The sequence below is a fragment of the Cydia pomonella genome, chromosome 13 (genome assembly GCF_033807575.1).
Source record: "Cydia pomonella isolate Wapato2018A chromosome 13, ilCydPomo1, whole genome shotgun sequence".
In the NCBI taxonomy this organism is placed as follows: Eukaryota; Metazoa; Arthropoda; class Insecta; order Lepidoptera; family Tortricidae; genus Cydia; species Cydia pomonella.
The window spans coordinates 5027074-5514088 of record NC_084715.1 but is presented as its reverse complement, the minus strand read 5'-3'; the positions used below and the strand labels follow the sequence as shown (position 1 = coordinate 5514088).

General features: G+C 36.4%; 6 protein-coding genes and 1 non-coding gene across 12 annotated transcripts in view; 2 read left to right on the top strand and 5 right to left on the bottom strand.

The window, feature by feature from the left end:
- Positions 1-10291: 10291 nt before the first annotated feature.
- LOC133524022 (tyrosine-protein phosphatase non-receptor type 4) lies at positions 10292-57859 on the bottom strand. Its single transcript, XM_061859790.1, has 16 exons — positions 57209-57859; positions 55285-55413; positions 50435-50648; positions 44460-44668; positions 42920-43072; positions 41575-41813; positions 39395-39538; positions 36413-36638; positions 34752-34857; positions 29352-29594; positions 26582-26698; positions 25186-25310; positions 24625-24723; positions 15824-15956; positions 15171-15382; positions 10292-13450 (listed from the first exon to the last, which is right to left on the bottom strand). Exons 1-16 carry the CDS (start codon positions 57377-57379, stop codon positions 13364-13366), a joined length of 2607 nt encoding a protein of 868 aa, XP_061715774.1. The 5' UTR covers positions 57380-57859; the 3' UTR covers positions 10292-13363.
- Positions 30172-31954, top strand: LOC133524021 (uncharacterized). The gene is made up of 2 exons (XM_061859789.1): positions 30172-30663; positions 31178-31954. The coding sequence occupies exons 1-2, from the start codon at positions 30427-30429 to the stop codon at positions 31274-31276; spliced, it is 336 nt and encodes a 111-aa protein (XP_061715773.1). The 5' UTR covers positions 30172-30426; the 3' UTR covers positions 31277-31954.
- A 1719-nt stretch (positions 57860-59578) lies between the features above and the next one.
- On the bottom strand, positions 59579-298957 carry LOC133524027 (POU domain, class 6, transcription factor 2). Of its 6 annotated transcripts, none has more exons than XM_061859797.1 (13): positions 298587-298957; positions 286118-286224; positions 246514-246611; positions 122116-122227; positions 121104-121292; positions 118375-118515; positions 117633-118110; positions 91476-91639; positions 73337-73517; positions 70936-70989; positions 70038-70121; positions 64047-64183; positions 59579-62619 (listed from the first exon to the last, which is right to left on the bottom strand). In XM_061859797.1, the coding sequence occupies exons 3-13, from the start codon at positions 246586-246588 to the stop codon at positions 62495-62497; spliced, it is 1740 nt and encodes a 579-aa protein (XP_061715781.1). In that variant the 5' UTR covers positions 246589-246611; positions 286118-286224; positions 298587-298957; the 3' UTR covers positions 59579-62494. The 6 variants fall into 6 exon arrangements, with proteins under 6 accessions (XP_061715781.1, XP_061715780.1, XP_061715782.1 ...); XM_061859796.1 differs by having other exon boundaries at positions 286130-286224; XM_061859798.1 differs by lacking the exon at positions 70936-70989 and having other exon boundaries at positions 286130-286224; positions 298587-298956.
- A 117238-nt stretch (positions 298958-416195) lies between these two features.
- LOC133524020 (centromere protein S-like) lies at positions 416196-423921 on the bottom strand. The gene is made up of 4 exons (XM_061859788.1): positions 423749-423921; positions 423255-423412; positions 420234-420300; positions 416196-416529 (listed from the first exon to the last, which is right to left on the bottom strand). Exons 1-4 carry the CDS (start codon positions 423779-423781, stop codon positions 416239-416241), a joined length of 549 nt encoding a protein of 182 aa, XP_061715772.1. The 5' UTR covers positions 423782-423921; the 3' UTR covers positions 416196-416238.
- A 9501-nt stretch (positions 423922-433422) lies between these two features.
- Positions 433423-441571, bottom strand: LOC133524015 (GTP-binding protein 128up). Its single transcript, XM_061859783.1, has 8 exons — positions 441348-441571; positions 441060-441180; positions 439866-440041; positions 438974-439213; positions 438105-438273; positions 437168-437294; positions 435963-436088; positions 433423-434183 (listed from the first exon to the last, which is right to left on the bottom strand). The coding sequence occupies exons 1-8, from the start codon at positions 441387-441389 to the stop codon at positions 434081-434083; spliced, it is 1104 nt and encodes a 367-aa protein (XP_061715767.1). The 5' UTR covers positions 441390-441571; the 3' UTR covers positions 433423-434080.
- Positions 441572-441693: 122 nt separating this feature from the next.
- Positions 441694-487015, top strand: part of LOC133524011 (uncharacterized) — a 348694-nt gene continuing 303372 nt past the window's right edge. Inside the window, exons 1-2 of the mRNA XM_061859777.1 lie at positions 441694-442201; positions 461410-461692. Of these exons, the coding sequence (XP_061715761.1) occupies positions 461464-461692 (229 nt within the window). The 5' untranslated portion in view covers positions 441694-442201; positions 461410-461463. The remainder of the gene's footprint in view (positions 442202-461409; positions 461693-487015) is intronic.
- Trnaq-cug (transfer RNA glutamine (anticodon CUG)) lies at positions 459808-459879 on the bottom strand. The gene has a single exon. It is a non-coding gene; the product is annotated as a tRNA-Gln (tRNA).

The following is a 487015-nucleotide window of genomic DNA, read 5'->3' as shown; positions in this document are numbered from 1 at the left end:
TCTAATACATCAAGTTCTCATTTGTAAATAAAAGCAGAATACTTGTACACTGAACAACACGGGCTCGTAAAATGTATACAATACCCTACGTGTATGTTTATTTTTAAAATATTCGTTGTTCTAAAGAAAGCGATAACGTACACAACAATTCACTAATAGGTAGGTACTAAGTAGGGTGTTTTCGCGTGAACAATGGGAAAAAACGGTTGTAAAAATTCAAATTTAAATATCTTATATTTGAATGTTTACAAACTAATAGAGTTCGGAGGATTTTTTCATAATCTATACAATAACGGTTTCCAATTCGTTCATAGGTAATAACGGACGGGACGAGGAAAAGTACTGGAAATATTTTACCCACAGTATTTAGAAACATTATTTTGTACTAAATTCCGATGACTTCCTAATTTTATTTAAACCCTAGTAACTAAAACTTGTAAATAGTAAATAACATAATACATAATAATTAGTACAGGTACATTAGAATTAATTAAACATTTAATTAATTTATTAATTTAATTAAATGAATTAATTTCTGGCTAACTTTGATTTTTTAATAATTAAGTATAGCCATAAATAAATAGTTTTAAAAATCCAAGGTAGACAATTTTGGACAGAACAAACCGCAGCTCGATGCCGAGCGATATTGTTTGAACATTTAATTTTCAGTACGGAAACACCTACGTTTAGAAACTTCATCGTGGAATACATCACGTCAGTTACGTTAGTGTTTTACCGAGAGTTGCATTATCCAGATACGCCATATTTCTGGTTTTAAAAACGCTTTTTAGAGTTGCGTAGTCACCTAGAAACCCTTATGGTTTCACCATGTCCGTCTGTCCGAGGCTTTGCTCAGTGATCGTTAGTGCTAGAAAACTGCAATTTCACATGGATACATAAATCATGCATTGCGACAGAACAGTAAAATTAAAAAATAAAATTCTTTTTTAGGATAAGGTCACCCAAGGCGATTGCAACCATGGGACCAATGCAACTATTTACTCTAAAAATACAAGAAGTAATGAGCTAGCCTCTTATATTCATGACATACTTTCATGAGTCATTATCATTCTCATTATTACTCACTTCTTAAGAGTTGAATTTGTCCCATAGTTGCAATAGCCCTGGCTGACCTTACCTCCCATACAAAATGAGTAGTTTTTTTTTGCTTTGGCCCAATAGTGTGGGGTATTGTTGGATAGGTCTAAAACGAATACGGGGAATGTAATTTTCGGAAATAATCAGTCCGAACGAAAAATAATATGTGTCCCCCTCTAACTTTTGAACCATGGGTCCAAAAAATATGGGAAAAATCGTGAAATAAAAGCTTAATAAATACTTTTAACGAAAACTATAGCAAACATGATCAGTCCAGTCGTTTTTGAGTTATTGCAAATATCTTCACTTGAAGATAAAGATATTTTATTATTCAAGTAGGCATATTACAATACGCTTACGCTTATGAACATCAAATAAAGCTACACCGCCTCTAACCCTACACCTCTGACCCGAGAAGATTTGAATCCACCCTCAATTGGAGGAGGGTATCCCAATAAGGATCGGCAAGAAATTCGGCGGGACACATCTTTAAAAACATTACATCTTATAAATCTTATAATTAACATGCATTAAATAAGAAAAAATGCAATTTTGATTACTATAGAAATCATGCAATTACATACACTAGCTACTTTTCTTTATAGAAATTTGATTATAAATAAATATATGTATATCAAATCATACAAATACTCTTAGTAGCCTTTTCAGAAAACATATCGACCGGCCAACCAGATTGCAAGCCAACTTGTGCTGAACGGTAAGCCGCCTTACCGCATACCTAGACCCCCATCCACCCCGGCTCTTCAGGATGACACCAATCGCAGCCTGAGCAGACCATTTACTTTATGTGAACTCGAAATTGCCATAAAAAACCTGCGGGAAGGCGTCTGGTATGGACGACCTCACAGTGGAACAAATTAAGCACTTCGGACCAGTGGCGACGTGTTGGCTTCTGGCTCTCTTTAACGATTGCCTACTGTCGCTCAGCATACCAAAATTGTGTCTAAGCTAAGTTTGCAACGACTTGAACAGGACAAAGCGAGGGAGTGTAAATTATAAACGTCATAATTTTCATAGATATTTGATAGTATGAAAACAAAACTTAAATAACACTACATTAGCCACCATTAGCTTGGTTCGTAGTCATTCATTCTACTTTTTACTGCAGGTATTTTTGTCCCCAGAAGGTATTTGAGTTTTATATTTGTACATTATGTATTTTTTAAATTGTAGGTGTATCAATATAAAGCACATTTTAATGCCGCACTAAAGATACCTTGTAACCAAAGTAAAAACGATTGTATCTAAATAAAATATATATATTGTATATATTTTTTTATCAGTAACAAAGTTGTTATAAGTAAAAGAGCGGGAACGGTAACAAAGTTGTATATTTACATACTCCAGGATATAAATACAAAAAAAAACAAGAATCATTTTTAAGAGCCCATCAACGTGCTCGCTACGCTAGCGCCACTGGTAAATAATTATGATTATTTAAATTTAACGATAGATATTTAAAATCTTCCTTACCATTTAAGTACCTTTTGAATACACCATAATAGTTTTTACGATGCTGCATTCGTCAATTTAGGCGTCCAAAGTTATGACGGCCGTTTGGCCGTTTTTGTTTTGAGCTCATAGATAGACGATTCCAGCAACATAAAAACTAGTTTGATGTATTCAAAATGTATTCACATACGAAATACAGTACGTAGCGGTCCCCTTTTTAGGGTTCCGTACCCAAAGAGTCAAACGGGACCCTATTACTGAGACTTCGCTGTCCGTCCGTCCGTCCGTCTGTCTGTCACCAGGCTATATCTCATGAACCGAGATATTTCTGTTGCCGCTATAACAATAAATACTAAAAACAGAACAAAATAAATATATAAGTTAGGCTCCCATACACCAAACATATTTTTTTGCGGTTTTTTTGGTACGGAACCCTTAAGTTTAAACGCATTACGAATATTCAAATTTCAAGATTCTTTGAAACTGTAAAGACGTGAAGTAAAAGTATCACTTATTTACATTTTAATCCCTATTGTAAAACACTAACATGATTGATAATTATATTTGTTACACTACGATTATACATTTATTTACCGCCATCAAAAAGCTTCACATATCAAAACCATACTTTAATATAACTTAAAAACAAGTTGAGAACTAGTCAGATACTTATTTGATTTTACGATAATTATTCCATAAAACAATAAGACACCTTATTTAGAAATAAGTTTTTTAAATTTACCGCCATCAAAAGGCTTCACTTATCAAAACCATACTTTAATAAAACTTAAAAACAAGTTGAGAACTAGTCAGATACTTATTTGATTTTACGATAATTATTCCATAAAACAATAAGACACCTTATTTAGAAATAAGTGATAAAAAGTTACACGTATTCAAAGCCGTTGAGTTTAACCGCGAAAGTTTGGGCGTCGGCGAGGGCGGGCCGCCCAAACGGATGCCGCGAATAGACTGAGACCCTGAAACCTTGGGTGGCGTTACGACGGGTCTTGAACTCGCATGGAAGACGAATTACCAGTGAGTTGGGGACTTTCTACTTTATCATGATATATGTATGTACTTTATAATGATAACAATACATAATAAAGTTATATTTATATTATGAAAAAAAAATTAAAAATATTTATTTTGTAACTTATAAGTAACCTTCTTTACATCTGTACCGATGCCTCTTTTTAAGTAATGAAGATACTTGTATTAAGAAGAAATTATAATTATATATCTTTACTTCGGAATGGTGTCAATTTGATACCTTAAATGAATTTGCTATCCCCCGATTTATAGGTACGAGAACAATACCAAACTTGCAGCCCGATTAAAAATTTAAGATACGTCAAATATTAGGTCAAAAGTGACGTTTCTTCAAACAAAAACGTCACTTTTGACTTAAGGTAACACATTGACACCATTCCGAAGTAAAAATATATATGAAATATAAAAAAATATTTTTAGTTTTTTTCTCTTCACGTTTTAACCGCTGAATCGATTGAATTGAAATTTGGGATCTTTAGAGATAGTTTGAGCTTTTTTATGACGTGTACTAAACGCAAGTAGCCTAAAATTTTCCAGTAAAGTAGGCAGGGTCAAGACGGAATCAGTGGCTTAGCTCGAACAGTGGCTCAGTCACCCAATCTCACGTGTTGAAATTAGGTTGAGTGAGCCACTGTACCCATTTTTCTACAGAGCCACTGTTCCCTCCTTGACCCTACATATCAAGTGACAAATAAGTGAGTTTCAGCGGTACGGTTATACGGCTCATAAATCATGATTTACGATGTTTGATGTGTATTCCAATACTTTGCGAGTTTGACAACCTTGTTTACCTATATGTTTTTATTTATCTTATTGACCGAAGCGTAGCGTAGGTCTACGTTTTGACTCGACAATCTGCTTTCGTATGTCCGGATGTTCTCCTCTACGGCTTGCAATACTTAACCAAGATTTAAGTGGTGGACCAGGCCGAGGGTATGTATCATGTACTCTGTCACAGCCTGCCCCGAGGCAACTGGGACTGTCGCCCGGTGCGCGGCTGCGTGTGTCGCCGCGGCTTCATCAGCGACAGCTGCGACACGCACGTCTCGAACACCATAATGGTGGACCAAGCCGAGGGCATGTACTCTGTCGCAGCCTGCCCCGAGGCAACTGGGACTGCCGCCCGGTGCGCGGCTGCGTGTGCCACCGCGGCTTCATCGGCGACAGCTGCGTCACGCACGCCTCGGACACCATAATGGTGGACCAAGCCGAGGGCATGTACTCTGTCACATCAGACCAGCCCCCCCGCCCCCCACACACTCGGAGACATACTGTGGTGGTATTTTGGCCACGAATAAAACAAACAAATACAATCAATAAACTTTTTTAATCGTCACAGAACAAAATGCACAGCACGTTCGAAAACTGTAGCGGAGTGACGTTTGTGAACGCACTCCTTAAAATATGTTATCTATGACTGTCACTTTGACAGCTCTCTCTGACTCAGCCCTTGCATATATGGACGGATATGCTGTACATCAATTTAATTATAATTAATATTAAGAAGCCACTTACAACTAAAATAAATACAACAAGAAGTGAATCAAGTGTTTTATTGAAGATACTACATGGCGCAGCCGCAACGAAGACGAACTTGCGAAGATTAAAGTAGATTAATAAGGTACACGTTTTACCGGTTCCCCATTTACTGGTACATCGGACATCATGGGAGAAAAAGATAAGGTTGTAGAAGAAGAACTTATACAATTAAAAGTGGACAACATGTGTGCGGTAGAGTATAAAATGCCACCGAGTTTAAATCTTGACAATATCGAAAATTGTTGGTCTCAATGGCAAAGATTCAAATTATCGTTCAGGAACTTTGTGCTAGCAGCGGGCTTTGACAAGTTGTCGGAGGCCAGGAAAGCAGCTATTTTAATAAATTGCATAGGACAACAAGCTCAGGAGCTGTATTTCAACGTGTTAAAAAAAGAAGATAAGGACAAGTTGGAAGACGTCATTACAATCTTCGATGATTACTTTAGGCCAAAGCAGAATGAAGTCATTAACACATACAATTTGAATAAACGGAACCAAGAAGAGGGCGAATCTTTCGACGCGTACTATACGGCAATAAGAAAATTAGCAGAGAACTGCAACTTTGAAGACAAGAAGGACAGGATGCTAAGGGACAAGATTGTCATCGGAGTGCGGGACCAAAGGGTACAACAGAAGCTGTTGGAAGTTAAGGACCTCACACTGGACAAGGCGGTGGATATCTGTCGGTCTACAGAGCTGTCTAGGGAGTTTGTCAAGACTCTCAACAACCCGGAGGTGAATGCGGTCCAGTCTAGCAGGCCTGTGTTCCACGAGCAACAACACAATAAAGCTAAGTATTTTAATAATAACAATAGCACTTGGTCTCAATCAGCAAATGTTAAACATAATAGTAACACTAACTATAACAAGTTTTTCTATAAATGTAGAAAGTGCAATACTGAACATGGGCCACGGCAGTGCCCAGCTTTTGGCAAAATTTGCTCTAAATGTAACAGACTAAATCACTTTAGTGTTGGTTGTACCTATATTAAACGAAAGGTTCATTATGTAACTCAGGATGGAGGCGATGTTGCCTGCAATGATGTTCAGAATTTGTGACTAGTATATAAAGTATACTCAATCAATCTTGACGATAATATTGAGTGGTCAGAATCTTTTAGAGTAGAAAATAAGAGAGTTTCCTTTAAATGTGACACAGGTGCCCAAATTAATGTGATGAGCTTAAACACACTTAAGAAAATTGTCAATGATGATACTAATATTAAAATGTCTGAGACAAGAGCTTTACTTGAGGTGTACGGAGGTGGCAAGTTAGTACCATTAGGCAAAGTCACACTGAAATTATATTCTAAAAATGAAGAAAATTATTTTGAAACTAAATTTATAATTATTAACAAAAACGTACGCCCTATTTTGGGTTTACCCTCCATGGTCCAACTTGAATTAATAAATATTGAGGCGATTAATAGTAAAAAAGTAAATGATTTAAGTGTCAGTGCTAAAACTAATATTAATAATAAAGAACATGTAATTAATAAACATATCGAACTTTTCCAGGGTGTTGGAGAGTTTAAAAAAGAGCTGCAGCTACGCATTCGACCGGGAGTGGAGCCTGTGGTGAGACCCCCGCGCAGAGTGCCTAAAGCGCTCCTATCACGTCTTGCGGAGAAGCTGGAGGCGCTGGTGAGGCACAAAGTCATTGCTAAGGTGGATCATCCGAAAAGTTTTGTTAGTAATTTAGTTGTAATTGAGAAAAAGAACGGCTCACTCAGAATTTGTCTTGACCCAAAAGACTTAAATCAAGTACTTATAAGAGATCACCATCTAATACCAACTTTGGAGGATATTGTTTCAAGATTAAGTAATAAAAAAATATTTTCTGTATTAGACTTATCGGATGGCTTCTACAATATTAAATTAACAGAGAGTTCGAGTGATTTATGTACATTTAACAGTCCATTTGGTTGTTACAAGTTTCTAAGGTGCCCTTTTGGCATTTCAGTAGCCCCGGAAGTCTTCCAAAGATACAGCGAGACTGCATTTGGTGACATTCCTGGTGTTATTGTTTATTGCGATGACCTCTTAATATGTGCGGACACAGAGCAGGAACATGATGCAATATTAGACAAGGTATTTAGCAGAGCTAGAGAACATAATGTTCGTTTTAACAAGGAGAAATTCCAGTATAAACTGAAACAAGTCAAATATTTTGGCCATATTTTCTCAGATAAAGGCATGCAAATTGATCCGGATAGAGTCACTGCCATAATTAATATGAAAAGTCCTAATAATAAAAAAGAATTACAAGTATTTCTTGGCATGGTTAATTACTTAAGAAAATTCATACCACACTTGGCTGATATTGCATCTCCACTGCAGTTGTTATTAAAAAAAGATGTGGAATGGATCTGGACGGAGGTTCATGAAAATGTATATGCTAACATTAAAAGAAAAATTAGTAAAGCCCCAGTATTACAAAATTTTGATGATAAGCTCCCAATTACTATCCAATGTGATTCATCAAAAGATGGCCTTGGATGCTGCTTATTGCAGCAAGGCAAACCTGTTTGCTTTGCTTCAAGAAGCTTGACACCAGCCGAACGTAATTTTTCACAAATAGAAAAGGAATTACTGAGCGTGGTATGGAGCACACATAAGTATCATTACTTTATCTATGGTCGTAAAGTCACAGTCTTAAATGATCACAAACCTCTTGAAAGCCTATTAAAAAAACATATTCATGAAGTCCCTTCACCCAGACTGCAAAGGTTAAAACTTAAACTCTTAAAATATGACTTGGATTTCAAATATTTGCAAGGAAAATTAATGTTTATAGCTGATCTTTTATCACGCTCGTATTTGACTTCCAATGACGACACAGATGAATCTTACATGTATGAGGTTATTCATAGTGTCGGCCTAGCACAAAATTTAGAATGTACTGAAGAACAAAAAACAATGTTAATGAATGAAAGCTCTGCTGATAGTGAATTAGATATGTTAAGGAACTTTATAAAAAATGGTTGGCCTACTAATAATAAAAATATCCCTAATGGGTTGCATGACTATCATAAATTAAGAGGTGAACTTTCAGCAGATAACAGTTTAGTATTCTTTAATGACAGATTAATTGTTCCAAAGAATTTAAGATTATCATTTATTAAAACATTACATGATGGCCACATTGGTATGACAAAAATGAAACAACTTGCTAGGAAATTGTATTACTGGCCACATATCGATTCACACATAGAGGAGTTTGTGAAACGATGTTTCCCTTGTCAGACACATCAGAATAATAATATAAAGGAGCCTTTACTCCCACATAAAATACCTTCATTGCCTTTTGCAAAGATAGCCACAGACATTATGGATTATAAAACCAAAAGTTACCTCGTAGTTTATGATTATTACTCTAAATGGCTGGACATTAAATACATACGTAGTAAAAGCGCGAAGAACATTATTGAGGCCTTAACAGACATATTTTCCAACTTTGGTTTTCCTAAGGAAATAGTTTCCGATCATGTACCTTTTGACTCCAAAGAATGTAGAGACTTCGCTCGTGATAATGGATTTGTTTTCACGTATGCCAGCCCCAGGTATCCCCAATCGAACGGTATGGCGGAAAAAGGGGTACAAATAGCAAAAAAGATTTTAACTAAGTGTCATGAAGATAACACGGATTATAGATTAGCACTACTTAATTACCGGGCCTCACCTGTATCTGGTACAAACTTGTCCCCATCGGAGCTAATGTTAAATAGAAATTTAAAGACAAAGTTAATAGTAAATACCCAATATTTACAGCCAAAAATGAATACTGATGTACAGCAAGAGTTTGACAGGATTAGGATTAGGAATATTAATAATTATAATAAAACAAGTAGGTTTAAAAGCCCATTTGTAGTTGGCCAATCCATTTGGTTTAAGAAAGATCCTAATAAGAATGTTTGGCTTGAAGGAAAAATTGTTTCCTGTAATGGTAATAGAGCATATAGTGTAGCTGATAAGAACAATGTAATCTATCACCGAACCTCATTTCATATTAGACCGCCTTAGCTGGGCTGGGTGCCTCACCGGACTCTAACAGTTGGGACCACCATCGGTCGAATGTGGAGTTTGTGCATTCATTCTATGAATACTTTGTGATAATTTTGTATTATGTGGAGATGCATTCCTTTAAAAAGGGGATGAAGAGAGTTTAGTAATGTAAGTGAAATAAGTGCAAATATATAATGTGGATCTCAGTGCCTTGGGCCTTGTTATAAATATTTAGTTTAGGAAATTGTACTTCTGTGTTAAGCTAAGATGATCTTGTAGTTCTGTATAACTTTTAACTTTCTTTGAAAAAGGGGATGATGTAGCGGAGTGACGTTTGTGAACGCACTCCTTAAAATATGTTATCTATGACTGTCACTTTGACAGCTCTCTCTGACTCAGCCCTTGCATATATGGACGGATATGCTGTACATCAATTTAATTATAATTAATATTAAGAAGCCACTTACAACTAAAATAAATACAACAAGAAGTGAATCAAGTGTTTTATTGAAGATCACAAGATCGGTACCCCTAGTGTAAATAAATTCGATTTCGAAACGTGACGTACGCGTTTGCGTTTAGTCTCATTTTGTATTGGATTTAGAAAGCGCGCCAAGCGGGACGTTTTGGAAACTCAAATTCCTATACAAAATGAGACTTAACGCAAACGCGTTCGTCACGTTATGATGTCGATTAAATTTACACTAGGGGTACCGTATAGGAAAAGTACGAGTACTAGTTTTTCATTGACAGATTTAATCTTACACATTCGACCTTACGACGATCAACAGAAAGTCGATTTTTAAAAAAACCCTATAGCTTGGTAATTATTATGATAAGGTAGAATATGTATAAATACCACCTGTCAATCACAAACTAGACATATGCAAGATGTATCTCGGAGCAAATTGGTGTGTCAAATAATTTGACATTTTCCAATTTTGCTCTAAGAGTTCAAAGTTGAAAGTACACATCCTCTCTAATACTACGAAAACAAGACGTACTAAAACACTTATTTTACGTCAGTCATTCACACATATCTAAATAACCAAATATAAATAAGTGCCTCGATATACTTATTTCTAGCAAACACAGTTTTACACACCTTCCCTTTTTTCCTTCATCATCTTTTAACACACATTTATCGAGACACTTATTTATTTGGTAGGTACTCCTATTATTCCGTTCTTTGTACCATGATTAGCAAGAACTAAAACGATTTTTCCGCTCTCTTTCGCCCCATTTTGAAAAATGGTCAAATATTGACAGTGACGACGCTCGCGTCAATGGGGCGACACTCCTCCTTTCGGCCATTCTCGGCTCCGTTCGGCTAAGCATTGCTCCGAGCAATTATTAGGGTTGGCACAACTTGACGTCAGATAAAATAATGACTTAAATTTAGACAACCCTAAATAGCCGAAAGCGATAGTGTATGGACATTAAAAAGGGATAGCATGATTCGACTGAATCTCTGTCAAACTTCGGTTTTGTACGAAGTGTCATTTCTGTACGGTAGTACTATTATTTATTCTGTGGTAATGCAGTTGCCATCTGAATGTCAACTTAAAGAGTGCCTATTTTTCATCATATGTTAAAATGGGGCAAAAGAGACCTGGGGTGAAAAGGAACAGTTTATTTTATATGTCACATTAAGTAAACTGTTCTTTTTAACCCGAGACTAAATAAAACAGTATACATATAAGTATCTTATTTCACCCTATTTTATAAATACTAATCAAGTACAAAGAACGAAATATTTACTACTTCTAATGTTTATACGTAAGGCCAATTCTAACTCCCAATTGATTGCAATGAAAAGAACACATTTGGAGATAAATGCAGGTTTCTTTTAGTTTTGGCCGAATTTATTATTAAGTTACTAATATTAATTTAAATTAAATAAATTAAAAACAAAATATAGGCGTTAATTTCAAATGTTACAGCAGGGGACTGGGATATATAGCTTAAATAATACATTAATGTTATTGGTATAAAATTAGATTTATGGCATTTTCGCTTAATCTATAGGCATACAGCTAGCTAATAAAAATTATAACTTTCTTGCAAAAATGTAAAAATAAATGTTTTGTTAATATATAAAAAAAAGTATTAGGTTCTTAAGTGTAAAGTAGTTTTTGATATGTTGTTTTTATACATACTTTAAATTCATGATTTCATATCGTATGGAAATTCAGTCGCCTTTATATTTTGAAATCTTTAAGTAGTTGTTTAAGATGTATTAATTTGACCCTATATAATGAGAAAACCCTAGCACAAAAATGATATCACTTATATTTTACACAATTTATGCTATTAGGGTCCCTCTTGTTTTAGTATAAAATAATATTCTGAATGGCTTAATACTGGTTTGAAATTAACCTTTTTACCGACGAAGTTAATCGGTAAATTAATTATCAATATCAACCGTCGCGTGAGGCTTATTTTACGAAATTATGGTTATCTGTACATGTTATACCGCTATTATCGGTGAAAATCCAATATATTTATATGAAATAAAATACTTGTTCAATCTCTTACGTATCCATATTCAAAGTCATAAAAGTTCCTTAGATTATAATAACCCTATTGGTTCCAAATAGCCCCACGTAACGGCATCTAAAGTTTTTAGTTGCCTAAAAGGTTAAAGAAATAATTATACGGTAAAATCGCCTTAATTAAATAATATATTATCTGTGAATGGCACAAGAAATGAAACTTATAATAATAATAAATATTAAAACTAGTTATTTAATTTAGTTTTTGTATAAATTCGTTACGAAGGCAAGATATAACTATAGTGAAGACCACAGAAAGTATAGATAGAGAAAAATAAGCACAAATATACATTAAGCAGGATTATTTAACTACTTTGATATGTGTTCATTCGAGATGACTTTCGAATTTGTAGATAATGGGAGCCGATCTCATACAAAAATACCTTGTTGCATTTTTTTCATTGACAACCGACACGGCACCATTTATCTGACATTGTCACAAATAAGCAGTTCTCGGATTGAACTAACAGGCAAATTCGAACCTACACTGATATCAGAAGAACATCTCACTGATGTCATTCCGTTATCGTCCATTTTGCTCGTACTTGTTCGTGCATGTATTGACGCAGGCGAGAAGCATGGTCACTAAATAACATGATTCAAACATCACTTTGATGTCAGTGTACGTTCGAATAGGCCGGTAAGTTTTATATTTTGAACACAAAAATTACGCTTCTGTTTCAATTCCTTTGAAAAAGCTGCTCTTTATTTGCACGTTAGCAATAGAAATCTATTAAGGAAATCCTTAAGTGTGTAGTAGAAAAAACACACCTAAGTCACCTAATTAGGGAGTTAAATAAACATGATAATCATCGTACGTATTCATATAATTTCTAGACTGGTCCGAAACATCGACTGAACCGTTCCGAGTTTAATGTTTAAAACGCTATCATACAGGCAGTAAAGTTCAAATTTCCTTCGCATTTTTATACTTCATTGAGGTCCCTCGTTCGGTTTCCTACTTTACAAGGCCACTTCGCCGTTCAGTCTTAGCAAACATTTTCATTGCATTTTTACTTGAATTTGGATAATCTTAAAGCGGGATTCCACCAGTATGCAGCACAAGCATAATTCAGTTCTAAAATGCTTGTGCCGCACACTAGTAGAATCCTGCCTTTACAGACTGACAATGTTTATATAAACGCTTATATTTCTAATACCCATGAAACTATAGAGTACACGCGAAAAATTAGTGTCTTTTGAACTGTTCGGGTCAAAAGGTTAAACAACCTGAGGTTTGAATCCAATAAAATGGTGTGACTTTAGAAACAACAGGGCTACTTATATAAAAAGACAGTAACCTCAATTACTGTAATTTATTTTTTATTCTCATCACATGACGTTGTATGTAAATTTTAAAGACGGAAGCCATTAAAAAGATCCAACTAAGAAACATTGTAAATGTATCGTTGATTGCTGGCTACAGACTCGTAGTATGTATAAAAATGGTAGATATGCTTCGGTAGTAAAACATAATATTATATTGCATTTTTTTATTTTACCCCATTATTTCAAAGTCACCCCACTTTACGGTTTACAAACTCAATTTAAAGAATCAAATAACCAATATGGTCCGCGTTTTAGTCGTTGTTATAATAAGTTCGCTTACATGATAACTATTAAATTGGCAAGGTGAGGCTTCAGGTGGAGCCGCTTTCTGGGGACTCGTTGATGAGGCCCTGGTTGTACGCCGATAGTATGCTCTCGCATACAAACTTGTACTGGCTCTGTGAAGAAAAATGAAACGTTCATTAAATACTATAAACCACTAGCTAAAATAATAGCAATATGAACGGAGTGTATTTATTGAGTAAAATTGGGACTCTATCGTAAGAGGAGAGAGGTTGGATACTTATGTTATGACGTGATTTAATATTCATAAATATTACTGCGGTAGCTTTAGTTCGCTGAAGCTAATTTTACTCGCATATTAGAACTACTTCAAAGCGGTTTTGTTTTCATTTGTTTCCTTTTATATTCTTAACATCACCAATACAGTAGTCCAACGAATTATTCCATGTCTGATGAAAGAACATTGTTATGAGGGTTGGATTTCAATTGTATTCCAATTTGGGGACAACACGACCATGCTCCACATGACCGCCACCTTACATGAGGCGGTGACAGATAGAAATGATTCGTATGAGTACACCTATTGCAATATGTGTCCCGGCGGGGACAAAAAGAAACATACCGGGTTTCGCACTCTCATATATAAAATAAATAGATAAAAACCGGCATCAACCTGATAATTCCTTAAAAACTATCCTCACAATTGTATTACGCAAAATTTACTATAATTTTCCATTGTATGATGCTATTTGTGTGGGTAGTTTTTAAGAAATTATCACGTAATTGTCAATCCTGGTTTTTATCCCACATTTATTGGTTTCTGTACACGTATTGTAAACTGTGTGAGGTGTGCAATAAAGAGTATAGAATTGTATTGTATCCCTATTCACCCCGCCATCCTTGTTCACCTCGGTTGTTTGTGACGGTAGGCATCGGAGAGTGCGCATCAAGAAGGGATGATGGCAGCGTACAACCGGTCGGTGTGAGCAACCTATTCGGTCGGTGGTCTACATCCAGCAGTGGACGTAATTCGGCTGACTGTGTTGATTCTCACCGCGTTCTGTATGCACATGGGCCGCTGAGCGCGCATGGCCCGGGTGAGCTCGAGCGGGTAGAAGGGCTGCCGCCGCTGCAGCAGCTCGATGGCGGTCTCGGCCAGGATGAGCGCTCCTGTATGTGTACAGCACTCACCGCGTTCTGTATGCACATGGGCCGTGAGCGCGCATGGCCCGGGTGAGCTCGAGCGGGTAGAAGGGCTGCCGCCGCTGCAGCAGCTCGATGGCGGTCTCGGCCAGGATGAGCGCTCCTGTATGTGTACAACACTCACCGCGTTCTGTATGCACATGGGCCGCTGAGCGCGCATGGCCCGGGTGAGCTCGAGCGGGTAGAAGGGCTGCCGCCGCTGCAGCAGCTCGATGGCGGTCTCGGCCAGGATGAGCGCTCCTGTATGTGTACAACACTCACCGCGTTCTGTATGCACATGGGCCGCTGAGCGCGCATGGCCCGGGTGAGCTCGAGCGGGTAGAAGGGCTGCCGCCGCTGCAGCAGCTCGATCGCGGTCTCGGCCAGGATGAGCGCTCCTGCATGTGTACAACACTCACCGCGTTCTGTATGCACATGGGCCGCTGAGCGCGCATGGCCCGGGTGAGCTCCAGCGGGTAGAAGGGCTGCCGCCGCTGCAGCAGCTCGATCGCGGTCTCGGCCAGGATGAGCGCTCCTGTATGTGTACAACACTCACCGCGTTCTGTATGCACATGGGCCGCTGAGCGCGCATGGCCCGGGTGAGCTCGAGCGGGTAGAAGGGCTGCCGCCGCTGCAGCAGCTCGATCGCGGTCTCGGCCAGGATGAGCGCTCCTGTATGTGTACAACACTCACCGCGTTCTGTATGCACATGGGCCGCTGAGCGCGCATGGCCCGGGTGAGCTCGAGCGGGTAGAAGGGCTGCCGCCGCTGCAGCAGCTCGATGGCGGTCTCGGCCAGGATGAGCGCTCCGGTGCGGCCCACGCCGGCCGAGCAGTGCACGATGATCGGCGGGTCTAATACTCGCTCGGCTTCGCCTTCGAGTTCTTCGATTACGGTTGGTATCACTGCAAATAAAAAAAGTTGTTAAAAATTTGAAACCAAGGCAATTAGGGAACAAATAATTTAGTTTAATAAATATTTTTAGATTTGTATTTTTAAAATAGTCACACATGTCATATATTAAAGAAAAAGTGACAGGCCGGAATCGAGCAGCTCTAGCAACTAGACCGTGAATGTGGTCTAGTGGTTAAGACGTTAGCCATGTAAGCTGAAGACGCTGTTCGATTTCGGCCTCGGCCATCGGAGGGTTTTGTCACTTTTCCTTAGTATTATGACATCTAACCAGGGTTTTCGACATAGCTCAGAAGGTAGCCCAACTTGATGAAAAGGGCACATTGAACATAGAACATAGCCTCTGAGTAGTCGGGCTATACCGTGTATTGAAGTTATGTGCCTAATAACCCCTCTTAACTCCTGTAATGTTACTGTCTATCTGTAATACGCACCCGCACGATGGTTTCTCAGCTGCGAACATAACCGGGTGAAGTTTATAAAGGCGGCGGCGTCTTCTGGTACGCCGTGGTCGGGCCATGCGGTATATTGAAGTTGGGTTATGTTCCTTGTCGCCCCGTTTGACTCCTGTAATATAACCAATTATTAATAAGCGCACATTACTTAGGACGCAGTTCCCTTTAAACTCACGCATATTGTCGGAATGCACTAAGGTTGAATTTGGGCCATAGCCAAAAAAAATTAAACGTTTATTTCTAAATTAACTGTTTATTTTAAATTTTTTTCACTACATGTTCCAAATTTTTAGCTTAATATAGATTTTAGATTATTAATTTATTAGCCAAGACGAGCAGGCTATAATTTAAATTTATTAAATACATGCTTAATATGTATTTACTATATTATAGAGTTGTAATGACTTAAATTCTAACAAAGCTTTCTCAGTTATACCGTTAATCTTATGGGGCTTAGCATCTATATTATCAATGACATATCAAGTCGCACGCGTCAGCCGACGTCTTTGGCGGTCGGTCTCCTCCCTCTTTTTGCATTTTTTTTCCTAACCACATTCATTACGACAATCGAGCGTCAAGGAGGCTTGAACCCACTTCCTCGCATATAAGTATATTGCGCTTTATTAGGACTAAATAAGTTACTGTAAAAAAAAAATCTTTTATACTGCTGATTGTACAGTCGACGTCACCAACATCTTTACAAGCCAACATGCCAATAATATATTTACACGCCTCTATGACACTGACTTTAAGGTCGCGTTGACATATATTTGAAATGTTGGGTTGTAAAGATATCTGTGTACTCGACTGTACATTCGTAAAGAGCCTAAACTCTTATATGTATGTGTTTTTCCGTCTCGAAACACTTTGGGCTACCATCCGACTGCATCACCATAGCGTCGCAAGAAATCAATAATACTGTAAACCCGCACATATACAAACCGCACTATTTTTTTTTGCATATTCTTGCTACAATTTTTTTTTCTGCATTGATTGGTATACTTATGGCTAGTGATTATGTGGGTAGTGATGAAAAATAAAATTCTTACAGCGTAAGTAGTTTTTAACATTCAAATTACAGATGAAAACAAAAATGTTGTAGCCCACAAAAAACCGCTGTTTTCATCGGCATGTGATTTACAGCAGTTTTTGTCCCTATTTTAGATGTATGTTATTAACAGAATTTCTTTGGGGTTTAATGTCTACGACACTCTGGAAAGGTACGGTGTGTGTAGACACGACAATTTAAATGTTATCTTTTTGGCAACTACCAATAATTATGAGGTATTTTCAAAGGAAAATTGTGTAAGCGCTTGATGTTTTTTACGTTTGTTTGCCTTGTCTGGCACCAGGGCTGCAGAGTTTTCGGGTACATGTTTATTATACCCACGGATAATAGTAACTACTACTTCAATATTTTTGAAGGATTGCTTATAAATTATTTAAGAAAATGTGTTTTTTTTCCTTTAGAAATAGTCATGAAGAAGTAAAATAATTAGGAACATACTTTCTAAGCAAGTCCAATGCAGGGGAGTTAGGAAGAGGGAGCAAAATAAGTTTGTAAACGGTAACCTTTTTCTCATGCTTCTCTTCACCAACTCGTACATAATACTCAAAAAGTAAAAAAAATACTTAACCTAATCAATGATTATAAGTTAAGATTTAGGTAAACAAAGAAAATCAATCAATTACGTTTACGTGAATACAAATACGTGGGTACTTACATAACCTTCAAAAACTGCTATTTGACATAGGATAGATAAATAATAGTTTTGTATCCATACATAACAGAAAATAAAAATAATAGTTCATGGTACACTGACATAATGTGCAACAAAGCGCCAGGCTCTTAAAGTAGACGATGATAAAAACATTATAGTAAAAAAAAACTAAGCAATTTCATTAAAAAAAAATGCGAGTTTAAACTTCAAGCCTCGTTTGCGCCCGGTACAGTCAAGTGCAAAAATATGTATCGAAAGAATCTTCTCATAAATATGGTACTACGCTCTTATTACACTGGAATAAGATGCTATGGGACATATTTCTGAGTAAGATGTGTACATCGATATTTTTACACTTGACTGTACATAAATAAAAATCAAGTTATTTTAAACTACAAAATGTTCTTTACTATTATACGCACCACAGCACCCACACCACATTAAAAAAAATACCAACTATACTTGCAGGCAATCAAATTCCTTTCTATCGTTGAGAAGTTGTTTTTTTTTTGTTTCTGCTCGAAGTTTTTTCGCTCTGGTGTAAAGTTTAGATTTTGCGGGTTACGGCACTATTGATTTCTTTCGACAATATCAGCTCCATGGGAACATAATGAATTGTTATCGGAATAGGCTAAATTATAACTCAATAGGCGGTACAAGTGATACAACGAGGAGAGGAACAAATGAAATGCTCATTAAAAAAAAAAAAAACTCCGCATATTAAAACAACAATATGACTAAATAAAAATGATTAATTGTTAATAAACATTCAAGTTTCTACCTGTTATTCCAAGAACTATATTTAATTAGAGTCTGTGCGGAAAGAGAAGAGTCGTGGAATGTATGAGGCCCAAACCATCCCACGACTCTTCTCTTTCTGAACAGACTATATCCGTATTTACGAAACAAACTGAATTTACATTAGAAAAAGTTTAGGGTTGAAGAAATGAACATATGAGTAATTTTGTTTACTGATATTTTTAGCTGATGTAATTTGGAATATATATGAAATACATGTGGTAATTCTATACAGTCATAAAATTTGTCATCAGTATAATATGTTTCTTTGTAAGTCTAAAGGTGGTATTCCACCTGTCCAATTTCTTGATTCAATGTATATTTACGTCTCACATTTTGCTTAATGAGAAAGTGAGACACAATGCACATTGGACCAAAAAATTTGACAGATGGAATAACACCCTAACCTAACTTTGGATCGAAGTGAACAGGATAAAGTGAGGGAGTGTCATTTTAAACGTCATATTTTCATAGTTTGATATTCATGATGACATCCCACACTTTGTTATTGAAAATACCATGTAGAGTTAGACTGGTCGGATATTTTACGTTTGCAGCCAATTCCCGTTCTAGGAGCGTATTCAACAATGAGTACCTAACTATATAGGCATCACATTTATACCGTGGAAAGAGATGTTCCTGCATTAGCAATCTAGTACATCAAATTTCTATAAGAAAATACCTACTGTATGTTAATTTATGTTTTTTTTCCATATTAATATATTGTACAGTTTTGACGTTTGACGATTTTGACGTTTGAAATGTAAACACTGCGTCTTACCTCTGTACTTAAAATCGTGGAAAAATGGGAAAATTGCGATAAAATTGTGCACAGCCGCCAGTGAAACTTATGTGCATCCACTCTGAACACAGACAATTACTTGTGACGATTTTGGTGAGGTGATTATAGGTGTTATAGTGCAAAAATCAGTGAAGATGGAACAACCTTGTAACGGTAAATACACACACACTTAAACTTTTTGGATTTAACGGTGAAATTTTGAAGAAAAGTGTTAGAAATTAAGCGGTATCCAACTCTGTGTTACATTGGCACTGACACTAGTGACAGGACTGACATTTGACGTGTCGGTCAGCTGTCACATAAGTTGCGTTCAAAAACTCACTCGATGACATCGTCGTTTACGTTAGACGCTTTACACTGCTGTTTTAAGGTAGATTGCTGCATCGACTAGTCATCATCATCGAAACTTTTATTTCGTTTCATTCGACGAAATGTACTGACTTTGGAATACAGAAAAAATTATAGAGTTGAAATTATAAATTAAGAGATAAGATGCCACCAAAAGTGTCTTCACAACCAGCCTGCGCACGCTGTAAAAAGAAAATTTTGGAAAAACACTTCTTGACATGTTCGCACTGTGGGCGATCATATGACCTTGATTGCTGTAATTATAATAAAATGTACGATTTAATGAACAAAAAACAAAAACAGTCATGGGCTTGCACCAAATGCCGTCAAATGAAAATTCCGCTAAGAAAAGCAAGTACACCAATTGCGGCTAAAATAAACGCTACCAGCGCTACAAACTCAAAACAAAGTGCAATAGCTCACGACGATAAACTGAATAAAACATCACTTTTACTCTCTCCTGAGCTACAAAAAGAAGATCAACAACAGCAGCAAGAATTGGATTTTTCGGTTGATAATGTCACAAAAAGAAAATATAATGTCCATGTGCAAAACTCCTTTGACTCGCTATCGGACGAGGAGTTCGATAGTTCTTTACTTCGCAACGAAACGCTTAATAGAAGCTGCCCAGACATGACTGTGAATTATAAAGACGAAGTTGAAGTACTAAAGAGTAAGATAGCACATCTGGAAGACAAACTTAAGCTCTCTGATAGTTATAGTACTACACTTTTAATAGAGAACGAAAAGCTTAAAAAACAGTTATCCGAATGCTCCCGTCAAATTGAACAGCTAAAGGTGATATGTAAATCAACGGCGATCACAGTAAAACCTTCAAAGAACCCAACTACGGTCAAAGATCAGTCGACTCAAACTGATAAAAACGATGAAAACATAATGGAGAAGGAAATGGAAACAACAACTGAAAGCTCAAACATTACCCTGGCAAGCAATGAACCCGCACCTACCACCGACACTGACCACAGCCAAGCAACGACACTTAAGCGGAACAACTTATTGAAAAAAATATACGTCCTCGGTGGACAACAAAGCTATGGAATGGCAGCCGCATTGATAAAGTCAAGACGGAATACGGAGTTTGAAAAATATGTGGTAACAGCTACAATCAAACCCAACGCTCGCTGTGAAGATATATTAAATTCATCAGAGACTTTAAATACTAGTGATGATGATGTAATCATTTTGAGTATAGGTGAAAACGATAATAATCCAACAAAATTACTTGCAGACCTCAGTGTCTTTCTAAATATGCGTCCTAAAGCATTTGTTATTGTCACTGGTATAAAAATGTGTCAACATCTTAATGAATATAGGTTAAATAGAGCCATTAAATTATTTTGCGAAAACTTTGACAATTGTACGTTTTTAGATCTAGATGATTTGGTTTATAGAAAAGAAAATTTTATGCACAAATTATGTAATAGAATTAATTTAATTCTTGATTCAAGATTTTATGATAAAGAATACCTCAGCTACTACAAATTCAAGTCAAAATTGTACAACATACAGAACCAATTAAGTAAATCTAGTAAACCAGTTAATATATACCGTAAAGGTACCATACCCTACTACTTCAAAAAACTTGAGAATGTAACTGCTAAATACGCTAGATCATTGAGCCAAAAGTCGATTACTGACTATTTCCCGAAACTCTGTAGAACCACACCGTTAAATGATACACAACAAAACAAAGAGTTTTTTCGCAACCAAAAGTAACTTTTTTACAATACTCCATCAAAATATAGCTGGCTTTACTAGCAAAAAAGAATTACTGGAAGTAACACTTGACGAGCTTTCTGAAAATGACAAATGCTTCGATGTTTTATGTTTTACCGAAACGTTTATTAAAAGGGGAAATGAAAGGAATCTACATACGAAAGGTTACCAGCTTAGATCATCATACTCCCGCACGCATCAAAAAAGAGGGGGTGTATGCATCTTTTGTGCAAATCAAATTCAAACGCGAGATGTAGTTTTCCTAAATGAGTTCTCTGAGGATTATGTGTTTGAATGTTGTGGCATCGAAATACCGCTGATAAAATGTATTATAATTTGCGTCTACAGAACACCATCAGCTAATCCATCACAATTTCTTCACAAATTAGAAAGGCTTATTCACAAAGTAAAACAAAAAACAAAATATAAAGTAGTGCTTGCCGGAGACTTCAACATAGACTTGCTTCAGACTACAGAATCCTCAAACGAATTGAGGAGAATTATTGCTAATAGTAATTTTAATGTGCATATTCTTTGCCCCACACGCAAAGAATCATGTCTAGATCAGATTGTATCAAATATTCCGGAAGCTCAAGGTAATATTTTAAAATTAGGTTTATCCGATCATGAAACTGCACAGAGTCTAACTTTTACTGTTGAACGTAATGAAACGCCACGCTTGTACTTTTACCGTTATAAAAGAGATTATAGTACTGAGAACATTAACAAATTCCGCAACTGCCTTGCAAGTTTATTGTGGTCTGACATATACAACAACAATGATGCATCGGAGGCTTACAAACTATTTCATGCTACTTTCATACTATTTTACAAATTGTGTTTCCCTCTTAATAGAATAAAAACAACTATTAATACAAAATCTGCATGGTTCACAAGAGGGATCAAGAAATCCGTTGTGACAAAGCGGCGATTACGTTTTAATTATTATTTTAAATCTAAACACAATCCTGGTTACACGCATAGTAAAACTAAGTACAATAATTACTCTAAGATTCTGAAGCGATGCATAGACCAAGCTCAAAAAAATGCAAATATAAACTATGTAAGACGTTCCAAAAATATAGGTAAGGCGACTTGGGATGTTATTAAAAACGTAACTAATAAAACTAAGGTCATTGATGGTAATATTGAAAAACTAGTCATTAATAATAATATAATCAATAATCCTCTCGACATTGCCAATTCGTTTAATGACTTTTATATAAATATAAATAATTCTAATAATAACAACTTTAAACCTGATTTCTCTCTAGTAAACACAAATAACGCCAATATGTTCTTAACGCCAACAGATGAAAATGAAATATGTAAAATCATCACTCATCTTAATTCTACTAACTCTGCTGGTTATGATGAAATACAAACTAAAATAGTCAAAGCCTGTAAAAAAGAAATTGCTGGAGTTATAAGTTATCTAGTAAATTTATCTTTCTCAGGAGGTATTTTCCCGGAGCCTTTGAAAGTATCTCTAATTAAACCTTTGTACAAAAAAGGTAACAAGGAAGGTGTTGAAAACTACAGGCCAATTTCACTCCTCCCAGTAATATCTAAGATATTCGAAAAGGCGTTCCATATACGTTTAACATCTTTTCTAAATAGATTTAATATTATTAAAACGGAACAGTTTGGTTTTCAGAAAGAGAAATCGACTACATTGGCTGCCTTCACCTTATCAAATAACATTCTGAGCTTTATGAACGCAAGCATACCTGTAACTGCCCTTTTCTTTGACGTGAGCCGAGCCTTCGATTCTGTCTGCCATGAAACCCTTCTAGCTAAGTGTGAGCTGTACGGTATAAGAGGTGTACCTAAAGAATGGCTCAAGAGCTACTTATATAATAGAACACAATTCGTGGAAGTAACCCAAATTGATTCTGCCAACACCATGGTTCAATACAAATCGACCACAAAGGTCAATAATGTAGGTGTTCCACAGGGTAGTATCATGGGACCCCTTCTTTTTTTATTATACGTCAATGACCTACCAAATGTAACCGTTTTTGACTGTACACTTTTTGCTGACGATCTATCCATCGTCATACCGTGTCATGAGGCTAGGACATATAATAACTATATTAATAATACAATTGCTGATGTTGTAGTATGGTTACGTAGAAATAATTTGAATATAAATATTGATAAAACTACTTTTGTACAATTTGTAAATAAAAATGCAAATAAACATTCATTAACTGTGTTGCATGAAAATCAAAACCTGGCAGAATCATGTTGCACAAAATTTTTAGGTATCTGGTTGGACGATGAATTTTCCTGGAGAGAACACATTATTAATGTATGCAGTAAAATTAACTCTTTTGCATACGCTCTATGGAAACTGACCAAGATAAGCACGAAAGAAACCGCAATACAGGCATATCATGGATACGTTTGTTCTCTGCTCAGGTACGGAATTCTTCTGTGGGGTAACTCGAGCCATGTCGAACGTGTATTAATAGCTCAAAAACAGTGCATAAGGGCTATATGTAATGTAAACATGTTAACATCATGTAAGCCCCTATTTAAGGACTTGAAACTTTTGACTGTACCTAGTATATATATTTATGAAGTTTGTCTATTTGTGAGACTTCATCCGGAATTCTTCAGTAAAAAAAAAGATGTATGTAAGTTCAACACAAGGTACCCTGAAAGACTTATTATCCCGCCTAAAAAAACAAAATTGTATGGAAAGAATGCGCTATGTATGTCAATTAGTATTTATAATAGTTTACATGATGATATCAAAAAATTACCATTTAATTCATTTAAATCAAGGTTAAAAAAATGGTTAGTAGATAAATGTTTCTATAGTGTCAATGATTATTTTGATTATTACGAGAATATTCTTAACTGATAGGTATAATTATGTATTTTTAAGCTCTTTTATTTTATTGACATTGCTAATCTCCTAATTATTTTAATTAATAATATCAATGTGTTGTAAAATTACTAATGTATTTTAATATTGTTATGTTTTCTTGCTTGTTTTAATTATATTGATCTGTTATGACCTTGTAAATATGGAATGAATACCTACGTGTAATTTAGTAATTTAATTTTGCATGCCAGCTGCTGGTGAAATGTGTGTTTCTCTAATATATTGACCATCTTTTGTACCATGTTTCAAGCAAAATAAATGATTTATGATTTATGATTTATGTATTTTTTTAATTTGATGCATGTTAGTTATAAGATGTAATGTTTTGAAAACATGTGTCCATATTGGGAAAGCCAACAACCCAATAATTTAGGAGGGATTTAAATCTTCTCGGGTCAGAGGTGTAAGGTTAGAGCTGGCGTAGCTTTATTTGACGTTCTGGAAAATAAACTATCTTTATATTCATATCAATTCTTACCTTTATAGTCATTTCTCTTCTTACATAATGTCCCAAGTTCTGCTCACTATTTGTCTGGACAGTCAGTGTGTTGGTCGCTTTAAGCGGGGTGTTGCCAACCTGAAATAAATGAAATTAGTGACCATGATAATTTAAGGGTGCCTTAAGTCCGGCGCAAGTCCGGTTTTCGCATTTTATGACTGTCATTTCAGACTATATCTTTATTTCCATTTACCCAGGTAAGGGATCAAAATTAGGCCAATATTGGTGGCGAGACTGCTTTCTGCTTCCCACACCATTTGCCAGAATTAAGATACAATGCAACATCTCACCTTCGGCCAATATTGGTGGCACTTGGTCCGTCCTCTCTACCAGAACAGTCAACGTCACTACAAGACTGCTTTTTGACTCCCAATATGGCCAATCCCAATATGATATAATATATAATCCCAATATGACTCCAATTCGGCCAATATTGGTGGCACTTGGTCCGTCCTCTACCAGAACAGTCAACATCACTACGAGACTGCTTTTTGACTCCAACACCATTTGCCAGAAGTAAGATACAATAAACCAACTCACCTTGGGCCAATATTGGTGGCACTTGGTCCGTCCTCTCTCTACCAGAACAGTCAACATCACTACGAGACTGCTTTCCGACTCCCACACCATTTGCCAGAAGTCACCCACGGTTGATGGTAAGGGACCTGGTTAAAAATATTCGAATTAGAAACAGGTTTATCAGCACCTAAGAAATCGGAGATAATCTCTTCATTTACCCAAGATTTACTGCTACCTAGAAAGGTCGGATATGCTCCATAGGTTCTAACATCAGCAATTGTGTGAAAAGTCGCAACGCAAACACTAATTCAAAAATTTCACTTTAATGTAGGGGCTGATTTTGTTATATCTGACCATACTCTAAGGGGTAAATATGTATGTGTTCACACTGAACAACTTTTACTATGAGGCCAACTCCTAAAAAGCAAAATAAATCTGATTTCTCGTAGATTTCCTCGAATCACATGTCAATGTTTTCTATGGAACAGAAGATTTTTTTTTTTCAGTTTTCGTGGTTGGCTCCATAGTAAAAGATGTTCAGTATGACCTACATATTCACCCCACAGAGTTTGGTTCGACGACAAAATCACCGTGTCAGACATTTTGTTGTGAGCGTGAAATCAAATCTAGTGATACTTCAAAGTTCAATGATATTTAAACAATTTTGAACTGGAAAAGTTTCATTTATTTTCTTTCATTTGAGTTTAAAGCAAAATAAATTCAATTATGCCTCTCGCGAATATGAATGTTCATTTTTATATGGAGTAGCTGTCACTTTAAATGTTTATACACGTTTTTTGGAAGTTTAGCACATTAATATATTTAGAAAAAGCGGCCAAGTGCGAGTCGGACTCGCCCATGAAGGGTTCCGTACCATTTATGACGTATTAAAAAAACTATTTACTAGATCTGGTTCAAACCAATTTTCGGTGGAAGTTTGCATGGTAATGTATATCATATATTTTTTTTGATTTTTCATTCTGTTATTTTAGAAGTTACAGGGGGGGGGGGACACATTTTTTCACTTTGGAAATGAAAATATGTTTTACCGTATTTTGATAGCTTTATCTTTCTTTTTAGGGTTACGGAACGAAAGTTCAACCAAAAGAAACTTAAAGGAACTATGATAGGGACCATCATTCAACGCGCGGGATATACAAGCTGTTAATTCAGGCACCAAAAAAAAATGACTCTCCAATACAAAATATCAATATCTGCCAGCCAAAATGTATAGGAGCGTCAATTTTTTTTCGCGATTTAGGGTTGATCTCATAGTAAATGTTGCTCAATATTGAGTTCGTAAATGACCGCTGGTGACTAAATTAATACCCTGTATATTTCCTACACTACACTATTGACATGCTACCAAATTCAACCAACAAAAGCCATTTTTTCTTGACAAAAAAATGAAACAAACCTTGTGTAGCAATGTATGTAAGGACGAGCTCAGAGCTGGGTATTTCCATATTAATGTACGAAGCATTAATGTAGTCACCCGTTGAACAATTCTTCATTATAACACGCGTAGAATCATCTGCAAATAAGACTAAAATTAGCAGGAAAATATTTAAGGGTTTCACTATTATATAAAAGGAATCCGGTTTAAAATTCTTCACGCACTTCATTTATTTGAAATAATAAATAGTTGTATGAAACAGCTAATTTCTTCATGATTTCGGGGTTCTTCTTATCGTGTGAAGGTATCATGACTAAATAATATTTTGCCAATATCTTGCCACCTCTAACCCCCGGGGGGTAGCTTTTATGAGGTCTTCTACAGTGCACGTAGTTGGACACAGGGAACACTCCATCATATGTTGCGTAGTTTGTAGGTCGCTACATTCGCATAGTACATCACTTGGTCCCGAGTTGATTCCCCATTTCAGAAGGTTGTCTTTAGATCGGCCAACGCCCGATCTTAATCTATTTTCGATTTCGGGGTTGGTCCCATAATAAAAGTTGCTCAGTATGACCTATGTACTTCGACGACCGGTCTGGCCTAGTGGGTAGTGACCCTGCCTACGAAGCTGATGGTCCCAGGTTTAAATCCTGGTAAGGGCATGTATTCGTGTGATGAGCATGGGTGTTTTCTATGTATTTAAGTATTTATAAATATTTATATATTATATATATCGTTGTCTAAGTACTCTCAACACAAGCCTTATTGAGCTTACTGTGGGACTTAGTCAATTTGTGTAATAATGTCCTATAATATTTATTTATTATTTATTATATTCACACCGTAAATTACTCCAGGTGACTAATTTTACACCTGTATACAAAGAGTCTTTAAACTTTGTTTTTATATTCCGAAGACTAAAACAAAGACGCTAAGCGCGAAGAATTTCGCACGTTGCCTCGCCTGCTCCTATTTTTATCGCATGCGCGTTATTACGAGTATATTGCTGTTCCGCCCATGATGTCGGTAATGCTCTCGTGCGAGGTCAATGTACGATTTTCTTCGTCCTCACTTTAAAATAATATTATTTTCATTAATTTTTATCGAACTTTCAATTTTGTATTTGGGATAGAAAAACAAATGCTAATGCAAATTCATATGCCGGTTATTGGCGATGTATGTAACCTAGAAAGAAATCTTATACTTGAAATTGACATTTAATATTAGATACGAAGTGTTTCCTCGTTGCATTTAAGTATTGCGTATATGTATACATAGAATCTAAATTAGGATCCAATGAAAAGGAAAACATAAAATGGTTTTTACTGTGACATATTCCTGTTTCATTAATTTAATATGTTGATTTGGGTTTTCTGTAGTTTATCCTTACTTTTTGTTATTCAAGTTTATGTATAAATCATAAAATTTCTAGTGCCGTCACTTGTTTTCGTTGCAAAAGATTTGCAAATAACCTTACATTTTACTTCACGTCACCTCGAAAACCTAGAAAATGACTACTACGAAGAAATCTTAACAATTACAATTTTCAGGTTAGTTTACACTCACAAGGGGTAATATCCGCTGGCTAGGCCACCTCCTAACAAGAGCACGGACTGATCTATAGTCTGTATCTTTAGGTATTTTAAAAAATGTAAACAAACCACAACTAGGTATTCTATCAGACAAGAAAATTCTTCAAGGCAATTAATTTAATTCGATGTGTTTGCGTCCATACTTCCGTTAAGTTCTTTAATATAAACTGTTACCAAATATCCCGTGAGATGGCGCTGTACCAGGAGCGGTGATTTCTACATCACGCTATCGAAATATTTATGGGGATTGTATTATAAGGGTTTGGGATTATTTTTAATAGAGTTGTGCCCGCTCGGTCTTTAAAAAGAGCGCTCCGATCTCGGTCAATCGGTCAAACGAACTAGTTCGCTCTTTTAGGTCCTTTAGTTCCTTTAGTTCAGGAGCAAATCTCGAGATCTGAATGAGGATGACTAGGTTATATCTTGCTCTCGCTCGCAAATAAACAGAGCGAGAGCGTGAGAGAGCGACTTTTTTGACCTTGACTCATTCCGATCATTCGCTCCCGACCGATTTGTTACTTGGTACTGACATACCGACTACTGAACTAAAGGACCGAGACCGATTAAGAGCGCTTAAGATGAACTAGTTCCTTTCGGTCTGTGGTGGGATTTCATTCCTTTTAGTTCTTCGGTCCTGACCGACTCAAGCCTAATTTTTAATATATTGGCTTTATTTGTGACTGGTTGTTTATTTTCATAGTCAATCCTCCTAAAGTATAGATCGCCCTTTCTGAGAGAGTTAAGAGTACATACAGATGTGTTCAAAGCTTACACAAGTTTTACTACGGTATAATACTTACTGAACAACGAAGCTGGTGTAATTTTGTTAATAGGAATATATCGGGATGATTTGATTAATCAATAGTAATTTAGTTTTGTAATATTTGCTATTATTTCGCCCTAGTAAAGTACCTAAAACGAGGTTGAATATAAGGCCATTTGAGGGTAGATGAAAACATTACACGATTAAATGAAATAGGTTAAGATCAGAACTATGAAGGAACAGATCCAGGCAGTTTTCTATTTAGTTGGTTAACTGAGAAAATGTAAAAACACATTGTTTAGATTTATTTAACTACCTAAAGATACAGACTTATAGTGCGTCTCCCTCTATTTGTTTCGGTTATAAAAAAAGAATTGGCCCGAAAACCTAAAAAATGACTTCTACTTACTATGAAATAATAGTTTTTACTTACAAGGGGCAATATCCCTGTATCTGTTCTTATTGACGTTGTTCACATGTCTCGACGCCGCACAAGGCTCTTCGACTATCCTCCTCAGTAAAGTCTCATATTGTTTCAACGCGGCGCCGCTAGCTAGGCCATCTCCGAGTAAAAGCATGGATTGTTCTAGTGCGTCTCCCTCTAGTTGCCCGGAGCAGAGAGGGACGAAGCATACTGCTGGTTCTTCGGGGCCGGTTTCTTCAGGTTCGTATACGGCTGGAAAAAATATATTTTCGATCTCTTAAAGCAACACTAGTTGAAAAATATTTATTGCTGTTAAGCCATATAGGACGTCTAATGATAAGTCGTTGAGAACTGATAAAGGCGAGTTCCTATACTGAGTCGTAACGACAGATAGTTAGATATGCATGTGCCCTGTAAGTATGGAGGTGTTCACACGACGGACGACTTGATAACGGTAATCGTCCTGTCGTGGCTTGTATATTTATACCGAGGTGTTCACATATAGGACGGTACGATTAGCGTCGTTACGACTTAGTTTTTTTTTATACCACGTCGGTGGCAAACAAGCATACGGCCCGCCTGATGGTAAGCAGTCTCCGTAGCCTATGTACGCCGGCAACTCCAGAGGAGAAGTCAGAGAGGAGTTTACGGAGTTACATAGTGGGAACGCGGCCTAAAGCAACTTAAAAGCCCTCGTTAGAACTCGTGTGTATGCACAGTGAATAGTGGTTTCTGAGTTATTCATGATTTTGAGTAGGTGTAGTAAAAAGTTCTGTTAAAATAATTAACCGCAACCTGGCAACACTTTTTAAAAAATAAATTTCTTGTCTATGTCTTACATCCGATGGTTTCATTGTGCTTTTCCCTAAGCCCTTAAATAATAATTAAAACATTAATCCGATTTACATTAGAGGATTCTAAGAGGTCATGGGCCATTTGTTCCTCAAATAATTAAAATTAGTGTTTTACCGATAAGTTTCGCGGCTCAGTTGTCAAAAAAAGTTAACTTAACCTAAAAGTGCCCACGCGCTGCGTGGCAAGTTTTTATCTTTTCAGCCATTTCAGCCTAAATTATCATTAAATCATGGCCTCGCAAATATCAATGGGCACAATTGAGAAGTTGATTGGCAGGGAAAACTATCCGACATGGAAATTTGCGGTCAAGAACTACTTGGAACACGAAGACTTGTGGGATACTATCGAACCAAGTGCCGATTATGTAGCAGACAACAAGAAGGATATAAAGGCGAAGTCGAAAATAATACTTCTGATTGATCCAATTAACTACGTTCATGTACAGGAGGCGACCACGGCGAAACAGGTATGGTCAAAATTGGAACAAGTGTTTGACGACTCCGGGCTCAGTAGAAAAGTAGGTTTGTTACGAGATCTGATTTCAACAACTTTGGATGACAGCTCTGGTGTTGAAGAGTATGTAAATAAAGTAATGACAACAGCTCATAAGCTTAGGAATATTAATTTTGTAGTCGGAGACGAGTGGCTTGGTACTTTGCTTCTCGCTGGCCTCCCTGATGTCTACAAACCGATGATAATGGCTATTGAGAGCTCAGGTGTGTCTATTACAGCTGATTTTGTCAAAACAAAGCTGCTCCAGGAGGTGAAAGCGTCAGATTCTGCAGCATTATATGTAAACCATAATAAAGCTAAAAATATACCTAAGTCTCAGAAAAGTTCACATGGTAATCAACAAAAGAAGGGGCCAAGATGTTATAATTGCAATAAATACGGCCATTTCAGTAGTTTCTGTCACTTCCAGAAGAAAAATAAAACAAATACCCAAAATAATGGTTATTTTGCCGCTTTTTCTGTTGCAGACACTTTGGATGAGAATCGCTGGTATATCGACTCTGGCTGTTCTTACCACATGTGTAGGGACAGAAACTGGATGTACAATGTTACTCCGGCAACAATAAGTAGCATTAAAGTGGCAGATAAGAAGACTTTAAAAGTGGAAGGATGTGGCAATGTTAACTTGCAAATAAAAGACTCCGAAGGCAAACCTCAGACAATTCAGGTTAGAAATGTGTTATATGTACCTACTCTGGCAACCAATTTACTTTCTGTAAGTGAGATGACAAATAATGGCTGTGTGCTTCAATTTGAAAAAGATGTCTGTACAGTCTACCAAAATAAAAGACTGATTTTGACAGCTTTTAAGTGCAATAACATGTATCTTTTGAAAGAAATTTCTGTAGCACCGGCATTTTTATCAACTGTTGAAGAACAAGATATAAATATTTGGCACCTTCGAATGGCTCATCTGAACTTCACTGATTTACAAAAAATAGTTGATTGTACAGAGGGTGTTAAATTATCAAAGAAAGGCAGCCAAGTCTGTACAACCTGTATGGCAGGTAAAATGAAACGACAACCATTTAAAAATGTTGGAACCAGGGCTACCGAACCTTTGCAACTAATTCACACCGATGTTTGTGGACCGATGGAAACTAGCTCTATAGGAGGTTCCAAATATTATGTCAATTTTATCGACGATTATAGTAGGAAAGTTTATGTGTATTTTATGAAAAATAAATCTGAAACTTTACAGAGCTTTAAGGATTTTAAAAACCTAGTAGAGAATGAGACTGGAAAAAAAATAAAAATGATCCGTTCTGACAATGGAACAGAATATATTAATAAGGAATTTAAATTTTTTTTGAATAAATTTGGCATACAACATCAAACAACTAATCCTTACTGCAGTGAACAGAATGGGATGGCTGAAAGAATGCATCAAAATCTGGTGCAAAAAGCTAAATGTTTGATTCTAAATTCCAGGTTAGAAAAGGCATTTTGGGCCGAAGCAGTATCTGCGGCTGCTTACATAATTAATCGGTCACCAACGAAAGCTCTGGACTACAAAACACCATATGAAATGTGGTCTGGTAAGAAGCCTAATATTGAAAATTTAAGAATATTTGGTTGTCAAGCCATGGTTCATGTGCCTAAAGAGAAAAGACAAAAATGGGACCCCAAGTCAGTCAAAATGTTATTTGTCGGATATTGTGAATACACAAAGGGGTACAGATTTTATGATTTAAAGCAGAGAAGAATATACAAAAGCAGGGATGCCGTTTTTCTTGAGCACACAGTTCAAAATAATAGCGTTATTGTACCATTATCAGAATTACAAGAAAAGGAGACAGAAGACTTGTCCCAAACAGCTGATACTTCCAGTGAATCTCCTGACACATCTGAGCCTCAAAGTCCAGCAGATATAACTCTAAATGGGAGCCTTAAGAAAGAAATATCTGAGGATGAGGATACTTACTTCACTGATAATGCCGATGAGGAGTACATACCAGATGAAAAAGTAAGTGATGAATTATCTCGTAAAATGACGCTAAGGCCAAGAAATAACAAGCCTGTCACCTACTTATGTCAAGAAAGCATGAATGGTTCAAACCAAGCAGTAGCTTTTCTCGCAAAAGAGCCAGAAACCCTACAAGAAGCTCTTTCAGGCCCGAATGCAAAAGAATGGAAAGATGCCATGAGTAATGAATATGAGTCACTCCTGCAAAATAATACATGGACGTTAGTACCCTTACCAGAAGGCAAGAGAGCCATTCCGTGAAAATGGGTCTTTAAAATAAAGACTGATGCTAAGGGCGAGATTGTACGATACAAAGCAAGACTTGTCATTAAAGGTTTTATTCAGAGAAAAGGAATGGAATATAATGAAATATTTGCTCCAGTTGTTCGTCATACTTCAATCAGATATTTATTAGCATTGGCTGTTAAGTACAATTTATTCATTGAACAAATGGATGCAGTTACGGCTTTCTTACAAGGGGATATAGATACCGAAATATACATGTACCAACCACCGACTTATGAACATGGAGAAGAAGTATGTAAGTTGAATAAATCTATTTATGGCCTGAAGCAGGCGAGTCGTCAATGGAACTTGAAACTTACATCTGTTTTAAAGGAATTGGGGCTGAAAAGTTCATCAGTGGACCCCTGTATATTTTACAAAACATTTGAAACAAACATTTTAATTGTACTCATTTATGTTGATGATATATTGATATTTTATAACAATGAACACATGGGTCAAGAAATAAAAAAAAAATTAAAAAGTAAATTCGACATGAAGGAGCTTGGTTACATACATCATTTTGTCGGTTGGAGAATTGAACAAAACTCGTCAAGAAGCGAAATTTATATTGATCAGACCGCTTATATAGAAAAAATTCTACAAAGATTCAAGATGACAGATTGTAATCCTGTGCATTCACCATGTGACCCTAGCATTAAATTGATCAGCACAGAAGATGAGAAAAATATACTAACAGACATACCTTACCAAGAAGCAATTGGAAGCCTGTTATATTTATCCCAAGGGACCAGGCCGGATATATGTTTTATAGTAAACAAATTAAGTAGCTTTAATAACAAGCCAGAACAGCAGCACTGGCTAGCTTTGAAAAGAGTGCTGCGATATATTAAAGGTACTAAGGAAATGAAATTAATATATAGCCAAAATACTGAAGAAAAAAGAACATCTGGCTACTGTGACTCTGACTGGGCTTCAGACATTAACAGCCGAAGATCTTGCTCCGGCTACACTTTTTTGTTTCAGGGTGCAGCAATATCATGGTGCTCTAAACGACAAAACACCATTGCCCTTTCGACTATGGAAGCAGAATTTATGTCGCTTGCTGCTGCTGTACAAGAAGCAATGTGGCTCCGACACTTGGAGTCAGAATTACATCATGATGTTGGGACATCATCGACTGTTATATATTGTGATAATCAAAGTGCCATTAAATTTGCAGGTACAGAATCCTATTGTGCCCGCAGCAAACATATAGACATCAGGTACCACTTTGTTCGAGAGAAAGTAGCCAAAAAGGAAATAGAAGTCATCTACCTTGGAACCGAGGACATGGTGGCTGATATCCTGACCAAATCCACTTCACAAGTGAAGATTCACAAATGCTCCAGTGCCATGGGTTTGCGCTTAAAGGGAGGATGTTAAAATAATTAACCGCAACCTGGCAACACTTTTTAAAAAATAAATTTCTTGTCTATGTCTTACATCCGATGGTTTCATTGTGCTTTTCCCTAAGCCCTTAAATAATAATTAAAACATTAATCCGATTTACATTAGAGGATTCTAAGAAGTTCAAATGATAAAAAATCTAAGATTTGGTCCAAATAATACGGGTGTTAAATACTAAATTTGTCAAAGTTGAATCAGTTTAAACCGGTCAGAAAAAAGACAAACTTCATGTCTTAAGAACGACAAAAGCGTTTTTTTTCTCGAAAAAAAACAAAGATTTTTTAAAATTTTGAAATTGGCAGACGGCGATTTGATGTCGATAAATGCGGTATAGCCTTATAATTTGTTAAACAAAGTAAGTAATGACACGAGATACATACCATTTTGTTTAAGGACGAGCGTTAGCACGCCGCGTGTGTTTCTAATGATTTGTACGACTTGCTCGTGGGTCAGGTCGTCCACGTCTGTGTTGTTTATTGATATCACCTGCAAACAAAGTTAATGTACTAATAAGTTATTAGAAAAGTTAGAATATTGATCTTCACTGTTTATTTAAATTAAAACGGGACGTTATAGTGTGTACTTCCTTTTATTGTTCATCCTGACGTTTCGTACGTGGCTAAATATTCTTGGTCGGTCATTGTAGCGCAGAGAACGTGGAGACCTGATTGGCACATACAAAATACTAACCCGACACTGACCTCAAAGAATCTCTGACCTCAAAGAACCTCTAGCATCTTATGAAAATTCATAAGATGCTAGAGTGCAATAACAACAACCGTCTGAGAGGTCATCAGCATGGTGTCTTGCAGGCCTACAATAATCCTCATAGACACTTCTTTAGCAACAGAGAGGTCAAAGCTTGGAACAAACTCCCAGAGGAAATAATCGGCCCAAAGAGTTCAAGAATAAATTAGATAAGCACAATGCAAATTCTACTCAACACTGAAAAATTTATTGATGACTCTGGATTATCAGTTATAAACTGAAATAAATGTCATATATTAAGAAAAGGTGACCAAGGCCTCCAGTGCCCCAGGCTGGAGTCGAACCAGCGTCCTCTGCTATCGCGGCAGGTGCCTGAGCCACTCGGCCACCGGGTTCACGGCAGCATTGGTCGAATTTTTCCAAGTATATGCATCTCTTACTGAACTGATGCATAGACGCTGGTTCGATTCCAGCCTGTGGCACTGGAGGCCTTGGTCACTTTTTCTTAGTATATGACATTTATTTCAGTTTATAATTTATATAGTAGTGTTTCTACTTGAAATAAAAAACAAATTAAAATATTTTCTAAACATAATTTAATTTGTTCTAATGGAAGCGCTGGTGGCCTAGCGGTAAGAGCGTGCGACTTGCAATCCGGAGGTCGCGGGTTCAAACCCCGGCTCGTACCAATGAGTTTTTCGGAACTTATGTACGAAATATCATTTGATATTTACCAGTCGCTTTTCGGTGAAGGAAAACATCGTGAGGAAACCGGACTAATCCCAACAAGGCCTAGTTTACCCTCTGGGTTGGAAGGGCAGATGGCAGTCGCTTTCGTAAAAACTAGTGCCTACGCCAAATCTTGGGATTAGTTGTCAAGCGGACCCCAGGCTCCCATGAGCCGTGGCAAAATGCCGGGACAACGCGAGGAAGAAGAGAGAGAATTTAATTTGTTCTAATACTTCTAATATTATCAGTTATTTTAATTACCTCCCGGCTTTGCAAATAATATATAAATATCTACTACCTGCGAGGGATTTTAAAATGTCTCCTTTCAGATACGGATGGCTTCTCGCAGATACCCTGGTACTAGCACAGGCGTTCCATTCCAGCCCCTCACTCCGTCAGCTCTGAGAGAACCCTGACGATTAGATCTTAACTTCTGTTGTAGCCTATTTAGAAAAGGACATATTACCTGGTTATCCTCTATTGAATCCAAAAATTCTATCGGCTCTAAGAGGTCAACCTATTCTTGATCAGCTTCTTCCGGTGTATTCTTAAGGTTAGACAAGGATAACTTCTGCTATCGAAGCCTATGTTAGACAAGGATTACCTGGTCCCCTTCTTGCAGCTGCGGATGGCTTCTCGGTGCGACTCGTGACACAAGGACAGGCGCTCCGCCTCCGCCTCTAACATTGAACCCGAATCTTCCGTCGGCTCCGGCCGAGAGTCGAACCCGGACCGTTTGGTCGGCTACTTCTGATGCTGTATCTGAGTCGTCGGCGTAGGAAAGAGGAACGCGAAGGGCGAGGGAGCGCTCAAGGAAGCCGCCTTCGTCTCTGAAAGATAATTTAATAGTTGGGATTGAGTCTCATTTAATAATAATGGACTGCTTGACTTCATCAAATTAAAACTAAGAATGATATAAAAAATAAAAATTATAGGATATTATTACACAAATTGACTAAATCCCACAGTAAGCTCTATAAGGCTTCTGTTGTGGGTACTTAGACAATGATATATATTATATATATGACTTAGGCACAAATATCTGTGCTCATCACACAAATAAATACCTTTACCAGGATTTGAACCCGGGAACATTGGCTTCATAGGCAGGGTTACCCACTAGGCCAAACAGGTCGTCAGACAGCAGGAGAGTTGAGGTGAATGATTACACACACAGTTACATAGAGTACTAATTCCAAAAACAATAATGAATGAGGATTCACTCAGAATGTTATTACAAAATTAATATTAGGCTAAAAAAAACTTAAATAAACTTTTTGGTCCGTCTTGCAGTTGGCGGTTCAACTTGTTATTGATATGAAAAAAGGATACTAATTTTAAAATTTTATTGTCATTACATGATTTTGTTGTTGTGTCCGGGACTTCAATTCTATTATCTACCTATACAGAGACCATCGACCGAGTGAAATATTACTGTTTTGATTCCTCACAACGGCCATCCTTTCTTCAGAAACTTTTAACAATATGCCATCACTTGTATGATCGTTGGTAAAGACCGTACAATTGATGGTATACTGATTTTAAGAAGATATTTTTATACAAGCTGAAACTGATACGCTTAGCTCGTGCTACATATTCGCTTAGTTAATCAAAACGATGAAAATCAAGTGCAAAAAAAAATAGTAACAAATATCTGTATACATGTCCGGGGATCGAACCCGGATCGTCGCTGTTACCACGTGTTTTTAAGCGGCTGTTTTTAAGCAACTGCGCCACGATATACGTAAGTCGGTGACATTAGGTTAATACTTATTCTCAAGAAAGAATTTAAAGAATAGAGGGCTGTGACGGAAATATCTTACACTTTTTTTCGCCTAGCCTTTATCCGCCAACCGTCCAACTTCTTCAACTTCAACTTCGATATTTATTTAGCAAATAGGCCACAAGGGCACGTTTACACGTCAACATGGAATTTACATACAAGCAAAAACAAGCACATCAACAATTATAAAATACAATTCACTGAAAATATTAATGCAAACTACTTAAAGTATTATTGTTTAAAGAAAAAGTAAGTGAATTATTATTATTACTTAGAGATGTATAAAGTCACTAAATGTCGAATTACAAGAAAGAACTAAAATAATAATAACAATAATAACAAACAGATACAGAGATAAAGTCTAAAATTATTTAGAGGTGTAAATATCTCTAAATGTCAGAACTAAATCACTTTTATCAAATTATCCTTAGAGATGTATAGAGTCTCTAAGAGTTAAAATTCCGTCCGATAAGGAACTTCATTTAAAAAAATACTAAAATTACTACTGGTAATAATAGTTGGAGAGTTCCCACGACTTTTCTAGGACCCTATCATGTCCCGAGTCTTGACATGCTGTCAATGGCACCAACTGTGGACTCTTTAAAATATTCCAAAGCGGCCCAGGCGCCCTCGAGAAAAATATTCGACGGATTGATCTTCCTTCTTTTTTTTTTTAATAGCCTGTTTGAGTGTCCCACTGCTGGGCAAAGGCCTCTCCCCTTGATTTCCACGATTCCCGATTTGGTGTTTCCTCCGGCCAGTTGTTCAGGAAGCTGTCCAGGTCATCCCGCCATCTCCGCCTGGGCCTGCCCCGTCCACGTCCCTCTACCGGCATCCACTCGGTGGCTATGCTAGCCCACCTCTCTGGGTGCATGCGGTAGACGTGACCGGCCCAGTCCCATTTTAGCCTAGCGGTTTTCTCGCCTACGTCGGCAATGCGGGTTTTTGAACGCAGCGTGGTGTTTCTTATCCGATCTTTTTAAGGCTTAGCACGCACTGCGGTTTTTAAAAAGCGGTTCCGCTACCGCAAAAAATGTAACGTACGGCATTATTTATAAGCGCACGCACTTGCGATTTATTTCAGTGATTGATTTTAAAAACGCAACTTGTTACATTTTGATTCGCGGTTTGCAACCGCGCGTTTTTATGTATCTCATACTTCATGTACGGCAGCGCCCCCACTGCGGTTCGTAAAAAGCGGTTTTTTCGTCAGTTCGGCTCAGAGACCGGAGCAGTGAGGTGTGTGTTGTGCGCTGCATTATGTCGTCGGAGTCCGAAAGTTCGTTGCCGGTCGAAAGTGAAGCGTTGCCGGTATGCCTTCAAATATCTTTGATCTGTTAGAGGATGCACCCAGTACTTATGTTGGCGAAGACGTTTTCTATTTTTTTTATTTCTTAAAACTAAGGCCACAACACATACCGCTCTGAGGAAATCCATTGTCATACTGAACGTGAAGACCGCGGAAACGCAACCGCAGTGCGAGTTCCTCCGCGGTTCGGCGTTTTCGGCCAGACCGCAACCGCAAGAAAAAAACCGCAGGGCGTGCTAAGCCTAAGTGAGCCTAATGGCACGTCAAATCTCACTAGATTATAGGTATGTTACTATGCTCATACTTCTACTTACTGTATTACTCAATGTTTAGTGTACCTATTTAGTTTAAGATTATTTTACAGCGCACCGCCAACTGTTTCACAGTTTGGCGAAAAATTAGATTAAGGTACTTAAAATATTGTATTTTTTTTGGCAAATAAATAAAAAAAATAAAAAAAGTAAAAAAAAAGTAACGAGTAAGTCGGAACTTACACGTTATCAGTCACGGGCGCAGTCCAAGCGGGCCGCGGCGGCGGCTCGTCGTGGGCCGTGACGCGCGCGCCCCGCGCCGCGCCCGGCGCCGCGCCCGGCGGCGGCGCGCCCGGCGAGCGCGAGCGCGTGCGGGAGCTGCTGCGTCTGGAAGGGAGGCTTTATTGGTAATTTAATTTAATTTATTTATTTAAGAAACAAACAGTCTTTTATAGTTATATATAGCACAGGAACTTTTCTTAAAACTAGACTTACAGTTTCCTTAATGAGAATATTTTAACATCATGCTTATTAAGTAGTTTCTACATAGTAAAACAGAGCTATTTGTGCGCGCAAAAACAAAAAACAAACAAAAGAAAAGAAAAATTATGAGAATAAAAACATAAGAGCATTATAACAACCTTATGGTATTGTTTACAAACTGAAATCTCAAGGATTTATTATCTATTAATAAAGAAATACTACAGGAAATAACTTTTTGGCAAAAAATTTTGGTACAAGCTTTTATCGCTGACTGTACTTTTCTTTCCAGACAGAGACAATTCTAAAAACCCCAAACACAATTAGGTTGCGTTGTTTTATCACAGAGTTCCTATGGCCACCTCCTGTCTCCATCAGATCCAGGGATCGGAAACCGGTATTTTTTGTATGGGAACGAAAACGGTATTTTTTCGTTTTTTGTTAATTACTTCATTTCTAATTAGGCAATCTAATAATACGAAGTCGTTATCTGAAAACACAACTGAGTCCTACATTTAGAGTATAAAATAAACCGAAATATATGGTTATTTCGATGTTTTTTGCAAAAAACCGGTTCCGATCCCTGATCAGATCAGCTCGATGGTACCATAATATTGCATTGTCACCCGACTTACATATGTATGCAAATTTGCAGCTTCATCGGAAACCGGGAAATGGTCAAACTTTGATTACAAACACAATGGTCAGGTGAAAGTAAATAAAAGCTTGTAAAAATAGCATATTTTGGCGGCAAAATATGTACATCCATGAAACTTTATTTTTTATCTTTATTTTGGTACTAGAAATGAGGATCTGCCGAGTTCTATCAAAATTTAGGGGTCCGACCCCCTTTTCGGTATGTGCTGGCTGGGGGTTCATTTTAAAATATGCACTTTTACAAACTAGGCGAGTGAGGTGTCATTTTCGTGTAATTTTTTGCGCTGAATCGAATGAGACCATATTCATACTTATGGGGTCAGTATTTTGTGAAATATGTATGGCTTTTGTTGAAAAAAATTAGAAAATAAAATATTTCAAGTCAAAAGTAGGTTTTAATCGGCAAAAACAATGGGAAAACTTTTATTTAATTAATTATAATTCATAAAAGAGGACATCTGTTCCTAGCCCTTGAAATCCTTATAGAACCTCATATGATTGATATTTTTCAGTGACTTCTATTATTATAAAAAAATAAGGTTGACAGCTGGTAGCTACAGATACCAAAAGCATAATAGGGTCAGTACTTTGTGAAATATGTATGGTTTTTGTTGGAAAAAATTATAAAATAAAATATTTCAAGTCAAAAGTAGGTTTTAATCGGCAAAAACAATGGGAAAACTTTTATTTATTTAATTATAATTAATAAAAGAGGACATCTGTTCCTAGCCCTTGAAATCCTTATAGAACCTCATATGATTGATATTTTTCAGTGACTTCTATTATTATAAAAAAATAAGGTTGACAGCTGGTAGCTACAGATACCAAAAGCATAGTGGATAATCGACGCCACAGATCTACAATGGCGCTTACACTTAAAGAAAACTGAAGTGTGCAAAGAGTAATTCCACGAGACTGTAACATCAGTTACCAATTCTTTCGTGTTCTAACATTAATTAAGCAAATTGAAGTATCCAGATATCTACCTGTAGGGCTACGCCAGACATACAGACATTTAAATTTGCTTAATGAATGTAAGAACACACGAAAGAATTGGTAACTGACGTTACAGTCTCGTGGAATTACCCCAAAGGGAAAGCCATCGTGTATCACAATTTATGAGTGCGAGAGAATAGGTTACTTCACTGCAACCTTCAGGCAAATTCTAACAATGCTTGCGTCTTAATTCTAGGCACTGTGGGGTCGTAGTACCGACCAGGGCCCTGACCCCGCAGAAAAAAAGTTATGTCCTAAACTGCAGTATTTTGTAAAAAAATAAATCATACCTGACAAAAGTTCTATTACTCGACCGTGATCTTCTAGCATCTTCCAACGCTTGTGTCTCGGTCCTAGGCACAGTAGGGGCTGTAATACCAGCAAGGGCCCCTAGGGCTCCCAAAAGGGGCCGTCTCCGCGGGGCCCGGAGGCGGAAGAAGCCGTGGCGTTCCACGCTGCAACGCCAGAGGGCTTTAGCTGCGCGCCCTGAACGCATGTTGAAACCGAGGACTGTGTCGTATGATTCGGACTGAAAGTAAAAAAAAGTTACTTTTACTTGTTTTTCTTATGCTAATGCTGGCTTATCAACTTAGCATCTTTATTAGATTTAATTATTTTCTGCATAATTAAATATTCCAACGGCAGCTTGACCCAAGGAAAAGTGTCCTTCAGTCTTTGCGACTAATATCAAAAATTGTTAGCCTCTCAATCACGGTGCACCTAAATTTCCGTGATCGGACCCGGGCCGAGGCGTCCGACACTTCAGTTTTCTATATTAAGCATCACGTGACCACCGATCACCTGTCATAGAAAAAGAAGTGTCGGGCCCGGTCCGTTCTAGGGTGAGTCTTCTAAAGGCTAGCTTTGTGCTATAAGAAAAAGAACAGCCTCTCTGCTTGGAAGAGTGCGCGGAAGCAGCAACAGCATGCTAAGGACGTTGGCCGAACGCTTCGACTACCCTGGGTAGGTATCCTTCATACTGGGTTGATGTGGTTATTGGGAGGGACAAATAGGGTAAGACTATTTGTCGCTCCCCATACCTACTAGGTTAAGTTTCCTGTAGATAAATAGTTCATAAGACTAACATAGATTTTTAAGAACCTAAATTACTAACCAATTTTTATGCGGATGCGGAGGGAGCGATGATGAACTATAAAGGGCATTATAAAAGCCCCTGGTTCGTGGCACAAAGGGTAAATGTTAAATATAAATTTTCAAATTCAGGAAGCCTATTTAGCCAATACGACAATCGTACATCGACAACCGTCATACGAAAATTTAAAAAAAATGTATCGTGTTAACAGATGCTACGGCAAATCTCATGACTATTTCCATACATTAAGATTCGATTAACATTTTTTTATCAACAGTTGTCATCTTGACTAGGCCCCCAGGTTACAGATCTACAGATTATTCGCCACTAACAGGTCCAAACTTTTGAATTATTGTTTTTTGAGTTCTCTCTTCTTCTTCTTCTTCCTAGCATTTGTCCCGGCTTATTGCCACGGCTCATGAGAGCCTGAGGTCCGCTTGGCGACTAATCGCAAGAATTGGCGTAGGCAACCACCCAGAGGGGAATAGTTTCCCCTAAATTGCCTTCTTGAGAGAATATTAAAAAATAACTTGAATACTTACGGGTTCCCGCTTAAGTTGAATAAAGAACTGTTTCCTCTTGAAGGAAATCTTGACGATTTTACTCCAAGAAAACGTGTTCACTCGAATGTTGTTCTGGAAGACGACTATACCTATTGAGGTCACGCCAATAAATATGTCCTTTCCGTTGTAATCCTGAAAAAAAAATATCTTAAAAATATTTGTATTTAATTTTACAATATTAATTCAACGTGAAAAACTAACTACAGGACTGGCTGATACACATACTGAAAACTGATACCTTTTGTAAGATACTACCACTACTATGTTAGACCGTAACGTATGGGTATAAGTCTATTTAAGTTAAATAATTTTTCACCTTAATTAGGCGAAACTAGACAAAACGAGTTCCCTCGGGAAACTGCTACACGAACCAACTCGGTCTTTAAAGACGTATGAAGGTTTTTCTTAATGAAAGCATCATTGTTTTTATTAGAATTCTTCTGGGCCATATTTAGGCACTGTGCTTTGACAGATCTATTCAGCCGGATGAGATACGACGCCATAACAGTCCAATTTTTTCGCATGTTCTAGAAAGTCAGCTTCAGCATCAGAAGGGGCCTGACCACTATGTAACTTATGTAGTTCACATATCCTTCTCTGGTCTTCAGTGGACTGTTTAAGCACAAAGTGCTCAGACGGATAGTTTCATAGATTACACACTTATCAGTTATTATAGTACTTACCTTAGCAGGATGAGATTCAACGCCATAACAGTCCAATCTTTTCGCATGTTCTAGAAAGATCGCTTCGGCATCAGAAGGGGCCTGACCATTGTGTAACTTATGTAGTTTACGTATCCTTCTCTCGTCTTCGGCAGACTGTTTAAGCACAAATTTGTGCTCCGACTGATAATTTGATAGATTACATACTTATCTGTTATTGTAGTACTTACCTTAGCAGGATGAGATTCAACGCCATAACAGTCCAATCTTTTCGCATGTTCTAGAAAATTCACTTCAGCATAAGAAGGGGCCTGATCACTATATAACTTATGTAGTTCACGTATCCTTCTCTGGTCTTCGGGGGACTGTTTAAGCACAAATTTGTGCTCAGACGGATAGTTTGATAGATTACACAGTTATCTGTTATTATAGTACTTACCTTAGCAGGATGAGATTCAACGCCATAACAGTCCAATCTTTTCGCATGTTCTAGAAAGTTCACTTTATCATTTGAAGGGGCCTGACCACTATGTAACTTATGTAGTTCACGTATTCTTCTCCCATCTTCAGCGAACTGTTTAAGCACAAATTTGTGGAAAGACGGATAGTTTGATAGATTACACACTTATCTGTTATTATAGTACTTACCTTAGCAGGATGAGATTCAACGCCATAACAGTCCAATCTTTTCGCATGTTCTAGAAAGTTCGCTTCGGCATCAGAAGGGGCCTGACCACTATGTAACTTATGTAGTTCACGTATCCTTCTCTCGTCTTCGGCAGACTGTTTAAGCACAAATTTGTGCTCCGACTGATAATTTGATAGATTACATACTTATCTGTTATTGTAGTACTTACCTTAGCAGGATGAGATTCAACGCCATAACAGTCCAATCTTTTCGCATGTTCTAGAAAGTTCGCTTCGGCATCAGAAGGGGCCTGGCCACTATGTAACTTATGTAGTTCACGTATCCTTCTCTCGTCTTCAGCGGACTGTTTTGGCACTAATCTGTGTTCGGACAAATAGTCCGGCGGATGCTCTGATACATTGTAATCGCCGAGTTCCGCTGAAATAAACGTTTATGTGTTTTTATAAGTTCTAGTGTTAAAATTTTATTGAACTTTTGTCTGTGTTTGTTGCATCTTTCAGTCATCTTTTTGCATTTTAGAACGATTTTTTTCCGCTCTAAACGCCAAAACCGAGGTTAGCTCACGATTATTGACCGGACACACGACAGACTTAAAGTTAATTAGGTCAATTAGTATGCATAAGTTAAACTTATATAAAAAACACATTCGATTTAAAAGCAGAAAAGTATAACCGCCTAGTTTAAGAAATTATGTTATTATTACCTATTTTGTAAAACATCGGTTTTGTGTGATGAGATCATTACAATAGGTAATATTCAGTGTGGTTGCAGATTAAGTACATGTTCTCATTGTGGTGAAAAATTAGTTCACAGCAACACGTGACATAAGTGAATTATATTATATTTTACAATTAATTAAGATTACACGAACAAAGCGGTATTTTCTATAACGTCATTATTATAAATTATAAGCGTCTTTCAAGTTACGTTTTTGACATTTTCGTAAAAAAAATGTACTTAAACTATACTACCATTTTCATTGTTTTCGTTTCATAAGTAATATTTACTATTTTTTAATAGCGTTTTTCAATAAAAAGACATATCAAGATTGTCTACACTTTCTCTAATGCTAAAAATGTAACCGAAACCGGCAAAACTTTGTCGCTTACCATAAGGACGCCTTGACAGGTTATTCGTCCTCCTTCGGACGTTTTGCCGTTTTCTGTCACAAATAACGAAGTTGTCTAGTACCAGACATAGTGTGTCTAGTACGACATAGTTATGTGTTACGCAAATGTTCATGCCAACTTTCATATAATATAAGCATGTCGTTTTAAAATAAAAAGCGTAACTTCGATTGTATGGGAGCGGTGTTTTAGCGGTACAGAATAACTGTTTAATGCTAAACAATGTTAGATATAGTAAAATCATAATAAGATTTATAATTGTGCTGCGTAAATACGATCATGTATCGGCCTTCCGCCGCAAACTGAACTGGCTTCCCATCCGTGAACTGTCACCTTTGGGCAGGAGCACCTGCATGCCAGCTTGGACCATTCGACTCAGTCCAAAGGCGCGCTGTACGAATCGTCGACGATCCCAAACTCACAAGCGGTATTGAACCTTTAAGTCTAAGGAGAGACTTTGCCTCCTTGTGTGTGTTCTACCGCTTGTACAATGGGCTGTGCTCTGAAGAATTGTTTGACATGATGCCAACGGCCGCTTTCTATCACCGCACCGCTCGCCGTCGGCAGGGTGTTCATCCTCACACCCTAGAACCTAAATGGTCGCGTACTGTGCGGTTTAAGAGGAATTTCCTCCCGCGAACGCTTCGGCTGTGGAATGAGCTTCCTGCCGAGGTTTTCCCGAGGGGTTACAGTATGGGGTTCTTCAAATAACCGGCCAAGAGCATGTCGGGCCACGCTCAGTGTAGGGTTCCGTAGTTACTCTTCCGTCACAATAAGCTAAACTGGAGCTTATTAAAGTATAGTAAATTGTTAACCAAGGGATGAAACGGTACTTTTCACCTGAGTTAAACAAATAGGCAAATTTGCATAATCAGTACCTAATTAAAATAAGTCTTTTTACTATGAAGGGAAAACTTTTTGCGATAACTCAAAAACAGCTAAACTGATCATGTCCGCTATAGTTTTCATTTAATGTCTTTCTTAAGCTCTACTTCCACGATTTTTTTCATATTTTTTGGACCTATGGTTCAAAAGTTAGAGGGGGGGGGGGGGGACACATTTTTTTTTTATTTCGGAGCGATTATCTCCGAATATATTCACTTTATCAAAAAATGTTTCTTGAAAACCCCTATTAGTTTTGAAAGACCTTTCCAACGATACCCCACACTCTAGGGTTGAAGCGAAAAAAAAATTTTACCCCCACTTTACCTGTAGGGGAGGTACCCCAAAAAAAATTAAATTTTTAGATTTTATTGTACGACTTTCTCGGCTTTATTGATTTATATATCCATGCCAAATTTCAGCTTTCTAGCACTAACGACCACGGAGCAAAGCCTCGGACAGACAGACAGACAGACAGACAGACAGACAGACAGACAGACAGACGGACATGGCGAAACTATAAGGGTTCCGTTTTATGCCATTTGGCTACGGAACCCTAAAAAGGAGTGTACAGGTTTTTAAAGGGTCGGCAACGCGCATGTAATGCCTCTGGTGTTGCAGGCGTCCATAGGCTACGGTGACTGCTTACCATCAGGCGGGCCGTATGCTTGTTTGCCACCGTCGTGGTATTTAAAAAAAAAAATATTTGCACCCTTTATTCTATATTATTTGATCCAGCTGCTCCCGAGTACTTAAGTCTAGTGTATAAATAGAATATAGTTATAAGTATTTTTTAGAAAAACTTTATTTGTGTTTCATATTCCTTCTCCTTGTGTACAATCCTGCACTAACTACAAGTTTCTGTTTGACCCAATGGTTGACTTAAGTCATTAAGAGGCTGTCAATACCTAAAGCGCGCACACTGTCTATTTGTATCGGAGTAAATGAGATAGCACTGTCGCATGTTACTGGGCCTGGGCAAGGGAATAATAAGAAAAATATTTAAATAAAAAAAGTGGATTATTAGTGTAATATTTTACTCAACAGCGGTTTAGATATAAATGTTTTGAAATTGTGATTTTAATTGCAGACTCATAAGCAGTGCCGGATTAAGACATTTTGGTGCCCTAAGCATTTCTAGACCATGGTGCCCCCTCATCAAGATTACATTTAATTTTCTTGGTAAATTGAGTGACGTTTATTGCCGCATTGCTCCTGAGAATAGAATTTTCAATCCGTCACATCATTTTATCACGGAAATTGACAGTACTGCAGCAGTAATGTTCCAAGAGTAGGTAAGGTGAAGTGTAAGCAAATTCGAAGACCGTGCTTCGCATAAGTCCGGAGGCCGAGCCAATCACTGTCCAAGTGTAAGCGAAGACGTAAGACATAGGCCGTTCTCCGCACAGGGTTTTGCAACCTCTAGAGCTTTCCTGCGAAGCTCATTCATGTGAGGGCAAAGGCCGAGCTTCAGTAGGGGCTTAGCCATTGGCCATTGGTTCTTATCAGAACAAGTACCAATGGCCACAAATGTCTTAAATAGCAAATTATTGTTTACGAAAACGGGACTTAATAGGGTAAGTTTTAAAATGACCTCTGACCAGACGTTTCAAGGACGGCGTTGTCCCCACGGTTTCGGAGAAGACTGTGTAAAGTCGACATCATTATTTTGACGTTGGAGGTAATTTTGGAACTTAATCAAACGCGATTAAGTCCCGTTTTCTTAAATAATAATGTGTCACAATTAGGCCAATACAATTAGATTTTTTCCACCTAAAAATACGTATAATCCGAGTTTGCTCCATTCCAGGAGATTTTCATTGTTACCCAAATAAACATTTTCATTTTCAAATCGAAAACGGTACGGCCGACGGAAAAATTGTTTTAATTACGAGTATTATTAAAATTGATATCAGAGGATCCAAAATGTAATTTAACTATGTTCTTGCAATAAAATATATTGATTGATTGATTGACTATTCAGTTTAGAAAAAAAATGATATTAGAAACCTACATATCATTTTTGAAGACCTATCCATAGATACCCCACACGTACGGGTTTGATGAAAAAAAAATTTTTTTTTTAATTTTATGACGTATTAAAAAAAAACTACTTACTAGATCTCGTTCAAACCAATTTTCGGTGGAAGTTTGCATGGTAATGTATATCATATATTTTTTTTAGATTTTTCATTCTGTTATTTTAGAAGTTAGAGGGGGGGGGGGACACAAATTTTTTCACTTGGGAAGTCTCTCGCGCAAATTATTCAGTTTAGAAAAAGATGATATTAGAAACCTAAATATCATTTTTGAAGGCCTATCCATAGATACCCCACACGAATGGGTTTGATGAAAAAAAAATTTTTATTTTTTATTTTATAACGTATTAAAAAAAACTACTTACTAGATCTCGTTCAAACCAATTTTCGGTGGAAGTTTGCATGGCAATATATATCATATATTTTTTTTTCGATTTTTCATTCTGTTATTTTAGAAGTTACGGGACACACACACACACACACACACACACACACACACACACACACACACACACACACACACATTTTACCACTTTGGAAGTGTCTCTCGCGCAAACTATTCGGTTTAGAAAAAAATGATATTAGAAACCTCAATATCATTTTTAAAGACCTATCCATAGATACCCCACACGTATGGGTTTGATGAAAAAAGATTTTTCGAGTTTCAGTTCTATGTATGGGGAAAATTTATTGTTTTTTTTCTATGTTTGTGTAAAAATCCAAATGCGGTTCATAGAATACATCTATTTACCAAGTTTGAACAGTATAGCTCTTATAGTTTCGGAAAAAAGTGGCGGTGACATAATCGGACAGACAGACGGACATGACGAATCTATAAGGGTTCCGTTTTTTGCCATTTGGCTACGGAACCCTAAAAAAGGTCGACATTTTTTATTTTTGGTAAAATCATGTTAATAATCCGAAAACGCTTTCTTACCAGTGTCGGATTCACCATAATTTATAGGGAATTCCTTCTACATGGAGTGGTTTGGCAATCCAAAGGAAAAAATTATCTCCTAAGGATCCCAAAATGTATGCACACCTCCTGGGATAGAGTAAACTTGAATTATACGCATTTAGGACCAAATAAATGTATTAAAACTTCCAGCTTGCTGGGAATTAATTCCTCTAAACGCTATTTTTGGATCTAATTTGATTGGCCTAAATCGTGATGGTTTAAATCAGTGTATTTAAAGGCAAAGTCTAAGGCTGAATGCGATGAGCGTTCGATCGGCGCTTACGGATGAGGCCAAAGGTCGAGCTGGAAGAAAGCAAGGCTTGAATTTGACCAATGGCGAGGTATGACTAGCTGGACTTCCGCAGCGTCCGATTGCGGCGCGTTATCATATAATACAATCAATGGCGAGGTGTGAGCAAGGCAGCCCAGCTGCGAAAGAGGACAGCATGGATTTGGATCCATGGCCAAGCGAAAGTGAGGCAGTTTGCATAAAGTAAAAGGCCTGTGGCGTCGCATAAGACCTAACGCCGAACTGCAAAAGAGTGGCTTGAAATTGAACCTATGTAATCACGGTCCTCCTACTGCTCGGCCTTTGCCTTAACTCGAAAGCGCAACTTGATAAAGATGCTTTTATTGCCATGAGCTTTGATGGCCTCCGCGTAAGGTTGGGGATGTGCTTACGTGTCCTCACTCACTTTACGACCCTTCGTTGTTAGATGGGTACACACGTATCAAAAAGTTTCGTGTACATAAGTACTACACTTTGAGTGCGACGCTGATGCAGCCTGCGCGTTTTTTTTTTTTCTACGATTTTGGTGCCCCCCTACACGTGGTGCCCTAAGCAAGTGCTTATTTTGCTTAATGGTTAATCCGGCACTGCTCATAAGTCAAAACAATAAAGACATAGAACCGTTTAATTGTGATTTTAAGACCAATCTTTGCAATTATTTTCTATCGAGCCGATTTCGTTCAATCATGTATCGAGTACAACCACGGTCTTTGAAATATAATTAATATGAACATATATTTTTCTTATTGGACTAAATCAAATAGTCTTTCTTAAAAAACTGTTTAAGTAACATCAATTTCAAGGACATTGGGTGTTGACAGCCTCTTAAGTCCGCGATTTGTACAATTTTATATCGTGCAATATAGTTTTAAATAAATAAGGCCTTACCTTGCACCGTGAATGACGCCAGTAACAGCAAAGTATTCTTAGGCGCAGACATCCTTCCATCCAGCAGTAACTTCCTCAGCTGCAGACAGAGCAGGTATCTGGTGAACTCCTCAGCGAGTCTGGAAGGTTCTGGAGGGTAGAACCTGACCGCTAGCCAGAACTGCGCGTTGCCGCCGACTTGTTTCTTGACTGACTTGCTTGGGTCTAGCCAACGCTGTAAGATGAAAGTTCCACCATTAAGACTTAGATTAGAACGCACGCCGATTAATTCCAGAACCGCAAAAAGTGTAACGAACGGCATGCTTCATAAGCGCCCGCATCAGTTGGAACCGCAAAAAATTCTTGCGGCTTCAGTCTTGCAAATGCGTGCACTTATGAATTATGGTGTACGTTACACTTATTGCAGTTCTGGAATTAATCGGAGTGCGTTCTAAGTTTTAATGAGGTTATACGCAGTAAACAAAGATGGTATTGCAATCATTTAAGTTCCAAATGTGCCAGGTTTCGAGAGTTCGGTGAGGTTTTTCAATTTAGAAAATAAAGAAAGTATTTTTTTTAAGGATTTAACTAACAGATACATTCTTAATAATCTCTTCTTTTAAAAATGTCAAAAAATATATCACATAAACAACATACTACTATACCTAAACAAAAAAGTTAATTCAGGAACGTATTAAGTAGGTATGTAAATGGTACCTACTATATTTAGATGGGTAAATAACACCTTATCCATACGACTATATATGTAAGGCTAAGTATTTCCCTATATTTACGTCACGTACACAACGCGATAATGTAATAATAATTAATTACATAGTCGCCCAAAACGGAAATAACGGGTAAATTTTCCCTAAATTCATTTCACTATATGTAGAAATAGGTATTTGGGTAACAAGTTAAAACAACTTCTTTTTAGGGTTCCGTAGCCAAATGGCAAAAAACGGAACCCTTATAGATTCGTCATGTCCGTCTGTCTGTCCGATTCTGTCACAGCCACTTTTTTCCGAAACTATAAGAGCTATACTGTTCAAACTTAGTAAGTAGATGTATTCTATAAGCCGCATTAAGATGTTCACACAAAAATAGAAAAAAAAACAATAAATTTTGGGGGTTCTCCATACTTAGAACTGAAACTCAAAAAATCTTTTTTCATCAAACCCATACGTGTGGGATATCTATGGATAGGTTTTCAAATGTGGGTCCCCCCCCCCCCCCCCGTAACTTCTAAAATAAGAGAATGAAAAAACTAAAAAAAATATATGACATACATTGTCATGCAAACTTCCACCGAAAATTGGTTTGAACGAGATCTAGTAAGTAGTTTTTTTTTTAATACGTCATAAAATTTAAAAAAAAAATTTTTTTTGATCAAACCCATACGTGTGGGGTATCTATGGATAGGTCTTCAAAAGTGATATTTAGGTTCCAAACATCATTTTTTTCTAAACTTAATAGTTTGCGCGAAAGACACTTCTAAAGTGAAAAAATGTGCCCCCCCCCCCCCCCCTGTAACTTCTAAAATAACAGAATGAAAAATCTAAAAAAAATTGTATGATATACATTACCATGCAAACTTCCACCGAAAATTGGTTTCAACGAGATCTAGTGAGTAGTTTTTTTTTTTAATACGTCATAGAATTAAAAAAAAAAATTATCAAACCCATACGTGTGGGGTATCTATGGATAGGTCTTCAAAAATGATATTTAGGTTTCTAATATCATTTTTTTCCAAACTGAATAGTTTGCGCGAGAGACACTTCCATAGTGGTAAAATGTGTGTCCAAAGTGGTAAAATGTTGAACAAGATCTAGTAAGTAGTTTTTTTTTAATACGTCATAAATGGTAGGGAACCCTTCATGCGCGAGTCTGACTCGCACTTGGCCGCTTTTTGAATTTTAAATACAATTAGCTACTATTTCCGATTTATTAAACAGAGATTCTTCTTCCTCGTGTTGTCCCGGCATTTTGTCACGGCTCATGGGAGCCTGGGGTCCACTTGGCAACTAATCCCGAGAATTGGCGTAGGCACTAGTTTTTACGAAAGCCACTGCCATCTGACCTTCCAACTCAGAGGGTTAACAAGGCCTATTGGAATTAATCCGGTTTCCTCACGATGTTTTGCTTAACCGAAAAGCGACATGTAAATGTCAAACGATATTTCGTACAAGTTCTTAAAAACTCATTGGTACAAGCCGGGGTTTGAACCCGTTACCTCCAGATTGCAAGTAGCACGCTCTTCCATCTAGGTGCACCATCCCACTAACCCGGGTTAACCGGTTATACCTGGAGTTACAATGGTTACCAGTACAAATTGAGACTGAGTTAACAGTTTAATCGGTTAAACCCGGGTTATTGGGAAGGCGCTAAGGGCCACTTGCTTATCACCACCACCAACCATTAAAACTCAGAGTTAACAGCACATTTTAACCCTGTATAACCTTTTAACTCCGAGTTAGTTGGCTAACCCTGGAACGCACAAGTGGTGGGTTATTATTATTCTTTAAATATTAATTTGTTGTACAGATATCAAATTCAATAATAAGACGCGACGCTCCGAAGGGCGCCTGGCCATCGTGGCAGGGAGATGGGACAGTGCATTAATTAGGCACTGGACCACCCAGCGTCTTAGTTTAGGTACTAACATAGTAATTTAAGTATATTTGTAACTAACAAAATATAGATTGTGTCGTCCGAAATAAATTATTTTTATTTTATTAACCAATTCTATAAAAAAATACAAGTCTAGAATGTTTCTAGAATACAATCTAAATCTCAAAACAACACAACACAACAAATCAAATTGAAATAGTGCATGGTGTGAAACAATTTATTTTAAATATAATCAATAACTGTATTTTCTGTTTTATCAACATCCACTACGTGAATATATCTCATTGAGAAAATACAAATACGTCAGACAGGCATAACCCATTTATATTTATTAATTGAACATGGGAAGTGGGAAATCCCATGATAACTACGTATTGTTTCTGAGGAAAATAGATAAATTATATGAAATGCGTAGTGAGATTTTTCCTTAGTGCTGGTGTTTCCTGACCCATTTGTGACTAAGCAATTCCAGATATATTAATTTAATTCAAGGAAGCTGGAATACCTATGTAATTTTGTACAATCCAAAGTCAGGGATTTTATTTCCCTTGAATAGTCAGAGTTTGGTTTCATATAGAATTGTATAGTCTAGCGTTAAAAAACCCGGAAACATACGAGAAAATTTCCAAACGGAACGTTTTTTTTTCTAGTTTCTTTCAAAAAAAGAAATGCAAATTTCACTTACAATACTTCCGAAAAAAATTAAAAAGGGGGAAAAAAATTACATTTATATTAAAATGCATTTTATTTTTTCCGGAATTTTCATCCCTAGTTCTAGTAAGCAAGTTTCAGTATGTGGTTCATGTAGTAAATGATTTTCAATATAAAAGTTATTGAGGTATTAACTTGGTAATTCGCTTTGATCTTGATCCCCGTGATACAGGCTATACCTAGTGTTCACTGAATTATGATAAATACAGATATTCTTATTTATTAACCAATCATATGTGGTGGAAAGAAATTGTTCAAACATCGTTGTGAATGTATATAGAGCAAAAATAATACTTCTCGATAAAATGAAAAAAGATGACTAAAAATCCGGTCACAATCCTTATCATGAGGTTAAAAATCTAGAAAAAAAAGCACGATTGATTCTGTGCTATACAGCACACGATTTTTGATCACCATATCCATGAAAGGTTAAATAAATATGCCTGAATCATTTCTTTTAACTGCTTTCAGTTAACTCTTCCTAATTCTGAATATCAATATTATCAATATATTCTACCAACATACCTAAACAAAAGGTGTGACACATAAAACAATCAAAACTAACATAAATACTAACTGGTACTTAAACATATGTAGGTCAAATCATTGGTCTCTGTAATTTGAAGTTGCATGGCCGTGTGACATACAAATTGAAGTTAATTAACCTACTGTACTGAGCATGTCTCAGGTATGGCCGTAAGATGTGGTCTTAAAAGTCATTACCGATGCTCTAAACCGGTTAAAGTGGCACTTTTCAAGGCATATTGCCAATCTTTTTACGCGAGCAGTCTGTGGGTGACATACACTCGTAAGGCTGCCAGTGTTCTGCGCGTCCAATATAAAAACATTTTCAGGATGCTGATGCAGCTGCCCCGATTCGGTAGCGCGTCAAGTATGTTCGCGGAGGCGCACACAGATAGGTTCCACGCAATTATCCGCAAGAAAGTGGCCTCCCTACTCAGTCGCGTTCGAAGCAGCATCCTGAGCCTGTTTGATTATAGGTTTGACTGCCCCATTTATGACAAATGGAGGCAAATAATGCTCGGCCTTGTGTAAAAATTTAATATTTTGAATTATTAATTTGATTATTTTTATTTATTTGGTTATTGTGGAATATTATTATTATTGTTATGTATTATCTATTCTAATTTTTAATTATTAATAATTTCATTGTAATTACTTTTTGTATACGAGTAGGTGCTAACATAAACTAAGGAATTGTAACTATTAACATTTTTCTTTATGGGCCCCGGCCTGAAATAAACGTTTATATATTTAAATAAACGTTTATATTAACATTTCCCGATTTTTGAATTACCAGTAGACGGGATTAATGCTTGGTGGTGAAGTTTCAAGTTAATGTAAACACTATTTGCTCTTCCTGATACACGTTTGTATGAAGATATTAAGGAATAACCTTTTTTTTCACTTGAACTAAAGCCAGACGTTTTTACTATTGCTGGCACAATGCAACTTTGTTAAATGGATATTTCACAATATGCCTTACCAAAATACAAAAAAAAACATACCGTAATTTCTGTGTTAGTAGCATTTGGTGCTGCACCATTCTCCGTAAATTGTAGTCCAAAATAGTCCTTCTCAATGAGTTCTATGTGTTGGAATACTTGCTCTAACAGTGCACTGCCTTTTGCTTTTTTCTGGAATCAAATAATGTTGAAATTTTAATGAAGAAAGAAAAGAAATAGCTAAAGAATGATTTAGTTAAATAAAAATCAAATTTTAATGGGATAACCTAGGATCTTATTTTATTGAATGTGCTTAGTAACTATTTCAGATCAAAATCTTGATACATCATACATATTAGGGCTTCTATGTGTGCAAGCAGGTTTTTAAAAACACTTGAGTAAACCCCAGACATTTAGGGTCACAAACAACTTTACTTTGTAAGTAAAAATTGATAGGAGGAAAAACGCGTTTTTTTAAAAAAAGCGGGTTTTTGATATTTTTGTCTGATATCAGTAACATTGGTAATGACAGCCCTATTTGTACAAAATATTTTTAACACAACACTTAGCAACAACTTGAATTACTTGAATAATTAAATATTGTATACTTAATTTGTAAGTATACATTTTCCGACAAGAAATTCATGCAACACTTAACAAGATAGTTAATAAAGTTAAATTAAATTGTACTTAATTCGTATATAAATTACACATTTACCCTATATTACCATAAGTAGGGCAATCAAGCAATACAATATAATAAATTGCAGTAATGCAGATAACATTTGTTCCTACATTAATTCACTCAAAATTCATATCTTATCAGTATTTTGTTCATTGTAAATTAATCGCAAATAGTGTAAATCTTACATGACATGCTATAATTTTACTTTATGTGCCTACTTCATATTTGATCATATTAGAAATGTTTTAAAGGAAAGCTTGTTTTTTTTTTTAAGTATCATTTACAAAAGGCTGACATTACCCACAGTTTTTGAATCAAACTTAAGCTGCATCATCTAGCTGCTCACTAACCATATAAACCTATTAAGATGTAAGTGGATGACTGCCCCGAAACTGCCTTTCCATAGAAAGATCCCTGATGAGTGTCCCTGTTTTCCTATCTGGATATTATCCTTTTTGATGCTGTGTCAAGCAAAAAAGCTGTCATTCAGAAGTCACGTCACCGAAGAGTCAAAACTGGAATTGAGGTATATGCATATGCAGGTCTAAGCTGCTCTGTGGTCTGTGACAGATTAATCAGTCTTTGGTGTTCGACCTACAGTGCTGATATATCTGTCATTGGCGTCCAAGAGGTTAACATTATTGAAAGTATTTTTACACAATTTGATGTATCTCAATCACAGCTATACCCTGTTAGCATTTAAAAATTGTGAAATCTACTGAGGCTGTTCTTTACAAAGTTTGCCAATCCCAGCTTTATCACATTAGACAGGTCAAAAGTATAGTGCAGCGAGGGTAAACCAATGCAATGAACCAAGATAACTTAAGTTTAAGTAAGTATACTAATTTAACTTCTGCTCACTTCAGCTGTTATTTTTATATATATTTTTTTATAAAGATTACCAAATAAGGTTGGTGATAACTAATCTAACATTTCCAGTGAGTAAAAATGTTGACTGAGCCTACACAGACTCTAAACATACTTCTTTAACAAGTAGGTAATATAACAAACAGCAATAAAATACCTTTTACACCCAGGGAAAAACTTCTACTCTACTTACCTAGTCTAATTTTTAATCCCTTGCAAATAAATAAAAATTGGAACACTGGTAGAATAATTCTAACAATATATGGTTATCAGTGTTTTATAACCAGACCTGATTTAGTTCTAGTACTTATTAAAGAGGTTAATTACTTGGCCCTTGGTCTTTGGTCCAAATTTAGAATACTGGTTGATAAACTACTACATGACAGAACTTGTGAAAAAAAACTTGTCAAACAAATGACGAACAGCTGTTCTTACCTCAATTTGAAAAGAGTGTTGGGTATCGTCCAAGAACTGCACGGTAACATTTAATATGTTAAGTTTTCGCTCTCTCTGCAGCTCCAACGCTCGGACATTGTAAGTGCCACTGGAACTACTGAAGGCACGCCGCGAAACGCTTTCGATCATCTCATCTAATCGATTACTCATCAAAACCGGAATAAATTCTTAAGTTATAAGTCAGACACTTCGCGATACAAATCGGCCGCAGATGGTTTGCGACCGTCGACACCACCACACACGCTCACAGACACAGCACAATTACGTATTATCGTTGTAAACTTAGTTAACCCCGTGAATCATTTGACCTCACTCATGTATTTTCCTTCCTTCGTTAAGCGGCAGCTACAAGCTATTATTGTAACGTATTGCATAAGTCACATAGGCGTAATAAGGCAATTTCTCCTTAATAAACGACTATTAGCTGTAAAGTTTGTATAATTCAGTTCGAAAAGCCATTAAAATGGCCAGTATCTACGCAATACATTCATTTAACATCTTGCTACTGTTTATTTTTTTTTAGAAATTGTCGCCATATTGAATTTCCACAGATAAACGTCAATGGGAGGACGTTACGTTCTATTACTGCTTGTCGTACGCTCATGGTAGAACCGACGGAATTCCTTCACTGTATTTTCTTCCGGATGAAAGCATCGTTTCAGAATCTTTTATTCTGTTAGAGGGACCTCATTGCTAAAGTACAAATGGGCGCTGTTAAGGGTGCATAATGTAATTTGAGGTTGTTTCCATCTACAAATCTTAGGGCAGAATTGTATCCCAATAAATTCTTTTGGATTATAAGAACATGTTAAACTACTTTTAGGAGACCTGTAATGACCATATTTTTGTAAATATTGAATTTAAAATATCTTTTGGCACACGTCACGTGACCAAACTCGAAACGTCATTGAAGATTCTGATGACGTCACAACTCTCGGATTGACACTGTTGACAGTTAGGCGATAAACAACAAATGAGAAAAAAATGTCAGTTGACAGTTCGTATCTTCTACGTGTATGTATGTAGTTATGTGTCAAACCGTAAACTGTGACGTCACACAATTTTCAAACAGCGTTTTGGGCGCGAAAGCATCTGTCAAAATATATTTTGTTAATTTAACATATTTCAAGCCGTTTTTAGTATAAAAGTTGAATTTTAGGGCAACTTTTAGTTAATATAGAACGTAATACAAGCGTTTCAAAAAATTGGAAACAACCCTATTGTGTTTCTCTCCTCTACCTAAGTATATCCATCTAATACTATTGTAATTTGTAAGTGTTTGTTAAGTAACTAAGTAAAATAATCACAAATGGTTGTTAAAGTAGTACCCACACAGGATGAATATCCCTTAAATAATAACCGGTAATGTTATGCATACCTATTAATATCGGTGTAACAAGGTTTCTTTCTACCTTTTCAGGCGAAGGTCCATTACGTGAAAATATTATCCATTATATAATGAACAGTTGGCGTATTGCCTATAATAGGAAGCAACCATTCATGCCGTTATGGGGGTAATAATTTTTATTATTATTATGATTATTCCAGCTAATTACTGTTAATTAACTAATAAAGCATGTTAGGATAAGTGTCGGAAATTCAGTTATCTATAAAAATAAGCGTGATCTTTTTATTGAAACTTGAAAGCCTTCACACACACACTTTCAAACAAATTACATTGAGGTATACGAGGTATAACATTTCACTGGACCAAACATGGAAACGAACCTGGGGGCCTACCGCAAAAATCGGCATCAACGTAAGTTTCCAATTAAATATTGACTCAAGTGTTATCGATATCGATAACAAGCAATTCATCACCAACGTTCTAATTCATAATAATCATAATTCATAATAATAAATGTGAAGTTTACTTAAGACGTATAGGTATTAATTAAGAATGTTAGTTCCTTCACTGCGTGTTTGCAAACCTCTTTGATTTATTCTTATTCCAACTGTATATAATAATTAAAATTACATTGAATAATAATTAAGTTAATTTTATTGTAAAGGACTATAATATTTGAATGAAAATTACATACCGGTACAGTCTTACGTCATAATTTTATCGAGAATGAGTTATAGTTTAACTTCGTCAAACGTCAAATCAAACTGCACACGTCTACCCGGTGCATAGATCGTGTCATTCACGAAGACGTGTGCCTTGACTCATGTTATTAAAGGTAGGTTTTGACAAGTTTTCTCGTCATCGTGGATGACACGAACTAAGTATATTATGGTCAGTACCTACTTATTAAATATGAATGTGTATAATGCCTGTTTTTCGCTAGAGTGGCAACTTTCTGTCCGTTACAGTTGAGATGAGAGAGGAAAATAATAAAACAAATATTTCAAACAGTTATCTGCCTTTATTCTGCTTTTCTTCATAAACCAGCAGCCATAGTCATTCGTTCGGTACCATTACAGGAAGAAAAAATTAATACACTATTACATATTGTTACAGTTTGGTTTGAATATGTGTTACAGCTGAGTTATGTGTAGATTTTATGTATTTAGACTATTATATTGTTTACAAGTTACATGCGAATTATGAAAACCGGTGCGATGCGAATTTGCCCAGTAACAATTAAGATTTAATTATTTTATTCATAACGGGACTAGCAGTTTAATAGTTAAATTATCCTTTGTACTTAGCATCCTAAATGCCTTCTCTATTACACTAATGTTTGATGGGAATCAGGCTTTTCGTTGCGTTGTACATCTACTTTCTTCGTTAGCACGTTTACTAAACTGTTTTCCGATTAGGTATTTAAATTACTACTAAAGTCATCTAGAGCATTGTATTATATTATTTGTGGTGACGAAAAACCTGATTCCGGCTTAAGTAGATAAGGTTCAAAGTCGCACCGCACAATTTTGAGTCACTGTGTACCTTACTGCTTGTGTGTGTGGAGTGTTGTGCTAAAGTCGATAAAAAATCCGTTCCATGTAAAATTTTGATTATGGCCAAACATCCCTTTTTAAATACACTTTTTGCACTTGTAATAATTTTTGAAAATATAAATTTTGATAATATTTTTCCCTTTGTTCCTAAATATTAATCCAAATAGTTTTTATTATCCTTAATATTGTATTTACAATTTTTCAACAGCCGAAAAATATGTTCAATTTTATTATAATATTATTTTTTAACGACTCTTGTTTAAAGTAGTAGGTAACAGTACAAATATTAATGATCACAAGTTGGTTTTCATTGGTCATTAACATACGTTAAATTACATCTTATTCTATCGGTAATACAATTAACAGTAGGTCTTAGTTGAAAACTTTCTAACTAAATTATTTACACTTGCCACTCTAAGTAATACGATTTTTCTTGAAAATTATCCTTATGGACCAAATTAAGATGTCACTAAAACATAAACTAATCTGTAAGTATATGGCTTTATGAGATGGTAACAGTTTTCTGTACGTATACTTTATATAGTAACCCCATTTTATCAAGGATTGTATACTAATTAAATCACTAGAATTTTGAAATACCTCAAATAGTAACCGCAGTTTATGTTATTTTTATCTAATTATGGAGTCGATTAAAAAGAGTCGCAAGTTACCAAAATGAAAAGCTTGACCAGACTATAATCATTTGTGCATACTTTTCGGGCACAAAACACTTATAAAACATTGTAATAACGACCATTTTTTGAAAATCTTTGAATATAATAATGTACTTCAAAATCTACATTTCCAAATGCGAGGCAATTTTATAGTTTTTTTTGTAAATAATATCTACCCAAAATAATATGCACATAACATATAGATATTGAGAGACCCCCTGTTACGTGTATTTATAATGAAACATGCACGATAAAGTGATCAATTAAAATATTTTAATATGTGAAACAATCAATTGTTAATGTGGCCACAAAAATCCAACTTGTCAATTCATACAAATTATCGTTCAAAGCTAAATTACTCTTTAACTTAAAATTAATAATACACTATACGAAACAAAAACACAAACGATATTTACATTTACGCTGACGTATTTATTAACTACAATGTACTTACATATCGTTTTATATCCTATCTATCAACAAAAACCTACTAGATAAAAAAATCTGAGTAGGCCACTAAGACAGACGACATAATTATTTAAATCTACGTACTTTCATAATATCGATTATTACTAAAACTTGTAAAGTGCAACATTCGCTAAGTAGAACGGAACAACTCAGAGTATTTCAATAAATTAATTTATCATCTACTTTATCAAGTATCGTGAATTTAATATTGTACTTATTTACAAAATGCAATATTTTGCTACATAAAACTGCTGCCCTGTTCTTGAACATCAAATTAAGACGCACGTGAGAAGTTCAAGCGCTTACAGAACATTTTTTTACTGGATTTAGGGACATGCACCCGATTGCATCCTCATAGTTCTAGTACGCAAGCTTTGTATAATTTAGCAAAAAATGGCTTTATCAGGAACCCGATATTAGGTAATGATTTTGTACTAGACACCTATGCCTATTCTACAATACTCCATTTACGGTTAAAACTACGCCGAGACAAATATTTCAGTCGAAATTTCTTTTAATTTTACATTTTATCAAAAATCTTATCCGTATTGAATTTTTATATTAAGAGCGAAATTCCTGTGAGTTTTCGTACAAACATTTTTTTGTTTGAAATGTAAGATGGTGCGGTAAAATTATTATTTCTAGAAATCTATTTTGTTTTAATAAAGATTTAGGACAGTTTAGAATATCTAGTAAAGGAACATAGTATAGGTGGGTTGGAATGACGTTGTGTAATGAAACAACTGAGTAAGAAAACTCTTCTCATCTTATAAGCTGTCTTTAGTTTAAATCAGAGTAAGGAAAAATATGTCGTTTATATAAATGCAACATGTCTGTCACCATAATGTACTTTTTTAAACAAATCAAAAACGAAACGCAGTAAAATTGTAACAAAATCATCGATAATCTGTATCCCATCACTAAGTTCTCTAGCATCTGTGGTTCATGGAAATGGACTAATCGCGCCATGTTACAAGTTGTAACTCAAAAATTTTACGGTAGTCTATGTCGTTTTCCAGTCAGTTATAGTACGTCCACACTGAACTAATTATTAAAACTGTCTTATTCTTGGCTGCCGGTGAGTCAATCGTAACAAGGAGTTGCGTTTCAGACACACAATATATTATAATAACAGGTGTTTAAATTGGCTTTGGCGGGAAAAATTAGCTCGGTTTGGACGCACCGTGAGTAGATCTTAAAATGGGTGTTGTAATTAGATTTAGACCATTCCTTTCGACATCATTCTGACGGTGTTTTTGAGAGCTTGGCGTTTATTGCAGAACCATATTCTAATGACTTCGCGTTCGTAGCCCAGTTGGTGTGCCAGGCCGGTTATTTCTGTACCTGAAATAAAAAGTGAAAATGAGACAAATTAAAACGTCTTCCTTCCTTCATGGGTTCTGAATCATATATCAATTATATCATTTTCTAGAGCCGGCATTTCTTAACGCCACCGTAGACATAACTGAATTCAGATCTGATTATATTAAGTATGCCTTTTAATTCTAACCGAATAAACTTAGATTTTCGTAACCACAGATTTAAATTCAGTTGTTTCTGTAGTGGTATGCTGCAAAACGATTCGCTACTACAGGTACGTAAAATATAGTTACAAGGTGTGTACCTATTATTTAGGTATATTTCTGTTTGAGATTTGGGAGACTCGGGGAAAATCAGGATACACGATAAACAGGGGCTAAGAAATAGCGTAGGTCCAAAGCGGGTTTATTTTAGAATAAAACTTGCACCAGACCGGACTGATATATGCATGTTCCTCTCGTCTCGAAGTGCGTGTTCAAAAGCTTGCGGCGTAAACGTCGACTTGTTCATGACGTTGCAGGAATCAAACAAACGGTTTTTTAGAGCTCCGTACAAAACTTTGTTCACGGAGTTCTATGGAATCATTTTGGTCTTGGAAATCGGCTAAATGCGTTTTTTTTATTGGTTGTAATCCAGCGGCGCGGAGAAGACATGTGGATACCAGCCAATAGTTAATTCCTCTTATATCTGCTCGTCTCCCCCTCAGTTAAAAGGCAAAAAAAAATCCCATCTTTTACCAGTGGTAACTACTGGGAAGAAAATCCCAGTAGTTACCACCAATCCGAGTTGATGGTAACTAGTGGGAATAACCCGATCACTCCCAAGTCAGTCAGACTCCAAGCCGATGAAGTTGGTGAGATAGTTCAGTCCATTTGCTTAAGTTCGATCTGTGGCCCTTTCAGGACAGCGCCTGTCACGTTAGAGGGAGCAAATCCGATTTTACACGTAAATAGGTGAAAAGTAAAAAAAATAAAAAATTACCAGATGTATGCGTGTTCCTCTGAAAATGCGCTATCAGTAGCTCCGAAGCTCGGCTTGGCTCGCAAGTCAGCCAGATTATTATACCTACCCATCCTGCTTACGTCCGTCTGTGGGTCACTTAGGGCTACACATCATCGTAGAAGGAGCAAAATTCTGCTTCCTTGGAGAACATAGTCAGGAAAATGCACCTATGAATGAAAAATAACCTACCACACGGATGTGTATTCCTCTCAAAGTGCACGTTCAGCAGCTCCAAAGCTTGCGGTGTGAACAAAGACCGCCGATAACGCTTCTTGTTTGGCTCCACACCGAAGAAGTCAATCAGATTGTTATGCAATGTTGCATGTATTTAGTCCGTGATTCTCCAAGAGCGTCGTCCGTCACATTAGAGAGAGCAGAAGCCAACTTTGCTCATTTGCTATCTTTATACAGGGCTGAAACGGGGTTTAGCTCGAATGTAATGAACGTACCAGACGGATGCGTGTTCCTCTCAAAGTGCGCGTTGAGCAGCTCCAAAGCTTGCGGTGTGAACGAAGTCCGCCGCTTACGCTTCTTGCTTGGCTCCATACCGATGAAGTCTGTCAGATGGTTCTGCCCAGTTGCATACCTGAAATTGTCATACATAATAGTTTAGTTGGAATCCAAAATATGGAGTATGCAACATTTGTATCAAGGATACCCACTTTTTGTTATGGTTATCAAAGCATAAATATCTCCCGCACTCCAAGGTACGTTAATATTAATGAATGAACTTAGTTTTGCTGACTTGTTCTATCAAATCATAGTCAGCTACTAGGTGGTTGGATTAAGCCATCGGTAAAAATTTGACTAAGTGCCGTTACATAGTGGCACTAAGCAAGTAACATATGTAACATACATATACTATATTTGAATATGTTAAACCACCGCATTTACTTAGGATGTATTTAAATAATTGTTCCCATTATCGCGATGATCTAAAACATTTTGCTGACAAATGTATTGTAAGTATCTCCCATAGATCATAGCCCTACTAGAGGGCATGGGTAACAGTCACAGACTTTTTTAAACACACCGAGTGGCCCCAAAATACGTCAACCAAAATTTTTAAAGGAATACGTTTCTTAATTACACGTCTTTAACAAAATGTCCTTGATAATTAAAAATAAAATCATTCAATTAAAACAAAACCTATTATCTTCCAAATATTCTCGTTTAACTTTTGTTACAAAAATACAAACGATTGTTAAACTTTATCAAAAATATGCCGCAGTAATAACACTTATTAACTTATTTTTGGGCCCCTCTCTAATGATTTGCATATACTTAATCCTATTTATTATAATAACACCTATACACACACACAACACTATACTTACAATTAGCTAATTTAAGTAGAATGACATGCGTGCTACAAAACATGCAGTTAATATTAAATATCAACCAATCACCACAATAACTGACAAGAAAGAAATTCCCATTTAATTCAATATAATAAACCGTCTATTACATCCATAAAGAATTCATACAATCCTTCACCTTACTACTTAATAGACATCTCATTATTTATGTAGCAGCATTCAAATAGCGGGGCATTATGAAACCAGACCAAGGTTCATTATTACCATTCGTTCCTTATGATTCTCGATTCGGAAAATTATCTATCATCAGCTCTGTATAGCTATGTATGTAAGTATAGAAGGTGGGCCAAATGAACAGTAATATACTCGTAACATTACTATAGAGGCCGGGAAACGAAGGGTTGTAGGCCAAGTAGATAGACCCGGATAGGGATAAGCAGATGGCAACGCCGTTTCTCACCGAGATTTGTACAGTGCTTTTTCTCAAATTTGTGATGAAATAAAAAAAATAGTCAATTTGTTTTATTCGTAGGTTTACACAGCTAAAAACAAATAACGAATCTAATATTTTATGGTTGAATGCCAAGACGTTGTGTCACAATTTGACGTTTTAAAAACAATAAATAAATAAATAAATAAACGTTTATTCACATTTCATGCCTTATAAATATTTACAATATACTTCTGCCAAACCACAGAGTGGTTTGTTGGCAGACGAAGCTCCTATAATATGCAAGCTAGGTAGTCTATATGTTGCTTATATTTTTATCTATTTAACCTCTTACCGCATGCGCAGCCCTATATGGCAGTTATAATATTCAATTCTATTGATAGCTATTAAAGTTTATTTTTAAACAGATATAATACTTTTGTTTACGACATGAAGTAAGGGGTTAACGCTACAATCTGATCATACAGTATAAAAATGCAGTGCATGTATACAATTTATAGCGGTTGTATTTTACCTTTTATTTAATTTAATAGATTAAGAAAGAAGGTTACTTTACAGGCATAGTATTATTTATTACATAGTATTTCCGGACCTAATTTGAAGTCATGTCAACATTTCATTGCAAGATTTGCAAGTTTGAGAAAACGTGCGTGCGTCCGTACTTGCTTTTCCATACGAATCTAAAGGTATCCGAAGGCTTGTCCATTTCAATTTATAAGTTATATAAATTTGTGACTACTTACAAAACAACAGTCAAAATATTTAATAAAATAAGTAGATATTTCCATAAAATCTACATGGGCCAGCTAGTCTCTTTCACTAATAGGCAAGACACGGAAATTGAGCGCCGTGTTCAAAATGCCTGGAAGAGCTACTGGTCCATGAAAGAGCTAATGAAGGGAAACTGAAGCGCAAACTCGTTGACATGTGTATTTTGCCTGTCCTAACCTACGGTCCTCAAACCTGATCACTCACGGAGATTCAGAAGTCCAAACTGAAGGTTTGCCAACGCGCTATGGAGCGCAGCATTTTAGGAGTTCAAAGAACCGATCGCGTAAGAAACACCACGTTGACGAAAACTCTCATTGTTGACGTAGGCTAAAAAAAACCGCTAGGCTCAAATGGGATTGGGCCGGTTACAGGCAGGCACACGGGCCCAGGCGGAGCTGGCGGGATGACCTGGACAGCTTCCTTGATAACTGGTCGTAGGAAACACGAAATCGGGAGTCGTGGAAATTAAGGAAGAGCCTTTGCCCTGAGTTTGCCCAGCAGTGGGACACTCAAATCGGTTAAGAAAAAAAAGATAATAAAATCTCTAGACAAATGTTAAATTTATCCTAACCGATAAAATTTAATAGGTATCGCTGTTATTATCACTTAGAATAAATTATAAGAGACATAAGTTCTTCGCGGACAGGTTCGACGTGTTGAAATTGTCCAAAACTTTTTTTTTTAATAAACTGTACCGTACCAGAGAGAGGAGAGAAACGGTATCAATTCAACGTCCAATTATTTTACAGTATATTATTATAGAAACTGTGGTCTTAATTTCTCCTTGGAAGTTTATTTTTATATCTCATGAGCGTTCTTCTCCATTCTCTCAAAGAGATTGGATCTTGGCCTAGATTTTCAGGCTTTTTAGGTAAAGCCTCGTGAAACTTGAATTATTTTACGGAACTAATGAAACCGTGTTGTTTTTGTTTTCTTTCTTTCAATTTGACCGTGATATGTAGTTTTTATAGTTAGGTAACATAAGAATGTTATAATAAAAGGAAATAAAAATAACAAGTGACTATCGTTGTCTACACGCGAGCGTTACTTGTTTGACAAGAAAAGTGTGCACGAATATGGATACTGCATTTAGTAAACGTAAATAGTTCTAAAAATATTTTATTGTAAGATTGACTGGTAGAGAATGCATCATGGCATTACGTTCGCCTTTTGTACATTAAGCAATTCGCAAAAGCTGAATGAAATCGCGAATAACTGACAGGCCGATATCGTCCGGTAAACTGGTAATCAGTGGGCCCCTTTCAGTTTTTCTTACAGTTTAATTAATTACAGTTACAATTTGATATACGGAGCGGCTGAATTGCTCAGAAATATCTGAACACGCCTTTATGATCAACGCATTAGAGTGCATTTTTTCAATATTTTTTAGGAGGTTACAAGTTGTGGGTATCCGGTTCGAAGGACCATTTTCATGTTCAATGAAATTATAGGTTCAAAGACATGAATAAATGTTTATTATTGCAATTCCTCAATACAAGGTACTTACAGGTCACATAGTAAACCGAGAAAGCGGCCCGAGCTGGGCAGCTGCGGGGTTGCCATATTAAACTAAAACGTTTCGTTTTACATATTTATGTGCTTTACATGGTACAGGAGCTGATGATAAAGAGAATGCTTCGAGCTGGGAAAGTGCCGGCAAAACATATTTTGAATATTTTTGATAGATTTATATCATAAATCTGCGAAAATGTTTCTAAAAAGACCTTTCTAACTACTGTTTGGAGGTACTGAAGGACCCGCAAATAAATTAAAATGAAATCGGGAACACGGCAGTAATATTTTGACGACCTGTCTGGCCTAGTGGGTGACCCTGCCTATGAAGCCGATGGTCCCGAGTTCAAATCCTGGTAAGGGCATTTATTCGTGTGATGAGCATGGATATTTGTTCCTGAGTCATTGATGTTTTCTATGTATTTAAGTATTTATAAATATTTATATATTATATATATATCGTTGTCTAAGTACCCTTAACCTTAGCTTTATTGAGCTTACTGTCGAACTTATCCAATTTGTGTAATAATGTCCTATAATATTTATTTATATTAAATGTTAAAAACGGGTTACTCATTTTAAGTCGAAAACGCTCGACATGTTTCACTCCGTATCGAAGAGGGATTTTAAAACGACAGTACTTGTCTTATGTATGACAGAGACATTCGAATAGTTTTTGCCTCCCGTTTCCATCGTTATCCATCAACAATAGATTCTTAAAAATAATGAGCCAACCCAATATTAAGTCAAGGATCGTTAAAGGTGTCTCTCGTTAAAAATTACCACCAAGCGACGGACGATTGTGAATTCATCGCAAGATTTGCAATGTAAACCTGTCCCGTTGGATGGGGATAATGCATTTTAATGGATAAATGTTAAGTTGCTGAAGAAATAAAAAATGGCGAAGGCTCTGGCAGGAAGGCTGAGTTGTGTTTGTGTCTGACTTTTTACTGAATTGAGGATTCGTAGTTTGATCACGTTTGAAGTGCCAGTAAACGATTTTATTGTTTTGTCTTGATGTACCAATTATTTTATACACTGTTTTTTAAAGTCCATTAATTTCAAGGGTGCATCTTTCTCAAAGAAACCGGTACTCTAATAAACTCCACTTTGGGGATAATCAATGATTTATTTATATCTGTTAGAACCCCTACGAGCGTGTACACTTGCCTTAGGGCCTGGTTTACAAATTGACTAGTGTTTAGTATAAGTAACATATTGGACGATCGATATTTGAAATGTGACACTTTTCAATTGTTTGGTGGTTTTCAGTTTCCTTAAATGTACTTAACCATACCTCGAAGTCAACGGAGTTAAAAAAAACACCGTGTACAGTCAGCGTCAAATACTTTGTAGCAGTCAAAGTGGCCAAATAGTTCGGTACACCATACTAAATATATGGTGTACCGAACTATTTGGCTACTTTGGTTGCTACAAAGTATTTGACGCTGACTGTACAATCACTACTTAAGTTTAACATTTTGAATCTTGATAGAAAGGAAATATGAAAGGTGACAACGAAGACTTAAAAAAAGTCGATAAAAAAATGAAGGATCTGTATTTTACCCATGAGTATAACTCGTAATGGCCAAAAACAAAGGACGGTTTGGATTCTTGATATATTTGACTTTCAAAATTAAAATGTTGAAACGATTAGTTCATTCTGCATTCATAATTTTACTGCCAGAGTGAAGCGAAGGTCTCTGTATATTATCGAGAAATTTTCGAGTAATTTCAATAATAAAATTAAATTGATTGTTATTGTCGATCCAGTTTTTGGAGCCATGGGAGTTCGTGAGGTTTCAGGTCATAATGTAGTAATTAGCAAAACAAGAACAACTGATACTTATATAATATGAGATATTTATATGTTTAGATTACGTGCAAAAAGCAAGAAAAGTGCTGAAATAACTACAGCTACAAAATTGAATAGTCAAAAATATAAACACAAACGATAATGAAGTAAACATATTTATATTGATTTCCATTAATGCTTAATATTCATAAGGACCATTCCAAATCGCAAAGTGAAAATCAACTTTATACTGATAGACTTAAAGTTGAAACTCATCTTACAACAAAGTCGCCGAAATCAGAAACATAAATATAAGTAGCTACTGCCTAACACCAGTCATTGAAAACTCAACCTATAATGTACATTTAATAACCAAACATCTAGCTGTTCTCTTTGAGTACTTAATGGCTTATACTATGTTCCTAATTTCGGTTAGTAAAACAAAAACAAAACTTATTAGTAAGAACGAAAAGAAGCCTAGCCGGTAAAGCGGTAGTTAGTCCAGATTTGAGAAATGTCTTTCACAATTTGCTAAGCGTTACGGGCCAAATATCACGTTCACGGCACACCATTTATCTCAAACAATATTTACCTCTCTTCAGCTTCCTTCATCCAACGTTCGAGCACCGGTTTGATTTTCTGCGCACTTTTTGGTGTTATATCCAATTTCTCAAATCTGTATCGAACATAAATTTAATGTTAGATTTTTACTCGAACCCGCACGGAAAACTAATGGCGGAAAGCGACTCCAGGACTACCTCTAACTAACATCGCGAATAGGACATTGACATCGTTAACTAGTATAGAGAGAAACAAAAGACAATAGCCAATTTGGGCCCGGGGTAATCAGTTTGATTAATACAGAACTCGGCAACAATAAAACAACGAATTCAATTAGAAACGAAAGGTAACGTATGCCAATGCCCTGGCTTTGAATTGCGCAAAATGAATATTAAAAAAAATAAGAGTAATGAAATAATACATCATGCTAGATTAGAACTGATGAGATGAACTATAATAGAAGTGTTAAATTTTTCATAGCTATTAGTCATGTAGGAATCGGGCCGACATGGTCTGGTAGCCAGTTCCTAATGTACAACGCGTTTGTCTTAACATCAAAATGAAAGAGTCGGGCGTATGATGCATGGCGCCTTTCTGTAATTACTCGTATGCAAATACTGTACGTGTGAAAAGGAAAAAGAAAAACGTCCAAACGAGACCGGTAATTACATATAATTATATGCGGCATACATTCACGAATGCACGGATCGACGATCGAGATAAGATTACATTAAACAGCGTTGAAACATTTTGATTTTAAGACATTCTACATGTGGACTGGTCCGTACTCGAAGCGTGCTTAATGCATGTAAGTAAGTATCTCCGAAATTATCTACACCAAACATCGGGAAGTAAGCGTAATGATAATAAAGTTCTGATGAGGATGATTTTGGAGATACGAGTGTAGGGGTAAAAAACAAAACACATACATGTTTTGTTGCTGTGACGACAGCTGAGCTGCTAGCATCTGCGAAGCCAGGGCACTGGGGACGGTAACAAATATTATGTTAGATTTGTCATATCCAGTGAAACATCTCCCAGAGCTGGGAAACAACAGTTTATGATGTGACAAGAGTAAAACCGCACGCTTGTTCTCCTGACAAAATATTGATGCTTCTAAAATATGTTCCATTGTCGGACTACATCAATAGCCCTAAAAATTTAACGTAATTCTGCGAAAGGGAACCAAAATCTCCATCAAACTTTTTACTTCGTATTTTGACACTATGGTACGATTTTTTTTCGTGGGGCTGTTCCCCGTTTGCACAACTACGTCCTATTTATATTATAAACGCGTAGTCCTAATATTGGATAAATATTGATTGGGAAAAAAACTTAAGGTTGGTAAGTATCCTCGAAACATCCATTGAAGAACTTTTGAACACATATAATACCTCAATACTGAAGACGTTGAATACATCAGCATAATGTTTATTATAAACATAATCACGTCTCTTCTCTTTATCAGGCTAACGTCTGCCTATATGAAAGTGTAATCGCTTCCGACCTGCCCAAGTTTTAAATTCATGTTTATCATTCAAATACGGCCGTACAGGCGCCGGGGACATGATCTTATAAATAACTTAAGGTAAAAAAGAGTAAATGTTACAGTAGGGAGACAATTGTATCGATTATCACGTGATGAAAGAAAGATAGAGCATTCGACTTGTTCTGTCAAAAGCGTCAGCAAGATATATTGTATGCTTTATTTGCGTTTCTAATGTAATTATTATTGTAACTTGTTAAACTTTCGAACAGCAAACTAATTAAATAAAGTAACTAGTCTATGAGTATTCTCGTCTAAGACTAACTAGTTTCGATTATATGCTTTCTTAAAGTTCGCGTTATTTAACAAAACCTTTAGTATTTCTTGTAAAAGTGTAATAAAAGCTTTTGTTAAGGCAATAGGGTTGTTTCCATCTACAAATCTTAGGGCAGAATTGTATCCCAATAAATTCTTTTGGATTATAAGAACATGGTAAACTACTTTTAGGGGACCTGTAATGACCATATTTTTGTAAATATTGAATTTAAAATATCTTTTGGCACACGTTACGTGACCAAACTCGAAACGTCATTGAAGATTCTGATGACGTCACAACTCTCGGATTGACACTGTTGACAGGCGATAAACAACAAATGACAAATGTCAGTTGACAGTTCGTATCTTCTACGTGTGTATGTAGTTATGTGTCAAACCGTAAACTGTGACGTCACACAATTTTCAAAGAGCGTTTTGGGCGCGAAAGCTTCTGTCAAAATATATTTTATTAATTTAACATATTTAAAGCCGTTTTTAGTATAAAAGTTGAATTTTAGGGCAACTTTTAATTAATATAGAACGTAATACAAGCGTATCAAAAAATTGGAAACAACCCTATTGTAAGGATTTCGTTATTTCTGTTCATTAGGTTGGTACATAGGGCCAGTGTAATCAAAAGGGGTAATAACTACCATGTAACGCGTCACGACGCAAATTGGAGGGAGTCGAAAGAAAAATTAATGGAAAATGAAATCACGACGGGACAAAGACAGGAGAATTCTACTCTTTTAATTACACGAAAAAAGTAATTACGGCAAGATAATTAATTAACTGGAACAGAAGTAACGATTAATGATTTTATTATACGAAGGAGGTCGTTGAGGGTGGCTGAATTGAAATTTCCTTCGGCCTGTGCTGGTTGCGTTCCGTTTTGCATCGAAATTCGATTTGTCCGCAGAAAACGACGTTTCGAGCGATTTGATTTGATTCAATTAAACATTATGAGCATGTAATTCAGCGTTCAGAGGTGAATTAACTTTCAATTTACATGTAGCCGGGTCTTATTTATTTGAACTTAACCAAGTTGAAATGATTACGTAGCAATAACAGAACGATTTCTTATAACAAGACGATTTAAGTGCGACAATAGATCAAAAAATTAAAAAGACGCCGAAAATAATAATTAGAACGCACCCGTGCCAAGCGGAGTAAAAAATGGTGTAAACCACGTCATAGTGAGCGCGCCGGAAGCCGTCCGAATGGTAATTAATTAAAAGAATTGTAAGCAATGAAAGGAAGTCATGCTGTTTTACAAATCACTTCAATTAACGATATTAAAAAGTTGGAGTGATAACTGAGCGACTTGGCCCGCGTGACGGCGTTCCCCTAAAAAACGGCGATGAATATTTAAACCTTTTTTGTCTGTCCCTTAGGGTTGCCTGTTGTGAAAATGTTGACAAGCGTGCGACTTTATCTTGCCGATTACAATTTATTTTCGACACTCGTCCACTTGGCTGTCTTAAGGTGATATATCAGTTTAATTAAGGGGAGATAGAATTGGAAATTACCTGCAAATGGCGCTTTGGCTGTAGGCCGGGCCTTCGGTGACGGATAAGGCCTGGCCGACCTGTGTTTGGGTGAGGCCTAGGCCAAGCCGCCGTAACTTGAAGGCTTTTGCGAATTCCTTAATGTCTTCTAGGTTGATTCCGTCCACGACGTTACTGGACGACTGGCTTATTGTTGGTTGATCTGTTAAATAAACATAAATGTTATTGAACTTCATTGAAGTTTTTAAACAATTACATGATGAGAGAGGTCTTTAAAGTTTAGGGTTTAGGAGTCTTTAAAGTTTAATGTCTTTTAAACTGAACTTAACAACTACATAACAGAATTTTAATTCAAGAAAAATATTAGTGTTAAATTTAATTGATTTTAAAGGGTCTACGTCTGTAGCAATAGTTCTGAAGTTACAAAGGCTGGGAGACTCAAATATTTTCTGAATTACAACTTATTACAAATTAACACCTAAAAAGACAACAAAGATAATTCTAGACAAACACATGTTTATTTTATTAATTAAACTATTAAGAATTGTCTATGATGGAAGGTTCTATCGGCGTAGCTTACTAGAGTACTCCCCAACACTTAAGTGTAACTCATAAAAGGGTTATCCTGTTAAATAAAACGTCTTTCTAATCATCCAATCCCTTAGCAAAACTGGGGCATTTAGTCGTTAAGGCAGCATCAAAATTATAGCCAAGTTTAGTGGGCAATTTGGAGTAATTAGCCGATGGTGGTGGTTCCTAATTATGCGTGCTAACGTCATTAAAGACGAACCGCGGATTCCTGCCACTGAACACACGAATGTTAGAGTTGTATGCTTGAGCGCTTTGATTTCTGTGAAGCTAAAGCATCGCGTAGCCCTTTAACGGACAAGACTGAATAAAATCCTCAAATCAAGCCTCATTGAATCGCCCTAAAAATTCTGTACAAGAAAAAAATACAAAAAGATTATGTTAAAGGCTGGTTTCTGAGACATTTGGCCTATAACGGGTTAGACCAGATCTTTAGAACAGTGTCGTATGTTAATTTGTGAAAAAGGTGTGCATTTTTCGATGGCGAATGAACGAGAATTGTAAGGGGGAAATTCAAGAGCTTAGTGGGGGTAACGGAACCACTTTTCAGCCTGGCAACGATTCGTGTGACTCTAAATACAGATAAGATAAAATTGTTGATTGCCAAAACATCAGCGCGATGTCGCCTCCAGGGGTGCCACACTCTAGGTCCCTTGCTTAGCTAACCGATGACAAATTACTTTCCCTATCTCCCCCGCTAGTTTAAGTAGTAGTCTGCATCAATTAAGACAAGGTAGGGTTGCTAAATTGGCAATCGTTCCTCCATTTACCGGCACAAAATGCTCAGACGATTTCTAATTTAGTTGTATCGATATTGTTTGTATGCGTCTTATGAGAGTAATCAGTTTAGGGGGGCTTAATGAATGGATAATGTAATAAGTGCTTATTGATAGATAGGTGTGCTCATAATTTGTTACATGTCGTAAATTTGGATATGTGGTTGAAAAGCAGAAAAGGGAGCGATTACTGTAATGTAATATTAGGACAAGGGTACGCAAGAGTAAAAGTAGTTTATGACGTAATTAAAAATCAAGGCCAATATTATTTCTGGTTTTCCCTGAGAATTTTCTGCCGTTTGTAAAAATATTGCGCCTCAGAACTGCGACATTTAAATAATAGAAGAAGATATTTAAGTTAGTTTTGGATCAAAGTTAAGAGGTTTTGGTCAGTCGGGTGTTTTTACAGTACATAAGATTATTTAAAGCCGTGTACCGGGAGTTTTTAGTTTCTAAGATAATTGCTCTGTTGTAAAAAGAAGCTCTCATTATATGACATTGCATTTTGCTCGAAGAGGTCATTCCACTAGTAATTGAGGTAATAAATGATTCTAGTAAGTTATAATAACATTTGAAAAGTATACGATTACGATGTAGACTGTACTTATACATATGTATTTAAGAAACAACAGTTTGTCAAAATATTATTCATGGCCTTCAGTTACATACCGTAATGAATACTAACCCATGAATTTGTTAACTCCTTAAACTTCCAAAGTCCATTCCCATCTAAAATGTATTCGTTTTTAAATTCGGAGCACCCAAAGTATCACGAATTCATTGAACAACTGATCTCGCATTTCGTTACCATAATTTGAAATTGCTAAGGCTTTTTCAGTCAATTACAGACGTTGCGTGATAACAACTCACCATTAATTAAACTCCAAAGATAAAGTCAATTGGCTAAGCGTAGACGAAATTCAATAACAATAATGCATCAAGATACCGCTGTGTTAATTGTTTAATACATGTAGTAAATTAATTAGGAGCGATTATACTTCGCGTGTCTATCAGTCTGCGTTCGGCCGCCATTTTGTAGTAATGCGTAAAACCAATTATTCCAAATGCTTTCTTTCAACATTAAAAGGTTACTTACCTCTGACTGACCGAGCGCGTGATTCTAATACATTTCCTATTAGTTTCATTCGAAATTTCTCCCTCAATACTTGAAAATTATCCTCTAATATCGGATTTGCGTTTAGAAGCGTCTAATGCCGAATTCACATGCCAACTCCATGCATATTTAAAACCGAAAAATTCGACATAATAATCGAACGGGGCCATTATTTCGACATTTTATATTCAACGCTTGATTATTCTTAATTAAAGTTTTCGAGTGATTAGGGTGAAACATACACTTTTACCAATTTAAATGTGCGTACTAGTTGAGCTTACTTTTGTGTTTCGGCTCCTTGAGTCGTAGAGGCAAAGAACAAATTCGTTCAGGAATGAATTTTCGGGTGGAGTGTCTGAACGCATAATGGATAAAATTACGCGAGCCGAATCAACTCGACTCGAGCTACGATTACGATGTAGAATCGAAAACGATATCGATTATAATTAACGCGTATTATTATCGTAACTGTTGTAAGTGCTTTTGAACAAGTTTCTTTAAAGAATGGAAGCCGTTTGATAAAAGTTTGACCTTTTCTTTGTAGAAATTATCGAGGGCTTTTCATTTGCTTGTCTAGTAATTAATATCGATTTTAATTATACAAAAGATACGATATTGAATTTAAATTTACCTACTAAATAATAACCTATAATGAATGCCATAACTTGAAATTGTCAATTCATATCGTGTTAGTTTCCTTTCAAGTATTATGTTTATATGTTGATTCTTTCTATCGTTCTATTTGAAGAGTGACGAAAACTTATATAGAAATAAAATTGTATCCTTTCATGGCTAGACCTGATTACTTAAACAAATTTAGATTCTACATAATTTTTCTGTGCCCGAAACAAATGTTAAACACTACAATGAGGTAGTTTTTTTAGCTGTCAAATATGTTACACGCAGAAATTAGGTTCCAGTAGGTAATTATAAGTTTTATTTGGCGCTACTTTGTTAATTTTCATATTTTTGTGTATATTCTCAATTTGGTCGCGTTAAGTTCTTTAAAAAGTCTATTTCGCAAAAAAATATTTTAGTACTAATTAAATAATTATAGGATAATCTTACTGAAATCGTGTCCCACATTACGCTCAATAAGGCTTTATTTTTAGTGATAATATATACTTATACATATAGAAAATATCCATAACTCAGAAACAAATATGTGGTACTCGTAAATACACAACTAAATGCCCTTATCAGGATTTGAGCCTCCTGCTTCCTAGGCAGGTCCACTACCGACTATATACGCTAAGAGGCCGTTATGACTCAGACTTAAATTAAATATACATCTCCGAGTCACCTAGTCATAGGGTAAGGGCACCAGTGCTCAGCCATGCACCAGTGGTCAGCCTTTCTTGCTTATTTTTGGTTGTAATTATCAAAGTTTTTCAGATTTTCTTGCTAAAAGTAGGTGATATTATAGATTGATAAACTATGAATTGAAGAAAAACTTAAGTTTTAAAAGAATTGTCTATTATGAACCACAATACTACTTCAAAGAAGTGCTGTCTTCTGACATGAAGGGATATGTGAACGCGCCATTGTTTTGGAGCGTCACATGATATTTTGATCAGACGCTAGAAGCCGAATTGTGATATTTTGTGGAAGGAATGTGCACTGCTTCTCATAATTAATACTTAATCTATCTGGAAAACGCAAAAAATATATATAAATCCATATTAAAGTAACATTTTTAAAGGGGCTGCCTATTGGGAACTGCGTTTTGTACAAAATCCAATAGTCAGCCTCCCCTGGCCGACTACTGGGTTTGAGGCAGTAATTTTAAAAAGGTCGTAAACCCAGAAGTCAGCCGAGGGAGGCTGACCATAGGTTTCAAGATATTTTTAATTTTCAAATGCAATGTAAGTCGTTAAATCAAGCACCTTTAAATATTTCCATTATTATGACTTTTTTTGATTGAAATACATCAAATACCCAGTAGTCAACCTGTGGCTGACCACTGGGCACTGAGATCACGGGACTCAGAACCCACAAGTCAGCCATTAAAATGGGATGGCTGGACACTGGGTACTTAAAGGCTGTCTATTGGTATACACAGGGGGCTGAATACTGGCAAAAATGCCCTTTCATTATATTTAATGAAATATTTCCAAAAGCTTAATTAAATATCGTTTTATTCTTTATAATAATTATAATTTATTAAATTATTGAAGAGAAAAAACATTATTAATTATTATTGGTCAATTAGCGGGAAAATGAGACGATCCTTAACATAGAAATTTCGTAAAAAGGCTGACTACTGGTGCCTTTACCCTACATAGTGTTGGTTATAACTCGAGTCCTGTGAGTTCTCTGCTTTGAAATTCGACTCAGTTTTTCAGACTCACATATTAAGTCTAAACTCGAGTTCTTTTCAACTTGTTAGAGACTCGAGTCTTTTGTAGGGACTTGAGACCTTTTCAGAGAGCTCTCAATTTTTTGTTTCCAAAATTTCGAAATGCATTATCTTTAAGTAATACCTATTCGTGGATTAGGCACACAAATTGTACAATAACGCATAATTTCTTTACTTTTATTTAGGTTAAACCTATGAAATTGTTAACGGAGTCTTTATTTGGAGACGAGTCCGAGTCCTTATGAGTTCTTTTTTTACTCAATAAATGACTCGCCTCGGGACTTAAAAGACTCGGAAGTTTTTTAAGCGCCGAGTTTCGAAAAAACGAGTCATGTTCTTCAGATTCAGACTCAAAAGACTCGAGTTCCTACCTACCAACACTAGTCATACAATGTAACCACTAGAGTCCAGACTAACCAGTTTGTTGTAGTACCAAGACTGTAAATCGAGAACTAATTGTTACAAAAGTACCGACCTAGGTAATTAAGTATTAGTAGAAAGTGGGTAACAAATTGTAGCGACAGCAATTTACGTATTACGTCGATTAAATGCAATTAAAGCCTACGTTTGTCCTAAAAACGGTTAGTTAGTCAAGATCGTATCTTGTATATTGGATGATGGTTATATAGGTATAATATGTGATGTGAGGAATAAAGTTAAGAATTGCAATACAAGACGTGAGATGGACATGTTTTGTCTTTGCACAGTTGGAATTGGAACCTCAAACTTACAAAATTCGGACTTGAATAACAGAAGTTTGACATTTCATGTCGACTTTACATTGATTAAAATGAGCAGGAAGTCAATTTGAACATTTAAATGATCTTCTTCTTCTTCCTAGCCTTATCCCATTTACTTGGAGTCTGCTCTCCTTATACAGTGTTGCCAAAGCGTATGTCCTGGGTCTTCTCTGGTGGTATTCTTTTTTTCTTCAAGGTTCTTTTTTACAACATCTATCCATGTTATCTTAGGCTTCCCGCGACTTCTAGCTTTCTCACTCATCTTTAGTACTTTTCTCGTCATGTGGTCTGGTGGGCATCTAAATGACGGCATTTGGCTATCCTTCGCGCGTGCAGTTGTCTTATAATTGTCTGTACATGACATGTATTAGCGCAAGCGAGACGCACGGGCAAATAATAACAAAATAACATCGTTGAGTCAAAATATTTGACGTTGATGTCAAAATATAACGGCCCGATTCGATTTTAAGATACGTCAAAAATTTCCTAAAGATACGATATGGATAAGATATCTCAGTGTCAAAGTTTCCTCAAACAAAAACGTCATACTTGACTCTGATATATCCAATCCATATCGTATTTTTAAGACATTTTTGTCGTATCTTAAAGTCCCAAATAGGGTCGTCAGTTCGAATTGGTCTCCTGGCGCGAGTATTGTATTGAACTGTACATTTTTCATTCAACATAAGGGCAAGCTTCTTTAAATCCCATAATATCTCTAGTGTATATTGTAGGCAAAATAGCCTTATGTCTTAAGATAGGTACCTATCTTGCATAGCAAAAGTAAAAGGGTATGTTTGTCCATTCACTGTTTCGACATAAATCTCTCAACTACAACTACCTTGTTTGCCAATTAGCATTCGACAGCCAACTCTTTCTTTCTTATCGCTGTCTTTATCGATCCTAATTATTTGTAATTGACTTTAATCAGTTGATTAACTATATTGCCCTCCATCGGTCCCTTTGATCGCTAAAAGCCTTTGTTTATTGTTTATAAATACATCAAATTATAGTCATTAATGTTATTATGTTTTATAGTCTGATGAATATTTAAATTATTTTTGAAACTGTGATCTAAAGAATCTACAATAAGCCGCTTAGAATTGAATTTCTGTAGTTATCATAATAACTGTACCTACTTATATATTTTTCTTTTTAGAAGCTGCTATTCGACTTTACATTTTATCTATTTTGCAAGTTGATTCAGATCTCGATGAATAATTTCAATGACTTCAAATTGAAAATGTGTGGTTTTTAAATGAGATACAAATTAAAAAGCGTTTTTTATTAATTATGATTCGGAATCAAAATCTTATCCAGCCATATTTTAGGTGCCAAAACGATATGTAACAAAATAAAGTCAGATCCTCAAAGAAGGTTTTTTTTAGGGTTCCGTACCTCGAAAGGAAAAACGGAACCCTTATAGGATCACTTTGTTGTCTGTCCGTCCGTCTGCCTGTCTGTCAAGACCCTTCTTAAGAACGCGTGGACCGTGGAGGTATCAAGCTGAAATTTATATTAAATACTCAGGTCTACTGTCCCTTGGAGCTGTGACAAAATCAAACTTCTAAGCCAACGCATTCAAAAGATACAGCCGTTTATGCCGCAAATTTCGGCAAATTTTCGACACTCCCAAGGGAATCAAAACCTACAGGGTTCCCGTGAATTCAGAATCTTGAAATTTGGTACGAAGCAACGTCAAGCGAAAACCGTAATTTTTTAGTTACATCATATAATAATATATACCTAAAGCTTTGTACGGAACCCTCGGTGCGCGAGTCCGACTCGCATTTGGCCGGGTTTTTTTTTAATAAGTATAAAGCCATATAACAAAAAACTTTATAGAAATTCTTAAAATTTACTTATTACTCTGTAACCGATAAAACTAAAACGATTACGATTAATCGATAACGCAATCGTGTTCCCAAGCATTCCCAAACATATCGAATCGGTCAATCGATGTATTTATATAAATTTGTGTCAACAGGAGAAGAGAGGAACTCGGTAATTTAGTAATTGTTTCCACTAACAACGAATTAAATAGTAATCAATAGAACTGGGGCCCGGGGACACGATGTCGCCGGTTTATATGTCACGGGACGGATTCGGGACGATTTGGTGAAATTTTGATTGATCTAGTAGTGAGCAGAAATAGCTAGTTAAGTACCTAGCTAGACTATCACGAGCAAAAAAGAAATATGGGGATACTTGCAGATAACCGCAGTATCTACTTAGATGGGAAATAGCACGAATCTAACTGCCTGTCGCCTGACTTAATTTTTTATGGCTAGTAGTATAGCTACGCAACGGAAGCCAGGGTGAAGTTGCAATTACTATTACATATTATAGTATTTACTTGTTCTTTTATTTCTCATTACTCATTCAGTCGTCAGCTTTCTCTAACTTGAATGATTTGTGTGAAATTGTCCAATATATAATATTGGTTATTTTTATTAACATTTCATCTGCCCTTAGCAATCACTGGGCAATTTATAAATGTATCCGGGGCGTTTCACCGTCTCCGTCGTTCAACGTCTATTAGGGTAATCTTTATAAAGTCGCATTCCAAGATTTTCCAAGCCTCATTTGATGTTTACATTATCCACTTGATAACACTGAATTGACATTATTGCCTATATTGGTACTCGAAGTTACTTCGCTAAGTTACTTTTGTTACGGTCATATAAGGTTGTATTGAAAACCGTAACCAAATGGACCAAAAATTTTGGAGATACTTGCCTTTTTTCGTAGTTAAAATAGAACAATCTCGTGATTCTGAGTAGAAATAATATAAAAATTCACAATTGTAACAAAAAACATTTTAGGTCCAAATTGAAATAAAAATGCCTAAATCGAGTTTAAAATTTACACATTCGAATGTAGTTCTGGTTACATATATCGATAACGAAATGTAAAATCGCACAGACTAAAAACCCCTAACGGAATTGCGAGCTATTGTTTTTAATGGTAGTAGGGCTCAAAGTTCGAAAAGCTGATCACATTTAGCCGCTGCCGTTGTCCTGTTAATCTATTGGTCCGGTTAAAGTAGCACACAGAATAAGAACTTCGGAAAACTAAAGAACCCTATATCTAACAAGATATATTATGTATGCCCTGACAAGATTTTATTTTGCCTTCGCCATGTTACTATACTATAATATATGGTCATTGTCAAGAGGGCGATGTTTTTCGTACATAAGTTGGCATTTAATGAGGAGGCATGAATGCCATATAGGCAAAAGAATGTTAGGAATGAATGTTGATGAACGGAGAGCGGATGTAGAGTAGACTCAAAAAACGATGGATGGATTGTGTGAAAGAGGATATGAGAAAGAAAGGAGTGAGTGCTGAGGTGACGAAAGATAGAGGAGAATGGAAGAGAACATGATGTGGCGACCCCACATAACGTGGGATAAGGGCAGGAGGAAGAAGAAGTTCCGAAAAACTCATTGGTACGAGCCTGGGTTTCAACCCGCGACCTCCGGCCTTTGCATACCTACCTATTTCTTTTAAATAGGACCAACACAGCATTTTTTGTAACAGCTTACACACTAGTCCATCACGAGAAGTCATTAAAAAGTTTCAAGTCTATTTTCACTTCCTACGAAGTATCAAATAACACTTTTTCAGTTGAGTTTTATGCCTTCGTCAAAACCCATTTTCATTCCTTTTGAACGTCGAAGTTGAATTTCCAAAATAGTAGATTCTTAAACAAGGGATAAAAGGCACCATTTCAGTTTCAGACTATAAACTAGCTCGACAAAAATGGGCGTCTTTCATCCGAGCCGAGCTAAACATTCTACTTTTCATTTCAATTACGCGGAATGTAAAATATACGTGCATTAAAAAACACGGCTAAGTATAAACTTCATTTCTTGAGGGTACTTTCAATTAATAATTTAGGTAAAAATATCGATATTTAAGAAATGGGGAGTTAATTATCAGAATGGAAATTGTACAACAAATCCATTTAATAATAAAATATTGATTGCTTACCGTAAAAAAAAAACAGAAAAAAGCTTACTTAGAAAGTTCAGTGCTCTAGAGCAGAACGTGTCATTTTCTACTCACTTTTTAGAACAATAACGACCCACAACAGAGCATTAGAAATGAAAATATTTATTTACGATACAAGTGCGAAAAATAGGAAATTCGTAACGAGTGGCGATAAATTAATTTTAAATCGACACGAGTTGCGAATTACCTATTCGCACGTGTATTGTACAACGTTTTTCAGTACATATGACCACAGCATATGACCCTTTAAATTTTCGACATAGTTACGTAATGTCCTAATTTACGCACTAGTACGGAAAAGTATCACCATATGTACTGAAAATTCTTTTTCAGTGTAGTTCTACGACATTTGAAGAATATGCTTTAAATTTCAAGGCCCTAACTTCAATAGAGGATGTGTCAGTCAATATGTAAATATCGAAACTTACATGTTTTAGAAGATTATCAATATATCTAGTTCGTGTCATACACGATGACGCACAGATTTGTCAAATCTAACCTAACATGACAATATGAGTCAAGGCACTCGTCCTGAATGACACGATATAATACCTATCGAAATAAAAAATCCCTTATGCACACGTATAAAAAACTCGCCTATAAATACCAAAGAGCTGAACGGCAAGGGACCGACTAGGCTAATTGTCCATAATGACTCTATCGATTCAGTGCTATTCCTGCATTAAGTAATGCCAAGCGCTAATTAATGCTTTTACAAGGCATACAACACGGAATAAAAACGCTGTGCTTGTTTATTCAATCTATAGCTGCATTAATCTACGAGTATGACCTTATTTAGAAAAGTTAAAGCAAAGGTAAGATTTATACAGATCTACAATTTGTAACTGCAGACAAAAGATTTAATTTGTGAACTATTTCATACATTGTCATAGTGACAAACAACATGAAAGTTACGAAATTGATCACAAATCTTTTGAATGTACTTGACTCATGTAAGACCCAGTGCCTAATATAAGTGCTAGTTTTGAATTAAGTAAAGCCAAGCTAATGAATGCTTTTACGAGGCTTTTTTTATACTACGTCGATGGCAAACAAGCACACGGCCCGCCTGATGGTAAGCAGTCTCCGTAGCCTATGTACGTCTGCAACTTCAAAGGAGTTACATGCGCGTTGCCGACCCTTACACTCCGCACCCTCGTTGAGCTCTCTGGCAACCTTACTCACCGGCAGGAACACAACACTATGAGTAGGGTCTAGTGTTATTTGGCTGCGGTTTTCTGTAAGGTGGAGGTACTTCCCCAGTTGGGCTCTGCTCTAGATCTGGAATGACATCCGCTGCGCTGTGCCCTACCACACAAAGCGAGATGACATTGACAAAGCCCATACCTCTCTTTTGGACGTAGTTTAAGGACATACCCGGGTCCAAGCTGATAAAAACATGGTTAAAACGCTATTCTTGTATGTTGAATTTGTAGTTGCATATCGAGCTGTTTGCTCATGAAAATATTTACTAATTAAAAATACATTCACATTAAGGATTGTCTCCTACGGAGCAACCCAAAAAATATTAATTGTCAAGTGCAATGCGACAAAACGACTCTACAAACTAAAAGTCGTAGGTTCAAATCCAGTTCGTAACAGTTACATTCTTTGCCTATAAGTATTTTCTTTCACTCATATCGAAATAGATATCCCGTAAACTCAGGTAACTATCTAAAAGCCTCTAACAATCTAAAAGTATCTAGTCAAAACCAAGCCCATTCACAGATATTTTCTGCTGTAGCGCTCTGCATACAGAAATAGAGATACATTCTACTAATATCTCATTCAATAATCAATCTGACAGGCCAATTCGAACGGACGTTTGAATCATATCGATATCATATCAGTTAGCTGTCATTCACGCGGGCGTCTCGCTCGCACTACATGTACGGACACGGACACACAGCGAAATGAACGCCGAATGTCAGGTACCTGATGGCCCGATTCGAACAATGCTTCTAAGAAGTCACAGCGATACGATACCGATCTGTCAGTGTCAAAAGTGACATTTCTTCAAGCAAAGACATCACTTTTGACACTGACAGATCGGTATCATATCGCTGTGACTTATTAAAAACATTGTTCGGTCTCAGCCTCGTGATTAATTCCTGTTTTTTGCTCATTAATATTGTTTATAGTGCAATATCGATAGCTTATTATACAGTAAACTCTGTATCTTTAGGTATTTAAATAAGAGCAAACAAACCATTTGTAAATTTTCGGATAGTTATAATATTATTGGTTAACCAACCAAATACAATACCGCCTGGATCTGCCACTGAATGGCCTGACTTTAACCTACATTATTTGATCAAGTAATGTTTTCGTCTACCATCAAATACCTTAAGGAGCCTAGATTTTGTTTACTTTTATTTAAATACCTAAAGATACAGAGTATAATGTGGTAGTGTGCAGTGAACGGAAATTTAATCTTTAACCGCGTTTAACCACCATTTTGGAGTCAACGGCCGGTAGTCCACGTGCTACTTGTAAAGTTCACAACTTTACAAGAGCTGATAAAATCACCGTACACTGTCTTGTACTAACCGTACAATTTTATTCGTATTTAAAGCTCCTAATACGTTGATACCTACTAGCGAAATAGTTCCACTGGACTGAAGCCATCATTTTAAAAGAATGAATGAATGAATGACTTCTTAGAAGCATTGTTCGAATCGGGCCGTTATATGATTCTAATATCGGTTTGGTATCAAACACATGTTCGAATTGGCTTGTGAGCCGCAAATATTACGTCTAGACGGAATAGGTCAAAGGCTAAGCTGCTTAGCCGTTATAGTTAAAAATCGGCGTTCTAAAAATGAAATGGGCCACAATGAGAGAATGGTCGACGATTTATATATTAGGTCGTCTATTTTTTGCTGCATAGATAAACGTTTTTTTGCTGTAAAATGTTGATGGAAAACAAGCGTACGTTCCGTCTGATGGTAAGCAGTTCCTAACGCGGGATGCAATTCCAGAGACGTCACTTGCGCGTTGCTGTTTAGCGACAATTCCTAATTCATTCCTGGATGACCGGCCTAGTCAGCAGTGGTCCTGCCTGTGAAGCCGATGGTCCTGGGTTCAAAGTTCAAATCCCGGTAAGGGCATTTACTTGTGTAAAGATATGTAAACATTTATTATTTATTCCTGAGTCATGCGTGTTTCTATGTATTTAAGTATTTATTTTTATTATATGTATACCGTGTAACAGATGTATGGGCGTTGTGAATGTCATCTCGCTTTGTGTGGTAGGGCACAGCACAGCGGATGCCAGATCTAGAGCAGAGCCCAACTGGGGAAGTACCTCCTACTTACAGAAAACCGCAGCCAAATAACACTAGACCGGTGCCGGTGAGTAAGTTTGCCAGACCTCAACGAGGGTGCGAGGTGTTAGGGTCGGCAACGCGCATGTAACTCCACTGGAGTTGCGGGCGTACTTAGGCTACGGAGACTGCTTACCATCCGGCGGGCCGTATGCTTGTTTGAGCTTACAATGAGGCTTAGTCAATTTGTGTGATAATGTCATATAATATTTATTTATTTAAGAGGAATTCCTAGTTGCGATTTTTCCATACAAACGCTCTCGACTGATTCCTCCCTGGATTTTTAACCTAGAGCAGTGATTTTTTCAAATAAGATCAATATCATCAATATCTGTGCCGCTATGTTTTGCTTTTTTGGATTATTTTATTTTGAAGAAAGATACAGCGCCTCGAAAATCGCAAAAACGGCTAAATTGAATTGGCTGTAAAAAAAGGCACAGTATACAAATATGACAAAAAATATCCAAAAAATCAAAACATAGCGGCATAGATTATTTCTTCCTCTTGCAATTTCCAAAATTTCATAATGATTAGTTGCGTTTTGGAGGAGGAAACAGTCGAGAGCGAAACCTCGATTTTTGAGTTTTTTGCGAGTGAATTTCGGTCCGAGCTGCAGTTGTCCTTATCGCACGAATTGGAGGCGGAGACAGTTTCTAAATATACGTACACAGAAGGAATAGTGATGGGCATAACATCCTTATTAGGGATTGCAGAACCGGTACTGTTTTAAAGAACCGGGATTTCCCGGTACTTTCGGAACTGGTCTAATTATTTCATTATTTTAAATAAAACGACAGCATTTTGCGATTTGACCACCTTTCGTATTATAATTTAATAATCACATTTTCTTTTATTACGTAGTAGGTAATTTTTTTTAGAAATATAGTATTTTACATTGCTCACACCTGTGCGTCACAAGTAAAAGATAACTACTTTGATGTTTGCCACTAGATAGCAAATTTAATGAAATTACATTGACGAGGGGATTTATATATAAGTATCGCAGTCGTATTGTATAATCCGCCGTATTACATTACGGCTAGCCGATATCAAAATAAGGGCCATTTTGAAATGCGGCGGTTCAACGATTAAGGTATGTTGGGTAAATACCGGATGCGGGTGAAGAACGTAGGACATTCATTTCCCCCTAATTTGGCTTTATTTTTTAATGTTGGCAACATTGTGTAAGACGCCATTTCATTGCGCCTCGACTGTCAGTGTCCCCGCGTCGCTCAGGGAGTCGGGCTTGTGCTATGTGCAATCACAGAGAGCAAGGTAAATTTCGCGAATTCTTCCTTCTATCCGATCTTCGCTCTGTAATTTATTTTGCGTATTGTGATGAAACTGTGTTTGTTTTTGTAATTGTGTTAACAGATCTAGCACTGCTGTAGACTGATATCCGATCTTGACCCTTCCAGGTAAAGATCGGACCAGAAACAATCAGATCTTTACCTATTTAAAAAACAGCAGTGATTATCAAACTTTAAATTTTCTTCAATTTACCTACTGACCTTAATTATCACATTTATTGTTTTTTTGATCACACTTTCGGACTATTATTTTTAGCCAGTACCACTACCAGCGCGACGGTTACTGACAATGTAATTTTTTTAATTTCCGCAACCCAAAGGTGTCTTGTGCCTTTTAGCGATAAGACCGCATGTTGTTTACCTGTGCTTAGTGTATGTTTTCTTTTGTATTGTTTTCTTTTATTGAGGTGTGCAATAAAGAGTATTTATATTGTATAGGGATGATGATACATGTTGAAAATAACAAAATCGAGTAAATTAGATAGCAAATGAGCAATTTTTCGCAATAAAGTACCTACGCATACGGATGCATATGTAGATGTGCACGCATACATACATTGCTAGTTTCGGATACAAAATAGAGATAGGGCTTCGAAATTAGTTTCCTTAAAATGCTTCAAGAGGGCTCTCTTTTCCTATATATTTACTTTACTCTTTACATACGATCCTTACATTTTATCAAAAAAAAAGATTGTATTAGACTATATATATATACATAATTGCAAAATTAAACCAACAAAATCGCAATTTTAATTATTTTCCATACTTCAAGATGGGCTCTCAGTGACCTTGACCTTTTTAAAGAACTACTTAGTCTTTTTGATTTCTAAGTTTGATTCTTATTTTTTTGGCGACCTTCATTAAAAATGACTGGGCACGATTATTTTTTATTTTGATTTTAGTCCCTCCTACTTAAGTACTTAATATCTTCCAGTACATTCCATTCAATAAACAATACATTTACACTTTCCCTAAACCTGTACAGTTCATGAAATCTTAAATTGTCAAAACTACGCAACGTATCTATTATTTTAGTGGTTTTTTTTTTATTACTTCGGGTAAAGTTTACAATAAGAGGTTTCTTAGCACATTGTTTACTTATCAAATTGCCTTATGACATAGGTATCAAAGTTTGAGAGCCACAATTTTACCAATTTTTGTATCCGGGTTAAGATCGGATACAAAAGGGTAGACACCGGACCTATTTCTTTGTGATACCTTATTCTCTTTCCATTAGAAGCAACTTTTTTTCACCATCCAATGTTCTCCCTTGATGGCAAAACACTCGTTACCCTAAAAAAAAGTATGTCTCATCTTTACACAGGTACAAAACTAAAACCGTTCTATATTGAAGATTACCAAAATTCAGGCCGAATCTACGGTTATTATTTAACGATTCGCTACGCAAGAATCTGTCACGTGTTGAGATCTCGAAAAAACATTTTTTCACGAGTTCTCTCAATTGGTCCCAAAATTGTCCGGCATTATCCCAACATACTTTACCCAGATTGTCATTGCGATACGTTCTTCAATAAGGCGGCCCAAGTTTAGCCCCATCGTACTACAAGTTAAATAGATTGTAGTTTAACCATAGGTATATTTATACCTACGTACAAAATTTCACAACACACCATGATCACTCCCAACTTACTGATACGGATAGGTACAGTCAAGTGTAAAAATATGGGTGTACACATCTTACTCAAAAATATGTCCCATAGCATCTTATTCCAGTGTAATAAGAGCGTAGTACCATATTTATGAGACGATTCTTTCGATACATATTTTTGCACTTGACTGTACGACGACAACCGAAGCTGAGACATCATTCTTTTTTGCAGTTTTTACCTATATGGTAATTAATATCAATCAATCAATCAATCATTTATTATTTCGTCATCATAGGTGTAAAATACATTTAGTACAGGTGATAGGGTGTTTGGTATTAGGGTGTAATAGATACAGTATAATATAAAAATGAAAAACAATATTACGTGGTAACAACAAAAACAACTTGCGTCGGGCAGCGCAGAATAAATTCCGTCTGGCTCGCGGGCGATGTCGACGGAACGGCGCGCAATGAGCGAGCGCACGAGTCTCGCGTCTGTGTGCGCGCACTCACACTTAGATAGCTCCGGCTCCCGCCCACCGCAGCGCGACAGAAACATAGCTTCAAAAATTCGAGATTTGAAAAGTTGCTCAGCTAGGAATTGCTCTTAAGTATTCCTATTTGAACATCAATGACGCTTTTAATCTTTTGTCTCTGTTCCAGCACCTACAAGTATAGACGTAAAAAAACAATGACTATCATATAGAAATAAATATTTACAGTTATACCTTAGTATACATTATGGCAAGTCTAATGTATTTAACCGTATTATAAACTCGGAAGTTTCACAAACATGCGATAAAACACGAAGCATCAAACACAGCCCCTAACTTCGTTCTCCACAACGTAGTTACCAAACTAGGCATCTAACAATAAATCGGAAATGACCAAGAAATTTCCCTAACCAGATCAAAGTACCATCACAGTTACCTGGCCAAACCTAAACCTTATAGCAAGGGAATAAGGTATATAAATGATCAGTTGAAATACCTGAGCGCAGCCTACTAAGTCCCTAACTATACGCAACTTTCCTCTAACTCTTATAGCATTAGGCGAAACAGTTCCTAGAACACTAGACTCCCCTAATGGATCTGTGCTATGCTTAGACAGAAACTTTTATGGATAAGTAGAGTTGCGAGTCCAAAATAGCGTTTAGGTAGTTTTGCTAAGTTAATTCTGTTTAAGTAACTGATGAAGCTAACTTTCTACTGTATGTAGAACGGGGTAATAAATTGATAAATGGTTATAAGTTTGTGATAGCTTTATTTGGTGATTTGAAATATCCTTAGGTGCTCGATGAACATATAGGAAATTGACTTAGAAAATACGTACGTAAGGTACATTTCAGTAGGTTTTTTTTATATGCATGTATTCGGGTCCAGTCCCCGCGAAGTTTACTGGCGGCTGGATCCGTTAAGTTTACGGGGACAGAAGAACCTTCCGCGGAAGCGTGTCGTTAGTTTTTTAAGATCTTTCTATCCGGTAAATTCTGGAACTGGTCAGGGATAAGAGCGTGGGTCAACTGTCAGAATGATGCTTGATTAATGATTAAGAAAAGTGTCTGCCAATAATCAGCAATGCGAACGCAATGAAGAAAAGAAAAATGAATTGAATGAAATGAGATGAATGAAATTAATGGAATGGTGATGAGAGGAAGTCTGGTTGTAGGGGAGTCGGGTCACGAGTTTGCTTTTTCTATTGTAGGTATATAGTTTTGTTCTTCGCACCCTAACTAACATCGCTCGAGCTTTGAGGAGTTGTACGGGAATCCCGGCCGCCTATTGCACCAAATTGACAATTCATATCTGAGACTGACAATTTCCTTTACATTTCTAGGTCGGTACTCGGTAAGAAACAACCTAGCATCAATGTTTACTTGTTGGACTAGCGATGTATGGTAAATTGTCAATGTCAGGTAATAATTGTGAGCGTGGTGAAACAGAAGTTAGCTTGCATCTTATACTCCTGCGCTCGATGCACAGTATAGAAATCTCGCCGAAATGAGAACGGAATGGCGTCACAACATTAAAATCGGAACATCAAAGCATTACTAGCTGGAGAACCTTAAGCAGAAAAGTCTTCGTCATGCTCTACCACCTCCTGCGGACTCGCGATTTGTGTGCGATCGATGTGGGAAAAAATGTCGCATTGCTATAGGACTTTATAGCCATCAACGGCGATACGGGACCCCATCAACCCACAAGCGCCGTAACAAGCATCTACAACCGATGATGTGGCCAATGGAGCTCTTTTGCAGCTTATTATCGAACTGTAGGCGAGTCCAAGGCAAGTAACGCATCAGTTAAATGGGTTCTACTTACTTGGCGAGTCAGCCAGCAGGTCGTCGTCGTGCGAGCTCTTGACGGAGCCGGGCGACATCTTGACGGGCGCATGGGGTGATGGAGCTGGTGCAGAGCCCGCGGAGCTGCCGGTGCCGGAGTGTGCTGATGTCGTGATCGTGATCTCGCCGTTGGAAGCTGCGAGCCTGTGGGATGATAGGAATTTTAGATGACTTTATTATGATGATTAAAGCTAACTTTCCACAGACTTGCATTGCAGAGATAAATTGTAAAAACGCTAAAATTTTGATAACATGACCATAATTTAGGATCTATTTATTGAAAATGTTCATTCACAGTCTACGGCATATTTATAATATTTATAATCTTTGACATTGGTAAATATAAGAAAGGCTCTGTTGAACAGTGAAGGGTTATCTTTTCAAAATGACGGCCGTTTTTCCGAGCCCTAATTATCACTAATGCCACTATTAAGAAGTTTTTTGTCAGAAAAATCATTTTTGATACAAGCTTTTATCGCGAACTGTATTTTTCCTTCAACAGGCAAATCATACATATCGATATAATTTTAACAAAACCAAACACAATTAAGTTGCATTGGCTTCATTGGCCAACTCCTGTGTCCAGATTCCAGAACAGATGAGCTCGATGGTACATAAATAGATAGATAGAATACTCTTTATTGGCCCACCTCAGTAAAAAGATACAAGAAAAATAAACAATTGATTAAATGTAGCGGCAGACAACAGGCGGTCTTATCGCTAAAAAGCGATCTCTTCCAGACAACCTTTGGCGGAAATAAAGAAGTTAATCGAAAAAGTAGGTGTTGCTAACCCGTTATGAAGCCTACATTCACACACACAATTACAGTGAATAAACATACACATATAAGGAATACAAATAGACATACATAAACATACATATAAATATATATATAATTAACCGAAACATAGCTAGATATGACAGCAGCATGTCAGACACAGAGTAAAAATAACTATGTAAGGTCACTGTGGGCAAGACCGTCTACAAGGCAAGTCCGTCAACACATTATAACTCTTGAATTAGAAAGCGTTTGCCGCTTTGGCGTCGAGTTTATAAGCCAGTTTTTCGCGCTAGTTCCCTCACTCTAAAACAGATGGCGCTGTGACAACGAACTTCAGAGCAATCCGCGTAAACAAGTCATTACGTGTATGGAACTCGAAGTGATAGTGCGACAGTCTTTGCAAATAAAATTGTTAAAAATAGTTTGTGATCAGATTTTGCACCAGAACTCGACTACGTAAGTAATATAAGACCCGGCAATCTTTATTATGTGTTTAAATTATAAGATATTGGCTTAGTTTTGTAATTATACGTTCCATCATTCATCACATTAAAATTTTGCTAAGTTGGAAAGTCCGTCTACTATGCACAAGGCAAGTCCGTCATATGCCGGACTTTCCTTGAATCAGAGGTTACCAACTGTTAAATGGCTTCAATATTATTTATTGCGATTTTATAAGGTTACTACAGATACGCATTTTTACGACATTGCGTATGATGTTTGTGTTTTGTATTTATTAACAATTTTAATCTCGAAACTAGTAAAGAAATGTGTTCTTTATCCTCAGCACTATGTAACCGAAAATACAAATAAGAAAATACCTATTAAGTAAATAAATGAATAAATATTGGCCGCAAGCTAAGCATAGCTTAGCTTTTACTATTGATGCTAGGCGACGACATATAGAAACTCATATAGATAAATATATAAAAAACAAACATGACTGAAGGAACAAATATCTGTGTAGATTATACAAGCAAATGCCCCTACCGGGATTCGGGCCTTCATATGTTATATTATTATACCTATGACACATATTATTACCCTTTTTACTCCTCTTGAATTTTAGAATACGGTTGTACAGTCATATTTTCTTGATAGTTTTGAAGATTAAAATCACTGCAGCCATACGAGTCCATACGTATTTTTTATTTCGGAACATTTATTGTACTTATCGTGATTTAGGCGATTTGCCTAGACCGTGATACAAGGTTACGCGCCACGCCAACGCTGTACCGCGTGTGCCACGCCGCTATGTGACGTGGGTTCTTCGCCTTACTTATCCTGAAAATTTACGTATGTAGGGTACCTACTTGTGTTATGGAATTTGATTTGACAATCACTATTTGATTTAAACTTGCTACTCCTATGAGCTTATTTATGTAACCCTCTTTGATCTCCGTAAATTTAAAACAACGAGTAAATTTAAAATGACTATTGGTATTTTATTTGAGAAGAAAAAAAATAAGTACGTATAATTATTTTCCAAAAAAGGTTTACCACCCCATTTACGTAGTATATGCCGGACTTACCTTTTAATAAGAAAAATTGTGTTTATTTCGAATCTAAACCCTATATTAACAAGTTTAGAGTACACTTTTCATTGTCTGGTTTCATTCTTTGTAAGGATTCTAATACGAACACATAAGCACCCATAGTATGGCTGATAACGTTACTAGACGGACTTACCTTAAACTACACGGGAAGTCCGTCTACTCGCCAAATTTTTAAAAATACTATTGTTTTTGCTTAATTAATGATTAAAATGATCTGTCACTATAGCTTAATTATTATATATGAAATTCTTCATCGTATGTGATTACAAGCGGTCACGTAAGTGAATAATTAACGGAGCTAGAATACTCCAATGTAAAAAATAAATAAAGTATGCCGGTCTTGCCCACAGTCACCTTACTATATAAACACTAAGGGAGAGATAAATAATGTTTTTGAGTGATTTTTTAAACACAGCAAGAGATTGAGCGCATCTAATGCCAACGGGTAAGGAGTTCCAGAGTCGGACAGCTTGAAAAGTAAATGAAGTGTTGTACATAATATTGCATAGTCACTCAATTTATATATGTATGCAATTTAGCTTGCAAGATTTGAGCCGTTCATACATAAATTAGTTAAATTACCTATACATACAATCATTTCAAATGGAATACGAGTGAAAGCTTTTAAAAATGTGCAATAACTCTTTGCGCTGCGTCTGTGCTCTCTGCGGCTAAGCTCAATCAGTCGTGTTATTCACGGTGACGTGCAGATTTGTCAAATCTAACCTTTAATATTATGACATTATGAGTCAAAGCACACGTCTTCGTGAATGACACAATCTATCAGACTTTGACACGACAAAGCCACTATAAACGTCAGATTTTCATATGATTTCGACCGTGTGGTGGCACTGCCACACTCAATGATCACTTGGTATTGGGGTTGGTATTACTGCAGTTTGAGTTAGGCCAAGCTAAGTTGGCAGCGATTTTGATAGCCATACAAATTCACAGTCTGGGCTGTCAAAATTGCTGCTAACTTATCTTGGTCTACCTCTACACAGTCTCCAAGAACATACAAACATCAACGATTTGCAACCTTATTACATCGTGATAAGGCAAAGAATGTGCACGTATTTATCAGGTCACATGTACGAAGTGTAACACGCTTGCTTGTTTTCATTGAAACTCGGTATAACTGTCACTAGTGATGCCCATTACTGTGAACATAAAAATTGTCGGCAAGTTTTGGTCAGTAGGGCTAAGATGGTCGGCTCTTTATCATTTGTCACCATGCCTGTCACGTTCTATCAAGTATGTAAGCGCGAAAGTGACGGGCATAGTGACAAGTGATAAAAATGGAACCATGATGCCACCGCTGGTATTGATAAGCGACTGTGAATAAATGCGAAAGTAACTCTGTCCGCCTGTCTGTCTGTTACGTTTTCACGCTTTAACCGCTGAACCGATTTAGATGAAATTTAGTATGGTAATAGTTTGAAGCCAGAGGAAAAATATGGGATAGTTTTTATCAATCATCATCATCTTCCCACGCAGGGCGGAAGCTAGTTCTTTATATTCCGGCTTCCTAGCTCAAACTACAGTCCCAATTGGAAGAAAGCATGGATTTGGCTGCACGTATCTTACGTAGGTAAGTAAGAAAAATACCCCGCTCTTTGATTACTCTTCTTCTTCTTCCTCGCTTTATGGGAGCCTGGGGTCCTGCAATCTGACCTTCCACCGCAGAGGGTAAACTAGGCCTTATTGGGATTAGTCCGATTTCCACACGATCCTTCCTTTACTGAAAAGCAACTGGCAAATAGCAAATTTAATGATATTTCGTAAGTACATAAGTTCCGAAAAACTCATTGGTAAAAGACGGGGTTAAGCCCGCGACCTACGGATTGAAAGTCGCACGCTCTTACTTAATTTGATGACTCATTCTAGCTTTTCATTGTTTTTTTAAAAACGATGGAAGTTACTGCCAATGAACAAAACATTTTCCATTGAATTCCCTAAAATAGTGTCTTTAAAATATGTTGCTTTTGATTGTTAAGAATTTTTATTCTTTAATCATACATATTTCGATTTTTGTTGTACCTATATTTCTGGCACAATCTTGCTTAGATCAACCTAGCCTCAAATAGTTAACTAAGCAAAGCTTATAAGTATTATGGGTACTATGCGACAATATAGATAAATACTTTAGTTACTTGTACATAGATAACATCCATAACTCAGGAACAGATCTTCTTAAAGAAGACGCAGATAAATGCTCTTACCGGGATCCGAACCCAGGACCTCCTGCTTGTAAGCAGGGTTACTATAGACTAGGCTATGAGGCCGTTCCAGAATTATTCCCTAGATCATGATGAATGAATGAATGGATGATTTATTTGCATATGAATATTGCGTTGCATACGTTTTTTTATGCTAGAGGAGGCAAACGAGCAGACAGATCACCTCACCTCACCTGCAACACCAGAAAGAAGGGTTGTCAGTGCGTTGCCGGCCTTTAAGATGAGAGTACGCTCTTTTCTTGAAGGTCGCATCGGTCCGGAAATACCGCTGGCGACAGTTTATTCCATAGTTTAGCTGTGCTAGGCAGAAAGTTTCTAGAGAAACGCACAGTTGAGGACTACCAACCATCTAAGTGGTGAGGATGGAAATGTTGGAAGTAGGTGTTGGGTACAATGTTTTAAATTAGTTTCTCCATTTTACCTATACAGGTGTACATGCACTGTATATTGGCTCGATTCGCTACTAACAGTAGTAGAATTTTGCCACATTACAAAAAAAAAAAACTTAATTCCTAATTGATGGCACAACACTAGCCCGTAGTGACGCGACACTTCTTCAACAATACACTCATGAGCTTCATTACACGCATTAGCGGTAATTGGGGCTTAATTAGGGCCCATCCGGCGCAGTGCTAAATGCAAGAGGCAATTATAAAAATACACGTTGCAGTCGGGAAAGGCGACAACATAATATATGTAACGGGAAAATGATGGCTTGTTTTACCCTGTGGTAACTTAAATTTAGTTGTCTAATTTAGGAAAGTGTGGTGGGCATTTAGTTTTTTTTTATACTACGTCTGTGACAAACAAGCATACGGCCCGCCTGATGGTAAGCGGTGGCCGTAGCCTGTAGACGCTTGTAAGTCCAGAGGTGTTACATGCGCGTTGCCGACCATAACACCCGGCAGAAACACAACATCATGAGTAGGGTCTAGTGTCATTTGGCTGCGGTTTTCTGTACGGTGGAGGTACTTCCCCAGTTGGGCTCTGCTCTAGATCTGGAATGACACCCGCTGTGCTGTGCCCTACCACACAAGGCGAGATGACATTCACAGTGCCCATACCTCTCTTTTGGACGTAGTTTAAGGACATACCCGGGTCCAACCGGGCATTTAGTGTCATAATATAGTTTGCTTAGTGCGGTTATTCTTTGTTAAAAAAAGTTGACTGTGTCATTTAGGAGTGCTAGATTAAGGATTTTGCTGGATAATATGCACTTATCGATGTAGATTTTTTTTTCCAAAAAAAATATATGTACAGACAGTTGGTAAGTACCTTCTTTTTGGCACAAAATATATTTTTAGCATGTGTACTCGTACATATATATATACGCAATAGTTAAAAGTGACGAAAGTGATTGTAGACGGTCTTTCCTGAGAGACCAAAAGAAAGGACCAAAATTGGCAAAACATGTTCTAAATGAAAGAGTTTATTTAAAAAAATGTTGGTTCTATAACCACCCTAGCATGGCACCTTTACTAAGATGGCAATCGGTCTTGTCACTAATTGATAAACAGACGGTTGAATTATCAATAATTGGTTTAGTTTGCATATAAATTGGAAGACAATAAAAATTAAAGTTAAAATGCTACAATTTTACGAGGCGACGCGACCTTACCTCAAAGGAGAGTATCACAACACTGTTTCATCGACAGTGGTTCCACATACCACGATTGAAATTTTATAAACTGATTTAGCAATTGAGAGCTTATCTTATGATTATGAACAATGGCATAGTTCACTTTTGGTTAAGGCTACTGCTAATAACAAAGAATAGCAAGTAACAAAAAAATCATACAAATAGCTACCATCTTCTATATCATAAGGTTGACATTGCAATAGAACTCATTAAGAAAGCATTTCGATTTCGCCACTGAAAGCGACACAACGCGACGACTTAGTACGGCGTTCAATATCCAAGTGCCTTTATCGAATGTGCTATGATTGCAATTTCAACCTTGTAACTTAGAGAAGATGGTTGCCATTTCTTACGTGCGTTACGTATTTGCTGTTAGCGGGAGCCTTAACAAAAGAGTACAATTGAGGAGTACAAAACGTTGTTCTCAAGATAAACTCTCAAGTGTAAAACCGTCAGTTTTAAAAATTTCAACTACAGGTACTTACTGTTTACGGTACGTCATATCATGTAACAACATTTCTACTAACAACTAGAAATTTAGTATAAGAGCGCATTTTATACTACGTACGTTTTATAGTCGCATTTGGGGACGTCACAAATTAAAATTACAATGAGTTGATTTTAGAATAATTGAAAGCGTAAAATTAAATAAATAATAATAATAAATAAATATTATAGGACATTATTACACAAATTGACTAAGTCCCACAGTAAGCTCAATAAAGCTCAAAAATTATGTATCTTGTTTTTGACTGTACTGTATAATTATTAGTATGTGTGACTGTATAATTGTATACGTCCCACTGCGGAGCACATGTCTCTTTTCACACTTATTAAAATCTTATTTTAATCTAAGACTATTATTTGAAAAGATTAGTTTACAGTCGATGTTTTAATAAAACTCGAAACTTCGCTACGTAATCGTCAAGAGACAATCACCTCTTCTTCTCTTTTCTCTCTCTCTCTCTCTCTCTTCTATAGCGGAAGCACGCATAAAGTAGACGAGCATTGTGTTTATACACTGTACAAGCGCATTAATTGTTCCTTCAATTTATCAAACATAGCACACGCCTTTTTGAGATAATTATTTTTTTAATTTAATGCAGGCTTTAACCAGCCGGCCGGCAAATGACATTGTTTGTTTTATAATTTTTTTAAAGTTGTGTTTAATTTGTGTTTCTTTCGTTGGGTTAATGTCAAACTTTGTGTTTGAAACGTAAGATAGTGATCAAAACGTTGTTTATAATTTTTGTTGGAAATTTGCATGATAATTTATTAATAACGAGGTCAGTTTTAAATGTTCTTGGGTGCACAATTGAAAGAACTTTAATGTGAGTAACGTGAAATATTTTAAAAAATTAAATTTAATAATTTGTGACTGTGTTATACTACTATAGTCTGTCAAATAACTTTGTCAGTAGAAAGAGGCGCGAAATTCAAATTTTCTACTGACGGAAATGGCTTGACAGACTATATAATATAGTACTATGTTTTAACTTGTTTTTTTTTCGCGTTATATGACGACGGTAAATAAATAAAATAAAAGGACCGACAAAATTCACAATATTACTAAGACTCCGCTGTCCGTCCATCCGTCTGTCAACTAATGAACAGTTAAAATTTTCACTGATGATGTAATTTCTGTTGCCGCTATAACAGCAATTACTAAAAATTACGGAATCCTCGGTGGGCGAATCCGACTCGCACTTGCCCGGTTTTTTTTTATATCTTTTTACCCGTTTAGACATAAAAGCGCTTGAAAAATCGTTGCACAATATATGTTGTATAGTAAAATAATGTTTTTATACAAAATAATGTGAAATCAATTGAACACTTTGAAACCCTGCGCGCACAGCTAGGGTTAAAAATCGAAAGTCCGCATTAGTCAGCCATTTAATTGCCAGCTAATTTCGCTGTCAATCCAATATGACCTTTATAACATTAATAATGATATGTGCATAAAAAGCCATTTACTGTGAATATTTTGACGAACGCATAATGTCGCCCTCTGGCGATGATTAACTTCGTACTATACAGACTGACTTGCATGTACTTTTGGCATATCTTAAATTTTTCAGTACCTCGAAATGCTACTTTAAGTAGTAGTAGACAAGTTTATTTTTCCAATGACATAAGATTTTTAGATATGAGATTGCATAAATTACAAGGCGGTACATATAATTTTTATTGACCACAATAATTGTATTTTAATAAAGTTAATGCTCATGAAAATGTTTTGGGAGCGATCTTGGCCGCAGTTTTACAACTGTTATTTGCGATTTTTTAATGGTTTTATTATTTTATTATGATTTCGACTGGTGTACGGTTTGTAAGCTTTAATTTTTTTAATGTTGAAAGCTATTAAAATTTCACATAAACTGTGATTACGATATGTTTAATTGACGTAGGGGACGAGCTAAATGCTCAAATGTATCAAAAAGAGTCAACGAAGATTTTTATCTTTGAAAAATTCTTATTTTGCGTTTATTTGCGTAAAAAACGTATTTCCTCTAAGAGTTTTATTAGGTGATTATGTATATCAAGTTAAAATAAATAAATATGAATAGCTAACCATATTAGCTTGAAATCACTCACTAACTTCAGTACATTTGGTTTTCAGAAAAATTGGTACCATTTACTTTTTTTCTTAAAACGAACATATTTTGAGTTATCTCGACCCAGAATCACGAGAACTATTTGATCGAAACAAAAAAGTGTTCCCAGTTTTTTATAAAAATTTTGGGCGTCAGTTCTGTGACGGTCTGTACAAAATGTATGTGAAAATGTGTCACAAATTTGTCATTTTTATGGGACACCAATTTTTAACAGTCTGAGACTGAAATAGTGCCTTTTACCCAAGCTGAAAATTCTAATTTTCATTCCGAATACGAGGAGAGTAAAATACCCGACACATGTATTTAAAAAAAAACATGACTAAGTATAAACTTACATAGTATTTCGTGAAGGTACTGTCAATTAACAATTTAGGTAAAGTAGAGCTGAAACTTATCACTTTCTGGACACTTCATAGACCAACACTTTCAGGGCTCACTTTCAGAACATGTGAGAAATGAAAAAAAAGCTGCACCGACTCCAAGTAATGGGAAAAGGGCAAGCAAATGATGAACTGGGTGCGTAGACAAGATGCTAATCTTTAACGCTCCGTAGGGAACGAAACGCAACTGTCTCTGTCGCACTAATATAGAAGTGATAGAGAGAGATGACTACGCTACGATACGGAGCATGAACGATTGACATTTTGTCTACGCATCCGGATAGGTAACCTAAACGTCTCAAGTGCTCGATACGCTAATGCCATATAATTGACACCCTGTTGTCACCTCTATTTCTAATGACATAAGTCAAGAATACTTATACATGGAATACTTAAAACTACGAGTAAAAACGCTTGTGAGGCACAAAAAATATAATGACATAAAAACAAAGCATTAGAATTGGTATTCTAATATCAACTTAATTGATGTCAAATGACATACAATATTTATCGAGATTGTAGGCCAACAGTGCCGCGTATTAAACTAAATTATGGATGCGAGAATTAATGCCTCGACTAGTAATTATGAGGTCGCATTAAGTTAATGTCTTTGAGCTGACGCACACATGCGAGGCGTTATTACTTATATTTGAAGCCAAATTCGAACGTAGATTTTGGTGTTAAAATGATATCATTTTGTTATCAATACATGTATAGCCTGTCCGATTTCCGCGTCCGCGTCCGTGGGACGAAATTCCTCTTGAACCACACAGTACGCGACTATTTACATTTATTCAATTGTTCAGTGAAAGTTACCTCAATAAATAGTATAAATACGAACCCCCTTATTCATAAACATGTACTAAAGTTACGATGCCGCTAATAATCGTTTGTCCCTTTCGGACGTACTTGTATGATGGAAAGGGACAAACGATTATTAGCGGCATCGTAACTTTAGTGCACGTTTATGAATAAGGGGGTAAAAGTTTATACTTAAGTAATATTTAAGCGATGGTGGCCGAGTGAATATGACGTCCCGACTTTCAATCCTGAGGTCGCGGGTTCAAATCCTGGTCGTACCAATGAGTTTATCGGAACTTATGTACGAAATATCATTCACTACTAGCTTTTCGGTGAAGAAAAACGTGAGGAAACCTGCATCTGCGAAGAAATTCAAAGGGGTATGTGAAGTCTCCACCTCCAGTTCGCATTGGGCTAGCGTGGGGACTATAGCCCAAGCACTCCCGTACATGAGAGGAGGCCTGTGCCCAGCAGTGAGACGTATATAGGATTATTAATGTTTAGTAAAATATATATAGTATTTTATTATCCTCGTATTCGGAATGAAAAATAGGTTTTTTATTATGAGATGTGAAAGCAATCCTTTTCTCCTCATTTCTGACTCGAACTATTGGCGCTCTCACTCCATTCGGCAATGGTTGGCACATATCTCTTGGTTCAATATGTAAGTACTAGTATTTATACCTATATGTATTTGTGATTGTTTTATATATTAATAAGTATGTGACAGCTTTGATTTATACCACAAAAATAATTACTCATTAATAATGTTAATTAACACAAAACAAAATAGATATTTATAATTATGTTTTGTTTACTAGTTTACTAAAGTATTGCTAGTTATACCTTGTATTAATTTGAATTTAATTATATGTTTCCTTATTATATTAATAACTGCAATAAAATTGGCCCTTCAGATTATTTAAATATTGCGCAATAATGACTTAGTTAATTGTATAAGTTGATATCTTATTATCTCAATTATAATTAATTTATACCAATGTAAGATACAGGGTGATTTTTCAATGTTTATATTTCTCTGTGAGATGAATTTGTAGATCATAGTGGACAAATTATAATTCGGGTGAGAATACGTGTGTGCTATACGCACTGTAGTGGTTCGCTATACTGAGAGGAAAAAAAGCTAAAAAAAAAAAGTTACATTAATAGTTTTATATTTAGGAAATAGGTATTCAACACTATACTTACTGAGAGGAAAAAAAAGCAAAAAAAAAAGTTACATTAATAGTTTTATATTTAGGAAATAGGTATTCAACACTATACTGAGAGGAAAAAAAAGCAAAAAAAAAGTTATATTAATAGTTTTATATTTAGGAAATAGGTATTCAACATATTTATCATTTAGGAACATGTTTACTAGTATAGAACCATACAAATATGTGGAATATAGTGGTAATCATGAAATAAAAGCATTTTTAGTATTGCCATATCTTTTTTTGACGAGTTCACGTTTAACATTTAAACGTGTTAAATGTAAAAGTTATATGTTAATTTTCTTTAAACAGAGTATCTTATCCGATATTAAAATGCGGATATGGCACAACCTTTTTGAAAAAAAAAAAATTAACCGATGAATTTCAAATCATACCATATTTTTTGTAATTATAGGAATAATCAGCTCAAAAATGGATATGGTACAAAAGTATTTTAGCCGACGAAGCACCAATGGAAACATATGATAAAAAGGATCGGCATACTGAGCTTGCACCGCGCGTAAAATACCTAAACTTGCTCAACGCCAAAACGTTAGAGCACTCTTAAAAATTAGTCGTACCATCTAATGTTACTTTCAAGGTATTGCCAGCTATAATATAGGGTAAAATATCCAATTGAGATTTAAACTTTCCGAAAAATGGTTTATCCATATGTTACAATTATAGTGCACAGTTATGTGACTTTGAAAGCGAAAATCGCAGGATGTAATCCTGTCTATCAATAACTTTTGGTAAAAGAAAACAACGCGTTTAATTCAGATAAATAGTTAAGTACAAAGAACCAAGTTAACGCTTCAAATATAAACTATTATCATCAGACAGAGTTGACCTTGTTTATCTTGAGCTTTGAAAGCTGCAGTATTGGCGGTTAGCAATTAACATAAACAGTCAATTATCTCGTTTACTTATTAAGGCATGTGCAGTAACTGGAGAAGTATTGTTGTTATAATTGGGAGTACTATTAGACACTAGGTACAGGAAATCTGTAAACAACCCTTGGACCGCCAAAGATATTAACCATCGTATAAGTCGACAAAGTTCACGTTCACAATGACGCACCGCACATGATAGGGTTAAGTAGAACAAATTCAAAGGGTTAAGTAGGAAAAAATAGACAAGAGGCATTCTTCATTCATTTTATGATCAGTACCCCTAGTGTAAATTTGATCGACATCATAACGTGACGAACGCGTTTGCGTTAAGTCTCATTTTGTATAGGATTTTGAGTTACCAAAACGTCCCGCTTGGCGCGCTCTTTCTAAATCCAATACAAAATGAGACTAAACGCAAACGCGTACGTCACGTTTCGAAATCGAATTTATTTACACTAGGGGTACAGTATCCGAAAAGTAACAATCAACTCGTCACAACTAGGGAACAAATTAAACTTCTTTATTAAATATATTAATTTAATTTGTTTCTTTTAAGTTGTCTTGATTATAAGTAACTTTTAGGTTTTTAATCAATTCGACGATGAATAGATCATCATACCTGTTGAGGTTGGAACGACTTTGTTTTTAGGTACAGTTTAAAAGTAGTTAGGAACTTGAAGACCATGAATAAATAAAATACCAATACCATATCCATCACTTTTTTCCTGTAAATCATAAAATAAGTGCTAAACCTAAATAATCCCGATCCGCGGCAAATATCCTCATCCTGTTTCAAAGTATATGATATTTATAGCTCTAAAACTGCGCAAACTGGAACAAATCCTTAGCTCGGCAGGTAATGCAAAGCAATTAGCCATTAATGACTGCTTAACATTATCTGGCGGCTGTTTGTGTGTGTGACACTAATAGGACTACAGCACTGTTAGAAGAATCTAGATTGTACTGGTTTATTTAAAGTGCATTTTATAATATAACATTTTGACGACCGGCCTGGCCTAGTTGGTAGTGAATTAGTGACCCTGCCTATGAAACTCATGGTCCTGGGTGCAAAAGCCGGTAAATGCATTTATTTGTGTGATGAACACATGCATTATTTGTTCCTATTATACATATTTCCGTGTGTGAGTCGTGGGTATTTTCTAGAAATTTAAGTATTTATAATTTATATATATCGACGTTGTCTGAGTACTCACAACACAAGCCTTCTTGGCTTACCGTTTTTTTAAATACCACGACGGTGGCAAACAAGCATACGGCTCGCCTGATGTTAAGCAGTCACCGTAGCCTATGGACGCCTGCAACACCAGAGGGATTACATGCGCGTTGCCGACCCTTAACCGACTTGGACAACTAGGTGGTCACTTTAATCACGTGATAAAATCAATCCCTTGAAACCCGCGTGATATAAGTTGATAAACTCAATCTTGAGAATAATGCTGTCCGACAGTGTCTTGCTCAGTATATTAATAAAATTATTTCCTTTTTTCTTCTTCACACTTTAACAAAGTTATAGTAGCCATGGTTTAAAATTATTTACTAAGACTGTATTTATTGAAAAACAACATAGAGCGTCGTGACGTTATACATTTTGTGTAATAACCACACTTACTTACTTAAAATATTGAATTTCTAAGCTATAAAATTGATTAAAAGTTTACTGCCGATTTTTCTTGTATGGTGGGCTACTAGATGTTAATAATTTTAATTGCTGATCTTAAAAAAAAGAACCGTACTTAGAAAGTGTAGTGCTCTAGTGCAGAAACGTATCATTTTCTGCACAATTTTCCGAGCATGAGAAAAGAAAAAGACATTGCTGGACAATGGCCTCTTGCAAGTACTTCCACAGGGACCAATCATTGGTCCTCACCAACTATTTATGCGCGAAACATATCGTTTTTATACCAAACCCAAATCAAACCTAAAGTTCTATTCTAATTCCAAGGAACGGCGCTAAGTAAAATCGGTCGTTATCAAACTAATGCGCCCATATAATTACGTCGGGCATTAAGTATTCCAACGTATAATTACCTTAGCCGTGACGCGCCTAATCCGCGGGTAATGGTGATAAATAGATCGGGATATCGCTAAGGAATATATTAGTGTAGCTAGATGGAAGTCGGTCTATGGGATGAATTTTTAATTGAAACAAAGCAAGTAGTAGGTGGTAGTAGATATAAGTACTAATAACTGAATGGTAATTTGATATTTAACTGTTGAAATTTCCAAAGCTTCACCCTGTATGTTTAAATATAAGAGCTAAAAAAAAAGAATTGACTTTCGTTTTTAAAATACAATATCTATTTATTTATTTATTTATACTTTATTGCACATAAAATATTAAGTACAAATGGTGGACTTAATGCCTTAAGGCATTCTCTACCAGTCAACTACTGGGTCAAAAAGAGACTTTTATTAGGTGCAGGCTTTGTACTTGAGAATAAGATATCACTACCTACTATTGACACTACTATGTATGTAATGATGATTGAATAGATCAGGTCACCGCCTTGGATTATTTTAGTGTAGTTAGAGAAAGGGATGACTTTTTGATTATCTAATACAAAGCAGAACGGAGATAGTTAGCTGAATATGTTGTTTTAAACTTTGGCTAAGTTACCCATTCAGATTTTTCGTTCTGTATAATAGCTAAAAGGAAATAATTTGTATTAAAATAAAATATGCAATGGCTTTGGAATATAAACAAATAACTAGCGTGACTACTTAAAAAAAACACAAATCACAATATTTAGTAGAACAGTAACTGAAGATTTATATACTCATGTGATTGAAAGACTTATAGAAATATATCTAATATATTTGTACGGTGTAAATCCGTATACGAGGTAATTATTAAAAGACACCATCGTATAATTCTATTACTATTGGGACCGTGCGAAGTGCATGGTGGGGGTAAGTAAAGCGATCCCAGCGCATAAGGTGGTAAAAATTTGAACTAACTGCGGATAGCGTCTTTAACATTTCGTACAATTATATGGCTCGAAATGAAACTTTGATTTACGATTACTCCTGAAATATTCATTTAAATTGTATGCTGTAAGGGACCATTCTAATCTGTATGAAATGCTTAATATAACTAACGTATTTATTTTGATAATAGTTAATAATGTATCCATGTAAATAGCTTTGCAAATGCCACATATTACGTGATCTTTTTCTAGAAGTTAAGAATGGATATAGTAAGTTATCCTTAAAAGATAGACATTTAACATCGCGGACTTTTTTGTAGACCTATGAATGAGAAACAACCCCACCATACATTGTGTTGTTATAGCTCAAACGGATTAGGCAGCGTTTTCGATTAAAGCTCCTAGCCAGCGTGTTTTTTTCCGAAAACATCGTTATATTTCAAACAATTTACACAAAACCTTAATAAGTTACATACTTAAGCCTTCCTCAAGAATCACTCTATTGATAGATGAAAGTCGTATGAAAATCCGTTCAGTAGTTTTTAGTTTTGGAGTAGTTTTATAAGATGTAGTGAATTGACGTTTTCCCCTAGACTTGCGGACACTAGGTTGCGTGACAGTCGTGCAAGCTCCCAATACGCTATTGCTGACTCTATCCAAAAATCACTGGTAGTATTTAGTACCAACTATCAACAACAGATCGCTCTGTAGTCGACGGAAGGAAGAATACCCACGCTTGCGTACGGAATTTCCCGCGGAAAAAATTGTCATCACTATCATCCGTTTGTACCCCCGTTACTATGTATAGTACCTACTTATTTCCTAATAATATAGGCTCGTGCTTTTTCTGGGTGAGAAAACACATGCTGTCGAGTTTTATCACCAGGAAAATATTGTAATAGGATTATTTATGTTTTTACAGTACATATGGGGCTACTTTATAGCACTAGTGCGAGAAGTAGCATATTACGTTACTGTGTCGAACATTTAAAGGGCCATATGTACTGTAAAACGTTGTACGATACATGTGCGAATAGGTAATTCGCAACTCGTGTCGATTTAAAACACTCCCTTCGGTCGTGTTTTAATTTATCGCCACTCGTTTCGAATTTCCTATTTTTCGCACTTGTATCGTAATGTACTATATTTAAATTTAAATTTTATTTATATTTTAATTTAAATTTATTAATTTATTGATAGTCATCATTGTTTACTAACCATTTTTCTACATGTGTAACTACAAACAAAAATATGGATTTGAAAAATTGTGAAATAAAAAAAATTCATTCATTCATAGTACTCCGGGGAAAGCCGAGAAAATATAAAAAACGAAATAAAAATAATAATAATTCAGCCTATATGAATTGTGTGTTTATGAATAAAACAAATTCTATTCTATTCTATATACGTCCACTGCTGGGGGCCTCCTCTCATGCGCGAGAAGGCTTGGGCTATAGTCCCCACTCTAGCCCAATGCGTATTGGGGACTTCACCGACACCTTTGAATTTCTTCGCAGATGTATGCAGGTTTGTACCATGTTTTCTTTCACCGAAAAGCTAGTGGTGAATATCAAATGACATTTCGTACATAAGTTTCGAAAAAGTAATAGGCACGAGCCAGAAAAACGGTGGTGGCCGAGTGGATATGACGTCATATATTCAATCCAGAGGTCGTGGGTTTGAATCCACGAGGATCGAATCCTGGTGTCGAGGATAATCCTGGCTCGTAGTTATTCCTTACTTCTTTTATTTTTAAATAGATTATCATCTACCAAAAACGTTGATTTCTTAATAATTTAATGATAAAAAACAAAGCCATAACCCTTTACTAAAGCTCACGGACCAGAAAATTATAAACGCGACCATACATTATTTAATGTAATTATATCGTAGTATACATTATTTACGTAATTATCTACGCATTACATCCGCCGTGATTAGCATAGCTCATTACGTCTATTACGGACAGTTTTCCTTGTAATGTTGGACTATGTTAAACATACACATGGGTTAAAATTAGAATTTAAGAATCCATCATTAATATTATGTTAAGAATTAAGATTTAAGTAAGATATTTTTTTAATGAGCAGGTTACTAATGACTATTTTCCTGGTTTCTGCTATCATACATTTGTTTGTACCTAATTTGTTCATAATAAAGTATTTTATCAGTATTATAAAATTGAAAACATATCTAATTTTCATATTATTTCAATTATATATTAATCTGCATACTATAACAGTATAATTCTAGTATAAAATTGCTAGTGCTATAACCCAGGGACGTGACGAGCAGAATTTTAATAAGAAAGGAAAGAAGGAAGAACTGGTATAGTTGGTCAAACCAATTTGTCAGTAAATAAGAACAAAAAAATCTATACTCATCCTTTTCTTTTGGATGCTAGTACTAGTGTAAGACAAAGATAGTATGACTCCCTCTGTCTATGTTTGAAATGAGATAGTCCTTTGACAAACTATATACGTCGATACAAAAAGAGAAAACGTTTTCCACTTCTAAATATTTTCCATTCTCCATGATTTTATAGTATGTTATTGACACAATGAAAAACTAGGTTTATAGGTTTTCCTTTTTTTCAATGTTTGTAAAACAAAAACATTGTTTTTTTCCAAAATGCGAAACCTATAAACCTAGAATATTATGTTGAAGCGATCGACATCAAAATCAAAGTGATTTGTTAACATTTAGTTAGTGGAAACCGTTTTCTCCCGAAATGGAATTTCCGTTACTTCGTTCGTTACATTCAAAAAGCTATTGTTCCCTCTTAACCAGAAGTATATTTTTAGAGTTATTGAAGTAAAACGTTAAAACCCGCGCGATAGCCATATCTTGTTCCTTTTCAAATTTGAAATTAATTTAACGTACCTAACTCAAACTTTTCCAATGGTTTAACCCATAAAACAATAAGTAGGTACACTTCGAGTCGTGGCGTACAGTACACCTAATTACGTATAGATAATGACTGAGACAAGACTGATCGGTATCAGCTTGGATACTAAGCACTAAGCAGCTATAGCCAACTAATCTCAGGGCCATACTAAGTAGCTTGGATCATAAGGGCACTTTTACACTGGATAACAGGGCCATACATTTATTGGCTGGCGCCTCGCGAATATAGGACATATCGGGTGTGTAATGTTTTTAATAATAACAATTTGCGAAATTTCATTTTTCATAATTTGAATTGCATAATTTTGATATGCAGAAATTATGATTTGGTATAAAAACAAATACAATATAAACGAATTGCATAATTTCGAAAGTAATTATAGTTTAGTAGCATAGTAATGTATTTGCATAACAGGCAACCAGTATAATGTTCACTCTGTATACTATTTTATACTCAGAACGTTTTTTATTCATGAAAACCAACAGCATAATGTTGAAGGTGTGGTTTCACAATCAAACCACGGGAAATCGTTCATAAATTTTATTTGATTGAGTTTGCTGAAAGTTTAACAACACTGAATTACTAATTAATAAAAAAACATAAAACATTATATTTGCATGGAACATAATCGATTTTTCTAAGCGTCAAACTTACCTACATCCGTACTTTACGTCTGTCGACATATATTTTACCGCAAAGCAGCGGCCAGTGTGAGTTGGAACCTTTGTGGTTCCTAAAGGATTCAGATAAACTTCATATAAACGCCTAGTGAAAATGAACAAGCAAAAATACAATTTCCAAGACATATGGTTTTCCCCATATGGTCGCAGTTCTACCTAACACTCCTCCTCGCTTCGCTCGTCGTCGTACCTAACGGCGACCAACTTTAAAGTTGAATAGGTAGATTGTTGTATAATTTAATAGTTTGATTGACTACAAGTATATTTATCATAGAACACTATGTCACCATTCGTTAAAATTTAGTACTATATTTTAATTATTATACGAAATGTATGTTATAACAAGAAAAATTATTCCTAAGGATTGTTATGAAGAATGTTTTTATGATGATAGAGCATTCTGTCATTAAATTAGTATGACTAACAACTTTATATGTTTTGTTTTTATACATAATGTTTATTATGAGGTTCAATAGTAGTTAAATGAAATTATGCTAAAAGTTTGTATTAAAATTGAACGGCACCCAGGACATATCAACTCGTTTGACATTTGTGACCAAACTCGAGTGTTATGATACCGGCTGTACACACTGAGAGTCTCGGCACCGCTCCGATCCAATCGGAGAAGCGCGAGACGAGACGAGAAGCGAGCACTCGTTCTCGGCATGTCTTGAGTTGAGCCAACGAGACATCACTATACTTCTCGCCTCGAATGATGGTCTCCATGACAGTTCCTTCAAGTCTCGTTTGGTTGGGCTTAATTAAAGAAAATATATTGAAGAAATATGTTTTTACCGATTTTTTTTCTACTTAAAAGATTAATATGTAAATAAATTAATGAGCTAAACTTCCAAAAAATGACTACAAACATTTTTCTTGACAGCTACTGCGTATAAAAATGAACGGTGTCGCATTTCTTAACCGATTTCCGTGAAATTACGTGAGCAGGTTCGGTATCTATATATAAAAGTTTTCTGTCCTTTTGTTATTGGAAAAAGTTTAAAATCACGAAAATTGGTATAAAGGACTTAAGCGCCAGGAGGCACTTATGACCATTATCAGTTTATTGTGTTAATGACTCAACGAAGTATTTTTAAGCTTATCGCGAGGTCTACTTACAGCTACCTCTACCTACCTCTACCTCCTACCTCCTCCTAGCTGCCTCTGTGACCTGTAAGTAGACCTCGCGATAAGCTTAAAAATTAAAATGAATTAATTATTTAATTTTTAGATTAGTCTTAGTTTTAATTTAAAACGATAGCCTTCTGACCTACGATTGAAATGTAAATAATATACAGTATGTTTATTGACTAAGACCATTTACTCAAACCTGTTAATATTTAGGTCACACTGAGTAACTTTTATTATGGGGCCAAGCCCGAAATCACGAAAAAAAAAATTTACCCTCCCATAGAAAATTTCAACGCCAGACCAGCTAAAATGTAGGAAATAGCAAAATTTTATTTCGTGATTTCGGGGTTGGTTCTAAAGCTAAAGTAAAAGTTACTCAGAATGACCTAACCATTTACGGGTTTGAGTGAATGGTTTTAGTTAATAAACATACAGTATATTGATAAAGAAATTACGATGTAAATAAAAACAGTACATCAACACCATTACTTACATCAAATGCCAAGCGTAAAATTAATAAAAAAAACGGGTGTGTCGATATCATCATTTTCATCACCTGTCAAGCTTGACATGTTGCAAATGACGTGTTGAATAGGGAGTAGACTCTGACCACGCTAACTCTGCACAAATTGGTAGAAAGAATGCTTAGATATTCATATAAGATAAAACTTAGCGTGGTCCGACTAACATGCTCATAATACCTGCATAACGTAACTCTAATATTTGAGATTTTAGGCAGTTTCGAAAATATATACTGGGGATCCTAGTAAACCGACAATCTTAACACCAAATTAACAGAAATGTGCCGACACACGGAAGGCGAAAAATGGAGCCGAGAATGCAACGAAACAACAAAATAAGGCAAACACGCTGGGTCAGATAGACGGCGGACGTTTGATAAATAGGTAGGCAATTGTTAAAAAAGACACTTCATAAGCAACAAAGTGGGGTGAGGCTTGAAACAAGCTTCCAGAGGACATAGTATCGTATCGGCCCAAAGAGTCAATTTAATATTTAAGAATAAATTAGACATGGACATTGCAAATTCTACACAACGCTGTTAAGGGGCGCTGGCGCCAATGACCTTCGATCTGAATACCTTAGTTTTGTAATGGTTGTTGTAGCTTATCATATTAACACAAACGGCTTTAAGCAATATAGTATCCCATATTTATGTACTTCAAAGTTCATTGTCTTGGAGATATTTGACATCAAAATTGAACAATTTTACAGACGTCAGTTTTTAGAGACGTCAAAGACGAACCCAAATATTTCGTATATGTAAGATCCTTCACAGCAATCGGGTTATGAAAAATGTGATTTTTTTTAGACAGTGTTTAAGAAAAATCATAAAAAATAAGTATTCATTTCTTTCAGAATCCGACAGACAAGAATGGAGATAAAAGATCTGATAGCCGTTTATCTTATAATTCTATCTGTAGTGCAAATGTAAGAGTAACGGCTCAAAACTTGTCAAAAATGGTTGAAAACCGCGGGAAGCCCCTTAAAATTACTCTGCTGGATACAAACATTGTCAGGTAATCAGGTATAAACAGGCAGTTTTAATACCTGACAATATTTGTGCTTTATATACAAAGTATGTCTGCTTATGTTTCCTGCGTTTCAAAAAAGCTGTTCATTTTAACAAAATGTGCCAGGCAAATTCTCTTGTTTGCGGCTTTTGAGATCCAGCTTTCCTGCCATCGTCCCACGGATCTCTAAAACTCTGCCACTAATGACGGTCCTTCGCACGCTACTTACGCTTTGATGCAACGGTGCAATTACACTTAATTATTTAATTAAAACCATTTGTAATTAATAAATTTAGAAGGAAGTGACTCGAAGCGGGTAATTCCAGTGTTCAGATGTAATGATTAATTGCTTGCGGTGTATATTATTGCAATGGTAAGAATTTACGATAAAGATGAAGAAAATATTGATTGAATCGAATTTAAATTCTTATGTTAATCCCTGATGCGCAGAGTACGAGAGAGTACTAACAGCCTCCTGAGTGCTGTTTTTGAAAAATATGATTGCCCTGTTAGGATGCATTGGAATTATGTCCATACAAGCGACAGACCTCTCATTTTTAATAATAAATAATATGATTTAATGGAATTTAATGTAATTTACTTATTATTATTTATTTATTTTATGTTTTGGTTATTATTTATTATTTGAATATATCTGTAGCATGTAGGCACTAACTCCTAGATTTAAGTACTTACTTGTAATACTAACAATTTTATAGACCCAGAGTCTGAAATAAATACATTGAATTGAATTGAATATACAAAGCGGTTTCGTTAAAGTCCATGTGGAGAAGACCATCTACAAGATGTTTATTTAGTCACCTGCAATAATTTACGGGGTGAATATATACGTCATACTCAGCAACTTTTACTATGGGGCCAAATGCGAAATCGCGAAAAAAAACTGGCCTTTTCATACATTTTGACTCCCTACGTATTCTTGCAAATAAACGCTTCTATTCTATTCTATATTCCTGACCTTGACATTTTCTATGGAAGAGTAATTTTTTTCGCGAAGAGTAATTTGCAAAAAAATAAACAAGTAACAAAAATATAACACTTTAAACTGTCGAGTTTTATAAATCCCGTTGATATCATTAAGTAACAAAAATGTAAAAGAATATAAACCACCACCGACATTACATTTTTAAAACACGTATTGTAGCCCGCCTATTAGTCTATTTTGAGGTTCAGATTTCATTTTTATTATTAAAACAGTTTCTGACGCTCAATGTCTTAAACTGATTGATGTCAAAACCGATTTCTAAACATATTTGCCGATTGTCCCCTCGATGATCTTGACGTTGAAGGGTAGCTTCATCCTTGTTTTTGCTATTGGCGAGCGCTTTATTTTTAAATTACCGATAACAAGTCCTGCAAAGGTGACTGCACTGTGATACTGTGGTCATAGCCCACACGGGTTCAAAGGACCCGTATCGCACTAGAGAGCAATTGTTCCCTGGTCGGTACGGGGTTTCTTGGACCCCGTATATGTTTAATATATCACATGATAATACTTCTAATGAGAAATACAAATGTATATTTGTCTTTATCGTACGTAAAAAATAACAAAGATACAGCTTCCGCACCAGCGAGTAAACGCGATTTTTATACCTCGCACTGAGTGATGACATCGCACGGGGTTCGTAAGCCCCCGTAACGCAGTAAACGTGTTAAGATTGCCTTCATTCTTATAGAAAATGTAAACAGTGGTCTGGTACCATTAAAAGTTACCTTTTAATGGCATACAAAATTAACAAAAAAAAAAGAATTTTCCGCTTCTTTATTGGGGAAACAACACAAATCGTTAAAAAACTAATTCTAATTTCAAAAACGCTTCCTTTGTTGTCTTAACACCGATCGACCCGACCAACAAAATTAGCTTTTTAAATTAATCTATTCTAACCCTTAATCATCTAATCATAGAAGCTATGTGAAGTGCATACAGTGGCGTGGGTGCAATGACAAATGTTGGTAGTAATTATGTGACAATGAGTGTAATTGCGGGTGTGTGTATGTGTGTGTAAGTTACTAATCAACGTTTGTTGTCAGGAGGATAATTCTCGTCTCACAGACTGTGTGAAACTGTATTGAAAGTGTATTGATTTGCTTTCTAGGTGTTGTGCTTTCTTGGTCGGCGATCACATTATAGAAGCGGGCGCGATGCGTTTAGTCCCATATACCTAAACGTGTAGAATATTTGAAACAAGAATAAAAACATTTTCCCTAGTTCGGGACAGGTTCCACCGTTGACAAATACAAAAAAAAATTGGCGGAAAGCATTTTACAATTTTTGACACTAGGCTGAGCCTGTGCTGCCGAGTCGCTTACAATAGTTTATATAAAAAACGAGACGCATGCAACCCTGTATATTTAGCGAAATGAAGAAGAGGATTAATACATTTTAAATATCACAAATAATAATCTAAATAAATTCTAAATTACGGCCCGATTCGAAGAATGAGATACTATAACGTTAAGTAAGTACTGGTTTAGATAAGTTCTCATTTAGATATCGTTTGCACAATAGCAGAAGTGATTGACAGAAGCAGCTCGATTCGGGCAACCAATGTCACCTTGACGTTAGAAATATCGTAGATAGATCTTATTGCGATCACAGCGGAATCGAAATAAACGCCAATTTTGACATGTCGTTTAGTTATCATCTTTTAAAGAGAAGAGGGAGAGTAAGAACTTCGTGTCTTAATCATTCTTCGAATCGGGCCGTTATTAGTTATTTAATAGGTCTTGCATATTATTGTTCAAAATACTGAAAATAAAATAAGGAACCGTTTTTTCACGATTTTTGTACAAAACAAGATTTTTCTATCAATTTAGCGAAAACAAGTATTCGAAAGTAAATAGATGCGCATACGCGTACTATATAGTAATAGTGTGTAATAAAATAACTTAATAAAACGCACTTGTTTTTGCATGGAATTCGAACCACCTTAAGGTCGTCGTAACTACAGAAAAGACGTCGGTATTCCTGAACGTTTTTGAACCTTTTAGAAGATAAATAAGTTCCGAGAGATGGTGGCCGACGTCAGATGATGACATGGCACAACAAGAAGAAGAAGATAAACGGCTATAATTTGCAAAAAAAAAAACAATATCTGATAACTGCTTAATTGATGTTACATCAGCATTAGTTTCCGTTTCCGAATGCGCCCCCTGGACGGGAGTATGCAATAAAGCGTGGTGTTTAAGTGCCAAGTGCTGATTAGATCTTTTCGTCATTAGGCTATTCTGTTTCGGTATTGTAAATGTTGTTTTGACAGTTATAAAGTAGCCATTTTGCTATTTAACATCTGTATAAAATTGTATGTGTTCAAGTAATTCCCCCATCAGTATTTTAAAGTATGCTGTTACATGTTTTCAGCTGCTAAAGGGTGCTATTGCAAGTATGCTATCGCATGCTAAAATTGCGTACTTATTTTGCAAATACTTACGGTTACAGGACATAAAATTTTGCTATATCTACCTGTAGCCGCCGTGCAGGTCAGGATCTCGAGCACTCTATGTAGTTCTTTTTTCTCTATGGCTGTGGTCTTGGATTTTGGAAGTCGCCATACAAATTTTGCTATCACTACGGTATTTGTTAAATCCCGTATACGGCATACGGGAAAAATAAACGCCAAAAAAAATGAAGACAATTTTTTTTAGAGACCAAGGTAAGTATGTAATAACTTTGCAGTGCCATAGTGTGGAAATGTCACAATAAATGTCAAATAAATATGAAAAGAATGACATACTTTGTTCCGTCAAGTTACGAGCAATCTGTTCAATGAGATCTCATTTAATTATCTCATTAACAGGGTGTTTTACGTAACAAATTTGTTTTCCAATTTTCGCCGAAAAACACCATGAAACCTGTTTCATACGTAAATATAGTCCAGGAGCCAAGTGCTATCAGCTGTAAAAATGGTACCTAATTTGTAAATCAATGACGAAATCCAAGGTATTAAAATTGCGGAATTTTTATATTTTTTTTATATTTTTAAATGAAGATTGTAACTTTCAATTTCCAGAATATCAGTTTCCATGAAATATTATAAACTTTTCTGAGAACATTTCTAAACTTTAAGACAATTTGCACAGCTTGCACATCTGTATGTACAAATATCTTTGGCTAGTACACCGCATGCTGATTTAATACGTTTGTTTGCGGGCAATCCCCGGCGATTATCCTTCATTAGTTGTTATGAACAAGATTAATTTCAAGTCAGAATCGCCGTGACTCATACATTAGGTATACATAAAGTACTTAGAAAACTGAGATCTTACAATTATTATATTAAAATAACTGTGCTTTTGGTGGTTTTACTATAACAGAACTACTTTGGGTACGAAACTCACTCCAAATACCTGCACAAATATGGTTGGTCGATCGTAGTATTTTACAAATGACGCCAGCATAGGATTTACTTCTTCGCTAAATATACAACATTATTGAATCGGAAGGAATGATTAAAGGGCGTGTTAACAACGATACAAATTTAAACTACGCTTTTATCTTCCTTGTCGTATCCATCATGACTGAGGGACATGACAACTGTGGACACTCTTTACCAGTGCTCTCCAAGCCGCTCTATCTTGGGCCCGGTGTACGATACCTTGTAATGTGGCTTTATTCTCTGACGTTATTCTGTCCGTCGAACGCGTAGCCATACGTCCATTCCTACGCTTCCTTGCCACGCGGCCAGGGATAATAAGCTTCTCCAGACTATCTGGTCATGTTCTGCTCATATAGCCGAAGAAATTAAGTACGCGTTGGATGCATACAGCTATACTACGATTTATAGTCTATGTACTCACCTGTTAATACTGTTAATCGCCGCACTCCCTTGGTTCTCTCTCTCACTCCTTTCCCTCGAACTGCTCGCGTATCTCTCAAAGTTCTCCCGCTCCTTATAATGCCTATCAGGCCTTGGGGACGACGACCGCCGTCCTTGCATCTGCTGATTCAGATTGTTCTGCTGCACAGTTTGAAGGAGATTATGATTAGGTTGAGGCTGCTGGAAGGCTTGAAGCAGCTCTTGAGCGCTTGAAGCTCCGTTGGACAAGAAGTTCGGTAACCCTGGATTCAATAGTGCATTGCTCAGTGTAGGGTTGAGCATGTTGGGTCTTGGTTGTTGAGGGTTGGAGTTGAGGAGCTGGTGTGGTTGAGCCATGGCTTGCAGGTTCGCTAGTGATGTTGAGACGACCTGCCCGTTATTGAGGGCCAGGTTCACCATCTGGTCGTTGGAGTTGACGTGATTAACTGGTATTGTGAGAATGGTTTGCATGGCGATACCTGGATAGAAAAAAATTATGTTGATATAAAGATGAATAATTGTTCATGGTCTACAGTAAAGTTGCTAAATATCTTTTGGAATCAAAATTAATTCAAAATTTTAGACAACGGGCATTTCAAATTCCGGAGGGCATCCTGCCGACTCCCGTATACCTACAATGCTAGATAAATCACAGACAACTGTGGAATATAGTAAGGTAAAGAAGAATGAAGAGTTGCTATCAAAGACACGTATTGCGTTGGGAGTTCCATTTCTCCACTTACCCTGTGAGGTCGGTATTAGCAGCTGAGCTCCCTGTATGCCCTGTACAAGCTGCCCTGAAGCCAGGATGAGCTGCGGCATGGGCGACGGCATGGCCGGCGGCAGCATGTTGCTGTTGCCAACGGGGTTGGGGGATCCCATGCCTAATAACATACAAAACCGGTAAGTATAGACTAATCACCCATTAAAAAACGTGTTGGACAAAAGTGTGGTAGGTAGACAAATGTAACGACAAGCAAGATTATGCTAGAAGCGTGCTATGTTATCAATTCCGTAAAGTCTTGTCACGTAAGTCTTGTTTCGTAAAAATTGTCGAACAATCCTCTAAAAGATATTTGGATGAAAATCGAACCCAGTTCCTCTGCATCGTATACAAGCATTCTTTAGGCATGTAAAGGACTACAAATCGCGACAATGTATTGATAGACATTTGTATCAACTGCATAATGCACACATTCTATTCTATCTAGCTTGTAAATTTAAACGGTTGGGTCAATGTCATTTAACGCCGGTCATTGTATCGAACCCGGCCAAGTCATAAATTCAATTATCAATTTTATTTCATCTTTGTACATCATCTTCAAAACTAACAGTTCTCATACACATCGGCCACGGCAATCAACAGCTTAATTAACCAACCCTCCACTTTCTACTTATGCAATTAAACAATAAAATAATATTGCACTTAGAAATGGCCGCTCCTACACTAAGCAATTGCTCTAAGAAATTACACGATCGGCATCCAACCAAGACTAATTTACCGCGAACAAAATCTAAAACATCATCTGCATGCCTTACAAGCCCGTTAAAATCGACATTAACATAACGTATTCATTTAAACCATGACATTTCACATTTTGTAATAAATGCTCTTTCTTACAACGCATCAATTAAGCACCGAAAAAAATGTATAATTAGGCCTATTAAGACAATAAAACTGTTAATGATCCCGCAACAGTAATATCCGTGAGTTCGTGAAAAAATATGTAATTATACTCATTATTTAAATAGGTTTTTTCGTCCATTACGGCATAGCATTAATGGGGCTAGAGTGGAGCCGCTATCTTGAATTCATTAAATCGATTGGTTTCGGTAATTACCTGATTACCTTGCCACGTGATTTCCAAGTTTTTTAAGAGTCTAATGCGCGAACCATGTCTCTGGCTAGCCCCCTAATTAGTGGCCCTCGAGTCTGGCCAGAGGGTATTTGAAATGCTAATGTGCCGAAAAAGTTAGTTCAAGTGTAAATAAGCGAAATCAATCAGTGTGTGGAGAGTATGATTTAAATACGTTAAATGTGGTTCACACCATCGTAGTTTAATGTAAATTTGTTTATTGAGTTCTAATGTGGAGATTGATGATTAAGAAATCATTGATATGGCGTCAGGCCGAAGAATGGTGACAGAGATAACTTTGAAAATATTACGAGTAGGTATACATTATTTGGCTCAAAATGTGTGATCCGTGCTGTGATAATGTCTAAATATACAGTGATGATATAGTATAATATTAGTGAAGTGAAGATACTTAACAAGTAAGTACGTTAAGTTAATAATTATGAGATGTAATTTAAAATAATAATTGCTTTGGCTAGTGGAAACCTTGGATATTTTAACAATAGCTTGGTTCGTAAGTAATTTTAATAAGAAATGATCATACATTATCAACTTCGATATTAGATGTATCGAAGTTGATATAATAATGATAAGAATAATGTAGGTAATTGAAACATGTATGTGATTTATAAATTGAATCCAGTAGGATAATATTAAATATTAATTGATTATAAATCCCTTTTTTAATTGATTGCATTTTGCATTATACAGTGTGTCCCTAGCCATTGGACAAAGCCTAAATGTACATATGCATTAGAGTATTTAGAATCAGTGTACAAAGTATCATAACAACCGGTGTAGCGGTTACAAAGAAATTAAAAAATTACGATTTTGTACTTTGGAGCAGCCTGTATGTGTTAGTAGCTCCTAAGGTAATATCCTCAAAGAATAGTATGGAACCTACTTCAACCTTTTTAATTATCTTTTTTATTTATGACACTAATAAGATACTGGCCTTTGAAGGCTTTGAAAAATGTCATCATTATCAAATATTTCGAACAAATTGTCAAAAACACTGCCAATGATTAATAGAGTGTGTTTCTTTTTGTTGTCAATTATTGCAAATAACTGTTGTTTGAATTTTTTTTTTAATCTTTTGTTCTAATTAAAAAAATATTAACGTTAGAGCATTCATGAGAGTAACCCTACGTGGGATTTCAAGGTTTGTCCAATGGCTAAGGACACACTGTATAATAACATTTGTGATAATCCATGGCCTTTACGTACTATAGACAGACCAAGATCACTAGGCAGCGATTTTGATAGCTTAGACTGTGCAAGTGTTATTTTAAATGTCATCAACGTATAATTTATAGAAGTATGACGTTTAAAATAACACTTACGCAGACTGTGCTGTCAAAATCGCTACCAAGTTAGCTTGGTCTGACTCTAACTTACATGTCAAACAAAATAAATATTTATCCCGCAAACCTTTTTTTCGCTGGAGGCCAGAAGGCAGTGCTCTACATATATCATCTGGTTCAGGTTCAAAGGAGAGTTAATGACAAAACGTGGTGTGAACGTTAGGTCTTGCAGGTTCGTAGTCTGCAACTTCTGGAACTGCTGCATAAGGTTTGGCAGGTATAAGTATGTTTGAAGTTGTACATATTTCTCACCTGGCGCGCTGACGCTCAGGTTCAAAGGCGAGTTGATGACGGAGGACGGCATGGACGTCAGCCCCTGCAGGTTGGCAGCTAACTGCGACATCTGCTGCGACATCTGCTGCTGCAGCTGCTGGGACATCTGCTGCGGCATGTTCTGCTGCATGCTGGCCAGGTTCTGCAGATTTTGGAACATGGACGCCACTGTGGGAGAGAACAAAAAGTTTAGACGTTGGAAAGTCATACTTGAGTTTATGGAAAAAAAATCTGGATCCCTCGGCTATCGCTTCTATGATAATACTATTTTATAATTTTGGAAGCTAGAAAAGCTAGCTGAAAGCAGTTGATGGCCTGCTGGCTCAGTGACTGGCTGAACCTTCAACTGGATGATCCTAGCTGGATTTCTGGCGAGATATCTACTCTATTACTAAAACTTTAGCATTAATATGGGAGGTTCTGCTAGCTGACCCCCTTTCAGGCTTGCTCTAAAGATAGACACATTTCAGCACTAAGTATGGGTTAGGTATCCATTACGAACTGGATCCATTTAGCTGGTCCGCATTTCGCTAGGAGATTGCTTCTGGTGAGCTCTCACGGTAAACCTGCCTTAAAGAGATACAATCTTAGCACTAGTATAGGCGATGCATTACGAACTTACTGGAGCCATTCAGCCGTTGCATTTAGCGGGGATCAGAGCTCTGCTAGCTGACTGGTCAACTTTGTTCTAAAGATAGACAAATAGAAGATAGACTTAGCACTAGTATGGGCGATGCATTACGAACTCACTGGAGCCATTCAGCCGGTGCATGTAGCGGGGATCAGAGCTCTGCTAGCTGACTGGTCAACTTTGTTCTAAAAATACACAAATAGAAGATAGACTTAGCACTAGTATGGGCGATGCATTACGAACTCACTGGAGCCATTCAGCCGGTTCATGTAGCGGGGATCAGAGCTCTGCTAGCTGACTGGTCAACTTTGTTCTAAAGATAGACTTAGCACTAGTATGGGCGATGCATTACGAACTCACTGGAGCCATTCAGCTGGTGCGGGGTGCGGCGCGGGGAGGGGGTCCGCGGCTCTGCTAGCTGACGGGCCGCCTCCGGCGAGCTCGCGCCGCTCTCCCGGTCAGACTCCGCCTGCTGACAAAAGAAAATCCTGTTAAAATAGAGAATCCTCATTTTTTATGACGTACGAGGAAAACCAGCAGACAAATCGCCTGATGGGAAGAGATTACCATGGTTCAGGGACTGAAATAGACCGAGATCTCTCATGATCAATTACCATTTTTCGAGGTTAGCTTATAACTGTAGCTCAAACTACGGAGTTCCACAAGGCTCCATTTTAGGTCCTATGTTATTTAAAACCTACAATAAAGATCTAAAACTTGTACAATAGTAATGGGTCACGAATATCGGGCGTGGTTCCTGTGGATAATGAAATTGACCATTACATTTTAGTATAAGTATAGGTCTAGGCGAGTGGTAAGCAAAGGCTTCCGAGCCGGTTTTAAAAATAGCAGTAAATACCGGTTTATTTCGGTTTTACTCCGAAATTTCATAAGATCTTTATATGTTCACGAACATTTAAAGATCTTTATTGTAATCTTTATATGTTCACGAACATTTAAAGATCTTTAAGGTTCTGACGGAAGATCAGCGCTGTGGTCTCCGCAGCATTTATGCTGAGTCAGCGCCTATTCTTTACCACAACACATGACCCTCTACTAATATCTCTATTAATCTAAAAATAAGACACGTAATACATTTGATTGTTGACGTAATTATTGATATTAGTGTCAAACTGTATGTTACTTTTTCTTTATCTCTTGTCAATTTTCTTTCTCTCTTGTTATTTGTTTGTGTCACAAAGCATGTAAGTTGTGGTTGAATAAAGATTTTATCTATCTATCTATCTATCTAACCTAAATAAACCGGTTTATCCAACAAGCGACCAGCCGGTGGTGTGCCGCGAAAACTAAGACATAGGAAGAAACCAGTTTTTATTGTTCTTCCCCGCATAATATGACAAGAGCTCTATCGAAATGTTCTCCCAAAAACCGGTTTAATAATAAGGGTTTTACGAACGAAACCGAAATTAAAAGGTTTTCGCCAACTACATGATAATGATTAGGAAATTTAACCGGTTTTATAGCCTTGGTAGGCCTAGCACATAATTGGCGCGATAGAATCTCGCGGCGAGATAGACTACCCGTCTTTTTCTATGTTAATTAAATAGAAACGGACAACATTTTTCGTAGTATATTTCCAATAATTGTTTATTTAAATCCTTAAATACAGTTTAGTGGTCTGCTGCGTCTGGAATAATTTATTTTCCAATTATTTCTGTATTCAAAAATGCCAGATGAAAAAATGAAAAATATTTATTAAGCAAAAAGTTATTACTATCAAAGTATGTAAGCTTTTAACCGCACTAGGAATGCGTCGGACTTTAGGGTTCTTCGCACTGAATGTGTTAATAATGAATAAATTATTCCTATTTCTTTTTCCTTTGATTGCACTGATTATTACCCGATATGTTAACCTGGAATGTCAATTTTAAAATATTAAGAGTTAGAAAGGATCATAATATAATTACTAATAAGTGTATAAATAAACGAAATTACAAAGTAGAGCTCCATTTAATTTGAATTATAACGAGATACCTGTTGTACACTGTTAGACGTCGACGTTAAGTTATAGGCAAGCAAAAGCCTTTAAAATGATGCATTTTTCGCAAGCAGATATTTAAAAGTAAGTTATAAATTAATTGAAATATTTTGTAATCGTATTCAATTTTAGATGTTTTTACAACAAATGTATATTGTAATTTAATGACCTATAATATTTTAGTTATAAATAACATTCTTCTGAAGAACATTTACGTATATAATAAAAAACGAATAAAACAAAAAAGTTTACAAAATTTTTGAGTGTTTCTTTTTGAAATCGAAAGCGATCTGGGAGAGATCGCTGTTTAGCGATAAGTCTGCCTGTTGTTAGCTACATATGTTGTTATACCTTTCATACTTTGTACCATTTTTTGTAGTGTGCAATAAAGCAGTCGTTAACAAAATGTCAAATGTAAAAAATATAGATTTGTTACAATCGAAAGTTTGGCGCTAATACTAATAGTACTCTTGTTTTTTATCTAACCTTAGTAGAGGCATTGTAAAGAAAGAAAGAAAATACATTTATTGACATCATAGGTAATTTGTACAAACATTTGACAAAACTGTAAAATAACACACAACACAAATTACTTAAATGTTAAAAGGATTCCCACTCATCATATTGCCACGGCAAGCCATGGCGCATTGTAATAAAACAATATGAAAACGCAAAAACAAATATGTTTAGTATTAACCTAATAACAAATTAATATGAAATCAATATAACAAACCAACCTTATTGATTAATCAACATTTTTAAAGAAGTGTCGCAGGCAAATACGGCAGGTCGATTTTCTGTTATTATGTTTTCACTCATAATTACACTTAGGAAGAAACGCATATAAATAAAAGTAATTTTAATTTATCAACAGTTTAGAATACGAAAATTCAGAATCAGTTTAGTTATATACGAAATTAATAAGTATTATTACTATTCCACGCTACAGCTAATAATAAAAAAATGGGCTAAAACAATGCACAAATCATTATAAAATCGATATCCATATAATTACGCAACCCTTCCTTGACTCCAGCTCAAACTATTTTGAGTAATCAGCATTTTTAAATGAGCCTATGTAGGGAGTCACGACTTTGTGCCATTGTGTTTCGTGCTATTCTGCTGTGGCGTTTCAACGGAGGGTGCTAAGGGCAGTTCGCACCCCCATTCTGCATTAGAGCTACCCTAATAAGGGTTTAGAAGCGTCTCTATGAACAATGGACGAATGTCGGTCTTCTTTTGGAAGTTTTAATTTTAATTGGTAATTATGTTGAGTTTTAGATCGAATTATATTGTGTTGAATTTAAAAGAGTGTGCTTTGTATTGAGTTTTTAATTTTTATTTGCAATTTAAATATTTCTAAAATTGAATAAATATGAAGGTATTTCAATTTAAGTAATGTATAAGATTTTGTCTGAAACTCTAGGTCCATGGGGTTCCAACACGCACAAGTTTTTTGCAGAAATCGCGAAGCGTCTGGTCGACGTAACTGGTGACCGAAGAGCTAGCGGCATTTCCTCGTTGTATCGCAATACTGATACGTTGTGCGAGGAAGCCGCCAGCTCTTCGGTCACCAGTCCATCCTTGGTACAATGCCTCTAGGGCCTATTTTAGATTTAAGTGTGTAACATATAGTGTTAGTAGTAAAACAAATTAAATGCGCTTGATACATCTTACTTATTTCAGAATCCTAAATAAGTTACTCACTATGTGTAACCGCGTTTAGCAAGTAAGTATTGTAGTCTGAATGCACTAACTAGGAGCATTTTCTTTAGGATCCTAGTTAGGATGACTGAACTACGGTGTGTGAAGCGCTTAACCTGGTAATTATTATTTTATTATATCTGATTTTTCTGATGTCTTTATACCGGACACTTGGGAGACACTTTAATAAGATGTAAAGGGTACACGGAGCGGATGCTGCCGTTGCCCGTGTCATGGGACGCACGCCGAGGCAGCACCCACCAGGGTGTAAGGATTATTGAGAGTTGATGGAATCTAAAATGAACTACGCTACTGTGGGAGAAGGCAATAGACTAAATGGCTCTCTTTTGTTTCCCATAAAGTTATAATGTATTTTTTGTCCGCATTTTCGTTAGTCAAAATTTGTTTTTTTCTCAGAAACGCGTAACTTTTCAGGATTGCCATAAAACAAACCTAACCTAACCTATCTATAGGATAACCTAACGAAAATCCTGAGATGTAAACGGTTTCAGAATTACGACTAATGATAATCTGACAATCAATACATTATGAATTTCAATAATTATGTCAAACAAAGGGATCCGAGACTAAATATTGGGGATAAGAAAACCGGACGCCTGGATAAAAAAACGGTATGCAATTTAATTTCCGGCAGATTATTTTAATGGCTTAAATATGATTCGGTGTTTATATATATACACACAATACACAAAATAATTTGTTGAAAAACGTTATAAAACGTTTTGCACGCCTCAGTAAAATATACAGCTTCTGGTAAAATATTTGATTAAAGAATGATGCAGACAATAGGCGGTGTTATCACTAGTAGTAGCGGGAACTCATAAAATAAATTATAATTTCACTCAATAAGCGGTTTCATCGAATACGAAAATTGGACGATTTTTTATTTGAAAACTGGCAAATTCATTTTCGGCCGAAAAGTACGAGCTTTCCGAGTTAGAGTAAATAAGTAGTTAAATCAAATAAGAGTCATATTAGATCATTTCTTATTCGACCCGGCAAGGTTTTTTAAAGTTTACTATTTACATTACCTAACGTAAACTAATTAATATTATCGCTTTATAGATAAAATTCAAAATTCAAAATTTTATTCTGCAAGTAGGCCTCAAGGGCTCTTTTACAAGTCAATACAACATTTACAGTAACATCATATAGTGACATGAAAAATACATAACAACATTTTATAAATACAACAGCCAATACCTGGGTAAACATTACATTATAATAATCTTAAAATAAATAATTACTACAATACAATAGAGATGTATAGTCTCTATGGTTAAAATATACTCTCTGGTATAAATCTCGTCTTCTATTTCGTTTCGTACATTTATGAAAATGAGGATTTATTAAGATTATTCTGGAAAATTCAAAGCTTTTAGTAAAAATATTCTAAGCCGCGTTAAACGGTCTAGGTTGCAACCGGTAAAAATCACAATAAAAAAGAAAATTATACTTTATTATATGAAAAATTAAGTCAATACATTAATAAATATTTTAATTTTATGTATTTTAACGTAATAATATATTAATTATAACCGCGAATATATGAAATTAAAACACTTATTCGTTATTTAATTCATAATTTAAATTAAATAAATATTAATTTTAAAAACACTCATAATAACAAAATTATTTTAGTGTACTTACAAAAGACAATGTCATTCTCTCCTCGTCCACGGCTGTGTCTTCTTCACGCGAAAAACTTAACACTCTACCGCATTCTTACAAAATTATACTTTTCACACAAACACGTCGCAAAACTTTCTTGAAAGTTGTCCAAAGTTCGCGGCGCGACTAACACCGAACTAAACCGTGTTTATCACGTTCAAAAAGTTGTATTGTTCGTCAAAACTTTTTTACGCTTTACATCAGCTGCATAGATACCGGGAAAAAGGCACGGGCACTATCGACAAAGCGTTCATATTTTTTTTCTTTTTTTTATCTATCAGCCGGTACATACATCCGCGCTCCAAAGTTGTACGGAGTGGAATGGAAGCGCGTCATCAGTTTAAAAAATCAACCCCTTTAGTGGTGGCTGGAAAAAAATGCGGCGTGGGGCGGTGGGTGGCCCCGCCGAATCCTTGCCAAGCGATCGCCATCGGGACGACTTGTCACTTGCCGAATGAGCATAATAATAAGTTTTAATTTAGTTTTTAATTATAATTTCGACGCGATGGTCTATGATTTGGGGAGCTGTGGAGGCGTGTTGGGAAAGAAAACTTCGTGAGTTTTGAAATGAGTTTTATTATTTTAATTCGTCACGAATACTTCCGTTACAAAACACGTAAAAATGGTTTTGTATATATTACAGTTAGAGATTTGTATTTTTTTCTCTAATAAAAATCAATTTGATTTTTTTTTGTGTCATAATCATCTTTTTGATTCGTGAATACTAATATTGGTTAAAAATTCTACTAATATTTTTAATCAATATGAATATATTTATTTATATATAGTTCTGAGTATCCACAAGACAAGCCTTCTTGAGCTTACCGTGGGACTTAGTCAATTTGTGTAAGAATATTCCTATAATATTTATTTATTTGTTTATTTAATTTATACTGTTTTGATTTATTTTACATTTATTGCACTAAATCTTAACATACAAAAGCCGTAAAGTATTTTTACCCGTCACACTTTTCATGTCAAATAAACTAAAAGTTAACCCGACTAGGTATTAACAAATCTAATTATTTTAGTACTATAATGTAATGATTTGTGCACTTTCCAACCAAAAGGGTACTTAGGTCCCTTATCAATAAGTCGCTATTTCCATATAGCTTCAATATGAAATACACCTTATCGACAACCGATAATGTGGTACCTTTTGGTTGAAAACGTCACAATTTTTTTAAGCCGGCCGTTTTTTTTAGGCCGATATCGGCTCCTGGTAGACTTGGTCACTTTTTCTTAGTACCAATGACATATTTATTTATTTTATTTATTTAAGGTTTACCAACAGATACAACACTAGAAAAAATACTTACAGATAAAAAGCCAAAAATACATGAGTAAATGCGTAAGTACATATTTATATTTCAGTTTACAAGTATTTTTTATGATATAGAAGGCAAACGAGTAGGCTAATCCCCCGATGTTAAGCAACTATCGTAGCTTATGGACACCTGCAGAGGGTTAGAAATGTGTTGTCGGAATACGCTCTTTTCTTGAAGTTAATTATTTATTTATAAACAAAACACCGTATTAGTATCCTGTTTACTGCTAATTAATAAATAATTATCCATCTAATGATGCATGATTGACCATTTGTCGTGTTAATTAATGTAAGGCCGGTAATCCTACGGAATGCCGTGCGTAATCAAAATCAATGCCTAATCCATACATCATAATCCATAGATCACTATCGAGGCTTACAAGACCAAATGTTAAACTTATAATTAATATCAATGCTTAATATATGTACTAACTACGACAAAATAGTAGGATTAAATACAAGATATAACACACTTAAACAAACACATTTATAATACGGGTACAACAGATAGGGAATCAGAAGAAACAGCAAGACATTCTCCTAGACTGCAAACAGATACCTAGGGACTCCGTGCACGCACTGTGCGGTTTAAGAGGAACTTCCTCCCGCGCACGCTCCGGTTGTGGAATGAGCTACCTGCCGAGGTTTTCCCGAGGGTCTACAGTATGAGGTTCTTCAAAAAAGGAGTGTACAGATTTTTAAAGGGTCTGCAACGCGCATGTAACACCTCTGGAGTTGCAGGCGTCCATAGGCTACGGTGACTGCTTACCATCAGGCGGGCCGTATGCTTGCTTGCCACCGACGTGGTATAAAAAAAAAATCTAAAGAAGGAAGTCAATAATATTATGTAATTATATAAATTATAATCAATTATACAATAATTGAACATGATAAAAGTGCGAAAGTAAACGGTTTAGATTAATTTAAAGGAGGTACTTTTGAAATTAATGAATTAAAAAGAAAAAAATATCAATAACAGGTTCCTTCAAGAAAAAAATGGAAAAATAATACATTATTTTCATTTATTTATTTCTTTAACAATAATATATTGTGTTAGAAAACTATTAATCACTACTTGTGACGAAGTCAGTATATTACCTGTATGTAATTTGAATGTAATAGTAAATATTATTACTGCGTAAAAGCGCTGGTGGCCTAGCGGTAAGAGCGTGCGACTTGCAATCCGGAGGTTGCGGGTTCAAACCCCGGCTCGTACCAATGAGTTTTTCAGAACTTATATACGAAATATCATTCGATATTTACCAGTCGCTTTTCGGTGAAGGAAAACATCGTGAGGAAACCGGACTAATCCCAACAAGGCCTAGTTTACCCTCTGGGTTGGAAGGTCAGATGGCAGTCGCTTTCGTAAAAACTAGTGCCTACGCTAAATCTTGGGATTAGTTGTCAAGCGGACCCCAGGTTCCCATGAGCCGTGGCAAAATGCCGGGACAACGCGAGGAAGAAGAAGAAGAGTAAATATTATTACTAAGGTAATGTCGTATCCGAGATAACTACAAATGAAACCTCTCAGATCCAAGTATCCAAACTTTTATTATTTTATTTTATCAAAACGGATCACACATATTTAAAGTCTAAGATTTCTCGTCATGTTTTGCTCCACAACGAGTAGCTTCAACGGGACATGTGTTTGCGTGCGTGAGTGATATATGTATGTGTCTCGCGGAAGTTTTGTTAGTTTCGGACCCCGTATCTTATCTTATCCTTTAAACGAGCAATTCTTGTATATATATATTTATATATATTTCTGTGATCTCGGAAATGGCTCTAACGATTTCGCTGAAATTTGGTATATGGGGGTTTTTGGGGGTATACAATCTATCTAGATTAGTCTTATGTTTGGAAAAACGCGTGTTTTCGAGTTTTCATGCGTTTTTCTTTCGACGCAGAATATGGTCGCTAATTTCGTATTGCCGGCCACTGTCCGTCTGGTCCAGCGGGTTAAGACGCGGACTGCTCAACGAGTGTTACGGGTTCGAATCTCGCTCGGTGATTAACTTTTGTTTTTTTTTATATGTTCAAGCTTATATATAATTTTTTAATTTTTATTGTTTTAGACAAGTTTAATTTAGTAAAAAAATGTAGTTAAGATTATCACCTATAGTTATAAACGAGCAAAGCTCGGTCGCCCAGGTACTATATCCTTAAACTACGTCCAAAAAAGAGGTATGGGCACTGTGAATGTCATCTCGCATGTCATTCCAGATCTAGAGCAGAGCCCAACTTGGGAATTACCTACAACTTACAGAAAACCGAAGGTAAATAACACTGGACCCTACTCAGTGTTGTGTTCCTGCCGGTGAGTAAGGTTGCCAGAGCTCAACGAGGGTGCGGAGTGTTAGGATCGACAACGCGCATGTAACTCCTCTGGAGCTGCAGGCGTACGTAGGCTACGGAGACTGCTTACCATCAGCGCCGTATCCTTGTTTGCCACCAACGTAGTAGTAAAAAAGTTTCGTATGGGCCGTCCCATACAAAATGTCAAGGTCAGTCAATTTTTTTTTTTGCGATTTCGGGGTTTGTCCCATTGTAAATGATGCTCAGTATGACCTATATATTCACCCCGTAAATTATTGCAGGTAACTTAAACATTCTGTATAAGGTTGTTTCTTGAAATAAAACGTCACTTTTGACACTGACATATCCGATCCATATCGTATCTAGACCTAATATTTGAAGTATCTTAAAGTTCGAATCGGACCGTTTGTTATAGTTATACGAGTTAGAACCAAAAAACAAATTTCATACAAAATTTCAAAAGCTCTTAATTTCATAATAATAGAGAACATGCGATCATGATACTTATGTACATTTTGTAACTAAAAGGCTAAAAAATACTAAAGAGAGACCACTGCGCCATTCTTAGAATAATTATAATTAATTTAATTTAATTTGGGATTATTTAGGACGAAAGTAAAAATAAAAATACTGCGATTGCTATACTGCTAAGGAATGTGCATAACCATGGCATAACGATGAAATGAACGTCAAATTGTGTAAACCTAATAATGTGAAGAACATCTAATGTTATTCGGACCGTATCTTACAGTTTTTTTTTTACAAAAAACAAGTTGTCGTTTGAACTGTCAATTGATGTTCCTTAATTCATTATTTTCGTATTATTTTATTGAAATGTCTTTCCTTTTGTTTTATTGCGGTAATTATAGTTCATTGTTAGAATACCTTCAGAAAACATGAGTGAAATAGTGATGAAGACGGATTCAATTTTTTCAGGTTGTAGTTTTTGATGGCTGACTGACGTGAAAAATTTTGTGCACTACACGAGATCAAAGTTATTTACATCTCGTGCGCTTTTCCCTTACTACGCTCAAGATCCTAAATTAGATTCATGAGCGTAGCGAGTGAATCTATTATAGAATCTTTCGTTTGCACGGGACTCAAAACAAGCACTCGAAGAAATATCAAACTTTGCTCTCTTGTTGTACAAATAACTATTACCTACACTTTTACATCTGGCAATATTTGAATGCTGCTATTAATCATTTCGACTCTATTATTATGCGTAAGAGGGTTCATAATTTAAATACGTTTCGCTTCGGAATAAGGACGGTTTGGTTTCACTTTCTTTAGGTCCATGATGTTATAAGTAGTTTTTAAAGAACAGCAGAGACAGATCGTTCTGGAGCTGGTGTTGTATGGCAGTCTCTACGAGCTTGTTGACGGCGCCGGAGGTCTTCACGTTTCAGTCCTTCACAACTGTAGTACCTATGTTGTGCCGTCCGTTGTTTTAACGTGTCATGTACACACGCACACGCACGGTTTGACCACGGTGCCGCTAACACGCCGTGCCGTGGTCAAACAGTGCCGTGGACAAAATGCCTTAGGGGCGATATGTGTCCAATAGTAGTAGTCTTTGTCAAATTCTTCAATAATAAATTATAGTTATGAAGTTTCTGGTTAACCGAGAGAAGTGAAAATCTGTTTCGGCTAGGGCAAAACGGCTTTCGTATGTTCAGGTTGTTCTCGCCATACAAACTCAGTACTGGGGGCATTCCCTAGGTTCGCGAGGTCTACAACTCGAAAAATAAATAATAAGTACTTTACCGGAGTTCAACATAAGTATAAGGTCGTCAGTCGGATACTGAAATAAAGCTAATGCCAGTCACACATTACTAAACCCATAAATGAGATTTATGCTAAGTAAATCTTAGACTTTAGTCGGATAGCGAATAACCAAATAAAGCTTATTTCTAGCTGAAAAATACAGCCTAATGAACACAGCGAAATTATCGTCAACAAGTAACACTGGGATAATCAGCAGTACACGAAAAAAAATCAGTAATTATTCAGATGAAGTTGGACGAGCGAAGGGGGTAGGGGGGCAAGGGCCGGCCAAAATAAAAACGGTGCGTAGGGGACACCCCACCCCTACAAATGTTATCTAACAGCGTTCGTTTCGCGCCGCGGCGTCGCTCGGCTCGAATTAGCGGACGTCGAATTTTTAATTTGTACTCCATTTTTTCCGGATAGTTGGGCCCAAAAATGTAAGTCTGACGTTTCGTCATTATCGGTTTGCGCGGTCATTATCGCACACATGTGTGGTATTGTCCGCGCGGGTGTGTGTGTAGATTTTTACTCATTAATTTTAAAACGCTCCGGATTTTTTTCAGGGCGGGTGCGAGGGGGTAGGCGGAGGGTGGGAATTGGCGATGGCCGGCGGGCGGGGTGACACCGGGGGTTATTTAATAGATTGGTCCGCGGCCGAACGGAGCCGTCGATCTGCACTTGTACTCGCGTCATTAACGGGTTGAGAACCGATTTTAGATCGTGAAATAACAGCCTGTTACAGGAAAAGTTGGAGGGCTTATCCGGGCCCGGACCTTAATTGCATTCAAATGCTTAAGTATTTTTATACGACAACTCATTCATTATTCGCGAACTTTAATTGTCTTTCGTCGCTGAGAGCAAACAATTAATGAGAGTTTAAAGAGTTGTTAAAAATTTGAATGATTTTTTTTTGAAAGGGTGCAGCGTTGTCACAACAATGCTTTAACCAGCGCAGTCGTGTGGGTTTGCTCGGCAGTATTTTTTGTACAAAAGAAACATTATCGCATTTACATCTCATCTTTATAATATCTACCCATACCGAGCATCATTATTATCTAACTGAAATTTGATTATTAAAAAAGTATTCAATAGATATAACATACGTACCTATATTTTATCACAAGGGGTTTAAGGTAAGTAATTTAATGAAAGGGAATTGCCAAAGATATGCTTAGTTATTGTTGTATTAATATCAAACAAATTAGTGACAAGTCTCAAAAAATTGTAAATTTTTGGTTGTCAGTATTTTATTTTCTACCGAAATTACATTTTACTTTTCTGATAAGCCAGTAATGTAACTCAAATCATTACTTATCAACATCACATACGTACAGTCGCCATCAGATATATCGGAACGAACGAGGTGCTCAAAATATCTCAACACGCACTCTAGCACCATGGCAATCCAGACGTGTTCAGATATTTGTGACCACCTAGGCCGCTCCGATATATCTGATGACTACAAATATGTATTTAACTGTGTTATGATATAGAGATTCAACAAAAACAGTACAAGAGCAAACCTGCACACACTTTACCTCGCTCAAGCACGTATAAGGTGTCCCGAAAAACTATCCCGAAATTCTCGTCCCGCCCGAAAACGTTGTCACAACAACGCAGTGTCCACACATACGCATTTTAAAGAGTTTTTTTTCTGCGGCCGTTCGGCAATGGGGTGGGGAGGGGGGCAAAATGTGAAAAATACTCGAAAAAAGGCGAAATTGTACCAGATATATAATTAAAGTCCGGCTACAGCAAGCGCGCGAATGTATTATGCAGAAGGACGCGCGTTGAGGGTACGGTCAGCATTGACAGGGTTTGGTTTTGTTTTTTGGTTTTCTATTTTGTTATATGTAAACTATTTAGAGTGTACAAAAGCATTGTTTCAGTACTTGTGCAGCCCAGTGTGCATTACAATGTACAATCCGCTTTAATCTACTTAATTCTAATTAATTAATTAAATAAATACCTATTATAGGGACATTCTTACACAAATTGACCAAGTCTCACGGTAAGCCAAGAAGGTGTGTGTTGTGGGTACTCAGACAACGATATATACAGGGTTTTTATTAAGTCACCTGCAATAATTAACGGGGTGAATTATAGGTCATACTGAGCAACTTTTACTATGGGACCAACCCAGAAATCGCCCGAAATCCAAATACAAAATCATGGAGAATGAGAAGTTAGAAGTGGAAAAACGTTTTCTCTTTTTGTACGGACGTTCGCGTGGTATATAATTCCCTCAATCCTTGTCTTCAAATCCCAAAGATAAAGATCATCAAGATCAATATTTCAATTCCTTAATAACCAGTTCGTCCATTTGTTAAATGACCATGTGCTTTAGCACATGCTTGTTGCCATATATTTTTATAAGTTAACTTATAAAAATATATAAGTTACCTTATAAAAATATATAAGTTACCTTATAAAAATATATAACGTAACTTATAAAAATATATGGCTACAAGCATGTGTCACTTATAAAGTTTCAAGCACCCATTGAATACCAGGTTATTTTACCAGCAGGTGAACAGTACGCTTGTCTACCACCATTGCTTTTTTAAAAATACTTAAATAACCCGTTCCCGATTTCGTCGACAGTACCGGGCGGGACGAAATGGACGAGAAAAATTAATTGAACTGATACATATTTGTATGTTTGTAGCGTGACATATCACTTTTCGCGTTTAGTCGATCGAGTCTGAGAATAGCCCCTCGTTGGAAACCCTGGGGAGTGGGGCTAAAGGTCTTGGGGTCTTATTCTGAAAACATTTATGATTTGGTATGTAAATTTATTTATTTTTTAGGAATGATAATAAAACAATGTATTAGCTAACGAGATTAGATTAAAATGTAGGTACTTTCCTACGTAATATGATGCTTAATGTCCAACATGAAGAGGAGGCAACATTTCAAAGTCTAGTGACTAAGTCAAGGGAATAACATATACAATTTTATAGACAAGTTAATAAAAATAGACTATAAATAAACTTAAAATTAATGGTAAAAGTAAACTTATAGAGGTTTAGTTATTGAATATAAGATTTTGGCAAAAAAAATTGTATTACAAACTTTTATGAGTAGCTGAATGTACTAGTTTCTTTTTCACAGGAAAAAAATAACAATAAAAAAAATTGTTTCTTTAAAAGAAAAAAACTTTAAAAGATATCTTGCGGCCCCACACTAGGCTATGCCTGTCATAATACTCATCGAGTTGCACAGTTTTATCACAGAGTTCCTAGGGCCGGGTTCTCTGTACCATATTTGCATTGTCATTTGTCACCCGACTTACATATGTATGCAAATTTTCAGCTTCCTCGGAAACCGGGAAGTGGGTCAAATTTAACTTGCAAGATTTGACCCGTACATACATAGTTACATACATACATTGCAAGTTAAATGAGAGCTTAGATAAACATATTTTTTATTTAATCGGTGGGTTATCACAAGTATTTGACAAATAATACAAATGTTTAAGAACATACCCAGTCAACTTTAACAATACAAAATCGCGTGGTTAATATTTTAATTTTTCAATAAGTCGTACCAAGTCTAACTAGTCCACTTGAGAAAATTATATGAAAAAATTGTGTATACATTTGTTAACTTAATGCTTTATTGATTGTATCTATATCTTAGTCCTTGAGTATACACGAAACGTAAACAATAACCTTTCTGTGATAGTCCGGTATGTAAGCAAGATACAAGTATACGGTGTTCTGCCTTTCCGCCGAGGTTTTATTGACTCAATTTCATTTGCCAACCAACTTTTCAGAGATGATTTACTTTGGCAACCAACATTCGGCAAACTTTTATGATGAAAACGTTTTACTTGGTAGAATTATTTATGACAAAAAATTTCTTTCGCCATATCATTCATTTGGCTAATATAATTAATATGATAAAGTCTATTCATTTAACAGCGACTAGATAGGTGCGACGACGAGCGAAGCGAGAAGGAGCGTGTTAGGTGAACTGTGACCTAACAACGCGCGAAGTATAGCGTGGTAGCGTTTTAAAAAGCGTATTTTTAAGTTGTTGTCCAAACATACAGTTGCTAACTATTAGGTTGGGAAATAATACGAATTAACAAGTTAAGTTGCCACTTGATCATTCCGCGAAATGAAATTATGCAAAAAATTGGTTGGGAAATGACATTCGGCAATGAATTAGAGAACCAAGATATACCCTACATATTAAATAGACTGACGTCTGCGCCGATCCGGCATGGTTTGCGATGTTAATTTGTATTCTATGTCTATGTCTAAGATATGTTACATTTTGTATTGTATCTTATTGATAAAGCATGATGCATACTAGAAAACTTGTTTGCATTTCAGACACTAAAAAAACCGTTTCACTTTTCAAGAAAGAATAGCCATGAAATTAATTACAATTACCGCAATATTTCCAGTCTAGACATTATTACACTAATTAATATCCGTCTGCCTGGTGTCAAATGTCTAACGAACTCGCCATCGGCTCGTGCGTGGCAATTTAGACTCCATTTAAATCTAGATTTCGTCTGAGACCTACTTTGAGACTAATTAGTAGAGAATTGATAGACTTTTTTGTTGATTTCAATTTGTGTTGGTATAAAAACGGTTTTAGTGCAAAAGACTTGACTAATCTGGGTATTAACAATAGATATTAGGTACCGTCTTTGACTCAATATCTGACTAAACCTGACTCTTATTGCAAGGAGATAAGGTCTATTATTGAGCGTTTCTGTTAGAATAATAAGCGGTCATATCTTTTACAAGTTATAAACTTATCATCATCTAGAATCAATCAACTACCGATTTATGTAGTATATTTTGTTTTACATGTCAGTCTAGTTAGGATATGGTGTAGCCACACAGTTAGGCTATCAGTTACAGTTATAAAATAGTGTAGGATTCAACTACGTGATGTGATTCATGGCATAGTAGAAAAGTGTGTTTCTTAGTGTAAGGCCTGAGTGGACGCTCGAAGCGGAGCGTTCAGCGGGGCGTGCAGCGTGGCGTCGGGCTCACGAGTGATTTGAGCAGCGTGTATTAAGGCCGCTCCTTTAAGTTTGCATGTGTTTAACATGCACGCCGCACGCCTCGCCCCGCTGCACGCCGAACTCGAGCGTTCACTCAGGCCTTACACTTAAAGCGTAGGTAATATTTTGGTGGTAACTTAGTGTGATCTGAAGCCTGAGAAAAAAATGGTAACTGGACGTCACAGTAATTTTAAGTGTTTGATGTTGTACGATACTTGCCATATTGACTGATTTTCATAACAATGATTTATTTATATTAACCTTTTTTTTATATAGAACATTATTACACAAATTGACTAAGTCCCACAGTAAAAGAGAAATGTCATAAAATTGAAGGAAGTGAAAGAGGTATGTCAGGATCGTAGCAAGTGGAAATCCGAGGTCTCTGCCTACCCCTCCGGGAAATAGGCGTGATTATATGTATGTATGTTATTTATTAATATTTGGTGATTTTTAAAGCCAACTTTACTATACAGTGCCAACATTAGCTAGACCATTATTTATATGCTACACTATGCTACAGATTACCTAGCGACAATTTACGTCTAAATACTAAGAAATTTTACATTTTTGTCACCGCGTACACTATAACCTCCCCCGCACTTCGCACATAGCCAATTCTAAATCATCGACGCAAAATTGAACTCATTACAAAACCTCCTCAAAACCACTCATAGAAAATTACAAATGGCGTAATGTAATTGTCAAGCTACGACAGATGGTAGGGGCGATTAATTTAATATAAATTCAATAATAACACCCATTTATGGCTTAATTTCCTTTCAATTACTATTCATTTATCGCTCAGTGATGTGATTAAGAGTACGATTGAGCGGGGCTATGTTTATGTCTAATTCGCGAACAGAATTTACCCTTATTTCTGTGACTTAGTGTGGAAAGCAATTTATGCAAGATTTGTAATTCTATTGTAATCTACAATTCCATTGTTAAAAAAAAATACAGGGTGGACCAAAAACAAAATACATTCACAAAAATTTTTTTTGGATTATTTATCTTAACTACTCGTTTTAATTCTTTTTAAATGTGTACTTCGAATACTGCAATCTTTTAACTGTAAAATTTGTATTAGGTATATTCAACTTTATCATACACAAACGCAAACATTTCACACTCCGCGCCAATAAATAGAGGGCATGCCGCGAAAATCGAAATTTCCTTATCTGCCTCTCTATAACTCTTGCATATTAAAGCAATACAGAGACAGAAATTTCGATTTTAGATTTATGCGAGACCCTCAAAATTTATGACAGCTAAACCAACTGTCAAACAAAGAAATAATTTCCCAAGTTAGTCCAGTCGTCTTCGAACTATCGGGGAAATTGTAAAAACAAATATACCGACCGACAAATTTAAAGCTTCCCCCTTTTTGAAGTAGGTAAAAAGAACAAAATAAAAAGTACCCGTACTTAGATACCATGCGGCGATAACATATATCTCAATAAAACAAACGTATGTTGACTTAACATAACGACGGAATAATTAAACTTAAAATATACGTTGATAGGCATATTTTTCAATTTCCAACTAATTTATTGCATATTATTATGTATTATTATTTCGTTTTACGACGATTCGTAATTATACAGTACGCTACGATTAGTCATGATTTACGTTAATGATTAGGTGGCCAGTCGCCGTTAGATTTCAACGTTCCTTATTTAAATGACGATTTCGATCTTAGTATAATTATAGAGAAAATACACGAAGTTATGTTATTACTATTAGTTTGCAGAAATTAATCAAAATTATTTACTAATGCATGTTGATTTGAAAAATCCCAGTCTGAAAGCTTTCTAATTATAAGGATGTCACGAAACTCACGAATGTCGCATTCTTCCTATTCATAGTGTTGTTCCTGCCGGTGAGTAAGGTTGCCAGAGCTTAACGAGGGGTGGGAGGGGGTTAGGGTCGGAAACGCGCATGTAACTCCTCTGGAGTTGCATGCGTACATAGGCTACAGATACTGCTTACCGTCAGGCGGGCCGTATGGTTGTTTGCCACCGACGTAGTATAAAAAAAAACTTCACATTCGCGAATGCGAATCCGAATGCTCAGGATGCGAATGTCCGAATGCGAATACGAATGTTACGGAAAATGTAGTTGTTATTATTTTATTTTGTTTTTTGTTAATTTGTTAGTCTGATGTGTCCCACTGCTGGGCAAAGACCTCCCTCTCTTTCGTCCACGCGTCTCGGTCTATGGCAATATTAGGCCAATCTATCCGAAAGACGTCAAGATTGTGTCGTCATCTCCTTCGAGGTCTGCCGTGATGCCGCACTATGTTTGGTGTCCAGTCGGTAGTTGTTATTATCATTCCTAATTAGAAAATATCTGTTAGTAATCTGGTAGGTAGTAAAATATAATATTAGTTACAAGTACCTTAGAACGGGATGTTATAAAGCGTTGAAAAATGGTGTCTACTTTAGCATTTATAAAATAACGACAAAATGCATTCCTTTTAAACAGTTTGCGCGCACTGCCCACACGTGAGTCGACGAGACATGACACGATATTGCGCACTGCGCACATTCGCATTCGCAAAACATTCGCTTAAAATGATGCGAAGAATCGGATATACGAGTGCGAATATTCGTGACAATATTATTCACGTGTATTTACCTCGTACATGCAAAGTGCACAAAACTGTCACCATTTCAATAACATTAGAAATTAAGATGTAATTAAGAAATAAACCAGAAAGCAATATTTGAGTAAAACCAATCAAATATAACTTTCTTTTCTTTGTCAGAAAAATTGCAAAAAGATAAGTAGGTACGAGTATGTAAATTATAGTTTATGCTATTTAATAAAAGTTTATTAAAAAAAAAAGTTTATTTCACGTCTTCCCAGAAAAATTGTAGTATGTACGTATATATACATACTACCGTCTCTATATTAAAACGTCAAAGAATTTGAACATTAACATTTGTGTTGGTTATAGAAAGAGCCACAATTTGACACGTTAGCTAAATTTAGTGTTAAGTTGGTTAGATTTGTTAACTTATTCACATATTTAGCATAAATTATTAGCACCAAAATACCAAATGAATCAAATTTGCCACTACCGGGTGTTTACCCAGCATGCCACTCTTTCATATTAGTGCGACATTGACAGTCGCATTTCGTTCGCTACGGAGCTGAAACGATTGGCATGTTGGCTACGCACACTGAACGAAATTTCGCTGGACTTGGACTCTGCATAATTATTCCAAATTAAACTATTTAACGATCCAATAATAATTCCCTATTCATAAAGTTCTCAACAACAGTTACTTTGAAATAACAGTGCAGTGTTCAATGAGAATTTGAGTTACTCTTGTACTTACCTACAAACCCTTTGAACGGCGCCTATCGTGCGCGGTGCGTCATTGTGAACCTTATCGGGATGCACGAAGGTTCATATTGGACTGTAACCGCGCACGTCAGTTCACATCTTTGTCAATCATAGGATTAAATCTTATACCTTTAAACGAGCAATTCTTGTATATAATTATATTTCTGTGATCTCGGAAACGGCTCTTTATATATATATTAACGGATTTGGTATATGGGGGTTTTTGGGGGTATACAATCTATCTAGATTAGTCTTATGTTTGGGAAAAAGCGTTTATTCGAGTTTTCATGCGTTTTTCTTTCGACGCAGAGTATGGTCGCTAATTTCGTGTTGCCGTCTGGTCCAGCGAGTTACTTAAGACGCGGACTGCTAAACGAGTGTTACGGGTTCGAATCTCGCCCGGTGACTAACTTTTGTTTTTTTTTATATGTTCAAGTTTATATATAATTTTTTAATTTTTATTTGTTTTAGACAAGTTTAATTTAGTAAAAAAATTACCTATGTAATAAGAGAAATTGACAATAGATGGCGTTACTCTGTGACAAGTGCTGTAAGGTTAAAATCGATTGTAAATAATAATAATTGTCAGTTCACATTTTACTTTTTAAGTTTATGTAGATTATCACCTATACACCACCATATTACAATAAATAGTTATAACCGAGCAAAGCTCGGTCGCCCAGGTACTATAATTAAAATAAAGTAACATTTAGATTATAAGATGGCCTATAGTTTACTTCTTCTTGAGTAGCTGACGGATCCTTCCTAAGGCATCTACATAAAAGATCACTATGGATTGAAGTGTATCCCCGAGGGCCCCCAAAAATCATAAGATTAGATAAGATTACCTATACTTCAATATTTTATATTTCTGTATTGTTATATTTTTGATGTGTGTAATATACTAAATATACCTACTCGTAAAACTTGTAGGTAAGTATAAGTAAGTAAGTAGATATTATTTATTGCACCAACAATTATACACTTTTTACATACATGTAAAACTACAAATACATTTTAATGGTTAATAATTTTTTTTAATAGAACCAGGAAACAACATACCTACATATTTAAAAATATAAAGGAGGTCTAATACCTAAAGGGACATTAAAACTTCAAAATGTTTCGAACGAGTGAGGTGCACCTCATATTGCAAGTCATTATCAAAACAAGAACAGATTTTTAATGTTGAATGCTCCTGGTCAAGATTGTTACGAATATTGCGCACGATAAATACGAGTGGCAATCCTAAATATCAACTGAAATTGTTAAGAAAAAGTAACCAATCCCTCCAGTGATCGAGGCCACTAAATGTAAAGTATACACCATTGGCTCGCATTCCTGAGGTCATTATTAGCAAAACATTTATATGAGTTTTGCTCAAATTCGGCAAAAAAGAAACACTTTCTTTGTCTGTGTGTGTTTACTACACACGACACGTTATTTCTTTTTTACACCTTAGCGAAGAAAAAACATTACTAAAAATAAGTAAAAAAATGTTATGTCTATATTATAAAACTTGCAAGTTTCCTTTAAAACTTTAATGTCTGTCAGTAGATATGTCTCCAAGTCACATAGTGGTAGCGTCGCAGCCAAAAATGCGTTTTTCGCTGGGTTATTACAGAAACAAATTTTCACAAGAATTGTCTTCTCTAAAACAAGACCGATTTCAAAAAAGAATTTACCAAGTTAACTAATTTTTACGAGTTAACTAATTGCGGTCAAGAATACACCTTTAAAATCTGTCGGCTTATTCGAGCACAAGGTGTATAGACGATACACTAAATAATAGACGGCGACGTAAAATCTATTACATCCTTTACGTAGTAATGCCACATTACCACTACACCAGTGGCCATTCACTTTGTCCAAATGACGTACTAAGCCGATTGCATTCACTACATGAATACCGACATGCAAGAACACAATTTCGACCTCATTAAACTCTAGTAATACTCGAGAAAATTCGTTAATTGCGTTCAATTCAAATTCAACAAAGCGTTCGATATTTGAAATTGGAACGATTATAAACGTACAATCGATCGTAAGTGCCCACGCGCCTTAAAGGGGTGCTATTGTGACGTCACTTTACCCCCTGCTCGTGTGATGGTAATGTGTTAAAACTATTGTTATTACATGTACTTGATGACAACTGTTTGCTATTTAATGTTGGGCGTTTGTATTATTTGCGACTTTCTTTCTAAACGGACATATTGAATTAAAGCTGAATTGTGGAATGAACTGTCGTCCGCGGTTTTTCCAGACCGATACGACTTTCAAACCTTCAAGGAATCCCATCCTCTGATGTTACTAGTAAGTAACTGATAGTAATCAGGCGTTAAGTCTTCGTGTTTGCCCCCATACCATAAAAAACAACAAAAAAATAATTTATTTAATATATATACTATTATTTATTTAGTATTAATACTTAACCTTTTGACCACCAAAGACGTCATATCATAAGACGTCTTTGGTGGACAAAAAGTTAAGTATGACTCACATGACGCGCGCGGCTTCCACCCAATATCAACGTTAATGCGTACCGACAAGGTTCCCGATTACGCGCCGCGTACGATACGCGTGGCGTTCAAAGGGTTAAACACATTTTTTACGGCGCGAATAACGAAAAACTTATTTTTCATGATTCTTTTGCGATATTACAGATCGCGCGCTTTTTGTAATGGGCGTTATTGGTAATATTCGGCTCTATCAAGAAGCTTACTACACGTCATAGGTACGCAACTGACATATAGCTCGGGCCCAATTCTCGAAAGGTATTAGTCTAATATTATTAGTGTGTTGCCATGGTAACTCATGCAATTTGACAGTTCGTGGACTAACAATATTAGTCTAATATCGTTCGAGAAATGGGCCCGATATGGCCCTCATATTATTATTGAAATAGGCCTATGCGTCAGATAAATATTTGGTGGTTGGTGGTGGAAGACTGAATCCTGAAGTTTTGTGAGTGATGAATGTAATGATAGTGACAATTAATGTTATTAGTTCTTAAACTTAAGACGAAAGAGCCCCTGTACGTAGACTACGTAGTATGGCATACCAAATTTTGGCGGAAATTTAAAAAATAAGTTGGCTGGTTGGTTAAGTTGGACTAAAAATGTGATTGGTGAAATCAATTTTTAACCAAGGAATGAAAGGCACTCATTTCCGCCGAGGTCATTTGGCGCTCGAACGAAGTGAGATTTCACCCGAGTTAAACACTCTACTTTTAATTTTGTCTTTTTCTTTTTGCTAATGACCTGAAAGGGACAAAGACAATAGAATCCAAATATTTACAACTTGTATTACGCCCCGCACGTTGAAATGACATTCGAATATAAAGGTCACTTGAATGTTATTTTGTGTCACTCAAAATCACATTTTGCTCACTGTTTTTAAGCAGGAAATTACCCTTGTTCCCGCTGCTGACGTGAAAAAAATATTGCTAACCTGGAGTGTGAAGTACAATTATTGCAGATGGCGAAATTGATTGTTTACTGGTCTAAAAGCTTTCGAGATATATCTGATGTTACAGTGAGCCTTTTTAATTCCCCTTTTTGATAAAACTATATGTTTTTTTTGCGATAAATTTTTTTCAATGAAGGCAGTTACGGTATTTATACCGGTATTGTGGGAAGTCCGGTATTTGGAAGCCCTAGTAAATGGGCCCTATTATCGTATAAAATAGTGTAAAATACAAGTCAATTGTGCTGCTCGAATCGTACCATTTTACAAGTAAAGTTGCACCCATGTATGCTGACTTCATAATGCGGTGTCTGTGTAGTCTGTGATCATCAGGATGCGTAGCCAACGTGCCAATCGTTAGCGCTCCGTACTGAACAAAACGCAACTGTCACTGTCGGCCCGATTCGAAGAATGATTAAGACACGCTTAAGATCTTGGAAAGATCTTTAAAAGATCAATGACTAAATGACATTTCAAAATTGACGTTTATTTCGATTACGCTGTGATCCCAATAAGATCTGTCTACGATATTTCGAACGTCAAAGTGACATTGATTGCCCGAAGCTGCTTCTGTCAATTATACGACATACAAACGATATCTAAATGAGAACTTATCTAAACCAGAACTTATCGTTAACGTATCTCATTCTTAGAATCGGGTTAGTGTGAAGAAAGATAGAGATGACTACACTACGGAGCGTTAACGACTGGCACATTGGCTAAGCATCCTGTTCTACTCCCATTGCGCGTGAGTTAGCAAAATTGAAACCAATACATTTCTCACTCAATTTTACTTCGTTTTTACCGTTTTTATAATAGAGCTCCAGAGCTAAGGTTTCGTATTGAAGTTATGAGACAAAGACTTTCGAGTTGCGATACTTTGGAATACCTACAATAAATTAAAGAGTTTTAATTACTTTTATAAGGTTTCGTAATTAGATGCAACCTTATAATATTTTATCATAACTTTTGAAAGCATTCTAAAGATTGTTTTCTTTGTTTTTTTTTTGTAAAGAAATAAATAAAACGTGACTTATTTCTTAAACTAAGCTAAACTGTTGGTGTTTTGAATAGCTTTAATTCTGAATTCGACATTGCAAAACAAGAATCCGAGATAAATTCACGTGTAATCAGTAAAGTAAGTTGCTAAGCAGGCGAGGGAATTCATCAGCTTCGAGATGCCGTCATTGAGGAGTGGGAAGCTATTCCTCAAGAGCACATCGTAACGCTCGTGAAGTCCATGAGGGCTCGCATGGTGGCAGTAATTAAGGCCAAAGGAGGGAACACTAGGTTTTAAGTTTAGTTTTAGCCATTTGTGTTCCAAATTTTGTTGATTTTATTGTGTTTTAATTTGTTGATTTTTTTTGCATGAATATACGATTTTTGTTTCTGATTGAAAAGTATTTTTTTTGTATTCTTTAATAACTTTGTTTTTTTTTTAAATGAAGGGTTAAATTATCTTTAAAATGAACCCACACACTCATACTTTACCTTCAACAACATAAGGTCTATAACGGCTTGAATCAAAAACCCGTGGGTGTGCGATTTCCGTGACGCCGAGTGTAGTTATTTGTTTTATAAGGAAGTAAAGGTGTTGTTTTACCGCTCGTACTAATCCCATTGTTTTTTACCCCAATTGGTGGGTATAAACTATTTAGAGTGCTAAAAGGGGCATATAATTTTTAAAATGTAGGTGTATTTTGTAAGCCACTACTGGATTAAGTACTCAAAATTGTAAGAAATATTTTTAAGGTGCTCCCCCGCCGTGCATGTAACTTGTTGTCACAAAAAAAATCAGAAACTACCAATGTGTTACACATCATTAAAGGGGTCTTTAAAAATAACTAGAATGTTTCTTAATTTTTTTTTGGGTAAATTTAATACTTTTGGAAAAAAACGGTTTCTAAAGGCAAAAAATCAGAAGAAGGGAAATCATGTTACTCTCTTTAGCCTTTTACCAAAGTTTTTGAATACTAAAAAAATACTTCGAACAAGATCGGTTGAGACATTTTAGAGTTTTCTTTAAAAAAAAAACCCTTAATAAAAGGTCGTAAGTGCAAAGTAAACACGCACTTTTGCGCGACATGCAGTTATCTAGAAAATCGATAAAACTTAAGCCCCATATTTTTAAATACCTTATTCAAAACAAAATTGTTAACTACACATTATCACAAATTGCCTCTCACTGATGATCACCCTTATTTTTCAAAAATTAACTAAAAAACAATTTACAGGCTCAGCCTAGTTTGGGGTCCGCCAGTATACCAATTATGTTTTTCTTTGTTCTGTATAGAAATAAATAATTTTAATTTTTTTTTTTATTTATTTATTTGTAATCTCACTTTTTTATATTTTATTAGCAATCGTTTTACTCACCTAAATGAGTAAATACGGGTATTTAACGGGTACTATGAGTAAATACTGAGTAAATACTCAGTATATACTCACCCCTACCCATCTCTATAGACACCGCCTTAGTTTTATTTATTTATCTGTAAACTCACTTTTTTATATTTTATTAGCAATCGTTTTATTCACCTAAATGAGTAAATACGGGTATTTAACGGGTACTTTGAGTAAATACTGAGTAAATACTCAGTATTTACTCACCCCTACCCATCTCTATAGACACCGCCTTAGTTTTTATGATTAGTTACAAAAATGGCCTTGTGGCGCTAGAAGTACGATGGTGGACGTTTGGTCGTATGTTGATTTCGACAATATATGTATTTTATGCGTTGTATGTTTATTATTTACGCCCAGCACGCTTCCACTGCGCTTGAATATAAATATTTCTGCTGTAGACCGTATCTCTACCAACTCTGCTACCGAGATTTAGGCTGCTGACTGGACGAACGCGGCCCGTGGCGGGGCGAGCTGAGCGGCAAGCGGCCGCCGCTGTCGACCAAAACAGATTCATTCAATTCTATACATTTAGATAGTGCCGCGCGAATAGGGATTGCAAACCGGATTGATTTTCAATCCGGCCGGATCCGGCCGGATTTGGACCATAACCCGGCCGGATCCGGCCGGACCGGATCCGGTTTGGTATAGGGATATCAAAGTTAATTAAATGACATATTTTTCTAGTTTTTTTGCGTAATACGTATTCCTAAATATATAATTTGAAGTTAATAAATAACTTCTTCACAATAAAATAACCCTTAGTAGTAAAAAGTGTGACATTGTCAATATCACTTAAAAACCAAAATATGAAATTGGTCATTTATTATATATAACCATTCACAAGTGCTCAAATTTTCGTTTACAATTATAAATTTGATTAGTTTCCAACGCCCGGTAATGGGATGTGAGGTGGGAATTGAACTCCTTGAAAAGACAAGTTTTCGTAACTTTCCTTGATTGAATTCTTTGTAACGTTGACGTCCATTCTAGTAAGAAATTAAGATATTTTACTATTAACCAAAATGATATTAAATTTTCCCTCATTTTTTGCCCAAGAAAATAGTGGTAGACTGTATGATTTAAAAAAAAATACTTTTTTTTTAATTTGCAGAAAATTATATTGGTCAAATTATAGGGAATGGAACACGACATGACGATCTCATGCGAAAAATAATAGAGTGTAGGATTGAAATCCATCGCGGAAAGGGACTCCCTAAGAAAAGTTACATGGATCAAATAAAGAATTGGCTAGACGTAGAGTAGCATGTACCATGAAGGAAATTGCATAAGATTGGATGAAATTGTAAATACAAAAGATCCTCTCTCAAATTTGAATAGAAAATAAACAATATTTTATCATATATATATAAAATCGAAGTAAACTAAAGATTATCAATGCTATCATTTCATTTCATACATTCATTTTCAATACAAACTTACAATCATATATTCATTCACACATGTAACACATATTGATTAGCCCAACTCTAGTCGGTTGAGTACCGCCGACTTAATCCTGCTCATTTGTTTACTTTTAATGTCCTATCACAACATTATGACACGCTTTTCTTCTCTTTAGCATAAATTACACATGCCTTCCATGGCATCTCCATCGTTTAATTTTTCCTTCTATTACAGTATTTATGTAATCGTCATATCGTGCCACCAACATGAAAGGCAACTTCTGTTCCCAGTCATCGTCATAATAAATATATTTTTATTTAACTAAATTTAAACTTTTTCATTCGTTTTATACTCTGTTCAACTTCATACCTCTCATCCGTCGCCTTTTCCTCATCTAAACCGCACAGTGCGGGCTGTATTTAGGCGTTTTTTTTATTTGACCGGATCCGGTCCGGATCCGGTGATTTTTACCGGATCCGGTGGCTCCTGAAAAGTGCCGGATCCGGCCGGATTACCGGATCCGCCGGACCGGATTGCAATCCCTACGCGCGAACCACCGCTCTCGCGTCGCCCGGCTTCCAGCGGCACGATCAAAATGTATAGAATGTATGAATACTATGAATCTGTTTTGGACGACAGCGGCGGCATTTGCCACGCCGCGCGCCGCGTGTGTCCGTTGACAGCGAATATTTCCACCAAATACCTACCTATCTACCACCTAGCCACATGTTTAAAATATTGCTAGTTGTATGATTAGTTTAACATAAAACAAGAAGATGCTTTCGATTATCTTGCAAGTCTTAATGGATTTTGAAAAATTACTTCATTAACATTACTTTTCACTTCATTTGCTCATGATAAATGGTTATATGATAAAATATAAATAATGAAGATAGCATTAATGTAAACGAGTTGCAAAAACCTGCATAGAGTTATCACGCAAGGAAATTTAAGAGCTCAAACTAGTATGGTCATTGTTTATATTTGAGTTAAGAACCAAATATATTTGAGCTCTGATTCTTTAAAATAATAAATTTTAGTTTAATTATGATAATTGTTATTTTACAGGCTGGTGAATTTATGTACTAACAGTAACACTCCTGGATTACTACACTTTTTTCGAATTGCCATTAATGTTGTTGTCGGTACTTAGACTTGATAATTTTTTGCTAATACTTATAAAAAGGGGGTTCTCTTCTATCTAGCGATATCCCGGCCTTTGGTCCGCTTTCCCGCTTGCTTTCCTCCACTTTGCGCGATCCTGGGCGTCCTCTCGTGTGAGCCCGTTTACGCTCATATCCACTTTCACGACATCCTGCCATCGGTTTTTTGGTCTGCCGTGGGGTCGGGGGCCGTCAAGGGCTAGGTGAAGGCATATGTTTCCTACGTAGTCAGCTGGCCTGCGAGGACGACATTCTAGGAGCTTCTCCGCTGTTCGTCACGGACAGCGAGGCTGCCACGGATGTACTCGTTGCGAATGCAGTCAGCGCGCGTAACGCCGCACATCCATCGCAGCATCATCATCTCTGTTACGCGAAGCTCCTGAACGTGCCTTCCAAGAACCGGCCACGTCTCGGCGCCATAAAGTAAGACTGGTCGGATAATGCACTTATACACTAGCCCTTTGAGTCTAAGCGGTATTCTGCGATCGCAGATGACTCCTGTGACCTCCCGCCATTTAGACCAAGCCGCGTTGATTCGGGCGCGGATGTCGTGATCAATTTTTTTATCAATACCGATATATATATATATACGTTAAAAAACAGCTATTACTGAGAAACAAATATCTGTGTTCATCATCACGCAAACAAATGCCCTTACCGGTATTCGAACCCAGGACTATCGGCCTCATAGGCAGGGCCACCACCCACTAGGTCCGACCGGTCGTCAAATAATGAATGAGTGTAATGAATTTTAATATGACTTTTACTAATTAATGCCTGTACCGAAACTAGTCACTCCCAAAGCCTAGCTATCCCGAACAGCAAAGACAACCTATAACCCAAGCTGCAACCCCTTTTACCCCCTTTTCATTCTTAAAAAAACACATTTTAAAACAAACAGGGTACATCTGTTCGATCGCCGCGCCGCAGTAGTTTTTCAAATATGCAATTTACTGATTTAAAAAAAAAGAATCCCCCCCTATCGTGGGGTGGAGACGGGTGTAAAAAAGAAACGAAACTACGAAAAAATAGGCCCGCGTATGGTAAACAGAATCGACTGACCCCCGCCTTCATTTGTTAGGTTATTTTAGTGAGACGATATAATTGTTTTTTTAATCGTTTGAAGCTTTTTCTGTCACACAGTGAGTTTGTGGATTTGAATGTCTTAGTTTTAAGTTTATTAAGAGAAATGTTATCAAAATTGATCAAGTTATTATTTAACTCTCTTTGATAACTGATTGTGGGCCTAGCCAAGTACTATAGTACATCGACAAATACCGCATCGCGATGAATTATTTAAGTTTCGATTATCATTTCACAACGATTGACATCTTGGTTAGGCCATTTTATCTGCCTTTCAGTAAATTAATAAAATGTTTTTGGAATGTCAAATCTAATGTTATTTTAACGGTGGTGGTGGCCGAGTGGATCTGACATCCGACTTTCCGAAGGAATTCAAAGGTGTATGTGAAGTCTCCAACCCGCATTGGGCCAGCGTGGGGACTATAGCCCAAAAAACCCCCTCGCGCATGAGAGGAGGCCCGTGCCTAGAAGTGGGACGTATATGGACTGAATTACTCATATTATTTTACCAGCTGTATCGGTCAAACACATATTAAGAATACATTTAATTTGTCTTTTCTGTTCCAGCAAATTTACAACATTCACGGACAGAAGCTTATGCGAATATAGATTAACACAATAGAACCATTTAACGGCAACTGAAATATGTAAAAAGAACCATAATTTCTACAAATGGCGACCGCTTTTCAAATAAACTGGCGTGTGTTACTCATTTGACTCAAAAACGCGTCAATACGCCACCCCACTGAAAACTAAAAGCCACCACGTAATTAGAGCTTCATTACCGTACACGGATCACACAGACTAGATAGAGCAAATAAGAAAATTAGATGTCACCAGGCCTATTTCACTAACTTGACAATTGACATTGACACCTGACACTAACAATTTTTTGTACATTTTTGAGTAGTGAGTATATAGTCCTTAACTTTTGGGTATCTCAATAGGAAAGACGTGAACATAGTTTTGTTTGACTCAGCCAAGTAGAAGACCGTTTACGCCAAATAAAACTTAAATAATCTATTGTAATGACATTAAACATCACTTCGATGCATTTGTCATATCGATCAATTTTTACTTTGGTGTTTGTTGATATCTCTTCCTTCTTCCTTGTCGTATCCTTATGGCTGAGGGACGTGACGACTGTGGAGACTCTTCACTAGTGCTTTCCAACCCGCTCTATCTAGGACCCGGTGCATACTAGCCTGAAATGTGGTTTTTGTCTCTGAAGTTAATCTGTCCGCCCAACGCATGGCCATACGTCCATCCTTACGCTTCCTTTGCATGCGGCCAGTGATTATGAGCTTTCTGGACCTGTCCTGCTCAGATGGCCGAAGAAACCAAGTACACGTTGGGTGCAAACAGTGGAGAGCCTCGTTTTAATGTTAAGTTCAACGAGAATAGATGCATTTGTACGGCGTTCAGTCCACGAGATCCGGAGCATTATCTGCCAGCACCACATCTCGAACGCATCTATCCTACGACGGGTTTCGATTTTAATTGTTGATACTTATGTTACGGGTAATCTTAGAAGGTTATTTAAACTCAAGTTCACCCTGGTATACCTAGTTGGGTAAAGTCTGAAAATTTAAACAACATTAAACTTTATTCGGTTTTAACCCATACACATCTAGGTCTACCCAAAACTGGCTGAGTAATGTTAGGTGTTGCAACACCACTTCTGACATTACCCTCCCAGTGTTCAGGTTAAAGTTATTTAAATTTTCGAACTTCACCCAAAAGGCTTGGGTAATACTAGTTATACCAGGGTAAACTTGAGTTTAATTAACCTTCTAACATTACCCGTAACATAAATAAGTTTGACATCTTGGCTAGCCCCCAATCATTGCAAAGCTCACGGAGGAAAGGAAAGTATGAGAGCGCAACCGCTCAGTTGAGCTCACCCGATATTAAGGCCTATTTGAACATTTAAAAATCTCAATATGCTGTTTGGTGCACGTGAGATGCGCTTATATAATGTTAAATATCTGAATAGTCATGTAAATTCTAATAAGAATAATATAGTAATAATATATTTTATGACCGGTCTGGCCTAGTAGGTAGTGACCCTGCCTATGAAGCCAATGGTCCTGGATTCGAATCCCGGTACGGCCATTTACTTTTGTGATGAGCACAGATCTTTGTTTCTGAGTCATGGATGTTTTCTATGTATATAAGTATTTGTATATTATATATATCGTTGTCCGAGTACCCACAACACAAGCCTTCTTGAGCTTACCGTGGGACTTAGTCAATGTAAGAATGTCCTTATAATATTTATTTATTTACTTTATTTGAGGTTTTGTAGCTGTTGTACGATATGGAATTAAACTGATTCATGTGTTTCACGACGCGACGTAATACTTAAGAAAATGTAAAAGAGGCAAAGAATGACGACTGTCAGCTTTCATAATTATACCTTACAATGTGGAATCTATTGCAGGTAGTCCATGTTACGGCATCAGCCACATTAAATCCACGGGGTTATTACCTACCATTACTAAAAATTAAGTTTTTTTTTGATTAGCGCTAATCAACACTACAGTCGTCTACCAAAACATAGAATTTATTCCAACCTAATTGTCTTATAGGTGTGACAGCCATTATTTTAATTGCACACAACTTTAATTATGCGTTCCGTTTCTTTGTTAATGCTACTGTATAATGTAATGTCGTTTTTTTAATTCGTGGTTTGGTAGGAATCGCTTGGTTATTATGAATGGTCGATATTTACGTTTAGAAATTTTAATTGGTTTAATTGTCGCTTTGTAAGAATTCAGCGACCCTGATGTAAGTAACTTGCATAGGTATTTTTTTTTCTTTACGAACACAGGTGTTGGAAATTATAGTTGCCGGCGGGTTGAAAGGAGCCACTCCTGTCATAATAAATTATGAATACTGTTTTGTCGTTAGTCCAAGTTCATTGATGTTATCCGACGTTTCGAACACTTAAAATAGGCCTTCTGAAGATGTATTTGCTATAGATTTGAGTCTAGAAAGAACTGGTCGCATAATTAATTCCTAATTTTACCTTAATCAAAAACATTAATTCTGGTTACCTGTAACAAAAAAGACAGGATTAATGCAATTATAGTATTTCGATATAATAATAAAAATACGTACAACCAGGAACAATAAGAATAGTCAGGGCACTTCACACTTTAATAACATTATAATAAAATAAAAAAATCAATCAAGAGTAATTTACAGATAACATATAGTATTTAGTACCTCTTTTTAAGTGAATTACCTATGTTAAGAGATACTGCTGTTTTCTTAGTTTAACTAAAACTCTTCATTGTAATATAAGAAACAATTACGTGACCTTTCGTTCGCATCAGTCATCTCGATACATTTTTATTTTACTTTTGACTGGCGATTTTCAAATAACAGTTTACTATCTCGGCTACCAAGGGCCTACGGCCTCTTTATTGCAATATGCAAAAAAAATAAAGAAATTTAGATTTCCGTTTTTCGCGGTAGGTCTGCGATTTGCTCAGTTTGAGGAATATAACGTGCTATTGCAAGAAAATCGGATCTAAACTCAAGTCTACCGGTAAAAATCACAGAAAAGATAGATGTTACTTTTGGAAGATAATGTACGCAGGGACGCACACATCATTCAGGTTGGCCGTGTCAGTAAACAACTGAATCATGCCATCTATCGCATAAGAGACTAATGATTACGTCAAATGATTCGTTGTTTATGCCTAGAACATTTTGACAGATCAGTGTCCCACGGCGCACAAAAATGGCCTGCTTATTATGTCAGCTGACATTAAAAGATGTTGAAATAGCTTTTTACATCATATACGAGCTACAAAGTGCTACTGAAAATGCAGCGTTAAAGTGCCAGGCTCATTTACTCTGTTTACTTTTTTAGCTAATTTAACACAGCCAACGCCTAATGGACATAAGTAATAACGCCGTGATCATTAACTGCTAATTGCCAGAGTGTAGATTCAACTCTTTCATGGTGGCTCATTAGGCTCACGTTCCAAGTTTTATTATAGTTTTGATGTTAATATCAAGGTTCGGAAACCGGTAAAATCTCCAAACCGTTATCATGTAGTTGACGCAAAACTTATTAACTTCGGCTTAGTTTGTTATTTTTAACCGGTTTTTAGGAGAGTATTTATATAAATTTCTTGTCACACCGACCGGTTTAGAACAATAAAAATCGGTTTCTTCCTACTTGGGTGTCTCTGTTTACGCGAAACACCACCAGGCCGGACGGCAGTCTCGTCGTTCGTCGAATCTTGGCGTATTAAAACGTTCGCGTTCTTATGAAAGTTCGGAGTAAAATCGGTATTTACCGCTATTTTTAAAATCGGTTCCGATCCTTGGTTAATATGTAGTTTATTGTACATTTTGTACATTAGCAAAAAGCTATAGCACTACTCTATAATATACTACTCGTATTATCTTTTCCTATAGATTACCTATAATATATTATTTTAAAATTTTCTACCCTTCATTTTCACTCATAAAAAAACTAGTTCTTTAATTTGTAATAGTTTTATCAAAAATACCAGGTCTATATAAAACGTCTCAAAAGCTGTGAGTTTCTCCTATATAAACATATTGAGCTACCGATGTACTCATGTTCGAACATTTTTCGCAGGTGTATGGTTATCTTCATAATAGATCGAACGTGTCGAAGAGCTGTAGTTGGACTCATGTACGAGCATCTTTCGCAGGTGTATGGTTCTCCTTACAATACCTCGACGGTCATATTTCACGTCGGAAACGAATAAAATCCTTATAAATTGTACTTATCGCGTTATCGTGTAGCCAACTATAAAAAATACACGTAAGTGGCACCCTCAATTATTCCGCCATTAGCTCGAAAGAGGCTATTTGGTTTATTAAAAACGTAACGAGCAAGCCACCATTGAATTATGTATAACTATCGCACTGCCTAAGAAAAGTCGGTGAAGTATAAGTCGTATTTGTATATGTTTATTAGTTTAACTTGTATTCTCAAAGCTAGGCCCAATCAGAGACATAAGGCCATACGTCGTCTTAACATGTGAGGTTGTTGGTCCCTTTGTCAGGATTGCGGGGGGACTTGGCTTTACGAGAGGTTCGTATAGATCTGGGTTTTATAGAAACTTTAACTAAACATTAGAAGCTAGCTTTGCGTTAGAGATTATCCATTAAAGTATCCATTGAAAGTAAATAGTGAGGTATCAAACAACTTTCACGAGTCCCCTAGAAAAGGGACATAACATACATGTGCGTGAATTCACTCTGGATTCAGATGTATTTCTGACCATATTATTAAAGGAATAATGGAAAAATTCACCGCTTGCAACCTTTTGAAACATCGGTCCAATCGGTCATAATCAACTGATCCACCGAAGCTTACCATAAGTGTGCGAAAGAAAGAAAACTAATCCTTCCATTTGTTTACACGCCTTAGGCACCAGGCAACACGCGTTACTTGCAAATAACCAACTCGCCAATCTACAAAAGTAGAAGTTACTGCCAAAACACGAACAACCCATAACTCGGTTATTGCATTACGTACTTGCATCGTAATAGTGTCTGAGTAGACCGGACCGAGCCATTAAGGAGGGGAAATTAGTGCATTATTGACTGATTTCCCTCCAACTAGCTCGGATAGGCAGGTCGTGTCGGGTGTTCCATTTAAAACACCTGCTAGTGATGTGAGGATTATCGATGTTTCTGTCGCTGAGCAGGTACTAATAAGCCACTTATTTTTGATCTTACAAAATGAGGTCTCCAGTTCACAACATAGGAATCAAACCTGCGGTGCTTCTGCGTATATAAGTACCCTTGGGCCACCCGGATCACGAAACCCAACAATTTGGCCATGCTGATGATAAGTCTGTCCATGATTAGCAGAGTTTACATTTTGAAGAACGAAAGATAATATATTTATTCAAAGCCACAACATAGAAAAATAAGATATGCAGACACAATTGAATTGAAAATATTGACATATCAATATCATTTCGAATATCGATTGTCTGAGATAGTACTTGCGTTTAGCAAATGCATAAACTCGTATAAAACACTACCTAATCCAGGGGTTCCCAAAGTGTGCGCCGCGGCGCCCTGGTGCGCCGTAGAAAGTAAAGAGGGGCGCCGTGAGTTCTATCATTATCCGAAACCACAAATATTCGCGGGTACCTATTTGAGCGCTCGCATCGGTAAATAATATAGCGTCGTGTCACTCTTTTTCGACCGTGATTTTAAATTTACAAGGGCGCCGTTGCAAAATACTAAACTTGTAACTGCGCCGCATGTTGAAAAAGATTGGGAACCCCCTAATCAATCAATATGTAACAAGCCTTACTAGATAAAAATATTTTTTTATTATCTCCGAAATGGAGTAATTTCGAATACTGATGTCTTTGAGAAAGTAACTTAGTTTGAGTTTAAGAATGCACCCTTAAATTAAAGAAGTTTACGATAAACACCGTGTATTAGGAAATAAGAAAACTATTTTACTCAATTAGGCACCGAAATCTATAAACAAATTTGAAAATTTTATGAGACCTTGAATATTAAATTTACAACACAACTTTATAGAGTTTTTAATTTTAGTCTTATTTTAATAAATGACATCTATGATCAATTAATTAATCAACAACTAATTTGATATACATTTTTAATTTCTAGTCATGATAAATGATAAATATTCATTTGTATTTGTACCTTATTTTAATTTTAATTGTAAATGTTATATATCGATCAATATTATCTGCATTTTTTTTATTACCTTATTCTGTATTTTTTTTAACTTAATTACACAAATTTATAAAGAAGAGTACAAATGGCGAACTTAACGCTTTGAGGCATTCTCTACCAGTCAACCATTGGGCTAAACAGAAATAGTTTGGCGCAGGATTGTAAAGAGTTGATATGGAAATAGACACAAGTCGAGACTACTATGACACTATACTTACGCAAATATACATTTTAAATATACTACATATATATACAAATTCAATATATATATATAAATAAACATACATATATATAATAATTATGTGCCTAGTGTGATAAATCACGCAGACATCTAGTGGCGAATGTTTAAAAAAAAATATTTTGTCGATTGTAAAAATTATTAGCCAGTAAGTACTTAAGGCACAGCTCTAGCAAAACGTCTATTTACACCATTAGCTTGGTACTGGCTGTTTTCAACTTGCCGATTATGCTTTATTCATGCTAATGTTAAGTTATTATTGACAGTTAATTGCTGGATTAACGTATAATTTTAGTTATAAAATGCTAATCAAGTTTCCCATAAACTCGGTTCTGAGAAAAACAAATTAAGATTTTTTTATTAACTACGAAATTAACAAAGCATTTTTATCTATCGATATATTTGAATTGCTTGTGTGCATGTACGTGGATGAAAAATAACTTATCATAGTAAAAATTGATGCAAGTCCCCGGCTTCTAATAGGCGCATTTAATCGAGTTTCAATATGTAATTTGAGGATTTTTTGTAAATTTGCTATATAGACATTTGTGGTAAGTATTCATATTAACGCTTATGGTGTATTAACAAGATGAATGCTTTACATATTGATGAAACTGTAGTAAAAAAATATAACAGTTTAATAAAAAAAATATTATGTCGTGTTCTCATGTTTGTCACACGATGTAGACAAAGCATCGCCTCTGTTAAAAATTGTCTGTTATATAATTTATCACAGAAATAAGTAACTTTATTCATGTCTACGATTCACACGAAACAAATGAAGTCGGGACGCGTAGCCAAAGGAATTTAAACGTTGTATACAGTAGTTAATGTCCTTATTCAAATGACAGCTTCTTACCGCGCCACGTGATCGCGATTGCTAAGAAGACTCCTTAGAGACGACCACAGTTATCCACGTGATAAAGCAAATGCCACTTTTTAACACTGGGCGACTGAAAAAGGCAATCTATTACAATATTCGTATTGTTTCATGTGGATCGTAATATCAGATAATATAATTATTATAAGGATTCTAATGATACCATAAAATGTGCCTACTTGGCTCAAAAACGTGCTTCAAGATTGTAAATATAATTTCAATTTTAAAATTAGTATATTGTGGTAGGTATGTCGATATATGCCGATTTTAAAGTAGAGCATCACTACCATGTTGTAACTTAAATGAGGTTGTGATATTATATAGTTTTCATTTATAAAAACTGTTCCAGCACAATTATCCAGTGGGGAGCAAAGTAGGCATATTTTACGGTATCTCTTCCCTCAATAGTTATTTGCGTCCCAAGGGAGGAAAAGTAGGAAATTGCGTGCCGCGTGTAAAATTGTGGCAAACACGCGGGATGAAATGTCCTAAGTTTCCTCCCGTAGTGCGCATACTATTTTTCTGCTCGACGGAGGCGGAAAGCGGCAACTTCGTTTACCGCAGCGGGAGCAAAGTAGACGCTTTCCGGCCGGGGGCAGAAAAATAAATTAAGGCATTCAGAAGTTATGGTGGAATAAAAAACTCACATACAAAAACTCTGAAAACATTGCACTCCATTTTCTGAGTCGTGTAAAAAGACAAATTCACACCTCAAAGAGAAAAAAGTAGCAGTCAAACTTCTCACTAGATTTATCTTCAGACCCTTATCTCATACACCCAAGGCCCATTTTCCAGTAATTAGCAAGCTAAGTTCGAAGTCGATCGATTGAATTGGAATCAAACCGGTCCGCGCGGCTTACCCCGCGATTGTAGGGTCTCCAATTAGTTTTTATGGTACGCTTCATTACAGCCAGTGTTAATTATTATTGTGCTGACGAACGCTTGTTCTGTCGACGACCTAATTAGACCGGCAGCCGTTTTTTTTTTGTTTTCTTGTCAGCAAATATGGGGGTGTTGGCGTTTGCTAGTGCCGCGCGTTCGAATTCGATTTTTAAATCGAATTCCTTTTAATTAACGGTCGTTTGCTCGGTTTCAGCCTGTATTAGGAGTTTAAATTTTACGCAATTGTTATTATTATTATCTAGACGTTTTATACGGTTTTTCGGTTTATGGTAATCTAATGTTATCAAACCACGTAAAACTAAAATTTTAGTTAAAAAAAATACACGATCTCACTTCATCAAGAAGTTCAGCAGAAATAGGTAATATTTTTTTCGTTAAATACGGGTAATAAGTAGTATAGTCTGGCGAGTCAAATTTGACACTAAAAAAAAAACGAAATTTAAAATGTAGGTATGGGAGATTGATCATTCGCGCATACACTTTTCAAATTGGCCGTCTTTTTACAAGCTTTTAATTAACTTGCCCTGTTAATATGAATGTTAGTGTAGGTATAAATCTTGTAAGCTAAATTTGACCCACTTTCCGATTCCCGAATTTTGCGATTGAGCTAAAATTTTGCATATTATGATGACATGGAGCTGATCTAATGATGGAAACAGGAGGTGGTCATGAGAACTATGTGATAAAATAACGCAAACTTGTGTTTAGGGTTGTTAGAATTGTCTCGATTAGTATTAGTTGCTTGTGGAAAGAAAACTACAATAATTAAATAAATATGAATAAATATTATAGGACATTATTACAGAAATTGACTAAGTCCCACAGTAAGCTCAATAAGGCTTGTGTTGAGGGTACTTAGACAACGATATATATAATATATAAATATTTATAAATACTTAAATACATAGAAAACTTAGGAACATATATCCATGCTCATCACACGAATAAATGCCCTTACCAGGATTTGAACCCGGGACCATCAGCTTCATAGGCAGGGTCACTATACCCACTAGGCCAAACCGGTCGTCAACTACAGTCAGCGTTAAAAGCTTTTACCAAAAATGATATTCTACTGAGAGAGAGTATAAATTAAATATTTGTAGCAAGTTTACTATTATGATGAAAAAAAAAATAATGAGCCGAACTTGAAAAACTTGTTCATAGACTCATTGTGATCATTCTACTTGTTTTTACGCGTGAAAACTACTTATAGGGAAGTTAATCTATGATTAGTGATTCCTTATTGTTCTAAATAACACCTCATTATTATTGTGGAGGCTTCACAACTTCTTGTCGTCGACTCGTCGCCTCTTTTGATATTTTTTAGGGTTCCGTAACCAAAGGGTAACAACGGGACCCTATTACTAAGACTCCACTGTCTGTCTATCTGTCTGTATGTCTGTCTGTCCGTTTGCCTGTCTGCCTGTCTGTCCGTCACAAGGCTGTATCTCATGAACCGTGATAGACACTTAAAATTTTCACAGGTGATGGATTTCTGTTGCCTCTATTACAATAAATACTAAAAACAGAATAAAATTAATATTTAAGTGGGGACAAACTCCATACAACAAACATTTTTTTTTGTTAGTTTTTAAAGAGGTACGAAACCCTTCGTGCGCGAGTCCTACTCGCACTTGGCTGTTTTTTTATGGGCAACGTGAACAACAACTTAATTGTTACATTGTGTATGAGTTATTACCTATAGGTGCGTAGTAGTTTAAGTTACAAAGGCATTGTTTGTGATATTTGCACTTTTATAACTTATTAAGTACTTTTAGCATGTTTTAGAATACATATAGCGCTAGTTTATCGCATTATTGTCGAAAATTTAAAGGGCCATATGGTAAAACGTTGTACAATACACGTGCGAATAGGTAATTTCCAATTGCATTTGAAGCTGCGAATTACTTTCCGCACTTGTATCGTAAATAACTACATATAAAACTTGTGGCCAGTTTATAGATGGGGGTTTTCAGAAATAAATGTACCCGTTTTGCCTTAATTATCCTTAATTTTCTATACAAAATGTATTAGTCAGTTTTGTAACGGTCCATACAACATTTATGGTTAACTGCATTGCAAAGCTGACAATTAAAAGTGGGACACTTTTTTTTATTGCTTAAATCGATAGTGCTCGTGATTCTGAAAGCCCAAAATTAGGTTTAAAAAAAAGTACAGGTAAAAAAAATGTTGATGAAATGATGTTGCTTATGTCCATGGGCGGCGATGACTGCTTCCCATCAGGTGGCTCGTCTGCTCCTTTGCGGTAAAGCCTTATTCAAAAAATTCCGCCGGTTCAAAAAATTGCATACAATTTTCATTACTGCGGTATTTGCTCGATCCATTGAATCCATTGTAATCAGTACAAACATTTATTATCTTATATATTGTATCATATTTTCAAATCACAGTAATACACACTTTTACAAATTGAAACTAAATGTGCATGTCGTTTTCCAAGATATGCGTCGCTTAATGATATAATCCGTCGGTCTCTTTCCACCATCAACGTGCCTGCTATTCTTGAGCCGACTGGCATTATCAGAGATGATGGCAGCAGGCCTGATGGGTTGTCTTTGGTTCCTTGGAGCTTGGAACGGATGTTAGTGTGGGATGCTACCTGCGTAGACACACTGGCACCGTCCCACCTCCAACGGACTAATGTAAAAGCGCGCGCCGCGGCGGAAAGCGCCGTTTTGAAACGTAATAAATATAAGAGCCCCGGTACCATTTTTGTACCATTTGGCGTTGAAACTCCATGTCCATGGGGTCCCAGCGCGCACAAGTTTTTTGCAGAAATCGCGAAGCGTCTATTTAACGTAACTGGTGACCGAAGACCTGGCGGCTTCCTCGCACAACGTATCAGTAATGCGGTACAACGAAATCAAATGTTTAGAGTTTATTAAGCTAACTACTCGTAGAGAACACTACTTTCAACTCGCCGGCTTTTCTTTTAGGTATATACCAAATAGGGTGTAACATATTAGAAATTCGCGTCTCTTGCGTCTTATAGCGACTAGGCATTATAACTTCGGTCTTAATAAGCGCAACCATAAATTCACTCTAATTGGAACGATTAGAAAATTTAATTATTTTATTGATTTCTTTGTAATACCCCTTTTTAGTAAACGACGTAAACGCCACGTTAATCTTAACTAACTTGCTTTCGGAAAAAGAACTTTAATACAGAACTCCTAAGGTGCATTTTCTATTACAGTGGCACAAATTAACATAGGTCTTTTAGATTTACTATAGTATTGTAATGTTATCGACTCCTTTACGACCCGATTAGTTCCTATTCAATCGTTAGTCGGAATTGATTGTTAACACATTTTTTCGATTAGAGCAATTAAGGTTTTTTAAGAGTAAAATAATATTAATAATTATTGGCAATAATTATTAATTGACGATAATTGCGAGCTAAGTCATCGTCTGGAGCTATATTATTGGTATTATTTGAGTGATTATGTTTTTGTAAGTTTTGTAACTTATTACTGAATCTTTGAAAGTTCTGAATAAAACTTTGTTAAGAGAATATAGGAGCACCACTCATGGATGTAAGGCATTTTCCGAATGAATATTAAGCACTAGCTTCTGACTGTGATTTTCTTGCGTGGCATGATGATGATGAATAAAAACTATGCTATGTCTTTCCTCGGGCCTCAAACTATTTCCTATATCTTAGTCTTAATCGATTTTAACTATATCTTAATCGGTTTAGCGGTTTAAGCGTGAAGAGGTAACATAGTTTATCGCATTTATAATACCTATTAGTAGAACTGAAGTGATACGTCATAACTTCATAGAAGTTTGACATTTGAAATAAAACTTGCACTGCGTGTGCTATAAAAATCGTTGCAGACTTGTCGTGGTCTAACTGAATCGTTATTTTGTGTAGGTCATACTGGAATAATATAGATTATTGAAAATGGTTTTGGGCATTTATTACTGATTTATTAAGTATTCAGATTGCTATGTCGGCAAGACCATCGGTCGTGAATAAAAAATGAATTGCAGTAGAATTATTCGGTCGTCTTTGGCGGACATTGATTGAACTGATTTATATGGATATGAAAAATATAGATAGGTAAATGGTTCTAAACTTATGGTATATAAATGAATCATACGCCTATTATATTTTCTTCAATTAAAACTTAGGAGTCAGTTGCAAGTTTTCATTTTATTCACGTTAAAAGAGTTGTACATGAGTGATCATACATCATAAGTTTGAATTTAGATAAAGTTTCATAAATATTTTTATTATACTTAATCGATATTTTTAATACATCGTGGTAATAAAGTTTCGATGGAAATGCTGATAAACTGTATTTTAGAATACATATGGTAAAAAACATGCATTATTACTTTTTACTATAAATGAATTTAGAACTAGGTCAAAATTATGTATGATTGTTACTGTAAGTACTTATCATGGGCAATTTTTGACTTTACGTACTAAATTACTTGAGCAATATAATTATACGAGTATTACGTACAAAATTTGTAAAATAATAACTTTAAAAGTGAGTTATTTCATCCATAATAACATTACATTTATCGGAGACACATAATATGCGCCTAAATATTATTTAAGTGACCAAATTGCGTCTAACTTTTATCTAAAGCATTTCTGTCTAATGTTTCATTAACTACATTAGCTATTAGAGCAACCATTTAAATACTTATAATACTTAATTGGTAATTTCAATCACGATTAGGTACAATGTGGCAATTTAATGATCTTAAAATAAATGTAATGACGTCGTCGGCCTTTGGTCGTATAACAGCTTTATAAAAACACTTATACGACTGAAATACGACTTTATGGAAACGTAATAAGCGCGTGGCGGAGTGTACAAGTTAAATGATCAGTATTAAACATGAGATCATGGTTTGTGTACTTGATTTATTCCTTTTAACCGTCTTGACCCACATTCGTGGATTGCTTTTAATTGTTGACTTGCTTTTTCCACTGGTTATGCCTATAAGTAGAACATATTTGTGTGTTAACTGTACTTTTTATAGTACCTATAACAATACGATGTGTTGTTGCATATTAATATGAATAAATTAAGTAGTAACTAAGTAGGTATATGTAATGTGTGTAATTTGTGTTTATATTTGCAATAAACAAATCAAGTAGGTACTCATGAAATTCGCTACTCAAACGCTGTGCAGATAAGATCGTTTATTAGCAATAGGACCATTTGTTGGCTATTACCAGTAGGTATGTTTTATCGGACGTTTTATTCTCTTCCATCTTATGTTACACTTAAAGGACTATTAGTATTTTTTCAGAAAATAAATTATATAATCTCCATCATTTTATAAATAAACAAACAGTTCATAGGATCTATGATATAGGAATAAGTTGAAGTAATTATCAAGAATAAATAAGGTAATTAAAATACAAGTGGAACAATTATCGTGTCCACGTATATAACTTGATAGTTACATTAATGATATAATGAACTCCTTATAAAACGTATTTTAAATGGCGTTTACGCCCTTTTTTACCCAGTTTACATATAAACATGATGAAGTTTGAATTAAGCGCCACCTGCGCTAAGGACTTTTTTGCAAGTAACAGCCTGATAATTAACATAAATTAAACATGACTATGAAATCAATATGCTTAGATAATTGAAATTAATTTACAGCCTTGGCTTAATACATTAAGTATTTATTGCTAGGTAATGGAGCTAAAAGGTTAAGTTTAGGAAGTCTATAATAATCATTAATTATGTAATAATAATAATTCGGCTTGCCTTAGCCGGCCGGCCAGAGTGGAATCGTTAGAGCTGTAAGCTCCAGGGGTGAAAGTGAAAAATTGCATAAGACGCGACTCGTGGCTACTCGCAGCCACTGGGTAGAAAGCGGCGTACATCTCTCAACAACCCTGAGCCGCTCACACCGGTGTTGCCCTTGAGCCATCCTAGATGTTGCTTTTTGTGGGGGCCCATCTTGTGGGGGCGAGTCACCGTCTGCCGAAAAATATAATTGAATACCGTTTTATTAGGCAGGCGTCCGGTTTTTTTTATCCCATAGCTCAGTATTTAGTTCATCGCTTTCACCCGATAGCCCAGTTCATTTTAGATTCCATCAACTCTCAAATAGTCCTTACACCTTGGCGGGTGCTGCCTCTGAGTGCGTCCCATGATACGGGCAAAGGCAACATCCGCTCGGTGTACCTCTTACATTTCATTAAAGTGTCAAAAGGGACTCTACGTGTAGGCTTCGGTTCTGCGCACGCCTCCCAAAGGTCCGGAACACCATTGTTCCGTGATGGGAAAGACATACAAATAATAATAATAATTCAGCGTATACATATACGTCCCACTGCTGGGCACAGGCCTCCTCTCATGCGCGAGAGGGCTCGGGCTATAGTCCCCACGCTAGCCCAATGCGGATTGGGGACTTCACATACACCTTTGAATTTCTTCGCAGATGTGTGCAGGTTTCCTCACGATTTTTTCCTTCACCGAAAAGTTAGTGGTAAATATCAAATGATATTTCGTACATAAGTTCCGAAAAACTCATTGCCCAGAATTTGAACCCGCGACGCGACCTCCGGATTGAAAGTCGGACGTCATATCCACTCGGCCACCACCGCTTCTAATTAAATATGTACTGTATTAATTAATTATGTACTGTATGAAAATATGTAGGCAAAATTATATGATATTATGAAACAAACTTTATCAAAATTTAAAGATATTGTTTGAAAATTTTGAGCCTTCTGTAAAAGAGAGCTTTGCAGTATACCCAAGTGTTAATACATCTTTAAAATAACATAGGCTCTCTTATGTTTATATTTTTAAACAAAAAAAAAGTTCATACCTGAATGAATTTGGCATTAAAATTAAAATTAATTGGAATAAATAATTTTCTATTGTTATTTTGCTGTCAAAAATATGTAGCAAAAATATAAATATGTATACGATACCTCACTTATTTTCAAAGTCAAACGACAGCAACAAGCTTGCAGTGATGTAAACAATGCTATTTCTAAAGTAGTAAATTGGTTTAATGTTAATAATTTATTGTTAAATGAGAAAAAGACTAAGTGCATTAAGTTTGTTACAAGTCACATAAGGAATGAGCAAACAGGTGTCATTGTCAAGGATGAGGAATTGGAACTAGTAGATAGCACAGTTTTTCTTGGTATAACTTTAGATTCTAAACTACAATGGGGTCCCCATATTGCTAATCTCTCGAATAGACTGAGTTCTGCAGCTTTTGCAATGAGCAAGATCCGTCAGTTAACAGACGTGAAAACAGCTCGATTAGTTTACTTTAGTTACTTTCATAGCATTATGTCATATGGTATTTTACTATGGGGTAGTGCTTCAGAGATAAATACCATTTTTGTTCTGCAGAAGAGGGCTATTCGTGCAATATATAAAATGTACCATAGATACACACTTAGAGATAAGTTTAAGGACATTAACATAATGACAGTGCACTGTCAATATATTTATGAGAATATTCTGTATGTACATAAAAACATTGCCAGTTTTAAGAAAAACTGTGAAATACATAATATTAATACTAGAAATAAGCATAAGCTCGCAGTGCCCTTCACTAGGCTCCATAAAATTAAGAAATCATTCATGGGTAATTGTGTAAGATTTTACAATAAACTTCCTAATATTATAACTGAATTGTCTGTTAGTAAATTTAAAAATTATGTAAAAAGTAAGCTTATCTCTAAAGCTTATTATAGCACACAAGACTACATGAATGATGAAACACCGTGGGATTAAGTGTGATTGTAAAGAATGAATTATTTATTGTTATGTTATTAATGATGAAATTGATAATTCAATGTATATATATACCGTATTTTTTGACATTTAGATTTTATTCTAGAAAGGTTCTAGACTAGTATTTTTATACAATTTTGATGTTTGACGATCTTTTTGTGAAATTCTTATTATTAAGTTTACCATATCTATAATAGTTCAATGTTTTTTTTAGAACAATAATAACTGCATCAAGAAATTGCTCTGATATTTAGATTAAGATGATATTTGTAAAATTTGACGATTTAAAAGTAGCTAAATAGTCGTATAATAGTCGCACGCGTACGATAAAATTCCGTCAACTATAGCTCTTGTTGCGCCATTCCAACTATATTTCAATTTGATTTGATATTTCTCGCAGTACATTGCGCGCACACCAATACACTGATACTGAAAAAACAAGCGAGATGCACTATAGTGTCAAATCAAGTAAACATTTTTAGATCTCGAATGCCGCTGGTAATAAATTCCATCGCGCCACCGCATACATTATTAGCTAATTACGTTTCGATTATGATCGCGCCGCGACGCTGCATATTTTAGCGCGGCATTGTCCGCGGCACCGGCTTTATGCCTTCGCTACAATGTGTTTTATTCAAGAAATTTTCAGCGATTTTAGGTTTGTACGCAAAATTTGTTTATGTGGTCGAGCAAACGCTAGTCAATTTTTTTATATTTTTACTAAACGTTAAAACTATAAGTTTCCGCTGTCACATCCTGCTACACATGTCATGTGTAGCTTTCGCCAGCCTAATGCCTTCACTGTAATCTGCTTTATTCAAGAACTTGCCTGTGGTTTTGGGTGGCTTTCATACATACAAATTCAAAAAGTTAATTTAATATTGTGGAGTTCAATTAATTTTGATCCACATTTCATCCACAGCAAAATGTACTACTGTTTCCAGTTTCGCTTTCGCGGATATACGTTGTTGCTGTATAGACTTTCAATCAAGAAATTAACAGTGATTTTGGTTAGCATTTAAAATTTGTTTATTACGTATGGTGTGATTAAACGATAAGTCTTATTACAAGGAATTATTATTGATTTTGAACAATAATTACCTTTCCCGAGAGTTTATAACACCCGTCCTCACCCTAAAACAATGATTATTCTATACATAGTCGGCATGGTAAAAATTGTAAATTTTTCTCTAATTTGATGCAGCAGTTTATCCACTCCGCAATGTTTCACTACATCACAAACCACACTAATGAATCGTCGTCCCGTATTAGCACCCACACTTTGACAAATAGCACCAATACATTACACACATCATACACACTTCTAATTATACATCATTACTACTAATTGTACAATGCTGCTAAGAATTCGCCACTATTAATGACAAAAGCAATTAGGGCTCACGCACACAACTACTATACGACCGTTATACAACTTTAAGCGGAAATGGACTCTATTCTATTGTGTTAAAGATGTCGATTAAGTGTGATTCGATTTTTTAATGTGTTAGTTCTTCTATTCAGATCGAGTAGCTAATGTAGGGTCGTAAATTAAGGCACACAATTGAGTTCTTTCTGTTTTGAGTGAAGGTTCATTTTTGTTTGATTTAATCGCATGGTTATTCTGGTATTTGTAATTATACTGCAGTATATTATCTAACATTTGTATAAGTGTGTTTTGAACGAATCGATCGTTGTTTCAAACTAAGTATACCATTAAAAATGGGAAAATTAAAGCGGTTTCCAATAAGTCTAGTATAGTCAAACTACAGGTGTTTTTATAACACACATTTATAAGCGAGTTACAAATTTTAAAAATATTCTTTAATAATATTATATTTATATTACCTACTATTTTAGTATGTGGTATGTCGATACCCTAGAGCTGCGAGTTCATATCTGGCCCGAGACAGCACGCTTCTACATTACCTATACCTTTTTCTTAATTGTTATTTCGTTAGCAAATGGGTATAAAAAGTACAAAAGTATACCTTTCCTCGGTACGTAGGAAATAAGTATACATTTCGAGAAACTTATTCAAATAATAGGAACGTAGAACGCAAATATCGACGATTACTCGTAGTTGTACGTTAGTATCGCTAGACAGACGGTCAAGTCATGAGCACTCATTAGGCGAATGCCTAATGGTTCTAAGCATGCGGGCGCCGCATACGATCGTGAGTGTTTCCACTGTCACCCGACACCCCTGCCGATTTCACACGGGGGCCGAACAGTGAAGCAGAATAATAGGGCAGAGCAATTAGGAAGACAGTGGGTGTTCAAACTTAGGTTACTCAACTAGTATAAACGGACAGCGTAGGCTGACGACGTCCATATTATCATTCTCACTCCAACAAAATATCCATCAAAAACTACATATATTATCTTGCTCACCGCCGCACTGTACTACCCTTGCGTTCACATGAGGGCTGCCGCAGGGCAGTCGATAAAAAATGTGGAGGGGGAAGGCAACTGTCCCGAAATAAAGACGGGCTGGCTATTAACTATCCTAGCCTTCATTCCTGTCCTAATAGTACTATTCTGCTTCGGCCAGCGCGTTGAAATTGTATTAGTACTGTGCTGTCCACTTAACCACCCCACTCTTAGGAGAGTGGGGTATGCCGCCGTATGAAACCAGCATTATGATGGTTGATAGTCGTGCACTGTGCATTTTAATTTTAATTACACTGACGCTGAGGCTTCCTGCCAAGGCCGATGGTTGCTTACGAAAAGTACCTATGGGGGTTTTCAAAAAACGACTTCAGATGTTTTAAATGATAGTTCAGTAAAACAATGCCAATGATACAGACTACCAGTCCGCCGCTTCAAAAAATACAATATTAACGGAAGACCAAGATCTAAGACAGAGGTCAGTAAACGGTTCGCAAGCCACATGCGGCTTGAGGATCAGGGCTCTTCGAATCATCAAAAAATATAACACTTACTGTTCTTAGTACTGCGGCTCTTTAATTGGCGATTTCTACTCCAGCATAAGGCTTTATCTTGTCATAAAGTGGTCTACAAATTGGTGGTCTTCTATGTGCGAATTTACATCATTGTGATAACCGCTTAAACCAGCCGATCCTTGACATAAGGAGCGTGAATATCGTGCCGTGCAATGGAAACGAGCCCCAATTCGGAGGTGGCGGCATTGCCGGCGTTACATTAATGACAATAACTTGCAACGTGAATGTGTGTGTGTACATGATGCCGGCACATTTGCCGTATTTGCCGAAGTATTAGTGTGGCATCCCTTCTAACTTGCACATTTTGTCATATTTAGTCGTGTTGCATCTCATAAGTCTGCCGATCCTTGGAATAAGACTGTGAAAATCGTACGTCTAATGGAAAGGAGCCCCATTTCGAAGGTCGCGGCATTGCCGGCGTTACGTTATGACAATAACTTGCGATTGCAATGTGTGTGTGTACATGATGCCGGCACATTTCACCGTATTTGCTGTCGCATCTTTTCTAACTTGTACATTTTGTCGTCAACCCAAATAACTGTTAAGAGGAAAGAGGACGACCGGATCTCCATACAAACATAGTCCTCATTTTCCTCTCTGGATATTGACATCCAAACAATCCATTGAACTTAAGATAACAACGAATTTCTTTAAGTCGGCGAATCACTACCATTCGTAAATTATGAATTCGTAGTGCCTATATGAATATTATAACAATATAAAAATAAGCAAACGGTACCTAACGGCCCGATTCGAAAAATTGATTAAGACCAGATTAAGATCTTGGAAAGATCTTTAAAAGATCGATAACTAAACGACATGTCAAAATTGACGTTTATTTCGATTCCGCTGTGATCCCAATAAGATCTATCTACGATATTTCTAACGTCAAAGTGACATTGGTTGCCCGAACCGAGCTGCTTCTGTCAATTATACGACATACAAAGGATTTATAGATGAGAACTTAGAACTTATCCTGTAAGCCTGTCTAAAAATTGCAAACGGGTCAAAACTTATTTGTACGAGTTAAGATTTTGCGTTTTTCGTACCTTATCCTTATTTTTTATTTACTTACTTATTTCTTAAAATTTGTATGGTGAAAGTTAAAAAAAGTTTTCCAAATTATTAATTTTTGTGATATCCACAGAAAAAACTTTAGCAAAATAATTCATTCCGTGTTTTCGAACGTTTTTAACCCTTTTTTGCTTTGTCGCGTATTATACATGTATGTATATGTCAACGCACTTGCCTAAGCACACACACAATCGCAGTTAAAAAGCCTAATCAACATCGGATTCCGTATCGCAATCACCGGACCGCCGGCAATCGGAAAAATATAATTACCAACATAATCCTCAGCAAATTGGATTAAAAATGGAAAAAAAGTGTTTTAGGGTCGTCATTATTTTTCCCGGGAAGGGATTGGGCTAATTACGACAGATGGGTGGTGCTGTATGTAATAGGACTAATTAATCGATCGGTCTGACATGTTTTTTCAAACGAGCACGTGTGTATGTGCTTATGGATATGTAACAGTGTATTCCCTCGACTTCGTCAGTTAAAAATTTGGATCAGATTAGTGAATATATATTTTTATACATTTTAGTAATGTTATGTAAAGCAGGAAACGATATTGATTATATAACAAATATCCCATTTGCCTAATTGAATTTTAGTATACCTTTGCACGTCTGCTGGTAAGCAGTCTCGGTAACATATGTACGCATGCAACTCCAGAGGTGTTATATGCGCGGTGCCGACCCTAACACTCCGCACCCTCGTTGAGCTCTGGCAATCTTACTCGCCGGCAGGAACACAACACTATGAGTAGGGTCTAGAGTTATTTGGCTGAAGGTTTTTTTGTAAGGTTCCCCAGTAGGGCTCTGCTCTAGATCTGGAATGACATCGGCTGTACTGTGCCCTACCAGTGTGTGAGATGACATTCACTGTGCACATACCTCTCTTTAGCCATACACCACTGTATATTATAACTATAACCAGCTTAAATCTAAAATAGGCCCTTGAGGGATTGTATCAAGGATGCTGGTGGCATTTTCTCGTTATGCGAGGGAGCCGCCAGCTCTTCGATCACAGTTACGTCAACCCCAAACGCTTCGCGATGTATGCAGAAAACTTGTGCGCGCTGGGATCCCCGTGGACTTACTTTCAAAAAGTTACTATTTTTTTAAGCGTTTACAATAAAAAGATACGTCAAGATTGTTTACTTTCTAATGCTAAAAAACGAGGTAATAGTCAAGCGAAGACTGCATGGGCTAAATTGTGTTCCTATTTCTATGTTAGGAGAATTACAAAATTTATAAACTTTTTTACTTAAATTCTATTGTCCGATATTATCCGTATTTATACCACTCTCTCGGCTTCAAATCTCCCATTCAGACTCATTATCATTATTTTTAATCGATCTCACCTCTACTAGAATAATGACACAGACTGCGTAGGCGTCTATAGCTTATTAACGACTGCATCCGGCACCAAACGGTTAATTAAGAAAAAACCTATAAATCATCACCTCATTATGAGGTAAACTAGCCGATGTACTGGTTAGAGCTGCGCATAAGCAATCGGAGATCATTTGCTTAATAGATGAAACAAATAAGACATTTAACGGCCAACACACATACCCACGATACGACGTCGTGTCATGTTGCGGCGTCGTGCAACGTTACCGTTTTGATTTTTTAATCTTTTCAACTCAGCCTATACTAATCGATAATAGTGACCCTACCAACAAAGCAGGAGCAGGTCCGGGGTTCTAATCCCAGTAAGGGCATTTAGAAATGTGTATATTGTCGCCTAGTACCCATAGTACAAGCGTTGCTTAATTTAGGCCTAGGTTGATCCGTCTGAGGCTGTCCCCAAATATATTTTTTATTTGAATAGGTAATAATTATACGAACCTACAGGTGTATTATGATTTTAATAATAGGATTTTAATCAGATCTGCATTAGTTATAGATCTGATCTATCAGTATCAAAAGACATTTCTTCAACCAAAAACGATGTTTCGACGACCGGTTTGGCCTAGTGGGTAGTGACCCTGCCTACGAAGCTGATGGTCCCGGGTTCAAATCCTGGTAAGGGCATTTATTCGTGTGATGAGCATGGATATTTGTTCCTAAGTCATGGGTGTTTTCTATGTATTTAAGTATTTATACATATTTATATGTTATACAGGGTGGCTCATTCAAATCGGTCAGTATGGGAATATCTGAAACTATAAGATATACGAGGATTTGTTCTTAGGAACCATGTCACCGATTTTGATAAAAAGAAAAACTGCATTCATACATTTAAAAAAAATTGTACCCAGCTCGGGAATCGAACCCGGTTGTTTTGAAAAGATAAACTTACACTTTTTCTATTTAAATATCGATCGTGTAGGTCTTAAGCTGTAAATGCCTCTAAGAAACATGATGTCTAAAATGAATAAAATGCATTGTTTTGACATACTTTAATTTATCATAGTAGGTGTTCGAAGTGACCACCGTTACAATATTCAACGAGTTCAGGCATGTAAAATTGTCTCTATGGCTGTTTGTATGTACCTCTCTACTTGTTACATACACCTTATCATGTGGCATTAGCATTGCATTAAATCTTTAAGGAAGTTTTGTTATCTACAGTAAACAAACACTAACAATCAATTGAAAAGCCCACTTAAAGTAAGTATGTAGATATTGTAGATAGAGAGACGTGTTAAACCTCATTTGAAAATGGAACGTCTCGGTGTGACTGGCCGAATAGCAATAAAAATAAAGAAAAAAAAAGAAAACTCGAGCCATAGAGTCAATTTTAACGCAAATTCACCACATGAAGATACAAAATGCAATAGTAAGATCGTTACCTAAACGTGTTGAATATTGTATTGAAAAAAACGGTGGTCACTTCGAACACCTACTATGATAAATTAAAGTATATCAAAACAATGCATTTTATTCATTTTAGACATCATGTTTCTTAGAGACATTTACAGCTTAAGACCTACACAATCGATATTTAAATAGAAAAAGAGTAAGTTTATTTTTTCAAAACAACCGGGTTCGATTCCCGAGCTGGGTACAGTTTTTTTTTCAAATGTATGAATGCAGTTTTTCTTTTTATCAAAATCGGTGACATGGTTCCTAAGAACAAATCTTCGTATGTCTTATAGTTTCAGACATTCCCATACTGACCGATTTGAATGAGCCACCCTGTATATATCGTTGTCTAAGTACCCTCAATACAAGCCTTATTGAGCTTACTGTGGGACTTAGTCAATTTGTGTAATAATGTCCTATAATATTTATTTATTTATAAAAACGTAACTTTTAACACTGACAGATTAGATCCACAACTAATCCAGATCGAATTCATATCCTATTAATAAAATCAGAATGCACCTGTTAATTTTTCCACCATTCGCTGCCCGTATTGACCAAATAACCAGCGAATCAAATATGTAAGCATCGAAATTATCGGTTATAACCTCGGAGTAAAGGCATGACTACACACCAAGTAGTGGCGAGGGTACACGAATAGACCCACTTAATTTCACCCTTCTACCCCTTCATTATAATCACCACACACACACAGACACTATCGATCCGCTCTATTCGTACACGGTAAGTTTGTATTAGTGATTAGTGTATTTAATTTGAAAACGCTAAGTAGTTGCCTTGTTTTATCGCTGTGAGTGTGAGGGTGGGTATAATTATGCTAGGGGGTAAGTTAACCCTTTGGTGTGGTGTTTTTTCGTTTAAAATTACAGATGGTATTGGGTTGATTATTGGAGCGTTTTAGAATTGAGTTTGACAAGATTTATGGGTGCAATTATGGTTGAGTGCAGGCGAGTTGAGCATGAGATGCGTCTATTCGGCTACTACGGCGGCGCGGCAGTCATGCGGCAATGTTATATGACGGGTATAGTTAGTGTCGTCCACGATGACGCGCAGATTTGTCAAATCTAACCTTTAATAACATGGCAATACGAGTCAAGGCACGCGTCTTCGTGAATGACACGATATCGATGTATGTGTCCTTAAACTCCGTCCGTCGGTATGGGCACTATGAATGTCATCTCGCTTTTTGTGGTAGGGCACAACACAGTGGATGTCATTCCAGATCTAGATCAGAGGGAAGTACCTCCACCTTACAGAAAACCGCAACCAAATAACACTAGACTCATAGTGTTGTGTTAATGCCGGTGAGTAAGGTTGCCAAAGAGGGTGCGGAGTGTTAGGGTCGGCATCGCGGATGTAACACCTCTGGAGTTGCAGGTGTCTGTAGGCTGCGGAGACTGCTTACCATCAGGCGGGCCGTATGCTTATTTGACACCGACGTAGTATTAAAAGAAGAGCTGATTGATGTATCAGGGTAAGACTTCCGGGTAACTAGAGGCCTGGGGGCCTAGCCAAGATGGCAATTGTTGATAGAAGACGCTTATTGAAACTTAAATAATGTATGGCAAAATTTCTTCTTCCTCGCGTTGTCCCGGGATTTTCCTCACGATGTTATCCTTCCCCGGAAAGCTCCTGGTAAATATCAAATGATATTTCGTACATAAAGTCCGAAAAACTCAATGGTACGAGCCGGGGTTTGACTCTGCGACCTCCGGATTGCAAGTCGCACGCTCGTACCGCTAGGTCACCAGCGCTTAATGTATGGAAAGAGTCACATGATTTTTCGAAGCATTTGCCATCTTGATACATTTTTAGGGTTCCGTAGCCAAATGACAAAAAACGGAACCCTTATGGATTCATCATGTCCGTCTGTCTGTCCGTCTATGTCACACACAGCCACTTTTTTCCGAAACTATAAGAACTATAGTGTTCAAACTTGGTAAGTAGATGTATTCTAAGAATCGCATTAAGATTTTCACACAAAAATAGAAAAAAAAAACAATAAATTTTCGGGGTTCCCCATACTTAGAACTAGAACTTAAAATTTAATTTTTCATCAAAGCTATGAGTGTGGAGTATTTATGGATAGGTCTTCAAAAATAATATTGAGGTTTCCAATATCATTTTTTTCTAAACTGAATAGTTTGCGCGAGAGACACTTCCAAAGTGGTAAAATATGTGCCCCCCCCCATGTAACTTCTAAAATAACAAAATGATAAAACTGAAAAAAATATAAGATATACGAAAATATACGAAAATTGGTTTGAACGAGATCTAGTAAGTAGTTTTTTTTTAATACGTCATTAATAGTACGGATCCTTCATGGGCGAGTCCGACTCGCACTTGGCCGCTTTTTTCTATTCCTTTGGAGTTTGTCCATGTTGAAATTTGAATTGCATACAATTCTAGGTACCTACATTGCTGGCTACCTAGGTTCAACGAATCCAATTGATCAATCCAAAGTAGCATTGTATTAAAAATCACATGCGATTTGTTCCAAGGTGAGTAGAGACCTTAAGAGGTGTCTGACCGACAGCGATCAGCGAGAAGCGAGTAGCCATGAGCAAGTGTGTCTTATTAAAAAAAAATCTTAGAAAATGTAAATAGTTGGTAATGTATAGTCAACGTTCAACGATAAAAAACTAAGTGGTTCTGTGGTTGGTTGTGTCAGCCTTATTAAGCTTACTGTGGGACTTAGTCAATTTGTGTAATAATGTCCCATAATATTTATTTATTTATATAGACCCTACGAATTTTTATGGCCCCGCCGCTTTAAAATGATTCCAAGTACTTCAAGAAAAAACACAGAATTATTAAACATACTCACAAAATATTTACCCCCTTATTCATAAACGTCTACTCAAGTTGACAAGCCGCTAATAATCGTTTGTCCCTTTCCGACGTATTGGTATGATGGAGAGGGACAAACGATTATTAGCGGCTTGTCAACTTAAGTAAACGTTTATGAATCATCAGGGTTAGATAATATCAATATATTAATAAAATACGACCGGTAGAGGAGTAGGTACAGTCGCACATACTCATACTAAAATATGTTTTGTACAAACTGTAACGGAGACGCTTTCCTCTCGCTTTGCGCTATGTTGGCCTAAATCAATTTATTTTATCGATATCGTCTGTTTTCTCCCAAGAAATCAGTCGCTTGTTAGTCCCTTTCTCGACGCCTGTACGACAGAGGCTTTAAACCTATTAAATTAAAGCTAACGTATATTTAATTTAATTAAACATTAAGGCGGCTATCACACCGGTGCCACATTACGATATCATTGTAGGTATAAGTAGAAAAATTCAACTACACCTTATAAAACATAGTCCTTCGCCGCGTCTGTATGTTCGCGATAAACTCAAAAACTACTGAACGAATTTTCATGCGACCTATCAATAGAGTGATTATTGAGGAAGGTTTAAGTATAAAATTGGTTAAGTTATTATAATAAAACAACAGAACCGTACTTAATGACGATGTAATAATGTCCCATTATATTTTTTTATTTATAAAAATCAAGATATAAAACTTAGTCAAGAATGTCTCGATCCAAATATTTTTAACTCTAACCATCCAGGGTTAGAGTTAAAAAATAGTTACGTATTTAGTTAGTTAGTGCTTCAGGGCATTTACCGCAAATCGACAACCATTGTGCCTATTTTGCGTTAAACGAGGTAGCTACTCTAAGCGTTAACCTTTAACTCAGGGTTAACTTGTAATGGTATCTCCGGGTTTAACCAGTTAACCCTGAGTGTCTAACCCTAGATGGCGCAAGTGGTCCCTGTTCTTTCCTGAACACATCAAGTATGTAGAGGCAGTGTATATAAATATAGATAATAATAATAACAATTCAACCTATATACGTCCCACTGCTACGTCTTTAAATTTCTTCGCAGATGTATGCAGGTTTCCTCACGATGTTTTCCTTCACCGAAAAGCTAGTGGTAAATATCAAATGATATTTCGTACATAAGTTCCGAAAACCTCATTGGTACGAGCCAGGATTTGAACCCGCGACCTCCGGATTGAAAGTCGGACGCCATATCCACTTGTAACTATAGATAATTAGCCATTAAAACACTCGTGTAATGTTTTTATGAAACTCCTTACATATAATGTCTTACATTATATGCCCAACAATGTCCTTTCCCACTCCACTTTCCTCTAAATTTAGATTTACTCCGACTGAGAACTTAGTTTACATAAGCAACCGCGACAATGGCAGCGACGAATATAAAAGACATAGTACTGTTGCGTTGTCTACTTGTCTCGGAGTGTCTTAAAATTAATAGTTAAACTTAGAAATAGGAGAACGCTTATAATTTAAAATTAAAGGAAAAACGACCTTTAATAGTACATTACTATAGGCCGGGAAACGAAGGCTTGCAGGTTTAGTAGATATAGTAGGTTATGGATACGCCGCCGGTAACCCCGTTTCTCGCCCCGTTCTTGGCGTTGTGTCAGAATTTGACGTTTAATAAGTTTTTGGCAAAAATTTCATTTTTGGTACAAGCTTTTATCGCTGACTGTACTTTTCTTTCCACAGGCAACTAATACTCATCGAGCAAATTCTAAAAACCCCAAACACAATTAGGTTGCGTTGTTTTATCACAGAGTTCCTATGTCCACCTCTTGTCTCCATCATCAGATCAGCTCGATGGTACCATAATATTGCATTGTCACCCGACTTACATATGTATGCAAATTTTTAGCTCAATCGGAAACCGGAAAGTGGATCAAATTTGACTTGCAAGATTTGATTACAAACAGACAACGGTCAGGTGAAAGTAAATAAAAGCTTGTAAAAACAAAAGAAGGTTGCCTTACAGGCCTAGGTGTGTAAGGCTGTATGAAATTCCTTTACATATCATCTTCACTCATCTCAACACTAAGTCATGTCAACATTTAATTGCGAGTTTGAGAAAAAAAAACTTTACTTCTGAGGAATATGCCAGGCAAGAGAGAAACTTCGGCCCAATTCGAACAATGCTTATAATTAAGATGTGTCAAAAGTGACGTTTTTGATAAAGAAATGTCACTTTTGACATTAACAGATGGGTACCTTATCGCTGTGACATTTTATAAAAGTCCAGCTATCTCTTTACTAAAAGCAATTACCGAACAACGTCATACTCTACGAGCACATTTAAAAGTTACTACTGAACAACGACACTTGACATTGGCAAAATAATCATAGATTTGATGGAGGCCATATTTTAAAATATGCTTGTAAATAAACTTGAGCCACTGAACTTCTGCCATGATTTTTTTATTTATTTATACCACGTCGGTGGCAAACAAGCATACGGCCTGCCTGATGCGCGTTGCCGACCCTTTAAAAACCTGTACACTCCTTTTTTGAAGAACCCCATACTGTGGCCCCTCGGGAAAACCTCGGCAGCTCATTCCACAGCCGAAGCGTCCGCGGGAGGAAATTCCTCTTAAACCGCACAGTACGCGATCATTTAGGTGCTAAGGTGTGAGGGTGAACACCCTGCCGGCGAACGGTGTGGTGATAGAAAGCGGTCGTTGGTATTATGTCAAACAATTCTTCAGAGCACAGCTCATTGTACAAGTGGTAGAACACACACAAAGAGGCAAAGTCTCTCCTTAGATTTAAAGGTTCAATACCGGGTGTGAGTTTGAGATCGTCGTTGGGATAGTTTTTTCGCTTGAAACGATCAGCCCATGAGGTGCTCGGTCCTTCAAGGCCTTATAAAAAAGGCTGAAGAATGTGACACGGGACAGTAGAGCTGGCAGCTTCCTCAAAGCGCATTAGTATCGCATTTCAACATGGTAATGGTGCCAGCGTCCACCGCGGATGAATTTTATTTTAGTTTACAGGCCAATTCGAACATGCACTGACATGACCGCTATTAGAGTGATATTGTAATCATGTCAGTTAGCTGACATTCGCGCGGGCGTATCATTCTTACTAATATTTATGCGGACAAGTACCGTCTAAGCGAAATGAACGCGCAAATGACAGATAATTAACATTATTCCAATATCATAATTCCCATGATGAAGCTGAAAAGTAAAATAAGGACCAGGAACAACATAATCCAAAAACTTATTGGAACCTCTTGGGCAGCCACTGTGTCCTGTCTGCGTACCACGGCACTGGCCCTGGTTTATTCTACGGCCGAGTACTGTGCTCCAGTATTGATGAACAGCGCACATGCTGGTTCCGTGGATGTCCAGCTGAGCGAAACCATGCGGCTCATTACTGGTTGCCTCAAACCCACCCCAACATTCTGGCTCCCAGCTCTTAGCGCCATAGAACCACCACACCTGCGACGAAAAAAGTGTCATCTCCGAGAGGCAATAAAAATCAAATGCGAACCCACGCTGCCTAATCATAAAGACCTCAGTGATTTTGGGGAGAAACGACTCAAGTCCCGTAACCCGCCAGCTCTTGGTATGTTGCATATTGACTTATTGACAACCAGTGGTATATACGCGACTCATGGATAGCTGAGTGGAATGCCCAACAATTTAAGGAAAAACAACTTTTCACACTCAACCCAAATAGACGTCTAGCTGGCTTCGACAAACCGCGCCGGGTATGGATGGAGTCAACTGAACCACATACAGGTGTTGGAAACTGTGCCTACCATTGGCATAAAAGGGACTGGTGTGACTCCCCTCAGTGTGTGTGTGGTGACCCTGAGCAGACGGTCGAACACATTGTTATGGAATGCCCTCTCACCAAATTCAAGGGACGGATTGAAGACCTCGCGAACCTTAGTGAAAGGGCCATCGAGTATGTGAAGTGCAAACATTAATCTTAATATTTAGTTTAACTTAAATCCAGTAAAAAAAATGCCATACGATAAATAAATAAATAACTCATTCCCATCCCATCATATCCCTTCATACCCAATTCGAACATGCATTGAAATCAAACCATATATATCGGTTTGATTTCAATGCATGTTCGAATGGGCATGTAAGGTTCTTTAGATCACTTTAGATTATTGTTATTTTAATTGAATAGGTAGTTTATTTGTTCTAGTATTTCTTGTTATTAAGGTCGTTCAGTGACAGATCCAGGCAGTTTAGTATTTGGTTGGTTAGTTAATAAGTAAATAAATAAATTTATAAATAAACAAATAAATGTTATAACTATCCGAAAATTTACAAATTATTTTGTTTACTTTTATTTTAATATCTATAGATACAGAGTTATAGGTTTTTGTTTTTAAAGATATTGAAATGGGTCATTCACGTATTTTACATCGAAGATTGCTCGACATGTTTCGCACCATAACGGGGAGCTTCTTCAACGTGTGCTGGCGGTTGGTTTTTTTATTAGCATTTAATCTTTGTTTTAAAGTAATCTACATATTTAACATTTATGGTCAATCAACTTTGTACTCAGCTCAAGTCTAGGACTGTGAAGATGTGTTGCTCAGTTCGACATTAGCAAGTCGCTCCAGCACTTACACAGGAGTAATGACTCGTCTGTCCATATAATCATAGAGCGGCCATTACCGCCTCCTTGTAGGGCGACCACGCGAAGGGGAGGCGGGACAAGTAGAAACTCTAACCCTTAGATGTGTCAAATATCTTGAAGTATCAATATTGATACAGCATTGAAATAAATAATAAATACATATTATAGGGACATTTTTACACAAATTTACTAAGTCCCACGGTAAGCTCAAGAAGGCTTGTGTTGTGGGTACTCAGACAACGATATATATACAAATACTTAAATAAATAATACAAGTGCCAACTAAGTTATCCTGAAATGATGACTTGTGACGATATAAATTCTTAATTTAAAAGTAATTTGGTTGTTTTAGTATAAGAATTGATACTTCATGCATCTAAGGGTTAAGATAAAGGCGTGTAGAACATTAATACATACATTTACATACATCTACATATATTTGGTACATTTGAGTCTCTTTCTAGTAGCAATATATTACATAAGGTACGTAAGTCTGACTTTCCATGTGTGACAATATATTTACTGACAAATTGACAATACGTAGAAATGTACTAACCGAACCAACTGGTAGAATCTACCAGTTGGTTCGGTTAATATTGTGTAATAACGGTAAGCTACTTGAAAAGTAAAACACAAATGTTAATCAAAACTGAGATTAAATACTATACCTACATTTTTGTTATTTCATTAGGTTTAGTTATCGAAGTAAAAATACTATTTATAGGATTTAAAAAAAAAAAGGGAATATATGATCAAAAGCAAAATGTATATTGTAACTATAAATACGAACATGCTCAGTTTCATATTAAAATGAAAACCAAGTCAAACACTAAAACATGATATCGTGTACAGCATATAAACTTTCTTAATCATTAGTTATTTATTATACAAAAGAGAATTCAAGGAAGTGTCAAAAACACACAACGGCAAAGTCGATTACACGTCCATAAAAATCGAACATCCAATAATTATTCAGGGCAATAAAACGACATTAAATCTGACACAATAATAAAACGTAACGTTCAGGACTCGTCCTAAAAAGGGCATGAATACTGGCCACCGTAGCGGGGGAGGGCCTCCACGACATTAATTTCGTGAAATGAACCTAATTTGCATTTAAATAAGGCTTGCCTTAGCCGGGATAAGTTGCGAAACTAGCGGCCGGAGGCGTCCTGCCCAAAGCAAGGGGTATTACATTACTATAATTGAATTGGAACGCTTATACATAATTATAGATCGAAGGAATAATTTATTAAGTACGCCGATGGTTGATTGTTTTCGATGGGTATCGGTGTAATGAGAAAGCGAGTTCATCGTCGATTTATTAATGTGGAATATTTCATGCTCCTATTTTCAGAGTTTGGTTTAAGCCGTCATAAATCTACGGTTCAAGATAATTTGGTTATCAATACGAACGGTGTGACATCTCCAATGTAAAGTAAACCCTAAATGGCTCAAGCATTAAAGTCCGTGACTGTACAGTCAAGTGTAAAAATATGGGTGTACACATCTTACTCAAAAATATGTCCCATAGTATCTTATTCCAGTCTAATAAGATCGTAATATAATACCATATTTATGAGACGATTTTTTCGATACATATTTTTGAACTTGACTGTACCTAAAAACTGTCAGTTGATTGAAATACAAGTACAATAAGCATTGGCATAAGTCCGCCATTTGTACAATTTTATATCGTGCAATAAAGTAATAAATTAATAAATAAGTACATCATATAAATTCAACATCGTATTTTACAAAATTGAGCAAGTATGAAGCGAAAGAACAGGAAGAAATGGGTTAGCCGTTGCATTTTCATCGGTTAACTTATTCCATCGTTCGCTTTTAAACTGAAAGAGTGGCAATATTTTACGCGAACTTCATTTTATTATGATTGACATTCAATTATGTTTACTATTTTTAGGTTTAGGAAGGAACTTGGTCGACTAAATCGACATTTCTGATTTTTGCTCCATAAAGTTCAGTAAAATTGATTAGTTTTGGTTAAGTATTTGAACTACGAAATCATATGTAGGTAAACAGTATGTATTTTTAACTGAACGAAAAGCAATTACTCAAACCCGTGAATGTTTAGGTCAACCTGAGCGGCTTTTACTATGGGACCAATCCCAAAATCGCCAAAAAATTGACTCTCTTATAGGAAATTTCAACATCAAACCAGCAAAATGTATGAAACAGCTTGCATAGTTGCTCAGTATGACTTAAACATGAACGGGTTTGAGTAATTACTGTATGTAACAACATACTGAATAACAATTCCAGTAGGGCTAAGATGGTCGTCTCTTTATCATTTGTCACCATGCCTGACACGTTCTAACAAGTATGTAAGCACGAAAGTGACGGGCATAGTGACAAGTGATAAAAACTAAACCATGATACCGCTGTATTTGAGAAACTTACGATTTTTTTTTCTTTTTGTCTCAGTGTAAGCCGTTTGATTTGATATTAAAATGCGCTGAACTTTTATAGAACAGAATTAGAACTCTGAGATTAAAATATCGAAAGCGCGTTTTAATTTGGAAATAAAATGATTGAGCGAATCACATCGCGTATAAACAAGCAAAATCCGTTCCGAAAGCACAACTCTAACTTCCACGGAACTTTTAACAACCGACAACCGTCCGCGAAAGAGGGTCATCAATAACAAAATTAAAAATTCCCCAATTTGAATTTTAATTGCGACCGATTATAATCAAGCGAACGAATTACAGCCCTCTCGAACTTTTTAACTCAAAGAATCATCTCCTAAATAATTCATTCGATAAAGTTCCTCCAACTAGTCCGGATTTGAGGGGAGGCGGGGGTAAGTTTAATCCTTATAAATTTCCTTTTTACACAAAGCAATATAAGTAATTAGCATAATTTCGTTGAGTAAATGAAATATGGTAATGAGGGGGTGTTAACCCCTTCTTGGGGTGGTGGGGGTGGGAGGGCTCTAGTCGCATCCGTCGTGATGCTCGTCACCGCTCGATGTAGTGATGATTACAATTAAATTATACGCCGTTCGGGACACGGCCATTTTGTTTTGATTTCCTTTTGGTGATAAACTGGGTTGGCGTCTTGAGATTATTTTACTGTATTCTTGATTGATAGCTGAAATGTTGCAGACAATTTTAAGTTGTAACGTGATGAATATGTAATAAAAAATCATTTTAAATTTGAAGTTTTAGTTAACGATAAATATTATGACATTTTACTCACAATTTCGTAAATACGTTTACACAGTTATATCTACGCAGAATTGTATCTGATTTAATATAACCTTTCTAAGGTTTCTTAAGACATGAGAAGGTGAGAGAAAGTACTTTAACGAAAATACAAAATGTATTTCATGTAAACCGGGTATTAAATAGGTTATGTATATTCTAAATATCGCATTTAAGCCGTTATTGCCGACATAGTTTAGAGACCCTTTACTATAATTGTTTTAAGGGTAGGTAGGAACCTATTCCTAAAACAATTGCTTGAAGATTCGATGTTTGACTTACTCTTAACCCCAGCGTTTGTAGTCGAGGACAAAACCTAGATCTAAATGAAAACCCGGCAAGTTTTCGACTTAAATCGCGATAAAATTAGAAAACCCTCAAGCCTTCATATTCAAAGGAGCAAATTAAAAAAAATCGGCCGCGTAATAGAATGCCAATTAAATACGAATTGCTAATAAAACTGGAATCGAACTGAGCAGCGTTTCGTGAAATGCGTGATAAAAGGTCTTCGAAAACACAATACCCCGCTCTACCCTTCGCCGGCACAATGGAGCGAGACGAACTTATACAAGATTATGCGCGCTAGAAAGGCACGCTTACCAATTGGAATTAATTAATTATAATTAAGTTTTAAGTTGACGCGCGTTACGGTAACGTAGACTTTTAGGTTTGCGCTTGTGTGGGTTTGTGTGTGTGTGTGTATCGATTTGAAACTATGGGCAGAGATAATGAGGTGGGTGTTGGGTACGTTTTTAGGGTCCGTGTAGTTTAGAAATGTTATCCAGAGATGGAATTACCTTTGGTTAGGCTTACAGGAGGGTTTTATGTACGGTACGTTATAATAAACTACTTCGTTGAGGATTTACAAGCGGGTATTAACATTTATATTTTGGGTATTTTATTGTAATGTTTGAAGTATTATGGCTGTGGTGCCGTATTGTTAGACTATTTTGTTTTAGGTGATGGGTGACTTAATTGTTTTCAAGTTTAATATAGAATAAATAACTAGACTCTAGTATATTTGACGTTGTTTTTCGATTGAGAACGACGAAATTCGCGAGAGACATATTTGTTTCGCGATTCTGTTGAATGTAGGTGTGTTTATAAATGATACGATATTACAAGCTTTTATTACAAGCTTTTATTTAACTTGCGCTGTTAGTATGTATGGGAAAAATCTTGCAAGTTACATTTGACCCACTTCCCGGTTTCCGATGAAGCTATACATATGTAGGTAAGTCGGGTGACAATGCAATATTATGGTACCATCAAGCTGATCTGATGATGGAGACAGGAGGTAGCCATAGGAACTCTGTGATAAAACAACGCAACCTAATTGAGTTTGGGGTTTTTAAAATTGTTTCGATGGGTATTAGTTCCTATGGAAAAAAAGTACAGTCAGCGATAAAAGCTTGTACCAAAAATGACATTTAAAAAAAAAACTTATTTTTAACATCTACTAACGTTAAAAGGAGAATTCCGGCATCATAATAAAAGACAAGGAAAAAACGGAACCCTTACGGTCTTGACACGTATCTGACACATTATCCATTCTCCAAAAATACATTTACCCCGCACGCAGCTTTTATTATTACCCAATACACAATATTCCGCTATAAAAAACTTGTGATTGTCAATAAAGGTTTTGATTGGTTAAAATAAATCTGTCAAACATCTTGCACGGCAATACAATATTTGACGATGTCATAGAGAAATAAGCAAGCATAGAGTGCTCACTCCATACATCAGTTTTCTTACCTCAACGCTTATTATTTTCGTAGTTGACATCTGCTACATCTAGCGTCAAGTAGCGGATTTTTCAGTACTGCTAATTGACATATTAATACAGAGTTTTTTAGTCACCTGCAATAATTTACGGGGTTAATACCATGAATACGAGTATATAGGACATATTGAACAATTTTTACTATGGGACAAACCCCAAAAACGCGAAAAACAATTGGCTGTTTGCTACATTTTGGCTGGTTTGATGATGAGATTTTGTGTGAGGGAGTCCATTTTTTTTCGTGATTTCTTGGTTGGTCCCATAGTAAAAGTTGCTCAGTATGAGCAATATATTCACACCGTAAAATATTGCAGGTGACTAAATAAACAGCATGTATAAGTTTTAAGGTAAAAATTAAAAATAAAGAATATATTTATTTCAAGAATTTAGGATTACAAAAGAAGCAGTATATATATATATATATATATAATATTGGTAACATTTTATTGCCTTTTATAAGCATTGTATATATTAATATTTGGAAGAATATTAAGCATATCAGCCCCTATAAAATACTACTTACTTAGGCAACTAAGTAAATTGACTGGAATAATTTAATAAATATATAATTCCGGAATCGATACGGATTATACATTATTATCAGAACTAAACACGCAAGGCTAAATTAAAGTCAATTGGATAAGTAATGATAAGTTAAAATCGATAGGACATTACGAGGGGTGACGTAAATTATCTATTTAATATAATTATATGGGCTTATTTCTCTATTCTCTATTAAGTAAAAACTTACGGTGGCCATATTGGTTTACTTTTAAAATTATTAAAATTTCGTACTAGCCTTTGACCGCGACTTTCCCTGCGTAGAATAATGATTTTTGTGATGAAAACTATATTATATCCTTCCTCGGGAATCAAATTATAACTTTGTATCTTTAGGTATGTAAATAAAAGTAAACAAAATCTACCCTCAAATCGCTCCTTAAGCCAGTTCAGGGCAGATGAAAATATTACATGATCAAATATTGTAGGTTTAAGTCAGGTCGTTCAGTCACAGATCCAGGCGGTTTTGTATTTGGTTGGTTAACCAATAAATGTTATAACTACCCGAAAATGGAAAAATTGTTTGGTTTACTTTTATTTAAATACCAAAAGATTCAGAGAATACCATACCAAACTTCATCTAGTTGTCGTCGTGGAACAAATATTCTAATAAGGTTCTTTTTGGCACTAAATTCTCATGAGTCTAATTTGTAAGAATTGTAAGACACAAAAATACTCAAAATAAAAAAAACGGATTAGGTCGAGTCGGACTTGCTCACCTACGGTTCCGTATACATTTTACTTATTATTTTTTTTACTCTGGAGTTTTTAGATTTTTCCCTGTACTTTTATTGAAAGACGATATTATTTGCCAAATTTCATAGTTCTAGGTCAATGAGAAATACCCTATAAATTTTGATTCTTTTGAGTGTCGAAATATACGCTTTTAGCGGCATAAACGTCCGTATCTTATTTTACGTTAACTTTGAAGTTTGAATTATTTCACAGCTTAAAGGGACTGTAGATCTGAGTTTATGGTTAAAATTTAAACTTGATATCTCGACGCGTTCCCTATTTCGGGAAGGGTCTTGACACACAGCCAGACGGACGGACAGACAACAAAGTGATCCTATAAGGAGACCGTTTTTTTTTTCTTTTCAGGTACGTAACTCTAAAAATTTGCACTTTTCCAATCTCATCACTGTGGCAATCTAGGAGCGGGTCAACTACCTGGAGGCCTATTCAGATACTTATAACTTTTTTTTCCTACATGGCTGTTACTCCTCGCCGATTTTAGCAAGATGGATTCTGCCAATGTCAAGGTGTAGACTTTTGACTACTTATTACTTGTTATAAATTTGTCATGGGTAAGAGCTGTCACTGATATTTCTGGTTGAAGAAATGTCAGTTTTTAGAGCTGACAAGATCATATCAATAATAAATTACTAACAAGAAACTATAGGGAGCGTGCATGAACTGTAGGAGGCAGCACAGGAGCCGTCAGATTTTTGGCGCGAGGCGTAAATGTGATGTTTATTGTTCCGATGTAGCCCACAAGATGGCAGAACCTACTATGCACAAGAAAACACGTGACGTGTAAATGTACATGTTTATGGTTCCGATTCAGGCCACAAGAGGCAGACCCTCCAACGCGCAAGGTCCCTATAGGTCTCGGGTAGAATGATGGTCCCTATGACAGATCATTTTTAATTGGAGTATCAATCACGTAACAATTGTAACATATTTGAAGACATTTTTTGGAAGTTGATCATTATCACATTCGTTTATTTAGAAATGTAACATATAAGTAAATAAGTTAGCTGGAAGAGATCCCTTTTAGGGAAGTTCGCCTTTGTTCATAATTTTTTTTTTTGTTTTGTTTTGTCTGTTTTATGTTAACCTGTTTATGTGCAATAAAGTGACATACATACATATAAGTAATAAAAACCAGAGGTATATTGTCGAGGTAAAAACCTATTTCATCAATTATTTTACAAGATTTTTTTCAATGTGTAATGTATGTCTGTACATACATTACACATTGAAAAAAATCTTGTAAAATAAGAGAGATTGTCTGTACATACATACATATGTTCGGGTCAAATCTTGCTTTACATACATATGTGAGTTGGGTGACAATGCAACATTATGGTACTCGAGCTTATCTGATGATAAACACAGGAGATGATTATAAAAACTAATAATGCGAAGCAACTTAATTATGTTTGGGGTTTTGTTACTTATTTATCTCGATGAGTATGTATTTGCCTGTTGGAAGAAAAGTACAGGAAGTGATGAAAGCTTTTTTTTTTAATTAAGCCCAACCAGAATAAACTTGAAGGAACAAGAGATACTATCAGAATAGGTCCCCTGCAGACGACAAAGATCGGCACACGTGGGGTCGAATTGGCCCCCACCCCCCGGCGCTATCGATTGGGGATGAGAACTGGACTGAGACAGCTTAAATATCTATTGAGGTAGCCAGTATACGACACTTTCGTTAGTGGGCTGAAAGGTTAAAGATTAATAGTAGTTTATGTGACTGCTAATAATGAAAGGCATTAATACACGAGTGTGGGTTTAAGAAACGAACGAAGTGAGTTTCTTAAAAGGACTATACGAGTGTTTTAATGCCTAATTATGTACAGGTACATACACTATTTTATCAACACATATATTATAAACTGTATTAATAGTTTAATTTTCAAGTAGGCATATTACAAATATTACAATGCGCTTATGAACGTCAAAGCTACGCCGGCCTTAACCCTACACCGCTGACCAGAAAAGATTTAAATTCCTCCTAAATTGTAGGAGGGTGGTCCCAATATGGGACCGACAAGAAACTCGGCGGAACACATCTTTTCAAAAACATCTTATAACTAACATGCATTAAACAAAAATATATAATTTAAATTAATATGGAATTTAAGGAAATCATAAAATAAGATACAGTAGGTACTTTCTTATATACATTTGATGCACTAGATGGCTAATGCAGGACGTTATCATGATATAATCGCTTATTTTATAGTATGCTTGCGAAATGAGTTTTTACTTAACAATAGTTTTGAATTTAGAATATGTACGGTTTTAGTGTACTGTTAAATATTAGGATATTATAAAGTATAGTGTTGAGTATATTAACCTTTTCGATGCCGTAACATACAAAAAAAGCTGTCACTCAGACGCCACGTCAGAGAAGTGTCAAAACTGAAATGGAACTTTATGCATATGCACGTTGGTCTATGTTGCTCTGTGGTTTGTGACGGATTCATCCGTCTTCAGCGTTGGACCTACGGTACGGATATATCCGTCATTAGCGTCGAAAAGGTTAAGAGGAATGGGGACGACCGCTTTCTCATGCAAACGTTTCCTCCCTGGATATTGACATAAAGAATTTATTTTTATATAATTCAGTGTATATTAACCATAGCTGTGCCCCTTCGTTTGAGTTTAGATTTTTTGATTATAATAATTATGAGTGAAAAACAAATTCCGTATTTAAAATGTTAAATGCTAATAACTCTTATAATACCGGGGTGAATAGGGACGGCTGGGGCGAATAACGACGAAACTTAAATTGTTTTACCTGTCCAATTCTCAAAAATACTTACACAAATTATATGATTCGATTGAAAATAATAGTAGATATTGTAATCAAAAGTTCGGTAAATATAAAACAAAGGAGCATTGCTGTGGTTGATGCAAATTGTTTCAAAATATAATAAAAAAGGTCTGTTTCGTCTTAAACTATATTAATATGTTAAGATATGTTCGAGATAAAATGTACGTAATGGGCCCACCTGCACTTAGGTATTCCATAAATCAATTATATTTAGAACCAATAAGCAATAATATTTTAGATTTTTCAGCAAACGTATTATGGATGGCTTTATCTATGTGATAAAATAACCGTCCCTTTTTAACACCCCGGGACAGAAAGTGACGGACACTGTTTTATCACGCTGTCACGTAGACAAGAACGTCCATCATCGTATAGCTGGTTAGCATGCGATCCGAAGATTTGTTTCATTTGTTAGCCTGTAATGTCCCAATATTGGGCAAAGGCATCCCTCTTTTTCCGCGTATCTCTATCTATTCTTTCTATGACATTATTAGACCAATCTTTGCTCTATGGCAATATTAGACCAACCTCTGTGAAAGTAAATTATCAACAAATACACTACAAAATTTGATTTGTAGGCCTTTGCCTCGGCTAGGGTTGTCGACGGCTAATTATGGAGATTTGATTATTCAAGTTTATTTTAGAATCAACGAGGGGGGTGGGGTTAGGGTCGGCAACGCGCATGTAACGCCTCTGGAGTTGCAGGTGTACATAGGCTACGGAGACTGCTTACCATCCGGCAGGCCGTATGCTTGTTTGCCACCGACGTAGTATAAAAAAAAAAGAATGCTCTGGTTGCCCAAAAACGCGTAAAATCCACTTAAATTTAAAAAGTCGACCCAAAGCCGTTAGAACGGCCACTCAGCATTCAAATAAAGAACACGAAGTGCCGGAGGCGTCTAGCGAATAAAAGTAAATAAAAATAAAAAAGAAAACATGGGAGTTGAAAAGTGCAGAGGGATGGCTAGATTCATTCAGGGTCCCGGGCCGGTTGCACAGTTCCAGTAAAACATTGATTAGAGAAATGTTTGAGTGCAATGAAATATTTATTTATTTATGATTTATTAGAGTGATTATTGTGAAATAAAATATTAATTTATTAATATAAATCAAACGACGAAAAGTAGGTTCCTATGCTCAACTCGAATTGAAAACGTATCTCAAGCTTACATAGGTAAGTAGATATATTACAAATAATGCATAATACTTAAGTAAGTAAAGCTTAAGCGCTTGAAATGCTTCCTTTGCTCAGTCAACAATATATAAAATAAATACCTATTGTTTTAGTTACACAATTTAATACATGTATTTTGGAATTTTAAAAGTTGCTACGTGTCCATGTTTAATAATTACGCATTATTTTATGTGAGTTCAATATACTTGTTTCTATCATGAGTATTATTTATGTCCATATATACTTTCTTTATGTTTTTTCTTAGATATGCATGAATGCTGATCAGTATATTTTCATTACAAAACAAATAATACACTCCATCTAATAGGTAAGAGCTAAAAACACAACCTTGAACAGAGCACGTTAATACTTATAATTATTAGAAAATTCATTCTTTGTAAAAGAAAACATTATCGCATTAAATAGGTATAATATGCAAACAAAGAAAACCATATCCCTGCAAGATGTGCAAAAATTCAAAACAAGACTCTTCTGACTAACCGCGGTTTAAGCCCTGTGCCGCCGGCCCGGCGCAAAGCACATATTTGTTCGCGCCCGACGTTTTTGACATTCCTACCTCGCCTCAACTTTTCTAAGGGTTGTTACGCTTGTACTGCGTTCAGCTTTGCCTCGGCTAGGGTTGTCGACGGCTAATTATGGAGTGACATAATCAGATTTAAGGTAGAATTTCACTTTATTATCTTATTTACGAAGCTTGGATTAAAACTTATTTGATTTTTTTAATTAAGAAGAATCAGTAAGAAGATTGTTTGCTTTTTTGCTTTTATAATTAGTTCTGACACTGTATCTTTTTAGATATCTATGAAAAAGAGAAATTGAAATCAACGCTTGACAAAAATTACTACATAATAAAGATATTATTTTTTAAACAAATGACCCATATACGAAAGCTACTGAAATATATATATCATATATTTTTTAAATAGTTATTACTTACTTCATTCGCAAGCGTTACTAATACGAGAACTTAATATGGCTATAAAGCACCATTACGAAAATTACTAGGTTACACAATAAATTAACCTTTAAAAACGCAAAACTCTAAATTTTACTTAATTATCTATATAACCACCAAACTACAAGAAAAACTTCGGCTATAAAGAAGCAAGTAGCAATAAAACGATAAACTCCGGCGACAGCCCTAGCGGAGGCAATGAAAAGTCGGTTAAGCTAATGTTATCGAGAAATAAAAATGTATAATAAAATACAAACACGCCGGGCGAGGAAACAATTTGCCGCAGGAGACTGGAAGATTTCACACTCAACATGATCCAATTTCAACCCTAACACGACCGAACACGACTCAAATTGAAGTGGGCGACGCGACTAGAAAATTCCTTAAATTTTCTCGCTGCGTTCCAACCGAAAGTGAACCGTGTTGCTTTAATGATAAAGTTGAGATTTCAATGGAGGGTTTGAAGTGTAATTCAGGAAGAAAGAGAGTTTTCCGCCTCGGCAGGGCGCCGTGACATTTGTGTTAAGCTGAGCTGGCGCCATTCATAACCAATCTCTTGCTTGATATTTTTCAGTGAACTCTATTCCAAGGTAATAAGGGTGAGTCGATAAAGGACTACTTTGAAAGTAAACTTGTTGTGGAGGTTTTCGGTTATACGCTTGCTAGATTAACACTTTGTTTTACATTCTAGAGCTGATTTACGACTTTTGTTAATTAATACGTGAAGTTTACGAGTTTTGCGCGAGTTTAAATTGGTCAGTCACAGTGCTTCCTTAGTTATTGCTTAAAATAGTAGGTAAGTACTTTGATTTCATAATGTGCACTATCGACATGGCTTGGCAAGGGATCCTTCCAGGCATCCTGAGGCGTTCTCAGGCATGTCAAGGCATCCCCAGGCATGCCGAAGTATCCTCAGGCATGTTGAGGAGGCATCCTCAAGCATGCCGAGGTGTGCTTAGGAAATCCGCAGCATCCCTCAGGCGTTCGTAGGCATACCAAGGCGTCTTAGACGCCCAGGCATGGCTAAGAAGCCTCGGCATGTCTAAGACGCCTTGGTATGCCTAAGAACGCCTGAGGGATGCCTCGGCATTCTTAAGCATACCTCGGCATGCCTGGAGAGGCCTCGGCAAAATGCCGAAGGATCCCTTGCCGTGTCATGCCGAGAGTGTGTGCTGAGTCTAATATAGTACTGAACCACAGGTCTACCTACATAAGTAGAATGTACAAGATTGCCTGTGAAATATGAAAAGTGCAACGAAAATCGGAATAATTTCAAGTCTCATTGGAAGCATTTAATACAGAAATAATATGTGAATGAGTTTTTATTTTTTTGTTTTTGTAACAGTCTATTTCAAGATATAACTATCCACCATACATACCATGATATATTAATGTTTGACTCGTACGCACTCATGAAATGTTTACACATATACGTGATGTTTCCTTTTGCAGAGTTCGAAAACCGAGTCACAAAAAATACGAAAGCAAAAGACAAGTCATACTTATGTAATCAAATTAAAACATGAGTAAGACAAGGTAACTAGAAATGGGAAGAAAGGGTTCAAACAAAGAAAGCAGTTTAATTTATTAACGAAATTCACTGTCACAAAACGCCGAAGCTCCCGTCTCAATATATAGAGTATAGACGAAAACAAAAGACAATACTTTATAAAGTTTAAATGAACCTAACTTAACCCATGTTCAAATTTAGAAAGCAATTTAAATTTCGAATGCAACTAGCAATCGAAAAACGCCTAAGACACGGTCACATAAATCAAAAGACAACACGTACCTAATATCACAGACTATAATTATGAAGAAAACTAGTATAATAGAAAAGAAATGTTCAAACTTCGAACTAATTTTAAATTCCGAACGCTCTCAAGCGAACGCGGCGCCGCAAAATCCGAATCTCGAATGCGTTTTTCTAAGCCGGCAAGGACACACTCACGAAGCCACCTGTTGAACTGGGTCACGTGACTTTTTTGCCTCAAGGACGTGCCTCCTTCGTTCATTCACGGGCGGCCCCCTTCTGCCCTCCCCCTATTTTTTGTTCCCTTACGTGAACCCGGGGGCTTTCACCTACGTGCATTTTCGAGGTCACGGCGTGTTTTGAGGTTTTGCCTTTCGTTCGCGCGTCAACTTTTGTTTAGACGGTGTTACTTTGAGTTTAGTGATGTGGGTCGGGTGCCGGGAATTCGTGATGTTTTTATTTCTGAATTGTTTTACGCATTGTTTTGGAATGCTTGATCCTTTTTATTTGACGGATAACTTTATCGAACTTACTGTGTTAAGATTTTTGTTTGAATTTAGTAACTATATAATATTATAAGGTAAGGTGTAGTAATGTGATGTTTGTTTTAAGCCACAAGAGATTATAATCTTCATGATACCTTTTAGTCCTAATCTTTACCGAACTAACGCAATTCTGCACGGTTTTTATCGATTATAGTCGCGGAAAACACATTTGACGCGCTTTTCCGAATAATTGCAAGACAAGAGTGACGGATGTTTCAACTCAATAGATGAAAGTGATAAAAGGTCGGTCATAACATGCTTGCCTTCGACGCGCGGTGTAAAAAAGTAGCGTAAATAGTATTATGTTATTACTTACGTGATTATAATACGCCTGCTGATTTCATTAAGGCTTACTAGCTTTCATATACTGAATACAATTTAAGATTCTTTTGAAGTACGCGTTCTATCTCAACACTTGCATCCAAATACAATTTCGCAATTTCGAATAACGGCAAATAAACATAACCTCAAAAACCTACAAACTTTAACCCTATAATCTTCCACTGAAGACTGAATTTTCTTTACACTTAAATGATCTTAACCGGATACTAATTAAGCCCTGTCCCCGATAGTGCACAGTGGCTGTAGACTGCGTAATTTACATTAATCCAATAATTGCATGGAGGTTGCCTGGTTAGAAATTCAAATGAGATGATGTAGGGGGAGTCTTGTACGGGCGATGCACCTGGCTTAGATTCCAGCGTTGTGTTATCTGTGTTTGTGACGGACTGGGCTCCCGACGGTATTCAGTCATAGTTAGGAATTATTTTTCATTATATTGACTGGATATGGTAAGCTAGGAAAAAAATTGACGTGAAAAAATATTTATGCTCGATTTTTGAACAATTGAATTGGAAAAACACTTCGGATCAAAATCAATCAATTTATTTTGACGATCGGTCTGGCCTAGTGGGTAGTGACCCTGCCTATGAAGCCGATGGTCCTGGGTTCGAATCCCGGTAAGGACATTTATTTGCGTGATGACTTGATGAGCATGGATATTTGTTCCTGAGTCATGGGTGTTTTCTACTTATTTAAGTATTTATAAATATTAATATATTATATATTATCGTTGTCTAAGTACACTCAACACAAGAATAAATGTCCTTGCCAGGATTTGAACCCGGGACCATCAGCTTCGTAGGCAGGGTCACTACCCACTAGGCCAAACCGGTCGTGAAAAGTTATACTAATTAAATAATATGAGGTATTTAATGAAAAAAATCTACTAGAAAATCAAATAGTAACTAACTAAAACTATATACTAACCCAACGTCTATACGGACAGACAAACAATGGCGGCAAAGACTTGATTAATTAAATTGCTATGTTAATGAGAGGCGAAAATTTGCGATGCCAGTTACTTGACTACTAGTGCGAGTAGTGTGCGAGTTACTCGACCAAAATTAAATTAGAAGATAGTGTCAGAAGTGTGAATAATAAAATCATGTCATATTTGTCTTTGTGTATTAAAGTTTATTTAAAAAACATATATATTAAAGGTAAAACGGAAAATAAACCGCTTCTGTCAGGACTTGAATCTGCGAACTTTGCAATCCGTGCATCGTTCATAAGTTAAAGTTTATTTTATATATTTTTATGAATATTTTAGTTATTCTAAGGCGTATGCAAATACCCAATATTTTTATTGGTCCACTATGATTTTATTTATCTGTTTTATACATACTTAAACAATTTGAGTTCAGAAAAATTGCCGAAGTAATCGTTAAGAATGCCTGCAGTTTTTTTTATATATTTTCATTTATTGAATTTTGCAACAAAAAGTCAACTTATCCCCTCTTTCTTCATCCTCGCGTTGTACCGGCATTTTTGCCACGGCCCATGGGAGCCTGGGGTCTGCTTGGCAACTAATCTTGAAAAAGTCAAGTTATCTACCTAAAAATCATACAGACCTCAGTTACTTCTAAAAACATTTTCATATATTTTTGTCGAAATCGAATCATAAAACATATCCAAACAACAGCACAGATACCTCATCCAACAACAAATTAACCAACCCTCATAAAACATCTAAATCAAAGTCTACTAAAATTTATACAGGGTGATCTCAGATTGACCGACGCTGCCCCCCTTACGTCCACGCCTTAGTAATTTCCGAAATCGCTTGTCGACAGTCAGAATAGTGCCTGGGCAGAATAATTAGATCTCGATCTTGCATCTAATTGGAACGGCGCAATTTGTTTTAGGTCGATATTGTCTGGAGCCGTTTTGAATTGTGGAGCATGCTGTATGTTAGATTTTGAGTTGTCTTTTAAGGAGAATGCATAATGTGAATTTTATAGATTCTTTATATCTTAAAAAAAAAAAACCCTTCATTAATATTTCAGATATAGAAACAAATGGCGTTCGAAAAAATAAACGGATTTCTACAATTATATTAGAGTATTCCATTAGAATAAGGAAAATAATCCATTAGCTTTGTGTCTTGTTAGTGTAGGTATACATAAAGTTTAGTAACTATATATTTTTAATCTTAAAATTTTGATGAACATATTATTTTTAGCGACGTGTATTAAAACTTGGCATAATATTCGTAAATTTAAATATTACACTCGCATTTTAATAAAGGTATATGTTAATGTTATCTATCGACATTAGATATCCAGTTAATTTTTAATGACGTCACATACAAATCCCAGTTGGGTCCGTAAATCAGAAATATAATTAGATACGGAACCCTAATTGTGGCGGTCTCAAGTTGCGCCCCCCTGTGGGGTCGCGGGTCGAATCGATAGTTGACCCGCAAGCCTTAGGTTCCGTGTTGATCGGACCCAGTATAGTTAGGTCCTTTAGGTTTTGGGTCGGTCTGGGCCTTGGCACAAAGCAAAGGTAAAGGCACTGAAGGCTGCAATGAAACAGCGGTGTACGGCGTCGTAGTGCTTTGAGGCAGTTAGCGCGTTTTGGGATGGAGAGTGAGGCACTGGTCTAAAATGGGTGTTAGAATCATTTCCGTGCTTTCGATTAATATTGGTGTTGTAGAATAACATGGATAGAGAATAGAATTGAATACTCGTAATATACGCATACTGTAGGTTTACCTAACAAGTAGAAAGGGTAGTAAGATATCTAAATAAGATGATCGAAGGAAGAGCATATTTAATTCTAAATTTAAAATACTTGTTTCAGTACCCCTAGTGTAAATTTAATGGACATCATAACGTGACGAACGCGTTTGCGTTAAGTCTCGTTTTGTATAGGATTTTGAGTTTCCAAAACGTCCCGCTTGGCGCGCTCTTTCTAAATCCAATACAAAATGAGACTAAACGCAAACGCGTACGTCACGTTTCGAAATCGAATTTATTTACACTAGGGGTACTGACAACAAAAATGTCGATACAAAAGTGTATTCTGTGTAAGAACTCCACAAAAGTAATCGTGTAGTTTTTATCAGGCTCTTTAATAGGGTTGTTTCCAATTTTTTGAAACGCTTGTATTACGTTCTATATTAACTAAAAGTTGCCCCAAAATTCAACTTTTATACTAAAAACGGCTTTGACAGATGCTTTCGCGCCCAAAACGCTCTTTGAAAATTGTGTGACGTCACAGTGTACGGTTTGACACATAACTACATACACACGTAGAAGATACGAACTGTCAACTGACATTTGTCATTTGTTGTTTATCGCCTAACTGTCAACAGTGTCAATCCGAGAGTTGTGACGTCATCAGAATCTTCAATGACGTTTCGAGTTTGGTCACGTGACGTATGCCAAAAGATATTTTAAATTCAATATTTACAAAAATATGGTCATTAAACGGCTTTGACAGATGCTTTCGCGCCCAAAACGCTCTTTGAAAATTGTGTGACGTCACAGTGTACGGTTTGACACATAACTACATACACACGTAGAAGATACGAACTGTCAACTGACATTTGTCATTTGTTGTTTATCGCCTAACTGTCAACAGTGTCAATCCGAGAGTTGTGACGTCATCAGAATCTTCAATGACGTTTCGAGTTTGGTCACGTGACGTATGCCAAAAGATATTTTAAATTCAATATTTACAAAAATATGGTCATTACAGGTCCCCTAAAAGTAGTTTAATATGTTCTTTTAATCCAAAAGAATTTATTGGGATACAATTCTGCCCTAAGATTTGTAGATGGAAACAACCCTATTGTTAATAATAATGTAATTATCTAATGAAGCATAGTCAATACTTATAATTTACTTCAAAAGCAACACAAGCTTACTTCTGCGAAGTTCTTTCTTCCGCTAAAAAACGAAGTATAACTGTATTCTGTTTTGTATTAAAACTAATACTACAGTAAACTACTTTAACTAGATACTTGAGTACGAACTCAGATAAAACACAGTTAAGATTTAAGTGTTAAAGAGTTTGAGTTTGTCTTTAATCAATACGTAATTGGACATTTTCGATAACCAATTTTCAATATGCACACTTCTAATCTTGCCCATTACCTTAAGTTACCACCGTTATCAAAGTTCCAAGATAACCAATAATATATCCCCATAAAAGTCACCGTTATTAAATTTTAAACCGTTCAAAGCTATTACGAAAAGAACGCTCTGTAAATCGCCATTTTCTTAGATCGGTCACTCGACGCTCCGAAAGTAATACCATCAACTTAGTGTTAACTTAATTTGAGTCACTTTAACAAGTCCAATTAAAGGAATTTGTGTTTCTCTTATCTTCAATATAACATTGAGCATAATTTCAAATTATATTTCAAACTTTCCGATAATGAAGGGGTGGCTGTCCGGGGGTAGGGGGCGTTCGCTTATTTCATTAGTTACATAAATTCTCCTATTGAGGATGGCTGGCAGAAAGGGGACGGTTTACCCTTATTACAGAGAGCCTCCTTATCAATACAATTATTAATATAATAATATTATTATTGTAATAATTTCAGGACGAAATGGAAGAGTCGTGGCTTAACTTTGCTAGCAATAAAGGGTGGGAGATAATGGAATGGAAAACAGTTTGAAGTTTTATTGGAAAATTGGTACAGACTAATTGGCAGCATTATCGATCTGTTGCCGCCTTCGATAACAAAACTTCATTGCTGTAACTCGCTTACTAACTTCACTAGGAAACCATTGGGGCCCGATAGTACATGACTTCGTATAGGTACTTGTCGAGATATGTATTAACACAAAAATATGAGTTTGACATTACGTACATTGTATTTGTTTACACGATTGTAACAGCTGTAAACTCAATCAGTACCCCTAGTGTAAATTTATTCGATAGCGAAACGTGACGTACGCGTTTGCGTTAAGTCTCATTTTGTATGGGATTTAGAAACAGCGCGCCAAGCGGGACGTTTTGGAAACTTAAAATCCCATACAAAATGAGACTTAACGCAAACGCATACGTCACGTTTCGTAATCGAATAAATTTACATTAGGGGTACTGATGCGGTAAGGATAAATATACACATAACTAGATGTCGCTTTTGAAATGCTTTTATGACAACTATCTCAATCAAATGCATAAAGCTCGAGAATATACTACTAATTTGTAAGCCAAGTCATGAAATCCAGACCAAATATCGCTTTCTCAGTATTTTCAGAAGTATTAGGCGTCGTCCTAATACAACGCGACTATCGCATATTCGCGCGAATTTTACTCGCGATCAAACATATTGAACTCGATTGTCAATTACGACACCTATTTGAGTTCAATATGTTTGATCGCGCGTTCGAGCGAGTAAAATTCGCGCGAATTTGCGATTATCGCGTAGCGCTGTATTACTACGACGTCATAGAATAATGGCATTTCGTAAGCGACATTCTTGTGGAATGCCTTATAAATATGGAGCGATAGCCTGCTTAATACTTATACTTATGTACCGTGAATATATGATTCATCTGATGATTCTCGCAACCAAAGGATACGCAAACCTAATCCGCTCTAACACAAACTAACTAACCTAATTCGTACAAGATAACCTCACAAATGCCCCGATGTTTCGATACGATCTACCTCCACTATACATTCGGATAGAAATTGAAACTAGGTTAGGGATAATACCGACCCAAGTATAGCCATAATTCCTAAGGGCCACGTCTCATTATGATACTAATACAAGTCTCATCCCGAAGTTGCCGTGAATACATTAAAGGGCCCAATCCTTACTGATGAGAGGGGTGGTGGGCGGTGGGGGCATAAGGCATTACACCAGAGCCTTCATTTACATTGTCCAATAACTTCAAGTAGTGTCCAAGCGAATATTAGTTTATGGCATGCGTACATACCCCCCAACCAGGGGGGCAAAAGGGGTGGAATAATTTACTTTTTGCCAAATTAATTCGATTTCGGTTTAATTAACGAACGCCATTTTTTCTTTAGAAAAAAAATATTAAAATCTCCAAAGGATTCTGATTACTGGAAAGGCGGCAAATTAAAGATGTCTTGCAAATTTGACGAGTAAATTAAAATGTGGCCGGGCCCATTGTCCCTATTAATCTAGAATAATGAAATAATAAATCACGTTTCCTTTTATTTCAAGATTACAAATTGAATTAATTGAATATTGGTTAAACTTTGGATTGGTTTTACATTTACTTATAGGCTGCTTTTTAAATCAACCCTTTAACTATCGTTAATACTAAAATTATACAATCGTTGCTGGTTATTAAAAGGTTTGCATTAAAAAATAAACTAAACATATATTTCCTCAGTACTGTAATAAATATTATGTTGCAGTCGAATTCATATGTATACATTTTTTCACCTTATCGCAATGGATTAAGGTGAAAAAATGTATACATATTTATGAACTCGATTGTACGTAGGTATTTTGCACTAAAAAAATAACATTGTTCATTCATTTCTAATTTAATATTTTATCATCACCGGATACTTCCAGAAAATAGCGATGGATTACAACGGTTTTCATCCCGATGAGGTGATTTTATGGAGATCGAATGTTTTTAAGAAATCCTACGACACATGCGAACCCTGTACGAAATACGGCCCGATTGATACGTAAAAAATGACAAAAGTGACGTTTTTGATTGAAGAGACGTCACTTTTGACATTAACATATCTAATCCATATCATATCTTTAGCAAATGTTTGACGTATCTTAAAGTTCGAATCGGGCTATAAATCAAGAAAATCTGAATATACGAAAACCATAACAAATCAAATCTTATTCCACATTAATCTTAAACCTTAAAAGTGCCTCTACCGCTTCTTGTCTACACTGATCCCCATCAAAGTCTCGTCCACTATAAAACGCACACAAACGTATGCACCCCCTCACACACACACACGCCCCACCCAGACAAAGACGTAGGCTTTATTCTCATTCGGTAAACGGAGATGCACTATCGTTCTAAGTTCAAAATGCACTATCTATGTATGAAAAGCGTTGCGTTATAGGCGTTTGTAGGTGGATGGGCACTATCCTAATTATCGGAGGGCGCTATGGGTAGATATGACCGCTCCGTAAGATTTGCTCACGTTGGGAATGGATTTGAGTGTCTATATTGTGCAGCTTAGTTATCGGAGGTTAGATGTGAATACTATAATGTTTGTTTGGATTACTGACTTAGGTTTTAAGTGGGATTTTGTGCAGTTCCCTAACAATTTACTTGAATGGATTAAATATCTTTTACTCGAATGGATTAAATATCAGGAGCTCTCGCAATCGATAAGGAGGGCTATCTGTTTGGGTTAACCAGTAACTTTTTTGAATTACCATAACGAGTTTATATGAATTACCAAATCAATAACCATACTAAATTCTTATTTTTTATGGTAAAAAATGTGAAAGTCGAAAGTTAAGAATAAGTCTATTTTGTTCTGTATATTTTGATTACTCTCATTTCTATATTTCTAAAGTAACTACTTAGTGCCTGAATCCAAAAATTTTAACAATTCGTTCGATTGGTTTATCGTCTTAAAATTTGGGAAAAAAGTTTGGTAAAAAAACTGGTTTTGTTCAAAATGGTGAATAAAGAAAACCTTTTATCATCTATTTTACTGGTAAAAAAACTTGTTTTGTTCAAAATGTTGAATAAAGAGAACCTTTTCTCATCTACTTTACTGTCAAACAAACTCGTAACTTTTTAGATAACTATCTTCAATTCACCTATGACGTTATTACTGGCACAGTAATTTTAGGAGCCAACATGGTCTGTCAAAGAACAAGAGATCTTGCCTGGATACACGTCAATCCCATTTTCTTCCCCAAACAATCTGTCGGAAATTTCTAGAAGCGGCCCAGTGTTAGTCCGGATGGGATTTCAATATTATTGACTTACGTCGAAACAGCCCCGAGCTTAGCTGACGAGTATTAGAAACGTCGCTTTTGAGCTGAATCTGCTGGACTTAGAGGCAGATTTACGGTGATCCAGTCGCTGGTGCCAGTACTGGTACTGTCCACTAATATACATATTTTATCTTAGCTTTGGGTTTTCAGTCAAGTGCACGCCACGCCATAATGTAACAGTATGTCCTCGTAAGACCCATGCCAGTGTTTGCGGCTGTTGAATTTGGAACTTTATTTTATTTCTTTATGAGTTCAAAACTCGAATTTAATTAGAACTAGTTTAAGAAGAATAAAATTACAATTTTACGCGTCATGATAATTACAATAGATACATTACATAGTTTAAGATGTACTTCGGGACTTACGAGGATATAGTAGAGCTAATATAAAGCGAGTTTTTCGGCTTTAACTGACCTAATATTAAAGTAACTAATGGCATAGAATGACGAAGTGCGAAAAGAATCCAATATTATGTATTATCTCTAATGGCTTGTTTATTTACTACTTTTTAGACGATAATCTCTATCTACAACTATAATGTACGATTCCAACCGTCCGGCTGGAGTCGGGCCGCGCCGGAGCGCATTTTCAATGTGCCTATACTTGATGTATTTCAGAAGCGATGGAGTCTGTCCGAAGCAGTCAGCGTCCCCAAGGAGCCGACCGGCATGCGGCCGTGAAATGTGCTCCGACTCTGAGAATGTTTCACCAATATGAAGAATATTAAGAAAACAGATTCACTTGAGTTGAGAATTAAATAATTGTGTTAAAAAATATTACCGTTTTCTGCAAAACTACAGTCAGTTTATCATTATCTTGTAGGAAGTACTCGAAAGTGCACTATTGCCAGTAACTAGACCAAAGTGAATGTGCCTTAATGGCCGACTTGGTTATTCTGCGGCCTGACGCATAGCGCCAAGCCTATCGACTTTGTATCCATGTTGATCATCTTTCCCTAAATGACATCTGCTTTATACTCCCCTTCAAGATATACCTAAAGTTTTGAATGTGAGAATTAAAAAATAAACACGCAGTGATGCAAATGTTATAAAAACGACATTAGAAAGTATTACTTAGAGGATTTCTTACGATTTATGACTATAGTGTTTATGACAATGAATACGTCAAACACGGCTATGATACACTGTTTGTGTATGTTGCGTTCGAATTTATCTTTACAAAATTTGAGAAGTCCCTTTAATGTCTTATGGATCCTATAATCAGAACTGACTTTTAACAAATTAAATGGGATACATCAGGAAGTGTCTATATTTTTTGGACGATATTCCGATTGATTTTCTGGGATACAAATTCGGTCAACAAAAGGACCAAATTTAGCAGTTTCTTCTAGGCAAGTACTTGATGATTCTAAGTTGCTTCTGTTTGTTTTTACCGAATTTGATTCTTGATGTAAAAGCATTCTGAAATACTTGAATTTTCTTATCTGAAAATGCGGTGGTTCCGGAGTACAAGTTCATCTATCAAGTCACTCTACATGGTTGTAAGGCTTCATCGCACTATAGAAAAGTCCACGTCGCAATTTTAGACCAAGTTACGTCCTGTTATACCAATTAATGGAACAACAGCCCAGCGAGACTGCAAAATCTTCACACCGAATGTCGTCTAAGCATAAATTCATACGTGGCCGAACGCACGCATCGTACCGTCAAATAAACTGCCAGTTTAATCAAACCCATTAGACAAGTGAGCCAAACATCTAAAACCAAAATAACAAGGCCCGTGAGTTCGCTACAGCCTCCCCTTCATTAAAGTAACCATAGTAAGGCAGCGGGGGCAAGGGGAGATCAGTATTTGCTGGTGGGAGGTATAGCTGATGCCTTTAACGCCTGGATGGTGACCAACGGTAGGAGGAGGGGGTATGCGTATTTAATAAAGATGACGAAACAACATGGCCGGACCGCTGGGAGAAATCGGGAAGTGCAGATTTTCAAGTTTGATTAGTAATTAATCGGGTGTATAAGCTTAGTTATAAGAACTTACTTGATTTAAATGAAAGATTTTATTATTTTAAAGAAAATCTTTGGATCCATAAGTAAAATTATTGACAAATGTTTCATCAAGAACAGAATAGCGACGTGCTCAAAATGGTTTTTTTTTTCTCTTTATTTTAATTTTCTTTAATATGGTGGTACTCTCATAATTTGTACAATGTTAGTTTTAAGCTCAAATTTGAAGGTACATAATATATACGTGTGACGCAGCGACAAGGTTCCAACGGTTTTGTTTTTTGACCACGCGTCAGTCGGCTTGTCTATCCGCGCGCGACACACGTACATATCGCTCTCATATAAAATTCACGTGGTGTCTGTAACTTTTGGAAATTAAACTGTTTTTCGTATCCCGTATTTCGAGTTTGTATTGTGGAACACCTACAGCATCAACAGTCACATTGAATATTTAAGCAGAAAAAATAAAATAAAAATGTAAAGAAATATGACTGACGGCTTAATTTAAAATTATGCCAAACTTAATGTTTATTAATAACTGCTAATAATACCCTAGGCTGTAGACGGGTTATCACACACCTACATAATGAGCGTCCACCGTACCTGGTCCCTACATTATTCAGGAGAGTAATCTTATTACATTTACATATTAATCAACGGATTTTAATTGCCCCCACTTCCCCTTCATATTTGTAAGTGATTGAAGACGTGTCAGTGGTTGTAATTTACTTACAATTACTGGTACATACCTGAAACAGGACAAAATTATATTAGTGACAAATAGTAAGTATAGTCTATGGGGCGACACTGATCCTTTCGGGCATTCTCGGCTCTGTTGGCCACAGTATAATATTGCTACAAGCAATTATTAGGGCTGGCACAACTTGACGCCACTTTGCGTGCACGACCACAGATAAGATTATGACTTGAATTTTGACAACCCTAAATATACGAAAGGGATAATGCCATACAATAGAATGGGACAGCATGATTCGTCCCTGAATCGCTGTCAAACTTCGGTGTATATTAACTCTGTGGTAACTTTACAAAAATATGTTCGTCGAGTGGGATGGGAAGTACCAAGTATGCAGAGACGTACATAATTATCGCAATTCGATATTAAAAACCTATAAAACAAAAGGTTCTTCAAAAAATATATTTGCTCCAATACTCCAAACAAATCTCCTTATTCAAAAAACTTAGAAACCTCTTACAAACTTCTTTTTGTCACTTTCTAACAAAGAAATACCATTTCGTATGTATCTCTCACTTACTTAAAGGTTAGCTGGAAGAGATCCCTTAAGGGGATAAGTTCGCCTTTGTACACATTTACTGTATTCTTTCTGTGTTATGTACAGTCAACCAATTTGAATCCTAGGCCACTATAGAACCTTGTCGCTTTAACTACTCTATACATGACATGCATCTCTCAATAAGCACTGTCGTAGAAGTCATTATGACATGGTTCTATAGTGGCCTAGGAATCAAATTGGTTAACCGTACTTGTGCAATAATGTGTTTACTACTACTACAAATATGTCAAAATGACGGATAGGGACAAACGATTGTCAACGGTTTGTTAAATTTGACAGACGTTTATAAATAACGCCATAAGAATATAATTAGGAGGTAGTAATTCTTGCTTCCCACCTACCTACACAAATTAATGAAGCAAACTTATACTTTGGCCTAAAGGTTGACTGGTAGAGAATGCCGCATGGCATTAAGTCCGCCTTTTGTCAATGTATTTTTTCTGTGCAATAAAGTTTAAATAAATAAATAAATACTTCATTAAGAGGGAAGTATGGGGTATACTTCCCTCTTAATGAAATATTTATTTACTCGTCTAAAGAAAAAGAAAAAATATTTTTCCACTTCTAAATATTTTCCACACTCCACGTTTTTTAGTATATTATTGACACAATGAAAAACTAAGTTCTCCTTTTTTCAAAATTTGCAATACAAACAAATAAGTCCATGTCCGTTTCATAGAAAAAGTACCGTTATTTCGTTAGGATCGCAAATCAATTCTTCCCTGTTAAACGAGTCATTCCAAAAGACAAGAGCTATAAAGCTATATTATATCCTCAATAAATCGGATGTAATGACACGGTTTCAAACCAATATTACAGTATCGTAAAAGTATTCAAAGTTATACACAACCAACCCAATCAACGGAACAGTAAAATCAAAATCTTTAATCAGCATACTGATTTGTCCACACCGGCGCGGGCGCTGGGCGGGGTCGCACCTAAAGCGTACGATAAATTTAAGACTATCCTTAAGTTTACGTAGTTTTAGGTTCTTTTATCACTCTCAGTGAGCGTAAGCGCGAGCGAGACGGCTACTGCTGTGCGTGCCTGGGATCGCCATGTTTTTGAATTGCTTTTTTAGTAATTTCTAACAAAAAACCCGGCCAAGTGCGAGTCGGACTCGCACAGGAAGGGTTCCGTACCATATCTATAAAAACGGTCACCCATCCAAGTACTGACCACGCCCGACGTTGCTTAGCTTCGGTGATTGGATGAGAACCTCGATATTGGAAAGAAGTATTTATTTTATTCTGTTTTTAGTATTTGTTGTTATAGCCGCAATAGAAATACATAATCTGTTCAATAGTTAGCCAGCTATCACGGTTCATGAAATACAGCCTGGTGACGGACGGACGGACAGCGGAGTCTCAGTAATAGGGTCCCGTTTGACCCTTTGGGTACGGAACCCTAAAAAAGTAATCGATGAATTCCATCAAGAATAAAATTACGCATTACTAAAAGCAATTTTCATATTTTATGCAAAAATTGTTACAAAAATTTTAAGATGTGTGTTTTGAAGTCTAAAACATATTGGAGTTTTTTTTCTATCGAACAAAGGACGAGAAATCATGTTTCTGCTAATGTTTTCTTTTTTTGCAACCATCTTGTGATCGAAAAAAGCGCTACGATTTTTAAAAACTGCTGGCTGTATCCAATGCACCTTAATCAGCATACTGATTTGTCCACACCGGCGCGGGCGCTGGGCGGGGTCGAACCTAAAGTATGCGATAAATATAAGACTACCTTAAGCCCAGGGGCGCAATTAATTCCAAAGTATGTTAATATTAAGAATGCTTATTACTTCGGGTAGTCGTGTGAAGACGCTCTTACTGTTAATTATAAGGTTTTGGTTATAAATCTGCTTCGGATATATGTAGTTTATTTAAATTTTATTTGCACGGGTGTATAAAAAAACTGATAGTTATAATTTAAAGGGCATCTGACGAAATTAAATTTGTATTAAAATATTTATTGACACAATCATATTTTGAGGTCTGCTTTAATGTTGAAAGTTATTCACACTAGTAATCATTGGTGTACCGTAAAATAGTATTATATACCTACTGTACAGCTATCTACTTACTTAATTTTTAATAATTTTGACCCTTTAAGTGATCCTTCTTCCTCATGTTATTAAGTGTCGAATAAAGACATTTAATTTTACAATACAAAAATACATATCAAATTACGTGAAAATAATACAAAAAATACATACTCAATAAAAAAACAACATCAGAAAGACAATATATGAGAATCAAAGATGCTTAAATATGATCCAAATTTTTTTTTGTTATTTATTTAAATATACCTCCTACACAAGTATTAATACTTAATGGGAGATTCCAGCCCTTTATGTTATGTGTATTATAAGTTAAATCAATAAACTATTTTGTATTTTGTATTTGTATATGAGAATCAAAGATGCTTAAATATGATCCAAATTTTTTTTTGTTATTTATTTAAATATACCTCCTTGGGTTATATAAAAAGGTAAGTATTATATAAATGAAGGGCCTAAGATTAAATCAACTGCTATTATTAACTTCGATATTATTTACGACCAGCACAATTATATTTTGATGTCTGCTTCAATTGGTGGTTTTAATATACAAATACATTCATTATCACCATTTTCAATCGTTAAAGGGATATGTAGACAATTATTTTATGCATTAAAACGATTCATTTTTCTTCTCAAGTATTATTTGGCAACCATCTTAACCCTTGTACTAATTGGAAGCTTGTAGAAAAGAAAAAAAATGTAATAATTATGTTCGCTTAACGCCAACTGATTAATTAAAACTTACTTTTTGAGAAAAGCATTAATTATATCCATTGTGAAAGTTCTAGTTTTTATACAATCCTTTGAATTTTAACACCTTTTTTCACGCAGGCTTAATTAGCAGACGATTTGAAATTAAAATAAATGTCAATGAATAAAAATACAATCTAGAAAAGATTAAATTCCATACAATTACATAATAATGATTTTCGGAAATTGCTTAAGTTACTGTAACAACTTTTTAAAATATTAAACATAATAATTAACTCCAACCAACCTACCTCATGATAAATAAGTTTTATTTTTTAAAATATGGAAATTCAAAAAGGAACAAAAATTAAGCCATAACATGTATTTACTTTTCCTGATATTTTATATATAAAAGCTTGTACGAAGAATAAATATTAAAATACATTCAAATCACCCCCGTCTCCTCAAACGCAATCTCATAATGGCGGGCCTTATTAAGCGTCCACATCACGCAAGGAAGATAAATGCATCGCGAAATTAATTAATAAAATTGCATACATAAGTACGACCCTGACTGTCTGCATACCTACTGTATGAGCTGAAAGGAAGAATATAAATTATAGGTTTTGTATCAACTGCGATTTCGATTGGAAGTCGTTTTTTATATGTCCGTCTGTCACCAGGCTGTATCTCGTGAACCGTGATAGCTAGACAGTTGACATTTTCACAGGTGATGAATTTCTGTTGCTATAACAACAAATACAAAAAATACGGAACCCTCGGTGGGTCAGTCCGACTCACACTTGTCCGATTTTTTTATGATTAGCAATTAAAATTTTGGTTTTAAATGGATTTGTTGTACTATTTCCATTCTGATAATTAACTCCCCATTCCATAAATAACGATATTTTTACCTCAAGAAATACTACTGAAGTGTATGTGTATGTGTATGTGTTAGCCGTATTTTTTTAATGCAAGTGTATTTTACTTTCCTCATGTTCGAAATGAAAAGTAGAGTGTTTAACTCGGGTGAAAGACACCATTTCAGTCTCGGACTATTGGAAACTTCCTCGACAGAAATGGGTGCCTTTCCCTTGGTTAATAATCTACTATTTTAACACACGGTTTATTTTTCTTAATTGGTATTTAACCTTTAAAATCGCTTATTTGGTTGCCCTTTTTTACGATAAGGAAAAATAGATCTGTACCCCTAGTGTAAATTTAATCGACATCATAACGTGACGAACGCGTTTGCGTTAAGTGTCATTTTGTATAGGATTTTGAGTTTCCAAAACGTCCCGCTTGGCGCGCTCTTTCTAAATCACATACAAAATGAGACTAAACGCAAACGCGTACGTCACGTTTCGAAATTGAATTTATTTACACTAGGGGTACTGATAAAAATGAAGCAGCCTGTAAGTTTTTAACTTATTCAGCAGCGGTATCATTGTCGCATTTCTATCATCTGTCATGTCATGCGTCACTTTCGCACTTACATACTTGTTAGAACATGACAGGCATGGTGACAAATGATAAAGAGCCGACCATCTTAGCCCCACTGGTTTAAAAAAGGGTCTTACTAAACCAAACTATTAAATAAGGTTTGCGCTGCTTTTTTTGTGAGTATAATAGTAGTTAACTATAGTAGGTGAGTATAATTTGTATATACTTATTTAATTGAGCTAAAACTCTTGCCTTCTGCCTCGAAGACAAACAGTAAAAACACCAACATTCACAAAAACTAACAAAATCACAGTAACACGATCAATTAAACGCCATCCTAAAAATAATGAACTCCACAATCAATAAATAATTGCGATTGCATTAAAAAGTCGATCGTCGATCGGTTATCGCCCGCGATATCGCCGCGATAAGATCACATGACAGCGGACAGCTTCCTCACTTTAAGGCGTACCTTTAAACATTATAAAAGCTGATGTTGTGAATATCAATGTGGAGAAGACCGGCCTTAAAGTGAATATGAAATGTTTGGTTGGAAGGACCGTCATAAGGCAAGAATTTAAGTACGTATTTGTATTTGTATACGTACTTCGCTCAGAAATAGTCCAGAAAGGAAAAGCATCGCTCCTTCTGCTCTACAGAGCCATCGAGCCATCGAGTATTCGACCGACCTTCTGTAAGGAGTCTGTGAGCGCAAGAGAACAGAAAGAACTTGTAGACGGTCTTTCCACATTTTAAGTTCAAACAGTTTTTATTGTAGACACCTACGGGCTCTTCTTAAATGAGTCGGAGTTCCTATGGCATTCTTTAGAGTAGTTTACGAGTCACACAAATACCTGGCGCCATACAATCGAATGCCTCTCATTTTAAAACATTCTGAAATAATATTAAATTTTATTTTGACTTTTTAAGGACAAAGCAGTCGAGTCCGTACCCTCCAAAATTAAGTGCTTCTGTAGACGGAATATTGCCCCACGTTTTTATATTTATAAAAAGAGCAGCATTTTACAACAACAAGATGAATCTATCAAGATAATCTTTAATCTATACCGTATCGTCACCAATACGAATATTTAATTTTGTGCTTTTCAAACCGTCATAGATGAATAAATCACTCACTCATTGGTTGTCACAAAATATAAGCAGATTTAGCAGAGTTACGTAACTCACGGAGATGGTGAGATGACCTGGACATCTTTGACAAAGACTGGCTGGAAACTGCAACAATCTAGGCCCGTAAATAAAAATAAATAAACACGAGCATACTAATTAATACCCCATATGAAAACAGCCCTATACCGTCTTTAATTAAAAAAAGTGCAGAAGCCGCGACGATCTGCGGCCCGGCTACCGAATGCACAAATTGCCCTACCTTCAAAAAGTCTTATTTCACCCAAGTTTCATGCTGACATACGACCTTTACGAGCTTTTACGGCAAGAAACCGGTCGCTGTAAGCTGCTCGTATAAAACATTGGCTCACTGAGATCTGTCGCTAGCTAATATAACTTGGGCTCTACTTTGGTAGCAATTGTTTGCAATCTGATGATATATTTATACTGGTTCTTGAGACGAAGCGTTTTGTGAGCATTTATGATTACGAACATTGGTGTTTAGTTCGCGATGTAGTGAATACCTTACATACTTCAATTATGTGCCATGTGTACCTTTGTAACATTGTAGCGATCTGTGAACCTTATTTAATTGAAAAAAGGGTCAACAGAATAGATCTGTTAAGTTTTGTAGCAATGAAGTTAAATGTGGAATGTGAGAAATATGTATTTATTACTAGACATAAATCGACCAGGATATAAACCGTGATTACCTTTTAAGTGTATTGTTTTTGAGCTTCCGATATTTCGACGCAGTTACATGCATCTTGCAAATAACCGTGAATCATTCAAAACGTTATGTATTTATTACTGTTTTACTTGATGATGGTAGATGATTAACGTTGGTAAGTATAATGTCTCCCCACGTTTGTCGCAGGCTAGCTGACTACGTAAGAAACATGCCTTCACCTAGCTCCTGACGGCCCCCGACCCCACGGCAGACCAAAAAAGCGATGGCTCGATGTCGTCAAAGCGGATATGAGAGTAAACGGAGAGACGTCCAGGATCGCGCTAAGTGGGGGGAAGACAAGTAGGAATGCGGACCCTGGCAAAGACCGGGATAACGCTAGGTAGAAGAAGAAGAGGTAAGTCTGATGTGTGATCAAGAAGCTTTATTCTAGATATGGTCTTAACAGCCCCCGCGACGAAATACTACTATTTTTGTAGGTATAAACACTTAGAAAGGATACTTAGTAATCAGGCAAAAGTAATTCATTATTATCATTAAATGTCGCAAGGCTAATATAATGAGGTTAACCGCAGGAAGCCTAGAATTATACTAGCAAGACTGGCTCATAAATAAGCTTTTTGTATTAATTTAAAACCTGATAAGTAAGAGAATGTGCTATAAAGTCTAGAAGCGTTTAATGGCCTACATTTACATATTAAGAGATGATTGTCAAATTATAATAGAAAAAAGAAATAGATTAGGGGAATATTAACGTAGTTTTTATACTTTAATGAATGAATTTTCTCAAACGTGCAATGAAATGTCATCATTACGTGCGTTATAAAAGGAATTCCATACGAAATAGAAGGCCTAGGCCGGGAAGTATTGTATTTTTATTTTAATATAATCATGGCGTCTGTGCTCATAAACACGCTAAACAGCTGAATTATATATTTTTTCTTTTTTGTGTTTTTTATTATAATTTGGAGGCTACGAAAAGGGGAACAAAAATTAGACTATTATTGCGCTACGACGCACGGTTTAGGAGATAAAGCCCTACCTGGTAAAAAAAAACTTTATAGGGCCGTCTATACCTACTCATCCGGCAAGCGCATCTTTCCTGGCATCTGCAGTAATGTACAATTTTACACGTTTTATTAAACCGCAAATGCCATAATAAAATTCATACGGAAACTAGGCTATATTTGTAAAGAGTTAAAGTTAGCTCGGTAGGAAAAAATCACGAAAAATGACTAATTTTCATTTTGTTGACAGGTCCTGATCTGAGCCCCTAGTGTAAATTAATTCGATTTCGTAACGCAACGTACGCGTTTGCGTTACGTCTCATTTAGTATGGGATTTAGAAACAGCGCATCAAGCGGGACGTTTCGGAAACTCAAAATCCCATACAAAATGAAACTTCACGCAAACGCGAACTTTTGACATAAGAGATTTCACTCCTTTTAATTCCACACTTCATAGTATCTTAATCAAATTTTTGACGTATCTTAAAGTACGAATCGGGTGTTTGTTAACATATTATTAGCGTTTACATTATCTATCTATTAACGCGTTCACTGTCAACGTTTTCGTAGCGCTACACGCGTGGCAGATTCTAGCGTTTTCCCGCTTTGTACAGGAAAAGGACTAAGAACTGAGCGCCCGCTGAGCGGGTTCCCGGCATTCAATGTGATAAATCTTAGAAAAGATAACAGGTGGTGTCAAAAAGTTCAAAAATCCTCCTAAAGGTTACCTACATTCGGATACCGACTGCCGCAGCGTTGCTTACGCGGGTTGCTGTCAATGACATTAATAAAATGAGTGACGGATTAAACGTTCTAATGGCGACAGCAAGGCGACAACATCGCTCGCATCTACACTGCTGTATTCCCCGAGATCTTTAAATATTCAGTACTACCTAACGGCACGATTCGAAGAATGAGATACGATAACGATAAGTTCTGGTTTAGATAAGTTCTCATTTAGATATCGTTTATATGTCGTATAATTGACAGAAGCAGCTCGATTGAAGCATGTCGTTTAGTTATCGATCTTTTAAAAATCTTTCTAAGATCTTAAAAGTGTCTTAATCATTCTTCGAATCGGGCCGTAAGTGGTAAAATACGTTTTTCATTACCAGTTGTTTTTCAATGAAGGAAAACATCGTAAAGCAATTGAACTAAAACAATACGGCCCAGTTTTCATTCTGGGCTATATTTTACTAATCTAAAGTAGAATTTGACCCCTGTGGTCCTTCGATACTCGGTAGAATTGGATCGCGCGAACGGTAGCCATCGACAGTTACATGGCCAGGCAATATTACTACAGAACAGTTACCGCCGACAGACGTTTCACAATAAAGTTGACTTTGACCATGGTTAGGACCATATTAGCACGTATAGAATATTGGAATTATTAGAACCACGTGACTGGAATTGTTAGAACTACGACAATTACAGGCCATTAACAGCCAGTTGGCATTTAAAATTTACATTAGCGACTGCGTGAACTCGTTCGCTTTCCCTCTCTGTCGCACCAATACATCAGTACGAGATATGGACTGCGATCGAGTGTACGCAATTCCTAACGTAAACGTTAAGTGTTAAGTGTCGACTCGTCAACTGTCAGTAGATAAATATTCATTTTAAATTTCTCTGTCTCGCTCGCTCTTATCTTAGATACATCCTCAGCTACTTATTCCGAGATCAGAGGCCTCAAAATGATAACCGTATTTCCACAAATCACTAAACGAAAAGAAAAAATGCATTGCGATGAAAGATGCTACGAAAAGTCACGTGATTATTTCCATACATTATTTCAATTTCGATTGGCGTTTTCTATCAACGATTGTTATCTTGGCTAGGCCCCAGGGGTCTGTTTTCCGAGTTCTTCCCAGATATTTATCTAAGTAAGTATCTTCTATAATTGAGTCATGAAGTCCTATGATATTGGAGCGAATAGTCAACAAAAACCGCTGTTTAGCCGCGTAGCCGCTTTTGGGTGTTGAGGACCACAGGAGCTTTTGACAATTTACATATAGCGTTGCTAAGATTACTATAGCCCAACTACTTGAAACAGAAGTTTCACTATAGTTTCCGAATTTGATTTTATGGTCCTAGAAAACTATAGAAAAATACATGCTCAGGCAATATTGCTATAGCTCTGCTACTTACTCCAGATGATTCACCTGTCTATTCTTAAAGGGTACGGTGACTTTCAGATAGTACCTTTAGGTATTTAACGCTGTGGTCCCAAGATTAGCTGAGTTATTTAGATACATTCGCTGGGAGAATATGCCGATATGTTAACTCATGAAAATAAACTACTGTTTCTATTTATTTTATAATATGTAGTAAATTACAGTATAATTTATGTTAAGCTGTATATGAATTTAAAAAATAATCGTCAACTATTTATTATATAATAATGTAAAAGCAAATAAAGATCATCACTACATAACAATATATAATAAACTCATTCTTTACAACGTTAAATATGACATCCGAAAATAAAACAAAGGTTTTCTACGACTAAGATACGAATGATCCAATGAAAGTATTTTTTTAATGAGTATATGCATCTAATCAAAGTATGTACCCCTTGTATAATCATATAAGTCTTATATCTTGACTATGACAATGCTTACTTTCCATACATGTAAATCAACCACCGTCGCACTGACAGATTTAATTACGCTGCGATAGTTCGCAATAACATTATCAAAATGCAAAACAACGGCGCAGACTCCCGCGCTATCGCTGCGGTCCGCAGTCTACTGTTTTAAACAGTATTAAAGCGCTTTAACATTCCTATCCTGCCTTTCTGCCTGACATCCGTTAGGTCGTTGGATGGACGACATTTGAAAGAGCGGGGCGCTTCTGAATGACTCACCCAGGACCGGGATAAGTGGCGTACAGGAAGAGAGACCTATGCTCAGCAGTGCGTGACAGGAGGATAAAATGATGATGATGATGAACATTCCTATAGGTGTAGGCAAGAGAGTTCAGGGGAATAATTACACACACACGCAAATACATACAGTAAAAAAGTTAGTCAATTAACGAATGATTGAAGAAAATCTTTGGCCAATCTGACAGTTGACTGAACAACATAATATCGGTACAAAACAACATTAGTTCTGTCATATACCTGCTTATGTCATTTTACAGGACATGTTGCTGTGTATAGAGTTGTGCCTTTTTCGAGAACGTTCTTGCTAGAAAATATTTCCCGTAAGAAACGGAGAACGTGTTCGAGAACGGCACATCTCTAATTGTGTACATAGCCATAGTCCGGTGCCAAGACCAAAACAATAGTGTCTCGGATATTTGGCAGGCGTGTGTGGAAGCGGAACCGATGCGTAGAGGCTCGACAACTTAATAAAACATTGGGAATACTCCAAACGGACGCAGAAACAGCATTCGCTAAGGCTTAGGACTATTGAGAGCTAACGGATTTTAAAATGTATTAAGTTTATTTATTATGATATCAATATAACGTCTGATGCTAAAATAAGACTACACCAATGCATACGTAGCCGAATTGAAACATGGTAAAGAAAAGTATGTATCCTTAAGCGTGAAAGAACAACCACAGACAGAGAAAGTAAGAGGAGAAGATACACACTACACCACACCAATCCCACTAGCAAATCAAGAGTCGCGTGCGATATAAACTACCTGTCTAATATACGAAAAAGATTAAAAACACTATCTCACGCGAATTGCGACAAAAAAGTCACACTCAAAAGCCCTGCGATGCTTCTGCTGTTGTTGCCACTCAATGCTGGTGGCACGTACAGGGAAACTACACACAGAACACTGGATAAACCAGACTGGAAAAACATAGAGACCATGCCTGGCATCAGCAGAAAGCTCACAAGGGCGCTCTTTCCACTAGGGAAGGTCCGACTGAGTATGATACCCAGTGTCATAACAGGTCATGGACTATTTAACAAACATCTTTCTATAACAGGTGTCACAGACAGTCCCCCTATGCCGAGGATGCATGGAGACAGAAGAATGCAGCGGAGTGGCTCCATACGGGGATAAACATCTCGGATCACCGAGAGACCTCCCCGAGATCCTACTCAACATCAAAGGTTTGATAGGATTCCTCGAGTTCAGCTGGCAAAATAGGCGCCAGCCGTCGAGTTGCGGAAAATCGCCCGAATTACATTACACACCCTGCGATACACAGCCGACTTTCAAACATTGCCGTACTGCCGTCAAGACTAGCACCTGTACACTGCCGCCGCAACAATCTTACTTTAATAGCGTGCAACATAAATTACTGGGACTTATTACAATCCGCTCCCGATACCGGCCAGAGGTATTACGCGCGTTAATGTAATGCACCGTGGAGTTTATATGCCATTTAATGAGGCTAGCATTGTATTTATCTAGTTCGGAGCTATTGAGAATCGACACCGCTGTGTGAACTTTTGTGTTCCTGGGTTCTAGGGTTGTATTGCGAATTCTTTATACAGTGGAGTTTTTAGTTTATAGTTCTAGGAACATAGCCATGTTCCTAGATCGTAAAGACTGTGTTATGAATTCCTTATAAACACATAGCTGTGTGAACTTTTGTGTTACTGGTGGTGTTCCTAGATTCTTAGGTTGTATTGCAAACAATTTCTAGGGAAACACGTATAATAATGCAGCGTGTTGTTAATATGCCATTGAATAAGGTTAGCTTCGTATTTATCTATTTCGGAGCTACTGAGAATGGACATATGTAGCTGTGTGAACTTTTGTGTTGCCTAGGTTCTAAGGTTGTATTGCGAATTCTTTATACAGTAAAGTTTTCAGTTTGTGTTTCTGGCTGTTCCTAGATCCTGAGGTTGTGTAATGACTTCCTTATAAACAATTTATAGAGAAACACTTATAATAATGCAGCGTGTAGTTTATACGCCATTTAATGAGGCTAGCTTTGTATTTATCTAGTTCGGAGCTACTGAGAATCGACATAGCTGCGTGAACGGCTTTGTGTTTCTCGAAGGTTGTTTTACGATTTTTTTATTAACAATAGCTAAGGAAACACTGTATTGTATGTTCAGATAGGTTTGACGAATTTTTCTGGCAGATGCGCTTGGCGAAAAAAACTATCAATGTGTGCGGACAAATCTCTGGCAGAAATACCTGTGCCTAATTCCCGACATAATCGCTCCTTGAGGACCATATTGGCGCTAAACTAAATTAATAATCGGACAGACAGACGGACATGACGAATCTATAAGGGTTCCATTTTTTGCCATTTGGCTACGGAACCCTAAAAACCGTCTAAATAGTCACGTAGTTCGATTATTATAAAGGTAAAATTTTGAAACACAATTGACTTTGGAAAGTGCCATTATATTTTTCAAAAAACGATACAGTGACTGGTTTGTCCACCCGCCCCTGCAAGACAGGCCTGATGGATTAGTATTGTATTAGCTACTTCACCAAAAAAAAAGATCCATCGAGCACACATTAAACTGCTTTATACAATATCAACAAATGTTTGAAAAACAGAAAAATACAAAATAGTAAAGTTAACTGTTTGAACATTTCGAAGTATTCAAAAAACGATAGAAATAAACGAACAGTCACTACAGGTACTCAAAACAGTAAAATTTGCTGCCTTTTCGGAACAGTAAAATTTACTGTTTTGTTTCATAAGCTCATATGGAACTGTTTAAAACATTAAACGTTAATGCAATATCAATTGTTTTGTCAAAGTGTAACTAGGTACATTATTAATTGCTTTATAACACAAAATAAGCAAAGAAATCACTGAACTTAACTTTCTTTTCATTTAGACTTAGGATAATCTTTAGTTTACATATATATTTTTTTCATAAACTAAAGTAGAACTAAAGTGTCCTCTCAGAATACTGCAGTTGCGCAGCGGCTCATTATCATGAAATTAACCGGTTATAAATCATGGACGCACCTCTATTAACTGACTAGGAGGAAAAAACCTCTCAGTAGAAATAAGACTGCTTTGAAATGAAACCTATGTAAAATTATCTTCTAGTGTTTTTGCTATAGAATCTTAAATATTATTAGTCTAATAAAAAGTGACCTTGGGCCCATTTCTCAAATGGTATTAGACTAATATTCTTAGTCCACGAACTGTCAAGTCGTATGGGTAACCATAGCAACACACCAATAATATAGACTAATACCGTTCGAGAAATAGGCCCCTGTCAAGTCGAATGGGTTTCCATGGCAAAATATTAATAATATTAGACTAATAGCGTTCGAGAAATGGGCCTCTTGAGTATGTAGCTCACTAGTTTTGTAATTTAAGTAGATACTCGTAAAACAGTAGTTCACATTAGAAAGGATAGAGCAAGTGGTCAATTGCTACTTTGTCGCTGTGATAACTTGATGAAAAACTTGTATTTAGACATACATAAGATCAATTCAAAACAATATGTGGTCAATGAGTTTTTTTTTCAAATTAGGTACGTACCTCACCAATCAAATTAATAAATATGTTCAGAAAAGAATGGGAGAGACAATTACAAATTGTTCTTAGTGGTACTCTTGCTGGTACAGTTTCAAAGTTTCCTTTTTAATGCAAGTCCCGTTAATTCCTGAAACCTGGTACAACATTACGCCGATCTCTCTTATTTGATGTCTACCCCTTTTTACAAGCTTTTATTTAGTTTGCCTTGTTAGCATGTATGGGACAAATCTTGCAAGTTAAATTTGACCCACTTTCCGGTTTCCGATGAAGCTGAAAATTTGCATACATATGCAAGTCGGGTGACAATGCAATATTATGGTACCATCAAGCTGATCTGATGATGGAGACATGAGGTAGCCATAGGAACTCTGTCATAAAACAACGCAACCTAATTGTGTTTGGGGTTTTTAGAATTATCTCGATGAGTATTAGTTGCCTATGGAAAAAAAAGTACAGTCAGCGATAAAAGCTTGTACCAAAAGTGAAATTTTTGCCAATAACTTATTTAGTTCATGCAAGTCGTAACCCTTTTAGTTGTACCAATACAACTCACTTCTCTCGCATCAAGTTCTTGCACACCATATTGCTATTCTTTAAAAATATTGCAACTAACTCTTCGAGTAAAATATTAATTTCCAGCACGACACTATATACTTAGAGATGTAGATATATCCTTTATTAGATTTAAGTACTTTTTGGCCTTTCTCATATTAAGAAGAAAATGTCTAATTGTTACAAGTTACAACATGGTACTTGTAAAACATTCTTCTTCTTGGAAGCTTGCACACAACATTGCTATTCTTGAAAAACTGCAACTCCTCGGATAAAAACTCATTCGCCGGCCACCCGATCGCGGCTAATGACCTAATTACGAGGATTAATGGGCTCATTAATATCCAGTAAACGAACTCCAGAGACATCTGACGCGGAGCGTTCTGGGTTAGGTAGGAAGTAGGAGGAGCGGTCAGAAATATACTTTATACTTCTAATGCTCGTAAAGTTGATGTTCTAGTTTTTTTTTTCTTTGATAATATTGGTCAAGCAGACTGAAAAGGAGGTGGCGGGACGAATTGGACGCATTCTACCCGAAATGGTGGGAAAATGCCAATGACAGGGTCGAGTGGAGAAAACAAGGAGAGGCCATTGCCCAGCAGTGGGATACTAACGTAGGCTCATTAAAATATATATACAGGAGGCAAACCAGCAGACAAATCGCCTAATAGTACGCGGTAGGTACCAGAGAGTAAGTGTGTTGCCGGCCTTTGAGATGGGAGTAGGCTGTATTCTTGAAGATTTGAAGTCTTATTAACTTAGTAATAAAGTTTAAAATCTGCCATATGAACTGGCACTGATGCAACTGGGGCTCGGCGTGACCCACGCGGCCGTTCGCGACGCGGGTTCGAATACTCACTTCTTTAGTCTTTTATGATATATACGGTAAAATAACCTAAAATAAGCATTCGTAGTAATTCAAGTGAAAAGCAGAGTATATAAATCGGGTATAAATGCCCTAAACGCGGGTAAATTTGTCTAAACTAAACGTTTCTGCAGAAACTGATGCATTTTGTCTTCAGTATAATAGTGAAAAACTAATCTATATGAAATCAGCCGTGAGGATTTATCTCTAGAGGAAAAAGTAAAATACATAACTTAATTTACGTACGCACAGTATATTGACTAGTCGGAATTTAAGTATAAGGTAGCTACTAGTAGGTACCGTCAAGTAGGGTTCCTGGGGACAGTAGGGGTAAAATTAGACAAGGATATATTACCCAATGACATATATGAACATGACTGACAGCAGTGTACTTTTTACAATCTTTGAATCGGGATACAATTTCAATTTTGCACCCCAGCTAATTAGATTAGGTCATAGTCAATAAATATTGGGCAAAGTTACCCCATATGTATCCAGTTATCCCAATTGACGGTACTGATTATAATACAGCAAGATTATAATATAGTAAATAAGAGAGAAAGCTAAGGAAAATCTTAAAGAAGGCTAAAGGTAAATGTAAATAAACAATAAGCTATTTAAACCGCCTTAAACGGAAACACTTTAGATTGTACAATCCTATTATTACAAATATTACGACATTACCAATCAAATTAAGCCCGACACAGATGGAGCGACAAGATATTAATATACCGAAAGATATCGACAGATATTTTAGAGTATTACTAAGCACCACACACGCCAACGATACCAAAATATATATCGCTGTCTGTCTACATTGTGAGAGACAAAATATACCAAAATATATAGTAATGTACCGAGCTATATACCGCAAGGTATCTTACTCGTACGATGCCTTGCGATAAGATATCGTAAAATAGCAAAATATATAATTAATCCAGTTTCGTGTGTGGACTCTGTCAAATAGACGTAAAAGATATCGTATGATGCCGTATCTTATATTATCACTCCGTCCGTGACGGGCTTTATAGACTAGTGGCTCTGTGAGCTGTAAACCTCGCGATTGGCTTAAAAATGTAAAAATATTTACATCAATGGGTCATTTTCACAGTCTTTTATACCTATTTTCACTATAATCAACTTTTTTCAAAAAATGAAAAGACAGAAAAATACTATCTAACTACTGATCCTGCTCACGAAATTTCACGAGAATCGATCGAGAAATGCGATCTGTAGAGGAAAACATCCGGACATGCGAAAGAATTTTTCCCAAGTTAAAATGGTGAGTTTCGTTAACACTTCGGTCAATAATAAAAACCATGGTGATGTGAGCATTGTAATAAAGCCAACAAGAGAAGAATTTACTTAAACAAAGGAAATTATCTCTGCATTTAATTCACGTAATACACTTACAGTAACTCGATAGTGATCTGACATACACACGAAATATTTCCAAATGCATTAGTGGTAATTACAGAAACACTTACATACCAATTAATAGCTTATTATAGAACATGTAGGCCATTTCATGCTTTGCCTAATGCGATATTATCAGCCGCAATGATTTCTCCTTAATTACACCATTTTAAATAAACCTTCTTTGTTATTAAGTCAAATCCAGAGGGCTGGTATTTCAAAGGAGGGGAGTTCGTTAGTCCCAATGGCATGTGATGAAATTGATAATGACCATTAAAGGTACAAAAAGTATTTGTAAATGCGTTTTGATACGGGATACTCCCGGTACTGGTTTATACGAGGAGAACTGGCAATTCCCGGTTTAGGGACTTTTTTGTATGAAAAGTTTCTGGAGGGAAACCATAGTACTTTTATTTAGTACCTGCGTCAGTAGTACATTTTGTTTGATGGTGTGTATGACCAACAACCCCAAAACCATCAAAAGTTTACTAACTGTCTCAGTTACCTATAAATGAGACCTAACTCAAGCATTTTAAAATCAAATTTATATAAAGAAGAGTATCTCCTATAAGTATGTGATTGCATGAACTCTAGAGTAATTTAAATTATATTATAAGATGTGATGTTTTGAAAAGATGTGTCCCGCCGAGTTTCTTGCCGGTCCTATATTGAGATACCCTCCTCCAATTGAGGGAGGGAATTCAATCTTCACGAAGCTGAGGTGTAGGGTTAGAGCCGGTGTAGCTTCATTTGACGTTCATAAGCGCATTGTAATATGCCTACTTGAATAAACCATCTTTATCAATTGCAATTTTTAAAAAGGAAAGTTCGTCCACCTACACAATATCATTGATCCCCAGTGACACAATCGCTTTAGTTACACAATGGGGTAATTAGAGCTACTTATGCACGATGGTATCGCCCGGTGATTTCTTTGTCCACTAATTACGGGCGAGTTAATTATATAGGAGTTGGCTGCTGCATTATAAGATGTACTGCGTTTTGTAGTAGTTGAATGGATATTTTTATTTTTAAAAATAATAAAATAAATAAAAATAATTGTATAAGAAAAATACATGGTTATGCACAAAAAGCAAGGAATAGAAAAATTTGGTCACCCTACCCGGGGGCCTAAAGTTCTAGAATTGGCACAAATTATCATTCACTCTTTAAATAAGTGAATCGTTCATATGATCAGTATTTCAACCAGTCCCATATTTTTATAAAAGTATATTATTAATTTGCTTTCTTCAACAATAAACACTAACGTTTCCTTTTCATGCACTTTAACACAAATAATGGAAATAATTACAGCAGTGCCTTCATTCCTAGTGATTGGGCACCGCATAATAATCATCTTGGGGATATTTATTGCTCCAGCGAACTAATTATCAGGGATTTTGATACTTGAGTTATATCTAGTGATGAGCTCCTTGAATATTCCCGGAAATGTTCCTCAAATTAGGGAGCTTTCAGTATTTTTTTTACCCACGAGGAAAATGATACGGTAATGGATATTAAAGCGACGTATGAATTTAACAATGTGTGATTTTATTTATCTCATTTCAATTTTTAAGAATGCGTTTTTTTATACTACGTCGGTGGCAAACAAGCATACGGCCCGCCTGATGGTAAGCAGTCCCCTCGCCCGTCGTCGTCGTCGTAATCGTCGTTAATCGCCCTACTCAATATAAAATAAATATCGTGAAAAAATGTTCCGGGTGAAATAGGACATATAGGACATATAACACGTTGTAACACCTTGTACCTACGTATTCTTGCAAGAAGTTATATTCTATACTTATCAAGGTGGTATCTTTAAATATATAAATATTTATTTTGTATATCATACATACAATAGCGGTTTCAGACAAAAAGTTAGGACACAACCTTGTCAGATCTCGATACGAAGTTAACATGTTGCAGGAGCTAGTGAAAAATCACACATTGCAAGGAAACTCGTATTAAAAGAGATTGAGATCATTGCATCCTTATGCCACTAGCGGCTTATTGAGAACCGAAAACCAGTTATCTTTTAAATGTTACTTAAACATAGCACATATTTTCTTTAGTCAGGAACATTCCCGTGACTTGCACATCCCTAGTTGTGTCCCTGTTTATTTATTTGTAATTATATCGTGGCACCCGGCAGTTATGCGAAGACCTAATAAATGGGTAATAATGTTATAAATTATTGAGTCTTGCGGTTTTCCAGTAACATCGACCTAAAGCATATTTTATGTTTTTATTTTTATTTTATCGCGGTGTTTTAAAGTTTGATGAGATAGGTATATCAGAAAGCGATATTGAAAATCATATTGTCCTGGTTGAGTTAATGATTGAGATTTAGGTGTACGTACCTAAATACCTAGTAAATCGTTACCTAGTAATACGTACGCATACTATTTACAAGATTTGCTTAGTTTAACACTACCATCTGTATAAAATTATACCTTTTCTTAAAAATCTTTATCATATTAGCATCAAAGGTTTAAAAAAGGTTTTTTTTTCTTTATAAATTATGAAAAATATTAATCTTATGGTTACACATTTTCGTTTTTAATATAATTTATTTTTTGTTTGCGGACTTCACGTTAGACATAACCAGTTTTCGGAAACGCATAAGCGCTTTTCAAAGAGTAGATATAAAATTAAATCCCACACAGAAATACGGGCGCGTTCTTGGGACGCGCGCAATTTTCGCGTAAAGCCCTGCGAGATTTTTATTTTACAGAGAATTTAATTTCCGCCGTTGACGTGTCACGAGCCTCAAAAACTATTGCGCATCGCTCAACCGGTAATACAAAGCAATCTAAATTGGAAAATAGGCAACGCGCAGTGTGTGCTTACCAAAAACGACCATGCTGAATGCAACGCGATTAAAAAAAGAAGGCCGATGCCGATCGCGCCGCGGGAGGGTGTGGGAACCCCTCCCCCCTTTTTTTCCTGCTTTTTTTCTTTTTTTCGGGAGGTGGGCGAGGCACGGGTGCATGCAGGCAGCACCCACCTTTGTTTCGCATAAACAAATTAATTTCGGGCCTCCGTTTTTCGACGTCTAATATGTTCGAATTTTAAAACGCCCGCGCGGACGCACCCGTGTTTGAAATTAGAACGACGAGCGAAACAAGTGACTCTCGCGGTGCGAGCGTCAACTGAGGATGAATTGCGTAGAAAAGATCCACGATCTATCCTTGGAAGTCTATAAAAGTCGTAGTCTTTCAGGATTTCCTCCAGCTAGTTTAGAATTCATAATCGCGGTCAAACTCTTAGATTTGTTGGTTAACAATAAACATCAACATACTTAATATACATTTTTTTTTTATATCGGAACAAATTAGTCCTTGTGTTTATTTAGTCTTAGTCTTCAGATATCAAACTGCCAGTCGCGCATCTCTTAGACTTTTAAGTGGAATTTTAACAGACACCGCTTTCAACATTGCGATTAGCCCAGCGGACACCGCCCGATCACAGATGGAATCAGGTGATAATCAGCCACTTCAGTACCACGCGTGCGACCCCCGCCCCACACCCTCTCATTAAGGGGGGAGCCAGGACAATGCATGTTTGTACTGCTTTTTGCCCATTTTTTTCATTATTTCATTTCATTTCGCCCACCTCCCACACGTCCGCGCTCGCGATTGTGCCTCCGCTTTTTTATAATTCGTTACCTTTTTTATCGGCCGTCCCATTTTCCTCATCGCAGCCGAGCGTGATAACCCTAAGATCGGGAAATATTTGCGAACTAACGCGTAACAGCCCTAGCGTAGCTAAAACAGCCGAATGGAATGAAGGTCAATGTCTGAAGGGCGGCCGCATACTCGCTTCTTTTGAGCGTCGGTGTCTAGTCAGCGCTATGGAAAATGGCGTCGCTGCGCAGTTTTGCCAACGTTGCGTTGAGCAGCAGCCATAGAGTTGACTAGACGCCGACGCTTGGGAGACGCTAGTGTGGGGTGGTTCTTAAACGCTGCTTAAACGCCCGTCTGTATTGTTATGGGTATTTGAGATACATTTCAAGTGTTAAGTAACTAAATCGCTTTCTTAAGACGCACTAGTCAAGTCGCATCAAATGTATCTATCATAAATTAATTTGTAACAAGCAGAAACGTCTGCGAACGACGCTATGAAGCTTACAAGGAAAGGGACCCAACTGTCTGGTTCCGATTTGATTTATATTTATTTATGTTATAGAGTAGTCTAAAAAAACAGACACGTATATTTTTTAGCTGCCCAAACTCAAAATATATTGGGAGAAATTGTCCTCCAAACTACTTACTAAAATTATACTACTTATATTCTAACTCCTATAGAAAGTGATGCTCAAGCAACTTGCTAGTTACTGGCTAGTTTGAGTATATGTTTGAGAGCAGGAAAAAATAATGAGCACGTGTTTTGTTATATCGGATTACACTCATTTTTTCCCAAAAAAAAATCGTCATTTGAAGTTTTATAACATCTTATCGCTAAAGATACACATAAAGACGGGTGTTTTTTTAGGAAAACTTGAGTTTAAGCAGATATAACAAAACACGCACTCATTATTTTTTCCTGCTCTCAAATATATACTCAAACAAGCCTCTAACTTGCAAGTTGCTTGAGCATCACTTTCTATAGGAGTTAGAAAATTCAGTGTACAATTTCATGCGCTAAATATATCAATTTGATATTTTTGCGACTAAAATCGATACCGGCTTCTTATAATACCGCATTATTCAATCTATATACTATAATAATGTGACTACTTGGCATTATTTGGCATGACCAAGATCGTTCGTTGATAGAAAACGCCAGTTGAAACTTAAATAATATATGGAAATCGTGACGTTTCATAGCACCTGTCATCTTGATACATTTTTACTTTCAGTTTAGCATTTGTCGACGTACGTACAAGTGTCATCTTGGCTAAGCCCCCTGGAATATTACGTCTCGTCAATTAAACTAGTTAAAAGCGAAAACTAATAAGCTTTTAGGCAAAAAAACCTTTTTGACTGTACTTTTCTTTCCAATGGCAACTAATACTCGTCGAGATAATTCTAATACACAATTCGGTTTTGCTGTTTTGTCACAGAGTTCCTATTGTCTTCTCCTGTCTCCATCAGATCAGCTTGTTGGTACCATAATATTGCATTGTCATCCGATTATGTATGCAAATTTTCAGCTTCATCAGAAACCGGGAAGTGGGTCAAAATTACCTTGCAAGATTTGACCCTTACAAACATACATTGCAAGTTAAATAAAAGCTTGAAAACAGTAAAAGACGTCTGAAAATACCTGATCTTATATCAAAACACAATCAGTGCATTTAAAGTACATATCCACATAAGGTGTTCTAATACGTTTTCCTATCAAAAGATGTAGACAAAGCACTGGGTGCATCCCGGCGCACCCAGCTGCAGAAAGCATTTGTTGCATTCACCCCTTGCACTGTATTCTGATTGCAAACTACCTGCAGGAAGAGTCGAGCCTTTGCAGCTAATTTTGAAAATAGAAAAAAGTTCTAAAATGTCAAGCATTTTTATTATATATATATATATTACTTCGGTGGTAAACAAGCATACGGCCCGCCTGATGGTAAGCAGCCTATGGACGCTTGCAATTATTGCAATTATTTAATCGTATAGCATTATACGGAATACTGAGAAATCATAAATCTAACTCCAGAGAACTAATCCACTTGATAGCTGCGTCGTTGAGTTTTATCAGGTCTTCCGGGGGCCTCCAGTATATCAAGTAGGTGGGCACCCTTGGAAAATATGCCGTATACTCTGCTCCTCGGCACCACAGTGACAGACAGGAGATTGATTGTATTGTAGTATATTTTTATAACTTTTAGCAGAAAATAAATAACAACAACCTTTAATACTTAGTTTAAACACCATCATTTTATAATGTCCATCAGTACTTTACCAAAGTGTTTAATATACAAAGAATTAATATAAAAACAAATATCATTTGTAGTGGATAACCAGGAGAAGGTGGATAAATTATCAGTGATCATGGGTGGACAACTATCTTCGTTAAATGGTAAACCTCCGTAGGTAGAATCGATCACTATATCTAATATATGTATATTATTTATAGTTTATAAGTAAGTTAATTCAAGAGTGATAGATTCAATACTTAGATCCATCTTCTTCTTCTCTCGGGTCGAGGTTCCCCTAAACAGTGAATGCCCAGAAAGCAGCGGTGCTGACAGCCCGGACCGTGGCATCTCTCAGGTCAGATTCAAAGCACGAGTGCGGGCACGCGGGGCAATTCAGCAGGTGCGCCATGGTTTTTGGTGCAGTGTCGCAAGCACATTGGATAGAGTGGCCACGAAGCAATCCCCATTCGGCCGCCAAAGTTTTACCAGGTGTATCAACCCTCTGATGGGCGTACACTCCGATGCACGCTGCTCACTTTGGCGGAGGCGGTGCCCACCACCAGACATATATGTACCAGTGTCGGAGCATTTACCACCCGGCCACAAATAACCATGGCCCATCTGGAAGGCGATGAACACACTTAGATCCATAATATTAAATTAATTTAGTATCAAGCAGGAATGTCTGGGAAAGATGCTATTAAGCTTAGAAACAAATTAAACGTGGATATACAGTCTTGGATGGGACTTAAACCCACGACCATCGGATCGCTAGCCCGGTGCTCTGCCTTCTGAGCTACGAAGACCTTGCCCAATACAGCGAATATTTTCACCATATATGAGCCTTAGGGAGACCCTACCGATACCGTAAGATTTCCACCCGAGACTGAATTTTTCCAACTTTTATTTGTTATTTGTTGACGACCTTATTTGTTATTTGTTGTCGTTGTTGTGTGTGTTTTGTTTGTTTGACGACCGGTTTGGCCTAGTGGGTAGTGACCCTGCCTACGAAGCTGATGGTCCCGGGTTCAAATCATTTATTCGTGTGATGAGCATGGATATTTGTTCCTGAGTCATGGGTGTTTTCTATGTATTTAAGTATTTATAGATATTTATATATTATATATATCGTTGTTTAAGTACCCTCAAAACAAGCCTTATTGAGCTTACTGTGGGACTTAGTCAATTTGTGTAATAATGTCCTAGAATATTTATTTATTTATTTATCTGTAATATTGTTAATAAATCGCTCGTACCGACAAGCGGGCGAGATGCACTGTGATTTATCTCAAAATATGATCATAATATACAATTTTAAAAGTTAGAAGTTAGAGTCAGTGCGTTCGCCTCGAGCTCCGTTAGGGTTGGGAATAATATCCCTTATACCCGATGTGATTACCTGATGAAAGATCGATCGATTAATGCATTTAAAAGGACAATGGGTTTTATCAAGTCACATCGCTGACAAAAGGTGTTTATTTGATGACACTTTGTTTAGAATTGAAAGTGAAATAAATGATAAAAACTGCTAATTTCCATAGAAAATTGGTATACTTGGAAATACAGTACAATCTCACTAATCCGGCACTAATGCTGACACAAAAGAGCCGGATTACTGGAAAGTCCGGATTTGTGGAGGTAAGAGCAAATCTGTGCACAGCATTACAGCGAACTAATACACTGTGAAATTTATAATAGACAGTATTATACAACCTTGGTACATGATACAGTCTAGTAAGGAAAAACAGAACAAATGTAAGAAAGAAGACTAATACAAGACAGAAGATTCTCGCTTATCCATCGTCTCACAGAACTTCATACATTCTTTACACAGATCCATCCAACTACTTGCAAATACATCACATTCCGGTGCTGATGCGAGGAGCGCGTTAATATATTATGTCGAAGCAATACACTATACTAATACACTGAACGGTGAAATTTTCCATTTATGTATACATAACTTTATTGCCCACTTTTCGTACCAATATTTTCAGATGTGACTGTACAGTTGCGAACTTTAATTGTTAAGGGTTCAGGCTGATTTGATTGTTAGTAGTAACGGTATGAACGCCTAAATATTAAGGTCCATGACTGTATCTCCTCAGAGACATTTAACAATTTAAACCTTAACCCAAGGAAATAAGGTCGATGGATACAAATTATAACATTACGAGTAACATCTGCCTCAAAAAATTGCCCGTATTATTTGCTCGACTGTTTTTCCTTTTAATGCCCGAAGGAAAGCTGAGGTGTGTAAATAAACAGCGAATTAGAATCCGCCATTTAACCGAATTTCCATTAATTTTAATGTTGCAAACCAACTCTGTGGACAGGGAGAGTCGTGGAGACTACCGAGTAGAATTTTTGGAGATAACTTAGTCAAACCAAGCAGACTCTGCATGGCATTTTCATTGACAAAGTGTGGGAATGTCAAATGTCTATATGAGCTCAACGAGGGGGAGCGGGTTTAGGGTCGGCAACGCCGTACATAGGCTACAGAGACCGCTTACCATCAGCCGGGCCCTATGCTTGTTTGCCACCGACGTAGTATAAACAAAAAAAAAAGATGTATATAGGGTGTCTATGTATAGTCACCTGCAATAATGTACGTGATTATATAGATCATACTGAGCAACTTTTACCATGGGACCAACCGCAAAATCGCGAAAAAAAATTGGTTGTTTCATAAATTTTGGCTGTCTGACCTTGACATTTTCTATGGTAGTTGTGACGTCTTGACTCTGTTGTATGACAAGGTGGTAAATGAAATACAGATTGTGATCGTGTGCATGCGACCAACCATCCGCCATGACACTTTCCAACGGAGTGTCGACTTGCAAGTAGTTGGCAAACCACACATTTATTGTGTAAACGACACAGGAGTGTAAAATTTATTTCGCGATATCGGGGTTGATCCCACAGTAAAAGTTGCACACACTGCTCTCTTTGATATATTCATATCGGTGCAAAGTTAGTTTCGACTTTATCAATGAGTTATTGATAGTAAAAAGATAGCATGCTTAAGAAAAAAATATGCTCCCTAGTTGGACAGCTGAAATAAATGACGTTGTACTACGCCAATCTTACACTGTAGGATTATTATGAAATGAAGATCAAAAATTAAAAGTGTGATCGCCGCACATGGTGGCTTCTGATATTTTTTTTTTTTGTAAATGCATGAAAATAATTATGCTGAAACAAAAATCTATCACTTTATTAATTTTCAAGTATACTATACAATTTTGCATCTAGTTACTTAAATCAAAGAAAATAAACATTTGTCAAATTATTCTCTTTTCTCTCTTATGTCATATTTGCATTTTTATTTTCATACGCTTAATATATGTAATTTTATTGATAAAATAAGGGTACTATTTGAACGATCAGCAGAAAACTACTATCCTAACCTAACTTTAAAAGTCAATTGCTCATTTAAAAAAAAAAAAACTAATAGCACAGCAAAACAGTATTCAGTATTTTTTGAAGGACGTTAAAAAATAATTCATAAAATAATACCACTCCTAAGCTTGTCGACTCCACGCACTCCCCTGTCCGCATTTGTAAGTGTATTGAACAAAAAAGATCCGAACGAGCAGTAATGTACGTGATTCCGCATTTTAATTCTGTAATGTCCCGCCCTTTTTTTAATGTTTATGTCCGCCATTTTTCTATGAACGTATTTATCCAGCGGTTCTCAAACATTTTTCGAGGAAGCCTCTATACTGTACAGTGTAGACTCTACACTGTACGTTCTCCCAAAAATGCTACCGCGAATTTGATAATCAATGTTGATGCTCGTTTTGACATTTGCGGCAGCAATGCTGCAATATTGCAGCGCGAAATTACTGCGCTGCAATATTGCAGCAGTAATGCTGGTGTAGTCTCTCTGAACGGTACATTAACAGAGTTATTCATGTTTACAGATCTGTAAACATGACACCTGTATAAACACATGAGTACAATAAAAAATATTGAATACTTGAAAGACTGAAACTTCTAAACTAATACGGTCCGGTCGGTACGGTACGGTCGGTCGGTGCGGGTATTTCCGGATCAATACGACCTTCCAACCTTTAAAACAAACCCTGCAACGCACCTACAAACCCTCTGGTGTTGCAGGTGTCCATGGGCGGCGGTAATCGATTACCATCAGGCCATCCGTCTGCTCGTTTGCCTCCTCTATCATAAAAAAACTAAGAGAAACTATAGAGATTCCATGGAAGAAATAAGAGTCCAGTACCATTTATCATTTCTGTAACTTGAGACGCGTATTTTTTTAGATTTAAGATTTGGTTATTTATCGTCATAATATAAAATTACAAGACACATTAACTATTCTACACGAATTGATATAATTATCGTCAATATTATTTACATTACATTATCTAATAAATTACTAAAGGTCAAGATGAAATTTGTCATCAAAATCAATAAATCATCTATTTACGACACTGTTTAAAGATTTTACATAGAGAAAGGGTATACTAGCGACAGAATTTAACACAAAAAATTACTTGGTAAGGGTCTGTGTAGCAAAGCAAGTTACTTTAGACTTTTGTAAGGTCCTCGCGGACCCTAAGGCTGCCTTTCCAATAAAGCGGAGACGAGCGGAGATGACAGGAATCAACAGCATTGTGATTTACAACCAATGCTATTGGTTAATTCTTCTCATCTCCGCACGTCACCGCTTCAGTGAAAAGGCATTCTTAAGCTCTATTGCAACACAGTTTGAGAATAGCAGATTTATTAAGTGCCAAGCACACCCGAGACGAATAGGATTAAAAAATATACATATTGATGGTATTTTTATATGATTGTTATCTTTTTGTATTTGATTATGTATTATGAGTAGATTATCATACATTTATGCGAATGATTAAACAAGTGTCAGTCGTTTATAGAAAACGTCAAAACTTGCGAGTCACACTAACTTAGCCGCTACCATACAATCAAAGATATGCTCTCAATTTAAAAGGGTCATTCTTCAGATTTGTCTGCGTCTAAACTCCGTCAACCATACCAAATGTATGAAAAGTTTGCCGGAGTTGAGTCTGACCCCAGTCATATAAATTGAGAATGACCCAAAACAATAATCAGCAATAACATGAAAGACATGAACATTCAAGTAACATACAGGTATCTATGTCTGGTACTATTTTATATCATCTACTCCGATAATGAAAATCAATATTATCTAGTCCTCATCGGTAGTGACATATAAAATATCAACTAAAACTCAAAAATCCTCTACTGAATTGAACTTATAAATGATCAACGATTTACATAAAACAATAACATTCGCACGACTCACAAACTTGCAAACTACATACTTTTACCACCGCAAATATCACTAGAAACTCTATTTCAATGGGATAAGATCAAAAATCGCTCAAAAAATCCGTTCTCACTCGCAAATCCCCGTATAACTTTCAGAAGCCCGTATCACATCCAATCAGGTAACTTGAAAATCAGCCTTAAGCAATGCGGATAAAGTTTATTTTCGGGTGAGCGTTGATAAATTATTATACGGTTGCGACACTGATTCATGGCCATGCCGTCGCCTAAGGCTAGGGCACAAATAAATGTGACGTCGCCGGCCAAATGTCTTATTGCAAACGCTCACAGAGTACTGGCGAGTACAACGCTTAAATCAACCAGTATAAGAGCTCTTTTAATACGCACAGTTTATAACGGGTAGTATTACGCTGGTTAGCTTGAGATCCTCGGCTCGCGAGTACTCGCTAATCAAATAGGAATAAAACAGCCAGGGTTGCCCGTGATTGATCAAAGTCATTTGTCAAGCTCGCGTCGCGGCAGCCCTACAATTAGCACATGATTCTGGAGGTCTAATATGTTTAGTTTTAATTACAAGGTTTTTTTACTAGTTTAAGGACTGGCCATTTATTTCGGTCTGTAATTAGCTAGGGTTGACAAGCCTAATTGGTTGGTAAGAAACTTGTTAAAGACTTGAATACGTTATGAAACTAATTTAGTATATGAAGACTGAAATTTAACGTGTCTGGTATATAAAACAAAGACAATTTAAAGTTTAAAGTTGCTTGATACGGTTTAAACATAAAAAATCGCAATACAGTTCGTCTTAGAATAAACTTCAAAGTATACTAAAAGTCAAACTTTTTTTTTAATACACCACGGTACACCACGGTGTCCACGGCTTTGGACAGAGAAGCATGGCGGTCTTTGGTGTCGGAGGCCAAGATCCACTTCGGGTCGCTGCGCCACAGCAGTAAGTAAGTAAGTAAGTACCACGACAGTGGCAAACAATACGGCCCGCCTGATTGTAAGCAGTCACCGTAGCCTATGGACGCCTGCAACTCCAGAGGTGTTACATGCGCGTTGCCGACCCTTTAAAATCTGTACACTCCTTTTTGAAGAAACCTCATTTATTTTGTTACTTTTAAAAGGTGTTGAACATATGTTGGTCAGTTTAAGGAGTACAGACTATTCTTTATTTTTTGCTCCTCTTACCACACCCCGTCATATAATTATTCTTACTAAATTGATACAGTTTCTTAATCCAGAGGTCAGCAAACCCAAGCTTGCGAGTCGTATGCGGCTTTCTAGATCTAATTGCAGTAACTGCACAATTAACACTTGAAGGACTTAGATCAGTTAAACAAACTTTTGTGTCTTTTTGACTTTCTTAAACCTGATTTCTAGTGTGGTTGATTTTTTTGTTAATTTTTTTGCCTTGAACCATTGAGCGCTGACCACGACAAACTATTGTTTTTTATACCATGTCGGTGGCAATCAAGCATACGGCCCGCCTGATGGTAAGCAGTCACCGTAGCCTATGGATTATGTTACACCTCTGCAAAGCATTTTTAAATACATATCGGGAAAACTATGCTTATTGGCTACGGCGTAGCGCTACGAAGCTTAGCAGTAAGTAAATAAGATGACAGTAAGGGAAGACTAGATATGTCTTATTAAAGTGAGAGTAAAAAGCGTTGGTGGCCTAGCGGTAAGAGCTTGCGACTTGCAATCCAGAGGTCGCGGGTTCAAACCAATGAGTTTTTCGGAGCTTATGTTCGAAATATCATTTGATATTTACCAGTCGCTTTTCGGTAAAGGAAAACATCGTGAGGAAACCGGACTAATCCCAACTAGGCCTAGTTTACTCTCTGGGTTGGAAGATCAGATGGCAGTCGCTTTCGTAAAAACTAGTGCGTACGCCAAATCTTGGGATTAGTTGTCGAGTGGACCCCAGGCTCCCATGAGCCGTGGCAAAATGCCGGGACAACGCGAGGAAGAAGAAGACCCATTTATACTTTTGACACGAACGAAGTCTATAAAAACTTTAAAATGAACGTATACATAACTATGATAACTAATAATTAAAGCAGATTACACCAAAAACAGATGTAAAAATTTACAAAAACATCAGAAAACAACAGAAACCGCATAATGTCGCCACCACCCGCGTACACTACAACTTACGAAATTTACAAGCCAATTAAAATAAAAAATGGGATGCACCCTCCGCCACCCCTTTAATTATGATTTTTTGCATTTTTTAATGATAATAAATTCTGGTGGGCGTGCATTACACCTTTTATTCTGTCGTTGGGGAAAATTGTGCGGAAAATCGTGTTGCAGGCGAGAGGGTATTGAGTCATTTTATACGATTTATCGCGTAAGAAGTTATAATGGATTTATTGTATACGAAGTTGGTAGCCGACTATGTAAATAACCCTATAATTTATAATTGAACCGAATATAATAGGTGAGAAAAGCACATCGTCTCCGTTGGCGGGGCCACCTCGAAATAATGGATGAACACGTGCTGTAAAGAAGGCATATTTGGGTCGACCGACTGGACGCCGTCGTGTGGGTCCTAAGTATCAGTGGGCGCATAGAGTGGAGGTAGATCTTCGTGCGCTCGACATCTGTGAAAACTGGCGTGAAGCCGCGCAGGCCGGGTAAAATGGCATGCTCTTGTGTTGGAGGCCAAGACTCATTTTGGGTCATTGCGCCAAATAAGTATAAATTATAATTGAAACTGACTATGGACTACCGCAGAAGAACGCCAAATTCAATTAATTTAAATAACGGCCCGATTTGAAGAAGAGTTCTGGTTTAGATAAGTTCTCAATTTAGATATCGTTTGTATGTCGTATAATTGACAGAAGCAGCTCGATTCGGGAAACCAATGTCACTTTGACGTTAGAAATAGCGTAGATAGATCTTATTGAGATCACAGCGGAATCGAAATAAATGACAATTTTGACATGTCGTTTAGATCGATCTTCTAAAGGCCGTAAATACTTATGGCGTTCTTCATGAACGCATTACAAACCACAAGTATCTATAGTGAAACTCCGCCATGAAGTCAATTCTGACAGTTATGAATTGACCCTTATATTTACGACGCTAAGACCTACTGTTAAACCGATAGCGTTAGTGTCATATATATAAGAGTCAATTTAACTGTCAGGATTGACTTTTTAACTGCATTTCACTATATTAATCATTTATTGTCTTTGACTTAACTGTGTATTTGTAACACGGACTTATAAGATTAACAATTAACAAAGTTTCTACAATATCTACCATATTAAAATTATGTTTTTTTTTTTATTGTGCACATGCTTGGTTTTATCAGTTAATAATATTGACATCATAATTATTTACAAATTACTTAAAATATTTGAGAACCGCACTCTGTATTTAGCACTAAAATAGTATAAGAAAGTATTTAATTTCAGTAGTATACTACCACCATGGTATGTTTTTAACATTGACAACATGTGCGAGTGAGACACCGCGCCCCACTTTTGCTATCTCAAGTGGACCGTTTTCTCTAGTCTGGTAAGAACACCTTTCTGCCTCAGTGATAAGGTTCAATTTACTATAAAAAAAATGTTAGCGTGTGGTCCACTTTATATCTCCATGATTTGTAAGCGAAGGATATGTTTTTTAAATAAATTAACTAATGTAGGATTGTAAAATTTATTAATTAGCGAGTTAAACTATTTTTAGACCCAAACAAAGCTACGAGTACTTTAAGTTAAACAACATTGTTAGTACTGAAACACTTATTTAGGTGTACATGAGGTATAAGTAATTAACAAAACTCATAATCATCTTCTTCGCGTTGTCCATGGCTCATGAGAACCTGGGGGGCGCTTGACAACGAATCCCAAGAATTGGCGTAGGCACTAACTTTTACGAAAGCGACTGCCATCCGACCTTCTAACCCAGAGGGTAAACTAAGCCTTATTGCGATTAGCCCGGTTTCCTCACGATGTTTTCCTTCACCGAAAAGCAACTCGTAAATATCAAATGATATTTCATACCTACATACTTACATAAGTTCCAAAAAACTCATTGGTAAGAGCCGGGGTTTGACCCATTCATAAATATGTATACATTTTTTCACCTTATTGCAATGGACTAAGGTGAAGAAATGTACACATATTTATGAACTCGACTGTACTTTTGTAAATAAACCTTCGCCTCATTAGCACAGTATTGACACAAAAACACTCAGAAAACAAAAAAACTGTACAATACATGACATTACGAATTCACAAAACATCTCTACTTACTTCTAGCATAACTTGATCTGAAAACTCGTAAAAATTGTTAAAATTGGAGATCAAGTTTTATTAGTTGAGAATAGCGTAGTAAAATTGTCAGCAATCCCTCTCAAAAGGGTGTACAATCTACACCTTTCGCTAACTTTCACCCCGACTGGCGTGTCAAGTGCTCGCGCGAGCGCTTGACTACTTGACTCGCTTACACGTCTACTCGACGGGTTACTTGCGTCGCTTCACGCGCTTATTTTAACTTTTAGGGGATGTTTTGCTAGATTCGTTTAATATCTTTTAGTGGGAAAGTTTGTTAAAGTATTGGCTATATATGCATTAAGCATAAATAATGAAATCCAATTACACTTAATATATTTCAATGAGATTGTCTTCAACTATAATGGAAAATACTGACAGGAACTAATTAACTATGTGCAATTTTGATTTGTCAAAATTATAAAAAAAACGGAATTAGAGACCTTTTTGTGGGCCTCTGGATGACTACAAAATAAATAGGGTGCTACATGAGATAAATTAAATTATATGCGAACCATAATATGCAAATTGCATTAATCATGTATACAAAAAAAAATGATTAAGCCACTGACCATTATTTATGAGAGGCTTTCAAAAACTATATTTTTGAAAAGGATCCAAAATACTTTCATATGTCGGCGAAACATTGAATCTAAAGTATCAATGAAGAATCCACGGTATTGAATAAAATATGAATGAAAAGAGTTATTAATTAGAACCGTTCGTGGTCCGTCCACAAGAGCCAGTTCAAATGCTGTATCCAACGTAATGGAAGCACAAAAAGTCGCCGGGTTAATGAAAAAACTACACGCAATCAATATTTGATGAGAGCCAATTTAAATGTTCGTCCACTTGTAATCGTAGACATCGCATAGTTCGGTAGCGGGCTTATAGCACACCTCCGTGTGGTGGCCTGGTGGCGCCACCCCCCGATTCCCCGAAAAAACGAAGACAAAAATGCGAAGCGCGAGTGTGTGCGTGAAAAAAATGCAGATATAATGCAAGTAATAATAATAATAATGGACGATCGGCCCGCCGCCCGATTTTCATTCAAACGCTCACGGTTTTTTAACGCTTTTTTGCTTGGATATTTTTGGGGCTTATATTAGAGATGCGCGAAAAGCAATTTTTGTTGAATGTAGCGAATCGGATGGTAGTTTTAGCAAAAGATTGAGGCATGACTTTGGTTGTATGGTATGGATTGAATACTTATTTTCTGTCTACTTTAGTATTTTACACTTCTTGTAATGCTTACGAAATAAATTCAGAACTTTCTTTTATTTACTAGTTATATCAGACTTCTTACTCTACTTGTCAATAGCATTAAATATTTTGGTTATATTTAAATATAACGTTAATTCTCATGTAAAAGCAGTCACATTTTTTTGTGACAATATGACTCTCAATGTTTTAAGTGTTATTGTTTGAATATGAGATTGGAATGCTGGTTTATTTGTGTGGTCCGATTTGACCCCGCTAACTAACATGAAAGTCGCCTCGTGTTTCCAAAATTAAAATTGTACAAAACTCGACACCGTCGGACATAAAAAAGCGTACGTTTCCACGACACAATGCGACATGACATTCAATTTAAACTCCGACGACGGACCTGGCTCAATAATTAACATAATATACTTTTTCTCCTTTTTCCACTTCCCGTTTGACACTCCATCACTCATGGAAATTCCATTTTCAATGCTGCTATATCAGAGGTGGGGTGCGGGGTGGTCTTTGCATCCGCGCGATGGACATGGCGGTTTTGGGGGAGTCGGGTGGTCGAAAAAAAGATTGTTAAAAAGGCTGCCCCCCACGCGGCAGTGTGTGAGTGCGTACGGGGTAAAAAAGCTCACACTAATCGATACTATAGATTCTGAGGCAAGTAGGTTGCGCCACGTCCATTGGTCGGCGGGAAATCGTTTCGCATTTTTCCGTGAGACTAACGAACCGGCGATGCTTAGTCTTTGGGGCCTTTGAGCGGTTTTTTTGCGGAGTTCAACGGTCAACACTTGAGCGTAGAGGCGTAGGCCCGTAGCTGCTACGTCGCGTCGTAGCGTTGTTTTTTGTTGGCAAGGAATGTTCGAGAGCTTTGGAGTTTTACTTTCTACGAGAAAGGAGGTCAGATCTGAATTTAAATTAGGAGCAAGAGGAAAGAGGATTAGTTTTTTACAACAGAAGACTTATTTCGACTGATAAGAGTATTTGCTTAGGAATTGTATCGGTTCTTCTGTAGCAATCATTGAGAAGCCATAAAAGTGAGGTAATGCTATGGTAGTCATATCTCGACCTGTAACTCTGGTGAGTCGAATTAGGGACCAATTTAAATAAGCAGCTATATCAACAATATGTTCGCTAATGTTCTCCGGGCCTTGTTTGCACTGTTTGCAGGTGTAGCTTGTCGAAAAATATTCGATCTAAATTATCAGTTTTAAAATATATTTAATATTTTAAAACTGATAGTTTGTATTTATTTTAGTGTATTCATGAAGAAACGAAAGTTTTTGAACAATAAAATGCTAAAGCAAGTGCAAAAACCGAGTCCACTTAGCGAGAGCGGCAAGGGCGCTATTCGGGATTGTTTCTGTCATGTCATCATAATGCCTATGTCGTGTTAAACTCAATGACAATAACATGATTTTGCATAATTATAATGCGTGTCAATAATTTAATACAGTTAGTAGTAATTAACAAAGTTGGACATTAGAATTAATTATTACAATTATTTGACTATCGAGTATGATAGCGAGATTTTAAAATTACGACACAGCATTGCTGAACAGTCAACTATACTAATAAATAAAAAATACAGTCTTAAATATCGTGCACTTAAATCATATTCATTAGGTACCGTTTTGGCAATTAGAGGGTAACTACATATGTAGCTGTATAATCATTCACGTCAACTCCCCTGCCGATATCTATATGTGCCTATTATATGGCTACTGGTCATTGACTGAGGCAAAGTTCAGGTTCAAGGGCACGATTTGGCAAAGGGCAATATAATGTAGTTAGTACAGACTGTGCGAATATACGATAGGCTGATGAAGGACAAAGAGCTTCGTTCCAAACCTCGAATCATCTATCTCGCATATTACGGAAGTATGGTTTGTATGTAGAGATGGGTAGGGGTGAGCAAATTCTCAATATTTACTCAAAGCACCTGATAAATACTCGTATTTACTCATTTAGGTGAGTAAAAACGTTTGGTAATAAAATATTTTATAAAGTGAGATTTAAGAACTAAATTGGTTTTTTATTGAAGTGTATTAACAATATTTACATAATAAAAAGCTTAATTTAAAAAAACGGGTTTTCATGAATGAGAGGCAAATTGTTATACGCAGTTAACAATTTTATTTCTAATAAGAAGGTATTTCATTTTAAAATATGGGAGTTAAGTTCTATCGATGTTCTAGATAACTGCATGTCGTGCAAACTTGAATGTTTACGCTGCAGCTTTTTATTAAGGGTTTTTTAAAGAAAACTCAAAAATGGCTCAATCGCTTTAAAGTATTTTTTTAGTACTCTATTCTACGGCTTGTCTCCCGATATTATTTTTTTTAACTTTGGTCTGAAAGTTAAAGAGTGATAAACATTATTTCGGCCCGAAAACCCGAAACTTGAATACTTTTGGAAACCCGTTTTTTCCAAAAGTATTCAATTTAACTAAAAAAGTTTTTAGAAACATTCAAGTTATTTTTAAAGACCCATTTAAAGATGTGTAACACGTTGGTGGTTTCTGATTTTTGAAGTGCAAATTTCTTTAGCGGCGCTGTGCACTTTTTGTGATGGGGAAAAAATGTTAAACACGCGGCAGGTGTCACGTGACCGTCAGATTGAAAATACGTAAGACGGACATGTGACATCATGGTGACGTGCAAATTGAATGTCATCGAAGCCTGGTTACTTTTGAAAAATCGTATCTCATTCAAGTGTGACATTTTATTTTCTTCATAATCAAAGTGCTGTCATAACGGTTAAAGAGGTTTAATCTTTGTTAATTGTGTTGTTGGGTGTCCACGATTGTAGATACTCAAATTTTTCCTTACCAAAAAGTTAAATAACAGAAAAGAAGAAAGAAGCGTGATTGTTTTACTTAATATGGTGGTGAACGATTCATTAAAATGTACTGATTGTGTATAGGCTGTAGTCCTGCTCACGTCTCATGAATTACTCTGAATATATTATGTTATATATTAACTGGATCTGGAGGACGTAGAAAGGCAAAGGCGAGCCACTGCGGTACGCGCGAATATGTTGGCTAGAAGATTCGCCAAATGTAGCGACACCGTAAAAAGGCAGCTGTTCCTCAGTTTTTGCACAAGCGTCTATACAGTGGAGCTATGGTCCGACTACACCTGCGCGGCGGTCAGAGACTTGCGTGTGCAGTATAACAACGCGTGGCGGGCGCTGTTCCGCCTGCCGCGCTGGTGCAGCGCGAGTGCCATGTTCGCGGAAGGGCGCGCGCCGGGCCGGGACGCGCTGCTGCGCGCGAGAAGCGCCACCGCCAGAAAGGCAATATACGGCTCCTCCAACACGCTACTGTCGGCGGTGAGAGAGTGGGACGCCAGCCCGCTGCACGAGCGCTGGAGGGGCTACCACAAGCCTATCGTGACGGGCTCAGGGTAACCCGGGACGCAGGTCCTTATTTGAATTTTATTGTTATTTAAATTTTAGGATGTTATTTAATTTTATTTTAATTTAATTTAATTCTTTTTGTAATGTGTAAATGTATAATGTATATGGAAATAATTTTCTGGAATAAATTTCATTCATTCATTCATTCATTAACACTAAAATTCGCATTTCAAAATATCTTCTACATTCAAATTTATTTACGTAGGTATAATAGAGAATTATCTCTTTTTATAAATCTGCTACTCAATTTCTCCAAAATATCAAAAATGCACAACGTTAATATACAAGTTTTCACTTCTGCCGGCACTCCCGGGGTGCAACCCGTTGTTTTTTTTTGTGACAATTAGTTACATGTATGGACTTATGGAGTGCCCCCCTTGAAAAATATTTCTTACAATTTTGAGTACTTACTCCAGTAGCGGCTTACAAAATAAACCTATATTTTAATTTATATGCCCCTTTTGGCGTTTTGGCCTTTGGGTTCAGACTCTCATAATTAAGATGAAACTCTAGCTCTTTTCAACTTATTAGAGAGTCGAGTCTTTTGTAGCGACTTGAGTCCTTTTCGGAGAACTTGTATTTTTTTTCCGAATAACTTCGAAATGCGTTGTCTTTATGTAACATCCATGTATGTACAGTCGAGGAAATTGATTCTTTAGCATTATACGGTTCACTTTACATTGGACAGCTCTTAGCATAAGTATGTACAGCAAAATTTACTTGAACCGAAAATTGCTAAAGAATCAATTTCCTCGACCGTACATAACATAAATCAAACAATAACTTTACTTTTATTTCAGTAAAACTTATAAAATTGTTGACTGAGTCTTTATCCGGAGACTTGAGGCCTTTTGAGTTACGCTCAAAAAGACTCGACTAGGGACTTGAAAGACTTTTTTAAGCTCTGACTCTCGGAAAAACAAGTCGAGTTCTTCAATTTAGACTCAAAAGACTCGAGTTGCTACCAACTCTAGAACGTAAAGCAATGACTTAAACCCGTTAATGTGTTGGTCATACTGAGCAACTTTAACTATAGGACGAACCCTGTAATCGCGAAAAAATATTTGTCTGTTACATACATTTTGCTGGTGTGATGTTGATCATATGAGAGAGTAAACATTATAAATAAATAAATAAATATTATAGGACATTATTACACAAATTGACCAAGTCCCACAGTAAGCCGGGTACGTCCTTAAACGGACCCGGGTACGTCCTTAAACTACGTCCAAAAGAGAGGTATGGGCATTGTGAATTTCATCTCGCTTTGTGTGGTAGGGCATAGCCAGTGGATGTCATTCCAGATCTAGAGCAGAGCCCAACTGGGGAAGTACCTCCACCTTACAGAAAACCGCAGCCAAATAACACTAGATCCTACTCATAGTGTTGTGTTCCTGCCGGTGAGTAAGGTTGCCAGAGCTCAACGAGGGAAGGCGGGTTTAGGGTCGGCAACGCGCATGTAACTCCTCTGGAGTTGCAGGCGTACGTAGGCTACGGAGACTGCTTACCATCAGGCGGGCCGTATGTTTGTTTGCCACCGACGTAGTATTAAAAAAAAAGGCTTGTGTTGAGGTTACTTAGACAACGGTATATATAATATATAAATACATAGAAAACACCCATTATTATTTATGGCGTTTTCGGTGTTGGTCCCATAGTATTAGTATTTCATTTATTTGCATAATCAGGTACATTACAATACACAGGTGTTATTTGTAAAGTAGGAGGTACAAGATGCATTGTCAGGGCATTGCAACATTCTTAAATACTAAGTTTTAAGTGAGTAACAGTATTATGGACTCTGATGGGGCTGCCGCGTTCCTGCAGTGCCTCCACCATGTTCGCGGAAGCCAGAATCCCTGACTTCTTCGCAGTGGTACGCGCGCGCATTGCTTCTTTCTGGGAGGGGATGCGCCGCTCGCATAATACCATCCTCATGTCGGTGTACCGCAATATTAATTGTAATATGTTTAGGCACTGGCTCTCAGTGCATGAAAACGAGAACAAAAAATAGTATTCATTTATTATTTTACTTGTTTTACTTTCATTTTAGTTTTAAGCAATTATTTTTAGTGTGATATGGGTGTACTAATGTACGTGATGCCTGAAAATAAAACTTTATTTATTTTATTTATTTATTTTATTTTATTATATTATATCATGCTTGAAGGATTTTTTTCTAAACAATCTTATTATTGTATAGGGTCATAGTAGTAGTTGCTCAGTATGAGCTAAACGTTAACGGCTTTGAGTAATTGCTTTACGTTAAGATACATACTGTATATTATGTAAATGTTATGGTTAAAGTTCATAACACAACAATTTGTGAAAATGCCTAGGAATGCTAACTTAGCAAATGTGCAATATTCCCAATTGTGCCATAACAACTAAATACATAGTATCTCCAACGTGCGTCATATAAACCCAATAATGAAATTGACGTCGCCTGTCACGCAATAAATACTGTAGATTCTACAATGCTGCTCAAACAAATTGTGATACTAACAAATATCACAAATCAAGTTGTTTCTATGCGAATTAATTAAATGCTTATGCATGAGTGGAATCCGTTTATTATGAATGCTTTTACTGACCAGCCGCTTAATATGACGTAATTACTGTGCGAAGTTTAGTTTTGATATAAAATTCTTTATAACTAAGGCAATAAGGCCTAGTTTACCCTGGGTTGGGATGTCAGATGGCCGTCGCTTTCGTAAAACTAGTGCCTACGCCAATTCTTGGGATTAGTTGCCAAGCGGACCCCAGGCTCCTATGAGTCGCAGCAAAAACGCGAGAAAGATGAAGATGATGATAATATTAAACCAACTGAAGTATTAGAGAGTCCCTGAATTAAGTCTAACCAACCATATAGGTACTTATAAAGATTTGCTCTTTAAAGTCCCACCCAGTAAAAAAACCTTGTATTAAAAAAGTAAGACGTTTGCATAAAGAAGCCTCTTTCTTAAACACGTGCTATTCTTAGCGTATACAATAGGGTCTCACCTCATTCTTAAGGTTGATGGGCCCTTCATAAAGTCTGAGCGAAGGCGAGTGGTTCTGCTTACGTGTGAGCTGTAGCACTTGCTTGTGCAAGTAAGTTTCGCGGTAACAAGGTATAACTAAATTTAAATTATACTTTGTAATTGACAGATGGATTGATAAATTTGAATTTATACAGTAACATAGGTACGTTAACCTTATATGTATACAAATAGTGTACCATATGGTAAGTGTATAATTATTGTATCATGTGGTAATGGTTCCCACATCTTTCTTAAGGTTCGCAAGTGGTGGCTCACAACATATGAGATAGTATACGGGGTACCTAATAGTAAATTGTCATGTCAACATATGGTAGTGAAAGGTAGGTCAAGGAAGGATATACTTAGGGTAAGACTAACCCACCACATTCTAAAGGTTGATGGGCTCTTGCTGCGGCCGGGCCAGCAAGTGGCGCCCCACACAGGCGCCCTCCGACATATCAGCCTTTATGTGTACAGTTTGTATACAGAGTGTGTGTATAAGATAAGGTATAGGCTAAGGGTAACCCCCCTCATTCTTAAGGTTGATGGGCTCCTGATGCGGCCGGGGCGGTGAGTGGCGTCCCACGTCCGCGCCCACCGACATTTCAGCCTGTATGTTTATAGTGTGTATACAGAGTGTGTGTATAGGGTAGGGTATAGGGTAAGGGTAACCCACCTCATTCTTAAGGTTGATGGGCTCTTGCTGCGGCCGGGGCGGCGAGTGGCGCCCCACATCCGCGCCCTCCGACATATCAGCCTCGCATCCCGACTCGTCTGCGGACAAACAAACATAATTCAGTTATATTTATGTAATTAAAGACTTATTGAATTACGTCTACATATGTAAAGGTTGCAGAATGTTTGGAAAGCTATTGAACATTTTTCGCAAATTTAGGTACAAACAAAAAAAAAACGATTTTGTAAATGAACATTTTTGTTGTTCATATATTATGCATTATAATGATAATAGGTGTCTCCAATGGCACATTGGTATCGAATAGTATATCCAAGAGTTGATTGTAACTATTATAATTAAAAATAAGTTATAAATAATAACAGACTTCACACAAATTATAATTATAATTTATTGTAATTTATCAGCAGTTCCAGCAAATAAAAATGAATTACTGTATACAATTCCTAAATAACTGTTCTTATAACTCAAATCATTATATTTTACCTGAATGACAATGGGACCAACTTACTGTAAAACAAATAACAAAATATTCCAAACTGTTCCTCATACATAACAAAACAAAGAAGTCCGTTAAAACACTAGTGCCATATTAATATCATATCAAAGTTTTCATTTAACAAGGTTGAGTACTTTTTACTTGTCAAAATGAAAAAAGCAACGCAAAGGCAATAATATGCCAATAACTCCATATCAAGTGAACGAATGATTCTCACATTCCATTCACCTACACGTATTTGTAGTCTCGGAGGCCCCGCACTTGACCTTGCGTCGTAAGCTTGTTGGGACAGGTCGCGAGAAAAACCGTTACGATTTTCCTCTTACCCGCCTTTTTCTTTAGAAAGGGAATTCGAAGCTAGTTGTAAAGGCGATAGCGCTGAAACTCGTTTGTTAAGGTGATATATGTTCCGAGGGTTTTACTTTTGGAATATGATCTTTTTTTGTAAGGAAATTTATTATGATGCTTTATCTAAGGGGTTTATGTCAGGTTGAATAAACGTATAAACGTCTCGTAATAAGGATAACACAGCTTTGTCGTGTTCAATATATTTAATGTTAATAGCCATTAAGAAATGAGTTCTTTTAAATTCGTTTGACACCTGAGTTGTTTGTAGAATCTTGTATCCTCTCTAGAGAAACAACCACATTCTTGTAGCAAAATAATATGCGTGATTTAGATAAATAAAGTACATAAGATGTTAGAGTTTTACTCCAGTTTTTTAACACGTTCTCATGACACTCGAGAAAGGATATGAGTTTAGTACTCAAAAAACTAAGGTTTTTAATTAATTTACTCAATAAACCTGCCTCTTGAAGAACCCAATGTTGTAGCGCAAAGGACAAATCTCAGCGAGTATTTTTACATTGCGAGTATTTTTGTCGTACACCTTAGTTCACAGAACTAAGACGAAGAACAAATAACTCTACATCATATAACAGTATCACTTAGTTAGCTCGGACTGAAAGACACGATACATAACCCAATTAAGGGGGTGAGGGGGTGATCCTTAACGACTTGTTAAGACACAACCAATCATTGTCTCGAAAACGGCCGACGCAACGTGCCAAAATTCAAGCCGGTTTTACCGAGATGCTCGAATATCGATTGGCCGGACAAGTACAGGTATATTAAGAAATTTAGAATATATATATTTTGTAACTTTTATTTTTAAATCGAGTTGAAAAGAAAAACAAAATATATATTGTGCGTTAATGAAGTAAATACGAGTATATATTTTTTACTATATTTAAGGTTTTTAATTGCCTATTTATTATTTTTATAAGCCATACGTTATAATACGAAATAGCACAATTTTTTTAATTGTAAATAATGTCAATTGTCAAGCTATTGTTAGACAAGTATTTGAGGTCACGTGGGATAAGAGAAACATTTAGTTTATATTGCTCGGGATAGGTAAAATCGTACGAGGATTCCCTACAAGATTTATAAGTACTTAATGTTTTGCCCCAGTGTTTATCTTACCTCATATAACCTTGATAGACGTAAAACCAAAAGATGAAATAAAATAATCATAGTATTATGACTAATGTTAGTTCCTGAAAAATTGACATTGTTTTTCTTTTTCAATTATTCTTATTCATTGCATTGATTATAAATATTTGGGAGACAATCTTACATGCATCGACCTAACCCCAAAACTAAGCAAAGCTTGTACTATGGCTACTAGGCGACGATTTGTATAAATACATACTTAGATACAGAGAAAACACCCATGCCTCAGAAACAAATATCTGTGTCCATCGCAAAAATAAATGCCCTTATCAGGATTCGAACCCGGGACCATCGGTTTCATAGGCAGTAGGTCAGACCGGTCGCCATTGCATCGATGCATTGTATTGTATTTAGAGTTATCTTGATAAACGTATAATCTTTAACTCGCCTACCACATACAACAGCACTATAAGTTAGTCGATCATAAAGCCAACGCAGACGGCCTGTAAATTTTCGTAGCCCGATCCGGGCGGTCTTTGTCCTATTAATTTGTAATGTCCCCCTCCTAGATGCATGGGGTGGTTCCCACTGCAAGTAAGGGGTAGTGTAGAATGGCTGAATTTGCGTTTAGGAAGTTGATGCGTTTTGCTATCTGTGGAATGATGCTGGAGTGCGTTTATTGATATTGTATATTGTATCGTAGATAGTCGAGACATGTTTTTAGTTATTAGGGCTCATAAGCGTGAATTTAGGAACTAATAGGATCATGGGACAGTACTAACTTCATATAATTATAGTAAAGATAGCAGATTCAGACGACACCAGCATTACTGATGCAGTAATACGGCGATATTACTGCGAACGAAAGTATCATTTTATTCATTTTACAAACTTGGAGCCACAGGGGAACAAAGTAGGACCATTCACGGTGTTGACGAAAAACGCTTGTCTCCCATTATGAGGAATTTGAATATGAGAACTGATTCGTCGAGACTCGAGAATCACTGGTTAGTTTATATTTGAAAGCCTACAGTAAAGAGAATCAATTGCACTGACGTAAATTATGAGGTAGGTACCCCAATACTCAAAATGAAGTAGGTAATGTAAGTTATATAATGCAAACGATATTTCAGTAAAATTTAGGTAATACTAGACTAGACTAGACCGTTTCGCAAGCCTAGATGAAGGGGAGCTCAGACTCCATCTAAGGGTTAGATCACAATGTTGTTACTGTAAATCCCTACTTAATCCATATCCATATTAATACTAACATACTAATAATATTATAAAATGCGAAAGTGTGTCTGTATGTCTATAACCTCTTCACGGTCAAACGGCGAAACCTATTTTGAAGAAATTGAATATAATGAATAAATTGATATGGAGATATAGAATAGAATAGAATAGTTTTTATCGATCATCATCATACGCAGACTTAAAAATATATATCATAAAACTAATAGCATCAAAAATACGGACTTTAGCTAAAAACTATCCTATATGTAGGTATGGTAAAGTAAAAGTAGAAAAATAGAGTGGGAGCTTAATAGCATCGTTCGCAGACGTTTACTGATTGATAAAAAAATATTTTATATGTGTGATATTTCTATATTCAATAGCATACGTTTTTTTGTCGAAAACGAAGTGAAATTAGAGTACCCATATAAAAGATTACTGGGTGAAAAATAAATTTAGAACATAGCTTTTCGGACAGACTGTTTTCAGTAGCAAAGTAAGCAAATATAGCATGTAAATATTTAGCTCGTCATATACAATTTCCAAAACTATTTACCTGTAACAAATGTACCTGATTACCTATCTATTTGATTACAACCATGTACTTGGTGACCTACAGTATTTTTGAATTTATATATATATATATGTATATACAGGATGATTCAGGAGACGTGAGCAGGATCAAGCCTGCATATTCGGTAAATTATCAGCAACTGTTTCGTACCAGTATTTGTGAGATTAACGTTAATTTAATTTTTACTGTTCAAAAAAAAGAGTTTTATTTTATTTACGATATTTATGGTCACCCTCTTTGTTTTATCCATAATAAGTGACAAATTGAATGTCATCGGAGTGTGGTTACTTTTATAAAATCGTATCTCACTCAAGTGTGACATTTTATTTTCTTCATAATCAAAGTGCTGTCATAACGGTTAAAGAGGTTTTATCTTTGTTAATTAATTGTTGTAGGGTGTCCATGATGGTAGATAATCAAATTTGTCCTTAAGAAAAAGTTAAATAACAGATAAAAAGCGTGATTGTTTTACTTAAATATGATGGTGAACGATTCATTAACATTTACTGATTGTGTAGTCTTAGTCCAGCTCACGTCTCATGAATCACCCTGTATGTATATATATATATATATATATATACGTATGGATAAAAATAATACCTTCTTTTCTAATCTTACAAAAGTTATCAATTTGGATATTTCTTCTGAAACTTTCACCATACGAATTGTAAGAAGTAGAAGATTTTAACATGTCTATAAGGATAATTTACAACAGTTTTGAAGTCAGTTTATGATATCCACAGGAAAGTCGCAAAAGCATTTACAAAATTTATGACCCTTAAATGATTTCATTCATATTTTGTTTCATTAACATCTAGATTGCAAGATCACAATGCAATTCATCTTGTTATCGGTAAACCCATTCAAAAACGTTATCTCAAGACAAACCGTGCGCCGGTCGATCTGCGTGGGGGCTCGTTTCCGATAGGATTAGGCCAGACTTACTGTTTGGCCAGACCCCCCTACTGTAGGGGGGCACATCATACCCGACGGCTATAGTCTAAGATGCGTTTTAGACCTAAAATACAAGCGTGGATATTGTTTTTAAATTTAGGGTTCGGGTAACCCTTCTTCGCAATTGGGCACTAAGACAATTGAATCATTTAATTGAAAAAAAAGTGTGAATTAATACATCGTTTATATCTAATTTAGCAACGAATTAAGTAAGATAGAATTAAAAATAAATAGGTTATAATGCCCTTTAGAACTCAATCATAATTTTATGAAGAAAAAAAAGTGTGTTTTTAGTTGGATTTACTATTCAGTCGAACCCCTACGGCACATGGCACACTGCATTCGATTCGCAATCGCTCCGACATGCGAGCAGGATGTCGCTATAATACAACTTTTGTCTTGCTCTAAAATCGGAGTGACGTGCGAATCGGACACAATGTGTCATGCGCCTAGCTAACAAAAATACAACCTGCATGGTTATTCTATTTTAACATCTAGGATTAGGTAACCCTACTTTTTGTTGGCATTGCAGTCGGTAATAAGACAGTTTACCCGTGAAACATAATAATAAGACAGTCTCGGTTGAGTCTAATAAAGCAACTATTTTTTTTTTTCGAAAATACAAAAAAGAACATGAAAATTTATTTAACTTGTGAGATACATCAACAAGAAAGGGGTTAGGTAAAGGTGCAATGGTTTCGAATTTCAAAACGGTCTGGAATAAGCAACCTACGCACGAAGTAGCCAACGGGTACGGGTGCGAATTAAGAGGGGGGAGGGGGGCACGTCGAATATCGCACTCGGTGCACTGACTTTGCAGTCCTGTTTAGGCAATGTTACTTTAGCTCGCAGACGAAATACTAAGATGTGTGAAGAAGAGGAAATAGTTATTTGTGCAATAAGAGAGCAACGTTTGATATTACTTCGTGTAATTATTTTGGGTCCCGTGCAATTTCATTTTGTATGGGATTTTGAGTTTCCAAAACGTCCCGCTTGGCGGCACAAAATGAGACTTAACGCAAACGCGTACGTCACGTCACGCTATCGAATAAATGTACACTAGAGGTTCTGGGCACCAAGCGTCACGTAAGCGTAGTCGTTTTATAAATGAAATCTCATTAGTTGAAATCATAGCGTCATTGTGCTCAACGATGGGGTTTAGGGTCGGCAACGCGCATGTAACTCCTCTGGAGTTGCAGGCTTACATAGGCTACGGAAACTGCTTACCATCAGGCGGGCCGTATGCTTGTTTGCCAACGACGTAGTATAAAAAAAATTGACGTCAGATGTCTTCGGCAGACGTACCAACGATCTTATTTTCTCGTCAGATGATAAATCTTTTGAGAATTCAATTAGTTTTTTTTGTCTTACTATGTTCTTAATTAATTTAACTGAAACATTAAGAACCAAATAACTATAAATATTGTATCAATCAAAACTAATAAACTATACTAAATTATAATAACATAATTAAAAAAAAAAGTGGGGTCTTGTCAAAAACGCTGGTGGATCCGACTGGGGACCGTACGGCTGGCAGCTTCATCGCACAGCGTATTGTATTGTAACTCAGCTGGGTAATGCTGCATCTACGGCACCTATGCTCAGGGGTCAACTGTGATTCATATATCCAATATGAATTTCAACATCATTTTATGTGTATCTGCATAAATAATAACAACCTAGTGAAATCCTACTATATGGCTAAACAATCATTAATTTCTAAGTAAAGATGAATTGAGAAATGCATCCATTATACACAGAATTTTCTGCTCGAAAATCGACCTTATTCTTTTTAAATATAGTTGAATTTACAAGTTCTGATAGTAGTTAATGCTCTATTGAGTGAGCATGAATAATCGTATGTATTTCCTAGTATCGATGGTATGGAGATCCTGCTATGGGTTGATTTAAACTAATGATTCTATAGTTCTGAGTAATCTTTTTTTTAATTTCAAGCTATGAAATTGCAGTTATTTCGGGTTCAACGGGGCTTTACGGACTTTTTTGCAAACTTACTTTTCCTTTTATAATTATTTCGATACCTATGTGTTTGTATGAAAACAACTTTCTCGTGTTGTAAAGAAAAGGGTTTAGGAGATCTGAATAAATTATTTTTTCACACTCTTTATCCCTAATTGGTATTTATTTGTACGGTTTTACTCAGGAGAATCATTTTTAGGAAGAGCTTTTGTTTTAGAAAAATGAAATAGAATGCGTTTACCTTTGAATAGGGTTGTTTCCAATTTTTTTAAACGCTTGTATTACGTTCTATATTAACTAAAAGTTGCCCTAAAATTCAACTTTTATACTAAAAACGGCTTCAAATATGTTAAATTAACAAAATATATTTTGACAGATCCTTTCGCGCCCAAAACGCTCTTTGATAATTGTGTGACGTCACAGTTTACGGTTTGACACATAACTTCAGACACACGTAGAAGATACGAACTGTCAACTGACATTTGTCATTTGTTGTTTATCGCCTAACTGTCAACAGTGTCAATCCGAGAGTTGTGACGTCATCAGAATCTTCAATGAGGTTACGAGTTTGGTCACGTGACGTGTGCCAAAAGATATATTTTAAATTCAATATTTACAAAAATATGGTCATTACAGGTCCCCTAAAAGTAGTTTAACATGTTCTTATAATCCAAAAGAATTTATTGGAATACAATTCTGCCCTAAGATTTGTAGATGGAAAAAACCCTATTGTGACGGAAAAATGATTTAGGTATAGACATTTGATTTTCTATCTTGTTTTAATTTTAACAACAATAAATCTAATAGTAATATTCGTAATGCTTTTTGTAAACTTTGTAAAAGCATCATACGATTAAAACGTGAAAGAGTAGGGCTAAGATGGTCGGCTCTTTATCATTTGTCACCATGCCTGTCACGTTCTAACAAGTATGTAACTGCGAAAGTGACGGGCATAGTGACAGGTGATAAAAATGGAACCATGCTGCCACCGCAGGTAAATCATGAGGATAAAACCAAAACACATTTTTCAATCACAAACTAGCTTTTTTAGGGTTCCGTAGCCAAATGGCAATGATAAAGTCAATATATTCGGAGATAATCGCTCCGAAAGAAAAAAAAATGTGTCCCCCCCCTCTAACTTTTGAACCATAGGTCCAAAAAATATGAAAAAAATCGTGGAAGTAGAGCTTAAGAAAGACATTAAATGAAAACTATAGCGGACATGATCAGTTTAGCTGTTTTTGAGTTATCGCAAAAAGTTTTCCCTTCATAGTAAAAAGACTTACTTTAATTAGGTACTGATTATGCAAATTTGCCTATTTGTTTAACTCGGGTGAAAGGTACCGTTTCATCCCTTGGTTAACAATTTACTATACTTTAAGCTCCAGTTTAGCTTATTGTGACGGAAGAGTAACTACGGAACCCTACACTGAGCGTGGCCCGACATGCTCTTGGCCGGTTTTTTTTATTATAATACCTATGTGTCGTCTAAAATGACTAGAAACTAGACGAAGCATATAAGACTATCGAAGGTCACAACACAAAAGCTCCCGTAGGTACGAATTTATAGTGCGTGTCATTCACGAAGACGCGCAGATTTGTCAAATCTAACCTTTAATAATAGGACATTACGAGTCAACACGCGTCTTCGTGAATGACACGATCTATAGTACGCGAGCACTACCGCTGTTTCAGTTGCGCTCTCAATTACGACGAGCCCGTGTAGCAAACGTCGTGTCGTCGTTGGAATGTTGGCTACGCGAGCTAGGGGCCTAGCCAAGATGACAATCGTATGCAGAACGTAAATAATGTATGGAAATGATAGCGTTTCGTTTCGTTTCCCGCAAACGATTGTCATATTGGCTAGGCCACCAAAATAATAGCATTTTACTAAGAAAATAGCAGCTTTGTGTATTGACCTCGCACTTTTTGAAAACGCTTCGTAATGCAGTGTCTGTGTAGTCAGTGTTGTTAAATAAGGAATTTATTCAGTTATTTTTAAGTAGACTGACATTTGATTTCACTTGAGATTGGCATTTGTAATTTCTAGTAAGTGATTGTTAAATTGGAGGTGTGCTGTGAATTTTTATTCTAATAATTTTGTTATTCTGTTGACATTGTAATTGTAATTATTTATAATTATCTTCAATATTTATTTTGATTTTTAATAGGTACAGTCAGCATCAATAGTAGCGGATGAAACAACGCGCCAAAAGTCTAAAATTTACATTCAAAAGTATATCTGTTATCGTCTTCATTGTTCTACATATAGAACCATCACATTTTGTTAAGCTGTTTCAGAATGGTAGATACTTTTGAAACCTTGTTTGATCCGCTACTTTTGATGCTGACTGTACAATGTAGATATGTTTAATTATTAAGTAATTATGTTCGACACAATAATTATTGTTGAGAATTAATTAAAAAAAAAAATAATAAAAAAAAAGTCATAGAGAAGTAAGTAAGCATAGAGTGCTCACTCCATACCAAAACGCTTATTATTTTCGTCGTCAACATCTAGCGTCAAGTAGCGGATTTATAAGTACCGCTACTTGACACTAGATGTCACAAGTGTCGCGACTGTCGAAAAGTGTATTTCTCAACAATTTAAACCTAATATTACAAGCAGGAGTTGAAAATAGAGCTCCAGTTAATCAGTAATAAGTACTGATGAGTCCCCTACTTGTCGCTAGATGTCGACTACGAAAATAATAAGCGTATTGTTTTGAAAACTGATGTATGAAGTGAACACTCTATGCTTTACTTATATCATTACGATAATATCCACATTATCGTGGCCGTCACTTTCTAACAAATACACATGACACAACAAACAATAAGTGTAACCACCATAGCTCAACCTCACAGCACGTCACATCATAATGTGACACATATAAAGGTATTATCTAGGGGGGCGTGCAACGCAAGTGCCTCTTACTGGGGGGTTAGGGGCAGGCCACATTATGGGACGGCTACTGTTGGGTACTGTCGATGTCACGAATGTTATCTAAATTGTAATATTGTCTATTTGTTAGTGATTGTTATTTTTGGTTTTTAACTCAAAAATCTGTTTATTAAATGACAGATAACAGTATGTATTCAAACATACTTTTTGGTTCACGAAAAAACATTTATGATTAATGTTAGCAGTTTCACAATACCACATTATGCAACTGTTTTTTTTTTAATTTGTGAGAGTATTCGGCTACACATTTTCATTTTTTAAAAATAAATAACATGATTGAATTATCCTTCAAAACTCATTAGGTGTATCTAAATGTCAAAATTAGAGAGTAGGATTTACACCAGGAGGGCCATCAGCCTTATTATTGGTAACAATATATATATATAAATATAAATAAATAATAAATATTATAGGACATTATTACACAAATTGACTAAGTCACACAGTAAGCTCAATAAGGCTTGTGTTGAGGGTACTTAGACAACGATATATATAATATATAAATATTTATAAATACTTAAATACATAGAAAACACCCATGACTCAGGAACAAATATCCTCATCACACGAATAAATGCCCTTACCAGGATTTGAACCCGGGACCATCAGCTTCGTAGGCAGGATCACTACCCACTAGGCCAAACCGGTCGTCAAAATATATATTCCTATTTGTCCCCGCCTCCTGTATAGCGGCAGCTCACGTGTGACGGGGACAAATGGGAATACACCGTAATAAAAATATTCAATATGTAACTCTTATTACGTAACTATTGCATAAAAAGCTATTTGAACATTATTGTATTTGTTTTGATTGAGCGCATCTCTGGCCGCATAGATTACCGAAGTAAAGCGTGTAGGGTTCCACGATACATTACCTTCGCGTTTCACCACCCTACGACATAGAGTAAGTAGCAGAAGCGACAAATTACAATAGTCAAGCTATATTATACTATTTATATCCAGTCAAGGGATTTGATTGGCGTTTTCTTTTATGATATAGGACAAGCAAACAAACAAGCAGACAAATCGCCTGATGATAAGCAATTACCGTCGCCCATAGACACTTGCAACACCAGAGGAGTTGCAAGTGCGTTGCCGGAATTTATCTTAGGTACTGTGACAAAGTTCACTAGTGGGTCTGTGAGCTGTAGATCTCCCGGACCTTTAATACACCCATGGCTTCGCCATTTTGTAAAAATTTCCAAAATCTGAATCAACAAAAAAATCTGACTGCGGCCGGCAAAACGTCCCAATTTTTCGCTTGCTATAAGGACGAGAATTGCTTGTCTCTTTATACGAATAACCTGTCAAGGTGTCCTTATGACAAGCAACAAAGTGGGACGTTTTACTGGCCGCAGTCTGATACTGGCGAAATAGCACTGAACTAAAGCCATAATTTAAAAGAATGAATGAATGAATGAATGAACTAAAGATAAAGACAGATAGTTTATTATTCAAGTAGGCATATTACAATGCGCTTATGGACGGCAAGTAAAGCTACACCGGCTCCTGTGAAAAACCCTACTACCCTACCTACCTCTGACCCGGGAAGATTTAAATCCCCCCTCAATTGGAGGAGAGTATCCCAATATGGCCCGGCAAGAAACTCGGCGAGACACATCTTTTCAAAACATTACATCTTATAGTTAACATGCATTAAATAAGAAAAATAAAATACAATTTAGATTACTATAGAAACCATGCAATTACATTACTAATATTTTACGTATCTTAAAGTTGAAATCGAGCCAAACGAAACAGATACGCAGTGAAGTTCCTATATAGAACCTATACCTAATACCTAGGTAGTAATGGCATTGCGGCCCTCAGCATTCACCGGAGTCACCTATCAATTCTAGCAGCTAGGCTGGCTAGGTCTTTCGGCCGGCTGGCCTGAGCAGGGCCATAGATTAATGAGTTAATGTGTCTACGCGTCGCCTGTGTCATAGAATACAGCGCAGAGTGGCCACATTTGTATTTTGCCTATTTCATGGGGAATAATTGTAACGGGTGTTTAAGCTGGAATTTGAAATGTCTAATTTTATGTCAGTGTCTTGATAAAAATACCTTCTTGACATTGCCTGCGTTCGAGGATTTTTAAAAGTCAAGGCTCGTATTTATAATTTTGCAATGCATTGCCTCAAAGGGTTTTTTAATACTAGTACCAGTGATTTAATGAGCCATTATAATATTGGAGCATGAAATAAATAATATGTAGTACAGTTAGCGTAAAAAGTAGCGGATCGGACTAAGCTTCAAAAGTATCTACGATTCTCTAATAGCTTAACCCATTCAGCGCTTATCACGAGTCACGACACGTTGTCGTTTTGCCTACACATTTTCGTTACAAACCAGGAAACTCATGTTATCGGCTACGACGTAGTGCTACGACTGTAACTCAGCGGTGAATGTGTTAACAAAATATGTATCTATATATTCAAAAATCAGATTGTGACAGACACTTTTGAATGCGAACTAGATATATCGCTTGGTGCGTTGTTTGATCCGCTACTAGGCGCTACTAGTGTGTGCGGAAAGAGAAGAGTCGTGGAATATATGGGGCCCAATACATTCCCCGACTCTTCTTTTTCCGAACAGACTCTATACGGACAGAATTCTCAATCTCTTCTGTTTGACGTTGTCCAACACTAGCACATAGGTTTCTCTTTCGCGTACACTGTACTGTCTACCGTGGCTGTCTGTCGCGCGCCGAGCGTGCCCGAATAATTGAGTCGAATACCACTGAATAGAGATAAAAAAATACGAAAAAAACGTTAGTGTTGTAATTTGCGGGTCTATTAACAGCAGATGAAATCGCCCCTCACACTACATATTCCAGTGCTTTCGTTCTAAAATTAAAAATCACGCATCACGTAATAGAAAAATGTACTCAGAGATTATAGAGGATTAAAATAAAATTACTCCATAAATAATAAATTGTAACATATATTTTAGACTGGTCAGACTTTGGATAAAACTAAACTCAATGGAATATTTCGTACAGGTTCTGAGAATTTTAACCTACAGTTATGTTTGTAACTTAATTTAGGTTGGCGACTGCTTTGTCGATCGAACCGTGGCCTGAGCAGCGCCATAGATTAATGAGTTAATGTGTCCACCACGGGTTTCGCACCCCTGCCTCACAGAATAATTACGCAGACAGGACATTTTTGAAATACCTAAAGTTGTACTAGCGTAATCGTTTAGTTCTTGTATTATTTTATCCATCGCATTGTATTGTTTAGATAAAATATGAAACCAAATTGATATCTATGATTCCAAAGTTAGTAATTTTAGAAATTAAATATTGTTGCGGAATGTTGAATACAATATAAGGTTTAGGTAAAGCAAAACACAACCCACAGACTCCGTTGGTTGGTCCACCTTGAGAGAATGAATTGAGATTGGAAAGTATAAAGAGCGTACCTGGGTCGCTTAGCAGGAGGACGTCTTATCGGACGCCCCGAGTGTCGCTGGGGCGACATGGTAGAGGCGGATCGGTGCGAACTTCAAGTCAACAATTGACGAGAAGTCGCACAGGACCGAGAAAAGTGGCGCTGTCTTGTGTCGACGGCCAAGTCTCATTATGGGTCGCTGAGCCAACTGAGTAAGTAAGACATGGCGTTTAGGCTGTTTAGTTACTAAATCATGCTGGTTGGAAATTGATTTTATTATAACGTCAAAAGAAAAAATCCTTGGCACCCCTTTTGTCTAGTTTCGTTTCGAATGTCATTCGCGATTCTAACGAAACAAAAATAAGCGTACAAATTGCTTCTAAAACAACAAAAGTCGACCGGAAAAATTCACAATCGCAGCGAATCATTAATCTCAGAAACAAATGGAAATCGGCCGACATCTGCTATACTCTGAAAAAAATGGCGGCCTATAGTCGACAGTTGTCACGTTATATTCCAGGATTAATTAGAAATGCGATTAAAAGCAAACAAAACAGGGAATGGTGAACTTAAATTAATGAAAAATTACCACCCTCTGCGAGCGCTCGTCAACTCTTTTTTTTTAACGGTCGCTCCCGCGCATTAAGCGGCTTTAATTTGAATTCGAAATAAGAATTACGCGCGCTTATAATTATTTTTTTTCGACCAGTGACGGTTGATTTCTAACGAGGGTTGCGAGCTTTGTGAATATGTTGATTTTTTAATCAGCTCGGTATGTTTATAAATACATGGACTTTTGAATAATTTCAGACTTGATTTCGGAAATGTTGCTAAAATATGTTTTGTTTTAGTGTCCGACTGAAACCAGATTATTTGCCAAAACCGAAATTTCGAATGGATACCTACTACCGAAAATACATTTTCGGCGCCGCTGTATGGTTCAGCACTTTTTCGCCGAAACCGAAGCTTCAGCCGAAACATATATGATTTCTATACTGAAATCCACCGAAACCAAAACTTCGGTTGGACACTAAGTTTTCATAAAGTAAATAGTGTAGAATCAAACCAAGATAAGTGTGCAGCGATTTTGATAGCCCAGACTGTGAACAGGTACCTAATTTTAAATGTCAAACTTCTATGGAATTATGACGTTTGACACTTGACTAGACACCGTCTGGGCAAAATCGCTGCCAACTTATCTTGGTCTGACTCTAAGTACTTAAATTAGATTTCACATCACAATCAATTTAACGAAAGTACATCTCATTGTTTATTTTTGAATGACTATATCTTCCTATATTCAATTTTAACAACGTAAATTTTAATTACCAAACCTCACGGTCTCCTAGCCTCGTTGGTAGTCACCCGCCGCGCGCCGGGCCTACGAAGCAGGAAAGTCTCGTATCTCAGGTTCGTATCCCCGAAACTGTATTTATTCGTGTGTTGGTCAAGAATATTTTTCCTGAGTTATGTATATTATCAAACGTAGCTAAGAATATAATTATGTATAGGTATCGTTACTTTCCGTCCATAGTACTCGAACCTGGCTCTGGCCTTCTTTATTGTGAAATTTAATCATCAACAAAAAGTTTCAATGATCAAATCGTCATCACAGATAAGAAAAAATGAACTAACCTACTTAGATATTCGCCGCTACATCGTTCCACACAAAATCCATACGTGCTTGAGAAAATTCCAAATAATTAAAAAAAAACTCGAGCCAAAGCTCGAGTGTGACTCGAGCCGCACTCGTGTAGTACCCTCATTGCCCTCCCAAGTGTCCCGATCACTTCTTATTTCCCCCTTATTGTTCCAAATTTGAATTTTCTTCCTTCTTTATTTCACTTTTTAAATAGGAGCTTTGGAGAATGCTGTTGGCTGTTTGTAAAAATAAAAATAGAATAGGTTTAATTCCTATAGATTTAAATATTTCGCCACAATTTATTTAGAGGAAAAAAGTTCAACTTATTTTTATAAGTTGTTTACTTTACTCTTATAATGAATTTGAATTGGTTGTAGAGATACCAGGCAGTGACGACACAGCTTATGCTTTTTTATTTATTTATTTTAAGGAGTACCAACAGCTATAAAAACATTATGCAGATTTAGGTAACAATATAAAGCCAATTACAGGTACTCACAGATAGAAATGGATTATAATGATATAGAAGACAAACGAGCAATCGATCGGCTGATAGTAAGCGATTACCGTCGCCGATGGATACCAGAGGGGTTGTAAATGCGTTGCCGGCATTTTTTCCATTTGATTCATTAGGACAGTACACACTGTTATTCTTGTGAATAGCCTAAATTCATATACCTACAGGTTATACTTATACTTTTGTTACGTCAATACGTCAATACTCAAATAGATTTTGAGAAATATTGTGTAGGGACAATTTTATCCTGCTTAGGTAAAATTAGATCTTATGCCAAAGTAACAAGATTGATGTAATGCCCAGCTTTAGTTTAAACTAGAAATACTTTTCAACTTTAAAGTTTGACTGCGTTTAAGTGGTTAATCAAAGTATGAATTTTTATGTTTTTTTTTCCGGTTATGTTTCATATAGATCCTCTTTATTCGTTTTTGAGATTTGAGAGAAGATTGAAGAACATGTAAGTAAGTAAACACTGTGTTGTACGAGAAAAAAATAAATATTGATTACATCAGATATATCGTAAATGTAAGTAAGTAATAAGTAAATATTCTTTATTGTACACCATACGGTTAAAAATAGACAGGAAATGAAAAGGCACATTTAGTGTAGTACAAAGGTGAACTTATCCCATAGAGGGATCTCTTCCAGTTAACCTATACCTACCTAAAATAGTAATTACAATCTATACCTAAAGTAATGCTATATTATTGCATACTATGAACTATATATAAATAAATATATTAATATACATCTATGAATAAATATAAATACAATGATAGTCATTCATGTTTTTTTAACACTTTAATTATTGATATCCACATGAGCAGTGATGACGAAGTCTATCGTAAGTAAGACTAATTAGAATCTTATTGAAGCACGTTATATAATTATAAACTTCCAAAAGGACGACCGGTTTGGCCTAGTGGGTAGTGACCCTTCCTACGAAGCTGATGGTCCCGGGTTCAAGTCCTGGTAAGGGCATTTATTCGTGTGATGAGTATGGATATTTGTTCCTGAGTCATGGGCGTTTTCTATGTATTTAAGTATTTATAAATATTTATATATTATATATATCGTTGTCTAAGTACCCTCAACACAAGCCTTATTGAGCTTACTGTGGGACTTAGTCAATTTGTGTAATAATGTCCTATAATATTTATTATTTATTAAAAGGACTCCACAATTCAAGAATGTATAGAACCAATATAATCACTTCTTTTACCTATTCAGCGGCAATTTTCTATTGGTTGGTTCTCATTAAACACACATCTCTGGTATAAAATAAAATTCTGTCACATATAGATCGTGTCATTCACGAAGACGCGTGCCTTTACTCGTAGTGTCATGTTATTATAGGTTAGATTTGACAAATCTGCGCGTCATCGTGGATGACACGAACTACTTAGGTCCTTCCTAACTCTATTTTAAACCACAATTCAGCATCAGGCGATAACTCATATCTCTCATAAGCATAACAATGACAGTATTTATACATAATTCATCTTACCGAGTCATTAAATCACACATCAACAGATCGCTATAAACTTTAGGACTATTAATACACTAGTTCAAAGACTTGAAGACGCTTTATAATGGTCATAATGTGGTGACAAAGAGTGTTTTATTGGTGCAAAAAGATGGTGTAATGTATGTGTGCGCGTGAGCATAGTTAATGTGGAGATATTACAGGATTTTAAAGGTACTTGAGGTCAAATACTCAATTTCACACTGTCTTGGGATGCTGTCCCATCTAAATTACTTTGGATATTTTTAAATCGAGAGTGAATAGACATCTTTTAGGTAAGCATGTTCCATTCTTGACTGCATCGGAACTTACCATCAGGTGAGATTGTGATCAAATGCTTACCTTTTTAAAATAGACAAAAAAAAATAGAAATGCCGCTAGACTACACTTTTGGAGGTAAGTATATTAAAAAAAATCGGCCAGGAGCAGGTCAGGCCATGCTCAGTGTAGGGTTTCGTGGTTACCATTCTGTCAGAACAGGTCAAACGGAGGCTAGTATTAAGTATCATCTACATTACAAGCATAAGGGACTAAGGGTACTCCCGAAGGTACTCCTTCGGGCTTTGTACGTCGTTTTGCTAAGACGAGAAGATTTTTTACAATAACTCAAAAACGGCCGGACCGATGATGTTCGCTATAGTTTTCATTGAAAGTATTTATTAAGTTTTTTGTTAACGATTTTCTTCATATTTTTTGGACCCATGGTTTTTTCCAGAAAGATTTTTTCCGAAAATATTAACTTTATCAAAAAAGGTTTTTGGAGACCCTTATTCGTTTTGAAAGACCTAACTAACGATACCCCACACCGTAAACATTTTTTTTTCTTATTTTTATTTCACTGTTCTGTCGCCATGCATGATTCACGTGTCCCTGCCAAATTGCAGCTTTCTAGCACTAACGATCACGGAGCAGAGCCGCAGACGGACGGACAGACGGACATGGCGAAACTACATATAAGGGTTTCTAGGTGACTACGAAACTAAAAAGAAGTGCATTATGGGGCGATCTTTCATTTAGATATATTTAGATTTTTTTTTTCTCCTTTATCTACTGACAGTATATCATGGTGTTTGATAGAACGTAAGTCCGCCTAAGTCACTTTACTTAAAACCAGCTAACATTGCGTTCACCGATACTAACCCCGCAATTTTAACGTCCGTCAAACTAATTTACCGGCACCAAATGCAATCGAAATACGCACTGCAATCCGGGAAGGTAAATACGTATATTAAAACCGTCGCTGAAACCGAAAGTGGAAGCGTCCAGCTGTATTGTTGGCGCGAACGCAGGCAAATGTTCGGAGGACCAACGTAACGAGACCTCAAGTAATTGGCTCGAGTATAGGTATATTAAATAATTTCACAGCAAGTAGGTATGGCAAAAAATATCATAAGGACAGTTATTTGACAACTTTACGACCAACTTAAACACATGGATCACACTTTGTTCCATACATTACAACAGACGTCTCATATATTATACTAAAGAAAAAGAAAAAGTAATCAAGCTCTTCAGTAACGGAGCTTATACGGCTAGAGTCAGACCAAACTAAGTCGGCAGCGAATTTGATAGCCCAGCCTGTGCAAGTGTTAAGTAAGCGTCATAACTTCATAGAAGTTTGACTTTTAAAATAACACTTGCCAGTGCAAGTGCGATTTTGAAAGCCCAGACAGTCCTAGCTGTCAAAATCGCTGCCAACTTATCTTAGTCTGACTTACAGCATTGGATCTCCAAGCTACTCCGTTACGATGGTACCGGCCCCAATTTCTCGAATATTTGCAATATTAGAAACACTAGGCACCTTTGACCAGTTGGTCACCAGTGGTTGGTTGGTTGGTGGTTAGAGTTCTAAGTCCAAGCAGTTCGTGATTACACCTCCTGATACAAGTCCACGGGATTACGATATGGGTAGAGAGAGTAGAGAGACTTTTTATGATTTAGGAGGCAAACGCGCAGACGAATCGCCTGATGGTAATTACCGTCGCCCAAGGACACCCACAACACCAGAGAGATTGTAAGTGCAAGGTGACGCACTAAAGGCGGGTACTCGTAGGACGCACAATACACGCATGTGTTATTGACTTTATTGTGTAGGGCTAAGATGGTTGGCTCTTTATCATTTGCCACCATGCCTGTCCCGTTCTAACAAGTATGTAAGCGCGAAAGTGACGGGCATAGTGACAGCTGCTAAAAATGGAACCATTCTTCCACCGCTGGATGTTCGGACTACTCGCCAAGCATTCGGAACGTCCCAGTGATATGTATCCGTTGATCTATTATTATATTTAGCGGGTTAAGCGCAGTGAAAGTGAAACGATTGTGATCGGCCGATATTTGTGTCGGTAAGTTAATTTGTGTCCGCGCGGTTTTGCGGGGTGTAATCGTGTTCGAAATTGGGGGCATTTCGAGCCCAATAGTGGGTCTTTATATGAGTGCACATGATTATTATAGTATTCCTTTTTATTATACTATACTACGATCCTGACATACCTCTTTTGCTTCCTTCACTTTCATGATATTCCACATACACGCTCGTCGGTTTAGAGTGCTCTTGGCCTGGCCTTTCTTCAGGATTTCCCCGATTTGAAATCCGTGGTCTCTGCCTACCCCTCCGGGAAATAGGCGTGATTATATGTATGTATACTATACTCTACTCCTCCTATATCATATAGTGGCGCAGTTGGCAAAAAGTCGCTTAGAAACTGGTGGTAACAGCGACGATCCGGATTCGATCCCCAGACATGCATGCAAATATTACTTCATTGAGAGCATACACTCACTATAGGTTTGGACATCTGGTCTATTTAGTCAGGTTAGTTCTTTGCAAAGGACTCGGGTCTCTAAGAAGTTAAAAAGAACTCGAGTTTAGACATAATTATGTGAATCTGAAAAACTGAGTCGAGTCGAATGCAGAGGACTCAAAGGACTCGAGTCTTAACCAACACTAATGGGATCACTTCGATTTTACAATCGGTTAAAAGCGTTTTCTCAGGGACCGTATGAAGTAGATACCTACCTAAAATTTGAAACAGTTATATTTAATTTCAGTTATTTACTTTAGGAGGTAGCTGCCTTCAGCAATTTCAGGATTGTAAAACACTATTAGTTAACCAACAAAATAAACAGAATACTTTTCAAAGTATTAAAACCTTGTTAAGTCTGTGTTGACCATTGCAATAAATGATTAAATCCCTACTTTTGACAAGAAACACTGAAATCGCTATTTTAGAAATTGTTCGGGTAAAATTCACGTGAAAATTACGAACATTGCGCGACATAGTATTGGAAATGGAAAGTGATCATCCATTGATAGTTCATTTATTATTAGTACCTATGTTTGTTGCATTTAACTGTTATTTAAACTGGAGTTAGGTACTTAATGTATTTTCATAGCAGGAATTGGCAACCATTTTTTAGTCGTTGAAAAAAAGGTCTTGGTAAGAATGGCTTCTTACCAAGAACAATATAGTGTATCAAATACTAGTTTATAGCATTGGAAATGGAAAGTGATCATTCATTGATAGTTCATGTATTATTAGTACCTATGTTTGTTGCATTTAACTGTTATTTAAACTGGAGTTAGGTACTTAATGTATTTTCATAGCAGGAATTGGCAACCATTTTAGTCGTTGAAAAAAAGGTCTTGGTAAGAGTGGCTTCTTACCAAGAACAATATAGTGTATCAAATACTAGTTTATCTAATTATAGAATGGCTTTACCCATTCCTTGTAATTATTTTTAATATTTTAACTACAAAGTGTGTAGCACATAAAACAATAAACCTAAAGAGTTTTTTTTTTCAATTTATTCACAATGTTTAGTTTCTTGATTAAATGTATGTAAGATGCGAAGGAACAGATGGACGGACCAACAAAATTACGTAAGGGTTCTATTTATTTTCACTTTAGAAAACATGTTTAGAAAAAGACGGCGTCTGTTTATTTGGCTAATTTCTTTTCGGTAATTATCGCAAAGAAACGAAAACTTTTCTCATTTATTTTTAAATCAAAACTGTGAAATTAATTCTTAATTCACTATAATACACTTAACTTTGTAAACATATCGATGTGTTAAGTAAATAAGTACGAAAGCCGATCATGCGAGCCAATGAGTTAACAATAGAACAAACTGAATGATACGGTCACTCGCGACCGAACTAGTGAGTGAGTGAGTGAATGGAAACTACACGGATTTTAATAATAAATCGCCTGTCCGACTTTAATGGTTTTCTGTGCAGATAGTTGTTACTCTGTTTTATTTTATGAATGGGATAGACATTGGGTTTTTAGCGAGATAATATAGTTTTTTGTTGTTTTGTCCAATTAGATAATGTTGTCAAATAAAGTTAAAATAAAGGCTTTTTGTGATTTATATTGGTTTTGTTTTTAAAATATTTTACCTACTTACCACACGACTTCTCTTTGTCATTTTTTTTTACTTCAATTAAGTGTTTAAAATATAATATTATTTTACTAAGATGGCACATAATTATGACATTACAAAATGGGTGGTATACAAATGATTATATAAAATATTAACCTAATAACCTGCCATAAAAACGAATTGCACCAAAATATTGCACAGATAAACAGCGTTCTGTGCAAAAGAGATTTTTTATAAATACTTTTTTGAGGGACGCACAAAAATATTTCGAACAAAATTCAAGGAAAAATGGGAAACTTCGCCGCTTCTGCCAAGAGTTTTCATGGTATTACGATCTGTTTAATCATCATGTTCTTTCTGCCCTTGACCAGCTGTCCTGATTTTGACAAAATCGTTCCATCTGATTGGGGGCCTTCCTTTGCTATATTTTGGTACGTACCAGCCACTTAAAATCCTGTGAGCATCAGCTAGTACATTTCAAATATAAACTCAAAATATAACATGTCATATCTCCCCGATCTTTACAATTAGAAATACATTCAAACAAATTTTGATAATCAAACATCTGTTCGTCATACTCATAAAATTATACCTACCATTAAAACTCTCTTAACATACATTAACTTTTATTATTTAAATTTAAACCTTACTCATACTTCGTAAAGTCTAAAATACCTTGAAGGTATGGATTCATTTAAAAGGGTTGGCAAATCTAAGTCCTATTGTGAGTAGTCACGCGCTCCTTATATTATAATGTTTAATGCTTCCGTTGCTATAGGAATAGTTTCAATAGATTCTATCATTAACAGAGAATAGAGTTTTTAATACGTAGTAAAATATGTACTTTACATAAACTTGTATTAGTCTAATGCTGTCAAACGGTAAGAAACTAACTATTTTGGCTCAGTGATCTAAAAAGAATCTTCGCCTCCGAAACGAGAGCGTGCCACCTGTCCCGATCCTGCGCAACTTCGTGCCAGTTACTGACGCGAAGCTGAGCCAGATCCGCCACACTGTCATCCCAGCGATACCTGGGCCAACCCCCCGGACGGCTACCAATCGGTCGTCCCAAGAACGCCCTCTTGACAGCCCGATCTCCCCCTGGAGGACTGGTAGACTGAACAACCTGTATGCTTTGAATATTCTATTCATCATCTCGAAATCCCCACTAACATTATAAATGCGACAAAAGTGTCTGTGTTGTTCAGTCTGTAACCTCTTCACGCATAAACCGCTGAACCGATTTAGATGAAATTTGGTATGGAGACAGTTTGATCAATCATCATCATGCCACGCAGACGAAGTCGGGGGTAGAAGTTAGTCGTCTATATAAATAAATAAATATTATAGGACATTATTACACAAATTGACTAAGTCCCATATAAAGCTTGTGTTGTTGGTAGGTACTTAGACAACACAAGCCTTATTTAGCTTACAATATAAATATATCAATATTTGTAAAAACTTTAATACATAGGAAACATCCATGACTCAGGAACAAATATCTGTACTCATCACAAAAATACATGCTCTTACAAGGATTTGAACCCGGGACCATCAGCTTCATAGACAAGGTCATTACCCACTAGGCCAGACCGGTCGTCAATTTTAAATTTTAAATGGTGAAATATTTGTTATATTTTATTATACTATTCGTTGTAAATTTTATATAAAGTTTATGAATCTTATTGTCAGGATTTAATTTGATAGCATGTACCCATACGATACAATACAGACCGCTTGTCAATGTCACAGTAAAATCCATTGAAAACGGGTTATATTGTTTTCATTTTTCTATCCACGATCCAGCTATTAAAAACCACTGCACTAATCGACTGAAATAATAAGTAGGTACATATTATCTCACGCTAACCTCACATTAGTAGTTTTAATTAGCTCGACGTGTTATTCGACACGCACCCAAGGCATATCACATCACACCGACTTTGATATTCTTTTCTTGAACCTGGTTGTTCAGTTGTATTAAAAGTCCGCAGGAAACTAGGCCGAATTTCACCTCATACAAACGGAATTTCATTCTCATTTTTAAAACTACGGGTTAGATTGTAATGAAACTTGGCAAATACAATGAGGTATACCTATGCCTGTAATTAGTTTATATAGTTGCAGCTTTGTCTGACCGCTTACATTGCCGCCTCACAAATTACTGGGTAGAGGTGGCGATAGGCTGAGTTAAATAACCCATTTTGTGTGTAAGTTTCTCCAGTTTTCTAACAAAAATATGAATCACCTAGTTTAATTTTTTAAATCATTAATGGCCTCTCCAAACGTTACCGATGCTTGCAATTTGCAATACATTGCGGCATTTTATAGTCCGTTTGAATTCTTTGCTCCTACTTTTAACCTTATAAGGCATAAGGGTCACCCTTAAAGGGTGTCAGGAATTATGCAACTTTGAACCCTATCACTTTGGAATAAAGTTCAAAATCAGGTGGTAAATATATACTCTTTGCCTATAAAGGCTTAAGCAATTAACTAAAATCACTAATGGCCATTTGTTGCAAGGTTGCAGGAAGCCTTTAATAGTTATGTTGTTTCAGATTCTCTCTGTCGTTCTAGTTTATAGGAGAGGCGTACGTCCACGTGAGGTCTAAGGCTGAGCTGTGGGAGGTTAGTGCTCAAACACAGAACATTAGTACAAGAGTCTTAATAAAATAAAATAAAATTAATACGAAGGCCGAAGGCCGAGATCCGCGAAAGGCTGAAGACGCGGAGCGTCTGACAAGTGTGCGCTTCCTGTTAATCAACTGCGAAGGCCGACCTCTGCGAGAGGCCGAAAACCCGAAGGGCCCGAGAGAGCTTCGCTTCCACGCCAGGGAAAAGGACTAGCTGGGAGGTTTGTTTTATTATTAATACTTCGAAGCCACTTGCGACTCCTCCAAGCAGAGGACCTACTGTGAATATTTCTTTATCTACCTTTCTATCGCTCTTGACTATTCCAGCGACACAAAGATTATTAGACTAACCAACAAAAGTAATGTGGTTCGCGGTAGGGCATCAGTAACTGGAGACACAGTATAGAGAGTGAAAAAGAGACCGTCATCTAGTGAGTCTCGTAAGATATTGGTCGAGATTTTGCCGCTGAATAATAACACTTGTTATAATATTAATACGGTTTAAACTGACTTTGGAACGGTTTTTACGCGCCCATAATGCAGCCCCGCTGTCGAAGGCCCGATACCAACAATTCCATCAAAAAACAAGCGGTGACATCTCATAATTTTGATACTTATTACGTTTAATGTCCAGTTATTTTTCGTGTTTTTATGCACGCCGCTATAAAAAGATAATTACAAAAATAATTGAAACGAAATAATAAAGGGAAGACGGGGGTTAATGACACGCGGGGAGGCGCGGGACAGTGGGCATTACGACCTAAATAATCAACATAATTATACTTTTTACCCCGGTCTCCCCTTTTTACCCCTAAGTGGTGGCGATAAGATTCACTATTTAGATCGCTTGAATGTAGAATGATATTTAATGTGTGGTTTTAGCCTTGTAATTTAGTTGGCGATCTATCGATCTATAATGTTGATTTAGTGGTAGCGTATAAAGTAAACTTTTCATTAATAATTGTTGGTTATTACACTTTTAGGGTATATTGTGAAGGAAATATGTGTTTTAATAATACTGAAAATTTTACGAGGACAATTAGTTGCACAAATGTGCATTTAAGCGATTTACGGCGGTTCAAAGAAAGCTTTTTATAATTTTGTAAGAAGAAGACGTTAAACTTTTATTAACAATATGACTCGGTGTACTAAAATATTATATCCATTGTAATACAACTAAAATAAAATGGGTATCAAAATGTAAATGACATGAGAGTTGTCGAAAATGACGACCGGATATTTAAAATTGCAAATTAGAATTACTCTGTGTAAAATATAAAATAAATATATAACTTATAATGTCAATACGGTCACAACACAACAGACGCTTTTAAACACATCACTATTATTATTCTATGATGCATATTTTTTCACTTTGTTATTTAAGAAAATATCTCTGACAAGAGAGAGGTATGGGCATTGTGAATGTCATCTCGCTTTGTGTGGTAGGGCACAGCACAGCGGATGTCATTCCAGATCTAGCGCAGAGCCCGACTGGGGAAGTACCTCCACCTTATAGAAAACCGCAGCCAAATAACATAGACCCTACTCATAGTGTTGTGTTCCTGCCGGTGAGTAAGGTTGCCACTTGCCAGAGCTGAACGAGGGTGCGGAGTGTTAGGGTCGGCAACGCGCTGTAACTCCTCTGGAATTGCAAGCGTACATAGGCTACGGAGACTGCTTACTATCAGGCGGGCCATATGCTTGTTTGCCACCGACGTAGTGTTAAAAAAAAGATCACCCGAGGCAGCGGCATGCCAAAAACGAGATGGCGAGACGACCTGGACTCATTTTGTGACGACTGGTTTGTCCGCCATATGTTTTGTCCCCTTCTCATTTCCTGGCTTTACGCAATCTTTTCACTCTCCTAATAAACTGTATACTTAAGAGGGAAGAATATCTTTGCGATCCTAGCGAAATAACGGTACTTTTTCTATGAAATTCCATTTCGGGGGAAAACATTTTGCAATGACTAAATCTTAACAAATAACTTTGAGTTTCTTGTCGATAGCTTCAGTATAATATATTCTAGGTTAATAGGTTTCGCATTTAAAAAAAAAGGATTGCAAATTTTGAAAAAAAAAGGACAACCTAGTTTTTCATTGTGTCAATAACAAACTAAAAATTCATAGAGATGGAAAATATTTAGAAGTGGAAAAACGTTTTCTAATTTTGTATGGACGGTATACTTCCCTCCTAAGATAAAAACAGATTATTACTTACTTTCAGATCCATTTTATTTTGGACCACCGAATAAACTCTTTAGCTCAAACACTCCAAAAAACAAAACTTCGATTCCCGAGTTAAATTTAGCTCAATTAAGGTGTTTTGCGCCAATAAACATAGTATAGCACAATGAGCGAGCGAAGATGTATAATTAAAGATAATGAGTCGCCATTCAAATGTCCGTCTGCGTCTGACGAATTACATTGCCGTTTTACCTTCATTTACGTAGACCAGTTTAAAATGATCTCTGATTACGCATAATTTCTATCACCAGATAAAAAATGACGCTTACGCTGAAAGCCCCGTGGATTTAGGGTGCGTAGACTACATGCCAATCGTAGCGTAGCGAACGAAACGCAACTGTCAATGTTGCATTAATATGGGAGAGTGATAGAGAGAAAGCGTTTCGTTGTCGTGGCACAAGCGATTGTCACCTTGCATCCTGGTTCTCTCACTTTTACGGAGCGTTAGCAAGATCAAGATGGCTGTGCGTGCCCAGGATCAGTCGCACAGTCAATTTTAGTCGCACTTTGGACATTTGACATTGTAGATCTGGTCATAGCATTTCTAATCAAACTCAGATCCTGTCAATCTGAAGCCAATCTGTCGTCGCGGGGTGAGGTAACTCGATTCGGGGCGAGGTGGTGTGTAGTCATTGTGTATTCAATATTTTATTTTTGTCTTACAGATCTTGAAGTCAAAATTACATTGGTTGTCCATTTATCTCCGTTTAGTCTTATAAGAAAACTAGTATAAATTGGTCTCCGATTTAATATAGTTTTTACGGATCTTAGAGTTATGGTTGTGCTGGTCGGGTTAAGCGGCAATACAGAAGAAGAGATGTGGAAAGAGTAGAGGCGGCGAATTAACTGATGATTTTTTTTACTAATTTAGATTTCAATTCAATTGATGATTTTTCTTACTATTTTAGATATGACTAGACACTGACAATTGTAATTAGAATAAGTATGACATGTTTTTTAACATTGAAATTATAAGAAGTGATACGTATACGAGTAATATCAGATTTATTAATAGTTAATGTATGGGTGTTTGTTGTGTTTTTGCATGGCAGTTGCTGGTGAAATATGTATGTGATTCTTACTAGCTAATTTAAATTCATCTTATATAGAATTTGTGCGGAAAGAGAGAACCAATACATTCTAAGACTCTTTTACGAGATATCTGAACTAAAATTGCCGTTTTAAAAACCAATCATATTAAAAAGTAATACCAATAAAAATGTGCTTCTGTCAAAGAATATTTACATAATTACCTACTAGTATTTTTATTTACTGTATGTAGGTACTAAGAATTTATTATCAGTGAAACTACATACTAATATAAGACTATATCAAATAAAGCTACACCGGCTCTAACCCTACACCTCTGACCCGAGAAGATTTAAATCCCCCCTCAATTGGAGGAGGGTATCCCAATATGGACCGGCAAGAAACTCAGCGGGACACATCTTTTCAAAACATTACATCTTACAATGAACATGCATTTAATAAGAAAAAAAAATACAATTTAGAGTACTATAGAAATCATGCAATTACATACAGTAGCTATCATCTTTGTGTATCAAGACCAAAGGAGCATATTTTGAAAGATGATACGTTTTGTTTCAGTTAAATAATTGTAGTTCAAATTATATTTTGTAAAATATGTGTAAATAAGAAAATTTATTAAAATATATTCCATGCCGCCTCTATTCGTTCGTAACTCCCAGTACCCTTCACTTCGAGCAGCCATTTCTGTGCAAATTGTAACTCTTCATTGGCCAGGATTCGTCACAAGTTTCGCTTAAATGCTTCATTAGAACTTATTGATAAAATTCTTAGGCACTGTGAATTCGATTAGTACCCGTCTAATATTTAGATTAGGGGCCCATTTCTCGAACGTTATTAGTCTAATATTATTAGTGTGTTGCCATGGTAACCCATACGACTTGACAGTTCGTGGACTAATATTATTAGTCTAATACCGTTCGAGAAATGGGCCCTAGGATTCAAAAGGAGCTTCGCAATAAATTGAAAGTATTTTATTGCTGTAATGTTGATATATTATGTCATTACCTATGAAATTGGCGTTTTGTATGGAGAACTTTAACGAAATTCGATTTTTCATACAATGAATTTTGCGGATTATTTTGTGATGGCATTTTCAAACCAAACATATTTTTGCCAGAAATCTGAGACATTTTAAGGCACATTTTCTATCTCATTTTTTTTTATCTGTCCCGTCAGAAAAATATACTTAAGTCATTTAAATACTCAAGCCGGCAGCACGTGAAAAGAGCTGTTTTCAGGGCGGTATTCTGAATAAATAACAATAAAAGTAGCAAATAATTGTATGTAAAATCGTTGTTATGTAGCGCACTAATGAAACTAAAAAATACATCGAAGTTACTATTAAAATAAATAAACTATGACATGACTAATACTTATGAACAAAAACGCCAATTTCATAGGTAATGACCCAATATTTAGAATTAGTTTGTTTTTTAAACAAAACTTATGTTAATTGCTTTTCAGTGTATATAAACTAGTATACTGGGCGGTTTTAGGGTCGTGATCTCGAATGCTAAAAACGTATTTAGAGAGAAGAATACCTTTGCGATCCTAACGGTACTTTTTCTATGAAATTCCATTTCGGTAAAAAACGGTTTCCACTAACTAAATAAATCTTAACAAATCAATTTGATATTGATGTATATCGCTTCAGCATAATATATTCCAGGTTTATAAGTTTCACTTCATTTATTTTCCTATAAATCTAGTTTTTCATTGTGTCAATAATATACTAAAAATCACGGAGAACGGATAATATAATGGAACGGATATTTAACTTGATTTAATTTAATTTTAATTCTTTATGTAATGTAATTATGTGTAAATGTATAATGTATATGGAAATAATTTTTTGGATTAAATTTCATTCATTCATTCATTCATAATATTTAGAAGTGGAAAAACAATTTCTCTTTTTGTATGGACGAATTGGTACGAGAGTTCCTTCTTAAGATGGTTATACTGAGCAAACTTTCCCATAACATGGGACCGTCTACTTCGGACTTACAGCATAAGATATTTTTTCGCGAATATGTGGTTCTTATGATCATCTTAACACGTTTTCAACATTCAGGATCACGACCTCAAAATTTCCAGTATTTAACAATGTTTTAAATTTTCATTAGTACATTTTTCTAGAGCCTCTAAATATACAGTGTTTAATTAGTCACCTGCAATAATTTACGGGCTGAATATATAGGTCATACTGAGCCACTTTTACTATGGGACCAACTTTGAAATCGCGAAAAATTTTTTACCCTCCCATACAAATTGTCAAGGTCAGACCGCCAAAATAAATAAATAAATAAATATTATTATAGGACATTATTACACAAATTCACTAAGTCCCACGGTAAGCTCAATAAGACCTGTGTTGAGGGTACTTAGACAACGATATATATAATATAAAAATATAAAATAAATAAATAAATATTATAGGACATTATTACACAAATTGACTAAGTCCCACAGTAAGCTCAATAAGGCTTGTGTTGAGGGTAATATATAAATATTTAAATACATAGAAAACACCCATGACTCGGGAACAAATATCCATGCTCATCACACGAATACATGCCCTTACCAGGATTTGAACCCGGGACCATCAGCTTCGTAGGCAGGGTCACTACCCACTAGGCCAAACCGGTCGTCAAAATGTATGGAACAGCTATTTTTTTGCTATTTCGGGGTTGGTTCCATAGTAAAAGTTGCTCAGTATGACCTATATATTCACCTGTAAATTATTGCAGATGACTAAATAAATATCCTATATAAAGCTTGATACATGCAATACGAAACTAGTACAATCAGTTAAATTTCCTTCACTTTGGTCACTCATAATTACCTTCCCATACTTTTAGATTCATTAGTGTCAAAAAATATTTAAATAATTCTGTGCAATATTTGTACACCCAAAAAGCGTAATGACTTAAGTCAATTTTCTTTTATCTCATGTAATGCTTATCCTGAAATGAATAAGTACTAAAGTCGCTTAAACATGTACACAGACTTCGGCTGCTTTGTAAGCCCGTGTTCAATTTGTTAACGTATCAAAAACAAACGAATTCATTATTTAGTTCCCGCGTATCGAGTAGCACAATCGTGAAAGGGTTATACTTAAAGAAAAATATAAAATAAACAAATAACAATGGCAATTGAACGCATTACGATCGCTCGTAAAACGCTCAGAAACGCAGTACCAATCGTAAAAAGTGCCCAAGTTATAATTTCAACGGACGAAAAAATAGACGATTCAAAATTAAAATGGCTAATGACTAAGACCATTAAGTTAATCATTTTAATTAGAACTTGGCATTCGTTCGCGTTTGTGTTTTGTTTTTTCGCTTGCCGCGATAATTTTCCGCTTCGCGTGTACAATGCGTTTTGTACTAAGAGCACATTTTGAATATTCTTCTATACCGTTCAGTGTATAGTAAGTAGTTTTGGTTTATAGTTTAGGCAGCTGATTGTGTCGGTAATTATGTGCCTTGAGTGTTGTACTATTCGTAGATCAATAAAAGCTATGAGGGCGAGTGTTGGAAATAAATTGACTTGTATTAACCTACCGTATTAGATACAATTTTATTGTTTATTTAAAACTACCTAAACCATGTGGCTATGAAACCCAGTTGAGCTTTCTTTATTATGTCCAACATTGCACTTATGATTAGTGTGAAATAAAGTTTAAGCAAAGAAAATACATTAATAAATAAATGTAATTAGGAATCGGCTAAAAAATTTATTCACCTGACCAACAAAATCAGATATTATGAAGTACACATTATATTGTACTTTTTTTCATAAGTATGGGGACAATCTTACAAATCGACCTAGCCCCAAAGCCTGAGTAAGGGCTGATTTAGACGGCACGCGAACTCGCATGCGATTTTAGTTACATTGCGGACTATTGAGGTTACAACAAATTCGGCCAACCGGTCAAATGCCGCAATGTAATGAAACTCGCATGCAAGTTCTCGTACCGTCTAGGCGACGATATACATACGTTTATAGATAAATACATACCTATATACAAAGAAAACTTAATAATATGTGACAGTCCACATCAAAAAGGACCTTATGGCGGTTGGCGCTTACGCCGTTATTAACGGCGCGCCAATACTAATGCACGACGTAAGCGCCGACCGCCATAAGGTCCCTTTTGATATAGACTCTCACATATTGAAGACTGCCAATACTCCATAACCAATATCACACAAATAAACTAATTTTAGGTAGGTACAAGAAAATAACAAAGCCTAGTATATTCTCCATACAAAGTCTCATTAGATGTCGTCACATTACTGAGAAATCAGTCCCTCATTTGAATTGTGCTTTGATCTCCGCTCATAATTACAACAACGCCATCTATTCTTAAAGCTAATACACGAGCGAGAGGCAGATATCTTGAAGAGTGAGATGGTAATACTAAATCGTATAAGACTCTAAGAGCGTCCGCTGGTTGGTGCGTTTTCACGGAGCGGGTGAGCGGTTTAAGCGGCAACAGGAGTGGTCATTACTCCATACAAACGTACTCGACTGTTTCCTCCGTGGTTTTTGGGTTTAGAGCAATGATTTTTCCAACACAAATTATTATTATTTTTATGAAATACAGGATTAACTAACAATTTCTGTGCACTTTGATCATCATTGTGCAAAGGAATTTTGTAAATTTTCTTTATGATTTCATATTATAAGTTTCTTAAATTTACCGGCTCCTTACAGGCCTCTGAAACACTAACATATTCAGCTTCGGTACTTGAAAGCGATATACATTTTTGTTTACTAGCTCCAAGATATGACCGCTCCGGACATTGTGACATGAAACCCTGTGTATGATTTTCTATCATTAATATCACTACACCTATCTGAATATACAAAGCCCTGTATATTGACATTACCATCTTTACAATATCTTAAACTTATACTTTTAGTTTTCTTTAAATATCTTAGAACTCTTTTTGCATAATATCTGTGTCGGTCTAATTTACTAGGCCCCGATGAGAAGCATGGTATTCTAAACTGAAATCAATTAGCCTTAAAAGCAAAAAACTCGAGATGATTTCATTATCATTTAGATCTCAAACTGTCGTTACATTTGGTTAAGTTTTGGAGGAGAAAACAGTCGAGTACGAAACATCGTTATTTGAGATTTTTCGCCTAATACAGTGTTGTCCTTATCGCACTAGTTTTAGGAGCCGCTTCCGTTAGCGAGACGGATATATACACCTAAAATATTTAAATCTCAGCTCTCGTATCCTCCTAACGAAAAGTAGTAAGAGCAAACGCTATCGCGGACACGTGCCACGGGTTTTACCTACAATGCGTGCGTGCGCCGCGGGTTGCACCAAGTGTAATTAACGAACTGATCAACGTTAAACATGGCGGCGCGGCGGTTGCTGTCATCAGTAGGAACCATAGATAACTGTCAAACACAGCAACACTTGTCACACAAGAAAACTTTGTTTTGATGCAACCGGCCCTAGATTATATTAGAGACGGGTTTAAAAGGTACGAAAAGAAATTGTCAAAATGACGATGTTGTGAGATGAATTGAAATATATTGTCACGCAAAAACTAGTGCCTACGCCAATTTTAGGGATTAGTGACACCAGGCTCCCATGAGCCGTGGCAAAATGCCGGGACAACGCGAGGAAGATGATGATGACACAAGACACAAAAAAAATTGCAAATTACAAGGAGAGAGTAACTATAAATCAAATGAACACAGCAATTGTGTACGATATAATAATTCAAGAACCCGTTTGCCAGACTAATTATACGTAATTCTCAATTATCTCGCAAATTAGCTATTAATTTGTACATAATTAGCTTGTGTTACCGTGTAAACACGCCTAATTAGGCACGGTATAGACTAAAAACGCGATTTATGTTCACGCTCCATGTTGTAATATCGAAGGTTTCAAAGGATAGGATTTTGGAATACTCCGCGCATCCCAATAATCGGAATTTATTATAATATCGGGTGATTTGGGGTCGTGTCGTCGGTCGAATGTCAAAAATGTGATAAGATGGTAATACTGAACAAGGTTCCCCGTGGGACCGATACGAAAATAGTGAATAAAATATACTCTTGGCGGTCCTCAATCAATCAAATATACATATATTTATTTGTAAAAATACAGTAAGGAAAAATGTTAAAATAACCATTTACAATACAATTTGCTTGCAAGCAAACGTGAAAATGATTATGTAGAATTTAAGGCATGCAAAAAATAACAAAAGAGAAATGAAGAAATATTAATAATAATTAGAAAAAAGCCAGTCAGTACTTAGCAAAATAAAATAATTAGAACAAATCAGATTTTTTTTTAAGTTATCTTTCCAACTCAAGGTGTCTATTTGATAAAATTTTGTGGTTATTCCGTTGAGGAAATTTGTTTAGTTCATGATCATCTCAACACAATTTTGACATTCACGATCACGACTACAAAATCGCTCAATATATAATGTTATCGGCCTATCGTCAAATCCGGCGGATCATGAAATATATATAGGCATATTATGAAACGCCGCTATTGCATGATATGCCTAAGATTTTGCCAGCAAAGTGAGTTTGACTAAGATAGGACACAGGATAAGATCGTATGCATACCTATGCAATAATCTATTATTGCATATGCATTAATATTTATCGCAAGGATTGTCTCAAAGCCCATCAGAGGGAGTTACAAAGTCGCGCCTATAATCGACAAGGTCAAAGAACGTCGCCTAAAATGGTATGGACATGTACTCCGCCGCGCTGAAGACCATATGGTATGAGATGCCCTGAGCATACCCACGACAGCACGAGGCGCCGGAAAACGGCCCGCCACCTGTTTGACGACGGTCCAGAAGGACCTGAAAGAGATAGGAGTAGATAACACCGTAGCCCAGAACCGGGAATAGTGGAAAAGGTAGACAAGGAGAGCCGACCCCAGATAATGGGATAAGGCCAAGAAGAAGCAAGGATTTTTTCAAACTTTGGCAAGGTGACGCGATGTGCCATTTTGTGCGACACAACCTCACCAACAAGCTCACCTTGCCAGTACTAATTTAGGTACAGAAATAGAGGTACAAAGTACCGTTGATTAGGTAAATTAATTAGTAATTTAATTATTCTGCAATAATGCTTTTTATAATGTAAGTTTAATTAAAAGAGATCCGGTTTGGCACATGATACCTTAATAGTCTTCGGCCTTTGACCATACCACAGAATGAATCGGGCCGATTTATATTTTTCCATATGCATACGAAAATTCCATAAGTTTTTGTATCTGAGTGGAATTTTTTATAGGACATATGGTAAAATTGCACTTATGTTGTACAAAAAAGGAATAGTTTATCTATCCACCAAATTTCATCAAAATTGGATTAAAAAAAAGACGCTAAGTGTGCATCAACTTGACACGCTTGACATTCTAAATATCTTTTTTTCTCTAATCAGAAAACGACTAACTATAGTTTTTATCATATCACAGCCACATCCGGTCGTCAGCAGTCGGGAACAGCTATCATATCCATACAATTTATGTCCTTAAAAAGCAAAATAGCAATGCAATTTATGTAAAATATGACAGCTTTCACCGAACCCAATCTATGTGAAAAATACTATCACATCAAAAATATTTTCATGTAAATGTTGCCAAGACGAAACCATAAGCTCGCACTGTCAAAAAGTTATCAGCCAAGCTTCTAACTCTACAAGCCCTAACTTCACAAACTACACCTTCGTTAAAATGTTATTTAATTTTTAAAAATAAAGACTATTAATTAACTGAACTATTATGTGGCTTAGCCGTTCAAAAGCCTAATGTGAATCATTCCCACGATTCCAGTACAAATTGGACCCAAAATATCTTGATTACACTCGAGTATTAGCCAAACGATTGATCGAGTACATTCAAATTAGAAAAGGAAAACGCTACTTAAGCCTGTTTCAATATAAACTCTAACCTGGAAGCTACAATGTCATATGTGACAGTTATACATTGATAAACTGGAAACTGATTTGTTATATTTTGGTGTAGGTCGAAGGGGAAGACCGGCGGCATAAAAAATTTTTGGTTGAAAACACCGTCATAGGGACAATAACTCACGTATTTGAATACCAACGTAGTACGTTCATCGCTCAGACACAAAGAAAAAGCTACTCCTTCTGTTCTGCCGACCTTTGTATGTAGAGTATGTGTGCAAACGCAAGAGTTAGAAGCGAAGATAAAACTTGTAGACGGAGTTACCTGATAGTCGGTCTTCGCCACATTGACCTAACAAAATATAAAGCAACGAGCCGAACCTGTACATTGTTGTATTTTGTGCAATCACGTATAAATAAATAAAAGTGTTTTGAACAAAATTTTCACTTTCTCTATCAGCATGTGATATTTAGTGCACATATGTCGTTTTTGTTTTGGCTTGTGAACTAGCAAATTGATAGCGTAATGAGTATTAAACGAACTGCTGTCTTCCGAGTGGACAGGGAGCTATTTAGGACAATATGGGACAAATTAAACTTTGTTAATATAATAATACGGTGCAAATTGGAATGCAAACTGAACTTAAGTAATTTTGTTTTTTAAATGATTGAATATTTTACATTGTTTGTTTTGGTTTTGTTCTTATTATTTAACAATGATGTACTTAAAGTAAAAAATAATTAAAATAAGTATTAATTTATGGTACAGTCTGCATCAATAGTAGCAGATGAAACAACGCGCCAAAAGTATCTGATATTCCGGATAACATTTCCAATTATAGACCTATCCTTTTACAATTATCACAAATCAATGTCAATTTAAACAAATAATACTTAAAAAACGAAGAATAAGAAAATAATAACCCAGATAGGTATGTAATTACTATAATATTGTTTAGCTAGTTTTACATTAAAACTAGACACGTATATATAGTGCTAAAATTTAGTTATCAAATCACGTCTCTGAAAATTAGGAGGACTGTATTCTTCTTAGCTTAACTCAATGCATAAGTCGGGAAGCAGTATTTAATTTAAACATTAGTTGAATATGAATTTTATTATTTGCTGGCGAATAGTGGCCAGGGGCAAAGCACTCAACACCTTCAAATACAGTGCAACGTACAGAAAGTCTGATAAAGTTTAATTACCTAATTTCTACGTGATACTGAGCTCTGTGGAAATAATCTCTTATTTACGATGCATTTTGGTCCTTGTCCTTTCAATTTGGTCCATAGATAATTCACAATAGTTCGATATATGAGGTAGGCTAGTTTACCCTCTGGGTTGGAAGGTTAGATCGCAGTCGCTTTCGTCAAAAGTAGTGCCTATGTCAATTCCCGGGATTAGTTGGCAAGTGGACCCCAGGCTCCCATGAGCCGTGGAAAAAAGGCGGGACAACGATGTATGTTGTCAACTACAATTAATACTTTCTTATGATTGGCAACAGAAGAAATAAAATATAAAATAAAATGTTTATTTCTGAAAATTATTTACATGTATACCTACTGGTTTTACTGACATCTACACTAGGCAATGCCGTCCCGTGGTCCTCAACGTGAAGATTGAAAATTTCAAATAATTAGAAAACAATCATGGTAATGTAACAAGTCTAAATAAACTTATTACATTGTATTATTAAAGAACTGAACAATGTCGTAATAGTTACTGCAGTGAGATTGTTATATTATAAAGCTACAGCCTTTGCACCTTAGAGAGAAGTTCAAATTCGTTTCAAGTAAGTGCATGCTTCTAGAGTTTTAAATAAGTATATGCTTTCTTTAGGAATTGTGTTCCTTATATTCATATTTTAAACGCAATGGTTCTAACCAACTAAATAACTATGTTATTTGTAGAGCAGTGGTAAAAGAGCAAAAACAACTTTATTTTGTCTGAGTTTTGGGGCTTTACTCCAGCGATTTGTAGTTATTAAAGTTATTCTTGACATGTTGGTGGTCAAAAGGAAAAAAAAATAGTATGAAAAACATTTGAACTGCCAAATGTCAATATTCAACTATTTATAGAAATACATACTATAAACTAAACAGCCCTAAATCTTTGGGTCTAATAGTTCCATACCCCAAAGCAGTGTTTTAACCATACCCCAAAGCTTAATGAAAAGAATTTAGCAAACGCATAACGGTTTAAAAGCGGACGTTTTTAAATCAAAATATAATTAATGACAGCTCAAAACCTGAATATTAGGTAAAAACGCCAGCGAAACTTTTTTGCAATTACGCTCTGAAAGCATACATTTTCGAATTAAAACCTAATCAAGGGCCCAGTTATAAATCGAAATTTTGCAAGCTAACATAATTATGCTCAAGTATAAGCATTTAATCGATGTAATACATCAACGTAAAATGCTATAACCCGAAAAAATCCGCTTTTTAGCCGTTTCGGTTTCGCAGTCTAATCGCCGGGCCAAATAAAGGGTTGCGCGTTTGGAAATTTAATGAAATATTTGATTTATAACCACCGAGAACATCAGGTAGCTTATTATAAGAATATATCATTAAACATTACATATATAATTAAAGGCGCGCTTAGCCTGAAGCTACCCCAATTTAAACCGGGCATTATAATTTTAATAAAATTGCCGGCCGGCCGCAAACAATAAAAAAGAAGAAAATTATAACACATCTGATTGATGTATTATTTGGTAATTTATTGGTTGTAATTACATCGTGTAATAATGGTAGATAATGCGAGCGGAGCGGTAGATTTATTAGTATTTATTAAAGTATGAATTATTGTATAATTACTGGGATAGAGCGTCCAAACTAAACAGAGTGGTTGTTTTAGGTTCGGATTTATGGGCCGCTTCTCGAAACGTCTAATCGGGCTCCGTTCGGCGCCAGCCACTGTATCGACTATAAAATGCATAGTTAATGTCTTATACGATATGCAAATTGTTTTATGAAATGTTTAAGTCATAGAGGAGATGGTTAGATATACGGACGAACAATAAGGTCGGAAATAATATCTGATATAACATAAAAGGACAGTTTATAACCGAACACGCAACAGAACATTATATGTGTTTTTTTTTGTAACCACATTTTTTTGGTTTGCAAACTTAACTTTCATTATTATGACCATGAATTCGACTGTTCAAGTTTTTAGTTGTCTCACTTTTGTGAGACAGGATAGTTCTGCTTTTTTTAGGGTTCCGTAGCCAAATGGCAAAAAACGGAACCCTTATAGATTCGTCATGTCCGTCTGTCTGTCCGTTTATTTTCAATGCTGTTCCCCATAACAGTATTTTTCATCAATATGATAACCGAACTCATTATGATATTTTAAGTGAGTGAATAACATCGTCATATCTTACAGTGAGTTAACTTACGGTTATTGAAATAATAATACCATTTCGAAAATACACAAACATACGTTTCTATCCAATTAATCCTATTCCTACTAATTTAGTGTCTCGTTACTATGACCAAGTACCTTTTTCATTCACTATAATACCAAGTTAACGGCACCCAACTCCTATGATAATCCCTTAATAGTCAATGAACATTTACACTAAATCGTAACGAGCTAAAAATTACTAAAACAACAAAAACATTTCATTATTAATAGTTTTATAACCCTTAAGTACCATAGAGATTATACCACAGATATATAAAGATATAAGTATCTTCAGATAATTCACAGATGCGGGGCCGTAATTATGATTCTCATAATTTATGCATCGAAGTTATTATTATGTTAAACATGTGTGTGGTGTGGCTTTCTCGGTTTCTAGTTTTAAAGGCATTTAATACGGTTTTCTTTTTTGTTGCTTTAGGGTAGAATTGTTAATAATTATACAGCAATTATTATAAATAAATTAGCAGCGATCGGAGAAAAATGCGTCATTTGAAGTCCTAATTGGGTGGTATGTGTGCGCGCGGTTCCTCAATGACATCAGGGCTATAACCGCGAAAATCGAAGTTCGTCAATTGCGGGCATATTTCTCTGTCACTCTCATTACGTTTTAGTGAGAGTAAAAGAGAAAGATCCCCGCAATTTGCGAATTTCGGTTTTCGCGGTAGGCCCCCAGAGCCTCCATCTGCGTAACCAAGAACACAATCCTTTGCAGAACGCAAAACGCTATTGCCTCGCTAAGACTCTTCAATATTAGTCTCTCTCTCTCTCTCTCTGCGAACGATTGTCATCGAACAGAACGACTACGACTCATTTTTCAACACTGGCTATTATATACGACAATAATATATTTGCATTAAATTAAATATTGTTAGTAATAAAAAGCGGTGTATTTATCGGAACTACAGTGATGTAACATTTTGAAGAGAAATATTGGTAACATTTTTGCATCCTTAAAACATTATTCAATACGTTATTAGTAAAAAAAACATTCTATGAGCCAAATGAAATGAGTGATGAAAAGCATTGTATCTATTCTTGGCACTTACCAGAGACAACCAAATATGCTGAGAATAGTAACAGTTTTAAACATTGTTGGCCTTGTCTTTACGATAAGGTTTAGAATTGTCCACGATTGTGAAAAGCAAATTATCATTTTATTATTAATAAAAAGCGTTCTACCTTGGCACTTACCGGAGCCACTGGCGAAGAGGAAGTCCCTGTGGAGGGAGGACGTCTTCAGATAGGGGTAAAACAGCTTGCTGGCCTGCTCCGGACTGCCGCACCAACTGTTGACAAGTTACAGAGTTGTATTATTATTATTTTTTTCAAATAAAAAACACTCTTGATAAAACATTTTATTGCTGACTGTACTTTTCTTTCAAGGCAACTAACTAACACTCATCGAGACAATAGGGTTGTTTCCAATTTTTTGAAACGCTTGTATTACGTTCTACATTAACTAAAAGTTGCCCTAAAATTCGACTTTTATACTAAAACGGCTTTAAATATGTTAAATTAAAAAAATATATTTTGACGGATGCTTCCGCACCCAAAACGCTCTTTGAAAATTGTGTGACGTCACAGTTTACGGTTTGACACATAACTACATACACACGTAGAAGATACGAGCTGTCAACTGACATTTGTCATTTGTTGTTTATCGCCTAACTGTCAACAGTGTCAATCCGAGAGTTGTGACGTCATCAGAATCTTCAAAGTCGTTTCGAGTTTGGTCACGTGACGTGTGCTAAAAGATATTTTAAAATCAATATTTACAAAAATATGGTCATTACAGGTCCCCCTAAAAGTAGTTTAACATGTTCTTATAATCCAAAAGAATTTATTGGGATACAATTCTGCCCTAAGATTTGTAGATGGAAACAACCCTATTGGACTGACTCGGTACCGCATACTCCTCGGTTTTACGTTTGTGAATATTAGAACGAGACAAAATGTTTTCTAAGTTTTATGACTAAGGTGGTATCTAACTACTATTCTCAGCATATTTGAGTGTCTCTGGTAAGTGCCAAGAATAGATACAATGCTTTTCATCACTCATTTATCTACATAACATGATTATATTTCATCGCTTCATTCTTCTGATATAATAAATAACCAGGTTTCTTCTTGCTAGGCAACGTAACACGATTTCCAGAGTAAAAGAAAGATAAATAAATAAAGAAATAAATATTATAGGACATTATTACACAAATTGACTAAGTCCCACAGTAAGCTCAATAAGGCTTGTGTTGAGGGTACTTAGACAACGATATATATAATATATAAATATTTATAAATACTTAAATACATAGAAAACACCCATGACTCAGGAACAAATATCCATGCTCATCACACGAATAAATGCCCTTACCAGGATTTGAACCCGGGACCATCAGCTTCGTAGGCAGGGTCACTACCCACTAGGCCAAACCGGTCGTCGGCCAAGATCTATATTTTAAAAAGTAAGTGTATCGACTTTTTTCAATCCCACACTCCTAACCGACCCAACAAGCTCCAACCGCCATATTCTGTCCTCGTTCCTTTTTCGAGCGTGGCAACGAGCAGACCTTCAAAATGCCGAAGCCTAAGCGGTGTACTCGCGTAAAAATCGAACGTTATAAAAGAAAACTCCAAGATTTGGAAGTCTCTTACGTTAAAAAGAAACGTAGAATTCAATCTGTGAGATCTTCTAGTGATTCGGATGCCAGTGAGCTATGACGAAGGTGGTACGGTACCTACATAATATGATAATACATGATATTAATGAATTGTTAACGGAAGTAGATTGTAAAAAGAAAAAGAAGTTAAGGACACGTCTACAAGCATGTAACTAACTAAATGTATTTATCAAATTTCTTTCAAATTGTGCCACATCATTCAATAGGTATTTCAAAGTAACCATGATACATTATTATTATGATACTAAACCTATCTTAAGAATAAAAAACCCAAAGTAGTGTGAGTACTGAGTAGTGTGACCGAGCGTTAGCAAAGGTCTCAGTTTCAGTTTGGGTAAAAATGCTTTCTTACGTCCAGATGTTTTCCTCTGCACGTGAAATTTTGTGAGCAATTATTAATATTTACATAGAATTTTTCTATCGTTTCGGGTTTTGAAAAATGTTAAAATTGGCATAAAGGACTTAAGCGCCAGTAAAGTTCGCTGTGTTATCGCGAGATCTAATATATTAAGTAAAAAATACCGAATCCGAGCTCATTCGTGGAAAAGCCTCTTTGATGTTTTTGCACTAATAGTTTGGCTTTTGGTTGAAACTGAGAGTAAATACCTAAATAGGTATAATACAATTCGATAAATTACTGTGGGGAATATTGAGTATTGCCTGGTTCACATACAAATACATATTTAAACCTTGGTATTATTGAAACCATTGAAAATACCTGTTGCATTTTTTAGTTACCAAATTGTAGCAACCGAATATTTGTACCTATAAGTCATACTATAGAGTCAAATAAGACAATTTAATAACATAAAATACTAATATGTCATTCCTCCTAAGCCACTGAATAATAACCTAACTTTAAAATAATCTTCTAAAAATATAGACAAATAGTAAGTATACTTAACATAAAAGTAATAGTAAACTTTCTTAGCTTATAAATAGAGAAAAAAAAAGTATTTCATTAATTGTTGTTAAAATATATTTATTCCCTGTTAGTAAGAAACCTAACGCAATGAAGTAGGTATGCTACAGACTTCGCAACCTCTTATTCACAGCTTAAATGCAGAATGAAACGTAAAACGGAACGTCAGATATCTTTCCCCGTTCAGAAAGGCGGGGTTTTTCCACGTGACCACCACGTGCGTGGAACGAACCGGCGAACTTTTCTTCCGTGTGCCAACTTACCAGTGCCGTAAGATCAAGCGAATGTAGACTCTTTGCCCGTGCAGTAAGGCTCTTTGGCATGTTATTTATTATTTTGTGTTTTCGTAAGATGTTCCTTTTTCAAATATGTTCCGATGCGTTTTGCTTGCTTGCTTTTGGTTTTGTAAATGAAGATGATTTTATGTAGAATATTGTGTAAAAAGTGGCGCAAACGAGTTAAAGTGAGAATTCATTGTAAAGTAAGAGATATCACAACTTAATTCAGATACGTAGTTATTTAAGTTACATATTTTCTTACTTCACCCGAGTCAATATCATAAATTCCCTTCTTTTGTTCATGTTGGACGAAAAAACGAAACCTTCACGTTTTTATGAATTTTATGATATAAAGACAAGAAATAAATAAAAACTAACCGAACTTCCTCGAACTTGAATGAAAGCTGTTCCTTTTTCAAATCTGTTTCGGCTTGCGTTATGTTTCTCATTTTGTTGTGGGTGTTCTTTTTTCCGACAAAATATATCTATTCAGATGATTGGTACTCAATGTACAATACCCCCCAAGAGTAAATTTATTCGATGGCGTAACGTGACGTACGCGTTTGCGTTAAGTCTTATTTTGTATGAGATTTTGAGTTTCCAAAAAGTCCCGCTTGGCGCGCTGTGTCTAAATCTAAATCCCATACTAAATAAGACTTAACGCAAACTCGTATGTCACGTTTCAAAATCGGATAAATTTACACTAGGGGCTCTGAAGTTCTTCCAGTTTTATCTTTAATTATACAGGAGAGTTTTTGGTTTAGTAATAAAAATACTGAAGTTTGTTGAAATTTGTAATTTACCACCTTATTCACCTCCTGAGACCCAGAAGCAATTGTTTTGTTTTTGAATTTGGAACCCTTAGTTACATAATAAAAGTTCAAAATAGATTTTGGAATATGTACAAAAATTTGTACTCAGGGTCTTAGGAGGTTAAAACTTAGGTAGCAACCCGTCATAAAATATAATGTAGTATCTTTTTATTATGGAGTGTGGATTTAAGAGGAGAGAAATCTCTTATGATAGAACTGTTGCAAAAGTGTCCAGCTGTCAGCTATAAATAATAGTTCCAAATTTCTCCAGAGTAGCGCTAGAGTAGCTAAGAACCTAGGCGTTATCGACGAAGTGAAGTGCGTTGTCTATCATTTGATTTTTTTGTTCAAGTACTCTATGTATTGTAGCGCCACCTATTTAAGGTTTTTTGATGACAGTTTTTGGTATATGGAGATTTCTTTCCTTACCTCCACCTTCCATACTTTATATCAAACAGAAATGTCAAAATGACAAACGATAAACAAGTTTGTTAGTTTTGACGGACGAATATGAATAACGCCAATAATTACTTTAGTTTTCGAGTCGGAATCTTTTAGAGATCAAAAGGCATGTGAAAGGGTATTGCACACCACAGACATAAACATTATAACTGTATTTAAGCAACTTAAGATTCATCATTTTAATTACAAATTTCGTTACGAACATCAAATTTAAACTTTTACGAGGCGTAGCTGATCAGCGATCATAAAAATTGATTATTGAATTTCACCCATTTCGAAGATATCAATAAAAATGTGCTTTCACGAAACAATGCCTTTGTAGCGCAATCAACATATCAACTAACACCGTATCTAGAAAATTCTTAATTGAACTAATGAGAAGTAATTACAATTTTTATTGCCGCCATAATGATTACGATGCCTTAAAATAATAAAAGCAATTAGACATTGATGGGCGAAGCTAAGTCTGTACACTTCTCTCTTTCGCGCTCGTTTAGATAGATCGTGAGTGAACGGTGCGGGAGATAAAGCCTGATTAGATGTAATTGTTTGGACGGTTATAAAAGTTGTCAGATCCCGTGTATGTCGTAAAATAGCGAGATGTTCAATTTGAATCTCGAGCAATGGAACACTTCAATTATTCCTTTGTATTCGTTGAGGTGACATCAGTGGCAATGTTTAGATGTTTAATTTTGAGTAATTAATGGCGCGATTAAGATGGAATGTAGCATTTAATAAGCCTGGCGCGTCTTTATTACATGGACAACTTGCTTCTATGATTAAACGTAGCAGTTCTTCACGTACCTAAGACTATACTCACCCTCGTAAGACCCAGGTCGTTTTATGTGCTTTTGAATTTGGAACTTTCATTTATTTCTATATCAGTTCAAAACTAGAGTTAGATTTTTACTTAAATACAGGTACATGGGGACTTAGGATATAACACTTAGAGCCACTTGCACCATCCCACTAACCCGGGATTAACCTGTTAAACCATTAACCCAGTGTCAAATTGTACTGGTAACCATGGTAACTCCAAGTTTAACCGGTTAACCCCGGGTTAGTGATTGGTGCAAGTGGCCCTTAGAGGATTTGTAATTAAAGCATTTTTAAGTAGATGTTATAGTATCTACTCGTGTAAAGTATACATACATAGCTTACAAAACAGCAAAATGTCATGGCGTTAAGTATTAGAGTGTGTAACTAAATAGTTTACATACAATATAGCTTTAGGTGAATATTGACATTTTAAACATAAACAGGAAATATACTGCAATACTATTACACACACATTTAGTTCGTCTCTCGAAGGAAACATATTAATTGGTCAATAATTAAATTGATGATTCACTTCGTCAGTCTAAGATCTTATGTACCTATCTCTATCGAAGACAGATATCTTCACATTGTTTGAGCGTTTGTTAAAAAAAATGCCACTATCATTCATTTTATATTTGTTCATAAATTTGTACTGGAAAGTTCGAAAAATGTATGGAAATTTAGGGACACTTTTTTTCTCCTATAAGGATGAAAAGGGCTCGAGATCCTAGCTAGAAATAACACAAAAGTGGCAAAAAGGTCACATTAAAAATTTCAAAAAAAAAAGAAACACTCGTTTAACCTCTAGCTGCTAAGAGGCCAATAAAAAGGTCTTCCGATCCATTATAATTTGAATCTTTATTTTGGCAAATTAAAATTCAATGCACAATTTTCTTCTTCAATAAAACTATATTTAAAATATTGTTAATTTATACAAATAAATTACAAGTTAAACAATAAATGTTAAAGATACTTAAATATAGATATTATTAAAACTAAATTAAAAATAATACTAAGCATAAAACGAATGCAAAGTTTATATTGTTGTTTACTAGGTTTTACTACGGTTTTCCAATAATATTTATATAATAAAGTAAAAGCATATTTAGGTATTTTTGCATATTTTGATGTACATAAAAATCAGTCTGATTAATCATTAACTATGTCATAATGATTGTCATCAGTTGAAATGACTGATTCACAGCAATGAGTCGAGAGATCAGTGAGTCACGAGGTACCTACATATTTTGAACATAAGATTATTGGGTTATAGTTATTTAGATTATAATGATGTAAGTTGGGGAAACTTCGAATGTGGGCTGATATTGAAAACCAGAAGCACTTCACAGTTTCTCAATACTTAAATATAAATATTATTATAAGGACATTTTTACACAAATTGACTAAGTCCCACGGTAAGCTCAAGAAGGTGTGTGTTGTGGGTACTCAGACAACAATATATATATATAAAAGTCACAGCAAAGACTACAAGCAAAAAATGTGACCTATACATAGCGTTTCTCATTTTCGTCGTGTGAAAAAACAGTAATTTTCTATTTAGTCTCAAATTAATTGGTAATGACGCGTGGCGCTAAATGCGTGATATTTTTAATTGATAATTGCAGATGGTTAAGATAAAATTGTTTAGAGTTCCAGTTTTTGGGAAACCTTTGGCAATTGTTTAATTGTGTAATGATTTTGTTTATTAGCTCGCTTTAATTCAAAACTACAGTCCCTGGCCGGTAAGAAGTAAATTTTGACAGTTATGTTATGAATTGACCCTTCTATGTATATGACACTACTATTGTTAGTGTGGTTTGATTGCCACGTCGACCAAGCAGTGATCTGTTGTGACGGTATTTTCGGAGGAAGTTCCAGATTCTTTGGGCTTAATGTTCTGTGCCTGATAGGGTTAATACATGACACTAAGGGCCACCTGCACCAATCACTAACCCGAAGTTAACCGGTTAAACCTGGAGTTACCATGGTTACCAATACAATTTGACACTGGGTTAACGGTTTAACCGGTTAACCCCGGGTTAGTGGGATGGAGCAAGTGGCCTTAAGGCTATTAGTTAACAGTCTGTCTTAGCTTCGGAAATACAAGGGTCAATTCATAGCTATCAAAATGGACTTCTTAACTCTCACCAACTTATACATTTGCTGTGGCAAATTATTATATCTAGTACTCAACGTCACTACCAGGCCCCGTTAGCGATGTTGCCGTACATTGAAAATAAGGTATTGGCAAAAATACATGGCCTAAATTCGCCGTAACTAAGTAGCATTTAATCAGAATTCCATTATATTTTGGTCAAGCAAATTTTGTCAGTAGCAAAAGGAGGCAAGTTTGAAACATCGCGGGTTAGCAACACTGTTTTCGAATAATTTCAAAATCGTCTGTGTTTTATCTGTGGAATGTGGATAGTGTATGACAACCATCATGTTTGTTTACATTCTGAATCGTTGCTATTTCAAGAGAAGTTTCTGCTGTCACCATTAAATACCAATATATTAAATAAGCTTGTGCATGAACTTAAGCAAAGTCAAGGTGCGTACAATATACAATCACGCTCGTTGATCGTAAATATTTGTAAAATTTGAGGTTATGATCATTAGGTACATGTTTTGGTTCACATTGCTGCTTTTCTTAGCGCAATACCAACGCAATACTGCTTTTTGAGTGAAATGAAATGAAATGAGTGTTGCCCTACTTCATTTTGCTGTACATTGCTACTGACATATTTTTCTTGACAGACTATAAATTATATCGTAGGCGCGTTTAGTAATTAATTATTTAATTTAAGTTTAAAAAAATACGAGTATATTACACGACGTTGGGGACTTTTTATGACATAGGAGGCAAACGAGCAGACGGATCGTCTGATGATAAGCGATTACCGTCGCCCATGGACACCCGCAACACCAGAGGGGTTGCAAGAGCATCACCGGCCTTTAAGATGGGATGGTCGGCGAAGTTAGATTATTCGAGATTTTTTTTACTATTAAGCATTTTTTACGCAGCTCCAGGTATTGTAAATTCAATGGAAACCTATACGTTTCTTAATAAAATAATTATTTTATTATTTTCGTGGGAGAAATTGGCCACCAACGGGTAAGTTTCATTAAAATATCGTAATTAATGAATTTTCTTACGCTTGCGCAGGCGCACTTTCCTTTGAAAATATATTAATAATTTAATAATAAATCAATAAATATACTTAGTCTTATCGGTGGTTTTATATGAATCGACTGTTATAATGCTCAAAGCTTTTTATAATTAATACGTCAACACAACATTATAAATGTGGATACTTTATATAAAATAATTATTTCTATCTTAACTAAATTAAAATATAGTGTTATAACTTATAACAGGAAGGTTTGTCTCAATACTCCATACATGTTGGAGTATATTGTATTGTTGATTATCATTTCTATTACGGTGGAGTAGGTTCAGAAAACAGATTTTAAAAAGTCGTACTGTTTTTTTTTATCAATTTTGAGGCTTTTCTGACCACTAGGGACTTCAGCAATTCGAATCCTAAGTTTTAACTTTCGCACGATAGAAAAACAACTATAAAAAATTATACACAAAAACTAAAAATATGAAACTTATTTCTAAAAATGAGCAATATCATCCTTGAGGGAACTCAGCTATTACTTTTTTTATTATTAAAACACAAATATTTTAAATGAAAAAATATGATATCTGCGCTCCCAGGCACGCACTTCCATCTCCTTCACGCATATGCTCAGTGAGAGAGAGAGAAGAACACGAACTTACTGCCTTACGCTTATTAGGTATTTAAATGGAAAACCATTGATGTTATAGTCGTTAGATTCGTAGCTGGCCCCCAACGGCTTACCCTTTGTCCATTGTTAACTAAAACGGTGCGTGCCACTACCTGCAAAAAAAGGGCCCGGTCACTTTAACCGGTTATTTAATTACAACTCCTATGGTAATTGAAATAAGATTCAAAATGAACAAATGGAAAATAATTTGCGATTTCTTGTGTGGTCCCTATACGGTTACGGAATGCCGGCGAGTCGAACGCCACCCAACCAGTCTAAAAAGTGTCCTCGATATGCGTAACAAACGTGCGTTATCGGAGAGCACACCTACACTGGTTTTTTGAGCGTTGGACTAGCCCGCGCTCAAGTGCCAATTAGAAATATTCGACCCTTTTTTTGCAGGTAGTGGGCACGCGCCGTTTTAGTTAACAATAGACAAAAGATTAGCCGCTTCGGGCCAGCTTCAAATCGAACGTTACCGTACGTAATCGTAGGGCAAACTGAAAGTTTCGGGAATAGAAAAAAAGTATGTTAAAATTATTTTTCATAGTTTTCGCCTTCATATTCAATACATTTTTTAAATGGTACTTATAATAATTATCAATAATAATTTCCTGAAGTATTGTATTTTCCAAAGCAGCCTACGTATTCCCTTTCCTCTTACCTATACCGGAAGCACGTATAGCTATTATATCTATCCTATATGCACCCTCGAGGGCATTGGGCTACTGGGGGTGCACTGGGGAGACAGAGTGTGCCTTTTGCCCAACAATGATCTAAAGGTTTGGAACTAACCCTAAACCGAATTAGAGGTTGACGGATTATTTTATTTTATTAAGTTGTTTAACTTTAGTATACTTTTATAAATTATAGTGTTCTTACTCATTGCTCATATCCAAACATAGGAATCCGTGGGGCAAAATTGTTTGACAGGTAGGGAGTTCCTGTATCGATAAACTCGACTATCGATGATATAAAATTGTCTTGTCTTGTCTTAAAAACGAAGAAGAGTATATTGAATTATTATTTAATCGTTTTTTTACTCAACTATCCATGCTAGTATATAGAACTAGCATGGATAGTTGAGTTTATCGATACAGGAACTCCCTACTTGTCAAACAATTTTGCCCCACGGATTCCTATGTCTGCTCATATCTTTTTATTTCTCTTTTATTTAATCTTTGATATATTCCATATTGTAATATCTTGTATCACATATGTTTTTATATCTATGAACTGTGTAATTTAATATCCAGTTTTTATTTGAGAGTTCCTATAATTGGCTCTGTATTACTATCTAAACAGATGAATGTATCTTTTATAGCTGTTGGGATTCCTTATTATTGCTGTATTTTTTCATAAATTTTGGGTTATTTCTATTTGGAATCAGTTCTTTCGATCCTAATAGGGGAAAAATATCCCAGAGTTTTTTCCTATTGTGTTACCATTTCCCCATATACTTTGTATGGCGGTAACAAAACGGAAAGTTTGAAAAATGTATGGAAATTTAGGGACTTTTTTGTTCTCCTATAACGATGAAAGGTGTTCTCGGTCCTGACTAGAAAAGTGGCAATACAGATTACATAAAAAAGTGGCAAAAAAAAGAAACGTAAATAATGTATGGAAATTGTCACGTGTCGTTTCGTAGCATCTGTCTTCTCGATACATTTTTAATTTCGTTTAGCGTTTGTTAATGTATGATTGTCATCATTGTCATTTTGGCTAGACCGTTGTATCGATAAACTCATTAGGGGATATTACACTAAACCCTGCGTAGAGGGCGCCACTAGCCCACCGTGAAACCCGAGAATAGAAGTTATCTGCCTCTCTATAACTCTTGCATATCAATCGATAACGAAAATGCGATTTTCGCGTTTCGCCACACCACTTTGATGCATCAATGTCATTGAGAAAACTTCTCAAGAAACTTTAGGGCATAGTATGTATAAGTTACTCTATGGTTTACAATATGTGGTAGTGCTGCTCTCTGGCGGCAGAACATTGCAGTAATACTCCCTATTAATGGTTCTTTTCTATTTTCCGGTGCACTAGTTATCGCGCCCAGTTTTTTTTTTTGTAAAAATATTTTTTTGTTTAATTTATAAGACTAATTTCGTATTTATAAGTAGGGATAATGCTCGCCTCTACTATGAAACAAAAATATAGTATGCATCATTTTGTATGAAATTTAATTACAGGAGGAAAAAAAAGTGCAGTTAATAGTAGAAATTCAATTATAATAAAACGAAGTAACTAGTTAGTTTCACGAGGTCCGTAAATGAATTATTCATCAACATTAATCGATTATCACATAATTGCTAAATTAATTAACTATTAATTAAATACAGTTAGGGCATAAATAACTATTCTTATTAAATGTTTCGAGATAGTAACCTTCATAATTTTAGAAATTTATCCTGATGCCCACGGTCCTGCCCGTAGACTATAGACTTCAATATGATTGAAAGTAGACATTTTACAGATGGCGTCAGCCCTGTCAAAGGCTAGAATTGAGCCCAATTTTTTTTATACATGCCAAAAAGATTAAGCCAAATCTCATAGAACTAAACTAAAGACGGGAAAGCTATGATGGCGCCATCTATGCAAACGTTTGAAAGTTGCCTACCCTATTGGAACATCGCATTTCTTTCGTTTCGTTAGATTTCTAAACTTAGCCAACGTTTCCTACACTGTTGATTTCAAATTTGAATGCCATTTTTTAGGCCTTAGGATATACTAAGGATAAATGACAAAGGCCTATGGTGACTAAGGTTGGATTCGAACCAATGTGGGATCGAGTGGTCTAGGGGTTGTGGCATTAGACACGAAAACTGAATACGTTAGTTTAATTCCGATATCCATCGGGCGTTTGATAGATTTTTACTTAGTTATTTTGATCTTCTTAATCTACGTATAAAGTATTTTTTTTATTTGAATCATTTGATCATACATAATTTTATAAATTTCAATCCATCAAAGTAAGTACGATACACGTATACTACTAAGACCTACTATGGTCCAAAAAAACGTTGACAAAAATCAAAAGATTTTTTACTTACTTATAATCGTCTTTTATAATTTTTTTTTTGGCTGGGCGGAGCTGGGAGGCCGCGCTGGACATAGGAGGGATAGGTAACAGGATCACCATCATCATCATGATAGTCTTTTACAAAATATCATTAAAAATGTAAACTACTTACAATCATATAACTAAAGAAAACAAATTATCTTCTAAATATCCACCTTTAATTGATATACAAACGCACACATTTTTGAAAATTATAAATATCAACGAATTTGAGCCACCTGTATATACACATACACATGCACATTCTTAAAAGTACACGTGCTCATTCGATATATCCGAATTCCCTCACATCGAAAGAAAATTGATACGCAAACAAAAAAAGTTCAGCAAAAAGTTTTCCCGCGTGCAAAAAGTAAAAAAAATACCTACAGAAAATGCAACACAAGTATTTGAACCAATCAGCTGGTTGTTGGGATCGACGCTCCGCCCAACGGCTACTTTCCTGTTTCGCACCTCAAAAATATAATAAACCATTTCGCGAAAGTTAATACATTATTTTCGTCATATATTAATTCGACGAATTATCAGGATACTCCTCTCATTACACAAGCGTTTTCTCGGAATAATTCCACCAATCAGCACACATTCGATTTTCGAATTTACATACAATTTCCTACTGCCGTATTTTGACCGTGTGGGTGTTTTATATGAGGCATTCCGTTAAAACAATCGTTAAGGGGTTTTCATGCTCTCTTTTCATGAAAGTAAACGTCTAAAAAGTTTTGAAAGTTTTCTACTTCAAAAAAGTTGTACATTACTAAAGCTTAGCTTAGTTTTGATAATATTACACTTACAATATTCCAAGAGTCTGCAGTTTAGGCGAAAGGCTTTGTTTACGAAGCAATCGCTAATTGCCCGGCGGTCGCTGATACATCACTTTATAGCGTCTCAACGGCCAATACCACCGACTATGACTTCACTGCAATACTTCCAATTTGTCTTCAAAGGAAACAAATCAATCCATGCACTGTGGCGCACCAATAAAAAACCCAGTCAGTTTTAAAAAGTTTAAATTCAGAAGACGCGCGGAATGTTTTTTTTAACGGATGTCAAACGCGCGAACGCAAACACGGCCGGCCACGTCAGTCGGCTGACGTTCACTACGCGAGTCGGCGTAAGTCGAGGAGAAGAAGGCAGCGGTCTCTCGGCCGACCCGCCTTTTGTTCGTCTCGCTCTCGCGCCATGCCCGCCCGCACAGTTTTTACGGTTTAACCAACTCAATTCAATTCAACTCAACTCAATTGTCGTGGCGCAAATGCCTTCGTAGTGGACGCTAGAGTGAGACGTACGGTTCGGTTTAAACAACTTTTTAATAACGCTAATCAGTCGTTTCCTTTGCGTAGTTTGTTACGCATGTTACATTTTCTTGGGTGAGTGCGGTCAATATTTACGTTTGGATGCGTTTTGATCAAGAATATGCGTCCGGGAAAGCGGAATAGAGCCTTAATCTTGCTTGAAGACGCAGCAGTGGGCACGAGTGGGGCGTCTCGCTCGCGCCACTATCGTCCGGTGGCGTTTTTGCGTGCGCGCGAGCGAGAAATCCGTGCTTCGAGAGGCGTTACCGTTTTCGTCGGCTCTGCCGCTGGGTGTGTAAAGTTTTAGACCGAAACATGTAAAAATGCATCTTGAAAAAAAGTTATGTATTAAAAAAAAGAAGCTTAGTGCGCGGTGGGGGGACATTACTGGGAGGTGGCGTTTTTTCGCGGCTGTATTTTCGGGGGTGCACGGCACGGACAATGCATTACTCCGTCCTTGCCCGGCCGAATCAAACGGAATCGACTATCGGTGCACTTACCTTATTGTTTTATGAGATTCGGAGGTCATTGGCCATGAATAGTTATCGTATAAGGAATATTTTTTATACATTCTGAAACAAATTACAATGTGAATCCTAAAAATATGTGAGTTTATTTGCTTAGAAAATAAGTACTTTGTTAGAATAAAAGTAAACTTGCAAACTTCTAAAAATAATTTTACAATCAAAACCTACATAAAAACAGATCTGTTATCATGTCATGACGGCTTGGCTCCAGGCCATTATTATTTTTTTAAATCATGACAGCAACAAATTTTCTTTTTTCCAGAAACCAGGATTTAAAAAAAATCTAATAAATCGAATGGGGGTTAAATATAGTATAAAAAGAAAAGAATGTGGTCTCACTCTCAATGTTACTGGATATTCTACTATTTTTATGAGTACTCTCTATTATTTGAAAAATGATAAAAATACATTTATTCGTGACGATCACAAAACATGTAGAGTCAACAAAATCATTAAGTATGCAGCACGAAATTGACACAAACTCATTATATAAGCAAAAGCCAGCACCGGGGGTCAATTTTTTAATTTCCAGTGCTCGATTTCATCGATAAATAATCTGTGGAAAATGGCGAATCGATCATATTTGAAATGCAAGCAATAGAAATTGGGAACCTAGTGGCATTGACCAGTCGTTTTCAATTCTATTAAGTAGTAGAATTTGGTTTCATGTCGGTGGCAAACAAGCATACGGCCCGTCTGATGGTATGCAGTCATCGTAGCCCATGGACGCCTGCAACACCAGAGGTATTGCAGGCGTTGCCGAGCCTTTAAAAACCTGTACACTCCTTTTTTGAAGAACTCCATACTGTAGCCCCTCTGGAAAACCTAGTAGTACACGAAATCGAGCGCTCGAAATTCAAAAATCGGCCGTTGGTCTTCCATAGAGTATGTGTATGCGTGTAGTATTTTAATTTTTAAACTAATTTTTGTTGTCAAGTATTTTCGTTATTTACAAAATAATTTCAACCCGCAAGAACTATTAGATTACCTACGCGAATTGTGGACTTTAAGCAGTGAAAATAAAAAAGTGGACATTCTCCAAATAAATCTGAAATCTGAACTTCTCCTTTTTTCAGTTACTTCCTACTTCCTACTCGTTGAACTTGTACGTAATTGAAATCATATTTAGGTATAACGTTTCGAGGAAAACAAACTTAGTAGACTGAAAACTGATAGCCGAACTCATTGTGTAGGTAATTCAAAAAATAACTGAACTTAAGTAATATAAATAAAGAATTTTATCAATTTCCTGTAACCGATTTTGTTGTAACAAACCGACCTGTTGGCTAGTTTAGTGCGTAGTTCGCAAGTCCCATATAAATAGGTATTATGATAATAATAAATAAATATTATATAGGATATTGTTACACAAATTGACTAAGCTCAATAAAGCTTGTGTTGTGGGTACCTAGACAACGATATATGGTAGCTTCACAATTGTTACACAAATTAGTTAAGAAAAATCATATTTTAGATATAAGTAGCCTTATGTAAATATAGTTTTAAGGAAATTGCCATACCCCCCGGGGTGCCATGTGAACTCTTTTATCACCTGTAACAACCTGTATTGTACCATTACTTACATACTTACTTAGGAAAATAGGTAAATATAAAGTCGGTACTTCAGCTATACAAAAAGTTTTGACTTCTGTGACCGAAAACTACGAATAAATAAATTATTATTAGGGGACATCTCACACAGATCAACTTAGCCCCAAACTAAGCAAAGCTTGTACTATGGGTACTAGGCGACGATATACATACTTGACTAAAACACCCACTCAGGGACACCCGGGATTCGAACCCGGGACCATCGGCTTCATAGGCAGGGTCACTACCCACTAGGCCAGCCCGGTCGTCTTATACTTAGTAGAGAATACATACTGGAGCTTATATTCTACTACTTCATAGTCTAATTAGTCTTAACCGGTTCGACTTAAAAAAAAAAAGAAACACACGCGTGTTTGTGTGGTCCAAATTAACACAACGAAAATAATTTCGATCCAGCTACTCCATATAAAAATAAACTTTTCGTATAGTCAAATTATAACCTAAAACAATTTATTTATGGCCCTGTGTACTGGTAAAACCCGACAAATTTTAACCACAAGCATTTTTGAAAAGGAGCAAAAAAAGTTATGTAAGTTTTGGTAAATTTCGATAAAAAACATTTGCTTTTGCCGAACAATTTTATTTTGTGTTTTCTATACACGACGCGTTATTTCTTTTTACATCTTTGCGAAAAAAAAAACATTACAACGAATAAGTTCAACGAGTGTTGAGTAGAGCTCAACGAGGGTTGGGAGGGGGCTAGGGTCGACAACGCGCATGTAACTCCTCTGGAGTTGCAGGCGTACATAGGCTACGGATACTGCTTACCATCAGGCGGGCCGTATGCATGTTTGCCACCGACGTAGTATAAAAAAAAAGTACGTAAAGTTTTTATTCTTATGTGAAAACAAAAAATTTGAGTTTCCTTTAAAAATATTTATGTCTGTCAATAGATATGTCTAAACCAAGTCATAGAGGCAGCGTCGCAGCTAAAAAAGGCTTTTATCACTAAGTTATTACAAAACCAATTATTCACAAGAATTGTTACTATCTGAAATTTTAGTCTCTAAATGCGGTCAAGAATACGCCTTTAACCTGTCGAGTTTTAACAGCCGGTGTATAATAATGTTATTATGATGCAAGGAAAATGACCCGTATATAATTAATGTTAGTAGGATGCAAGGAAAATACCAGGCAGTAGGGCAATGCCTTTATGAATCTCATCAGTGGCCAATAATTAGCTTAAAGCTGGACGCTCGTTATTAGGGAACGGCCGATCTCAAAGCGATGGTAAACGAATTACGGCGTGTTTGTGGTAACCCTAATTTAAGGAGTTTCGTTTTAGGCTTACCTACACGGTGATGTACATAAAGATGCTAAGAAATTTGTTACCAATAATTTTACAGCTGGTATAATATACTGGGCTCCTGCAGTGGCAGCACGGTTCCATTTTTATCGCTTGTCACTATGCCTGTCACTTTCGCCCTACAGTAGGGCTAAGATGGTCGGCTCTTTATCATTTGTCACCATACCTGTCACGTTCTAACAAGTATGTAAGTGCGAAAGTGACGGGAATAGTGACAGGTGATAAAAATGCGACCATGATACCGTTGCAGGAGTATATTTAAGACGTGATCGTCCATACAAAAAGAGAAAACGTTTTTCCACTTCTAAATATTTTCCATTCTCCATGATTTTTTAGTATGTTATTGACACGATGAAAAACTAGGTTAAGGTTTTCCTATTTTCAAATGCAAAAAAAAAAAAATTTAAAGCCAAAACTATAAACCTAGAATATATTTTCCGGAAGCGATCGACATCAAAATCAAAGTGATTTGTTAAGATTTAATATGTGGAAAACGTTTTCTCCCGAAATGGAATTTCATAGAAAATATACTATTATTTCGCTAGGATCGCAAAGATATTCCTCCCTGTTAAGTATAAGACATTATAGGTTTCATGATGTTTCTTTGGAGAAAATTGGAATCCCAACAAAAACTTTTTCATGTAAAATCTTGTAGAGATACGGCGTGCAAAGTTAGAAGCTTGGCTCTACATGAGATCTGATAACTTGTTGACAATGCGAGCCTTATGGTTTCGTCTTGGGTACATCAATTTTTCATACAAATCATTCAATGCTCCTAACTCTTTAATTAATCTAACTCTTAAAAAAATTTAAAATTAAAGACCTAAAGATCTACCGCGAAAATCGAAAATTCGTTATCTCCCTTGTTATCACTCCAAAATGCAAGAGTAATTAAGAGGCAGATAACGAAATTTTCGATTTTCGAAGCCCTCAGTGCTTATGCTTATCTGTTATTTAAAACGGAAGGTTTACTCTGATTATAATAACTATATGACTGACAGCTGACAGGTCATACCTATCCATTCCATACTAAATCCAAACACCAAGAACAAATTCAAATCAAAATCTCAACCAGTTATTACTACGGAATAAGCCTCCCGGACATTTTTTCTGACATTTCTGCAAAGTTTCATATGCCATCTTCATTGAGCAGGTCAGTTAGGACCTGCTGCGATAACCTACCATATTCGCCGTGTGGTGCCGGCGTTTAGAATAGCACCACCCCATCTCGTCCCGTGGGTGTCGTAAAAGGCGACTAAGGGAAAACCGACGGACGGGCAGCAGCGTCCGTTGAGAGATTCTATTTATTTCTACTGCGGTCCCTCCAACCTAGACCAATTGTGCCAACTCAAAAATCAAAAAAACTAAAATTTCAAACCATATTTACATCTCAAACCAACATTTAACGTTTCTCAAACAACAAGAAAATCATAACTTAATCACACATCACCACTACCCTACCCTACGCGGGGACCATGAATCCATATTAGCTCAATCAAAACAGCAACGCCGGGTCTTCAATTCGTGCATCAGCATTGCTCTTAGCCTGATGATGATGCCGGACCCGGCATCGTATAAACAATTATAACCTTCGAAAATGTCACCTCGGACACAGGGTCGCCCGTATCAGTAGCGAGGGCCCTGTGTCTTCAACTGACACAGCAAACGTTTAAAAAAAAAAAAACCTACCATATTTCGGATCTGAATCTACGCTTAAGTACTATTTAATTATTTTGACCGTTTTCACGTTCGTATAACCTGTACTTATTCGATCCAATTTTAAGAATACCCGACCTAGACACAAATCAGAGCTAAAAACTTGGAACACTGTAACATCCATCGGAGTTGTCCGAGAATACACGATCAGATTGAGTTGTTCCGATCCCTGTGCAAGCATTAGCGAGTCGAGCGCTCTAGTTTCTTCAGTAACTCGTCTGGTGCCCATCTACACGATGGCCCAGCGCTGGACCATGCGTGATCTCAACCATGGCCATGCGATGGTTGAGATCACGCATTATGGAATGGGCCACGTGTATAGATGCGTACGCATACGCACCATCGCTGGCCCACTACCTTTGATGTGCGGACGAAAAACCGACACCGAGGCCATCCCATCGCCTCCCGCGGCGCCATAAGCCATCCGACACCACTACCCCATCATGCTGACCCATCACTCCATGATCCATCTTGACCCAGCTTGTTAAACGGCAAAATTTTGTCGTGTGGTATAATACAAATACAACATACAAATGTTGCATTATAACAAAAAAATAATATAACCTTATTTGTTAAGAATTGATAAGGATTATTTCTTGCATTGTCACTTTTTTCCTAACTCTATAATACTTTTCTCAAAAATGAAAATAAACCGTCAACCGGGACATTTTCATGCTAAAGGGGGGGGGGGGGGTTGCGTCAGGGGGAGGGGATGGGACGCTAGTGTGCGTAAAGCACCACATCAAGTTTCAAGCTGGATATAATTTGTTTGTGTTTCTCATACATTAGAACATAAATTGACCGAATCATGTACACACTCGTCGAGACACCCCGAGACAGGCCGAGAACCAGTGTGTACTTGCTGCTCCCTTCTCGTCTGTTTCTTCCTCGTCTCGTCGCTTCTCCGATTGGATCGGAGCGGTGCCGAGACTCTCGACGAGTGTGTACAGCATTACGTAAATACAAAAATACGAGTATATGTGAATGGGTATAGACCTATGACTATAAGTAACTTTTGTTATTAGAGAAACCCTGAAAAATAGCAAAACAAGTATTAGATGTTTCATATATTATACTAAAGTTCAATTCCACGCAATTTATTGAGTCCCGCCTTGCCCCGAGCCCTCCTACACCAGTAGCAGAGCATCAGCAAGCACAACACACACTCCGACACAGCTAAGCTACCGGTCGCCTACACCGCCGCCTCCATTTTTTGCTATTTCGTTTGCTAGTTCGTCAATTGCGGGCATTTTTCTCTGTCACTCTAATTATGTCTTAGTGTGAGTAAAAGAGAAAGATCACCGCAATTTGCGAATTTCGGTTTCCGCGGTAGGCCCCCAGAAATGCTTGGTTATCAATCTTAAGGCTATGGTTACACTGGCCCGACTCGCCCGCGTAAAGCGATGGATAGATCAGACGATCCGGTAACCAGTTGTAAATAGCTAAATGACGTCACAACTTTATATCCGTCCAACTTGAATCAGCCGAAAGTTGCCTTTTCTGTTAATATTTAACAATGGGCTCCATTGCGTGTTCCGTTTTAAACGCTTTGGGAAACTCTTTAAGGTAAACTATGATACTTAATTCATTTTTAATTGTCATTATATTTAGTCTGTCTAGCTAGAATGAGGTTACAGGGTAAAGTGCATGGTATTATGCCTCGAACATAGAATTATATGTAGTACTTAGTGTACTTGCATACACATGAGATAATCCATACTGGAGAATTCCACCGTTACGTAATCGACAATTGCAATTTTTTTTTTTTACTTTCAAAGCCTCGTACTTTTAATATGGCTTGTATTTTTATCGTGTATTATTATTGTCATCTTAAAGACGCTTGTGTTCTTAAAAAAACTTTATGACCTACTTTTACTATGATACGTAAGTTGACAAAGAAATTAGACATTAAAGCAAATGTTACGTAAGTGATTCGTACTTTAAATTAGAGATTCCCCAAATTTTTTATGGCCAAAGCGCCGAATTTTCGGCATAACATTTGTACATATTGACTCATATTTATTATGAAAAAACCCATGATAAAAATAAAATTATTAGTAACCAAAAATATAAAATTATTAGTAACCAGAAATGCTCAAAAAACAGTCTTCAGTTAACAACTTTCCAAGAAAACATTTTAAACATTAAATGAAGTGCTTGGTTGCGGTTGTTTTTATTGTTCAATTTATCTTTTTATGTAGGTGTAAGAGATATTTGGTATTCGGCCTATTCGGCGAAGTGGCCGAAAAGGCCGAATACCGAATAGTTGCCGAATATTCGTGGCATCTCTACTCATAATTACGCCAATACTTTGAGGCATTGCTTTAATAATAGATTTTGTTAAAAAGACTAGAAGAAAAAAAAACCGTTTTCATGGAATGCTCCTACTATAACTAGTATTATAGATGCGAAAGCAATTATGTCGGTCTGTCTGTCTATTACCTCTTTACGCTTAAACCACTAAACCGAATTCTGAAATTTAGTATGGAGATATTTTGAGTACCGGGATAAGGACATAGGATAGTTTTGATCAATCATTATTATCATCGAAATGAGACAAAATCGCAGGCAAAAGCTACTAAGCACATAGTATGTAATTATAAAAGGTCAGTCTGGCTAAACTAACTCTGCACCGTGTTTGATAACAGAGAGTGGAAATGTTTTCATAAACGTCAAAATTCTATGAAATTAGGGGTCGTCTATTAATTACATCACACGTTTAGGGGGACGGAGGGGATCAGGAAAATGTGACATGTTGTGACATGGGGGAGGGGGGGAGTCACAAACTTTATGATGTCACTTCAACTTCATCTGTAACCGAAAATTGTTTTGTTTTTATTTATTCACTGTACCGTTAAATAACTAGTTTTAGCAATGATAATCGTTTATATTCGTGTAATTTTTATACCTTTTATAAAAAAAATAGTAATAACTAATTCATTTATCAATTTCTATAAAAACAAAATTGTGACATTTGTGACGTTACACCAGGGGGGAGGGGTTTGCCACATGTGACCAGATAATTAATAGAATCAGGCGTTACTTTGCGGAAATCCTGAACTTTCAGATTTTTCAGTTGTCGGGTGTTAGACCGTTAAGAGGAATTCCTAGTTGCGATTTTTCCATACAAACGCTCTCGACTGATTCCTCCCTGGATTTTTAACCTAGAGCAGTGATTTTTTCAAATAAGATCAATATCATCAATATCTGTGCCGCTATGTTTTGCTTTTTTGGATTATTTTATTTTGAAGAAAGATACAGCGCCTCGAAAATCGCAAAAACGGCTAAATTGAATTGGCTGTAAAAAAAGGCACAGTATACAAATATGACAAAAAATATCCAAAAAATCAAAACATAGCGGCATAGATTATTTCTTCCTCTTGCAATTTCCAAAATTTCATAATGATTAGTTGCGTTTTGGAGGAGGAAACAGTCGAGAGCGAAACCTCGATTTTTGAGTTTTTTGCGAGTGAATTTCGGTCCGAGCTGCAGTTGTCCTTATCGCACGAATTGGAGGCGGAGACAGTTTCTAAATATACGTACACAGAAGGAATAGTGATGGGCATAACATCCTTATTAGGGATTGCAGAACCGGTACTGTTTTAAAGAACCGGGATTTCCCGGTACTTTCGGAACTGGTCTAATTATTTCATTATTTTAAATAAAACGACAGCATTTTGCGATTTGACCACCTTTCGTATTATAATTTAATAATCACATTTTCTTTTATTACGTAGTAGGCAATTTTTTTTAGAAACATAATATTTTACATTGCTCACACTTGTGCGTCACAAGTAAAAGATAACTACTTTGATGTTTGCCACTAATCTACTACTACTATAGCAAATTTAATGAAATTACATTGACGAGGGGATTTATATATAAGTATCGCAGTCGTATTGTATAATCCGCCGTATTACATTACGGCTAGCCGATATCAAAATAAGGGCCATTTTGAAATGCGGCGGTTCAACGATTAAGGTATGTTGGGTAAATACCGGATGCGGGTGAAGAACGTAGGACATTCATTTCCCCCTAATTTGGCTTTATTTTTTAATGTTGACAACATTGTGTAAGACGCCATTTCATTGCGCCTCGACTGTCAGTGTCCCCGCGTCGCTCAGGGAGTCGGGCTTGTGCTATGTGCAATCACAGAGAGCAAGGTAAATTTCGCGAATTCTTCCTTCTATCCGATCTTCGCTCTGTAATTTATTTTGCGTATTGTGATGAAACTGTGTTTGTTTTTGTAATTGTGTTAACAGACCTAGCACTGCTGTAGACCGATATCCGATCTTGACCCTTCCAGGTAAAGATCGGACCAGAAACAATCAGATCTTTACCTATTTAAAAAACAGCAGTGATTATCAAACTTTAAATTTTCTTCAATTTACCTACTGACCTTAATTATCACATTTATTGTTTTCTTGATCACACTTTCGTACCATTATTTTTATCCAGTACCACTACCAGCGCGACGGTTACTGACAATGTAATTTTTTTAATTTCCGCAACCCAAGGGTTGCCTTTTAGCGATAAGACCGCATGTTGTTTACCTGTGCTTATGTGTATGTTTTCTTTTGTATTGTTTTCTTTTATTGAGGTGTGCAATAAAGAGTATTTATATTGTATAGGGATGATGATACATGTTGAAATTTATAACAAAATCGAGTAAAATAGATAGCAAATGAGCAATTTTTCGCAATAAAGTACCTACACATACGGATGCATATGTAGATGTGCACGCATACATACATTGCTAGTTTCGGATACAAAATAGAGATAGGGCTTCGAAATTAGTTTCCTTAAAATGCTTCAAGAGGGCTCTCTTTTCCTATATATTTAATTATTTACTTTACTCTTTACATACGATCCTTACATTGTATCAAAAAAAAAAGATTGTATATCAACTATATATTGCAAAATTAAACCAACAAAATCGCAATGTTAATTATTTTCCATACTTCAAGATGGGCTTTCAGTGACCTTGACCTTTTTAAATAACTACTTAGTCTTTTTGATTTCTAAGTTTGATTCTTATTTTTTTGGCGACCTTCATTAAAAATGACTGGGCACGATTATTTTTTATTTTGATTTTTGTCCCTCCTACTTAAGTACTTAATATCTTCCAGTACATTCCATTCAATAAACAATACATTTACACTTTCCCTAAACCTGTACAGTTCACGAAATCTTAAATTGTCAAAACTTCGCAACGTATCTATTATTTTAGTGGTTTTTTTCTATTACTTCGGGTAAACCTTACAATAAGTAGTTTCTTAGCACATTATTTACTTATCAAATTGCCTTATGACATAGGTATCAAAGTTTGAGAGCCACAATTTTACCAATTTTTGTATCAAGGTTAAGATCGGATACAAAAGGGTAGACACCGGACCTATTTCTTTGTGATACCTTATTCTCTTTCCATTAGAAGCAACTTTTTTTCACCATCCAATGTTCTCCCTTGATGGCAAAACACTCGTTACCCTAAAAAAAAGTATGTCTCATCTTTACACAGGTACAAAACTAAAACCGTTCTATATTGAAGATTACCAAAATTCAGGCCGAATCTACGGTTATTATTTAACGATTCGCTACGTACTTCAAGAATCTTTCACGTGTTGAGATCTCGAAAAAACATTTTTTCACGAGTTCTCTCAATTGGTCCCAAAATTGTCCGGCATTATCCCAACATACTTTACCCAGATTGTCATTGCGATACGTTCTTCAATAAGGCGGCCTAAGTTTAGCCCCATCGTACTACAAGTTAAATAGATTGTAGTTTAACCATAGGTATATTTATACCTACTTACAAAATTTCACAACACACCATGATCACTCCCAACTTACTGATACGGATAGGTACAGTCAAGTGTAAAAATCTTACTCAAAAATATGTCCCATAGCATCTTATTCCAGTGTAATAAGAGCGTAGTAGGTACCATATTTATGAGACGATTCTTTCGATACATATTTTTGCACTTGACTGTACAACGACAACCGAAGCTGAGGCATCATTATTTTTTGCAGTTTTTACCTATATGGTAATTAATATCAATCAATCAATCAATCATTTATTATTTCGTCATCATAGGTGTAAAATACATTTAGTACAGGTGATAGGGTGTTTGGTATTAGGGTGTAATAGATACAGTATAATATAATAATGAAAAACAATATTACGTGGTAACAACAAAAACAACTTGCGTCGGGCAGCGCAGAATAAATTCCGTCTGGCTCGCGGGCGATGTCGACGGAACGGCGCGCAATGAGCGAGCGCACGAGTCTCGCGTCTGTGTGCGCGCACTCACACTTAGATAGCTCCGGCTCCCGCCCACCGCAGCGCGACAGAAACATAGCTTCAAAAATTCGAGATTTGAAAAGTTGCTCAGCTAGGAATTGCTCTTAACATCTCCAGCATCTCCTGAGGATGCCTCGTAGAGAGGCGAAACACGTGTCGAGTTTTTTTACTTTTAGTGGTGGGTTGTTATATTTATTTGCGTATTTATTTTTGCGGTGGGAGGGTGGGAACATTAATTGCATGTAAAAATACGCAAGTAAGTATAACGGTTTAGCACTGATTGACTAACACGTTATTTTCTCGCGGATTAGAAAAGTAATATTTCTTGATTTAATTTTTTTTTAACATGTGACCAGATGTGATAAGGAGGGGGGGAAGTTAAAAAAACCATGAAATTAGTGTGACGTCATTTATGGATGACCCCATTATGAGGTTTAAAATAACACTTGCACACAACGGTCAAACATGCTGCAGTTACCTTAGCCTGACCCTAGCTGAGCTACCATACTATGGCGATATCCATGGAGTTATCGCTATGACACGTAATACAGCTATATGAGATCGCTCGGTGTATCTCGCCTGTCTCGAACGGAATCACTACTGAAGGTAATAGATTGCCGTTTCGTTCCTCTATTATTAGAATTAGACAAGACTTTACGAACTAGCTTTGTTATGAGAATCAATGTATACTTAATGGCACTTGACTCGAAACTAGGTATAGTAATTAGTAGGTACCTATATTGTATAGGGCTAATATACACCGTGTTTTTATTGAATTCCGTTGACATCAGCGTATCGGTAAGTACGTTTAAGGAAACAAAATGGCATAGTTAATTTAAAAAAAAAAAAATTGGTTTTTTTATTTTTATAAAAAGTAACTAAATGTTGCATATAGCGTTGTTGTAACTCGGACATTACATTTAACTCAACCAAATAATTGAAAACTATGACATATCAATGTCATTTCGAACATCGATCGTCCGAGATAGTACTTACCTACGTTTAGTAGCAAATCTATGAATTCGCACTAAACACTAATCAATATGTAAACAGGCCTTAAGGCAAGTGCACACGCTCGTAAGGGCCTTATAAGATAAAAATGAATGATTGATTATCTCCGAAATGGAGTCAATTAGAATACCGGTGTCTTTGAGAAAGTTACTTAATTTAAGCTCAGGGATGCACCCTCGAAATTAACGGAAATCAAAATAGACACGGTGATAGCTATCCATGCCGTGATCGGCACGGCGAACCTAGCTAATTACGAACGTGTGAGCTCTAATATGGCTTGCAAAGCCGAACTTATTTTTAAAAACTCTATCGCAGGTGGGGCAGTACAGTTGGCCAAATATATTATACTTAAGTATAATTATAGGAGGGTTTCGGTCGGGATTTATGTATCTGACGTTTCACATTAAGGTTAATGTTCAATAGTACATTGTGCAACGAGGGGGGGTAAGTGAAATAATGTACGAAAGTCTATACGGGTGATTTCTGGATTTTCTGGGTCGTGATCCAGAACCACTTGTACTGAATCTATAAATGATTTACATTATCATACGGTAGTATTTGATTGAAAGATAATTATTTTGATTTTTATTATTTTTCAAGTAAAATGAATCTTATACGAAGTAATCATGGTCACCCTATGACTAATTAATAGAATCAGGCGTTACTTTGCGGAAATCCATGCTAATTAAAACAAGTAATATTACTTTGCTAATCCGCGAGAAAATAACGTGTTAGTCAATCAGTGCTAACCCGTTATACTTACTTGCGTATTTTTACATGCAATTAATGTTCCCACCCTCCCACCGCAAAAATAAATACGCAAATAAATATAACAACCCACCACCAAAAGTACAAAACTCGACACGTGTTTCGCCTCTCTACGAGGCATCCTCAGGAGATGCTAGAGATGTTGACGGTATGACACCCGACAACTGACTGAGCTGTCTAGAACGGTCGGCCATATTTATACCTTGACCAGCCCCCCTACTGTGCAAGTGTGAGTGAGATGGAAAAATTCGTAATAACGGCGATGACGCAACATTCAACTGTTCGTTAAGAATCATCCCCCTATTGTTGTACCTAATTATTTCCAACTGTTCCAGAACACTCAAACGCAATCCTTTCTCGCAAACATGTAAAATATCAAAAGAATGATTCTCAGGTAAAGCATGGCCACTGTCTATCAAGTGCTTCGCAAAATTTGACTTTTCTGGATGGTTGTGTCTGTATGACGCAACATGCTCCTTATACCTGGTAGTGAAATTACGGCCTGTTTGCCCCACATACACTTTATTACAATTATCACAAGTAAGCTTATAAACTCCAGATTTTTTTCCCTTCTCGATCTTATCTTTCCCATTGCAAAGTTTAGAGTGCAAAGTGTTGTTTGTCCTAAAAGCCACAGGAATGTCGTTAGATTTTAAAATTTTGTAAATTGCATCTGACAATTTGCCAACATAAATTATGCTCGCTTTGTATTTCTTAATCGGCTCAGAGGATCGTGCAGCATACAACATATTGTTGACTATACTATTTCGCTTTTTTCTGATGATTCCATCCACAACAGACTTATCATAGCCATTCGAAACTGCTAAATGATAAATATTATTTAGTTCAGCTCGATAGTGTTCATCAGAAAGAGGCACAGTCAACATCCGATGCACATAACAATGAAAAGCAGCCAACTTATGCTGCCATGGATGCGTCGAAGAAGCCGGGATAACCGAATCAGTATGTGTAGGCTTACGGTAAATTTGGAAAAGATGCCTATTATTCACTCTTGAAATTGTTAAATCCAGAAAATTCAATGAGTTGTCTTGCTCCAGTTCCTTTTTAAACTTGATTTTCGGATGCTTACTATTAAGTTCAGCAATAAAAGCATCCAGTTGGCCCATGCTCCCCATCCAACAAATAATCAAATCATCTACGTATCTAAAATAATATAAAATATTATTATTGCTTACAATGTGCTGGTTCTCAAAATGGTCCATAAAAATATCCGCCATTAAAGGACTCAGCGGAGAACCCATAGCCAAACCATCACTTTGCAAATAATACTGTCCCCCAAATCTGAAATAATTTTGTTTCATACAAATCGCAGTAAGATCTATCAACTCATCTACCTCCCCTGGATGCAACCGTTGCTTTTCAAAAAGACCCCTAAGAATATCCAAAGTATCCCCATATGGCACATTCGTAAACAAACTGTCTACATCTAATGAAAGAAGGACAGCATTCTCTGGTATGTTAATATCTTTTATTTTCTCTATTAACTGCAAGCTATTCTTCAAACAATATTTCGGCTGGAACTGTGACTTCTGTCTAATAATACAATTCAACCTCTTAGCTAGATTATAAGTTGGAGCACCCAAGTAAGAGACCACTGGACGAACCGGAATATTATCCTTATGGATTTTTGGAAGTCCGTAAAGAAAAGGAGCTCGTGGATTCATAGGCACAACCATGTTCTTTTGATGCTCGGTTTCAAAAACAAACATAGAATTTCTTATTGCATGTCTGAGATCTTTCTGGAACCCTGGAGTTGGGTCCCTATGCAAGCTCGAAAAACCATCACCTTGAATAAGATCTAATACTTTCTGATTATATTGTCCCTTCCCCATGATCACAATGCAATTGCCTTTGTCCGCTTTTGTAACCACCAGATCATTGTCTTGCACTTTCTGTTGTATAGATCTCAGCACCAAAACATCAGAAACAGCACCCTCAGCCTGTGCTGGACTAGAACTCTTAATAACATTAGCTACCATGGTCTTCGTATCTACATCACCACGGCCCCGCACTATTGCAACCTCTGAATCCACTGCTAAATTCTCTAGAGTTCCCTGAGTTATTTTTGGCCGGAAATTATATTTTAATCCTTTTCCTAAAAGCCCAATAATAACTAATGTAGACTTTGCTGAGAATGAAATTGGGCTTTTAGGAAAAGGATTAAAATATAATTTCCGGCCAAAAATAACTCAGGGAACTCTAGAGAATTTAGCAGTGGATTCAGAGGTTGCAATAGTGCGGGGCCGTGGTGATGTAGATACGAAGACCATGGTAGCTAATGTTATTAAGAGTTCTAGTCCAGCACAGGCTGAGGGTGCTGTTTCTGATGTTTTGGTGCTGAGATCTATACAACAGAAAGTGCAAGACAATGATCTGGTGGTTACAAAAGCGGACAAAGGCAATTGCATTGTGATCATGGGGAAGGGACAATATAATCAGAAAGTATTAGATCTTATTCAAGGTGATGGTTTTTCGAGCTTGCATAGGGACCCAACTCCAGGGTTCCAGAAAGATCTCAGACATGCAATAAGAAATTCTATGTTTGTTTTTGAAACCGAGCATCAAAAGAACATGGTTGTGCCTATGAATCCACGAGCTCCTTTTCTTTACGGACTTCCAAAAATCCATAAGGATAATATTCCGGTTCGTCCAGTGGTCTCTTACTTGGGTGCTCCAACTTATAATCTAGCTAAGAGGTTGAATTGTATTATTAGACAGAAGTCTCAGTTCCAGCCGAAATATTGTTTGAAGAATAGCTTGCAGTTAATAGAGAAAATAAAAGATATTAACATACCAGAGAATGCTGTCCTTCTTTCATTAGATGTAGACAGTTTGTTTACGAATGTGCCATATGGGGATACTTTGGATATTCTTAGGGGTCTTTTTGAAAAGCAACGGTTGCATCCAGGGGAGGTAGATGAGTTGATAGATCTTACTGCGATTTGTATGAAACAAAATTATTTCAGATTTGGGGGACAGTATTATTTGCAAAGTGATGGTTTGGCTATGGGTTCTCCGCTGAGTCCTTTAATGGCGGATATTTTTATGGACCATTTTGAGAACCAGCACATTGTAAGCAATAATAATATTTTATATTATTTTAGATACGTAGATGATTTGATTATTTGTTGGATGGGGAGCATGGGCCAACTGGATGCTTTTATTGCTGAACTTAATAGTAAGCATCCGAAAATCAAGTTTAAAAAGGAACTGGAGCAAGACAACTCATTGAATTTTCTGGATTTAACAATTTCAAGAGTGAATAATAGGCATCTTTTCCAAATTTACCGTAAGCCTACACATACTGATTCGGTTATCCCGGCTTCTTCGACGCATCCATGGCAGCATAAGTTGGCTGCTTTTCATTGTTATGTGCATCGGATGTTGACTGTGCCTCTTTCTGATGAACACTATCGAGCTGAACTAAATAATATTTATCATTTAGCAGTTTCGAATGGCTATGATAAGTCTGTTGTGGATGGAATCATCAGAAAAAAGCGAAATAGTATAGTCAACAATATGTTGTATGCTGCACGATCCTCTGAGCCGATTAAGAAATACAAAGCGAGCATAACTTATGTTGGCAAATTGTCAGATGCAATTTACAAAATTTTAAAATCTAACGACATTCCTGTGGCTTTTAGGACAAACAACACTTTGCACTCTAAACTTTGCAATGGGAAAGATAAGATCGAGAAGGGAAAAAAATCTGGAGTTTATAAGCTTACTTGTGATAATTGTAATAAAGTGTATGTGGGGCAAACAGGCCGTAATTTCACTACCAGGTATAAGGAGCATGTTGCGTCATACAGACACAACCATCCAGAAAAGTCAAATTTTGCGAAGCACTTGATAGACAGTGGCCATGCTTTACCTGAGAATCATTCTTTTGATATTTTACATGTTTGCGAGAAAGGATTGCGTTTGAGTGTTCTGGAACAGTTGGAAATAATTAGGTACAACAATAGGGGGATGATTCTTAACGAACAGTTGAATGTTGCGTCATCGCCGTTATTACGAATTTTTCCATCTCACTCACACTTGCACAGTAGGGGGGCTGGTCAAGGTATAAATATGGCCGACCGTTCTAGACAGCTCAGTCAGTTGTCGGGTGTCATACCGTCAACATCTCTAGCATCTCCTGAGGATGCCTCGTAGAGAGGCGAAACACGTGTCGAGTTTTGTACTTTTGGTGGTGGGTTGTTATATTTATTTGCGTATTTATTTTTGCGGTGGGAGGGTGGGAACATTAATTGCATGTAAAAATACGCAAGTAAGTATAACGGGTTAGCACTGATTGACTAACACGTTATTTTCTCGCGGATTAGCAAAGTAATATTACTTGTTTTAATCACCCTATGACTTTTGACATACGCTGTATGGAAAGCGACAAGACGTCACATTGAGTAGGGTGACCAAACTGTATGCAAATATGTTTTTTTCTACTTGCCATCTGAAAAATAATCATAATTATTGGTGATAATAAATAATGAGCAACATCATTAGACTCATCTTTGAATTCTGTGTGATGTCTTGTTCTCTTGCTCCACGACCCCGAAATCACCCTGTATATTTAATTAAGTTAATTAAAGACTCGAGTAACAATATTATTACCCCCGGAGTTACACACAATGTTTTCAAGAAAAAACTAAATTTTAAGCGAAATAATTCTTAAATACGGTGACATTTCAAAGATTGGTCCGCCGTATTGTCATGTTTTGACAGGTTACGCATCGAAGGCACAGACCTATCCGACATTCAGCCACAATTTAAAATTGTATAAAACTAAAAGACTATTAAATTAATCAAATTAAATAATTTTAAACATGAACAAAAATATCATATTATAAACGTTAATATTTTAAAAGTAAAACACATTTATGCTACTTGGTTTGTGTGGAAAAATTATAACTCCCTAGGGAGTTATAACTTTTTTTTCACCATCCATAACTCCCGCGGGAACAAAATATGCCTTTGTCCTTCAGTACACCTGCATGAAATAAGATCTTTTTCGAGCAAGTGTGATGAAAAGTTCTTTACGCTCGTTTTGACACGGCAACGCCATTCTGGCCGCAGAGAAGCTCACTCCTCCCGTTTGTCAGGTGGTACCGCAGGCAGTTAGGTGGCGCTTAAGCACGTCCTTGTATATGCTCTTGACGGTTTTCGACCACGGCGACTGCTTCAACTCCTTTGTTGGCGGTCATGTGCTCTCGTGTAGCTGACGTAGCCGATCTTATATTATAGCTGATCACCGCTGGTGGTCGGGCTTTCAGCTCGTCTCTCTTGTCGTCCAGTTCTGTTCAACGACGGGATTCAAAAATATCAGCTTGTTTCTTGAAAAAAGATCTCCAGCCACGGCGGTTGGAGGCCTGCTTGTCCCACTGTAGGGGCTCAATGTTGCAGTTCTTCATTTGGCGTTTAAGCAAATTGTTAAACTCGAGCGATTTTGCGATACGAGTACTGAAGGCCTACCGCGAACCACGTTCCACGTGTTGCCTCTCTGTCGCACTTGTAAATTAGTACGTAAGTGTGACAGGGAGGCAACACGTCGAACGTGGTTCGCGGAAGGCCTTCTGATATCGTTTCGGATTGTAATTGTGTCCTTATTATTGCATAGATACTTTACTCGTTAGATAGGTACGTTGTTTTTAATACAGTTGCTCAAAAAGTGCTACTTTACGTAGGTAGCTGTTTAGCGTGCGGAAACTTGGATTTCGCGAACTAGTGCTTTTTACTTTTCCACTTGTTCCAATTCATGACTACTTATTGATGAGTGTTAATGTTAGTTTCCTTTAAAAGTCGTAATCAACATAAAAACCTACTGTTAATGTAAAAATAATAAATATAAGCATATTTCATATTTTATTACTTACCTCTTCATCATTATAACGTTTATTTTTTAATATTTATTATTGAAAAACCGTTATTAATAAGTTGTCTGAATGGAACGGAAAGCTGCCGAAACGCTTGTTAAAGCAGAGGCGTTTTTTCTTACCGCAAGAATGTTTTAAATTTCCAAAGGCAACATTCGATATCGTTTTCATAGAATTTAAATATATTATAAACAAATAATGGTAAATAACGATACTTACGTAATAATAGTATAATATTTTATATTTACTAATTTGCATAAAAAAAATGCTTGTTGTTTTTCTTATTTTTTCGCAACTGTATTAAAAGTCGTCGTCTCTTTCATCATCCTCCATACTATAAACACCTACTTTCTACATTGAACCGTTTTGGCAAGAACCCTTGTAAACCAGTACCTTTGGGATGATTATACTTCACTTCATTATAAATCGAAGTTTTATTTAAGTCGTCGAGGCCCTGACCTGCACGGCGGCTACATACACACACACACACGGAACACACACACGCACGTGCACACACGAAACACACGCGTGGAAATGCCATTTTTTCCGCACTAGCATCGAAATGTACTATTTCCATTTTTCCTTTTAATATAAAAATGTGGTATTGCTCAGAGACGTATCTGCTTGATCAACATTTGCTTATAGCCTAGAGTTTCAGAATCGAGAATCTTTACACGGGTAAATATTAATTCAGATACATTTTAAAAGGTTTACTCCGTAGTTTAAAAAATAAAGTTTTATTTTGTTTTGTTCTGAGGTAAATAAAAAACTATATAAATCCCATTTTAAAAATAAAATATTTCATTCATTTATTACGTGTATACTTGACGTTTCAGGAGTTTTTATTATATATACTTATTAGGCAAGAACCTCACCAAATATCACCAAGGGGGAGAGGGGGTCAAAAAAGAAGCCAAAAAAATTCGCGTGATTTGTGCACAAGCCCTAACCTGGAGTTGCAGGCGTCCATAGACTACTATGACCGCTTACTATCAGGAAGCCGTATGCTCGTATGTTTGTATTATAAAAAAATCGGCCAAGTGCGAGTCGGACTCGCGTACGAAGGGTTCCGTACCATTTTCTTAAAATTATTTTTTTGGTATCGGAGCCCCGTTAAATATTTATTTCATTCTGTTTTTAGTATTTCTTGTTATAGCGGCAACAGAAATACATAATTTGTAGAAATTTCAACTGGCTAACTATCACGGTTCATGAGATACAGCCTGGTGACAGACGGACGGACGGACGGACGGACAGCGGAGTCTCAATAATTGGGTCCCGTTTGAGTGCCTTTGGGTACGGAACCCTAAAAATGATTAAGGAGCTAATAATTAGGTATAGTTTTTTTTTAAGACGTCAGCACTTCAAATGTATTTTTGTTGGTTAAGCAACCAAAGTCAAAGGAAGTTAGATAAGACGTAACAAAAGCTCGTTTAAAATTCAATACCCAAACGTCCACAAACTTCCAAAATATCGAACAAAAACTTCCAAAATATCCGGCAACTCTGCAAATATTCGAGATTCGGTTAAATATTTAAAGCAACGACCATCAGATAAATTTGATTAATCCAACGAAGTTTCCTTCTTATTATAATAAACTAATTAATGATGAAGCGGACAATTCATTATCGAGCAAAACTGCCTTCCAAACAATAATGATAATAAGTGTAATTAATTATAGGAAGTTGGTTGAAGACGAACTGAGGAGGCGCGGTGGGTTGCTGGCTGGTTGGAGCGAAATTTGGAGGAGGCATCTGTTACAAACTGTTTTCGCTTTTCAACAGAATGTCGTTTGTAAATGCTACACTTTTAATGCTTTTCAATGCCTTTTTTAATGCATTAAAAATACCGCATCTACACGCGCTAAATATAATAACCGGCCAAGAGCATGTCGGGCCACGCTCAGTGTAGGGTTCCGTAGTTACTCTTCCGTCACAATAAGCTAAACTGGAGCTTAAAGTATAGTAAATTGTTAACCAAGGGATGAAACGGTACCTTTCACCCTAGTTAAACAAATAGGCTTTGCATAATCAGTACCTAATTAAAGTAAGTCTTTTTACTATGAAGGGAAAACTTTTTGCGATAACTCAAAAACAGCTAAACTGATCATGTCCGCTATAGTTTTCATTTAATTTCTTTCTTAAGCTCTACTTCCACGATTTTTTTCATATTTTTTGGACCTATGGTTCAAAAGTTAGAGGAGGGGGGGACACATTTTTTTTTTCTTTCGGAGCGATTATCTCCGAATATATTCACTTTATCAAAAAATGGTTCTTGAAAACCCCTATTAGTTTTGAAAGACCTTTCCAACGATACTCCACACTCTAGGGTTGAAGCGAAAAAAAAATTCACCCCCACTTTACGTGTAGGGGAGGTACCCTAAAAAAATTAAATTTTTAGATTTTTTTGTACGACTTTGTCGGGTTAATTGATTTATATATCCATGCCAAATTTCAGCTTTCTAGCACTAACGACCACGGAGCAAAGCCTCGGACAGACAGACAGACAGACAGACAGACAGACAGACAGACAGACGGACATGGCGAAACTATAAGGGTTCCGTTTTATGCCATTTGGCTACGGAACCCTAAAAATGGCGTGAGTGGCGGGATCAGCCGTTTTTGGTCTAATAATAAAAAAAAGAAATATTGCTATGATCATCAACAGTATTAAGCAAAAAATACTACGAAAGAGATTTTCATGTCCAATTTTATATTTTAGACAATTTTATATTTTTAGACAACGAAGTTGCCTACGAAGGAATGATTACTAATGATGGCTTTACTCATAAAAGTTTTGAATGATTCACGTTTAGTTTCACTAGACTTATATTGACCAAACAAACCAATACTAAAGGTAATCACGGTCCATAATGTCCATATCCCGGTCAATATAAGGCTTTAATCATTATTACGCATAATTAAACGTTATAATATTATACCTAGGTACATTAGGTTATCAATGTTAATACGATCACTAATACCTGCGCAAAACAGGATAAGAACGAGATTTTTACGTTTATTATTTTCCGTATAAGTATAACGAAGTATGGCTACGAATAATTGATTATAACCACTTCTTCGTCACAAAATGCTGCATCTAAAGTCGCTGAATGGCGCAGAAGGGTGTGAGTGGTCGTCTACTGATGGGTGTAATTATTATTACTTATAATTAAACATTCTATTACTTATACCTTACTACTACTACCTTAGGTTATCAATGTTAAAACAAACACTAACTACGAACAAAGGCTAAGAATAAGATTTTACTTCTATTGTTTTCGTATAACGAAGTGTGACTACGAAGAATTAATTATAATTATTTCTTCGTCATAAAATATCGCATCTAAAGTCGCTGAATGGCACAGAAAGATGTGAGCGACGGGACCAGCTTTTATCGTCTACTGACGGCTTTAATCATTATTACATATTATTAAACATTATATTATACCTACTTTAGGTTATCAATGTTAATACGAACACTAACTATGAAAAAAGGCTAAGAATAATATTTTACTTCAATTTTTTTCGTATAACGAAGTATGGCTACGAAGAATTGATTAAGCATAATCCCTTCTTCGTCATTTTATGCCGCATCTAAAGTCGCTGAATGGCACAGAAAGATGTGAGCGACGGGGCCAGCCTTTATCGTCTACTGATGGTGTTAGGGTCCTACTGGACGTAGAAATGAAAATGCGGACTGTATTAAAATAGGCTGGTTTATTCCGCCTTAATCACAAAGAATCCCGGCCAAACAATTATAAAAAAACTATTACGGTATTCGTCCGTTGCCGGTGGAGTATGTGAAGCCGAGTGTGTGCCGCGCGGCGCTTGCGGCTTGCCGCGATGACGTCGCGCTCTGTCCGCCGCCCGCGCGTCTCCTCCCGTGCGTATGTCCAGTACTTAACAGATGGCTTTAATCATTATTACATATGTATTATTAAACATTATATTATACCTACTTTAGGTTATCAATGTTAATACGAACACTAACTATGAAAAAAGACTAAGAATAATATTTTACTTCATTTTTTTCGTATAACGAAGTATGGCTACGAAGAATTGATTAAGTATAATCCCTTCTTCGTTATTTTATGCCACATCTAAAGTCGCTGAATGGCACAGAAAGATGTGAGCGACGGGGCCAGCCTTTATCGTCTACTGATGGCTTTAATCATTATTACAGATGTATTATTAAACATTATATTATACCTACTTTAGGTTATCAATGTTAATACTAACACTAACTATGAAAAAAGGCTAAGAATAAGATTTTACTTCAATGTTTTTTGTATAACGAAGTATGGCTACGAAGAATTGATTAAGTATAATCCCGTCTTCCTCATTTTATGCTGCATCTAAAATTGCTGAATGGCACAGAAGGATGTGAGTGGCGGGGTAAGCCGTTGTCGTCTACTCATGACTTTAATCATCATTACATAATTCTTTTAATTTCGTATAACAAAGTATGGCTACGAAGAATTGATTTTAATCACTTCTTCATAAAATACCGCATCTAAAGTCGCTGAATGGCACAGAAGGGTGTGAGTGGCGGGGTCAGCCGTTGTCGTCTACTGATGGCTTTAATCATTATTACTTATAATTAAAATTTAGATGGAATATCCTATTGTCTGCAGTCGTCTGTGTGCGTGGACATTTGTTTAAGTCTTTCGTTAATAATGTTACTGGGTTGGTTAGTAGGTCGGAAAGCGATATGTGCAATATCAATCTTTATAACGCGGATTATTCTGATGAATAATAAATGAGGATATCTGCTTTGGACGAGCAACCGTTCTTTTTTTAATTTTAAAATAAATTTAAGTGTTGGGAGCATTTAAATATTTGTATGAAATATGTGTTTCGGTCCTAATTTGTACAATAATCAAAAAATATAAAACAATCAAATAAAAACATAAAAATATAATGTCAATATTCAGAAAGGAAAATGGGGACTACGTTTCTATGGAGAAACAGGCGTCCCCATTTCACTTAAATGTCGCTCCGATGTTGCCAGTGCCGCGAACCTACTACTTTTTCTGTGGTTAAATTTAGGGTTTCAGTATTTGAAAATACCCTATTTTAAAACACATCAGAGCCATCATTACATATGTATTTAGTGGTGAGTCAACGGTCCCTAGATGTCGCTCCGATGTTGTCAATACCGCGATAAGTGCTATCATGAATATATACCTACTACTTTTTCTGTGGTTAAATTTAGGGTTTCAGTATTTGAAAATACCCTATTTTAAAACACATTACAGCCATCATTACATATGTATTTAGTGGTGAGTCAACGGTCCCTAGATGTCGCTCCGATGTTGTCAGTGCCGCGATTAGGTGCCGCCATAAAAGTATTAATTGCACACCAAGACGACGCCCGTGTGGAATACAGTATATGTTGACAGATAACATAACACAGAGTAAATAATATAAATAAATAAATATTTGGTAACAATCTGATGGACCTAGCCCCAAACTAAGCATAGCTATGGGTACTAGGGGAGGATATACATACGTATATAGATAAATACATACTTATATACTTACATAGAAAACACTAATGAGTCAGGAACAGATATTTGGGCACATCACACAAATAAATTTTTATTTTATTTTTATAATGTCACTTACAGTATACACCAGACATGACACATAGGAATATAAGAATTGAATTATAACATAACTATAATAAATTACTACCAAAAACAGTTAGTCAGAATTTAAATATAAGTACATATTATCTAATTATTGCTAATGGTGCTCGGGGCGACTATAGCCTCGAGGTAGCGCCCGGCTGTGGCTAAGAATCTCGGTTCAGGAGTCGAAAATAGGTCTAATGAATCGTCCTGGGTCAATATACCGTTAATAAGCTTTAGAGCTCGGTAGAGAGGTGAGTGGGAATTCGAAATGCCCTTACCGGGATTTGAACCCGGGACTAACATAGCATATTACGAAGTCCGATATTTTGGGAACAACCAGTGCTAATGATTAATTTAATGTCGACCCAAGTGTTATCTAAATTTAAATAATGTTAAAACTTTTTAATTACTAAATTATAATAACAAATGTGGGTTGGCTCATCCTTGAGGTATAACAATATTGATTTATTGTGTTATTTCCTTTATCATATATTTGCAAACCTCTTTGACTTACTATTATTGCAACTGTAATAAGAACATCTGACATTGACTCTAGTCATTCTGAAAATAATTAAAATCACGCGCATAATAATTATTTCAGTTCATTATTAAAGTAACAAAACTAGTGGGGATCCGTTTAAGGGCATATTCGGATTATTCGGTATCATGGTCTAATTAGGAAAAAGTAGAAGTCAATTGTTTCTCTTCTATTTTTCTCCTACTTAGAACACGATACAGAATAGGAATGCCCTTAAACAGATCCCCACTATTTTTGTTACACCTTTTTTTAAAACCTTTAATGCTATCGTCTTCCATTATAATTTTATCGACTTCGACTTCGACTATAGTTTTGTATGTACATAGTCAAAACGGGGTTAGGAAAATCGACCAAACGAATGTGCGAAGTTTCATCTGCTGTCCTCCCTTGTCCTCAAATAAGCAACCATAACAATTAATTGATATAAGTACTAAGAGGCGCGGCGATGATAATTGTGGTATAATGCCAGCGGGTGACTCATCGTGCCGCAGATTAGGCCATACACGAACATCTAATCACATGTTCTGGCAGTTTAGAATAATGTTGTTGCGAATCTGATTAGTGTATGACGCTGACGGTTTTGATTTGGTTCTTACTTGTATCCTGCCTTAAACTCTAGCCCTCTTATTCATAAACGTGTACTAAAGTTACGATGCCGCTGATCATCGTTTGTCCCTTTCCGACGTATTGGTATGATGGAAAGGGACAAACGATGATCAGCGGCATCGTATAACTTTAGTACATGTTTATGAATAAGGGGGTAAGCCAATATTGACAATAGGTGACTGTCAAACTCCGTATCGTAGCAAACTTGCAGTTCACTGGAAATAAGGTTATAGCAAAAATACGTACCCTAGATTCTTCTTTAGTTATAACTTCGCCTTAACTAGCTTTGAATCATAATTCTACTATAAATTGTTTCATATGATTCATGGGTGTATTCAACATTTTGTTATTATTTTGGTAAAATTATCATGATAAAAAAAATTAGGTACGGCAAAGTTGGCGTCGAGTCAGTTCGGTGATTTTAGATTTTTTTTTAACTATTTTTACGCAGCTTTATTTATTGTGAATTCAATGAATATACATTTCATGCGTATTCAACATTATAATATGGTTTTTGTATAATTTTCATGATAAAAAAAAATTATAAGGCAAAGTTGGCGACGGGTGGCCAGTTCGGTGCAGGGATCGGAAACCGGTATTTTTTGTATGGGAACGAAAACGGTATTTTTTCGTTCTTTGTTATACTTCATTTCTAATTAGGCAATTTAATAATACGAAGTCGTTATCTGAAAACACAACTGCGTCCTACATTTAGAGTATAAAATAAACCTAAATATATGGTTATTTCGATGTTTTTGCAAAAAACCGGTTCCGATCCCTGGTTCGGTGATTTCAGAATTTTTTTATTTTTTTACTTCAATGTATTTAAGTATTTATTCATAATTATATGTCATATATATCGTTGTCTAAGTACCCTCAACACAAGCCTCATGGAGCTTACTGCTAAGTCCCATTAGTCAATTTGTGCAATAATGTCCTATAATATTTATTTACTTTAAAACTATTTTTACGCAGCATTATTTATTATGAATTCAATGAATATACGTTTCTTGGTAAATTTGTTGTTTTAATATTGTACTTAGGCGAAGTTGGGCACCAACGGTGAAGTTAGGGTACTCTACGCTAAGTTTTACCACGCCTAATTTTAAATTGATTGCGAGATTGATAACGGAGTTTGTATTATATATAGATAGATATAGGTTTTACAAGTTTTATTAAAAATCTCACTTTAATTAACAATCTGTCTCGATCTTCAGCACGCCGGGTGCATCCTTAACTTCCAGCATCAATATTCAACCAGAGCGTTTATTATCATATCTCATTATACGAGTTAGTGCTTGTAGCGGCTGCCCCCTTCTTAGGTTATGGGCCTTACAAGTAATCACTAAATTTCGCTCTTAAAACAACAACGAAAAACAACCTTAGGTTAGTACATTACGTTTCAAAATTGATTGCCGTTTCACAGTTGTAAAGTCGAGATTCAGTTTTGGAATGCAATTTGGAAATGAGATCTGGAGGGTACCCTTAGGGTGGAGGGTGGGCGCTATTATTTATAAGGGGGGTCAGCGAACGGGTAGTTGGCCGGTAGGTTTTGTCTTGCGGTGTGACGGCAAGTGCGTTGGCATAAGTAGATTTGGATTAGACACTGGGGGAAAGTTGGATTGGTGTGTGAGATTTTGTCTTCGGTCTGACGTTGTTCAACATAAAAATGTTTATATTAAATATTATTTGATGTTTAGCAAATTTAGCAATTGCTTTTGGGCGAAGGACATCATCGTGAGGAAACCTGTAGGTATACATACTATAATTGTTATCTATGTTATCTGATTGATTGATATGCTTTTTTTTAGGGTTCCGTGACACCGGAACTCTTATAAGATGACTTTGTTGTCCGTCCGTCCGTTCATCCATCCGTCTGTCTGTCAAGATTCTTTATCTCGGGAACGCGTGCAGGTAACGAGTACAAATTAAAACTTAAGCCTTTAGTCTCTTGTAGTTGTGAAAAAATTAAACTTCTCAGTTAACATAAAAAAAGATACGGACATTTATGCCGCAAAAACGTATATTTCGACATTCTCAAGAAAATCAAAATGAATCCGTCCCGTTGACATAGAACTATGAAATTTTACTAGTAATACAATACAAGTACAGAGAATTTTTTTAAAAACTATACATTTGTAAAAAATGAAATACCTTAAATTTGTGCAGAACCCTCGATGGGCGAGTCCGACTTGCACTTGTCCGTATTTTTCTATTTTATAGTTACTTCATTTAGTATACATACATATACAACTTATAAGTACGTAATCTATAGTTCTATTTCTACTATTTCCGTTGGCGATTCCGGTAAAACCGATCTCTTGTAAGAGCTGTCATTGTAAATTGAGTCCTATGACTCATACGAATAAGATCGCTATTTATTTGAAAATACTGTGTAGTTACAATCACAGTCCAGACAAGAAAATAGAATAGGTTAATCATAAGTGTAAACAAAACGGATTGGACTGCGCCATCTTGCCACCTAGTACATCAAACCTCAGGGTTTTCACATATGAAATAGACTATAAAATTAATAGCTGAGTAAATAAATAAAAAGTCGGTTAACAGCATGTCGAGCCATGCTCAGTGTGGGGTTCCGTAGTTACCATTATATCAGAATATGCTAAACGGGGGCTATTAGTAAGTATCATGTAGGCCCGGTCGGTGCCCCAACTTACCAACCAAGTAGCCATACAAGTTGGATAGAAAAGTGGATACTTATGTTAGGGAACCGATTACGTACGAGCCGGGGCTTGAACCCGTGACCTTCGGATCGCACGCTCTTACCGCTAGGCCACTGGCGCTTGAAAATGGTAAATTTGGATTCCCATAGAAAAAATATGTTTTATTTCCGAAATTTTATCATATGGGACATTCCATCCATCCATTCCACCCATTCCATCCATCCAGCTATGGTTCATTTATGGGACACTGGTTGTCATTGCATGCACCAGTGTCCAATAACTGGGCTAAACGACGTGCATATTTGAGTAAGATTGTTTTTGTTTTTTTTTTTTTCATTATTGTTGATATGTACTTTAATTTTGCTTTTATTTCAATGTATATAGTATGCCATTGTGTCGTTTATGTGTTTTTCTCAGTGTTATGGGCTAGAAGCCTGAAATAAATTATATATTATTTTTTATATGGAAATTTCGCAGTTTGAAAATTTCCCGACATCAGTAGTTTTATATTTTTTTTGCATAAGTACTAAGTATTTTTCCAGTTTATAGTATGAAACTGACGTACACTGGACCCGGGTACGTACTTAAACTACGTCCAAAAGATAGGTATGGGCATTGTGAATGTCATCTCGCTTTGTGTGGTAGGGCACAGCACAGCGGATATCATTCCAGATCTAGAGCGGAGCCCAACTGGGGAAGTACCTCCACCTTACAGAAAGCAGCAGCCAAATAACACTAGACCCTACTCAGTGTTGTGTTCCTGCCGGTGAGTAAGGTTGCCAGAGCTCAACGAGGGGGGCGGGTTTAGGGTCGGCAACGCGCAAGTAACTCCTCTGGAGTCGCAGTCGCACATAGGCTACGGAGACTGCTTACCATCAGGCGGGCCGTATGCTTGTTTTCCACCGAAGTAGTAAAAAAAAACCACTATCTATACTAATTAACTGAAGTATTTGTTGAACCTGTGATAAGGAAACTAATTAAAAACCTGTTTAATGAGAGCACTCAACACGATATTAATTTCATGGCTATTTTATTCCGGAAGTTTGGTGTCTCATTAACGTGTTCCCATTACACGATTACTATCGGCGCCGACAAGAGCTAGAGATTTAAAAAGGCCGGAAACTAGGGGATTCTCGGCCTAGTATAAAATAAATGAGTTTTTTACTACGTCAGTGGCATACAAGCATACGGCCCGCCTGATGGTAAGTAGTCTCCGTAGCCTATGTACGCCTGCAACTCCAGAAAGTCCAGAGGTGTTAAATGCGCGGTGCCGACTCTATATAAACCTTTTCACTCATTTTTTGAAGAACCCCATACTGTACCATTCCACAGCCTGAGCGTCCGCGGGAGGAAATCAGTGCTCGACAAGCAGGTAGTCGCGAGGTATGTCTCAAGTACTTAGTTTAAACAGAAATGCGTTCCCAATTCATTTTAGAGTAAAATGAAAATGTAAATATTAAATAAATATTAAATTTTTTTATATTCATTTTATTTTTATTTTTTTTTTTTTTATTTTTATTCATGTAAATAATTACAAATTGCAATATCTGTCCAAAACCAAAGCCATGAACTTACTTCGTGAATAATTATCACTTAGGCAGTAATTAGACTATCATAGAAATACGAGTACGATCATAGATATAAAAGGCATTTTAATATGGAGAACCTATGATGTTGTAAGACCAACAATTTTAACTTTGTAGTATATGATCACCAGACATAGGAATCCGTGGGGCAAAATTGTTTGACAAGTAGGAAGTTCCTGTATCGATAAACTCAATTATCGATGCTAGTTCTATATACTAGTGATCACTGAAGGGTTTGCTTGTAAAAATATGTTATAAATAACAGTAAAAAAATAATTAAATAATAACTCAATGTACACTTCTTCGTTTTTAAGACAAGACAAGACAATTTTATAATTTGACTCATCCCGATTTTTTTCTTCGTGAATGTCCCATTTACTATTGTTAAAGTAAACGACCAGAATTTGTTCCATATTTTCGGGCATTAAGCATCTCCGTCTTGGCTGATAAATCCATTTCAGGTGGCTAAATGATTTTTCAATTTCTGTGGAGGTTATAGGGGCATTTGAAATGGATTTATCAGCCAAGACGGAGACGCTTAACGCCCGAAAATATGGAACAAATTCTGGTCGTTTACTTTAACAATAGTAAATGGGACATTCACGAAGAAAAATATTGGGATGAGTAAAATTATAAAATTGTCTTGTCTTAAAAACGAAGAAGAGTATATTGAGTTATTATTTAATTATGTTTTTACTCTTAATAAAAACATATTTTTACAAGCAAACCCTTGAGTGATCACTAGTATATAGAACTAGCATCGATAGTTGAGTTTATCGATACAGGAACTCCCTACATCTCAAACAATTTTACAAATTTGTCAAAGAAGATCACAATTGTAGGTTTACTGTCAATTTTTTTTAATAGCCTACATTGTGTCCCATTGCTGGGCAAAGGCCTCCTCTGTCTTCCGCCACTCGTCACGGCTCTGTGCATGCTCCCGCCAGTCGCCACGAAATGAGTCCAGGTCGTCTCGCCATCACGTTTTTGGCCTGCCTCTGCCTCGGGTGATCTGTGGTGTCCATTCGGTCGCTATTTTGGCCCATCTGTCCGGGTGCATCCTACAGATGTGTCCCGCCCAATCTCATTTGATACTGTCAAATAGGATCCCTTAAATATATATGATCATTTCTATGATAGTCTAATTGCGTCTTGCGGCCTTAGCAGAATTGCGTCACGAGGTCGAATATTTGGGCATTTTGGGCAACTACACTACGGCTTTGGTTCGGCTGTGTTTGTGGCACACATTTTACACTGCAATGGAAACGCACGCCACGCAACAAGCCCCACATAACTTGTAGTACAATAAACATGTAAAAGTGTTAATATGTTCATTAACATAAATTAAAGTAGGACTGGTTCTTAAACAATTCACCATTACTTTGTTTTAACATGAAATTGTTTAAGTCAAGTTGTTTATAACAATGTACGTCGCTTACTTATTTTTATCGTAATATGTTTACAAAATTTAAGCATGGGAAATGTGTAATATCGTCAATGAGCGGAATTCTTCATAGCAAAAATCAAACTGTCAGATGGATTGACCTAACTGTTTTATCGACTTATCGATGTTACGGAATAATATCGCATTAGGTATCCATAATCAACTTAAAAGATTATTCTGTAACATTTGACCTCTTTGATAAGCAACTTGCATCTCCGTATTAAAGTAAATCATGTCAGCGTCACATATGTCATTTATGTCACTTGAGTTTTCATGAGTGATTTCCGTGCCGTGTTACTAAAATGGTTAATCCTAAAAGAAAACAATAAAAAAATGGATACAGAAAGATTCTTATTTCAGTTTCAAAGAAGATTCTTCCACAATATATTGCTCTGAATGTTACGTTCTTTTACATCATAAAAGTATTTTCTGTTTTATTCTTTACTATTATACCAAAATACAGTGGCGGTCAGCTAATTAGGGACACCGTTAATTTGTTTGTATGTATATCCAAAAGCCTGATTTCATTACTTTAACTTTGTTTCGTTAAGTGACAAATATTTATCGATAAGTCGATAAAACAGTTAGGTCAATCCCTCTGACAGTTTGATTTTTGCTATAAAGAATTCCGCTCATTGAATATCGTACAAGCTAGAGTCAGATCAAGATAAGTTGGTTGCGATTTTAATAGCCCAGGCAGCGCAAGTGTTATTTTAAACGTCAAACATCTATGAAGTAATGATGTTTACTTAACACTTGCACAGTCAAAATCGCTGCCGACTTAGCTTGGTCTGACTCTATTTTAGTGTCATATTTTAGTTGTCCGAAATGGAACCTTCCGTTTTACGCGGCGTCATTCATTTATTACGTAAGACTATTTAGGGGGCAGGGGGTCGAACATTAGTATTATTATTATTATATATCTATGTCTGGTACCAGTATTCGTTACTAAAAATTGTTACATAGAAAATAGAGCGAGTAGATTTTTTGTATGTAAAACTACTACTCGCTCAAATTTCTAATTTCTCACATATGAATTTTGATGTCGAATTTCATATTATTTTTGTATGTCGTTTTAAAATGAAAGCGTACTGACTCCTAAGTGGACACTATTTTATGTTCCAGGTCACAAAAAAACTTGTATTTCAAGCTTTAGACTATACTTAATTGGCATTGTTAACTTTATAGTTTCATAAGTTACCAAAAATTGGTTACTGGGTCAAAATTCGTAACGTTGTCTTTTTTGTTCCCAAAAATGTGACGGAGTATAACTTTTTGTATGGGATGATTTTTAGTTTTTAATTTTTATCAAGTAAATAAAATGTACCTACAGCTATTAAGACATGTAATAGCAATCAACTATTATTTATTTGATAGAAGCCACCGATACAAGCAAAACAAGACAACGAAAAGCCCAGAAACAAGACAACGAAAAGCCCAGAAACAAGACAACGAAAAGCCCAGAAACAAGATAACGAAAAGCCCAGAAACAAGACAACGGAAAGCCCAGAATCAAAACAACGAAAAGTATTTTGACCCACCTATAAACAATATGTTTCCACATTACATTAGACTTGTAGGTACCAACTATTTTGATACAACTGAATCCGATAAAACGAACGTAGTAAATACCTGAATAGTTCAATAATACAGATTCATTATGCATACCCTGTCAAAACAAATTAAATATTAGTGTACCTTCGCCCTGCGCCTGGGCCGGTGAAGGCATAAAGAGGTGTATGAAGGCTCATTAGGTCGCGGTATCGTCCATAAATACATTATCGCGGGCAAGGGGGGCACTGCTATTCCTATAGATTACACTAAAAACCAGTACAAAGGTCGTTTAACCTTATACCTACACTAAGTCTTAAACTTTTTTTATTTGGGATTGTTAACGTTATTTCTATTCGAAATCACGAATTCTTTCGATCCTAATAGGATAAAAAATGACCCAAAATTTCCATACAATTTTTGTTTTTTCCATCCCGTTAATATCATAGTGTTAAAAAAATATTTATAACTTTAAATTAAATACTTACCCCCTTATTCATAAACGTCTACTAAAGTTGACAAGCCGCTAATAATCGTTTGTCCCTTTCCATCATACCAATACGTCGAAAACGGACAAACGATTATTAGCGGCTTGTCAACTTTAGTAGACGTTTATGAATAAGGGGTTAGCCCATATAAACAATACTAAATTTATCAGTTTAAACTTTGAGGACACCAGTAGGGTTAAAATGGTCGGCTCTTTATCATTTGTCACCATACCTGTCACGTTCTAACAAGTATGTAAGCGCGAAAGTGACGGGTATAGTGACAAGTGATAAAAATGGAACAATGCTGCCACCGCTGAGGTCGGAATTTTAGCAGGATACCCGAGTGTTAGGCTCGGGAAGTGATAGGAATACGGGGGCAGAAGGCGGTGGGTTATCGAATTAAAACTTCACAAGCAATAGTGAACGCCGTATTAGGACGCCAAGTATGATTTGCTTGGAATAACGTTCCGATATACGTAACGAAAATAAGAATTTGTTAGATAATATTAAATAAGTAGGTATACTCTGGCACATCGACCTTGTCACTAGAAAAATACAGCATATTCAAAAAATGTAGGCGCGAAGAGCTGAAATTCCATAGAAAAATTAAATTTCGCGCCTTTTTCTGAGAAGTTGTATCTGTTTCAGTTTAAAGATGACTTAGGTTAGACCGGCCCGCGGTCGGGCCGGGGCGTCCGATACTTCGGTTTCAAAAGAAAGCATCACGTGATCACTGATCTATGTCATAGAAAACGAAGTGTCTGACGCCCCGGCCCAGCCCCGGGCCGGTCTAAAGTAAGTCATCCTTTATGCGCGTGCTCTTTGTCAATCTGGATAACGTTATTTGAGATCTTACCTCGATACAATAAGATATGAAAACTAACTTACAAAATTGCAGCTAATGACACGTTGATACAATCATACATACATTTGTTTATATTATATGTACACACAAACAAACAAAAATATATTACTAATAAGACGTCTCCGTTCTCCAGGTGTTAAAAATAATCACAAAAGTTTAATTTCTACGCAAAATAAAACCAAAAAGTATGAATGTATAATCATTTTAAGTTATCATACCATTTACCTACAAAACACGCAAAACACATAATGCGTTCCTTTTGAACTAACACGATAATATTGTAGCGTGGAACGGAACGCGCGGGGGGAGGGGATCGAGGTAAGGGTAGTGGCTACGTAATTAGATTTCCAAAGTCCGAATACACTGCTCGTACTTGTCTTCATAATAATGTGGGGGGCGAGAGAGGGTTTGATACTTGGCTAATGCTTTTCTATTGGGTAATAAATAATATCAGTAGTTATACTTTCGCAAACTGACATTGCGAGCATTGCTATCGAGTTGCATCAAACACTACACCATTACCTCCTAAGACCCTGAGTACAAATTTTTGTACATATTCCAAAATCTATTTTGAACTTTTATTATGTAGCTAAGGGTTCCAAATTCAAAAACAAAATAATTGCTTCTCGGTCTCAGGAGGTTAACATGTCCTCATAAAAGTATACGTTGTTTCTATACATGTCGCAAAAACATGAACGAAACTGGGGGCCTAATAGCAAACTTGACAATCGTAGAAAACACCAATAGAAACTTAAAAAATATATGGATATAGTCATGTGACTTTAAAAGCATTGGTCATCCCGATATCTATTTTCTTTTCATTTGGCGTTTGTAAGACTTTTCGATGTACGATTGTCGTCTTGGCTAGACTTTTGAAATGAATAGTCTAGCTTCGTATACAGGAGTATGGAGTAATGGCGAGTTGTATCAAATGCTCCATCTGGTAGTTGAGTTGATCGGTGGTAGAAAACGGAGCATTTATTCTTTAAGTCAGAGAGACAGAGATGCGCTGTACGAATAGGGCCAAACTTGGCAGAGAAACGGGACCCTGTCGTTTGTACTTTGACATCAATCCAAACAGAATGCATCCAAGTCATCCCGCCATCTCCTTTTTTGGTCTGCCTGCATCCCGACCTGCACTATCTGTGGTGTTCAGGTGGTCCTAGGGTATACTCCCGGTACTTATTTATTTATTTATTAAATTAAGATATTTTGTTTGTTATTGAGACAGTTTGTTGGCGAATAGTCCGCTCTCAATTTTTATTATAAGTACATTGTGCCTTATCTTAGGTACTGCATATAGGTAATATACTTAGGTTAAGTTTAAACGAAATTAGCGTGAATACATAACTTGTTGAACAAGATCGGTTTTTGATACTGCGGTAGCAGCATGGTCCCATTTTTATCGGCTGTCGTTATTCCCGTCACTTTCGCACTTACATACTTGTTAGAATGTGACAGGCATGGTGACAAAAGATAAAAAGCCGACCATCTTAGCCCTACGGAACAACTAGCATGAGTACCTACTTCATATCATGCCGGCATTGACCATGAACCTTATTATTATGATAATACGTTTTATAATTCTATCAGGCCGCTCTTTTGTGATGAAATATCTACGCATGCCTACCCCTACGATTGATACAATAATACTGAGTTTACTATGACTACGATTGATACAATAATACTGAATTTGTATGGCGAGGACCGAGAATCTACATCTACAACTCGGATTCTGGAGCGTACTTCTTTATTCTGAGGGAAAATTATAATCAGCCAAAGTACCAAGACCACCCGACCCGCACTCAACATCGAGGTATCGGATATTTAGTTTGCTTTGGGCCGGCGGGGCGCGCTTAAGTCCAACTATAAATTAGGAAGGGGTACCGTTTCATTAATCACCCATACGCTGTTATTATTAATTAACCCCCTTCGAACTAGTATTAGCTATCGATCGATGTCGCCTTTTTGAGGGCTGTAATACGGTCAGTGAGTTTGTTAATGAGTTATTGAAATTATGTTGGAAATTACATTGAGCACGTAAAGGTGTAGGTAATGTGTTGTCGTATCAGGCTGTAAGGCTAAGATGGTCGGCTCTTTGTCATTTGTCACCATGCCTGTCACGTTCTAACAAGTATGTAAGTGCGAAAGTGACGGGAATAGTGACAAGCGATAAAATTGGAACCATGCTGCCACTGCTGATATAGATAAAGCACAGTATAGAGATAAAGAGATACATGAAAAAGCTGCACTGGCGGCCTAGCCAAAAGTACATTCGTTGATATATTAGAATAAGTCAATCAAAACTTCATTTTTTTTTCTTCCTAGCGTTGTCCCGGCATATTGCCACGGCTCAAGGGAGCCTGGGGTCCGCTTTGACAACTAATCCCAAGATTTGGCGTAGGCACTAGTTTTTACGAAAGCGACTGCCATCTGACCTTCCAACCCAGAGGGTAAAACTAGGCCTTGTTGGGATTAGTCCGATTTCCTCACGATGTTTTCCTTCACCGAAAAGCGACTGGTAAATATCAAATAACATTTCGTACATAAGTTCCGAAAAACTCATTGGTACGAGCCGGGGTTTGAACCCGCGACCTCCGGATTGCAAGTCGCACGCTCTTACCGCTAGGCCACCAGCGCTTTTTGTCAATCAAAACTTCAATAATGTACGGAAATAGACACTAGACACGTGACTTTTCGTAGAATTGAGATCTTAGCTAGGCCCCCTGACAAGAGCCCAGCTTATTAAATACATGGTAATGATAATGGAATACATGTCCGTGTGTATATACTCGTGTTAGAGCATAATATACAACTTTGCCATTAAGCCATTATGTTCTTGAAAGTTTCTGAGTTTCTTCAATGTTTTACTAAAATAATAATGACAGTTATATACCTAATAGGAATGCGTTATTTGCATTCAGATACATGTCTTATTAATTACATTCCTTGATCGTTATCGTCAAAATTAAATAACAGATCTCTTCTTCTTCTCAGCATATTCGTGTCCACTCTCCGCGCCTCTCGCCTCTTTCATGGATTTCCATGCGGCGGTTCAATGCCAAGTCGGTCCTACCGTCTTCCTAATGTCGTCCGACCATCTGGCTCATGGTTTTCCGTCACCTCGGCTTCCCAGTCTAGTTCTCCAGTACAGTACTCGCTGGCCTCCATTCCCACTTCAGCTGCGCAAATCTTTTAGCGATGTCTAGCAACATATCTATAAAGGTAAACAGGTCTATGAGCATTAACAATTAACCTCAGATCATCTTTCAATGGTTTGGCATTAACTCTTGCCCGCTGCTTATATTAAATGCTGCGGAGCGGTCAAGGTGTTCACAACAAACAAAGTAGTGTTATTATGTTAAGAGCAATTCCTAGCTGAGCAACTTTTCAAATCTCGAATTTTTGAAGCTATGTTTCTGTCGCGCTGCGGTGGGCGGGAGCCGGAGCTATCTAAGTGTGAGTGCGCGCACACAGACGCGAGACTCGAACGCTCGCTCATTGCGCGCCGTTCCGTCGACATCGCCCGCGAGCCGGACGGAATTTATCCTGCGCTGCCCGACCGACGGAAGTTGTTTTTGTTGTTATCACAATCACATATTATTGTTTTTCATTTTTATATTATACTGTATCTATTAATTACTATAAAGGTAAAAACTGCAAAAAAGAATGATGTCCCTGCTTCGGTCGTCGTCGTACAGTCAAGTGCAAAAATATGTATCGAAAGAATCGTCTCATAAATATGGTACTACGCTCTTATTACACTGGAATAAGATGCTATGGGACATATTTTTGAGTAAGATGTGTACACCCATATTTTTACACTTGACTGTACCTATCCGTATCAGTAAGTTGGGAGTGATCATGGTGTGTTGTGAAATTTTGTAAGTAGGTATAAATATATGTTTAAACTACAATCTATCATAAAGAAATAGATCCGGTGTCTGCCCTTGTCCATTGTATATAAATTACCAATAATTACAAACTTAAAAGTTGTCAACGAAAGTTTTTTTTTCGTATTTTTGTATCCGATCTTAACCCTAATACAAAAATTGGTAAAATTGTGGATCTCAAACTTTGATACCTATGTCATACCTCATAAGGCAATTTAAGTAAACAATGTGCTAAGAAACCTCTTATTGTAAGGTTTACTCGAAGTAATAAAATAAGAAAAACCACTAAAATAATAGATAGGTTTCGAAGTTTTGACAATTTAAGTTCTCGTGAACTGTACAGGTTTAGTGAAAGTGTAAATGTATTGTTTATTGAAAGGAATGTATAACTTATACTGGAATATATTAAGTACTTAAGTAGGAGGGACAAAAATAAAAATTAAAAATAATCGTGCCAAATCATTTTTAATGAAGGTCGCCAAAAAAATAAGAATCAAACTTAAAAATCAATAAGACTAAATAGTTCTTTAAAAAGGTCAAGGTCACTGCGAGCCCATCTTGAAGTATGGAAAATAAGTAAAATTGCGATTTTATTGGTTTAATTTTGCAATGATGTATATAATATATAGTTGATATATAATCTTTTTTTTATATAAAATGTAAGAATCGTATGTAAAGAGTAAACTAAATATATAGGAAAAGAGAGCCCTCTTGAAGCATTTTAAGGAAACTAATTTCGAAGCCCTATCTCTATTTTGTATCCGAAACTAGCAATGTATGTATGCGTGCACATCTACATATGCATCCGTATGTTCGTATCCGAAAAATTGCTCATTTTCATTTGCTATCTATTTTACTCGATTTTGTAATAAAATTCAACATGTATCATCATCCCTATACAATATAAATACTCTTTATTGCACACCTCAATAAAAGAAAACAATACAAAAGAAAACAGAAACATAAGCACAGGTAAACAACATGCGGTCTTATCGCTAAAAAGCGATCTTTTCCAGGCAACCTTTGGGTTGCGGAAATTAAAAAAATTACATTGTAAGTAAGTAAGTGTACATATACATACAACTGGATGGTACTGGATAAATATAATGGTACGAAAGTGTGATCATTGATCAAGAAAACAATAAATGTGATAATTAAGTAGGTCAGTAGGTAAATTGAATAAAATTTAAAGTTTGACAATCACTGCTATTTTAAATAGGTAAAGATCGGATTGTTTCTTTCCGACCTTTACCTGGATGGGTCACGATCGGATATCGGTCTACAGCAGTGCTAGGTCTGTTAACACAATTACAAAAACAAACACAGTTTCATCACAATACGCAAAATAAATTATAGGGCGAATTCAAATTCGCGAAATTTACCTTGCTCTCTGTGATTGCGCATAGCACAAGCCCGACTCCCTGAGCAACGCGGGGACACTGGCAGTCGAGGCGCAATGAAATGGCGTCTTACACAATGTTGCCAACATTAAAAAATAAAGCCAAATTAGGGAGAAACGAATGTCCTACGTTCTTCACCCGCATCCGGTATTTACCCAACATACCTTAATCGTTGAACCGCCGCATTTCAAAATGGCCCTTATTTTGATATCGGCTAGCCGTAATGTAATACGGCGGATTATACAATACGACTGCGATACTTATAAGTATATAAATCCCCTCGTCAATATAATTGCATTAAATTTGCCATCTAGTGGCAAACATCAAAGTAGTTATCTTTTACTTGTGACGCACAAGTGTGAGCAATGTAAAATACTAAGTATATTTCTAAAAAAATTGCCTTGTTTATTGTGATTATACGTAGTAAAAGAACATGTGATTATTAAATTATAATACGAAAAGTGGTCAAATCGCAAAATGCTGTCGTTTTATTTAAAATAATGAAATAATTAGACCAGTTACGAAAGTACCGGGAAATCCTGGTTCTTTAAAACAGTACCGGTTCTGCAATCCCTAATAAGGATGTTATGCCCATCACTATTCCTTCTATGTACGTATATTTAGAAACTGTCTCCGCCTCCAATTCGTGCGATAAGGACAACTGCAGCCCGGACTGAAATTCACACGCAAAAAACTCAAAAATCGAGGTTTCGCTCTCGACTGTTTCCTCCTCCAAAACGCAATCAATCTTTATGAAATTTTGGAAACTGCAAGAGGAAGAAATAATCTATGCCGCTATGTTTTGATTTTTTGGATATTTTTTGTCATATTTGTATACTGTGCCTTTTTTTACAACCAATTCAATTAAGCCTTTTTTGCGATTTTCGAGGGGCTGTATCTTTCTTCAAAATAAAATAATCCAAAAAAGCAAAACATAGCGGCACAGATATTGATGATATTGATCTTATTTGAAAAAATCACTGCTCTAGGTTAAAAATCCAGGGAGGAATCAGTCGAGAGCGTTTGTATGGGAAAATCGCAACTAGGAATTCCTCTTAAAGTGCATGTTCAGATATTTTTGAGCACCTTGGCCGCTCCGATATATCTGATGGCAACAAAGCATTCTCCTCTACTGCTTACTTGTATATTCACATAATTAAAACTGCAGCTGCATAATGCGGTCATTATCCGTTAATATTGCCTATTTGATGGCGATATTATTGCTGCCAAAAGCCGTCGCGGACAATTAAACAATCGGGATGGCTATGGAACAAGGCAAGAAGCAATTGAGATGGCTGTGGAAGGCAAGAAGCTGGATGTTGCCATGCTGGGGCGGTCTACAGTGGCCACAGATTTTTCATTGTATATTTTTTACTTTTTTCGGCCAGTGCTTAAAGGGAATCACTTTGAAAACTTCGCCTTTTTTTCTTGTGTGTGGGCTGATGAGCCAATTTTGTTAATAGAAAAAGGCGCAAAGTTCAAAATTTGGATGAGAGATAGATCCTTCGCGTCTACATTTTTCAAATTCGCCGTCTTTTTCTACTTACAAAGCTGTGCTAGAGTAAGTATAGCTATATTTATCTACTCTCGTGTCCTTTACGTTTTTTTCGTGGTATTTATTTATACTTACTTGTGATATTTATATCGACAAAAATATTTTTTCTCACAACTCTAGTAAATCAAATACAAATCAGTGAATCCTCATATATTATTTATGTCAACGTTTCAACTATTGAAAACCCATTGACAAAATTGAAATTACTCGGAAAGTAAAACCAAATGAGATATTGGAGGACACTTTTTCTTTAGTATATGACATCTATGATTTAAAAATAGGTACAAATCAAAAAATAATTCGGTACACGGCCGGAAGAATTTGATAATTCGAAATATAAGATTGAAGAAATTTGAACTGAAAGTAGAATTACATAAGGTTCAAATTTCTTCAATTTTATATCTCGAGTTGTCAAGTTCTTCCCGCCGCGCCGCCGTGTACGGATTAATTAAAACAATTTGGTTTCTTCCCTAGTTGTATAGATGGCGCTGATGGCGGCACCTTTTCTCTCACTATACCGTCGTCCCGTAAGGATGTCTGTGAAGTTGGCATATCAAAGTCTAGCAGATCACGTTTTTATTGGAGTTCTATTAGCATGCACCATAGTTCTAGAGTTCCTGATACTTTATATCAATAGTTCATATCAGTATCATTCAAGACCAAATTCAAGCCTATATCTCCTGAAAAACTTTCAGCAGATCACACCTGAATATTGCCGAAATCGACATTTCAAACTTAATTTTTTATTATCTCTTGAAAATGTTTCAGCAGATCACACCTGAATATTGCCGAAATCGAAATTTCAAACTTAATTTTTTATTTTACTTTTATAGTGTATCGATTGCCTAGAACTCCGCTGTTTTATATACTACTGACTAACAGCTATCGTTGAAGTCCAAATTCAAGCCTATATCTCCTAAGAATCTTTCAGCAGATCACACCTGAATATTGACGAAATCGAAATTTCTAACTAAATTTTTTATATCACTTTTATAGTGTATCGATTGCCTAGATTTCCGCTTTTTTACATATTACTGACTAACAGCTATCATTCAAGACCAAATTCAAGCCTAAATCTCCTGAAAATGCTTCAGCAGATCACACTTGAATATTGACGAAATCGAAATTTCAAACTTAATTTTTTATATCACTTTTATAGTGGATCGATTGCCTAGAACTCCGCTGTTTTATATACTACTGACTAACAGCTATCATTCAAGACCAAATTCAAGCCTAAATCTCCTGAAAATGTTTCGGCAGATCATACTCAATATTGACGAAATCGAAATTTCAAACTATTTTATTTATTTAATATTTAAACTTTATCAATTGCCTAGAACTCCTCTGTTTTATACAATTCAGACGCACGTTTATCAATGGAGACCAAAATCAAGCCTAATGCTGCTAAAAATGTTTCAGCATATCATGTCTCTATTTTGAAAAAATCCAAATTTCAAAGATAATATTTTTTTAACCATAAATGTGAGACAGGGGCCGGGTAATCCTTTTGTTTTTTTAATTAGACTCTCAGCTATAAATAAATATGCAAATAATACCTAGAACTTTTAAAAATATTTTTCTATATTTCATTAGAATTTTGTTAAAATTGAATATTATTAAAGTTAAGTTTGTTCTGGCTCGCTCGCTTGATTTAGGACCGAGAACTCCGAGAACTCCTGAGTTCTACGAACAATAGAGCAAGAGCTATCGTTTGAAACCAAAAATATGTCTGTGCCTTGTTAAATTACATCAGCATAACACGTGTGAAGTTAGCATATCATTGTATTTAAAAATAATTAATAATTGTAATGAATGGTCTCAGAGATGTCTTTTTTGTATCAGGAACTCTTTGTTATCACGTGACAAGGCAATACAAATTTTTTCATTCCATTTGTAACTAAATGATATGCTAGTGTGTGAAGTTAGCATATCATTTGGTAAAAATCCATAGTATTGGTTTTTATGATAAAAACGCCAGAACTATTGATATAAAGTATCAGGAACTCTAGAACTATGGTGCATGCTAATAGAACTCCAATAAAAACGTGATCTGCTAGACTTTGATATGCCAACTTCACAGACATCCCGTAAGGGGCGTAAGGGACTCGTATAGGCAATCACATACTGCTCACCCTTTAGAATTGGTCAAAGGCGCCTAGCCTTTCGAAGATACTTAGCAAATTCTGAAGTATATACTTACTCGAGAATTTGAGATAGATACCGCCGCCGCCGTGGTCGGGTAGCCTAGGTCAAGACCTTAACCACGTAAGCTAATGATGCCGGTTTGATTCCGGCCTCGACCACGGGAGGGCTTGGTCACTTTTATATGACATCTATTTCAGTTTATAAAATTAGACCTATTTAAAAATACACGACCACTGCGGCACGGCCCGTCTCTCTGGCTCATTACTGAAGTTCGGATCATTGTTTCGGCGCACACAATGGCGAGTTCGCGCCCTGTCTTCGACGTTCGCCAGTGTTGCCGACACGACTGTGTCGAACTGCCAGTTTATATGAAATGTGTTGAGAAATGGCCCCTGAGCCATTGAAGGTTTTAAAAATAAGCATGAGAATGTTAAAGATATTAATATTAACACAGAATAGTGGTCAAATTATCTTAATTGCGAAGGCCGAAGGCTAAGCATCGCGTAGGGCCCAAGGCCAGAAACGTCCAAGAGAGGCGCTCCTTTTTAAAAAAATGCGACTAGGCTACAGCCTAGATACATCTGGCGCACAGCTGCAATGGTACTTGTACTATTGATTAGGTAGTTATACCATTATTACACAGTTTAAGCACTACATTCATGCAGCTCTCTCTTTGGCCTTCACTATTGAAATACTTGAGGAAGTTGCGGGAAGCGCGCACCCGTCGGACCCTCCGAGCTTTCGGCCCTACGCAGAGCCTTCACATTTCGGCACGTGTACTATTGTTCTGTATTTGATTTTGCTAACCAAGCTACTTTGCATCAGTTTCCTACATTAATTTTTCCACACAGTAGCCTGAAACAAGAGCAATGGTAAACTATCTGTAAATAAACCAACACTAAACTTTACTCGAGCGTTTTAAGCAGAGTGTAACGGGAATAGTTTCTGTGAAACTCAGGCCACAGAACGTGTCGACACCATAGGAAAAGCACAAACTATTCGAGATGTGCTATTTGGCGACAGTGCGTAATTTACAGCCGTACTTGTGCGCGTAATGTGTTTTATTACGCATTGCCATGTAATGAGGCGTTGATATGTACAGTTCATTCATATTTCAACTTTATATTTAAGGGGGTAAAGTGGTGATTACTTTGAGCAGTTCGCTGGTAAGAGATGACATTGTTGCTAATGAGGAATGAGTTAAATTCAGTAAGTACATCTTTAATTATATTGTGTTGTTCCATTCAGCTTTATTACCGATTGGAGAAAAAGGAAGATGATGTTTTTCGTGTGTGTTTTTTACAAGCTTTTATTTAACTTGAAAAGTAACTATGTATATATATATATATATATATATATATATATATTATGTTTGTACGGGTCAAATCTCGGAAGACAAATTTGACCCACTTCCCGGTTTCCGATGAAGCTGAAGATTTGCATACATATGTAAGTCTGGTGACAATGCAATATTATGGTACCATCGAGCTGATCTAATGATGGAGACAGGAGATGGCCATAGGAACTTAGTGATAAAACAACGCAACCGAATTGTTTGGGGTTTTTAGATTTGGATCGATGAGTATTAGTTGCCTGAAGAAAGAAAAGTACAGTCAGCGATAAAGGCTTATACCAAGCATTTAATGTATGCCAAAAACTTATTTATAGCTTTTGTAGGCTTTGGTAACGTAATGAGTTTTTTATTATATTAGTCTCACAGGACAATTCGAAAGTGCACCTGACAACCGATATATGAGTGATATTGGAATAATATCAGTAAGCTGCTATTCCCGCGGGCGTCTCGCTCGGACTTTTAATAATACGGACAAGTCCGACCGAAATGAACGCGCGAATAACAGCTAACTGATATGATTCCAATAAACCGTACAATTATCTTAATGTTAGAATGCCTCGACCGAAATTAATGAAACGTCAAACTAAAGCAGCTCTATGATATGAATATATAACTGGAGCAGGCATCAGCGGTGGGAGAAGTGACCGAACGGGATAGTCTTATGTATATTTCACTAGGAGTAGCAGAGAAAGAGTTATTATTATTTGTCCTTGTCACAGTCTCATTGTTTTATTCCCCACCGTAGATTTTAGTATGGTTTTTGGTAGGCAATTAATAACATGACCAAATTACGTAGGTTGTTTTTGGTGTGTGGTCAGAAATGTAAAACGTGTTCTTAATTTTGTCGCATCGCATTGAGTATGTTATGTTCCTCACGGGCACATGTATATAGCACATCTATAGTATCCTACGATCTATGATCTATGACTACTTTTTACGGTATAATTTGTCATTTTCCGCGTCTGTAGCGTAGTATAACATGTTAAAGGCCAGAAAAAGATGTAGATACCTCTTCTAAAATAAAATACCTACAAATGATTGTGTAATCACGATTCATTTGAGGAAATAAGTTGATAGTTTGTTGAATTATCTCGCTGGGAAAAATCCACTTAGCAAGGGGAAAACCTAACCGGTAAATTTAGTATTTAAATCACGTCACTAATATGTATCATTAAGTATATACAGTCAGCAACAGATGTATATACTATGATATATATTTACTTACTTCGATGGCGCTACAACTCTTTGTGGGTCTTGGCCTCCTCCACTGTCTTCCTTCAGCTGTCGCGATCCTTGGTATACCTCCTCCTCCAGTTTCCTCCAGTTGGTATACTTCCTCATCTTCCGAAGATCTTCTTCCATACAGTCCAGCCACATTTTCTTAGGCTTACCATTAGACCTTTTCTATTGTGGCGTCCACCTAGTCATAATTTTTGGATCTCTCATATTGGGCATCCTTTCCACGTGACCCGCCCATCTCAGCCGCTGGGATTTGCAAAACCTAAAATATATAATTATCAATACTTAAATACATAGAAAACACCCATGACTCAGAACCAAATATTGTCTTCATCACACAAATAAATGCTCTTACCAGGATTTGAACCCGGGACCATCGGCTTCTTAGGCCGGGTCACTACCACTAGGCCAGACTGGTCGTCAAAATGGTATATATTTTACTATGAACTATTCCCGCAGCTTTTCTCGCGATAGAACAAATTAATCAATATAATATACAAAAGTATACGACATTACTGGAACTGGAACTTACCTTTGTAAATGTGTTTTTTTTTTTTAATAATATACCTAGGAGGCAAACTAGCGGACAAATCGCCTGATGGTAAGCGTTAACCGTCGCCCATGGACACCCGCAACACCAGAGGGGTTGTAAGTGCGTTGTCGACCTTTGAGATCGGAATAGATACGCTCTTTTCTTGAGTATTGAAGGTCGTAATGGTCCGAAATTACCGCAGGCGACCGTTTATTCCACAGTTTCCATAAACACATAGTTATACAAAGCGAAAATGTCTTTTTAAGGTTTCTTAGTCACTTAGAAACCCTTATAAATAATAATAATAAATAAAGAAATAAATAAATAACAAGTCCGTCTGTCCGTCCGTCTGGTGTGTCGTTCGTCGCTGCTTTACTCCGTGATCTTTAGTGCTAGAAAGTTGCAATTTGGCATGAATACTAAATAAGACGGTAAAATAAAAACAAAACAAAAATTTTAGGGTACCTCCCATAAAAATGTTTTTTTATTTTATTAATTTTGCTTTGAACCAATAAATAGTGTGGGGTATCGTTGGATAGAGCTTTAAAACGAATTCAGGTCTCCATAAAACATTTTTTGATAAAGTTAATATTTTCGGAAATAATCGCTTCGAAAGAAAAAAATATGTATTTGTGCATCACGCCCCTTAACTTTAACTTAACTTTAACTTTTGAACCATGGGTCCAAAAAATATGAAAAAAATCGTGAAATAAAAGCTTAGTAAATATTTTCGATGAAAATTATAGCGAACCTGATCAGTCCAGCCGTTTTTCAGTTATTGCAAAAAATCTTCTCTTCTTAGTAAAAAGACGTACAAAGCGCTGCTAATGTACTCCCTTAGTCCCTTATGCTTGTAATGTACAATTGTACATGATACTTAATAATAGCCCCCGTTTGGCCCATTCTGACAGAATGGTAACTAAGAAACCCTACACTGAGCATGGCACGACATGCTCTTGGCCGTTTTTTGTGATAATTTCTCTGCCAAGCTGTCATTACCTAAAACAAACAAATATATCCTTTAGTACACGCTAACTTATCGCAATCCTTTAAAACCACAACCAACGAATTGCAACTTTATAAAATGTACGTAAAAAATATACACGCCATTTTACACTTTATTCTCCCGTAATAAGGCGAAGAATGTAGATATGTTTTTCGTCGACTGTGTGAGTACCTTAAAGAGTGGAGAAGACGGTACAAATGCAGCTGACGTGAAATATGGGACCACACCGCGGTTGATGTAAGCTGGAGTGGAAATTGGTGTGACAAGGAAGCATTTGGTGTGACAGTAAAGTCAGGTATGTCATTTATAGTACAGTGAGCTGGAGAGATAACTGACCCCCATGCTAAACAATATACTACTACTACTACAACAAAAAAATAAATTTGTTTGCATAATCAAATATCAGCTGAGAATTGCCGTTACTAGGAAAGATTCCTCACTAGTGATAAAACTGCAAATGTTGTTTCTTTTTGTACGTAGGCGTACTTATTGGTCATGACTTAACACTTTCAAAATGCTTTCACATGATAGAGATTTCGAAAGTAAGTGGCATTTCAATTTCAATTATTTATTTATTTCAAATCTGGAAGATCCTTATAGTGTCCAGTGTGTGTAGTGAAGATGCATTGGGTATCTCTTAAAATTACGATTCTTTAAAATTCTAAATATGACCTGACCTGTGGGCCTAAGATCGCTTTTCTAGTCGGTCATCATAGTTATCACTTTCTAACAAACACATACTTACCCTAAATGCGGGAGTGACACATGACACGGTAGATGGTATAGTATAAATAACCCTGCACATACACTGAAACACAAATATTTTGTTACTACTTGCATAAAAATGAAGACTTGCGAACTTTGTATTATTACACCTTTGTGTTTGTAACAACAAAATCGGTTTTAACCCTTTACCGTATATGCAACTAATACATAGGTATGTGGCAGTTACAGTATTGAACTCTATCGACAGCTATTAAAGTTTAAATTTCGACAAAATATTTTTTATAACAGGCGTTAAGGGGTTAGGATATTGATCAAAATGTATTTCTATATCACCTAAATTCAAACATTTTTTTAAATTACCTATTACACAACGAGTTCGGCTAATTATTTTTTTCAGTGACAAAATTTTCAAAGGTTATTAGCAACTCTATATAAGCCCATATCCTTTTTCCAAGTAGCTATCTGCACCCGTAACGTAAGCACGACCTTGACCGCATCATTTCGGAAACGTTCCTGTTGCCTTCGCTTGGCGACCTTAAACGAGCTCATGGGCCATTTTGTTTTAAAACACTGATTTAAACTTTCACGACTGGACGGGCCTTACGGACAATAAGAATGGGGCCAGTACAGCGGTGTCACGCACACGAATTCGAGCCAATCCTGCAGTCTAACGCCGCAACGCGATTGGTTGATGAGTTCGCACAACGCGCGCTGTTGTGATTAAAGAAATTTATTTTCTCAAAAGAAATTTAACATTTCACTTAAGTAGAGAAACTACAAGATTATACAAAATATAAGTGAGCATGCAGGTAATTAACAAATTAAAATAACTAAAACTAGAACATGTCATTTATGAGCATTACATGTAAAAATAGGCACACGAACATGCTCAATAAAGTAAAGCTGTATACTCGTATGTACTGCATATAAAATAAACATGTGGGTATGTCTAAATTAAATACAAGCTGCTTATTTTTCACTAACTAAAATGGCTTGGCTCGAATTCGAGAGTGACACCACTGAACTAGCGCCATTGTTAGTGCCCGTAAGGCCCGTGCTTACATATACAAGTCAATGACTTATATATATTATTTTACCAAGTGCGGGTAGTTCGAAAAAGTCGCGCGACTAGAAGATGTTGATGTCAACTTTGAGCCAGTCTTCTCGGAGACCACGGGGACAACGCCGTCCTAGAAAATTCGGAGGTAAATTTAAAACTTAATACGCGATTAAGTCTCATTTTGTTTTAAGTTGTATACTACACTCTATTTTTTTATTTTATTGTGTCTAAAGAGGGAAGTATACCGTCCATACAAAAGCAGAAAAGGTTTTTTCACTTCTAAACATTTCTCCATGAATTTTCAGTATGTTATTGAAACAATGAAAAATTAGGTTTACCATTTTTCATAATTTACAAAACAAAAAAAACCTAGAATATATTATGCTGAAGCGATCGACATCAAAGTGGAAACCGTTTTCGCCCGAAATGGAATTTCATAATATATTCTCAATAGTAAATATATCAATACCCTGTACTACAGTTTACGGTTCAATTTATAATTAAATTAAATTAAATTATCATTTATTTCGACCATCTGGGATCATACAACAAACAAACAAACATAATACATTACAATAAATTAAATAAATAAATAAGTTAATTAATAAAATTTAACAATATTCCGATTACATTAAAATTAAATATAACAAATTGCCAAAATTACATAACCATGTTAGTACCTACTTATCTTACGTCTAGTGTTAGTATACAATATTATTATTACATATTGTCGAATACATGGAGCGCACTGCAGTGGTTCAGATACGATTTCATAGAAATATTGCCGAACCGTTACTTCATTAGATTCAAAAAGCTATTCTTCCCTCTTAACACATTGAGTACCGGGAACCCGCTCGGCGGGTTTTCTATTCGTAGGCGCTTTCCTCTACAAAGCGGGAAAACGCTGGGATCGGCTACGAGCGTTGCGCTACGAAAACGTTGGTAGCGATAATGTGTTACCTAATAGCTGGGAGAATCTTGCAAAGGCTTGTATTGTGGGTATAGTCGATAGATTTGTAGCTGGCTCTCAACGGCTTATCAATTGTCTATTGTTAACTAAAACGGCGCGTGCCACTACCGGCAAAAAAAAGGGTCGTATAATTCTAATTGGCACCTGAGCGCGGGCTAGTCTAACGCTCAAAAAACCAATGTAGGTGTGCTCTCCGATAACGCGCCTTTGTTACGCATATCGAGGACACATTTTAGGCTGGTTCGGTAGCGTTCGACTCGCCGGCACTCAGTAACCGTATAGGGACCACACAAGCACTCGCAAGTTATTTTTCCATTTGTTAATATTGAATCTTATTTCAATTACCATAGGAGTTGTAATTAAATAACCGGTTAAAGTGACCGGGCTCTTTTTTTGCAGGTAGTGGCACGCGCCGTTTTAGTTAACAATAGACAATGGATAAGCCGTTGAGGGCCAGCTACAAATCTAACGACTATAATAGCAACGATAAATATAATACATAGGTATATACACCGTGTGCCAATTAAAACCAACTAATTTTAACCACGCAGGAGCAAAAAATTTTATGAGTTTTGGTCAAATTCTTGTTGAACGTTGAAAAAACATATTTTTTTTGCATTTTCTGGACATAACAAATTATTTATTTTTAAATCTTGGTGAAAAGAAAACATTACAACGAATATGTTAAGTCTAAGATAAAAGTTGTGAGCTTCTTTTAAAACTTTAATTTGTCAGTAGGTACGTCAAATTCTAAACCAAGTATATAAATATTTATGTATATATATATATATATGTACATAGATAACATCCTTAACAAAACATTTATGATTAACACACAAATAAATGCCCTAACTAGAACAAGCATACGGCCCGCCTGATGGTAAGCAGTCACCGTAGCCTATAGACGCCTGCAACTCATGCGCGTTGCCGACCCTTTAAAAACTTGTACACTCCTTTTTTGAAGAACCCCATACTGTATACCCTCGGGAACACCCTCCTGGTTCGTTTGTACCTACTTCGTAGGCAGGGTCACTGTTAGGCTAGGAAGCTCTTTGTTTTTAACTTTGTATATGTTTAATGTTATTAAAACCATAAAAAACTGACCCCTTGCTTTTAAAAATACTCTAAAGGATCAAAAGACCAAAGGATCAAAGACCAAAGGTCAAGGATCTAAAGACCAAATTATACTAGCTACCATAAATCTGTTTGGAATTAGGCAGCATCGGCCCGACCTCCTTCCGCAAAGGAATTTTGTTTGTTTTTCGTTGAGACCCGGGTGGGAAGTGGGAAGGTTTGGCCGAACTTGTGAATGAGAAGTGTGTGGCTTTTTGTTTGAAGCAGATGTAGTACGATATATCGCCACTCGTTGCGAATTTCCTATTTTTCGCACTTTTATCGTAAAGTAAATGGGTTTTAATTTTTAAAAAGCTAAAAATGGATATCCTAACGTGAAGTTTTTCTCAGATAACAACTGAACCCCTAGTGTACATTTATTCAATAGCGTGACGTGGCGTACGCGTTTGCGTTAAGTCTCATTTTGTATGGGATTAAAAACAGCGCGCCAAGCGTTTTGGAAACTCACAATCCCATACAAAATGAGACTTAACACAAACGCGTACGTCACGTTTCGTTATCGAATAAATGTACACTAGGGGTACAGGTATATTTTACAGTTTCTTATGTTGCATGTATTTAATTGGCCGGGTACAGCGTAAAAGTACACAATACAGTAAAAGCCCCTGTACATTGAGAACGTAGACCATTAATCTATTTTTAGATATTGAACTGTAAATTCATTACAATACGGCTTATAATTGCCAGCTCAAGTCTCACAGGAACTTATAGAAAGTTAGCAAGTTACGATCAAACACAGCATATTTACATACAGATAGTTAAACACAGATCACTTACGTCTCGACAGAGCACGGTGGGTAGATAAGACATTTCACGATTGGCGATTAGTAAAAAATCCAATACGAAATGACGGCGTTCTGAGGTATCGAACGTGGAGAATACAAAATGCGCTTTTTGAGTTTAAATGAACTTTTATTCACTTTAAATTAAATATAAATTTACAAAGGTGATCGCGGGACGTTGTCGTCGGTTCGGATCGAGAAAGAAGAAGGAGAGTTGCCACATGCAAATTATAGGGCAACTACAAAATATGTTGCTATATAGAAAAATAACTTAAGCTAAGCTTACACGCTATATGTTTTGTATTAAACAGAACGTAAAAACACAACATAAAATTGAATACTTATTATTATTTCAACGAATGTATCGTGTTGTATTTTAAGTTACTTGTATTTGCTGTTGAATAAATTGAAATGAACCCTCTTTTGAAATTTTGAAGTCGGTTAAAAATAAATAATTGGACCATATTCGGTACGAGTATCTTTCTGATTAAGAAAAAGTAGAAGAAAAATTTTTTTGACACGAAAATTTTTTGGCTTTTGTATGGAGGGTTGACCGTTGAAAAATGTTTTTATTCTACTTTTCCCTAATCAGAACATGATACAACTGTTTTTTAAACGGATCCAACAATTTTTGTTACACCTTGTATGCTACCCATTCCCACTTCAGCAGTAGCTCATACTCTTAGCTATGTCGGTTACTTGAGTTTTCTGTGAATATTATCATATCTTTCTTTAATTCGATTCTGTATTAACTAGATACGTTTTATAACCGACTTCAAAAAGCAGGAGGTACTCAAATTAATTCCTTTAGGACGCAAGCGGAAAAGTTTTAAAATGAAGATTATTTCAAAATGAAAGATCTAGTGGGTGAAATCCAAAGCTTGCTTCCAGCCCATAAAAAGGGATCTATAAAATTATTTGCATATTAAAAGTCAAACATCATTCTTTGACGACCTCGTATCTCTCAAAAATTGACTTTTATACTAAACTCTTTGTATACAGTCATAAGGTTGCTTTTCAAATAAAATGTTATAGTTACGAAAAGCAACGCTGTTGTCTGCCAAATAGCTAATTACTGTAGACCATTTCTCAGATACAATTGCTTGTGAGACGCGATAAAATAACTCAGAGCTAGTTAACAATAAAATAAAGTGCACATATATAAGAAAGTGGAGTTTTCAGTTATGCTTTCTTAGACTAGTTTAAAAGGAAGCGCTGGTGACCTAGGACTTGCAATCCGGAGGTCGCGGGTTCAAACCACGGCTCGTGTCAATGAGTTTTTCGGAACTTATGTACGAAATATCATTTGATATTTACCAGTCGCTTTTCGGTGAAGGAAAACATCGTGAGGAAACCGGACTAATCCCAACAAGGCCTAGTTTACCCTCTGGGTTGGAACGTCAGATGGCAGGCGCTTTCGTAAAAACTAATGCCAACGCCAAATCTTGGGATTAGTTGTCAAGCGGACCCCAGGCTCCCATAAGCCGTGGCAAAATGCCGGTACAACGCGAGGAAGAAGAAGAGACTAGTTTAAAAGGTATAAAAGAGATTCTGTATACTAAGTACTTGTGTAAGACTTGAACTCAACACACACAAGGCAGTAATTCTTCGGAGCGATACTCCAGCGCTCTGCCAACTGAGCCACCAAGACCTCATTCATAGCCAGCGAATCTTCCCACCGTATGGGTCTAGGGGACCCTAGCGACATCTACCGGAAGAGCGCTTATTCTGTATTCTGTTCCAAATTTTGCACGACAGAAGTCTCAGCTATAGCACAAGCTATTTTATAATTAAATTATACTGTTATGGAGTGCAGAATGCAGATTAACGATATACAGGTAACAACATGAACATTAGATATAAACTAAATTAATGACATATATAAAGGAAAAATCACCAATACCTCCAATGCGCCATCGCCGGATCAAATCAAACCAGCGTCCAACGTTTAGGCGACAGATGAGTGAATCGCCCGGCCACCTGGGCGCAGTAACATGGGTCGAAATCACATCGAAATTTCCAAGTAAATGATAATTTCCGAAGACTTGTGACGCCCCACAACAAATGAACCCCAAAAACACAAATTAAAATATTTTTATATTGATTAATTTAATTTGTTCTTACGAGTAAAATGAGTCATGGTTTCGAGTTTTTTATATATTGAGCCAACTTTAACCTTTTCTGGATTTGGTTGGAGTGTGCCCCTGTAAATATTATCTAGCTTCCATGTGATTTTTATCTTCTTCATCTTCTTCTTAGCCTTTTTCTATCTTAGAGATGTAGGCCTCCTTAAACGTTTGGCATTCTGGTCTATTTTGCGCTCTATGTACCCATTTCGATCCTCATATCAAGTAAATTTTGCGTTAGACCCATTATTTTTTTTTTACTGAGAAGTTAAATTAAACGTTGGTAGCCTAGCAGCCTTTTAAAAAAAAAAAATATTGAAGACGACATTCTCACAGATCCTGGTGTTTTTGGGTTCTTTCAACTCAGAATCACTAGCATATTCAATCATGATGCTAGAAAGAAATGTCCCAAAAAATTGTATGGAAATTTTAGTTTCCACTACGTCACGCTCATACAAGTGAAAAAAATTCTCACTGAATCGTGGCGTAATGGGACGGACATTTTGGGACATTTCTTTAATGGTAGGATGAAGAATGCTAACGGTTCTGAGTAGAAATGTCCAGATTTGTAACAATCAGGTTTTAAATATTTTTTTAGATAACGCCTCATGCGAATTTTAATTCGGAGGTCGCGGGTTCAAACTCCGGCTCGAACCAATGAATTTTTCGAAACTTTTGACGACCGGTTTGGCTTAGTGGGTAGTGACCCTGCCTACGAAGCTGATGGTCCCGGGTTCAAATCCTGGTAAGGGCATTTATTCGTGTGATGAGCATGGATATTTGTTCCTGAGTCATGGGGGTTTTCTATGTATTTAAGTATTTATAAATATTTATATATTATATATATCGTTGTCTAAGTACCCTCAACACAAGCCTTATTGAGCTTACTGTGGGACTTGTCAATTTGTGTAATAATGTCCTATAATATTTATTATTTATTTATTTATATATCATTTGATATTTACCAGTCGCTTTTTGGTGAAGGAAAACATCGTGAGGAAACCGGACTAATGCCACTAAGGCCTAGCTGCCCTCTGGATTGGTAGGTCAGATGACAGTCGCTTTCGTAAAAACTAGTGCCGACGCCAATTCTTGGGATTAGTTGCCACATATGCCGTGGCAAGAAGCCGGGACAAAGGCTAGGGAGAAAAAAAAAATTTTTTTTTTACTAAGTTGTTAATTAACTTTCCTTGTAAATCTTGTCGTCAAAAGAATAAAAAGTACAAAATCGAAAGAATGAATCTGTCGACTGCTAGTAGCACTCGTAACTCACAATTGTTCTTACGTTACAATTTGCACTAAATTTATCATACAATAAGGTTTGTATCTGAGATTATTATTCAAATCAAGCTGCATTAATCAAAGCGTCGATAAAAGAAAATGAGTACGGCGAAGCTCCTGCGCAAGTAGTGTTGGTTTAATGTTGAGCATCGATATCGATATAGAAAGGATTTTCGGGGCCGTATTCTAAATATAAATCTTTTATCGATAAACTCTCCAAAAGTAAATATTAAGTATATCGAAATAGGAGATGCGAATTAAACGATACGTGATCATTGGTGATGGCCCCGCGGGTGGCGTTTCTGCTGTATGTTGTTGTTTTGTTGACCTTCAGCTCTACGTTGACCGCAGCCTTCGGTCTTCGCTTGGTTTCAAAGCTCACCTTCGGGCCTTCGGCCAACTCGCTTTCAGCTCGTTTCGTACTCCCATACTCGTATTTTAATGCCTTTCATTACGTAGCAACCACAAAAACTACTATTATTGGTTTCATTCCCGACTCGAACTTACTCGTATGGTGTGAAATATACGACAAGAACAAGGTGATAATGATAATCCCTTACGTACCTTGAATGAACTAAGGGACCCTTAGTTCAAGACAACCATTAAAATAAAAGATAGAATGAGACCAGCAATAACAAATGTGGAATTTCATCATAAACATTAAACGTTAGCTCAGACGGACTCTAAACATGATAATTTTATTAATCCTCAAGGATAATATTTTGATAATATTTCGTAAAAGCAAACTGATGCAAGTGTCACGTTTTCAATTCATGAGATCACCTTATCTATCGATATGTGTATGAAGTTATATCATCGATGTGTGTCGATAACTCCGTGTGACATCACTAAACGCATCTCGCGTGAATCGTAGTGTGCGTGCGAGATAATGAAGTATCTGCACTAATATATTATAAAGTTCATTATAAACAATTATTTATTGTTAGCGCATGTTTATTAATAAGGAGAGCTGATAGCTACTGTGCATGTGTTTGTGATACTAGGGTTGACAGCGATACACAGTTTCGATCAAGTTTTGTTTTATAATTACATACATGCATACATACGAATATGAAATTATTTAGATTATTTACAATTAAAATGTGACATTGCAATGCCTTACGAGGGCCCATACCTATGATTTTGAGTAAACCTAGTTATTATAATCTATACGGTCACCTCTAATAATGTACACAATGAAAGCCGCAAAAAAATCTGACGTGATCTTATTTAGAGAGCCATAAGAGCGTGTCACATAGTTTTTCGGCCTTCGAAGAGTAAAATATTATTGCAGGAGCCTGTACTACTATGGTTGCAATAAATAAATGACTAATCCATATCGTTGTGCTAACAAACAAACGGAAGTAGCCATTGCCAATTAAAAGGGCCACTTCTGACAATCATGTAATAACGGCTACCGGAGTTCCAAGTCATATTATAAGGAACCAATGTCCCTTAGACCTATATGGTGGGAAAATTTGCTGGCTATGGATGAGGTCTTAGTGAAACAGTTGGTAGAGCGCTGGAGTATCGATCCAGTGTCCGTGAGTTCAAGTCTCACCCGATGAAGTAATTTTTCCACTTTTAATTTTATTCTAAGTTTAATTCTAATAATTTTATTCTAAGTTTATTAAACGCAGACGTTTCTGCTTGTTAAAAATTAATTTATCATGAAATTTTCTGCGAATAATTTTAGCGCCATGTTATGTATATTTAATCAAAATACACCAATAGTCATCAAACAAAGTATTTAAAACATTTAAGAGGGAAGAATAGCATTGTGATCCTAACGTAATAACGGTACTTTTTCTATGAAATGAAATTTCTAATTCGGGAGAAAACGGTTTCCACTAACTAAATCTTAACAAATCACTTTCATTTTGATGTCGACCGCTTTGCTATAATATATTCTAGGTTTTTGGATTTCGCTTTATTTATTTTTATGTTGCAAATTTTGAAAAAAAAAGTAAAACTTCATTGTGTCAATAACACACAAAAAAATCATGAAGAATGAAAATATGTATTTAGAAGTGGAAAGACATTTTCTCTTTTTTTATGGACGAATACGTGGTATACTTCCCACAACAAAACATACCTGGGTAACTCCACTTAACTACGACGCCGACCAAAGTGTGATGCTCATCTGTCAGTCCAGTAGGTATTCTATAGTTCCGCGGACATGCAGTTGTGACAACCCTGGTCTGCGCTTTAACTGTCAATGCGAACATGAAAGCACAAGCAGTCTGGTTAGGTCGTGTTGCGATTGGATACAGAGGAAACGGTTGCGTAAATCTCATTATACTATGATTCGAAGAATGAGATACGATAACGATAAGTTCCTGGTTTAGATAAGTTCTCATTTAGATTTCGTTTGTATGTCGTGTAATTGATAGTAGCAGCTCGATTCGGGCAACCAATGTCACTTTGACGTTAGAAATATCGTAGATAGATTTTGTTGGGATCACAGCGGAATCGAAATAAACGTCAATTTTGACATGTCGTTTAGTTATCGATTTTTTAAAGATCTTTCCAAGATCTTAAACGTGTTTTAATCAATCGGGCCGTATGTTGGTTGTACACCTACAAACGTTAAACAATTGTGTAAAACTGTTCTCCTTAGCAATAGGTAAGAAACGACCATTATAAAAATAGAAGTATTTTATAGAAAGTTCTGCAGACATGCAGTTGTGTCAACCCTGGTTTGCTCTTTAACTGTCAATGCGAACATGAAAGCACAAGCAGTCTGGTTAGGTCGTGGTGTTTTGATTGGACATATAGAAAACATTAGCGTAAATCGTGTATTACTATCGGCCTGATTCGAAGAATGATTAAGACACGTTTAAGACCTTGGAAATATTTTTAAAAGATCGATAACTAAACGACATGTCAAAATTGACGTTTATTTCGATTCCGCTGTGATCCCAATAAGATCTATCTACGATATTTCTAACGACAAAGTGACATTGGTTGCCCGAATCGAGTTGCTTCTGTCAATTATACAACATACAAACGATATCTAAATGAGAACTTATCGTTATCGTATCTCATTCTTCGAATTGGGCCGTACGTGGTGTTGCTTATGATACGATAACGGCTTACTCAAGTTATTTGTGAAAAGCGGACAATAAAACCACACCAAAATTTGATCCCCTGGATAAAAATGTTGTAAAAGTAAAAACGCGCGTACAAAAAAAGTAAAGTGACAACCTGACAACCCTGCCCGGCTCTTTGACTGTCAATGCGCACAAGCAATCTGTACCCCTAGTGTAAATTTGATCGACATCATAACGTGACGAACGCGTTTGCGTTAAGTCTCATTTTGTATGGGAATTTGAGTTTCCAAAACGTCCCGCTTGGCGCGCTCTTTCTAAATCCAATACAAAATGAGACTAAACGCAAACGCGTACGTCACGTTTCGAAATCGAATTTATTTACACTAGGGGTACTGGTTATGTCGTGTTGTGATTGGATACAGAGGAAACTGTTGCGTAAATCTTGTAATAGGTTCTATTGAGTCGACTTGAGACGACCGGTCTGGCCTAGTGGGTAGTGACCCTGCCTATGAAGCCGATGGTCCCGGGTTCAAATCCTGGTAAGGGCATTTATTCGTGTGATGAGCATGGATATTTGTTCCTGAGTCATGGGTGTTTTCTATGTATTTAAGTATTTATAAATATTTATATATTATATATATATCGTTGTCTAAGTACCCTCAACACAAGCCTTATTGAGCTTACTGTGGGACTTCGTCAATTTGTGTAATAATGTTCTATAATATTTACTTATTTATGTTGCGTTGTACACCTACTTTCGTAAAATAAATAAATAAATATTATAGGACATAATTACACAAATTGACTAAAGTCCCTCAGTAAGCTCAATAAGGCTTGTGTTGTGGGTACTTAGACAACGATACGAGTATATAGTTAATATATAAATATTTATAAATACTTAAATACTTAGAGTCAGACTAAGCTATGTTATAAGATATGTTATGTAAACGTCATAATTTTATAGAAATTTGACGTTTAAAATAACACTTTCACGGTGTGAGCTGTCAAAATCGCTGTCAACTGATCTTAATCTGACTCTAGAAAACACCTATGACTCAGGAATATATAGACTAAATGCCCTTACCGGGATTCGAACCCATGGACCGTCGGCTTCATAGGCAGAGTCACTACCACTACCCACTAGGCCAGACCGGTCTTCACTTATGTTGCCTTCTTTCGTGAAGAGTTATTCCTTTTAACATGTTTTTAAATTATTACAGGTTTTTATTTAACTTATCCTGTTAGTGTGTTAGTGAAGCGGGTCAAATTTAGCTTTTAAAATTTGACCCGCTTCCTGATTTGCGATAGAGCTGAAATTTTGCATACATATGTAAATCGGACGACAATGCAATATTATGATGAAATGGAGCTGATCTGACGAGGCCACTCTGTAAGATAATGATAATTGTGTTTGGGGTTTTTTAGAACTGACTCGATGAGTATTAGTTGCCTGTGGGAAAAAAAAGTACAGTCAGCGATAAAAGCTTGTACAAAAATGAAATTTTTGCCAAAAATTTATTACAGATAGTGAAGACAGGATCATTAAGACGAAAGTGGAGCCCGCAGAAAATCGCCTTTTCATACAAATGTAGCCCTCATTTTCCTCTATGGATAGGTATTAACATTATTGAAAATATTTTGACACAATTAGTAATATATCAATTGATTTTTTCGAATTTTTATTTATTATAAGAGTTAGGAGCATTAAACATTTTGTATGAAATCTGTTTTTCGCTCCTAATTTTCACATAAATCAAAAAATTTAAAAAAGTCAAACGAAGGGGCATAGCTATGGTTAATGTACATCAAATTATGCAAAAATATTTTCCATAATGTCAATATCGAGAGAGGAAAATGAGGACTAGGTTTGTATGAAGTAGCGGCCGTCCCCTTTCCTCTTGATGCATAATCTATTAGAAATTCTTTACTATCCAGAAAACACACAATGATTACACGACGAGGTGCACAAAAACATTTGACACCTCTGGTGGCTCTACCATACTGACCTGACACGGACATATTCGTTAGCATGTAACTTACTTATGCATCTCACTCGTACTAGTATATCAGTGCGAGCGAGACATATAGAAAGTAAGTTGCGCAAACAGCGAATATGTCAGTGTCAAACTCGTGGTAAGGCTACGTCTGTCAGATATTTGTTGTGCACTCCGTTCTGAAAACTCTTGCAGGAAACTCTACCTCGGACTTTATAAATAAGATTTAAGACCGAGATAGACCGAGACCGGATAGCTACGTCACAAGTGTCACAACCTCTCCTTTTTCAAGTCGAATAGCCTTTCCGATCTATGGGCATGCTAGTGTGGAAGAGTTTTACGAGCGGGGTCTTCACTTTGGTTTACGGCGATCTATTCTAAGCATGACGTTGCACGTTGTCGCGTGCGAATTCATATGTAACGTCCCACGGGTAAAGGTACAGGTAGGTGATTCTGAGTAGAAGTAACATAAACATTTCTAAATCTGGAAAAAGTGTAGTGACAAGTAAAGTCGCCCAGCCGGGCTAGCACATGATCGGCCCGTCCCTCTTTAATTAATACAGTTAGAAAAAGACCAGTAGTCCCCAAGTCATGGGTCCTCAAGGTCAAGTCAGTTCTCAAGTCAAGGTAGTCATGAAAGTTCCCAAATATGCGAAAAATTATAGTGTATAATTTGAAATCAAATAGCTAACTTACTTCTAAAATTTTACTTCTTAGTAAATAGTTTTCTCTTTTTATATAGATCAGCTGATTTAATCTTAGGCCAAATGAAAGCCTGTTGAGCATACCTTGCCTTACACACCCAATCCCAACTATCTCAAAGCGATAGTTATAAACGAACCCACCATCACCCGTTTAACCCCACTGAAGTGTGGTCCATTCGGAGCGCTCGATAAAAGATAAGTCAAAAAAAACCGTGCGCCACCCCTGGCCGGTGGAAAAAAACCGGATAAAAAATAGGCCCCGCTCGTAATTTAAACGTCGTACCAGTTGTCGATAACCGGTGGCACGGATATGTTTTTTTGGTATCTAAAAGATTTTGGCGCCTCTTTGTCTGTGAATACGATAAACATGGCATTATCACAATTAAATGTGTAATATTTATCTTAAATTTTGTAATGGTGACGAAATTTGAATTACGAAATTTGACAATTGTTTTGAAACCTCTATTTTCTAATACCTATTCCAGTTCTCGAACTAGTTTTTGTTTAATCTTTTTTAAACGTTTTCTTTTTCAGGAAATTACTCTTGTTTAGGCGCATCTTTTGTTTTACCTATAATTTAAAGTTTTCCGTTCACATTTCTTTCTTTAAACTTTAAATTTTCTTAATTTTGTGTGAAAAAAAAATGCATTCATTATAATTATCTCTTAGTTCAATCGGCAGTTTCTGGTCGTATTACTTCGTTTTGCTTCTAAAAATTAGTTTTTCCAACTTTGACAAAAGGAATTCAAGAACACTTCAGTGCTTTGTAAATAAACTTGCAAAACTAGTTAGCCCAGTTTTTTTTAAATGATGTATTTCATTATTCAAGACCGTAGTGTTCCACAAAATATTTGTATTCTTACAAGTGATAATTAACCACTTCTTCCTAATACTTCAGTAAGTACATGTTGACACGATTAAATATAAAAGCTTATGCTAAATGTCATTGTCAGCACAATAAGTTCCAAGAAATTCAAGGAACTGAGCCGAGAATCGTACCTACAACCTCCGGTTAAAAGTAACACTCCTGAACCACTAAACTTGTCGTTTAAAAATCCGCAATTCTAACTTTTCTAGGTACATGGCACATCACAAACGAACATGGCAGACAGACTGGGCCGTAGTTTATTTAAAAAAAAAAGAATTAAAAAAAAGGTTGCGGAACGCAGTGCCGGGGTCAATATAATCCACATGTTTAATAGAGTAGCTTCGTGCTGTTGGTGAAATGATAGTGGTCAGTTGGATATATCGTATTTGAAGGGGATAGAGATGATTTTAGTTTGTATTTGTGAGTGAAAGAATCGATTTGCGCGCATTTGCTGTTGTATAATTTTGCGTTTCAAAAACGATTGTTCTAGTTAATAGATAAACAGTTAGTTAAAGGAATGACATTGATTTAATATTTCTGAAGGTTCAAAGCTGGTGGTTGTCGTTGAAATTCAAGATGGCGAAGACGTCGCGATATATTTTTTTGTGTGTTTGCTAATTAATGTTGCTTAAAGTGTAATATTGATAGCTTATTATGCAGTGAACTATCGTGGTAATGTGCAGCTAATGAAAAACGAATCTTGAAACGCTTAACCACGTTCAATCAGCAACCGGCAATCCATCGTTGCTTTTAGTAAAGCTATCTCTTTTCTTAAAGCAACTACCGAGCGAGATGCTCGCTTATTCTTGGTGTGCCATGCATCTAAGAAGTAAGGATGAGCTTTGCTCCTTTAGCAGGAGGTGCGGTGATAAAAACGTGACGATGGCACCAATTCAAAAAGTTCTTCGGAGCATTCCCCATTGTCCAGACGGTAGAACGTGCAAAGAGAGCCAACGTCTCTCCGAAGGCTAAGATGTTCTAAGCCGTCAGTAAGTTCGGGATCGCCGACAATACGATCTGCCAACCGTTGGATGGAGTCAAGAGGAAGGAGCTGGTATTGTGGAGCGCCAGACCAGAGATGAGAGCAGTACTCCATATGAGGTCGAACCTGCGCTTTATAAAATAAAAGACGGTGACCCGGTGTGAAGTACTGTTTGGCTCAGTTAAGCACCCCAAGCTTCTTGGAGCCCAGTTTGGCCTAATGTTCCAGATGACTGTAGGTCATGTAGGTGGGAGAATCAACTTTTTTTGTCACTCGATACCATGGTAACAGTCGCCTGGGTCACTTTTAAAATCCTTTTAAAAGGTTTGTATTTAAAATAAATAAATAAATATTATAGGACATTATTACACAAATTGACTAAGTCCCACAGTAAGCTCAATAAGGCTTGTGTTGAAGGTACTTAGACAACGATATATATAATATATAAATAATTATAAATACTTAAATACATAGAAAACGCCCATGACTCAGGAACAAATATCCATGCTCATCACACGAATAAATGCCCTTACCAGGATTTGAACCCGGGACCATCAGCTTCGTAGGCAGGGTCACTACCCACTAAGCCAAACCGGTCGTTTAAAATAACAAAACATACATTTTTATGGCAGTTATCAGTCATTTCCATAATGAGTCATCAACTTATCATCCGCTTCCATTTCCGTAAACTCTATGGGTACTTACTAGCCACATATGTCCTTCATAAAGTTTTTCTTTAGTTTTCTCAATCTCTCCATATATTTGGACAGCGACAGCAAACTGGATACATTTTACAGCATTGAATCGCAATTTATTTCGATTAGCAGCCGTTACTTGGAGTCTATCGCGACTTCAAGTTCCATTCACTAGTGATATTATGTTACCACTGCTCTAGATATAAGTACCTTATGTTAACACTAACAGACAGGCTGTACAAGAGGGTATACCTCTTGTACAGCCTGTCTGTTAGTGTTAATTTAAAGAATTAATAATAAAATAAAATAAAATCATACTAGTAGAAAGTAGTATAACAATACTTCTACTAAACTTTGCTGCTATTGTCGCCTGGCTGACGGGAAAAATAATAACAAAAAAAGTTGATCCACCCAGGTACAGCAGTCGATTTTTTCACAGATGAAAAAATAAAGATAGTATCAGAAAAAGTGCACAATTTAAGTGATATAACCCATATATCACTTAAATGCACACTCCGGTTTGACGGGGGCGAAAATTAAAGAATGCTTTTGATTAATTAATTATCAACACAAGTTTCATCGATATCGATATGAAGCAAATTTCAAATCATAATAACAAATGTGACTCTACGAACTGTACCCCTAGTGTAACTAAATTCGATTTTGAAACGTGACGTACGCGTTTGCGTTTAGTCTCATTTTGTATTGGATTTAGAAAGAGCGCGCCAAGCGGGACGTTTTGGAAACTCAAAATCCTATACAAAATGAGACTTAACGCAAACGCGTTCGTCACGTTATGATGTCGATAAAAGTTACACTAGGGGTACTGAACGTTATTAATTAAATAAATAGAAAAACATATAGAAATCGTTTATTTCCAAAAAATATTCACTTGGATACAATTTTTACTGACTGAATTAAAAGCATTTTTTTATTTATTCTTATGGAAACTATAAGTATCCAACATCTGACATTGATTTGAGTCACTCTAACAAAAGTTTAAAATGACATTAAATATTAAAACAGTTCACATTATTGTAATTACATATGATATGATAATTATGTCTGTCAAACTTCATCGCTGTCGACTTAAAAAGCAAACCCTAGGACTATTCAACGTCAAACTAAAATTATTGCCTCCTTCATACCAGGGCATGATCAGACCGTATGGTTTTAGATACAAAAAATATCTCCGTAAAGATTAGCAATTTTAATAACAAAAACTTCCGTAAGACACAGATATAGATGCTCCCGTTGAAGAAGCTCCCCGTTATAGATCGAAACATGTCGAGCAATGTTTATCTTAAGTACGTGAGTGACCTATTTAGTATATTTAAACAATATCCCCAAAAGTGTTTTTTCCAAGTAGGTACATATTTATAAATTACATACTATATATTCGTCCATGTCAACAGGTTATTCAATGAGAGCAGAGGACGCGCGGCGACCTTCGCGGTAACTCGGGATGCAGCTAATATTGGCCATCCCTGTCTTGCAGTGGGTCCGGTCTCTTCTCGTTTCGCACTTATATTATTATTATCAATTACTTTTTTAGTTTCGTAGTCACCTAGAAACCCTCATAGTTTCGCAATGTCCGTATGTCCGTCCGTCCGCGGCTTTGCTCCGTGATCGTTAGTGCTAGAAAGATACAATTAGGCATGAGTTCATTAATCATGCATGGCAACAGAACGGTACAATTAAAACTACACAAAATGTTTTTTTATGGTATCTCCCATAAAATAGGATTTTTATTTATTTTTTGCTTTGACCCAATAGTGTGGTATATCGTTGGATAGGTCTTAGACCCTTATTAGTTTTCGGAAATAATCGCACCGATGAAAAAAAAATGTGTTCCCCCTCTAACTTTTGAAACATGGGTCCAAAAAATATGAAATAAAACATGAAACCTTACCCTACCCTGAGCATGGCCCGTCATGCTCTTGGGCCTCTTGGTCGATTTTTTATAATATAAGGCAAACGAGCAGACGAATCACCTTATGGTAAGATATTACCTTCGCCCATGGACACCAACAAGGTCGTAGCACCGATCTTAGATTTCGACTTCAAACATATTTGAGGTTATTTCTAACAAATAAACTGATTTCAAATACGTATAGAGCTGTAGATAGTATTGTTCTTATTACATATTATACATATTATTCTTCGGCAGTTGGGATATAATCTAATGTAGTAAGTAAAGGCTAATCGTCAGGTGAACAACTGACAACCAAAATTTACTAATTGCATAAAAATTATTAAACAACAATGAACCTTGTTTTGATACTAGTAGGTACAATATGTAGCACTGTGTAGCACTATGCTCTGAATTTGTGGTTGTAATTACTGAGTTTTGGTTGTCAGTTGTCACCTGACTAAATATTTATGTACTGTAGCTTTTTCTAACAGTATTAATTAGAGAGAAACGGGTAGCCTATGTCGGCTATATCGCGACTAACTCACAATCCATCTCCGTCGTACTGACATTGGTGCAAGCCAGATGCACTGCGTTTGACAGTGTTGGCCGAACGTTAATTACAATTAACAATTTACCATTATAAACTGAACCGTAAACCATTCACGGACGGTTACAGTTTACGGTTCAATTTATAATGGTCAATGGCCAAAAATGTTTAGTTGCATTAACGTTTCGATCAACGCTGGCTTTTGATTTACCGCAGTAGCTAGCGTTTAAGGCTGCGGAAAGCTCTTGCGATGGTATGGGTAAAGGTCTTGCGACCCTCCACAACACAGCGCGTTTGCGCCACTCCGTCCGTTGTTCTGCGAGGCACTCCCAGTCTTGGTAGTGGATATGATATGATAATGTTTAAAGCCAAGCATTGTCTCCCAACGTTGTTATAATTGGAGTATAGTTGGGTGATTTTCCGTTACACAACGAATATGCCCCGCCCACTTGAAAAAAAAAATGAAAAATATCTTTATTATCTATTTACAGACATATATAGTAAGCACTTGCTGGGGCCTCTATTTAGGCTTAAAGAGCCTGTGTTGAGACGTCCCGTTCTTCCACAACCGTAATTACTTGTAGTTACATTATATTACAAAATTACAGTTTTTTTTTGTATTTATATATATTTATTACATATATTTTTAATGTTTAGTATTAGGAGTGTGTTCATGTGTGTGTGTGTGTGTGTGTGTGTGTGTGTGTGTGTGCGTACGCGTGTGTGTGAGTGTGTGTGTGTGTGTGTGTGTGTGTGTGTGTGTGTGTGTGTGTGTGTGTGTGTGTGTGTGTGTGTGTGTGTGTGTGTGTGTATGAGTGTGTAAGCGTGCGTGCGCTTGGGAATACACTCTTTACAGTTGGAGTAGTCGCTCCGTCTCATGATAAGTTTTTGCCTGAAGCCATTTTAGACTTCACACAAAACAAAACAGCCAAACCGGCAGCACACCAAACCATACATAATGTATGAACTTAAAGAAATGCAATGAAATAAAATCATCTCCCTATTGTAGATAAACGGACCATTTCCACCCACAATTGGATGATTGTGACTATTGTGACTATGTTTAGAGATCCTGCGACTAATGCCAGGATAGGTGCTCTAGGTCTATTGCCCACTTATATGTATTATGGGTCACTTGCGAGATATTAGATGTATGCAATTTTGTTCTTATTATGGCGTTGCAAAGGCGAATGGAACGGATCAATACTCATATTATAAAATGCGAATGTATCTATCTGTTCACGCTTAAATTGCTAAACAGATTTAGATGAAATTTGGTATGGTTAAAGTTTGAGTCCCGGAATAAACATAGGACAGTTTTTATACCGAAAATCATCTCTTAAGCGATTAAGAAAATCATCATCTCGCGATAATGCGTAAAAAAATCACGTCGCTAATGGCGTAAGGGAAAGTGAAACAGCATTCAAGCAACTACGTTTCTCTTACCCAACATGTCTTATGGAAATTAGAAATCTAAATATCTGGGGAGTACGAGTCGTCTAAGTCGAATCCCGGTAAGAGCATTAATTTACACGTATATGATAAATACGATATTTTTGTTTTCAATATATGTTTGTAGGTATGCTTTTCTTAATTTGGGACAATTATTCATTTATATTTATGTTATTAAGGTAGTCATGTAATCCGACAAGCAAGAGTAATAAATTAAACAAAAAGGAACTAAAATAACTTATACTTACCTTTTTTTTTAAGTTATACTTACCTAACCAGACCAAACTTTTACCAGACCTTTACCAGTCCTTTTCTGGACCAGCCTGAGGTGTCGGGTTTCCGTGTTAACAGTCACCTGAGTCACTCTTACAACCCTATTTTTATGGCAGGTAATTAAAAAAACCAAACACATTTTCATGACAATTGTACTTTCCATAACGGGGCATCTGCTTAGGATACCTACTAGTAGAAGAACTTAGTAATACCTTTAACATTTCTTTTGTCGCCTGGCTGATGGGACATAATAACAACCAAAAAAAATTGATCCACCCATGTATGACCTTTTGCTGTTTGCAACCATCCATGAAAACGTGACATACCTAATATGTACATAATGTTGCCTGCTCAGTGTGTAAAGTTATATTTTTTTATTGCTGTTATTTTACGTGTTTTCTAACATTTTTCGAAACAAATTGTCTGTAAACACGACAAATGTCATGTTTGTCTTGAGACAATGGTCGAGTACCAAAAGCTTTGCAAAGGCTTAAGAAGAAACGCCGCAAGCGATCGCTTGTCTATGCTCTGCCGCTGTGACCTACTTTCATACTTAATATGCAAACTACTAGGTACGACATCCTTGGATAAAACTAGACATTTTCATGTCATAGCCAAGATGATAATGGAACGCAGGCTTCGTCAGGTGAACACAAACTCATAATCAGCTACAGGCTTCGTCACAATACAATACAGCGGTAAAATCTGCAACAGCTGCTTCGTCAACCTACCAATGGCGGCGCGTCACAAACATTCATAGGGAACCCGGAGCTAATTTTGCTTTCCTTTTCTCCATGAACCGATTGTGACAGTACTCAACGGGCTGAAATTAGACAAGCCGGTGGGAATCGAGTTCTTTGAACGATCCGCCACTGCAACCTACTCTAAAAGTATACAAGTAGTGTAGTTGACAATGGTAAATCGACAAACGCCAAACGAGAAAAATCTATCGGGATGACAGACGTTACGAAAAGTCATGTGACTATTTATATACATTATTGAAGTTTCGATTGGAGTTTTCTGTCAACGAAATGTGAAATTATTTTTTGTAATGTTTCGTTTTTCAAACCTTCTGTGAGGTGAATATGTCGGTCAAACAGATAGAAAATTGCGAAAAATATTTGATTGTTCTGAAATATTGTAATGTAAATATCAATGTCTCAGTCGAAATGTATGAAATAGCCTCATTTTTAGGGTTCTGTACCTTGAAAGGAAAAAACGGAACCCAGGATCACTTTGTTGTCCGTCTGTCCATCCGTCTGTCTGTCTGTCAAGACCCTTTTTCTCAGGAACGCGTGGAGGTATTAAGCTGGAATTTATATCAAATACTCAAGTCTACTGTCCCTTGGAGCTGTCAAAAAATCAAACTTCTAAGCCAACGCAATCAAAAGATACAGCCGTTTATGCCGCAAATTTTCGACACTCGCAAGGGTACTTCCTACAGGGTACTTCCCGTGAACTCAGAATCTTGAAATTTGGTACGAAGCAACGTTTTATAGCACAGATAAAGGAAAAATTACGAAAACGGTACATTTTTGTACGGAACCCTCGGTGCGCGAGTCCGACTCGCACTTGGCCGGTTTTTTATTGTTGTGTGGTTGGTCTTGTAGTAAAAGTTGTTCATTATGAGATTATGACCCATTATAATATACTTAACATAACTATTAGAGTGTATAGCGAAATTTCAATTAGGTAAGTATCGTTTTTCGCGGTAAGGCCTTTGGCTTTAGTAGTGGAGAGGAAAAATTTACTCGTGTTTTCTTTGGAGTACTTACATAATAATAGTAGCAATTATTGTCTACCTACGTACATAATTACGTAGTATTTAAAGTAATATTATGCTACACTAAAAAAACTTCAATATTTTCCACCAAAGTTACGTTTTTTAAAGGACAATTTTAGAGCAAAACAACATTTTCTAATGCCATGGACTCTGTTTGTAATACACTTCTTATCGTGCATTTCATCGCGACGGCACAACCACTTAACTCTACACGAAGACAACAAAGAAAAATAAAAAATAATGACGCACAAAGCTCTTTATTTCACACAATTACTACAATATGTGGAAGAGACTACTCTCTGGACACATTCATATTAAGCCACTAGGTTTTTAATACAACCCTAGAGTAAAATTACACGCGTTTTAAAGTTTAAGAACTGGCAGTTAACAAAAATAATAAGTATTTATTTTTTTAATCTGTGGCGTCGTTAAAAATAGGTGAGCGCAGTGTAGACGGGTTCCGAGTGAAGCGCAGTAGAAAAGTAGTGAAAAACAGGCGCCTAGTGTCAAGTGTAAATCGCCTTGTTAATTTCGCCGGCCCTGCGGCGAATTTCGCAGAGGACGCATTGTGTAGCCGGCTTTATGTCGCGTCTTCCCGTTGTCTGACTTGTCTGTACACGGCTTTAATTGCGCGCGTCATTGGCGCGCTTTTTGAAAAAAGAATGACGTGTAATTAACGCGCGAATATGGAACGTGACAACGCGTTCTGAGGGAGCGCTTTTTTTTTAATTTTTTAATTAGGAAAGGGTTTGGGTGTTGTTTTGTTCGGCTGAATTGTAAGTAGGTTAGAATGAGTGACGACCGGTTTGTTATTACAAGTGCAGAAATGGAGCGCTTAGGTTTAAAACATGAGCTTATTTTAATTGATTGCGTCCAGTGAGTAGAACTATTCTGATAATAAACTACAAACATATTTAGAATGTAATACTTTATACTCGTAATTTGTCAAAATCTTATTATTAATAGCAAACAAAACAGATTTGGGATACCTACTACAGACTGACTACAGTAAGTAATCAATGAATGTGTAAAATTTGGCGCGTATCCCGATGACCCAATAGGAAATAATAATTTTAAAAGTAATAATTAGGACTTTTTAGGGACTTTGGATTACTGTTTCTTATTATTTAAAAATGCTGTCAGCACAATATTTTTAATATTTGCCAGCCAAGCAGCCATAATAAGCCACAAAAACACATCTACTATTCACACGCCATTAAAAACATAATTATAACAACACTTCCTACCGAAAAATCCAGAATCCAGGACAATCACTGGCCGAAAAAAACGATGATACATGATCCTCGCCTCGCGCGCTTTTTTTTATTAAAAAATCACATTAACGACTGGCTGGTGATAAATAATACGTTCCTTATTCAAATTTTTGTTTTTGTTCTACCCCCGGTTATAAATGAGCTTATTTGAAACGATAGGGTGAGATAAAACGGCCGATTATGAACATGGAATACCTATATACGTGTACCGGGTGATTTATAAGCGTTAAAAATGATGCGATGTTTTTAATTTGCACATCACGCGAGCTAGAGCGAGTTAGATTTATGTTTAGGTCTACGTTATCAGATGGTGAATTATAAGGTAATATTATAATTAATTATATTTTAGCAACTTGTGTTAATTTCTAACTATAGTCTTGACAAACCCAATTTGTCAGTAAATAAGAAAAAACTTTTCACCACACCAGCTGGTAAGAGCTCTCTTGATTGTTCATAAACTAATGAGAAAGTTGCGTTTTATCCACATGCGAGGCAAAGTAATCGAATGCAAATGTTGAGTGGTTTTCTTATGTTGGCTGGTAGAATTGACTTTTAGAATTGATTGGATTTAATTTGATTTTGTTTGATATTTTGCAGTAAATATTTTCCACGCGTTGGTGTTGTGAAATTTTTTGTGTTTCACTCGGTGCCAAAATTTGTTTAACCCTTGAAACCCTCGCAACGCTCAAGATTCCTCTTTTCGAACCACTTGCTGCCCTCGTGGTTCTATTTTGCAATCTTTCACTTAGTCAGGTATCAATTTTAGCACCACCGGTTAAAAAACAACTTTGCCCACTTGTAAAACAAATAACTAATACGGACCCTTTCTTTTGGGTACTAAATACTAGCGTAAGACAAAGACAGTATGATTATATCAGTCTATGTTTAAAATTAGATAAAACTATTAATTTTATTAAAACTGTGTAAAATCATGAAAATTTGTTTTCTGTTTCATACAGTTTCAATGGGTGTCACGGATCGCCCAGATAATGCATAATGGTGGTTTATTTTCTCTGACCTTAATATTTGACCTTATAGGTACGAAATAAGTATGTAATAATAATTTAGATTAGGTAATAAATTATATGTCCGAAACCTATGCCATTTTATTAGTCATTTCATTAACTCAATAACATCTTATCTGAGTATAAATTCGTTGATGGTTTGTCTAAAACTAGTTACGCAAAATGTGGTACCATTCAGCATAAAAAACTTCCAAATTCGAATATCTTTACTTAACCCTCTCACCGCCAAAGACGTGAACTGACGCACGCAGCAACAGAGCAATATAAACTCTCATACATTGCACCAAAGAGAAATAAGTAAGTACAAAGTGATAACTCCATACATCAGGGGGCCTACCGCGAAAACCGGAATTTGCAAATTGCGGGGATGATATATAATAACTCAATTAACAATACGACAAATTGTTTATAGACAATACAAGTATAAACTAACTAAATTAAACCTAATAAAATAAGAAAACATAAACATAAGAATATAAAAACCCCCCTCCTATGAAAAGTCCCCCAGGTCTGTACCCTGCAGAAGGGTGCCCATAAGGCTGGCTACATTCCCTCGTTGAATGGCAATGCCTATTCTTTGGCCTAGGAATGAGCCAGCCCTAGGGTCACCCGTGGTCTCAAGCATTTTTTTTTTAATTCTTGTAAAGAATATGGGCGGTGTTGCTCCACGGCCCCAAGGTCTCTACTGCAAACGCCGCAAATATGTGGTTGTTGGAGAGACCAGCATATTTTGCGGCGCTTGAGAGCTTTTTGACGACCGGTCTGGCCTAGTGGGTAATGACCCTGCCTACGAAGCCGATGGTCCCGGGTTCAAATCCTGGTAAGGGCATTTATTCATGTGATGAGCATTGATATTTGTTCCTGAGTCATGGGTGTTTTCTATGTATTTAAGTATTTATAAATATTTATATATTATATATATCGTTGTCTAAGTACCCTCAACACAAGCCTTATTGAACTTACTGTGGGACTTAGTCAATTTGTGTAATAATGTCCTATAATATTTATTTATTTATTTATAAATTAACAATTCAATGTATACAATAATATCAAAATATTTCAAAAGAACAAATGTCAAAATAGTTATTAGTTATTACACAAAAATTTAATTCTTGGTCAAAACAATAATATTAAATCGGAACCATTAATGACAGATTTTTTAGTTAATGGGGATCTTTGCGGATATTTGATATATATATATATATATATATATATATATATATATATATATATATATGCTAAATAATCCTCTACTGAGCAAAAGCATTTGTCTATTAACCATTCATTGGACTTACGGCCATGGTTCGCGATGACGCGTCGCGCACGATAGTCGAGGCATTGAAAGGGTTATAGTGGCTAAAGGTGCGATCAGCATAATGTTATGACATCTTTTCTTAAGTACCCAGCATACGGCGCGTAAGCGTAAGAGACGCGTCAGCGTATCGCAATACGCGCGTAGAACGAGAGCGCTACGAACACGTACAAGTTCTAATAAGACCACACACGAAGCGTCCTCGTACCATAGCGTATGAGATTTCTGTCATCATTACGACAGGCGTAGCGTAATACAGGCGTAAAAAACAAAACTTCTGACATAATTGAACAATAAAAAATCTTACGAGAAAGTAAAATCGTCGATACATCGAAGACAAATGACGCCATAATGCCATGATTTCAACTAATATGATTTCACTTATAACACCATTACGCTTACGGGACGCTTGGTGCCCAGAACCCCTAGTGTAAATTTATTCGATTTCGAAACGTGACGTACGCGTTTGCGTTAAGTCTCATCTAGTATGGGATCTAGACACAGCGCGCCAAGCGGAACGTTTTGTTTTAGAAACTCAAAATCCCATACAAAATGAGACTCAACACAAACGCATACGTCAAGTCTCGCTATCGAATAAATTTACACTAGGGGTACAGAACTCTACGCGTCTCATACTTGTAACGTTTTTACGATACGCTGACGCGACGCTTGCGTTTACGCTCCGACGGAGCTGAGGACCTTAAAAAGCCGTTTCCTTATAGACATTTTAGATAAGACACCGTCTAAGGATCAACAAGCAATACAATCACTGAAACCAATGGCTTCCTCAGATAAATTCCATTGTCAAAACATAAACACCACTGAACTTGCACAATTATGCAAATTTTATGTTACCCCTAATTGCTAACTTATTTAAAGAGGTTTCTGTTAATTTCCTCCCCTTGGCGCACCCTTTGTGAAGAAAAAGATTTTCTTTTTCAAATTGCATATAAATGTTGTTACGGAGGAATTATCGATGGCGGAGGAATTCTAATTAACCTCATTTTTGCGACTACATTTTAGAAACAACAATACAAAATATTCTATCTATTGATTAAGGACAAAGATACATTGATTGAGTAAGATAAGTAAAAACTAAGACAATTTAGTACTTCGAATTTGACAGGTAAACGAGATGGCGCTCTACAGTTCCATACATTTTGCGACTGAAAACGTCAACTAAGGTACACGTTTTTTCTTAGACTTTACTCCTCTATTACATTCAATTCTCTATGGTAATTAACATAGTTTGAAAATGTAGACTTGATAATACAAAATAAAATAATACACAATAAAATTAGAAATAAAACATAAATTCAAATACCGAACCCACCTCCGAACCAACATTCCAAATTCAAAATCGCAAACTATCGAATTAACCGAAAGGAGGCGTTCTAAGGTCAGGGGTAGACAACCACCCGCCTCCCTTGATCATTTATAATGCCAAAATGTTTTAATTAAGATGCTGTAAAATGTAATTTACATGCAAATTCGGTTTATGTTAATGCGCCGCGTATATCTGTTTGGGTGCGTGCTATCTAATTTTGCGACAGTGTGTACCGTCATTATCTTGCTTCTAATGAGAAATCTGGCAACGGCTTGATGTTTGCATAATTAAACTTGCGGTTGGGAACGTTCGTTTTGATTGTTTCCATGATAAAGTACACGCTGAAGGGGGTTACGCGTGCACTGCCATTTTGTGGGGAAGCTTTTGATAAAAGTTCAATAGTTTTAAAGCCACCTCGTGGTTTGTTCTCAATTTGCAGGAACGCGTCACTTCGCGATCTTAAGGAAAGAGATGCATACTACTAAATATATGCATCTTTTCCTTATTGTGTTATACAACAATAAGATAAAACTCTTTTTCGTTGCATAATATCTTTCTAACAATATTAAGCTTTGTGTTATTTAATAAACACGATCATTACATTTATCTATATTTGAGGTCAAACTCCGCGTATGATCTTACATCTGTAACTAAGCCTTCATGCTACATCCACCTCAATTTACAAATAGATTGTACATCAATTGTCAATTTCATGTTATTTTGATTTACAAATAAACAATGTAACTATTTAGTTAGGTCAGAAGTTCTGTCACAAACTGATAAAATGTAATACAAAGCTTTTAATAATAAAATATAGCCCTGATTTAAAAGCTTGTTTTGTACTTAGCAAAACGTAATACAATATGTTTTTAGTTTAGGTCGCGATTTTACTTACAATTTATTTACTTTAGGATTGTTGTTAGTTGATAGTTTATAAAAGGGATTAAAAATCAGTGTCACGTTAATAAAATAGTTAAATTTTTTTGGAAACTACTTTATTTGTCCGACAAGTACGTACCAGTTTTAGTTCATGGACAAGTCGTTACTTTAGATAATACGCTTCAAACCCTTAGTTAACTTTCCAGTAACGCGCTTAGATTTGACTCCCATACAAAAAGTAGATTTAGTAAAACATGTACAGTGACAATAATCTCAGTCCAATTTACATGACATATATATCAAAATAAAGATAAAAGACTTCGCGTGTTCTTTATGCAATATTCAAGTATGATAAAGAGAAAAAAAATAGAGATTAAAATCATAAACAAGGAGCGTATTTTTTGACGTGTTTTTTGTGAGTTTTTCCGAGTGTTACCTACAGTTATTCAAAACTGCGGTAAATTATTTACAATTAGATAAGCTTTAAAACAATATGGATAAATAATAAGGAATCTGTACCCATAACTTTTTGATCAATAAAAACTTTTGTGACAAAACTTATGACCTGACTATAAGTATTCCACATCGAGCGCAACGTGGCAAAAATATGTACTTAAGTACATATTTTTCACCCATCATCTTCATCTATTTTCCACCCTTATATCTAATTTTGTATGTAAACAAAACCAATATACTAACCTAACCTAACCTGGACTGTGTATCTCGGTGAGGACTGTCGTGGAGGAAAATGCATGTTTTACGTGTAAGTTACTTTTAATAGAACCTTATGTACATTTTACTCTGTTTGTTCTCCTAATAAAAAAAAAAAAAAAAATTAATTTTCCTTGCCATTTTACCATAAATCTAAGATTTAAAAACACTCACTTCAACTCTAAAATAACGTAATAAACAAGCACTTTAATTAAACGAAAACCTAAACAATCCCGCTAATTTATACCAATAAAGCGTAATAACTTATACAAATGTATAAATATAGCCGTTTTTTCCGGCAACCCTTCCAGATTGAATTCAGCTAAATAAACTGAATTATATGCTACTTAAATGAGTGTCAAGCCCCACCCAAGGGCCACTCGCTTCTTCTCACCCCTCTTCTAAGATTGGGCAAGGGGACAAAAGTATAAAAGTCATTTTTAGAAAAAAAAAACATAAGGAAAGGCTCTCTTTATCCTTGAATGTCTACATTTCGTCCTCTAGAGTGACATACTACCTATACAATATATATATATATATATATATATATATATATATATATATATATATATGTAATAGTTTCAATTTGAATTGAATTTGTAATGTTTTACACCTAGTATTTTCCTCATGTTGGTGTGGTTAAAATGTTGTGTTTAAGTCACTAGGAAAATGTATTCACCCTTCGTGCCTTGAAATCCTAGCAACGCTCAAGATTCCAGTTTATGAACCACTTGCTATTCTTGTTGTTCAATTTTGGGAACTTTCTCTTACCCGATTCTCAATATTATCACGTGGGGTGAACAACAACTTTGATCCATCAGTACCTAAACAATTTTTTGTTTGGAACCAGCACTTGATTAAACGTTTTTACTCACTAATTTCACTATACTATGACGTGACACTTGTAACATGTGGAATCCATTGCTGACAGTTAATTCACGATGAAACCAATTCATACATACATTGTGACAGCAAAATGATATGTGAATGATATCAGTCGCGCGTGCATTACACTCGTACTTCGCCGTACATGTATTGGCGCGAGAGAAACTCATGGGTGAATATGACATCATTTAGATATCATTTTATTTAAATTTGGATAGGCCTCCGTGAATCGAAACTAACCTTACAAATCGTTAGGTTAGGTTAGTTGTTGTTTAGTGTGTTGTTTTTAAAATTGGATTTCAGAATAAAACCATAATTGTCAATCTCAAAAAATATAAACTAATCCATGAGAATATGAAAAGGTTTCTTAGCCCTGAATAGAACAGAGTTACGTATTCCATGGCTCTTAAAATAATGTAAACCGTAACGCAGTCATTCGGCCAATATGTTTCAACAATTTCTTTTTTTTATAAAATAGTTTAGTTATTACCGTATAGAATAATTTCCTTTATCATCCCTGTTAGTTACCAAACACCACATTGGTTATATTCTCAGTTCGGCTAGAAGGTTAAAAGAAGCTGTAAGTCCGCCTCTTGATAATTTTTTTTGCAACAAACTTAGATAAATATTAAACTCTCGCTAAAACCAGCCAGTGCCGTCGAAAACTGCAAAAAGCTAAAAAGTGAGTTGGGCGGTTATTCCACCCGGCGTAAGACAAAAGTAGGCGGGCGCCCTCCGCGGAACGAATAGGCCGGGCGAGCTTTTCTCACTCTCTTAAATGCTCTCGGCTACTCTACTGCGAACTAGCAGTCTTGATATTTGATTTCTTTATTTTCATTATGTGTAGGTCAATACCATAACCTCGTCCCTCTGTTCTCTTAAACGAATTACGTATAATGAAATGTAAATCATTATTAAAGGGAACAGGGGATTTGCTTATGTTTTATTTCGTCGCTAATTTTCTTGTATGGTGAGTCGCTAGAGGCCAAGAAAAAATACCAGCTAAGCCCCCTTTCAAATTTGTGATTTTTAGGTAGGTAAATATCACCGTCGCGCTGACGGGGACGGCTCCTAAAATTTGTGCTATAAAAAAACCTGAAAATCAAGGATTTGTTAGTACCTTCGTAACTATCGTTAGTAAAAAAAACTTAATCGATAGTAACGAAATCTTGTGTACAGAATGAAAAAGAAATTATCGGTTTCTGACCGTTTTGTATCGTTGTCTGTGTCAGATCATCTTGGTAAGCATTCTGCTACCCATTTTCTTATTTATTACTGTGCTTGCCAGCTCACAGTAGTTAGTATTTTATCTGCATGTAAACTTATTCTTATAGAGAAATCCTGTGGATGTATGTAATGATATGAGTTTATTTGATTTGATTTGAACAGAAACGAATATCGACAGTCGAAAAACCGAATACGATCAAGTTGGCAAAAAAGACCAGACCAAGTGAGAGTAGCTCGAAAAACTCGCGCGGCTAGACGATGCTGATGTCAACAGCCTGTCTTCTCCAAGACCGCGGGGAAAACGCCGTCCTCGAAACGTCGGAGATAAAATTTAAAACGCGATTAAGTCCCGTTCTATAATTTAATAACGTCTTGTGACATTTCCATACATTATTAAAATTTCGAATAACGTTTTCTATTAACGATTATGATCTTTGTTAGTCCCCCTGAAACATTTGTCTCACTGCAACCAATTCAGAAAAACACTTTTTCCCTCAATGTAGTAGAATAATAATAAATTAATAAATTTTACACGACATTATTACACAAATTGACTAAGTCCCATAGTAATCTTATTAAGGCTTGTCTTATGAGTACTTAGACAACAATATATATAATATATAAATACTTAAATACATAGAAAACACCCATGACTCAGGAACAAATATTCGTGCTCATCACACAAATAAATGCACGTCCAAGGATTTGAAACCGGGACCATCAGCTTCATAGGCAGGATCACTACCCACTAGGCCAGACCGGTCATTAAACTAGAAACTAGTAAAAATTTGTAGAGAAAGCCTTAATACATTGGATCCATCATTTGCATTTTTTTAAATTTAGCAATAAAGTTAAAATAAATAATAAAGTCAAATGATCAAGATGACTCGGTCGTCCCGCACGCCACAAGTGTGGTTGTAGTGTCGCCGCGAGTCTTTGTCGCTAGTATCGCTAATAATGCTTTACACTATTATTATGTTGGTACCTAACCTACTGCATTGTCATTAGGAAGTGCTTGAGACAACACTAGTTTATACGTTCATTAGGGATGTACTTAAGAATTGGCGAAGTCTTATAGGGTTAAACACTTTTTATGACTCATAGGTAAGTTTGATTCGCCTTTAACGTTACGTCAGCTTTCCTGCCGATACCTATAGTGTTCGTGCTACGTAGTAGGTGATCTTTTACATGTCCAGCAGGCGTATTATAGATGGCTTTATCGACGTAATAAAATAACTGTCACTCTTTAACACCCCGGGATAGAAAGTGACGGACACAGTATGTCACGTAGAAAAGAACAACTTTAATATCCGTACGTAGCCATAAAACATTTTGAGTGTCTTGGAGAGCCCCAATTGAGACTCAAAAGAGGCACATGCAGCTCGCGAGCCGCGGATTGTCGACCTTAGCTACAAAAGGAAGAAAGGTCTATGTTCACTCAGTGAAGGCGTTAGCACTAACCCTTATAGGCAAATAATTCACAATTACATCGGAAAAAACATAAAGCTCGGACTCCATTAGAAACAAAAATAAATTGAATTACAACTCGATCGACATTTTCGATTTGGAAGCCTAACTCAATTAGATGGGCAGGCTGATGGAAAAATAAAATAAATACGGGAACAAAAAAAAAATTAAAACAAAAAAAGCCCAGATATAATTTGAAATATCTCCGTAAATGCAAAGTACGAGTGCTGTTATTTTATTCAAATGAGGGAACTTTTTTCAACCCCTTTCGCGTCGCCATCAAAGTGGCCTGATATTCAATTAAAAAAAGAAGAGCGGGCCGCGACTGAAAATTAATCAGAAAAAATGCTTTTAACTAGATCTACATTTTAATGAAATTATTATTGACGAGTGTTGTATAAATGGTGTCCTTTGCTCTGATTGCGTCTGTAACGGATACTGAAGCTTTTAAGAGCTTTCTATTTATTTAATGTCACTTCTTTTTAAATTAACTGCTCCATAAAGCTTCTTCATGTCATACTATTTCTGTACAAAGGTTCTCCAATGCAAAATCGAATCCCTTAATATGCTGTTCCTTGTTACATTTAATACGTTATAGTACCTGGGCGACCGAGCTTTGCTCGGTTATAACTATTTATTGTAATATGGTGGTCTATAGGTGATAATCTTAACTACATTTTTTTACTATATTAAACTTGTCTAAAACAATAAAAATTAAAAAAATATATATAAACTTGAACATATAAAAAAAAACAAAAGTTAGTCACCGGGCGAGATTCGAACCCGTAACACTCGTTTAGCAGTCCGCATCTTAACCCGCTGGATCAGACGGACAGTGGCCGGCAACACGAAATTAGCGACCATATTCTGCGTCGAAAGAAAAACGCACGAAAACTCGAAAACACGCGTTTTCCCAAACATAAGACTAATCTAGATAGATTGTATACCCCCAAAAACCCCCATATACCAAATTGCAGCGAAATCGTTAGAGCCGTTTCCGAGATCACAGAAATATATATATTTATATATATACAAGAATTGCTCGTTTAAAGGTATAAGATAATAGTTATATTTATATTCCGTCGCTGTAGTTATAGAAAAATCTTGTTATTTGTACTTATGTGTAGGTATCTGCGTTGATGTTATTATATTATACCATAATAATAATAGTACATCGTCAGCTTTTTATTTAGGCTGTAAACAAACACAGTCCGACTGGATTGCGTTGTAAACTTTTAGGGCCCGATCCTCAGGGGAAATGACACGTATCATTAAAAATGTTTATCATTTTGACCTAATTATAGTAATAATGAGTCAGCGGTAGCATTGGTGGAGCTTTTCAACAGTGGTACGATTCGTATGATAATTAGTCATTTGGAAATTACGTGAGACAAGGGACTGAACACTTTTTATGACAATATCACACAAATTGACTACTTAGGGGAAAGGGGACGGTCGCTTTTCCATACAAACGTAGTCCCCATTTTCCTCTTTGGAAAATATCACATTATGGAAAATATTTTTAAATAATTTGATATAAATTAATAATAGCTATGCCCCTACGTTTGACTTTTTTCGATTTTTTGATTATTGTATAAATTAGGAGCGAAAAACAGTTTTCATACAAATTTTAAAATGCTCATAATTCTTATAATCATTAAAAATTCGAAAAAATAAAACATAGGGGCATGGCCGTGGTCAATATATAGCAAATTGTATCAAAATATTTTCAATAATGTTAATATCCAGAGAGGAAAATGGGACTACGTTTGTATGAAAAGGGGATTTCGCGCGGGTCCTCTACTTTCGTTTTAAGTCCCACAGTAAGCTATATACAGTTTGTGTTGTGGGTATTTAGACAACAATATATATAATATATAAATATTTCAATACAATGTAAACACCCATGACTCAGGAGTATCTGTGCTGATCACCCAAAAAATGCCCTTAGGCAGTGTCTTACCTGAGCGAATAACTCGCGAACGCGAAGCGGCGCGGGTGAATTCAATCCTTTGATACCTATGGAAGTACTACGTGGGCGATCTCCGAATGCCGTTGGGCCGCCGCGCCACGCCGCGCCATATCTTAATATCATTTTTACAGCTTATTTTTATTTACTGCATTGATACATTACGGTGCTACTTTACCGCACTAGTTCGATAATTAGCACATTACATTACGTACCTATATGTCGAAAATTTTAATGGCCATATGTACTGTAAAACGTTGTACGATATATGTTCGAATACCTTAGGTAATTCGCAACTCGTGTCGATTTAAAACACTCCCTTCGATCGATGTTTTAATTTATCGCCACTCGTTGCGAATTTCCTATTTCTCGCACTTGTATCGTAAATAACTATTACTACATTTATACACACACACATTTATACTACATTTTTACATATTGTGCTTCTTTCCCGCACTAGTTCGATAATTAGCACATTACGTAACTATGTCGAAAATTTAAAGGTTTCCTATTTTTCGCACTTGTATCTTAAAGTACTATTACCTCATTTAAGTCTTTAAATAACGTGCGAAAATCGTCAATGTTTAACTCAACATACCCATCGTCACTTGGCTATTACTCTCCATAAATCGGAAGACCCTAATAGCCAAGCTCCTAAGCCAGAGAGCTCCGGATTCTACCTAATGCACTTAAAACCGGCCAGCTTAAATCATCGTCATCGTTTGTTGAACAAGACCCCGGTCACATATCAGTTCGGGGACACCCCCCTACCCACCCCCCTATAATTTTGGGCCTAGACTGGGCATAGATTTCTAGTCTCAACGTGCAAGGGGTTTTGTGGAGCTAAATGATGAATCTACGTATAGTCTTGACGCGCGTGTGTGTGTGAGGCTTTACGTGACTTTGGGCAGGAATTCTGATGCATTTCTTAGCTCTGTAATTAGTAGCTTAGCCCCTAGTGTAAATAAATTCGATTTCGAAACGTGACGTACGCGTTTGCGTTTAGTCTCATTTTGTATGTGATTTAGAAAGAGCGCGCCAAGCGGGACGTTTTGGAAACTCAAAATACTATACAAAATGAGACTTAACGCAAACGCGTTCGTCACGTTTCGCTGTCGAAAATATTTACACTAGGGGTACGGGTCAATTCACTTGAACACACGACACACAACACACACGAAAAAACAAACGAATATTGTCTAGATGAGAGATTTTATCAGCATTTAGTAATGTGGGATATGACTAAGTTTAATTTATAAAACATTTTTTAAAGATATTGAATTGAATGCGGTTTAGGCTTTTCTAACCCATAGTTCATGTCATCCACGATGACGCGCAGATTTGCCAAATCTAACCTTTAATATCATGACATAACGAGTCAAGGCGCGCGTCTTCGTGAATGGCACGATCTATATTATCATTTGAATTTTTTTTTCTCTTGGTAAAATCACTACACCTTATAAAACAAAGCCCCGCTTCTGTCTATGTGTATGTATGTTCGCGATAAACTCAGAAACTACTGAACGGAATTTCATGCAGTTTTCACATATCGATAGAGTAATTCTTGAAGAAGGTTTAAGTGTATAATTTGATAATTCGTGCGAAGCCGGGACGGGTCGCTAGTCAAAGTCGTTAATATTTCGAGTTTAATTTTGCATTAAGTAATAAGCTTATATACTTAATAAATAGGTTTTATTAAGTCCAGTAAGTATAGTAAATACAGCTGAAAATGAAAGCCTTCTTCTTACTCTAACGAACGTGAAATATTATGGATAGAAGAGAGACTGGCGACGCTTATCATTCTTTTCAATCTTATCATCATGCCATCGAAAAAAAACAAGAAGAAAGTAATGGGATGGTATAGACAAATCCTGTAAAACAAGTACTTACCATCACTTTTTAATCACTGGCAATATTTTACCAGAAACAAGAGCCATAGAGCTGTTTAAGTTTAATTTTTCATGCATAATTATTTGTTACTTTGAAAATTAATGGCGCCATACAACCCATGACTGGAGCAAAAAACTTTAGGTTTTAATTGGTTAATAACATGGAAACCAATTGCAGTAGCTTTCATTAAATACATAGCAAACATAAAGGACGAATTATTGGACATTCAACTTTTAAAGCATAAAGCGGTAGAAATTTTATAGATGTCGGTGAAATATAAAAAATACTCCATATTTTCGCTTAAATGTCCCATGACTGGTGCCGTTAACATAATGAAATTTTTCTATTCGTCGACTTAATGATCGAATTAAGATTTCGTATTAGACTATTTGCGTACTTTTCGTATATGGGTTCAACTATAAAAAAAAAAATACCAATCACGTGACACCGCGCTCCCATTGAAAATACTAAACGGGCGCGGGGGATAGGGCGCGGGCGCGCGTTTATGTCTACATTTTTGTCTATTGAGATACCAATTTCCGTTCATTATTTAGGTTTTATAGTAAGAAAAGTATTATTTTAGAAGACTCATAGAAAAAGTCTTTTATACAATAGTGATATAATCAAGCTTTTCAATCTCGTACCTTACTTAGGCAACTCAGCAAGCTTCGTTACCTAAACACGGTACTGAAAAGCTCTTTATTTTATCACGATTATATAAAATACTATTTGAACATCCATGAATATATACGCTTATTTAATGCAAACAAACGATCATTCATTCATTCAATCAAATAAGGATTGGGTTGTTTAACGCGAAATCTAGAAATGGTTCGTTACAACTAAGAATAATCAAGTACGCTTGTTTCTCACCTTGTTATAAAAAGATACAAAAACCCCGAAAGCTGAGTAAATTTGAGTAATTTAATTATTTCTCTGCGAGCCTAACTCTATCTCGAATCAGAGCTGGAAACAAAAGGATCGACATTGAATTTTTCTCGACTTAATCTTGTATTCAAATTTTAATTATATCATTCCGGCGTTTGAATAAAAACGAATTCATTTCGTCCCGTCGGTGAATAATAATGTACGAGGTTCGAGTCAAATGGCTGTCTTACACACCGTAAATTGAAAATTGTAATAATCATTATTTGTTGGCATATTTTGTACGAATATCATCAAATAATGGCATTTCTTGATATGACTGGGAATTTCATAATCTGGCGGATTTTAGATGATCTCTATAATAATAATAGTTCCCCCAATTTCACCAGAACTGCATCATTAGATCCTATGATTCACGGGTACAGGGAGTGAAGTGTACCATTTCCTTTTTTATTTTACACTTTCGTCTGTAAAATTAAAAAAAAGGAAATGTTCTTAACAGCATGATGGAAAGTGATTAAGGATGTAGCTATTAATTAAGTAGCGGTATCTTGTCATCCACGATGACGCGCTGATTTGTCAAATCAAACCCTTAATAAGATGACAATACGAATCAAGTCACACGTCTTCGTGAATGACACGATCTATATTACAGCACGAATATAGGCCCCGTAGTGTCATAGTTCCATAAAGACCCCTACCAGCAAATACCAGGGATACCTAAGTAGGAAAATATTTGAGCCGATTTTTTCCTTTCAAACTTTTGTTTTTTGTTAGATTTGAATAAAATTTAGTTGGTTTGAAAAGCTGCTCATTCTTGACGGAATAAATAGATCTTTTCGCAACTCAGAGAAAAACAATTAAGAACATAGTGATTAGTGGTAAAATTGCGCTTATAGTACAGAACATTAAAGTCATATCTATCCACCAAATTTCATCGAAATATGACCTCTTTCAAACCTACCTAGGACCGATACCTTCAAATCTTCAGCCTTTAAGAATAGAGCTTACTCCTATATCAAAAGCCGGCAAAGCACTTTAAACCCCTGTGGTGTTCCAGATCAGATGGGCGATGGTAATTTCTTACCATCAGGGGATACGTCTATTTCGTCTGTTCCTTTGCCTCCCATATCATAGAAAAAAGAACGATGAAAAAGCAAGGCTCGGAAAAAACGCCCATCCAGGGACCGGTCCGGTATCCCCTTCGAGGGTTTTTGAAGGGGTATTTCGTAAGGCTTTGTTTACCAAAGTTGCTAACTATAAAACCCTTTCATTTGGCTTTTTAAGCGCTTTATAATACGGGTAAAATGATACCCGTTCCTAAGCGCTAACCCCTTGAAGCGATATCGATTATAAATTGTAACGCTCAATACATATATGATACATATGTGATTATATATTGTATTGTAATTTTCAATTTTCTCTTGTATAAAGTAGAATCAAATATTCCTTATTTATGTTTAAAGAGAAGGATTGGGTGTCTAGCGCGTTGACAACACAGGTGTCTTGATTTTTTGAATTAGGAAGGGGATACCCTTTTATGTACCGGTATCTCTGAAAGGGAAACCCCTTCCCAGAGCTAAGTCAAACGAACGGGTAAGCCATTCAAAGGGAAAGCCAATTGTTGGGGCTATTCGATGAACGGCTAAGCCATTTAAAGGCTTTTTCTGGAAAGGGGTGGACGGGTCCCTGCGCCCATCATTTTGAAAAGATACCACTGTTCCGAACAACAGAACCTTCCCTATACCAATTTCAGCGATCAAAAGTGCCCCATTGACGTCCGTACAGACTGCACTGTGCACGAACATTTTCGACTCATAAATTATAGTTACGAGTATGTTTTCAAATGATGGGCGTTTTTCCGAGCTTTGATGAAGAGACGGTGTAACATGCAGCCAGGGTTATGGAGATCAACAACTAATACCTATAGGTACATCGTATCCGGAAAAGCACTTTTCATATTTCCGTATGCATATTGAAATTATGGAATTATGCTTAGAATATTTTTGTGACGTCATTATTTATGCAAAAGCAAGTTAATGTTTCAAATGCAATGTGATTTCCATGCAGTTTATTTATAACTTCTAAATAAATCTGTGCATTTTGTATTGCTGCTCACTAAGTACTAAGGTACATTACAGTAGAATATTTTATATGACAGTTATTTTCATAGAGTTATAAATCATAGAAGTTTATACAATTTTACGAGCCTGAATTAGTTAAATTATGTTTTATCCCTTTCTTACAAATACACAAGTCAAAATGACAGATAAAGACAAATGATTAATAGGTCCATAGCTAATTTCGGCTTGAAATGCGTTTATGAATAACACCATTAGTAGATAACTGTTAGGTACTTATAAATAATAAATAAATAAATAAATATTATAGGATATTATTACACAAATTGACTAAGTCCCACATTAAGCTCAATAAGGGAATCCCTCAGGGAAGCGTACTGGGATGCCTGCTTTTCTTGCTATATATAAACGACCTTCCGAAAGAGATTGACGTTAAATGTACCCTATTTGCAGACGATGTATCCCTCCTCTTTGAATTCAATGGCAATGACGATTTTAACACAACATTAGCCCAAACCTTAAATAAAATAAACCTTTGGATGAATGACCACAATCTTAGCATAAATCCTGATAAAACAAAATTAATCCAATTTTATCCTTACCAAAGAACGCCTTTACAACTAAAACTAATGCTAAACAAAAAACAAATAGAAGAAGTAAACAATTTTAAACTCTTAGGTGTTACTATCGATAGCAATTTGAATTGGAAAGAACATATTTTAGATATTAAAACAAAATTATCCCGATTCCAGTATGCATTATTCACACTTCGTAAAAATTCGAACTTTGCTGCAGCACTTTGTGCGTACCATGCTTATGCACATTCTTGGCTGCGATATGGTGTCGTGTTGTGGGGTAATAGTACCGATGCACACGACTTGTTTGTAATGCAGAAAAGGTGTATACGCATATTACTGAATAAACATAACAGAGAAAGTTGCGAGCCTTATTTCTCAAAGCATGGTATACTCACGTTACCATGCATTTACATTTACGAACTGACCATGTTTGTAAGGAAAAATATGCACCTATTTCAAAAGCAGCAAAATGAAAGATTAATAAATAAACTGCACCTACCTGCACCAAGGTTAGAATTATTCCGAAATAGCCCTCAATATGCTGCTGCAAAATACTATAACAAACTTCCAAATTACATTAGGTCAGAGGAGAACGACAAAACTTACGCAAAAATGTTGAAGACATTTCTTATCCATAAAAACTATTATACCGTTGAGGATTTCATAAATGATAATGACATGTAAATTAATCAGTGTTATTATGTTCCTATTCAAATACTTATTGATAAATTTAAATGTAAATACCTATGTATGTATTAGCACTTAAGTTAGTTTTAAGGATAAAATTGCCATACCCATTCTGGGTCCATGAGATACTTACTCTTTCGCATGTAAATACCATTTTGTGATTACCATGGTGCAATAAAGGAAGAATAAAGAATAAAGAATAAGGCTTGTGTTGAGGGTACTTAGACAACGATAATATATAATATATAAATATTTATAAATACTTAAATACATAGAAAACACCCATGACTCAGGAACAAATATCCATGCTCATCACACAAATACATGCCCTTACCAGGATTTGAACCCGGGACCATCAGCTTCGTAGGCAGGGTCACTACCCACTAGGCCAAACCGGTCGTCATATACCCACTAGGCCAACATGCGTCGCACTTAATTTAGAACATAGCAAATGTCTGTTATAGATGAGTTACATACATAGGTTAAAGGTACTAATTATTCTTTTTTATTCCCGAAAGTTAAGAACATTCTTGAAATAAATTGTAATAATTATGTTTTATAATTAACAAGACAAAAAACAAAGTTAATTTGCATCAAACTCAAGGCAAACACAAATCTAACTGCAACAAGCAGTTATTGAATGTAACACACTGGACATCCTGCATTGTTTGCCGACGCCGAGACGACAAATACGACAGAATGAAGATATAGGGCAGACTATTTCTAGATTATTCGCTAAGTCTTCTCCCCAGACCATTTTAGACCAAACAGGACTTGTATTGTATGGAAAACTACTAAACTCAAGGTAAAATATACAAGTTTATACCGATCAGTAGTTATTGAACATTCGACATTGTTTGTGGCGCCAAGAATGATTGTATACCTCTGATCATAAAAAAATCTTGAAATTTTTGCAAAATTCTCAACAGAAAACTGGTAGATTTGACCTCTACTTAAACATAAAGTAAAGTTTTCTAGAATTGAGAAATGGCCTTTTTCTAGAAGTCCCATATTCCCTATACAAGGGGTCATTTCGGAGATGACTTCAAGTCTTATCCTATACTGTTCTGTCCTATTTGATAACTTTGCAAGATCCACTTCAGGTCGCTGAGCCAGTGAAAGAAGAAGAAGACTTTAAGTCGGTAAAAACCCTCGTCAATTTGTTTTTAAGCGAGTTTTAGACTAGCAAGAACTTGCTGATCAAACTTTTGTATGCAGTTTAACTTAGTAGTTGGCAATGTAACGTAAATTGCATGCAAGTTCTTGCTAGTCTAGGCCTCGCTTTACAAAACTAGGGGTCAACTTATAACAGTTACCAGTTTGTAGACAAGTCAAAACGGATTTAAGAATAGATAGTAGACCGTCGCGCACTACTCGGTTCTGTTTGCTAAATATTTGCTGCATCTACCATTCAAGTATGAAACAAAAGATATACACCTAGTATCGAGTAGGACCAAACTTTGACTATGATTTTGGAACGCTTCAAATTTGGGGAATCAGTACATGCAGAGTTATGCTATTCTCGAGAATGTTCTCCGTTTTCCATGAGAAATATTTCTCAAGCCAGAACATTTCCCATTATAAACATCATATTTCCAAGGGAAATTCGACATTAATGACGATATTGGTGGATGTTGACTGAGTTAAGTAATAGTTATTGGTTTTACAAGGGGGCAAAGTTGTTGTTTAACCCCTCGTTCTAAGTTCTAATATTGATAACCCAGAAATCGAAAGCTTTCAAAATTGAACCTCAAACGTAGCGAGTTTCATTTCAAGGCACGAGGGATAAACAAACTTTGCTCCCGAGTGAAACACAACAACACGAAGAAAATTCAAACTGTAAAACATTACAAATCTAATTCAAATTAACATTCATCAAATATTTATTATTCATAGTCATCACTTAAAAGTCAATTCTATTAGCCACCAACTCAAAATTTTCATCAGACTACTTTGCCACACATGTGCGCAAATGCGCATGTGAGCCTTTCCGAGCTGGTGTAGTGAAAAATAACTTATTTCATACCATGCACGAAATAAATCACAAAAAGTTAATCAAAAAATCATAGACCGCAGTCAATTTTTTACACTTTATGGGTTGAAAATGTTGATCCTTTTACCATCAACGTAATAGTTGCAACGTATTACCAAGTTATACCTACAGCTTAAACTTTAGCATTTCTAATTCCCAATAATTGCAGCCAGCATTCTATATTATTTAATTCCCTATAATGACTATCTCGCTCGCGGCATATCTCGGCGGAATTAAGTCGCGATTAGCATACGTAATGACCGCCTTATCGCACCCTTAATTGCGCCCTAATGAATCAAGTACTTATTGACGGTGCCGCACACAAAGCTAACTATATTTATACTTATAAACATACATAAATCTAATTATAGGAAACTTGTAAGTGTAGGGGTAGCACAGCCATATATTTATTGCTGTGAAGTGGGATCTAGTTCAAGTTTAAGATTTAGGCCTCTTTTAGCTTTCCCTCAATCAAGGGAAGCTAGAGCTCTGTTCAGTATGGTGATGGTGGGCATCCGAAGACGAAAATAATGATCTGTTTAGCTTTTAAATGTTTTAGTGTAAGAACACTTCTCGATGTGTAATTGAGCGGCATCGTCTTTTAGACTAAGCTCGTCAAATAAAGATTTAAAAAAAAAGATTTAGGCCTCAAGATGACAATCTCCAACGCGCAAGGAAGAGTGCATGGATGGTGAATATTTAGTTAAAGTTCCTGATCCCTGTTTTTATATCCCACATACTATTATAACACTGTACGTAATACCATTAATGTATTAAGTACTTATTAACGGTGCCGCACACAAAGGTATCTACATTTTATACTTGTACCTACATCAATCTAATTACACATGTCATGTAGCAGGGGCGGCGCGTCCAAAATCAAAGGTTTAACTTTTCTTTAGTTCATGAGAACTACACACACAAAACACACATACAGCTCACACATACATACATCATACAGCTCATGCTGTAAAAGTACATAACTCGCAGAAAAAATAGTACATTACGATACAAGTGCGAAAAATAGGAAATTCGAAACGAGTGGCGATAAATTAAAACACGACCGAAGGGAGTGTTTTAAATCGACACGAGTTGCGAATTACCTATTCGCACATGTATCGTACAACGTTTTACAGTACATATGGCCCTTTAAATGTTCGACACAGTAACGTAATATGCTACTTCTCGCACTAGTGCTATAAAGTAGCCCCATATGTACTGTAAAAGAGTTTTCTATAGCACCTTTGACGATTTTTTATTGGGTCACAATTCATAGGTATTTACTTTTGTATCAACTATAATGGAATAGAAATCAATATCAATGTTACAATTCATTGAAACTCAGGACTGGCAAAAGTATTAACCATAGGGAACCTTAGCTTCGCCGTTGACGCCTAACTTCGCCCAACTAAAATATTAAAAAAATAATTTTACCATGAAGTAAAACACCATTTAATTCACAATAAAAAGAGCTGCGCAAAAATATTTTAATAGTAAAAAAGTATTGTAAAATAACCTATCTTCGCCACCCGTCCCATGAATCCCATGACCCATGATACCGATATTGTGTGCGTCACAACACACGGACGTGTCCCTATAACCGTCCGTCACTTTTTATCAAACCACGCGCTAAATTTAATCGCGATAATTATGGCTCTGCCAAATAAAGATGTGTTGAAGAAATTAACGCTACTCACTGATAAAATCAGTGCTCTAACTACAAGCATCGAAGCACAAAATCGAAAAATCGATCACCAAGAACAGATCATACAAGAACTCAAGAGGGTAGTTGGGGAATACACGCAAAGAATTTCAACAAACACCCCAAAAAAATTGGATACTTGCGAGAAGGATAACACGTCGACTCACACGGGTAAGAAGAGTACCGACATAACTCCAACACCGGCCACCTCGGCAACGACGTCATCATCCGACCGGGCCCGACGAGCTACGGTGAGAAGCGCTAAGCTATCGACAATGATCAAGCCCCAAGATGAGTCATCGAGCAAGAAAAGGACGTCTATAGCACCAACTATGTCATCGCAAATGAAGACGATTTCGGCTTCAGAGCAGACGGAGACAGATACGATGAACGCCGATGTAGGGCCACAAAACCAGCAAGTTGCAACACCGCAAGGGGTAGGTGAGTGTAAAGCGACTGGTGAGCAGGCAGACGACAAGGAATGGAAAGTTGCTGGAAGTAAGAAAAATAAACCACGCAAGTCTAAGCAGTCCATTATTGTTGGAACCGGCAACGAGAACTCGGACCTCCAGTCTGTTGAACAAATTAAATATATACAAGCGTGGCTATTTAAACCAGAAACGACAGAAGAACAAATACTTCAGTTTCTGTGTAAAATAGAGCAATCGAATGAATACGTTGTCGAAAAACGCAGTATTAAAACAAATAGACACGCAGCATTTGTGATTGGCATGCCCGCAAGTTTGTACGACCAACTAACAACGCCGACTGTGTGGCCACCGGGCATACGATTCACAGACTGGTTTCTCGCTCGCCCCCGCCAGTGGCGGGGACTCGCTCCCAGTCCGCGCTCCGCCGCCACACGATGAGGACGCGCGCACGCTACCTGCTACCACTTGCAATGTAACGAATGACGCACCGTTAACACGTAAGATTGTGATTTGTCAACAAAACGTCCAATCTCTTAACAATAAAACGGAGAGGTTGGAAGTGCTATTGAAGACTGACCTAAAGTGTAGTGACATATTGGCTTTTACGGAGCATTGGCTGACGGACGATAAAATTGCATGCATCCATTTAGATGGTTATTGTTTAATATCGCATTTTTGTAGAAAACAGGCCATTCACGGTGGTTCGTGCATTTTTGTTAAAAATTCCGTCAAGGCGGTCGAAATAAGAGACATACAGCAACTGTCAAACGAACTTTATTGCGAAATATCCGCGATAGAATTACTAGACTTAAATTTAATTGTTGTGTGTATTTATAGAACAAATATTATAACCGCTAATGAATTTATGACTCGCTTAGAAAGTGTGCTCGCTAAGATCGCGGACTACGATAAAGATTGCATTATTGTAGGTGACATGAATATTGATTTTTTGAATGATTACTCTACAAAAAATAATTTGACTGATTTACTAGCTGTATATAACTTTCGATGTATCGTAGATTTTTATACTAGGATTAGCAACCAATCGGCCACGTGTTTAGACCATGTATATACTAACTGCCAGCCCGGTGTAACGCATGCGTCTCCTGTGACCACAAACATTGGTGACCATCTCGCGGTGCGCTGTGAGGTGGTGTACCAGGCTCGCCCGCCACCGGCACCGGCGCGGCTGGCGCGCGCATTTACTCATGCCAACCGAGCTGCCTTCATAGAAGCATTATACAGTATAAACTGGAATGATTTGTGGAATCGCCGTGGACGCACGGCTGCGCAGATGGCGTCATCCACTATAAATATTATTAAATATCACTTTGACATTTGTTTTCCATTTAAATTGTATAGTCGTAAGAATCACTCCTGGGTATCAGATGACATTTTTAATTTAAAACTATTTTTATTTGACATTATTAAAATTGGCAATGTATTTCCAAATAATGAAAGCCTTAAACAAATAATCGATAATACACATAAGAAGTATAACGAGCTCGTTAGGCAGACTAAATACGACCATTATAAAAATACTATAAAAAAGAGCCAAAGTGCCTCCAAATCCATGTGGCAAATTGTAAATAAAGAACGAGGCAGAACCTCACGGCCTCTGGCAGATTTTTTTGATGTTGTCGTAGACTCAGACGGGACCAGGTTCGCGTCGAAACAGGATGCTGCGAGTGCCGTGAACCGACGTTTTGCGTCCGCGGCGGCGGCATGTGGTGCGCCGAGCGCAGACCTGCCGCAGGTGCGCGCCGCGCTGAGCCTTGCCAGCGCGCCAGCCGATTGTGGCCTGCTCCTCCGTCCATTCTCCGCAGATGAGGTATATCGAATAATCACCAAAAACATCCCACACAAAGCTACTAAAGATCTATACGGCATTTCTATGGACCTCATATATACCGCTGCCGCTCCCCTGTCATCTGTGCTGGCGGATCTGTATAATCAATGCATTTCCGAAGGAGTTTATCCCTCCTCCCTTAAAACTAGTAAAATTTCTCCTGTGTTTAAGGGAAAAGGGAAAAGAGAGGACATTGATGGATACAGACCCGTCTCCATAATACCAGCGGTGGCTAAGGTGTTCGAAAATGGCCTCAGCTCGCGATTAACAGAGTTTCTTACGGCTACCGAGGCTCTGTCTGCACGACAGTATGCCTACCGCGCGGGCCACTCGACTTGCGCGATGACGCGCGAGCTGGTGCGATGTATTGTGGGCGCTCGCGAACAGAGCCAACAGGTCGCTTTGTTGTGCTGCGACCTGTCGAAGGCGTTTGATGTTGCCGACCACAGCGTGCTCTCTATCAAACTGCGACACTATGGCATAAGAGGTAAAGCTCACGCACTCCTAACAGATATGCTTCATGGTAGGTCCCAGGCAGTGGTTGCTGACGGAGGTACAGTGAGATCGGAGCCGATATCGACGGCAATGGGAGTTCCGCAAGGGTCGTCGGTATCGAATATACTTTTCTCGCTGCTTCTGAATGACCTCCCGAAAGCAATAACAGCAGGAGAAGCTTATATGTATGCCGATGACGTCGCTGTTGTAGTATCGGCAGCTAATATAGATGAACTCGAGCAGCGCCTAAATGAAGTTGCTAGTCAGGTGTCGCAGTATTTTAGTGTAAACGGCTTAGTACTAAACCTAAAAAAGACCCATTTCCTGCATTTCCAACTTGGGGGAAAAGATCCTAGGGAGTTAATCGTACTCGTGGACCGTGTCAAAGTAGGTCAGGTCCAAAACACCGCATTTCTGGGTATTGAACTTGATAGGGGCCTCCAGTGGGGAGCACACACTATTAAAGTTTGTAACAAACTGGCAAGTGCTTGCTTCGCATTGCGACGCCTGGCAAGGGTGGTGTCCAGGGATGTGGTAAGGTCTTGCTATTTTGCCACTGTGCACTCGATCCTCCAATACGGCGTGGAGCTGTGGGGCCGCGCTGCCGAATGGGAGCGGGTCTTCCGAGTGCAAAAAAGAGCCATCCGAGCGATTGTGCAGGTAGGACAAAGTACATCTGCAAAACCGCTCTTCAAGGACCTCCAGATACTCACGCTGCCCTCCATGGTGATATACCAAGTGGCCGTCTATGTGCGATGTCACCTTAATGAATACGCGAGAGGAGCTGACGTCCACGGTCGTAACTTGCGGAACGCCCACAAACTCTTGGGTGTTCAGCATAGGTTGGCTAAGTCAGCGAAACTAACGCACGTGATGGGGCCGACTGTGTACAACCGACTGCCGGGTCATGTCACGAATGCGCCGTCATTAATGAATTTTAAAATGCAACTGAAAAAATGGCTTATCGAGCACACTTTTTATAGCTTTAATGAGTTTTTAGAGTACAAAACAAGTACCTAAAAACTTAGATTTAATATTAATTTTATTTTTTTATTATTATGTAAAATGTTACAAATCATGTTTTGTAAATAATTAATTTTAAATAATATTGTGACATATAATATGAATTATTATGAATAAATATATGAATATGAATATGAATATGAATACCTACAGTTTATAATGATAGTTAAGGTTAAAGGGGCTCCACTCACTATTCGAAATTGTCAACTTTTGTGAATAACTGGAAGGCCGATATCGTCCGGCGAACTGGTAATCAGTGGGCCCCTGTAGTTATGTACTAATAAAAGACGAATTTAGGGTACGTATTTTTGCCCACCTACATTTTTAGTGAACTGCAACATTTATAACGGTGTTCGCTAATATCCAAGATACTAAAACATTTCGATTCCACAATATACTTGAAGTTACTATATTATTTCAACTACCACAATACCAAAATCATTTAGAAGTGCAACCAAACGCCATTTTGATTATTAAACTTTAAATTAAGCGCTTAAATCAACCGCACAATCACATAAACATGTAAATTGACATCCAACGGTAGCACGTCACTATTGCACGCGCAATAACTTTGTAGCAGCGTCGATTGGATATTTATTTAATTTTCTATTTGGATCGTTTACTATTCTACAAGGATTACAGCTTATTATTATACTTACTTTTAACGAGCAATTCTCGTATATACCTGTATAAATTTATAATTGTGGATTTCGATGAATTTTGTTATATGACAGGGCGAAAAACTGATCTAGCTAGGCCTTATCTCTGGAAAAACGCAGATTTTTAAGTTTTCCTATGTTCTCGCTTGACATTATATAACTACTAATACTAATACTAAGATTTTTTTATTTAATATTTGATTATTCTTGACTATTGTTTCCCTGACCAAATTTCGACCACAATTGAATTACTTTTAAAATGTCATGTAATATATACAATTTAATTTTTGATGTTTTTAATTTAATCAGTAATAATATTCTTAATATATTAGCGGAAAATCGTTGAGCATTAGACTTTTTGTTTGCCGCGATATCTATTGTCGAGTAGCAGTACTGAGAGTTCCGCGTATATAATAAGCATTTTGGTACCAAAACTGATGTATGGAGTGAGCACTTTATTACTTCTTATTTCTCTATGGTATAACTCAGATGCAACGTAAAAATTTAAAAGTTATTTTTTGCGCCACCAGAGGGCCTCGCTAAATATACCTTGCTCACACCAAATTTTTATCTTGCTCCGCCACTGGGTATGCGCACGCGGCCATAAACCAGTAAGCGACGCTACCGTTCGCGGCGCAGTAACTTTGTCGCGGCGGCTATCCGCTCATTTATTTAATTTCCAGACTGGTTGTAAGACTTGTAAGTGTCGTAGAGTAGTTTAATATTAGAATCATTGATATTTTAAATGGTGAAATAAAACGTTCCGATTGCTTTTAATTGTTTAACTAAAATTCTGGGAAATAAATCTCGTTTTTATAAAAACCTTTTTGTTTATCTAAATTCTCAGGTCCAAGCTTTATAAGAGCTAATTACAAAAGTTTGGTTGATACATGTTTGCATGGCGGAATTAAACTTTGCATCAGCACCTTAAATATTGATATCCAACAATAAAAATACAACAAAAAATTATTTCAACATTTTAAATATTTTTTTAACTTTAAAAAATGGGCAAAAGTCTAATCCATTGTCGGAACTTTTTTTCGTGATGTTAACGTGATGCATTTTGCAAAACTGTGAGTAATTACTATCAGTAATGAATGAGTAATTAATACGGCCTCCTAGTTATCCTGCTTACGAAGCTGTAGGTCCTAGGTTTGAATCCTGGTACGGTCCCTGAGTTATTGGTGTTTTCTATTTAAGTATATGTTAAGTGAGTGAATCAACTTTTTTTGTTTTGTTATCCTGTCCCGTTGTCCAAGGGACAACAGTGGCACAGTTTGTTTGAAGAGACGTTGTATGCCGTTCTATTAACATGCTTAGTAGGGGGCCCATTATGGACATTGGTTATAACGACCACAAAAAAGCAAGTTTAATACATTTAAGTACCATAAAATCAGTATTTCTATGAACTTTTGTCCCCTGGACAACTAATCTAAAAATTAATTATACTCTGGTAGTTAAGACTAAATAAAAAAAAAAATAGTTTTATAGAACTAAAAACCAGTGTTGACCATTACAAATTGAACCGTTAAGAGGCTGTCAATACCTAAAGCGCGCACACTGTCTATTTGTATCGGAGTAAATGAGATAGCACTGTCGCATGTTACTGGGCCTGGGCAAGGGAATAATAAGAAAAATATTTAAATAAAAAAAAGTGGATTATTTGTGTAATATTTTACTCAATAGCGGTTTAGATATAAATGTTTTGAAATTGTGATTTTAATTGCAGACCCATAAGTCAAAACAATAAAGACATAAAACCGTTTAATTGTGATTTTAAGACCAATCTTTGCAATTATTTTCTATCGAGCCGATTTCGTTCAATCTTGTATCGAGTACAACCACGGTCTTTGAAATATAATTAATATGAACATATATTTCTCTTACTTGACTAAAACAAATAGTCTTTCTTAAAAAACTGTTTAAGTAACATCAATTTCAAGGACATTGGGTGTTGACAGCCTCTTAATCGTAACGGACGGTTACACTTTACGGTTCAATTGTTAATTTTCAATATGGTCAATTCTAATTGACGTTCGGCCTACACTGCTAAAAACTACGTCTAGTTTAAGTTTGCGGTTGTATAAAAAATACACATCAGTGCAAAGCCTGCGCCTGCGCAGTAAGCTGTGCGCGTTCTAATTGCCGGGTGCCGTTCGACCACTTATCATAATGTCTCGCAAATCACGCGCAGGATAAGTCGCCGGAGAAATTGCATTAACAATTTAACACTAGTCATTACGCCGATGATTGTCTTTCATGCTACTGTCTTAGATCTTAGACATGTACGTAGAGTCGGACCAAGATAAGTTAGCAGCGATTGTGATAGCCTAGCCTGTGCAAGTGTTAAGTAAACGTCATGATTTCATTGAGTCAAAATCGCAGCCAACTTATCTTGGTCTGACTGTAATAAGAACTGGGGAACGCAGTTTGTTAAAGAAAAATGGATAGCCAGTGTAATTTTAGTCTAAAACGGCGACATAGGTTTAAGACGAATGAGGACCCGCGCGAAACAGCCTTCTCATAAATAAATAAATAAATATTATAGGACATTATTACACAAATTGACTAAGTCCCACAGTAAGCTCAATAAGGCTTGTGTTGAGAGTACTTAGACAACGATATATATAATGTATCAATATTTATAAATACTTAAATACATAGAAAACACCCATGACTCAGGAACAAATATCCATGCTCATCACACGAATAAATGCCCTTACCTTACCAGGATTTGAACCCGGGACCATCAGCTTCGTAGGCAGGGTCACTACCCACTAGGCCAAACCGGTCTCATAAAGATAAAGATAGTTTATTTTTCATATTACAATGTGCTTATGAACGTCAAATAAAGCTACGCCGACTCTAACCCTACACCTCCGAGAAAATTTAAATCCCTCCGATATTGTAGGAAGGTATCCCAGTATGGGACCGGCAAGAAACTCGGCGGCAATGCAACGGCATACAAACGTAGTCCTAATTTTTCCCTCTGGATATTAACATTATTAAACATATTTAAATAATTTGTTGTAAATCAACCACAGCTATGCTCGTACTTTTGAATTTTTTTCCAATTTTTACTTATTATAAAAGTTAGGAGCATTTGAAAAAAAAATGAAATTAGTTTATCATTCCTAATTTTACAATAATTAAAAAGGAAAAAAAACGTAGCGTAGCATAATATATTTACATAGTAAATTTTCGTAGGTATCACAATGGAATCAATTAATTAACTTAAAAGTAATTACGGGACATTAACGATGCTTAACTACGTTTTTTTTTTTTTTTGCATTTCACCCATCGGTGCTTCAATTTTAAATTGTATTGCAAAGAAATTAGAGCGTGTGAAATTTTACATACAAAAGTACTACTCGCTCTATTTTATTTCTATATACTAGTACCAGACATATGTAAATATATGTTACATAAATAAATGTTCACGCCAAGTTTCATGTAATATAAGCATGTCGTTTTAAGATGAGAGTGTAACTTCTATTGTATAGGAGCGGCTTTTTGCAGCGGGTTCGTGTGAATCTTAAGCGGAAACGGGACGGCTGCATCTCCATACAAAAGTAGTTCCCATTTTCCTCTCTGGATATGGATATTATAGAAAATATTATTACATAATTTGGTGTGTATTAACCATAGGTGCTATAACCCTACGTTTTTAGTAACATTTTACATTTCGGTTTTGGTTACGTTACGGTATTATGTTATGGGGTCATAGCAGTAACGCTCATGATCTCCTTATAGCCCAAAAGAAATGTGTCCGCATACTAACTAATATAAAACAAACCGATAGTTGCAAGAAACATTTCACCAACCTCCAAATTTTGACTCCACATTCTAGAAATTTCAACTTTTGTACGAAAGAACATAAAATTATTTGAATATTGTAAAGTGCACGTCGAAATAATAAACTTTCACCCCCGGAACCAATTTTAGACATCTACAAAAAAGGCCCTTATTTCAGGGCCATCCTGATTTACAATAAACTGCCCCACAATATTAGAAACAGAAAATTTTAAGTCATGCATATCAAATTTAAAATTATTTTTAATGGAGAAGGCATACTATTCCGTCCAAGAGTTCATGGAAGATAACTTTTTTTGTAACTACTAATGATATTACTATTATATATCCTTAATTAACGCCTTGTGTACTTAAATGTTAAGTTAGGTACAACTATTTAATTCTTAGTAGAAATAAGTTTAGAGAATGTTGTTTATATTTAATTAAGAATATTACATAATATATACTAGTCCTACCGTTCAGAAACTACCTAAATGTAAGATTATTTGCATTGCCCTAACAGGGTGCCAAGTGTTTTCACACCGTTTAATGTAACAAGTATTATGTACCATGATTTCGCAATAAAGATTTCTATTCTATTATATTCTATTCATCAATATTTGTTAGTTTCAAAATGAATGGCGCCATACATCCCATGTCTGGAGCAAAAAAAAACACAGTTTAAATTTGTTAATAATATTGAATCCAATTGCAGCAACTTTCATTGATGCATAGAAAACATAAAGGGTGAAATGGACATTCAACTATTAACGCATAAAGCGGTAGAAATTTTACCGATGTCGGTGATAATATCAAAAATACTCCAAATTTTCTCTTAAATGTCCCATGATTGGTGCCGTTAACATATTTACGTAAGTATGTATTCATGCAATGCGGAGTGCGATCAATTGTATCCCGATCAGGCCGGCGCCGAATGCGTATGACATTTTTTGGTTTAAACTTAATCATTTACAAAATAGTGAAAAAGTTCGCCGGCGGTGCGGTGGTGAATGTGGATAAGGGTGGAGATTCGATTCTATCGTAAAAGAGTTCGAATACAATAAAAAAACTCTGTATTGCAAACCTCAACACAGAAAACAATACAATGAATGCAGCAACTCTGGAAGATGTAATGAACAGGCGGTCTTTTCATTGAAAAGCGATCTCTTCCAGATAAACTTTAGGTAGCGCAAATAGGAATCGTCGGAATAGGAATCAGAACGTAGGTTTTCTTAGTTTATTACTAAATTTAGTTTACTTTTCATTAATTGCTCTTATTTATATTTCTTATGAAATACAAGGTGTAACAAAGGGATCCATTTTGGGCATATTCGTTTTTATTTTCTACAGGGCAGGTCGTTATATGCGCTTAAACGCATTCCCACTATAATCATAACCCATAACAAAAATAAATTGATTCATTGAGTCATCAGCTCAGCACTGTTGACGATGACACTTTTGCTACAGAGTCATAAAAAATGCAACACAAATATAAATAAATAAATAAATAAAATGACTTATCATAACTTCAAGCATACCTAGGTATATCTATTCATAACCTTGAATAAACATACCACTACTTTTGAATCAACTCCAAGGTACCGCGATATTTTCATTGGTGTTATTTACCTTTGATTACTTTGTTGTGGTGTCACTTATTTACCTCTGTCCCTTCGATTGTTCAAAGCTTTGAACTCACGCAAAACAAAGTAATTATCCCGAGTGAAGCTACCCCCCAATCGGAATATAAGCACGGAAATGAATGATAGTTATTTTATTTTTCGATTCGGCTGCGGCGGACGACCGCCCAAGAATTAATAACAGAGGTGTTATTGCCATCCCTGAGCAATCCCCCCTGTCGCAAACCAGTGTAAACGTTGATCTCTCATAATGCATTATTAAAGTACCGTCAATTTTTTTTGGGTCGGAAGACCGTTAAATTATGGAAAGAACCCTCGTATTTGTACTTATATTTCGCTCAGGCACAGTCAGAAAGGAACAGTTTTACTCCTGCTTTATCGACGTGTTGCCAGATGAGCGGAAGAGAATAGTATTTGAATATCAAAATTATCGTACCGATGAAAAAATTATTGTACGCCTATCAAAAAGGTCTATTTTTTTGCTCAAAATAAGCTTACATGTCCGGAATTTTCCTCTATATTGCGCAAATTATTATACTCTGTAAGTGGCGTAAGTTTTACACACGCAACAGTTAGAAGTAAAAAAAAAAACACCTACCTGATAGATGATCTTCCCCACAACGACAATAGTTCTTTATCCAGGGGACACCGCCAAGGTGATAGTCGAAAATCGTAAAGAAAATGACTGAAATTGACCATGTGACTTTCACAGGAAACAAGGAAAACTTTCACTATGGAAATGGATAATTTCCATTGTCATAAAAAATTAGGGAAGTTTCCGAAATTTACCATGTGGAAATGTTGCAATTTTCAAAACTTTGTCACTTTATTTCGACATGAGATACACAGTAGGTATTCGTCAGTACCGGTACATTTCAAACGTTTCTACACAGTGCATACGAGTACTAAGGAATAATATAGTGAATACCTATAGGGAGCGTGCATGAACTGTAGGAGGCAGCACAGGAGCCGTCAGATTTTTGGCGCGAGGCGTAAATGTGATGTTTACTGTTCCGATGCAGCCCACAAGATGGCAGAACCTACTATGCACAAGAAAACACGTGACGTGTGAATGTACATGTTTATTGTTCCGATTCAGGTCACAAGATGGCAGATCGTCCAACGCGCACGGTCCCTATAGATGAGAAAAAAAGATGGAGGCCAAAGGAAACGGTGGCGAGACATTTTCACCCAACGGATTGGGCCAGGCTGGATGCAGAAGGCCAGAGAAAGCCATTGTGGAAAGAAATAGGGGAGGCCTACGCCGCTGAGGCGACTTTTACCGAATTGTAATATGTCTGTTCAGTGTGCACTATTTTTTATTTGAGAAAGGTTTGACCAATCTCACCTGATGGTAAGTGCCGATGCAGTCTATTAGGGTGGAACAAGCTTGACTAAAATAAGTATATTCATTTTCGATTAAAAAAAAAATTACTGTAAAGTTTAAGTTTCTGGTATTAGAAATATTATTTAAGTGTAATGGCGCGGTGGGCCCACAGAGCGTTTGGTGCATTCCCGTTTCCTAAGCTCAAAAAACTGTACCTTTTCGCTCATGGCTATCCAAAGGGTCTCGTCTATAGGTGGCCTTTACACTGGTTCCGTAAATAAATAGCCCACGTAGTGACGGGAATAAAGCCAGGGGGGCCTAACCGCGACAATCTACAGCTCTTTTGAGAGCGCGGATATTTTTGTGAGTTTTTTTCTATTCAGTGTCGATAGTTTTTTGCGGTCGATGACCGCTTTTATGAATACACAGGATTTTTTTAATGGCTCGCTCTGTTCCAGTCAGGCGGTACGGCGAGGATTGGAGGGTTAATTGGGATTTTCTGATAAGATAGGTAGATAGAATGCTATTGATGCAAACACAATACAAAAATGAAGAAAACAAAAAAAAAATACAGAACATCAAATAGTTATATCTACTAATATTATAAGTGCGAAAGTAACTTTATCTGTTCACGATTAAACCGCTGAACCGTTTGAGTCAGGACTGTACCAGGGGAAGGGACATTTCATTACCTGTCCCGTAATACAAACGCATCTTATTTCGTATACTTAAGACCTAAATTTTTTCATCGTTTTAAGTCGATGATTATTTTATCTACCTGCAAATCTTTCGAAAATTGACGTTTGTATGTACAACATATATGTATGTATGTATACTATGTATAACAAGTCGACAATTGGCGAGAGGTCGCACAGGACCGAGAAAAGTGGCGCTGTCTTGTGTCGGAGGCCAAGTCTCATTTTGGGTCGCTGAGCCAACGGAGTAAGTAAGTAAGTATGTACAACATATGGTAGACGAGTCATTTAGCATGGAAGCAAAATTATGAAGTATAAAATGAGTGACGGTTTGGACGATTTAATCGCGGTAGTAATGAAGCAACGACATTAATGCAATTTTTAAGTAGAAGTACCTACCAAATTTCAAGAAATAGCATTGGGATTTACCTCTTTCCAAACACTGGAGACTTTTGAGTCGATTAGGTTAAATATGAAATATTATATTTTGCTTCAAGTATTTTTTTACTCACAAACATTATTATACTCTGCAAAAGTGCATGATGATTTTTATCGGGCATTCATCGCAAGGCAAAGGTACTAAATTTAGTTTCATTTTAATCCTAATTTTATTACTCGTGAAATACTTTAAAACTTTACGCATCACGTTCACGATTTAAAATCGCGTGTTTACTTCTATTGAGTTACTTCTAATCCTGAATAAACAAAGTATAGATACGCACCGAACATTATATTCGCTCTATCACCTGTTGCCCACACTATTCTAGCATTACTCCACATGTACGACCAATTAACCGATTTATCCACTATCCCCCCAAATTAAACGTTCGCTAAACAAAACACTCGGCCAATCGCGGGCCGGATCCGCAAACAATCCGGATCCATTCACTCATTCATCCATTCGTTCAATAGAGGCCGGAAAATTATCACTTTCGGAGCACTTAAAGGCAAATGTGTCGAAAATCACAGCGCGGTGATACGGCGCAGTGCTGCGGGGCACAGTACGCTGGAATTGCATTTCTGGCGTGTTCGACGATAATGGTTTAAATCAAATTGTATGGCAATTCTCGAAAGAATACTCAAAAGGTTTTTAACTTACTTGCAACAGCTCTGAAGTTGCAAATGTCTGTACTTACGCATTTACGGCATTTAAACCCCAAACATACGGACGTAGTGGCTCCGTGACCGACAGGAAACCAGTAACCGACATTTCCAGTAGCTTCACAGTGTTGCCGTATTGGGTTTGGGAGACCAGTTTCCTACCTTTATTTTCTTGGAAATAGAGGTGTCGGTTACTGGTTCCCTGTCGGTCACTGGTGCCACTACGTCAGATCTGCCTATTTAAAACATATAGGAGTTTTTAAAACCCTAGTGTTAAAAAAAACCGGGGTTTAGACGGGTTACAGTACCTAAGTGGAATAAATAGATATGGTCCTAATTTAGTGAGAGATTTAAATCAATTTTTCTACTTACTTTTACTGTTGTATCTTTTCACATGTTGTATGTATGTATGTATATACTTTATTGTACATAGAAATAAAAACACGAAAAACACAGTTACAGAGTAAATTAAATACAACAAAGGCGAACTTATCCCTGTATGGGATCTCTTCCAGTTAACCTTGTTGTCTTTATCACATGACAAATACAACGCGACTTCTTTATCCCTTACCAGCCCGCGTAGCCATCCTGCGTGCCTATCGTTCACGCTCCCTAGCGAACGAAACGCAACTGTCACAGTCGCACTAATAAAGAAGAGTGATACAGAGAGATGACTACGCTACGCTACGGAGCGTTAAAGATTGTGTAACGTTGGCTACGCGGCCAGAAGGCCTACTGCGAACCACGGTCGACGTGTTGCCGCTCTGTCGCACTTGTAAATTCGTACGGAAGTGTGACAGGGAGGCAACACGTCGAACGTGGTTCGCGGTTGGCCTTCTGGTACGCCGGCCGGCCGGGCGGTATGAATTTACACTGCTGTATGTTTTATCTTATCACGCGATAAACGCAACGCACCTTCTGTATCCCTTATCCGGTATACTCCACTCCGGTAATAGTGCGATAATCAATTCTTTGAGCCGCCGTCAATGAGCGGGATGCATTTCCGCTGTTTTGTCATTTAGCGGACTGTACTTGCGTCAAATATTATGATCAAATTGATCAGGTTATTAACAGAATGCAGGGCTGGCGGTGCACAATTGCACAAATGCACTTTTTATAACATAAATAACATTGCTGTGCCATCCCACCGTTAAATGGGTCCATTCCTTTTTGACTGGTAACATATTTTTTGTTCCAAAGTTACAACCCTCACACCTCATTTAAAAACAAATAGACGAGTTTGATTGCACAGACGTTGCACGGGTTATCTTAGACGTCAAATTATGACGTTTACTTGACACTTGCACCGTCTGGGCTAACTCGCTGCTAACTTATCTTGGTCTGACTCTAGATTTTTTGAAAATCTCTTTAAAAAAAACATGGTTTATAACTGAATTTAAACATGTAATTCTAGATTTAAAAGGGGGTTGTTGTGTGTATACTGCGAAGCCTATTTTGTTACAGGTGTTAATAAAATCGAAAAAACTATCAAAATTATGTAAAGAATTCGGCAAACGTATTATCCACGAAAGCAATGCTTAGGAAACTTATTAAAAATAACCCTTTTTTTCTCCACTAATAACAGACCCGTTAAAACATCAGGTAGTCCACAAAAAAAAAGTATTATTTTTGTTCGCCGTCCATAGCTTTCGAATCACAAAAATCCTCGGAGGTGCGCAGCCTTCGTTAGACTAGACTGCATAATAAAAAATATTAATATTTCTTATTTACAATACAAATTCAACTTGTCACTTTTTGACATCTATCAATAAGTATATTTGGCCTAGGTCCCAACATCGCCATCAAAAAGCAATGTTGTGGAAGCTTTGCAAAAATAACTCTTTTTTTTCTCCGAAAGTAACAGACCAGTTAAAACATCAGGTGGTCCAATAAAAAACTAAAGTACTATTTTTGTTCACCGTCCATAGATTTCAAAAGTTTCAAATCACAAAAATCTTCGGTGGTGTGCAGCCTTCGTTAGATCAGACTGTATAAATTAAATTAAATTGAACTTGCATTTTTAGCGATGCAGCTAATACCGGATAGGAACAAACAGGCCGTTCGTTTCAGTTAGTCAAGTCTGTTTTCATTTACGGTTTTCCGGCAGCTTACAGTATTTCAGAGTCAGTTGTCTACCTATATATAACTCTATTTATTCAGTCGAATCAGTTGTGTTAATGATAGTCAGGCCAATTCGAACACACACTGGCATAAGAATGATATCTAAATTATGCTTACGGTTTGCTCCTTATTCTATAATAATAAGCTGTTGAAATGTGCCAGCTTTGTTATTGACTTAACTTTTTTTATTAAAGCCCGACCAGAAATATATTAGTAGAATTTAAATGCCTAGTGGTGAAGATATTATTCAAGGCAGAACACGAAAACGAGCGATCGAAATTAAAAAATTGGCTCCCTGTCCGTAGTGTCCGCACATATGGTTGTGCTTTCCAAAGTTGATATGTGCTCAATTTTTGATTGACAAATAGTTACCTAGCAACAAATTAACACATAAGGTATAATTCATATAATAATCTCGCGCGTGTTTGTACAGGTTGTAATTGTAACAAAAATAATAAGGATCCGTTTAAGGTCATATTCGGTATCGTATTCTGATTAGGAAAAAATAGAAGATTTTTTTATTGGAAACATTTTTTTTAAAGTAAAGGGCATAGAAATGGAACATTGCTGCCACTGCAGGAAGGTTTGGTTTTCCTCTAGTTTTGTCCAAATATTTATGATTTTTATGCCGAACCTCCCAAAACTGAAGCCGGACAACTCGGACACTGTCGAAAATACAGTTTCGGCGCGGCGAATGACTCGGTTTCGGCCAAAAAACTGCCAAACGCCGTTGCTGGGCTACTGACGAATGGGCTGGGTTGCTAGGCTGGGATTTCTTAAACCCGCCTCAACTGCTTTAGATTTATGATGTAAGAAGAAGCTCCCGATTCCCATAACAAACGTCTAAAAGACATCTATTCGTAGTTAAAATTCCTAGCATCACAATATTCACAATCCCATGCTCTAAAACTCTAAACGAACAAAAAACCAATCGTGACTTATTCATATCCTACAAACAAGCTTTGGTTGTCAAGCAAATCTGTCACTTATTGGTACCAGGACCGCTTTCGCCGCATTAACATTTTATTAACATTTCCCGTGCGTCATTAGGGTTGAAATTTGAATATCTTTGGATCGGAAATGCACAAATTAAGCGAGTGATCTGCCCGTAATGAGGTACGTAATGATGAGTTGAGCAAAACAAAGTCTTGCTTACCTCAGGCGAGTGGAGGAGGCTCGCTACTGAGGAGACAGATTCTTTTAAAACAGATTTGTGGTAGGTTATGGCACTCAGCAGAACATTTTATATTCAAGTTTTTTGGCAAAAAAAATTTGGTACAAGCTTTTATCGCTGACTGTACTTTTCTTTCCACAAGCAACTAGTACTCATCGAGACAATTCTAACAACCCCAATCACAATTAGGTTGTGTTGTTTTATCACAGAGTTCCTATGGCCAGTGAGTATGGCCACCTCCTGTCTTCATCATCAGATCAGCTCGATGGTACCATTGCATACATATTTTCAGGTTCATAGGAAACCGGGAAGTAGGTAAAATTTAACTTGCAAGGTTTGATTACAGACAGACAAAGGGACAGGAGAAACTAAATAAAAGCTTGTAAAATGGAAAAAATCGCAGCTTCGGTAGTTGATTAACGAATTCACTGCCAACGTTTTCGTAGCGCTACACGCGTAGCCGATTCTAGCGTTTTCCCACTTAGTAGAGGAAAGCGACTATGAACAGAGCGCCCGCCGAGCGGGTTCCCGGCACTCAATGTGTCCAGAGCAATCGGACCGGTGTTCGGTCGCAAGTGCGTTGCGGATATCTTACATATAAACTGGATTATTTTTAAAGTTTTTTGTTGGTTTAGGCCTCTAGTTAAAATCTGTATCGCTGCGTTTCGGACAAAAATCTAAAATTAAATGAATACAAAGACATTCTCCACACTGCAGTGTTGGGACACTTATTAATAAGGAGCGGACAGACGGACGGACATGTGTAATGATGCTAAATAGCGGCGCGCGGTAGGTGCGCCCGCGCATCAGTCTGCAACGGGGACGGCATTATGCAATATCGCATAAGAAGCCTACATTGAAGTAAAAGTTAAATACGAAGACACGTGTGGTACCCATAGTATTATATATGTGTGGTACGCGCATATTTGCAAAATATTGCGCTACGAGTTACTCCACTTATTTGCGTAACATCCATTGTTCACAATAATTTTGTTGATCGGTTTAATTTTAAGCGGAGTAGTTCTCATAACCATATCACTAGGTAAACTTCTTTTTATTTCCTGAAAGATCTAGAAAACCTAGTTTTAGTTTGATACTGTATTTGTTAAGCTGCTTAAGGAATATCATAAATCTGACGTCATTATACTAAAATTCTACTTTTTCATCTCATTCATTTCATTCTTCTTATATCTACTTTGTGTCAAGTATTTTTTAACTCTTTTTTTTGTAATCTCTTGTTTCCACTTAGTTATTGCACATTAGTTGTACTTTTGTGGACATCTGTTATTGACTATGTTTTCTGTTCACTATGCTGTATGCTGTGTATTACTTTTGTATTGCTGTGGATGCCCCAAATAAATAAAATAAAATATTAGCGAGAGGAGACTCGGAACTGAAGGTGGCCGGACCTGAGCCAATTCTACCTCTGCCTTATACTTGGCTCTGGAACATGCTGCGACATAACATCAAGGTAAACCACCAACAGTACTAGTCTATTAACAAAGGCACGTTGCAGAAACCAAGTCCAGCCAAGCCCGACTACCTATGTAAAAGTTTCCTATGTTTCCCGTGAATTTTTCCAGAATTTTCCGAAAACATATTCAACACTTAGGAAATGCTCCAAAATGGTTGCATCTCGCATGTCGCGGTCCAGTCAATAAGTCAGAAGCACCTATCTGCGTAATGTCTCGGTACATTTACATATTTTAATGAGCGCGCGCTATCTCAGAGTCTAGCTCAGTTCTGGACCTGGGTTAGCCTAGACTGATCACTGCTATTATGTACATACTGTATTTCTAATACAGGAAAATATTTAAGAAATTTATTTGTTTCTAGACTTGGAACTTTAAATTTTACGACTCATTGCCCCAAATGTTTTTGATTCAATAATAATGTGACATATAAACAACAGGAAGGTAATAATGTTGCGAACCAGATATTTTAAATTTTAACCGTTTTTTTTACTTAGGCCAAAACTAAGTAAAGGGTATGTACTAAAGCGACGATTGACATACTTAGGTAACATCCATTTACTCAGGAACAAATCACTACCCAACTAGACTGATAAAATGTCGAAGTTAACGGGTTTATCCATTTTGTAGCAAATTTTAATTGTACGGGGTTTTGTACTTTCGGTATTAGTTACATAATAAAAGTTGATCAATATGATATATAAATTCTTACATATTATGACATAACACCCTTAATATTATTATATAAATCGTGTCATTCACGAAGACGCGCGCCTTGACTTGTTATGTCATGTTATTAAAGGTTAGATTTGACAAAACTGCGCGTCATCGTGGGTGACACGAACGAAATATACTTACCTAAGAAAAAAATTGGTGAAGAATATACAGTTCCAATTACGATGGTAAATAAGCTTACCGCCTAATAGTTCTTAAGTCTACAAATCGTATTGAGTAACATCGAAAAAACTAATAATATTATTGTCCTCTCTATCGCTCTTGCATGTTCGAGCGATAAAAGGCAGATAAGGGAATTTCGAATTTCGTTTTCCGCGGTAGGGCCTCTGCGGAACTTACAGGTAACACTTATAATTGGAACTAAAAAGCGAGTCTTTGATGAGCCCCTAAACTTTTTTATAACTTTGGTACAACTTTTTCACGTTATAATTACTTTTCATGTAAATGAGTAATTTGAAACCAACAAAATTTGAATTTAAATTGCCACTAATCACCATCATAGTGACATGTTAAGTACTCTGTGTTAATTTAGGTTTTGGAATATTAGTTGTGCTGACGAAAATACCATTTTGCGACTTTATGCTAAAAATGGTTATTTTGAACGAGATATTTTGACTAAAATTACTCTTATTCATTGTTTTCAAGTAGTATCCGTATTTCCGCCGGTTTATTTATCCTATCTATCAGAAAATTAAATTATTTTAATAAGTATATTTATTGGAGTTGAAAAAATATTGATAACAATGTATGAACTGATTTTTAGAGACCAATTTGGGCGGTACTAACTTTTTTGCTTTAAATTGTGTTTTATAAAATACAGTTAACAAATTGAATAAGTAATGGTATTCAGATATTAAAACAAAACTGAAATATAAACACTATCCTCTTCGTTTCCAGGATGCCATGAATAAAAGTTTTTATTTTCAATACCCCGTTTGTAATAAATATCATTAAGATTTATATACTAAAAAGATTCTGTCTGACCGAAGTTTAAGTTTCGATTTTGGCATGAAAATCATGTTTTAGCCGAAGGTTTGATTTTGCTGAAACTACCTAAGTTTCCCGCTGCGCCGAAACTAGAGAAAAACCGAAGCTTTGGCTTCAGTTTCAGTCGTACAGTATATTTTTAGTACAAAATGTGCAAACATAAAATACGCGTAAAGCAGACCGATTGCACAGAATAGCCACCCGGCACCACAGGCGCGTGTAAGTCACGAACTATATTATAATTTACCTTATTGATAATTTCCTGCCGTTGTCTTTATAATGCATAAAACATTCGCCTCGCCCGCCATTTCGCTGCCGACCTGATTGTGCCACATATTTACAAGTTAAAAGCCATGTTATTACATACATTGTTGCTAATACGCATTCCGATAGTTGTTATTTAATGTTCCTGTCATAAAAATTAAAAAGGTTAATAAAAAATCTGTTTTTTTCCTGGATCGCTAGTTCCTCGTCTTAATTGCATTTACATTAAACGAAAGGCACTTAACTTCTAACTCAAGAACCCTGGCAACACTACAATCTAATCACACGCACGTAGAGTCTGTTCAGAAAGAGAAGGAGTGAGGAATGTATTGGGCCCCATACATTCCACGACTCTTTCCGCACAGACTCTAATAGGGTTGTTTCCATCTACAAATCTTAGGGCAAAATTTTATCCCAGTAAATTCTTATGGATTATAAGAACACGAAAAAAACATGGAAGACTAACCTCAAATAAAATATCAGCGTAAAAGTGGCCCCACTATTAAAATATGCAATACCCATCATATTACTACTATGTACATAGCAGGGGATCATAATGTAGACATGTCTCATTTACTATTGATAATCGCAATTGATCAACTCTGGGAGGTATTAATTTATGTACATTTTCCTAGTTTTCAAACGGATAGGAATGTGCTACTTTTAACTACTCGTGATTGCATTACTATGTAGTAAGTAGCGTGTCAACTTGTCACAAGTTTGACCCACGGCCGTAAGTGTAAATCAATAGTTAATTACAATATCAATAACTTCCAGTTGGAGCTGTCAGGGTGTGGGACCACTTTTCATAGATGTCGTGATTTAATCAACTGTTATTTATTATGTGAGGAATTAATATATATAAGTCAGTCATCTAATCTCGAGTTTATTAATATCTCAAGGAGAAAGGATAAAGCTATAGTAGCCAATAACTGAGTACCTAAGGGTCAAAACATAATCCCACGATGCGAACGTCGTTTTTAGGGTTCCGTACCCCTAAAAACAGGACCCTATTACTAAGACTCCGCTGTCCGTCCGTCTGTCCATCTGCCACCAGGCTGCATCTCATGAACCGTGATAGTTAGACAGTTGAAATTTTCACAGATGAGAGTCAATAGGTAAATACTTAGGGCATATTGTTACCGACGATTTATAGGACGATTGTATAACTCTCGAAATAAAGTCAAAAATTGCACGTATACAAACCTGACCAAAACCACGACTTGATATGTGGCGTGTGGGGCACGCAATGTTCTGACTTTATATCAAGTCAATGGCGGCGAAAACGTTAAATGAGTTTGAATACTTCAATCACTCCCGAATGTCAATTATACTAAATGAATCATATTTTAATAGAAAATGGCTCCCAGAGGACAGTAACAAAGCAAGACAATTTCTTACATGTCTTTGAGCAATTGTACAGTTGCATATTCAGCGAGCGGCCATTACGGTACTAATTGATGGACGGTCTTCACACAGGGGGGAAGGGGGGTAGTTCAATAGGCGACGGTAAGGCGTGTAGTGTGAATGTTTGTTTTCAGGTCTAGGCCGAGAAAACGTTTTAATGGCTCGCTTAGCAAATAAAAAATAATAAACCGTTACCTAGTGTTTGAAGGCGTCGTAATTCCAAATTTTTGATGAAGAAAGAAGAATGAAGACTTTAAACATTCTTCGTTCACACCAACGATTTTTTATACATCCGCACCCTTTTCTCCCCCGACAAGAAAATGAGGTGTGTTAGAGTCAGACCAAGATAAGTCGGCTGCAATTCTGATAGCCCAGACGGCGCAAGTGTCAAGTAAACGTAATAATTTCATAGAAGTTTGACGTTTGAAATAACCTGTGCACCGTCTGGACTGCCAAAATGGCTGCCAACTTATCTTGGTTTCACTCTATATGTTTGACGCCAATGTCTCTCTGTGGCATCGTAATTCTCAAACGGATGGACCAATTTCGATGCGGTTTTTAAATGTGAAATCGCTTTCCATGCACATTCTTAGCTATGTTTGATGAAAATCGATCCAACAGGGAATTTATTTGTGTGTTCATCACTAAAACCTATTTGTTCCTGAGTTATATGGATGTTATCTAAGTATGTAGTGTGTAAATTCAATACGGGCAAACTTTCAAATAGTGGTTAGCATAACAATGGCTTACAAATACAATGGAAATATTTACCATACAAAATAATTCGGCCCGCAATGTAAAGGACCCACACGTGAAGAGGAGGGAACCTAGAGACTCTGCAGGAACCAGGAGATTGAAGATCTGGTGTCCGAGCCGAACATTGGAGAAACGAAAGCCGCCGGACTCCGATGGCTCGGGCACGTAGTCCACAGAGGATCGTGCAGTCTGGAAGGGCGTACTCTGGAGATGCAAATGGCCGAAGACCGTCTGGGCGCCCTACGTACCGAGGGACAAAGTGCAAAAAGCGAACTCGGCGCCGTCGACTGGTCACAAACGGTTTTGGACCTCTGTGCGACGGTGCTTCTCTAAGCATGGCGGTCTTTGGTGTCGGAGGCCAAAATCGACTTCTGGTCGTTGCGCCACAGCAGTAAGAAAGCATATCGTCGCCTAGTACTCATAGTACAAGCTTTGTTTAGTTTGGGGCTAGGTTGATCTATTATGTAAGTTTTTCCCCATATATAATTTACTAGTAGTCTATTACATCATAAATTATTAATCATATGCTGTCTGTCTTTTAACCGTAGTCGAGTAAAAACTAAACATCCATGTCACAACTCATTACCGCACTTGCACTAGTTTTTCCCGCAAGTTGATGCAGTCGTATGCAGATATAGTATGAATAATGCAAGGAGCATATCGAGAGCGTGGGTTCTAGCTTTATGCACTTATCTAGCCACTAATTACTACGTGGTCTTGAAAGTTATATTAAATTAGAAATACTAAAAATATTTTACCTGCTTTTGTTTATTGACTAAATTCTATGCCGATCGCTTAACTTCAAACTCAGATATATCCATCTGTCAGATTATGCGATTTTTGTATTAAGAAAAGTTAGTAGGGTAGATATTTCCTAAGAGTTTGAAGTTAAGCGACACATATTTTTACTCAGAATGGCGATGTCTTTCGCAAAAAATGTTAAAAATTCAATATTTTTATATTTTCCATGACGTTACAGTTACTCAACTTATGGTTATACAACGTTGGAATAGACATTAGACTTTTTTTTAGAAATACCATTTTTTTTATATACTACGTCGGTGGCAAACAAGCATACGGCCCGCCTGATGGTAAGCAGTCTCCGTAGCCTATGTTCGCCTGCAACTCCAGAGGAGTTACATGCGCGTTCCTGACCCAAACACTCCGCAACCTCGTTGAGCTCCGGCAACCTTACTCACCGGCAGGAACACAACACTATGACTACTATGACCAACCAATTAGTGCTCGCCCTTAAATTGACACAAAACACGGAAGATGGTGCGATCATATCTCTTCGGCGCGCAATGGCGGTGCGTGAACCTTGTCGGAATTCCTCAAGGATGACAATGAAAAGCCATGCAATTATATATTGTTCTCTTTGAATAAGTTCTTTATTTAAACAATGTTTTCATGTACAGTCAACCAATTTGAATCCTAGGCCACTATAGAACCTTGTCGCTTTAACTACTCTATACAGTCATGACATGCATCACTCAATAAGCACTGTCGTAGAAGTCATTATGACATGGTTCTATAGTGGCCTAGGAATCAAATTGGTTGACCGTACCTACCTATATTAAGTACTGCACTTACGATAAGCAGGGCAGTTTGGAAGTCAAGGGTTGAGACGTTTTACTAACGCTCTTACTATTATATCATCAGTCGTCGCCAGTCAATTTTTGTGCCACTACTGAGCACATGACTCACAAGCTAATCGACTTTAAGACCTAATTTCCTCGCTGGACCCTTTCAGACATACTTACTTATTCAAATTAAAATGTATCCAAAACGTTATATTAGATAGACCACAGAAAAGAAGCCAGTTTTTCGAAAAGTTAGGTACAGGTATGAAAAAATAAACAATCTTTTTCGGACGAAAAACTCGCCTCCGTCACAAAGCAAGGTCATGAGAACGAAAAGCATTTTTGACCCAGGAAAGTTAGTCTATGATTTCATACGAAAACAATACAATACAACTACTACAAATAGCCACAGCCGAACACGCTAACAGGGAATTCATTAACAGAGCTGCCTAATAACTCCCCCCTGCGGTCAGCGGAGGAGGGGTAACAAACAGCGCCCTGTAATGTGGACTGTTGAATTGCAAAAATCTCATTATCCTCTAACTGTCGTTTATAGAAGTAATTAACTACTGGGAATATGGGAGCGATGGAGTCGCTCTATCACGCTTTTGTATAAAAATTTAAACCTTTTGACCGCCAAAGACGTCAACTGACGTGCTCGGTTACAATGTAATATCAACCTTCGTGCATCCTGATAAGATTTATAATGACGCGTTGTATGTAATAGGTGTGGCGTTAAAAAAGTTAATTTATAGTTGCCGTACCCGTGCGGTAACTTACGAGTACCCCAGAGGGTGGGTTTTTAAACACAAAGTAGCTTATGTCAATCCTCAAAACTCAAGCTACCTAATACAATATTCGAATTCCGATATTTGTGGTATATCCCCAGGTAGTTTGAATAACGATAACAAACAAAAACTGACAGTCGGGCGTAGGCGTAGGTAGGTACAGGCAAACTTGCCTACTTTCGTAAAACAATGGTCAAGGAATTTGATTTCTGTATCATTTGGTAACTTGTCATAGTGACAATAATATGAGATACCTAGCAACTTTCATATATTGATTCTCACTGGGACAAGATACCAAAACGTACAGAAATCAAATTTCTAGACATAATGCGCCGTTCGTTTCATAATGACTTGCTTGTCGAACACTAGCGTTGTGTGCTATTAACCTCATTTGTCAGCAGCTGAAATATTTTGCACTAAGTACTTAACGCGTCTTAACACCTTTTTCTTTTTCTAGCAGTCTCTCTCTCCTATGGTTATTTATCTTGACTATTATAGTGAAAAATTTGTCACATATTATTACGTTGCATAGCGACTCCACAGTTTTCCTTGTGCGCCAGTAATTGTGTTTCGTTATAACGAGTTTTTTGGCCCGCGGACAGGAGAGGACCGCGCCTGCTTCTCATTTTAATGCATATCTGTGTACGTACTTTTGCTTTCATATTCTTTCAAATATAAATACTTACCTTACTTACCGATTTATTGTGTCAGCCATTTTTATTCGACTACTGTAACGCCAAAAGGAAGGGTTCGCTACATTATGCAGGTGTCTTGATCGATATATATATATTTATGTCATATTTCTCACAACGTCAAAAGTATAGCGCCAATTTATATAAGTTTTTTAAGATTGTGAACAAAGATATGGAGCAATGATCTGAAATAAAAGACGTTTTTTTAAAGAACCGTTTATATATTTCAATCAAAAGTAAGATCAACGACGTCATCCACCGACATCTGTTCCACTTCACTTGCCATCCTCTTCTCAATCGAATCATCCTTCGAAGTGTTCGAACTCACATCTTTTATCTCACTCTCTTTCACTTCATTTGTCTCTATATCCTCTGTTTTATCACTTCTACCTTCAGTGTTCGGTCTGGTTTCTTTGGGTTTAGATGATGGTGTAGTGAGTTTGGGGGTTGCTATGGTTTTTCGACGTTTTTCTTTGAGTAGAGGATTTGATGGTTGGATTTTGTTTAGGTGTGTTTTCTGTAACAAATGTGATTTAATTGAATTAAAAAAGCCGGCTTTGAATTACATAATATTAAGTATTAAAAATAATGGCTCACGATTAATTCTTTTATAGGTGGCTGGTGTAATAGGTATTTAGCCAAAAGAAATCGTCAATGGAAAATACAAACGTATTGAGTTAAGACTTATTTTACAACGGACTCTAGAAGTAATTTATAGATAAGTAAAGGAAAGGAAATACAGTCAGCGATAACAGTGTGTAAAATAAAATTTTACTGGACGTCATCAACTTCTTCGCGTTGTATTTTTGCCAACGCTCATGGGAGCCTGGTGTCCGCTTGGCAACTAATCCCAAGAATTGGTGTAGGCGCTAGTTTTTAAGAAAGCGACTGCCATCTGACCATTCTGACCTTTCAACCCACAGGGTATACCTAAACTAGGCCTTATTGGGATTAGTCCAGTTTCCTCACGATGTTTTCCTTTACCAAAAAGCGACTGGTAAATATCAAATGATATTTCGTACATAAGTCCCGAAAACTCATTGGTACGAGCCGGGGTTTGAACCCGCAACCTCTGGATTGCAAGTCGAACGCTCTTACCGCTAGGCCACCAGTGCTGTTTATACTGAACGTGGAATAATTAAATTCAAAAACAAACAGCACCTAAAATACTCATGTCAAAACACTGAATGTCAAATTGTCAACCATATACATCAACAGCAAAACGCTTTCAAACTAATGTTAGAAATATGTCATACTTTATGCATAAATCACACAATCGTATTCATTAGCCTTGTTCAACCATTCAGATGGCATTTACATTAAAATTGGCGTTAAAATAACTCGTTACCAATCCACCTGACGGAATGAAAGCCATAAATAAAATATATTTGAACGTCAGTTACATTAATACAAATACACAAATTCGTATATTGCTCAAACGCGCATTTGCAAAATTGATCTTTAGTCCATTATAATACAGTTGAAATTACAAGCGCCGTTAAATGATGAATAGGAGGTTGTGGGAGTTATAGGTCAGAGTTCGGTTTGATTCTATGATTGCAAATGAAGCACTTATTTCAAAATTTTAAATTTTAACGTTCGAACGTAGATGTAGCTAATAATATTCATTGAAGTGCCTTTCAATATGTCAGTTTCAATGGTTGATTACTTTTTTGCCTTTTGTAATTTTTTGCTCCCGGCTACGGAAGGGGATATTGTTTTGTAAAGTGAAGTTCAATCGAAATAAATAATGTTAACAAACCCATTTACCTATATTACTTCATGGTCTTACACTTTTTAAGGACAATCATGGCATTATCAAAATTCCACGATTGTCTCTTTCCACACAGACTATAAATAAAATTGCTACCCATTCAAGCATTTTAAAAAATCTACGTTTCACTTTTCAATAATTACGAAGAGGTTTTATTATGTGTGGTGTTCATAAGAGCAAAAAAAAAACAATACAATAATCGGGAGTCTAAATCGGAAGTTGTGGAAGACAAGGGAAGAGGCGCCCAATAATGGGACACCATAGGGCTTGTGCACAAATCACGCGAGGTTTTCTCGGCTACTTTTTTGACCCCCCTCCTTTTGGTGACATTTGGTGAGATTCTTGGCTAACCCCCCCTCCCCCACGTAACCTCACGTGTATTTTTATTTTATTTTTTCATTCGACCTAATTTTAAGATAAATAGTATTGTATAAAGCAAATCTTGTTTTTACTCGCTATTTTGAAGTGACAAGTGAAGATTTCTTCTTCTTCCTCGCGTTGTCCCGGCATTTTGCCACGGCTCATAGGAGCCTGGGACCTTGACAACTAATCCCAAGATTTGGCGTACTCACTAGTTTTTACGAAAGCGACTGCCATCTGACCTTCCAACCCAGAGGATAAACTAGACCTGGTTGGAATTAGTCCGGTTTCCTCACGATGTTTTCCTTCACCAAAAAGCGACTGGTAAATGTCAAATGATATTTCGTACATAAGCTTCAATGATTTGAGATTTATGTCTAACGAAACCGAGAAAAAGTATGTAGGTAGTAGATATTTTTTCTTACTTTGGTTCACTATAGAAAAATACACGTGAGGTCTCTTTATGCGCAGTCCACACCAAAATCGCCATTTGTATGGAGATCTTAATAAGATTAGCGTTTCTTCTCTTCTTCCTCGCGTTGTCCCGGCATTTTGCCACGGCTCATGGGAGCCTGGGGTCCGCTTGACAACTTATTCTTTTTCTCTCTCTCTCTCTCTGGCACAAATAATTTGAAATGCGATTTTATAGACCATTTTTTCGCTACCGATTATAATTGCTCAGTCGTCAGAATTTAGAAAAAAAGTGGCCAAGTGCGAGTTGGACTCGCCCATGAAGGGTTCCTTTATGACGTATTAAAAAAAACTACTTAAACTACTAGATCTCGTTCAACATTTTACCACTTTGGACACACATTTTACCACTTTGGTAGTGTCTCTCGCGCAAACTATTCACTTTAGAAAAAAATTATATTAGGAACCTAAATATCATTTTTGAAGACCTATCCATAGATACCCCACACGTATGGGATTGACGAAAAAAAATTTTTTTTTAATTTTATGACGTATTAAAAAAAACTACTCACTACATCTCGTTCAAACCAATTTTCGTTAGAAGTTTGCATCGTAATGTATATCATATATTTTTTTTAGATTTTTCATTCTGTTATTTTAGAAGTTACAGGGGGGGGGACACACTTTTTTTCACTTTGGGAGGTTCTCTCGCGCAAACTATTCAGTTTAGAAAAAAATGATATTAGAAACCTTAATATCATTTTTGAAGACCTATCCATAGATACCCCACATGTATGGGTATGTTGAAAAAATTTTTTATTTTTTTATTTCATGACGTATTAAAAAAAAATACTCACTAGATCTCGTTCAAACCAATTTTCGGTGGAAGTTTACATGACAATGTATATCATATATTTTTTTTAGATTTTTCATTCTGTTATTTTAGAAGTTACGGGGGGGGGGGACACACATTTTACCACTTTGGAAGTGTCTCTCGCGCAAACTATTCATTTTAGAAAAAAATGATATTAGAAACCTCAATATCATTTTTGAAGACCTATCCATAGATACCCCACACGTATGGGTTTGATGAAAAAAGATTTTTTGAGTTTCAGTTCTAAGTATGGGGAACCCCCAAAATTTATTGTTTTTTTTCTATTTTTGTGTGAAAATCTTAATGCGGTTCATAGAATACATCCACTTACTAAGTTTGAACAGTACAGCTCTTATAGTTTCGGAAAAAAGTGGCTGTGACAGAATCGGACAGACAGACGGACATGACGAATCTATAAGGGTTCCGTTTTTTGCCATTTGGCTACGGAACCCTAAAAAGGGGCAAAGTTACACTCTATCTATACTAGTTCATCTATTAGCATCATGTCGTTCAATATTAGGGTACTTGATTTTGGTTTTATACTGGTTCATCTTTTGGGGTCAGACCGTTCAGAGATAGGGCACCATGTTCATCTTCTGGGCATTTTGCCCTATTTCATAATATAATATTTTTTATAAAAATACTGAATTACAATATGAGCATTTGGAATAATCAATTAATTAATATATGCTGAATCATATTAAAAAATTAAAGTTGTTAAAAATAAGTTACAACATACGTAAAAACAATCTAAAGTTGGGGTAGTCGAAGTGATGAAGTGTCAGGTTTAGGATATACATACCAGTGAAGGATTTCTTCTAACCAGAAGCTTCACATCTTCAGAATTAATTGTGTTCCGTTTGGCATGTCTGAAATTTTAATATAATTATTAGTTAAATTGTTATTAGTTATCCAAAACTGCTTACAGTTGTTATGTTTTCCGAATTATTTCTTCCACTGCAGTTCACTGCACCCACATTCGAGAATTTCTGTTTTGCCCTATTGTTGACTGGCAGAGAATGCCTAAAGGCATTAAGTCCACCATTTGTACTTTTTTTTTTGTGTACTAAAGTTCAAATAAATAATAAGGGAAGTACATATCTAATCTCATAAAAATAAATGAATATTATAGGACAGTCTTACATAAATACGCCGCTCAATACGGCCGCTGATATATGTGAGGCTTTCTCTAACTATTTCTATACAACATTTTCTGCGCCTAGTATTGATCAAGCGGTGCCGGTTGACTCTGTAGGTGGTTCTATCTCACATATAAGTAATATAGAAGTTAACTCAGATGCTCTTATAAAGTTACTGTTAAAATTGGATCCGTCCAAATCAGCTGGACCTGATGATATGCCGGCCCTCTTTCTGATTAATTGCGCGAATACAATTGTGATTCCAATATCTCTACTATTCAAGCGCTCATTTGCTGAATGTAACGTCCCTTCCATATGGAAATCAGCCTACATTACACCCGTTCATAAGAAAGGCCCAAAAACGGAAGTAACTAATTATAGGCCAATCTCAAAACTCTGTATACTTGCTAAAGTACTTGAAAAACTAGTTTATACTCAAGTATATGCGGCAATTAAGAATTATTTTAGTCCTTTCCAACATGGTTTCCTGCGATGTAAGTCTACCGTTTCAAATTTGATACTCCTTAATGATTATGTAACTAAAGTCATGTCTGAAGGTAGTCAAGTAGATGTAGTTTACACAGACTATAGTAAAGCGTTCGATAAAATTGACCATAAATTGCTAATCCTCAAGTTAAGTAATATGGGTATTCATGGTGATCTGTTGCGCTGGTTCACGTCTTATATTGACAATAGGTCGCAAGCTGTTGTCATTAACAACTATGTGTCTAGCTGGGTAACTGTTCCCAGTGGCGTTCCTCAAGGATCGTTGCTGGGGCCTTTGCTTTTCAATATATTTGTCAATGACATCAGTGATTGTTTCCACACTTCCAAATTGCTATGTTTCGCTGACGACATGAAAATTTTTACCAAAATTAATTCATTGGATGACTCTGCTCTTTTACAAGATGACCTTACACGTCTTGTTGCATATTGCCAGACCAATAAATTAGATCTAAATGTATCTAAATGCTTTACTTTGACCTTCACTAGACAACAAAGTTCAATTCCAACTTCATACAAGCTAAATGATCATGTGCTTAAATCTGTGTCATGTATGAAGGACCTGGGAGTCACCCATGATTCAAAGCTTTTATTTGATACTCATATAGATAATATAGTAACTGGTGCTACCAAGACTTTGGGATTCATAATGCGTAGTTCTTTACATTTTACCCAAATTAAAACTATAAAAGTTCTTTATTGTACATATGTCAGAAGTAAACTTGAATATGCGTCTCAGATTTGGAGCCCCAGTTATAATATTTACATTAACAGAATAGAACGTATACAGAAAAAGTTTGTAAAATACCTCTGCTTTAAAATGAAAACTCCTTATAATTCATTCAATTATGAGAATATTTGTAAAAAACATCACCTTATCCCACTACATAAACGTCGACAGATTGCAGATATTACTTATATACTTAATATTTTAAATGGTAACATTGATTGTCCTGAATTGCTCGCTAAGCTCTCCTTCAATACTCCATCTAGGTCTAAAAGATACTTCCCTCCCCTCTCAATTCCTTTTTCATCACGTAATTACAGAAAGAATAGCTTTCTACTACGAGCTGGTAAAAGTCTAAATGAACTAACGAAGGAGCGGGATATAGACGTTTTTAATAGCAACATCACAACTATAAGACGGATTCTAACAGACAAATTACTTGAGTGAGCGAGTCGTATGTGTTGGCATATTATTGTATCGATTAACGTATTAAGATTACTAATAAGTTTTGGTTTCTTTGTTCAGTATATAATATAATAAGTATTAATATTTAAAAATATTAGTGGTAACACGTTGTAAAAAAAAAAAAAACTAGTGCTAACCACCAATTATCTGTTAACCTGTTGCTACCGGTGGGAACCTATAATTGGCTCTTTGTTATCTATATATATAACTATTGTACAATTTATAGCTGTTGGTTCTCCGAACAATAAATAATAAAATAATAATAAAATAAATGGACTACTCCCACAGTAAGCCCAAAAAGGCTTGTATTATGTGTCCTAGATAGCAATATATATAATAGATAGATATAGATAAATACTTTTAAAAACATCCATTTAGGATAAAATATCTGTGATAAACATAAACAAACAAAGAAATGCCCTTACCAGGATTTGAACCCGGGATGCCCTGCTTCATGAGGCTGGGATACCAACTAGGCTATGAGGCCTTTAAAATAAGAATACTGATAAGCATGTGCTCCTGGTACTGGTTTTCTATACAACATGAAATCCCAGAGTCCTTTTCCATACAAATTATTCATGGGAGCACTCTCTATCTGAGATGGAAAAGAAAACCAGGTAAAAACCATTTAAAAATAAGACCAGGTAAAACCCATTTAAAAAGAAGACCAGGTAAAAACCATTTAAAAAGAAGACCAGGTAAAAACCATTCAAAAAAGAAGACCAGGTAAAAACCATTTAAAAAGAAGACCAGGTAAAAACCATTTAAAAATTACTGGTTGTTTTATTGGTTTTCTGTTCACATCAAGATTTTTTTGTTAAATAATGTTTATAAGGCAGTAGTATATGTGATTCATATGAAAAAAAAATAATGAAAAAAATATATATTGGTAATTTTCAGGCATGGTTTACTGCATTGCGGGTTATTGATTTATTTGGGATAAAAGAAACTGATTTAGGGGTAAAATAAGGGACACCCTAATATGTACTTTGCAAAGGCTTCCAAATCTCTTCCATATATTTTCAGTTTCTTGTAAACTAGCTCTGCTACTATCGCCATGGCGGGCTTTGTTATATCCATTCCAAGTAGATGTAAGGCTTCTGTGCATATCCCTCTGACATCGCGATGGAGTGATGCTCGAACTTTCTATAAACATTTAAATAATATTTTAAAATATTGCGAATGAATTAAAATCGGAACTAAGTTTGTCAAACGCGTTATCGTAAAATAACTAAGAAGAACCTTCCTTCTATTGTTTTTCTGACAATGCCAACTCTTGAACCTGATTTACAAAATTTTATACAGAAACACAGAAGGCATTGTATTTTATTAACTAATACTTATAATATTTCTATTATATTGTACTGATAGTGAATTAAATAGTCATTAAATATATATAGAATGTTAATAAAGTTACTTTCTGCAATATTTGCGAAATAAGACCCATATAAGCACTTAATAAAATTGAGGGCGTAAAATTACCTGAGAAGGAGATAAATTTTCGAATGCAGTCATCACTATTAGCTTATATTCTCTGGGTAACTAATTTTACATCCAAAATCAGTATTAGCACCTGAATTTCTACGAGAATACAATAATTAAGAATTAATTTAACTTTGAGCAAAACGAAAACAATACAAACGCTGGTAAATTCAATTTTGACATTGACACATGCATATATGACACGTGCGTTACGTTTTGTTATTGCTAAATATAAAGCTGGCAAGCTAGAAATGGCAGACGATAATCACCAAAATAATCATACGTTTCTCCGATTATAATTTGCCTTTTATTTCTTCCGTTGTATAAAGGATAATTTCTCTAATGGTTAAGTCTTCAAGTGCGTTTGGCATACATAATAATCATACACATTCGAGATGAACTTTTAAAGGGTTCTCAGCTAGTCTGGCAAACAAAATTTATCAGTCAGTAAGAAAGAAAAAACTATTCTTACCCATTTCTTTTGGGTGCTAGTAGTACCGTAATATAAAGACAGTATGATTCTCTGATCTCTCTGTCTATGTTTGAAATGTGACAGTTCTAGGCCAAACTACAAATTGAATTGAAAGATTTCGAATTTACTTTTGTCTTGAGGGGTATTTACTTCAGAATATCGCGCTCGCAACCGCTCTCGCAGACTGCCAAGATACAGGCTCAGCCTAGTTTGGAGTCTGATGGATATATCTCTTACATATATTATATACAACCCTTATGATAATAAATTATTTGTATTTGTAATATGGATATGTATTAGCTTCTTTCTTATTCAAATCCAGATCGCTTTGGACGATGGATTCCACAGAAAATTTAGAGATCTCAAATATTATACGCATACTTACTAGCGGTTTATGTTTACTTATCACGAGCTACATACAAAAATCTAAATGTCGATAATAGGTTATAATATATTATCACTCTAATGACTACCTAAGCACTTGCAAAAAACACCATCTAATTCCTTTACAAAAACGTCGCGAAATCGCTGATATAACTTATATACTTAATATCACCACCGGCAATATTGATCACGATCGACAAATCACAGACGACATCCGCTCAGGAATGGATAAAGGGATGCTTACGGTACTGACATTACTCGACTTTACTAACGCTTTCAATACTGTAGACTTTGATATATTGATAGGGGTACTAAGTAGCCTTAACATATCTCCTTCTGCAATTAGGTGGTTTCGTAGTTACTTGGAAGGTCGTCGGCAACGGATTAAAATTGAGGACACTCGTTCATCGTGGTGCAACACACTGGCTGGCGTCCCGCAAGGTGGCGTGTTGTCTCCCCTCCTTTTCTCTATCTTTATTAATTCTATTTCTCGTGACCTCCTTTCCTCTTATCATTTGTATGCCGACGATCTCCAAATTTACTCACAGTGCCCGATTGCTAACTTATCTTCTCTGATTCAATCCACCAACTCTGATTTAGAACGCATTCTGCACTGGAGCTCCTGTTATGGAATTAAAGTTAATCCTGCGAAGACTCAAGTCATTATTATTGGTAGCCCTATGAATATAGCAAAGGTGAATTTTGAGAGTCTGCCTCCTATCTTATTCGATGGGGTCCAGATCCCGTACTCGTCCCAAGTTAAGAATCTGGGAGTGATTTTGGATCGTACTCTTTCTTGGGGTCCGCAACTTAATGAGGTTGGACGAAAAATTTTTGCTGCCGTGGGATCGCTTAGGCGTCTCCGCAACTTTTTACCGCTTGCCACTAAAATTGCGCTGGCGCAATCACTTCTTCTTCCTATTCTAGACTATGCTGACATATCTTATCTCGATCTTACAGAAGAGCAATTAAACAAGCTTGAACGTCTTCAAAATGTGTGCATTCGTTTCATTTTTGGGCTACGGAAATTTGACCATGTCTCCAGCTTTCGGTCACAGCTCAAGTGGTTACCGATACGTTTTCGACGTAATACGCATATCCTTTCTCTTCTCTACAGTACCTTATTTATTCCTAATACTCCTGGTTACCTTAAAAAGCGGTTTAGTTTTCTTTCGTCTGTTAGGTGTTCTCAAAATCTTCTTCTTGCTCCCCCTCGGTCATCTAGTAAGTTCTACATCAAATCCTTCACTTTCCAGTCTGTAAGAATGTGGAATGCTTTGCCCATTGATATAAAACGAGCTCAATCCTTAACCATTTTTAAAAAAACGTCTTAAAGAGCATTATTTATCACTTTCTTAGTCTTGGTCATTTTATTCATGTAATTAAATTCTCCTTTATTTTCTCTACCTGGTTGTTACTTCACTCCCTAGAATGCTTAATATTTATTTATGTAGGTTTATGTAGTGTATTATTGTAATTTAAATAATTTGTGTAGTTTATGTAGTGTATGTTTTATTGTTTGTAGTTTATAATTTAAAATTAACATATTATAAGTATACTTGTTTTATTGTTGTTTTGCACTGCCCAATAGCCTATTTCTTGCCACCGGTTCGCTATCTGAAGGTTGTCTGGAAGAGATCGCTTTATAGCGATAAGTCCGCCTGTTGTTACCTACTAATTTAAGTCCTGTCTTTGTTTGTAATATGAGTATTTCTTTAGTAGTGCACAATAAAGAATTTTATTATTATTATTGATTGTCCACAACTTCTTTCTAAACTTTCGTTCAATACCCCCACTCGGTCTAAAAGATTTTATCCCCCCCTTTCAGTTAAACGCACTTTATCTAATTATAGGCAAAATAGTTTCCTGTGTCGCGCAGCTCGTAACTTGAATAATTTGTCGAAGGATCTAGATATTGACGTTTTTAATTGCTCAATCCCTAGTGTAAGGCGCAATCTAGTCAATCATGCTTCTAAATAACATGTTGCAGGTAGTGATATGCTATGGAATATGATCTGTAACTTTAATGTATTTGAGCCCGGTCCATGTTGTTCATCTAAATGCGAATATAAGTTGTTTATCTTAGTGTAATTTAATAAGTTATAAGTGTTCTTGCTTATTGCTCATATCTATTTCTTGGTCTCTCTTTTTTTATTAATTGTAACCTTGATATATTTCATATTGTAATATCTTGTGTCACATGTGCTTTTGTATCTAGTGTGTATTTTGTTATTATATATACAGTTTCTATTTGCGAGTTCCTGTAATTGGCTCTGTACTACTATCTAAAAAGTTTTATGTATTTTTTATAGCTGTTGGAATTCCTTGTATAAATAAATAAATAAAAATAATTCAAATAAACACACATACACTAGGACAAATTTAATGTCCCGACATGCGTCGGCGACAAGTTAGCGATTTCGCTTGACATATCTGGCGACATCAGGCGTCAGGCGAAGTCGTGTACTTCGCGAAACTTCGCCCTGAGATACTGGCGACATCACACGACTTATTAGACACACTGGCGACTTGTGTAGCGCGCTGTTGCCAGACATGTCGAGCGAAGACCGACAACGTTGCGCCGCTTCACCCGACGTCGCTGGTAGTGTATCCCTGGCTATATAGTCATATGATGCGAATGTTTGAAAAAAAAAAAACAACATTTTTATTTACACTTTACTGAGCATTCCGTAGATACATGTATGATATCCCACATTGTTATGATTCATTCTAGTATGCAGCGCGCTAAGCTAAACAATCTTACTATTAACTTACGATATTTTTTTATAATATAAATAAATGTTTTCACATTCAATAGTAACATCCAATCTTTGTTTTTCTAGCTTTCTAATTTCTTTGCAACGGCTCCAATCGTAGTACGTCCAATATGTAAGTAGATTATAAAATAATTTATTTTTCTTAAATATAAACTAGGCGTCATAAAGAACCCAAATTGATTTATTATTTATTTTAATTGTTTAGCTAGCGTGCTACATAGTAAAATCGGTTTTGTAAATAAAATGTAAATCAAAATACATAGTAAAATTAAAACATGTTGTGCATAAGTTTGGTGATAAGAATGACTAAATATACAACTATGTAGGTCGTGTCCTTCACGAAGACGCGTGCCTTGACTCGTATTGCCATGTAATTAAAGGTTAGATTAGACAAATCTGCGCGTCATCGTGGATGACACGAACTATGTTATAAATAATGAACACAGAGTTACAACAAATAACTTATCGGCAGATGTAGGTACTTTTAGAACTATTATCTATAGTAAGGACGCCAAGTACGAAGAATTTCATAGATTGCCCCGCCATTTTCTATCTCTATTTCACACGCATAATGATATTGCTGTTCCGCTCGCACAATGGCATTGCCCACCGACATCATCGGCGGGATAGAGCGAGACCAAGTTGGCAGAGCAAGCCCAGACCAGTGGGGCGACACTCCTCCTTTCGGGCATTCCCGGCTCCGTTCGGCTCAGCATTTATTAGGGTTGGCACCACTTGACGTCCCTATGCGTGCACGACCACAGATAAGATGACTTGCATTATAAGTATGAAAGGGATACTGCCATACATTAGAAAGGGACAGCATGATTCGTTATTGAATCGCTGTCAAACTTCGGTTTTGTAGGAAGTGTCATTTCTGTACGGTAGTACTAATATTTATTCTGTGCCTAGACGGTGCAAGTGTTAAGTAAACGTCATAATTTCATAGAATATTGACGTTTAAAATAACCCGTGCACCGTCTGGGCTATCAAAATCGCTGCAAACTTGGTTTGACTCTAGCAATATAATTATGCCCGTGCAATAGAGATAGGTAATGACGGGTCAGTGTAGGAAATTCTTCGTGTTAAGCGTCCTTACTTTAGTAATCACGTTGCTGTAAGAGCGGGACGTCTTCTCCGCTAGAGTGAGATGGTAATACATTGTGACTGTATTGTACTTCTTAGTCATTCTCGGGGGCGTAAAATATATGTTTTTCCTTATTGCATACTTATTATAGGGAATATTACGCGAAACTCTGCGTAGGGGGCGTCACTACCACAATCCATCACAATCTAAAGGTCTACCGCGGAACAAGAAATTCGAAAATTCGTTATCTAACCTCTCTATCACTCGTGCATTCGAGCGATGAAGACGCAGATAACTTAATTTCGATTTTCGCGTTTCCCGATAGGCCATTTGTAAACAAACCGCCTTCATGCATCAATGTCAAACTTATTGTGATATATTTTGTCAAAAAACAGTTAAAGGGGCAGTATGTACCAAAGAGCATATAATCACTACGTTTTAAGAGACGGGACTTCCATACTAGCGAGTGGACTCAGTTTGTTCCGCAAATCATTACCAAAATCTACGACAAAGAACTGTCAAGGACCCATAATACCAACATAACCGATTCAAATAGTGTAGTACGCTACACGCTTGCGATTCTTATCGATATCGATAAAATGGGGAGGGTTGAAACATAGGCTCCTGTGTACAGATTTGTACTCGAAATCAGGTTAGCATCGAGTCCACATTTAGGTTGTATGTTATATAGTGAATAGTTCTTTGAGTGGACTAATATCTGGTCGGGCTTAATGTGGACCCGAATTAATACAGTTTTTAAGTCATGTTTTTTTATTTAAAGCTTTATTTTCAAAATGTTCTGCACATACATGTTTCAATAAATATTACTTTTCTATGGGAAGATGTATCGTCAGGTCTTCGTTCCCAACAAATTTGACCCACTGCCTGCATCTGAAAACATACAGCCTTGGACAAACATGACTTTATCTACAGTTTATATTCCAAGTATATGCTAATGAGATGATCAACTGATTATTTAGCGCTAATATGCATCTATAAATCATGTTTTTCGGCATCCAGTTATCAACAACCCTTTATCAATGCTCTAACTTTTTATGTATTTATGTCTGTTAATCATGAAAACCGGTCTGACCTACTGGGCAGTAACCCTGACTATGAAGCCGATGGTCCCAGGTTCAAATCCTGGTACGGGCATTTATTTGTGTGATGCGTATTTGTTCCTGAGTCATGTGTGTTTTCTATGTATTTATATGTATATATCGTTGTCTAAGTACCCACAACACATGTCTTACTGAGCTTCCTATGGGATTAAGTCAATTTGTGTAATAATGTCGTATAATATTTTTTATTGATCACAAAAAGAGTGATTAATTTACTTACCTACATTTCAGATTAATATACTAAATAATTACTAGATTAAAAAAAATATGTCAAATAATGACCATTAATGCATAGATGATAGATAATTTTCCAATGAAAATTTCGACGAATTAATTTTGTGTCATATTGCATGCAAGTTCTCAGGAAATTTCACATATTTTATTTAATTACTTACACTGATATACAAATAAACACAATTATCGATAGTTTTAGTACATCCCTAGTTCACAACTAAAAATAATATAAAATATCAAATTTTCGATGTGTTTAAAGCCTGCTGCACCAAAATAAGGTCAAAAGTATCTAAAGCAATACGTACCGGTCTTTATCCAAGGGAAATTTCGCCATAAAATCCCTTTTTTCGTGATTTTCTCGAGTGGCTCGCTTGCCACATATTTCACACTTAGTAAACCATTTTCTCGGTGGCATTGTAACAAAGTCGCTCTTTACTCTGATCACGGTTCACTATTTTCGATATTTTCAATAAATAATAAAGAAATTGCACGAAATACCCGAACAAAACATTGAAGCCTTCCTAACAAATAAAACAATTAGGCTGACAGTTGACTTGATGTAAACTTGACAGAATAAATAGCACTGACGTTTTATTTTTCTTCGTTGGCAAAGATTTGCGAAACAAGTTCCATACAAAACTTATTTTGTTCCTAGTTGCGTCAGCCTGGTATGTACAAGTTACTCTATGGTTTAGGAAAGGTGCTAGTGCTGCACTCTGGCGGCAGAACATTGCAGTAATACTCCCTATTGGCAGGAAACTTAGAAGAAACGAAGAAAATTATTACATTAGTAAATGCGCCGTTTCAAAAAAAGTACAAAAATCAATACAAACATCGCTACATAGAATTTCATAGTCAAACAATAACAATGATGAGTGTCTCAAAGATATTTATTCATTTATTTATTATTAAATCATTACTATACTCTTTTTCACACCCCAAATAATTTGAATAAATGTTGAAGTCGCCATCAGATATATCGGAGCGGCCGGATGTTCAAAAATATCTGAACACGCGCTCTAACGCCTTGACAATAGAGGCGTGTTCAGATATTTGCGAGCACCTTTGCCGCACCGATATATTTGACGGCGACTGTACGGTCGAGTCAGAAATATCTTTACGAGCCAACGTTCCAAAAATATATTGTGTCAATACACGACCTTATTGTCACTGGCTTAGAAGCGCATATATTTTTCGAACATTGCCTCGTATACACCGTGTTTTTTTTTATTTGCGTTAATTTCGAGGGTGCATTCCTGAGCTTAAATTAAGTAACTTTCTCAAAGATACCGATATTCTAACTAACTCCATTTCGGGGATAATCAATCATAAATTTTTATATTATAAGGCCCTTACGAGCGTGTACACTCGCCTTAGGGCCTGTTTACTTATTGATTAGTGTTTAGTGCGAGTTCATACATTTGCTACTAAATGTACGTACTATCTCGGACGATCGATGTTAGAAATGACATTGATATATCACAGTTTTCAATTGTTTGCTTAAATTAAATGTAATGCCCGTGTTACAACAACGCAATATGCAACATTTAGTTACTTTTTATAAAAATAAAAATAGTAAAAAAACAACAAAAAAAAATTTTTTTTTTTGAAAATTAACTATGCCATTTAGTTTCCTTAAACGTACTTACCGAAACCCCGGAGTTAACGCAATTCAATAAAAACACGGTGTAGATATTTATGAACTCAACTGTACTAAATTGATAGATCAGTAAGATAAATTGGGGTAGTCAAATTGTCATTTCAATACTTATAATGTTTGACAATCCAATTATTTACAAAATGTATGGCGCCATGCAGCGCCATCTACTGTCGTATCGGTATACGACGGGAAGTTGATAACTCGAGATATATAATTGAAGAAATTTGAACTTAGAATTACATATCAAGCTTCTTTTTTTTCTCTCGAGTTCCCTTAACTTCTTCCCGCGGTATACGGATATTTTGGATTTTTGGATTCAACAATAATTTTTAGACACTCAAAATCCCAACCTTGCGTTTCTGGTCTCAAAAATATATAACTCTGTCCGTCCAAAATAAAACCAGACCAATAATATACTTTATTCCGTTACAATAAGGTCCACTATTGGCCAGTTAACTACGTCGACGATAGTACTATACTCCTATACTTAAATGACTTTAATATCTTGCATGAAGGTTTATTAAGTCAGTTACGTTTATAGATCGTGCCATTCACGAAGACGTGTGCCTTGACTCCTATTGTCATCTTATTAACGGTTAGATTTGCCAAATCCGCGCGTCATCGTGGATGACGCGAACTATATCACAATGATGCGGTTGCAAGCTCCTGTGTGAGCGAGACAGCGCTATGTACCAGATGAGTACGGGTGAATAATTTTTTTAATATCACACGTTGCGAGGGTTACGTTATCTTCGACCACTTTGAAAACTTCGACTTTATAGTATTTTAAATTCACCAAAACTGCATTTTTAAGGTTATTCTCCAGATTTGTGTCTACGTCCACAGAGAATTTGAAATAGAGGTGGATTGTCAAAGATAACTTGATTAAAACTTTTAACGCCATTTGACTTTGATCCTGGTTCTTTAATGATATGTGTCAAATTTGTCGATGTCGCCATATCTTTGGCCTTTGATCGGTTAGATGGCGACACATTTTGATATTTAACTAATTTAACACTTTAATCATGTTTTAATCATGTGCCGAAAGATGGCAGTAAATTTCCGTGGCTACAAAGTTTTCTTTGACAATACACCTCTATTTCAAATTCTCTTTGCTGCGTCTAAACTCCGTCAAAGCATACTAAATGTATGAAAAGTTTGACGGAGTTGGGTTTGACCGCAGTCATATAATTTGATAATGAGCCTTTTGTGGTAGTTATAAGCTATTTTCATAATGGGCTATTTACTAAACATGTTAGTATCTGATTACCTGATACAATATTTCTTCTAATAACTTGTAGTGGGCACGGACAGTGGGACAAAGGGCCTTTCCACTTTGGCGGAGATGTGAGGAATCATAAATTTCCTACCCGTCGACTGTAATTGCGTTCTTTTCATGAATGTACTCCCAACTCAACTATAATATTCATAAGCGAACGCCGTAGTCAACTATAATGAAATTCGTGGCGCCGCAGTGCAGTGGAAAAGACACGAACGCGCGACTATTTCATGAGTAACATTCATATTCGCGTTGATGTCTTTTCTACTACTGAAATAATTACCTTATTTTCTTTAATTAGGTATTTAGGTTTTATAGTAGAAAAAATATTATTTTAGATGACTCGTTTGTATACAAGAGTGATATCATTTTGATAGCTTTTCAATTTCGTACCTTCATTAGGCTACTCAGCAAGCGTCGTGGTCTCCAAATCGTCTGAAAAGCTCTCTATTATATCACGATTGTATAATAGTACATTACTATAGAGGCCGGGAAACGTAGGGTTGCAGGTCAAGTAGATATATACGACTGAGCGTAGCGAAGCCGGATAGAGATACGCGGCCGGCAACCCCATTTCTCGCCGAGATATGTATAGTGCTTTTCTCAAACATGCAATTAAAACAAAAAATTGTAGTCAATTTGTTTTGTGGCGACCTACTCGGCTCGCCCCTCTACCAGCGGTGTACAACCTTACGCGCGTAAGTCCGCGCGCCTGCGCGATGCGCCACCGCCGTTGCTTAGCAACGAATATGCACAACAAATCACCGTACCAAGCTAACTGAAGCTAGTTGATGGTTGGATGCCAAGACAAAAAAGGTTGCTTTACAGTCCTAGGTGTGTAAGGCAGTATGAAATTCCTTTACATATCATCTTCACTCATCGCACCTGATATGTAGTATTTCCGGACCTAATTTGACGTAAGTCATGTCATAATTTCATAGCAAGTTTGAGAAAAATACTATTATTTTCCAAGTAGGCATATTACAATGCGTCTATGAACGAAAAATAAAATTACGCCGGCTCTAACCCTACACTTCTGACCAGAGAAGATTTAATTCCCTCTGAAATGGTAGTAATCACGTCTTTTTAAATTTTTATTATATATTCTGAGACATTATTGAAAATGTTATTCAATATTTTTTTCTGACGATGAAAAAAAAAAATACTATAGTTGATTCCTCTCATCTCCGCTCGCTTCCGCCTCAATGGGAAGGCAACCTAACTACACAGAAAGTTGATCCACCCGTATAGCGACGTCCCGTCCGCACACCGCAGCGGCATGCGGTTGCGCATCCAATGTAAACGGGTATGGTACAGTCTATACTTTCTTAACGATTTGTACGACGTCCTCGTCGGCTAGGATGTGCTCGATGCCGACCTTTTGCGGCTGATGTTTTACTGATGAACCCCATACTAGGGCGCTGGAATAAAAAGTTTTTGTTAGTTTTTGTAGCCGCCGTGCAGGTCAGGGTCTCGACGACTCAAATAACACTTCGATTGATAATAAAGTGAAGTATAATCTTCCAAAAGGTACTGGTTTAGAAGGGTTCTTGCCAAAACGGTTCAATGTAGAAAAGAGATGATGAAAGAGTGATTTGCAATATATGATCAGTACAAAAAGGTAAATTTAGATGCTTCTAATTGACCGCGATACAGAATATGTGGAGCGCTCCTATTGGTGCGTTTAAAAAGCCTCCGAATACTAGCCGAGCCCGACGGCTGCGTTTAGCTACTGCATTGATTTTGATACAATAATAAGTTGCATTCGCAACAGTTTTAAATATGGAAGGTAGAGGTAAGGAATACAATCTCCATTTACCAAAAGTGTCCGTCATAAAACCTTAAATTTGTACTAAAATACCTAGAAAATTTGAAGGTAAAATTCAAATCATAGACAGCGCACTTCACTCCGTCAATATCGCCTAGGTTCTAAGCTACTCTAGCGCTACTCTGGAGAGATTTGGAACTATTATTTATAGCTGACAGTTGGACACTATTGCAACAGTTCTATCATAAGAGATTTCTCTCCTTACCTCCTTCCATAGTTTCAAATAATAATTATTTACATTTAAAAAATTACAGAACCTTTATGGATGGTATTGCACCTGTCAAATTTCTTGGTTCAATGTGTATTTGCTTATCACATTTTGCTTAAGAGGATTCAGTATTTTAAATTTTTCCGTACCAACGTTCTCGACATTTTCCATTCTGGACAAAATCGAGATCAAAGGCCTAGATTTTTTTTTTATATATGAGTTCAATATTACCAGTATCTGTTTGTACGTTTTGATATTCTTGTTTTTATAAGAACTAGGCCGCTAGGTTACTTCAAACAACGCTAAAAACGGCCAAAAAATGCACCCTATACGTCTGTATACAAAATCGGCAACATTAAACGCAAAAATCAAAACGGTTACACACAGATAATTTCTTTCTCATTCTGTTTCCAAAATTTCGTTACGATTAGTTAAGTTTTGGAGGAGGAAATTGTCGATTTCTGAGATTTTTCGCCTGAGCTGCAGTTGTCCTTATCGCACTAATTTTAGGAGCCGTCCTCGTCAGCGCGACGGAGATATTTAACTAAAATTCTCAAATCTGAGCTCAGCTGATATATCCTCTTAATGAGAGAGTGAGACGCAATACACATTGGACAAAGAAATAGGACAGGTGGAATACTTTCTTTAGGTCATTCGTTAGGTTAGTATAGACACAAAAATATAATGTAAGACAGTAGTGATCGCTTTAACCACCAACGGAGCGGCAGCTGACGTCAACGAGGGTTCATCATGTTCATCAAGTATGGCCCGGGTCATGTAAATCTGTTCCTGGCTTGCGGTCTAATACGATCCCGCCATATTTTCCCGACACTCTTAGAATTCTTCCGAACCGCTCCGAAACATCGTCTCACTCGTTTGTCTCGGCTGGCTCATTCGAATCATGATTGGGAGAGAGCGAGCAAGTAACACTGAGATAGATGAATTACTGATCGAGTTAAAGCTTCAGTGAGTTGAAGAGTGACTGAGTTCAATCAAAATATATACTCATTTAAATCAATCGTGAATGGCACACGTCTGCCCGAAACGATTAAACGGGAGACCGACACGATCCAAAAGCACATCGTCATCTGGAAGTCTTTGGTAATATAGACTTTGTTATTATCACGATAAGGTGCAAAATACATGTAACCAAATAGTACTTACTATTTAAATTCCTTCACGATGGACCGATGCAGCTTGTTGCAGAAGTCCTCCACGGACGTCCGGTCGGCGTGCAGCACCACGGGCGCGTTGTAGTCTGGCAGCTGTCCTTTGGGCTTGGTGTATATTCTGGTGGATACATAATAATTAATAATTACATAGTAAATAATAAATCAACTGGAGGCCTACCGCGTAAACCGAAATTCGCAAATTGCGGGGATCTTTCTCTTTTACTCTAATGAAGGCGTAATTGGAGTAACAGAGAAAGCATCTTGCAGCAAGCATTCAGACAATGTATATTGTTATATTGAATAAATAATGTACCTTATTACACAAATACATTTCGTCTTAGAATAAACTTTCAAGTGTGCTAAAATCAAAACACAAGTAAAAAAAAACATAAGAAACTTAATACTAGATTACAGGACGATATTATAACAATTACTAATTACACAATTAAAAAAAAATTAAATTAAGACTTTAACAACGAAACATTTTTAAGCTAACAATTGAGACTAAACTAAAACTAGAAATTTAACTACTAAAGAGTACATGACATCAGGTCTTGACTACTAACCTAACCTAAATAACTTGAATAAATTGAATTTCTCTATGAAATAGAACTTTTACGCCCACGCAGGGTAGGAAGTGAACTAGGCCAACCTGAACAATAGTTTTTTGTTAAACCGCTCGTCCTAATATTGATACACGAGCAATTGAACCACGAGTATAGCGAGTGATTCGGAAAGTGAAATCTTGAGCGTTGCGAGGGTTTGACAAGGCTCAAGGGTTTAAACAAATTTTGCCATCGAGTGAAACACAAAAATTTTCACCACACTAACGCAAAAAAAAAGTAACTGTACTGTAAAAACAAAGCCAAATCAAAATAGATTATAAGCCCAATAATAGAGAAAGTGACTTCACCTTTCTACATGACCTTTCTCAGGTAGTCAAGTACAAGCATAAAGAAATTATTCCAAATGAATGAATAAATCCAAATGAACGTTATTAAATGTTTATCATTGAAAATTTTCATTTTAAAGTATTTTCCACCAACTAACAAAAGGAAACAACTCAAAATTTACATCAGATTACTTTGCCACACATGTGGATAAAATGTTACTTTCTCATTCGTTTTTGAACTATCAAGAGAGCCTTTGCCAGCTGGTGTGGTAAAAAAAATATTTTAATATCTAATGAAGGCGAACCTGATGAGCTTGAGGTACTCCCACATCTTCTCGAGCAGGTCGTCGAAGTTCCACCGGTGGTGCGCCGAGATGGGCACGCAGTGGGGGATTTTGTAGATCACGTCCAGCTCTTCTATGCTGATCTGATCTGGAAACACAGAAAAAGGTAAGATAAGGCGTTTAACGTCCAACCTCCTGTTGGAGGTTGTCAGGGTTAGGACTCAAGCCAATGAGTTAATAAATAATAATAATAATCATATTTTTCTTCATATTTACTCTATATCTATGTAAAAAAAGATAATAATAAAAAAATCGGCCAAGTGCGAGTCGGCCTCGCACAGGAAGGGTTCCGTAGGGGTTATCTATAAAAACGGTCACCCATCCAAGTACTGACCCCGCCCGACGTTGCTTAACTTCGGTGATTGGAAGAGATATAGCGGCAACAGAAATACATAATCTGTAGAAATTTCAACTGGCTAACTATCACGGTTCATCAGATACAGCCTGGTGGACTACAGGGACTTCACCTTTCTGAATTACCATTCTCAGTAGGCCTAGCACGTGATTGGCGCGACAGTATCTCGCGGAGAGAATGGCGAGATAGACTACCCGTTTTTTTCTAACTACGTTAATTACGCTAGCCCGGCAGGTAGTCAAGTACAAGCATAAATAAATAATTACGTAAAAGTGGCATGTGTGGATTGTGCATTTAAGGTTATGTGGTCTTCAAAACCAATATTTGTTTTGATTTGCCACGCATTGTAAATGTAAACGCCATTAATGTTCATAATTTTTTTAACCCTTAAATAAATTCTTGCCCAGTATTATGCAAAGGCTATATGTATGCTGTGTGGGGATTCTGTTTTAGCAACTAATTTGTGTTGTACAAATTGTAAACATAAAAGTATTTTCTTTAATTTTATATTAAATAATACTGTAAGTATACGTAGATACTAACCGATCTTATTGAGCAGATAGATGCAGGGCACATATATCCTATTGCCCTCGATGACGTCTATGAAGTCGTCGCTGGTGGCGTCGTAGCGGAGTGTTATGTCCGCGTTGTGGATCTTGTACTCGGAGAGGATGCTCTTCACTGCCTCTATGTCGAGCTCGGATTGCGGGCACTGTAACATTGAAATTAAAAATCTTTATAATAAAACCGGCCAAGTGCGAGTCGGACTCGCACAGGAAGGGTTCCGTACCATTATCTATAAAAACGGTCACCCATCCAAGTACCGACCCCGCCCGACGTTGCTTAACTTCGTTGATTGGATGTGAACCTCGAGATTGGAAAGAAATATTTATTTTATTCTGTTTTTAGTATTCGTTGTAGCGGCAACAGAAATACATAATATAAATTTCAACTGGCTAACTATCATGGTTCATGAGATACAGTCTGGTGACAGACGGACGGACGGACGTACAGCGGAGTCTCAGTAATAGGGTCCCGTTTGACCCTTTGGGTACGGAACCCTAAAAAACTGGCATACAAATCATAACATATACCTTAACAGTAAAACATTATTTAGATTTAGATGAGAGAACCGTTGAGTCGTTGTCGTGACAATGGTACAATGTGGTTAACAAGCCCCAATTATTAAATTATAAACCCTGCTTAAAAAAAAAATAACTGAAAAGGAAAACAAAGTTTTTGGTGTTAATTACAGTACTATGAACACTAGACTAAGATATGTAACTATTGCCCTTTAGGCATAGATGGCATAGTTTCCCTCTCTATCCTACCCTATCTGCCTCTCTCTCCCTCTTCACATTACTCTCACTGTCACTCCACTACCACGAGAAGTTACAAACAAACAAACTTACTGTAGTATTCAAATTGATCCCTCCTTTATCTTTCTTCCTAAAGTATATATTCGGCGGCTGCTTGTTGAGCCGCAGCCCGAAGCCCTCCAGCTCGTGCTCCAGCAGCTTCTTGTGTTGCAGCGGCTTGAGTACGTCCAGCACGATGAACACCAGGCTGCACGTGCGAGCGACGGCGATGACCTGGCGACCGCGACCTTTGCCGTCTTTCGCGCCTTCGATGATACCGGGGAGATCGAGAAGCTGGAAAGTAAACGAGAACTCTGGAACTTTTTTGTCATTACTTTGACATTTTGTGATCGTTACAAATAGACAAAATGAACAGAGGCACTTTAGGATTTACGAGAAATGCATTTTGATTTATGCGAAAGGGTATACGAGTACCGGGCATGGCACACTGTGCCCGATTCGCACGTCGCTTCGAAGTATAAGCGAGACAACGCTATGCGCGTATTATAGCGACATCCCGGTCGCAGGTCAGAGCCACGTGCGAATCGGACAAAGTGTGCCATGCCCCTAAGGAGCTAAGGAAGTTTTATCTATGCTAAATATCAAGGCTAAACAGGTCTTTTGGACCCAAGCTTATTGATATTGATGTGAATCAGCATACAATATTTCATTTTTCAATTGATAATGATAATGTTGATTTTTGGGCTGAACTGAACTAGGAGATTATAGAACAGAATATACTACCAAGAATCAGACCCTTGGCAAGGAACAGTGTGGAAAAATCATCACCACACTCACCGGGTTAGCAAAAAATCTGTCCATGCCAAACACAGGTCAGTAGAAAGGGCCTGACTACTTTGCCAAAAATGTATATCCAAGCAGAAGAAGCCATCAACTTTACTTCCTTCATGACTTGGTTTATACTTTGAGTTTGGCTGTATCGTACCTGTATCTTAGCCCCCTTGTATTTAATACAGCCGGGCACCGTAGTAAGTGTGGTGAACTCGTACGCTGCCACCTCGGAGTATACTCCTGCAAGATTGGACAGCAATGTGGATTTACCCACTGATGGGAAGCCCACAAATCCGATACGAGCGTCACCGGTTTTAGCGACGTCGAAACCTGGAATTTAGGAAATGTTTAAATGAATTAAATATTCTTCATTTGTCACCAAAAGGGACAAAAACATTGATAACTATTAAATAAAAAAATTAAAATCCCCTACGCTAACTTTAATGTCTGTCAGTATAGTCCGTTTTTAGGGTTCCATAGCCAAATGGCAAAAAACGGAACCCTTATAGATTCGTCATGTCCGTCTGTCTGTCCGATTATGTCACAGCCACTTTTTTTAGCATTAAAAAGAAGGTAAGCGATCTTGACATGTCTTTTTACGAAAAATCACTTGAAAAATAAGTCACAGCAAATATATAACAATTATAAATCATATACGATTATTTGCATTCCTTTGCTTTCAGTAATATAAACTAATTTTTTAAAGGTGTTTTTCATTAATCTGCAATAAAAAGACACTTCAAGATTTATTACCTTATTTCTAATGCTAAATGCTAAAAACAACGTATAGATATGTCTGAAAGCTTGCAGCTAAAAAGGCATTTTTCACTAAGTTATTACTTATTACACAGACAATTTTTTGCAAGAACGGTGATTATCTTTGATTGGGCCTTTACCCACTGGGACACAGTGGGCGCTGAATGAGTGAATGAATGTCATTATCTTTAAAACAAAAACTATTTCAAAAAACTTTGTATGACATTTTAGTCTCTAAATGCGGTCAAGATTACACGTTTTAAAATCTGTTGGGTTTTATCAGCCCATGGTGTATAAATATTTATAATTACTTAACTACACGGAAAACACTAATGATACCAGAACAAATATGTGCATATAAATGCTCATGACACAAATAAATGCCCTTACTAGGACTTGCCCTACTTCCTAAGTATTATTTCTATAGTAATGATCAACTATTATTTTTGGTTTGCATTAATCAGAGCTGAATCGACTTTTTTCGTAGGATTAAATAAATGAATAATATGAATGCCTTATGCTTTAGAAAGCTTTTAAGCCAGCTGCTTTGCTTCTATGAGAGGATAAGTAAATATTGACAACAAAACCTTACCTTCACCGGTAGCACCGCCGCCACCCTTGGGAGTGATCAGTTCACGTCTTAATTTAGCGAGCCGGGCCTTGAGTAAGCCCAAATGCAACGCTGTTGCTTTATTTTTTTGCGTTCGAGCCATCTGTAACACATCGCATAGGGTTTAGCTTTTCACACTAGTTTATATTATTTCACGGTTTGTCACTAGATTTTTAACTCCGAATAGTCGATTAAAGACTGTAGTTGCAACGGCTTATTCACAATAATTGCAGAAATACGAAAATTTAACTCATAACCTCTGTTACCAACCTCGGACTCTATAGCCGCAATTTTCTCCAATATAGTACTCATTTTTGTAGTTTCTACTTAAACTTTAGGGCTACTTAATACAAAAATATAAATAAAATTAATTGTTTCCTTATGAAAAGGTAACAAATTAAAATAAAAGGAAAGCGTGACAATCTTCGTGGACGGGACGTACACCTTTCCAGAAAATTTGAAAGAACCGGCAGTATTGCCAGTGAAAATAAAATTTCCCGCTTTTATAAACTGTCAAACAAAAATAAGATATAAACTTTATTATAAAATTAATCGATTTACTTTGAAATAATTATTAAATTATAGTCAATGTACTTTAATTTGTATAAAATATATTTTTTTTTCTAAAAGCTTGTCAAGACAAGAGATTTTTAGCGCCATCTGTAGTTTTATGCTTAAACTACTGTAATGCGAATGACAGTACCATGCTATACTTGCAAAAAGACAGGCTAGGTGGCGCTGTTAACAAACCGCTGACTAGTTACATCAACCACCCACAAGATGGCGTTAAATGCAATGTAAATAAATAAATCAAACCACGTGGAAAGTTCTCCGCAGGTTTGCGCAGGGAACTAACAGAAGGAAAGGAACAGTGGGAAAATCGTGTGCAGGGCCGAAACCGCTATGCCTCAGTGCTACCTTGAGCGTCGGAACGAAGCGGTCCGGCGCGCGGTCGCCCCGTTTTCGAATTTTCGGTCAAGTTTCGTATGTGTAATTAATAACTAAATCAGTTTTGTTCCCTGTGACTTGTTAATAGTGTTTGAAATAGTGATCATTATGGATGATTGGAAGTTTAAAAAAGTTTAGCTTATATTTGACTCAGATGTTGTGTGTTTAATGCTTAGGTTGGTATTAAAATTTAAGTAGGTAAACGTGATTTTAATTTTTGATGGAATGCCGACTTGCTAAACCTAGTATAGTAGGAGATTCCCCGTTAGTATCTAGTTAGTAGTATAGTTTACCTACTTAGGTAAGGGAATTATTTTAACATTTATGTAATTAATGATATTAAATGATTAATCAAACAATAATATAAGTACTAACTCCTATGCAGTGACATGGAAATAAGTCTTAGGCGACCAATTAGCCACTAAAATGTAGACCTTTTTTATGTGTATGCTTAGATGTTGGTTGTTCAATCATTCAAACGCCGGAACAAATTTGGATGAAATTTGACACCGGTAGATTGTCAATCAATTTTTGCCATAAAGTTCGATTAAAGGTCTATTGATATTTTCCCTACAAAATGCTTAACATTGTGTCTACTTGATTTTAAAAGTTATTTAGGGTCTAGAATCAACCAACTTACTTATGGTAGATGGGCATTTCTATTTAAGGATGTACCTCCAATTTTTGTGTTAGAATTGGTAATTTTTATATTATTTCTACTCAGGATCACTCAGCCGTTTTATTTTTACTGAGACAAAAAATGTCCCAATATTTTTGGCCCCGGAACCCTTTGTTTGACATAATTATTGAAAGTCATTAAGTAATGATTGTCAGATTATCATTAGTCATCATTCTAAAACCATTGACTTTTCAGAATTTTTCAGGATTCAGAAAAAAATAATGAAATGTTGGGGACATTTTTTTTCTCATATTAGGATAAAATGAAAGGAACTCGTGATTCTGAGCGGAAATAATATAAAAAATCCAAACTTAAAATGCAAGTCGGGAATACAACTTTAAATAGAAATACCCATACATATAACAAAATATTAATATGAACATATTAATATGAAAATTCGAAATGCCTTCTACAGACTTAAAGTATTATATAATATCCGTAAATATCTATCAATTAAGGTGAGAGAGATACTAGTGGAGTCGCTGGTACTCTCTCAATTTAACTATGCGGACGTGGTGTATGGACCAAGACTCTTAGCAGTGACGAAAAAAGCTGTTCAACGAGTACAAAACGCATGTGTTCGTTTCTGTTATGCGGTTCCTAAACGAGCACACATTACTCCATTTCTTAACGATAAAAACGTGTTAAACATGGAAAACCGAAGGCAGCAACATCTAGCGTATACAGTTAGGAAGATTTTAGATTTACAGAGGCCCTACTATCTATATGAAAAGCTAAAATGGGTCAAGGACTCACGCATCAGGTCACTGAGAAGCTGCACCAAACTGGTTGTGCCTAAGCATAAAACGGCGTTCTTTAGAGGGAGTTTTAAATTCGCTGCTGCTAAAGTGTGGAATGACCTGCCACCACCTCTCCGGGACCCTATACAGCTCCCACAATACAAAAGGTTATTACAGGCTCATTTATTAGCCAAGCAGAGCGAAGGATACACTCCCTCCAAACGCTGATTTATGTAGCACTCGCATACACACACACACACACACACACACACACACACATTTTGAATAATGTCATGTATTTTTTATGAATGTTAAGTAAAGTACTCATTGTTGCAATATACTTACTGTTACTACTATCCTTAATAATATCTTACTGTCGCTATAATTAACTAAGCCGTTATGATTTGTTTCTTTTGTAATTTAATTTGTTATTATTATGTTTTTAATTGTTTACCTAACTACGAGCACGAATGTTAACCTATATAATTGTAATTGGTAATTATGTTATCCTCCCACCGACCGTCCTAGTCTGGGACCGGTCTGAAAACCAGCGCCGGGCATCTCGGCCCAGCACACGCTGAGACTGGAACCCTTTGCCCAATTTTTTGCGTTATTCGTATGTATAAATTATTAAAATTCTTTTTCTCCTTCTTTATTATGTAATGTTTTATTTTTACTTTTGTTTTATAGTGAACTTGTAATATGTGGCAATAAAAAAAAATCTTAATCTTAATCTTAAAATATTATTAGGTAGGTATCAAATTTTCAAAGAATCGATGGAAAATTCCTTTAAAGTAATTAAGTATAGCAATGTAGAAGTTTTCAGCAAAGGCATGTATTATGAATTTATGAATTTGCATGCATTAAGCATTTATTTTGTGGATTGGGCCTGTATGAAATCGTATGTTATACGTGAAACATGGTCTTTCGTATTCGTATTCGTATTAGCGGGCTGGGTTTCCGCAACTCGACGTCGCAATTCGCGCCTATTTTGCGTGATTGAAACATGGTCTTATCTCTCTGCAATAAAATTTTACATCTTCGTGGAACTTTTGTACGAAATTTCATTTAATATTCACACATTTTTTTTCGATGAAGGGAAAACATTGTGGAGAAACCGGACTAGTCCCACTAACAGTTTGCAGCAAGCTCGGCCGATTCTCACCTTCCCATACAAACGGAGTTTTGTTCTCATTTTAAAACTACGTATTGGATTGTAATGAAACTGCACATACAATGACATGAAGGAATTGAAGGATATGCCTGTAGTTACTATATAAACTAACTATAAGTATATCGAAGCTATATAAACCTTCGTCTTAACACTTAGTTCGGGTTGAACTAAGTGTTTCCGAACCTAGGGTCTATTTTAATGGCTTCTATGTATTTTCATTTTCAATTGTGTTTTTGTTTTTTTCTCACTTTGTACGCATGTGTGTGTGTGCGCAGTGTTAGCATTTTTTTTTATATACTTTGTTATTACTTGTGAGTTCCTGTAATTGGCTCTCTGTATTAATCTTGTTGTCCTATTGTAAGTTTAAAGCTGTTGGTTCTCCTGAACATAAATAAATAAAACAAGCCAAGTAAAGCAAAAACAAGTTTTGTATGAAAAACTTAAATTCGCTGTATTTTATGTGATCTGAAGCTACATTACACAAGCTACACTAATTACAGATATACCTTATAGGAATTGAACTACAGTAGGTGCTCTAGTGAAATAGATACGAACGAACTACGAGTTAATTTGGATAGACTACAAAGTGATTTATAAAACATTATAAATAAATATGATGTCACAAAAACAAATCAATCAACATATGATGTGGATGAACTGTTGAAGCTGTGCCGGGAACAAGAGAATAGCTTAGATACCCTCAAGCAGATTTCGTGTAACTGCGAAGGCCAGTCCCATCAGACTCATCTGCTGCCTAATGATGTGACCCATTCACCTGTAATTACAACGTATACTAATGTAAATAAAATTTTAAATTTCTGACAAAATAGGACGGGGATTGGGGAAAATCTTATCTCATACTAAAGATTCAAAGATTTAAAGAATTTATTTGCGCAGCATACACGTATATACATGCAGCTCATATTGGTACAAAAAAAAAACAAAGTTCCAGTGTATACAGTGTGCGTGCAGACATGCAAAGATTATGGATTATAGAGGAGCACATTCTAACATCAAATCATAAATCAATACAAACATGAATAAAGAATAATATAATAATTAGTAAAAAATATGAAAATGTCAATGAAAAATAATTGCAAAGTCAGTTATTCAAATAATCCTTAATACTACAAAAAGCATCTGTCCAAAAGCCAGCTAGACAACTTGCGCTTGAATATGTTGCCTCTGAGTATCTTTAAGTCATCAGGTAGTCTATTATAAATTAATATACACATGTTATATAAAAAAATTTCATAAATCATTTTACGTCCACGTGGTTTAAAAAGTAGATTTACAAATTTCTGCCTTTTCTGCCTATGCATAACATCACTACGTTTAGAAAAAAGTGCACGGTGGTTATTAACTAATAAAGATATTTCTCTTATATATAAGCAGGGTAAGGGAAGAATATGCAGCTTTTCAAATAAGGGAACACAAGGATCACCAGGACTAGCGTGACAAATAGCCCTTACACATTTTTTCTGTATTTTAAAAACTCTCTCTACACTGACAGACCTATACCTAGAACTATACCGTACATCTAGTTCCCCCCTAGGCTGAAAGGTCAGATGGCAGTTGCTTTGATAAAGATGCCTGCACCAATCCTTCGGATTAGTTTGCCAAAGCGGACCTTGAGGCTCTTATTGTAGGTCTGGTATGCAAGAAAAACAAAATAAGTAAGAGGTGGACGGCGCCATTTTAAAAATACTTGTAGTTAAGTTAAAGCTAGGTTTAACTTTTCTTCACAAGCTGTAGGAAAAAATATTAACGGCTATTTATTACCTTAGTTGTTAGTGATCCTGCCTACGAAGCAGGAGGTCCCTGGTTCGAATCCTGATAAGGGCATTTATTTGTGTGTTCATCACATTTTTTTGAGTTAAAAACAATGAATCGAAGCTTGGGTCATAAATTTCCCAGATAAAATACTTAAATTCACATTGTGAAGTTGTATAATCGCATCTATAGCAGTCCACTGTTAAATCCGACCGCATGCATCATACTAGACTGTGGCAGAATTTTCGGGTTTACCTCGTATCGTATTACGTGCATACTGCGGATTTCATACCCCTATTTACATAGAATTTTGGAGTCATGAAACAAGGAATTATACTTTAACATTGTTAGTTTTAATATAAGCTTTAACCACTGGCTGCGCTGAAATATATTTTGACTCTTCACATCCAGGCAGAGGTCTCAAAGCATCTATTTATGTGGTACAGCATCTAATAAATCCAGAGGTCGCGGGTTAAAACCCCGGCTCGTACCTATGAGTTTTTCTAAAAACTAGTGCCTACGCCAAATCTTGGGATTAGTTGTCAAGCGGACCCCAGGCTCCCATGAGCCGTGGCAAAATGCCGAGACAACGTGAGGAGGAAGAGGAGCATCTAATAAAACAAAACTGAAATATATATCATATAAGAAAAGAAAGAAACCTTGATGGTTTCCAGTTTCCATGCCCGGTGCTAGGACCACCCGTGCCCAGGCAACCCTCATGGGCACTGAAGGCCTTGGTCACTTTTCTTTCTTGTTCTTTCGTATAAAACATATAAGTATTTCAGTTAATAATGTAGTAGTATTTAAGTATAAGTATTTGATTTGTTTCCTACTCATCTACACATACCCCATACTAGTAAATTTTGTTTGTTCAGGGGTTTAGCAATATTTCCATTTAATGTGTGTTTGGGGTGGGGCAGGTAAAACCTTACTTTTGAAAGTGGAGCGGGCTCAACGTGCTGTATTAAAGGTTATGACAAAAAAACCCTTTTTATATCCTACTTCTAAACTATATCAGGAATGCAAACTATTAACAGTAAGAGGTTTATTTATTAGACAGGTCATTATAAGGAAACATAAAACCCTTGAATTTATAGAGGATGGTACTTCGAAAAGGCGTCGTAGAGACCATGTTTGTGAGGTTCATAGTTTCCGCCTGGTACTAGCAGGACGGCTTTTTCACTATCTGAGCCCAAAATTATATAACAAAATAAATAGGTTACTTGGAATTTATAAATTGACATTTAGAGAATGCAAATTGAAAGTAACAAACTGGCTGGTCACTTTGACATATGAAGAAATTGAGGATCTCCTTTCAGCTCATACATACACACACACATACACACACACACTCACATAACACACGCATTATAAACTAAATTAGGCATGCACACTACCCTATTTTTTCATCATTTTTTCTTTTTTACTTTTATGTACCTCATAAATTATCATTGTCAGTCACTTTTTTAGTGTAACTCTATAATTGCAACTTGTATTTCCGGGGTGAGGGCCTGGAGATCTGTAATACAGGTCTAACCTAGTTCAGACTCCAGTCCCTCGCAAAGGTAAAAAATAAATAAAAATAAAAAATACTTAAGTTTATTTTGTAAATTATCTTTTGTGAGGTTAAATAAAAACATTTTATTATTTATTTATTATTATTAATGAGTGCCATGTACGTTCACAAGGTTCTCTGGAAGGACTTGCCCCAGTTTCCCACCTCATGGATTACCTTAGGTACCGGTAAAAGCCACGGGTCTAGGTACAACCCTGCCTGTTAACGACATGACAAAAATGGGAATTATGCCAATTAAGTATCATTGGAAAACCTATTTTATTCAGAATTAAATCTATGATTGCGTAAATTATTTGCGTTCGAAAAAGTATATTCTAAGGTCATCATCATCATCATCATATCAGCCTTTTATCGCCCACGCCCACCGCTGAGCATAATAGGCCTCTCTTCTAGTATGCCACTCATCCCGGCCCTGAGCCAATCTCATCCAGAAATCTTCTTCTTATTCGTGAAAAGGGTCCAACTTTTTAAATAATTTTTTTGTCTGCCAATGTTTTGCCACTTCTAGCCCTCTGGGTGTGGCCCTCAGGAGATCTTCCTCAGTGCACATCGTTGAGCACAAGGAACATTCGGTCATGTGTTTTATTGTTTGGAGGAGTCCACACGCGCAGAAAGTATCACCTTGTCGGTCAATACCCTATCTCAGAAGATTATCTTTTGACCGACCAACTCCCGTTCTAAGTCTGTTAAGGGATTCCATACTGCCCAGTTCTTTCCCCCTGGAGGCAGGAGTTCCGCAGCTGGTATGCGTAACGATGTGTCGCGTAACATCCAGAAATAACCCATCATCATGATGATGATGATATTCTAAGGTACCTATATAGATCATGTCATTCAAGAAGACGCGTGCCTTGACTCTCAATGACATGTTATTAAAAGTTTGATTTGATAAATCTTTGCGTCATCGTGGATGACACGAACATCTCCTGCAGCTTTCACATTTTCCACCCGCTTGCCTTACGTTTATTAACATTCAAGCGGCTGTTAGTGGCCGCTATGTCTTAAAAGTGGTCACATTTTTTAATTATTCATAATCGTATACATGACGGCTTCCCATTTGCACACTTCAATTCTACTCAGCTACTCATTCGAATTTTGCTGCCCCATTTCCCATTTCGTTTCGATAGTTTCTTCTATAAGACCATTTTGTGGCGTACATATCGTCTCTCATAACATCAAACCAGCATACTTTCCTTTATTGTGTTATAAATAATAAACGTGATATATATGATATATAGCTCAGCAGTAGAAACACAATTCTTATTTTTTTATCAAATATTCGGTAGCCAGCCCTATCTATTATGAAATGATACTGATTCGTCTAGGATATCCTTTCATTAATATTGAGTTCCTGTATTGTGTGATGAATAATAAATAAACTTGATATAGAAATAGCTCAGCAGTAGAAACACAATCCTTTTTTTTATCAAATATGAGGTATCAATACAGCCCTATCCATTACAAAATGATAGTGAATCATCTAGGATCTCCTTTTATTGATATTGAGGTATCTAATTAAGTTATTTCTCAGCACAAACTAAACTTATCTTCGCTGCTTATTTTAGTCTTCTCGTGAAAGGTATAAATTTCTTCAAAGTCAAGTAATCTTAGGAGTAAAGAGAGGTAGTATTATTGTGATCAATGGTCTTCTGTATTAAGATGAACGCACTTCCTCCGTTACAACCGAGCTAAATCATGTGAACTTTTTTTATTCCACCGGCCCAATCCGAAAACTTCACCTTATATTTAGATAGATTTCTCGATTCTGGCCTGGAATGTCCAATTCTCAAACGTCCAGTCCCCGGTATGTTTAATTACCCGAATTTTCAGTCTCAGTACCTATGTCCAATTTCCCGAATATTCATTCTCCGTAAGTCTAATTCCCCGAACGTCTAATCCCTGTATTTCCAGCTACTCAAATGTCCAATGTCCAATACCTATACGTCCAATCCGTGTACATCCAGTTCTTCAAACATCCCAGTTAGGGCAACATTTCAGTCACTTTGTACTGCTTAAGACCCCTTTGATGACATAAAAATTAATGAAAAGAGTGCTTATTCTATGAAAAACTGTTTCGTTATAAAGCAGCCCCTTAAAACTGAAATGCTGGATCTCTAGCCTTGTTAGAGCTTCTAGCTAATTAACCCAGAGTTTCAGCCCATTGCTTTTAAAAACTTTGCGGTTTCGCCATTACTTTTGTGAGCCGTAATTACTTCGTTATTCATTAAAATTACGTCTACAGGCTGCAATTTTTCACTAATTTTGATAATAATTTAAAAACAAAATTGTAAGTAGAATGTTAGAACTTATTATTTAATCTTTATTAGGTCTTGCAGTTTTTAGTTAAATAATAAATTTATTTGACATTAAAAAAAAATATATTTATATTATAAGCAATGGGCTAAAGGAGTAATAACTTATTCACTATTGACTTAAGAGGATAGTGGACGACCTCTTCTCCATACAAAATAGTCCCCATTTTCCTCTGTGGACATTAAGATTAAAAAAAAAACATTTTTACAATATTTGATATACTCGTACATATAATCATCTATGGCTATGCCTCTTTTGCCTTTTTTGCGCTTCCAAAAATTTGTTCTTTGCTTCTAACTCTTAGCTGTAATTATTAAAGAAGTGTCCTTTCTTTAATGAATATAAAACCCGTGTTATTTTCACCCATATGGGCTAAAACACCCAACTTCATGCAAACAAGTGGTTAAAGCTTATATCTGGGCAATAAAGGGGTTCTGCGTATAGTAGTTGCGGTGTTTAATCCATTTAAAGCGGTATTCGGATTGTAAAAAATCTGTTATGGATTTGATATTTATAACATTATTTGACGACCTGCCTGGCCTAGTGGGTAGTGACCCTGAAATGTGTGAATTCTGGTAAATTTATTCGTGCGATGAGCGCGGATATTTGTTCCTGAGTCATGGATGTTTTTATGTATTTAAGTATTTATATATATCCTTGTCTAAGAACCCACAACACAAGCCTTATTGATCTTACTGGGACTTAGTCAATTTGTGTAATAATGTTCTATAATATTTATTATTATTATTTATTTACATTTTAGCTATTGTAGCAAAAAAGCAAAGAAACTAGCGTGAGCAATAGATAATATATTCTCTGAGAGTAATCTACCTAATATACTCGTTGGCGTTGAAACTCTAGGTCCATGGGGTCCCAGCGCGCACAAGATCTTTTGCAGAAATCGTGAAGCGTCTGGTTGACGTAACCGGTGACCGAAGAGCGGGAGTTTCCTCGCACAACGTATCAGTATTGCGATACAACGAGGAAATGCCGCCAGCATCCTTGGTACTCTTGGTAATCTATCTATCTATCTATAGTAATCCTCTGTATATATCCATTATGTATCCATTATACAAGATGTTTATTTAGTCACCTGCAATAATTTACGGGGTGAATATATGGGTCATACTGAGCAATTTATACTATGGGACCAACCCCGAAACCGCGAAAAAAATTGTCTGTTTCATACATTTTGGCTCTCTGACCAAGGTCAGACGTTTTGTATGGGAGAGTAAATATTTTTTCGCGATTTCGGAGTTCGTCCCATAGGAAAAGTTGCGCAGTATGACCTATATATATTCACCCTGTAAATTATTGCAGGTGACTAAATATAAAAAACCTGTATTGTTATTGTAAATAAAACTTTTAGTAGCCATTAATATACTCGTATTACATCGGGTGGGGCCTGTAACACGAGCAAAAAATTATACTGTAGGGTGTACTCCTCAAACTAAACTACATTTGCTCAGCAACTTCAAAAATAACTTGTATATTAATTTTTAGAACGTTTTAAAGTTTATTCTAAGACGCAATGTATTGTGAATTTTGTTATGTTACAAGCAACGACAATTACACTGATGGCAGTGTACATTTAAGATAATATTTATTTTGTATGAAAAATAGGAAGTCTAAACACTTCATCATTTTTAAAAGTCGCTGAACAAATGTTGGTTAGTTTGAGAGTACAGCCTACATTTAATTTTTTTGCTCATGTTATAGGCCACACCCGGTATAAATAAATAAATATTATAGGACATTATTACACAAATTGACTAAGTCCCACAGTAAGCTCAATAAGGCTTGTATTGAGGGTACTTAGACAACGATATATATAATATATAAATATTTATAAATACTTAAATACATAGAAAACACCCATGACTCAGGAACAAATATCCATGCTCATCACACGAGTAAATGCCCTTACCAGGATTTGAACCCGGGACCATCAGCTTCGTAGGCAGGGTCACTACCCACTAGGCCAAACCGGTCGTCAAAATCAGAAGAATATCAAATCAGATACAGTTTTAGAAATTAGAATGTTGGTCTAAGTGTTGGTTATAGCCGACTTAGCGGCAACATCGCTATGTGATGTTGGCACGCAATCTATTATGATAGTAACACATGTCCCGATTTACTCAACTTGGACATAGGATAGTAATGATATTTTAGCGTGTATGTAATTTTTGTTTTGATTTTAGATATTTGGTGTCGTTAGGTTTATTTATTTACCTGAATTTTCTAAATGTGCCAAAAACAGTTTGTTGTTGATAGGCATTTAGCGTCACTGAACTCGGACAGTGTGACAGACAGACATACAACACACACATATAGGCAGGCGGAACTTTAGGGTTTCTCCTTAACTACGGTACCCTAAAAACTATTAGAACGCACAACATCCATCTATAAACGGAAATAGCTGTGCAATGCCCCTGTCAACGTTTTCCACGCATCATTTACGCGACCCGTACCCTCATATTGGACCCAATAGTACCATCCATCCTTTTCCCTTTAACGTAAAAAGAGCAAGACCGTCCGGCCCCGTCCGGTCCAAATTGGACCGACATGTACGTCACGGATCAAAATGAAATGAAAGTAAAATACAAATAGTTGCTATCTCATTCCACTCAATTTCCTCGTCTTAGGTGATATTTTTGGGCGCTTTTACTTAAAGAAACCAGTCTAAATATGGCCTTCAGAGCAGTAAAAGTTACGTTTAAACAAATGTCACGGCATACTGGTTTCTATACATAACAGCTATGGACAATTCGGACCACATTCGGACCCCTTGAAAGCCCTGTCGAGTTTGAAATAAGTAAGAGGCCATTTTAAGTAGTTTCCTGACATTTTTGGCCTAATGGGATTTAAATGTTAGTTGGGATCACCGTTCAAAGTTGATTATAAAGTGTCAAGCAGTTTTGTTTTTTGGTACCTTTATTATAGTTTCAATGGCGGATTTGAGAAGGATTGTTGATCGCTTCAGCATAAGATATTCTAGGTTTATCAGTTTCGTATTTAAGCAGCTTTTTGGTTCTTGTTTCTTGTAAAATGTTGTCAGCGTTTAAAAACTGATGGTAAATACTTGTTGTATAGGATTTGTCTATACCATCCCATTACTGGTGCCTGTTCCATTATAGGGGTGTTTACTATATACTGGATTTTTCGTAAAAATATGAACGAGAAGAACAAATTAAAATAAAATAAACTATTGATTACTACTTATTACTTTTGTGAAAAAGATCCATCCTCAAAAAATGTTCATTCAGTTGAACGACTTTTCTTTTTGACAGGATATTCAAATTTTATTGACAAGATTTCTTGCTTTTCCATGAATTATGTGATATGTCCGATGAATATTTTTCTAGATCGAAACCACAATTCTTGCTAATTTCTCGAAATGGTTTCGAAGGTTATGATTCATGAGAATGACCAAATGGCTTTGAAAAGGATTCTTCTGCTGTTAATAAAATTATCTATCAATTTTTTCATAATTTTTTTTAATGTATTTCTTTTGTACCTTATACATAGACAAAGAGAAGTGAATATTAATTAAATATTTCCTAAAATCTAGGATCCAAATCCTATTATCTAATTTCAAATTTACAGTAACCTTACAGATTACCTACTTCTAAACCAAGTTCATTGACGTTTAGGCTTCAATCGATCTAACTTCATTTATTTTGGAAACAGTCTTTGTTACTATTTCTTTCTTTGTTAAACTTATGTTTGAAAACTTTGCCGGGCGTTCAAATGATTGTTTTGTGAATTATTTAGGAGATCGAATTTTAATTCAAGCAAGAAGGCACGCAAGGTTACATTTACGTTTGTTATTTTTCTTTCTAAAATATTAGATATGTGACCGCGGCCGGCAAAACGTCCCACTTTGTCGCTTGCCATAAGGACGCCTTGTCAGGTTATTTGTATAAAGATACAAGCAAATCTCGTCCTTAATGGCAAGTGACGAAGTGGGACGTTTTGCCGGCCGCCGTCACATATAGTGAAACACACCGAACTTCTCAGTAAAAAAAGGCGCGAAATTAAAATTTTCTGTGTGAAGTCAACTATTCAATCAATCAATCAATCAAATCATTTATTTGTTAGAATACAGTCAAGTGGATGTTATCAAATACATTTCAAAGAACAGTGTATTTAGCCAGCTAACGGGCGTACAAATCTTATATTCATAAATAAAATTAATCTAATGTATACTACATTATACTAAATTTAATAACTATGCGGAATATGGTTAAAATATTCATTTTAAGAGTAAAAAGCATTTTGTACTAAAAAGTCCATTAAATGTTTCCTAAATACAGGCATTTCAGATTCTCTTATTGAATTGGGTAATTTATTATACAATTTGGGTGCCATACCTTAAACACTTTTTGCACGCAGGGCTGTTTTTAATTGCTGATATGAGATTTTTCTGATATTATTCGCGCCTACATTTTTTAAATTTGCCGCCTTTTTCTACTGACAAGGTCGCTGTTCCAGAGTATAAAACAGATACATGAGCTTGTGCGTCTGCAAATTTCTTTAATAAAGTAATGTAAACACAGTTAATAAATATTGTTTTCTGCTCCTAACTTAACGCAGCAGTTTTGTTTCAAACACATACATAAGACACCGAAAAATCGAAAATATACGGCCCAATTCGAAGAATAAGATACGATAACGATAAGTCCTGGTTTAGAAAAGTTCGCATTTAGATATCGACTGTATGTCGTATAATTGACAGAAGCAGCCCAATCCGGACAACCAATGACAATTTGACGTTAGAAATATCGTAGATAGATCTTATTGGGATCACAGCGGAATCGAAATAAACGTCAATTTTGACATATCGTTTAGTTATCGATTTTTTTAAGATCTTAAACGTGTCTTAATCATTCTTCGAATCGGGCCGTTAGTCTGTCAAGCTATTTCCGTCAGTAGAAAAAAGCGGCAAGTTTAAAAAATGTAGGCGCAAAGGGTTATCGTCCCATAGAAAATGTGAAATTCGCGTCTTTTTCTATTGAAAAACTTGTTTCACCGATTATAAATACTATATAGTATGTTCTCGCAAAATTGATGAAGAGATTGAGATCTTCGAATAATACATTGAGTTTTAAGGTGACACAATTTTGTACCTACATTGGGAGCGAGAACCTTCACCTTTTTTTTCAAAACACTTGTGAAGATAATTCATCAACCTCCAACTTACATTCTTGTATGTGACCATCCTACAGCTTTAGCGGCCATTTTTTTATCACCCGTGCACCCACCGGCAGATCATTTATTATCACTGATTTCGGCTGACACAGACCTGACTGGCGGTCACCCTATTTCACGTTTAGTCGGTGTCACATCGGATGAGATTTCATCCGCACGTCGCTCCGGTGTGCGAGCGGGATCTCTATACGGGATGTTTTTTATTTGTAACCTGTATTCATTATTTGCGTGATATATGTAGGTTATACTGAGGAACTTCTACGAGTACATACTATGGGACCTACCCCGAAATTGCGAAAAAATGGCAGTCCCATAGGTAGGTAATGTTTTTCAGAACCCTTTCGGGGCTGATCCCATGCCTAGTAAAAGTAGCTCAGTAGATATGACTTATATCGGGTGGGGCCTGTAACAGGAGCAAAAAACTAAATATGTAGGTTGTTCTCAATCACAATGAGGATAGCGTCCATCATTGAAGATAATATTTAAATATCTGGGCGACCGAACGAGCTTTGCTTGGAAAAACGATAAAAACTCAAAAATGCGCGTTTTCCCAGAGGTAAGACTCGACTGATCGACTTTTCGCCTCCGAAAACCCCCATTAAATAGCAAATTTCATAGACATCGTCAGAGTGGTTTCCGTAATTCCCGAAATAATATAAATATACAAGAACGCACGTTTAAAGGTGTAAGATTAGTATGAAAATAGGAAGTCTAGGACTTCATAATTTATAAAAGTGTGGAAAAAAAAGGGTCATCGTTTGAGGAATACAATACCTATAATATAATATGTTTTAAAAATCAAGGCGCGGAAATCGGTTAAATTTCCAAACCGTTATCATGTACTTGGTGCAAAACCTTTTCGGTTTTACTCGAAAACCCGGTTTTTTAAACCGGTTTTATGAGAACAGGTTTAGAGCAATAAAACCCGGTATCTTCCTATGTAAGGGTCTGTGTTTACGTGGTACGCCTGGTCGGCCGTTTCGTCGCTCGTCGAATAAACCGTTTTTTGGGTTACAATAAAGTCCTTAATACGTTCGCTTCCTTATACTCGTAAAAGTTCGGAGGAAATCCGAAATAAACCGGTATAAACTATAAACCGGTTCAGATCCTTGTTAATAATTTTCTCTTGTTACAGTCCCACCCGATATTAACCTTGTAAAAATCTAAAGGTTGAAAAATACCCCTTATACGTGCATAGCAATGTCTCGCTCATACACCGGACCGACATGCGTATCAACTTCAGTGTGAAAACCGCGTTACGGATTTTTCGTCGCGACGTCGCTTACGGAAGACAATTAAATGGGTAGGGACTTTTAGTTGTGGTTTAGTTTTAGCCCGGCTTAGATGTTAGCGAAGTTTTGTATTTTGATGGAGTTGGTTTGAGCTGGTGGGTAATATATTTTCATTTCATTTCACACATGCTTGTAGAAGGCATAAATTATGTGCCTTTTACGTGGATTCCACGTACACGTAATATGCTGAGGGCCTTATTGTTTTTGAAATACTATTTTACCCCACACCATGGTAAAATACATACTCCCGCACGACCGTATAGTTCGTGTCATTTACGATGTCGCGCATATTTGTCAAATCTAACTTTTAATAACACGACAATACAAGTCAAGGCACGCGTCTACATGAATGATACAATTGATAGTTGGGACCATATTTCTTACCACTTTTTGTATATTTTGATTACTATCGAAGATTTGTATATTTGATTCGTTTTAATTTTCTCGATTTTTTTATTATTAAGTATAAGAATTGGGAGCAAATAAAAATTCCATATACCTATATATTTTTAAGCTCTATAAAAAAAATAAAAACATTCTTGGTTACTCATTAAATTCCGTAATAAATTTTTCTATAATATCAATATCCAGAGTAGCCACGTATTTGCGGTGTTTGGGGTTGAAACCCTGGGGTCGTGGGGGCCTAGCGCACCCCTCTGTGAGGAGTTGTCAAAGCGCCTTAAAGAGGCTTCTGGTGACCAGAAAGCTGCCCTATATTTCGCTCAGCGGATCAGCGTTGCTATCTAGCGGGGCAATGCGGCCAGCTGTCTGGGCACCCTACCTAACGACAAGGATTTAGGCCAAATATTCTTTACAGTACATATGGTGCTACTTTACCGCACTAGTGCGAAAATTAGCATATTACGTTACTGTGTCGAACATTTAAAGGGCCATATGTACTGTATAACGTTGTACGATTCATGTGCGAATAGGTAATTCGCAACTCGTGTCGACTTAAAACACTCCCTTCGGTCGTGTTTTAATTTATCGCCACTCGTTTCGAATTTCCTATTTTTCGCACTTGTATCGTAAAGTACTATTATTGCACCAACAATACATTTTACATAATGTAAAACTACAAATGAATTTTAAAGGAAAATAGACCCAGGTAACAACAGGCGGTCTTATCGCTAAAAAGCGATCTCTTCCAGACAACCTTTAGGTAGCAGGAAATATAGAAATCATACAAAAGTCAACAGGCAGTGCAAGGAGCTAAATATGGAGACTATTAAACACAAACACACATACTACTATAATTTAAGTGTCTTTAATATGTTTTACAGTACATATGGTGCTACTTTATAGCACTAGTGCGAAAGTTAGCATATTACGTTACTGTGTCGAACATTTAAAGGGCCATATGTACTGTAAAACGTTGTACGATACATGTGCGAATAGGTAATTCGCAACTCGTGTCGATTAAAACACTCCCTTCGGTCGTGTTTTAATTTATCGCCACTCGTTTCGAATTTCCTATTTTTCGCACTTGTATCGTAATGTACTATTATATGCTTATCCAGAGAGGAAAATGGGGATTACGATGGTATGGAGAAGTGGGCGTCCCCTTTCGTCTTTAGGGGACGAAAGTAGTTATATACGGAAGCCGAAAAAATAAACTTCCTTCTTCCATTAGAATGCTAAAAGGGGGCCATATAACATTACAGTACTTTAGCTATTTACGTATGTAACTCCAGGTTTAGGACACATTTATTTGACATTATCTTTTATTGTCAGTATATCGAGCCGAGGGTCGTATTTCTATTCCCTTTATCGCAATCGATTATGGCCCCGTTTTAACCCTTTTAGGTTCCTGAAAAGGAGAGGTATGTAGGTTGTCGAGTGTGTACATTGAATTGATACAAGGTTTTGTACGTGACGAAGTTTGTGATGACATGTTTTCGAGGTGTTTTGGGACATTTCTATACTATAAACATTCACTACACACATAGACTAGACATAGACAGAGATAGAGAGAGTGAGAGAGAGGGTGGGGACACCTTTTGTTTATAATTTTAATGAGTAAAGTTTTGGTAATTATATAGTTAATTTAAATTGAGATATATTTGAGTTTTTTTGAGAAACGTGGTCGCTCACAATGGGCCTCAATGGAGCGAGCTATGCTCGGAGATTCCCTGTGTGATCAAATCAGAATTGAGGAGATCCGCAGGAGAACCACCGATGTCGACATAGATCAGAGAATTGCCAGACTTAAGTGGTTGTGGCTGGGCCACATTGCTCGCAGAACTGAGGGCCGATGGGGCAGAAAGGTTCTCGAGTGGCAACCACGTACCGGAGGACACAGTGTGGGAAGGCCCCAGACTAGATGGACCGACGATGGACGATGAAACCGTTGGTTGAGGACAGCGAATAACCGTTAGTTGTAGAGATTCTTTGTCCAGCAGTAAATGTCTTTCGGCTGAGATGATGATGATGAGATATTTTAATCGTCCCTAAAAAAAACTCGTTAAACGTCATACCACACATTCAATATAAGTAAAATAATTGATAGCCAGGTTACATATCCAGCAGTTGCATTTTAATACGTCATAACCTATCAGAATTCCTCGCTATTATCCTAATATCCTCCGGGAACGAGTCCTAGTTCCATATATCAAACTGTCACATGTTGCGACCTATATTGGCATTACTCGTACGTGAAGGTCCACTTTAAACAATAGACGACTCGCACAGTAAGGCGGCAGCGCCATCTCTCGGTGCTGCTCATTCCGTGGGATCACAGTCAAATGAATCTACGTAATCTTAATAAGTTATTAAAAAAAAAATGTGCGGAAGAAGTGAAACATCGTAATGTGGAGATGAAAATAATGCTCTAAAATACATATGGTTTATGTTAAGAGGTAAGTGATACGAAGTTCACCGAGTCATCTAGTAATGAATATTATACTCGTAAATTAAAATAGAACAACAACTTGAACAATAGATTTAATAATAGATATATTTAAATATATATATTATAAAATTCCTAAATAATAGAAAATATAAAAAGAAATAATACAAAAAGTCAGGTTCCACCGAGATTTGAACTCGGATCGTTGGATTCAGAGTCCAGAGTGCTAACCATTACACCATGGAACCGGCTGAGCTAATCGACGAATTTACTCATCACAAACTCTTACTACTTTATGTTACCGATTATAGCGTTAAACGTTTAACGCAACCTTGTTGGAAGTCGCATAAGAAGTTTCACTTAGTTTCAATATTTAAAGACAAACTCTTTACTTCAACTTTTAAACTATTATAAAAATTAAATAAAAGCTAAGTAAATAAATTAAGCTTATACCCACTTATCTTAAGAGGAAAGTATACAACGTCATCGTCCATATAAAACAAGAAAACGTTTTTCCACTTATAAATATTTTCCATTCTCCATGATTTTCGGGTATGTTTTTGACACAATGAAAAAATAGGTTTTCCATCTTTTCGAAATTTGTTTTTTGAAAGCGACTCCTATAAACCTAGAATATATTATGCTAAAGCGATCGACATCAAAATTAAAGTGATTTTTTAAGATTTAGTGGAAAACGATTTCTCCCGAAATTGAATTTCATACAAAAAGTATACTGTTATTTCGCTAGGATCGCAAAATTCCTCCCTCTTAATTCCCCTAGATCTGCCCCCTGCGGAAGGGTGCCCATAAGGCTGGCTATTACATTCTCACGCTGAATAGCTATCTATATGTCTTATTTTAAAACGATTGAAAACGCAAAATCATGTTTGATCTTGTTTTTTCAGGGTATTTTCGTAAATTACGAGTAAATTACTTGTCCGTTGTAAAATAAATTGATTTATTCATATGAAACAATCTAATTCAGAGGGACTGAGAAAAGGGACAACAGTGTGACCCAGGAGACACTCACCACAATGACAAAAAAGTGGATTGATCCAATTACATTGATTGGTTAATTTATACAGTGGCCGCATGAAATTGGAGTAAAATGTATAAAAACAACTGCATTTACTATTTTTTTTTATTACTAATGACTTGTTTTACTCAAATAAACCTACGCAAGTACTAGAGCGTTATTTAAATGTATGAAACACTTGATTTAATTTTAATTTAAAAAAGAAAAGGTTACGATCATATTTCAGATCGGTAAATATTAATTAAAGGCTTATAAAATGTAGGTACAGTCGCCATCAGATGTATCGGAGCGGCCTAGGCGCTCACAAATATCTGAACACGCCTCTATTGTCAAGGCGCTAGAGTGCGTGTTCCGATATTTGTGAGCACCTCGGCCGCTACGATATATCTAATGGCGACTGTACAAAGGTCACTGTGGGGAAGACCGTCATAGAGCAAGAACTCTCGCATGTATAGAGTATAAAGATAGTTGACCCCCCCCTGCAAATAAATTTAAATGCTGCAGCTGACTGTACATCGTTCAGTAAGAAAGAGCTTCACTCCTGCTCTACCGAGCTTCTGTCAGTGGGCAAACACAAGAGTAAAATACGATGAAAAGTACGAATAGACGGACTTCTCTTATGGAAGGTATTCTCCACATTGACCTTACCCAAGTAATCTATTACCATTCTAGAAGCGAATAATATTATTATTGTCTAGATAAGTAAACTAGTGCACCTACATACTTACTCTTTTTATTACAGGAACCAACCAGTGAAAAGATGTTGTTACACATGGAACGTTTTTAAACTCCAACCATGTCGGAAGCGTCGCTCGACGGCCGCTCGCGCAGCCTCGCGCGGCGCGCGATGTCTGGCTGCGCGCGCGCCGCGTGTTCGCAGCTGGGGCTGGTGGTGCTGGTGGCACTGTACGTGGTGCTGGGCGCGCTGCTGTTCGAGTACCTGGAGTCGGGCCCGGAGGTGCAGCCACGGTCCGCTATACAGCGCTCGAGGGAGGAATGCCTGAAGGAGCTCTGGGCTATCACAGGTCAGTACTAAATCATAAAGAGGCAAGACCAGCTGCAGCTGAGATGAGGTGAATATCTCCGTTGCGCGGAGGCGGCTCCTAAAATTAGTGCGATAAGGACAACTGCAGCTTAAGCGAAAAATCCTGCTTAAAAAACTCAAAAATTGAGATTTGGTACTCAACTGTTTCCTCCTCTAAAACTTAACCAATCGTAACGAAATATTGAAATCTAAATGGTATTGAAATGATCTGTGTCAGACTGTTTTGCTTTTTGGCTAATTGGTATCAGTTTTGAATGCCATGCTTTTCTTTACGGCCTAGTCAAATAGGCCATTTTTGCGATATTTGAAATAACCTAGCCCTTAAAAAACTAAAATATCAAAGAAAAGCAAAACAACACAGATTTTGATAATATTAATCTGTATGAAGAAATGACCACAGGTCTTACTTCTTAAGTTTTAATGTAATTCGTAAGCACATGTAACACAGAAAAATTACTTGTATAAGGACAGACGGGAATTTGTTCAGTGAGACCCGCTCAAGAGATGAGCTCTTTTTAAAAACTGTGTACTACAAGGTAAAAATCTGGCGGCTTCCTCGCACAACGTATCAGTATTGCGATACAACGAGGAAATGCCCCCAGCATCCTTGGTACAATGCCTCAAGGGCCTATTTTAGATATAAGCTAGTTATAGTAATCATCTGTATATATCCATTAAGTATATTGTTATTGTAGGTAAAAATAAATACAAAATCAAAATAGTCCCGTAAAAACATTAGGTACCTATAAGTAATTTATGTAATTTCCGTTGGTTTACGAAAATACCATACTTTTTTCGTAACTCAGACGAAAATTTGTAGGATAACATATAGTGAAATTGCGCTTATACCTATTCTACAGAATAGGGAACTCAATCTATCCCCTAAATTTTATAGAAATCTGACGAAAAAAAATCGACAATAAAATAAAAATTCGCTCCTAAAAGACACCCATGTCTCGCATGCCTTCAAAAAAGACAGAGAAACATTCTGAACGGAACTTTGCATAAAATATAAGGAACCAATAAGTTAAGTAGTTTATCTCCATTCCCCATATCTCTAATTTCCCCTGAGTCTGAACTACAAAGAAAATCCATCATTCAGTTGATTCGAATAAAACTTGCGTTGTGTCCAGTAAGGAACATTAGTCGAAATTCAAGGAATGTGTCTCTTATGGAGAAATAAGTGAGCGTTTCTTTAAAAAATGCTACTCATAATTTTGAATGTTTTTATAAATTTTGTGTTTTTTCTATTTAGAATTACGAGCTCTTTCGATTCTAATGGGGCAAAAAATGTCCCAGAGTTTTTTCCTCTTGTGTCACCATTTCCCCATATCCTCTTCATGGCGGTAATGATAAGGAAAAAAAAAAAAAAAAAAAACAAAAAAAAATTTGGGACAATTTTTTCTCCTAAATGGATGAAGAGGGCTCGCGATCCTGACTAGAAATAACACAAAAGTGGAATAAAAGATCACATAAAAAAGTGCCAAAAAAAGAAACGCTCAGGTGGGAAAACGAGAAATTAGAGCAATAGCTGTAGATCAAATACTTCTTAGTACGTAAGTAGTAGTACTTCTTCATAAATAGTAAATTTGCTGATCGTATATCATACTACTATTTTCGAATATAAAATTTGTTGACTCACTACTGTCACTATACTTACTGTACTTATTACACTGTATCGATTGAAACATTTTATTCGAATCATCTGTTTGCTTGACAGAAACCAAATAAGGTAATTAAGGAGCTGTAGAAAAATCTTAATAGCACAAAGTAGCCGATGGAACAGCGGCATCTAGTATGATATTGGGCAATTAAGAAACTAAACATTACTACATACATTTAACCTTTTCGACGCCGTGACGTGCGTGTCTAATACAAAAGCTGTCACTCGGACGCCGCGTCACCGAAGTATCAAAACTAAAATTGAACTTTATGCATATGCACGTAGGTCTAGGTAGATGTTGCTTAGTGGTCTGTGACGAATTAATCCCTCTTCCGGATTTATCCGTCATTAGCTTCAAATGGTTAACAGAATGTCTATCCGAACACTGCACTAGAGTCGGACCAAACTAATTCTGTAATCTCTGTCGGACAAGCTAAGACTGTGTGGTGACTGATTGTGAGTGATTTAATGTGGCTCTTCCACGCTTTGTAACTTCAAAGTATGCGCAGAAAGGATCCATTTTTTTGAAGTTATTCTGTCCCGTCACCCAGACGACAATACAGTTAGTAGCACAGTTTGATAGAGAAAATGTTATACTGCGTTCGACTAATATGCTAAATAGATGACCCATAGTGGAAAGGACTTATAACTATCATAAAATGTTATATTTCGTTATTTAAGCAATGTGACACAGGTGACCGTAACCACGGCAACGAGTGACGAGTTGATTCATGGCCTGATTTGAACTTAAACATACGATATGGATTAGATATGTGTATGTGTGTCGTTTTTGTTTGGAGAAACGTCACATTTGACACCGACATATGCAATCCAATTTAAGACATGTTTGACTTATTTCAAAGTTCGAATCGGGCCGTCACTCATATTACTTAAGTTTTTTACTGAGTTGTCATCATGTTTTGGACATTTTCAGTAGGGTATTTTGTACCATTCAAACTTAATGCAATTGTGAAAAAAGTGCGCGGAAGTGGGTAACCTCTCCTTTTCTCTAAAAAAGCATTGATAAAAAAATATATTACCTAAAAACTTAAACCTCTAACGTAATGAAACCAGTGAACCGATTTTAATAAAACATGTCTAAAAACCACCGCTAGAAAACCTGCTTTCAAATAAAACACATCTATATCAGAGGTCCTACCGCGAACCACGTTCGACGTGTTGCCTCTCTGTCGCACTTGTAAATTCGTACGTAAGTATCACAAGGAAAAAACACGTCGAACGTGTTTCGCGGTAGGCCCTTGGGTCACCCATTACCAAACTACGGTACCACATACAAACACACACACTAGCTGGCAAACTTATAACACCTCTATTTTTGCGTTGGGGATTAATACACGCCTAGCTATAAATATTGAGCTTTCTGTGTTAAACTTAAATATGCTTAACTTTAATAAGCAAAGTAAATACCTGGATATTAATTACAATCGCGTGTTATACTGTTGACAAATGGCTGGCAACCTTTAAATATGGCAATAAAAAAAACAGAAAATATTTAGCCAGTCCGTTATAATTTTTAACCTAACCACACAAGATTGAATTTCGAGCGCATTTCACGAACTACTTACGTCTGTTCAGTTCTGATAAAGCGATATATTAAAAAAATATTTAGATGAGTAAATTCCGCCGTTAACATTTAAATTAGGAAGGAAAAATCTTGATAACGCTCAAATATTAAAATGTTATAACAGCGTTGGTGACGTGACGTCTAATTTGTTAAGGGCATGATGCCCGGGTAAAGGTTATGACATCAAATTATAAGAGAGATCGTTTAATGTGAAAATTGGAAAGTAATAGACCGCGGGCCAGGACCATTTTTCGTCAGTCATCGCCTCCCGGCTGATACTATGTCAGATGATAGTTTAGATGTTGTTTTAAATTTAAAAAAAAACGTCAGCCGGTTGTATCGCGGTGGAAAGACAGCTGTTCAGCTGTAAAATGAACACTTAATATTTACGTGTTTCGGGGGCTGCCATTCCTCAACCCGCCAATGGAGCGGCAGCTGACGTCCACGAGGATTCGACATACATAGCCGTTAACCACTACAAGAGTTTTCGTACGGGCGATTGGTCATGGAAATCTGTTCCTGGCTCGCGGTCTATAGGTAACACTAGCACCGTAACGGAATTGCAATACATAATTTAAACATTTTAGTTTTATATTTTCTTTTGTTGTAATGCTAATTTACTAGCCGTTGATTGAGAGTAAATTATTGAACATCCACTTTTTTCCATTGTAAGTATTTCAAATTTTGTGGAGGGCATTGAGAGGAACTGAAAAAAAAACGATTTGCTTAACGAAACGAGGTACGAACCTTGGTCGGTTTTCTATCACACTGCTCCGCACATCGGAGCGGCGTCTGGTGCTGTAGTTTAAACATTGACTTTAGAATCTTCACATACAAAAACCGCATGGAATAACACACTGACTGCGCTTGCGGAGGCGCAGATCGCACGACGGTTCGCGCTTTCGGGTGGAGATACGGTGTGGCCGCAGGGTATGCCACACCGAGCTCCGCAGTGCCATACGGATTTTTGTGCATTTTTTGCATCCGACGTAGGCGGAATGGATCACGACGTACATACAGTTATTTTTGAAATATAAAGCCGTCCAGTAATTTGTAACATGAAATGTGACGCAAACAGTGATTTTGTGCAAAACGCAAGACAATGTTCCCAGTGTCTTCTGCGTGTTATGACTTAATTGTACAAAAACCAAACTGAAAATTATCACCGTTCTATCAGCGTTCTAAATAAGTTCCTTTTCCTTTTTATCGACAAATAGGACCTGTTTTCACTTCGATACTCGAATGTTAAATTAACAAAGGATGGAAATGAACGCGGTTCGTCGTGTACCGCAGGTCCGGATGGAGATACGCAGCAAACCGTCGCCGCACGCGAAGTCGCATGCCGCCACGGGATGCGGCGGCAGTGTGATAACCGCCTTAGTGGAGTTATAAAATTGGAACAATAAGTTTCAAAGGGTCTAGCAGGCTAAGCGAACTAGAGGTGCCCCCAACGACGGATTTGGTAATTCTTTCAGGTGGTGTACTGGCAAGTCCTAAGAACACTCTATGCTTAATATCAGTTCTCGATCTTCTTTTGTTTACGAGTTATTCAGGATAATGTAAAATAATCAGCGTATCATTGAAAGTGGCATATTTTGTAAACTGTTCAAGTTAGATTAACGAAACAAAATTATATTTGTCAATAATAAAATAGGCTAGAAAATACACATTTTTAACCCACGTCATGTACTTGTACTTCATTGTGTAAAAAAACATTTTATTTTTCTTCACATTATTTTTTTACTTTTCGTTGAGGTACACCTCCAGAAAAAATATGCATGGATAGCCACTAGTACCAAAGAATGCATTTGTTATGTGCATAAAGATTTATAATAAAGCGCCAGATGAGATTAAAGACTTACCATTCATCAAATTCAAAAAGGCTTTAAAAAAATGGCTTGTGGATAAATGTTTTTATAGCATAAATGAATTTCTAGACTATAAGTAGCTCAATAAGTATATGTCAATTGTACATTATGCATGCCTGTAAGGTAGTTTTAGTGATACCATCAATGTACATACTTTGTATATATATATATATATATTCATAAAAACTGTACCTAAAACTATGCATAATAATAATAAATATTTCATTACCCGCTACATATACATATAAAAATATTTGCGTAAATCTTCGTGCGTCATGTCAAAAAAAAATCGAATTATTAGTTAGAAGCATATGTAAACAAGGTAATAGTGCAGGGTGTAGATAAGTTAGTATGTAGGTGTGTAATCTATTCTTGTAAACCTGTTTATAATGCATCGACGATGACATGTCAACGTTGATAATATTTGACGCATATTCTAGCTGCATATGTTTTATTTGCATTTTGTGTTAGAAAATGGATAATACTTATACGGAACTGTTTTACCATATCATTAATAAGTTTCCACGTACATACTAATAAAATTGCTTATTTTAATGAACACTCGATAATTAAAATAGGATCCCGAAAATTTTCGTAATCAAAACAGGGTATTCATTTCGTTCCTTATACAAATAAACATTCGCTGTTTTCGTGAAAATGTCGCGGTGTTCGATGTCGGTTTCGTATTTTAATTAATACCGTGTAAGTGATAACATTTCACTGGAAACAGTTGTAATTTGATTTAAAATTGTTATATAGATAAATAATAAAGTGAATATTAGCTGTGTCGGAATTCGTTGAAATCTAAATGTATCTATCGCTCGTGGTTCAATTTTGGAATTTTCGCTTGCTCGGGTATCAATATTAGAACTAGCGATTAAACAATAACTTTAATAAAACAAATGAAATAACTATTAAAACTCCAAACATATCAATTCATAAAAATTACAATCATATTATGAAATATGGTACAATACACAAAAATCATAACTATAAATAAAACTGGAAGATTAAATTAAAATCTGTCAGATTTGCAAAACTCTGACCACTCACAAAATCGGCTTACGACAGATACAACATTCACATTAATTAGATTTTATAGAAATCGAAAACAATAGACGTTTAATATTACTAATCATTGGCGAAGCGTTCTCTTGTCTCCAATGCGTACGTACAAAATTAATTACCAAAGGCTGACTTTTGTACAATTTAAAATTGAATGTGATATAATTCTTTCAAAATTTGGGAAATGTTATAAGTTATAACATACTTATACCGTTTTCGTACCATCGGGGTAAAAAATAAACAAACAAAATATTCAGGTCAAAATCGTGATTGGGCCCCTATACAATTACACATGACATGTCATGAAAAAAACGTGAAAGCGAAAACGAATTTGAAAGCAATTTCTGAGAACGCGATAACTCGCTTTAATATTCACGGCGTGCGGGATCCCCGCGTTATGTCGAGTGTACTCTATTATACCATACTATGCAGGATGAAAGTAGTATGTATTCAAATGTTGTGGTGTCATGGCATAGATTTTAATTATTTCATGTAATGTCATTTTAGAATTGATCACTTCATGATATGGTTAGGTTAGGTTAGCCGATCATTTCATAAAATGACTGTCAAACCATGATATGATCATGTCTGATATCTGGCCAAGACCTTAACTATTAAAGCTTTGGTTATCGGAATATATTTGACGTTGAAGTTTTTTTTTGTATACGATTCGTTTTACTCTGATATCAAGGAGTGTCATGCGCTCCATTATTCTACACTGAGGCTATACGTCGTATCTACATCTGAGTTCCGTAGTCATATACGCCTTTTTGACTTTCAAACGCAGTAGGTATAGTGAAGTCATCTGTATTAACCTCTTTATTCCGTATATTAAGTTCAAGCAAATAAGTAGGTAAGTATATCAATTTAAAATAAGTTATTTGTTAAATAAAAACATTTTTGACACAAGCTTTTTGCTGACTGTACTTTTCTTTCAAGAGACAACTAGTAATTACTCATGCAGACATTTCTAACAACTCCAAACACAGTTAAGTTGCTTTGTTTTATCACAGAGATCTAATTGCCCCCATTGTCTCCATCATCAGATCAGCTCCATATCGTCAAATTATTGCATTGTCATCCGATTTACATATGCAACAACAAACAAACAAAATATATAAAACAACAATAATAATAGGTATATACAAAGTTTCAGCTCAATTGGAAATCGGAAAGTGGTTCAAATTTAGCTTTCAAGATTTAACTCACACTAGCTAACTAACTACAGACATACTAACAGGGCAAGTAAAATAAAAGCTTTTAGAAAGCGCTGTGATATGACACAGAACTACACTATTACAGAAGCTACAGAACGTACCAAATCGCAGGAACACTCCAACGACATTACATACAGAGGTAAATGAATACCTAGCTTATATAACCACTTTAACTATATGAATAAACCAGAAATTAAATGTCTGAATTCGCGAATTGTAAAAGGGAGAAATAGCACCCTCTTTTTACCGTCGCTTAGCGGCGAAAACAAAATCACGAATATGATGCTTGCATTTATATCATGGATCGTGTCATGTGACAATCTTGTACTTACTTGCTTATTAGAAAGTGGTAGCCAGTGTGACAGATGATAAATATGAAACCATATTAGGCCGGCTGATGGCATCACACGATACATATTTACGAGAAAGATGTGATCGCTTGCTGCATGACAAGCGCAAAGTTCCTGATATGGATCATAAATTCATATTAAGTACACATGTTGTCAATTTTTTTAGGTAAATATACCAGCTAACCTTGGTACTAGAGTTGGGAGTAATTCGAGTCTTACGAGTCCAGTTGTACAAGACTCAGCTCTAAAAGAATTCAAGAGTTTTTGGAGTCGAGCCATTTTTTGACTCCTAAGAGTCCTAAGGAGCATATTTCAAAACTCTTGCGTTTGTATACATACTTCACTTACCGGAGATCGGTTGAACAAAAGGAGTGAAGCTCTTCCTTTCCCACTGTATCTGAGCGACGTACATATACAAATACGAGTTCTTTAGCCTTACCACGATTACCTTAGCAGTATCAAACCATATTCGCTAACGTCTGCATAACTTACTTTCTGTACATTTCGCTCCCATTAATATGCGAGTACGAGCGAGATATATAGAAAGTAAGTTACGCCCACGCTAGCGAATATGTAAAATGCTCTGTTATTCTGTCTCTTTCTACCAAACCCAAATGTCAAAATGACAGCTAGAGACAAAGAATTATCAACGGCTTGTTAGATATGACAGGTATTATGTCGACCCCATCATCAAACGCAAAATGCAAGCGACTAAAAAATAATCAGATAACAGGCTGTCTTATTGCTAAAAAGTGATCTCTTCAAGATAGCCTTTAATAAATTTACTGAGTTTTATGGATGGAGTCTTTTTAAGATAGTACTCAAAAGACTCGAGCCATGACCAACACTAGTTGAAACCCCACTTTATTTTCACGCTGTTTCATAAAAAATGTATTGACATCCTGGCGTAAGCATCAATTACTTAAGGCTGCAGGAAGCACAAAGAAAAATGTCGACGAATTTATATTATGTAGGCGCAAGCTTGGTTAAATTTGGAGAGCAAAATATGGTTCAGCGACATGTGTTTCAATATTGCCAGGTATTAGAATTTCTAGATTTAAATATACATACATGTCTGGAATTGTGGGTGTATCATACTAGAACAGATAGGTCCTTTAATCGTTTCGGGCATTTCATAAAATATGATATCCAATCCAGTCTTTACTCAAACTGATTACAAATCACAGCACACGTTACATTCCTCTAGCTGAGCAAACCAGCAGTAGGTTAAATCTAGGAACTCCCACAGACGTCATTTCTATCTCCTCTTGTCTGGCGATAGACAGACTGAGTATCATCTTTCTTCTGTCTTGATACCGCCCTCTATGACGCCTTGACGGCACTGCTTACGAACGCTACTCAGGTGTTCCTAATCATAAGGTAACACCCTAGTTTGCTCTATTTGCCAAAGACGGCATGGTCACCGATTCATTTATTCCGTTATTATTCATAAAACTTTACGGGCCTGTAGGGCTAAGATGGTCGGCTCTTTATCATTTGTCACCATGCCTGCCACGTTCTAAAAAGTATATAAGCGCGAATGTGACGGGCATAGTGACAAGTGATAAAAATGGAACCATGCTGCTACTGCTAATTTAGTTAAATTATGTTTTAACCCTTTCTTACTAATACCGAAGTCAAAATGTCACAAAAAACAAACAATTCATAGCAGATTTAGACCAGAAACGCATTTACATATGCGATAGATGGCATGATTCAGCCGTTCTCCGACATGAAAATAAAACAAGAACGCGTCTAGTAACATTGATACAATAAACCCTAGTAACATACATTGTCTATACAATACAGCAAGAAATGGAAGTAGGTAGATGAATAGAATCTATTGATCTACATATTTCAATAGATAGAATACTCTTTATTGCATAAAGATAGAGACAACAGGCGGTCTTTATGAAACCAAAGCCACTTCATCTGCAATTCGGTGCACCTGCTGTAGGTATAATGGACGAGGGGTTGCTCCTTTGGAGCTTAGAGGTCAGAAAAGGTAGTAGATATTTATAAGGTTAAAAACTGCAATATTAAAACGCAAAATTCCAAGGTGATGGTGAAAATGGCGTTGCCTTTTGAGTTTAACAAGCCCTTGATTATCGTTCGTCCTTATCCGTCATTACGATAATTAATAGTGTTTATATAGAAAGGGACTGAATTTAATATAGGTTTGTTCTATAAATACGGGGGTGAGATGAGAGTGAAACAACTTAATACAAGTACTTAAATATAACTCCTTACTTTGAAATACTCTGATATGGCTCCTTAGTATAAAAATGTATCCGATATTTCAGATACGGATAATGTAGATAGTGCGAGAACTCATAAATATGTGGATTTCATTACATTGCGGTATTTGAATATATGGTTGAAATGGATGTACCTCAATAGTCTATGCTGAGCCTTAGTATGGAACTTGCAAGCTTGTTAACGTGTTCCAGGTAAAATAAATAGTGGAAAATAGTCGTGTAATGACTTTTCCTCTACCCTTCTTTCGTCATAAATCACGCACATTATTGAGCTAAATCCATCTGATTCCTCCAAACCATTAAGAAAATTCTAGATAATAATTCGTCCGTGCCACAAATTATCCTGGCCAATCCAAAAATACGACAAAGTAGAAAAGGTTCGCCCATAAATCGTTCTTTATGAAATTTCGACCTTATTACGGTATATCGTAAAAGGGTGTCCAGGAAATATTAAGGAATTAAATTACCAAAAATATACTTAATTTTATCTTTGAGAAGGGTGCGGAGAATTTTCACTAGCTGCACGACAGTTTTATACACGAGATAAAAAATATCTGACGCAAGTTCAAGAACCTTCATCGCCGTTATTAAGAATTTTTCCATCTCTCTCACACTTGCACGGTAGGGGGAGGTTTTCCGGACGCCTGGCCGTCAACAACTCCTAACTCCTAACATACGTGTCAAAAGAGGGAACCTCTTATCGAGAGGCGCAATATGTAATTCTAATATGCTGACCACTTAAGATTTACATACGTGTTGATCTGAGTCTGCCTATCGCAAGACTTATCCAAAGTACTGCAGTATGCGCGACTGTACTACGTCCGATAAACGTTGTGAGATGCCGAGCTGCTGTCCGCTATATTTATAGGCGTATTTATTTTTTGGTGTGGGAGGGTAACATGTAAAAATACGCAAGTATAATTTCAAGAATTTTTAGTCATTTCTTCACATTTTTTCCAGAACGATGTTGAACCAACGATTTTTGACCACTACACAAATATGAAAGTATAAAAGCGGATTTTCTTTGTATAACCATTTTCTTTTTGTATCTCCGTTAAAAAAGTAGCCTATGTCACTCGTGTAGTAAAGAAGAGAAAATGAAACACAGAGACTTGTCCGACTTAAGTGGCACATTGATTGATTGATCGCATTACCGATCGCCCTTGGGGCAGAAACGTTGACCTGATACACCTGGGGGCCTAGCCAAAATGACAATCGTACAAAGATGCTACGAAAATTAATGTAACTATAGTAGACACACCTATAATGGAACAGGAACGGTAATGGGACATAAAACCACAAATTTTGTAAAATAAGTAACTAAAGCTAGTTTATAAGCACTGGCAACATTTTACCATAAACAAGAGTCATAGAGCATCTTAAGATTGATGTATCATTAAATTTGTCTTTTTCTTAAGAAATTGGCGCCAAGCCAAAAGTTGTCGTGGAACTGAAAAAATAATCAGTAAGAATTCTTAACAACTCCGCTAAGAGAGGTGAGGTGAGTACGTATTTTAAATTATAGTAATATATTTACTTCGTGTAAATTAGAATGAGATTTGTTAATTGCATTTACCATGAGATTAGGTATACAACATATTATGTATTGTGATATGCAGAGATGTAAAAAAAAATGATATTTTGCCCAGTCCCATTATAGGAGCTGTAAAACTGCATACCTCCTATGATAATCTTATACAATGATGCTTGCCATGGCGTAATTTCATATTTTAAGAATACATAGGTAAGTAAAATGTAGTTAAAAACATGTCAACTATTTTAAAATTTCATGTTTGTGGCAGTATGGTATGATAGTCAGCAGCATTACTGCAGCAGTATTGCAACGCGACACTGCTGGCCGCATTTTTGAGGCAGCAATGCAGTCGGCAGTCATATCGCGCTGCAATACTGCTGCAGTAATGCGGGTGCAGTCTGAATACGAACGGTACTTTAGGGTCTTGTTTAGATGGCGCGCAAACCCGCATGGGATTTTAGCTACATTGCGGAATTCTGCCGACCGATCAAATACCGCAATGTAATGAATCTCGTATGCGACTTCTCTCATTGTCTAAATTAGCCCTAATATATTGAATTGTGGAATTAAATACATTTATTTTAAATTAATATCGTTGTCCCTATTTTCATTCTAATATTTCAGATCGCTAGGGTCATGTACTCATGTCCCATCACTGGTTCCTTTCCATTACCGGGGTTCCATCACTGGAGCCATGCCCATGACTGGAGATAAAAAACATAGTTTTAACTTGTTGATTATGTGGAAACGAATTGCAGTATCTTTTGTACATTACCGACTGAAACATAAAAGACGTATAGGATTTTCAACTTTTAACACGCTAAGGAGTAGAATTTTTACATGTATCAGGGAAATGTCACAAATGCTACAAATTTGCTCTTAAATGTTCCATGACTGGTGCCGTTACCCTATTTCCTTACATTATTATATAGTCCTCATCGATTTCGATGACGCCGACGCAAATTATGGATTTTGCCTGTTATGGGCTCTAATGTGCCTGGCCAGGCCGAACTTGATCTTAAAGACCTTTTTACAAGGTATTACAATAGAGTTGGCCAGATGCATTGTAAGATATGTACGTATACGCGTGGGAGGGCTTCGGTCTCTCTTTGCGTTGTTGGCGTTTGGCATCCAAGGTATTGAGGCGGTTTTGCTCTAAAGACTTAACGTTAAAAATGGTAGAATGCCAAGATGACCTGTCTGTAGCAAACTCCTCGCAACGCTCAGGGTCGATATTGCAAGCGTTCAGGTGTCGTTAAAGCACATCCTTATAACGCAGATGCTGACCACCGTGCTTTCGCTTGCCTTCCACCAATTCACTACACTTCCAACAATACCACCTCCAGTGTTCATCATTAACAAAATCGGTTGAACAGAGGTAAAATTTCTGTAACATGAAACCATCTCAATAGCGCCTGCCCTTTATACCTATATTAAACATAACAACTCGAAAATCCATGTAATCCGAGCTGCCGTTTCCTCTCATTTACTCCAAATTTATGTATCGCGACAGTTTTCCTTAAATCGAAAACCATTGCCGTTCCCGTTTAGAGTTGCAGAAAAGTTTGACTGGAAAGAGGGGCAATGGATCGGCAGTAATGTTTGTTCTGTGTAATAATAATTCCTTAAAAAGGGCTGTTATTTCCAACTTTTGCCGAGCTTATCGTTTCTAGCGATCCAGAATAAATGTAACCTCATGAAAGCTTTGATTAGTGGTCGCTTGCAAATAGAACGATATTTTAATACTCGTAGTAAAATCAGCATCCAAAACAGTGTGTATCATTGAAGGTACGGAGGTATACCTAAATATGTACATAGAAAACACCCATGATTCAGGAACAAATATCTGTGCTCATCACACAAATAAATTCCCTTATTCGAAGCCAGGACCAACGGCTTCAAAGGCAGAGTAGATCCGACTAGGCCAGACCGATCGTCAAAAATGCATTTTGTGACCCAGTCATATTTATTTAGGAATAAAATGATTTAGTCAATTTTAACATTTGTTAAAGACGATTGGTCGTAGAGTAACGGGAACACTAAAGTTAAAAGCCGAAGAGCCGGTTTCCGTGTCAATGCCGATTTATTAAATATGCCGTAAATCGTTTTATCCCTGTCGGCAGTTACTCTTTGTTTGCTGGTATAATATTTGAACTTTAACTTCCTAACTCCATCCATTTGTTCAGCTTCGAGACTGACTGACTGAGTTGGATTTCTTAAGTTGAAGTGGGATTAACCAAAAGGATTATTCTCAAGGTTCTGAGAGTTCCGAGAAAGTGCAAATACATACATCTGTATTCACATTAGGATTTTTTTTATCAACGTTTAATAAACTATAGCCCGTTTTTTCGGGGGGAAATAGGTACCAGTGCTAGATATTTATTAAATATTGATTCAAGTGTTTTTTTTAACATAAAAACATATGTGACTCATATTTAAAGTAAGAAAGAAAATATAAATAAAGAGTGTCAGTTCATTTAAAATTATCTATTTGCAAACCTTTTTCATTTTATGTTTCATTTGTAAATATCTGATATCTGATAATGATTTTAGTCGTTTTGACAATAATTAACAATACATCGAATAATAATGGAGTTTAATTTATTTTAAAAGCTTTTGTAATGTTGAAAAATTACATAACGGTATTGTCTAACGTCATAATTTTATCGTTAACACAGCCTAAGTAAGTTTCACTTGTCCTTACAATTTTTAAACGTCATACCAAATTGCACCCGTCAAACCAGGGTATTATGGAGTGTGGAATTAAGAGGAGTGACATCTCTTATGGTAGAACTGTTGCAAAGTGTCCAGCTGTTAGCTATAAATAAGTTCCAAATCTCTCCAGAGTAGCGCTAGAGTAGCTAAGAACCTAGGCGTTATTGACGGAGTTAATTGCGCTGTCTATGATTTGATTTTTTTGTTCAAGTACTCTAGCTATTGTAGCGCCACCTATTTAAAGTTTTTTGATGATACTTTTTGGTACATGGAGATTTCGTTCCTTACCTCCTTCCGTACAGGGTATGTTAATAGTTCGTGTCATCCACGATGATGATTTGTCAAATCTAACCTTTTATAACATGACAATACGAGTTAAGGCACGCGTCGTTGTGAATGACACGATCTATAATGTTTATAACGCTGACAAAGAGTTTGTCATGGTAGGTACAGTAAGTTGCAGAGATCGCTGACCTCTCTGTAAACAACATTCATTTACTTCGAATTTGAACATAGTGTTTCTATTGCGAATAAATTAATAGGAGGTTTTGAAAATAAGTCTGTTCCTTGGCGAATAAAAATGTCAACTTAGTTACGAAGTGTCGTGACCTTTCGTAACTTTTACCAATGAATGGAGCCTTTTGTGACTTTCTGTCTGGAATTGCTAACAGTTGGCTTAACTATTATTATCTAATCGACTAAGGAGATAATGGGAAATAGCTCTTATTTACATTTTTTTTATATTTTAAGTTATGAAGTTACAATAATTTGTTTAAATGTTGTGCAAAAATGTTACTATAGGATAATTAAACTCTGTTAAGGCTCCTCCTCTCGTACAATAGATTTTTCAGGAAATCTACTTTATTTTAAATAAGATTTCTTTCAGTTGTATCCTTTATTGTACTGCAACTTTAATCGAAATTAAATGAAACTTTGCAATCTTTCTCACAAAACACTATAAAATGATTTGGTTTTCTTGCTTTTTGCAAATTCAAAAAACTGTGGCTCAATTCATAAATAAATAAGCCTAAACCCCGCCTAGGTTCCTAAGATTACCCCGCTCTCGACCGTATAGTCAGTGCGGTGCAAGTCGTGTTGCTAGACGGACTTGTGCCGCGTTGCGCGCGCGAGCAAGCGAAATTCTTTTCGAACCAGAACTATCGGCACTGCGAGCTCGATCTTTTGCAGCGAGGGTGAGGTTAAGGGCATAAGCTCCGCCCATACGCACGAGGTCGTTGGTGTCGGGTGCAGCCTTAACAGAAAATTATCACAATTTTGTTGTAGTATATAAAACGTAATTAAACTATAAAACTTAAAACCTAAATCTAAAAATAAATAATACTAAACTTAAAATAAAATACTAAATAATATCCCCCTGCGGCATGGTGCCGTAGATACTGGCAGCATTTCCTCGCTGTATTGCAAGACTAATTCTGCAACTATATTATCTTTTCAAATTTTGTTCAATGTTAAACCTACATTGTACGTTTAACATTTACTCATCAAAAACGGATAAGGCAATAATAAAAATGCTTTTATTTCATGATTACCACTATATTCAAAATATTTGTATAGGGGTATGGGTAGTAAACGCATGTACGTAAATGATATATAAGTTAAATATTTCCAAAATATAAAACATCAAGAAAAATTGTTTTTGCTTCTTTTCGCTCTCCTGCAAACCAATGTAAGTGGCGTAATGGCACAAACGTATTCTCACCCGACGAAATCGGCTAATTTGGCAAATAATGCTATCACAATTTATTAATTGCACAGGTGATACAGTGATACAGTTATTTATTGGTAAACAAAAACATGTACATTTACACGTCATTAATTTACTTAATTACTATTTACATTTCATTTTATTATAGGTATGTACTCGTATATACTATTTACCTATTCGATTTATATATATATATTTTATATTGGTAAGGCGCTGGGTCAATGATCCAACCGCATATTTGTAAACTCATCAACTCGGTAACAAGCTTTATCTAAAAGTAACAATTTTAGTCTATTTTTAAATATTGAGTCTGTTTTTGAGTCTTGTATCTCATTTGGTACTGCATTATATATATTTGGCCCCATGATACTGAGTGACCGCCTTGATTTGGCGAGTCGGCTTCTAGGAGCGAGTAGCCTGGGTCGCCTACGCGTTTGAGACTCACAGGCTTGGGTGCTTAGGTTTAAACCTTTATACCTGTTTATGTTCGATCTTACATACATGCATGCCGTGAGTATACATGGTAAAGTAAGTATTTTGTGCTTCTTAAATAAATACATTATGAAAGGCAGTCTTGATGCCATAAGGCATTCGCTTCCAGTCAACCATCAGGCCAATGACATAAATGTTTTAGGTGCTGAAAAACACGAAAGTATAAAAAGGAAAAGTAAAAACAATAAAAGCTACTAAAATTTAGTAATAAATATATATAAATAAATAGCATAAAGTTGTGTCTATTTTCACAACTGAATAGAATATAAAACGATTCAGTATTCAACCAAGCCAAAAATAAACATAGGAGATCGCGACATTTTTCTAACGTACAAACCAAACGGCTAAAGCAAATAGTCGCGACTCGAGTTGTAAGTTGATTTTCCAACAAAGATGTGCTAAGCTATGGCGTTGAGAATGATATCCACCATTTTATAGTATCGGCTGTAAGTAATTGTTTTTACGTAAGCGACTCGCATGTTAAGATTCAATTAGTGTTCCACATAATTAGAACTACTTGTCTTTTTTTAATTCCTTTTGCAAACCCAAGAACACGCAAGGTAACTTGCGAGAACTAAATTAAAAACCTTCTTATAATGGTCAATAAGTTAGGATCTCAAAATAAAATTGTGAAGTGTACTTTTCGATTCAAACCCGATGGCAGATTAAAGCATTTAGATGAAGCGGTCATATCATTTTGTATACTTAATCCTGCCACTTAACTCAGACTTTAATGAGGGACTTTTGTAAATTTTTGGTGCTCACTAATTGTACTCCTTTTATTTTCGTGTCTTTTCATCAAGTACTTCTCGGAACTTTTATTATGAGCTTAAACTCCATGTGTTTGTGCTTTTCCATCAATGAGTTCCTTTGGTTACCTTTCGACTGCATCAGCTCAATTTTGGTATATTATTGCATTTTCGTCGATAGGCCTAAGAAGCGCAGTCTGTACGTCGTGATAGCGTACATGGGCCTGAGGATACCGAAGACCCGGCAAAGTGGAGAAGATTGAGTAGGAAAGCGGACCCTAGCGCTAGGCCGGAAAAACGCTAGGTTGAAGAAGAAGATTGTCATCAGAATTACAGAAGAACTACAAAATTCCAACGGAATCAGATACTGGCAAGTGGTTTAATTTAAATTGTACGGTTTTATGCAGCTGTATGTACATATTATTATTAGGAGTATTTCAGGCCTTTGAGTGCCACGTCGACCAAGCAGTGATCTATTGTGCCGCCCCTTTAAAGTTCTACTAATGCCCGTTGAATCCAGGAAATTCCAGATTCTTTGGGCCGTAATGTTCTGTACCTCATAGGAATACGTGCCGCCTTCCGTGTATAGTTATTCCAGTTGACGCACACACATGTATACCTAGCCGAAGGTGCGATAATAGGGTTCTTTAGGCGGGACCCGTAGGTCTAATTTAATCGGCTCGTTTCGTTTAGACGTGTTGCTCTGGTTTAGGGTAACCACACGACAGGATTTTTCAGAACATGACCGGAACAGGAACACGTTTTTTGTATGCATTTTTTCTATTATTATAATAAATAAATATTTGTTCCTGAGTTATTATGGATGTTTTCTATGAATTTAAGTATTTGGGTCAAAATTCTTTTCGTCTTGTTTTTGTCTCCAAAACATGACGGAGTCGAGCTTTTTGTGATGAAAATTAATTGTATTTTTTCTGATGTAAAATATAATCTACAACTAGAAAGACATACAATAGCACTCGAATTTTCTTATTCATTTGATAGAAGACATAGATACAAGCGTAACAAAGTAGTCAGAAATAAGACAACGAAAAGAAACTTGACCCATTTATCTATTTCTACCTATTCTATCTATCGTCGTCTAGTGCCCTTAACACATGCCTTATTGAGCTAGGTCGATTAGTATAAGATAGTCCCATAATATTTTTTGTATCTCCTTGGACTTCACGGGCCTATAAATCCCGGTCTTTTGATAAGCTTGCGTGGATATGGATCCAACATCCATATTGGAACTATTGTCGAAGTGAAAAGTATAACGGTCCATGGATTGAAATTTGGGTGGACAATGAGACTGGGTTATTGCAAAGACGTCCGGGCACCTGACATAACAATCCCATCAAAAACAATACTTGTCAAAAAAACCAAGTCTCGCAACTCAGTTGTTCTGCAGTAAAAAGTTGTGAGATCCATGTAATACCAAGTCGGTTATTAATTTATTCAGTCTCTACTTAAGCGACTTTCTGTCTTAATACGTCCAGTCTCTAAGACCACGATCGTGGTCCATAACAATTGAAAATCAATTGTGTCTGGAATCTCCGTACTCGAAGCATTAAGTTGTTACGTAATAATTAACAGCATCTTATAGTGACGCATATCAATATTAAAATTCTTTAATGTTTTATATAAATATATTGAGACTTGGCCATCGCACTAAATAATTGAATTTACATGTGTTTTCAGGCGATTGAATTTACACGTATTTTCAGGCGACAAGTACGTAGTTTTGTTGACAAGTATTGTTTTTGATGGGATCTCATTTCTTTTTGTATTTTGTAGACAGTTCTACTTTTTTCCTTTTCGGTACCTTCTACTTATTGTATATATGTATAAATAAAACATCGCTACGAATAAAGCCAATATTGAAAAATTTAACTGAAGACTTGGCTGTATGGGCTTAATTTTCTTTGCGGTCTTTTCTAGATTTTTTAGTTTTTCCTTGATTCATACACCAAACACTACTTATATTCCAAATTTGAAGCTTCTAGGTCTGCTAGAAGTGCCTTAGAATTTTGATGATCGGTGAGTCTGTGAGTGACAAAATTAAGAAATTTGACCCGTTATAATTCTTAAAATACTGGTTCAAATTGAATGAAATTTGAAATATACCGTGTCTTTACAATGCCTGCATGGTTACTGAAAATTTCAGTCTTCTAGTTTTATCCACAACGAAGTTACAGGGGGTCGAAAATGGTCTGAATTGCTTCGAGAAAAGGATGGTACGGCCGTGCTTTTTTGCTCGACTTGGTGGGGGCACTGCCGTGCCCCCAGATGTTTTCACTAGGTATCGAGGCAGGCGGTGACTCGCCGCCCACTGTAAAGGCCCCTAAAATTACCGCCATGAAGACGACCAGAAGCAAACACTGGTGTGAGCGGCTCAGAGGTGTCGAGAGGTGAACGCCGCTAGTGGCTGATAACAGCCACTGTGCTAACTAACGCGTCTTATGCATGTTTCACTTCCATTCCATCCCCGGAACATATCGCTTTAACGACTCCTCTCTGGACGGCCAATGAAGGCAAGCCAGAGCTGAGCGTCCTGCGGGTCCACTCCGATCGACGAAGACACGCCGGAGACGGAAACCCTGGCCGACTCTCGGGAGTACTGGGATCCGTGAGGTCGTTACATCCTAACAGCTCGCCACGAGCTGCACATCCATAATATTTATTATTATATTTATTATCACTGGTCTATAAGTTGGATGCAGGGATTGTCACAAGTAGCACCCCGAAAGTGTTGCCAGTATCAGATCTTTTGATTTTGGCATCTAGGGAGTGGTAACCCTAGTGGTGTTGCCCCAAACGTCAATCCGTCATATTACAGCGGCTTATGGTGTTACAGGGTGTTTAGAAAACAATTGGGGCGTTTTCGTTCACAAAGTCGTTGAGAAAGTAAATATGTGTATCATTGTCAACAGCTTGTTAGTTAGTAATGCTGGGCATTTTCCGCAAATCGACAACCATTGTGTCTATTTTGCGTGAAAAACGTGGTAGCGCTACTCTAACCTAACTAACCCATCTCCTCCACGAAACCTAGCAATGTTGTAGCCGCCGTGCAGGTCAGGATCTCGACGACTTAAATAAAACTTCGATTTATAATTAAGTGAAGTATAATCATCCCAAAGGGTACTGGTTTACAAGGGTTCTTGCCAAAACGGTTCAATGTAGAAAATAGGTGTTGAAAGTATGGAGGATGATGAAAGAGTGATTTGCAATATTTGATTTGATCAGTACAAAAGGTTTAGATTTAAATGCTTCCAATTGGCCGCGATACAGATTATGTGGAGCGCTCCTATTGGTGCTTTTAAAAAGCCTCCGAATAATAGCCGAGCCCGACGGCTGCGTTTAGCTACTGCATTGTTTTTTATATAATATTAAATTGCAGTCGCAACAAATGTCTTCAAGCTTCTTTTAGTGTGCACGGCGTCCCTAGGTGTCTGTTTACATTCTAGGAGAAAATGTTTTCTTGTTTTCTCTGCTTCCATGCACGCTCCACACATGGGGCTATCTATCTTGTGTACACAGCCTGTTACAGTCACCGTGAGATATATCGGAGCGACCGAGTCGCTCAAAAATATTTGAACATCTACTCTAACGCCTCGACATAGAGGCGTGTTCAAATATTTGTGAGCACCTTCGCTGCTCTGATATTATCTGACGGCGACTGTACATGTCCCACTGCTGCATGGGCAAAGGCCTTCATTAAAATTTGGGGTTTTGGGCTACAGTTTCCAAGCTAGCCAAACGCGGATTAGGGACCTCACAAACAGAAGAACGCTCTTCAGTACTTTAGAATTGTATTTTAATCTGATGATGAAATGAAGTTAACATTGTTATGGTCTGATTTGTATGCAAATGTTTTCAAACCAATTAAGAACTCGAAAGAACATTACTGGCTCACAAATAATTTAAAATATCTGAGCTGGCAATGTTAAAATATCAATTCTGGAAAATTACCGATGTTTATTCCCAATAAACCTACCTACGCACTTCAAGTTTAGTTCACCAAGTGAACGGGAATCGTGAGCGATGCGTCGCTTTTTAGCGCGTTACGACCGCTGATTGTGTTAGGTAAATCTTCTTTTAAGATTGTTATTTGTATTTTTATCTTATTCTCGTGTGCAATAAAGACTAATATTGTATTTAATCGTTTCTGTTTCAGTTTGGGAAAAAATTGTAATCGTACGTAATTATGCCCGGATTTTTTCCTGAATAGCGGTCCGATTCGAAGAATGATTAAGTCACGTTTAAGATTTATTTCGATTCCGCTGTGATCCCAATAAGATCTATCTACGATATTTCTAACGTCAAAGTGCCATTGGTTTCCCGAATCGAGCTGCTTCTGTCAGTTACACGACATACAAACGATATCTAAATGGGAACGTATCTAAACCAGAACTTATCGTTATCGTATGTGATTCTTGGAATCAGGCTGCAGGTCGTCTTTCTCATCATCAACCGATTCTCGGTATTTCTTTAAGCATGTTCAATAATACGTTCGCAATACTGAACGTTACTATAATGAGCCACTTAGAGATAACGCAGTGATACATGAATTGTTTGAAAATCTAACTCTTGTATAAAAAAATTAGTTTCAAGTATATACGAGGGCTTCGAAAATTATCTTATAATGAAGCCCCGTATCGTACGTAATCAGGAGCTTGCATTAATCTTATGGATGATAATCGAAAATAAAGTCTTTCAACAGTGACTCTCCAAACTATAAAAACTAAAATCGCAGCTGAATGCCTAATAATAATAAGTTATAAAAAAGTCACATATAAGCAGATTTGGACAACCCTAGGTATCCAAATGAGTCAAGTAAAACCAATCCTTCATGCACAAGTATACGTCAGAAAATATAAATCTAAATTCTCACACAAAAAGTGCCCTAGATAAAAATTGGGCCCTATATTTTTCAGGATGATCATATCGTAAAGGAGATATGTAAGCATTCTCAGAAAGAGTTTAGAAAAGGAATTGTAAAAGAAAATGTTACATATCTAATACAGTTTTTGAGATTATAGGAACATTCAATATGACCTAAGTATACGGATCTTTTTGGTTAATCCTAATTTAGTTTTTTGTCTAAATAGCTGCGCCATCGCCATGGCGATTAACAAGTTATAGAGCTATCAGCCACAAGTTTTATTTAATCGAAATCGTCAAACAAAAACCATTGGATAAAATATCACGAGCCTTAAGGAAATAATATTTCATGTATATTTAATTAACGATAAATACTTTTAAGCTAAATTGAATATGAAAAAGTAAAACGTTAATATTGTTGTTGTTTGCAGAATTTACAAATAAGTAATTGTGAATTTGATAATAATATGCCAAGCAAAATATTTCCGCAGAGCACTTTTTAAACAAAAACCTTGGAAAACATCTGAAGTACGGACAATACCGCATGTCTCGCCGAGTAGCTGCTGCTGACAGTTTTAATTAATTAATGCCTTTCGATAAAATACGCCTTAAATACGTAGTTTAAACCTATAATGTTGACGAAGGTTAAGAGGAAATGTTGAATTTTATTCAGGTCAAAATGGCGGCAGAAATGACTTGACTATCGTGTCATATTACCGACGAACAACTTTTAGCATAGATTTGATTGTGTGATTTGAGTAAAAATCGTTTACTTGTTTTACTAGATACTAGCAGAGATTTTAGCATGCAGAGGTAACAGATAGACAGAATTACTTTCGCATTTATTTATCGCGTAATATTTGATCTTTATATTTCTTTTTGTTGACGTTATTGGTTTTATGATTACGAGTAGAGTCCAGTAGTGGAGTTGGGGCCCGGGTACCTCCTTAAACTACGTCCAAAAGAGAGGTATGGGCATTGTGAATGTGAAATCTAATCTAATTTAGAATATTTTTGTGGAAGGTAAGCAAAAAACGCTTATTTTATTAGATATTTCTTATATCTGTTAGTTGCCCGGATAACGTTTCTGAAAATTACTATTTAAAAATGTAAATTGCTCATGTGAAAACTTGCTTCAACTCTTTGGGTCGGGAATGAAATGGTGCCTATCACCCGGGTTAAACACTACTTTTCATTAAAGAACGAAGAAATACGAAGAAAGTAAAATGCGTGCGTGCATTTATTTATTAGGTAAAAATATCGTTATTTGTGAAATGAGGAGTTAATTATCAGAATGAAAACCAAAATTTTAATTGCTTATCGTAAAAAAAATTGAAAGTACAGTGCACTAGAGCAGAAACGTATCATTTTCTGCACAGTTTTTAGAACACTTTCAGAGCGTGAGAAATGAAAAATACAATACAAAATCTTGCTCATAAGGCAAACTTAGGTTACTTCCCAAATGCTCCATAATGCGAATTATGTCACTACAAGCCTTGTTCATATTTTGTTTGCTAAAATGAAATGCTTTCCATGTTTAGCTATGTTTAGCGACCTACCTCGATAATCTTCTTAGAGGATTACTGGTTTTGTCATGGTTCTATTTTAAACTCAAAACCGCTTCTGTTAAAAAAATTGGACACGTTATTGACCTTGTTTTGACACGATTTTGACAGGTAGACACCATCTTCGCACACTATAATTTTACACCACTGTGATACCAACTCGACACACATTCGGTTCAGCTTAGTGTACGATAGACCTCACGTCGTATCATACATTTTGAAAATTCTACTGTAGGATATAGCACATAAGGCCTAAATTTCAATATTTAACATCGATTCGAGTGGCTGTTGAGTTGTAATACTGTCTTACTCCGTTGGCTCAGCGACCCAAAATGAGACTTGGCCTCCGACACAAGACATCACCACTTTTCTAGGTCCTGTGTGACTTTTCGTCAATTGTTGACTCGAAGTTCGCACAGAACCTGCGATACTTGGGGGATCCGATAGGACGTCCTCCTGCTAGGCGACCCAGGTACGCTCTGTTTACGTTCCGATCTCGAAGGTGACCCAACCAATGGAGTCTGTGAGGTTTACTTTCTCTCATGATGTTAGGTTGAGTTGTAATAGTGTGCTAAAACCTTAAGTGTTAACGGCTTACGCTGATTTGGGCTGCAGGATCGTCCGATAAAGTATTTCGCTCGCACTAATTGCTGCGTGTGAGATGCCTGAACACATTCACGGTCGTGTCAAAATATGAAAACCATATCGCATTGTTAAGACAGAATCAGCTTCCCGTCTTGTTTTACTTCTCGTACATTAACGGAACTGTCGCTGACAGGCGGCCTTTGTACCTATACTATAAGGTCAGGAAAATTGTTGTAGGGATAATAAGCAGTTAGAGATACAGATATTAAAAGTTGAATTAAATAAAACTAATACAAAATAAATAAAATTAACTTAAAAATACTTGCTTCATACGGTTTCTCATGCCCCGAGCAAAATAAACTAATATTATTACGTTTTTGTAATTCGTATTTTTTTTAATATACTACGTCGGTTGCAAACAAGCATACGGCCCGACTGATGGTAAGCGGTCTCCGTAGCCTATAGACGCCGGCAACTCCAGAGGAGTTACATGCGCGTTGCCGACCCTAACACTCCACACCCTCGTTTTATTGCACTTTATATAAACTTAAAGTTAAGGATATCATTGTCACGTAAGATTTGGAACTTTCTTCATAAACGTCTACTAAAGTTAAGAAGCCGTTAATAATCGTTTGTCCCTTTCCATCATACCAATACGTCGGAAAGGGACAAACGATTATTAGCGGCTTGTTAACTTTAGTAGACGTTTATGAATAAGGGGGTTAGCAATTTTCCGGCACTTTATTTGTTTACTAGAGCGTTGGCAGTGGCGCCATCTCCCCGGGGTTTTAAACATTTATTTAATATTTAGTTATTAGCAAAACAGTTACACTTGAACTTTAAGATCGACGTCACATATTAGGTCTAGGTCAGGTCTAGTTAGGTCGTAAGGTCTAGATAAGATATGGTTCGGATATGCCAGTGACGTTTCTTCAAACAAAAACGTCACTTTTGACCCAATATTTGACATAAGTAACTTAAAAATCCGTTAGTTGTTAGAATCAAACCAAGCTTAGTTGGCAACGATTTTGATAGCCCAGCCTGTTCAAG

What these genes read in the sequence shown, in the direction of transcription:
- LOC133524020 (XM_061859788.1), bottom strand. Translation starts at nt 423,781, where the DNA reads ATGACTGCATTCGAAAATTTATCTCCTTCTCAG. An exon ending in AAAATTTATCTCCTTCTCAG is followed by an intron (nt 423,413 to 423,748) that starts GTAATTTTACGC and finishes AAATGTTTATAG; the next exon opens with AAAGTTCGAGCATCACTCCA. An exon ending in GATTTGGAAGCCTTTGCAAA is followed by an intron (nt 420,301 to 423,254) that starts GTACATATTAGG and finishes TTAAAATTTCAG; the next exon opens with ACATGCCAAACGGAACACAA.
- LOC133524027 (XM_061859797.1), bottom strand. Translation starts at nt 246,588, where the DNA reads ATGTCGGAGGGCGCGGATGTGGGGCGCCACTCGCCGCCCCGGCCGCAG. An exon ending in GCTAATACCGACCTCACAGG is followed by an intron (nt 118,111 to 118,374) that starts GTAAGTGGAGAA and finishes TTTTCTATCCAG; the next exon opens with GTATCGCCATGCAAACCATT. An exon ending in ATGAAGGAAGCTGAAGAGAG is followed by an intron (nt 64,184 to 70,037) that starts GTAAATATTGTT and finishes TGACAATTTCAG; the next exon opens with GTATGCAACTGGGCAGAACC.
- LOC133524021 (XM_061859789.1), top strand. Translation starts at nt 30,427, where the DNA reads ATGGCCTCGCAAATATCAATGGGCACAATTGAGAAGTTGATTGGCAGG. An exon ending in AGGCGACCACGGCGAAACAG is followed by an intron (nt 30,664 to 31,177) that starts GTATGGTCAAAA and finishes TTTCTGTTGCAG; the next exon opens with ACACTTTGGATGAGAATCGC.
- LOC133524022 (XM_061859790.1), bottom strand. Translation starts at nt 57,379, where the DNA reads ATGAGTAATCGATTAGATGAGATGATCGAAAGCGTTTCGCGGCGTGCC. An exon ending in TTCAACTTAAGCGGGAACCC is followed by an intron (nt 41,814 to 42,919) that starts GTAAGTATTCAA and finishes TTTTACTTTCAG; the next exon opens with TCCGAATCATACGACACAGT. An exon ending in AGTAATAGAACTTTTGTCAG is followed by an intron (nt 39,539 to 41,574) that starts GTATGATTTATT and finishes CCTCCCTTCCAG; the next exon opens with ACGCAGCAGCTCCCGCACGC.
- LOC133524015 (XM_061859783.1), bottom strand. Translation starts at nt 441,389, where the DNA reads ATGAGTACTATATTGGAGAAAATTGCGGCTATAGAGTCCGAG. An exon ending in TTGCGGCTATAGAGTCCGAG is followed by an intron (nt 441,181 to 441,347) that starts GTTGGTAACAGA and finishes GATGTGTTACAG; the next exon opens with ATGGCTCGAACGCAAAAAAA. An exon ending in ATCGTGAAGGAATTTAAATA is followed by an intron (nt 434,184 to 435,962) that starts GTAAGTACTATT and finishes TTTTTATTCCAG; the next exon opens with CGCCCTAGTATGGGGTTCAT.